The sequence below is a fragment of the Numenius arquata genome, chromosome 9 (assembly GCF_964106895.1).
Source record: "Numenius arquata chromosome 9, bNumArq3.hap1.1, whole genome shotgun sequence".
NCBI lineage: Eukaryota > Metazoa > Chordata > Aves > Charadriiformes > Scolopacidae > Numenius > Numenius arquata.
This window is the reverse complement of record NC_133584.1, coordinates 41540800-42074099: the sequence shown is the minus strand read 5'-3', so window position 1 is coordinate 42074099 and position 533300 is coordinate 41540800. Positions and strand designations below refer to the sequence as shown.

The 533300-nt window shown below is 37.8% G+C and overlaps 2 protein-coding genes and 1 pseudogene across 2 annotated transcripts; 1 reads left to right on the top strand and 2 right to left on the bottom strand.

The window, feature by feature from the left end:
* Positions 1-114882: 114882 nt before the first annotated feature.
* On the bottom strand, positions 114883-160914 carry TPO (thyroid peroxidase). The gene is given in 15 exon segments (XM_074153634.1): positions 114883-114938; positions 115341-115472; positions 118720-118890; positions 119407-119615; positions 124561-124798; positions 126323-126493; positions 127004-127262; positions 134643-135158; positions 141577-141783; positions 144441-144570; positions 149910-150042; positions 152443-152612; positions 158189-158270; positions 160589-160639; positions 160821-160914. Coding segments are annotated over 15 exon segments (2619 nt in total).
* Positions 119868-119975, top strand: LOC141468944 (U2 spliceosomal RNA; annotated as a pseudogene).
* A 30554-nt stretch (positions 160915-191468) lies between the features above and the next one.
* On the bottom strand, positions 191469-453584 carry SNTG2 (syntrophin gamma 2). Its single transcript, XM_074153336.1, has 17 exons — positions 453513-453584; positions 343894-344031; positions 324337-324393; positions 324183-324240; positions 313424-313467; positions 313266-313307; positions 292898-292985; positions 285670-285761; positions 270826-270953; positions 256378-256507; positions 246593-246631; positions 233505-233621; positions 222968-223039; positions 218116-218325; positions 203810-203902; positions 200077-200187; positions 191469-191600 (listed from the first exon to the last, which is right to left on the bottom strand). The coding sequence occupies exons 1-17, from the start codon at positions 453582-453584 to the stop codon at positions 191469-191471; spliced, it is 1623 nt and encodes a 540-aa protein (XP_074009437.1).
* Positions 453585-533300: the final 79716 nt, after the last annotated feature.

The window sequence follows — 533300 nt, the reverse complement described above, 5'->3', positions numbered from 1 at the left end:
AACCTTTTCTTGCATGATTTCTTCACTTCCTCATGTTTTCAAATAGATCCAGTCATGACTTTTCTTTCAATGCACTTGATTCTACATTCATTCTTTATTCACATCATTTCACAAATGGATATCCATGTTCATGCAGTCTCAGCTCAAAATGACTCTTTTGTGCAAAAGATCTTATTTACCTCATCTTGTTTCTCCATCACAGGATATGAATTACTGCTGAACACATGATGAGTTACTGTCATCCTTTGGTGAGGTGTTAGGCACTGGGTATAGGGTACTGGGCCAGTTCCTTTGTTAGATCCAGCTGAGATTCATCTGTTTTTTCACGACTTCATACAGTAAAGCATTTTGTGATACAATATCATTGCAATTAATGTAATTCTTAAGTTGCCTTACAGTGAAATGGGGAAGTTAAAGATGGACTCTAAGACGCAGAGTTAAGAATCGTTTTCAGGTTGCAGTTGACTGTGCTTCAGTATAATTTGACTTTGAGTATTGCCTAAGGCAAGTCTAGAAAAGCAGAACTGCAATAGGTTCATTTATGTATTTTTCCAGCAGGCTGCTGAAATATTCTGTTGCTTTTGCAAAATGTTGTTGAGTAGTATTCAATCACTATCCTATAAAAATTTTAGGGCAATCAGATTGTTTTCTTCTCCAAATTCAGATAAAATTAGTTTGACAAAGTACTGGCATACATTTTTCTAGTAACTTAAATGGCTAATGCATGTTTCTTTTAACAGACATAGTCAGTTCCTAAATTCCTAGGACTAATCTAATAATACTCAAATATTTACATTTCAACAACTTTTTTTTTTCTTTTTTTTTTTCTTTTTTTTTTTTTCACCATGAGACTAAAACAGGCAGAGACTTGAAGAGAAGGTTTTGTTTCAGTAAATAACATTGCCTTAATCCAAACAAGACAACAGCCAGGGTTCAACACGGTTAATTGCCAAGAAGTTTGCTGACAGTTATAAAAACAACAAACCACAAAGTTTAGACATTTAGAATAAAACTCTTGGGCTGATACTGATATATTTAGAGAAAGATTCAGTTATATTTGAAGTAAACCAAGTAAATTGATTTTATTCTGTTTGGTTGATTACAGCTAAGAAACATTTGGCTGCAGTATAATGAAAGTTGTCTTTATAGGGAATGACCTCCCATATTCAGTAACTTTATTTTGTAAAATAATATTTTGCTGCCATGGTGTATGTCATTATATGATCTAAATTATTTTTCCTTGTGTTTTCTTGTTAATCCCTTACTAGTTTTATGCTTTTTTCATATAGTATTTACCAAATCAGTGATCTTTGCAGTGAGATTTTTAGACTTGTTGCAACTGTTCCATGGCTTTAGTTTGGAAACTAGAATAATGTATCAAAAGTTGGTATATTTGACTAATTTTCTCAAAACTTCTGCCTTATTATATTGTTAAAATAGATTAAATGTTTTGCATATATGGGATAAACCAATTATAAAATTTCCAGTAGAAAGCTAGCTTGTTTGCTGTCCTCTCATGGTCTCTCTCATCTACACTGTGTGGTTCAGTACAAGAAAAAATAAGATCTGGTGTGGGACAAAAAGCTTGTTCGGTAGAATATGTCAACAATAAATACCAATATGAGTATATGCACATACCTTGTTTGTGCTGAAAGTTTGTCAGACTCTCAATGGAAGGAAACAACATTATCCTTATGAAAACTAATGGGAAACAATACATTATTCAACACATAATAAATTACTAATACTGTCCTAACCAGCTTTGCGTTATGATGTACCTAATCAGGGGATTGTATCAAGGCATGAAAAGGCAGCATTGTCTGTTAATACCGTATTTTAAAGCAGACATCCTAGCAATATCAGACTTCTTTTGCAATTATCCTGGCTGTTTAGTTCCATGCAATAGTTCCTTTTCTTTCCTTTTTTCACATTTAGCCTGCTGTGACATGGCAAGGAAACCTCTGCACCTCCGACATAGTTTTTCTTTTGTTTTTTTCGCGACATCTTTGCTGTCCGCCGGCAGTGTTATGAATGGTCCTTTCACTGAGCTTTAGCATTCCAGCCTGGTAACAGACGGAGCAGAGTACAGATCAGATATGTGTAAATTACAAGAAGATCTGGCTGGCTGTGTTTAGCTGAAAAGCTATGAATTGAATATCTGTGCTTAGATTCAGAAATGGAACAGAACAGCAATTCCTGTGATAAAGGAGTAAACCTAATTGTTGCATTCAGTAAAGATGTTTGTGAGTATTTGATGCCTCCCGCAGTGATACGACTACATTCCCACAAGTCACATGCTTTAGAAATGTTGCTGTCTTGCCAAAATAAATCCCATTACCTACTTATATCTTTATGAGATGTTGTCTGTTGTTAACCTGGCTCACAGCCATTCTAAGGATCAGCGCAGTAAAGTGCTTCATGTGTCTTTTCATAGAGATTAGCATGACAAAAGCACCCAGAGGGGAAAAAACTAATCAGGAATTGTCCTGAGAAAGGAAAAGAAAGTATTACTTTGTTTTGGTGGGGAGAAAAAAAAGAGAAAGATTTCACCAAGTACTCTGAATTTTTTCAGGCAGAATGCAGCAGTTGGTCAGGAATATAGGAACTGATGAAGTATATCAGAGCAACACATGTACTAGACTGCAGTAGAGAGTCCCCAGGCACTGGGAATCAATTTCACCATTTATTGGACCAGCTACTAGAGCAGTAGTAAGGTAGGCTTTTAGGCCCCTACCTCCACTCTGAGGCACAATGAAAATCACCTTTTCTTTTTTTCTCCTCCATGCTTTCATAGCCAAGGGACTTAAATATGAACTCAAAGAGTACAAAAGTCGTCAGCCTGACCCCTCAGAGGGGCAGGTCCTAGCTGGTGAATGAGGACTTACTTAGAAGCCTGAATGGGATGCTTCTGAGGAGGGTTCCGAGTCAGCCAGTTAGAAATGTTAGCCAAGGGGGCATACTGGGGTTCCTCTCCTTTTCCCGCGCTTAGGTGCCAGGTTTGTTACTGTCTGTTACAAATTTCCACAATACAGGTTTTACAGTTCGAAGGAACATTGTGAGAAGATCCTCCTTCTGGGTTAGAGTTATTTTGCAATCTATGCTTTATTTAAAACCTCAAATGCTGTCACAAAAAAGGAAGACTTTTTTAAAATTAAAATTTGTAGAAAGGGCTTTCCTGAATTCAGTGCAGCAGACTGGAGACATTGTAGGAGTAGAATAAATGTTTTCTTTCAGCTGAGCTGGCTTGGCATGGTTGCACATAGCCTTACTTGTTGCCAGACTATTCTCTTATACTGAGAGTGTTTAAAGATTGCTATAGGATTATCTGGATTTTCTTTTATATCAACAACCAATTCATGCAATAACACACAATAGCTGCCTTGAGGTGAGGTCAGAAAATGACAGCTAGTTTTTGGTGCAGGCAAATATTAATGTGGATTTTAAAGCCTTCGTCTTAACGTTCTTTCTTGTTTTCTGGGGCGGAATGCCATTGTTACCCCACAACTCACCTCAAAAGCAGCTAATATTTTCTGTTTGAACTGCAAATGAATTCAGATAACATACTTTTTTTTTTATGATCCTTACTTTTTTTTAAGATCAAGGATTTTGCATGTTTGGAATGCTAGAAAGGGGCATAGCTCATACCTATTGCTTTAGATTAGTAGACTTTCAGTGCCTGGAGAAGTCACTGCAGTCTTGCCTCACAGCTGCACAGCATGTTAAACTCAATTCATCCAGTGTTTCTTACATTAAGACAGTGCCTTGTGTTTGAATAGTGCCTTAAAAAGACATGCAGACTTGACGCAAATTTTTAAATTGTTACTTCTGCATCACCATAATGTAAATTGTAATAGTGGGTTACTCTTGCAAACCATTTCAGCCTACAAGACCCTTAGTGTCACTTTTATTTACAAAATAGATCATGCTTCTTATTTCTTTTTTAAAAAACTACAAGGTTTTATGGGTGCACATTCACAGTTTGAAATTACTCTTATTCACTAAATCACACCAAGTATTCATATTCAGCCGGATCCTAAAGCTGCATTTATCTAATTTATAGCCCCCAATTTTGTAAGTAGGAGTCACATTCTTTATTCCCCCATGCATGATTTTGCATTTCACTGTGTTGCACTGATCAGATGAACTCAGTTTAGAAAGCAATCCAGATTTATCTGTAATTATTTTAATTTTCATTAGAGAAAATAATTTACTTAAGGTTTCAAATTATTTAATCTGGTATAGATGTTCTGATGCAGCTACAGGTGAATCCCTCTCTTACATTCCTTGTAGCAAGAATCAGCCAAGTATGACTGATCACACTGGAGAGAGCAAGAAATAAAGGAAAGATAAAGGAAGGCTGAGCTCTTACTTCATTTCTGTGGTGAGAAGTTGTTCGCAAAAGGAAAAACCTGGTGGCAGTCACTGTTGTTTTTTCCCCATCTGCTCCTGTTTGCTTCACTCTTGATACACTATTCAAAAGTATGACAGCTTTGAGAGAGAGACTTTGATAGGAAAGTCAGGATTTACACTGTAGTAACATACTTTGTAGGTTGTGTGTTCCTAGTGATAATATTGTCTCTCCTTTCCCTTTCAGGCCACAAGCTTGTCTGTATTGCAGCCTGTAGTTCTGTCTTTAATTCAAATAAAATTAAAACAAGAGTAGCCCACACTTATGAAAGAGCAGAAAAATATGGTTGGGGAAAATGTTTATATTAGAAGTTTAAAGAGTTTGGGCTACATTAGGCTTTAGCTGTGGTCAGGAATTTTGCATATTTTAGTGTTGGATTTGCACCGCTGGAAAAAAAAATGCCTTGTTGGCCTACTGAGCAGCCATGGTTTGCAGATGTGAGAACTTCCCAGTGCCAGTGAACTCCACCACAGCTTTGGAAAATTATTCAGACCCAGATGAAGACCTGAGTTTGTTCAAGCCTCAGTGTCTCTGTTGAGACTAATACTGCAAGTAAGTACCGGTCTTGGTGAGTTTGGTGATAATTACTTGTTTGCAAGGGGGTAGAAGGGAGTGTCTCTCTGTTCTGTGCAGAATTACTGATAATGGTTTTGCTTCTCCATTAGAAACATTGCAAACCCTCTTACCTGTCTTCTAGAAGCATTCAGATTAGCAGTAGTATATCATTATGACCACCTTAAAAGCTGTAATATTTATTATTTGGAATAGTATTTATATTCAGAAAAGTTGCTTGCATGCTTTATTAATTACTACTTAAAATGGTAAAAACAAAAGCGATATTTTAGAGTAGAAGAACAACATGCAAATACTACAACAATCAGACATTTATTTTGTAAACCAATGAGTGGTTGACTGCTTATTACTGGAAGACAAACCAGAGTGTTCATTCCAGTTTTTACAGAAAATGGTATATTTTCACAGATTCTTGCAAAGCAAACAAGATAGTAGTACTAAGACTGGTCTGAAGAAAGCTGACAGCAATGACTGTGCCAGCTCATTTCAGCTGTTTTAAAATCATGGTTTTTAATTTTCCCATGGGATTTTGGAGAATTTAAGCACTTAGGATTTAAGATTTTAGTAAGGTATGGTCTTTCAAAAGTGCTGTAGAAACTGCTTCCCTAAACAGACTGTAATTTTTCTATTTTGCCTTCCTATCTTCATCCAACCAGGTGGGGTTTTTTTTATTGTGAAATCCCATAAAAATCTGTTAACAGAAGACAAAAGACAGGGCTGGAATCTTGTCTCCGCTAAGCCAATGTGGTAGTGTCGTTGTCACAGCACGGTCGGTCCCAGCAAGGACCCTCGTTGAGCCAGGATTTCACCCCAAATAATCTAACAATATTCCTGTAGTTCTGGATTTCGTGTGTTAAGAGGGAGAAGGAATTTGGTGTCTAAGACCCAAGATCAGGAGATCAGTTGCAATAATGTCAGTATACTACAGGTCAGCACTGAACAATATCTTTTTATTAGGAAGAAATCCTGTCCTCTCTAACATCCCAGACCTTTGTCCTGACTCTTGCTTGTTTACACACGTGCCCAGTACAACAGAACTGAATAAACAGAAAAGTTACAGTTGCAGTTCCTGAAAACAGAAGTATCCCGAGGAACATTTATAACCAATTTATTTACAAATCTTTCCTAATTAGATTGCTAGGCATAATATGTGACTACTTTTTAAGGGCAGGATTTCACTACAGGAATTCCTTTTGCGGGACACCGTCAGGTTTGTCATTTTATAATAAAAGCCGAAAGAATATTTTTTATTTTTTTTCTAGATTGTTTTTATTACACAAGGTCTACCCCTGTGAGTGTCTAGCTACAAATGAAATTGAAATCCGTGTATAAACTAACTTATGTGGTTTTGGCCAGATTTCAGGAAATCATTCACTCTTTAGAGAATATCCATAACTCTCCCAGCAGATATAGCGAATTCTCCTAGGCAGCTTGCCAGACTGTCAGGATGATGGCTGCTATCTCAGATCTAACTTAGCACATTTTGGTCTTCAGTGAAGATTCCCAAAGCTTGTTACATCAGCCTTGGCACAGCACACCAAGGAAGCATGCACGGGATCATGACTTACATGAATACATTTCTCTCTCAGGCCCTGAATAAAATCTCTGGCAATCAGGCAGAAACCCCATACTTCCCTTTTGTCTTGTAAACTTGAGAGCCAATTAGTTAAAATATCTCTATGGAATACATGAATTTCCAGCTGTAGGCGGGAAGGAAGCTTCCACTGAATATGGTATTCCTTTATTGTGCGTTTTTTCTTTTAATTATGAAATATTTTATATTACTATGAATTAAAGTCTTTTGTGACTGCAGTGGTTACATGTACTTGCTTCTACAATGCATATTATATTTCTTATGCCTATCTAGTGACATCAGTAGCCCGCATGCCTCCCTCCTACATGACACTGGTGACCCGGCACCTAAAAAAAGGATCCAAAATCCCATCCAAAATATTCTGTAAAAGGGGTTGGATCTAAGAGAAAAATGTTTATGGTACCACAGGAACTGATTTCATAAGGGAGTTTAAAAGAGATTTTGCCAAACAACCACCATGAAGTGACCAAATAAGACAACAATTCACAGTTATTTTGAAGGAAATATTTGGAAAAATGGAAGGAAGGGTTTGTTTGAGGTGGTTTAAATAGAATGCAGTTTTGGAGGAGAAAAAGGGTTACTGAGCATCTCTATTTGGTTCCTCAAAGTGTGGAATAAGCCTTGAAGTAAACTGAAGAGGTTGATCTGTTCAGTTCATGGTAAAATTTCCACAAAATCTAAGTGTAGAGTTCACAATAAATAAATAAATGAATGAATGAATAACTAAGTAAATTGCTTAGTTGCAAGAATCGCAGCATATCTAAACACATCATACCCACTTTTCTTTTTTTTGAATGCTGTTTTATTCATCGGTATCTAGAAAGTTCCATTCTTTGTGAAAAGAATACCATGGTGTAAGAACTATCTACAGTATTTGAAATAGGGCTTCTCTGGGTCATAAGTTGCTATTACTGTGTTACTAAATTGTATACTGCTTTGTTAATGATATTAACATGACAGAATTATTCTAATTAGGAGTCTTTTTCCCAGTGTCTGTTATTAACAGGTATTTTTTACATATAAATCCATATTTTAGTCACTTTTCTGTAACTGGCTTTTCTATTCATCCAATTCTGTTTCCCTGACCTGAAGGCAACACAGCCCTGTGTACTGAGAAGCAGAAATGTGCTGTTTGGGAGTACTCTACAGTCTGTATACAATATCCTGTATTTTATGTGTTTTATATAAATGATGTCAGAGGTAGAATTAATTGTCCAAACTAGAATAAGGAAGAGAGAAAATGTTTTTCAACTCTTCCTGTCAAGCTGTGAGTTAGCCCAAGGAGTTAAGGAATTTAGAGGAGGAGGTATCCCTGTTAAACATATCAAAATGGGTTGTGTTTTGAATGTGTCATTTAAAAGGGTTTGGCTGCAACATGTTTGCAGAGATTGTTCATCTGAAGTGCTCTAAAGAAGCCATCTGGACTGCTGCATAGTTAGAAAAGACGCTTGGCTAACGGAGCTGCTGGCCCTCCTGTCCCCAGAGTAGCTGGTTTCTACATTGGTACTATTTGTCATCTTGATCCTAAAAAAAATATTCCGGACCAAGTCAGAAAGGGGGAAAAACATCTCTTAAGCATTGTCTGGCTAAATCTTGAAGAGTTAATTGAAGGCAGGATGATCCTGAAGATAAGAAACAGGATGGTTTTATTGGATTAGCTTTTTGGCGTGCTTGGGCAATTCATTTAATCTCTCAGTGTTTAAGTCTCCCATCTGTAAGAAAGACATAATAATGAAGACCTCTGTAAAGTTTTATAAAATCTTATGATGCTCACCAGTGGTCTTTTGTGTCTAAGAGAAAGCTTATTGTTATTCCGTCTTCTGTGTTATTTCCCTTTCCTGTTTGTTTTTCATTTCTACTGTCTTTGCCATTATTTCTAATAGGAATGTCGTTGACCAAATGAAGACAAATCTACCACTTACACCAGCTACGTGAACTTTTAATGAGAAGGGGAAGCTGTGTCTTAGATTATCATAAAAGTTTTCCAGGTCTGAGAGTGGCTGATAATGCCATTGTGATGCCTGTCACTTCCCACCAGCTGCTCTGCAGGGGAGATTAAGGGTTAGAAGTGGCATTCCCTGTCCTTTCTTTCTTCCTTTCATGTACATGGAATTAGGCATGTGAAGAATTAGTAACAGCAAGACCATATTTACGCATATCTAATTCCTGTCAGATAGCCTATACCATTAAAAATAGGTCTTGAATCATTTGAACCTCAGACTACCCATCCAAAATTAAATTGAAGAAAAAATGTCAGTTTGAAAATCATCATAGAACATCCCAGAATTCAGTGAACCCCAGTGAATTTAAAATCATTGTCAGACAAGACATACACAAGCATGTTGGCCACTTAGCATCAGTTAAACTTTCTGAGATGCTGAATGAGTCTTCAAGTCCATCTTTCATCAGAATTTCAGACAACCTCTAGGCCTGAATTTATCTGGAAAATGTTGAATTCACAGCCTGTTGTCATCCTTTCCTTTCTTCAGTTTTCCCAAACAGACATGAGATCAGATGAGACATGCCTCCACTTTCAGCACACTAGAGCTTCCACAGCCGTGCAACGTCCAATCGTCCTCAGCAGAGAGTCTCTTTCTTCCAAGTTCTACATCACAGGCATCTTGATAAAGTTGCAGAGATGCCCCATTTCGTAAATTCTCCTGATGAAGAGTAGGATCCTGAGGCAGGCTAGTTAATTCATTCTGCTGATGAATTCAAATTCTCCTGACTGAAGATACCTATGTCTTTGTAGGCTTGAATTACATTTTCATTCCCTTCTCCCAAAAGGGATTAACGGTTTTAATTCCATTTAAGGGGTTTAATTAGTGATTTCCCTATAAAAAGTTGAGCAGAGGTAAAATTAAGCAGGGCATTTCCTAGATATGCTCTTACTCGCTGTCAGTCTTCAAATTCCTTATCTCTTTTTCCTGGGTGTTTTTACTGTAATATTCATATGATAATCACCAGTGATCTTGTTACACTGTGGCAAATTTTCTGAACAACCATTAACTGCTTGATGCTGTAACAGCAAAAGTAAATTTATATTAATATATATATCCCTAGTAGGAAGAACAACCTTCTGGTCATCTGGATGCTTTTATAGAAAATACTGTGTACAATAGTAGGCACAATTCTGTCTCTGGAAATGGTCTGAAGATGGCTGCTTTGTGAGAAATATCACTAAAATTATGGTCAGAGAAACATGTGAGATAAAACCCTCTTGGTGTGAAAGGTGAAATACCACATAGGTTTTCCTTTATTTACGATTCTGGAAGTTCACAGTTTGCTTTTTCAACATTTCCGTAAAATACCAGTTTTCTATTTTTCAGGGAAGTGTGTAGGGTCCACAAGAAGAAGTTGCTTTAGTGCTGGGTAAGACTAATTCTGTGAGAAGGACAACTATTCATGATTAATAACTCTTGTGTCTGTGTGTTTACAATTTATTTTTAAAATTCTCAGCATAGATGTTTTATTACAGTTCAGTAAAAACATTAATATTTTTACTGTGATATAAAAGATAGCAACATCAAAATCTCACAATGACATCACTTTGGGCATCTCAGGAATTTGTTGTTAGATAGGGATTAAGCACTGCCCTCTTGTTCTTTTAAAATTTGGCTTCAAATTTGGATTTTGATTACAAAGAGTATGTTTCTAGGAGCCTCACTCTAGAACAGAAGCTTCATTCTATTAACACCACCGATTATCTTTGTCAGGCTCTGCTCAGAGGCCAAGAAAGATGAATCTACAGTTGCAGGAGACCAGGTTAAGGTGGAGGGTTTTGTGGTGGTGGTTTTTTTTTTTTTTCCTGCTTAGGTGAAATTTGTGTTACACACATCACTAGTACTATACAAGAGTCTAGGAGTGATGTTCCTCAGTGGACATTTTATGTTTAAGTACCCTATGGTAGAATAAGCATGCTGTTATTATAACAGAATGCATGAGGTACAAGCAGTCTAACTTTTTAATATTTTTGAAAATTCCTTGAATTGTCACTGTGCTGGTCTCCTTTTCTGATGGGGAAACACATCGCATGACTGAGTTTCCACAGTTCCCATTTCCATGTTACAGAACAGCATTTTATAAGACAGCCCCAAATGGAAACCAGCATTAGTGTCCTAATTTGCATTAGCTGTGTGGTAGTGCCCAATGGCCTTCCCAATGTGCAGCACTGGAATTCTTTTTACAATACTGCTGTTGTTTTGCAACAGGACCCACAGGTATTTTTCTGCCAAGCTGGTTTCCAGCTGGGTAGCCCCCAGCATGTAGTGGTGCCTGGGTTTGTTTCTCCCCAGGAGCAGGACTTTGCACATCTCCTTGTTGAACTTAATGAGGTTCCAGTCGGCCCATTTTGCCAACCTGTCAGGGTCCCTCTGGATGTAGCAGCATGACCTTCTGGTGTATCAGCCACTCCTCCCATTTTTGTGTCATCTGCAGACTTGCTGAGGGTACACTCTGCCTTATCATCCAGATCATTAATGACGTTAAACATGATCTATCTATGGTCCATCTATGTTCATTTATGCTCAGAGTTATTGGTCACAGAGTACTGTGACTTTTTGGCCTGTGGGTAAATAAGAAGTCCAAATTGCAAGTGTTAGGAATCTACAGAAGTCAGGACACCAGCTGGATAATCATTTGAAAATATTCTAAAGTAACTGTCTTAGAAGGGAAGAACTTCCTTAAATAAATATTTTTCTCTAAGGTACTCAGGTCCTGCAAATAGTCTGAAATCTAAGCATGGGATATTAAGCTTAATATAATGCATAATGAGAGTTAAGAAACTGAAAATGGGGTGGATGAAAAAGAATATGCTAAACAGTGGGCAACCTACACTAACCCAAAGCGACACCCTGAGAATAAGGTTGAGTATTAAGGATCACCCCTGTCTGGATTTATATTCCATTGGCCATTGAGTCCAAAGCCATCATTCCTTGTTTGGAGGAGCAGCATTGAGCATACACTTTAGCCATCCTTTTAAAACAATCACTTCCATGAATTCACATTTTCCTTCATATATAACTGGGAAAAGGCATGCTACTGCTAATTTTCAGCTACTTGCTAACACTTAATTTAAAACTCTACTGAGACTTTATGTTTTTTGGTGCTTTTACAGTAATTTGATGACTTGTAAAGTGGCAGAGGAGTACTTGAGAGGCTGAGAACTAGGTGTTGTCTACCATTAAATATTCATGGAATGAACACAGAGAAAATTCACAGCAAAGACCTATAGTGACTTGAGAATAACTTTATCCCAAGGCCAGGCTACTCTAAATGCAAGAGCAGCTGATCGTAAGCCAGGGCAGTGATGCTGACATGCAGCTTACTCCAAGGGATCAGGGTGATGAAGCTCTGAATGACAGTAAATAAAACAATGCCAGGCTCCATACCTGCAGACTTGAGTGTTAAAAGAACCTGCACACTTTCATTTCATTTCATTTCATTTCATTTCATTTCATTTCATTTCATTTCATTTCATTCCAACTATCACTTTCCTAAAACTTAGCACAGTCAGGCCAATCAGTTTTAAAGGGTGACAATTTTTAGGCATTTAAAAACCAATGGACTAGATGATACTTGGGTTAAATGGCAAGTACGTGACCCAACAATCCCCATGTGGATCTAGCCCTGCTGTCACTTCTCTGATGCACCCTTCAGCTTGCCTTTGCTACTGCTCTGCCACCTTGGTTGCTTGTTCTTTTTTCCCTCCTTGCAACCTTAACTCCTTATCTTAATCCTTCTACTCCCATTATCTTTTTATTCAAGTCTGCTCATCTCACTCCCGCTTTGGCTCCAAGTTGGGCCTAGTTGGAAGAATCAAGCATGTCAACAAGCCCCAGCAGAGCAATTTTGAGACTAACATAAACAGACATTTCCTGTAAACCTGATACCTGGATTATTTCCATGTAACAAGGATGGCAAATGGCTCACTAAATAAAAGACTTCATAAATACATTATCATTTCAATGAAATGTTTCATATTTTTTTTTAAAAAGGCAGTAAGAAGTGAAATTTAGTGCAATTCTTTGCTGAACCTCACAGCCAGACCTACTTCTATGTCCATATAAGATGCTGGAAAACAAACTGGGACATGATATCATCACCAGATGTTCGATATATAACTTGATGTATTTCTTGTGGTTAGTGGGCTGAAGAGCTGATCAAACCATTATCTCCCTTTGTGTAAGAGCAGAGATACATCTGTTAGAAATTGCACCAGGACCTTTGGGATTTCCAAATGCAGCAATGCAGTTTTGCAGATGTAGCTAATTATACTTTGCTAGATAATAAAGATTTAGATTTTTGGGGTTGTGGGGAGAGGAATGCATTCCGTATTTTATTTTCTTATTATAACTAAATGTCTTCATATTCTAGCTCACTTTGCAGAGAACAGACTTGAAAATGAAACATTGTACTCAGTTTATTTTTTTTAAGAAGTGCCAACTACTCTCACATTGATCCCTTTACACAGCACTTGCCATGGAAATGTCAGGATATTTCAAAGATGAGATGAGCTGACTGTGGTAAGGAGTTTGGCTTATGCAGTGGCCAGCACACAAGAGCAATGCTAGAATTGTGTTAGTGATGCATAAAAATTGGTTACAAAATCATATTTTAATCAATACCATTCAATTTCTAAAATGCAGAGAAAGAAGGAAGCTTCATCTAAACTTGATATTCTCTTGATGATAGATGCATATTATTTTATTTGAAATTTCATAGTTCCAAATAAATGCAAAAAATAATTTCACGGGAGGATACAGGGCTAAAAACTAGTTATTTGGAAATCCCAGTGTGTATGTCTTGGAGCTTAACTGTAGCATGTACAGGAGAGGTAGTTTCAGGGTTGTAAAGCCTGCAAACAAAGCTGGTCAGAGAGTTGTCTCTTTTAGAGCATTATCTACTCAAACATAGCATTTTTAGGCCAGCAGCTCAGGATGTTTGGTGAGGCAACTGTTTTTCACATTTGCTGCTGAAATGTGTATATCTTGGACAAAATCTCTTGTCTCTGACAAGTGTTTTTTGCTGTATATGCTATATTCCCCCTATTCCCAGTAGTAGTTAAGAAACACCTTACCTCATCTACCTAACAGCGGCAACGTTTGAGGTCAATTTGTGAAATTAATTCAGACAATACCTTGTATATTTTAGTGTGGGAAAGCTCTAGTTAGCCTGTGAGGACATTTTAAAAGACTTTTTAAAAGTAATCTTTCTTCTAGACCACCTGAGAAATCCTAAAATCAGCTAGACAAAAATATTTGTGTTCAATTTTTGTCAACAAAAGAGAAGGGAAAGATCAGTCATTTGCTCAAACAGCTCTTCTCACCTAATTGCTAATCTGATGTTCTGGGGATATAATGCAGTAACTTGGTTACTTGCTTGTCAATGCAAAAGGCGAAGGGTAAGTCAGGTAAGTCAGCCAGCAGGCTCATCTCTTCCAGTTCCCAATTCCATAGATTGGGATAGTTTGCCTGGATGACAAAGACATTATGGCTGTGCACGTCCAGCCTCAGTCCTCCAGGGTAGTGTCCATGGTAGGCTTTGTGGCTGAAAGTTCTTTTTTTTAACCACGATCATGAAGATTTACTCCATGGCAGAGGAATAAGAGCAATCTGAGACAAAGAAATGAAGCAGATATTTAATAGGTGCTATAGAAGGGAAAACCTGAATTTCAATTCAAACCTTTAAAGGCTTGAACTAAATTTGCAGGTTCTGTAGATTGGCCTGTAACAACGCATGGCCTCTGCATATGGGAAGATTCATTATACATAGTCATTAAAAAATGACAACTACGTAAGAGAAACTCCATCCTGAGCCAAATTTGGCATTTCATGTTAAGGAGGCTGACTCTCTGAGGCCATGCGACTATTTGTGAGCAGAACAGCAAATCAAGCTTTGTGAGTCCTCTCCAGCTTAGCAGGATCTCCTCAGGTGCTCCTGGTCCCTGTTAGAGGCTCTGCTCCAAATTGAAAGTCACCATTGGTAGATGAAGTCCACTCAGTATGCTCATAGGCTCAGGGCTGGGAGGGGGAGGGAGTCAGGCTTCTTTTTTCAGCCTAAAGATAAAGTCAGATGCCTGTCTTTGAAAAGAGGGAATGGGGTTTGCAAACTATTTTGCCACATTTAGTTGTATTGAGGGGAAGCAAAGAAAAACTTCAGCAAATGATATGGCTGGTGATGTTTGTGTATGGGAAGTAGCTTGCCTGTTAATTTCAAGGACATTTGCAACAAGCTGAACATCCCTTTGTCTGGGTTAAAACCCATTCTCTGCGTTGCCATTTGAACTTGGCCACTTTTTTTTTTTTGTGGAGATCTTTTGCTCTCAACCTCAAGTGTATACTTCAAGTGGGTCTTTTCCCCAGCAAAAGAATTTAAGAACTTAAAACAACCTCCTGAATTTCCTCAAGCTCCTGCTAAAGCTATCTAGTTTACACTGAATTGCACACAGGTTTGAGGTTCAGGACAAGTCTTCAAGTTTGCAGGACAGGTCTGAAAAATACATTCCCAAATCCATAATGTCCCCCCAAAACAGGACACTAGGCAAGCTACTGTGTGTCAAATTTAAGCCTAACAAGTCTCCTGAAATTTTTATTTCCATGAAAAAAAGCAGCAATTATATGTTTAGCCGTTTGTTTTGCAGTTGAAAAAAAAATCAGAAATATTTTCTCTCTTATTAACCAGACCAGTTTGTGGACACCAGGGAGTCCTTATAAACCAGCTTTTCTCAATATTTTACTTTCTTCCAGGTGGCTGAGAAAAATAATGCATCTGTTCCAAATCTCAGCAGACCCACACATTACAGACGTCACCGGAGCCCTAAAACAAACATGTTGTGTAAAGCTGGAAATGTTTCAAGAGTTCCCACAATTATGAATTCATCTGATATTCACTTGAGAAACATAACAGCTTGGAACAAATTATCTTTTCTAAACTAGCTAGCTGTAGCTAGATTTTCCTCTGTGTATATGTGTGTGCAAAGGGGTAAGAAGGCAGCAGGGTAGACAGATGGGTTGAACAATATCCTGTGCTGAGCCAAAAAGGGACAGAGGAGGTTCCTGGAAGACCAAGATCTGTGATTGGGAATGAGGTAATAAGTTACCAGTCCCAGGTTTTACTCTTCTCTGGTGGTTTGAGCTGTAGTATACATTGATTTAAATTGCCAGTGAAAGATACATGAGGAGAGAGCAAATTCTCAATAACTCAAAGCAGATCCCTTCTGCCAGAATTAACTCCCTTGCTTACTTTATTGAAGCTATTTATACATTATTTCATCAGGAAAATACCCCTTGTGACACGCTTCACATTTTCAAGGAGGTCCTGGGAAATCGTTATGACCTCACGGTGGATATTTTAGCTTGTTTCTACCTGGGACATAGCCAAAATCGTTCATGTTTTCTGTGACACGGTATTTTATAAAAGGGTTTTTTTAAAGAATTTTCAACAGCATTTATCCCCATTTAAACAACAAAAAGTTCCCCTTAAGGGAGCCAGGCTGTTTTATTATCGTAACCTCATTTTGGCATGCTACTTTTTCTTATTTGTTCATCTTTATAGACTGTAATGTTTAAGCATTTTTGTCTCTTCAGAAGTGTCTATACTTTTAATTACCTTCTTATGGTTTTGAGCCATTATACAGTATCAGGTCAAATAATTGTGTTATATTAACTTAGTATTTAAAAATTTCACCTGTTGTCAAAGATCCAGAACAACACCATTGCTTATCAGTATAATTAAAAAGACTGTTTTTAAGTAATCTAAATAATACTTTTCTGAACATGACAAAATGATCTGTAAGGGGTAGAACCCGAGGGAAACGACAAGATGCATAAGAAAACAGGGAAAAGAAAGAGAGAGAAACAGAGGTTTTACTCTATAATAAGGTTTAAGTTGTTGATACAGCCAAGGCATTTTTATGACTTCTTTTTAAGGTGACTGTCTAAATTATTTTAAGTCCCATAGCTTGAACTAATGCCAGTCTGTCTCTAGACTGTTTCTTGTTTTTAACTTATGCCTGTTTCCAATTTCTGTTTTATTGTAACCTCTTTTCAGTCTTTCTGTATTTTTTTGCCCTTATTTATATTCTTCACTAGTTCCCCTCCTATTTTTGGCCAGGAAGTGTGTGGCAGGGGAGAGCAATGATCTTCAATCTGCCTTTGGGACAACTTCCTTAAGGCTGTCCCTGAGCACATGCAGGAGTGAAAAACAGCCCTTCACTTGGATACGTGAATTGGGTACCCAGCCCAGGATGTTATCAATATTTGCATTCCTCACATCAATTAACAGTGAGCTCTCATAATCCAGAGACCTTGGTTTTTTCTCTTCTTCTGTCATGCTCTCCCAACAGTTTGCTGGAAGTGATAAAGTCCAGTGTAACTGGAGAAAGAGCACGACTTTGTGAGCCCATCATTTTTTTATTAATTAATTATGTATTCATGTGATTACAGTGACACTATTCATTCCCCTGTGACCTTGCAGACCTAGGGACTTTCACTGATTTTAAAAGGTACATTGACAGACCTCATGCTATTTGGGACGCCCTGGAGTATCCTACTAAGAGTAGCGAGAGATGAGTTTTGATAATAGGGAAAGGAGATAAAAGGGTGACAAGAGTGCATATGCCCTTGCTCTGAAGCTTTGCCATAACTGGATCTTCTATCCATCTTCTTCCTGCTGATGCTAACAACATGACTTTTCTGAGACTCGCGTTCTCCAATGAGAGAGAAGGGGTGTTGGCAAGTAAATAAATGCAACAAAATTAGACATGGGGAATTTAGGTTCTCTGTGTCAAGATAAGAGTGACAATAACAAAAACGACTAAAAATTTCTGCCTCATGAGAAATAAGAGGTGAAAAATATAATGTCTACATTTGAAAAGAAAATTGGTACATACTGTTAATATTCCCTAGAAGCAGAGTTCTTTACTTGTCCTGGATATGTCTTCTTTTTCACCTGAAAATTTTATCTGAATGGAATTTGAGATCACAGGGATCTGTGAGGATGATTTGTCTTACGTTAGCCACTAACTATAACTGCTACAGTGGAGGCTAATAGTGCATTATGTAAATTGGGACTACTGTATTAACTGTCTTGTGCATATTGTGGGAGGTGGGTGTTGGTCTCTTTTCCCAAGTAACAAGCAACAGAATGAGAGGAAATGACCTCAAGTTGTGCCAGGGGAGGTTTAGATTGGATATTAGGAAAAACTTCTTCACCAAAAGGGTTGTCAAGTGTTGGAACAGGCTGCCCAGGTGTAGCGGTTAAATTACTGGTTTATATCAATAAATATTTCACTGCTTCTCTCTTAGGAGTTAAATTAATCATTCTGTCCGTGACACCAGGGAAGTGGTTGAGTCGCCATCCCTGGAGGTATTTAAAAGACACGTAGATGTGGCACTTAGGGACATGTTTATTGCTGGACTTGGCAGTTCTAGGTTTATGGTTGGACTCAGTGATCTTAAAGGTCTTTTACAACCTAAATGAATCTATGATTCCATGATTCCATGTGGTTTACTGATTGCTCGTGTTTTGGATGGACCAGACCTATTGCAAATGTACACTTCTGCTCTCAGGTGTCAATCTGTTCATGACGTATGCAGTGGGCTCCATGTGTCCTGGATCTGTGTCCAGCTGATTCCATTTGTGTTGTGAAGCACATTGCTGCCTAGAAGATATCAGTCAAAAACTGCCTAGACAACAGTTTAACTTACCTAGGGCAAGAGGAGGGGAATTTGCAACCCTTCTGGTCTCAGAAGGTTTGGTAGTTCAGTTACATCTGTTGATGTAATCATCTGAAATTCTGGAAGTGGTATACAGGAAGGAAGAATACATTTTATCTATTTAACAAACTGAATGTGTTGGATCTTTTCTTCCTCCTTTTCAAGTTATGGGAGAGACATATTTCAAGGGGCAATGGCTGCTGAGAATGATGAGGTGAGGAATTTCTAAATTTGTATTTAAAGCAAGTGTTTCCTAGATCAGAGGCGTAATGTGAAGGGTCCCTGTCAGTGGCAGTCATTGCTCTGGTGAGCTGCAGAAGACAACTCTTTGACCCTTAGAGTGAAATGCAAGAAAATTATTTTAAACAATTATGTATTTGGTAAAAAAGACTGTTTTGCTAGTTTCAGCATTATGGGATGCTCAATTAGTTATTTAGACAACGATTAAAATCAGGTGTAATATTTATCTGGCTATGAACTGTTCATCATTACAGTTATTAATATTTTGTTGTATGCTAGCGACGTTTTTATGTTTTGGAGTATAGACAAATGCTGTTAGAAACTGAATTTAACATACATGGTTTAAAATGTTTGGTAAAGATATGATGTTCAAATGTAAAATCATGTTATGAACTTCAATTACTATGCCAGGTGTTCATCTTCCCCAGCTAGTTCCTCCAATTCTCTGCTGAAAATTCATGCTCCAGATCCTCTTCCTTTCCCCTGTGTTCCTCGGGAACATTTCCTTCCTGCTCTCTGAGATTTCTACAGCAGAAAGAACATGATTCCCTGTCTTCAGTTTACCAAGTTGATCTTTTATACATTCAATTATAAGCAGTTCATATTTTTCAGTAGTGAAAATTCATGTAAAATATTGCTGTGACAAGAAATTCAGCTTAGTGAGCTCTGACAGGAATGCTGCAGATATGTTATGCTGATGGCAATAGGTATTTCTGCCCTGGAGTAAGGAAATCCCACTCATGCCTGGCTTGGATGCACCTCTGAAGATGATAGATGTTGGGCACTGAGCAAAATGATGAGATGGTCATGGGAGAAAGTGAGAATTTAGGAAATGATGGAACAGCAGCAGAGCCACCTACAGCACTTAGGGAGTATTTGGAGAACGACTGCTATGTGGTAATTTTATTGTGATCATTGTATTACTTAGAGCCGTGGGACTTTGTTCAGGGGATATACAATTAGGAACCCTGAAAGAGGAGAGATTAGTCTGTGGAAGCCCTGGCAGTAGCAGGGAAATATTAATTACAGGCTGAAAATTACCTCTGTACCTCAACCCGCATCATAAAACCACAGAGCCTTGGGCCAGCTCTTTATTTTTCATCCCCTTTGTGACACTTGGATCTCTGTTTGCATACTTAAAGTTATAATCACAGTGTACGTTATTGCTAGGACGCTGCAGAGATCATGTCTTTTCCTTGCTGTAGTCAGGAAGGGTCTGTTTTTCTCATAGCATTTTTTTCCGCTTGTCCTCAGAACAACTTATTGCTCCAGTTGTTACCATAGGGACTACAAAGACATTCAGCATACTCTTCCACAGTGTTTTTGCAGGCTGCTCTATGAGCCTGCACAATTCCAGTAGCGTGACACCATGTTATCTTTATTTATTTAAGTTTTTATCTCCTTTCTTAAGGAAAAGTGCATTCTGAATTCTAGACAAGTTCACAAGAAGCAACAAGCAGGACTGGCCATCTCATTAGCTCATTTTTTCCCCATTTCTTCATTCTCTCTTTTTAAAGAAACTTAAGGAAAAAAAAAAAGAAAAAAACCAAGTCACTTCAACCGCTTTAAAAATCTCTGGATCCAAAAGCAGAGATTTCCCTTAAGCTAACAGAATGATAATTACTTTTGTTTCGCCCTCTTAGACCTACAAGACATACAGATGTAATCAAGATTAGAAAAGTTAACACAAAGACCATTTCATCTGTGTTCTGGGAGTAATAGAACAAGAATCCTTCCTTGTTATTAAATCATTAGATCAAAGCTGCGTTATGCGGGCATGTTGTATTTATGTTCTAAACTTGGATTTCACTCAGCAAATGGCTTTAGGCCCAAGCTTTGGTGATTAAATTAGGTACTTAAAGTCTGATTAAGCACTTCAATGAAAAAAAATTAAAAAATACTTGACCCATGGTTCACGTTTATTTCTGCTCTGTTTTACTGCAAAAAAATTAGTTTTTTCAAAAGTACCCTGGTGGAATATAATCCTGTTTATTTTTCAGTGCACCTAATCATTTATGTGTCAAGTGATTTTGGATGTTTCAGTGCTAGGGCAAAGATGCAAGGCTCTTTAAACTGTCCTCTGCTTGGCCTACAAAATTTCAAGGATCTAAAATCACTCAGCAGTTCAGAGACTCTTACCCTATCTTTAAAGCAGTGCCCTCTGTAAGTCGAAGCTTGTCATAAAGTTTTTCTGTGGCTCAACCAGTAAAACCTCTATGCCTAGTACTGGGAAAATTTCTTAAATGTTTTCCTTGCATTTGCTAGGCTTTGCTAGTGTAATAGATGGTATTCTTATCCTTTTGGAAATAAAGGGAAATTGAAAAAGCTCCAGAAATGTTCTACTCCAAACTTTCCCCTTTCTCTGAAGTTCACCTTCTTACGTGAACAACTGTATGCCTCAAACTAGACAGTCTCTGAAGCTGACCTTCCCTGGATGTTCTTTGTAAAGCTGACCTTGTTTTCTTCTGCTGTGAAGGCACATAAGTGCTGTTTGTCAGATGGTCAGGTCAAGAGAGAAGAAATAAGGCTTTATTTCTGGGCATGGGCCAGGACACTACAGTAGACCCAGCAGAAATCTCAAATTTACAAAGAAATTCCCCTAAGAAAGAAACAACTTAGATATCCTTACAAAAGATGTGGCTGTCTACAGTGCACTGAATGTCCAGCTTTCCCCATGCTGTCTCTAGGCCAATGAATTTTACCTCTGTGCCTCAGAGCTATGCCATACCCAAGCTACCACAGCCTTTCCTGCTTCCCTTCTCCATTTGGGTCTCACAGCTTATTTTGCCCCTGGATTGGAATATGCAGCATATGTTTGTGTGGAAAAGTTCACATCTTCAGTATTTGCTGGACACTCAGCAGGACCCAAGTTGTGTGCTTAATCTGATAAGCTCTCACATCCCTGACTCTGTGAGCTGTTCGCACTATGAGGTTACGTGAGAATTCATGCATACTTGGATGCGATGGGCTTCTAAAAATATCGCACTCCAATGTACATGCACACTGACAGCAGAAATGCCAGACATTCCTCACTGCTCAAGGCTTTTCAATTGAATGTGTGTGTGTATGAAAAAGAAACCAGTTCAAGGAATGAAACCAACTCCCCGTAAGGCAGTACTCTAAGAATTCTTTAGCAGAGTTTTTTTGCTAATTGTTCATAGATTCTCTATTTCAAATAATCGGCAGCTGTACCCCAAAGGACCGCAGATCTTCTCCTGCCCTTGGCTATTCAGTCAACTTGACTAACTGTGAAAAAAATCAAAGAGTGACTGAGGGAGGGCTGCAGTCAAAGGAAATTTGCTATTGAAACAGAAGTGAATCTGCTTCCCTGCCAGACTTTCCATGGACAAAAGGGTATTTGTTTTCCCTTTGGTACCCATGGTGGCATGGCTTTCATTAGAAAGTTAGCAGGCCAGGGTTACAGCTGTACAGAATTGCCAGCCAGCTTTTGCAGCCAAATGCTCTAAAGCAATCCATGAGAGCACAGCTGTCTCATAGTGCAATGAGGTGAGGAACATACGATGAATAGCTAAGTTTGTGTCTGTGGGTGAAGTGGGGAAGGAGAAGAGATCACCGAGGCTATTGCAGAATGCAAGTAATACAAATTATTCTGAGAATTTGTTGTCAGTTAAATGAGCTATGCATCTGATAGTGCCTGAAAGAACAGATGGATTTGAAACTAGGATGTCACATCCAATGCATCTTATATGTGGCCAAGAAGGGCAGGGAAACGTTTGAATTCCCAGCTTTAACATCATTCCTATGCTTATGGTTTCCAGTAAGATCCCAAAGCTTGAAGAGCCTGTTTCCCATATAAGATGCAGCCAGATTCTCAATAACCAACAATTCTCAGGAGATTTAATGAGATTTCTGCCAAAACCACATAACTTTTAGAAAAGATGTTGGCACGGTTGGTTCTCCCACCAATCCAATCTGTAAGCTTCTGGTAAGCTTAAACCTTCAAGCTTAAGCCAAGATGAAAAATCTTTCCCTCAGCCCATATTTACTTGCAAATGTATCTGACAGTTTGCTGTTGGTAGAATTGTCTATATTTGAATTCAATAGTAGTGAACCAATCATTGCATGTATTGAATTGTGTCTGTCATCTTTAGGACTTACAAGTGCTATGTGGAGTCAACTATTTTAAAATACAGTTATCCTTAAAATCAAATAGCTGTGTGTTAAATCAAGAGTATGTTATTTTTTGTTCCTTTGAAACTTTCCAGGGCCCTGAGAGCCCCAATAGACCTTACTGGCCCTATCCAGCCTCCACTTAGCCTCTCCCCTTCCCTGCCTGTCGGCCCAGCTCAGCCTAGGGCATTCTGTCCCTGTCCAAAATACATTGCTACTGTGTCTGTTTGCAGCCATTTCCTCAGTCCCATCTCCTTTTGCTACTGAGGGGATCCTCGGCATTGACTGTGGACCTGGATCTGGGGCTGTTGATGGACAGCCCACAGATCTGCCCACTGTGCTCAGCCCCTCTGGGACAGTGCACTTCTGCTGAGGGCACGGCTTGTGCTGGATCACCTTTGCCTCCTGTGCCTGTAGGCAGCAGCTGGCCCTTGCTGGTCACTGACATCAAGTTTTGATCAATGGATTTATTTTTTCTTTTTATCTTTTTAAATAGAAGTACATTTTGTGTACAGCTCTGCATCACTGTTTAAACCTCAGCTGGTAGTGACAGTCTGATTCCGCCTTTAAAGAAACAGGGAGATGGTCAAGCTTCTTCATGAAATGATTTGTGTAGCTTGCCCCTGTTTCTGACTCAGGCAGGTCGTAATGTAGTGTAAACCCTTTGTACAAATGCAAGCTGATACCTAGTATAGAGGAAAAAAGGTTACAAGATTGGACAGTCCCCAGTATTTGGCAGTAGCTCCATGTTTTCCAGAGAGCCTTCTCCTGCCAAAAGCCTAGCTCATGAGGGTGAGCTAAGCAATAGTGATGGACAGAATGGCTGCACAGACCCTACTCCTGATGCACGCACATGGGAGAAATAAATCATAGTGGCCAAAAGTCTTTAGTAGGGATCAGCACCACAAATGGCCTTGTGTCTTCCTCTCCTCTTCGTTCTCTTCATTACTCTTAAAGGCAGAAAAGATTAAGTCATGCCAAGTTTTCTCCCCTCAGGCATATCTGGATTACCCAATCTTAATTCCTTCAACCTTTATTTATGGGCCATGTTTTTAAGACCTTCAGTCATTCTTGTTGCTTGTCTGGACTGCCCCACATTCTTCTTGATCTGCACTGCCCAAAAATGGACACAGTGCTCTCCCTGAGGTCATACTACTGACAAGTAGAATAAAAGAGTTACTTCACGTGTTTTGCAGACAAAACTATTGTTTATCTATCCCAGTATGGTATGTTCTGTTTTTTTTTTTGTAGCAGCCTAACATTGAATCATTTTCAACTTGTGACTCACTGCAGCTCAGAGACCCTTTCCTGTAGCACCAGAGATTATAATAATTCATCCTGTCATACAGCTGATTGCAGAACTTGACATTCATTCTTGCTGAATTGTATTGTATTCTTCCCCAGACAATTTCTCTAAAATTGCTCAGTGGTTCTGCTGTAAAGCTATTTTTAGAACCACTGTTGTTAGTGGAAGGTGGCTAAAGCCGCTGTCACTGGTGCCTCATTACCACAGGTAATGTTCGCTGTGCCACTTCTGTCACTCTGCATTAGGGTAGCCCAGATACTGATGGCACCAAAGACACTGTAGATATCTACAGGCATTGTAAGTGCTTAAACTTCTACTGCAGGCAACTTCTACTGCAGGCAACTTCTACTGCAGGCAATGAAAATATGGTTCCTTGTGATTTCTGAGTATTTGAGGCTTATTTACTTAAGCAGCCCTGAGTTCCATCGAGATGCCCTAGGCTGACCCAAACGTCCACAGCAGAATGAGAGAGCGTACAGGAATTCTGGGATGTCTGTGCCCTACTGGATGGCAGCAAGGTGTCAAACAGGAGATGCTAGGACCTTTCGAATGGCACTGGGCCCCTCTGATAAACTGAACCAACCCCTATGTATTTAATAGAAGGGGAGCTGAAGTGCTCTCCAGGCTCCATTGATGGCACGTTATAACTCCATACACTGTAGTTGAACTTAACCTGCCATACTGATAGATACTTATGTGTTCTAATTGCAAATTTAAAACCTTAATATATCCTAGCAGGAGGAGGAACTCCATTGCTGAGAGGGAAATGCTCGTTTTTATCTTCATGTAAGCGCGATGTAAAGGATTTTCTCACAATTCCTCCCTTCTCTGAAAAGACAAAATGGGATGCTGAGATTACAACGGAAAAGGTAAGGATTTCACCAAAATGTTAGGACATGGGGTTTTAGGTGATGAATTTTCTTCTTGTTATGGAGAAAAGTTAAAACCTATAATGAATGGTAAGTTGAATTTCCTTGTGAGCAGCATCTAAAGGTGCAAGATGATTGCACGCATTTAGTGAGAGATACACAATCTCAGCTTTTCTCAGTTGAGTTACTTGCCAACATCTAAATAATGACTAGGAATTTTCCTTCATATGCAATGAAGGAATAATTTAAAATTAATGAGGTCTTCACTTGGCAGACAACTTCAGGAATTACCAGTGTTCCCTAACATCAAACATTTTAACAAATTCTGAACTGAATTTGTTAAAAAAAAAGCATGAAAAATATGTTGAAGGAGTGTAATAAATTCTGAAGTGTATTTCTTGAACTCTTTCAACATCTCTTTCATGCTTTTCTTTTCCAGAGAAATGTTTTATGGTATGCAAAGGGAGCAAAAAAAAAAAAAAAAAAAAAAAGTATTTCAACATATGGGAGTAGGACTGTTTTTCTCTTAGATTTTAGTCCTCGGGGTTATTTTTCATTCTAAATGAGAAAAACGTTTGTAATCCATTTCTAGATCATTAATATCTTTAAAAAAATCTTATAGTATTTCAGTTTCAGGGATGATGGCTCTGAGCTCCATACTTTTCTGGGTATTGCTTTCAGAATGTCTCTTTTGTGTAATTATTTGCTCACCCAGTTCTTCAGAGTCATTATCGAAATATCTTAATCTTAATCGTTAACTTCAGAAAGTCCCCAAAATAGACAGCAGTATCTAGGTGTCTGGCATGTGCAAAGCTCATATAAAGAGATTAACATTCATCTTAGCTGATCACTCTCTATTTTCTTTTATATCACTCTATCCAAAAGTAAATTAATTTCACCTGCCCTCAAATCTTTTTGTGACACTCCTTAAAACTGGAGGAAAAATCATTTTTCCAGGACAAAGCATGGAGTTCATAGAAACAAGGTTTTGTTCCAGGTAAGTAAGAATTCATCTTCCATAAGAAATGCACCAGACTATCTGAAGGAAGTGTTGTAGCTGGCCATGCCTGGTCTGAGGATAGAACCTGTCTCACAAAGAGGAAGCAATGGGTGACAGTGGTCAGAGACTGCCTTCTGTGGGGAAAGGCAGCATGTAGCTGCTGACCAGACCTGCTGTCTTGGGAGTTTCACTGCTTCCCAGGGGCCTGGATCCAGAATGTTGCAGAAAAATTGCTGAGGGTCACCTGCCACTAAAATGATTGCTCTTTGCTACAGTGGATGCTGTTCCATATGATTTTAACAAGACCTTAATGCAATCTTGTATATCATTCCTATAAATTTGTTGTTATACAGACTGAATGGACGGACCTCTTTGGTCTCAAAGGACAGTGGTTTACAATGTAACTTGTGGCTAATTACAAATTGTGTTCCTGAGGGCTGATGCTGGCATCAGTGTTGTTTACTGTCTTCACCAACAGCCTTGGCAATAGGACAAATTTATAAAATTGAGGCAAGCAGTCAATATGTGATATATTGGCACTGCCATCAACAGTGACCTTGACAAACTGGAGCACTGGGACAGTAAGTACATCATGAAGTTCAGTAAAGACAAATGCAAAGTCCCACTCCTGGGACAGAACAGCCCCAAGCAATGGTATAGAGTGGGGAGTGACCAGCAAGAGAGCAGCTCTGCTAGAAAGGACTTGCGCATCCTGAGGGATAGCAAGTTATAGAAGTTGTCTGTGCATGCTGGCAATGCAGGGCCACCACAGGTTGGGCTGCATTAGTCAGAGCATAGTCAGCAGGTCAAATGAAGTGAATATGCCCCTCTACCTTACATTCATTAAAATTATATGTGAAGTACTGGGTCCAGTGTGGGACCTTTCATTGCAAAAGAAATATTGACAAATTGGACCAAGTCCAGCAGACATCCACTAAGACAGATGGTAGTCTGGTGCATTAAGTATAAGAAGAATCTAAGAAGAAAGATGGGCTTATTCTTCTCAGTGAAGAGAAGGAAAAGGGGAGATATCCGATTGTTATCTTCAGCCACCTAAGGAGGTGAAGACAGGTTTAAAATCTTCTTAGATACAGTCAGTGAAAGGGAAATTTCAGCTGGATATGAGTATACAATTTTCATCATGGCAGTAGTTAAGCACTGGAGGAAGTTTCCCAGAAAGACTGTGGGATCTTCATCCTTGAGACAGTCAAAGCTCAACTTGGCAAGGCCCTGAGCAACCTGACCTGGCTTGGTAGCTGGTCCTGGTTTGACAAGGGTTTGGACTAGACAGCCTCCAGAGACACCAACCAACCAAAATTATTTCTTTCTAAACAACATGCAAACCAAAGCAATGCTATATTTTAATTTCTCTGATACTGCTTTCACATCACTTCTAATTAGGGGATGGAGGGACAGAAGAAAAAGCAGAAGGGTAGGAAGTACCAGTTACTGAAGATATTTGCTTTTTTTACTTGAGAAAAAACCTAAAAGACCATGGCAACAACTGACATTTACTTAATTCAAACACTCTTAATCAAAATTAGTAGCTTTTTTTTTTTTTTTTCAAGTCTCTTTATCAAGTTTATGGTGTATTTATTTCTTATATGACTCTTCATTACTGTCAACCATGACTTGAGAAACTTGACAGATGGAGCAAGAACAGCAGTTCACTGGCCGAACTAGGAACAGAACAAAATGCATTCCTCCCAGTACAGTGTTCAAAGCTTTGGACAATTTTGTCTGTTTCCTGTTGGGAGAGCTCTTTTTTTAACTGCTGTCAGTTTCAATGGATATCCCAAACTAAGTGAACGTTGTGCATATTCACACTTGGACAAAACATGGTCAGCTTGCTGGGTCATGTTAGAAAGCACTTCACTGGCAAGCATCTCTGCTGATGTAACTTCTAACTTATTTGTCTTAAATGACATTCGTGTCATCTGAGTCGCCATATTCCAGTGAATTTCTGAACAAAGAAAAAGGAAGGCATACATAGAGTCTGTTTTTTCTCCCAAGATCCCCAGCATAAAATAGAAATGTGAAGAAATAGTCATAGGAAATGGCTCTTCTGTTCCAGCTGCTCTATTATGACAACTTGAGCCCTTGAACGTTCTGTCTCCTGTTGAGCTACTCCTTTTCCTGTCTTGTTTCTTTGGCCTGACAGCTAATTTGCTGGCTCCCTATTCACTTTTGCCTTCCTTCAGACTTTTTTCACAGCCTGTTTTGTAGCTTTGCTGTCCTTTCTGCTCTCATTTTTGGATCATGGTGGTGTGGATACTTCTGACAGGTCATTGTAATTAATCATGTGCATGCGTCCAATCTGCTTTGCTGTAAGACCTCTCTGAGGAAAACATACTGTGGGATTCCATTTTTCCTGGAAATTTTTACTGTTTGAGCTTCAGTGGATTCTCAGTAAGTTTTGACAGGACTGGATATCTTACTATTTGACTCTGCTTTTTCATTTGGCTGTCAAACAGAGAACCCCAAAGGTCAACCACTGTTGCTTGACTTGCGAAACGTGCAGGACTTATCTGGATTTATTTTTTTCTCCTGTTGGCTGAATAGATTTCTTATAATTGGCTTTCTGACGTGGATATATATACCAACTTGTTTCCCACCTTTTTTCATATCCATTCATTTATACGAACGTACATGATGAAAGCTCATAATAAACAATGGGTATGAAACAGGCAAAATCATTATGTTAAAACTGAATAATTGTGGGAAATGTTTGCAAAGAATGATAATAATGGTGAAAGCAACAAAACATGTTAATTATTGTCAGACAACTATGTGTGTGTTTCAGTCCAGCAGTGGCTGGAAACAGATGTTTCATCTTGGTGCAACTGGCTGCTGTGGCAGATACTACCCTATGGGGAAGTTCCTTCTCTCTCAGCAGCTGGAAGCTGGTTCATACCTTAAAACCTGACGACTTATATATCAAAGAAAAAAATCTCTGAACCTTTTCTATCCTCTGGATAATTTTCCTATTCATACAAAGGTCCAATACTTTTTGAAAAACAGCTAAGCTATTTGGCTTCAGTAATGCAATGTCTGAATATTGTCAAAATGTCAAAATATTGTCACAGCCCATAAAACATATGGGGATATCTCATGACACAGAGTAAATTCAAGTTTCAAAATTCATGCACTGGAAACAAAATAAAATGCAGTGTTTAGGGCAAATTCTGCTAAAGTTGTGAGCTGGAATGAAAGGAAGATCTGGATTTCTCTGTCTAACACACAGTAAGTGAACAACATCGGAGCAAATGGGGTGACTCAGAGTTGTTAAACAGAAGTATTAACATCAGTTCCCAAAGGAAATAGCTTGTTTTTAATCTGCATATCCAACTCCCACTTATAGCAATAACAGCTGCAAATTAAGATCCAGGATAATAGAAAGTTGTAGGTGTGCTGACTGCTTCTTGGGAAATTGTGAAATATATGCATTGTGGATAATGTAAATTTTCTTCATTCTGACAATATTGGTCATATAACCATAGAACCAGTAAAGGAGCATAGGATCCACTAATGAAACATAGCAGAAATGTATGCATTTGTGGAGGAAAACAGAGAGGAAAAACAGCTGGTAAAATACAGTACTTTGCTGACGATCGTTTCAGATATGGAACTGTGATAATTTTGGATGAGATCCATTTCACCTAAAACATCTATAACAATAAATAACCATTGCTATAATAATTTCAGTTTGCAGTTTGGATGAAGCCACCCTGCTTTGGAGGGGTAAAAGCATTTATTATTAATGACATGGACTGTTTCATGCCAGGTTGCCTCAGTGCCAACGGCAGCTCCTGAACATTATTAACTTAGCATAGATCAAGTCCTAAGGTCCCTCTTCCTTCCCAAATTAGAATTTAAATTCCTAAAACTCATCTAGGTTTCAGACAGGAATCTTATCAATCTTAACTTCAAGATGTCCTAAAATTCTGTGCATCAATATTAATTAGACTCATCCTAACTTAGCTTGGAAGTTCCCATGGCACTTTTTAGGCATTTCACATTCATCTGCAAAGGGGCTATCATGCAGGGAGATGTGCTTTTGTCCATGTTTCAATAGACATCCATAGCACTTATTTCTTGTAAGATACCCAGGTGGTTAAAGCACTAATTCAGAAAGTAGGAGGTACAGGTTTCAATGCAAAGATATTGAACTCCCCTCACTAGATGGTTACTTAATTCATAAGGAAAATATTATTCACTTCAACTCAAAGCCATTGTGCAGTTCAGTCTACAAGCAGCTTCGTGTGAAAAGAGAGTAGGAAAGAGGTGCCTAAATGTTGTCGAGTGGCTAGTTCTGCACAGTTTAGGTTTTCAGATCTTGTTTCTTGGAAGGTGCATATGTTTTATTTTAGACTATTAAGAAAGCAAATAAGACTTTCCTTCAAGCAGGCAGCAGATGTCTGTCTCTGCTTTGTCTCACCCAATTACTTGAGCAGCAGCATTGGAAAATGGTGCCTTCTTGATTACTCTCCCAAGTATCTGGCTTACTTCAGTGCTCAGTACTTTGCCCTCAAGAGAGCATGGAAAGCAAGGAGCTTCCACCCAGCTACTCCATGTTTGTGTGCCTAAAGATTTCTCCTTTGAACAAAATTGAGCCAAGAACTCGAATGTCTTCTTTCTTATGTGAGTTCTCTAACCGTTAATCTGTTAGGCCAAAGGAAAATATGTCCACTGAATATGATTACCTAGCCTTATAAAGAAAAAGCCAAGGATAGGGTGCATCCTTGCTCTGTGTACTTTTAAAGGCGGATGTAGACTTCCAAATTACCCAAAACCCACCAAAGAGGAAGGTGGGCTTGGCATATGCCATTGGAGCTGCAGATGGTGCTTCTGCTGGGCAGAAAGGCTCTCCCTCTTCTGATTTATGGCGGTGTCTCCATCCATTAGGTGGGATACTTAGGCACTGATTTTAGACAGGCAGACTTCATGTTCACTAATTATACTTTAGATGTTATTCAGGTAGTCTGCTTCATGAATTCATGAAATGCTAATTTCATACCTATACTACTGTCATTAGATGGGAACCATCAGCAGGAAAAGGCAACAGCTCCCTGCCTAGACCATTCTAAGCATGAAAGACAAAATAGAAAAGTACAGGTTTGAAGGATTTTCCATACTGCCCTTTAGAAAGTTACCAGATTTCTTTTGCAGTGCTGGCAACTAACAAAGCCAGGGAAAAAAAAAACCAAAAAGACGACAGATTAAAATGACTGCAAAACATTCAAGGCCCACTCTAAACTAAACTTAGATTTTACAAAGGAAAGGGCAACACTATGGCTAATAAAACGGTCTAAAGGAAACTTATATTATCAAGATCCCAATGTGAAAAGAGGGCAGAAAACTGGGTCTTATAGTACAAGGATAATTGAACCCAAAGCACAGCTTGAGAATCGTCAAATAAAGTAACCTTGCTCTGGGAACAGTTAAAACTCATGGCCAAAAAGATGAGAGGACATTGGCTCAGGACCTGACACACTAATCCTGAATCCGTATTTACTTGATCTGACACAAAAGTCTACATATTTATTAGGAAACTATGTGCCTGGGACTATCCTCTGGGACTGAGGCCAAGTGGTATGGAAGTGAATTCGTTACTGTCTTAGTCACCAAAGCAGGGTAAGCAGGGTGGACATCCCTCGAGTTAAGTCCCTGGCCTGCACTAGCACTCAGGCCGTGCCTGAAAATTGTTTGATAGAACAATTTTTGGCCCAGGAAAAACAGTGCCAGAGAATATTCTAAGAACTTAACATCTTCAAGTTCCAGTGCTCAGGAATGTTCCCTGGCACTGCTTGATTTGTTAAGACAGAAGTAGCCAAAAGCTTTTTGCTTTAGACACTTAGAATGACACCTGAGTCACAACTAGCAAAGGATAAGCCCTGCAGAAAATTAAAGTATTCATAGGAGAAAAATAACACAAAAGGAATGGAGAGGTATACGAGTGGAAGCTCAGCCGTGTTCCCATTAAGTCAACTCTCTGTTGACTTCACGGCAGTTGTATTGCACTGATAATTTTTCATTTGGTTTTTCAATTTTATTTTTCCTACTTCATTCATCATAGAATCATAGAATAGTTTAGGTTGGAAGGGATCTTGTAAAAAGTCCATCTTCAGCTTTTTTGTAGGTCCCCTTCAAACACCAGAAGGCTGCTATAAGGTGTCCCCGGAGCCTTCTCTTTTCCAGACCCCAACTCTCTCAGCCTGTTGTCATAGGAGAGGTGCTCTAGGCCTTATGAGTGCTGCTGTTAAGTGCTATTGACATGAAAATATTCACATCTATTCTTTTTTCTCTGTTTTGTCATCTATATTCTAAAAGATGCGTGAAAACAGAGATGAAGGGAGCTGTCACCCATAAGGGATGGCTGACAACACAGACATGAGTCTGAATGAAACCTCATGCACAATTTGATATTCACTTTTTTTTGGCAACCTGTTGAAATAAGTAATAGGAAGATTAGTGTGAACACATGCACTGTCCATTGCCACAGTTATTACTGAAGTTCAGATAACATGGATGATCTCTAATCTAGGGTAGCAATCACAGGCTATATGAAATTTGAAACTTCCTAGGGAAGAAAGTAAAGCCTCATCTGGTGAATTTTTCTGCTAAATGAGGGTAAGTAGAAGAACTTTTCTGAAAATTCCATCATTAAGCTGGAAGAGAATAGGAGAATAGGAAACTGCCTCAGTCCTTGGGTTGTGTAGAAAAAATCACTGGGTTCTATTGTTTCTTTTAGCTCTGTGGAACAGTCCTCAAGACTTTGTCCATTTTAATTGCATTCTTATTTTGATTAAAAATGGTACTGCCCACAGTTTTGGTTACATTTTTTATTCTTTTCCTGGAGGACCAGCAGGATTTCTGCTTTTACAGTGTAAATATCAGATTCTGCCCTATAAATCCTGTCATGCTGAAAGAATGCAAAAATCACAGGTGTTTCTGACTGATTCTAGTTAACAGTAAGAAAATATCATAAACAATCCAACTTGAAAGTGCTCCATATACAAGAACAGGAGTGGTGTTGGCCAGAAAACACTTCTAAAGGAATTTTATTTAGATATTTAGAAAAATCAGAACAATCACCCAAAAGAAACTATAAACTAATTGTGAGCTATATTCACAGCCAGAACAGGAGAAATAAAGCTAATAGAGTCATTCTTTTAATATATAAAATTGGCTGTGCTCTGGAAAGTCTCAGACGGAGATCTGTTAATTCTCTCCATAATGACTGCTGAATTGCTAGCTCCTATTCACATATTAATTCTTTGCAAATGTTTTTTAGTGTAAAGGGTCAAGATTTTCAGCCTTGAAAAAAGCTCAGGCTTCAAAGCACAGTTGGCCTTTCCTTCTCACATACCCCAATGATTTGGGTTTGGGTTTTCTGGTTTTTTTTTTTTTGTTGTTGTTGTTGTTTTGTCTTTTTTTTTTTAAACTAAATAACGGGAAATACCTTTCTCATGGATTCATTGCTCCTTACAAATATCTGACAGTTAACCTGGGCAGTCATTTTATTGCAGGAGGATGCAAGAAAAATTTGTGAAAATTCTGGGACTCTGCTCATCTGGCAGCTAAAGGATTCCAGCAAAGCCTTGCTTGGCCTCAGGCTGAGAGTATGGAAGTTTTAATTGTCCATGTGAACACCCTAAACCAAAGAGGAGCCTGAATATTCAGGGGCATTTGCCAGTATATCTGCCTGAGAGAATATATATGAGAGTTTAGCTGTTCTTGTGAATGTTTCACACTATTTTAGTTGTCAAAAATGTATTATACTCATTTGTATTCATTAAATAATTACACTGTATGGTTATCAACATAATTCAGGAAACCTTCCCCATTCATTATTCTTCCCAAAATTCTAAGTCATGTAATATAATAGTATAGACTTCCTGTTGATTCCTGATATAATTTCTAATGATTAGCAACAAATTTACAAACTGATGCACACTGATGGTACTGGGATTGTTTCCATTGTCCACAATAGGCTGATTCCCAAGAAATCTCTTTGGAAATTTTTAAAAACATACAAACTTATCTCAAAACTGGGAAATTATGATGTGTCACAATAAGCTTTTTAATAACATAAAGAGGCAACAGTCAGTTGTCACTCAGTAATAATTCCACAGAAGTCAGTGGATGATGACTTTTAAAGTTTTTTTTCAATAGGATATTTAATGTCCTAACTTTTTTTTTTTTTTTTTTTTTTCTCTCCCATTTTGTAAGGCACTTGTTTTTTCCATTCTTTGCTCAGGAGCTCTATACAGACAAACTTACTATGGTGCTATCATAGTGCTGTCCAGCTGTCAATGCCCTTAGATCCAAAAACATTTGTGGCCTAGAAAAAGTGCCTCCAGAAGTCATTCTATCTCAAGTCAAGAAGAGCTCTCTGCACCTTGCATAGTTAAAATGCTATTCCATGAAGAACAGCAGCTGTGTGCATAGTAGGACATAAGTAAGAATATATACTTGGAGAATCATCAGGTAAAGCTCTATAATTCTGTCTACTGTGAACCTTAGCATAGCCCCCACTGGGCACCAGATGGTTTTGCTTGTGCAAACAGCTGCATTTGGGAATGTCCCACTTGTGCGTGAAAAGATGGCTTTCCCATCTCCATGATGCATCTGATCCAGTGAGAGGAAAAGAAACTGAAAATTCCAGCTCTGTGTTCTTGGACACGAGAACTATAGAATCAAAGAACATTGCAAAACTGTTCTTATATCAATATTTGCAGTGAGGTAAAGTTTGAGTCAGCTGGAGATCTGGACCATATACTTTAAATACTGTATTTCTGATACTTTTTGTGACTTTGGGCTTTAAAACACATTCTCTATATATAGGTCTAGCAGAGCATGACATTTAGGACAGCTGAAGGATAAGGGGCTACATTAATTGTAAGAATTACTTCCCATGGCAGACTTCTAATCTTGGCAGAGAATCACAGGTTTGGTTTAGGAGTAAAGCAGAAATAAAGCTGATGGTGGGCCAATACTAACTGGCCAATTTTGACTTCTATTCCTCAGGATTTTTGCATAGTTGCATTTCTGTTACATTAGCTATAAGGCAACATGTGAACACAGTAAATAGTTAACTAGGAAAAAAGACCCTGTCATCTGTGAAAAGAGTTGGTTCAATTTTTTTTTTTCCCATGTATCAAAGAAATGGCATTTAAGAACAGTTGTCCCATAAAAACAGCGAGGACAATCTGTATGAAAATCATTTATGGAGGTATTGTTGAATTAAAGTCCAATTAAAAATTGATGAAACTGAACAACTAGCAGCAGAGATTTGCTGATAATGTAACAGCTTAAAGAACTGTGGAACAAAGATATCTGCATACTTCCAGATTCTTGACCATCTATCTTTCTTCTGACTTGTTTGGTTTCTTGTTTGAAACTTTTAGTTGAATCGCTGCAACTGGGATTTTAAAATTAGTGCATTCTAGAGCCTGAGAGGCTGTGGTATTATTTACATTAGCAAAATTACACTAGTGTTATTTACAATAACAGACATTCCTGCTTAAATGGGAAGGTCGTGAGTATCTTAGAGATATCAGAAGAGTAACTCTGTGTGAAACAAGCACTTCCTATGGATTTATCCAATATGTTTATGATGAATATAAAGCTAATATATTTTGGGATCAGCTTTAGATATGTTAAATTCACATCAGAAATAATCTCACTGAAATCATACTTAGATGCAATCAGTAGCAATCACCTGAATTGACTGTACTGTTAGCCTGAAAGTTCTTTTCTTTTTATGTCTAATTGTTAAAATAGAGTTTGCACCTAATGAAAAGGGTTTGCATTTCTGATGGTCTACAGAGTAAAAATTTTGTGCACATTTTTTGGCAAGAAGTCTCTTTTCTTTTTTTTTTTCTTTTTAATAAATGATTGCCATGGATAATACCTTTCAAATTTGTTCTAAATATTTGCTGTGCCAGAATGGCTTGACTCCAAAAGTTTTGCAAGTAGATGTTTTTGAGTGTTTCCAGAATTAATTCTGAAGACTTCTGTTAGTAATATAGATTCAATACAGAGAAAGTCATCAAAAGTTTTAGCACATCGCCTCCTGTATGCCTTACTTTATTGCTTACTGTATTGCTAGATCTTCAGTCAGCATAAATCAGTCTAGTACAACCGTGAAGATTTTTTCCAGCTCTGATCTAGTGTCTAGCAATCCTTGGCGTGTTCACTGAAACAACAGATAACTTTGCCAAGCTGGACCAACTACTTTTATTTGAATGCTTCTGCTTTGATATAAGAAATGTGGGCCTATAACATTGATCCAAAATCTATTGTTTGGTGCCCCTGGTAAAGAATCTTCCCTACCATTAAATTAATTTCATTGTCCCCTTCTCTTACACTTATACTGGTTTTTTTTCATGCAATTTATACAACTCAGAATAGCAATCTCTGTCAGTGTTTGTTCTGGATCTTGACCCAGCTTCTGTAGAAGTCACTGGCTGCTGAGACAGAAGATAAGTCATCGAAAGTAAAAAAAACATGGAGTACTAGTTCTTCACAGGGACATGCAGAAGATGATCACACAGCAACAGTAGTCATTATGTAGAAGAGATTTTTTTCTGGGTATGATGCAGTCAGGATGTTTATCAGAGCTTTTGTCATGTTACGTTCTGGAGTTAGCCTGCTTTTCTGTTGCAGAAGTCCTTTTATTAGTTGGTTTCTTGCCAGGTAGGATTTTTATTTCCATACCACCTTGCAAATTTCCCTGGAAATGTTTGTTACTCAAAACTGTGCCTGAATATTTATCTGTTTTTCCAGTACAAGTTAAAAAAATGTTTGTATTTACTAACATGTTAAAAACCCAACTGACAGAAAAAAAGCAGAAAACAGTAAGGAATTTGGGTCTGATCTTTCAAAGATAAAAGTTTTTTCCCACCAGCTTTGATGGTGTTCCTCAGGAGAATTAAGTATGCTTAATTAAGTATATTTCAGCATTGGCCTCCTCAGTTGAAATACAGTTTGGGTCTTGATAGAGGGAATTTTTAGGTAAGGCCCAGAATTTAGATCTCAGAAGCTGGGTGCCACAAAACTCATGTGTCTTAAAGTGTAAAACTAATCTGCCATTATCAGAAGAGCTTGCTTGTTGGATAGAGACTTGGTCAAGAAATGAAGGGAATTCCCAGAAGAGTGACCCAAACACCTTTTTAAAGGCTGAAGACTGGGAGAAGGAAAGTTTAAGGGGAAAAGAAGGGATGTTTCCGCACTTGTTATTTAAGTAGATGTACTGAGTTCTTTATTCACCTTTTCCAACCTCTGTTCTCTGATCTCATATTTGTGTTTCTTCACCTACTGCATCTTTTATTTCTTCTCTGAGACTGCTGTGGACAGCATCACAATTCTTGACGGTGTACTGGCACAGGATAATATTTGTATTATTGGTGTTGCTAAAGGATTTGGAAAGTTTTGTCCTATAATACCAGTACTGGGTACTCAATCCTCCAGACAGTGTAAACTGGAGGTCAGCCCCACCAGCATAAAGACTTAGCACTTAATGCATCCTAACTAGTGAGTGGGTGTTGGCTGCCTTTGCTAGGCACAGCTGGAAGTTGTGTCATATAAGATGCTATACTTTTATTCTAGGGTACACAAGGCATTAAAATATGACTAAGACACTATGAAACAGAAAGATACCAGACTTCCGATGTTAAGAATACACACAAGATGGTAGTTTTGCATGTTTATTATCCTAACTGGCAACATTTGGATTTATTTTTTCTCTTTCTTATTTGTGCGAGTTCTTCAGCTTTGTGGAATGTGTATTTGTTCTTCACATATTCTTACAGCCATGCATTTCTAGTCAGTGGTAGGACCTCACAGGTTTGTCACATAATGATTATTCCCTTTTCTTTGTGGATAGATGCTTGTTTTGAGAATAGAATTTTGCCACCTTCTCTAGGAAGTTTTTTCTTTTCTTCTTTTGCTCTGGGTATCACATAAAGATAGTTTTTGCATTCTGTGATGTGGAACTACTCCATATTAGAGAGCTCTTCTCTAAAAAATGTTTTTTCCTCATTCTCTTGCAACCTTTCTCTCAGTAAGAGATGTGCCTCCATTTACTTCAATAGATTCAGCTGGCTAAGAGATGGTGTTATAAGATTTTTCTTGAAACTATATCTAGTCTTTCCACAATCAGTCAGAAACCAGTACCAGATATATTACAATTTCTCATTTGGACTTTGCTATTTTAGGATTACACAGTTCTTTAAGATTTATTATGCTCTTGTTTCAGCTTAATCTCAGCAGTTATTAATTTTTTTCAATTTAGCTCCCTTTTGCTTGTGCCCTCCATAAAGACACATGTATTTACAGACATGAACATATGTACAAATCCCTGTTTCTTTAGCATAGCCCATCGTACTAAATGCGGAATTTTGCTATCTCCTTTTTTCTCCAAGGAGGATAAATTTTTATTAATTCGTAGAATTTGGAGCAGAAAAGAGCTTGGTAGACAATGCCTATGGGAAGTGAGTGTGAACTGATTTGGAAGAATGAGGTTAGGGTGATTTTGTAGCAGTTCTTTACCACTCACTGCTCAACGGCATAACATGCATCTTCTCTAATTCCATCTGTAAATGAACTGACTCTTAATTTAAGATTTTTGATTGTCATATTAACATTTCTTCCTGTGGTGGGAAATACTGTGATGTTTTCATTAATAGATAAGAATGCAATTATTTAGTCCTGCTTTTTGCTGTTCTCATTTGCACATTTATCCTTACAGTAATTTTGTCTGAGTCAAAACTGTTTCAGCTTTTTAAAAATTTATCCTGGGAAGATGATATAACATAGCATCCTGTAGGAAAAGTTGGTATCTGTCTGAAACATAAAGGATTTACTTATGATAACTTTGCAATCATTCTGGACCATAAGATTAAAAAGGTGACCAATGCATTATTTCTATTAGGAGTAACGCAAGCAAAATGGGATGTGAAGCTATTTAGGTGGATTTTTTTCTGAAACCAGTAGTTCTCATGAACGTGGGAGACATTCTGTGGCTTGATTCACATATATTTTGTCAGAAACAGTCTCATGGTTTGAGGGATAATCTCATTTCACACAGTGCAGGAGGGGAGGGCAATTTTTAAGTGCAGTCAGTAAAATGACATTAACTACAGTGAATATGCATATGCAAACAAACACAAAGTCCTGTGTGAACTGATCCTCAGCTTCCTGTGGGAATGACATCTTCAATGGATTATATTTGAGCCCACTGAGAATCAGTTGGGATGACAGCTGAGCTGGAAGCTATGCAAGAATACTGGCCGTCGTCTGGTTTCGTATATGTTAGTCATACCTATACTTAGCCTGCTGTCTGGGGTAGAGGCAGTAAAATTGGTATGAAGGATGGCTGTAAAAGGAGCCTGATGTGTGATTCTTCCAGGCAGTTGTAACTATTATCAAGATGCTTCCTGAAATCTGTTTTCTATTTATGACCTGTTTTATGGCTCAAGGACTTTTTATCCAGTTGTTAGTACTGGTTATTTTCCTACCTTATGCTTGGTGCATTTCTTAATAGCAAGGTAACTTCTTAGGAAGTAAAAACTCTTGAAGTGTGGGAATTATATGAGCGGAGTGGAATTACCGAGTTATGCATATGGGCAATGTAATATGAAGCCCAGAAAAGAGATCTGTTACTAACTTGCTGGCCTTTCTATCTGTGAATATATATTTAGAATCACATTACCTTGTTTTGTTAGAAATGGCTTTATATGTAGGGGTAGTATGTGAACAGATTAAAATACTCATGCCCTTTGACCGAAAGCATGAGGGTGATGTGTAAATATGATTACTTTGGTTCCTTCAAAACTCCTGCCACTAAATAGTGCTATTAGGATAATTTAGAAATTATTTATTGATGTGAAAATTATAGCCATGATATAACTTACTTACATTTCAAGAACTAAGAAAAAGTTTCAAGTAGGAATAAGAAGGCTTTTGAATACATTGTTAAGGTCCCCCTGAGTCTTCTCTTCTCTGGGCTGAACAGTCCCAGATCCCTCAGCCTTTCTTCATATGTCAGATGCTTATCATCTTCATGGCCCTTTGCTGGATTCACTCCAGTATGTCCATGTCTTTCTTGTCCTGAGGGGCTCAGAGCTGTACCCAGAACTCCAGACGGCTCTCATTAGTGCTTCCTCATCCTGCTGTCAGTGCTCTGTCTAATGTAGCCCAGGAGGCTGTTGGCCTTTGCTGTGATGGCCCTTTGCCACCTCGTGGTCAACTTCATATCACCAGGACCCCCAGGACCTTCTCTGTTTTCCAGCTGGTTGCCCCCACCTTGTGTTGTTCCAGCCATAGAGCACATGAAGCAGTTTTGTGTCCCTCAAAAGAGGTAGTTTCACACAGAGCTCAAGGCATAATGGGTTTTCAACTTTTTCAGCCAAGCTGGGTGTATAAAACTGACTGTTGTAAATATCCTTCCCTTCAGCCCGTGGAATATTTTTAACTATCTTGTCATACCCTTATAAAACGAGCAAGAAGATATGAGTAGCAGCCTCTGCCTGAATAGTTAGAAATTAATCTGGAAAGGAATCTAAAGAGCAGAAACATGATAGAAGTGCTAAAGTGGAGGGGCTTTATAGGCCCTCTAATGTGCATCCTCTCTTCCTTACTTTCACCGAAATTACATTGTTTTGGAATTACTATTGTTGCTTTTAACTTGCTAAAGGGGTATTTAATGTGTAATTAAAAATATATAACTTAATAAATGCTTGTTTTCAAAATTAATTCCTAGGAATTAACTTCTTTTCACTTAATTCGAGCTGAGTCTTAATGGTAGGACAAACCTTTGCAGACTAAAGGTATCGTCTATCCTTGTTTGAATGTGGATATTCTCTTTCCAGACTGCTAGTCTGCCAATGCTAAACAACTCCTTCAGTCCTGATCTAGAAGGAGTATTTTCCTTGTCTTTGCGCAACTGCCACAGTATCCTATTTCACATTAACTGAAGTAATTCCAGGGTTTCTCTGCAATCCTAAGGTTGTTTGACCTTGGCATATAATTTGTAGATGTAGTGAAGTCTCCTGCCTCTATAAGGAATCATTGGAAGTCACTGTTAATGGATAGCTTGCTAATTGGGAAATGATTTCATATAATTCAATCTCAAATGAAGTTCATTAGAGTGGACTGAACAGTATGAATGCTAACAGCTGTCAATTGTAAAAAAATAATTTATACTAAGATCTCCAGGATGTAAAAGAAAACTGAGTAGCTTGGCAGTATAAAATGTTGTGTGTGAGGCAGGAGGATTTCCTGCTAACATTATTTTTGGCTTTTTATGCTTTGTACGTTGAATCAGTGGCACTTCATTCAATGTGTATTTTCCTTGAATAACCTGAGAAAGTGAGGGCCAAATGGAAAACTTTTTAAAGGTCTTGTTGACTTAGTTTAGGAATAAGTTCTGTGATATACTTCATATGCTACTCAAAATCAAGTTGTTTGTCATAATTTAGCAATATTTTACAATGTGCTTTTCATTCAATACCCTTCTCATCTTCACTGAGCCTGCAAGTTATATACAGTACATATTCAGTACGCAAACTCTGTACATATTATATAATCTCAAGGTACCCCAAATGTTACAAAAAATAATATCTAAGGCCTTCCATTCGTTATATACATTGCTATTGGTCTTTTTTTAATGCCTGAAGAGATGAGACAAGACCTGTGCCTACCTTTAAAATATAAAAAATATCAAACCTCTGCTGTAAACGGAGCTCTGCTCAATGCAGCAACATAATCTGTCTTTAGCAGGAACAATAACTTGGATTAGACTCAAGAGCAGCCCCTTTTCTTACCGTGAAAGGAAGAAGCTTTGAGATGAGCAGCACTGTAAAACTTCTGTGTGACACATTTGAAAAAAAATGACCAAGGACGCTATGTAAACAGTGTGTCAGTGCTCTGCAGAGGAAGGAGCTCTCTGCTCCCATCTTTTGGTGATCAGCAGGAAATCTGCTGATTTTATTTACACAGTATGTTTGTCCAGGGCTGCGTCTGAACAGAGGCTCCAGGTCTCCTGGGTGGGTAGATCACGCACATGAAGCGAACCATGAGCTCTTCTGTTCACTGGTAGATGAAGACCTGGATGGTGCCTCCAAAATCTTTGCAGTGTGTAGTTTTGAAAGTCACTGGTAAGTGGCACTGCAAGAATATGAAGGGAAATAGGGGTTCCTTTTTAAGTTACAGATCCTTCTCAAGGGAAAGAAATGCTACAGCCTCCACTGTAGAAACGTGGCTGAGTTAACATAGGTGGCCTTTTGCCAGGATACCCTGCAGGGCTGCATGATCCCAGTGGTTACCAGCTCCCATGGGAATCACAGTATAGGAACGACAGGTACTCCCTTAGACACTGACAATTGACCAACCTGGTCTGTGCACTTGGAGATGAAGTTTTGTCCTGACATCAAAATGTTAGCAAAGCTTGCCAGGTGAAGAAAAGTGAAATAATGTAACAAAGTGGCACTTACCTCTTGGGTTATCTTAGCAAACAGAGAATTAATTTGAAAAATTATTAAAATCCCGAAGTATATCATGCTTGCGTTTTCTCAAGTAGTTACTGGATATGCTTCTCTCAGTAAGGTGTTCCTTGATTTGCGTGCATATTCACTGTTTGTGAGAGAGGGAAAACTGTCTATTAAGGGTGCCTTGGGAAAGTAGATAATGGCTTTCAGTGCAGGCTGGAGATAATGATGGCTGTCCATTTTAGGGAGACTGCACATTAGAGTCCAGACCTTGCTGTCAATGATCTCTGGCAGGAAGGTCACACTTACATTCTGTAAGTGAATGAAAGTGCTTTCAGATCTCAGCTAGTTTCTGGTTTAGTAGAAGAAAAAGCAACGTATGGCAGCCTGAGAATACCATGTATGACAGACACCTATGTGATACACGAAATGACTCTTCAAGTCGGCTCAAGACTTGAAGATGTTACAGATGTAGTTTCTCTGCTAGCTTCCTACCTTACCTCCCAAATGCTACACAACAGCTTCCCCATGAAAGCAATCACTATCTGTGCAAGGACAGAGGGCTGTGGAGTAGGGGGTGTTGATCCTCCACAGCTTTTGCTGAGTTCTTGTCACCTTGCCTGCCCATTGGCACAGAAGGAATGGAGAGAAACAAAAATCCAGTTCAGCTTTGTCTGGGTTCCGCATTTCTTTATGGATTATAGACTATTCTAAAAACCTGGCAACCTTAAACTCTTTTTGCAGTCAACTGAACAATGAGATTTTAGGGGATTCATGAACATTTTCTCTGCAAGATACCATAAATTCTGAATATACTTCAAGGAATGAGCTGAAATTTTCTCATATTTGTTCTCACTTAAATAACGTATTTGAAATTATTGAAGATGTCTATTGTTTTCTTATACTCTCTTTGAATGTGAAACAGCTACAGTGGTTCTGGACTACTTACCAGTCCCTTCACCCAAATAAGGCAGAAACTGGTAGGTAGGGTCATAAATAGAAAATGGAAACTTATATCAGAAGAATTCTCGCAACATATAAAGTAATAGTTAATAGTATTGCCACATTTTTAAAGTTTATCTCATCTTCTTCACAGCAGGCGAGCCAGGTTATTTGGGCCAGATCTGGTATACATGAAGTGCATTAGTTTTGTTTACATTACATGTGTGCAGGTTATGGTTCATTATTTATTAGAAACGCTATAGCTATAGGCCTAAATGTTGAGTGCCATACATCTAAGTGTATTCCAAACACTAATCCTTTCTGTTTCTCAGACATTATTTAGGTCATTGTTCACTCAAAATGGAAAGGAAATTTCTTACAAATGCTCCAGGGTACCTTAGATACAATGTTAATTTTTGGGTTAAAATTGTTGTCATTTACTTTGCTCTTTCCTGCAACACCCACCAATGTAATATCTCAGTAGTATATCTGGAGGAAAATTGTCCCAAATCAGTAAACACTATTTTCTACTCGATGTCTCATCCTCAGCCACTGCACAACTGGAAAAAAAAAATTTGTATGCAGATGCTTTGGTCTTCAGACAAGGAACTGGACAAAATATTTCTCCAAAGTTTAGCAAATTGGCATGTGTGAATAAATAATCCTCATTCTATTTTTTCTCTCAGTGCATCATTCCCAAACTCCATGTCACTCTCTCAAATTCCGTCTTGCTGTCCCTGGATATAACATTACTGCTACCTGAAGTAAAGAAACAAAACAAGCTCTAACCCCAATGGACTACAGTGAAACTAAGGCAAGGGAAAGCAGTATCAGGCCCAGAATATTTAAAGTGCAGCTGTGACGGAAATGAGGACGAAAAGAGAAATGTGGGAGGATGAGTAACAAAAACAGAGAAGTATATGGAAACTCCTGAATCTTCTCAGGGGCATTCTCCACCCTAAAACACAGAGTGTTGGCTAATTTTTTAGATGTCCAACATAACTATAGAAAATTCTTTTTCTGTCTCTCCCATTTTACCCAGTATGGATTTCACCTACGTGCCACTGACCTCTTTGCAAGAATCTCAGCGCATCTTTTGAACACGTAAATGTATATATCTGCAATTTATGGTAAAACACCTTTAACCCATAGCTAGGATGCCTGGCAGGAGATTTGATTCTTCTAGTTAGTTAAGCCTGGGGCAAACTGCTGTATTTTCCTGGGCTAAAATTTCTTTCAGGAAAAGAGACTTTGAAATTGGCCTAACCTTCTGAGCTCTCAAGCAGGGAACTTGCTGCTGTTTTGTTCTCACAGGATGTTTCTCAGCAAGCAAGTGTATTTATAGTAAACATGGGAGGACACAAAATTAGATTTAATTTGCCTTGTTGATAAGTGGGACAAAATATACAAGCATTAAAATGAATGTCTTCAAAAGCTGTCCAACTGTAATGTTTCATTTTTTAAAGCAGATAGCTTCCACTTTCTGCAAAGAAGACTCTTTAAATTTTTCAAGTCAAGTCCCAAATACTAAGGGAAAAAAAAAAAAGATAATCAGTATTTAGATCTGCAATATGTGTGCAAGAATTTAAAAGGAGCTGGCTATAGCATCCAACAAAGTCAGAAACAAAACTCCTCAATTTTATTCTTATTCAACTTGCTTACATATTTGTAGTCACATCTCAAAGGAATTTTAATGGAAATTCTGGTTTAAAACATGTCGTGATTCGTAAATAAAAAAAGACAGTGTAAGTGAAATAAACAAACCCAGAAGTTTCCCTGGACACCAATCAGTTTTGTAAAGAAATGAATTTCAGTTTATATTTAGTCACAAAACTCTTTTTCACAGGCTAGCAGCCTGAAAGCAAGTGTAGGCTGTGGGTCGAGAAACTTTGTTTGGACAATATTGTGTCCAGATGTGCTTTCTGCAATTAAATGGAGTCCAGAAACTTAGATTTTGAATTATGAACCCATTTCAGATTAGATATAAAGGCTCAAGGCCTTGTGCCTGAACCTCAGTTCCTCAGGAGGCATGATGCTAAATGAAGATTTACTGAAGGCTGATATTCGTGCCTCAAACTTTCCCAGTGCTGCTATGGGAAATAAAGTGTAGAAGTACCATGTGGACATGAATGAGCAGCACAGGGAGAGTAGCACAGTAAAGAAACATTAACAGGAGTGTTTCTGGGTAGGAACCAAAGTCCTGCCTGCGAGGATGAGGGCAAAGAGAAGAGCCTGCAGCAGCATGCAGTAGATACCAAAATGGTGCAGTGGGACTCTGGAACCTGCATAGGAGGTGGCCATAGTCACATACCACCGGTAAGGCCTTCTTTTCTGTCTTGGCTTAACTGTGCATGAAACCTCACAGTCCGCTGGTAATGCACAACTACACAGATAATTTTGTAAATGGATGTGAACTGTGTTTGAAGAGACAGCAATTAGCACAGCCAGTTCTTACATTTTCCCCTTAGCTATTTGAAAGTAAACACTCATGAACCTCTCCTCCTTCACCCCATCAAACAGGAATTAAAAAATAAAATACGTTTATGTTTATAAAAGTAAACATAGTGCTTAGACTTTCAAAATGACAAAATGAGGATGGCAGGCAGCAATGTATTCTCCAGGGAGACTCAACACCAGTAAATGTTATATTATGATTTTTCATTGAAAATTCTATTCCTTTTAAAGAAACGGTTGGCTTAGTTACTTGTGCTGGCTTTCCTTTAAGATCCCTGGTTGAAGTCAGGAGATCCTTAGAAAAGTTGCAATAATCCTTGCATGAGTATAGTGATAATGTAGGCAAAGGGAAGCTTTCAATTATTTATCAAATACAGGAACTAATAGCTGCTCTCCCACTTTGTCTTCTTACACTGCTGCTAGAGAAACAGGGATAACTAATTACCCTGCATGGAAGTTACTGCATTGCAGTCCTTTAGGCCCCTGAAATCCTTGAGCTCTGAATTACTGGAAGGTGCTCCTGTACTGACAATCATCAGCTTCTGTGTCTTAGCATGACTTGAGTTTTTCAGCACAAAAAATCACTGAGAAATGTGGAATAACTTAACTGGTGAATTTATTACCTGGTGAATGGTGCATTTCTCTTGCACTGTGTATTTTTAAATCTGGCTGGTTATAACAGATGTAGCATCTTTGCAAAATCTGGCACTGACATAGCCTTTATTAAGGTAAGTATGTAAAGGATGTATCTGAATTTGCTCAGACATTGTATCTTGCTTTGTGACAGAAATCTGTGATTTAGACTGTGATTGTGCCAGCACAGGAATACGTCATGCTTTAATCAATTTGAATGTTTAATTTCAGTTCATGTAATGTGATATACATGGAAAATATGAAGTACTCTTGATATTGTTACATATAAGTGCTATTTTGGAAAGCTGCCATACCTAAAAAGAATTCATACGCAGGAAAAAAAAAAAAAGAAGGTTCAAAATTTCAGTTATAACAGAAAGAAAGGTCCACAAAGAGAAGGTCTGGCACTGGGTGCAGTTACATGATGAAATAGTGTAGATTCCCTTACGCTGGATGCTAGTTCATCAGTGCTCAGAAAACCCCCTGGAAAGTTTTGCCTTTCTTAATAGGATTGACTCTAAGGAACAGAATAATAACTAGCAGTTAGCAAACTAGACATTGCTAGGACACTACTGAGACACTTCTTGGGCCAGTTTCTTGTGGAAACAGGGTTCATTCCTCGGAGCAGTGCATACACACTGCTGCCTATGGCGAGAAGAGGAACTTTATAAACTTCTCTGAGGAAATATTCTTGAGCAGAGTTCTTATGAGAAATACACTGATACATTTCCCTGGACAATGCAAAGTGTCAGAAAGAGATGAAGAAGTCCAGCATATCTGGAAAAGGAAGGGAAAGAATATAATCAGAACATCATATCTTTGATAGCATGAATAAGAAAATTGAAGAAAGCTGGCTTTTAAGGAAAAAAAAAAAAAAAAAAGAGGATGAATGAAAAAGAATTGTGACTTTCCTACACATTTCACATCTTTATTGTTCCTGATTGGAAATAAACGTTGCAATTTCACTACTGAGCATTTCTGGTATATATACTAACTACTGTTGAAAAAGAAATGCTGATTTTTTTTATTTAACACAAATTCTCTATATATCCGATTTGAAAAATCAATGTGACAGAGAAAGAAATCTAAAAAGAACTACCCTGTAAGATAGATACATCTGTCCCAGACAAGTAACCACAGGAAAATTTAAGTCCCTAAAGAGTATCTGAGCAAAAAAAGGGACACAAATTGCATTATGTTTTGCGAGGCGGAGCTTTGCACCTGTCGCTGCAGAGCACTCACTGCCAACAATCAAGAGGCAGAAAGGAGAGAATATTCTACTTTGCTATAGTAACAGAGAGGATGATGGATGTGGGACAGAGCAGTGTGGCAAAAGCACCAGGATGTTATTTGTGTTTGTGTTATTAGAGTGTCAGCCAGAGGTCCAACATGTAACCTAGTCTGTAATTTACATAGTTTGTAGCTACTCCCTCTTTCATCGCTCCTCTTCCTTCCTGTCGCCCATCAAAGATACTCCACCTTTTTGTATATTTCCTGGGAGTCTGCCAACTTTCTAAAAAGCTATGCTATGGTCTGAACTTAAGCACTAAAATCACTGCAAAACCAAATGGCAGGTGATAGACACTTCAGATTCTCAAAGAATAGCCAGGACCTGCTGGGATTCCTTCTACTTCACTTTAGACATCTATAATGTGAGCAACTGTTCTCAGACTGGTCAGGCTTATTTCATCCCCATCAATGAAGAAAAATTTTACAGTTTAATAGGATTAACCTTCTGAATTTCTATGCTGAGGTGAATCCTGTCCTTGACTTATTCTCTTCATTGCCTGCAGAAGGAACCAAGGGTGATGAATTTGGATGTAAACTTATACCTTGCAGATATCTGAAGTTAAATGAAATCACTCTTACTGAGGTTGCCCTTTGTGAGCAGACAACTATTACAAGTTTTGTGCCTTTTTTTTTTTTTGCAGTGTCCCAGTTAAGGGTTAAGCAGTTAAGAGGTGTTTAAAAATGTCTTCTTCAAAATACTTCCCATAGTAGCAAACAAAGAAAGAGGATGTGTGAAAGCAGCCATAGGACCTGCAGTGAGTGCCAACCCTTCCTTTCCCATGAATGGTTAGTTAAGTCAGCACAACATTTCTTAAAACTAACAAGAACCTTATGAATATCCCTACAAATAACACAAGCTCTCTTCTTAGCAGGAATGACATTGTTAATTGAGTGCAGATGGTTTAGGTTGCTGGTCAGTTAACTAATCAGATAAGTAAGAGTGACCTGATGCAAAGAAAATTACAACATCAGAATACATTGTTCTTATGTAAATTAAAGTAATTGACTGTAATTCACTCTGCTAGGTATGTGTGTTTAGTCACAACTGGGTAAAGGATATAGTCATTCAACCATTAGACTCAGGTACTATTTCTAACTGTTGTTTGTCTGGAAATGCTAGACCTGGAAAACACTCACAGTTTGTTCTGCAGAAGTTTCTTTCTTTCACTGTGTGCAATGTCATCTGCAGGCTACTTTATCTACCATTTATATAACTCCGTGGGTTGGATTCACTGGCCATAATGAGGATGTCTACAAGGTACATGTTCATACTAGTCATTGAGGTGCCTTTCATCCTTGAGTGTAATTCATCTCATCCTGGAATAGATATCCATAATAAGTCAGGAATGTGCCCTTATATGCTTCTTTCTCTCCATTGACAATCTCTTCAGTTCTGAGGGAGACACTGGGGGGGTATCTGTCTATGTTTAAAGACTGATGATGTGAACATGTTGTTTTAACACATTTCCTATCTTTCCTGACCAGAATCAAGAAGAATGTCTGTCCAAAGCTCCTGTATGTGCCCAGTAGAAAGTTCTAGAGGCTTGTTGTACCATGAAAGTTTTTAACTTCCCATTTTTTTTGCCTCAGCTTTCACTGGCAACCTCTCTCCCTACATCTCTCCAGTGGATGGACTGCAAGGCAGGGACTGGGAGAGAAAAGTCCCCCCCACTGTAGGAGGCGATCAGGTTTGTGACCACCTGAGGAACCTGGGCATACAGAATTCTATGGGACCTGACAAGATGCATCCCAGAGTCCTGAGGGAATTGGCTAACATAGTTGCCAAGCTGCTTTCCATGATATTTGAGAAGTCATGGCAGTCAGGTGAAGTTCCGGGTGACTGGAAAAAGGGGAACATTGCACCCATTTTTAAAAAGGGTAGAAAGGAGGACCCTGGGAATAGCCAACCTGTCAGCCTCATCTCAGTGCCTGGGACAGATCCTCCTAGAAGCTATGCTAAGGCACATGGAGGACAGGGAGGTGATTTGAGACAGTCATCATGGCTTCACCAAGGGCAAGTCCTTCCTGACCAACCTAGTGGCCTTTTATGATGGAGTGACTCCATCAGTGGACAAGGGAAGAGCTATGGATGTAAGCTATCTGGAATTCTGTAAGGTCTTTGACATGGTCCCCCACAACAACCTTCTCTCTAAATTGGTGAGATATGGATTTGATGGGTGGACTGTTCTGTGGATGAGGAATTGGTTGGGTGGTCGCGTCCAGAGGGTATTGGTCAATGGCTCAATGTCCAGATGGAGATCGGTGACAAGTGGTGTCCCTCAGGGGTCCGTATTGGGACCAGTACTGCTCAATATCTTCATCAATGACATAGACAGTGGGATCAAGTACACCTTCAGCAAGTTTGCAGACAACACCGAACTCAGTGGTGCAGCTGACATGCCTGAGGGAAGGGATGCCATCCAGAGGGACCTGGACAGGCTTGAGAAGTGGGCCTGTATGAACCTCATTAGGGTCCTGCGCTTGGGTTGGGGCAATTCCTGGTATCAATACAGGCTGGGAGATGAAGGGATTGAGAGCAACCCTGCAGAGAAGGACTTGTGGGTACTGGTGGATGAAAAGCTGGACATGAGCTGACAATGCGCTTTTGCAGCCCAGAAAGTCAACTGTACCCTGGGCTGCATGAAAAGAAGCATAGCCAGCAGGTCAAGGGAGCTTATTCTGCCCCTGTACTCTGCTCTAGTGAGACCCAGCTGAAGTACTGTGTCAGCCCTGGAGCCCCTAACATAAGAAGGACATGAGCCTGTTGGAGTGGGTCTACCGGAGGGCCCCAAGAACGACCAGAGGGCTGAAGCACCTCTCCTGTGAGGACAGACTGAGATTGGGGTTGTTCAGCTTGGAGAAGAGAAGGCTCTGGGGAGACCTTATTGTGACCTTTCAGTACTTAAAGGGGGCCTACAGGAAAGATGGAGACGAACTTTTTAGCAAGACGTGATATGATAGGACAAGGGGTAATGGATTTAAACTTAAAGAGGGTAGATTTAGACTAGATAGAAAGAAGAATTTTTTTTACAATGAACATGGTGAAACACTACAACAGGTTGCCCGGAGAGGTGGTAGGTGCCCCATTCCGGGAAACATTCACTGTCAGATTGGATGGGGCTCTGAGCAACCTGATCTAGTTGAAGATGTCCCTGTTCATTGCAGGGGAGGTTGGACTAGACGACGTTTCAATGTCCTTTCAAACCCAAACTATTCTATGATTCTATGATTTCTACTATTACTATATGATAGAACTTTGGTGGTTGCCAAAAATACCTCAACTGCTTTAAAATATCCTCTTCTGTAGTAAGGGACAGCATATTCTAAAAAGATTACTTGTCAGGAATGACTGACATAAGGTAAAAAAACCCCAACAATTTAATAGAAAAATGAGTATTAGACGCTGCCTAATAACCTGAATACATGGGTTGTTACTTATTTTCCAACTTCATAGACAGCAACATTTCCATGTCTTCCTAGTACATGAATGGTATGTTCCAAGATTTTTATCTAATTTTTATCTTGAAGGCAGTTGAAATTGCTTCTCCAGATGTTATTAAATAACCAAAGCATGCTGTAGTCAAGCAGCCTAATTCTCTGGAAAGGAAAATAATTTCCTGTACCTTATTTACATATCTCTAATTTCTTATAAATCTTGCAGAAGAGACTTATGACAATGGTAGTTGACGCTGTTTTTCCACTTAACAACAAATAGTTCAAATTCTCTCCTGGTATTAACCCCATTCACTCCCATCAACTAGTCTCCAGGGAATCCTAAAAGAACAAATTTGAGTACAAGTGAGTTTGTCACTTTGTAGTATTAGGATTTAGCTATCCCACAGGAAGAGTATAAGAAGCTGGGTAGAAAATTGACATAACCCATGCTTCTGTGAGCCTGAGAGCACAGGGAGAAATAAATGCATCTCTTCTAAGAGAACTAGTTGTGTGTTTGCTCTCTTAAATGCTAGCAGGATGCACATGCCTTTAATTGGATAATATAACCCTTGCACATTCCACATTACCATGTTAAGGGCAGCTTCCATTATATATTCTGAAGCTGTAACTTGTGACAATAAAAAGCAATTTAACTCTTGAAACTAGTGGTCTTAACACATTTGCAGACTTAGAGACTTACAAATCATGTAGCTCAAAATTAAATTCAGTTTCAAAGAGCTAAAATTTAAAAAAAAGGTACTTGGTTTCTCTAGTCCTCCTCCACCCTATGTACAGCTTTTGTCTCCATCACGTAACAATACAAAGCTAAGAAGAATGTAAACCAGACCATAAAATAAAAGCACATGTGAATCACTATCTAGCTGACATAGCAGCTTAGCCTGAAACCTATCATTTATAGCTGGACACTAACAGGAAAAATGTAGTTTAGAGCACAGTAGGGGCAGTGCCATTAAGAAAATTTTTATGCCTTATAGCTGTGAATGTACACCTCCAGATTAAAGATTTCTTTCACTGTTCTGTGTGTGAACATGTAATCTCAAATCTTGACCTCTATAATAAAAGAGAAGAAAGGAGAGGAAAACAAAGAAAAAAAGAAATCCTGCAAAAAATCCTTCTTTATTTCTCAGGGGGACACAGGGCAGTTTCTGTAGCCTAGCACTGACTGGAGTATGAAATGTGAGAAGTTCCTATCCTCTTTTTCCCTGTGCATCATTAAAGGCCGAATCTAGTTAGCCTGTTCTCAAAATTTGTTCCCTTGAGCCCCTCACAAGTTAGTTCTGTGATATCGAATTTCAAGAATTTCCCATTTGTTCAAATGAGGCCTCATTAATGCTAGATGAAGCCCTGCAATAACTTCATAACTCAGTAGACATGCACTGGGACTTACTTTACCCTGTTTTGTTGCTGCAAAATAACATGCAGATGGTTTATTATGCACAATCACTCCCAGTTCACTTCCCTGACCTATGTCCTGTGACATTAACATTAGACATTATAAACCTCAAGTGCATTAACATTTGAGAGTTTTCATCTTAGGAGTCATATAGTCTCAGTGAAAGACATTAATTAAAACCAGTTCACACTCACAATGAGTAAACTTTCTCAGTAATGTTCCTTAAAGGTCAGGGAGATGATAAAGGAAAAATTCTGCAGTAATAATAAATAATAATTTATAACATTTGGAATGCACTTTTATTCTCAGTATTCCAAAGTGCATTAAAAGCATGGTGACTAAAAGTGATTTTACTTGGTGTGGCTTGTTGCAGAAAAACATAAATATCACTGAAAATTAATTTTTAATAATTTGCCAGTCTATGCAGTGTACCATCATTTTAACTAATATTTTAAAAGTTTCCACTAAAATATTATTATGACTGGTTCTGCTAAACATGACAAAAAAGCCCAGATACCAAGTCAGGCCTAAGTTAATATGACACTAGTCAAAATGGGGACTCAGAAACATTGTGAAAACAGTAATTTTTTGACATAGGCATGGTGCAAGTTATTATGAAGCCTTTTTCTTTTCTTTTTTTTCTTTTTCTTTTTCTTTTTCTTTTTCTTTTTCTTTTTCTTTTTCTTTTTCTTTTTCTTTTTCTTTTTCTTTTTCTTTTTCTTTTTCTTTTTCTTTTTCTTTTTCTTTTTCTTTTTCTTTTTCTCTTTTCTTTTTCTTTTTCTCTTTTCTTTTTCTTTTTCTCTTTTCTTTTTCTTTTTCTTTTTCTTTCTTTTTCTTTTTCTTTTTCTTTTTCTTTTTCTTTTTCTTTTTCTTTTTCTTTTTCTTTTTCTTTTTCTTTTTCTTTTTCTTTTTCTTTTTTTCTTCATTTTCTTACTAGTGTTTCCAGGATTCTGTCACTGGAAATGTTCTGGTTTGCCCTGAAGAATAAATGAATCTTCTCATTCACCTCTTAACCTTGACAGCTAATAAGCAGGGTTTCTCAATGAAAAGCTACCTTACACAGTTTGCCGTGTTCTTATGAGGAGACTGGATCTTCATAAAGACAATCTTCCACAAGACACAGAGCATACACTTTTCATTCCTCTGCAAAAGCCAGTAGCATAAACGCCACACCAATGAGAGCAACAACCTTTGACAAATAACATCCAGCATCACGGTAGGCAAGCAGTCAGATAGTGTGAAACCAGCTAAGAACCAAAGTCTACACAGACTTCAGGTCTACCCAAAAAAGCAATTACCCTGGGAATCCATTTCTTGCTGAACAGATCCACTCTTTAGTCCTACCCCACAACTGGAAAATTGCCATTGACTCCAGCAGACTTTGAAAAGAGTGTAATTCATATTTAAGCCTATATGCTTATGCAAGTGACAACATTGAATTCTTGGTGTATGTTGTTCCTTTTAGCGCTGCAGAGCCAACAAAGGGGTCTGTGAGAGGGAGTTAGATACGAGGCAGGCTTGTGCTTCATCAGCAGATCTGTCTTCATTCTGATTGCACTTTCCTTATGGCTGCTGGTGATTATGAGCCAGGAAAAAATGACAGCTGTTGTTCCAAAAAGCCCTTTTAAAACAGGGTAAATCCAATCCTGTATCACTAGCAAGTCAATTAACGTGAAATGATCTGATGCTGATTTTGAAGTCTTACTTTTTAGTAGCTATCAAATATAAAGTTCAAGAATAAGGATCTACCTTATAGGCATCCCATTTACATCCTCTGCTTCAGGAGCAGAAAGAAAAGACTCCAGATGTCCTTATACTTGTTTTAATTTTTTCATTTTTAGAAACGTTGATAAGGATGCAGAATACTCCCTGACTGAGAGCACGGAAATCAATGGTTTGTTTTTGATATACACAATCTCTATTCGCAAAAGAGACCCCACATCTGCAAACTTCTTTTTTCATCATTTGACTCCACATGAAATTATTTATATTAAATATAATATATTGTTATCCAATATAAAATTAGATTTTAGAGACATAGAAATGGCAGAAAGAGATATGCTTGAGCAGAAAAGCAGGACTGCCTTGAGAGACAACAACAAAGAAGTTATGGAAGCAAAGGCTATTGCAATGCTGCCACTTACTGCCTGAACAGGAAAGAGTTGCTGTGAGCAATTATCATGCACTTTCTGCTTTCCAGTGCGTGATAATTGCTCAGAGCAGAAGCATCAAATTGCATTATAGCTGGGAGATCTGTAATGTCAGGAAAACAGTATTTTTTTGTCTCTCATACCTATTGAGAGCCTAAGGTCTTCAGAGGAAGGATTAACTATTGCTGTGAGGTTTTACATAACACGACTGAGACTTCTGAATACCATCCTAATCCTAATATTCTAATCCTAATAATAAAGTAGTTAAAGACTATGAAAAAGCAGACAGTCACAATCACAGAGTTACCCTTGGCTACACAGCCTTAAGTCATTTATGGTAATTGGTGTTTTAGTAATGGAAGTAGAACTAGACAGTGAAAAAGAGCAGTTGTTTGTAGAGGAGCTAAATGATACTTCTGAGGGAGGGTGACATGTCCTGTAGAATGACAGTGAGTTTCAAATGTCAGGGTTTGCTGCTTCTTTAAGGTTTTGAGGTAATCATAGAGCTGTTCTGCAAATAAAATGATGACAACTTGGAATAACTGCAGAACATAAAATATTTATACCTATGTCTGCCTGTGCTCTGCAGACTCCTGGTTTTGTTTGCCCTTTCTGATGTGAAAATTCATTGTTGAAAATGAGATTTGAACAGCTGGTAATGTTTGGAAATTTCCATTTTACAGATCAGAAACTGAAAAATAAGGAGATCAAGTCTTAAATCGACAAAGCACCCATCTTTCATTGGAATTGATTTAACCAATTTCAGTGTGTAAGTACTTTTGAAAATATGTAATGTAAAGACAGCTGACCAAATCTCAAGGGAACTGTATTACAGAGAATGATCTGAACATTAGCTTATGGAGTTCAAGGCTGTCATCAAAATTGCCTGATGGATGAATGAAGAATATTTTTTTAGATGTTGATAGTGACTTTGTGTTACCTGTGAATTGAATTCACATATTTATTCTTGAACGTGGCCCATTAAGTTCTAATATTTAGGGGCTTTTTAAACAATTTTGTTTAATTAAATAAGCGCATCTATCACATAAACTACAAAGACCAGATTTTATTAACAGTTAAAGACTTAAAGAAGTAGATTGACCTAATGATGTAATAGACCTTAGGGTCTATGTTGCCATCAGCATGCATGTGGAAGCTTAATTGGCACTTATGGTAGCTGTACAGGCACAGAAAAGCAGGAAAAAAACCTTTCATTTTAATTGCATCAGTAACAAAATCTTTAAAGCTCTTTCACAATGAGTATTTTAGTATCAGAAAAGACTTCTCATACAAGCAAGCTGTTAAATAGGCTAAAATAACCATACATATCTGACTTCTGGAAGATATATGAAAAATCTACATTTGTACTTAATTTATTCTGGAGCTAAAGACCTAATGCATGTGTTTTCAGTTGCCATTTATTTTATGGCTACTTCTTTCTATTTATTGCTTTCAAATCGTAATCAGGTGAGGAACAACTTGTCTGACAGTGGTTTCCTGCATTACGTATTTAGTGTAAGCAATGTATTTTTTCTGAACATGTGGGTTTAATGATGTTTTTGAAAGATTTCTCCAGTTTCCCTCTAGCTTCTCCATGCGGTGGCTACAAAGAAATAGGGAGAAGTGAGAAAATAAGAAAGATGGAGCACCTTCAGACAGTTCTGCTTGATACCTGTTACAACTTGTCTCACTTGCCGCTCAGACTTTTCTTGTTTTGACTGGACCCAGTCACTGGGTCTCATGGCCTTTTAAGCTCCATTAGTCTCTGGATGATGACTGATTGCTATTCTGAGCTTCAGGAATGCCCAACTATTAATCCCACGTCTGACAGCCTTTGCAGTAGTGGGACTCCCACAGTCAGTGTGACAACCTTCCCAGGCCTCTGACACGTCACTTGGGCATGTCCCCAGTCAGGTATGACGTGGGTCTGGAGCTTGGGTATCTAATTGCCCTCTGAGGACTGAATGGCATGGCATTTGCTGTGTTTTGAGAGAAAACAATGATCCAGTCATCTGGACTCAAAATGCATGACTTCAGCACAAGAAGTAACTAGAAGCTGTGGCTATGTCTATGTTAGCAATGTGACATATTACGTGACATATTAGGAACAGCTTTGGAGGGAGGGAACTAGTGCTAGGCTCTTAGTGTCCACACTTCACATATTTTGGGCAGATTTTAGACTACCCCCCAGCTGGTCCCATATGCTGAATGTCTCCTAGTGATTGGAGCACACTTTCTTGTTTGGTTTTGTTCAAATCCAGTCTAGTTTGGGTGGTCTAAGACCAAATCATGATAAATGGGGATAACTTAGGAGATCTTTTTCAAAAACACGGTTCTGATTTGAAGTGAAATGCTAATGTGATTCTTGTCTATAATCCTTACCTGTGAATCTGATGTGCATCAAGGAGCTTAAATGTAATTCCAAGACAGGCTTCATGTAATGGCCTTTCTGAAAAACCACTCCCATGATATCTTGCCTTGGTAGCCCAGGTCTAGTGACATCTGATGATGATTTCATGTGTAGGTGTTCCACTCTCCCTGTATTCATGGCATAAGGATGGGAGTAACTGAGCCTGCACTGTGAACTCAATGCTTCCAACCAGCATCAAAACTTCAGGTGTTGCAGCCCTGGGCAGCACAGCATATAAGCCCTTTCTTGACTCACAAACAAAACCCACAATTTAAACAAACAAGTTTCTGTCTAAGCAGGCTGCCGATAGCTTTGAATCAGAAAATCACTTGAGATCCTACATTTGCAATGTTCTTCAGTTAGCATGTTTTTAGCATCTTCTCCAGTATTTCTTTGGTGTTCTTTTACTAAGTTCACTCATTCTTAGTGTCTGATATTCACACCGAGATATCAACTCATACAAGCCCAGAAGTGAAATAATTAACTGCACTTCAGACTGTGCCACTGAGTATTGTTAATGAGGCCATTTTCCTCAGACTGCTCATTTTACTGTATCTCCTGGAGTCGAAACCAACAAAAGTCTTGTTTGAAAGGTGTAGTGGTTTAACCCCAGTAGGCAGCTCAGCCCCACACAGCCCCTTGTTCACTCCCTGCCAGCAGGGTGGGAGAAAGAATCAGAAGGGTAAAAGTGAAAAAACTCATGAGTTGAGATAAGGACAGTTTAATAGGTAAAGCAAAAACTGTGCATAAGGAAAGCAAAATAAGGAATTCATTCAGTACTACCCATCACAGGCAGGTGTTCAGCCTTCTCCAGGAAAGCAGGGCTCCATCATGTGTAATCGTTACTTGTGAAAACAAATGACATAACACTGAACATCCCCTCCCTTCCCCCCTCTTCTCACCCAGCTTTTATTGCTGACTACGATGTCACATTGTATGGAATATCCCTTGGAGTTGGGGTGAGCTGTCCTGGCTGTGTCCCCTCCCAGCTTCTTGTGAACACCCAGCCTACTTGCTGGTGGGGCAGTGTGAGGAGTAGAAAAGGTCTTGGCACTATGGAAACACTGCTCAGCAATGGCTAAAACATCCCTCAACACTGTTTTCGGTACAAATGCAAAACATAGCACTATACAAGTTACTAGGAAGAAAATTAACTCTATCGCAGCCAAAACCAGTACAAAAAGTTTTCATGCATTTTTTTTTTCCCTATTTTTAACATTGCCCAAACCCTTCTTTCATGTGTGTTTTCAGACTATAAATTCATGTTGCTTCTACACATGTAATTGAAGCCTCCAGAATGACTATTTGAATATAAGCTGAATATATTTAACTGCACCCCAGGAAGAATGCATTTTGAAATCTCGGAAAGCTGTATTGAAATTCTTCTTGTTTAGCTATTACACAAGTCTGACATGGCAGCAAAGCCCCAGAGCCTGCTCTGCCAACAGCCTAATTCCTTTTACTTCAAAGCTCCACCTTCCATGTGGAGTTTGAGCTTTGTTTTTTGGCAACTGTACCTCATGCTCCCAGTCTCACACCCCACTGGCAGTGTGCTGGCTGCCAGAGTCAGCAGAAGGAGGGAACAGCACCAGAAGCTCTCCTAGGGCGAGGATGGTGAGATGAAGGGCAGTGAAGTTTTAGTTAATGCACTGACAATACCTGGCTTCTCAAGTTCTTATCCATTCTTATATAAAATCTTCTATCTTCCTTTTTCCACTTGACTTCTTCCAGTAACCTCATTACCCTCACTCTTTTCCTTAACTCTCCACATCTGGTCAGCCACCACTCTTGTTATTGCTTTTAACGGCTTTAAGTGACAGATTAGTGACTCCCTATATATTGTTTTCTCTGGCTAGAGTGAAAAAATAGGCAATTGTTTCCTGACTGGTGAAAAATGTCATATGGACAGCTATGTTTTATGAACAACAAGAGAAGGCATGGTGGAGGCCATGAGCAATAGGAAGAAATTGCTGTGGTTTGGATTAAGGTATTACCCCAAAGGCAGAGATATACTGAGCCATGAGCAGTAGCCTGGATTGTGATTGCCTCCTGTGGCTTATACTTTGCAATTTGGTGTCCTCCCAGAAAAAGAGCACACCTACGGAAAAAGATGAAGGGCTGAGACTTTAGGGTGAAAGAGTATGTGTGTATAAATATATATTTAAAAATGTAAAGAGATTTTTTGCAGAGGCAACTAAGGTGAGGGAATGGATGAAGATGGTTAGGTACAAACCTCACTCATTAGATTCATTAGAAGTGAACTTTGAAGTTTTGGAGGAAGTGGGTTCTATAGTTTTGAAGTATGAAGGAAACTATTTCTAAAACATATGTGTCTCTGTGGGCAATATTCAATTGCATTTGTGCATAGGAGTCCAATTACACATATCATGCAGGTATCATGGAAGACGATATATGATGAAGAGAATGGGGTAAGTGGATAGAGAACTACATGCTGAAACATATGGAAAATGTCACTAAGAAAATGCATAATGCTTTTCTGTGGCTCTTTTGTAGGGAAAATGTCATATGAGCTCCAGAGTACAACTACAGGGGGTATATTATAGACCTGAGTTTGCACTGAAATCTCAGCCTGTTTTGAAGATCATCTGGTTTCCAACTACAGACACCACATTGCATTAGTATGGTTCTTCATTTTTGTTCCATTGAAAACAGCAAAGAACCATCTCTCAGACTTCATGCAAGTAGGGAGGAAAAATACAGTTTAGAAATTATCAGCAGTTCTAATAGGAAATGCACTATGGATTAACTGAAGATTTTTCAGAAGATACTGATATCATTAGGATGAACTACAGGTAGCATCTTCTCTTTCTAATAAAATAGTAAATGAATTTCTTGAAATAAAAATATTGCAATACATTTACCGAAGTACAACCAAAAAGACTAAACGTGTAAAATACTTAGTGCTAATAGAAATGGCACAGTAAATCTCAATGAGCACCTGAATTGAGTGAAACTTTATGGCCTATTCTGAAGGAAATTGAAAACAGTATAACTAGGGACACCACAAGATTCAGAGTTTGAGTGCTGGATCTCATACTGTTTTAAAAATTCAGCGACTAAAGAAAATTCCCGTTCTTGCAAGACATCAATCACAGAAATTGAAATTCTGTGTCTCCTGAACTCTGGACATGTTAAGATACTTTTTAAAACAAGTTTTTAGTCTCTCTGTTCAGTATTTAAAAAAAAAAAAAAATTAGTGGAAAGGAAACTGATTCATGTTTATGTCTGCTAAAACTTTTTCTTATATTTTATTACAAGAGTTATTTTTAATTTTTGACTGAAACAGGAAATAAATATTCTTAAAGGCAAGTGAAAGATAATCAAGGAAAATTTCACTCCTTTCAGGTACATGCTGTGGCATACTTCTGATACATTTTCTCTTTTTTCACATTATTTGCAATCATGTAACTTTACGTGATCAGTAGTTACATTTGTACAATGAATAGTTGTACTTAATAACCAAAATAGTACTTGGGATTGATGTTTGTGATTTGGATTAGATAGACTAGGAGATTGCATATAGTAAAAAGTTGGTAAAAATTAAAAGGGTAACTTGAAAACACAATCAGCATTTTTTATGAGTTGTTTTTATGTCAGTTGATAAGTTTTATACTGCAGATTAACTTTTTAATAAGTTATGCTCTTTAGAGATGGTAATTACAATTTTTTCCTACTTGTCTAGGTTTGACAAGCTTCAAAATACCCACTTATCATACAACAAAGCTCCTGCTCTGCATTAACAGCATGGGAAATGTGTTTATAGGCACTTTGTCAGACCCTGTAGTTAGAAGAGTCAGCAAAACCCACTCATTCATGTTTCTCATGAGCCTTTCCCCTCTCTTTCCCCCTCCTCTCCAACTGTCTCAAACAAAAAGCTGGCTCTTTGTTTGCAGTGTACTGTGAACTGTTTCATTGCTGGTGATTAAAAACAAAGCAAGTCAAACCTTTGTGGGAATTTATAGAGTGGCAATAAATCCAGTACATGCCATCCACATGCTTTTCAAACCTCTTCGCATAACCTCTGGTTTTTGTTCTGGCATAAAGAGCATGGACTCTGATAAATGCAACTACTTAAAAGAAGGAAAATCCCTATGTCGTTTACTGTGGCCCCCTTCCTCCCTCCCCGCACCCCCCGGATGCTAACTTTATAACAGAAGATTAGGGTGTGGGAGGGTAGCTCACCAAAGCAACTTAAACTCTATAAAAGCTGGAGACTATAGATGTCACAAAGCTATCTTTGCTATTATCAGACATAACAATAAGCTAAGGAAAGGTCTGACTGAAAGGAACCAAGGCAGAGTGTAGTTACACGGAATGGTAGAGAAGAATTAGGAATTTAATCCATTACAAATACAGAGCCGTAGTACTTAGACTCTTCTACCATTGAAGCAAAACAGAATTGCATGAGGTCTACATCACTGCAACTGACAGCAATGTTTTGCCCAAAGTCTGACTTAATCAGAGCAGAGGGCAAAGGAACGAAGTTTGTAGTCAGTGTTGTGCTAGTGAATATCTGGGAAAAAATGTAAAACTTCATTCATGCTTCAGGACCCTCCTTTGGCATTGTAGAGAGAACTAAAATTGACTCTGTCTCACCAGTTGAGGGCTTTCCCATTTAAAGAGAGTTATAACATGCACATTTGGAAGACGACTTGGACTTGGCAGGGAGGAGAGGGAGGAAGTGGGGCCCATCTATGCTATGTTCTCGCAGCCATCAGCCGTCACCTCCTAAGGGACTTCCTGCTGCCCTACACAGGCCAGGCCGAGGGGACTGAGGGATCACCAGTGCTACAGGCTTGGGGAAAAGTGGCTGGAAAGCCGCCCAGTGGAAAAGGACCTGCGGGTGTTGGTCGACAGCTGGCTGAATATGAGCCAGCAGTGTGCCCAAGTGGCCAAGAAGGCCAACAGCATCCTGGCCTGTATCAAAATTGGTGTGCCTAGCAGGACTAGGGAAGTGATCATCCCCCTGTGCTCAGCACTAGTGAGGCCACACCTTGAACACTGTGCTCAGTTTTGGGCCCCTCTCTACAAGAGAGACGCTGAGGTGCTGGAGTAAGTCCAGAGAAGCGCAACGAAGCTGGTGAAGGGTCTAGAGAACAATGAGGAGCGGCTGAGGGAGCTGGGGTTGTTTAGCCTGGAGAAAAGGAGGCTGAGGGGTGACCTTATCACTCTCTACAACTACCTGAAAGGAGATTGTAGAGAGGTGGAGGTTGGTCTCTTCTCCCATGCAACAGGTGATAGAACAAGAGGAAATGCCCTCAAGTTGTGCCAGGTGAGGTTTAGATTGGATATTAGGAACAATTTCTTAACTGAAAGGGTTATCAAATAATGGAACAGGCTGCCCAGGAAAGCAGTGGAATTGTCATTCCTCGTGGTATTTAAAAGATGGGTAGAAATGGAGCTTAACTATATGGTTTAGTGATGGTTTTTTTGTTATGTTGATGGTTGGACTTGATGATCTGAAAGGTCCCTTCCAATCAAGACAATTCTATGATTCTAGGATCATATATGCTCTGGAGACTAAAAAAAGGAAAAGGAAACTCTGGCTTACTAGTTGTTGATTATGTATAGCACTTGGTAAAGCATTTAGTAAGCTATCTTCTGAGTATTTATCATATGTATTGTACGCACAATTCTCTGCTCCAATCATCAACCCTTCCAATTTGAAAATTTTGATAGAAGGCTCAAGTACTGATGCTGAACACTTTCCATCAGAGAACATAGCTAAAGTGAGAAGGCAAGCAGCAAATAGCCTTTGTTTCATTCCTCCAGACCAGGCACCAGGGAATGAGAAATATGAACTTTTTGCCCTTGCTGATAGGTTTGATTGCCCAGCACAGCAAAGGGACTTGGTGACAGCCCGTAGGATAGAACTGCATTTTTTCAGGAATCGTCCTTTTCCTTCCTCCCTGTCTCATTCATTGTGTGTCTTCTCTGTTCTGAAAGACCTTAGGCAGAAGTCTTACTGATAACAAACCTATGAAAATTTCTTCATGAATTTTTTTTAAGTCTTGCAGTGGTTTTCGTTTGGGTTTTTTTGGTGGAGAGTTTTTTTGGGGTTTTTTTTTCATACTTCAGAATAAAGGATAAAAGGGAAAAATTTAAAATCTTTCCAAACAGCCCTTCTGGCCTGTTCACATTCATTCATCTATTCTACAATGTGGCTTTCACTCTGTTCTCATTTCCTTTTCAAGCCTCACTTGAACTCAGTGATTAATTGATAGCAGTAATAAGTTGCTATCATCTCCGCAATAGCCATGAGAGGGAATTGAGACTGCTTGCCAATAGGCTTCAGCAGTGCTATTTTGGAATGGGTGAAGTAAGGTGCCAGAATGCTAATACTGAACAGCACAGATAGCCGATGGGCAGAACTGTTCCAATACATGTTATTTGTGATCATTCCGGCATAAAATTAACTCTGGCTTTCACAGTTACGTCCTGCCACTGGAAATGTTGATGCTCAGAAATGAGGATCTGTGTTTCAGTTTTAAGTGAGACTACACTTTACTGGATACCGACATGTCAGGCTGCCTCTTTTCCCCAGGGAAAGCCTTTTTGCTGATGTCCCCACCACCATGCTCTTGTCAAGCCTCTCCACTCTCACAGGTCCTCGGTTAGGTGTTCCCCTCATACATCCTGTTTCTAGACTTTGGCTCAGTCAATCCATGTTTTTCTCTCCGAGCCTTTTATCCAATCAAATTTCTTCCCACTCTCCAGCTCTCAGCTCCAGTCTCCCCAGCCCCAGTGTCTGCTGCTGACTCTCACCACACTCTCCTGGCCCGGTCAACCGTCCCTGACTATTTGTCCTAAAAGAGGTCTTCAATCTTCTACCACACTGCCTCACTCAGTTTCCTTTCCAGACACAACTGCCTTGCAAATATCTCTTCATGCTTCCTTTTGGTTTTTCCCATCCTGTTCTTCCCCTCAGCCTTTTCCAAAGACTTTATGCTTTCTGATCTGCCTCTTCTCCCTTCCTTTGAAACCAGCTCAGATGACCTCTAACTTTCCCATATGCTTTTTCAACCCCCCCGTCTTGTTTCTCCAGCACCAGCTTCTCCTCCTACCTCATTTCCTCTACTTGGCTCCTCATCTTTAGCCCCTACAACACTGCTCCAGGAACTAGAGTCACCCATGACTAAGCCCCGTTTCTGCAGCTCACGCAAAGTACTGTTTAGAAAACTTCCTTGTGTGCATTCCTGTTTTTGTTGCCAGCGAGAGCAGTGTCTGGAAGCCGCAGCTGGAGTAGAAACAGAGGGGTGGTGCTGGGGAGCTTAGGAGATTTGGACTGGCTTCAAACTTCCTTCAATGAAGCATAGGGAGGCAATTAATGGGGAAGCTTGGCACAGTGCCCACCGCAGAGTCTGCCTGTGCTATACAGCTGGCCTTACTCATTTGAACATTTTCTTTGGTTCAATTCACCACATGGCTTTCCTTCACTAGGATTAGCTCTTCAGTTGTTGTAAACTTATGCAGCATTATTGAAAGTAATGTGGAGATGCTGGTTTACAGCAAATAACGATACAGTCCCTTTTTTGGGAGCTTTGAATGGAACTAAAAATTGAAACAGAATTTCACTTGGTGTCATGTCAAAACCCCAAGATAGACATAATTTCAGCATAAAAACTCAAAGTGGTTTGAGTGAATATGAAAAAGCTCATGAAGTTTAGGGAATCTTTCAATGGGCTTGATTTCAGCTCTGTACATGCAATTATCTCATGTGGTTCCCAGTGTCAGGTTTTACTGCAACAATTTTGCATTAATTTAATTAATCTCCAGCTGGAAGAAAAGGCATAAAAACGTGCACAGGTTATTCAGACTTAAGTACTTGTTCAAGCTTATTTCAATCTCATTTACATTTTTAGCAAACAATCTGAAATTCTCAGTTTCATAGACTTCCTAGGCATTAAAAGATACATCTCCAATGGGAAGTTAGGTTAGAGCCAAAAGAGGATTTAGGGATCTAGAAGTTAGGCAGTGTAGCAACTATATTTTAAGCACTTTTCCCTGGAATGCAATCCAGAATCAAGAGTTACAGTCCTCAGGGCATGGGAAGGGTTGCATAATTCAAAATGGTAGTCCCAAACCCCTGTGCACTGAGAAGAGAAGGCTAGCCAACAGAAATTGCCAAAGATGGATTATAGTAGAAATTTTTCTGCTCCCTTGAGTTTAAGCACAGAGTCAAGAATCCAGGCAGGCATATTGACTAATTAAAATATGATTTAGAGTTACCTTAATTATCTAAGAATAATTAAGACCTCTTTCTAGGTCATGTTATGAACTGAATTCCCATGATGCTCAGGCACTTATGTCAAAACTTGTAGCTGGTTCTGTGCAACCTCCAGGCATTAGTATGTTTAGGAATTAGTGCCAGACCTCAGTGATTACATGTTCTGTGCCTATGCTTGACTGGCAACAAAAGTATAATGCTTTTAAAAGAAAATTATGGAAATGGATTGTATATGTAGAGTAAAATGCCCATCATTTGTATAACTATCTTGTTCATGAAAACACCTGGGGAAGGGGGTCACTTAGGGTCACTTAGGTTTATTTACGGCCTCCTGGCTAAAGGAGCAATATAAGCCTCAATTTCTTTCCTTGTCAGAGAACAGCTCAGATGTGAGATAGATTGAAGTGGGATGGGAAGTATTGCCATTGTTTCAGTCAAGGTTTGCCGGATGAAGGAAACAATGCAAGAAGTAGCCAGATCAGGGTAGCTTGGCTTGGTAGCTTAGTCATTAGAAATCCTAGTGGAAGGGGAAGAGTCCTGAGCTCCTGCAGGTGAACTACAGCCTCAATACTCCATACATTGCATGTATGGAATAAAAGATAGGTAATACCAAGTAGTTCTTGGTGTGCAACTCAACACTACTTATGGCCAAAAAGTGTCAAAGAAAATCCTCAGGCAGCTAACAGAAACCCTGGAGCTGAGATGTGCATGTGGTCATCATCTTAATGTGAAAGTGCACTTAGCATGAGTACATGGCAGGCAACATGAGTAACTTTCTTTCACATATTATAAAAAAAAGAAATCATGAGATTCACAGATTCAGAGGCCAAAGTAAGCAGTACAGCCCAGCAACCTATGATCTTCTCAACAGAGAAACAAAGGCCATAAAAAAGCTGGTTTAACTATCATTTGAACAAATTACTTTCCCCTTTTGCGTCCGCCCCCGTAAATATGATCACACGTGGATTGTAGTAGAATGGAGCGATGTTCAATAATTTATCATTACTTCAATTTCTTCTTTTTTCAGTAGGACATTTCTTGTTCCTGCACTAAAGCATTTTTTCCTCCCAATTTCCAAAATAAAATCTTTTAACCATATCGTTTATTCAGAAAATGAAAGAAAAAAAAATCTTCAGAGAAAATGCTTTAAAAAGTAATTATATAGTGATTGCAAAGAGCTTCAGAAGAACATACTACGAGCACGTTAATTATTTTCTCATCTAACCTCTCCTTAATGTTACTCAAGGGAAAAGGTAAGACAAATTGGTTGCTAAGGATTTAAATATAAAGCATCCTATTTGCAAAGAATGTATCCATTTACCCCTTCTTAGATTAAGGCAGAATCTTCAGTTTTGATGGGAGTCTCCTCTTAGCTGCCTGCAGTCAAATTGTTGCTGCATTTTTTGTTGTTTTCTACATTTGTAAGCTGTTACCTGAAGCAATGCTATTCAGAGCAGGTGATTCCTCACGCTAGATAATTTTATTCTAGAAATGACTGATATGAACAATCCATTTCATAGCTTGGAGTAAAAATACTTCTTCTGAGTTTAGTTTAAATGTATTTCTCTTACACGATTGCAGACACATCAGTAATGTTTCCAGACCACCAAGCTTCCTGAAGAAAGCATTCAGTGCCAAAGTCTGCTTCCATTTACGTGAATGTTAAATTCTGCTATTAGATGTGCTGGTGGCCAAAGAACCAGGTTGTAAAACAGTAATTAAGAACATCATTTCCCCAGTGTGAATTATGTGTGTGTTTTTGAAGGCAGATCTTGGCTGTTTTACCATTGGCTTTCAAAAGTTTGTTTCCCATGAAGCTGTACTCATTTACTGTGTAGTAGGACTGGTTTGGTCTATGTTGAAGATTGTGAAAGGAATTTTACTATACATAGTCTGATACTGTTCATTCCCATATTTTCACTGAAGTGAAAATCTTAAAATCTGATATATACTTTCACTTTAGATATTGCTCTAATTAAAGGAGAAATGCTATGCCTCAGAACTACCAAATATTTCAATGAATTTTTAGCAGGTTCAAAGTTCTTATATAGTGAGCAAAAGAGGAGTGATCTAATGCTGTCAATCTTTGCATCTATAAACCACCTTTCCCTCAGTAACTATTTGCTCATGTTACTAACAGTACTTTGAGTGCTGGTACAGCCTCCCCAGGGATGTGGTAGAGTCCCCATCACTGGAGGTTTTCAAGAGGCAGTCAGACAGGGTGCTAACTAATCTCTTCTAGGCTCTCTTTCCCACAAAACGTTGGACCAAATGATCTTTCAAGGTTCCTTCCAACCTGGGCTGTTCTATGATCCTATGAGATCCGTGTCTTCAGACACCACTTCTAATGTGTTGTACTCCATAACACCAGCATATTGATCCTACATATAAAAAGCCAATTGCAACATTGTTAGATAAGCACTGAGCAACTACAGTCCAAGATGACCCTTCACATCTCAAGTGCAAAGGTGTTTCCAATTACTGTTTCAGCTCAATGCAGATAGTTTTGGGGGGATAAGGAATGCTAGCCATGCTGTGACGCTCACAGTCATTCAGTTCTCTCTCTTTCCAAAATAAATTTAAGGTGGGACAGACTTACTCTCTTAATGACCACAGTGATATCTGGAATTATGACCACATTGATATATGGACTTCTCTGTTCCATTTCTCGGTGTGGCAGGGAGGAGCAGTTTGAGCTTGCTGGCTTCTGTCGTTGCACTTCAAGAGTACTACAAGAGTTGGTGTTTCTTCAGTAAGGGCATGTAGCTAGGAGATGCCACTCTGTAACTTTGTTAATTTATCCAAGTATTTAGCAATTCTGAATCTTTAGTGAAGAACATAGGTTTTTAATCAATTACATGAAATAAAGAGATTTGGCCTTCCACAGACCGTTTTAACCAACCCTCTCTGCCCCACATCTAGGCACACTGGTCACGAGCTCCCCAAAGACCTGATGTGAACCGCTGAGTACACGCAGAAACATGTTAGTCCTTTATCTAACTGAAAAGATCCTACACCTCTAACCACAGAGAGAAGCTGATTCCTCTGCATCTCAGTTACTTGGTTCATAAGATAAAATTACTGCCTAGAAAATTCTAGGTAAAGATAGCTACAAAAAGACATTTTAATCCCCGAAGCTGAAGAGGGTGGTGTCATTTAACCTTCTAACTAGATAAACATGAGTTTAAATTATATTGCTCATTGCATGAAATGGCATGACATTTTCTTCCTGTTGGAAATATAACTGCTTTAGTTTGTTCTGAAGCAAAAATATTGTATGACATAGTAATATCACCACCTTGTGGGGAAGAAGTGCATCCCAGCATGTACAAGCATTGCCATGTCTGTGAATATTCCTGGAGCACCTATGTACTCAACAGGGAGAGCGAAAACCAATACATAGTTAATGTTGCTGAAATTAGAAACAAAACAATTATTCTAACAGAAGGTAATTTGTATTAAAAATAACAAGGTATTGCAATAAACAATGCTGTTACAAATAAAATGATTTGTGCTTAACACATCAACTCTGTCAACTTCCCACAACTTGTGCAACTAGTGATGAACATTATGATTTGAGCTCTTGATTTATAAGGATATTTAAATTTTATAAATGTTTAATGTGTTTATAAGTGTTTTCAATAATAATGTATGTACATGTCTAAAAATAATGGATAAATGTATTTAAGCACCACTTTGTACTGTGTTTCCAGCAATTCTGCTCTCTCCAACTCTTATTTTCATAGAAAACACTGAAGTTAGGCTCATCTGAGAAGCTGGACATCTGGCAGAGGTATAAATATACCCAGCCTGTGCTCAACCAACTGACGAACAAGACCATCCTTTCTCGTCCTTAAGCCCCCACTTTTTCTGTTTTCTATATAACTTCCCAACTCTATCAAACATAAGGCAGGTTTTCTACAGACAACGATTTCATTCACTACAGGCCTAACAGTCTGTCCTGTGCACTGAATGACGTCGCATCCTGTGGAAAAAAATAGTATATGCTTATGTTATTAAAGGCTGTAGTATAAAAATGATACTTAAGATTTAGCACGAGAATTGGAAACTTAATTCTAGAACTTCCTAATACTTTTGGACAATTTTCAATGATAGTAGCAGCCAATACAAAGGTTTTCCTGTTTACTTCCACAGATACTATTTTACAGAGAAAGGTGAAAAAGTAGTCTCTCACCTGTTACTATAACACCACTGAAATACTGTAGGTCTTAGAAAAGTAAAAGGAAATTTTCTTTATTAGAAAGTATGAAACACCTTCTAAAATATATACCAGTGAAGAGATTTTGTACTGTTGAACAAGGAAATTCTGTTTTACTACTATAAATGTTTCAGTTTTTTGTTTTCTTTTTTTTCACCTGTCCTGGTATACATGCAGCAAAAAAGGAGCCCATGCATAGCAGAATACTGTCAGGAGGAAATACATTCAAAGCATACTGTAGCAGAACTACATTTGAGCTTTTAAATAAGACATTGTGGTTTTAATTTTACATAGGTGAAATAAAATCTTTTTTTTTGTCCTGCACTGGAACAAAACATTGCAGAAGTCCTACACTCAAAGATAAGGAAAAGCTGCCGTTTATACTGCCTACTTGAGACATTTAACTCAGAAGCTTCAGTGCTTTAAAAAGCAGACTTCAGGCTTTCATAAAGTGATTCAGGCAACCCAGCCACAGGTCTCCAGACTGTGATTTTAGAGAGTCTTGGTTAGGAACCCACCTCTCTATTACTTTCAAAGTCCCCTAGGGATGACCGATTTAGTGACCAACTTAGGGTTCATAACAGGCACTTCTGACAGCTTAATATCTGGACAAAGGTTACTCTTGGGAGTAGGCACTTACTACAGAAGTAGATACGAGCAGGAGGGCTTATTTCACACAGTAGTAGAGCAGTTGCCAAGAAATCGGGAAAAGGCTCTGGATTTGCACTAGCTTGAGGATGTTTGCACTTCAATTTCTACTACTTTATAGCCAAAAAGCTGGCAGAAAAGTCAGGGACAATCATCTTTTGAGCTTTCTCTGTTGAACTTGGACCTTTTACAGCACAAACTGTAAACATAGCAAGAAAATAAGACAGCAGACAGCAAAGCAACCACAGATGGTACCTTGTGAGAAAGCAGAATGGTGCACCACTTTTGCAGAACAGACTGACAGGTAGGACACTCCCTTTGGAAAGGTGACTGGAGGTCCTCAAGTAGGGTGTTTATTGTTCAGATCATTTCTGGGTTTTATTTTAGCCTCAAAATGAATACAATGAAGAATGCATATTTGATCTGGGGAGAGCATGCACAAGCCTCTCCGTACTCAACAAACTAAACGTTGAGATCACTAGGTGACAGTGTAACACTTCATATTTGATCTCAGTCTACTTTCATGGCTTTGATATTCATGGCTTCCTAACAATTTTCAACAAACAGAACTGAAGATGTACTTATTCTATCAACCACTGTCTAAGGTATTCACAAAGGAAATGGAGAACATAAATTTGAATGTCCATAGAGGAGAGAGGCACAGCCTGTACTAGTTAGCATGGACACTGGAGCCTGATGAGCTCTATACTTAATTTTTTTTCTATGTATGCCTATGGCCCAGGCTGTCTTGGACTTTTCCAAAAAATTCTGGGTTCAAATTGGCTGTTTTCCCTAATCAGCTGATGTATCCCCCATTACACCCTTTGGTGCCCACATTCTCCATCAATTGTTACATCCAAATTTCAGCAACTGGTTCTCAAGTGTGGGGTATCAGGCTGCACCCTGTATGAAAAAAGTGGGCCTTCTATATGGAGTCAATATTTTGTTATTAGTCTACAGTCAGCAATATTTTTATTAGGCCAGTTACACCGATATTAACATTTACATTCAGGCTATCAAATTATTATAGCTCTTTCCCAATAGTGATGCAGTTAGCACAGATATACACACATTTTCTAGTATCTCACCCTTTCCTGTGTTAAGATTACCTTTCTATATTTCTCAGAGTCCTAAAATCAATGGCACCCACCTGTTTTGGTGTTTAAGAGAATTTAAGAGAACGTATTTCTCCAGACTCTGCCAATTTAGTTTACTACTTTAGATGCAATGTTTCTCATGGGCACTTTAATTGCCACATTAGACTGCAGACTTGCTCGCAGTGATCAGGCATTTGTACTTAGGAGGGCACTAAGTACATGAAAGGTGGAAATGTTGAATCGCAGAATTATTCAAGTTGGAAGAGATTACCAAAGGCCATATAATCCAACCTCCTTCTCCAAGCAGCATTGTTTTCCAAGTTAGTTCTGGTTACTCATGTCCAGTCAATTACTGAAAATCTCCAGTGATGGAGATACCACAAGCCTTCTGGCAACCTGTGCTTAACCACTTTCATGGGAAGTGTCTATATGTAAATAAAAACTTGAGGTTTCCTTTGCTGCAACTTAGAACTGTTGCTTCTTGACCCTTTGTTGAACACCTCTGAGAAGAGTTTGACTCTGTCTTGCCTATAACCTTATATTAGGCAGCAGTCAGATATCCCTTTATCTCTCTCCCCTTCTGGGAAGTCTTTGAAAACAAATTTTGTTAAGGTATCTCATTTCAGGAATATAAAAATTAAGTACCTACTTTCAAATCCCATTTCAAACTTTTGATTACCACTTGCAAACAATTAATTAACTCTCTTAAAAGATCTAAACAGATGAAGTCATTGATTGCAGCTGGGGAATAATAAAAAAAGCCATACCCAAACATCCAAAAATCCAACAAGCCTAAGTGCTTGAAAACTGGATGTGTGAATGGACTACACCAAGCTTCTTGTAAGGGTGTTAGCCTGCAGACTGGTCCTGCTGCAGAGGAAGATGACCACCCGCCAGGTTAAACAGTAACCAGGCATTTGTCTGGGAACTATTCAATCATAGAAAGGGTCAGCTTGAGAAGAAGTGTAAAAGATTCCTTGAATCTTTTTTACTCGGGACATGGAGATATAAGAAAAGCACATGAAGCAAAGCCTGGTGTGGTGCTGCCAGGAGCTGTCCTGCAGTGTTGCAGTCTTCCTGTGGGCCACCACAAGCCACCTGTGCTTAGCCCAGGGAGGGGGACACACGCATGGGGACCCATGTCTCAGTGTGTCTATGGGACCCTGGGGGAAATTTTGCGCCAGCCCCCACCCCCAGAAGGCTGTGGGGAGCTGCAGGGGCACACACAGAACTGGAGCACCCACTTCCAGTCATCTGCAGTTCCTCTAAACCACATTCCTCCAAATTCCACCTTCCTCTTTACATTGCCTCTTAATGAAATTAGGCAGTAGAAAAATATTCATAAAAACAGTTGACATATCTTGACACAACCTCCAATTCCTATATTTTCTATCTATATTTATGTAGTTCTCATGAAAATGTCAATGCATGATCCTTCAGAAAGGATTAAAGGATTGTAACTTAATTAATACCACTCAACATTTTTGTATAGCTATTAGAATATCCCAGCCAAACCAAATTTTCATTGTATGATTACAGGTTTGATTTATGAAGGTTTGATAGAATGTGTTTAGACTACTAGAAGTCTGTTGACGTAGCATTGCACAGAATTTGGATAAGTTTAACACTACAATTTCAAGTCTACACTAAAACACTTATCTCATAGATCCTTAAAAGATAAGTATTAATGTTTAATCATTGTCCAGTAGGTACACTTCAAGTGTGGTTCCTCAAGAATATGACACTGACATGTTTTTGTGAAAATTCAGATTAACGAGAGAAAATATTATGGTAGAAATACTGTGATATATCTTTAAATATACCAAAGTAATACTTTATAATAAAGATGAGTTATTATGGCTTGGATGACAGTTATTAATCATAACTGTCTGGAAAGACAATGATGATTTAGTTTTTGTTCAATTCAATACAATTCAATTATACGGGTACATATAGCTATACCTGACACTGCTGAAAGGGCATACTTTAACTTTGTCGTGGACTGATCTGACTAACAGCTTGTGCCACCATCTGGCTATCACCCACCTCCCTGCTGAGTAACAGAGATTGGGGGAAGCATTGTAGTAGACTTTGAAGTCATTGTGGAAGCAGAGGACACAAGGTAGGACTGCTGTGTTGGAGCTGCGTTGTTGTCTAGAGCCAAACACTGAGCCAGCTGGGCCGAGTGCCATCTTACCCCAGCATGGGCTGTGACGGCTCACTGGCATGGTGATCCCACGTATGTGTTTGTGTCTGGGCAAAGCTTTGTCTGACACAGCTCTTCCCTTGCTTGGACCACTTAATAAATTGAGATTAACCTGGTGTTAGCCTCGTGCTGTCTGGTGTTCCCTCCTCCTCCAGGTGAGAAAGCCCTGGTTTTGGCACAAAAAGTCATTTGCAGGGAAATTGCATCAGATCATACAGTAACAGCAGTAACATCACAGTGTTCATCAGCTGTGGGCACAAAACACTTCACACCCCTCCAAGTTCCTTCTTCCCCATGGTGTGAAACCCAAAGCACTGGTCACGGGATGGAGCAGTGGTAACCGGCAGGTCACATAGCACAGTGGGGGCAGGTCACAGGCTCCTAACACAGCTAAGCCTGTTGTGTGTCATCAAGGAACAGCAGAAGCCCATGGCACCACCCTGAAAATGAGGTACTACACCCCTTGCTTCAGGGCAATGTAAGGTTGGAGGCATCTGCACAAGCCATATTTGAGTATAATATTTGAAGCAATCCTTGAATAACTGAGCTACTGCCACCATGTTGCTGTGATTTTCAGTCATTCTCTGGCCTGTGCTAGTGAAAGTGTAATGCCATCAGTCAACCCTGGTTCCCTGGTTCATCACAACATTCAGTAAAATTTAGAAGCCCGCCCTTCACTTGTTTTTCTACCTTGGCAAGTATGTATCCCAAGTGGTAGGACAACCAAAGCTGGACTCTGCAGAGCGTGTCAGTGTTCTTTCCATGGTGCTCACAGACCCCTTCCATTTCCCCTGCCTCAGTCGCTTATCAGAAGTAGTCCTGCTTATTTTTCTTTGAAACCTCTTCTCTCCACCATATCAACCTGTTTGTTTTGCCAATAGTGGAGAAGCCACTGATGAAAAAGAAAACTTTAGGTCATATGCACAGAGAATTAACACGATCACATAAATATCTGAGAGAAAACAATCAGACTATGGATGAAATAAGAAGCAATGCATTTAGTCATCACCAATTTCAAGTTCCCACAACTGGTTATTTAGCATCTGAAATAAGACTGCTGAAAAGCAGGAAAAGAGTGTTTTGCATTTTTTTGGTGTCTAAGTGCAAGTCTATGACTATAACTTAAACAATTCCTTTGTGCAACCCCTGAACATACGTGCATACACTTAGCCCCCTGCCCCAACCCCAAAACTTACTTGGTTAGAGAAGTGTGAATCCTTTTCTTGGAAGGATATCTTCACATATTTTTTTTTTTTTGCATCTTAGTCAGTAAAATGAACTTTCCGTGATAAAAATAATCATTCATCTTTGAACTAAAGTATGAATCCATTAGGATAAAAAAAATAAGGCAAAAGAGAATCAGATTGGATGTTGCTAGGGTTTGTTACCCCACATCATCTTGTTTTGAGATCACCAAGGCCATGGACATCATTCAGAAATGCTCAGCAATGTCTGTTTGTTTTCCATGTTAACAATTTTGGTTTAAATCTTAGAAAATTTTATTTTTGTGTATGTCTTAATCTTTTGACATTTCCAAAGGTCTGTGAAATCATGAACTGGTTATCTGAAACTGTCATGCTGGTCTAATCTATGATATGGTTGCTAGTGAACACATTCTACTGGGAAAGGCTGGGAGGGGGTGATGAAATCAATAACTCCCTCAACTAAATACAGTACTTCACAACTGTGAGAAGTATTATGAACGATGCTATAACAGATAAGGGGGAATAATATTGTAACAGCAAAATCTGTGTGTGGATTCTGTGCATTTACTAAACCAAAATAAGAATACAGCTTTGCCAAGCATTGGGAGGTTGTGTTCAAAGTCTGGAAACAATTGCCTTCTGGAATTTCAAGAACATGTTAAAGGGCTGCTCATATTTGTGGCTGGTAATGTTTAGTCATTACAATAATGAATAGTGATGAAAAGGAGTTGTGAGCACTTGCATGATATGGGAAATTCAATTTTTTTTGCTGCATCTTACAAGTCATGATTCAAAACCCGCAACATGCACAAACTCCAGCTCATCACTCCTTAAAAGGAACTGGGTTGATTTTCTAGTACGAGTAGGTAGTATGTATGTGTAGTATGAGGACCACAAGCCTTATAGAGCCAGTACAAAAACTGGCATGCAGGTAGATTTCCACTGGCATGAAAGCATCTGGGGCAGGGCTAGGATGCAGAGGGTGTTGAGAGAGATCCTATGTCTATGACTTTCAGTAACCAGTTTCCTCTGAGCTCCACATTCAATAAGAGCCACAAATCTCATGCCTCTCTGGAAGTATTATGAGCCCACACTTCTTACAGATGGTGAAGCAGAAAGAAAGGTCTATTACAGTTAAACTCTGTATGATGATTTTTTCATTAAAAATTATGATATTATTTTAAAGGTAAAAAACCAATATGGAATCTGTTCCTAATGAAGAAAAGGATTCTATTCTAAAATACAGCATTTCAGGAGGGTCTTGAGGAGAAGTAATTCAACAGAAGTTTTCAAGATACTGTTGTTTCAAAAAAAGCTGATGTGATCCTGGGTTAAAAATTTAATAGGAGAACAGTGAGTAGCAGAAGTGATTTTACTTTCTGTCTACACTCAGCACATCCAGTAATTAAAAAAACATTGAAAAAGTTGGAGAGTTACAAAAAGAGTCACAAAAATCAGTTGAGGACTAAAGAAAATACTTTATGAGTGTTAAAGCCTTCAGTTATTTAATTTAAAAAAAAAAAAAGTCTAAACCATGAATTTTTTACAGAACCTTTATATCCCCACGAGGCAAAAACACATAGCAGAGAAAGGCAACAAGAAGTAGCAAGTGAAACCTGAAGCCAGAGAATTTGGGTTCAAAACAAGACACAGTATCATTAACAGCTGGAGCCAACTACCCACGAAGTGATGGATACGTCCTCTCCCACTGTCTCCAAATCATGACTAATTCCCAGCCAGGGAGACACAATCATGTTACAAATGAGGTATTAAATGGAATTAAAGCTAAGGTGACATCGCACCCCTATTTAGAGACAGGGGAAGAACCAGAGGCACCATATGTAACAATATGGCAGCAATCCTAGAGCGTAGAAATAGAAAGGGCAGTATCATCCCCATATAAAGACAGACAAGTGGCTTAACCTAGTCATGTATAGGGTCGTCACTGTTTTCTTATTTGATATTCAGCTATGAAAAGAGCAGAAAACCTTGCTCAAACTTTGCTTAGGCATAAATTACAGGATTTATCATAAATCATAAGATCTACTGCAAGGTAACTGTACAAAAATGGTTTGTCAGACATGGGAAGTCAGACCGGACAGTCTAAAGCTTTTTAATTGTCTCAAACCTTATGTTTTTAAGTGAATAAGATGTGTATAATACAAAAGGCCACCATTTCTTTAGATCTGGAAGAGATATAAAAATGAAATAACACTCTAGGGAAGACTTTATCATTGAGAAAAGTATTGAAACTGACTCGGCACTTGTTAAAAAACAGAAAAAGTGAAATAAATGCCATATCCAGTCACTTTAAATTATAAATTTTAGACAATTTGGGATATTTTAGCTGTCTCTGTTGCCCTGCCCAGTTTACAGGAAGCGTTACCTGGCTTCTCAATTCATGAACCCTCGAGCTTTCTGCTAAGGTTATTGCGAAAAAGTAGTAAAGTGTGGAGCAGCTGCTTTATCGTTTCAGATGTGTGTTACATTACACATACCTTCAGGAATTATTCCACTTATGAATCTGCATTAGGCCACCGGTACAGCTCTTACTCTTCTTGTTAGCTCTGCCAATACTTTTCTGACACTCAGGAGGTAAAGTTATTAACTGTGAAGTCTGCTTGCAAGGAATCATTATTCCAATTTACAACAGAGTCTTTCCATACATAGAGCTCCTCTCTTAAATAAAACAAGATTGTGATTCTAATTCCACCTGTTTCTTACATTAAACTCCTGTGCTGTAACAGGAGAAAGCATAAGGTGAATCACCTAAGACTATGCTAAATTGTCAGAAGAAAAATAATTTGCTGGAACTGTTCAGAAGAATTTGGTGCAGGTGTTTTACTGTGGGACACTAGGGAGAAGTTTATAAACTCCTACCCTGGGACTTCCCATACTTCCTATCCCTCCTTGTCCTACACTTTTTTTCACCTGCAACATTTTTTTTCTTTGCAGTGTAGAATTAAAGGGCTAATAATGCTACAGAAAAAACCCCAAGGACTTTATCTCATGCACTCCAGTGTCTGGTCCAATTTGTGAAAGTGCTAGCTTTTCTAACAGATAGTAAGCAATAAAGAATTGCAGGTTTAGAATAAATTTCTTTTGGGCGCCCAATATAATTTTAAAGTTTGGAACATTTGGGAGGCAAAGGTAGATTCACTGGATCCCACATTGCAAACTGGTGTAAGTCAGTAACAGATTACTGTGTCCAGTTTTGGGCCCCTCACTACAGGAAAGACATTAAGGTGCTGGAGCGGGTCCAGAGAAGAGCAATGAAGCTGGTGAGGGGTCTAGAGAAAAAGTCCTATGAGGAGTATCTGACGGAATTGGTGCTGTTTAGCCTGGAGAAAAGGAGGCTGAGGGGAGACCTCATCACTCTCTACAACTCCCTGAAAAGAGGGTGTAGTGAAGCGGAAGTCAGTCTCTTCTCCCAAGTAATGGGTGATAGGACAAGAGGAAATGGCCTCAAGCTGCATCAGGGGAGGTTCAGACTGGCTATTAGGAAAAAATTTTACACTGAAAGGGTTACCAAGCATTGGGACAGGCTGCCCAGGGGAGTGGTGGAATCCCCATCCCTGGAGGTATTTAAAAGACAGGTAGTCGTAGTGCTTAGTGATATGGTTTAGTGATGGTTTTTGTCAGTGTTAGGTTGATGGTCGGACTTGATGACCTGAAAGGTCCCTTCCAACCTAGACAATTCCATGATTCTATGAAAATTCCAACATTTAGGGAAATTTAGGTAAGATTTATAGCAAAAGAAAAATAAAGGAAAATATTATAAACAAAGGGGAAAACGTCCTGTTAAACTACAGACACTTCCAGCAGAGTTTACACGTTTAGCACAAATTCTAAATTTAAATGTGTACAATGAGATATACAGTGATGTTGTATAATTACAAGGAACTGAGGGGTGGGGGGATAACTATGGTCAACCAGACTGAAAGATATTTTGTATGATAGTGCCCTCTAGAGATAAGGTTTTTCCAGAAACTTGGTGGTATGGAAGAAAAACATTATTTTTTCTGTTCTCCTCAGAACAATGAACAAGGAAAAGCACCCAGGGATTGTGCTCATATGAAGCCAATCAGTTGCTTGAATGAGAACTTGGGAGCGAACTAGCATCTATGTGGATGACCAGTGGGCCAGGATCCAGGCACAGTGGGGCAGCTAATTTGTCTGGCATCAAATATCTCTCTGTTGTGACAACTGGAAGAAAGGGAGAGACCTGGGCTTGAAACATAACATGTGACATAACTCAGGATCTAAGTTGCAGATCTCTGTTTTATTTGTAACATCTGATATAATCTAAATGCTTCCTACATTTTATATAATCCGAAAGAGTTGCCACAGACTACAGTATTATAAAATTGAAAAGTACAAAATTTAGCCTATAAAATATAAACAAGTGAAGCAAACTTAGAGCAAGAACAGACAAGAAAGCAAAGGTTATCATCCATTAACCAGAAATCTGTATTGCTAATTGGGAATAACATAACAAATCCACAGACGCGTGTAAATTCAAGCCTACTGTGAGATTTAACATTTGATAAAATACAAAGTTTACCACAAGGTAATTCAGTCCTTACTGTAGATGGCGCTGTAGCATAAAATATACATTGTACCCTGACTGCTGGTCTAAAACTGTCTTGCTATGACAAGTTACTCTGTGCACAGAATTAATCCACAAACGTTTGTGAGGGCTCATGTAAATAAGTTGCAATTTATGTGTGGTTTATATCCGAGCATAGGATTTTTAAAAAAAAGTTAATGAAAAATATGTTGAATTCTTTTTTGTAATACTAATAAGTTGGTGTATTGTAGCATATGCCAGGCTATAGGGAGGTTTAGAAAGGTCTCTGGAATATATTTGCTGAGAAGGATAAATGTCTCTCTCTCTTTTTTTTAATTTGGTTGCTCTGCATGCGACACAGCAAGGTGAGAAGATTCCAGTCTCGTATTTTTTTTCTGAGAGAAAATCCCAGATATTTCTGGCAGATTTTGTTTTATACTGACTTCTTCCTTCATTGGGAATCAATGGGAATTAATTTTCTCTATGCAGGGCAGATACAGAGCAGAGGTAAAAATCAAGTTCAATGCAATTCTTATTCCAGAGAAGTCTCAAAGGACATCCAGTTATGATGCCCTGCTTCAAGCTGAAAGATAAATGGTGTTTGCAGAGGAGAGACGAGTGTCTCGCCAAGATAGCTGCATGCCGCAAGCTAGAGCCGACCTGAGGGACGGGAGGGACCCCAGGAGAACGGTGGGTGTGGGGGAGGACAGAGTGCTGTCCTGTCCCTGCCCATTCCCCTGCGGCACCAGCCCCTTCATCTCACAGGCACTTGGGGAGTTCATGTTTTCAGTGCATATTGTCTGTGCTACTTGTTTGGTAGTTAAAACACTTTGCTTGTTTCTTTTCAGCTGGCAAACACTGAAGCTTATGCACTGTAGGAAAAAAACCCCAACCTCTACCTTCCTCCTCCTCTCCTTTGTCTGAGTAGTGGCTCAAATGGCTGGGTAAGCATCATCCTGGAAAGCTGTTTGTTAGCTGGCTGCTGCTCCCAATCCTGATGGCAGCAGAAGCCGCCTATTTATCTGTAAAACATGAGAGAGGCTCCCTGCACCACTAGTAACAGCCGTTTGAATGACTCCCACAGGTGGCCTGGGCCCCGAGCCCTTTCATGAAGCCCAACACTAGTTCTCCAGCTGCCACAAGGTCACCCAGTCTCCTTATGGAAGCTGCTTTCCCTCAGCAGCAAGCTCCAACAGTACCCAGAGGTGATGCATCACCTTGCACAAACACAGAATGAGCAGAGTGAGATTTCTGTGCCAATCTACTGCTTAGCATTTCTGCTGAGAGTTCTAAGCAAGCCCCACATTTCTGCCTTGTACATAAATGTTTATCACATGAACATGAAAAACTACTTTTCTTGAAAATCAGTGGAGCTGTGTCAATGTAGACCACTGTAGGATCAAGGCCACCAAACACAATAATTGTATGGTAAAGGCAGCAATGATAATTAACCAAATAAATAAATTAATTTGCCTTGGCAAAAGCAGGTGGTATTGCTCAATGCTGCAGAAATGAAATCAAAGTAACTGAACATGGAATAGCCAAAGAATGCTCTTTGGATTTTTATTCCAGATTTTATTCAGCATCAGAACGTACTGATATAAGTAGATGACAATGTGAGTTTTCTGCGAGTTTTGTGTGCTCCTTTGATGCAAAATATAATGTGCTAACTTCATTGGAATACTAGAACTGAGAAAAATTCAGAAAGTTCTGCTCTCATCCAGATTCATAGATTCATAGATTGGTCCAGGCCGGAAGGGACCTCCAAAGGTCATCTAGTCCAACCCCCCGCAGTCAGCAGGGACACCCCCAACTAGACCAGGTTGCCCAGGGTCTCGTCAAGCTTCACCTTGAATATCTCAAGGGAAGGGGCCTCAACCACCTCCCTGGGCAACCTGTTCCAGTGTTCCACCACCCTCATGGTAAAGAATTTTTTCCTAATATCCAATCTACATCTCCCCTTCTCCAACTTAAAACCATTGCCCCTCGTCCTGTCACTGCAGACCTTTGTAAACAGACCCTCCCCAGCCTTCCTGTAGGCCCCCCTCAGGTATTGGAAGGCCGCTATGAGGTCTCCCCGGAGCCTTCTTTTCTCCAAGCTAAACAACCCTCAGTCTGTCCTCGGTCCACCTCGGTCTGCTGGCTGTGTCTCCTTCTTAGAGGGGCACTCCACTGATCCCCCAACATGTTTTGTGCCAAATACACTTCTGTCCCCTATTGTCTCAGGGGATCTCGGTCCCTCTCTGCAAGACCATGCCTTTGTTACAGTATTTACAGCATCTCCCACTTCAAGTGAGATGGCAGGCTGAAGGCTCTCCTTAGGCTTATTTCTGCTGGACTTGTGTTTAACCCCTTCCCCCTTCGAGCCTAGTTTAAAGCCCTTTCAACAAGCCCTGCCAACTCACATGCCAGTATCTTTTTCCCCCTCTGAGACAGATGTATTCCATCCGTTGCTAGGAGACCTGGTGCCGTATAAAGTTCCCCAAGATTAAAAAACCCAAAATTTTGTTGGTGGCACCAGTTTCTGAGCCACTTGTTAATCATGCATATTTTTTTATTCCTCTCGGTATTCCTACCTGCGACTAAGGGTACTGACGAGAAAATTATCTGTGCCCCTGATCCCTCAACCAGTTTCCCCAGTGTCTTAAAGTCCTTTTTGATTGTTTTTGAATTTCCAGTGTTGACTTCATCGCTACCCACCTGAATAACTACTAACGGATAGTAGTCAGAGGGCTGTACCAGACTTGGCAGCCTTCTGGTAACGTCTCTGACCTGGGCCCCAGGGAGGCAGCAGACTTCCCTGTGGGAAGGATCCGGCCGACATATGGGACCCTCTGTTCCCTTCAGAAGGGAGTCACCAATAACAATAACCTTCCTCTTTTTTTGTAGTGTAGAGGTTCTGATGCGAGGGGGAGACTGATTTGCTTTAGGTGACTCCCCAGATGGTGCTTCTTCTACCTTCTCATTTGCCTCACCCTCAACCTCCAGTGCCCCATACTTGTTGTGCAGGGGTAAATGGAGAGAAGAGGGGGGCTGTGAGGGTTTTCCCTTGCCTCTTCTAACAGGCACTTGTATCCATTCCTCCTTCTTCCTTGGGTCACCTCCCTCTGCTACAGGGATCTGCAGTGCCTGATACCACACATCTAGTTCTTGTTCGCATTCCCTTATGGATCTTAGTCTATTGACTTCTTCCCTTAGTTCAGCCACCATGTTAAGCAGATTGCTGATCTGCTCACACCTAACACAGGTGGTGTCTCTGCCACCCTCTGTTGCAAGGTTCCAGCACTCACTGCAGCCAGTTGCCTGGGTGCCTGCATGTTTGTGTGGGGCCTCAGTTTGGGTACCCACAGTTTTTTTAATAGCCTTTGGCCGAGTTCCAACCGTGATTCAAAAAATCTCTTCTGCCAAGTGACTACTTTTTTTTTTTTTCTGTGTGTCGCGCGCCGCCTGCCAGACCGGTGCTGCTGCCGCCGCCTCGCCGACCGACCGCGTGTCTGCTCTGACCGCGCAAGATATAAGTGCCTGAATCCAGACATCCTTTCCCTGTGTCACTGTGTAAAAAAAATAGCTTTTCTTTCTTACAAGCTAACTGGTATTATAGCAGTGAAGGAAGCTTCAGCCTCCTGTTCCACACTGAAGCTTTGGGTGGCCTGCTGTCAAATGGAGCCTGCAGCTCCACTATCCGGACCTGTGTTTGGCAGGTGTCTGCCTGATGAAAGATCAGCGCTTAAAAAGGTCTCTGCAGAGTGCATGGGGCAAGGAGCTCACTAGTCTGGCCAGCAAGAAGTGCACAGAGGGCACGTCTTCAACTGCATCACAAAACCCATTCTGACTTTTCATTTCATGCTAAGTTTCAAATGCAAATTATCTCAAAAAAGTGTATATGAAAAAAGTGTAGCAAGATTCCTGAAGTTATCAAGCCAAGAACTTCTTGAAGTAATTTGCTTGTACACTCTTCACCTTTTACTGATCCTATTGTTTTTAGAAAGGAAGCCCACTCTTACTTACCTTCTTCTCCTTCTCCTCAGGCTTCTAAATTAAAAAAAAAGCTTTTGCTGCACTGTAGTGCTTATAGTGCAATATCGGCTAATCATTTTGTTGGAAGCAGCAGCTATTTCTTGGGCCTCCTAGACTAGCCTGCAGCTCATTTTACAAGCTTTTCCACATTATTGTATACTCTAGTCCGTCCCTTCTAGCCATGGAGGCATCAGTAGTCTTGATGTGCAGCACAAACTGTTTCTTAAGCCAAGGAAGTGGTGTGCCAAAAGGGGAGATGAGGAAAGAGGTGCAGAGAAAACACTGATTGCCTAAACAGCTTTGCATTAGAATGAATACTATGGTAAAATAGCATTTGAGTAATTTATCATCAGTTTGTTATTGTCCAGGTATTTTTCCCTATTTTTTTCTATGAATTGTCAGTGACAGTTTTAAAATTATTTGGTCAGGGAAAAATCCTGCCCTTAATCTTCTGGGTGATGCTGGAAGAAGAAGAACAGGGGCAGTTGTAGGAGAATATGTGTGTCTCTGACCCATTTTGCCTTCATGGACACAGGGAATGAGAAGCAAAGCCTAGCCGTACTTCTGTTCACTGCTTTGAGAAAGATCCTCATGCATATGCCTCCTCTGACTCTAGTCTTTCATGAATGGAGAGAAGAGGTTAAAAGCAGTGGTACGATGGCCTAAAACCAGATGGTCTAAGCAGGAGTTTGGTAGTGTGACTGATGAGCAGTGAGATTACTGTCAAGATCAGTCCCACGGCCCAGCACCGCAGGTCCACAAAAGATGCAGGATTGATCCTGGAAGAGACTGGACTAGTGAGCTGTTTTCAGCCTGTGAGCACTTACACTGAAGAGGGCAGGATTCAGTCTTGTCTTTGGTGCCTGAACAGACAGTTGTCCCTGAAGCACCCTGCTAGGGGTACAGGTGAGCTGGGTGCCGAGAAGAGGGACAAATTCTGGAGGCATCTGCCAGGCACTTTTATCAAGCCCCTAATTTAAAAGCTGAGGGGTTGTGGGAGAATGGCTAGCTGAGAAGGGTCACGTAGACATGATCCAGCTGGCCGAGCAAAAGCTTGAGAAACATCGGATTCAGCCCCCGTAACTACTGGGCTGGTAAAGACACCTTGTCCTTGACTATAATTGTTGTAAGATAACAGAGAGGTTGCAGCTGCTCAGGCATGGGAAAAGAGGATGAAAGTAACTGTAAAGAAGGAACCAAGGGTGGAGTTGATCTTTCTAAGAACTAACCAATCATGAGCTTAACTTTTGTAATATGTATGAGCTAATTATGTTAGAACATAAAAGGGCACTGTGTGAATCAATAAACGAAGCTTGCTGATCACTCATATTGAGTGGCCCTGTCTTCCCTCCGTCGCGACAAATGGCGCCCGAACAGGGACCCTACAGAGGGCTGAACCTGCGAGCCACGGTCAACGGAGTCTCAGTGCTGGTCCTGTAAGCAGCGCAGGAGGCGAAAGGGATTAAAGGAAAAGGTCCCCGCGCCCGAGAGCGAAAGGGATTAAAGGAAAAGGTCCCCGCGCCCTGGAGCACCTATAGAGAGTGTCCTGCCGGCTACGCGCCGCCGAAGTCTGGAAGGCTGCAACAGCGCGCTGACAAAGGTATGAATAGACAAGCGGCGTATGATTTGCTCAAATGCTTTTTAGAAAAGCGGAGCGTTCAAGGTATAGATTGTAAAAGGGAGTTGCCTGGGTTATCAGCGTATGGAGTAGCGAGAGGTTGCTTTGATAATCCAGATACGGTTTTTGAACACGAGGAATGGCGTAAATATGAGGATAAATTGTTTGACGAAGTTATATGCGATAATAAATCAGCCAAAAAGTTGATAAAGCCGTGGCGGGCAGTCGCTAACGCCCCGTTGCAACACCGAGCTAAAAAAAAAAAAAAAAAAAAAAAAAAGAAAAAAGCAAAAGCCGTTCACTCAAAAAAAAAAAAAAAAAAAAGAGTCCCTTCATATATGGGTATTAAGCAGGGAAGGGAGGAACCATTTGGCCTATTTATAGATCGAGTAGCAGACGCCATACAGGCGGCCGGGGTGCCCGATTATCTCAGAGGCATTATACTAAAGCAGTGTGCTATACAAAATAGTAATCCGGCCACACGCAACATCTTGGCTACATTGCCAGGGACATGGACTATCGAGGAAGGACTAGAAAGGATGGCTCAGGTACCGGTAGGGCCACAGGCAATGTTAGTTGAGGCAGTAAAGGAACTAGGGAATAGTTTAAAGGAACACGCGCAGGCTACGCAGAGTCAAGTTCTTGCAGCCCTTGCTCCTTTGCAAGCCTCCGTTCATCGATTAAATGCTACTGGATCACCTCGCCCACGATGCTACCGTTGCGGCGCTGCTGGACACATCAGACGGAACTGCGACGCCGGCTCAGTATGGTGCAGAAACTGCCGGTCGGACAACCACAATGAGACTGCATGTCACGCTACCAAACCGGGAAACGGACGATTCAGCGGGAAGAGCCGCCCCGCGCCGACACAAAAAGCGGCTGCATATCCGGCAGCACTCAATCCCTTCAGCTCAGACCAGCCACAAGCGGAAGCCTCGGCTTGGACCTGGCAACAGCAGTAGATTGTACCCTGTTGGACTCAAAGCCTGTCAGCATTGCTACCGGCACACAGGGACCAATCTGTATCAATGGACAAGCTGTTGGAGCACTACTTATAGGCCGTTCATCAGCCACCATGCTGGGACTTAATGTGTTGGTGGGACTGATTGATAAAGATTACCACGGTGAGATCCAGATCATGGCCCACACGTTATTTCCACCGCTCTTCATCGCTAAAGGCACCAAGGTGGCGCAATTAATTCCCCTACCACATCTTGCGGGAGCCCTTCCACCACTGCAAGAGCAGCCACGAGGGCAAGGAGCCTTTGGATCTACAGGACAAATGGCCTTACTAACTGTCGGCTTGCGCCAAAGGCCACAACGCCCGGTTGCTGTGCAATACGCCAACCTAACTATATCACTTGTTGCTCTTCTAGACACTGGCGCTGACATTTCCATAATCAGCACGCATAAGTGGCCGGCTCAATGGCCGACCTATGCGAGCAATGCCACGGTTGCAGGAGTAGGAGGATTGACCCTTGCTTGCAAATCACCCCTTTTACGATGGACCATAGGGGACAAGGTACCATCTGGGTTCCCAGCCGTTGGGTAAGGCCTGCCATCGACCACCCTGAAGTCGCCGCTGAAGGTGACCCGACTAATCACCATAAACCAACGGACTGAGACTGCTGCGCCTGAGTGTGAACCACGAGGTCGCAAAGACAGAAATTAATTGTACAGTCTGTGGGGTCTGTAACCCCTGGGTATTATGTGCATGCTATTTGCTTAGAAGTTGAAACAGAGAAAATGGTTAATTTAGGTATAGAAAGCTTTATAGTAGTTGCCTTAGTTGTAAGCATAAGAGCCATCCCATATAGCGAGATGTTTGACCCACGAGAAAATGTGTGGATAACTTTAGCTCAGTCACTCAACACAACCAGCTTTTGTGCAAGCCTAGCAACACCCCGCTCCCCATTTACTACGTGCCTTATAGGGGTGCTCTTGGAGACTGGTTGGGTCTGTCCGGATGGCTGAGAAACCTTTTACAGACAAGATTGCTAGTCTTAATCATTGTACTAATAGCATTGCTTTGTGTGAGTTGTGTGTTGTCTTGTATGAAAACCCTTGTGTTACAGATGTTTAACCAAGCCTATGTCATTCAAAATAAAAACGGGGGAATTGTGGGAGAATGGCTAGCTGAGAAGGGTCACGTAGACATGATCCAGCTGGCCGAGCAAAAGCTTGAGAAACATCGGATTCAGCCCCCGTAACTACTGGGCTGGTAAAGACACCTTGTCCTTGACTATAATTGTTGTAAGATAACAGAGAGGTTGCAGCTGCTCAGGCATGGGAAAAGAGGATGAAAGTAACTGTAAAGAAGGAACCAAGGGTGGAGTTGATCTTTCTAAGAACTAACCAATCATGAGCTTAACTTTTGTAATATGTATGAGCTAATTATGTTAGAACATAAAAGGGCACTGTGTGAATCAATAAACGAAGCTTGCTGATCACTCATATTGAGTGGCCCTGTCTTCCCTCCGTCGCGACAAGGGGTCAGCTGTGTTTGCTGCCCTCAGATTTTGTTTTCTGAGCCTAGCTGCTGTCTCGCCCACACCCCTCCTTCCCTGCAGTGCTTTACAGGATGGAGCTGAACAGCTAATGTAAAATATGCCACTTCCAGTAAGGCACTGGAATAGCAGTGGGCTGCATCATCAGAAAGTTCATTAAGATGCAAACCTGGTAGCAGAAATTGTCAGTTCTGATATCTCCTTGAAGTTATTTGACAAAACCATTTATCATTGATGAAGTGCTTCTGTGAATTAAAAAAATGTCATGGTAAACATGAGCTAGTCATAAGCTATTTCTAAGAAATAATTGATTTGTCTTTTCTGAATTTACAATCAGATTTCTGTTAATTGTCTTAGATCTATGTACAATGACTAGCACATGTCAAGAATAATAACATATTAAAAAAAACCAAACCAACAAAAAAGCATTCCTTGGAGTGATCACTGAAAAAGAAAGAAAACTCCCATGAGTTTCAAAGGAAGTTCTTTTTGCCAGTTGTGTCACTGATGTGGTACTGTTATTTTACCAGGGAATATATCTGCTTTAGAATCATAGAATTATTTAGGTTGGAAAAAACCTTTAAGATCATCAAGTCTAACCGTTAACCTAGCACTGCCAAGTCCACCACTAAACCATGTGCCTAAACACCACATCTGTACCTCTTTTAAATACCTCCAGGAAGGTGACTCAACCACTTCCCTGGACAGCCTGTTCTAGTGCTTGATAACTCTTTCAGTGAAGAAATTGTTCCTGATATCCAATCTAAACCTCCCCTGGTACAACTTGAGGCTGTTTCCTCTTGTCCCATTGCTTGTTACTTGGGAGAAGAGACTGATCCCCACCTCTCTACAACCTCGTTTCAGGCAGTTGTAGACAGTGATAAGGTCTCCCCTCAGCCTCCTTTTCTCCAGGCTGAACAACCCCACTTTCTTCAGACACTTCTCATAAGATTTGTTCTCTAGACCCCCCACCAGCTTCTTTGCCCTCCTCTGGACATACTCCAGCACCTCAGCGTCTCTCTTGTAGAGAGGGGCCCAAAACAGAACACAGTATTCAAGGTGGGGCCTCACCAGAGCTGAGCACAAGGGGATGATCATATCCCTAGTTCTACTCACCACACTGTTCCTGAGACAGGACAGGATGTTATAGGCCTTCCTGGCCACTTGGGCACACTGCTGGCTCAAACTCAGCTGTCTGTCAACCAACACTCCCAGGTCCTTTTCTGATGGGCAGCTCTCCAGCCACTCTTCCCAAGCCTGTAGCATTGCATGGGGTTGTTGTGACCCTAGTGGAGGACCTGGAACTTGGCCTTGTTGACCCTCATACCATTGGCCTCAGCCCATCAATCCAGCCTGTCCAAATCCCTCTGTAGAGCCTTCCTACCCTCAAGCAGATCAACACTCACCCTACTTGGTGTCATCTGCTTTAGCTTTACTTTAAATTTTTTCCCTAACACATATTTAAAATAGCTTGAGGATTTCAATACCTTTCTGAAGGTTCTATATGTTAATATATGTTAATATGTTAAATATATGTTAATATGTTAAACTGGTTCAATTATATATGGTTTATCTCAATGACAAAATTTAAATAAGGAAACAGCCCAAGATATCGGTAGGAGCTTAGATGATAGTTTTGAACACTGAGTTTTCGGTTCTTGATGTTTTTAAAATCCCATTGAGTAGATGTCTCTATTATTAAGTTGCAAATGCTCATACACACCTGCACCATTGTTTAAATTTCTTACTCCCCTCCCCCCTTCTACTCAGCTATTCCTCTTCTAAATGATACTGTCTTTTAAAAATGAATTTGAGTTCCACACATAACCTTGAATAAATGGATGTCCCTGGAGTATTCTGTCTTCTGAACTATGGGCCAGATCCTCAGCTAAGGTAGGTCAACCTAGCTGAGCTGTCCTCAGTGCCAAAATACTGCATTTGGGTTCTGACCTTTTAATGGCCACCTATTTAATGCAACCAATAAATCAAGTATAATGTAATTTCCAGCACACCAAATATAGTCCTGAGAAATGCAACTATGTCATTTCTCCCATATGTTCAGATAAAGTCATAATGTTTTAATTTGTATGCTTTCCTACAACTGCTGGAAAAAGCAAAGAATAACTTCTACTACAGAGGACACTTGAATACAAATTAGTGTCATTACCATAAAAGAACTATGTAATATTTTTAGCAGATCATTAATCAAGGCAAAAATTAATAGCACAGATAAAGGCTAGTTAATTCAAATAGTTCCTACCTCTGATGAGATACCTTATCTACTTCATAGTATAACATGGATCTTTTCTCTATATTTTTAGCCATAACAGAAGTATGAGTGTATTAATTAAACTGGATGATATGCAGTTAGCCTAAATATATCTGTCCAAAATAGCGCTACATTAGAATTTTGATGTAAAAGTTAAATTCTGTTGAATTTTCCCAATTTGAATTTCCATTCATTAATTTCACTGTTATTTATATCTTATTGTGGGGTTTTTCTTCTTAACATGTATTTATATGATGTGTATTTTTATCTGAGTTATATTTAAAGCAATAGTACTTGGTTTAATAGGGCTCCTAGGTTCATAATTTATAATACAAAACACAATACAAGCTTTTCTGAAAGTGTAACTAATGAGGATGGATACATGCAAAATTCAACACTAAATATGAAAATCCCATCTTCTCAAGGACGAAGATTCACCAACTCATAAATCATCCTTATTTTTAATGGATTAGAAGGAGTAGGTACAAATCCTCAACAATTATTTCTGCGATTTTGAAGAGCTGAGAAAGCCTGAATGAATCAGCCAGAACTGCAGAGGTTTTCAAATTAAGTGCAAATACAGAGTGTTCAGAAGCTTATATACTTAGAATAAAAATTATCTGAAGCAATTCATATTTATGTCCCCTATTTCGCTAACACAATTTAAAGTTTAATTTTTAAAACATTTTTTTTTCTACAGACAGAGTTCACATTTTCACTTTTTCACCAAACCACACCATTACGCTCCCTGGATGCCAAAGTCCTTAAAGAGCCATACTGGAACAATTTTCTTTCAAATACATGTTTACAGTTTATATAAAACACCACATATCTAAGCTGTGATCCTAAAAGTTATTTGGGAAAATACTAAATACTCTAACTCAAATTTACGCTATAGATTCCTATGACTTGACAAGGGTCTGAGATGATGCACTTTCTAAAGCACTTTACATCCTTGGACTTAGTGACCTGTATACCGGGTGGCTCAGTTTTGGTGAATATTTACTTTATATACAAGAGAAAAGGGAAAAACAAGCAAGTTTTCCTCACTTTGTATTTTCAAAGATTGAAATTGAGAGAAACAACAATAGGAAAATGTTGTGATATTTCATGCTTTTCCACTTAGACAAATACATCTAAATGATAAAAAAGGAGGAATGCAAAATATTACAGGTACCAAACTCCTAGTCACCCTACAATGACTGGTGTACCTATAGTAATATCAGCAGAGGTAAATCTGAGAGAGATTTAAACTATTTCTGTCTTTAGGATGTTTCTGCTCCCATAAACTCTACAGATAAGCAGTGTAATATAGGCTTTGATTCAGACACCTTAAAGGTTGTTCTAATGTCAAGTGAAGCCAATTATGAAGTAGGTGTCTAAGATATAGTATGTAAGACCTGAGACTTTTTCCCCCTCCTTCATTCATTTAGAGTGATGTAGTGAAATTTCAGCTGTAATGGGAAAGGTTTGAAGAAGGAAAATGTCTGCGCTGGCTTAAGGAGCTTTGCCTCAGCTCCATTTGACAGATGCAGTCATATTTTCGGGCAGAGCTCAGCAACAGAGCATCTCGATTGCATGCTGAAAGACTTCCCCCTAACAGCCTGTTCAGTTAGAGTGGCTCCCATGACATGCAATGCCATCCATAGTACATTCACTTAGTTTTTAAATGTAACAGAACTTGCAATAACATTTGCATTGATTTGCATTTCAATGCTGACATGAAAAATACTGCAACTAGGCACAAAAGAACAGATATATTTGGCCATTTACCATTTTATGACTAAGAAGCCCCACCTAGGGACTGCAGTGATTGACAGTTTCTGGTGGTTACTTAAAGAGATTAAAGTGCTACTGTTTGGACCAATTTATGGCCTTCTGCAGGCAATCAAAACTCCCATGAAATTATTAGGATGAGTGAGGAGGCTTTGTTTACTCATATTTACCTCAAAACCTACAACTCCCAGTTGTGTCTTTGTACTTGCCACAAACCATTCTCAGCCAGAGGAGCACTGCTCTTTGCTCGTCAGACGCTCTCTGACAGATGCATCAAACATCGATTCCCATGTCTGCAACTCAAGCCCTAAAACACGTATCACTGTCTAGACTGGGAGACTATTGGCTGGGTGAGAAACTGGCTGAGTTATTCAGTCCATATAGTAGTTGCCAGTGTTATGTGCTCTACCTGAACGCCTGAAGCAGGCGAAGCACCTCAGGATGCTATCCTGGGACCTGCTCTGTATAATATCTTTATTAGTGAACACGAGGAGGATGCAAAATAAACCCTCATGAAGTTTGTGGGCAGTGAGCTGAGCCTGAGCCAGCAGTGAGCCCTGGGCCAGTGATGGCCAACAGCATCCTGGGCTGTGCTAATAGGGAAGGGATTGTTCTCCTTTACTTGGGGAACCTGACAGCAACCTTGCAACACCTGCATGGAAGTTACTGAGAAGCTGGACCCAGGCTCTCTACCAAGGTGCGTGGTGGGAGGGGAAGAAAGTCAGCATGAAAAAACGGAATAGGTTGTCCAAAGTGATTTCATAATTCCTGTCCTTGAAGGTTTTACAGACCTGCCCAGGCAAAGCCCTCAGAAACCTGGTCTGAACTTGGTGTGGACCCTGTTTTGAGTAGGAGGTTGCTGCAGAAGCATTGTGAGTTCCCTTCCAGCTTGAATGATTATATGACTCTGTGATGCTACAGAACTGGATAAATTATTACAGTGGTAGGTAGGTTTCATTTTGAAGATTAAGCAGAAATGTTCTATAGATTAATATGCCTTCCTCAAGTTATTTCCAACAATGCTAACAATTTTTCTTGCATGAATTACTGTTCTTCGTTTCCCACTTGATGTACCTTTCATTTAGGGTCAGACTCTGCTTCTGCTTTTTATTCCAGTATTGCTACAACTTGTGATAATATAAATCTCTATTATAACATCCTCCCTCCCCTCGGTCTCTCCCAGGTACTCCTCCCTTCTTCTCCTCTTTCTTTTTTATCTTCAGCATTTTCAACTGCTGTGACATGATCAAGCTCATTCATAAAAACATCTGGCCTCTAAATCACTGTCTGTCGCTCATTGTTCAGTGCAGTCTTTATGTGGCATGTATTAGAAATCGCTGGGGGTAGTTGAAAGGCTCCTCATTCTTTCTATTTTTTAATGTGTCCCTAAAGCTTTCACAGTTCCTTACAGACCCTTTCACAACAGCACTTCTAACTATCAGCTTTGCTTCTGTCTTAAGTACCTGTATGTTAAGCTTCTTGAGCTCAGTATGTCTCCTTTGACGAAGCAACAGTTGTCTCTGTGCCATGCTAAATAGAACAGTATAAAATGATGGTGGTGATTACTTTTCCTGACTACTGTTCATTAAGCAGATATAATCATTTACGTAAATATTTAAAAATATCTTCCACACAGCCACCCCAGGATGTTGTCCAAATCAATGGCAATTGCACATAATAAAGTATTAATAAGGCAATCATATGAAGAGGTTTCTTATACATATTACAAAACTTCACACTGATACTGAAGATTTACTACCCAATGAAAACAACTCACATAACTGAGACAAGCAGTTGAAGTACTTGTAGGAACTGCTTCCTGGAAATGTTGATAGAGCTGGCTGATTAAAGACGCATCGTCCCTAGAGCCCCTCTTTATTCTTGCTCCCCAATACCGTTCCCTGCAACTATGCAGAACAACCGTCGCTGTAAAAGCTCTGCAGCAAACAGCAAGCACATCTACACAGCTTAACAGAGCACAGTACGGAGATTCCCAAGCTATTAAATTGGGAATTCACACAGCATAGAGAGGATCAATACAGACAAATTATTACGGAGCTCCTTACACACCAATTAGTCTGCCAGGAGTCACAAACTAATGATTTCTCACTTGAGCTGACTTCAGAAAGTTTGGTTTCCAATACTGGGCCGTACTTCAATCTTCTCTGGCTATAAACCAGGCCAGCCTAAATCTGTGTCCCCCTGCTGATTAAATGTGTGCAAAGAGGGCCAGGGATGGTTTATGACAGAAACCTGTTTTACGTGTTCCATGGCAATCTAGACTTAATTTCTGCCGAGGAAATGTTTTGTAGATATCAATGATAAACTATGTTGGATTAATAAACAAGTATTAGAAACACCTTTACACAACCAATGTAAGATCCTCTGTTTGCAGCGCCCATGTGATGCAGCCAACTGAAAATTCTGTTAACACTTAAAATGTATTTTAGAAAACTATAATGTATTAATTATGAAAAGTATTAGTAGAATCAACAGGCCAGCCTGTCTTACTTATTTATGAAGACATCTCAGTCTCACCGAGACCAAGAGCAGAATTTCCTGTGACTGCAAAGGTTTTTAAACATTAAATTTACACCTTTACTTTTCAATTTAACAGGGAACTATGTACTGCAATGTTGACATTGTCAAAGTTAGAGAGGCTGGTAAGGAGGTAGGGACAGAAGGTAGCTGCGAACTTGAGATGGATTTCAGCATCAGCAATGTATGATGCCCTGATTCATATACAAATGGGGGAGGAAGGGAAGGCAGAGCTCACACAGGAAATAGAAAAATTAAGTGGAACCAACTCAGTGCAGGACAGGACTGCAATGTAAAACATGCTCTGACTCTTCTCCTTGTTTCAGTCTTTATGAAAACTTCATAGTTCTGGATAGAGTCTAACCCTTGAAAGATAATGTCCTGCTTCCAGGGCTTTTCTTTTGTGAATTTTATATCCTCCCATCCCAAAGTTCTGCAGCATGAAGGCAAAAGCAGACCGGGTGAGAATAAGAAAAAGGAATGTTTGCTACATTAAAAAACTTAATTAAGACTGCGAATTCAAATAGGGATGCCAGTTTGAAGACTGTCTGTGACACTTTGGTCTCTTGTGTTTATGCTTCACTTCCTTAGCTATATGCTTGTATATTATCTTCTTTTCCACAGGAACCAGCACAGCTCATTTGTGAACAGCATAGTTATGCTCTTCAAAATTTTCTTGTCTTGTTCAGTATGTGGGCCCATACCATACTTACTGCACACCATTTCAATTCAGCTCTCAATCAGAACAATTCATTTCTTTGTGGACTTCATGCTAAGATGTGCATCTTAAGAATCAGGTTTGGAGCAATCTGTCTCACACTGGGTGTTGGAAATGGTGCTCAGACCTCCAGAATGTTAACTGATATGGGTCAAAAAACACATACGTGATTGTGAGAGAAGGATCAACCCCAAGCCTGGGCCTTATTTGCTAATATAGACATAGCCTGTATAGAAAGCTAAAATGGCTCTTTATCCTGACCGGTCTTGTCCACAGCAGTCCCGGAGATGCAACTGCTTGATAGGTTTCTACAGGTTTGAGATGGTACTTGTTCTGTTGCAGAAAATACCACCTGAATTTTTAGCTTACCAGGTCTCTTTTGTGACTGGCTTGTGTGTTGGGCAAAAGTTAACAATCTGGCTCAATTTAGGCTTTTTTTTTTTTAAAAAAAATCCTCTTAAAATATGCATCTGGCTATCATTTTCATATCTATGCTCTAAAATATGGATAGTTTCAAAAAAAATGTTGCCAGCATTTCTTAATTTACTTGGGAAAAGGAATAAATTTTCCCTTTTGAAAAAGACAACTCTTTTAGGTGAAAAATTTGAAACAAAAAGTTCAGATCCAAGACAAAGCCTACTGTGGCAATGCTTAGTTCATAATGGAAAAATAATTGGGAAGCATGAACCATGTTAAAATGGGGAAATCAAAGTAATGGGTGGTGGCACCAGACCTACTTGGAATTTAAACTAGGTAGCTCCATAATCATGTTAATATAGGACCGTAGAATCATAGATAAGTTAGTTGGAAGAGAGGTCTGGTGGTGGAAGAGAGGTCTGGGCAAGCTTTCTGTTCACAGCAAAACTTTTGCTGACAGAAGAATAGGTCTGCCAGGGCTTGCTTAGATGAGTCTTGAGGACCTCCAAGGATGGAGATACATGACTTCTCTGGGTTATCTGTTCAAATGGTGAACTCTTCCCCTAGGAAAGAGGAGTTTCCCTAAATCCAATAAAACCTTCCAAGCAGCAGCTCATTGTCTGGCAACAGAGTTTGGCTCTTTTGTCTTTATAACTGCCGTTCAAAGAGCTGTGGCTTTGTTAGCAGATCAACTCTTTACCATGTCTTGGTCAAACTAAACAAGTTCAGTTCTCCCAGCCTCTCTGTGTAGGTCAAGGGGCCTCGTCCTCTTGGGAGACTTTGGATGGTTCTTCTCTGGTTTCTCTACACCCCTCTTGATGTCGCATCCCAAATCAAGCCACAGTACTCCAGGTGCAGGTTCACCAGTACCAAGAAAAGAGGGACGGTAGCTCTTTTCAGTTTTATCTGATGTAACCCACTATGTGGCTTGCAATAATTGTGGCGAGGGTGCAGTGTTTGTTCATCTCTCACTATGCACCCACCGTAGTACCCACATAGGGGGTTATTGCACCCTTGGGCATAGGATTTCACACTCCTTGTCAAATTTCAGGATTTTTCTGCTGATTTAATCCTCAAATTTATAAAGGTCCTTCTGGAGTAAGCTCTGCCTTTTCTTGTGTCATCCCTAATTTGACATCATCTGCACATTTGCTGAAGGTGTACTTTCTGTTATCCATGTTGCTGATAATGAACAATGTCAGCCCTGGTATGGACTCTTGCCTTTTTGGAGTAATGTGAAGTAGCTATCGCTTTGTTAGTCTTGTAGCAAACTCACCAAACATGAAGAAGCTTAAGGTTATATCTCTAACATACCATGCAGTTTTTGGCACGAAAAAAACCCAAAGCTGTTTCCTATGTGATATATCCAGGAGTGCTAGCTACTGCCTCTACGTTGTGCTGTACAGAAATACCAACTCATTTGGAGTTAAACTGAATATTTCTTTGCGGTTCTGCATTTAAACTGTAGACTCTATAGAACATGTAATTGATTCTTCCTACTGCTAGAGACAAGAGTTCAAGACCAATTGAGTTTTCTTCTTTTTTTCTTTTAATATTATAGCAAGAGCGTAATATTTTCTCTCCCTGTGGTGTAGGTGAATTTGTGACTTCAAAGTGATAAATGGAGCTCATTAGAAGTTCCCCGTTATCTTATAATGCCTTACAGTAAATCTGCATTGTACCACAGGACATTGCTGTTCTGCCTTCCAATGCAGAAACAGGGCATTGTTCAACCATCCCTTTGAAAACACAGTGTGAATTTGAAGACAGAAAGCAAGGAAAAACTCTGAAGGCACAGTTGGAAAAATCTCAGTGCTACTACTTTAAACAGATTTTTGATATCCATTGGTTGTGATAACAACTCAATAGTTTGTCAGTGTTTGTCACTAAATCCTTGCTGAATCTAGGTTTAGGTAACATTACAGGCGTTTCTTTTTCCTGCTTCATGCATGCTTTGTGCATGCTTTTTAACCATTCATAAGCCTTAGGAAAAGTAGTTTTTCATTCTCACTTTTGGTTTTTTTTTTCCTAATTCCTGCATTCAGAAGAGAAAGCTATAGATTTTTATATATGTATTTACAGATTTGTTGACTGCCTTCTACAGATATGAAATGCAAAAATATTTTAAATACCTTTTCTTTCTTATGTCCTCTTTCAATTGAGAAATTAATGTGAAAAAAATACATATTCTATTGGTGCCTGAAAATCCAAAAACTATCTCAGAAAGGAGAAGTAGCATAAGAAGACACAGTTTTATTAGAAGGCAGTAGGACCCTGTTTAAAATTAGCTCACCCAACAGCAATAAAAATGAGCTTTCTTTTCTGAAAATGCACTCAAATTTATCATAAATATAAAAAAGAATTCATAGGCATTTTTATAGGTAGCTGTGCACTTGGGAAAGCTAAAAAGTCACCTTCAAACCTGCATAAAAACATAGCTGGCATCAAGACACAGTGTGTTAACTATGACTCATGTGCCGAGATCATTGTGGATATAAATATCAGCAAAAATGACAATCTGAAATATTGCTATACACTGGTGTAAATGCAATTGTCTTGTTTTAATCTACATTTCTTAGCGTATGCATCTATCTTGTTTGTATGTTCTTAATTTGTTTTTTGTACAAAGACTGCCAAAACCAAGAATCTCTAAAGATTCTGAACGGCTAGCATGCAAAAATGGTAATTTGGATGAACAGAGAGTAGGGAAGCTATATTTCAAGCGGACGTGCTAGTGGCTGAGAATAAAGCATTTATGTGATTAAAATGCAAATAAATGAAATTGAGAGAGTACGTCAGTTTGTGGGTTTTTTCCTGGTTTGGGGATTTTTTTTATTTTCTTTTTACTGAAGATTACTCCAGAGCTAGATAAAAAATAAAGCTGTTTATCTTTGTTTACATTAAGATTACATTAAAGACATTAAGAGGACATCTTGGACTTTCCAGTGTAAATATTATACTGCTCTTTAATTACTTCAAAACACTGGAAAAACACATAGATTAAAATGTAACATACTTTGAATGATGATATTAATGATGAACAGGATACTAAAAGTCAAAACAGTTTAAAGTAAGATAATATTAACTATGGAAGCTCTTTGTTAAAAGAAGTTTGAAAGTGGATACTGAATGCTCTCAAAATAACAAATTTTTTGTTCCGAATGTTTCCATTGTCTTTCAAGATGTTCTAAGACTTTTATGAGCTGAGCAAATTATGATGGTACTAAAGACAAGGAAAAAGATAAATAAATTTTGCATTTAAAGCTTTGCCTGAATTCCATACACATGTAGAAAATGTTCTGCTGATTTGGATCCCAAGTATCTAATTTTAGAGAGCTGAGGCTGATGAATGGGTGCACCAACAAAATTGTTTTATGACTCACAGCTCAGAAAAGGATTTTCATACTACAGCCTCATCAGACAATGGTGATGCTCTGCTGAGAGCCTACAGTTTGCAGGTGTCCAGCCTGCCTTCCCCCAGCAGTGGGGGGATGTCTGTCACCCCAGACACTTGGGCAGGGTCTCCCAGGGCACTGGGGGAGGATTTTCGCCTTCACGATCTCACAGTCTTGCTCTCAGGCTGTTCTCGTGACCTTACCCTGGCAGAGCCTGTAATGTGGCAGTGGTGGGTTCTCAAAGGAAGCATGTCAAGCAGGAGAAATACTCCATCTCTGCCCCTTTTCCCCTTGTTTTGGGTTTTGGGAGATGTTAGAGATCCAATAACACACTCTCACTGAGTGTAGCTGTCAGTGAGGCTCCAGCACCAGCCCCGGCCAGCACTTGCCAGTCAAAGATAAGATCATTGTAAGCAGGAACCACCTACAGGAGTCTGAGCAGCTCCTGATGAATCCTGTGTCCTTTGTGCAGGAGAGAGTTGTGGGGTAGCCCTGCTGAACTTGAGGGGAGCCGTGGGGTGGTTGATTACCTGGGGACACCCATCACTTCTCCTCCTGCTGGCCACTGAGGAGAGCTTCCCCTTTCACTTTCTCTCTGTCTCCTTTTGATTTTATTTCTTCCCAAAGTAACTTTCACTGTTAGTGTTGATATACACCATGAACTATGAGCTTCGCTTGTAAATTTTTGTGCACCTGTCTCAGCATCCACTGTGCAACAGTGGCTCTTTCTGCAACTTGCTGATATATTCCTGCACCCACCTGTCTTTCCTTGCCTTGAGTTTTAAAAAAATCATTTTCTGCGTCCCAAAGTCCATGTTCTTTAATTTATGCAGAGTACAGTTGCCATCTGCCCTTTCATAAATGTGCTAAAACCCACGATGTCATCACCAACATCCTATTTAATACAGTTTCACTATCTCCCTGCTTATTTTGAAATTCAACTCAGAGAGCAGTCCACAAGCAGAGTTGTACCGCGGCCAGCATGTGGTTCAGCTGACGTCCCTAGTCTCCAAGGCTTATCTGTAATCTTCCTTTCTGTGGTACCTCATGTGGAAGGAAAGAAGAAATCACTTGATGTCAAGTTCCTGGGCAAGGGTAAATTTTGTTTTTAGGCATGGGCCAGGTTGTCTCTGACACAGTTTCAAGTATTTTACATATTTTAAGAGGTATATTAAAACCAGAAAACAATAATTTGCCCAAAACTACAGAACAAAATTTTAGTAAAACATGCAAGAAGACCCAGTGTGTCTGCAGGGCTTTATATAATCACTTCCAAATTTTATACTGCATCCATTTTCTACACCCTTACCCTGGGTTTGGAAACTGGATCATTCTATGTATATATACACCAGTCTGTAAAACTACCCATACTTTGGTTAAAATGTTGCTGGAGGCCCACTAAAAATCTTCCCCATATGGAAAACTTGGATCAGGAGAAGGATTTCAGTTCAAAAATATTTTCTGACTTTTTGGTTTTAGGGAACACTGCACCTTACTGGCTGGATCAGAGCATTTTTTTGCAGCTTCCATTTTCTGGATAGATTAACTCCATCTTTTAATATGTTCAACTGACCTGATCTGATAACTAAATAAGCCCTCTTTAACAGCAAGGAAACATGCTGAACCTCTCAGGCAGCCAATAAGGTAAGCAATTCAGCATGAATCAAAACACATCTTCTGGGCCATATAACTAACTTTAAAGTAAAACTTAAAGAAATCATTGGTCAAAATTTTGAAGAAAATAGATATGTTATTTAGATCAGCTTTCAAACACTAAAAGAAAAGGAAAAATTACACAGAGTAACTAGAATATTTCTGTGTCAAAACCCCAAAATGTAAATACATGCTGAATGCCTATGACATCTAGTAGTATGCTTGATCACTGCCTAGAGTCACTGAATCACTGCCTAGAGATCCAGCTTCTGCCCTCAGCACCCTATAGCAACCACTGAAGTTTCATATTTCTCAACTATGGATTACAACCCACAGGTGGATAATAAAAGACAACCCAGAAGGGTTATCCCCAGTTACCCAACAATTGTCAGTGTAACATCTTTGGGACAGCCATAAACTTCCAAGGTTGCAAGGTCAAAGGGAACAGTTAAAATGGTAGTTAAACAACATGTCTTTTTAATTTAATTTTCAGTAAATTTGAAGGTGCTATGAAATGCCTAATTTGAGATAAAATGTTACCAGCTAGAAAGGACTCTCAATCTGAGCCTTTTTTAAAAAACAGAATTTTGTAGAAAACTGGATGTAAATAAATAAATAAATATATATATATATACACAGACATGCATGGACACCTACACCAAGTCTCTATAAAGTTTTATCTGGCTGAAATCTACTGTAACTCAGTCACAGAAAATACAATAGAAATTGTATTGGAAGCTTCAGACTCTACAAGGCAATTTATAGGCTTAATTTGCCTTAATTTTATACATATTTATTTATTTATTATTATGTTTTTTCTAAGCCAGAAAGTTGAATGCGCACAAAGCGTTCTCTGCACTTCGGTGAAACTTCTGAGACCTCAATGTCAGTGCTCCTGGATGTCTGTACAGTTCAACTTTCAGCCTTAGCACTTTAAAACCACTTCTGATTATTTTTTATCAGTTAAGTAGGGCAGAGGACATGCTTTTAAAATGCTCTTCTTCAAGTTGTAATCCTGAGAATTTTTCTGGGTTTTATCTCCCTCCAGCTAATTGACAATTATTTTGCCAAAGAGCACATGCAAACACACACACGTGCACAGACAAGGACACACAGACCAGCTTTAACACTTTGCAGTCATTCTTTTCAAAGTAATTTACCGTAAAACAAACAAACAAACATAGAACTTACTCCTGACTGTTTACTTTCCTTATTACTGACATTTGAGTAGTTCAGACAAGGTCCTTAAATCAAAGTGTCTCCTTCTCAATAGCTATTTGGGGAAAAAAAAGGAAAAAAAAAAGAAAAACAAGAAAAAAGGAGAGTTTAAATCCCATTCATGTGTCTGTACCTGCACCAGCAGAGTAATTATTAAATATAAAAAAGATGGTGGCAGAGGTATTTATCTCCACACAGTGTGAATTTAGGGCAGGGATTTAATACAATATTATTAGGGAATGCTGACAGGGAATTGTTAATTCATCATCTGTATAATTCTCCTGCAGCAGGCTGGCTATTAAGCACGCTGTTCATAGAAGTGGGTCAAACATGCAAATTAGCTCAGTACAGGTGTTATATTGTTCAACTCACCTGATGGAGATATACTCTGTACTCCATGCAGGGCCATCTAATCCTATGAAGAGTCCACTTCTCATCACCACTTTTTTTTTTTTTTTTTTTTTTTCTGAAAGGGAGGATAATGCAACAAAGCCCTATCAGGCATAGCATACTTATGGGAAAATGATAAAAAGATACTTTAAAAATAGGTGCCACATAAGCAATTGATTTCATATATTACTCAGAACAGAATTAAAATCACATACACGATCAAGGCCAACTTACAGAGCTAACTCAGCTTCACTGGATATCAGTGCACCATGGCACAACTGTAACTGCATCAAGCCTGGTCTCCTGATTAGTGCAACCTCCTGGAACATGCTGGATGTAGCTCTGAGTCCCTTTAATGACAACCTGTAAGCTATTATGGGTTAAGGGTCTATTTGCAAAGGAAAGGCAGGTCCCAGCCATCTGTTCAAGAAAACTCACGTCAGGGACAGAATTGACAGAATCTAGGTTTTGGATCTTGGGTGTAAAAATGCATTTGCCTTCATCCAGGAACTGAGGTTTCAGGGTTGCCTAGACATGCTTCATGCTCGGTATTTCCAAACTGTCTAATTTTAGACAGTTCTCTCTGTGTGTGTTTGTTTGGTGAGGGGAGCTGAATGTCATTCTGATGCAACTCATTCACTGTAGAGGAAGCCTGGCTGCTTGTTTGTTGCATTTGATCTAGCCCTTGGGCTCCTATGTACTTTTATAAACATTGTCTGAAGAAAATAAAGCAAGTGTTTCTGTAAAAATGATCAATAGCAAGTATAGGCCCACTGTGGGAATAAGCACTGGAAATCCCAAAAGGTTGCACAAATTTCTGTTTGTATGAAAGCCAAATTAAGAGATCAAACTTTATTCAATAAATGACTTGCCCATGAATGGCTTAGAGCTTTGCAAGAAATCCATTTTAAAACAAGGATTTTTTGCTCTTTTGGGCAGTACTTGAAGGAATGCTGCAGGCAGCATATATTCGGGAGAACGAGGGCAGAGAGGTGAAACAAAGACACTTGATTCAGGAGAGGAAAGGTAAATCCAGGTTGTAGCTAGCATTAACTCACTGTTCCAGTACTCTTCCTATTGTGCTTTATTAATATTACTAAAGTTTTAGGTATCATTTAAAAAACTGGAGCTGCTACAGAGACCAGAAATCTGTTTAAAATATTTATGTCTAATTTGTTTTGTTCTTTTCCTCATGGATATCAGAATAGCATCCTCATGAATATTAAGTGATTTTGCAAATAAGAATTGGGATGTGCCAAAAATGTAAGAATACAGTTCAGTCAGTGATGGATATGAGGAATAAAGAGTAGATCTGATATTGCTGGAGGCAAGAAAGCAGTTTGAGTGTTGAAAGCAGGGAAACAGAGCCAGATTTCCACATGTTCGACAGTACTATGTTCATAGGTGAATTGGATAGCATTGAAGGATTATATTTCATGTATTTGATAACCTTTCTGCTTTCTCAACACAAATTCTTATTAACAATGTAAGTATGTCTCAGTAACACTTTTCAAAGTATTAAGCCCATTGCTGTTCCTCAGTATCCAGTTTACTGAAAATCTGATTCCTCCCTGCTGTTAAAACTGAAGAAGTTGTATTTTTTTCCTTTTCTAAAAACAAAAAAACCCTCTCATTCGTAGCCTTTCTAGAGAAGAAAGACTGCAGTAATTATAAACACAGTGATGTAAAAGAGTCTTACTGCTAGTTCATACTGGGCTATCAGTCTCCAGAGCCTGCAGGAGAAGCAATACTTTGCAAACATACAATTAATCATTATTCATTTCGTTAAATAAATTTCAGTCTTGCCTATCAGGTTTTTGTAGTGACAGGGTAACTAAATAACAAATTCTTTTAAACAAAAATTTCTACCTATTTAAAATGCATCAGAAATTAACTTCAGTTGCAAACAGTTTTCACAGGAGGTGTCTCAGCTGTTAAATGTCATACAGGCTTTATTTTAACAGGGAGAAACCTCAGGTTGAAAAGATAAAGAAGATTCCATAAAGTAACCACAAAACTCACATTTGTTCCAAAAAAATAAAATATTAATAGGGCTCAAGCATTTTCATGCATTGTGAAACTTCTTTTGCTTGGGATCTGCTTTTAAGCTGGGGCTGCCCTGTTTGTCCCCCTCCTAAGGTCTGCTGCAGATGCTGTGCAGCAATGTCCATGACAGACCACGTCCTCTGTAAATGTGGACCATGAACTCCACCTGCAGGCCCATTTCCCAGCCCAGCCCTGTCCCATCCCCAGCCGCCAGGGAGATGTTCCATGCATGGGGTTGTGGTTGTCCCAATGCTCCCTGACTGTCCTGCTCCTGGCTGGGGTGGTGGGAGATGCCCTGGCCGCCAGGCCTTGCCCTGCCACGATGGGGAGCCTCCACCACCCTCTGCAACCAACCTCAAGGAGCCTCCAGACCCCACCATGCCTTGGCATGATTCATTAAGCTCAATATGGATATCTGTGTTTTGTATGTCTACACTTGTAATGTTGTGAGTTTAAGGAGTATTAACTTCATCCTCATGTAGACAGATAAGTAAGTCAGAAGAAGTGTGTCAGAAAAGCTGTAGCTCAAAAGAGCCCGATTTCCCCAGAACCCCATAAAGGGAGCCTAACTTCAGCTACAGGCAGAAGTCTAAACTCAAGTGGTGTAAGTCTGATTTTCCCCATTTATCTGGTATGTGGAATAGCAACATGGGGTAAAGTATATCATAGCTTGCAAGATTATGTTGCCAGAATGCAACACCTGTGAATTAAGCAAACCGACAGATCAGATTCATAGAAAGAGAACTGTCTAACGTAAATCATTGAAATCTCAAAGGTTACATACATACATATATATATATTTGGAGATTTTGGTTCCATTATTGTAATACAAATTTGGAAGAAGAGTAGATGTTACACTATTTGTGAAAAACATCACAGCATCCTTTATAAGCACGAGTGATGAAAACCTCAACTTCATGTGTCATCATTTTTCTCATTTATCTTAAGCCAAATTAGTTATTATTTTGGTTTTATGCACTGTGCCTTCAACTGAAACAAATCAACATAAAGAGAATTGACACCAGAGTTTGCAACAATCCAAGATCAAGTATAAAAATACACAAGACCACTCTGTATAATATGCTCCCTTTAATACTCCCACAGTCCTTACCACAATTAAACAGACAGGTTCTTTTGTTTTAAAATTGTAATACATACCACTTAAACGCCAGATATCACCAGCTCAGAAAGAGGTCAAACAGAACAGCACTGCTTTACACGGCAACAGCCCAAAGGCAGAATTTCTGTCCCATGGAAGAAAATGGCAGAATTTCATAGTGTGAGGACTTGTTCTCGTGCCATAAGAAATATTTATTTGAATAATATGTCAGCAGGATATAATGGGAAAATTCATTCAGAAACAGTCAAAAACAGGTCAGAGCTGATTATGAATAGCATCATTCTAAAATATAACAATTATTTAAATTCCTCCTGGTAAAATCTTATGTAACTCTCATTGTCACTTTGTCATATTTTTTATATTTTAGTTGAAGATTTACATCTGAATTTATAGGATAGAAATAAGCATCAGTAATTATTCGGAGATATAGTCAGCAGGCTCTTTGTAGTCAGCAGCAGCTTCCCTATCTCACCACCAACTCTGCCTCCAAAGCTTGCAAATTTTAGGGGTGGTCAACAGTCTACTCATTTGGTATTCAGGGACCATTTGTGGCAGATCAGAATCCCTGATGTAAGTTTCTATATGGCAGAGTTAAAAACCTAAGGATATCGCTAAAGTTGTTCTAGCTGGAAAATTACCTAAAGCAGCTGAGAGCTTTGTCTTTTTCCTAAAATTAATATTGGAAAGCAGAAAAATCCTGCAAATTTGTTCACAGAATGGAAAACGGTAAAAGAAAAAAAAATTACAAATGCTGATATTTTGCTTTTGTCAAACAAGTTAGTGTTCTTTAAATACTTTCTATCTGACATCTTGGTTACTTGCCATCTTAGTGAAAAATGTCAGAATTTCCCTGAAGGACTGTGGAAGACATAAACTTTGAACCGTAACTCTAAATTTCTCCATTCACACAAAGAATTATGGGATTTTAAGGACACAAATGGATCAGTACCTTTGATTTATAGCTCACCTAGTGGGGCACTAACCTCAGCCTGTACTAGTTTACCTCTATTGTTATGTAGCTGCACAGAGAGTGGTAGTGTCCATTATTCTCTATTTCAGGAACTCAAAAGGAAAAGGAAATAGGAGACTCTCATAACGCATTCTGTTCTTCCTCAAAGCAGGACATACTGTTTGTGTTCTTCAAAAGATAATGTTCATCCTTTCCCTTGTGGCCAAATCTTATTCAACGATCAAAGCAGCAAAGGTATAATTAATTACGGGTAATACAGTTACCCCAAGAAACCATGAGTGGAAATACAGGATAAATACTCTGCAGTTTTATGATAAAAAGGCAGAGAAAGAGAATGCAGGCCATGTATATTATAAGAAAGCAGGTGCACGGAACACCCAAAAGGAGAATGGGAAGAGCATGATAGTCCTGAGGGAGCACTGGCTGCCTACCCCTTTCCAAGCACCGCACAGGCAGCTTCACAATGTTACTCTGCAGAGACACGGTGTCTGAAATCATAGCTCATGCTCTGCACCATGTAATAGATAGAGTGCAAATGTCACGCTGGGGAAATGGTCAGCACACACACACCTTCGGCTTTTACTGGCCTTTCAGCACGAGTTCAGTCCTGTGGTTTGGATTTTTTTCCCTTGAAGTGCTCTCCTCTGAGTTAACCCTGGGTTAACAAGGTCTGCTTGGAGGTTGTCTATGCTGTATACAGAGACTTGGGATTCATGTTTACATAGGCTCCAGCACCTGGGCTGACAGGTATTCCAAAAGCCCATCACGACAAATCTATTCTGCTGTGTCAAGTGCCAGAGTATCTCTTGCCTTTGTCACTCTACCGTGATGTCTTTCTGATGCAAACAGAAGTACGATCAAGTACAAACTGGTACATGGTGATAAAGCAACAAAGCTTTCCTGGAGGGTGGAATTTGTGCCCCTGCAGTAGTGGGTATGCAATGCATCTTCAGGTGCCATCTGTATCCTAGCAAAATTGGTTTGCTGTCTTGGGAGTGGGAAGGTATCCGTCAGCTCAGCAGATGCGTGTGCTCCCAGTGCCACGTAGCACCATGTAAAATAAAGGTGACCTTCCAACCTGGAAAGTCTGATTGTCAGCTCATCTTGAATTTCAGTATTCAAAGGATGTAATCATGTGACTGACAGACTTCTGAAGAGAGGTACACCAAGTTCATTTGCAGCTTGTGGGCCAGGATGGGAAGAATAATAGTGAGAATGCTAATTTCTCATTAGCTTTTGCCCAAAAGCCCTATGAAAGATTTAAAAAATTGATGATACTGGCAACTTAGCTTTGTCATTATCAATGCTCTTAACTTACTATAAATGTACAAAACTTCGTATGTGTGCTAAAATGTCAAAAGCAATTGCCATTAATACTCATAGAAATCATAATAAAGTTTCAATGTTTTTCATTGAAACAATCTAATAGAAGGGGATATGGCAGGAAAGAATATAATAGCTGCTAAACATTGTAAAAAACATCTCCTATTCTGCTTTAATTTAAGCATTTCATTTTGCTTTTACACATCAGTCATCAGTGAAATAAAATTGTGGTTTGAGTTCAGCACACAGTTAATTTGAAGAGCTGTAATCTTTTGCTTCAATCTACTCTCTTTACCATCCCCTGAATACAGCTCAGTATTTATTTTAGTTTTTCAGTTAAATATTTACAAGGACATGAATCCATCCACCGGAAAATAAAAAATTCATAATGTCAAAAGAGTGGGTTTTTTTAATACTTGAACAGCACAGAATCTAGAGCTCCTGTAGAAAAATTTTCTCAAATAAAGTCAGCATTTTTCTTATAGTTTTGACAAGTGTCAAAAGTCATGGTTATTGTCACCTCAAACCAGCTGGTTTTCTCACCCCTGCAGGGTGCAGTGCTGAGAGTACTGAGTGACTTTGCAGACTAAGGCACCTGCTGTGATGAGTCACTACTTACAGCGTTCTGGATTTTGCAGCACAGCAAAGTTTGTCCAATATTATAACTCCAGCAAAGTTTAAAGAAGTACCATTTTCACGATTTATGTTCCTTTGACATAACACTAAAAGCATGCAAAAAAGGTAAGAACATTTATCCAAAGGTTACAATCTGTCACTGTCATAAAATTCAGAAGAAAAATTAAAGCCAATTAAAATCAGGAGATCGATGACAATGTTTTGACTTGAATGACTGTTAGGAATCCTGAGACTAAATTCTTTTGTGCTGGAATAAAATGCACTGCAAAAAATAGGTCTTTCTAATAATATTGAAAGAGAACTACATACTGAAAAAAGGAATTCAGGTAGGCTAAGCTGTATACTCAGTTGAACTGTATTAAATACTAACATTTTCACCAAAATTAAATTCTGGCATACTTTTATTTTCCCTAGCTATGGAGATTGGCTTTGAAAATCAGAGCTCACTGTTTCCAAGTTCCCACTGGGAAAATGCACAATCAATAACTATATTGCCTATACAATAATTTAAAATTTGAAAATAAAGCTGTACAGTGTTTCCTTAGAAAGATGAAAGAGCCCGAGTAATACAGAAGTAGATCAAAATTGTTTCACTATTATTTTGTAAATTTTCCCATTGTATTTGTCATATCTACATCTTTTATGTTCTGTCTAAACTCAAAGGTCTCTAAAGAATCAACCGAATGAGGATCTGGTGGCGATCCTGCTCTAATTGGACAGTACCCAGTGCAAATCAGGATTAGATGCAGAAATCACCTCCTCTGAATGAATTATATTTGTATAACAATTGAGATAACAGGTTCTGCCTTGGACTCACAGTTACCCAGGTAGATGAACAAGAAAAAAATCAGAGCCCAAATAGACACTGATGCTCAGTAGCGCCCTCAGATTGGGCTAGCGACAAAATTTGCTGCCTCTCTAGATTACTTTTTGGCAAGAGCAGCTATTGGGCTTGCATACTTGGTGTCAGAGAGCATTCTTGCTGAGGGAACATGAGGTGTGTCCAAATCTCTGCTGCCTTTTTCCATTTCATCTATGTTTGTGGTAACATCAAACGAGGAAGGAAAAGAGACATTCCAGCTTCAAGGCAAAGCTTGCAGCAAGGTGGTTAAAGTTTATAGGAAGCCTGAACTCAACTTTGCATGGATTACGTAGAAATAAAAGCACACATTCCCAGTAGCAGGCTTTGGGAGAATAACTTCAGGTGGGTTCCACTGCAGCCGTAGCCTGTCAGCTTAGGAGAAACCTTCCACTGTGTCTGGTGCACCTGGGAAAACAAAAATCATGATGGAGCCTGGACTACTGCTGTGGCAAGGAAGGGAGAGAGGCATCCCAAACACTTGATTCCTTATTCAGTTTTTATTCAGTGCAGAATGCAAGCTTCTTATGGTTTCAGGACTTCATTCTTTACACTGAGGCTATATAGCCATGAAATGCAGTTTTAAAGCTGTTTGGCAGTTGAGTTACTTATATACTACTTTTCTAAGATAGATAAATAGAGTGAAAGAAATGAAAGGTGAGAACATGCACACTGACATACTGCCACTTTTGTTGACAATTTTATGAGATTTCAAATAGAAAAGGTAAATAAACATCAGTTGATTGAAGCTATTTGTGAGCATTTTTTTCCAAAACAGAGCATTTGCAACATATATTCACAAGAAACCATAAAGTCCATACCCAGAACTATAGACTACAGGGTCTCACCATCACTCTATTTTTTCTAAGCAAATGAATCAAAATGCCTCATTTTCATTTAGATTTATGCAGAAAATATTTTATGTGAATCAACATCGTTATTTCTTGGCAGCTAGATCTTATTTCAACAGTAGAAATTTTCAGTTCATTTGGTCTTTCAGAGATCTATTATTACTATTAGAGTATTGCAGATAAACCTGAAATATCACTTCTGGCTCTGCATCTTCTTTGGGTTTAACAGTTAGTTGGTCTTTGGAATTAGCAGTTAAGGGAGTTGTCCCCTGATCAAGCCAATGGGAGCTAAATTGTTTGGTTGGTTTGTTTGTTTGTTTTCATATATACCATACAAACTGGTTAAACTGGCAATGGAAAAGATTTATGGTTAGTTCTCAAGTTGCAGTATTAAAAAAACATCAATAATCTGATGAGAAAAATAGATACAGTATAATCTCAAAGCAAGAAGTTGTCACGAGGCACAAGAAGAAAGCTACTGAAGTAACAACAGTAAATGCAGTATCACCAGTTGACCAATTATTAGCAACAATTAAATTAAACTGGTAGGAGGAAAACCAAGTTTTTCCAGAGCAAGGTTTCCAGAATACTGAGACTAAAATAGAGAATTTACAAGTGAAATAAGTTCACTTCCTAGTGAGTTGTACTTCATACCCTTAAAAAGCAAGAGAGGGACTGAATACATATGAATATTTATGTTGAAACAAGCAGGTAAGTGTTAGTTAGCACTGTGGGAAACAGTGAGGTAAAATGAATTAGTTTCTTCCCAGTTTGAAATTACATTTGCTGCAGTATGCAGTGTTGGAGGTAATATTAACCTGCTCACCAAGACTATAGAAATGAAGATGAAACTTCTTCATGCTTACTTATACTGATCTTTAATTTTAAACATATTCACTTGTTAATGTTAATTCATTTGAACTACATTGTGACACCTTTAATGACAGAATTAAATATTCCATTTACCAGATAAGAGCACAATATTGTTTTATTATTGTATTATTTTTGCCCACAACATGGACAGGAGGAAGACTGAGGGCACTCACACAATGGGCTCTTATCTCTTTAATGCATAATGTACTCTATTGTAGTGGAATTCAAAGGTCCCATTAAAGTTTCAGAAATTTAACACATTGAATAGATTTTTCATGGAATTGTCACATAATTTAAAAAGTAAAGTCCAAACTGTATTAGTCATTGAATTAGACAGAAGTTTCCCATGAGCACTTCAGATAATCCTCATCCATCAATCATGTAAGCACAAGTTATTTGGCTCGTTGAAAGTATTTCTAATACGTATTTTTTAAGATTTTAATGTATTTTATATTTGTTGATTTTTTTTTTTACAAATTGTGGGCAAGTACATCTAGATTCCTTTTTAATTTGCAATCGCATCAAAGAAAATAGGATTTATAAAAGCAAGCTTATTTCCATTGTCCTTAGGGTAGGAACATGTAATTATTTAATCACATGACATACTTCAACCTAAAAAGTTTCTGCCCATTGGCTAAGCCATCATAAATGATTAGTTTTAGCCTATTTCATCTGGGAAGCAAAACATACACTTTTTAAATATCTTCACTGTGACTCAACATGACAATCTTTTTCTCCTGGTTATAGTATGCACAGATGGAAAATTGGAAACATTCTTTTTTTTTTTTTTTTTAATTTCTAACATTTATACAAACCATGGACCAAAGTGGTAAGGGCTGAGCAACTTTGATCTGAGGCAGCTAAATGAATTCACTTCCTGAATAAAGTTACCCTATACAAGTTTCCATCTCAGTCAAAAACATTATCCAGCCTTAGAAAAGAAAGCCTTGAGCCTACTGATGAATTCCATCAATAAAAGCAGGATTGAAGGTTATATAGATTTGCTGTATTGAGAAGTTAGCATTACTAGAGCTCTTCAAAATTTTAAGAGCACTTTAGTTTTGAAGATTGAAGTGCTCATAATAATATGAAGTACTCTCATAATTTCAAATCACTCTGTAGTGCAGATCCCCAAATTCGTATTACTGCTAAATTTCAGCTGCTCATTTATTATAATCAACGTGTTGGTTTAGAAAGTGTTGCACTGCCTTTTTTACCAAGGCTCAAAACTTTATTCTAAATATAGTGAAATTATCTGTGCCTTATGAATGATGTCCTTAAAAATGCAAAAACAACAGACCAACACCAAGCCACCCAATGACCTTGACAAAAACTTACTGTATCAGCTGAAGAAAAAACACAGAAAAGTTGAGTTATATAAATTTGTTATACATTCTTTTAATATGGAAATTAAGCAAAGTAGAACACAGTTGACTGTAGGTAACATTCTCCTTTCACTTAACACAAATATTCTTGGAAGCAATCTACTGTGAAGTAGCTAACTACTTACGTTAAGATGAGAGAGACAGACTCTCTTCTCAGTAGTGCCCACTGACAGGAGAAGAGGCAATGGGCACAAACAAAAAAAACATGAAACACAAAAAATACTTTTTTACTCTGAAGGTGGAGCATTGGAACAATTTTGCAGGAGAGGCTGTGGATTCTCCATTCCTGGAGATACTTAAAACTGGACTGAATATGGTCCTGGGCAACCTGCTGTAGCTGATCCTGCTTAAACAGGGGAGTTTGACTAGTTGATCTAAAAAGGTCCCTTCCATCATCTGGAGTGCTGTGTCCAGTTCTGGGCTTCTCAGTGCAAGAGAGACATGGACATACTGGAGAGAATCCAGTGAAGGGCCACAAAGATTATAAGAGTCTAGAGCATCTCTCCTGTGCTCTAGGAGCCAGGAGAGATGCTCTAGACAGAGCCAGGCACTTTTCAGTGGTGTCCAGTGACAGGACAGGAGACAACGGGCACAAACTGAAACACAGGAGGTGTCATCTGAAAATCAGGAAGCACTTTGTTACTGGGAGGATAACTCAGTACTGGTACGGTTTGCCCAGAGAGGTTGTGGAGTCTCCAACCTTGGAGATATTCAAAAGCCATCTGGACATGCTCCTGGGCAACTGGCTTCAGGTAGCCCTGCTTGAACAGAGGGATTGGGCAAGATGACCTCCAGAGGCCCTTTAAAACCTCAACCATTCTCTGATTCCATTTGTAAGTACCACGTCCCGCAGAGCACCTTTCTCTGTTATCTTTTTGATCATTTGTGTCTGGAAGCTATCAATGCTCTCCAGAAACGTCCTAGACTGCTTGTGCCCTGCTGTTTAGTCTTTGCAGGTTAAAGCGTGGTTGAAGTTCCCCATGAACTGTTCACAGGGCCTGTGAACTTGAGACTTCTTCCAGTTGTTTGAAGCCTCACCTACTTCTTCTTCCTGATTAGGGAGTCCATAGCACATACACACTACAACAGCAACCATATTGCTTTGCCCACTAATCTTGACCTGTAAATTCTCCACTGACTCCTGACGCGTCCCAAGGCAGAGCCCCATGAGTTCCTGCTGCTCTCTCACAAGAACTGCAACATGCCCCCCTCGTCACTTTCCCAGTATGTCCTTCCTAAAGAGCCTGTATCCATCCATCCTGGCATTCCAGCTGTGTGAGGTATCCCACCAAGTTTCTGTGATCCCAGTGAGGTCATAGCCTTGTAACTGCACACAAACTTCTCATTCCTCCTGCTTGTTCCCCAGGAACGCATATCTGGGCTAGAGTTCACATAACGGTAATACTGAAACTCAGTTTGTTTTAGAAGGTTTCATCTTCAAACATTGCACCTTGCCCATGATCCTTAGCTTAGAGGCTCCCAGTGGACTAATACTGAGGCAAAGAATAGCTGCAATTACACCTTTGAATCTAAGAGGGATGTTGTGTTTTAAAAGTTTGTCAGTATTAATTATAAGTAATATGTAATGGCTGACACTCTGCAGTGACTTAAAAAGTTGTTGACTGATTAAGGCCACAATTTCAAATTGAGCAATCAGTTTAAAATGCAGTTATGGCAGAGCATTAAACAAGTCTCCTTATTTCTGTAAGAGAATGCAAGGGAGACCCAGGTAATCGCTTGCCAAATTTTGCCAGTCATTTGTCAATGGACGTCTTCTTCTATAGCTTTAAGCTGTTAGAGGAAGCAATGTGTGTCACATAGCAGAAACTGTTATGTTATGTCTGACTCCAGAGATCCAACAAACCAAACCTTAGCATAACACACAAGGATGGGCCCATGGAGATGACAAACTCCTCTAGCCACTGAGGTCTAAGGGAAGGTGCTAAATTTCTATGCAAGACATTCAGCAGTAGCCTGGGTGGCTGTACCTGCACCCATTTTCTTGAGTTGTCAGAAAATCAATGAAGCTCTGAAAAGCACATTTGACTTGGTCTGGGGTAACGATCACTTGGCACAGTAGCACTGACTGTAAGCACTTCCTGTTTCCTCCCTTGAAATATAAAATTCATCTTATTTTTGGAGCTGCCTTACATTCATGTAATGTGTCCTCATATAATCTGTCTTTGTTGCCCTCAACACCAGCAAAGTATTCTTTTGTAAACTAATATGAAGGCAGTTTTTTGTCCCCGGATTTAGAGCGGGAAATAAATGTGACCGTGGTTGAATGGGTAAAGGAATAAACTGTAAATAAAGATAAAAACCACCTACAAATAAGGGTGGGGTTTTTTCTATTTTTCTAATATTTTCCAATGTGAAACTCTGAATGACTAGCACCATTCCTTTTTAGTTTTATCCCAGAAAGAGTTGACCCTGAGGATTTGCATTTGCATTTGCTACAGCAAGAGAGAGGTAGGTCCTTCTGGCAACGTTCACTGAGAAGGTACTTTCTGCTGGTGTGCCTGCGCAGAGGGATGTCAAGTGCTGCTGTGCTAGTGTAGTCTCCCACTGTCCTTCACTCCTGGGCCTTTGGTGATCTCACATGGTGCCCCTTAAGGTTTCATTTGAGGGATGAGGTCTCACTTGAGGAATATGCTCATGTGGTCCTGAACCACAGCTAGAAAACCACATGTTCATCGTATCATTGAAGACATCTCTTTGTTTGCAAGAAGGTAATTTTTTTTACTGGGGAATTATCATCCTGTGTTTTCTTTGTGCAATTAATAATAAGGGACAATGCAATCCCAGGTGTCACAAACAAGGTATTTGCTGAAACAGGAAATAAGAAATATGCTATCTACTTATGATTGCATGGCCTACAGCACTCAACATGCAAGTTTTGAGCACTCTAAACTTTCTGTGCTTCCCTTGGACACTTGTAAAGTAGATATCCATTCACTTGAGTTTGGATTGCAGGTTTTCATGGAGCTTTTGATGGATCTAGGCACTCTTTCCCCAGAACAGGGATTGCTCAGTGTCAGTGGGCAGCTACACTCATACTCCACACCTAAACCATAAGAACCAGTACAGCTTCCACACATGCAGTAAAGCTGAAAAACAAGAAAACGCATAATTTATGATAGACTTAAAAGGATTAACAGTTTTGGAACGTAATAGGTGGAACTTATTTAAGATTCAGATGCTGAATTTAGATACTAACTAGAGAAACTGAGACAGATGTGATCCCCACCCTTCATATGCACTGTCAGGAAATACTTAGCCATTTATGTATGGTGGGAATGGAAAATGAAAATCTTACTTGTGTGTCTGTATTATTTATCCAAAACCTTCATTTACTTTACAGAATCTGACTGTATCATTATGCCCATGACCGTGTAGAGGTTTTTTACGTGTGTTAACAGCTCTTCAACAAATCTCAATTTTACGATTTTTACAGCATTGTAAAACAGAACAGAGAAATTTTTAATGGACAGTAGATTCACAAGCATTACCAATGCATGTTCTTCCATCTTCTGCCAGCTTGTAAGGTTCAGTACAAAGACATTTGTAGCTGCCTTTAGTGTTAATGCATTTAGCAGAAGGAGAGCATGGTGGATTAATTTCATTTTCACATTCATTGATGTCTGCAAAATGAATACACACTGATCAATAATCATTGGGAAGGATTAATACCTTCTCATACACACTTTCTGCAAGTATTCATAAATGAAAAGTATTGTACACTTTCAATGACACATAGATACTGCCAAAGATCCTCATTATTACTGTTTAAAGCACAAAGCTGGGAGTTTTTTGTTTTGATTTTTGTTTTTGTTTGGTTGGTTTTAAGCTGGAAATGATGAATAAAGAAAACATTTTGGTAATCTACCAAAAGCAACAAATGGCAATTGGTTAAATTTTCAAAAATGCAGGCTGTAAACTTGAGAGCTCTTCTTACATGTATTTGTGTTCTAAAACCTTGTGTACCTCTATAAACTTTTTTATACTGTGCTCTATAGAGGTAGTGAAAATAATAACACTGGCACAGTTCTATACACTTCTAGGCATGATTTTGAAGAGTCCAGGATTCTGGTTAGCTTTGGATACAAAATTTATAACGGTAATCTGTGATATCACTGCCAAGATGGTTGTTTCTATATGCTATATTAATTCTGGGAAATGACAACATCCTGACAAAATGATGGCCAGATGAACAATTATCTATTGGAAAATGTACATAAACATATTGTTCCTGAGTCCAATCAAGACCTTTCACTTTCTGATTAGGTGATGAAATGGGAGTCGGTGTGGTGTGCAGGAAAGAAAGTACTCAATGAGGGAAAGAATGGAGTCTTTTCCATATTCATGCATCTTTCCTCTTTCTGTGTAATATTTACTTGCAGGACTTGATTCAGTTGCCTAAAGATAGGCGTCCAGCACTGGTTTAGACAGTTTTTAGACAGTTAACACTATACATTAGTCCTGTATAGTGTTTGCCACCCACTATGGGTCAATATCTCTGACCCATGGTCCTGAGAAGCATGTGAGCCTATATGTGTGCAACTAGCTGAGCCTCCGGTTTCTTCTATTTTTGGTTATATTCCTTTCCTTCCCTATCACAATTCTTGATCTGCTACTTCAGTCTAGGTAGCTCTTTTTGATCAGTATTAGAAACTGGCCATGTAGAAAGGACTTAGCTTAACATTGTCAGTCAGATAACTTAGGGAATTCTCTAATTGGAAATAGGACCTTAAATTTTAATACAAAGCAGTAGCTGTGTCCAAAGCTAGCCATCAACTGAGACAGTCAAAAGACTAACCATGCAAAGAATAATCTTAAACTTCAGAACCCTTAAGAAACACTAACTCTCATAACACCTCTCTGTAGCAGAGAAATAATCTGTTGTTCAAGATGAAGATTCCTGAATAAGTATTACTCCCCTCAAGACTACATTTTGGGCTAACTCCCACTGGCTTCGTCATCGTCTGGGAAGGAAAACACGCACAGGCTTTGCCTACACTGTAATTCAAATGTGCTATTTCAGTTTTTGTAGATCTGTAGTCATGCTATCCGTGAACTAGCTAACTCTTTCTTCTATCACTAAATAGTGCATGTCAGATCTTAACAGCCTATCCTACTACTAGAAGAGAACAATACTTTATTAAAGCAAAGTAAACAGAGTTATCTATCAAGAGTAAGATAACACTTAATATATAGGAAGGTAGCCTAGTCTAGCACTAAATGACTTCCTGAATCAATAGAAATGATTTCTGTCAAAGCCAAAGTTAGTAAGCAGGAATTATCAGCTCTCAGATTCCTATGCTTTTGACAGCAGGCCATTCTGTCTCTTCCAGAGCAGCATATAATTTTGAAACCATCTGCAGAAATGCTAAGCTCTATCCTCCTCATTATATTGCTTGACTTATTCCTAATTTGCTGAACATTTAAAAGAATGAAAACACATTGCACAGACATGCGTGGAACAAAGCACTTTCTACTGTAAAACTCAAGCAGCATCTGCATAAGTGGGTTTTGATGGTTTTCTTTTAATAAAGGCATTGCTTATTTAATATATGCAGCAGCTTGTTTTCCTATAGCAGATATACAATCTTTTGTTTACATTACTGAACATATTAAAAGAAACTAGGACAAGGAATGATTCATTCATATAACTTACTTATTCAGTTTGCTGCCAGAACATTAATCTATTGAAAAGATTTTATTATAATTCATTTAACAGTTTTATTTCTTTATATGGTATTTATGTGGGTGGAATTCAAGTGGATAAATAGGATTTGAATAAAGGAAAGAGCTGCAAATTTCATTTGACTTTTTCCATACCAGGTATACAATTAGAATGAATAGCTTTCTATTCTGCTGTCACAGAAATACTGATAAGCAGACTTTATTGCGGATCAGCTGCAGCACTTGCATTCAAATTAATTTACCACCATCCATAATATATTCCTAAATACTGCCCTTTCAGGTTTGATTTTCTCTCATGTTCTTATAAAGCTGAGCAGTTTGAGTGTATATATATATACACATATATATGAAAAATGTATATACATGCACCATCATAAACATACATATTTGAAATATTAAGAGAGAGAATTCATCCTTTATAGCTGCAAAGAGTGAAGGTCTTGTAATGAAATATTTGCCACATTCTCTTTCTTCCTATCCTATTCTATTCAACAGTAAAAATAAGGCAAAAAGAAGAGAGAAGATAAAAGAATAATTAAAGTAACATAAAAATATTCCCCTGAAAATGTGTGTGAAATGTCAAAAGACAGTATCTTTTTACTGATTTTTCACCTGCTCTACTTTTGTACCTGAAGAAGTAATTCACTTCTGGCAAATCTTTTCACATCTATTTGGGGGAAGGAGATTGGAACTGAAGTGATAATTAATTTTCTTAATTTCACTTACTTCACAGTATTTTCTTCTTTACTACTTTTGATTAACTTATTAGGATGATACATGAACTACTGGTGCTGAGCTCATTTTGTTTCTAGAGCATCCATTGAAACAATTCTAGGACAGTGACAACTGTCTGTCTTGCTGTTATGTTGGATGTAGGAGGAAGCAATGTATAATTCTGATTTTCTTTTTTTTTTTTTTTCTACTGGTAGTTAATTGACTCATTTTTGCTTAATTAGCTAATTTTTAGTGACATTTTCCTATCATCAACCTGATTGCTGAATCAGGATGGGTAGAGATTGAGAGAGGAATTCTGGAGCAAGGAGAGTTTCACATTATTATGTTATTGTACCTACAAACCCAGAAGGTTGACTACAAGAGAGCATAGGAGGGAGTTAACTTCTGATGAGGTGTGCTGGACTTTAGCCTTTACAAAATTCAGAAACAACAACAACAAAAAATAGATACCTATACAAATGGGAGCCTCAAAATTCCATCCTTTGCTTGTACAGGTTAATTGTTCCTCTCCTTGTAATTTAAATCCATATTCACATGAATAAGTCACTGTAGATTTTTCAAATTCTGAACAGTATACGAAATCACCATTTTCCACACTCTTTGGTGTTCCACATATTTCCTCTACAAATAAAAAGACTCTATTACAAGCTCTTAAAAAACTACCACTGTACCCTCGAAAATGGACATTATTCTCCATTAGAGCTATAAAGTAACTTCAGTGAAATTATTCACAACTTTTAAGGTGATCAAGAATTTAATTGTTCATTTATGGACAAGCATTCATATGGAATACCTCAGGTTTGATTTATAATCCTTGTAAAATTAGCATTATCTTCTAACAGTATGTTCTTCAGAGTTCATAGTTAATATGTTCTATGTCTAAGAACTTCTGCCCCAATTGCCGTAATGTCTGGATATATCACAAGCCATTGATGTTGTCAGAGTGAAGTTGGCAAACACTATCTTTTTTACAGAGGAAGTTGAGAAAGAAGGGACCTAGATCCGATTTCTAAGTGGCAGAAATAGTAAAGATCTGCATCAGACCAGTAACTTAATACCTGCCACAATCAAGGTCAGTGCTCTTACTGCTGATTACTCTCCCCTCTGATCATAAAAGATTGGTAATTATGAGATTACCTTCCTGGTAGAATTCTTGCCACGCTTCTAAATTAATCCCAGGTATATTGTCACAATGCTTAAAATCCTGTGGAAACTTTGCAAGTTGAAAGGCATCTGCTGGCACTTCAGAAATCCCTGTATTGTCACAAATCACGCGGGACAATGAGTGTTTTTTGAGTTCATGCTTTTGAGCTTCTGTGAAAACATTATCGTTTTCCCACCAAAATCTGGAAAAATTGACAGAAACATTTTGAAAAGGTCACATTCAAAGAGCTGATTATTCTTATTTTCACAACACCCTATGTAAAAGACAAAAAATATGAATAAAAGCAAAATGTAGGTGCATACAACAATAATAAAAGTAAACACCACGATCTGAAGACTTACATACCCAGCTTGAAAGTCAAGAAAAGACTAGTGTGAGTTTGATGTACCGGTCAACTCAGATGATGTGTTAAAGTCAGCTGGTTAAAACTATTATCGCTTCTCGGCCTTTTGGCTAAGATCAAGTGTAGTATCTGTTCTTATCAGTTTAATATCTGAAATTTTCCTGAAAGGAGGCTGTAGAGAGGCGGGGGTCAGTCTCTTCTCCCAGGTTACAGATGATAGGACAAGGGGTAATGGCCTCAAGTTACGCCAGGGGAAGTTCAGGTTAGATATTAGGAAATATTTCTTTACTGAAAGGGTTATCAGGCATTGGAATGGGCTGCCCAGGGAGGTGGTTGAGGCACCACCCCTGGAGGTATTCAAGAGAGGAGTTGACATGGTGCTCGGGGATATGGATTAGTGTTGGGTGGTGTGGTGGTGTGTGTGTGTGGTTTTTTTTGTTTGTTTGTTTGGTTTTTTTTTTTGTTTTTTTTGTTTTTTTTTCATTGGTTGGACTAGATGATCTTAAAGGGTCCCTTCCAACCTAGGTGATTCTGTGATTCTGTGATTCTGTGATTATTCACGTTTGCAGAATTGCATTTCATTGGTGATACAGGGCCACAAGACAAGTTACAATCCTGAGAAAAAAAAATTTGGAACTAATTTGTTTGAACTGTATGCTTAATATTATGCACACCAGCATTCACTGTGCACTCATAAATTGTTTTAAGCATAAATTACAGGAAGATTATAGGAGTAGCCATAATAGATTTTCCTAAGCCATAGCTTTTGAATTCTGCTTGCCATTACTGAATGGTTGCTATGAAAACAAGGTATTGCTGAATGCTTCTCTGTTTAGTATGGAGTTTTTGATTTGGTAAGAAAGCTTTAGATATGCAGATTAATTATAGCAGAGAATTGCAAGACAGGAAGCGTGCTTTTTGATCATACAAAAAGGTAAGCTAAGAGGACTGGCTGGAACAGAGAGGAGCTGCTTTTTCCATTTTGTTGGATCAGGAGTTTGGTGGCAGAACAGAAGAAGCAGTTGATGCTACAAAGGTGTATCTATTTAAATGATATATATTATATATAATATATATGTCTGCATACACACATACATATGTGTTTAAAGACAAAAAGAAAGGGAAAGAAAACACTGGGGGGGGAGGGGGAAGAAAATATAAACATTTTGTATATAAAGACATGTCATGAATGGCAAAAAAAATATTTCTGGAGAGCTTGATAACATTAGTACATTAAACAGTGCTAAGCACTGCTAAACTGCTAAAATAGTTCCCTGTGGTACCCTGCAGATGGTTCCCTGTGGAGTAGAGGGGCAGAACCATCTGCCTTGACCTGCTGGCCATGCTTCTTTTGATGCAGCCCAGGATATGGTTGGCCTTCTGGACTGTGAGTGCACATTGCCGGCTCATGTTGAGCTTCCTATCAACCAACACACCCAACTCTTTCTCCTCAGGGCTGCTTTCAATCTATTCTCCACCCAGCCTGTCCAGGTCCCTCTGGATGGCATCCCTTCCCTCCAGTGTGTTGATCACACCACACAGCTTGGTGTCATCAGCAAGCTTGCTGAAGTTGCACTCAGTGTGGCCAACAAAGATGTTAAACAGTGCTGCTCTCAATATTGACCCCTGAGGAGCACCACTTGTGACTGGTCACCTCTTGGACATCGAGTTGTTGACCACAACTCTTTGAGTGACCATCCAGCCAATTCTTTATCCACTGAGTGGTCCATCCATCAAATCCATGCCTCTCTAATCTAGAGACGGGGATGTTGTGCAGGACAGTGTCCAATACTTTGCACAAGTCCAGGTAGATGACATCAGTTGCTCTTCCCTTATCCACCAATGCTGTAAACTTGTCACATAAGGCCACCAAATTTGTCAGGCACAATTAGCCTTTAGTGAAGCCATGTTGGCTGTCACCGAACACCCCCTTATTTTCCATATGCCTTAGCAGAGTTTCCAGGAGGCTGGGCACAGAGGTGAAACTGACTGGCCTCTAGTTCCCCAGGTCTTCCTTTTTTCCCTTTTTAAAAAAGGGAAACTTCACCAGACTGACATGACTTCTCAAATATGATGGATAGTGGCTTAGCAACTTAATCCGCCAGTTCCCTCAGCACCGACAGATGCAACTCACCAGGTGCCATGGATTTGTGCACCTTCAGGTTCCTCAGATGGTCTCGAACATGATCTTCTCCTACAGCTGGCAGTTATTCGTTCTCCCATTCCCTGCCTCTGCCTTCTGTGACTTGGCCGGTGTGGTTAGAGCACTTGCCAATGAAGAGTAAGGCAAAAAAGCCATTGAGTACCTCTGCCTTCTCCATATCCTGGGTAATCAGGTCTCCCATTTCCTTCCAGAGAGGGCCCACATTTTCCCTCAGGCTTTTCACCTCAGGCTTCAGGGGAAGTCTCTTCGTCTTGCTGGTCCTTGCCATTCTTCCATGTTACTGGCCCCCCTCCCTTCTCTGTGTGCTGGTTGGGGGAATTTTTGGTTGTTGGGCCGTGGGATGTGGGTCCACTGCAGACTGCGCTTGGAACCAGCTAACTCCTTCTTGGCCTCCTTGATGCTACACAGCCTCCTCACCACCTTCTGCTGCTCAGCCACCTGCTGCAGGAGGTCCTCCACCCAGGCACACCTTCTGCAGGCAGATCTGCATCTCTCCCAGCCCCAGGAGAAAGGTCCAGGCATCTCCTGCAGTCTGAGGTCTGCACTGCAGCCTCTTCCTTCAGCAGCTCCATCTGGGTGGGGACATCAGCCACCATTGGGGTTGATGGTCCAGACCCCCCAGCCGGAGCTGCAGCCTTTGCTCTCAGACAAGTGCTCACCATTCTGCCTTGTGTCTCTCTGCTGCCCCAGCGTTTCCCTACTTCAGGAAACCCTTCTGTGCACCAAGATCTGTGGCTCTGCTCTGGGTCGGGCCAGCTCCAGAGCAGCTCCTCTTGGCAACTGACAGTTTCTGTTACCCCACATTTAAATCTCAATAACCTGCATTTAAATCTTAAATCAAATCCTGAGATCACAGAAAGATTCAGAGAAGGAAGAGATGGAAAAAGAAAGTCGAGGCTGGTGGAACAGAAACAATTTGTTCCAGGTGATTTGGCTGAGGCTAAGACAGTGCCTGAGTTTAGTACATTGGAAAAAGAAATCCGTTCGTGTTTTGTCAGATTACTGACAAAAAATTTTAAGGCTATCAGGATGGAGATCAATCAGTGAAAAAATTCCACTTAGACCTGATTTCTAAACTTAAACGAATATGTTAGAGGAGATGTTTTGAAATCCGTGCTTCCTGACATGTCAATTAGGGTATCTAGTAAGCAAGTAGTCTTACTAGTGCAGATATAGATAATACCCAGTACTCTATCTGACAAGGCACTGCAATGAATGTTAGAATTTTCCATTCTTCTTCTTACTGTTGACAACTATAACATGTTTTTTCGTACTTCTAACTTCTCGTAGGTAGTTCCTTATCATAATATTAATGACAATACCATTTCATGTTTAAGTTAGCTGACACAAACTTTATGGCTGAAACTTGGGGAATTACTTTATTGTTAGAACTGTCTTTTTCTCAATTTAAAGTTAATGTTAAATTATGCTTAAGTTTAATTAATGCTAGTAGTATCATAAGACACTGAATAATAAGAAGTATCGTACGGCACTGAATCATGAACACAACGCTGGAAGGGCCTCCATAGATTATCCTTCCCCAGATAGGGTCAAGTATGTCTCTACGATTCAGAAAACTTTCAACCACATTTTTAACACAGTTGAGTGGAATGTTTGTTGTCTATACAGTTTGTGCTAATAAGATACCTTTATGATTAACATCGTTTTTTCCTGTGAGCTAATTAATTAACATTTTTTAAAGTTCAGATTTAAATTCTGCCTCAGATGCTTATTTACGTAATGGTTTCTTTCCACAACAGTGACTTATGAGAGAAGCTTAAAGGTGAGCATAAGGACCAGATGTAGTTAAAACACCACTGCTAGCATGGTGTGAGCAGTTTAAAATTAGTCTTCTCATGAGATTCAAAATTACTGCCACAAGTACATTTCAGAAATGAAAAAAAGGGTTGGTTTCATAATTGCTTCAGGAGTAGAAGCAAGATATAAACTGCATCTTGCACCCTTTTGTGACCTAAAGCTGCATTTTGTTCTGCCTTCCTGGCGTGGAGGATTGAACTGGCACAAGATCCTGGTGGTTGTTGTGCAGGGCTGGGTGAAGGGACATACTATGCTGTGTCCCATGAGGCAATTCTGGGAGCACCCTGCAGCCCCAGTTCACATAAGACTAGGTACACGGAATCCTGAATTACAGTTCTCTGCCTATCCCTTCTGACTTTGCTGTGGTAGCCATGGAAAATGTTGAGGTTCTTGCAGTTAAGGACCCTAAGCCCGGTGCAGCCCTCAGGGACTGGATAGATAAAGCCCGCACAGTACTACATCCATCCACACAGTAGTTAGCTGTCCCTGGCACAATTAACTGCTGGTGGCACCTTGCATTTCCATCAGGAGTGCAAAGTTGGGCATCTCAATACCACAGAAACAAATCTCCATGTCCTCTGGAATTGAAATTATATATAGGTCAAAGAAGAATAAGCAAAAGCTCACCCAACAAAACTGAAAGAGCAAAGTTAAAAAAGTGGAAGTGGCAAGGAATAATTTGTTTAAAGTCTGTTTAAGTATTATGTTGTCTTATGTTCTGGGAAGTATTCTCACATATCTGTAAAATCTCCATTGAGTCTGCATATTACACAAATGATGCAACAGCATGAATAAACTCACCGATCACCATCCCTTAGTGCTTTCATTTGCTTTCCAATTATACACGCAAACAGGGGACCAGTTCTAGCACCTGGAAGAAAGTCTTCTACCAGGCCACCAAGCCAAGCATCAATATTGCTTGGATTATGGTACAATTCCATGATTTTTTCAGTGACATTGTGATTGGCTATTACTGTATTCAGGTCAGTTTGAGTTTCCAGTTTTGGTAAGCCACAGAATTCTCGCCAGTCGTTATAACCTGTAAATATTATGTTAAAAGGAAGTTTAGACTTGACTGTAAAGCATGATATATGAAATTAATAAATGTATAAGCACTGGATTCTGATAACCTTAATCATAGTCATAGACAGTTATGTCTAAAAATGGGTCCGTTATTATTGGTTAAATTGATCGGTGAAACGATGGCAGGATCTGAAATTACAGAATATGCAATTGCTACATCATTTTCATGAAGGAAAACAAAGTTTTAAAACAGTTCTCCCATATTTAAGCACTGAAAACATGATAATAGTTATTGGGAGCATGAACTGTATCTTGAGGTTTCCAGACTCGGAATGCAGGAGTTAGGTAAAGAGTGGGCGAGAAGTAACCTGAATGAAGTTAGTAACTAAAGCATTATACTAAGGACAGTGGCCTAGTGCACATGTCCAACTCTCAGGAAAATATATTTCTTTTACATCATTGGAATCATTCCCTCCCCCGCCCTCCATCTCCCCAAAAAACTTTAATTTGTGGTCTGGGAGATCAAAACTCCATCTCTGCCCTCTTGTAGCTGAGAGCTTTACATTCCAGGCTGAAGTCAGACTTCATTTCTACTGTTCTGGGTCAATGACTCGTGTATTCCTAGCAGCTGAGTTGCACAGGAGAGATGGAGAGGGTTGTCACCCAGAGATGTAATGCCCTTTGACAGTCCTTCCTCCATGGGTGGGACATGCGACTCTGCATAGAAGGGCAGCCAGATTTATTCATTATTCATGCAGAAAAGCAATCTGATCAGGCAGGGACACAGTTTTAGAAATGAAAGAGGCCCTTTATAGCACACTAAGGGTTGCTGCATCTGCTCTCAGAAGTTGTGGCATGCTTGTAAGAGGTTTTTGCACAGGACTGGGAACCTACTGTATAATTTAACAGCTGATGCAATCAAATTGAACTAAGCTCCAGCAGTCTTCCTCTAAGATGGTACATCCACGGCCCGATGGGATAGTGCTCCTTGATTGTTAGTTCAATCTTACTCTGGGCTGACTGGAGTAAGAAATGAAATCTAGTGCAAAGACCAGGCACAAACATGTAAAATTTCTCAAAATGAGGTGGACACCTAGATAAGCCATCTACACCACTCCTGGAGACATCTCAATACCGACTACGGTTGGTAGAGCCAATGAGGTTGTGTCTAAATCGACCTGTCCCACAGGCTGGGGGCAGCCTGCTGATGGCAAGTAGTGGCTGCAGGCAGAAACCCCACTCCTCTGGAGCTGGTTCCAGCAAGAACAAGCCTCAGGTACCTACATCAAGCACACCCAGATCCACTCACTGGTACTGTCCTTCCAGATTACAGATTTAACAGGTTATTTTAATTTCAAATGCTGGGGAATATTTTGTTTCCATCAAAGTTAAAAATATTAGTTGCTTACATTTTGAAAGAGACTTAAGTCACTTTTCTGATCACTAAAGCTATTATTTAAAAACTTATGATTACACCCCAAATATAAGCAGTTATAATTCAGTTACCAGTTGGAAGAAAATTCAAGAAAAGTCAATAGACCTGGGAGTCCGTGATCACGGCCACGCTGTAAGTTTAATGATGCTAAATCAAGTGAACCATTATTGGACAACACAAACAGTTTTTCTGTTAATTCCTCATTCAGTAGTTGATCTTGCACCTGCAGTTTTGCTGAATGTGCCAGAAGACCCCTTAGTAAAGGATCCAAGCCTCCTTTAAACACAAAAATAATAAAACATTACAGTGTATATACAAACCATTATAGCTTTCTTAACAAATGTGAATGCATGAATGTTTCTATGTTTTTTAAACACTGGCCACAGGCTTTTACATTCAAACATATGCAAAAATGTGCTGCAGGTCAAAATAGAAGTAAAGTACTATGAAAAGGCTCCATCTGCTTCTTCAGGTGTAAGCAAATTTATAACCTGACAACATATTCCTCCACACAAAAAAAAAAAAAAAAAAAAAAAAAAAGAAGAAGAAATATCTTTTTCAATCTACCAGACTGATTTAATCTGGAGAATAACTTTTGTCTGAATCAGTGAACTATTTAACTCAGAATAATTGTTCTAGTTCATGTCAATGCTCTGGAACCCATTTAACAACTTAAATCAATGATGCAATTAAATAAATGTTCCTATTCCTAATTCAAGATAAGTAACTTTGAAAAAGTTACAATATTCTGGAATAAAAACCCAAGCAGTTTAAATAAAACCATACCTTCTTTAATGAGCCTCCAGGGACTAAAGAATACTTCATGCAAATGAAGATCTGGGAGTTCTGGGTCATCTAAATACTGTGCATTCAATCGCCTTACTATTGGTTGGATTGTTGCATGACCAAAACGAAAAGCAGCTGTTGAAAATATGTTAGAAACCGTAGGATTCAATGTGGGATCATAACCCGTATAAAGGCCAATATACAGATTAAAAGCATCTGGACCAATGATTTTGGGAATGTAATCTCTTAAAGTAATAATCTGAAAGAAAAAAAAAAAAAGAAACATCATTCAGTGTTTTTATAGACGAATAGTAATGATTCCCACAAGCTAAATGCCTTTTTCTTCACTCATCTATCCCCAAGCATTTGGCACAGCTAAGAGAAGTATTAGCTCGTAAACAATATCGTTCTTATTTTTGCAGTAAGGAGACAAATGACTGGAGAGAATGACTGGCACGGTCAGTGCAGTACAACAGCCAGGTCCCTGTTAGCTCCTACCACAGGTGCTAGACCAAAATCTTCTGAGTAGAGACTATCACTGTTGCTCACTCCCAATCCGTGGGGGTAATCCAGCTCACAGGAGGTGTGCCAAGGTTTAAAGCCCTGACTGTGATAGTGTAAATCACATAGTGTACAATGCCCTTGAAAATGGCAATGAAAGCATGAATTACTATAAAACCTTTCATAATGGTTGTTGATATGAACAGATTCTATTTTCAGCCATATATTTGTGACACAAATCCTCTTTACTGAATATTTGAAATGACCAGGCTTTAAAATATTGGTGCCCAGAATCCCATGGTAGACATTTTATGCTAAACTCAAGCCAATTTATAGACTCCTAAAAAACACACTTCAAAAATGAAAATGCTGATAAACACCTTCTGACAAATGCTTTCATAATGTAATATTATTACAGTCACATGAAAAAAGCATGAGTAGTCATGACTAAAAAAAAGGAGAAAAGTATCTAATTTACCAAATAACAATGAAAGTGCATTATAGGTTAAAGATTATGCTGAACTCAATAAAGCATAATAGGATGAATATGAAGCATAATGAACTCAATAAAACATCTTATAGATTCAATACACCGTGCAATAAAATATACAGACAAACGTACTTTGAGCTTGATATAGTGCATATTGAAAAGCTAGCTGGCATAAAATGACCTCATGGAAAACTTGTATCTTTATTTTAGGCATGGCACAGAGACAAACAAACCCCTCCAGAATTCATTCACTTTTTTCAGAGGGTGAAAGTAGCAACCCTTTAAGTTTTCAGGTTAGGTCATGTAGTGAACAAAATATTTGAAAGACAATAGGTTAGGATTCCTTTTATAGCTCCTTTGATAAAATATACGAAGAAAATAAAATAATTGCTATAAATTAATATTGACATTGTCATTTGAGAAGTTAACCTTTTGCTACATTCATAAAGGTTTTTCAAGCCAACAGTTCTTTCTAATTTTAGATTTAGAATTAGGTTTTACAAGCAAAGACTTTAAATAGGTCTAGGTTAGCCATGGACACAAACATCCTGATGTGACTGTCGTTTTTGGGCTAATTGTAAATGAAATCCCAAGCTAAGATGCTCACAAAGGCTAGATTCCCTGAGGGAAAGGGCAGTTCAAATTTCTCATTTGCTCCAGAGGTAAGAACTTCATTTCTTGTTTCCTTGGTGGGGGAAAAGGGATTGCTGTTTCAAGACATGAAAATCAAAAGGCAAAGGTAAAAAGTGGTCTTATGCCTGCCTTGAGCTATAATAGGCATGTGTTTGATGGAAACTTCCAATGGCTAAATAAGGCCCCATCAAATGGAGGTGATTTTTAGACAATACAGACTAAGAAGCTGTTACTAATACAGCAGAAGATGATACTGCCAGAAAGAAACTGGAGTCTGACAGAGAAGCGTATCTAAAGTATGTAGCATCCAGTCTTTGTGTAGTCTCTGAACATACCTCACCTGAGTTTGTCTGCGTGAAGTCAAGGAGAAGCTTGCTACAAGTTCTCATAACCGACACATACATAAAATGTAAAGGTGTAAACAGCTGACAAACATCAAAATTATTTTTGTTAAAATTCTTTTGCATGCACTCCCTGCTCTGAGAATGATTTGAAAGATTTATTTCCTTTCATATTTGACATAAATAAGCATAATACTTCCTTTCTCTACAGTGTTCCTTCAACAACTGTGGAAACAAAGGAATATTCTTGTCTAAAAATACATCAGTAAAATCAGAGCCATAAAGGCACTATACAGTAAAGAATCTGCAAACAAGTACAATGAACTGCTCTAACTTTTATCACTTACTTTGAGTCTATTTAGGAATAATAAGTTAACTTTCAGGTGTTTGCAGCAGCAAAAGGGATTTATGTGGATATAATGAGTCTGAACCTGTGAGGCACTAGGTGGTCTCCTTGTGACATTTCTGAGATTACTGGTAATTTACGCTATTTTTAAGAGACATTCAGCACCTCATAGCATCAACTCCAAGCTCCATAGAGTCTCACGAAGAAATTAATTTTAATCAATAATGTCAATATTTCCTCTGTCTTGAGACAGTCATTGTTTCAATGGTATAATTCAGTGTAAAATGATGACAAATTGGCACTGTCTTTTAATCAGAAGCCTTACGTTCAATATTTAAATTACTTTAGTAGTCTGACCAGATACTGACAGTACTGACAGTAGTATATGACCAGATACTGACAGAGGGATTAAGAGTATTTAAATGTGTCATATCAGGAAAATAAACTTCTGATTTCCTAGCAATTCAAGCAAATGTTTTCAGTCAGAAACAGAATCTGAGTGATTCTGTCAAGACTGTCAGAAGAGGCTTTGTACACATTTTATATCATATCATGAATCACATGTACACCGTTTATGGAAAAGTAACTGAATACAGACCTGCAAACTTAGTAACACTCCAAGTTAGTATGAAAGGCAGCATCCCTCTCCTTCAGAAGGCAGAATTACAACAGGGGTTCTCCAGTTTCCTTATGAACACAGTAATCCTTATGATTAATCCTTATGAAGATTAATATCATATAATATATATCTCCATATATAAAAAATATATATTATATGCATATCCTTATGAGCATCCTGGCTGGGTTTGCCTCCAGGTTGGGCCACCTCCAGCAGAAGTCAGCCATACATTAGATATTTGGAAATAGGTTACATAATTTCAGATTATTTTTGAGAATTTTTTGTTCATGTTAAAAGTTATTTCAAATTAGGTGCAAAAGATGCAGAAATTCCTATTACTTCTCATAAGATTCAGCAGACTTTCCTTGCCAAAACCCCTCCAGCATTTTCCAAAGTAGGTGTGAATGAGGCATAATGGATGGGAAAGGAAAATAAAAAAAAAGGCTGGAAGAATAAGTAAGGCCAAAAGTGCAACTTGCCTTTGCCACTGGCCAGAGATAACCACAAAGGAATAGCATCTCACTGAGATAGTGAAGAGCCAATTAAACGAAGCTCCTGCACTTGGGAAAGATTGCAGAAATAATACAGAACAATGATGTTTAATTCATTAAAGTGCTAAGCACAGTTGGATTGAAGTTCTCATTGCAGATATTAAAGGATTTATAGATGATGTTGAAGTCCTAAACATTTCTGTAAAGGGTATAATAGTTCAATTTTTAATAAATAATGAACACATTATTATAGTTGCTTTAATAGTCTGAACTATACTCTTTATAAACATGAGTTATGACAGTATGCAACATATAGTATTTTATAATATCTATTGTTTACCTATTTTTCATCTATAATTTCATAGAGTTTAAGCTGTGAGAGGAGTTATCTAATCATCTAATTTCACAAACAATTTTTATCCAGGTTAGCCATGTATAATATTGTAGTTAAGTTCAAGTATGTCAGCCTCAGAAGACACCCACTTTCAACTCATGCCTTGGATTGTGGCAGAGAAGTCGGGATGCAAGATGTCCAGAGAACACAAGCAGATGTAGAAGGAAGTGGAAAAAATGCCTACATACACACTGAAAACTAACAGTTGTGGTCAACTACAATTGGGATCAACTGGCAGTAGCACCATTAATTCAGAGATCGTTTTCTGGTACTGTAATAAATCAAAGGGAAATTGATTCAGATCGATCTGCAAAACTCCTGCTTTACTGTGACTAGTGCCACATCACCCGGCACATCAGGGGAAACAGTCTCTGGGAGGAACAGCACATGTGCATGCAGTTGCATCCTGCAAACCGCATATGTATGAAATAGCAATGTTAAGACTGTAGTAGTTGCATAATTGAGCATTTTTTCCTGTTTTCTCTACACTTTTTGTTTAAAGAAAAACAAATGTAAACTATTTTCTTACAAATAGCTTCAAAAAGAGGAATCCTAATTCTCCTTATTCTGTTTTCTCAGGTAAAAACAGGAATAAGTGGAACAAGCAGATAGTTTCATTTCATTTCAGTTAGTAAGTGACAATGAAAAAAATGTCTTTTTGCATAAAACATTAGGTAGATGAGGGGATGTATTTTTGCCACTGTATACTGCAGTGTTAATATTTTGGAGTTAAGCATGTGTCATTCCTCTAAAATACAAGTGGAAAGTTAACCACTGTTGTGCCTTATATCAACTACTACCTATCAGTGAAACATGACTACAATGCAACCAAAAAAATCTGTTTTGTCCAGGATATCAACAGGCAACTGTTATGTCTGGTAACTTTGTCGAGTTTCTATTGTTAAACACTTGTCACTAGAAACATTTATGCTGCCAAAAAAGCATCCAGGATGAAAAGTATGGTCTAGAGATATATTTTTTTCATTCTCCTTATTCTAGAAAGAAGGGAAGGCTTTTTGTTCAATTCTCTTAATTACACACCTACAGGCAAAAATTACACATGAAAGTATTCATTCCAAAAAGAGAGAATTTTAGAAATGTATAGCAACTGAAACTAAACTTTAGAGTGGAAGTCTCAAGGTAACTTTAACTGGAGCTGTCATTAGTGTGCTGGTTAGCATACCACATTAATAGAGATACTCCAATTATCTCTCTTGAATGAATGTCTCTGAACCAGCTAGATATAACTCAAACACATTTCTAATGAGCCATAGGCAAATATCATTATTCTGTGATACTGGTAGAGATAATGAGTAGCCCAGATTCATGCAGTGTATTGCCTTGCACGACGTATTTTCTTTCAGGCTATAAAGTTGCTGGACGTAAATCAGAAGTGTATGAATGCATAGAGGCCTACTTTGGGATTTGCACTTTTCTTCTAACAAGTATTAACAACCATTCTGACTTGTCAGTGCCATTATTTTAATGCAAACAGCACACTTAACAGCAGAGGAGCTGACATGGTTAATGTATCCTAGATATAGATATATATATATATATCTGTACATAAAAACCAAATTTTTCAAATGGACTGGCTAAATACAATTAAATAAAATATGTTAATTTTCTGAAGTTATCTGGCTTTAAATGCAAATAACAACAGGTATATAAAAGCCAAATTTTTCAAACAGACTGGCTAAATTCAGTTAAATAAAGTATGTTACTTTTCTGAAGTTATCTGGCTTTAAATGCAAAAACCACAGGTCATTTCTTAAAGGAAACATTCTGCACATTCTGCTAACTAAAAATCGTGGCAGAAGAAAGGAAATTTTTTTTATTAGAATAGTGAAATCTTCCTCCTTCCTTACCCAATTCATCTTAAAAAAGTCTCTTTTTGGTACTAAAAAAACTGTTTATAAGAATCAGAAAATGTATGAAAGTACCCCTAGCCTTCAGGCTACTGCTAATCCAGTATTATAGATTAAAACAGACAGGCTGAAACACTATGTCTTAGGTTGTCTGATTAAAGGTGAATCTCTACAAACGGAATGGCCCCGGTGAGGCTTAAGGAGCAACTTCAGGCAGAGTAACCTGAGCAACTAAACCATTGAAAATGGACTTGCAGGATCGTCTGTTCCCCCAGACAAGGTGTGAAACCCACCAAGATGAGCCAATGAAAGAAACTGTCCCTGGATACCATGCGAGCTACAGGGGTGGTTGCCTGCAGGGGTTGGAGTCATTGTGGGGTGCAGGGAGGAGAGGACTTTGGGGAATTCTGTAAGAACTTGGTTTGTGATGTTTTGAGGGGATTGTGGGAATGCGAAACGCTATGGGGTACTCAGGGAAGGACTAAAGGTCCCATAAAGGGCAAAGGGAGAGGTAAAGATGGACTGAAAAAAGCAAGGGGAAATAGAAGGAAAAGGGGGTAAAAAGGGCTGTCCAAGTGTGAAGAGTTACCAGATCAGTGTGCCCGTCTGACTGAGCCCCATGCTTGACCTCTGCAGTTTAAGCTATACTCTTCTGAAAGCCGATTTCTCGCTACCCACTTTGTGGCTGTACTCTCTACTCTGAGCTCTCTACTCGTAAGTTTCCAGACAGACCAGAGATGATGAGCAGCATAAGAAACTTGAGGATGTGCAAAGAGGGTGAGCGGGACACTGAGCCTCAGGGGCTTGTGGGTCCAGGCATCATGAGCTGGACCAGCTCTGGGGCCAGCCACTGTGCAGGCTGTCCAGAAAAGCCCCGCGCTCCCCTTCACTAATGGGCTTCAATCTGGAGCAGCTGCAGAGAACAGGGTTCAGGCCATCTGTGTGAGCACCAGCAAAGGTCCTGCTTTTGGTGTGTGCTGGTTGGTGTGTCCTGCTGTGTGTGTGTGTACCCTCACACATGCCTACTGGGCATAAGTACTTGGCCTTGTACTGGCTGAACCCGAGGACAGGGAGCCACAACGTCCTCCCATCTATAAGGCTGGCACTGCAGGAATCCATCTGGATGCTGATGCCATCCAGATTTGAATGCCTCTAACACTATGAGCAAGCAGATTAGATTTTGTGCAAGGGAAATCCTGTTTTCATTTTGTTTCATTTATGATAGGGTTACGTGAAGGTCTGCAGGACCAGAATCTTTCCACATGGAAAACCAGAAGTGTGAGGAAAAAAAAAGAAGTTAAAGCCTGTGTAGCTACTTCAGGGGCTAGGGCAGGGGGGAGAAAAAGGTAAAATACTGAGTAGAAATAGATTTTCCTATTCTCAGATATAACGTTCTTAGGGACTCTTCTCTTTTGTGTTTTCCCATGTTTATTTCTCCTGCTATCTCCTATCAAGAGCAGCCTTTGAAGTTTATGCAATAATGCATCATTGAAAACTTCACAGGCATTTTTACACAGAGAAGTTATTAATTTATCTAATTCCTATGAGAAAGTAAGCATTTTCAACACTGTGTAAATACAGAGCTATTACTTTTTAATTGTTTCTTTTACCAAAAAAAATTAAATATATATATATAAAGAAATGCATCTGAAAAGGCCTCTTCAATAGACAAAAGAGACACCAGAGAAGCCTGCAGAAAGAGGAAGCAGAGTAGAAACTGCCATGAAAATCAGAGCACTGAGGGGTCTGGACAAACTAAGGAGAAGGAAATTGCATTCAGGAAAGCGGAAAACAGAACAAACTTTGAACATACCAAATTTGAAACTCAGAAATAGGTGGCAAAGAAAAGGTAAGATCATCTCCAAATCCACTCACAGAAACATATTTGAAATTTTGTGATCAGTTCTATTCTAAGATATTCACTGCAATGTGTAGATAAGCGAATAAGCAGCAAACCTGATGCAGAGCACCAACAATTTTTCGTGCTTCTTGGTAGACTGTCTCAGCGGTCCAGTGGCCATTGATGTTTTTGAGGGCTCTGGCCAGGCGGTTGTGCTCCCTCAGCCAGAGTGTGTGCATAGCTGCCAGAGATGTGACCTCGCTGGATCGGCTGTCCCCAGCCATAAAGCATTCGATCCTCTCACCTTCACTCGCGTTTGAGTCCTGTGCACAAGGTGATGGGATCCGGTCTGTAAAAGGCAGGTATTCCCGATGGTTATCATAATACTTAACGTTTACTCTAAGAAGGCCTTCTTTGCTTGTTAAATTCCTCAGTTTGTTTTCAACGGCAGGGGTACTGCCATAGACAGTAGAAGCATCAAGGAAAGAAGTTAAGCCATTGATCTGTTGCCTTGGATTTAGCGCTGATAGATTTCCAAAGAGAATACTATGATCTCCAGTGCCACACGCAGGAGATGAGCGGTAGAAGGGCAGGCAATCCGTCCCTGAAGTTAATGTGTCATTGATGGTCACCTGCATAAAAAAAGGCCATGTATTTTCTAAGCTGAAGGTAACAACTGTGGATGTTGAATTAAAGCTTGTGTAAATTTTTCCAACTTCTGTCTCAGTTTTCAGATCAGACCTCATCAACTGGAGTGACATATTCTAAACCTGGAGAGATTTTTTTTCCCTTTAGATTTAAGGAAAAAGATGATTTAACTCTTTTTAAGCAAAGACACAAATAAACCCCAAAATCTTTACTCTGTCACAGTAGCAAGCTACTGATGTAACCCCTTTTGCATAGACCTACACCTAAATTAGCCTGGCTTCACAATCAAAATTAATCATGAAATGTATCACAGTGAAGACGTGAACATCTGGTCAAATTATTGTTCTACTGAAAACCAAGTGAAACAGCAGGTTTACATGCATACATAAAAACGTAATGAAGAGTTTCAATGTCTGCAGCAGCATGCTGTAAAAGCTTTGTTTCCATATCTAAATTTAATCCAGTTTCCTAACTAACAAAGGCATATGTAATTATTCACTCTGCTTTCTGCCAGTCCCCCACAATCCTTCCCCCACATTATTTCACAGCGATAGCTGTCTTAGAAGAATTAAATTCTGACTGTCTTCACATAAAGCAAAGGCTGAACATAGCCTTTGACAAATGAAAGGCTTCCCAGTCCTTTATTGGTTTGACCCACACACAGCCGAGAGACCGAGATCAAATGGTGACCCAGTGTTTGTGTGGAGAGTCAGCGTTCATATAGTCTGAACCATCCTCTCACACAGTCTACTACTCCAAATATAGGTAAAGGGCATGGAGGAAACATGTGGGAATTATCAAATTGGATCTTGGGCTATAGGTAAGGGTCTTAGGGGAAAATAGAGCCCAAACCAGACAGCTAGAATTTTTGCCACAGGAGAGCACTGATAATGGTATGTGAATAACTTAACAGATGTGGGGAGGGCAGCAGAGATCTTGGAGGGGGATAGAAAGGAAGATGGAGAAAGGTTTTACTCACATTGTAGGATATTGAAAAGTAAAGCTCAGAACATCAATTCTGTTTCAAAGAATAGAGTTCATCACTAAAATAAAACTGCCAGGTTTCAAAATAACGAAAATCTATCTTTTCTGTGTAATGCACATTTGGCTTTATGAACTATGTTGTTCTGAAAAGCACATTATTTCCAAATTCTAACAGTACTGCATTGTGCACCAACAAGTAGCCATAGCAGCATATCAGTTTCAAGAATTTAAAAAAGATTAACCTCAAATAAAATGTTATAAAAATCATGGAGTCTGAGTTTCAGGGAATTTAATGCTGGGGTTTTCTTATCAATTCATCAATATGAAATAGGAACAGATAACACTTACTAAAGCTGATGAAATATCCCAGAAAAAAATAATCTTTGAACATTTGACTAAGAGAAAGTGAATGTTTTGTACAGACACCTGAGCTAACCCTTTATATTTGTATTCTATATTGTTGCTTTTCATTTTTGAAAACTCTTGGGCAGAAGATAGTGAATACTGTAGGTGTTATATAAAATGTTGTAATTTCTTCTTCATACTTCTAATAATGCACAGACCAGTGTGTGAAGATAAATTAGTCATTAAATTTGGGTTAAAAGTAACAAGGCAACTTTGGAAAGGAATTCAAGAGCTTAATATCATAACATCATTACCTCATTTATTATATCAAGTAAAATTTTCTTACTACTGATAACTCATGGCAGAAGGAGTTGATACCAGTAAAACATTTTACTTAAGAAAAGGTTTCATTCGGTTTTCAAGTTTTGCTTGGTAAAGAAATTCTACCAATATTTCTTTACTAGTTAGGCTTTAGCAAATCAAAGCAGGTTATTTTTGAAGAAAGTATACAATTTCTTTTTGTTTCTTTCACTGATTACTGAAATCAGTAATTTCTCTGCCTTGGGTTTTCTATTTAGTATTTGTCTCCATTATTAAGTCTCTTCTATTAGCATGGTTTCTTTTTCCCTTCAGCTGATAATGTAAGCAAGAAGCTCACCTCATACTACAAATACCTGAACTTGGCAGCCACAGCATTGTATGTGTTTGAGTTCTTCCTGCTTCTAGTTATCAGGAAAGCCTGGAAGAATTCAGGTATCACTGGGAAAAAAAAGTATGATCTGCCTTTAAGTTGTTAAACAGCGAGGCTCACAACAAAGCATATCAACGGTGAATGAAGTTCATACTGAATAATCTTTAGTTAACTGCCTCTGCAATTTCAGTTCAAACCATTCTGTGCCCCAGTGGAGAAAAACAGCAGTAACGAACATTAAGGGGCTGGCAGAACTGCATAATGCAGTCCTTTCTCTTTTCATGGGCTAAGTAGCGTGCAGCCAGCAGCTGAATGTGCAAATGAGAGGTTCCTTATGTTATTATCCAAATGACATAAAAAATAATCCAAGAGGGAAAAACAAGACCCTTTTCTGCTGAAATGGGTACAGAATCACATTTTGCTCCAAAACCAATGAAGAATATCCATATCATTTTTTAATCTGCCTTGCATAATTCTAGAAGAAAAAACCTCACGACAAATCCCTCTCTGGCCACGATAGTTTTCCTTAGTATAGCTGTACATGATTTAAACTGTTATTGTATATGCACGGTCAGACCTGTTTATGGTGAAATTCTTTTATATGTAGGAAAATGAAAGGGACCAATTGTTTCAGTGTATTACAATGTCTAAAGCGTTATTTCAGTTAAAGAAAAGTCTTTCTTATTGTGATTTTTTTTCTGTGGGAAATGACCTTGTAAAAGGATATTTGCTGTAGATTTAAAAGAAAACCTAGCTTACAGTCTATGAAAGTTTCCCGATAAGGAAAACATGAATGTTTATTGTGGACGTGAAACTTGGAGAAGAGCCAATGACCCCATCTGACAGTAGCTGCTACCTCTGAAACACAGAAGAAAAGGGTAGGGGCTCACTTTGCTGGTTGTTGAGCACACATCGACTGATCCATTTGTAGCTGAGGCAGTAACCTGTCATGTTGTGTGTCACATTTTGCAAAGCGCCTCACATTTCCGTGACTCTGTTTCTTTTCCACCTTTTTGTATTGGAACTACCTGTCTGCAAGCTTTTCAGGATTATATCTTACTATGTGTATGTGCCATGTCTAACTTATTGTCAGCAATGTAATTAATACTGAATAAAGTCAGTAGCTCTCCTATGAAAGTCTTTCTAATGTCTCATTATGTCTCAGCCCTAACCTGAAATAATCATTTGAGGAATGACAGGTTATCTCCACATCCCTGTTCCATTTGTCAGGCTACTGTAAAAGAAGCATAAACTAAAGCTACTGATTTTTTCTTCCCCCCTCCCCTCCCGTTTTTTCCTCCCACACTGTGGGATTCTAAAAAGATAAAGAAAAAGGATGTTCAGGCTCTACCAGAAGCTACAGGCTCAATGTGAGAATCACTGGCTGAAATTCTATAGCCTTTATTATGAAAATGTCCAAAATAGAAAATCATAATGGCTCCTGCTAACCTATGAATCATTTACCTATGCTTGTTATTAATATTAATGCACTACCGCAGCTTTCAATCCTTCATTGAGTTGCACTGACTCAGAAAATTTCCCAGGCAGCTGCCCTAAGCTGCACAGTCAGGAGCTCCCTTTCCCTGGTGAAACCCCCAGGGAGGGCGTGTAGCTGTAAGCACGGTTGTCCTTTTCCATGGGTAGATTGTCCCTTGGGTGCCGATGTTCTAGGAACATAGCAAGAGTGCAAACTGCTGCTTCTATGTTTACATTGTTGGATAATATGCTATTAATTTCACTGTCTTTGGAAACCAGCCACAGTTTCTTCATATACAAAATGAACATATAGAACTTAACTGTGGCTGCTTTCCAAGTATTTAATAGGTGGAGATTAGCTTTACTTAAGATTTCAGGAAGAAAATAATTTCTAGGGGAAAATAGCATTTTAATTCACTGTTCAAAAAATAATTCCTCTGGTCACACTAATAACTAGAAAATTCTTCCCTTCCCTCCCCCCTCCCCCCCCTTTCTTTTTTAATACAGTATCTATTTGCCTTTGACAAAAACAGTCACAAAATACTAGACATATGATAAAAACAAAAGAACAGCCATCTTTGTATCTATTCCTCTTTAAGCTGTGTACAACAGAACAATAAAAAAATTCACGGGATTGTGATCATATAATGAATCTACAAGTTTGGTAACATATCTAATAAGTTTCAGGGTTATGTCTGAATTTCTTTATCTGTTCCCCTCTGTGGCCATTCTGAGTGTCAGACACCAACTCCTAAAGGTAGCCATGGGTATGCCTTGACACAGTTCCCCTGCCAGGCTATACTGCTGAGCAGGAGCAGCTCCTAGGCTACACTCAGTGCTAGATTTAGCACCTGTACATGTAACTTGGCTTGAAGCGCATCCTTGAAACATGCTCTGTGATGAGTCTCTTCACAGTTTCAAGACAGAAATCCAAAATATGACCCTTGTTTAGAGCACAGAAAGATGCACTTGTAGGTCTATGCCATGGTAATCTGTGCAGCAGCTTCTTTCTCTCTGCACCATAATGCCACTGCCACATGAATAATGTCACCCTTGAAGTCCTTTTTAGACCTTCCCTTAAATTGCCTCCTTTCTAAGCAGATGGGATTCCTAGGCTTCAACTACTCAGGGTTCATTGATTAGACTTCTGTGGTCTCTGTGATCCACATTTGATTCGTTATGGGCAACAGTATGAGTCTGTTCTCAATTTTAAAATCTATTTAGTAATAAAAAAAACGGGTGTTTTGCACTTAAGGAACAATATTAATTGCACTGTTTCAAAGAATATGTCATAAACACAAAACATAAGCTTTTGAAGACTTTTGCAGTTTTCTATCTACAGCAAACTGACTTAAAAAATGGGAATCAATACACAGTCACATTGTGTCATATGGTGGAGACAGACTCCACCTCCTTCATCACACCATGTGAATCATTGCTGGTCTGGGACTGGACTCCTGTCCTAGCCTCTCCTGATAAGACTTTGGGAATGAGAACATTTCTAAAGCCATTACTTAACAGCATAAATAGTAAATAATTTCTTGCCCCAGATGGAAATTCGAGAGAAAACTAGAAATTTTTGTCAGAACTATGGAAGAATCGCTGTAATTAGGGCTGTTGTGGCTAAACCAGGTTAGTCAGACACTCAAACATGTGATACTTCAAATGTGTCCCGAGAGTGTGATTCTTTCAGAAGTCTGTGCTCTTTCTGAATGCTCTCAAGCTACGCTTCAAAACTTTTGAAAGTCCGTATCTCTGGGTGAGAGAGAATAAGTTTACCAGCCTGTGGTAAAATTGCATGCAGTCATTAATTTCACTTAGCCTTCCTTGTGTTTTAGATTCTCTCACCAAATGGAAGATGAGCCCTCTTTCAACACGAGACCTGATATGGTTCCCATTACAGTTAGCAAAATATTTTCCTTCATGTTTAATGGAAGTGGAATGAGGTGCTTAAGGCAAAAGGAAACTGTGGCATAGTTGTCAATTATGGTTTGTTGAGGGGAAGATAGTTTTCTATTCTGATGGAACTTATTCCCTACATTTGCTTCAGTGCATAGAGAAGCTGGTCAGTAGTCAAGTTCCAATCTTAAGGAAAGTGATTTAGGTTGCTCTGGGCAGAGTTGGAGGCATCAATCCAGGCACTGTAACGAGCACGAGGCTCTCGCAGTACAAGGAGAAGGACAGGCTGAGCTTTGAGAAACAAAAAAAGTGGTTTGACTTTGCTATGTAATTTTTTGAGTGAAAGAATGTCTATACTTTTAAATTAATCGGGCAAGAATACTGGATCCTATATTTGTACCAATTTATGTTTCTTCTAACCCTCTAACAAGCTTTGAATTCATGTTTTCCATCTACTCAAAGCAAAGAGGTGATGTATGTAAGTTTCAGCAACTCCCTAAAGATATTTTATACATACATTGAAAAGATAGGTCTCTTCAAAAGTTTGCATTAGCTGCTGGAAATATCTTTGCTTTCACTGAGTAAAGTTAAGATCCTTTCACTTTATCTGGCTGGCAATTTAAAAACAGAATTATTTATGACTATGTCCCTATTTTCCCCAATAGAACTCAAAACCTTGAAGCATGAGAACAATAACATTGGGGAGGGGGAGGAAGGGGAGGGACTGGTAAGGTTTCTCTGCAACATAAACCTGAGAGACAGGCATTTTTGATATTTGTACTAAGTACCTTAGCTATAGTTTGTTATCTCTACAAAACAATTTAAATATCCACCAATTTCATTTAATACTTGCATTGGGTTTCAATTTTTCTATCACTGCTCTAATGTTTCTGGATGATCTATCAATTTGCTTTATGATCAATGTATGTGTATCACTAATGTCTTTTACTTTACTCATCTATTTAGAGCCTAGAATTTCCCTTGAAGAAATTAATTCAGAATCTTACCTTTATTGGAAAACATGGATTTTGTTTTTCACATGTTGTCTGGCACTCCATTCCAGTTAGGAAGGCGGTTCTGCTTGTGCTCTGGGGGGTGAATGCAATGTCATGGTCTATGTACTGTCCCCACACCATAATAATATCAGAATACAGATTGTCTTCAGTAACAGCCTCATTAGATGCATGAATAATTTTTCTTGTCACTTCACGAACCTGGGAAGAGAACTAATTTACTTTGAGTGCCAAGTAGTATTTACTTCTCATAAAATGATAAAACACTGAAAAGCAGGGGAACAGCGATAAAAGCTAACTTTTTTTCCTTAGAATACTTTATGTTGTAGAGTACTTTTAATGGTTTCCTTAAAAACAAACACAAAACCACAACAAGAAAAAGCCCAGCCTCTGACAGACTCTTATTTGTGTTCAGGAGCTGAGATACTGCGTACACACAAGCAGACTCAAAGATGTTTCAGCCAAATTTTCCTATATATTTGCCAAATGAGCAGTGTATCTTTGATCTGTTCCTTTCCAGAGAATTTTGAAAACCACACATTTCTTTTAGACTGTCTAAAAATTTTCTATTTATTCTGTTTTCTGCTCCTGTAACAAATGGATTCTGTTTTCTGGGCAACCTCAAATCACTGTGGATACTCTGGGCTGCTGCGTACATAAACGGAGCAGCTTATGCAGCCCAGGAGACAAGCTAGGTTGCAAATACATAGTAGCTGAAAGCTCTGCTTCATTTTCACAGGCAGGAAGAAGCCAAAACACATTTCAGAGGCACTTCTGTGAAAGCCGCATAGAGATACTGATGCTCTGAGGGGGAACACATGGAGACATCTATGCTACATGTCCAGCCTAAACTAACAACCAAGCAAAAGCATCAGAGAAAAATCAGCAGTCAGTTTGTGATGATTAGGGTATCATTATTCTTCACAGATTCCTCCCTCATGCTGCAAAATATTCCCTCGCATACAGCAGCTGCCTTAGAAGTCAAGCAATTGAAAGGGCAGCACATAAAATAGTCACAGAGTCTGTAATAAATATAAGGGCTATATAATGAATGTATAAGGCAGGTGCAGTTAAATAGAATTGGTAAGGACAAGAGGCAACACGGGACTTGTTAGGAACATCAGGCTTTATACTGAAATAGTCAAGAGCAGAGATACACATCAGTCATCAGGAATACAAGGCCTTATATCAGTATTTTAATAGCTTCAGTGGCCACAAAGCACAAACTTTTTTCCTTGCAGTTAGTAAGATTTTCTTATCACTGTTAACTTGCACAACTACGCTGTGTTCTAGTATAGTAATCCTCACACTTATCCCTCCTGTTCACATTATCTGCATGTTGCTTTTAAAGGATATAATTGGATACCTAAAAGTACAAAAAGGACTGAATTATGTAAATGAGGAAAAACATCTATAGCACTAGTTTTATCCTATCTTTCTTCAAAATAAAGCAGAGAACCTTGCTGATGGTCAGATATGATCAGATTTGGTGCAGTCATGTAGTTTTGTTTTAGTTCTTTTTACTTTACAAGCATGTACCCTAATGAATTTAGAAAAAGGCAGTTTGTACCATCTACTGGAAATTTACCTGTGTAAATGTCAGGTTTTCATCTTTAAGCGCTAAATTGTGCAGCTTAGAGACAATGTTATTTAATTAATAACATGATTTGCAGGTGACATTAACACTTAATTCTCTTGCTCATCCTTATTAAACATACAGTTGTTAAAATAACAAGACTTTGAGTACATTAAAAGTCAGGTTTCAAAGCAATGATGACAAACCAGAAATAGTAAATCCAGCCCAAATCATTGCACGCTGCACTGGGGAATTTTTCACCCAGTCCTCTATGCCAATATTTTTTGTTCAAACTCTCCTCTAGAGCAGCTGTGCTATTTTTTAAGTATATGAGCTGCTAAAATCAATACATATTGCAATGCCTTCTTAGCTTGGTCTATCTAAAAAAGAAGTTATGATTTCACAGTAATACTTGTTCAGTTAAGGTATGCTAACCTAGGTATACATGTGTACCACACATACACATGGTAGCACCTCCATATGCTTTATGTTTCTTTAGTTAACACCCAACCCTGTTTTCCCCCTCCTGCTTCACTGAATCAAGGCACCATTATTTAAACAAAGAATCATAAAATCACTGTAAAGTCTAGGCTGGAAGGCAACTCTGGAGAGTTGCACTCATGGTGCAACTTTCTACTAAGAGCAGGGATTAGGTTATTCAGAGTCCCATCAAGCCAGATCTTGGTTATTTCTGATGAGAGATAATCCAGCAGCTTTCTAGGCAGCCTATTCTGACATTTAACTGTTCTCTGTGTGGTTTTTTTCTTGTATCAAGGCAAAATTTCCCCTGAAGCATTGTGACCACTGCCTCTTGCTGTGTCAGTGTGCACCCTTGTGAAGACCTCCCTCTTCTCCCTAACAGCCTCTTCAGCGTGGGAGGGCTGTGATTAGGTCCACCCGGGACCACCTTTTCTCTAGGCTGAGCAATCATCATCCTGGTTCTGCTGGCTGTTCTGCGCCTGGTGCAAGCCAAGCCAGGCACACGGCTGGCTGAAGCCCTGCCTGCTCTCCACCATGGTCCTTTTTGGTAGAGCTGCCCACCGGCCCTGGGCACTCAGTGCCCCCCTGCTCTGCTCCTTGGGTTCACCTCAGCCCAGGTGCAGGGGACCTCTCACTATCTGGCTGACTGAACTTATACTTTAGCAAAGCTAGTAGCCCTTTAACTGAGCTCAACACCTTCTTTTGCTGTTTGATTTGCTGATGCAAATGTAGATCTGTGGTGGCAGGTACAGTTATAGCCCAGTGTAAGTGTTTCAAGTGATCTTGTGGTGTGCTTTCTAACCAAGGGTAGCTGGACTCCATTGTATCGGACACTGGGATCCCATCCTCGAGGTTGGCTTAGTCCGTCTTCATACGCTGGTGGAAGCCACCTAGCCAAGGCAGTGTTGGATGCTCCCCATCTAGGATGATCCCTGGGAAAAGAAAAAAATAAAATCCAAAAACCAACAACAGCAGCAAAACAAAAGAAGCCCCCCCCCCCCGCTTCTGTATAATTCTGAATATAAAAAAATCATCAGCCACGAATCAAATAATCTTTGTAATAAGATGCCCATGTAACCATCTCTGAAAAGGCATCAAATACTTGTTTTCATGTACACTGGTGTCAGTCTGACTCAAAAGGAAAGATTAAATAACTAATGAAATATTACTATTTGACTTATGTTTATAATGTAAGTTTGACTTCTTTGAAATATATACCTCAACGGTGATTTCCTTATAATGTCCTCATTCCCCATAAAGTCAGATATATTTTTAAGTGCCTTTGCCAGCATTTTTGAAAAGATTTATTTAGAGCAATAGCTAGGAAAGCAAGATTTAGGAAATTATAAAGTAACCCTAGAATAAAGAAGAAGAAAGCTTAAAAGAAAAATGAATGCTAGTTATATAGAAGTAATCATTTAGCAAGATCCAAGGAGAAAAGACTGAGGAAAGGGGAATGATGGCTGAAGTTGCTGAGCTCCCTCTGGTTGCATCTATACTAATTAGTTGGGTAGAGCTTTGGGAGGGCCTACACACAAGCCCAAAGACTGGTATGCATTTAACTGTGTTCTTAAGTTGCTAACTCTAACTGCCATGTGGTTTTGGCTCAAGCCAGCTGGCATTTCTCTGAATGACACTTGGCTGGGCACACGGTAGGATTAGCGCACACCAATTAGTCATCCTGCAGCCCGCCTGTTTGGAAGAGGGAAAGGGAGTAAAAATCATAAAAGTCTAAGAATAAAAAGATGGCAAGTCAGGTCACACTTGATTTGAGAGCCAGGAAATGATTCCGGTGATTTTTTTTATTAGTATAGTCAGTGAGTCCTGGGCTTGACCCGATTGATTTTCCTCCTATTGTGAACATTTCTAATGCATTTTTCCTAACAGAATATTTTAGGGGGTTTTTTGTTCGCTTGTTTGGATTTTTTACATGGCCTGTTCAATATATTTCTTAATTGCCAAATACATAGAAATTAAAAAGAAGAAATGAAATTTTTGCAAGGTACCCAGTAGACCAAAATTGTAAAGTAAGCCACAAGGAACTAGAAATATTCCCAGACAGTTAGTAGAACTACATGGTGTTAAAACATACATTTATATGTCTAGTGGGACACTAAAGAGGGAACAATTATTTTATTAATACTTCATTGATCTGCGGCACACTGAAGTGGCTCAATTTGCCAAGCTATATGGTACAGTAATGCACTTAATTATCCACAATAATTCACACTTGAAGGTTGAAGTATGCTTTAATAAAGCATTCAAATTAGTTACAGTTGATTTGCCTTTATTGAAATTGCATAAAATACTGCACATAGTGTAGTGCTATTTCACTCAATTAAAAATAATGAAATGTTAATTCAACTGCTTAACCAGTGATTTTTCTCCTGATTGCTTTTATATTTTAGCAGATCACTGGAATGCTACTTTAGTAAAACCCTTCTCATATGCCTTTTTATTATTACATTAAACATGTTAATGTCTTGGAATCTTGCTTGAGTTAAAAAGGTTTTTATTCAGGGCAGCTGAAATAATGAGATTTTAGTACCATATAGCTTTATAGAGTAGTCAAACTTGATTACTACACATTCTGTTTATGGGAAGTGGGACTTTTCATTCACTTGTGAAATACTGGAATTGCACGATTTGGATTTTGTTTTGGCTCCCTTAGAAGAAACCTGGAGTTTTAAGATGCAGTTTGCTATCCAGATTTATGTCATTTGGATGTTTTTTTAATGCCCTGCCTAGTTTCAGGTAGAGCGAGCTATGTGAATGAATGCCATACAGCAATTTAATAATTGGATTTTGTTAGGGTTTACATCGCTCTGAACTACTAAACTGAACACTTAGCTTGTATTGAAGTGAAGCAGCTATCTTAAAGGAAACATCTCTAGTCAATGCTTTCAGTCAGGATTGCTCATTCTTTCCAGTAGGTAAGCCGTATTCATATCCCTCACTGACAGTATTAGAGCTTCAGACTAAGCTATTCAGACTATTGAGAGCAACCCTGTTGAGAAGGACTTGGGGGTTACCGATGGATGAAAAGCTGGACATGAGCTGGCAATGTGTGCTTGCAGCCCAGAAAGCCAACCTTATCCTGGCCTGCATCAAGTGTGGCCTGCAGGTCGAGGGAGGTGATTCTGCCCCTCTACTCCTCGCTGGTGAGATCCCACCCAGGGCACCGCATCCACCTCTGGAGCCCTCAGCCCAGGAAAGACATGGACCTGTTGGAGTGGGTTCAGAGGAGGGCCACAAAGATGATCAGAGGGATGGAGAACCTCTCCTATGAGGACAGGCTGAGAGAGTTGGGGTTGTTCAGCCTGGAGAAGAGAAGGCTCTGGGGAGACCAGGGAATACTTAAAGGGGGCCTACAGGAAAGATGGGGACAAACTTTTTAGCAAGGTCTGATACCGTTGGACAAGAGGTAATGGGTTTAAACTAAAAGATGGTAGATTTAGACTAGATAGAAGGAAGACATTTTTTACAACGAGGGTGATGAAACACTGGAAGAAGTTGCCCAGAGAGGTGGGAGATGTGCCGTCCCTGGCGGTCAGGTTGGATGGGGCTCTGAGGAAACTGATCTAGTTGAAGATGTCCCTGCTCATTGCAGGGGAGTTGGACTAGATGACCTTTAAATGTCCTTTCCAACCCAACACATTCTATGATTCTATGATCCTAAGCATCAGCTCCTTACCAGATGAAATAGTTAATGACACAGCAATGAAAAAGAAATGCTGCAGATAAAATTCCTCCTAGCTGTCCAAATATTAGGCATAAAAATATAATCTGGTTATCTAAGCCTTGCCCATTAAGCCAGAGAAACCGACAACTCCTGAGTGCCATCATGTCATTCCTATTAGGAACAGCCAAAGCTTCAACCTTGCAGTAGACATATAACTACCTCAGAAAGATAATATTAGGTGAGGTTAACTGCACTGTGAGATTCCATTCCTTTAGTACCTATAATTCCTTCACCTATGAATCCATATCACTGCACTAAACACTAAAAACTGAACAGATCAATGCTAGTCAGTTGGGATAAAAAATGGGGGAAAAAAAGCTATTTGGACATGCCTTGTCTCCCTTATTCTTCGTTAAAAAATAATGTTGTAAATTTATTTTGCTTACTGTCCACAGACATTTTTGCTTACCGTCAGGTAGAAAGAAAAGTAAAAGCTCTTGATATCTGTTACTAGGAAATGTGGTTAATGATATTGCTGGGAATGTCTGATGTCATGTTGATATTCTCCATATAAGGCCATGTTTATGTTATTCTGTTACACGTGTGTTCAGGGAAGTTCACACTAAACCAAAGTCAGTGCTGTGGACTTTTTAATCTACCTGGTTTGTCCCATATATGTGAACTGATTAAGTAAAACATCTGTAAAGAAATTCCATGCTCACTTTTTAATAGATTTAAATAGATTTTTCTTATAGGTAAACAAAGAATTTGACTATGAATTTTGTTTTTAAATTTCATCTATTAAATGCAGAAATGCAGCATTTACTGACCTACAGCACAGCTGCACATTCCTACAGAGTGACTAAAACTACAAATACAATGTAAGTCCCGATATGTTTTCTGCCTGAAAGTGGCAGCTGTAAAGCAAGAAAAAGTACAGACTGGTACATCATTTCATGTTTAAAGTCTTTGAAGCTGGCTTACATTGTAGAATACGTTGTTCACATTATTGTATAATGGGCTTTTTAAGCTGATGCATTTCAGTAAAGCTTGAGGTATTTCAAGAGGCTCACAAAGTTTTAGACTAAGTTAAGATCTGACTCACTGGTTTCAAAGTCTTTGGTTTTGGTTTTTTTGCTGCCTTGCACCTTTTACATATGTTTAGATCAAGGAGTCTAAAATATCACCAAGTCTGAGTGATGGGTTTAAAAATTGATTTGATGCAAGCATAAAACTATACGAAGTCCAACACAGTGACTAAAGATTAACCAGACTCAATGGATCACATTTACCCCACCCACCTTTAGAAATCAGACTGAAATGCCTAAACACATCCTAGTATTACCAGAGTCACTGAAGAGAAAAAGATGTTTTACCTTATCTACAGCAGAATATATTTCTCTCCATCTCTCGAGAGAAAGACTACAGCAGCCATGCCTGCAAATTAAGAGCATCAACCATGTGCCTATGTTCAGCTGCATGAATCTTGGCCAACGTGTTCAAGCCCTGATGGAGTTGTCAGTGCAAATGTTATACTAGCTGTTAGTTCAGATTCCAAGCAACTCTGCAAGTGCCTGGGGGAAATTATGGATATCTACATAGTTAGATTTATAACTTTGATGCATATAAGGTTGTGTCCTTTCAACTAAGAGTCTATCAGGCAGATTCCTTGCAAATGACTTGTGATGTAGAAAAACGGATTCATCTCATAAAATCAGACTGATTGAGTAGTAAAACTGCAGAATTTTACTGCTGTTCATTCACCACATTGCAGAGTGTCTTAACCTGTGCCACGCCAATGGCCTTCCATTTACAGTGCTGTAGCCCTTCACTTGTAACACTACAGTCTGCCTTGCAGTTTGTGACCTTAATGTCTATGTATCTTAAGGTTGCTGAGTACCAATACCATTTATCATTATGCTCAAAAGGGCTCTAATTCACAGTTTTGCATCCTCATGGCATTGGAGGATTCTGAAAATGCAGTTACTTCTGTTATGTTGGGTTTTTCAGGAAATGATCACCACATTTTAGGGAAGAAGTAGATAACAGCAGTTGTTCAGATAGCAAATAAGCATATATTTATATAAATAGATATATAAAAATAAATATATCACCCAGAATTTTTAGATGCATGGTTGCCAAATATTAAGGTTGTGGAAAAATACAAAAATGAGAACTGACTTGATTTTTTTTATTGCCAGTCATGAAGTAATTTTATTTTCCTGTTCAATATAATTTTGTCACATGCAATCAAAAATGAATGCTGGATTAGAATCAGTCTGTTTGATTTCTATAGAAAAAGACAAATACTGAAACAGTCCTCCCTAAATTTAAAGTTCCTAACATAAAATTAGAAGCCTTCACAGGCAGAGCCTGCCCACAAAAATTAGTGTACCAAAGTTTGGATGAAGAGGTCCTTCCCTTGGGAGCTTTCAGAGATCCCTCATTTAGAGACACGTTGATACCAAGTTATCTGATTGAGGTCTCACACAGACCCACTCATTTTTCTAGGAAAAAGTAAACATAACTCTTTGAGTTTAAAGAATAAGAAAGAAGAATTTTTCAGGGCACAATTCTTATCATACATACCTGTTATTGCAGGCACCAGTAATGAGCCGATATTTATTAGCTAAGCAATTGCTTGGACATTTTGGTGGCAACATATAAGGCAGGCATCCAGAAACGTTAGCAATCATAGTGAGCAGATCAGCTGGTAAAAGATCTGAAAGGAAGAATCCAAACAAGCAATTTGCTCTATTGCTCTACAGGAGAAAAGGCATTATTGTCAGCTACAGTACAGCATCCCCTCTCCTCTTCTTAGGAAAGAGCACCGGGTAAGAAGTGCTGCAGGAGGTAGTCTCAGGGACTTAGAGGAGATAGAGGGTGAAAGGGAGCAGGTTTTATTATCTCATGCGTACAGAATGAGAAGGAAGTATTCCAGCCATAGTTGAGAACGGAAGTTGAACTCCTCCTTTTTCTCTTTCTTTAATCTGCTCTCTGCTTCCTTCTTTCCCCACATTGTAGTCACACTGCTTGTCTGGTCCCTGTGCTTACAACAAAGGTGTAAAAAATGCCATTCAAGAACAGAAGGATATATCAAGGAGGAAAAATGTGGGACTGGAAAGATGCAGAAATGTAAAGACACTACAGCTGACTATATAATTAAGTGTGGAGTGGAAGAGGCTCAGAATTATTAGCTGGAATTTGGAAGCTGGGGAAAATTAGGGAGCTGTATACCAGTAGACAGCATGTTATTAATATCTTTATAATATGATCCCAGATGCCTCTTCCAGTCAGGATTCTGCTGACGAGGGACAAAGTAACACTGTTCCGTCAGCTCCAGAGAGCTCCTCCTCTCACCCATGCATGTATGTTAAATCATGTATGGCAGGTTGGAGGTAGGGTGCACATGAAAGAGGAGCAACATCCTTACTGAACTCAGAGATCTCTTGCCATTCAAATAGACTGTAATGATCACATGCTGAAAGAAAATGGTAGAGGCAGCACCTAATTCTTGCCCCTCTTGCCCCTGTCTCTCTACTGGCTATTTCAGGTCACCCAGTCAGTCCCACCACCTATCCCTTCTGCCCCTCCAACCCTGAACTAAGCTGCTTTAGTCCATTAATCAAGCCAAAAAAGTAAGCGAGAAAAACAAACAAAAAAAGATACAAGAGCCAAATCAGCTCAAGAAATGTTCCGCTGAGCAGCTAGAAACTGTGCAAGGGAAGGGTGAGAACAGAGGGAGAATGGGCTGTTAGACTGGCTACGTAACCTTGCCATTATGTACTAGCTACTCATGCCACATTTGTGGATACAGCTCTATTTCCACGTTAGTTCAGGTTCAAAGTTATGCTCAGAGCCCAGTTCCCCAGTCATCTGTGTTACCTAGGTATTGATTCATGTGTTTTCTTTAAAGCCAATTTGGTTGTTCTTTACTTCATGTAAAACTACTCTTTATCAAGACATATAGACTGTACAGCGTCTACTCATCTTCCATTAAAGTTGTTTCAGTTTTGAAAGTTAACATGAGTTTTGCGCACTTGTTCTATGATTTAGAAGTTTGATTTTTTAAAAAAAATAATTTCATTTATTTTGAAACTGCACCAGCAGAAAAAATAGTTGTATCTCTGAGCGTGAGTGTCTGTGTATATATAAATGTATGCACACACACACATATAGATACATTTTTAGTTCTACAAATGTCCCGTTAGTTTAGCAAGCTAAATGTTTCCTCAAGGGGAAAAAAAAAAAAGATAACTGTAGACCTTTATGTTTGTCTACAGCACTTTAATGATTCCATATCTTGAAAAACATTGTCATGTTATAATACTAAGACAGAGAATACAACTTGCAATTCTCCAGTTCATGCTGTTCTAATTAAATTGAGGGGGAAAAAAGTTAATGCTTCTGAATTTTTGAGTCTTCCAGACACCAGTTATGTTGAAATTCATCCTGAATTAACAGCAACAAGAATTTTACTTTACTTAGACAATTATACATTATTGAACTTTCCGGACTATCCCCCTTTCTTTCAACATCTAACATAAAAACCAGCTAAAACAGAAATAAAGTGGAAATAAATGTGTAACAGCAATGCATTATAAAATTAGTCTTGGTAATAAGAAAGTATTTTCTTAAAAGAGGGATATTAGTAAGGCCATGAATGTCCAAAGGAAGAATATTTCAAAATGCCAGTACCGCTGAGTGATAGAAATTGTATTATTTTGTCTGTAGACTCTAGGCCCCAGAAGCACTAAACCCAAAGTACTGGGGAAGACAGGTATTTCTCTCTAAAGAAGCAGCTTGCAACTCCACGGATGTGCAAGCTGATTTATAGGCAATACAAATATACAGATACGAGTTCACAGGATGCCAATAGCAAAGTGCTGCTCTCCTCAACTACAGGAACACAGCCCACACTCCTGCAAAGAAAAGTGTAAAACAGTGACTATGTGAGATGCTTTTAAGAACAAAAGAGAGGGCATCCTGGCCCCAGGGTGCAGACAAGATAAGTACTCCTGACAAAGGTAAAATAAAAGTGAAGTTAACCCGACTTTAATCTAAAAGACAACGTTTAAGAAATCAACAGGGGGTTTTGCCAACGTCAATATACTATATTTACCAGTTGGATGCAGTGAACGTTTATGCTTCTGGCAAACTTTTTGGTTCAGCACTTGAATTGACATTTCCATTCGTTCAGCTGCTTGGGAAATATCTTGACTCTCTTGTTCAGGAAATTTCGAGAAAGCCAGCAGCAAGGTAGGAGTTGCTACTCCCCTTCCTTGGATATTTCTATAATTGAGATAAAATACAGAAGTGGTTTGGTTTTTTTTTTAACGTATAACCTTTTTGAACTTATTCATAGCTGTATTTGTCTATGCTGGATGTGTTCCGAGTTTGAGGTATATTTTGATTGAAGGGTATACTTGGAAATCAGAGAGGGAGACTGATTTTTTACCTTGTTCTACCAGGAAAATTCTGGAAAGAAAGGGAAAGTGCCATTCCACAGGACACACACAACAGGGTTAAGCTTGTGAGAAGCCTTCAGGGTGACAGAAACTGTTGTGATGGGCAGGGTCTGCAGGACAAAGTGGCTGGGAAGTCTTTGTGCAGGATAGTCACAATATAGGACTCCCGCTATAGAGATATCTAAGTGAGTAGGCTTTGTCTTTATGTAACATTTCATATCAAAGATCATCTCTATCATTGCAGGTGGATTCACGAATGCCTTAGAACCTAGGAGTAAAGCAACTGGCCCACAGCCATCTAGATGCCATCTGCAGTTGATGATAGAGACATGTCTCCTCTCAAAGACTGTCCAAGCACTTGCCTTGAACTGACAGTTGTACATGGAATTTCAGCAATTAGTTTAGTAGGACTTCATTAGACAGTTATAGGGCAATGTAAGTTAGTTTACAGCCTGGCCTTACCTCTAACTTTAAGGAGCTCAGGTTTGATGGGATAACTTCTGTAACCTAAAGTTAAACACTTAAACATAAGAAAGATCCTTTGTACTGTGAGGGTAGTCAGACAATGCAACAGGCTGCCCAGAAAGGTTGTGGAGTCTCCGTCTTTGGAGATATTCAAAGCCCAAATGGGCAGTGCGCTGAGCAACCTGCACTAGCTGAGTGCTCTGAGCGCGGCACTGGCTTAGATGGTCTCCAGTTCTCTCTCAACTGTTCTGTGATTCATCACGAGATTTATTTTTTACTCAGCATGGGCCATCTTACCACTGTCCTTTTATTGGCAGAGAAGCCTTGAGAAAAGTGCATCAGGAAGAACTTCCTTTCTAGTTGGAAGTCTCAAGTCCTAAACTAACTCCTACAGCTTAGAAAAAAACAATCTATGCAATTTTCAGATGTGGTCATAGGTTGCAGACATCCCCGAGGGCTTCTCTGCAGCACAGACTTAATTGGACATGTAATTTTCATGAAAACATTCTGCTGTCATATTCACTTAGTTTTTTTTTAAAGCATGAGACAAGTTTAAAATGGAAATGGCACTTTTGATTTCAGCAATGCAAACAGTTACATTTCGGTTTGCAAAATTGGAAACATGCTTATATAAAAAGAATTAAGTAAGAAAATACAACTCCAATGGTTTTTCTATATGCTAAATTTGTTCCTAAATGATCCAAAGGAGCCTGAGTCTGCTCATTTATTCTTTATACAGAAACTATTCCTTTCCTTTCAAGAGCAGAGCTTGAGAACTCTTGCAAGTATGAAAAAGAGCTATCGTGCTCCTCAGCACTATGTTTTTAAAGTTTTCCATAGACAGGAATTTGTCTGAGAATCTGGAGAATTAAAAGTCCTGAACTGTGTCCCAGTTAAAAAGAAAAGAACGGTCATATAACTAAATGCCAAGTACTTAGGTTTAATATTTAATATCCACGTGAGGATAATATCAGTCATGCATCATTTAAAAAAATATTATATGAACAGAGAAACATGTTTTTACAAATGAGTTAAATAACAACATCTGTACAAATCAGCTAGGAGCTAAGAATCAAAAGTGTCAGCCCACCCCCCCAAAAAAAACCTAACTAAAAAATCACCACCCTTAATGGTGAGGTATGTTCCGTTTTGAGACATTTTATATTCTATCTTTTGTCTAATCTTACAGATATTGTAAGATTACAAGAGCAGTTTCTAGTTTGTCACATTTCTTGTGTGTCATGTCATGTCCCACTCTGTCCCGTTCCACACACCCTCCCCACAGCCCTTACTCAACATACGCATGCTAGTCCCTTCTAGTTCCTACCCAGACTTCTGAAGCAGAGCTCTTGATTCTGGAAGATGCTGTTTTTTCTCACTGCTAAGTTACAAACTACCTTGATATTATGTAACTCTGAAATAGCCCCATAAAGCTAGTGGAATGACCTGTGACAGTATCATTGTTAGGAAGATGCAATCAGATATAAAGTGTCTTCATACCTGTTTAATAATATAAGTCCTAGTGCAGACCATGGTGTTTGGACAGAAGGTTCTTCATGCTTGCCAGACTCTCAGTTATTGAATCTAGTTACAAATCATAATTACCCGCCCCCCCCCCCCCCCCCAAAAAAAAACCCCAAGAACAAAAAAAAAACACAACAGAAAACCCCCAAAACACAATTAAAATAAATTCTGCAGAGTAGGAGCCAGACTTCCAGCCTCACATATTTTGAGTCTCTGAGATTTCTTTCTGCCTTAAAATATATATTTTTAGAATACCTTGTTTAGAAATTTCTAACCAGAATTAATGCCCTCAATATTTGTCACCATTCAGGAGGTCTCTCAAAACAGTGACATGGTGATAAAGTTATAAAATGATAAAGAATATAATTTCTTCTTTCCTGTAATGGGTACATAGTCTGCTTTAAGACTAGAGCAGCACTGACTAACTGATCATCCTCAGTGCATTTCTGCGGCTATAACTTCTTCTATGGAACACTGAATACTATTTTCCACTTCCTTATGCATACAGATGATTCCATAGATGGTACCTTCTGTAGATGGGCCTTTTGAGTTGGCATAGATAGGAGTCCATAGAATAATCTTAAATTGGCAGGTTTACAATTCAGATTCTTTAAAGACATGAAATGAATTAGTTCGAATGTAGTATAAACTAAATAAAGTAATTTTACCAGAATGAAGATGATGAGAAATATCTTTAATCTGCTGTTAAGGCTTGAATTTTTTTTAGGGTTGTCATCTATATTTCTTAATCTGTTAAGAACACTGTGCCTTCTGCTAAAATATGTTATAATACACTAAGTAATTTCAATAATTTCTTTCTTTAATTAGGCTGAGAAAACCTCTTGTGTTTATATTAGAATTGTACTTACCTTCAATCCATTAGAGTAAGTCCAAATAGGAGTCTAAAAATATGTCTTATCTAAAAGTCACTCAAAATATCTAGCACAAGGGAGGAAGCCCCACGTGACATACCACCATAATTCACATCTGTCTTATGCATAACTCATTCAGCAGTCCTTTTAAGTTAGTGTCCAAGTTCTAACAGGAGAAATATATGATCAGCAGCTGTGTGCAACATGGGCCTAAGAGACTTTGCTTGCCTGGTCTGGAGTTCTCTTTAGTTTCTTCTACAACTTAAAATCCTGAAAAAAACAGAGACTTGGCAGAATATAAAAAGAAATGTACAGTAAGAATCAGAAGTCCTCCCAGCAGCGCTGAGACTCACTGGTTAAAACTAGTACAAGTTTCATAATTTGTACTGCTTGTTATTATAAAGAGATTTATTGGAAGTAGAGCTCCGTCTTGCAAGCCAACGATCACTTTCAAAATGTATGCTATGATGCACCTCGTAGTAAATTAGCAACATACTTGAATGTACCACTGGGTGTCATAACCTCACAGGTGACAGGGCTCTGAGAGCCCTAGCCAAACTGCCTAGATTCCCATTGGCATTGCCGCAGTAATACAAACAGTACATTTTAATGATGATGCCGTTGTGTTCCATCTATGCTATGTCAATACTATTATGAACATTTATATTTTAATGACAAGCATGAACACCTACTCTTAAGACTAACAAACCCATAAGCTAATTGGAATAACAGGCAAGTGCAAGCAAACAGTCATGAAAAGCACTTGGCAAGGGGAGACAATCACAAACAGCACAGCAAACTATGAGGACCACACTGGGACCCATGTGACCTTAAAACCTGGGAAGTAATTTCAAAGAAGTAGCATTTTCCTAGAAAATCCTTACAGGTTTTAATAACTAGAATAATAAAACAATTTCATACAATATGTTTAGTGCATTGCTGGTTAATTGACCCAGCAGTGAAAACACAAACACCAACTCAAGATTTTAAGTGATGATATTAAACAGCTGAGGTGAAGAAATGTCATTGTCCATTTTAATCACAATTCAAGGCCAAACTGAGGTCTCAGGAGAAATGCAGTTACTTTGACTCAACTTGCAGTTCCTAGATAATGAGTCCAGCAAACATCAGGTTGGACTATTTAAATAGAACAACTAAGAGTTTTGCCATTAACCTGAAAAAGGAGCTGCCTTTTCATCTCAGAACTGGCTTTGCAGTCTCAAAGACAGCACTGAGCTCGTACTATTGGACTGTAGTTTCCTGCAATTACTTGTAAGCCAAAGTAAAATAAGTTTTCACAGTATGGTGACCTCCATAACTTCCAGAAGCTCAAATATGTAGTCACATGAATTCCTTTCTTGTTTTTAGCCTTTGTGCTGACCAAAGCTTTAATTCAAGTATACAGAAGAATTCTGAAAGTATATAAGAATTCTGAAAGTTACAAAGGAAAGAAGCCTTAGAAGCTTTAAACTGACATGAAAATGCAGAACTATTTATTTAAGGTTTCAAACACATTCACTCCTCAATATAATGATCAGATTAGACAATAATTCAGTTCTCTGTACTTTGCAAATGGCCAAGGACTAATGTCTATGAGGCAGGTGTAGAGTGCATTTGCAAGCCTATATTAAAACAGAAAGAAATCTCTTAATGATATTTATAATTCACACTGGCCTACTTAATTGGGCCACAATGAATTGAATTATATAAAAGCACACAATAGAAATATAATTTTCACTTCTGGTAATGATAATTTGTAAATTGAAAGACCAAGTATTTTATACCAGTTAATATAAAAGCAAGTGACAGCCTTATGAGACTCAGACTCCTAATGCAGGTGTCAGGCACTTGTGGCTCTGAGTCCCCAAAATAGTAAAGCATGTGCCTTGGTGGTGATACTAATGCACGTCTTTCGATGCTCTGCTGAAAGCCCTTGGGTGCTTGGGTGCTACACAGAAAATGGTTGAATTTTTTTGACTCATGGCTAGTAATCCTGAGTCACTTTCATCATTCCTAGAAAGGGATCACTCTCATAGCATAACTCAAGCACAAAGGAGCTTTCCACAAAGTTGTTCACGACCCACGGTTCAAGATAAATGTTTTATCTCCTTTCCCTTATCCTTTTCATTACTTCTGCTTTACATGGAAGGGGAAATGTGAAACTTACTTCAACAGTCCCTTTTAAGGCAACAAGGTTTTAACATAGGAATTGTTCCCATCTCACTTTGAACTGGAAAAAACCGTAATTATAGTTCAAAAATATGTAACGCCCATAAAATTACAATTTTTGAGAAACATGTTAATGGAATGTGGTGTGTTACTTAGATCAGAAAAACATCCCTACATATTTTCATAGTTCTTATTTTTCTCACATTTTAAGAGAGCAACTCATGCAGTGATATTGCACAAGGTTATCTTGATTCAGATGATCATGAAGATAATTTATCATTATATGTTTTCTCAAAGAAACTAGTTGATCTCAAAGTTCTTTCTCAGCTTTTGCTGAATAGATCCTTCACTATTTTTTTTTTTTTTTTACCTTTTCAGTGTATAATGTGCAGCATAATCCACCAGATTAGAGCCCTTCCGGATAGCCTCAGTAATGCAGTTATCTTCAGTTTCTTCTCAACAGGGCAAAAATAAAAAGAAAGAAAGATGAATATGCTATTCAGTAACATACTTATTCAAATATTTACATTTACAAAACATACAGGTTTGTAATATTAAGCTATATGTAATTGTTCCTCATTAAAAGGATGTCCATATTTTAATCTTCCTGAAACTAATATGGCTTCTGGCCTTTCTGAAAGATAAGGTTAGGGTAGTAAATCAATTCTTCCCTAAGTTATAAAGCTTGAAGAGTTAGACTTTCCTTGTGTTTCTTCCAGTTTAAATCCAGCTGTGCACATTACGTAGTACCAGACATAACAGGTCCATCTGAAATGTGTTGTTTTCTGTGAATGTGATTATGCTCCTTAGGCTTCATATGTATTTTGCATTAAATGGTCCTTGGATTGATAAAGAAATTAGAGCCTCGCTCACAGGCAGTATGAGCTGGCCTGAGACACATGAAGAATTAAGTCTGTATTCAGGCATATTTAACAAATTTTAAGACCTTCTGGGATATGATCAATGCAAGAAACCACTATTATCATCTCTACACCTATGTTTGATGGAAAGACATGTGTGAACCTGATAATGCTTCAGCTCTGCTATTTTTCATAGTGCTATCATGGAGCATAGATTATTCCTCTTTTGTTTAGATCTAGCTTTATATTAAATGAATCAGTTATATTTAAAATCCAGTGGTTTAATTCCCATCTATATTTTGTGAGATCACCCATTTTTTTTTTAGAAAATGAATGATGAATAATAATATTTTGCAAACAATCATTTATGTAAAATTGCTCATCATTTATGTACACTGTAATTTTAGGTGACATATTTTAACTGTAGTCCTTGTTGTGCTGTTGCTGTGACCTATTTTTGAGTAGGGTGCTCAGATAAAGTGAAGATAATGTGTGATGAAGAGTAATCTTTCCTAGGCAAAATTCTTCTTCACCCAACTAAAGATCTTCTCAGGCTTTAAATAGAGCAGTAGTTATTTCTCTTTTTCACCTATATATGATAAAATATCTAGTGATTCATTTAATGTTATCATTCAGATTTCTGTTTCATCTGAAAATGGTTTTGATTCTATTTTATTTAACATTTAAAGATCTATATAGGCCATACAATAGCTAATTCTATTAGAATTTAATATTGCATGATTTTTAATTACTTTTAGGGAGTCTACCTCTGAGAAATATATTATGCTCAAAGTATTGCTCATCATGTGGTATTGATTCAGACTCTGATCTAGAAGAGAAGATACCCCTAATATACCTGAATTCCATTCTCACTCTTCCTTTTCTACTGAGAAGTATGTAGTGTTTTAAAAAATGTGGTTCTTGCAGTAGTAAACATTATTTTGCATTGTTCCCATCAGACCAAAGGACACTTACTATAAAAAAAAAAAAAAATCATATACAGTCTATCTATTCCATTTATTTATGGTCCATGTAGAATTCATTTTGCATTAATTGACATACAATATAACCTCATTTTAGACCATGTTTTTCCAAGCAATTAATATGGAAGCTCCAAGTAGAGGATCCACTATAGAAAATAAAACTGATCCCCTTTTTCCCAGTGATGGTCCAAAAAAAGATTTCCCATCTGAAGTAGTGGCTTAGGGGTTGGTTCAGGTTTTCTCTTTACTTTGCTTCATATATAATTTTATTTTATTTCTGATTTTACACTAACTTCAAGTGAAAACTTTCCTAAGGACTTTCCCTTCTGAATCAAATCTACAGCTACATAATTAAGAGAATGCAAAGATTGAAATCCTATTTCTTCATCATCTCTGCTCTACTTCAATGTAAAATCACTCTCTGCAGAAGTCTCTTAAAATTCAATCTATTATCTGCTCTATACCTAGTCTATTAGATCTAACTGATTCAGATTGAACAGATGCAAATCTGTCTAACATGCTCTAGGCAGTCCTGCTTCAGCAGGGGAGTTCGACTAGATGATCTCTATGGTCCCTTCCAAATCTAAAAATTCAGTGAAATTCAGTGAAATAAAATAGCTCTGAATTTTAAAATGGCAAGATTATACTGTTTGAATATAGACACTACTGCAATCTGAGGGGCTCTAAAATCTCCCTGGTATCCACAGGGTGCCAGCAGAGAATGGACCCACAGGAGAAGACGTGCGCCCTTGTGGGCCAGCAACAGGGTGCCAGGTGGGACATCCCATGACAACTGACTCTAGGCCAGGATGACTAAACATCGTGATTGGCAGTCTGGGAAAGAGATCTAGCAATTGTGCCTGAAAACATGTCATCTGATATATGAATGTCACTAAGACAGTAAAATCACTCCTAGTCAAAGAATACATAATTGAGAAACATTACACGTACAAAGTTTTCCTTTGTGAATTTATGAAGCTGCATTTTAAAAGAAAACACCCATGGAATAATTCTCGCAGAAGTCAGATAGTGTATTTTGCACATAAAAAGAGATTAAGCTAAACTGCTGTTGCTAAACTGTCTGCAGTGCCAGTATATTTTCAGCTTAACAGTAATCATCGACAAAAGAAAACAACTTGTATTTTTTTCTGCCACTTACCAAAGAGGATATCTTTGCCCATCTGAAGGAAAGAAAAGAAAACAGCTGTAAAAGCTATAGCTGCTGAAATTCCCAAAATGATGAACACTTTCATCTAAAAGAAAGAAGAGATAATTGTTGACAAAATATATACCTTCATCTTCTAATTATAAGCCACACTATAAATAATTTCCCACATATGGTAAATTTTACTTTTAAACTAGATTTGTAGACACATGTAGACTATGTTTTTGAAGTTCAAAATACTAATTTTTAGAAATAACTGTAATTCACTTTCTTTTTTTCCTTCCTTCCTTATTACTTTTTTCCATTTTGAGACATCACTTTATTTTATAAAATATGTTCTGACAATATTAGCAACACTTAGTCTACATATTCAAAATTCAGCAATATGTTACCATTTGTTTTGAAACTTCTCTGTGCACTAACATTAGTCATTGCACGTAAGATAACGAGACTGGCCAAACTAATAATCATCGATCAGACCCCTCTGTACTTCTGTCCACATATAACTGTGCTATGAAAGCAGAGCAATGAATATGCTCACATGGCAAATGGGAGCTCCATTTGCCATCTCAGTGCACTGGTTTTCTGGTAGTTATTACCACAGTATAAATATATAAAATATCCAAGAGGTAACATTTTTCACATGCGCTATGTTGACTGGAGATTGAAAGATTTAAAAAATGTTTTTAGTTCTATATTCCATCAACATAAGAAAATGAATAACTAATAAATCAACTCTAAAAATTCAGGGAAGCAATATTGCCCACAGAAATGCAGTGTGAAAACACCCCTTCTTTTTTAAATTTCATGAGTTAATATGATGAATTTCTTCTGGAAAATGGCAAGTAAAAGTTTTATAGTCTGACCTTTTGTCTGTTGAGGAGATTATCTTCCACAGTTCTGTACTTTATCGATGGCAGTAACTGTTCTGAAATCTGAAAGTGAAGTGCTTTCCGGGGCCCAGCTTACGCTATCAGCTTTACGCGTTGGTACTCACTCAAGCTTTAAAAGTGCAGATGATTTCCAAATCTTTTTAGCCACACTATGCTCGCACAAAGCAGAAACTGACGTTAATGCTTGATTTGTTTATTTTTGTCCTGCTAGAAACCAAGAGCTACCTGTGTAGTCAGTTCTGATATCCGAGTTGTTTTCATGGAAATGTGAAGGACAAATGTTCAGACTAAAAAAAATAATATTGCCATGCTATGCAGTAACGTGAATTCAGGGTACACTTTTCATTAGTTCTCTTTGTGAATGTATTTGACAAAGAAGGCAACTTTGTGTCCTATTTTATGTATTCTAGCATTGATGTTTAACCTAAATGACCTCCTTAAACTCAGATGATAACCCCCAAATTGTCCACCAGCTCCCTTGCAGCATTTTTTAGTTTGCTTGTTTTCTCTTGGATAATTTATTTCACACTTCTGAGCCTAACCTTTTTTAATTTAGTTACGCTTTTTCAACTCCACTTCTTCTTCTAAAGTCAGTATTTTGACCTAAAGAATCTAACTGGCTGGTTTTTTCCATTTCCTCTTTAGGCAGAAAGATCAAAATCAGAGCTGGAATCAGGATTGAGGATTCCTTCATTTAATCTTTGGTAGTCACAACAGGGAGATTGCAAAGATCGGTATTTTGATCTCTGCCATGGGTGATAAGTAAAATAGGGGTTGGGTAGGAGGGAGCATCCTGGAGCTGGTGGCTGTATTATATAGTGATGAAAAAAAACCTATGAGCATCTGAACTGACTGGAGGAAAAATCAAGATTGTTGTTATACCAAAGTTCAGTTCCAGAATATCATCCATACCCTGTCCCCTACAAAGGTGAGCAGACATTGGTGATGAGTAAGCAGAGAGTAAAGGCAAAAAGACCTCTACTGGAAAAGTGGGTTTATGCTCCTTGGCTGGGGGCTTTAAGATTGCAGACAAGAAGTCAAACTTGCAAAACCTCTTTAAGCCCATTCCAAATTGCAAATATTTTAAGATTGTTTCCTTATGTAAGAAAACATAAAGAAGACTGACTTCTTCCATGGCACAGCAAAGCATTGAGAAAAGCAGATTCATTCCAAACACCTAATTGAATAAGGAGCTTTCACCTATATCCTTTCATATACTTTTCAAATATCACAGGTTTCATTTCTGAGAGTTGAGAGGCTTTCTTAAAGTGAAAAACAGGTCTGATTTTCTTTGCAATTTCACAGTCAAAAATCAAAGCTTCCCCATTAGTTCAAAAAAGAGCTTACCTACATCAAGGTTTGTTTTAATGAGGATCTCAGCCCTTGCTCATTGGTTGCAGCTTAAGTATTTGTCAACAGTGGAATTTAAACGGTTACCTGCAGCAAATTAACTTGTGATGAAAAATTTGAATGGCAGCATCTATTTTGTGTTTTCCTGAGTTTAATTTAAGACTATAAATGTTTAACTCCCCACTGAGCCTCAAACACAGTTTTAGTTAGAAGGTGTGGGAAATCTAAATTACACCGGACTGATACAGACATGCACCATTGTATTCCTTCTTACTGGAGCTCATTCAGAATCCTGTTACTGAAATCTGCTGAAAGAGAAGTAAGAGGGCAGAGTTTAGTGGCTTGAGAACAACCTTAATTTTTTGAATCCGGGATTCATATATTGCCTACATGCTGGTGTAGATAATTTGGATTAATATCTTGCTGAAGGTATCCCCTTTGTTCTGGATCTTCTGTTAGCTGCCTGTCTTCAGCTATTCTTTCTGCAGAAAGGTCTGTCAGACCTTTCTGCCCAGCAGTGAAACTGCACGGATCAATGACTGTCTAAACATGGAGTACAAGAGAAGTATAAAACAGTCCTCATGCTAAACACCACTCTTAAGAAAAGCAGCAGTGAACTTTAAAAGTTAACCATATCAATAGTAAGTTTTAAATTGACTCATCTAATTTTTTATATTCCCAAGATTTGAGTCTGCACATGAAGAACAGTACTGTACCTGTGTTCTTAAAAGTTAAAGACCTATAAAGTAAATCTTTGAGCTTTTGATAAAAAGATAAATTACGTTCAATGAAATAGCCCAAAGCAATAGAATTTCGGACTATTCACACATATGAATTTCTGCAGACCTACTATGGTATTCAGAAAAATTAGCCTGTACTTAAAATGTTATGCAATTGCAACTGATGTTTGGTACAGGGAACAGACACATTTCTATAACCTCAGAGCAACTCTTTGCACTGTAAGAGCCTGAGTCCTACCAGGGTCTCTGAGGCATCATCAGTTCTTACAAGCATTGGATTAGAATGAGAGACCTCGAAGATAAATCTGTGCAGCTGCAGGAGCTATTTTTGATAGCAGATTACATGTTTTGTAATATTTAGTGGCAATCCTGGGCTCTAGCATGGCGTGAAGGACACTGCTAATATGGAAGTTTAATCTGTAATAGAAAAATTAGTCTCTGATCTCTTCTGGCTATTAAAATTCTAAGAGCACTCTTTTGCAAAAAGAGAGGCAAAAAGTACATATAGCTGTACAATACTCCAACAGAAGCAATTTCGCTGAAGTTTCAGCTTAACATCATACAAACAGCAGCAGTTAGTCTCATTCTAGTTAGTTCAGCAAAATGTCACCAAGTCAAAAAATGCAAGAAAAGGTGAAAGAAAAGTCTTTTACAAGGAGAGATCAGTTTAGCTGGGTTTCATCGATACCATGACTTGTAGTCACTTTAAGCACTTATGTTTTTTCTAGAATTAATTCCATTTTATTAGAAACACTTTTTGCTATTATTCTCTTTAGTTAGAGAAGACCTTGCAGAGGTCTCTGAAGCCAGAAATGGGATGAAGAGGGTGAACAGGTAATGATCGTTCACTGTCTATTCCAGTACAGAACTAAGAGTCAAGTAGGTGGCAGGTTGAAAACAAACAAAAGAAAACAATTATTTAGACAACACATAGTTAGACTGTGGACAAGCTTGTGTCAAGAAGCTGTGATAAAATAAGTTTATATGAGTTCATAGAAGTATTTTCACAATTTTGTGTAATAAAAATATATCAAGGCCTACGAGAGTTAAGATTTGCATCAGGAAGTCCCTCAAGCACAAATAAGCTACGGCTGGAATTTTTATTTTTCTTCTTTTACAGGTTTCTCTCAGCAGCAACTGTTGCTTTTTGTCAAATGCAAAATACAAAGCTAAGTGGCTCTTAGGACTGATTTCTATGGTTTAGGTTGAGACTTGAAGCTCAGCTTAACTGGTATATGTAGCTGTCTTAAATTAAAGGACAAATAATTAATGAAAAAATATATGTACATATAGTGGACAAATAGTTCTATAGTAACTAAATAGTTCAGATATTATTTCCATCTTTTTAAAAGATGGTGAATAATAGACCGGGGGAGGAGGTGTGTTATTTAATAGTCCTCAGGCTGTGTGACTAAATTGTTGTTACATGACTGACAAATAGCTAAAAAGATCAGGAAATAAACTGAAGTAGGCCACTAAGTAACTAAATGGCTGTCTGTAGTAACTAGCAGCATCCAGATTAGCAGTAAGTACTATAAGCAAGGAAGGAAGAGAAGAGATTTGGATCTTTACTCCTGCAATAAGTAGGCTCAAAGGGGGAAGAAGCAGCTTGCTAATCTGGAAGAGTTTGGTGGTCTGTGCCTGAACTACCTATTCATCCATCTGGATGACTAGGTGACTGGTTTTCCAAATGTCATGTTTGTTCTTTAAAATAATGTCTCCGCCTTTGTAGATTTGTTTTCCCAGGCTGGTGGAATGTATCTTATACTCTTATCTTTCCTTAGGCTAATGGTTTGCTTTGAGTAAGATCAACAGGATTTGGCCATTACATACTAATTTTAATGTATGATGCTGAAATTACGTTCTCAGATAAATTATTTTTCTCAGAAATAGTCGGAATATAACATGTAAACAACTGGAATTACTGAAATTCAATGAACATTAACTGAATAAATCTATAGACCATGACATTGTCTTGTTAAAATGTTGATTTCAACCCAAACCGACATTATATCTCATGCAAGCAAACAATATTTAAAAATCAAGTTACAGGAAATTTTCCTAAGATTTTTTTTAAAATGTGCTGTGGTTTACTATACTTTGTAATAAATTCAGAACAAGACTCTGTAAAGGTAAATTTAGCTGCAGAGGAGAGTCCACTCAATTTCTTGTGTCTGACTTCCTGCCAACCCTGTATATCACTGTTTGAAAACTCTGCCTTAACTAAAGAGCAAAATATGATTTATTTGGAAGAATGTGGAATAGATGAACAATTTTTAAGGTCTATAGAGGGTCTGAAATTCAGTGGCTTGAAGCACAAACACTTTTCTTTTTAAAATGAGACAGAAAATAAATCTTTCATCTTGATGAAGCACTCATTCCAGACCAAACTCAATATCTCTCAGACAGATCATATTAATGGCAAGCCTAATGGTGAGATTTCTGCCTTCTTACAATGCATGGCCTTCTTGCAGAGACCACGGTGGTATCATATAACGAAATTTATGTCTTGGATTTAAGGATGGTAGGTAGATACATCATATGTCATATAGCCATAAAGCTGATCAAATACTAACAAGATAACAAGCATGATCTTTTGTAACTTAGCAGAAAACAGGAATTGATTTAGGAAAATAAAAACAATGACCATGTAATACAATTGTGACAGACAAATTTTAGTATTCTGCCTGCTGTGAATGAGACCTTCAGCATGGTTAGTGACAAATCCACAAGAAGATTTAAGATTCCAGAAGAAAGATTGGGAGGTGACAGTACTGAGACTGATTCATTGCCATAGACTAAAGTGTCCACAGATGGCAGATGTTCCTGTCCTCCTTTTATAACGCTCTGCAATGAGCGAAATATTCTGTGAATATATCCATGGTGGGAACTGTGGTGGGAACCATGACACATGGATCTCTCACATCAGAAGCTCCCTGGTAACAGTGGGAACTGGACCACTGTCTTTTACCTCCTACCTCCCAATACCAAGTTACTGTGAAAATCAAAGCAGTGGCAACATGTTTTCATTTTGTACTCATCATTTGAAAGAAAGAAAAGAGGTAGCATAGCCAAAGTACTCAAAAAAAAAAGGACATGGACACCTATAAAAGAAGACGAGCAGAAAATCATAACTGGAGAGAAGCCTCTATCTTGTAGTGAGCAGTGCAAATGCTATACCACTTTTTATGCTACTTGTGTGTTCTCAGTTATTCTTACTGGCTGGGTTAGGTGTTTCAGTATGACAGCATTGGCACATCCCATTCTGAAGAGCCTTATCCTCTCTCCACACCATCCAAAGGGTTTTTCTAGGCTAGATACCCGTCCCAAAATTAGATGTTCCAGACTGTGATACGGAAGCGCCTCTGTGGGCACAAATGTTCCAATAACTTGGAGTAGCAGTGCTTGAATTCCTCCTCACGTTTAAATGTTTTCTGCTGGTCTGCTTTCGTGAATTGCCTAGTAGGTTTCATTTTCCCAAGTGTGGCACTGACCTCCCAAATTTATTATTTCATTTTCAATTAATTTTTTGATTAATTCAATGATAAAGGCAATGGTAGATATTAACATAGTAAGAAATCGTTTCAGATATGGAATTGTCAAACAGTTTGGAGAAAGAGGAAAGGGAAGCAGACAGTGAAAAATTAGACTTCTATTCAGTAAATCAAGTAATAAAAGAATCTCTCAAGATGGCCACCAGCTCATTAGATGGATTGTTCACTAGACACATCCTACATTATAAACACATTTTGTTAATTGAAAAACACATTTTAAATCTAATGAGATACTCTTGAACTGTTTTCATCTAAGTTCATATTCACTCAAGCAAATGAGTCTGCTTCTGAATTAATCTCCAAATTTCCATTAGTCTGTCACAAATCAGGAGAGTAAATGATCTGAAGAAGTTAAATGAAACATTCTTCATGAGCGCTGATATTAAGAGGTCACACAGCACTACTCTCTGGGACATTTAGTGTTCAAGTGAGCCTTATGACTGAGTAATAAAAACATCTTGGCTATTTGACGTCATGTCAAGATTCCACAAATCTTGAGCTGTTATTTTTAATGCCCTGCTGAGTTTGAGGCATTCTGCTGCTAGATGAAGTATGTTTTAGAAAACAGACTGAACAAACAAGACATATTACAGCTTTCTTAATTTCATGTTGAAACATCCAGATGAAATAGGCACATGATAATTATCTAGCATTAAATAGTAACTAATAACAAGAACGAAACCCGTCATATTTAAATGAATATTAATGAGAATCAACACTTTTTAAACAATTAAGCAAAGGTCACCAAATAGCTAAAGGGACAGGGAAGAGTATGTAAGTGAGTGTGTCTGTATTTGTATGTACATGTGTGTATATATATATATATGAAATTACATAGAACTCATTTTTCACTGAAATCTTCAAATCTGAATTGAGGCAAAAATAATAATAATAATAGATACTGTGGTAGACTGAAAAATCCAAAAAAATTACTTTAATGTAACCAAATATAAGGTGATGTCTTTGGAAATAAATTGTGCAGATGATATACACATGATAAGAGAATTGTGAGAAGCTGAAAAAGCTGAAAAAAATGGTGACTAAGCAGAAAAAAAAAAAAAAGATATAAAGGAATCATCACTGATTCTCAACAGACCTTTCAGATTAATGCTCTGGCAAGAGAAAATAATGTGCACCCCTGAGATGTAAAAGGAGAATGAAAAAAAAAATTTATCTGGTGTCAATATATTGAATTGATAGCACTACTACAAGTTCATCATGCCCACTTCTGAGGTCTGGAGACCATGAGTAAGCTTTAACAATGTGAGGCTTAAGGCAGTGGAGGTGCTTGGTTTGGTAAGAAAATACTGAAGAGTGACATCTGATGCGGTTGAGCATTTGCACTTGGGAAAGAACCAAACTACAGGGAGCAAGCTTTCAATTCTGCAGAAAACGGTATGAGAAGATACAATACCTGTGAGCTGTAATGGAGTTAAATAACCTTGACCATGAAATAAAACATAAATTGCAAGTAGCAAAAAAAACAATAAAAATTGAAAGAGGTTACATGGGTGTGCAGTGAGGAAGAAAGAGAAGAAGGAAAACTTTCTGCACAGGGCCCTGGCTGCCTGGGCATGCCTTAGTTCAGGGCTCTCGCATACAATTTCCTTGGGCACCAGTGACCCCTACTGTAGCACCAGCTCTGTGTGAGAAGGAGAATAAATCCAAGAACTGACAGAAAGAACACCAAATTTGTGCCTCCCCCCATCTTCTCACCACTTCTCCCACAGGCTGGTAGCTAACACCTACCTGCTGCCCTTCCCGTCCTCCCCAGCCCATGTTCCTACCCAGCTTCCCAGCCCTGCTCTGCTGTGGACAGCAAGGAGCCCCGGCTGGGCAGCCCCCCATCAATGACCACCCGGCTGGCTGATTTTTTAACCACCAGCTCAGTGTAGGGTATATAGCGGTACCTAGGCAGTTAATTATGGGCAGTCTGGGATGAGGTCTTGCCTGGCAGATCAGCTGGTATCTGCTCATGTGTGCATTGCTGTAAACCACCCGGACATTTTCACATGTTGCTATGAATACCAACTAGAAAATATCTAAATCTAATTTTCCTAACAATGTATCCCTTACCTCTTTAGTTATGCAGTTGATCCCTGATGCACAAGGTAGCCCTTTCTTAGCTGACAGAAAACCAAATCTGTGCACTAGTCAGATCAATAGTATTTGACAGCAGAATTCTTTGCCTTCTGAGACGACCACAGTTCCTATCAGAAGTGATGAAATTTGTGATAATGAGAAATAAACACTTGGGAGAAATGTCCTTCAGTGGGAAGCAACTTTTGCAGATGTTTTTTGGTAGCATACTGGCAACATGTGCTCCTGAAAAGAGCTCTAACCTTATGGTTTCAATACACTGCTGAATGCACTAAAAATGTTACCGTAATATAAGCGCTGTAAGTTCATACCATGTTCTGTACTGTGTAATTTTGCATCATTTTGATACCCAGCTCTTCTTTCTAGTTTTCAGTAATGTCATCAAGGATGAAAGAGCTTCTCATCCAAAAGACACACATAGAAGTGCCTTTCATTGGTACATAAAACCAATGGCATGTGGTGGAGCTTGTAGACGAACACTGGATTCTCTGGAATGGAGAGCTGCTGCTGTACAGTAAATTAAATGCACTGGAGACATTATAGCTTTCATCTGTTGGAAATCTCATATTCAAATCAAGGCAGGTGTAGCTAAACTGCCTGTAACAAACAGTGCCTGGCTTGTGCTAATTCCTCAGACATGCCTAAGGAGGGTGTTCAGCAGACCATTGGCTGGACTGGGGCAAAATCACATCAGAGACAATTTTCACAATTTTACCTTAGGGATAATCATAATTCAGATCCCTGAACATTTCCTGATATAGTTCAATTTATTAGTATCAAAGTAATGAAAGGGTCTTCACTAGAGAAACCACTGGGGGAAAAAAAGGGTGCGCTCTAATCAATTCTTCAGGGTGATTGAATGCCGTCAAGATGGCATATAAAAGTATCTCAGACTTCACTGTGTGATGGAATAGACTCAATAACATGCCCAGGCTCTGCTGACGGCCACTCTGTAGGACAAAATGAACTTCCCAGAGCTCTAACAGGAGGACACGATTAATCAATTTGGTGTGGGTATTCATCCATAAATAAGGGCACACTATACAAAAGGACCAGTAGAAGCTTTGGGAAGTGACAAATATAATATAATATCTTTGAAGGACCATCAATAAGAAATCAGTCCTCTACCTCCAGAAATTGTTAAGCCCAGTCTGAAGTTGTATGTATAACATACAGATGTGTTTATAATCTTCATATATCATTTAAAACCAAATAATATTATAACACCAGGTAGCTTTTTTTAATATACAAGAATCTAGGAACGATGTCCATGTTCTTTCCTTTCTGAGGCACAGAGAAGTGTAGATCCTCAACTTTTTTTCAGTTGCTGCCTAACTGCGATAGGACCTAAGCGCTTTAATTTGTATTATTAAAAACTCAGCACATTTGTGTGCCTGTGCAACAGCATAACTATCCAGCAGTGTAACACAGGGCACAAACAGCCTGGGGTCTGGGGGAGGCAATGCTCATTCTCGCAGGTTGTTTCTTCTCAAGTCTCTCTGTAAGAAACGAACACAGTGGACTACTGTCCCCTGCGGTCAACACTTTAGGCACAAGGGAGAGCTATTGACACACAGGGAAAAGCAGTGGAGAAAGAAACGAGGAAGATGCTGGTCAGTGCAGATCTTGTATTTCTTAGAGCTTTGGCCACCAGAGGAGTATGCTCAGACTGCTCTGAATTATCTGCCACTTCTTGAGATCTCATCTGAGACAAAGAGAAACAGCTTCATTTGCCAAGGCAGTGAATATATCTGCCTTATCAAAAAGGTGACTTTTACACAAGGTTTCACAAAAGATGTTTAATACTCTGCTGCCACATCAACATTAGCTTAATACAAGCAAAGTCCTTGCAGCATAGGAAGCACATTTTGGATATTGTGATGTACTTTCACTGTCAGAGAGAGAGATTAGCACAGGCTGGGAAAGGCAGATGCAAGCAGGTTAGAAGGAGGTAGAAGGTGGCAGAAAGAGCAGATGCATCTTTTGAAGTAGGAACATGCAAGAAGTGGCAACAGGAATGGGCAGAAAAAGGCATAACTTTCCTGGAATTCTGCCTGTGCCTGATGCAGTAATTATATGGCAGGACGAAGCTGCCAGCAGCAATGTTTGTTTTCTGTGCAACAGCCAGGCTGTGGTATACATAATTAGCAAGCAGATGGCTACAGTCCCACAGGAACCATAGTTTGTGACGACTTTTGCACTCCACTGCTTGTGCCATAACATTCTTTTTAAAATAGTGCATGTGCCAGGCCTGGGTAATGGTTTAACAGATGCTTCATCTTGGTTTCAGGACAGCAGATGCAGGAAAGTTTCTCTGAGAGCCAGGAAGGAGGCATTCATGAAGCCATGGATGTTCCAGTAACTAAAATTTCATACAGGTGTACATATGCTCCTTTAGCCCTGAGAATGCCAGGGACGTATAGATTCAATCTGGGAGTTCAAGGAGGAAGAAAGTGCAGAAGACAGTGGGCTCATGTCTTCCCTAAGACCCCGGTATATTATGGCTCATCTTTTACAGTGAACTGACAGGTTTGTGCAATTTTTGGACAGAATAATTTGGATCTATTTGGATCTGAGATCTGGAGGCCAGATGCTGGTTTAGAAGATGCTGAAAGGTTGAACAGGCATGGGCACAATGTGCCTTACTTATATGGGCTCTCTTACAGAAACGTGAAGGCTTCTGTGTTAAAAGTATTATTAGTAACATCCTGTGTCTCATAGTATTTTTTTTTCATATTTCAGAGTATCTTGTATTGATGAACTACAATAGCTATCGAGAATAAAAAGCTTGCTCAGAGAATGAAATAGGTAAGATTAAACTGGCAAAGGACAGTTAGTCAAGAGGCTTTTGGTATGCTTAGATACAATACTTGTGTAAAAATAAAGTTTTGGCCTCTCACTTAGATCTGTTTCATATGTCAGTGTTAACCTGACCTGTGTGTAAGCTATTACATTCAGGCAGCTCAGCTGCCTCTGCACCCTTTGCAGACTGCTCTGACTCTGTTTTGCCTCTGTTTCTGATCAAACCTTCAGTTACTTTCTCTTCTTTTCAGTTGTATTTTACCTTGAGCTCATTTATCACCTGAAGTTTCACTTTTTCTCCATGTTCTCCACATTTTCTAAGATCTGAAGTATAACTGTCTCACCCTTTCCTTAAAGGGAGTACACCTAATCCCTAAAGTGAGTTGGATACAGTTTTCGTATCTGAAAACAGACAAGATTTAAATATTCTAGGCAAGAAATTCAAACACAAGGTTCCTTCCTTCCTTTCTTCCTTCCTTGATCTTTTTCTAGCAATTTTCAGTAATTTTATGGTTGTAACAAACTCTATCAACTCATGCACATCACCAGGAAATGTCTTACCTTACAGCTCCCCTTTGACCCAACTATTTTCAATGTTTTTTTCCACCCTGCTTCCTGCCCCCCCACCCCAGTGCACACCTCAATATGCTCAATGTTAACACCTAGAAGGGAAGACCACTCTGATTCTCAGTCAAAGATACAGGCATTTGCCACTTTTCCAGGCCAGGACACCCTCCCTCTGTCCCCTCCCTCACTTACTCTCATCGTCTTTATGCAGGTCCCTGTTGCTTCTCCCGCATTTCTATTTCCAGTTTTCCAATCCTCTCCCATGCTTCCACCCTCCATTTGCTCCTCCTTTCTCCAGCCCTCTGTCTCTATATTTTTCTTCATAGTCTTTGTTCCTTACCCTAATTCTTCTGTCCTGGGTCTCTATTAATTGCCACTTAGCCACTCTGATTTCCATCATAATTTTGTATGTAACAGGGAGGGTCTTGCATGCTTTAAAAACCATGAACAAGTAATAGTTCATGCTAGTTAGACAAATATACTTTAAGTAAAATACTTTGATTTTTGCAGTGCTCCCTACCAACCTGTCAGACTGGTGTAGGTCTGCAGAAAGGATCTGGGGCTGCTGCTGGGTTGGGAAATACCCACTCTGAGAGCACAAGAAAAGACTCTTCTTCAAATCTGAGCTTGTTGCAGTTTGTTAGGTAAGAAAGGGTGGGCTCTTGCACTGGCTGCCTCTGTGCTGGGTAGGCAATAAGTATTTCATGCAATGGGAGTTTCACAGATGGCATAGACAGTGAAAAAGTAATCATATGCTCTTCTTCCTCTACTTTTGACACCATCAAGTAAAATTCCCCCTTCAGATGCCCAAAAGCTGTGCCTGAATCATTAAATAGGGCCGCATATGAACAACAAAGTCCAGCTCTCAGAAGAAAGAAAAGGAAGACAGCTTCTTCTCCTTGAGTACTTAAAAATTAACCTACCCACTTCTCTGCCAGGTGCAACACTACCAGTCCTGAGTTCGTGGGCTGCAGAGAAGACTGACTATGACCTGGTTTAATAAAAGTGAACTGTGAAGAACAGCTCCCTTTTTTTTTTGAAAAAAGGAAAGACGTTTACAACTAACAACAACCAACAGTAAAAATCATAAGAACAAATGAAATGTTATTACTTTAAAATTAGACACTGTTTAAACATTTTTTTCTGCAGTTGAAAAAACCCTATTTTTTCCCAATCAACAGGAATTTTCTTCCCTTTTGAGCTACATAGTGCAGAAAATAATTCAGCTCTGTCATTCCAAGCATGAAGTAGAACAAACCATCTGAAATAGTTAATATAATTTAGTGCAAAGCAATTACATCTATTGCCATGAGAAGCACAATTTACTACCACAGGGAAGTGAAAAAGTCCAATATGTCACAGTAAAATGCAATTTAAGCTGCACATAAATGAGACCTTCTTCACATCTCTGCATTTTTCTCTTTGGAAAGGGGACCACAGCTCAGGATTACACCTCCCCAGATGATTGCCCTGCCTGCCGGGTTACCAAAGCTTGCACCTTGCTGTGCTTACTCTCCATCCTCAGCAAATCTGCCTCCTCCCCTCAATAGTAGCACAACCTCAGCAGGAGGCCAAACAGTGCTCCCATTCACAGCAGCCTCTTGAGATGCACCCAAGGGCTCCGGCACACACCGAGGCAAAGAGGAATAGCTACTTAAAAAGTGTGCGACCCCCTTGGCTATCTGCCCTGCCCCTCCTGTCCTTCCTGCACTGCTGCTGCTCAGGGGCTGGCATGCTAACCTAGCCCCCTCCAGGGGCTGCTGGAGCTAAAATGCCCCACTGTGACCTGCGATGCAGACACATTACCCTCTGCTTCTTCTCAGGGTGTAGCCCTGAGCAGAGAAGGGGGACAGGCAGGGAACTATACCATCTAAAAACCTAGTTAGCCTAGGAACTTGCTTGTTAAAGAACATTCCCCTCTCTGGGTCCAGTGCTATAATCAATAGGCAGTTAAGTAACGGGGTCACTCTGCCTCTCCCCACCTGGAAACACATATTTAATAGAAATGGCAGCTGCCATGTACCTTTGTGAAGAGACTGGTTTGACTCCTCTCTAAAAATGTACTGTATCATCAAGCCTTTCCCTGGACCAAGCAGCCTTCCTCCTGATTGATTGACCTCTGCCTACATGGGGAACACATCAATACATGGAAATTTGGGGTATTAAGGACATTTAAAGGACATTGCCTTCAGATCTGGTGACAGACAGAAGACTTTTTCTGTGGTTGCTTTTTCAGTTTCTACTTTCAGTTCAGTTTCCTAAGTCTCACTTTGGATACACTTCTGTGATACTGGCATACCTCTTGATTCAAAGACTAAGTGATGGGGTGACTGAAATGTGTTAAATGCTAACACGTTGTCTTTGATTACACTGTATTGGTATTACCTACGAAAGAAAGACATTTCAGCTCCATTACTAGCACATACTGTTTTTCTTTTAGGTTTAAATTCAGGATTTATTTCCCATTCAGAATATATTCTCCTCTGCTTGAAATACTGTTACTTCCTTAAGGAAGAATTTCTTTCTACAATTAACAGTCCCTACAGATGGATGATTCCACTATTAAAAACATGAGTATCACCTATTTGGTGGTAAATGTGTTTTCTTCTTAGAGGCTAGATAAACTAGAAGACTTTTAAAAAAAAATAAATTTTACAACTTTTCAGAAGTCCCTTTTTCCAAACATCTGGCCAGTAGAGTTGACAGTGATCCTAACGCATCATGTTTTTTCTGTTAGCAAAGCAAGGAACAAGTATACAAGAAATCTGAAATTACAAATCTGAATTATGCCCAGCATTGAAGGCTGTGGACATTTTGCTGTTTAGCACCTTTCAGTTCAGGATTTCAGCACTGATCTCTCACTGAAACCAATGTATATCATGGGCATTATGTTTCCCAGTAAGTCTCAACTGGCTGCATTTAAACTATGGGAAGTGCGAGTGTTCTAATTCCTTATTCCAGATCACAGACACAGGCCAGACCCTGACTCTGTCTTGTCCTGCCTAAGACTGAAAGCACTTGTTATGTATCCCTCTCTCCATACTTTGATTTCCACGGTGAAAACTGGTCTTCATGGCTGCAGGAAGCTGCTGTGGCCAGGTCCCCTCGCTGGTTGACCATGAGAAGGACTGCGGGCTGCATCATGGATCACACCTAGGCTTTGTCATAGGAACTAGATCAAGCCAACGAGGATTTATTAAATGAAAGGTGAAATGTGACTAGGTCCTTTACTGATCCAATTACAAAGTTTTCATTACAAAAAATAAGAAACCCACCAAATCACTGATGATAAAATATAAACCTCAAATAGCTGCTAACAAATTCCTTATATTTATTTCATAAATGAGAAAAAAACACCGATGAGCAATAAATTATTTATTCAAAAACATCTATACAAAATAACACTTTTGGAGATAAACACTTCTACATTTTTAAAGTGCATCTCTTCATTGCTACAATATTTGATTTACTAATTTACACTGTACATTCTTAATTTATAAAAAAAATAATTGGTGAATATTTTTCCAGTTTGATGTTAAGAACAGTGACAGGGAGCACATATTCCATTATAGAAATCACTTCTGAAGTGTTTACATCTACAAACTATTCATATCCAGATGTAAAGACAACACTGTGACAATAGCAAGAGTATCACTAGAAAGTTGAATTACAGTATACTGTACGATAATAGGTTCTCTTGTTATAAAAGGTTATTTAAAAGTGCAAAATATATACACTCCGCCTTTATATTACTTCCTAGTTCAGTCTTTACTACTTATTAAATCCCTTTCTGACTTCCTGAACTGAACAGATAAAATTACAGTAATTTTACACTATGTAAATCTACAATCATGCACATGTTGCAAGGCTGCATTTTCAATAAAAAGAAAAAAGGCAAAGCTACACACATAAAAACCGCATTTCAGATGCCTTTTTTTTAATTTGCCAACTGAAATACATAAAACATATAACAAAATATATAATGAATACCATCTAGATGTGAAACGTTATGAATATGAAAAAATATTGTTACTTTTTCTTTGTTTGTTAATTATGGGATTACCTGTAAATAGTTCCCTATACTAGAATGATCACATTTAGGGAATCATTTTGTTGCACAATATTTTGGCCCTCAATGCAATCTTCCACTAAAACGGAAAGAAACCTGCAATACACAAAAACTCAGAGAAAATCAACAAACATTTAATTGCCATGTGGCCAAGATGAACAACATTCAAACAGTCTCTATGTGTCTATACAATTTTTATATCTATTTAGGTTTGGCTCTAACCAGCAGTTACGAACTGCTGAACTATGCATTTTTAGGAGAGAGCTAGTGGCCTGTCAGGAAACATTCAATAAGGTATAGTTATTGGCTGCAATAGAGTATACTAATTCAAATGTTTTTCTTCTTAAAAAAGAACTTCTGAATTTATGTTGTGTAAAGCCTTAAGACTGAAAATCTTGTGCTAATTACCTGGTGTAGCTCACTGATTTTTTCCCCCCCCCGTGCCAGAGACTTCAGTATACTTGATCCTTCTAAATTTATGTCAATTACTGAAGAAAAGATTATCTTTCTCTTTCAACAAAGATAGATTTACAGAGTGGGAAAAAGAACAAATGGCAATTAGAGGGGAAAACATGAATGTTGATATCCCCACTGATGATTTAATCCTAGAAGCTCTGAGTTCTTAGGGAATTCCACCGACACCCACTGACTTTCAAAGGCATGTCTGGAAGTGATTTAAAACACTTCCTATAAAGTGTCCACTGGATATTCACATATCTTTTTCTTCTTTGGGTGAGGAAAAAAAAAAAGCCATTAAAAAGAATATCTGAAACACACACTTTTTCCAATGAACAAGAGTATGCAGCAATCAGCCTTATGCTGTATTGTGGGTTGCTGATCAGAATGCGAACCAACTCTAGACATCACTGTTGGTGACACTCATACACAGGAGAACAGCACTAATTTTATTAAAACCCTCCACACTTCACGTCCACAATGTATTTCTGCAAGTTTTCACCAAGTGGCAATTGCCTTCTACTTTACAAACAAGATGATATAATAGAGGGGAGGAGAAGAAATGACTTCATCTTTCAAATTGATCAATTTTGGATGGCAATTCCCACAGCTGTAGTGTGTGGCTCTGTTGTTAATGGTGTTTGCCACCCACAGTGGACAAGTTTACTCTAGTATTTAAGATAGCAATTCCTGGAAATATTGATATAAAAGTACATATGGGAATGCTATTAATACAAATTTCAAGGAAACACAACAACTACTTTCTCAAATACACAAAAGTCAAATACACAGTTAGCTTTCCTTTGTTTTTACTTACCACTTTCAGAAAGAATAATGTCTTGCCTCCATTTTTTTACAGCTAAGTGAAACCTGAGCACATTCAGAGAACTTTGAATCCCCTTAATTTGAAATCATAAGTGATTTACGGAATGTTATCTTTACCAACCTAAGCCATTAGTCATTTATCTGTTGAAACAAGACTAGTATTGGACTAATGTACTATGAAAGATGCCAAAATGCTTGAATTAAAATTAAAACCTCCAATCTTATTGCATAACATTTCATTAATTTTCTTGGATTTTCCAGTGAATATGAAGTGAAATACATATTTGAGCATCTAACATCACAAATTGTTATTCCTGTTTTTTAATGGCTTATAAAACAAATACAATTACTTAATGTAATTGAATAAAGATTATGCAATAAGCATAAATAATTAATAATTTATGTACATCAGATGGTATCACGTCAAAGTAAAATTTTCAAATAACTGACATTTTGTATGCAAATACAGTGAGCTATCGGAAAGCTCAAAAAGGGGCTAAACTCCTGTCTCTGTCTGTGAGACATTTAAGTACGCCAAAATATGGGCTGGAAATAAGAAATTTTGAATAAACTGTTTAACAGAACAGAATGTTTAGTTTCCAGGGGGCATGAACAGAGGCACTAGAACAGATATAAATAAATCCCAGCAACCCAAGGATGATGATATAGGTGAATAAATACAGTTAATAGCAGAAATATGACTAGTGAACAGGCAACTGCTGCAGGATGAGTGAACACAAGGAATGAGATGAGAAAACTTTCAGTAACCGACGGTAAACCGACCTTTTGCAGAATGGTATTTCATCCTCTGAAAGAATGTTAATGTCCCCCAAAAGGGATGGATGACATTATAATCTGGGGAGCAGGGTAGTGAGATATCAATTCACATGCTTCAAGAAGAAATACAGAAAGTACTTGTATTTGCAAAATCACTCAATGAACAATGAACAATGAACAATGGAACCAAAAAAAAAACCACAAACCAACAAAACCAAAACAAACAAGATTTCACTTTCTCTGAAAGGACCAACGTTACTTAATAATTGAGCAGTGTTTCTCCTCATGCTATATAAGGAATTGTTGTGTAATTCTCTTTTTGTGCTCTTCACATGTTTGTAATTGTGAATGCTGCCTATTCTAGTCTGCATAACAGCTTCTCAGGACACACTCACCATATTGGCTGCATGCTGTTCCAGTGGAGATCACTAGTTTGCATTTTTTTTCTGTTCACATCCCATCTTTTTCATTTGAGAGGGGGCTTTTACAGTTTAAATATAATTTTCTTTCCCACTATTGAATTCATATTAAAATTACTTCCAAGTATCAGTGGTCTAATTGTTCATGGAATAGAGTATGCATTCGTGCTCTTTATTACAAGTACTGCACACAGCTATGGCATAAAGAAAAGTGATTCAACAAAAATAGGTTATTCTCTATATAAGAGAAGGCTAGAGCTACTTATATATACTTTTGCAAAGCTTTGTGGTCTACAGGCAAGAGGCTTGTGAATGCAGTTACATCTCATTTACAACATGGTATTACTTAAGTTTTTTCTTTCTGACTGTAATCTCATGTTGTATTGTAAATATTGTTTTCTTACCAAAAAAATTAAGTGCGTAAATATTAAATGTCTGAAACTAAATGGCAAGCCATTCCACATGAAGCACACTTGTCTTTCATTATGAACTTCAAATTAACCCACTTTTGCCTGTACACAGTGAACAACACACAACTGCATAAATTTTAGGCAGTGAATTAACCCAAGTTATTTCACCCTGGAAGTCTTCTGTGTTAGACACCATTTTCAAAGAGGAGAAAACAGTGGTGGGTGTTTTGATCATCATGGTGATAAACAAGCTGAGGAAGCACTGCTGAAATCGTGGAATAACACAGAACCCAGATGATTAGGGAATACAAAGAAAAAGAGGAGAATCAGACACCTCTCATTTTCAGTACTTCCTAACAGAGAATTAGTTTCTGTCCTGATCTGCAGTACAGAAATTTTTAACAAGATGAGAGTATTTCTCCATGCCTGGCTGGTCAGCCTGAAAGCTCTGCTATGAATAAAATGGAAGAACCTGGAAACATCTTTATAATCTATGGCCTGTGCTCTGAAATGAAGCATGGTAGCAGGAAAACTGACAGGCTGAGAATTCCCCAAGTACTGGATCCCAGAGTCTCAAGTCACCGCTGCTTGGGTTTAGGCAGATCGGTTGCTGGATGGGAGGAATCGCCAGATGCACAACAGTTGTGCTGGGATAAATGGAGATCTACTTTGCTAATTCATCCCAGTAAGCACACTTTCAAATTTGGCTTATAATTCATGTTAGGGTATCAGAAAAAGTTTTGTTTGTAGAGGCAAATCAGTTCAACCAGGAAAAAAAGCCAACAACAGAAGTATAGACAACCAAAAAAAGTACAAGAAAAAAAAATCAAATTAATATATGCTTCTTTATCAAGATTCATCCTCCTTTTCCTTCTAACAGTTGAGAATCGTACCTTTGTTTCAGAGATTGACATACAATTCCTGGTCTCCCTCCCCTTCTCATCTTGCACTGCCTCTCCAGCAATACTGTAATATGTTACTGACTAATTCAAAGTCTTACTGAATACCTTCAGGATTTAGATGCTATAGAAAAATATACTGGAGAGAGGGCCCCTCCTACAGAAGGTCTGAGCTTTACTTTAACGCTGCTTCTATTGTCAATAATATTTCCGCCCCTTGGAAATCTTGTTTGTGCTAAACAAAGCCACTGAATTAGCCATTGTGCCTTTTCCACTTTAAATGATCTGTTGATCAAATAATTTTCTCTCAAGCTCAGCCTTCCACTACTTACATTTGTGCAGGGACAATTTAATTTGCCCTTTGAAGCTACTACAGTGACGTCAAGTTTCCTGTTCCTCACCGAATTTCACCAGAATGGTATTTACTGAAGTGAATCACTTAATGAGAGAACAAGGGACCCAGCAGTCTGCTGAACACTGCTGGGTGGTGAAATGACTCTGTGTGTGTAGAAGACCGGGGCTGAGGCCATGCTTGCTTGCTACCACCTTGCTTATGTAAACTGCTCGTAATCCCCTTCAACTAATGGACCTTGGGGGGTGTAGAAAAGATTTAAGAACAGCTCTTAAAAACAGCTCTTGAGTATATTTGCCCCATTTTGTTTCATTTTTAATTCAAGGAAGGAAAGCATTTTTCTTCTGGGTCTAAACATAAAACCGTTCCTCACTCTCCAACAAAAATCTGAGAAAAAATGCATATAAGAAATGGTGAATTTTTGCTTTCTGACTCAGCATAGAGAACGTGCAGGATGTAGGGCCTTCAGTAGTAAGAGTGGTGATGGCTTTGGATAAGGCCACAAAGGAGTTAGGCATGCATTTAAAGAGAGAAGCCTTAAGCAATGACACAACTGAAAGGGTAGATGCTCTGAATGACCTCTCACATTTGAAAATGCTAGTCTTACAATTTAAAGTGTGACTTTCCTACTCTGCATAAGTATGTTGCCATGAGTACAAAATAAATGGTTTAGTTTGATATGATTAGAAATTGTTAGAATTTAAAAAATTAAAGATAGCTTTTAACAGACTTTTCATGTGTATCGTGTGCTTATTTTCTTCTTCTCCTACTCATAATGTAACTACTTTTGCTTGCTCTTATCACACTAAGAATATTTTGCAGAAAGTTTTCTATATTCTTAATTTTGTTTCAAAGCCAGCTCTGAAGCACACTCCTAGTGGGGCTAATCAATTTGACCTGAAAAGTCAAAGGATAGATTCACAGTTAAACAACCATAGGTAGCCAAGCTATTACAGCTTAATGACTTCCACTCATCAGCTGAGGCACAGCAATCATCTGTAGGCATACTCCCATCCCTTTGCAGATATTAAGTGAAACATGCTCAGTAAACAACTGCGAAGGTCTAGGAATTCAAAGGGAGTGTCTGTCAGTTGCATATTTAGCAATTTTAATTATTAGGTCCATTTGGAGGAATCTAAGTATTCACTTACATGTAATACTAGAACAGCCAGATCTTTTTCCCACTGCAAAATCTGTTCATAGCAAGGGGGGAACTGGTCATGGATCTCTGTCTCCCAGGCTGCCTCTGAATGAACCCCTAAGGACCTTTAACAGCCTGGAGTCTTCTCTTTGATGTTGTCACTAGCGACAGTTCACAGAGGAACTACAATTTTATCCATACCTTACCCTGGTTCCTACCTATGTATCCTTTTTGTGGGTGTTTTAGATACATCATTTTCTTGTTCTTAGTTGGCTGGAGGTTGTTGTCTCTTGGGAAATCCTACAGGCAGTCCACAAACAGACTGCAAATAGCACACAGTGAGTGGCCTTGGCTTATACTGCCAGGTGCTGGAGTTGAGCTTTTAGAAATCTTGTATGTGGTGCTTTAAAATGATGGGGACAAGAGGTCTGTCCACACAGAGCTGAATTAGTCTGGGAAACTACTTCCTAAGTATTTGATACTGGTCCCTGGCTTTTCTAGGTTATGCAAATCTTAGCCAGACAAAAATGGTAGTTTTTACGTCCATATGGTTTGGATAACATCTTAACATAACAAAACCATCTGTCTGATACTGAGATATCCTCTCTTCCTTATGCTATAAAATGTTCCTAGTTTTTGCAATATTTAATGAAACGCCCATCAATTTTATTTGGAATTCAAACAAATTAAAGTATGTCTGCATATAGTTCTGGCGATTTCCAGACTCTGTGGTGTCAAAGAATAGCGAACATTAACCTGCTATTTGTAAATACTTGAGGGGCTTTTTTGTACAATTCGAACTCCTAATATTTTATTTTGGAGGGGACATTTTCATACCACAGAGACATATTTTATCCAATTTATATTCTAGAAAATGTTGGGTGTGCTTTGAATGTCAAAATAAAAAAAAAAAAAAAGAATGTGGGAAAAAGAAGAGTAGGATGGAGTACACCACTAAAAATTCCAAATCTTAACTTTCTTCTCACTTTTCTTTTTTTTGGTCAAAAGAAAAGAAAAAAAAAGAAAAAGAAGAGACACAAAAATAACATCAATGAAGCAAATTGTTGGAGAACAACTACAGAGATTTGTTTTAGGCAGCTGAATTTTTTCAGACCAAGAGATGAGAATGTAACTATAAAAGAACAAAGGTTGATTGATTGATTTTTTTAAAAGAATGATGACAAATGAACACAACACGTAATCTTTCAGAAAAATGACCTTGAAAAAATGTGAAGTGGCATGATAAATCAAAGGGTAATGTATATCACAGATAAAGATGCACCAACAAAACTGATTAGCAAGCATTAGGCAAAAATGGGACTCTCTGTTAGACACAGTTTAACATACATGCACTTTCAGCCAAAATACTTTTGCAAGCACTGCTGGAAAAGTTGTGCAGCTGTGGATGGCAGAGAAAATACTGTGCTTATTAAAAAGAATATTGAAAACGCCTATACCTTGCCTACTTGCCTGTATTGGTAGGAAACACAGTATCAGTCATGTCAAACAGGGAGAACATTTTGTATGAAGGCAAGAGAGCCAAGCAAATCTGAGTGCAAAGACCCACTTGATGGTTCACAAAGCTATTTAAATACAGAAAGCAAAAAAAACCCAGAAAACCTACACGCTTTTTAGCTAAAAAAAGAAAAAAAGCAGGCCATATAAATGGATTTACTACTGATGAAAAGGCATCTAAAGTTGAGGGAGGTACACTAATTAGCACGGGAAAAGACGTACTGTACTGCTGTGCTTACTAGAATATACCAGACAAGAATGAAATATTTTCCAAGAGGAAATCAGTAAAAGATCTTAGTGATTAAAACAGAGAAACTTTGTTTACATCTTTTTCATATGAGCATTCAAAAACTATGGGGTTTGGGGTAATTTCCTTATTGCAATTGTAGATCTTTCTCCACAGGTATAAAACCAGTGTGTGAATAACTTATTAAGAGATTAAAAGGAAATGAAAAAAAAAATATTGAGGGATAAGAAATGGTTAATGTGGCAATAAAACGCATTAGAAGTACTTGGTTTTATAGAATTAGGATGACAAAGATTGCAATGAAACAAAAAGAAAAACATTTAAGAGTATTTTGAGATCATAGTAAACTTCTAAAAAATTAAAGTGCAAAACAAAGCAACCAGCAAATAAACTCAGGGAGTTTAGTAGCAGGACTAGGAAGTAGTTAACGGTATGTAAGTTAAAATGACCATGACCTCAGAATTTGGCGCTGTCGTACCAGCATTCTCACCTACCGTATGGAGTGAGTTAATTGAAACTCCTCAGCGCCTCGATCTAAAGGAAGGTGAAGGGCAAATTAAATACAAGCTTGGCTATGAATATAATTCCTTTTCCTTTCATCCTGCTATGAATATCTCTGTGATGGCGAGAAATCTGCAATAATGCTAAAAATGCTGATAAAAACAGCATTGACTGCCACAAAAAACTGAAGCCCAGAAATGTCTTTGACATTCAACCTTGCAGCTGTTTTGATGGCACTAAGTTTCCTACATTTCCCTGACTGCATACATTTCCCCATTTAAGTTCTATTAAAGCACTCGTACGTCTTGAACACCAAGATGCAATACGTACTAGTAAGTGCTGGGGCTCTTGTGGAAGCCACTGTGCTTTTAGAGGAGGCAGATAGGGAAAACTCCTACCTTTACTCCGAAAATTCTTGATAGTAATGAGTATAGCCAGAGTACAAGACAAATGCAAATCATAGCACTTCTCCAAGTCTTCTTGTGAAACATTTAAGGAACAGGGGTTTTGTCCAGTTTTATCCAACAATAAAATAATCTGACTAAACACATTGGTTCAGTAAAGGATTTCTACTTTAAAACACAGGAAAATTTTTATCCATAAAACCAATTAAATATTCATATTAACTCAGCTGGGGAATATTTGTCCAGCTTTTGTGCAAAAAGAAAACAGTAAGCTGATTATGTACTCTACTTATGGATGTTACAGGGTATACTAAAGGGCAGTAATTTAGCTCAGTTCTGAAAGTTAATTGAACAAAGTGCCTAAAGACACAGGAGAATTTCTTGAATATTTTTTTTATGAGTAGCTTGATGTTCCAAGAGTCAGTTTATTCCCTCAGACATAGAACCATCTAAAAATTAATACAATTCTACTGCCTCATTTTAGAAATATGTTCTACTAAACACTAGGTAGTAACTGCTAACTGGAAAAATAGGATAAGAATTTTTCTTCCCCCCCTTCCCCCCTCTGCCTGTTTAAGGAGATGACAAACTTCTGATTTACGCTTCATTTACTTCAGGATTATTTTATTCTCATAATACTCCAACATTGCACATGATTGCTACTTTTTATTGTATTAGTATATAAATGTGACACTAATGCTATCTATAGGAAACCAAGCTGTCAAAAAACCTATGCTATAGCATAGGAAAATCTAGGCTAGTTAATGGAGAAAGATGACTGCCTTTTCAATCCACTGGTTTTAGGCATCTATTGCAGGAGGGAGTAAAGCACTCCCTGGAACAGCAGTTTCTTAACACCAATTACAGAGTTGAGACCAGCTGACTGACAGACTGTACACCTAATTAATTCATTAATAAGCATTGAGTACAATGTTTCCATCATATCTGAGGATTCAGAGACATGTGAAAACCTGGCAGTTACCTAGCCTAGAAATATAACAGAAATAATGTTCCAAGGATAATTTGTAACCAAGAAAGAAAAATAAAGTTCTTCTTACATTTAACTTCTCCCTGCTTGGTTGTCTGGCAATCCTGCAGATCTGTGCAGCTGAGACCCTTCTGCCACTCACAGCTCCTGATGCAGTGTAGACTTGCACAATAGAACATGCTTTTGCACTGAAAAAAAGAGCCTGGAAAACATCTAGACTAGAGGTCTGAATAACTGCAACTCTTACAGGGCACCATAGCAGCTTTTCCAAATAAAAGATTACAGCTTTTAGTTCAAATAGTTTAAGTTTGATTCCTTACTGAAAAGTCAGCAGGTTTTTTTTTCTGTAGAAATGAATCCTTTTACTGACAATGTAGGCAGCTGTGCACCAAGGGAATATTAGAAAAGAGTTTTTCTTCCCCTGTGGATTATTTAAAATTGTGTATCTGTCATTTTTCAGGTTAAGTCTCATTTAAGTCACTGGGACTTACAACAGCAGTGGATTTTGGCTCAAGTCCCTGGAATTTGATAACTTCAAATTTAATGAAAAGATTTTACTTGTAGAGTTTTTCTGGTTGAACCAGATTAAAATACATCTTCAATTTCATCTTGCATGCTACACAAATCCCTTTTGTACTTTCTAATAAATTTACTACAATGTCTTTTACTTCACATGAGATAATTGCTTCTCTACATGCTTCAACACAAAAGTACCTAAATGTTTTTGAATCATAGGATAAGAAACAAAATACATCATTACATGATATATTTTACATTTCCTTTGAAATATTTCCCTATTCAGCAGCCATAACTCAATGAATAGCAATTTAAAGTAAGACAACTACACTGAAAGAAGAATTTCTCTATGCAAATCCAAGAGTGATAGGTACTTCTAGCTTGCATGCCTAAGTAAAGGAGGCTTTTCAGATTGCACAGTCTGCCCGTCTGCCCATCCATCCCCTGCTTCCACTTTTATTACACTTTGGTCCATTTCCCGTGCATTGGAAATAAGGAGAGAAATCACCACTGATTTCTCTTTGCCTCTCATGAGGGCATGGAGGAAAGGGTCTCCTTTCTAATATTCACCCTCTCTGGCCTTGGAAAATTATTGGAGGACACGGGCAAATGATATCAAACCAAAAAATCAACCACAGCAGTCAACAAAAGCCAGAAAAATTGCGTTGCCATTACACATGCCCCACTTTGAACACTGTGATAGAGGAGACATTCAGGTGTGTGGGGAGGTGCTATATAATACTGACAGAATCTTAGTAGAAACATTTATGGAAATCTACTTAAAAAGAAATTCGGTCATTTTAAAATACTGCTTATGCCACTACAAAGATTAGACTACACATTAAAGGTTTTGTGGAAAAGGCATGCCTAGTGTGATGTTACTTAAGAATTAATGTAGTTCAGATAGAAGACAGGATTTTAGATTTATGGTTGCAAAGTTTGTCAGAGCTTATCCCCCTCCCTACCTCCCCCCCCAAAAAAAATCTTGTTTAAGCTTCAGGCCTACTGGCTCAAGGGTAGAAATCACTTTGAAATACTTTTTCTAAGATCCTAATGCGAAAAGAATTAAGTCAGATTTCTAGAACTTGAGCTCTGGATCAGTTCAGCCTCAATATTATTAATTCTATGCTTTATGATTACCAGCAAAAATAAAATTAAATAATGTAGGTCAGATACAGTGGCTGAGGCCCTGCCCCACTGAAGACAGAAAGACTCTGGCAACACCTACATTTATAACTAAAATTGTCAGGGCCTGTTTTCTGTTCCTGAGGCCATCAGGCAGGGTCTGCCCACATCCCCTCTATTAAATGCTCTTGTGTTTTAAACAGGGTAGCACAACTAAGCCACTCACTGGGAACAGACCTGAGCTGACTCTAGCTTGACTGTGCACGGGATTTTTTTTTGGTATATATTAGTCACTGCAGAGCAAAAAATACCAGAAATTATTTTAACATATCAACAGTATGATTCAAGTCCAGTGCCTAAGTCCAGGCCATACCACTCCTTAATTTATGTCACTGATCAGCCTTGCTCCGATTTAAATCAACAGTAGTACCCATTTACTCAAAATCATGTTTGTAAATGGCATTAGTTTTAGCCTTTTAGCCAAGTTTTGAGTTTAAATTAAATACATAAAGATCAACTGGACATACAGAAATTATCCTGTTTTTACTCTGATTCTAGTCATAAGTGGCTATCTTGTACCTATTTTGTGATGGTGCACAATTTTCTAATTCTTACGTTTTTATGCTTCTTTCCCCAGCCTGCTGTTTATGGCTCTGCTGTAGCAAATGCCTCTCTCCCCCTACCCCTTGTTCAATTCCAGTCCCACTTTGTCTCCCTAGAAAAAACAAAGGAAAACTATACAGAAATGAATAACGAGGTAGTAAGACTAAAGCTTAATACATCACAAGAACATAACAAAGCATATTAAAATTCATTTTCTGTTCCTGGTAACAATTAAATATTTGACATTCCCGCTGCCCAGTCACTATAAAACAACAGTCATCTGCCTCCGTGTGCCGTTCCTGAGGGGCGACTGTGGAAGATACCTACCCACCAGCAGATCTGTTTACTGTTTGTGAGTCCTACTATATGAGGTCTTTAGTGTGCTGAAAAGTGGCGCAAATACCCAAGAACTTCGATGGGGAAAAATATATGCATGGTCTATGACACACACTCTGAAGGCAGTGATAAAATAATAGCTTTACTGAGAATAAAAAAATATAACAAATGAACATAAGCAGCCAAACAAATTGGAAGCACTACATTGTCACATATGAGGTATATGTTACCCTATTTAAGAGAATTACAAGGAAATGTAAGGTGCTATGAAAGTCCTATACAACCTATGTAACAGCTGAGTAACTAGCAGTCTGCTAGCTTTTCCCAGGTTCTGGCAACTTCCTCACAAGATTGGCCTTTAGTCCCTGACTTGAGATTGATTGAGATTTAGCCCCTGCCTGTGGCAGAATGTGAAAGGAAGGGAAAAAGCAAGTGAGATAACAAGGATCTGCAGACCCCTCATTAAAAAAAATGTTTGGAGAATTATTTCTAAATTGCAACCCTAAAATCCAGAGTGTGAATTTATAAGAATTTTTTCCCTAAGATTCCTTGGAGTGATTTGGACCTATCGGAAGAAAACTACTGTCTTGCAAAATTGGTAAAGAACATAGCTCACCAAAAGACTAAAAGAATTTAGAATTACCATGAAACAAATAACAACATTTCTTCAAATCAGTAGAAGCAACTTCATACAAAAAATCAGAAGGTGACTAAAGAAAATATGCAATATCCAGCTGTTCTTGCAAGAAAAAAAAAGATGCTCATTTTGATTTGCAGAACTTTTTGGTAAAAATGAAAGATTATTTAATGAACTAAGGTTAATTTCTTTTAAATTTTTATTTACAGTATTTGGGGAGATACACTGTGTTTTTAATCACATGATATTTAAAACATTATCTCTAGAGGCCTGAATGTAGTATCAGTTCAATACTAGCTGGCACAGTTTTCTACTGTTCCATGTTAGTGTTGAACTTCGCCTATGAGAAGATAGCAGAAAAACATAATTGAAGGAATTCCATCATTCTTTATCCTACAGACACTCTGTCATTTATAATTGTTCATGCTAACAACTGAGAATTGATTGTAAGAATGCTATTCCAATTTTAATGCTATAATTTGTGAATATTAAAATCTCAGTAAATACAAAGAGCTGAAAATGGAAAGCTGAAAATTAAATGAAACGTTTTGAATAAAAGCATGTTTGAGAAGGACAATTTTTTGATTGTTTTTTGGCAAAAATGTAATATAAAATTGAGATGACATTTTTTAAAAAATACCATAATGGCTGTTAATATTTATTTACAATTAATAAAAATATTTCTCACCTTTGCTAAATATTGTTTTAACAAGAGTTAGCACTCCTACTATGCCTCCTTGCAAACAACATTAGAACCGTAAACAACACTGGAATTGCAGAGTCCCTACTGTTCAAATTAATTTCTCTATGGATAACACTATAGCAACAGGTAATCCTTAAGGTAGCATCAAATCACCTACTTCAGGCACTTTATTTGTGCCCAAGCTTTAGATGGACAGATAAACTTCCATTTAACGTAAGTGCCTGAGGCCCCATTGCAGTCTGCCAAGACAGCCAACTACCTTAAGACCTGAGAGGGGGAACTTCTGGACTAAATTTAAGCACTGAAGTTATGTAAAAATACTCCTCACCTGAGAGCTTTTAAAGGCACCTACCTCTTTTCCTTAAGATACAGTAACTTTAGACTTTTACTTTAGCAGGGCACTCCTAGACTCCTAAAATTTAGCGAGGACTTTGATGAATGCATTCCGTATCCATTGCATCTATTTAGGATATTCTTCTTGCTTGATTTTTGATTGTTTCATTTTCTAAAAAAAAAATAAAAATTGCCTGATGCTGCCTCAGAACTGCACTTGAGAACAACCGAGACTTCTGTCACAGAAACCTGCGACATTTGGTATTACTTACAGGGAACATGAGCTAAGATTAAAATGTCTTCCTTTTATATAATTTTTCAATAGCAGAAAGTATTATCTGTGCATATAAGATGATTTCAGAAGGAAGGTTAGGAATACGTCAACAGTAGAACCTTATTATTTCCTTAGCAAAGACAAAACTCAGTTCGCTTGTGTATAAGTCAGGGTTAGAGCCGTAGGAAAAAAAAGGTAGATGGCCCAGAAAATTTTTTGTTTTGTTAAGTTCACCTCATACTGGGAGCATCCTCCTCCAAACAGAACAATTATTAAAGAAGCCTTTTTTTTTCAACCATACAGAGCATCACATCAAAGGACAGTGTCAAGGCAATCTATGAATGAATAAATGAATGATTCATGGAAGCTTTATTAATAGATAAGAAAACCCTATGGCAAGTTTTCTAAAACTGAGTGCCTATAGTTAGGCTTCTCAGCAGAGTCTAAAGCTCTTCAGTTGATCTACCACAGTATTTAAATACATACTTAACATTGCCTTGTGCAGACACTGGGTCTACTTAATATGCTTAGAGTCAAGTGTGTACTTAAGTCTTTTCCTCGATCTGAAATATAGTAATTAGTGTTTTGCCAGAGCTAAACTCTCAGGCCTCAAAAGAACTGGACCGTGGAACTATAATTTTTCAAACATATAGAAGCAAGATAAAAGTTCAATTCCTATGGCAGTTGTCTTCAATAATTAGTTCTTTTCTGCAGTGAAGACTGTAGAAATTTTCTGTGTGCCCAGCACTTTTCAAAACAGACTTAGAGGCCAAATTTTGGACACACACTTTTCAAATGCTTCTGCCTAATAAGAGGGAGTATGTATGACCATGAGAGCAGAAATGAAAATGACACCACAAATATTATTGAACGAACATTCACTTAGAATTTTAGATTAACGCTGGAGATGACAAACTGATTCAGTTTGACTTAATATTTGTTAACTCATAGATTCAAAATGTTTAAGATTGTGAAAACTTTTAACATTACAGATAACACAACTATAGACTTCTTATAAAATCACAAAGTTGCAATATTGTGCATGAAATAACTACTTTCTTTAAGAAAATAATTTATTTTCCATAGTCACAACATATAATCTGATATCAGTTACTGTACATATATTTTCTTGCAATACTCTGACTATCTATGAATACTGGATCCACAGATGCCACTTTTGCTGCTATAAAGGAGTGAATACAGTGTAAAACTGCCGTCAGATCCTGAAATTCAAGTTCCTGAAAGAGGAAGTAAGAGAAAAAAAAAAAGAAGAGAAAATGTGAATTCATATTCAGGTTTATAAACTTTTTATATCAATACAGAACAGACTAGTCAGCAAAAAACAATGGACTTTAAATCAAAATTTGAATCTTTATGGGGAACTGTAAAGTCAAAAGTGTTAAGAGTAAAACATGTATATATCTGTACCTTTTTCACTGGCAGTGCCGCATGTCAATTTAGCTTTCACGCTGTGCTACCTTATTGTTTACATTTTACTCAGCTTGGACAATGAAAGTGTTCAAATTGCAAGAACATTCAAATATTGCAATGTACTTTAAAGTATTTGATGAGTTAAGGATATTTGGGGATGATGTGGTGTCAAGTCACAGCCAGGGAGGGTGAGGAGGACACATACTTTAGCAGCCTCTGAATGGGAGTCAGATAAACAAGATGGGAGGCCAGAGGCCAGGTGGAAGCTAAGGTAAAGTCACACCACAGCTTGCATATAGAAATATGGCTGGGTATGAAATTCACATGCCCTAATTCACAAAGAAAGGCACGAGTTACTCCTAACCAGTTCTCAGATTCCCTTGACTTTTTATAACATATTTCATCTTTTGTGCACAAGTTAAATTTCTTCTTCCCAATCTCCCCAGACAGAAATGGAGTGATATTCTGATACAATGACAACAAAAATAATAAAAGAAATGTGTTCAATTTACATGATACTACTATTTGTAAAGTCTGCAGATGGTAAATATACTGTGGGGACACTTGGGACAGTTTTTCTTTTGGGGAGAAGACATTTCTTTTCAACAGTGTGTTGGCTCCATAGTAGTTTATTGAGGCACGCTCTGTACACTTGCCTTTAAACAAAAAGCAAAGTACCGGACTTCCGCTTTTCCTGTCACAGTATTTTATGGTATCTTCTCAAGAAAATTGCCAGAAACAGAATATTTGGAATTCAAGGTTACTGTTCTGAAAAAGCTCAACATCACACCATTTTGCCATGTATTTACTACGCAGGAGTGCTTCTACTACTAATGAATGTCTTAAATTGTTTGCTAGTATTTGTGGGGCATGATTTTGTGACCCTTTATTGGACACAACTGGTAAATTTTTGGTAGTGGGGGGAGCTGCAGGGCAGTATCTGTGAGGAGAGGCCGGGGCTGCCCCGTGCCAGATGCGGCCGGTTCCAGCCAGCTCCAACTGACCCCTCCGCAGGGCCCAGCCATGGGGCACCTCGGGGAAGACACATTTAAGAAAGGGCAGTAAATTTGCCAAAAAGGCACCAAGGCTAGTGCTGTAGGAGGTGCCCCGTGGCAGAGCAGGTAACACCCCCGAAAGGACCGCAAAGGATGCAGAAGCCATGCTGGAGCAGAGGAAACGAGTAAGAAGCAAAGGAAAAGAGAAACAGGGAGCTGCAGAAAGAAACTGTTACACTCTGACAATATTTGAGGGCTCTACTTCATGATGATGAGATTCTACTGATTTTTTAAAAAAATTGTGCACGGTTTCTTTACAACCTCAGGCACACATAGTTTACTGTCTCAGGGATTTTATTTCCCACTAAGCAAATTTATTATTCCCAGAAAAATGTAATTTTCTGTTACAGACTACTCCTTCCAGCATAAGATGACAATAAGCACTATTACTGGACAATAAGAATAATAGAATGATACTCAACAAGCTCCCAGGATATGCTCTTCCCGTGGTGTAATGGCCTTACAAATGCCTTTAGCCTCTATGGAACATCTGCAAAAATTGCAGGGAAAGACCTTCTTAGACACGATAGCCTTGGAACAGAGAGAGTTGTGGCAGCAAGCTGTTTTCCTTAGAGTGCTTGCTCAGCGCACACAGAAGCCTAAGAGAACAAAGCTTTCAGCCCCTATGTCCTGCAAAGAATATGCAAGCAGAGATTTTTAGATGCGTATAATTGTCTTGGGTGGGTCATCAGACAAACAAATTTTAAATCCTTCCAGAACCTGGAAACACAAGAATTCCTCAATTAAACAGCTTTGAGAATGTGTTAACATAAATGAAATGACTCTCCCCTTCCTTCAAAAATTCTTCTCTGCAATGACTGACTGGTTTTCCTGCAACTTTCCAAGAAAAAATATCTGAATTCAGAAACAATGCTTAGCCATTTTTGATGCCAACAGTTGAAGCAATAAGCGATTTAAAACAATTATAATTCAATATCTAATACAAATTACAAACTGATACTTTCAAGATTATAAAAGAATAGCCAACACAAACAACTCCTAATTACAAAAATAAGGCCATAAATGAATATAACTGATAAGCAGAATGTGTTATTTATTATCATTCATTCATACCTAGTTAAATAAGGAGAAAATAAGGTAACATTGAGAAAAGAGGCAAAACTCTCTTAAACTTACGGGTTTGCATACTTTCTAGTCAACAAATTGAGAAATAATTATCCTAAAAGAAAAAAAATCTCTTAAGAACTTGTATCAGACTAAGCACTTAGGTAACTTAATAACTGGCATTTGGCTGCTGAAGGCATTTGGAGGCATTTGGGCCTCATACACAAAATTAGGTCTTCTTGTGAAAGGAAAATGAAGCTTGTTGGTTGAAATAATTTCAGGAATTTAAGTCCGTATTATCTTTATTCTGATTTTTTTCAGGCATAAATGCCTTGCTTTTTTTATTTGATTGACAGTTATGGAGCAAGTATGGGAATAAGTACTTGAAAACAGATGAATTTGAAAGTATATGTCTACTGTAAATATTAATATAAAATTAATATAAACACTTTCTGAAAAAAATAGTGTCATTATTTAACTCTCATTGACTAATTTTTATAAAACTAAAATTAAGTACACACTCATGACTGTTAATGAAATACAACTCAATATGAAATAATACAGGCCTCATTATATCATTTCTCAGCTCCAGTAAAAGAGGTTTACATCTCTTGATTTACCATCTTTAAAAACGATAAATTCTAAAATATAAAACCACTCAGATTAATCTTAGATTTACTCCAAAATCAACTGAAATCATCCAACAATTTCACCTCAGGTTCTGACATTCAGCACACTGACCGAATGCAGACGAACTGAGAGAAGAGAGTCCTTTCCAAAGCTTTCCATTTCTCTACTCTGGCTTTGTGCACTTCTAATCTATACACGTTTATCAAGATAAGTAATCAGAGGTAACCTAGCACCTTCTTGTTGCATAGTCAGAGGATACGGACACAATATGTCTTTTAACAAGAGACTATCATCTTGAATATGGTTTTAAGGGTGGAAATTTGGCCCCTTCAGGTTTAGAATGTAATGTGAATTTTTCCTAGAAAATAACACTAATAACATTTGTTTCAAAAAAATGCATTGCTCTAATAATTTATTTTTTAAAAAGTAACTTTTCTGTCCATACCCAGCCAAGCAGATGACTGACTGATCATTTTATTTGCTCTATATCATCTAACACCACCCTTATGCTTGCTTGCCTTATCTGTGATTGCCACTTTTTTCTTTAACTAAGATTATCAGTTTATTTTTGGTGTATTTAGAAGAATCTGTGCCATGTCTGATATTTCAATAACCAAAGCTATTTCAGTTTACTATATGTATCTTAGTAAGTGGATTAAGTACAACATTAGAAGGAAGACACCACAAGAACATAAAAGATTGGATTAAAGCAGTGAGAAACCGCAAAACTGCCTGCTGGTACTGAGAATATAAAAAATATGGATCCTGCACTGACCTCAATCACTGTATGTGCACAGCCAAGTAAGAAAAATGTATGTTCTTGTTTCGTTCACCCATCCATGAGAGTTGGATTTATTTCATATCACAAAGAGCTTGACAAGCCTGTTGCATTACCACACACACATTTAATTTTATTGATTACTTCCGAGAGCTGTTGAATGACTATTTGAACAAGACATGAGCCTGTATCACATAAAAGGCAAATAATGGAGATGCTGACAGACAATGCTATTGTGCCTTGTGCACTTCACGATTACTTTAAGGACACTGGTAAGCCACTGCTTATTAGTTGTTGACAAGAGCACAACTATTACCACTATATTCTTCAGCATATTATTTCAATCAGATTGAAATGATAAGCATATCTTTATGTAAGAAAAGAACAGATAAAGATATCTAGGTTTTAGCTCCATTCCACATAGAAGTCAAAATGGGAAAGGAAATTCTAAGTTCAGTTCTATATCTCAGCAAGTATACCAGGGCTTGGTTGCCATATCATGGTTGAGAAGAACAAATGTATTAGTATTGTACAGCTTGTTAAGACTGTTATAAACGCACAATGATAAATTACTGGCTATGGTATGAAAGCTTCTTCAGCTATAAACTTTTATTTGGCCTCCTCTTTATGACCGTCATTTGGAGAAAGAGCAAAAGGATGAGCTAAAACGCTGTTCTTACCCTGCAAGCATAAGAACCAGACCTATGATGCCAACATTCAGTGCCAAATGAATTGCAACTCTATCTATCAATTGTACTTTTTTAACAGTGTTCTACAGGGATCTGGAAGAGTCAGATGGCTTTTTGCTTTCAGCTTGAGTGATTCCAAATGCCACTGTCTACTGCTAAATATGAAACGCTTTTAAATGTTGCATTGGCAGATGCAAACTTTGCTAATGCACAAGAAACTAATCTGAAAAGTTGTTCTGGAGATGCTTGTCTAAGAGCAGCCAAGTAAATTTACCCATTTCAGCAAATATTAAAATAAGTTTCCAACAGCAATCACGCAGTCCAATGCTGTCACACAGGCATAATCTTAACTCTTATCTACCATCATCTTGCAAATGTTTTCCAAGCTCTCAAGACATTCAGCAGTAAACTGCTAGGCTTCAGCAACAAAAGACCCATGTTAATAAAAATACAGAAGGGCTTGAGTACTAGGTTATGGTGTATTGATGCTAGAGATTAATGTTGTTGTAAAGAGAGAGCTTTGCTTGCACTCTCCTTAATTTGCCATATGTCTCAACAGAACAATGGAATAAACATCCTCTCAGATGAATACAGTAAATCTAAAGGAAGACATACAGTTGCTGACCTGTCCTTGATCACTCTCCTGAAATTCTCATGTTTTAAAGAGAATAGGCTTTACTGCAAAACTGCTGCAGAGTCTAATTGCAAAATCAGATCACATTGTATCACTGTACCACTCCGATATTACAGAAGACTTGAGGCTTGAAGTCAGTGAAGAAAGCAAACTGAATGCACTCAGATAAATATGCTGGGCTCTTAAGGCATATGTGTAACAGGCAAGAAGTGTATGTGACTATCAACACTTAGCTGAAGCTTCAATATGGCTCACAATAGTCTAGTGACACTATGATTTCTTTTCTTTCTTTTTTTCAATTAAATATTTGAGACCAAGTTATTAAAGGAGGAAATATGGTGAAGAAAGATAAATAAACTTTCTTTCCTCTCCTGGGGTGAATGAATTGTTAAATATAATTCCATCTTTTCTTTTCCACAGAATATAAAAGAAACAAAATAATAAGATGAGAAGAAAAGAGAAATGCTCAATTAAAATATGCTTGGAAATAAAAGTCTTGTCTTCGAGTTACAGTTTATCTTATAGTTACAGTTTAGGTAAGTAAAATAAAGCATCAATGCAATCTTGGAAGTATTAATCTTGATTTTTATTTTGTTAAAAGCAAGTATCTTTTTGCATATGAACTTCTTGTGTGTAAGAGGCCCCTGTGTAGACAACATGCTCCATCTGACTGAAGAGTACACAAGTTTAAAAGCCCCCCACCAAAGGGACATGAAAAGGCATCTCCAGCTCAAAGAATTCCAAACTGCTGATCCAAGGAAGAGTTGACCACAGCCCATATAAACTCCACATTAATGCCACAATCCAGGAATACTTCACAGTCAACCACTCTCCTCTCTCTTTCAGACTAGTTGCAGAGCTACTCCTTCATACAGATCAATTTGCATGCTGCGATTGACCATGTTGTAATTCCTCTTGTCTAAAAAAGTAAGTCTGATTTCCTACAGAAATGAAGTGGTGAAATCACATATTTGTGCGTGTGTGTAATTTCTGCCTTATTTGTTGAAAGGTGGACACCTCAAAGGAGCTGAATTTCTAGAAGCGTGGCACAAGTTGTTGGCAGGGACTGGGAGGTCCTGCTACCACCTTGCAGAGAAGCGAAGGCAGGGAGAGCACCGTCCTTTCCTGCCTGGACCAGCAGCTGGGGCAGAGGTCCCTTGGCCACCCATTATACCTGGGTTATCCAACCAGGTAATACACATATACGTACAAACCAGCTGCAACAATTTTTTCCCCATTGTCAGGCTGGATCAAAATATGCTGGGATTTGGCAGTAATATGAATGCATTGCAATGACTTTTTGGGGGGTTTCAAGGAGTCAAAGTGGAGTTATTACTGGAAGTAGTAAAGGCAGGGTAAGTTCAGGGAATCACTGAACTGGGAAACTACGAAGAGAAGCTTTAGGGAATATGAAAGTTCTGAAGGAGAAATAACTGACAGGAATCTAAGCATTATTAGCTCCTTAGCACCAAAAAAGGTTTTAAAATGGAAAAATTCTAGGTTCTTCACCTGCAACTGAAGTGCTCAGAAGCACTTGGCTTACAATTTATAGGAGAAAAAAATATAATCTCTAGCTAGTAACCAAGATGCAAAACTAGAATTCCCAAATGTGATTTTTTTGCCCAAGAATTTATAAGCATATAAAATTAGAGATAATCTGGAAAATTCTTTTGCGACCTTAACTGTACTGTTTACTGCCAAGTGAACATAAGTCATCTGTATCAAGCTTTATTTCACATGTAGTGGCTCATTTACTCAGGAAAAATGAAACTTCTATTATTTGATGACATTTTCTGTTTCTCATTATTGGCTGCATTTCACCGTAAAGCACCATCTGGCTTAATGGAATCTCTTTCAGTACAATAAGCTGAGGCAGAACCTGTGCTACACTACAGGTATTTGTGTTGGTTATTTCCCAACTAGTCTGTAACTCTGAACTCTAAGAAATAATACCATTCAGGTAGCGGGCATATAGCTGAATATATACACCACTTATCTGAAGTGGAGAGGCTGCACAGCTGTATCCCAGTCCCATTTGATGTGAAATCCTAGTGGGTCCACTGCACTGTGCAGAGGCAGTGGTAAAAGGTACAGTCACCGAAATCCTGATAAAACCTCAGCTACTTAGTATCAGCCTTCCCTCTGGCCTTTAACGAGCCTTTCCTGGGCTCTTCTAACAGTTACAACACGTATGTAAATTTAGGTACATCCATACTTATAATTCTGCATGGACCGATCACATATCATCTTCTATCTGGTAATTGCAAGGTACCTCATAAATATTGACAAAAACTTTGCCAATTACAAGGTGTTTTCAATAGAGCTATGCAAACGAATAATTTTTAATGTTTTAACAGATCAGTCTCCTGGACACAACTTACTACAAAATTATCATTAGGACTCACTTTTATCATTATTTTACAGATAATAAAATTTTCATTAAAATGCTAAAATTTATGTTTTTTTATCTAAAGAGTAAATACAGGTAAAACCAATTAAAAACAATTGATGTGAGCACAAGAATGAAAAAAAAAAAAAATTTAAGAAATGAGATGGTTTACCACAACAGAAATAGGAATGATCCAGTATTGAAGCCATGGAATTCCATTGCAAGCAATGGAATCGGGGCCCTTGGCCAATCACACACATGTATTATCTAATAATTTAATACACAGATTCAGAGATTCAGATTATGTTTTTTACACCAGTACAATCCTCCTGTCTGACCTGGAACAAGTTATGTGAGCTCTCTGCAACAGATGATCATGTATAAAATGATGATAGTTGTCTTTTTCTGACTCCAAGGAGTACTGTGAGAAATTAAGTGGAAATGATTTGCTACTATAGTCACGTTATTATAGTACTGTAACTTTTGTAACAGATATTATAATATCTTTTACGGTAGAGCCAATAGAAAACTCAGGTTAAGTTTACTGATTAAATAGTGACTAATTTACTAATATAGATGTACAAAGACAGACATATTGCATTTGTTGTAACTACGACGAACAAGGAAGCTTAGAGACTTTCTTCTTACAACTTTTTTTAAACATTAGAAGGGTAGGTAATATATAACCCTTGTGTATGATCACTATAGAAAAGTATCCCTCTATAGGTGACTTTAACCTATAGAACCCCATGTAAGAGTATTTGAAAATTTTCATAAATCTTCAGTTATTTTCTTTTTTGTTTTCATTGGCTTTTGTCCACCAAATCACAGTTGAATCTCACTCTTACCTTCCTCTTTGTCATATCACACCAAAGTTCTCCTCATTCTTTTTAAAAGTGCACGACTGAAAAATTATTTATTATAGGAAAAAAATGTCATGTGGAGTTCACTACATGCATGTGCAGAAGTAAATGGAATTTTTGATGCCTTGATAGTAATTCCATTTAATTTTTTACTAAACTGAGAAAGAGGATGTTGCTTACCTTTGTCTCAATTTGTTTGGTGTCTAGATTCTGAAAAAGCAGCTTTACTCTTGTTTTGCCATCGTCTGAAGAGCCTTTGAGCTGAGAAAACTTAAACCTCCACAGCACGTTCTGAAGAGAAAGAAATTTGATTAAGGACTCTGTTACACACTCTTACCTAGAACTATAGATTGATGATCAATGTATACATATCAAGATAAAGCATTAGGGCAGTAAACATAGCACATAACAGGCTGGTTGCAAATAAAATTAACAGCTCTGTATCAAAGCAAAAGATACGGCATTAATATTCACTGATTAAACAATTATTTAGAAATTGTCTGAAATGTAAATGTTTCAGTTGCCTACATAATATCAAAATCCACGGCAAAATCTTGATTCTGGAAAGATCCATGAGGAAGTTTGTATCAGCTTCACTATGAACACTATTCCACACTGATCTTTCATATTTCAGCTGGCTCATCTGTATGATGTAGCTAATAATGTCCTACAGAGACATCACAAAGCTGAATTTTACTAATGCGTGTAACATGGTTTGAAATCCTCAGATAAAAAAACTACAGAAATGCAAAAATGTTATTATTGAATGTAGTCTCACAAACCACAAAGAAAAATGCTCTTCGTTACACAGTAGTTTGTAAAATATATAAGAATTCTAGGCTTCTTGGTCTCCTACAGATTTATGCATGGCATCTTACTACTGTTAGCAAATCCTAGGATGGGCAGGTATGTTTTAATAGTTATGGATATACTTTTTAAAAACAAATATTGGGAGATTATATTTGAAACCAATGTAATTGTCCATATTTATTTGAAGGATTTCTATTGATCACCTGAAAACGTACAATTTTAAAAAAACCACAGGGTAACAACTTGCATCCAGACTTCCTACTGATATTTCCTTAATGCCTATAATCTTAACAAAAATTCTATGCACATGTTGAAATGTGATTCAGTCCCTGGACACCGCTGGGGAAACACAATTTAAATACTTTGAAGGCTACTTCATAAGCACACAAAGAAAAAAGTTTGCTATATTCCATTTTCCAGTATACCTCATTGCAAAATATTTTCTTCCGTGTAGACCAGTGGTCTTCAGAACCCTACTCATAGTTTGAAAGGGAATGTCCTATAAATAAAAGTAATATTTGCAGAAGGCATAAAAAGCCTGATTCCATCTCCTAGTTCCCTGCAGACATAAATGTCATTGACTTAGACAAATATAACAGATGAAGAAAAACCCAACTATGCTACAACATCGTGATGGTGCTTAAACTTTACATTCATGAACAGATTTTTAACTGGTTCCAGAGGGCCTAATTAGACCATCTGAAAAGTATTCAAAGCTTAAATGAGTTTGGACCTAATAGGTTAGGATGAATGTTCGCTATATAATACAACTGTCAGGGTGGACATAACACAAAACTTTACGAACAATTTAGCAATAATTGGCATTGCTGGAGTCATCATCTCAACAGCTGAGACTAGTGGAAAAGAAAATAAGTGGATGGCTCTGGAAGGTGGCATAAAACGCACACTTTGGGATCCCTTCATCTTCGATGAGCAGCTGGAGACACAGGAGAGGGAAGATGACCCAACCAAGCCAAGTAGTAAAAAGAAATCTCTACAACCATACATAAAGCAGCAGCAGGCCACAAGAGTATATCTTTGATGGGCCCAAAATGGTAAAAGCTGAACGAGTTAAGCCCATGATGACCATGGAACAGAAGATGTATGAAGTGAAGTAATTCTTTCAAATAAGTTTAAGAACCCCCCAAAACTGTTCTAGAGAACTTTCTAAAAGACACTTAAACTCCTAAGCAAAAGTTATTGCCCTTCTTACTTTGTCATTTGTAGTAAGATGGCCCTTTGAATATTATTTTACAGACTTTAATATAGAACATTTTTTAATGAGTATATGAGCTGGTTGCCCAAAATTTGAGATCTAGATTTAAGTTTGTAGGGCAGATGGGCGACTGGCCTTCATTTTAATAAGCCTGTATGAACACCTGCTGTGGTGTAAGACCATTCTTTGCATCAATAGGTGACTTTAACTTGAAATTCATTATCTCCAAGAAAAAATAAGTTTTTCAGCAAAATTACTGTGTCCCTAATGAACTGTTTATTGCTTGACCACTTCAACAATCTATTCAGTGTTGGTAGCAAATATACTGAAAAATCCCTGACTGTTGGGCAAGACAGTTGACTCCAGCTGACAATTATGGGAAGTAAGATGAACTGCGGAAGGCACCTGTTACTGCCTTACTCAGGCTTGCGGATGCAGAGGACATTGACATCTCTCACACGAATGAACAATAAATGTCATGAGCTCTCCAAAATTCTTACAATTTAACAACAGAATCAATCTGATGTTATTCTGTATTTCTCCTTAGGTAAGCGAGAAAGGTTGATCTAAATCCTCCTCCTCCTCAATATCGAAGGTAGGTACCGTGGCTCAAAGTCCTTTCTATAGGGTAATAATGAATGCAGTAGGAACAGAGTTTTAATTATGGCTCATTTTCTGGTCTTGTAAAAAGCAGTATCAATAGAGAAGCTTATAACTTTAAAGGTGGGAGTACACTCAATCGATCTTCACATTTAAAAGAAACATTTTACATAGCCTAAACTAATGAGATTACTTTCTATAGTTAATTTGTAGCTACACACAAAACACATACAATTGTGCAAAAAGCACAATTTCAGAATACAGTATCACCGGAGGCAAAGTTATGCGAACGTATTTTCTGAACTTTTATGCCACCTCATAGAATAGCACACTTAATGCAATTAGCCTAAATTTTCAAATAACGATGATCTTGGTCATTGCATCTCTGCAGAAAGATTTGTGCATGTTCGCCCAAAACCCTCAAAATACCAATACACAAAAACTAGATCCCGAGTCAGTATTTCAAAATGCAGTGCATTCCCTCTTAACTCAGAATGACTGACTGAAGTTCTTTGACATATATTAAAATAATCCTTTCAGTTCAGAGTTGAAGACTGTATTTCAGAAGACAGCTCTATTAAGGAAGAAATATTTTTGTATGTATGTTTACTTCTACTGGCAAACAAATGTATAAATCCATTTAGAATAATTTAAAGTATCACTTTAAATTATATATAAAATGGTAGAATTATAAGGAGAGCTTGGAAGTTGGCATGTATCATAAACCATTCCCTGTAGGCACTTTATATATAGCCACTCTGTTTTGCAAGATAAGTGAATTTAATCTTATAGATTATGACTTTGAAATGCATTTCCCCTTGTTCTGTTTATTTTAGACATGGTCTAAATTTCTTATGATGGAAGAATAATTAATCCTATTTTATATCCATAGCTTCAAAACAAATAGAATCAGGTGACACAATTTTTTTCATGACTGATGATCTTTTAAAAATCTTGACGTTTCTTCATTACTAAGAAACCGAGTTCACTGCTAAATATAACCTTCCTTTGCTTTTATTACTTGAAAAGGAAATTACTTTTTTATATCTTTCTCCAAAATTTATCTTTACATGCTAAGGCACGAGTATAATTGTCCCTTTCTAGTCCCAAACTGACTACATTTCAGTAGTGCTGTATAAATAAAAAGTACAGTACGTTTGAGGAAGAAATAATCCACATCAACATAAAAAATTACCTTTACTGATCAACATAAAAAAATACGGTTAATGATATCATCAATAATAGTAAAACAAAACAGAGTTATGTTTTCTTTTCTTTTTCTCTTACCTTTGTTTTACTGTCAAAACAGGTAAATCCCAGAGCAAAGTCAACTGTGAAACACAGGGTATCCCCTTGCCAACTGCACATATATGTTTTAGACTGGAATAAAAAAAGTTTGATTTTTCAGAGAACAATCATTATTGTCATTTATCATATAAAAATAATATGCATTTTTCTGTGTGGCAAGACATTCAGCTGGCAACACTGGTACTGCTTTACATTATTACCTTTTAAAATTGTCAAAAAATTCCAAATGCAGGTCAGTATCAGATCTGTCAGCCAGACATTAACTGGAGGTCCTCTATATTTTGAGTCACTCTTCCAGAAAATAAAGACCATATTCTTGGAAACCATCCCTTACAAAATGCAACACGGAACAAAGCAAGCCAAATTTCAAAGCTTTTGGAAAACTTCTTAGACCTTACCTATTAATGACTTTTGACTTCATTTCCAGCAAATGTGCTGGTAACAGTGCGTAAATGTTTAGTGATTGCAATCCAATTATAAAAAAGTTATCTGTCTACTTGACCTCTCTGTCTGATTTAAGCTTGGTAGACAGACTTTTTTATTTGGCAACATTTTTTCATTTGTAAACTTGGATGACATGCCAGTGCAGTGCAATGTTAGTTAATGTAATGAAATGAGAAGAACTAATAACTATCACTTACTAGTTAGCACTGATACTTGCTAGACAGTGCTACATATACATCAATTCTTTGATCACCTTTCAGGTTAGAAAAAAAATATTCTGTTTTATTACCAAAATGTAGAAGTTCTGTTCAAACTTCTGAATAAGCTTTTCAGTAAAAAGTCAGTTATTATTCTTCTTTACGTGTGTTTTTAAGGCTAGCTAACTTGGGTATATGATGGATGCTGAAGGCACATGAAAAAGCTTCTGCTGATGATTTAATATGAAACAGACTGATGACAATCACCACTCACAGTTAATGGCAAAAGGCCATTGCCTTCAGTATGAGTAGAGAGCAGACCCTGTCTCCAGCCTTTCCTCAACTCACCTTCACAGCCATTTAGAAAATGATACCCTCGTGCTTTATGAAATCTTTGATTATTTTTTTTCTGCCAAGGAAGCATTACTTTGCTCTCATTGATATTTCATAAACTGCAGCGTTGCCTCATGCTTAGACGTTTGTTTACATGAATTTTTTCTGTATCTGGATAGTTTCTTTAAATTCCCAAAAATTGTTTTAACACAAGAATGGCCTAGAGGAGATTGAAAGCATTAATAAACTTGCTTAAGTTGAAAACTGTCCTTTTAATTGTTTTTTAAAGATTTTTAGTATACTATAAAAGCTCTGTATTTAGTAATTATAAAGGTCTCCTCATTCCACTATTAACAAAAATATTTAGTTATACTAAAATAAGCATTTCTGAGTTACAGATATGGCATTTTATAAAGGGTTTTGAAAGGGTTGGGAATTAATTTATTAGTACAGATTAGTATTAGAATCAGCTCAACAATGACAGAGATGTATATTATTTCTGAATAAATTATTTTGCTCATTGGTTTTCAAATATCATATTATTTGGCATTTAAAATTATTTCAGTGATTGATATTCAATTAGAAGGACATTTAAATATCCCTACATTTTATTCAGTAATTATAAGGTGGCATTAAGCACCAGTCATAACTTATTCTCCATTATTTTCCAATTAAAAAGGTTACACTAGCTGAGCTCTGACTCAGCAAAGCAATTTTTAAGACATATTAAATTAGATTCCCCCAATGGGTAAGCATCTAATTACTCAGCCACAAATGGCAAATACTAAAATGAACTTTTCATAAATAATTAGCCTGGAGTACCTTACAAATATTCAGTATTTGCAAATATCTGAACTGATTTGGAAATTATTTGCAGACAAATACCAGAGACAAACAGAATATGCTGCATTTTCACTGTGAAAACCCTTACAAATAGATATATAAAGTTTATACTTAAAAAACACTAACGGCTTTTTCTTTACAACAGAATTGGTTTAGGTTTCGCTATATAAATTTAAAAGCCTGCCTATGGCATTTGCTTAATGACTTTGAACAAGTTCTCAGACAGCTCTGTGATAAGGACCCCCATCTCCACTCTAACACTAGTACAGAACACTGTCCCTTTTTGTTCTTGCCTTTGGAATAAGCATTCCGTACCCTCAATAGGTTAAAAAATCTTCCTTACTGATTGGAAATGAGATTTTTCTGGGCTTAGGTCTACTACTAGCTTATCACAAAACTCTTGAGGATTGTAATTAGAGGTAGATGAGAATCTACAAGGTTATCAACCTTAAGATATGTATTAAAATATTTTCCCATCATATGGCTATACCCTAATAGCCACATGAATTTATATAGCTCATATACCTATGAAAATTCAAATTGGTAGCAAATGTGGTATAATGACCCTCTTTGGTTTGCACTGCTCCAGACAAGATGTAAAAGTTTTTCCAGTTCTAACCTTGGTGATTCTGAACATTATGGGGACGTAGACTGGAAGTTTAAGCCTGAGGAGTCAAAGTATAAAGACTTTAGCTGTTAAAAGGAAGGCCTCATACCTGAACTGCAATCACTTTGAAAATTGTAGTATACATCCTAGATCAATTATGTAATGTTTTCCAAGTAATGGTGGAATGATCTGTACAATAATTATTTGTAATAAAAGACAATTACAAAACTGTTATCTATGTAATTGTTCAGGTATCAGTATCTCAATGCATATGCCTTTAACTCATGAAAAGATCATTAAATTGAATATAAGTAAAAAGGGTCTAGAGCAGAAGTCTCATGAGAAGCGGCTGAGGGAGCTGGGGTTGTTCAGCCTGGAGAAAAGGAGGCTGAGGGGAGACCTTATCACTCTCTACAACTACCTGAAAGGAGGTTGTAGAGAGGTGGAAGTCAGTCTCTTCTCCCAAGGACAAGAGGAAATGGTCTCAAGTTGTGCCAGGGGAGGTTAGATTAGATATTACTAAAAATTTCTTCACTGAAGGAGTTGTCAAGCATTGGAACAGGCTGCCCAGGGAAGTGGTTGAGGCACCATCCCTGGAGGTATTTAAAAGATGGGTAGACATAGTGCTTAGGCACATGGTTTAGTGGTTGGCAGTGCTAGGTTAACAGTTGGACTCAATGATCTTAAAGGTCTTTTCCAACCTAAATGATTATATGATTCCGAGTTGAAAATATGATTGCCCAAATAGGGGAAGAACAGTGTTTCTGACTCATTCATAAAAGGAATCTCTTAGACCTCCTGTTCTTATCACAAGCATGGCACTGATCTGTCTTTGACACTGGTATGTGTCCTCCCAGATCTTGAAAGGGTTTAATAGTTACAATAACTACACATATAGACTCACTGTCTTTCCCATAGACATAGAGATTTCCCAGAAATAATTCCTTTGATCTGTCCTCCTCGTTTAGCAGGAGCTCCTGCTCTCCTGATGGCAGGTTCCATTGGAGCTATTCTGTATGATCAATGGGTGTTCTAGCTACTTCTTTGGGCAGACTTGTGGTGGCCAGCATGACACTATCATGCTAGCACTACACTGTAAATGTAGGCGGTATCACACAATATTAATATCATTATGCACTAATTAGCACTATTTCACATACTGGCAATAGCAGTCTTGAGCAGTCCCGAGCACACATACTCTCTGCCTATCGCGTCCGTGCCTCCCCACTGGGTCCTCTTCACCAGAGTATCTCACGTGAGAGTGAGCAAGCCTCTCTGCTCCAAAAGCAGAAGGGGAAGGTTAAAAGCAGGCCACAGCTTTTCCTTCTTGCTAATGAAATTTGAGCCTCTCCTCAGCAAATTGCTGATACAAAGCTGAAAGCTGTGCACGAACTGCAGGGATTGAGGCTCCTGGAGGGGAGTAAGAAGGCTGGGTAGGGCTAAATGATGGGAAAAGAGCGCCTGCATCTAGGAGCAGGAGATGTCAGTGAGAGTGTGTAAGTACCCTTTTACTGCACGTTTCAGACTGAAATTAGGTCCCTACATTTACCCTAGGGCAAGATTTCAGCCCTCTTACAAGGTCACATCAGCTGGTCAGTACTTTGTCTTTCAGTCCCATCTACAAAACTCTTGATACTTCCATCTCGGCATGATCCTAAAGTTAACTAATACTACGAGGCTTGGTGAACTTGGTACTTATTTTTTTCTTGTTGCAGTCCACATCAGTTAGTATCTTCCATGACTAAACACACATCTTGGAATCCGCAAAAGGTAATTAGTATTGAAGGCTTGGGTCAATTACCTCTTAGTGGAAAAAACAGAAAGGTTTCTTTCATGTTTATCTTCCATCAGTTTTTACAAGAGGGAGAGGACAAGGGACAGCTTGCTTCAATACCCTAAAACAAAGACCGATACAGGATTCTGTCTAACAATGAGAAGAGACTTTACAAATATGCTCAATGATAGGCCAATTAATTTCAAAACCAGCTTTTATGATCATTAGTTACGATGATTCCCTGAGAAGGAGGGAATGTGTTTGTGAACAGATCTCCTAATCTAACAAGAAGGGCTTTAAACTTTGTTCATGGGTGTTAGGTACCAAAGTCAAGAGCTGAGTAAATACTAAAACTGGAGAATGAATACATGGGAAAGACTACAGGAGGGACTTTCTTATTTTCACTCTGAGAGGAGGGCATAAACATACCTCGAATATCTGTACAATGAAAGACAAAGCCTGGGCAACAAAGAGAGGGGGACCATTTCGTGTGTAGTCACTGGCCTATGACATGGTTGGAAGCACAAAGACTTGGTGGGTAATAGGCTCCATCGCAGCACAGACACAAGCTGCTTAGGAAATAGCTGCAAGGAAGAAAAAGATGACTTCTACTCTTGAGTTGCCTTCTATGTCTAGGAGTCCTTGGCCACACAGAGCCATATGAATCCAGAAGGAAGGGAGCACACCCACCAGATTAGAGGACTTCTGATTCTGGCACAGACTTGTGGGTCCCCCAGGTAGGCTGAAGCCGTAAGGAAGTTTGGCTGCTTCAGGGACAGTGCAGTCTAAATGCTTCTCAATAAATCTCGACATGCAATAGATTTTTGTGGTTACTGGACTATGAGCTTATTGAAATGCTTTATCTGGGAGGTTAAATTTGCTGAAATTCTGTCATAGCTGTCCAATGCCGTACCTATGGATTTTTTCCAAGACATACAAACTTTTAATGTTACTCTGATGTGGGATTGTCTATGAAATAGGAGTTCCATTTGTTTATGTTCTTCAGTAAAATTTTTTAAAATCACAATTACTAATAATGCTTGCAGTTGAGATGTTACATTCTGAGATCAACAATTCACAGTAAAAAAATACCATTTTATATATATAAATTTTATATATATATAATTGGGGTGGTCAGTTACCAACTTTTCAATCAGTATTCCTTTTCCTAAGATTTACTTTATTTCTTTAGCAAATAAAGTTTCCAAGGAACAAATGAGATTCAGTGATGCTGCTCGTGTAAGGGAACAGAGAAAGATGACAATGTATATTCCTTTTAATGGAGTTTACCTTTATAACTCTAGTGCTGTTGTTCCCAATGCATCATAAAGCTTACAGTTTCAAAAATTCAGCCGATGCCTGGCTACGTTGCGCTTAATTATTGTCTTACCTGAAGAAAACCCGCACTTTTCCTTTAACCACAGCATTTATATGCAATATATTCATTCATTCTGGACTCAGCTATGTTCTGTTGAGCAGAAATTCTAGTATTTTTGATTAGCCAAAATACAGAAATAAATACCGGTCTTCTATTCTAAATGAATACAAATTTGGCACATACATGATTTTGCTTGTTCATTTTCCAAAAAGCAGTTGGAAAGTAGACAATACCATTACACTTTACTGCTTTAACTACACATTTTCCCTGCTCCTGTCAGCTACTTTATAGATGTATACATACATTTACTCTAAGATGGGCTGTAAAGTTTTATTACATGTAAGTGGGAACACAGACACTATTTCTCACAATACTTATGCTATAGAATTCAACACATACTTTCTAAAAAAAACAGCAGTTAAAATACAGCGAGGGTAAGGGAAAAAAAAATATACCAACAACAGACAGTTTGGAACACAGCTTTTTATGCAGTTGCTTTTTACAAGCTGTTATACATACTGGAGTGACAGAAGTAAGGTTTCTTAATGCATCCAATGTAGTTACCAAAACATAGAGTTTGGTAAAAGCCTTAATATGGGACCAGCTAGGTCAAAAATAAGCTTTTTTGAAAAGTCCACTTTTAGCATAAAAAAACTCCAAGTAAGATGTGGAGATAATGATAAGAGCAACCACAGTTGTTATGGTTGTACTGAGAAATATATCTCAGCCCACATACAGACAGTGTACTAGGAGGCATACAAAATTAAACCCTTTAATTATGAAGACAGAATCTTCTTCAACAGTCTTTTTGCACAGAATTATTTGCACTAAATTGAAGTGCTTTTTAAACTCTTTGAAATTCCAAAATAGTTGAATTAAAAATGCACATATTTTGGCCTTCCCATATTCTAAAATTCTGATTGTTATTTTAGGATAAAATATTTTATATTGTATATCACTATTTTTAAAAAAAACCAAAACTTTCAGAAGATATTTATAAAGTACACTGAAAACATTCTCAATCTGAATCACCATCACATATGAGAAAATGAAATGACAATGAAATCTGACATTCATCAAAAGCACGAGTTTTCAGAAATTTCATCCAGAAATTTCCAAAGCTTAGATGTATTCCTCTTCCAGAAAACTGTGAAAAAGGATCAGTGAAATAATTTCTGTGAGAGTGAATGAGTAAATACCATCTCCATTTAAAAAATGTGGCAGATCCACTCATTTGGCCATACCTTTAAGGAATTCATCATATCACAATTAAAATGTTAAAGAACTGTGATAATTATGGATAGATACAACTAAAACTACCTTATTGAAACAAAACAGATCTGACTAAAAATCTTCTACGTTCCTTCAAGGTCTGCAGTTGCTGCAATCGAAGGAATTGCATCTAGTGCCCTAAAATTACTCTTTTTTACCTACTTTTCCGGGTATTGGTATAAAAAAGTACATTCTTTTGTAACAGATGGTGCTGTAACCTGGTGATTTCAAGAAGACGTCATTTTTTTTAAACACATCTGTGGTTCAGCTTATATGCATGCAAGAGACACATCGGCACTAAAAGTAAGATTTTTCAAAGGACTGAAATAATGGCTCATTATACTTTCACCAAACTTCAAAGAAAGCTTCTATTGATTTCAGTAGAAGTGGTGCTAGCTCAGTGCTTAGTGCTTTAGAAAATAACACCTATGCTTAATACGTTCATGTTTCTAATGCTGGGTTTGCTCGAAACTTTTGCCTTTCAGTCATCTATTACAACCTGAGCCACACTGGTAAGTAAAATTCCTGTCACACAACAGCTCTTCTAGCTGAAATGAGTATCTATCTAATCTATTTGTAATTTGTAATGCTTGTGACACTATAGCAGCTAACTGCAAAAATGGCTTTCTTAGTAGAGCTCTCATTGGACAGGCTGCCTTTTCAGAAAACTTCAGCATAACTGCGATTAAGCATTAAACCACTATCACAGAAAGACTAGGGCTAGACGCGCATGCAGCCTGAAGCAAATGTTCCTCTGCGGGGAATTGTGTTCCTATGGGAAGACTAATAGGTCAACTAATTTCTCCTAAACCGCTGTAGGTTCAGCTATCGCTTGGCAAGACGAGCTGATAACGCAGTTACGGATGCCTACTCACGGCCATAGCATTCTCTCTGTAATATGAACCTATGGCTAATGTAAACCTGTGTCCCGGTTTGAAGTAAAACCGAACCAATTTTCTGTTCTGTAACTTTACATCCTAGCTAGGCCTCCTCTAACTCTCTGAAATTAACGGCATATTGTGGAGAAAACTGCTCGTTCTCAGAATGATAAGCCCAATGTTTGTGCTCCAGGCCAAGGAACGATATGCAGGGAGGCCCTTGCTTATACTTATTGCCATAACAACCAAGGTCGGCCAATTTCGTTATTTGCCCCCTTAGAGGGTCGGAAACGGAAAAAACGTAGAGGGGTCACATCGGTGGGGAGGAGTGGACAGGACAGGTGACCCAAACCTGACCAACTGGGGTATTCCATCCCATCTGCCCCATGCTCAGTATAAAAGCTGAGGGATCAAAGGGTCAGCCCCCTTCCTGCGATGGTTGACGTCCAGAGAGGACTCTGTCTGTTCATCTGCCTTTGATCCCGATCCGCGTGTTCCTGACTCCAGAGCTGGAATCCAGTTCCCATTCGTCACTGAGTCCAGTCTGGGACTTCCCCAGTGCCTGCCAGTGATGTGACTGTCATCCTGGGAGCTTGATCTGGTTTTGTATATATTGTATCTATTTCATTATTTTCTTCTTTATTTTTACTTTAATATTAATTCTTCATTAAAGTAGTTTAGTTCATTCTAAACTTCTGAATCTCCTTTATCTCTTTCTCCTCCTCTCTCCTCTTTTAGGGGGGGGGGAAGGGGGAGGAAGGGCCATCTGTCAGTCCGGTTTTGGTAAACTCGGCCGAAACCACGACAACCTGAGAGAAGAAAGAAGACTTGCTACCTCCTCTGCTGAACTGGCAGACTATGGCTTAAACTGGTAGGAAAAGGCAGTGAGAGAAATGGAGGTAGGAGAACAAAATCAAAGCCAGCAGCTTAGCAGTGGTCACTCTCTAGCAGTGAAATTTCGCAGTGCACTTTTTAGCCTTGGTTTAAGCCAGGAACAGACTGTGCTTCCTCATCTCTGTGCCTGAGCAACAGCTTCGTGGTTTTGTAGCAACTCATTTTTCCATAAAGAAAAGCAAGATATAACAGTGACTTAAATGTTTAACAGTTTCCTACCTGTAGATTGTTCCAAGTATATTTTCACATCCCTGAGGCAGATTGACAATAGCAATCCCAGCAATTAGGCTGGAATCACTCATCTTGGTGGAACTGGTTTACTTCAGCAAAGGTGCTGACTTGTTTTTGATACAGTTTGTTATTATATAATACAGGTTTTTTCTTTTCTGGTGATCTATAAATTCTGGAATTTTGCAGTTGAAAAAGGATTTTAAAGAGAAATATCAAGAAGAGACATGCCTGGCTACAAAATTCAGTTCTGGATCAATGATAGAATCATAGAATCGTCTAGATTGGAAGGGACGTTTAAGATCATCTAGTCCAACCAACAATGCTTAGACTCGGATTTTGTTCTTCTGCCTGATTCTTGTAAAGGAATCACAGGCAGAGAATAATAAAGAACACCAAATTTTGAAAACATAGAAGAAAACATCAAAATTCAAAGGTAATATCATTCCACAAATTAGAAATTCTATGAGAGTAACTTCTTGACAGCTTTTATAGTTTCATCATTCAAATCTATGAGATCCTCTGAAAAATAGTAAAACTAGACTCACACCACATAGTTGCTATATAAATCTTTGGATTTATAAATAAATATAAATATATTAAGAGATATACATGTAAGCCTTTGGATTTACCCTTCAATATGAATAATTTATAGTTTTAAGAATATAGTACTATTTTTAGAAATATTGGTGTAGCTTCATGAAAATCAACATTTTATATGAATTGTGTTTAAAATTCAGAACACAAACAAGATTTTGTTCAATAGCCTTGTAAATTGGTACGTTTTCTTGCTTTTAAAAAAATTATATAGGGTGCGTTGCTTGATTCTCACCTTGTATCTGAATTGTATTATTAATAATTTTTACAAATGTATTTACAATTAATCCATATAGCTTGCAGCATCTTTCTTCGTGTTGGAGAATGGTGGGGTTTTGGAATCAGTGTGAAAATGAATTAGAATCTAATAGTATTTCTAAGGATGGCCAGTTAAATTGGAACTGTAATAAGCTTTCTGTACATAATGAAAACAATCTAAAACTTAATTGTGTAATTAAACTGAGTGCTCCTGGTAACAAACCGATAAGTATCTTTAATGACCCTATAAATCTAACCTAATCTAACTGACATTTAATATTTCACCTGAATTTAAGGAGGAAATTCACTTTGCTGTTTTGTTTCTTTCAGAAATTAGTTCTGAAATCAACCCATGGTGGCATTTCCATTCTTAAAGGGATCTCTCTATATAATTCTGTTTCATATATGCTTTGTCATCATCACAGAATATAAAATTAAGATAGCATTGCCAAGTGTATTTAACATTTTTGCATTTTAAATATATTATTTGGAACTCTCAAGGATTACACTATGATCAACCAATCCTGTTTTACTCATCCACGCAGTTTAACATGAAGAATTAATAGATTCATAAGTTAGGAATGACAATTACTTCTTATTCAGACTACCTAATTTCTGCTAGATTTTATTTATTTAGGTGGAATTCTTTTGTATACTCTCAGAGGGTGATTTAGACTACCATTTCTCAAGCCTAGAAACAATGAGTGTTTGTTTTGACCAGAGAGTTACTGAGACACCCAAAGTCTTCTGAGCATCTCAGAAATCAGGTAGTTGGAAGAGTTAGGTTAGCTGTGATAGAAAGATGAGTCGAAAGATATCTCACCTCTGCCCAAAACAGTCTCTAAGATATATTCTATACATCTAACTTGAATTGTAATAGGATCAATTCAAAATGCCACTGGAGAATGACTAGCAAATACCTTTTGTGTGATGTTCCAGAAAGAAGGAACTAAATTTCTTTTTGGTTGCCTGAATCCAAACATCACAAACCCATTTCTTCAGTTTTCTCTAAATCCAAAATCTTCAATTGGACTTGTACATTTCACGCTAAAAAGTAGTTTCAGATGGGCTAATTTCACACTTCCATGTAGCTTGGCCACCATACAGTGGATATGTAAGAAATACACATCACTGACCAGCACGTCACTGTTCACATTCTCAGTGGCTTGTTGAGCACTCAACTTTAAGCATATATAAAGGAATGTTGCTAAAATATGCATTGATGTTCAGTGGCAAAAAATTATTTAGAAGCCATTTAAACTTTTATGTAAAGGAATTTCTACAGCTGGCACCCAATTTTGAAATCCCAAGGACTTTATTGTTATGTCCAGTGGACTGAGAATAAAAGCCCAAATACATAAATTAATTTTGGTTCTTTCTGCAGCTGCTCAAAATATAGGAGCTATCTGTCCATTTAATTTGGTGAAAATATAGGTTTTCAAAATGTCAGTACAGTTTTGCACACTTCTTTCTTTTTGGTTTCTCATCGTTACAAGTGATTTTAGACTTCATATAAGCAAGTAGGTGATTTGAAATATAAGTGTTACGTTTCACATTATAAACCAATTATAATTTATGACAGGTTAGGAAGTAGTACATATGCATACAGCAACAAAGAGCAAGCAGTGGTAGGAATGAGGAGATTGCATAGATCTGTGCTGCAAAGGAGCAATGAGAGGAAAGCATTGCATGAGTAAGTTTTATAAAGAAAACTTTAAAACCATAAATCTTTAATAGAAAAACAAGAGATGAAAACAAAAACCTGTCAACAGTGTGGTTTCTGAAAGGATTTGTACAATAAACAATGTATGTTTCATGGAAAGGAACTTCATCTTTCTCAGATGAGAATATTATGAATGGGTTAGAAATTAATTAAAACTGATGAACTGGTAAAATCTATGACAAGATACTACAAGGAAATTAAAAAAAGATGAATAGAAGAGAGGGTATCAAAAAGTAACCAGGACTAGACACTTAATCAGAGATAGTCCATCAAGCAAAAAGGGAAAAAGACACAAAGCTGAGGAAAGGACATTGTGTAAATCACTTCTTCAAAGTAACTACGTGATTGTTTTGCTTTGTGATGTTTTAATTATCAACAAAGTGGTTGTAGACTCCTCAGGCATTTCATATAGATCATTCCAAAGAACATACACTGTATGGAGGGAAATACTAAAGTCTGCAACAGGAAGATGGTGAACTAAGGATACTGTAAGATATGTTAATCTTATGTCTGTTATCTTTCATAAGTGTGGGACACTGCTTATGCTCACAGATGAAAACAGAGATCGGCTGGACCAAATAATATTGAAAAGGAATTAATTGTTGCTTACAAAACAGAAAATGGTTTGATTAATTGCATTTGTTATAACTATTGTTTCTTTTTTAAGGAATTTTAATCATGGTGTTTTAGCAGCACAATATTTGTGAAAGAAAATTGAAATGGGAATCCTTTAGAAACAAAGCTCCAGGTTTGCATGTACAATTGTTCCCAATAATTACATTTGCATTTATTCAGGAAGAGACATAATCAGCCAGCAATTCTGAGCCACAATGAACCAGTCTGGCTTACATGTTCAGCATCAAGAATCTCACTATAGAGAATGGTTTGTTGTTAACTCTTAGCAAAGCAAGTAAATGTTAAAAATGCATACAAAAAGATAAAAAGTCCTCAGAAGCAGATACATGTTAACTGTTACATAAAGAAGGAAAACATGGAATAACTTCCTCATACATTTATATTCATTATAAACTGGTTTGAGATTTCCAATAATGTTCATATGACATGGATATAAGTGAAATATTGTTACTTTTGTGAAAAAAAGAAAAAAAAAAAGTTTTGTTATTTTAATGTATATTCCTCACAGGAGGAATTTGTATAGTTCCAGGAACATGAATTTTACTGCTGACATTTCTCTTAGCACAATACATTTGTATCCCTGCCCTCAACAACTATATATTATATATTTACTTCCAGGGTTTATTTGTCTGTCAAGATCAGTCATTTTGTTACAGAACAAAATGGAAAGTTTACTAGCAGTACTTACCTTTAAGCCCAGAAAATTTATTTAACAATAAATACTTCAGAAATCAAATCAGCTACAGAACCAGCTAATCTCCACCCTTGTTATACTTAATTTAAACTATATATTACCTGCTTTCTATGTGGATAATAAATAGGATCATTGAATGGTTGGTCAAACAGTTGTATCATAATTTCTTGGAGAGTTTATGTAAGAAAATACTTTATGCATAATCAGTATGAATTATTAATCCCTTCCTAATACCTGGCAATTTTTCAGGAAGAATCAATTTTTTTTTTGAAGAACTGCTTTCCTTCTCAGAAGTGCAGGAGCAACAGCATCACCATTACAAAATCTTTTTTGTTACCTCATCAGCATGAAGAGACAATTGGAAGAGTTCTAAGCAAGCACCTGCAAACCGCATTAGAATCCCAGAGATTTGGAAATTTAGAAGAGCTGATTCAACACCTGTGCTAGGATTCCTGCTCCTTGCAAGCTACGCTAATGCAATGCTGTGATCCAGTGCTCTCGCTATTATAAACATCATTAGGATATCCCTGCAAACCTGAACATACCAGATAAAGCTTGCATTTGTGCTAAACTGTGTAAATATGTTTTTAATTAGAGAAGGCCTATACTTTTAATCCATACATTCCCATACCACTGGTCCAGTTCACTTAGGAGCGTGGATCTAGATATTAAGCAAATAACTTAGTTATATAACAGTATAGAGGTGCTTTAAGTTGCAACTTAAATCAAAATCTATTTATTTCCTCTGGCTTCATACCACAAAATATCTCCTTTAGAAGAAAGCACCTGCTTTAGGGTAAGCACTATCATTCTTTGGACTCCACTCACTGATTCTAACAGGAACTTAGTCACCACAATGCTAACAGACATCCACTTTTAGACAACGGCACCAGGAATCTTGATCTTAAATTTAAAACCACCTAACGGGAAGTGCACTCTCTGATATGAGAAAATAATTGACTTGAGAGAATTGTACTAGCCAGTAGAAAGTGATAATCTGCTGTTTAATTTTGAGATTTTAAAACTATCAAAAACTCCCCTCTCAGTTTTATGATGAGCATTCAAACTCTGCTAATGTTACCAAGGTCAATCCCAATTTACAATTAACAATGTAAGAGCAAACTATTTCTTCTTTGAAAACAGAAACATTATGTAAACCATAACAAATTTACCTTATGTGAGTGGAAAATAAACTTTCCGGAAGAAAATGTTCAAGGTGGGCTAAAGAATCTCCACAGAAACTGTTTTCCAGTGGTAAATGTATTAATTTCCAATTTGTTATAATTAATCTCAACTTCCCAATTTTCAAACCATCATAACACACTCACAGACTGTTATTACAAAGACACTGACACAGAAATATTGATGTGATGATGAAGCTTTCAGAAGCTTTTGGTGTATTAAAGCGTACTCAGATCCTTAGACATTGAGCACACCAGTCTGATGCAATTATTAAACATACAAATTATCTAAAAATTTGTTATTTTATTGATGAAATGGATCCAGGATTTAAATTATTAATTACTTACCCCTGTTCTTTGAACTTCCAAGAAAATCGCTCTTTGAAATGATTTCTCCCACACTGCCAACTCGCTGCCCAGCTCTACATTGAAATAATGACTCTTGCCATGTCCAACCATAACACTGAAACAATACGGCCGCTGGTCTTCAAGATCGAAGTCCTGATGAATACCTAAATACAAGTTTGCTTGTAGCCAGCAATCATCAGCAAGCCAGAGCTGAAAGACATGTTTCAGTATGTGACTCTTCATCTAGCAAAACCAAACAGTTAAAGCAATATTGTCTTCTGTAAGTGAGGGGCACTTGGATACGTTATGACATTATGTTAATAATTACCTTGAAAAAATGTTCTGAGAATTAAGTAACAATTTTAAGGACAACTTCTCTCTTTGCTTCTTATTCACGTTACCCTGTATCATGTAATCTGAGCTACTTCTGCAGTTCCAAAATACCGTCAAAAGTACCTAAGCGATACATACATAATTTAAAAGGAGTTTGTAGCAATGTATTGTTTACAGTGAAAGTGAAGGAAATCCCTGAATTGTTTGAATACAATTCAAGAGCTGTGTACCAGCTTTACAGGAGAACACAACTACTCTGTTCTAATTGGGTTCCAGTATACTAAACACCAAGGAATACACTAATTTATCAAGCACCCAAGGAGTAATTCTGGAAATGACGTGAGCTTTCAAATGTTCCCTAATAGTTGCCAATGGTGCCCTGCAACTACAAGGGGAGTGAAGTGAGATCAAGATGGAGATGAGAAACTTCACATTAGTCTTTCATAGTAAAAAATATCCCTGTAACAGAATGTTTTGAAAATGAAAAAAAATTCTTCCAAGAAACTTCCCTAATCTTTCAAGACTTCATTGATTAGCATAAATATACAGAAAAAGAAAACTAAATAAAAAGCTACTACTTATACATCTGAGTACTTTTAATGACTAAATTTCCACATTATGCATTTTTTAAAATTTCTGTTTATCAGATAGGGTCCTTTCCTATCGCCATTTCTCCATGATAGCATGGGGCAGAAAAGATTGAAAGAACAAAAAAAGTAGTTTGCAAAGAGAATGTTATTTTTTATTTTCTAAAGTCACCTGCAAATAGAATATTCTTTCTTTAGCACTCCACATTATGTTTAGGAAACTTGACTCTAGTCAAGCAGATCTGAGGTAAAAGCAGTCATATTTGACTGGATTTAGGTGGCTTTGAGAAGATCAGAATGCAGCTTTGCAGTGGTACCCAAGTCCTAGAATCTTGTAGTCAGGATAAGCCTTATAAACATTTAGAATTTATTTTTCCAGGACCTCTAATAGTCCACCATAGCCTATTGAGGCTATAGCGTAAACTCCATGCACATGAAAACAAACAAAGAAACAACTGAAATCTGAGCATCCAAATGTAATGTAAAATATTTTGATACACGTAAAATAGATGCTTAAATATTCAGGGTCTCGTGTCCCTCCTGTTCCAGATGTACACACAACTGCCCTTGCAGAACAGCAGTGAAGATCCACTCTTTAGTAATGAAAAGCAGAGGAAACAAATGTTCTGCTAGCACACTCTCCTCTGTTTATTGCTCTCCTATTCACAAACAAGATCAAAATACTCAGATGGGAACTGAAAATTTTGCTTGTGCTGGTGAATAACCAAATAACACAAAGCTAGCAAATCTAACCTTATGCAATTTACTCAAGTCTAGTCTGTTAAGCTACGGATGTTTTGTGGGGCACCTCAGCAGCAGCACATAATGCCACCAGGGTACGTAGCACTTTGTTGTCAAAAATGGCCCTGCAGCTACCCAAGGAGAGAACAGTCTTGAGGAAGTTCAAAGTTACTTTATGACACTACTTTGGACTGGTGAAAAGAAAGCTGAACAAAATACCTGCCTATCATCTGGTGCTCAGCAACTACGGAGTGACAGGCATTACATCTACATCTGCTTCAAGACTAAATGCTGCTCAACCTGGCTCATAGACTACTATATTAATAATTTTTTCTCTTCATGGGAAAATGTGATGTGTAAAAATACCAGGCAGCAAAAGAAAATAAAACGTTTTTAAGACAGATGGCTTTTAAAAATACATCTAGTATTCTTGCCCTTGAAAAATACAAGTTTTCAGTAACTGTTCCAGTAAATATAGACTATGAGGCAAGGTACAGACAAAACACGAGATAAAAGAGATCACATTTTCAATCATCTGGTTGTTACCACTAAATGTCCATGAATATGCAAATTCATTATATATATATGAATTTTAATTCACAGATTTGCATATGCATAATTGTGTATGCAAGTGTGTATTTATATGTACGTATACACACACACAAATTTAAAATATAGCAAAAATTTTTTTGTTTCTATACTGGATTCTTATTCTTCATGTTTAACTCTTGTGTCGTAACAAACATAGATGAGAAGCTTACAATTAGGTGAGTAACAAACACACCTCGCTTTAAAATCCATCTTTCAAGAGAAGACAGAATAGCACTCTGCACCACAGCTTTGCGTTAATTCTAGCTAGTTAGAATCCTTAAGAACACCATCCTCAAATGGCAGTTTTTACAAGATAAACTCCATCTTTCAGTCTTCAATGTAGAAACCTTAATCTCTTAAGATTTTTTTCCTATCTTTTTAGATTTGCTCAGTTTGCCTCATTGTCATTTATACCAAAGAATCAACAGAAAAGAGGTTAAAGTGCTGAATTTGAGCTTTTTCACTTTAGCTAATATATTCATGAAGACTGGCAATTAAGCATTCCTTTATTAAAATGTCAAGAACATTAAAGAGTTGAATCCTGGGTTTCCCACTTCTTTTTTCTTAATGAAAAAGTATCAAAGAATTGCTTTAAGGGTAGATTATCCTCGAAGTTACCGGAATATTCAAGGAAGGACCAAGTTTCAAATCAGTAGTAACATTTAAAGGAGAAAAAAAGCAAAGGCAAAACCCAGACCAAGCAAAATCTTTTCAAAAGGCATAGTAAGTATGTATTTCATTGGTGCCTGACTTATTTATCAGGAAAAAGTGTATTTTACAAAAGATGAAGGAGATCTAATAAATAATCTGGGAGAGAACCGCTGCTCTTTGTTGCTGTCACAATGATGGGCAGGACCTGAAATTGCCCACATGTACCCAGCTGGAGACATGGTCACCTTAAAATAACGCTATGCCTACAAGAATATGGCTGTGCTCCTGCATCCTGCACTCTGGAGCTGAGCTTAAGTCCCAAACTCCAGGATTGCAATTTTCCTGGCATGGCACTAGCCAAGACCCTTCCTTCTCCCCACTTTTGCCAGAGAAGGGAATGTTCCTCCCCTGCGACAGCCGGCTTACAACAGAAAAAAAAAAACGCAGTTATGGGCTGCAAAATTGGCAGTTGACATCAGCAGAAGCTCTTTTATCAGCCAGTTAATGGGACTGAGACCTCTGTACAGTGCAGATGTCGGTTCATATTTGAGAGATATATTTTCTAGATTTCTACCAAATTCCCGCGTCCCTTGCTCTATTGGTTGTAACTTCATCATGTTTTCAATTTATTTATTTATTTATTTTAAATCACAGTCAACAAAACTTGTGTAGGAAACATGCTGATGTTGTTGAAAGTCAGCTTGCGACAAGTAGTTTGAGCAGTCACGACATGGAAACTCCCTGCTACCCCATTCTTTGAATAAATTGCTCGTTTAGTGCTACAGAGAACTCCCCTCTATGCTGAAGAGGGCAATAAAGGAGAATGGAGTGTTGTCAGGTCTATGATTTTTTTTTCTTTTTTTTTTTTTTTTCGCCCCCACTTTTCTCTGTGTAAATTGTCCTGAATAACTGTGTTGCATCACAAAAAAAAAATAAATATCCCAAAACCAAACCCAAAATCTTTAGCAGTTCTTCTTTGGTGCAATGTTAAATCAGGATCTGTACAGGTAACAGAGCAACAACCTTCCTTCTCTATAACATTAGCATATGGTCAAAGGAGGAACAGCAGAGAGAAGGACAGCAGCTGGTGAGAACTAAAGCTGATTTGTAAGTTTTTCAGTGAAAGAACATTTTATCTGAAAAGACTGATCTTTTTGTTCTGCCTTTTTTTAAAATTTATTTTGGTTTTTTTTCCTGATAATATGTTTGTTTTCACTATTGAGCAAGTAGGCTCTCATCTAGCCTTACCTCACCTGCAAAGCAGTTTTTGATTAGCTGGTAAAGAACTAAATTAATCTGACTCAACTAATTAAAAAAATATCTTCTATAAGTCAATTATTTAAACAGACCGCTAAGGTTTTGCGCCAAATCCTTGCTTGGGACAAGCTAAACAGAAAACATGACACTTTCTCTAGGTGGTGGAAAAAAATGAAGTATTCTATGGTACACAAATGCACCATGTTCCCTTTTGTAAGGTAAAACCTACTATCATATTTGCAAATTACACGTGAACAAAAAAGGATATAATTCAATTCTTCTAATTCCTGAAATTAAATAAGTATCCTTACTTTTACAGGAATTACAGCAAAAGCATTCTTCATCCTATTCACTTAAAAATCCAAACCTCTAAGAAAAACGTAATATCCAGCTTCATTATGATTTGCTGTGTGTCTCACCTCTACTTCATACAACCAGCTCTAATATTGAACATTTTCTTCAATATGGAAGCATATTTTAGTAACTTGTTCACTTGGAGCTTAATCCATTTTCCATATTCTATTATACTTGCATAGCTAATGCATTAGCTATTATAAACATGATTTTTTAACAACAGATGAACTATTCGAATGTTAACTTCTCCTAGTTAAGATTAACTCGAGCTTATCATTAACAGGAAATGGCAAGCTTTCTTTACTAAATAATATCATTGTAATCATTAGGAAACCTACCTTGTGAATTTTAAATAGAACCTCACAGAGGTTATAGATTTTTTCAGCTCGTACCCAGTCTAGTGTGCTTACCTATAATATCAAAAGAAAATATTAACACCACATTCTTTATTCTAAAATCATGTACAGATGAAAAAAATTTAAAAAATGTCACCCATCATTATTCTACTGGAATATGGGCACGTTACTATATTTAACATCCAGCATTTAGAAAAAACTGTCAAATAGCATTCGATTTTTACCGAAACAGCATCTCCAGGCATCTTACTACAATTAAAATGTATTAAATAATTTCACTGATTTTTTTTTTCCCCCATTATTACTACAGTATGATGGAAACCTCTTTGTAATCTCTGTGATGAATTACGGAAGCATATTTATTTTCCAATATGCTAACACAGAGAACCCAGAGTCTCAAACCCAGAGTCATTCAGCTTCATGTCTCAATTTTAAAATTTTTCTACAATCAACAGACCAAGATGTGTTCCTAAATTCAGGTTTGAGTTTACATACACTAGGGTATCAATATCTTGATACTAAAACCTGGAAAGGATCATGTGACTGCAGTATTTGAAATTAAGAAGAATGTGCTTAATAATGAATATAAAGGCATATTTTTTGTTTTCTTTTGAATTTGTTACTTAATCCTGTTGACATGACAGACTGTTAAAATACAACAGTTAGAATGATATCCAAAGTTTTTCCCTAAATTCTAGTTCATGATATAATGTGATAATCTCTTTTCTTTTAACAGTACTTAGCCTATGTAGTTCAAGAAAAAAAAAAAAAAGAGAACCTATAGGAAAAGGAAAAATAGGAAAAATACAAGGGGAATACACATTATTTTGCTTAAATATTTTGGAGCAAAATCCTAGCTCTTGGTGAATGCATAGGAATGACTGCATGGATAGATGAAGAATTTGACTAAATTGTAAATCTGAGGCTTTTAGCACACGTAAATAAGTATTCCGGTAACTCTAATAGCAAGTTGGATACTTTAAAATACTAGGGCAGAGGCAGCTTTGTCCTGTTCCCACTCCCCTTCTGAAAAGAAAGCAAGCAAAAAAATGAAATTAAATAATTTAGGTAAAGCAAGATTTTCTGTAAAATATCTGGCTTCTGTGGATGAAACAACTAAGAAAAGACTATGAAATTCAATACTAGATTCTTTTTCACTGTATTCACAATAGCATAGTACACCTATAATAATCAATCTTGTTCCTGATGTTTTGCATGAAGGTCAACATGATTTTTTTAAAATTTATTTTTAAATTGAATTTCCAAGTCTTCATAAATTCTAAACCCATAAGTAAAATGATAATAAAATGGTGAAAAACCACTACAACACTCAGGAGCAGACTGATGTGACTTCTACTGATTATTAAGTGGTATTTCAGAGTGCTGTTGGAGGAGTAGCATGAACTTGGTGTTATTTTCTTTCTAATCTTATATGCTCTTATGTCCACTCCAGTAGAAACTAATAAGCATTATTATTGAGTAGACCTCACAGCTATGTGTTTCATAGTAGTGTTTCAGAATTTACCTGAATTTTTTCTTAATGTGGAAAGCATCTCACTTGAATTTAGACATTAGAAGTACCTAATCTTAACAACCTAATCTAATTCTTAATAATTTAGTCTTAATTTCAACGTATTGGGAAAGAAGAAAAAAATAAATAAAGGCAGTGCTTTCTCCAAGTTTCTTTAACTTCAAATTAGATTTTTAACTTCAAGATGACTAAATTTAGATAAGATGTATCACCTATCGCAAATGGGACTGAACACCTCTAGAAGAGAAAGTTCTGTCACCACATCTTTTCAGGATCTAAAGTGATTCATGTTCTGGAGTCCTCCATTTGACAAGTTTTATATATTTTAACAATCAAATAACAAACACCACTTGAATACAATGCATGCAGTAGAAAATGTAAAAGCATGTTACATACTTTCTGGTTTATTATGAGCAACTTCTCATAGTAAATTAAAGCTCAAAACATTACATATAGTTAACTTTAAAAGTAATTGGTACTACTTTAAGGGAACATTGTCAAATTTTAATCTAATGTTAGCTGTTTTAGGGAATTAAAGCAATTTTAGATACTATACTTGTCCTCCCATTACTTAATAAAATGTAGCAACTTTTAGTCACGCATTTATACTTTTTAGATTTCTATTACTCTTTTCCTTCTAGTAAGGTCCATTCAATGTTTTATTTGAGTTTTGCTTTGCTACAAATAAGCAATAACACAAGTTTGGAAACAACTGAAAACTCAGGAAATATAAAGCTGATTCATAAAGCAGTATTATACATTTAAACATGCTCATATAGAGCAGGTACTGCAGGTCTTTGCTTAATCTTATTTACAGGAAAATATTTTTTTCTTTTGATGGCTATTTTGATAATAAAATAATTAAATAATACAGGTTTTGAACCATTACTGTGGATCCTCAAAAGGGATCTTCATGCTTCTTGCACAATAAGATTTATAGCCTAGAATGGTGGCTAGTTCATTATTTGGTCTTGGATTTCTCGGAGGGAAAGACTCTTTTCAATCTCAGTTGAAAGCAGGAGAATCCTTCATTCCTATTAGTGGCTAGACAAGATATAAAAGCATAAGCACCAACTTAATCTGCTGTTTATGAAACTGAATTTATTAACACAGGCTATAACCTAAAAGCTGTTGAGACATGACTGAACTTTCATTTGATGATATAATTTGTTTTGATTCCTGAAGATTAATTTAAACTGCTGGGGTTCCTTGCTGCTACTAATGATGCTACTATAGACAATGGTGACACTGCTGTGCAATTAAATTCAATACTTCAGCCTTCTCTCCATTATCCTGTGCATCTCTTTCATCCTTTGGCTCTCTGTAACCTCTTAGGATTTTTTCAGCAGAGACAGCTAGTGATTATGATAACTGTCAGCACCTATATAAGCCAAGATTTTCTTTTACTGTGTATGTCAGAGAAAGGTTACCACAAAGCCAAGAGTGAAACAGTCTGAACACCATAGTGTGCAAGGTCAGCAGAACACCAATGACAACACAGAATCTTCACAGTTGGAAGGGACCTTTGAGATCAAGTCCAACCATACACAAAAAAAAACACCAAACAACCAAAACCAAAACCAACAAACAAACAAACAAACAAAAAAACCCACACACCAACACAAGACCAAACACAAAACGAAACACCCAACCCAACAATCTTGGGCACTAGAGCATGCCCTGAAGTGCCATGTCTACACGTTTCTTAAATACCTCCAGGGATGGTAACTCCACCACCTCCCTGGGCAGGCTGTTCCAGTGCCTGACCACTCTCTCAGTAGAGTAATTCTTCCTAATATCTCATCTAAACCTCCCCTGCTGCAATTTCAGACCATTTCCTCTGGTCCTGTCATTATTCCCTTGGGAGAAGAGGCCAACCCCCGCCTCTCTACAGTTTCCTTTCAGGTAGTTGTAGAGGGCAATGAGGTCTCCCCTCAGCCTCCTCTTCTCCAAACTAAACATGCCCAGTTCCCTCAGCCTCTCCTCGTATGACTTGTTCTCTAGACCCATCACCAGCTTGGTGGCTCTCCCCTGGACATGCTCCAGCAGCTCAATGTCTTTCCTGTAGTGAGGGGCCCAGAACTGAACACAGTACTCAAGGTGAGGCCTTGAGTGTTGAGAGACATGTTGAGAGGGATTTTAAGGAGGGGAAACAAACATACTACAAAGGGTTACTAGTATCCAAAGAGACAGCTGACATGATTCATAGTTTTCTCAAAACTACCATAGTATGTTTAAGTTTAAAATGTTATAGACCGCATTGCTTTAAAAAAAAAAATCACAAATGATCATATACTTCTAGTCAAGAGAGAAGCTGGAAAGAATCAGAAAAGTTCACAAAAAGTGCAATATCCTTCATTTGCTTTAAAGAATGTTTCTATTTATGGCAGGTTTATCCATCATCACACGTTTAATAACTGGGTAATGATAGGTAACTAAGACATATGAGATACTGAAATATATTCCTTAGGCAATAAAAAAGTTTTTCTCATTGTTCCTCCTTGGAATTGCTCCTGTAGGTATTCTATAGATAGCAATTTGTTCAGATTATTTTAGCATGACGAGATAATTATTTTTTAGTGAAGCATTTGACAAAATGTTTCAAAAAAGGTATATTCAGAATGGGTCACTTAAGGAGACTTACTTTCATTCACATGAATTCAGTTCTGACAAAGTGTTAAAAATAGTGTCAAAATACATGAAAGTACCAATTAGCATTCACTGACTTTCCACTTTAATTCTTGTTTCTCTAATATATGAATTTATGACCAACAGTAGCTGAACGTTATTATTACTAGAAGACCAACTCCTTAGCTAATTCAATGCATTACGTGATGTATCGAATACTTGGGTTTGTAGATATTTGGCTATATCAATCCTTTCAGAAAGACTGTAAAATAACACATTTATAAACTCACCGATAACATTGAGTGGATCACAGAGATAATGAAAAGGAACAAAGACAGAAAAATAGGATAGGAAACTGAAGTTACAATTTAAAGTCCATAATGAGAGACTGTAAGAAGTATGTAGAGTTACAAAAGTGCTAAGTGTTGCCAAAGTACTTTTTCTTCAAGGGTCAGTTTCTCTTAAGTTTCTCATGTTTTAAAAACAGGCATTACAGTTGATTTCTGAAAATAAATAAGCTAGTAAAATCTGGTATTACTTAGCTAGACCAAGCGATCTCAGCATCAGTTCAGGCTCATATTCCAAATATATTTAGCTTTAGATGTGTGTTAATAATTGATTTTTCTTTAAAAAGTTATGATTTAAAATAGAGACAAAACAATTAAATTAAATTCATTTTGACGTATACATGTTGTAAACAACAAACTGAAAAAGTTATGCCCTAGAAGAGAATTCTGCAATTATAAAACAAGCATAAAATACTTCCGTGACTATTCAGAGATCAGCACTAAAGGATTGACTAGACATGAGAAATAAATATAGGGTGCATGTAAGAAATGTAAAGAAAAAACATGCAAAACTGTCCTGGTTTGAGGTAAAATGGAACCAATTTTCTGTTCAGTAATTTTACTTTTCAGTTAAGCCTCTTCTAACTAACTGAATTCTCTGGAATTAATGGCACATTTTTCAGAGTGTCAGCTCCTATCAGAGATAAGGCCTGATGTTTATAATTAATACAAGGAATGATATGCAGAGTGGCTCTTGCTTATACTTATTGCTATAGCAATCAAGGTCAGCTAACTTTGTTATGTGCTCTGTTGAAAAGCTAGAAGAGGAAGAGCATAGAGGGGTAGCACCTGCAGGGAGGAGCGGACAGGGCAGGTGACCCAAAACCGACCAACAGGGTATTCCATCCCGTCTGCATCATGCTCAGTATAAAAGCTGAGGGATCAAAGGGTCAGCTCTCTCTTTCTTTAATGGCCAGTGTCTGAGGACTCTGTTCATCTGCTTTTGATCCTGATCTGTGCGTTCCTGAATCCAATTCAATACAGTTTTGTATATGTTGCATATACTTCATTATTTTTATATTCTTAAAATTTATTTTATTATTAATATATATTATATAATTAATATTTTATTTATTATTTCATTAAAGTTGTTTACTTTCTTATCAATTGATAAGTCTCTCTCTCATCCTTCTCTCCCTGAAGGAAGAGGTTGGTGAGAGCATCCGTCATTTGTTTTAGTGGCCAGCCCAGCCCAAACCGAAACAGATTTACTTGCGCCCTATGTGGGGCAGGACTGGGGCTTGACCAGGGCTATGACAGATTGCCTGAATAGTTCAAATTCCAGTTTGCTCAGTTGAAAGAGTACCACATTTTTTCTATGAGAGTCTTAAGGGGCTGGAAATCAAAACAGACAGCTCACGTCATGTTTCTCTTGAGCAAAATGTTATATCATGCCTTTACAGGGCTTTGTTTAAAGTTAATTGATGCAATACTGCTTAATCTGCTCAAGGTATTGTATAATTTATTTGGTCTTTGTATTTTTATGTGGTGGTTTAAACATGCTATTCTGCTGTGGGTTTTGATGCAGATCTATACTACGATAAACTGGATAATAACTTTACCTGCATACCTCGCGTATCCCTAAAGTCAAAGGGAACATTACATACTCTTTGACTTTCTGTGAACACTGAATCTGATTCTAGAAATCTCCAGTACCCCTCAAAATATTAAAAAAAATTTGAATACGTTTAAAGAGTAAAACTTAAGGAAAAAAAAATCAAAGTGGTTGTAATATTACTGGAATACAGAGAATGCTGCATTATCTGACAATTAAGCAGAAGAATCCAACCTACCTAGAAGTATTAAAAAGCTCTAGGCAAAAGATAAAATACTTTTAGGTCAAGAGTCATTCATTTCACTGGTCTCTTCAATCTTTGGAAAAATTGAGCCAAGTATAATTTTAAAAAATTATTAAAAGATATTAAAAAAGAAAAAAAAAATCAAGAAATGTTCTTTAGATGAACTATGATATAGCAGTTTAAGAAGCCTAAAGATTTCTAAACCAACTCTAACTCAATGGTACAAAACATAGTCAGGTCCTAGCAAATATATGAACAAAATAAATAAAGATTTGTGTGTAAAGTTAGGAAGCTCATCAAAAGCATTTGTAGCCAAGTCTATGCCCTCCAACTTACTGCCACCTCTTTCCTTATGTTACACTGACATTAGGTATAATGTAAATTACCAATACAAGTATTTAGAACTTAGCAGTATTCTGTAACATTCGAAGCACTTGCTCATGTGCTAATTACATTATGCAAGCTTTTCTTCTTAGTTCCACCTTTGAAAAACCCTACAATTTCTGTTACTTTCATATTATTCTTGTATTTATTCCTTTTCTTAAAATAATAAAGAGGACATGCAGTGATTGCCTAGCTGCCTTCATGTAAAGCACTTCAGTGCTATTTATTTAATCATGTTGAAAAACATAGTTTTGTAATTAAGGGTAATGCAGCAACTCCAAAGACATGGCTACTTGAAGACGTGAATCTAAAAACCATATCAAACTATGAGGAAGACATAAAAAATCAAACAGTACAATCCTCCCATACCTATAGCCCATATTCCATAAAAAGAAAACATTTAATTTTTCTGGAAATTTTCAATGACATAAAAAATAGTTTAGTTTTGAGTGACAATTTTGAATAGTCTCCCCAGTTTCTTGTATGATATGAATTCAGAACCTTTTCAAGATCTGAAAATTGACAGAAATGTATTAGATGCTTTTAGAATGTAATGAAATACTGCTTGTATACTAACATTGACACAAGACACTATTTGTTCCATGTTTTTTTCACATATGCAGTTTTCAGAAATGTGTCACAATTCTATCAATCTGTAAATGAAATCTGCAAATTTCTTAAATACAGTCAGATAAGCCACATCAGGGATGCTGAAAGACCATTCTCTGGTAATCACACTGCTCTTGATATTTACTTCTATGGTGAAGCTTCTACATTTTTGGAAACACCATCTGAGATATTGTTGAAATGGAGTATAAATAGAACATTACTTACCATAGGAATTCCTTTCATATTATAATATCCACATTTTTTCCACAATTTTCTTTATTTTTGCCCATGGGTAACTATGTTTTCCATTCTTATGAAACTTAGCAGCTGTATTTACATTCATATAATCTTTTACACACAATGAAATAGAAAAAGAACAGCAATTGTACCAGATCCTTTTACAAGCAGTTGTAAAGCTATGGGTAAGGTCGTTACAACTAAATATAACTGTATGACTTATAGGTCATCTACTCTGTGCATTGGTACATTGATACACTCCATTGTTTCAGTATGCAAATAGCAATAACATCATAGAATCATCTCTGAAATAAAACATATTAAACACCTTCTAAAGATCAAGCAAGTTAAAACAGCTGCATTTTTGTGAAAGAACCATCAATTTTTAATGCCTCACTTAACATAGGCAAAAGAAGTCAGCAGGAGTAATGGTACGAGTAGTACCATTAAATATGTCTAAAAACAGTGACACAGCTCTATGCACGGCTTTGTGTGGGGACCAGTGTTTTCAGCTACAGACCTGGGACATGTGGCACAGAACCAGTGTCAGGGCACAGCACACCACAGGACTGGTGGCTCCTTGGGTGCCATGGGAGCTCCCCTGGGGTCTGGCAGGCAGGGTCCTTGCCTGCCGGGGCCCGTCCCATCACCCTGTAGTGGGTTGACCCCGTCCAACAGCTAAGCGTCCACACAGCTGCTCACTAACTCCCTGTATCCCCACAGTGGGATGGGGGAAGAGAACAGGAAGAGCAAAACCAAGAAAACTTGTGGGTCAAGATAAAGACAGTTTAATAAGTGATGGAAACAGGAAAAAACAAAGTGATGTAAAAGTGATTGCCCACCTCAAGCAGACTGATGCCCAGCCAGTCTCTAAGCAATGGCTGCTTTTGAAGACCAAATTCCTGCTTTTTATTGCTGAGCATGATGTTTTATTGGTAGGTAATATCCCTTTTGGCCTATTTGGGTCAGCTGTCCTGACTGTGCCCCCTCCCAGCTTCTTGCCCACCCTCAGCCTACTTGCTGAGCGAGCGGTCTGAGAAACAAAGACGGGCTGTGCAAGCAGTGCTCAGCATCAGTCAAAACACTGGTGTGTTAGCACTGTTTCAGTCACAAATGAGGAACCCACTGCCATATGGGTTGCTGTAAAGAAAGTTACCTGCATCCTAGCCAGGCACAGTACATGCCCCAGCCAGGAGCAGGGCAGCCATGACTGAGCAGGACAGGGCTGTGGGGAGCTGGACACCAGTCCTGCAGCATTGCTGGGGCAGGGGCTGACACCCATAGGGTGCTGCAATGGAGTCCTGGGTTGTTGGAAGGGTGGGGGGAGCTCCAGGGAAAGGGGTCAGGGACAGTCAGGGCTGAGGTGCCCTCGGGATGCTGATAATCAGCTTCCAAGTGTGGCTTTAGATCCAGGTTTGAATTCTCCGGGTGGGTGGTTGCTGGAAACTGACGAATTCCTGTTTTATTTTTTTTTCCCCTGATAGAAAGCATCTGTGGAATGATTAAATAGCAAGGAAAGTGGTCAAGAGGTTTTATGATTTCTAGGCTCTGTCACACTTACTGGTGTACCTGAGTACCGGGATGATATAACATATTGACCAAAGGGGTCCCCTTTGCTCATTTTTTTTGAAAAGGCAGTGTTTCTACAAAAAAAATGTGCAGAAACACAATAGCGCGTAGTAGATACTGACAAGTAACACGGTATGAATACCACCAAATATTTATCCTCACTTGTCTGTTCTTAGAGTGCTGAACATGATAAATGAAGTAGTTTATCCCCAATTAGTATCATGTAGATGGATAGTTTTAATTATATCAAAAAAGTTCCTTCAAAAACAGGTCTGAAAACAATAATTAAAATTTATAAAGGAAAAGCATTCATGTGGTGTGTTATTTATTTGTTTAATATTTTTGTATTGTTTTTGCATTTTAATTGGATTGCAGTAATTGAATCAAATTTTAGTTCCTTAACTTACAGCCAAATAACTTTTTAGAGGGGGAAAATCCCCTCAACTTTTCCCAGATGTGTTGTCTCATTTTAGAAAGAATATTATTGGCCATATAAGAATATCTGAAGTTATTAGGAATCATTGGATTTAGAATTTCAGTCTAGAGAAAGAGAAAATGTTACTGATTGCTTCTCACTGCTGTTCATAAACAAGGTTTGAAGAGTATGTACTTCCCAAAGGTACAGCAGATGGTACACATGCAAAGGGTCAGATTTTCTTTGGATCAGCTGAAGAAATTGAGAGACTGACCACTTTCTGAGCTAAACCATAAGGAAGCTTTGAACAAACTGAAATTGCATCCTAACTCCGCATTTAATTCTTTTTGATTTGTTTAAAGGAAAGGCTTTCTGGAGAAAAAGAAAGAAAGGATAAAACAATACCACATGGTATGGGTCACTTTTTAAGAGTTTAGAATTCTACAGCTCACTTCTGTTTCATTCTTTTAAATTTACTTTTATTAGGGTTTTTTTAGAGATGTATTAGACAAGTCATCTGTTGTAGATCCGAATTCTCATTACTAGCTACAAAAATTACCGAAGCAAGATGATGTCATTTGTTCAAACTGTACTCTTAACACTGGATTCTCTGTAACAGTTCAATCCCTTGCCTATGTGAAAAATCTACAAGTATTACTAATAGTATGCACCAGCTCATTACATCTATGAAATACTTTAGAATAAATAAGGTAAGAAATATTGGGCCTAACCAACCAGAGAAAAATCTGAATTTGACAACTTTAAGAAGTAAAACACTCCCTGTTAGGAATTCTTTGAACTATCCAGGTACAGTAAGATTTTCAGAGGACCTTGAAAGAGGTTAAATATCTACAGCTTATTGAAATTCAGTGGCATCTGTAGCTTTAACTTCTTTTGAAATCTCAGGTGACAACTTCACTTGGTAAGGAAAAACAAACCCAGACATAACAAACAGGTTTCCATTTAAAATGCAACTGTTAAAAAAATATTATTTTTTTACCGGTGGAGTGCTGAAAATGTAGAAGGATGAACCCTTCAGTGCCAGAAACTTGAATTTGTAGAGCTGAGATGCATCAGTTCCTTCAAGTCTCTCATTTACCCATCCCATATGTATGACCTGTAGAAGAAAATAATTGAAAATTAAAGTTTATATATAAGATTTATAAGATATATCTGAATAGGTCCTCTTTCTATGAGGGAGAGTGGTCATATTAGAACAGGATGCATCATCTGCTTCTTCCCACCGCTCCCATACTCTTGAAGTGCATGGTATCATGCCAGTGTGTCAGAAGTCCTTGAAGAAATTAAATTTACAGTACAGGTGGCCTGAATCTTGTCTGAAATAACCACCATTTTAAAAGCCACCTATACATGTCTCAGCAGACTGACACTTTAGCCAACAGAAAACCTAGATGTACTGAAATAGTTCAGCCAGCAATTTACAAAAAACATGATCCTACATTTTCTATAGCACAGTCAAAACTTGGATGTACTAACATTTCTGTTACTTGTACCTCAACAGAAATATACCTGAACAAATCACTAGATTTATCTGAAATCAAAGAGCTTTCTGTATGGTCATGTTTGCCACCGTTAACAAAGTGGCTTTGTGACACTGATGGTCTTTCAGAGTTTATATGCTTTTTTATACACACTTCATGTCATGATGATTTATGTTCTCATAGAATTAGATGTCAAATTCAGTTGTTACACAATTTTGCTCTAACAGTATTACAATACATGTCTTTATGTCTCAGATAAATTAATTTTAAGAAAAAAATAGAAATAAGTAGTAAAACTGCATGCTTCCATTTTGAGGTAAATGCAAATTTATAAAGGAATAATCCCATAGTGTGGTAGTGGAATATCATGAACATAGTTATCCACCAAAAATAAACAAAATGTTTTAGGTTTCATTTTACATACATTGAGAGGAACATACTGCCCTTGCAACAGGTACTCAAATTTAGAGTCATCCACCAATCTGAATATACAGCTACTGCTGACAAGCTTGTTCACTTTCAATTAAGGAAAATACTGAGTTACACAGGGACAGAAATGTCATAACACTTGTGAATATACTGAGCCCACAGAGCTTTGCTGGAAGTCAGTGGAAACAGCCTGAAGAAGGCAATCATTAAATCGCATGAAAACTTCAGCATTTGTTCTATAGACAGAATTAGGAAAAACGTGATGATCTCAGGAACACTTTTCTATTGAAAGCCCAGCACGTGTACCTGTAATTCTCACAGAGCACAAAGGTGGAAAGAATGGACAGGTAGTTGCTAATAATATAGATACATGCTCATACTCTTACGTCATGAAAATCTCACACATTGTTTTCTAATTTTGTTATTTAATGTATCAGTGACGTCTCTTACCAATCAATTTATTCAGAAATTAATAATAAATCAATATGTTGAGCCAGACAATCCTTCTGTATACTCTTTTATCAAGCTCCAGCATTAACATTTTAAGGAGATCTAAGAAACAGCACAATAAATACAGTAGCACCTCCAGTTCTCAATTTGCTATTCTCTAAATTTAATAACTCTCCCCAAAACATTGTTTCTACAGTAATCAGCAAAGGTTTAGAAACAGGATGTTCAGAAACTTCATTATTTTAACAAAATATACTATAGTTATGTTGGTAATCTACTACAAACTATACTATATATTGAGTTTATCAGCGTGGAAATATAATATTAAGTAATACAGACAAAAAGAATAATGTCCAAATCACAGGGCACAAACAATACAATATTCTCCTTTACATTCATAAAGTCATGTTTGCTGACTTGCAAATGGACACCATTTATTAACCTGTAACAGTATTAAAATCTTTACTAAAAAGTAGTTTACTGATTAAACTGATAAATTGATAAGCAAAGGATATGGCTCTCTATTATGTTCTTCCTTCATTATCATTATAATCAAATTTATTCTTACATCAGCACCCACCAAATAATTTCGGAATTATCCACAATGTCAAATAGCAAAACTAAGTCCTCCAATCTTGATGTCACGGATAAACTTGCCTGCATTGGTGACCAACAGGTTCAGTATTGCATCCCCTCTGGTGGCGCTATTACCTGGCTTAAGAAGTTATTCTTGATGCATTCCAGGAGTTTCCTGGATTGCCTATAGCTCACTGTGCTACTTTTCCAGCAGATGTTGGGGTGGTTGAAGTCCCCCAGCAGGACGGGAGCCTGTGAGCATGATGCCTCCTGTAGCTGGAGTAAGAAGGCTTCATTAATAGGATCCCTTTGATCGGGCAGCCTGTAGTAGACACCAACCACAATGTCCCCTTTGTTGCCTCAGTCTCTTATTCTTACCCATAGGCTTTCAACCTACTCGTGGCTATTCTTCAGACAGCTCTTCACACTCTATCCATGTCTTGACGTACAGGGCAACACCTCCACCCTTTCTTCCTTGCCTGTCCTTCTGAATAGACTGTAGCCATTGATAGCCGCACTCCAGTCATGGGATTCGTCACACCAAGTCTCAGTAATGGCAACTAGGCTGTAGCTTTCTAGCAGCATGGTAGCTTTCAACTCCTCCTGTTTGTTGCCCATGCTGCGTGCATTGGTGTAGAGGTACTTCAGCTGGGCTGTCAGCCATGTCATCTTCTTAGAGGAACATCCCTTAATTACTTTGAGGTACGTCACTGGTGTTTCCCTCATCTGCTATTACCTCAGGAGCACCCAGTTCATCTCTGTAAGACTTCAAGTGGGCTGCAGTGTAGCCAGAACGTCTCAGAGCAACAGACTGCAGGTCCTTGCTAACAGCCTGTCTCTCTAACCTTGGTGTGACATCCCACAATTTGGCATGGGCAAGCCTGATATTATCGCCCTCTCCCTTCAAGCCTAGTTTAAAGCTCTGTCCATGAGGCCCACTAGTGTGTGAGCAAAGATCCTCTTTTCCCCTTTGAGAAAGATGAACTCCATCTGACACCAGCAAGCCTGGTGCTGTGTAGGCCATCCCACTATAAAAAACCCCAAAACTGTGTTAGTGACACCAGCCATGGAGCCATATATTAATAGACTTGGCCCATCCGTTTCTTCCAGTGTCATTGCCAGCAACTGGAAGGAGAGAGGAAAAAATAACCTGTGCTCCAAATTTCCTTACCAACTGTCCCAAAGCTCTGAAGTTTCTTTTGATTGCCCTTGGAGTACATGTTGCTGCTTCATTACCACTCACATGGAAGAGCAGTAACGGGTAATAGTCCAAGGGCTGTACCAGGCTAGGAAGTCTCCTAGTGGTGTCCTTAACCCGGATCCCAGGGAGGCAGCAGACTTTCCTAAGAGGAGGGTCTCTCCGGCATATTGGACCATCTGTTCCACTCAGAAGGGAGTAGCATACAACTATAAACCATCTTTATTCCTTGTGGAGGTGGCTGTGATACGGGGGGTAGGCCTTTATGAGCTTGGCAACACCTCTGGTGAAGATGGATTGTCATCTGCGTTATCCGCATCCATTGACTGGTTTTCCACATCCAAGAGCCTCACACCTGTTGCACAGAGGCACCTGGGAAGGCAGGGTGGGTAAGGAGGAGTTTCGTCTGCTGCTCCAAGAATGGACTTGCCTCAATTCACTTCTCTCCTTTAAGCTACTGCCTTTGAATAAATAAGCAACTTTCTTTGAATAAAATTCTAAACTTAGAAAACGGGCACTGAACTTCTCTCACTGAAGCAAAATGAGGTATTTTTTTTCAATGAAAATGTGCTTTATGTCAAAGTTTTGCATCTGTGAAATGGCAAACATTTCCTTTACTTATTTTGTGGAATTCATGTGAAGGCCCTATCACTGTTGTATTCTCAACTATGGCTGCAAGATGCGATAGGAACTTCAAATGTTATAGTCTCAATTTAATGTAGTACTTAATCTCTTGGATAATACTCTTCAGTATGTACTTAGCTACAAACAGAAGACTGCATTTTCTAATTAGCTGTAGACATTTCTTGGGCATGTGTTCTAAGTGTTTTACTGAAACAGAACTGTATTATTACTATTTTTATTGCAGTCACACTATACTGTGACCAGTCTACCTGTGGTAGATCAGAATCAAGAGATTTGAAATATACCCTTCTCCACATGAGAAACAGATTTTTACAATTATTAACAGCTATAAACTCAATGTTAAGCTGTTCTGTATGCTGTAATATATTTCAAGCTCAGAGAAAAAAAATGATACAAAACCACATTCACTGGACTAGATTTTTGGGGGAATGGTCTTTCTACTCACTGAATTATTACAACATTGTAATATCACTCTTGATCTATATGGATTGTGATAAGGTCACCTATTCATTCCACTTCATCAAAGTCTACACAAAACCAAATAGCAATATTTCAGCTATATTTTGAATACATTGCACTGACTATTAATGTGCTTGATTTAAATGACTAACAAAACCTCCAATTCCAGGAAAAAAAGAACTTCAATCAGAAAACTGCCAAATAATAGATCATCAAGACAAAGTCTTAGAACGATTAAAAAATATAAAATGACCCCTTTTGTTTCTAAATTTGACTATAATTCCCGAAAGATATCAGAAACTCATCAAAAGTTTTTCAATTTTCATTTTCTTTAAAACCATTACTTCTCTTTGCATTGTCAACATAATTTGTGGGATAAGGAAACAATTATATATCTCACATTAGAAATAAGAAAAAATGGTCTGCTGATTTTTTTATCTTACAAAAGAAAATAAAAACTTATCTGGAAAAGCTAGCTGCTATATAATAGTTCAATGCCATTTAAAAAACCTCAGAAAGTAAAAAGCCTTCCAAAAGTTTTTTAAATCCCAAGATTTTGGTCTGTATATTAGCACAATGAAATACCTAACTATTAAAGATGCTAGGAAACAAAATTCTTGAACTTTCTAAAAGGCACCTATAAAATGAATGCCTACATGAACTTTTTCCATTTTTTTCTAATGAAGATGTGAAAAAATTCAGTAAGCAGCACATTTGTAGAACAATTTAAAATTTGGAGAAGAGTATCTCAACAGAATACTGACTGAAGTCTCAGTACATACATACATTTAGGAAGAGAAATACAGTACAGCTGAAAGACACACAAGCTTTTTTGTTTGTTCATTTGTTTTAGAATTTTTGTATATTTAGGAAAAAAGGAAGCGTTGAGTTTATTTAAATATGGATTGCTCCACCAAATGTGAAAGACTGACTGAGATAATTTCACAGGGAAGAAGCAATAGTAAGGCTAGGTAGCTGAAGAAGGATTTCTATTGGAAGATAAGTGGTGAGCTCAGTGGGTTTAGAGCTGCATTACTGTCATTTGCATGGGTTGGGGATAACAGGATGGCAAGCTGAAAAGTAAGTACTAATAAATATTAAAGAGAAAGAGGAAAAGACAAAGCAAAATACATTTAGGAAGAGAAAGAAACCAATTTAGTAAGACCAAAAAACCAGGAGAAAATGTGAAATTAAAATGGTAAGAACAAAAGGAAGGACACTATACAAGTATATAAAGAAGGAAAGTTGAATGAAAAAATATTTGTGAGGAAAAATGTAAAGAGAAAGAGGATTCCAAATGTATACTTGCCTATAAAGACACATAGTCCTTTAAAAAGTAAAGAAGGAAAATCGCAGAATTTCCTTTATCAGAATCTATGTTTGATTAACTTATGCATGTATTGAAAAAATAATAAAATTATGCATATGTTTATAAAGACATTAAAAAATCCAATACATATTTAAACTTTGTTTCCACACATTTTTTACATTGACTGGTGAATTTAATGGTCATTTACACCACAGAAATGGAGAAAGAATAATTATTCAGTTCAACAAAAGTCAGTTGTGGAACAAAAGTAACCAAGTGTTGATATTCAATAAGAAGCTGTTTGTCGTTCATAAGTGGACTACTGAGATTTTAACTGGGTCTCAGTATAGGGGTGGAAATAACTCTTCTGTTATTTGGATTGAAACCTGCCATTTGAAATTTTAAGGAGCGCTCATAATGTATTACACTACAAACTGTCCCATTCTCAGCATTTCTTTCACCACTTTATTCCCATATTGCATAATCAATTTGAGACTGCTATCTGAAACTGCATGGAAAACTAGCCATGCATCATCGATGTATTATTAAGTTTCCAACACGTTCTAATACACTTTCCAAAAGTTCCTGTAGGAACAAAGTGAGCAATGGCACTCATTATGAGGAGATAAAACAAGTCACTAACAATATGTAATCCAATCACAGCAGATAAATTAAAGTTCTTATTTGCACTTATTCTTTTCCTACAACAATAAAGCATATGGATGCAGCAATGACTGGAAACTTAATGTGTTATATTTAATAACACAATCAGTATATTCTGAATATAGTACTTTTAGTTAAATAGTTATGAAAAGTAAATGACGCAAAACACTCCAGGGGGAAATGAAGAAAGAAAATCAAGTAGATCTCTGATGGATGAACTGTCAGAACAGATGGGTACACTTACGTAATTAAAGCTGGATAAGAATCTACAACAGACACAAGCCTGGCCTGCAAGTTAAGAACCAGTGTCGTTCTTAATGATGAAGCACAATGGAACAATAAATTAAGAAAGCAAAGAGAAGTACATCTTAAAGTAGCTTAAGTAATTTTTTTTTGTCTTTTCCAAAGCAAGTGCAAGACTGCATGTTTTGAAAAGTACAAATATTGGGGAAATAAGCATAGTCCTTTCACATATGTAATGACTAACTAAAAGAAAAAGAAATTAAAAAAAAATTTGGAATGCTGAAGTTTCGATGCATTCCATGAATGTTTTCCTTTGTACATGAAATGCATTCAGTTGCGTCCAAATGGCTACTGTTCAAAACGTGTTTTAGAGACGAAACTACAGAGGAATGTAGAAATGATGACACTCAAGTGTTTTAAGGGCTTCAGCTCAAGAATGAAATTTTTAAATTCAAGCCAGGCACCGTTCAAATGCCACAAATAATATGTCTGTACTAACCCAAAGGGTTAGTTAGCACTAACTATGAAGACAGGTATGTATCTGAATTCATGGAGAAATGAGAAAATGAAAAAAAAAAAAAAGAGAAAGCGATCTTACAACAGTATGTGCAAGGTTTCTTTTACTCTGCAGGATGAAGCCAAGTGAACATGTTCGTGGCATATCTGGGACAGCAGTTCTGCTATGAGGAACAATGGAAAAAGCCTCCATACTTGAAAATTTCCTTATTTAGAATTAGGATCATACAATTGCCAAAAACAGAGTAGAGAAGAGGCTTCTGAGAAATTTAGTACATTGCCTCTCCAAAATGCAGTACCCATGATAGTTATTTTGTTTCTAAACATCCTTCTTTAATGTCCTAACAATCTTCAGTAATGGAGACTTCATAATTTCTCTCAAGAATCCATTCTAGCATTTTATTATCTTCACTAGTGATGAGGAAGTCTATTCCTCATGTCAAACATGAATTGGTCTTGCTGTAACCACAATTTAAGACTGTATTTTTGCCCTGTCCATTAAAGACTCAAATTATTTTGGCCATAGGTTGGAAAAGTAAAAAGAAAAGCTTATTCAGTTCACACATGGAGCAAAAATCCATGAACAAGAACATGTAGGTTGTGTGGCACCATTCCTTGTTTCTTTTCACGTCATTCTTTGAGCACAAAGTTATCACTCCTGAATATTTCTTTCATACCTCCCTCTCTTTCTTTCAACCTGTCCACAGAGGCCATGGAAAACGTCTGGTCAATATCTTTTTGGAAACATAGTGCACAAAATCAGACGCCATATTCCTGCCAAGGCCTTACAGCAAAAGGAACACTTAGCATGTCTTGCAGTAACTCACTTAGGTACAGCCCATAATGCTTGACTCTTTCTCAAAAGCCACAGAGGACACATGGTTGTTATGGCATGAAGGTAAATGTCCAGCCCTGGCATGATGTTAAAGTGCCAAAGTAACAATGTGAGAAACTGCTGGACATTGCATACAATGCAAAGGGAGAAGCTGGTTGGCCAACTCAAGCCTGCAGTTATACTAATAAAACAGTAAGGGGATAAACTAGCAGGTGAAATACATGAAAAGGAAGTGAAGAATGGGTGAAGAATGTCAGAAGATAATGAAAAGGGGGTGCTGACTTACAGACAGTGGTGGTGATATCACAGATTAAGGCTGAAATAACCAAATAAGCATGTAAAAATCAGAAAAATTAAGGGCCAATGGAGAAGGGGTAAAATGTGGGTGGATTCCCTATTTGGGAGGGGCAAAAATGGGGGAAAAAAGGAACATAAGGTGAAGCATAGAAATGGGGATTTTGGGGGTCTCTTGATCAGTCCTGTTCCTGATTACCACAGGCTGATGTAATAATAAACTATAATAATAAATCATAACAATGAACCTGTTGTTTTTCTTATTATCTCTGACTGGCTTCTGCAGACAGGGGCATCTGGGATGACCTCCCCGAGAGCTTGCAAAGCAATGGACGATGGAACAAACCTCCCTAAAAGAATTTACATCCCTAGACACTTTTGAAGTATTTCACAGTAACAACTTCTCCAGTTGTTTCCCATCTATACTTGATTATTCTTGCCTGTGTTGTACCCTAATTGGCTTCCATACTGTTTTTCAGACTTGTTCTTCAGTATGTCAAGATCATTCTTATTTTTTTTATTATCATCTTATACACTGTATTTTAAAGCTTCATGTCTGCAAAACTAGTAGGCTTACTTTTGCTAACGCATCATAAAGGAAGTATTCAAAGGAATTGGATTCAGGACAGACCTTTTCAGGACTTCTAGTCAATATGTCAGTTTTGAAAGTGAACTGTTTATACCTATTACTGGATTATTCAAAAAAGTCTGTAAAACCAAATCCGTATAATACTTGTCTAAAATATTGTAATGTCAAGAAATGTCATAAACCTTACTGGAATCAAGATACGTTGTAGCAACTGCCTGTCACCCATCCACAAGACGTGTTACACTATCACAGGAGGAAATTAGACTGGTTGTCACTATTTATTCTTGAAAAATCCTTCAGGGCAGGCATTCATTTGTTATCTTGCAGCTGCATACAAATATTTTGTTTATTTAAAATTTCTTTCTGCAGATTGAAGTTAAATTGACTAGTCTCTAATACTCCAACTTCTCTTTCTTTTTCCATTAACAGCCATGATGTTTGCCCTGTCCTAATCTTTTGATGTGTCACCTGCCAGACACAAATTGCCTGAAATATCTTGATAATATCTCTGAGATTACTTTGACCAGTTTTTCCAAATATCACCATGCATTAAAGGCATACATACCACCAAAACTTCCCTTTGTATTGTAATCTGAAATTGTATTGTTTTTTGATAGTATTATTTGCAACAATCATCTTTTGCAGCTGACCATTTTGGTGAAGGCTGACTTCTGATATGCTGAGTAGATGATAAAAATTTTCCTTTGCCTTCTTGCTATTAATGCACCTAGAGGGTAATTTTATGTTACCCATCTATCCCTTGGTGGTTGCACCTTAATCTGTGTCCTGGCTTCTTGGTACTATCACATGGTATGCTTTTACAATCATTGTCTCCAGATTTCATTTTCTGTATGATTTCCTTTGGAGGTCAATGAAGAGGTCATTGCAAAAATCAAAACAAAGAAGGGAAGAGACATCGTAGAGTGTAGTGAAAATCCACTTTACAGCATCACAAGAAAAAATACAAATAGTCAATTAATATCTGATCAATATTTTCCTCTTTCTACTGAGAAGAAATTGTATTGTTTTAGTGGAGGACAGGAAATGATCATATTAGTCTTAAAACCATAAAAAAAAACCACCCAGCAAACAAAATCAAAAACCTTGCAAGTAGTTTTTTTGTACAGAGAGAGAATTGCCTAATTTACTGTTTCATAAAAAATATAGAGCAATCCAGCAGTGTCTGTTTTCTTGAAAACAGAGTCCCAAATCTAACTGCCTACTGATAACACAGAATCAAGTGCTTTCAAGTCCCTACAGCACTGCAATAAATTATACCAAGCAGAGTCAAAAGTCACACTATCTGGAGAATGGTGGCTGTAAACATCCTCCACGCTCAATGAAATAATGTACAACCTGGCCAATATTCTGTAAAAGCATCCAGTGCGGAGATGCTGTGTGCTTTGTCATCTACACAGGTTATATATACATTTAGAGCCAGAGCTTCAGCAGTGGTACTTATGTAATACCTTTCAAATTCATGTAATCCCTGCTTATTTGTTAAATTCTTGTACGCCTTGACATGGACTAACTAGCATGGCATGCCCTGGGATAACTAGAACTCTCCAAACAATTCCCAAGGACAGTCTGGGATTTAAGAATTGGTGGGAATAATTTCCAACACGCAGTTTAAATGCAACACCCTGCTTTGGTGGGAGAAGATAATTTAAAAGTGTGGAATTAGACCATGCCAGTTAGCTTCATGACCTAGTACTGTTTATTTTAACAGTGCAAACATAATAATAATAATTACAACTACTACTACCTTTCCTACTACCTCTTTCTAACTTTGGATCATAGATGCAGGGCAAAGTCCAAACTCTTTGTTTGACGCCTTCTTTTGGCAAAGAGACCCATAAATACAGCTGGTGTAGACCTGGGAACCAATATCTTAGTCCTTTCACTTTCCAATTTTCTTGGGGATTCATCATGTTCTGGAGAGTCAGTTTCCAGTAAAAACAGTCTTTCATATTTCCCCTGACAAGGAAGAAAGCCAGTAGCAAAGTAATTTTTTACGTTCTTGACCCTGAACCCCAGTTTGTTAATGATCTATGAAAAACAGAATATGAATGAAACCTATCCTGATCCAACCTTGTCCCTTTTATGAAAGATTAAGTTGAACTCTAAAGGTAATGAAGAAAACTTACCGCAGGCAACACAATAATGAAACTCTAAGGACCTGTTTAATTCTTCAGGAATGTCCACACTCAAATGCAAAGATAAATTTGCAGCTATCACCAATTTTACTTCAAGTGACCTTCAATCTCTTAAGCTTATCCTTTCTATAAATTTTAAATAGATTGCACTAAGAAGTGCTATTCAGGTTTGTACAAACATTATGTAACTGACGTTAACAGGCTCCATTAATCTAGGGCAGATCAAGTCCTCTTCCGCTTTCAGTTATCATTGCCAAGTTTTATTTTATTCCTTTGTGAGATATATATATATGTATGAGAGATTCACAATTTGTTTGCATTTAAAGCAAATTTTCTCAGGACAAGTCTGATTTTTTAACATTTGCTCCTTTAGTATTTTTATGTTGCCTAGTTTTATTTACTTATCTGCACAAATTCATTGTAAACTTTATTTTTTCTCACTTTTTGACAGAGAACAATCCAATGTTTGTTGCTGTCAGTCCCATCTTAAATTCTAAAATCCTGAAATTAAGGTTCAAATTGTATCTTCCCTTCTTTTCATATTTGGAATGAAAGAAGTGGGATAGATTTGTACTGTACTTTAGGCACCTGCTTTAGCTGATAAGCTAAGAGGCTACTCTTCTTAGGACCTCAGTATAGTCAAGACAGAAAAAGATGTTCCTGTAAAGGATGATCTAAAGTATGAATATCAAGTTCCACATTTGAACAACTCTCTGAAACAGAATAATTTTCTGCACTGATTATCTAGATAGTTTATGGAGACTGATTATTTAGGAAATAAAATTAGGTATTTAGTGATAGGTTGTATGACTGTCCCCAATATTTTTAAAAATTGAGGAAGAATATGTCTTCCTTTTTTCAACTAAACCCATTATGTGTGCACGAACTGATATGAATAAACTTTGAATAGTTACTAAAGGAGTTGTAGTAGAGAGTTCATCCAACAAAAGATATCAAAATTCAATACCTTTTCTTATGGCATTCATAATCACCTGTTTTTCATATCAGTTTAATTAATAATGAAAAGCCATGGCAGAGAGAGTAAATAAATGCTCTCTTCTTACACAGAAAAGGTATTTATTTAGGGTTTGGCGGTAACCTGATTATCTACTATACATAGAATTAAAGTCTGTAGTGGTTTTTGAGGTTGGTTTTTTTTTTTTTCCCCCCAAAGTGCTGACCCAAATATAAGAAAACAGTTTCCTGTGTAAGAAAATGTCAATGGTTAAATATTTTTAATAACTTCTAGAAAAGTCTATAAATGTCCAAGCAGATTTTACAAATAAGATGATGAAATGGTGACATATGAAAGAATATACAAGTTGTCAAACTAATAAATATTTATTTGATCCTCAGATAAAGAATTTTTAACTCAGTCTTTGAATTCTGTAATAAAATTCCATAATAAATTTCTGCAGTAAAACAGTATAAAAGACATCTTGCCTAATTTTCACTTTTGTAATCTACAAGCACATCATTTTTTGGAAACATCAGGGACCGGGCTCATTGCTCCTGAGTTCAATGCCACATTGATGCAATGAAAGCACACGTATGTGAAAGTAATTTGTTTTGCAATACAAGCTTCAAAGTACCTCCCAGAATTACAGAATTAGCCTGGAAGATGCTACTATTGTATTTTACAAAGCAAACGAAAAAACTCTTTGCAATACTACAAGAAGTAAGAATACTTTCCAATGCAGTAAATTCTTCTGGGTCTTCAGGACATTTGGCTAGTTGGAGCAGAAGAAATATATCATCAGGCTCCTGAGCTCCAAAAGTCCCAAACAGTCATAGCAAACATAGTCTGCACAGCATGAGAAATGGAAAACAGTTTGGATTTGTAATACACTCCTTGGCTATCTGTGCACCATATGTGATGTAAATAATTTGTTAATTATTGTGATTTTAATTTGTCAGACTCACTATTGCAATATTGCATGCAAATATACACTGTGCTTTCCAAGACCTGGGTGTGAGTCCCATTGTCTCCCTCTCATTTATTTCATGGCTCCATCAAATCCACTTTTTAGGTCTACAGTGGAGGATTCTACTTGTTACTGTGGATTAGTAAGAATCTGCTGTATTAAGTAGGTAATTTCATAATTTGAAAATTGGTTTTAGAATTTTAAAACTGACTAAATGTATGTATGTAAGCTTTACAAATTTTGCAACTTAATGCAATGACAAGAATGTAAAAAACTGGATAATATAATGGAAGTCTTACCTGGTCTGAGGGAGAAGAGCATTTATTTGCCATTTTCATCTATGAAAGAAAGACAGAATACACAGAGTTATGAATAGGCTGAAGAGTTTCTGTGATACAATTAGCATTGACTTATTTATTGAATACTGTATTTATTCTTCCAAATTATAAGAAATTTAATAATTCAGTACATAAATAATAGGTTTTTACTATTACACTAAATTTACAAAACCAAGGACTCAAATGACAGAAAGCCTTTTGTCAGTTTTCATTAAATCCTTAATAAAGATTTGCATTTATGAATTTAACTTTGCCACCTTGAGTGGAAATATTATACTGTACTGTAAACACTTCACTTAGGTCTCAGTTAAGCAATTGCTTAGGCAGATCTATAAATGAGGCATGAGATTAAGTACTTGTGAAATGAAGGCCATAGAGTGTAAGATACATTTAAAGATGAAGAAAATGTTGTTTAGCCTTTGTTTTAGTTTAGTCTTCAAGATAAAGTCACATATCTTTCTTTTTCCTCTCTGTTCAGATAATGAAAAGTTTTGTTGATTTTGGCTTTTCTTTGGTAGTAATATTTTGCATAGATGAGTGGCAGACAAACCCTGACAGATATTCCCTTCTCTACAGTGAAACAACTATTTAAAGTGCAGTATTAGTAACTGTAATAACGACACAGAATCTAGACAGAAAAAGATTAAATGACTGGAAAGACAGACTGCCATGTTATATGCGAAGATATACGCTCCAAACAGTTGATGAGTACTTCCAAAGGATCTTGTCGTCAAAAAGCCTGGTTTATAGCAAATGGAAAGCTTGTGATAGGAGACCAATAGCTATGGCTATGCACAGGAAAACCTACAATTGCCATAGGAAAAGAGCAGAAGAAATCCAGGGCTATCACTTGTATCCTGGCAATACTAGATTTGTAAGATCAAATCTGTGGATAATCTTTGGAAGCAAAGCATGTCTGCAGCCACGTAGCTCAGTAAATATGATGATGCCATTGCCTGTTGTGGTGGGTTGACTCTGGCCAGCAGCTGAGCACCTATAGAGTTGCTCGCTCCCTTCTCCCTCCCAGCAGGAAGGCTGAGAGAATAGGAAGAGCAAAAACAAAAGAACTCATGGGTCAAGATAATGACTAAGTGAAGGAAACAGGAAAAAATCAAGTAATATATAGGGAATCACTCTCTGCCTCCCACAAGCAGACTGATGCCCAACCAGTCTCCAAGCATCAGCCACCTTGGAAGATGAACTTCCACCTTCTTCGTCTGCTATTTCACTTCTATTGCCGAGCACATTACCACAGAACCATAGAATCTTAGAATGTGCTTGGGATTGCCCCGACCCATGGGCAAGACCCTGCACTTGGCCCTGTTGAACTTCATGATATTCACACGGGCCCACCTCTTAAGCCTGTCAAAGTCCCTCTGGATGGCATCCCTAAGGTCAGTTGCCCTAGCTGTGTCCCTGCTCAATTCCTTGTCTATCCCTCACCGGGGGGAAAAGCATCAGAGTGAGAAAAAAGCCTTGGTGCTGTGCAAGCATTGCTCAGTATCAGCCAAAGCACTGGTGTGATATTAACACCGTTTTAGCCACAAATACAAAACACCATATGGCTGCTACGAAGAAAGTTACCTTCCTCCCAGCCAGACCCAGTACACCTCTAAGAGGCCAACAGGCTTTGAGTTATATTAATGACACAGGCCTCAGGATGTGTCAGGGTTTATCTGGACTTGTCCAGGACTGTCTAGAGCTGTGTTACAGGTTGTCTAGCCATAACATAAACATCTAACGACCATGACAATATTGTTGACCTGGTTTCAGCAAAGTATAGCTGTGGGATGTAGTGATACATACATATATAAAAGCTACAGGTGTGTATATATAAAGTATATAAAGTGCACACACACACTTGTAGCTAATAGATGGCAATAAGAAGTCATTATGCTGCATAGAGTGAATTATCTATGACCGTAAACAAAATGACTCTAGGACAAAATGCGCTGTGGAGGAGTACAGGATGACAGCAGGAGCCTTGACTGTACAGACAGAGGGTGACACCAAGGCTCAGGGCTGTAGGAACTCACCAGTCAATCCTAACCCAGCATGGGCCATCAGGCTCCTTCCACCCCGTATGCTCACTTTTGTAGCCCATTTGAACTGAATTGTGTGGTCAAACGGTGCAGGTGTGCCGGTGGGTCAGACAGCTGGGGGTGACTGAGGCTCTGGGGATGAGGTGGCCAGACCTGTGGGAGGCTACTGCACCTGCCAGGCCTCGCACCACCTTGGGTAGAGCGCCAGGAGAGCTTGCCAGCCCCTTTGAGGGGCACCGCCACGTCATCCCAGAGGAGGAACAGGGACAACCATGATAGAGGCAGGTCACATCTTGCTGGCACTGGCACCTGCACCATAGCACAGATGAGGACGGACCTGACACGCAGCTGCCACGCAGAGCGGGGGAGCCCCCAGCAAGGTTCCCTGCAGCTCTCGCACACAGTTCTGCCTACAGCAGCCTGACCGCACCATGCCAGAGGCGGCCCGGAGCACTTTGCGAGGGGCAAGAGGTGGCCAGGCTTCTTGGTGCTCCCAAGGCCCCAACAATAACCAGTGGGAACTCAAGAACCCCACTCTGTAACCTGGATAAACAAATTAGTGACATGCCCAGTGTTGCAGAGGGAACAAACCTCACCAGTCTGATTCAGTAACAGGCTCAATCCTGAGCAGTTGTGCAGGACATAAAAAAATACGCATCTGGAATACTTTAACATCAGTAGGAACACCATCACACCCTGCTCCAACCTTTCTCCAGTGCTTCAGAGACAAATACATACACAAAGTAACTACACAGAAGCCATGTTACACACAGAAAATATTATTTCCTTGCAGGTGGCCAAAGACATGCTGAATAATAGGATCACTATAGCATAAAACAGTGCAAACAAACAGGACTACCAGGCATCCTGTCTCCTTCCACCCTCCATTTTGGTTCAGTCAAACTACTTCAGCTCCCTATATGATAGGAAGAAATTTTATTATCCTACTTTTTATTTCATTGTGTTCAGATGTGCCTGGAAAAACGTGTGTGAGACTGGCCATGCAGTTTTTCTGCAGAATGAGAGTAGAGTACTGTGAAGAGCATCCTCGTAACCAGTCCAGCCTCCCACTGGCAAGGGCAATAGGGAAGAAAGCTTTGGGATCCACAACTATTCACTGTACAGCCTTAGCTCATTCCCTATTCAAAGCAGAGACGGCTGCAGCCCTGACATAACTGTGGGGAGAGGCAAGATCTCCTTCTGCATCACATCACGTCCCTATGTCGCGGGGCTGAGGAGAGAGAAGTATGCACTCTCCACTCCACCTGGCACCACGTGTTCTCTACATGCCTCCACAGCTGGTGCAGAGAGACAGGAATACAAATCGGATACGCTACACTTTGCTGGCAGCACACGAGCTTTCAGCACTGCAGGACAGCAATGGGAGTTGGAGAGAGCAGGGGAACTAAAACTAAAAACCTGGATCTGCGAAGACTGCAAGCAACTTGCAAAAGGAACTATTAAGCAATTGTAATTCCTGTACTCTGTTCTAAATGAATACATACAGGGCAGGAACAGAATGGGGATGAAATGATTCAGAACCATATATCTCACTATAAATACCTCCCAGGCTGGGATTTATCTCACTTAACTTTGGTAAGCCAAAAAAAGGAAAAAGTTATACATTTAATATAGCTATATTCTCTTTCCAGACAGCAGAGAAAGAGAATGATCTCGACAGGCACCTATTTTTTTTCCTGGCTATAAGAGGATCCTATGTGACTGCTTGTTGCTTGGCTAAATGCAGGTGGTGCGATTCCTACCCTTACTGACTTCCCGTTACAACCTACATGGTTTGAACTGTGGTACTTTCAAATGGAAATTTTTGAGTTTACAAACAAAAAAAAGCAGCAGCAAAGAAATATTACCATGTGTCTTCACCCTGGGGATAGAATTGTTTGTATAATCATTGAGGCGGTCAAATTTGTACACTGCTTCCTACTCACAAGGATTTTGTTTCCATCTATACATACCCCACCTTCTGCTGTGTAAAGAAAGGAAGACCTCCTCAGTCCTCATTTTTTATATGCATGTTCAAAGCTCATCTTTTATAAGTCTCTCCCCATTCAAACAGAAATTTCACTCCACTGCGATACAGAGTATCGCTTAAATATACATGTACATAAAGGCGTAAAACAGAATCACAGAATCTTAGTGGTTGGAAGGGACCTTTGAGATCATCGAGTCCAACCACATTAAAAAAAAAAACAAAACCACACAAACAAACAAAAAAACACAACACACAAAACCAACCAAACAACAACCCCCCCTCCCCCCAAAAAAAAAAAAAAAAAAAAAAGCACCCACCAACTAAACCCCACACCCACAACCTCACACACAACACCCCACCACAAACCAACAATCCCAGGCACTAGAGCATGCCCTGAAGAGCCACGTCTACACGTTTCTTAAATACCTCCAGGGATGGTGACTCCACCACCTCCCTGGGCAGGCTGTTCCAGTGCTTGACCACTCTTTCAGTAAAGTAATTCTTCCTAATATCTAATCTAAACCTCCCTTGCCGCAGCTTCATACCATTTCCTCTGGTCCTGTCGTTATTCCCTTGGGAGAAGAGGCCAACCCCCGCCTCTCTACAGTTTCCTTTCAGGTAGTTGTAGAGGGCAATGAGGTCTCCCCTCAGCCTCCTCTTCTCCAAACTAAACATGCCCAGTTCCCTCAGCCTCTCCTCATAGGACTTGTTCTCCAGACCCCTCACCAGCTTGGTGGCTCTCCTCTGGACACGCTCCAGCACTTCAATGTCTTTCCTGTAGTGAGGGGCCCAAAACTGAACACAGTACTCGAGGTGAGGCCTCACCAGTGCCGAGTACAGAGGCACGATGACTTCCCTGCTCCTGCTGGCCACGCTATTCCTGATACAAGCCAGGATGCCGTTGGCCTTCTTGGCTGCCTGGGCACACTGCTGGCTCATGTTAAGCCGGCTGTCCACTAACACTCCCAGGTCCTTTTCTGCCGGGCAGCTTTCCAGCCACTCTTCCCCAAGCCTGTAGCATTGCTTGGGGTTGTTGTGGCTGAAATGCAAAACCCGGCACTTGGCCTTATTAAACCTCATCCCATTGGCCTTGGCCCATTGGTCCAATCTGTCCAGGTCCCTCTGTAGAGCCTGCCGACCCTCAAGCAGATCAACACTCCCACCTAGCTTGGTGTCATCCGCAAACTTACTGAGGGTGCACTCAATCCCCTTATCTAGATCATCAATGAAGATATTGAACAAGACTGGCCCCAAAACTGAGCCCTGAGGGACACCACTGATGACCGGCCGCCAACCAGATTTTGCTCCATTAATCACAACTCGCTGGGCACGGCCATCCAGCCAGTTTTTTATCCAGCGGAGGGTACACTTGTCTATGCCATGATTCTCCAGTTTCTCCAGGAGAATGCCGTGAGGGACGGTGTCGAAGGCCTTACCAAAGTCCAGGTAGACAACATCCACAGCCTCCCCCTCATCGAGAAAGCGGGTCACATGGTCATAGAAAGAGATCAAGTTGGTCAGGCAGGACCTCCCTCTCATAAACCCATGCTGGCTGGCCCTGATCCCTTGGCTGCCCTGCACGTGCCTTGAGAGCTCACTCAGGATGATCCTCTCCATGATCTTTTACACATATGACATATGCAATTAAAAAAGCTGTCAAAGGCATAAATACCATCCAGATTAATAACCCTGTTTTGAGGCCAAATTTTAAGTTTCTACCACCCTCCAATGAAGCTGCTGGAATGACTTATAAAAATCATAAATAATGCTTAAAGTGGAACAACTGCACCTTAACTCATTCTCTTACCTGCCTTACTCATTTATTTGCAAATATTTTTTTTTAAATAACACCATTAGAATATTGGGGGGGAGGGACAGGGGGAGAGAATTAAAACCTTGAGAAAGTTACAAATATAAGAAACAAGTCTCTATAATGTGAATAAACTGGCAGCATTACCTTTAGGTGCTTCTACTGATCATGACTACATTAATGTTCAGTGTTATGTTTCAAATAAAATAAGTAAAATTCATGAGAAAAGCTGCACATGTTTAATAGCTGGCTATCTGAATGGTGGAAAACAGAGAGAGAAATATAAATTATTCCAAAGAACTCTCTCCTAAAAACCATCTCCAGCACAGCATTGCCACTTCAGCCTACAAAGAACCCTCTAGCCGAACAGACTAAGAACAGGAGCAGTGAGAAGCACACACAGATCAAGTTGTTTCCTGTGCTTCTTGTTTCATCATGGCAGCTTCACTGCCAGTTTCTGTTCCCTCTCTCCCCTCAGTTTCTTCAACTGTACCTCCTTCTGTGAGAAAAGAGGTGTATGAAGAAATAAATGTGAGATGCTATTTTCTTCTGTGAAAGGTAAATGTGAAGAGTTTAGAGAACATTGATAAGATTGGGGATTGAATTAAAAAAGAAGATGATAGGGAAGGATTTTTTCTACCAGGTGCTGGTAGGAAAGTATGTGAAAAACAAGAATATAAACAAAGTGATAAATAATTTGGGGTAAGGGTTCTTAGAAAAAAAAAAGTAATCCATACCGCTTGTAAAGCTGACAGTTACTAGATTTTCTGAGCTAAGCATACAAGGCATATATCTGTAAGGAGGACTGAAAAGATACCCTTACATCTTTCTCCATGTTGCAGTATTCCCTGCGCTCCTCTGTCTTATAAGAACTAACTCTCTCCAGGCTCGTACCAGAATCATTATTTCTCATCTACCAAGTAACACTTCCTAGATGTGCTAACATCCAGGGGCAGCATCCTTATGCAGTGACGACTTCTCACATCTTCACTATTGAAAGACGACGACGCCTTTACACTTGATCCCCAGAGAGCTTGCCTTTGCATAGAAGTTAGATGTTTCAGTACTTCAAAAAAAAGTAGTCTGACATTAGCAGAAGTGTCACATTGTGGCAGAGCTATTTTTGTACTGCCTACATTAGGATTGTCTTCTGGCATCAGCAGGAGATCTGACAGAGTTGTCAATTGCTGAACGAGACTGTATTAGGTTAAGATAGCAAAATGAAGTATATTAGGGTAAAACAATACATGAAAGATTGTTTTCTTACAGTGCACACTATCTTTATCAGGAACTCTAAGAACCACAATTCTAAAAGACGTTATTCAATATCTTATATAAACGTGCATGACAAAGGATGTATACAAGAGTAGCATGAATAGAAGCAGATGAAATAATGACTAAGGTGCAGGAAGAGTTGCTAAAGTCAAGAAACAAGTATCAGCACAAAAAAAAAATTAAAAATGTGTAGAAGTAAAAAGTGAATAATAGAAACTATCACTTAAATACTTAGTAATGGGTCGGGTAAGAATGCTGACATTCTTTATGCCAACAGTATCAGCAGAGAGGTCCATTTTGAGCATGCATCTAGCAATTAATTTATGTACAGAGATGATAGTGTAGGACAGAATAGAAAATGAATAGTTTAAATATTTGCAGAAGCAATTGAACTTAAGAGTCAGCAAGGACTCAAGACATTAACCCGTAAGTAGATAAGGGAGTATCTGAAATAATCTCTGAACCAGTAGTGATTATCTTCAGGTACTCCTGGAGAATGAGGAAGACACTTTACACAAGTGGAGAAGCACAAAACAGGGAAAAGCTCTGAGGAATTACAGATCCATTCCCTAACGTCAATCTCAGAAGTATGATAAGAAAATAATCATTTTGTGAGATGATAGTATTAAGGTAATAAAAAGCATTCAAAACGGATTTTCAAGAAGCCTAATCCAAAGGCCTTGCCCTAAGCACTGTGGATGTCAAACAATCTGTGTCCTCTGGCTGCCCAGAGGCAGGGAATGCTCTCCAGCCTTCTTTTGCTGTACGCTTTAGTTTCAGTCCGGCCTCGCGGTCCTGGTCTTAAAAAATGGTTTGCAATAAAAGGGATTCTCAATATTACATATCCTGTTCTGATGATCAGTAATTAAAATAATCCTCTGGCCAGACCTTTCCAGGTGTGTACCACAGACTGCACATAAAGCCTCTCATGTGACCTGTAGAGAGTTTATACTCTTTCTCATCAAGAACGCGAAAAACGTGAATTTACCATGGCTGCTGTTTCTCAGACCCTTCCCCAGAACAGCCACTTATATGCACACCAGGGACTACTTTGTTTACAGAATTCATTATTGTGACAGATAAGGGAGAAGACCAATACAAGTACTCAGTATATAATAAAATATTGCTGGAGACAGGTCACAACACAGTGAAGATACAATGTCAGGACACACGCTACTGCACACAGTGCATTTGAAAAAACATACTAGAACCCTACAACTAATAAAACCTACTTGCATTTTTAGCCACTTTTTATTATCTTATTTACCTACAGCCTTGGAATAGCTTTTATTTAGTGGATTTCTTTAGAAGGCAAAACAATTGGGCTTAGTAACTATGAAGTGGAACTGCTCTAAGAATATTACCATATGCTTCTTTTTGCTATTCACACAGAAGGAACTCTGAAATTTCATGAAAAATTTACATTGCTTTCTTAGAATTATCAAATAGTAACACCCTAAAACATGACGTAAATCACTAAATAGAGAACAGAGAATACTTATAAAGAATGCATCATAAGCAAAAATGTTCAATTTTGTCAGAGACTTTGCTTAAGCAATTGAATATTTTAAAAGAATTAACGTAATAAATGAACTATTGTGATCAAATGGGATTCCAAGTAACTTTTGAAGACCAGAAAATAAATTCAATTTATATTCTGTTTTGACCAAAGATTTATGTTGAAATCCAATAAAAATTCACAATATACAATATAATCAGATGAACTAAGCAACAATTAACCTAGAGTACAAAGTATAAATTAAAGCCATGCTACGAAATCATAATTTATGAAAGAAGTTACAGTCTGAACACATCTAAAAAAAAAAACCATTAAAAACCTGCACAGGCAACTCTTCTAGGGCCAGCTGTGCGCTTATATTTTCATTATCGATTTCTACCATTTCAAAGACTCAAATATATTTTCAATATTGTACATTATTGAGTTCCCTATTTAACTTTATGATCCATTCCAGAATCTTCAATAGATTTCAGTTGTTCTTTCTTGGAATAATAATGTGCTGTCCAAATAATAATTTTCTGTGTCTCCAGTATTTAATACTTTTGATTGCAATAGCAAATGGTACTTATGAATTTACAGGAATAACTTAAAACAGCATAAGCACCTTTTTACTTCTAGGAAGAAAGATGGAATAATATGACCTTAAATAAATCAACTCCTAGACAAGTTAGAGAGGTAAAAATACTGTTTCCCAATAAGCCTCTATAAGTCACACTTCACTAGCTGCAGAATTTTCACGTCTACTTCAAAATCAACAAATAGTAATTTCAAGCACATTTTAATTATAAAAAAATCAAAATGAAATATTTAGCACATCTAAAGCTCTGTGAAACGACCAGAGAGGATAAATATTTTGCCTTAAGAAGTCTTTAAAATAATAAATGCCTTCTGATTTTCTACTACGTTCTGTTCTATAGTAACACTCCGAGTCTTGAAAACTTCTTTTGATTGATCAGACAACCTCTTCCTGCTCTTTTCCTTTCTCCTTTTCCTCCCCACACACATGCCTTTTATATATTGTATCTTAAATGTGAATTATTTTCTACCCTTGGAAAATTAGAAATAATTTTACAATAGCATAGACAAGAAAATATGCAGAAAGTAACATACATTTTGAAGTGTCAAATCACTGATGTTAGTTGATATTGCTCTCAGCCAGTCAGCACTCTCCTGGGCTGTATAAAACTGAAGTATCCCAGTACTAACTCCATCGAGTGCCAGCACTTCAAATGCATTAGATCTGCAGTAAGAAGAAATATATCCGTAAAGGAAGACACGTCAATTTTCTGAAACTGCCCAATATTTCTCAGCGTTCAAGTGATTTTTATACCTTTTGACAAGTTTTGAGTCTTAACTTTACAAATCAAAACAAAGGCAACAAAAAGAAGGATAATAATGGGCAGTACCAGGAGCAACACATACAATAAGTACTTTCTCTGTACCAGGACATATATGTGCTGATCATGTACTTCCCTTGAGTATACGTACTATGTTCACAATTACTGAATTTAAGGTAGCATATTCAGGAAGTATGCTCTATACTTTTTGAAAAAACTTTTTTTTTTTTTATTTAAACCAAAATGACTATTTTCTTTATTGCATTTTGGTTTCATTTACTACAAATGTATTAAGTTGCAAAGAACTGCCTCCCCTAGTTTAAATTTCTTGGATTCCAGTAGTTTTCTACATAACATTCTAAGCAATATTTCCTTTAAGCTCTTTTATGACATAGGAATTTGAAAAATGTACTTAGCAGGTTCTTTAAATAAATTTTGAATGTAGGGCCCTTTCTCAAAACAGAATTAAGACATGCTAATGTGCAATTGCATTTTAGTTATTTTTTTAGGCATCTTTTACCTGTTTATAGCAAATTTATTTTGCAAATGCCAATTGCTTTCCTTACTATCTGCAGTAAGTTAGGCACTGTTTATGAACATCTGAAATTCCCTCCTTTAGATACTGGTGGGATATGCTTTTTTAACTATGAGATTTTTCAATAGGAACAACAAAAGTTCATTAAGTAGTGGTATAAAAGTACACTGGTCTAAATTTGAAACGTGACATAGAATAGTTTCAGCAACTAAACTTCAGAAAGTTACATAGACTAATTAGGTGCATAAGTGTAATGAGAAATAGATTTTAGTCATATATTACTGTGAAAAACAAATATAATCATCTGCATAACTGTGCATATGTTGGTTTTGTATTTAATTTGGAGAATATCACTGCTACCTTCTACATTTACAAATTAGACATTTATACTTGTATGCTCTATTGCTTTCTTTTTGGTTCTAACCTAGAAGGAAGCAAACTACTGAATCAAGGATAATGCTTTATGAAGTTGCTGGGTTTTCCAAGGATTCTTTGATCTCATCTGAAGTCTTCTACTGCTTAATTTATGATATATGTCAACATGAGCATTCAAAATGACACACAGAGGTTAACTGGCAGTTACTCATTCATGACTTACTGAAAAAGTTATTAACCTAACATTTGTCATTTGTAGGGAGTCCGATGGTGAACATCAATACTGAACTCTATATACTTGCTAAACAAGGTCGTATAAAATACACATCACACACAATATTAACAACACAGAGTATCCTAGTAGATATATATACATTAACTGATATACTTTACTGTTAAAAGAGTCATAAATCATTATACTTGCTGTTAGCAAAAATTACATTCTTGGTCTGAACATTTAAATATATGTTGGCTGATTCTCTTGTTTTCCTGTCATGATTGAATTAATCGTGGTATCTACAAAAAAATTAATCATGGTAACTAAAAAAAACTGATGGCAACAGCACAATTCTGTGTCACTTTCATTTCTGTGAATGTTTCACCTCTTCAGAAAGAAAGAAAAGGCCAAAACAAATCCCTTTATTATCTTCAAGTAAACTGAGTGAAATAATCACCTCTCAAACATGCTGCTCCTTTTACCTAAGGCTCTGACAAAGATCCCAACAGTGCTGTAATGGAATTACTGAATGACTTATGGTATGATCTCTTCAACATCCCACCGAGACAAGGAAGATCTGTCATCCCTTGTGCATCGATACACAGTGGAGCATGGAAACAGACTTAATTCAGTGTTATGAAGAGAAGCCATTCACAATGCCTTAGATATCAAATCCAAATATCAAAGCTAAGATGCTAGAATCCTTAGACAGACAGATAGGACAATCCAGATCATTTAACAGAGCCAAGAAACAGTATATGCTCTCCACTGAGTCCACAACATGCCTAGATACCAACTCACCTTCAGTGGATACATAAAGGCATGCAATGTGAATGCCTTATCCAAACGGCAGACTTACACAAGTGGCTGGTGAAAGACCATAGAAAGGAACTCCTAAGCTAACAAATAACACAAGCAGCACAGGCAATCAAGATTAAAAAATAACAAGCTTAAGTATAAAAATTAACCAATCCTTTATAATTCCAAATGTGGTGCTGGCAATAATGCAGAATACACTAAAACTCCTGTTGTCCTTTACCTTATTAAAATATGGTGATCAGTTATAAAAGACAGACAACAAGATTCAAGCCAATGCATCCAGAAATCTGAACACTTCTCCACCAGGATATTTGCACAGAATCGGATAGGTTGTGAGGAATCCTGCAAGTCCTCTAGTACAGCCTCCTCACTAACTGCTTTAAAATACAAATCTATTTTCCACAGGAAGACCAAAACTGGACACACTATCTTAGATGTAGGTATTTCAGATGTGGCTTCAGGAATGCGAAGTAGAGGAGAATAATCACTTTCCTTAACCTGCTGACTACGTTATTACTAATGCAGCCCTACATGTGGTTACCCTTCATCACTCAAGGAGCGTACAGCTGACTCATGCTCAATGTGGTGTCTGCTGGGAACGCCAAGCCCTTTCCTGCAGAATGACACCATAAGATCCTTCTCCAGGAGCTCTGTCTCATTCAAGGCTTCTGATGTGTGGGAGGTGGTCAGACAGTTCAGTGAATTAAATGAAATAGGAAAGGAAAGAGGCAGGGATTTTCAAACTCTACAGATGCCAGCCAGCCACAAAGTCTGTGTTAGTAATACAGCGATTTTCCTCTCAACCTTACTCATCTTTACTATGATTATTCCTTGCCTTCAGTTACAGTAGTTTTCCTCTACAAATCCCATAATATATTGTTACACGTATCACGCTGTGGTCTGAGAAACATTGTGTATATGAGGCTACAAGTAAAAACAAATATTGAAACTAAAAATAAAAGCTTAAAATGAATGCTAAGGCATTTTTGTTTTAAGTGAAACGATCAATGCAAGCACCAAGACAGCACTGGAATTCAGAAGAAAATAAACTCTAGAGGCTTAAATAGCACGCCCTTCTCCATTCCCTGAAAACACAAAAAAGAAAAAAAAGCGGCACAACTAAGTACCTATTCCTGTTAGCTGACAAGGATGAGCTTTCCATTTAATACCATTTAAATAGTAAGTTTGAGAGGTCTCAAGATGCTATGAAGTCATTCCATCACCACAAAATAAGATGACGTCTTGGTTTTTTTCTTTTTTTCTCTGAGGCTGCAAGCCCATTTTAAAATGCAGTTAGAGAAAATGATCATCTCTTCTACCCCTGCTGTTACTGTAGTGACTATTCCAACTAGAACCAGAAATGATTGTTTGGTTTTTTAAATTCTAGACATTTGTGCAAAATCACTCATTTCTTATTTTCAGACTTGACTCCCAATCTGTAACTTTGTTTCCTGCAAGCAAACTAACAGATAGGCATTGATAGACTTAAGTTCTCTTCCCGACATTGACACTTTTTAACAATTAATATTAATTAATATCAATAAAGCATAAAATGGCCACTGGAAGTTTTGCCATACAGAGCAGTTAGCTCCCAGAGAGGTGTTAAATCCAAAGATTCTTCCAAGAGAAAATGTATTTTCAGTGTCAGCTGAAATGGGAAAAGCTGAATTTTGACTTTATTGGAGGCTAAGAATTTGAGCAAAAGATATTTTGTGATTTTCAGTATCTGTAGCATGTGAAACCATCTTCCCGATAGACTTATCTCGATGTTTTATTGTATTTCCTTAATAAAAATCTAGGTGCTTGTGAGACAGCAGCTTTTTTATCTGAAGTTTACTACCATGCTGATACAGACAGATTTGATCAGCTTTGCATCTTCCCATGTCCTATGTCAGTCTTCCTTCCTGCTTAAATGATTTTTTGATGTCTGACTTCAGTTTTTATTGCTTTTCTTACAGTATTCTGCAGTAGCTTGTTTATATCATTATATGGCTCTCTTGCTAGAATTTCTGTTTAGCCTGAAGTTTTGTGGGCTATAGGTGGACCTGAATGGAAATCCCCCCAAAAGAATTATCTGAATTACTTAATCTTTTGGAAATTCTGTGTTTAAAAATAATGAAGTTTTGTACTGTAAACAAAATATAGCCTCATACATTACAAAAATGTTCAAACTTGCTTATATAATGGGACTATTAACAGAAACCATGCAGCTAAAAAATATCAAAGTATTAAACAAAGTTGGACTGAATTTCCTGTTTGGTTTTTTTTGTCAACATTTTGCTTTCAGTATTGTAAATTTGTTTAAACTTGGAGTACCAAAGTAAAATAACTGAAGGAACACAGAAACATTATTTTTCTACAGATATTTTCTTAACTGATGTGGTAGTAGAAGCAGCTCCCAGCTATGTTCCATTAGATTTGAAATAACTTATGCAGAAGAAAAGGGTAGTGGGGGAGGGGACAGTTTTAGCACTAACGAGAACTCTTATCCTGTTCCCCATAAAGTCACACAAATAGGTAATGCTGGTATTCTTGAGGAGAAAGAACAAGGGTAATATCACCAGCTGAAATAGAAAAGAGAGTAGGATGCAGGTGTGAGGCATTTGGCTTTGCTGCAGACAGAAAAATCTGAGGGATTACAGTCGCAGCATGCTTTATCTGTATGGAAGAAAGATGTGGAGGAGTCTAGCTGGAAAACAGGAGCAGCCTGAGTGACTGAAAGCTATATGCAGAATCAGTGGGCTACTGTCCTCTCTTGAGTGCAGAATGTGTAGTAGGACTGGTCACTATTGTGGGCTGGAGAATGGAATGTATGTAAACTTATTAATGTGTGCTTTATAATTCCAGCACAATTATCAGTTGGTTGTAATTTGGGTGAGATGCATTTTACCCCATTCAAGCTTATAAAGTTCTGTTGCCTAAATACATGGGTGACAGGCAACAGACACAAGCTGGAACATGGCAAATTTCAATTCAACATCAGATTCTTGTTTTGTTTTCCCCACAAACATGATCCAATACTGGCACAGGTTGCCCAGGGAATTTGTGGAATCTCCATCCTGGGAAGTGTTCAGGAATTGACAAGAGATGGCCCTGAGCAATATGATCTCATTAGAGATGCTCTGAGCAGGGAGCTGGACTAGGTGAATTCCAGGATCCCTTCCAGACTGTATTATTCGATATTTCTATATTCATGCTAAACTCAGGGACTATTCTGTTCCATCACAAGCAAGTGCACAAGATAGGTGAGCTGGATCATTCTCTGGAGATACTTAGCTCTCTTCATTGACTCCAAGGTGAGTCCAGGGATTCAGCAAATTCGTAGGTGAAGGACCATTAGGTATCTACAGTAAGGTGAGGTGAGGTGGTCTCATCCATTCAACTCCAATCCCACAAAGATTTTAAGCATGTGAACAGTCCCATAGAATTTAGGTGGAATATCATTGTGCCTTAAGTTAGTGACATGCACATGTCTTTTTAGATTCATAGAATCATGGAATGGTCTAGGTTGGAAGAGACCTTGAAAAACATCAAGTCCAACCGTTAACCTATCACTGCCAAGTTACCACTAAACCATGTCCCTCAGCACTACGACAGAGTACATTCCGAGCATGTCACATGCTAATTCTACTGTGGAAGTACAAGAAAATACTAGTAAATATAAATTAGCAAATCAAACAGGATTGGTTTCATCATCTTACTGAATGGACTGGCAAAATAATTATCAAAGTCAAAAACTCTTCGGTTGTATTTTTAAGAAGTTTTAATGCAAGTATTTACAACTTATTTTAATCAGTAGGATGATAAAGATGTGTGTTGATTTCTAATTGCTCCTTAAGCACAATGGAAGTGTGCGGGAGAGGTTAAAATTTTAAATAAAAAAATAACACAGCTGTATTTCACAGTTTCCCTTACAGGAAGACCATATTTATCTTAACTATGTCTTCAGAGCTCATTTGACATGTTAATGGCTTCGATCTCCAATATAATACACAGGTGTCTCTAGGACTTTTTGGACACACGTAAGATGGCTAACAAAATCTGTATTGGGATAACAATTATTAGATTGCCTGCCACTGTAATGGCAGTTCAGGTTCAGGCTCTGCAAGTTTTTTGACAAAAGGAGAGTCTGTGTCTTATGACAACAAATCTCTGTCATTACTACAACGATCATCAGGGTCATTACATTTAAATTATATGCATAAGATTACTTCTTCAAGATCTTCAGTTCTCCACATGATTTAAATATCCAGTTCATACTGTATATGAAATTCAAACATGCTTGTTAGGGAAAAATAAATGTCCAAGTACTTACACTTAGGAATGTAGTGGATTTCTTTAAAATCTAAATACCTTCTGCATTCAGAGGGAAAAGCAATATAGCTTGATCATACAATTATTGGTAACACAACGCAAAACAGCTTTTTTCCCATAACACTCCCTTGAAAATATATATTTCTTGAACAAATAGATATTTTGTAAAATAACAGTGATAACTAAGTAATGACCATCACAGACTTCAACATATTCAGATCACTCCAGAACACGTTTTTTTCTTATTTTGGTATCAAAGCAGGTCAGCTGCAGAAACTCAAGGCCATTTATCCTGAGGCATTTATTGAAGACATCCGGGGGTAAAGTCTTGCTGAGCTAATCCTGGTGGATTAGAATTTAGTATGTTGTCAGCAAGCAGAGGAAAAAACAAAATAAGTCTCACCTTCTCCAGAAACAAACGAGCAAAAAGTAATAATTCTTTGAACTCAGTGGTAATATTAATATGAACAATTCCCTGAGAGTAATAACATGTTTATCTTTTTTGGGGGGGACAGGATTTATTTTGCCTTTTCTTCTGCTTGCTGGCAATATGCCATGGTGTGATTCACCATTCTGTCTTCTAAGGGATGCTATTTACTAAAACAAACAAGAGTGAAGAGGTGTCACACCAATTTTCCAGAGCAACACATCACCTTTGGGGGAAAGCTGAAATGGTTCCTGAGTACACGCATCCTGAAAAGAACAGAAGTGCTTCATTTTTGCCTGCGGACTTAGTTGCAACATAGATTTTACAACTATAAACTAAATCTTGTGAAGCTGAAGATTCAAAAAAATAAACCATCTCGCTCTCCTTATGTTGGCCTCACGCCACTGAACAGAATTAAAGGGATGTATTTAAGCATGTGAGTATATTGCCCTAGAGCACAAAGAAATTTCTTTATTTTTCAGGTCCCTGATTTTTGATACACTTTTAGACTGCAAGTTTATTGCATCCAAAAGTATATCTAATTTCTGGCCAAAACATTTTACGTCACTTCTCACATGAGGAACAGGTGCTAAAGCAGTCCCAGTCTCTAATAATCAATATTCAGTGCTGATCTTTTATTATAACTGTGTGGCATAGCTCCCGCCTAGCTTGTGCTTCCTGGCTATACCTTGATTTTCTCTGATTTAGCACCTTATTCTAGCCGAGGGTAAGTCAGACTCTCCTTGCGGACAGATCTGCAAAATGCCTGGTTGCTTCTTGGGTATCTTTCTGTTTATATTCTGCAGCCTGCTTTTGCCTGATCCCTTGATACTGATTTCCAGAATGTCTTGCTGCTTGAGCAGAATTGTGACAAATGTACTGGAAGCATTTATTTTAATGATGCTTTTAAAGAAAAACACACAGCGCAGTCTTCAGGTAGTCCTTCAAAAAATGTACATAACAATTTAAAAAAAATAACAATCCACTGACTTCATGGCTTATTCTTTTCACATATCACCTGAATAATGTAGTAAAAACACAATAAATTGTCCTGTGCATCATATTCCTAAAGACATAATAAAGTGATTTCTGAAGTGCTCCGAAGATCAACAAATTCAGAACAAAGATTACAGAAAGAACTCCCATACAGGCAGATGCCAAGCTAGTTTTAATACTTTGTAACTATAGTCCAAAAATCAATAGGCATGGTGGAAATCATTAAACATTGCCCACAGTGAAATATATCAATTTTATTACAAGGCTATCAGGTCTAAAAGCCATTGAAAATGAATGTCCCTTTCCAACTCTATGCAGAATGGAAAAGTTGAAACTCCTTAAGTGCCAAAGGAAACCCTAGTTGCCAAATTCTAAAATACTACAGCTAAAAATAGAAACAGCAAGTGATACAACAGTATCCTTTGAGAAAAGAGAAAATTTCCAACAGAAAATTTTATGGTTTAATTTGAATAACCAGAATTGTACACAGATCCTAGATGGGGCCTTAGCAGTGTTTTTATAATGGTTTTAGTGCCTCTTACTTCTGGGAAGTATTTCTTGTGCTACACACAAAAATATCTATTTCTCCTTTGTAAGTCTGCAGGACAGCGGTGTTTCAGAGCTATTCTCTGGGTAACTGCCTAACTCCTGTAACCAGTCTTTGCCTTCCTCTGCTGCCATCTACCAAAAGGCTTCACTAGGCTCCTGAGAAAAATTTTTTCACATGGAGTTTTTCTGTTGTAGTAACAATCCTAAATGTCATTCCCCTGCACTTTGTACTACTGTGTTGCATCCCATTTCCAATAGTTCCATCATTCCATAACATATTGTGCTCCTGATGATGCTGATTCTGTGTCACCAATGATTTTAATGTGTACTGTTTTCTGCATTTTCAAGTTGTCCTTAAGGCACCCTATTAATAATATCCTTCCAAACCTATACTTTCTTTTTCGTCTTATCTTTTATCAGATGTTAAATCCTCTGCCACTGTCTCCCAGCCTATGGCTCCATATGTTTCATTGTGATATCTTTCAGGTACATACTTCTTCTTACCCTCATGTTCAACACAATCATTACTGAAAACTGTGAGCAAATTCTCATTCAGTTTTTTTTGTAACTCGGAGAGATTGTGTTTAACTCCTATATCTTTCTCAACATGTTTTATTCCATTTCTTACTTTCCAATTTATTTATCTAATTAAAGGCATATGGTTAACTCACTGAAATGTTAGAATGGAAAATAGAATCCTTCAGAAAGATTCAGTTAAGAAACAAGTGAGCCAATTAAAAAAACAACAGAACAAAAAACTCCATTAAAAAAAAATAACACCATACTCTGTAGTAATTGCAATGGCCAGGATAGCAAGAAATAGAAAATAACACCTAAATCTAATTAAGTTGTTTTCTAATTGGGATCATAGGTACATGGGCTCATAGCTACTGAATTACTTCCAGTCCACTCATTTCTTCAATTTAATTTCCATCTTCCAAATAAGCAATTCTTTTTTTCAGTCTCTAAACTCATGATGTTCAAGAGGTTACAGCTATTGTACGTATGCTTAAAGCTCCAGTCAATACAGCAAATAAAAATAACTATACTGTACTTTGAGCATCTACTGTAAGGACTGAAAATACTTATTTACACTTTTTTCCAAATGAGCATTTAGAGATTGCATAGGAAAAATGAAAGATTATAAATGAATGAACTACTTTCTCCATCTTCTATTAAACTATCTTAGAAATAAACCCACCACAAACTATGCCATGAACTACAAATTCCTTTGCGTGAGACTTAACTGATCTCGTTATTTCTCTGTTAAACTTACATCACATTTAGTGACCTACTCTATCCTCAACAGTCAAAAAATGTTTCCATTACCAGCTAGCAATTAAGAGTATTCACAGGAACAGAGTTCTCACAGTATATGTTACATTAGTTCTAACAGAATAAAGTGACATTGATGGATGGTGAAACATGTAGAATGACAGTAGTGGTGCTATATTATAAAGGCAAGTGAATAAAAAAGTTATTGAATTAATAACTAATCAAGAATACTAATCGGCATGCTGCATAGAAATACTCAGACTCCAATCATATCAACAATATGAAATACATGAATTAAAGGTGATTTCAGTAGTTAATACAATGTTTCTCTTCCATTTTCATACCTTCTGAAAATATAGCCGGAAAGATTCTGCACTGAGAAGAAGAACATCTAGTCTAGTACATTCTTTTATCTTTCCTTTAAAATATTCTGGGGGATTTTTTTGCTTTTTTTTTTTTTTTTTGTGATATGGACAAACGCACTTCACAGTCCCACTCTACAGTATTTTCATTCATTCTTCTTCATGTATAAGGAAGGAAAAAAAATATATCCCATTGTCTCTTGTTTCTGTTAATATCTATAGTGCTGACAAAATCTAAAATATATGGAAAATATACTGTGTCATTAAGTCACTAGTCCTAAGATTTCCGGGGGAAAAAAAAGAAAAGTCAAGTGACGAAAAGTCAAAGGTAACTCCTTTCTCTTATAAAGGAAAAAGAATAACAATCAAACAGATATAGGTGCTCCTGACCATCTCATGACACAAGAGCTAAAACTATGCCCTTTTTGCCAAAGTTACTGGAATACTCAAATGCAGTACTGAGAAATTTAAACTGCATAATTTAACCACAAAGTAATACAGGCTAATCTGGCTAGATTAGACTAGTTTTGATCTAAACCACATTAAACGTATACTACAGTCAAACAGACAACTGTAGCTATATAACATGTTTCTAACTGAAAAATGGCAAAAATATTGCTGACATGTCATACATTGTCATACTCTATATTTTTTAAAGTAAAGGCAACAAAAAGATCTCCTTCAGCAATATATCAGACTCTGATCAACCTTACAACAGACTATCTTTTTGTTTTCTGTTGTTCCTAAGGTTACCTCAAAGTCAGGGCTTATTTACACCACCAGAAAAGGAATGTTGAAAATATGAAACAATAGTGAATACAATGGAGAAGAAAAGTGAATGAGGTCTGAGGGGCCATCCAGACTGGCCGACAGCAGCTTACCACGTCAGAACAGCATGAGTTGCTGAACTTCCAGGCACTATACATACAATATACAATCCTATATGTTAAAACAATCAGTCTGTGATTGATTTTAGTAACAAAAATATGTTAAGTCTGCTGTAGCCAAACGCAAGAATTTCATAGGTGAAAAAGCTGGTTTTCTGTTGGGGAAAAGGAGGATTGAAGAAAGCAGAGTGTACATTACCTGTGAGTCGATAGACGGCAAAATAATCATACAGACTTCAATATCCTTTCCCAAGCCATAACATTTTGCATAGTCACAAGGGAATGTCAAAAGCCAAGGAGATGTAGACAATTTTGGTGGAAAGAACGATACAGACTTCTGAACTTAATTCAGGTAGGAAGCAGGGGAAAAGGCCTTTCATACAGTCCATCTAGCTGAAGAGAAGGCACACAGCTATGTACGTGAAACTATAGAAGATAGTTCCAATACTTAACAACACAGACTTAAAAAGTAACCTGGCTGTTCTGGTGCCAGTGCACCTTCTGAAGACCAACTGAGATAACAGAGAGGATAATATATTACAAAGAACTGTGACAAAACAAAGTTATGACAAAGAACATGAAGGAGACAAAAAGTTACAAGGATGACATACAGACTCACAGACTCATTTAATACTGAAAAAGCAGGCATGCTGTCTACCAACATACGCAGATAGACTCCAAGTAAATATTCAGAGAACAGCAAAACTAGCAAATTAGTCATCAGGATCCACGATACATTCAGGGGAATTGTCGTGGACTCATTCAAATGACTTTAGATTGATGGCTGAAATTGGAAAGGGAGTCGAGATGTGTAGATATGGCTGAAAGGAGGATTGTTATCTAGACTGATGTCACCACTTATACTTGTAATTGCCTGTAGGTTTTATTTCATGCATTTGATTTTAGAGAGCAATTACTGAAAAAAAATGTTGGAATTTACATTTATAAGAACATGGGGAAATGTAAAAGAAAGGATACAAGCAGGACACCAGCAAGAATACGTACATATATTTCAGAGGAGGAGGGAATAGAAGAAGAGCAATCTGGTATCCCCCAGTCAAAAATAAACACCTTTAGGAAGAACACGGGAAACACCTCATCCACAGTTAATCTCAAGGTAGTATTCCTTCAATGCTCATACAGATATTCTTGTTGGTTTACCAAAACAAACAAGGAGCATTCAGTAGAACTAAAGTATCAGGGGATGGTGGCAGGCTTTATGAAAGATTTTATCTTCCTTTTGAGAGTTTATAAAAAAAAGGAAAAAAATCACCAGTAATAAAGGAGTGCTGTGTATACTAAATATATATGGGAGAGAGATGTTTCACAAGACAATATGTCTTTCCAAGACTGAAAGCACTAAGCTTCTTAATCCTTACAAGAAAAATATATCTGCAATGTGTTGATCCGGCAGCTAAGCATCCACACTGCCACTCACCCCCCACCCCTCTCCAGCAGGACAGCAAGGAGAATAAGAAGGGTCAGAAAACTTCTGGGTTGAAATAAACACAGTTTGATAAGCAAAGGGAACAGGAAATAAAAACAACAACCCAATCCACAACAAAACAAGTGATGCAAAGGCAACCTCATCATTTCCCACAAGCATAATGATGCCCAGCCAGTCTCCAGGCAACAGCTAGCTCCCCCTTACCCCCTCTCCTCAGTTTTTATTGCTGAACATGTTACATGGCATGGACTATCCCTTTGGTCAATTCGGGTCAACTGCCCAGGTTGCATCCCCTCTCAGCTTCTTGATGTTGTGAAAGCACTGCTCAGCAATAACGAAAACACTGGTGTGTTATTAACATTGTTTTACTCATAAACCAAAACACAGCACCATATGGGCTGCTATGAAGAAAATTAACTCCATGTCAGCCAGACCCAGTACAATATCAGAAGATGTTTTATTCCAGAGAATTCTCAAAATGCAAGTGCTACTGCTTTGGGAATCTCTTGGGATCGCTCCATCTAATGCACAGCATGCACAGAATGAGAGTGAGACTGCTTCAGACTATCAGGATGATAACTGAACTCAGAGGTTTAAACGTTCCTTCTTCCACTTATCGTTTGAATTTAAGAACATTGATTAGTTGATGATGAGTTGGTCTAAATGTGAACATACCGATTTGTTCACTTAATTCACAGGAGAGCTTCTAAGTCTTAAACGGTTGGAGGCCTGTGACAGATTGGGAAGGGTCAGACAACGTGAACTGGTCAGCTGAAGTAGGAAGGAAGAAAGTGGTGGAGGAAGTGATGAGAGACTAAATAAAAAGGAAGTAAGAGTTCAGACAAAGACTGTGGAAGAACCTAAAACTTTCTCAGACAAATTATTATTATTCACCTGTGATGCTTTAATACCAAGTCTGGGAGAAGAATCGCCAACTGATTTAGGAGGCTAACTGCTCTAAATTAAAAGCAGCATAACTGTCCTACTAGAAAAATAATGTTTTTCAGGTGATTTTCAGGAAACAGGTAACAAATCTGGCATAGATAAGTAAGGTATACCCATGAATTTCTGGTACCTCCTGGTAGCAGGTGAACTGCATAGTTGATGCTTCAACAGATATTCTAATTACCTTATTAACAAGAATAGAACAGAATACAACAGAATAGAATATTTTCAGTTGGAAGTAAATAAATATAGGGCAACCCATAAAGAAAATGAAAAATAACAACAGTGAATGAACTGTTCTCATACATAAGGAGAACTGTGAACTACTTGGCCACAACTACTGGTAGAATTGAGGCAGTCCTACCACATGTAGCGGTGTGCAGAAAAAAGCTGATGCATGCTGTGATGTGTTAAACCTTTCTCAAGCACATTATTTATTGAAGCTTTATTAAACTTCCCTTTTGCTTTCATCTGTCCTGAAGTCCAGGACAAGAACCTCTGACATCCTATTCAATAGTCACTTTATGAACCATTACTTAGGTGTCTGAGATGCAAAACAATTCTACAATCAAAAATACAGTATTTTGTACCATGTACTTTGCGAAAATCTTTTGTTAATATGAGTTTCTATATGAAAATGATATGCAGCATAGTCATGATGATTGTACACTGTGTTATAATTTATAAAGAAAAAGGAGCATTAATTGATAATATTAGAATTTGGAAATATGGAAGTATTCTATTAGAGATATAGAATGGAATGCAGTACCATAAAAATTAATTCAAGTAATGCCAAGCTTAACCTCTGTACTAGCTGCTGATGCTAACTGAATTCCCAAGATAAAACAGATTATAGAAACATATTTGTAGGAACCGTATTTGTTGTCTGTTTTTACTTTATCTTTGGAAATCACTATGCACGCCACTGATCTCAAGACAAGATGGACTGCATAGTTTTTAATAGGAAGAGACTTTCATATCTCCACTCATAGAATTCTTATATAGCCAAGACTCTACAGCAAAATATTACGTACAGCTAGTTAACCCAGGGCTTCCCCTTTTAGATTACAAACCTTAATTTATCTGTTCCAGCTTTATACCTTGAGATTCGAGCCATTGACAGAGGAACTGATAAGGTGTCTAGCCAGCGCTTCTCATATTTTGGTTCATTAGCTATGGGTGAAGAAGGTGATGATGGAGCCTGTACAGAATAAATGAGAATCAGTAAGTGCAGTTTATCAGACAATATAGTGAAAAAACATGAATATGCATCTCTGGCTCTACTTGTCTCAGAAGTGAATAATCATAGCAATAAAACTATTCAAGAAACCCAGGATTTAGTAGAGAAATAAAAAGAAGCATTCATGTAAAAAGGAACGCTAGCTATCTTGCTATTATGCTTGTGACTTAATTTCAGTATTGCCTTAAAGATATTTATATTTTTGTTTACATTTATATCTGACAATAAAAAGGAAATAGTTTTTAGTCATAAATGTCCTGAATTTTCTCTAAATGCAACATAAATTACATTTTTGGTTTAAATTGATTTGGTCTGTACTCTTCTACATGTCTCGAACAATCATCAGAGAAAATGACACAAATAATATCTAATGTAAAGACTCCATTACAGAATACTAGTTTCTTATTTGTGCATTGCGGCTTTTATCCATAATGTTATTTAATAGCAGATTTAAAATTCTGATTTCTGTGTTATCATGATCCATATACAGGCTGATGAATTTTGAAATTTTATCTTTGAAGTTTTCCTTCAGGTGCTTCTACTGGAAATGCAAGATTGTTGACATTATCTAAGCAGTAAGGGATGTCCAGATCTCAGAATACTGAAAATATAAAATTTTACAATCTACTCGTTTCATGTAACTACAGCATACAACAGAAAATAACATTAAATCAAAGGTGCGCAAATGGAATTTTATCTAGGGGAATTAGGCTGGATATACAGCTTTCGATAAAGGGGTCAACTCAAACCTAACCTAGAGCTTATATACACACTGTTCAGCCTGCTCATATATGTAGCATCTTATGTATCACAAGTAAATATTGCATGAAGGCACCAAGAATGAAACAAGCTAAATAGAAAACATTCATGAAATTTTAAAAGTTGCCACTGAACCACTAGCACTGTAACATTCAGGAAAGTGCAGAAATATATACATCTTAGCTGATACACACTTACAGATTATGCAGTTTTTTCCTAGTGAAATAATATCCAGAGGTTTACATCATTGTATCAATGACTGAAAGTACAGAACTATACCTAATTTTCAAAGAAGACGGTAATGAGCTTTGTTTGCAAATGATTTCAAAATAGTGTTTACAGGCAAAAATCAATTTAATTAGAAATATATTAGAAAACGCTGGAAACCACTGCTTAGTGTACCAATTCAGATTTATGACCATGATTATGAGCTAAAAAAAATGCTTATTAAATAAACAATAGAACAATCTAGGAGTTTCTCATAGAATGCATAAAAACGATAAAATGAAAAGTTTTTATTGGTACTTGTATCTCCACGCTACCGTGACAGCTGAGCGTTTCACACTTTTGTAAAGATAGCACTACTGCTTACAGTGAGGCAGCTGAGAAGGATTCAGAGGCATAGATATTTAGGTCAAAGTTAGGCTTTTCTTCTGTCTCTGAACAAAAATTATTTTTCTCAGGTTGTACAGAGAACTTTCCAGTAGAGAAGGGATTTGAAAGCTGGTTCTTTTTACATGAGCTGTGAATACACACTGAGTATACTTACAAAAGCAAATAAACCACAGAATGACCCAACGTTATGCCCAGGTGTTCAAAAACCATAAAATTTACTCAAAATAAAAAGCACTCTGGGAATTGCTCTTTTTCTTTTTCTTGCTTATAAGGATTTAGGGTTAATATTCCCCCCACCCCTTAAGCTCTTTCTTACACTCAACAAGGGCTGCTCTTTCTATTTACTTCTTTAAATGAATCGAAATAGTAAGTTTCACATTCTAACAGGACAACTGAGAGTTAGTGACTGAGGGACACTTTTCTAGTAAATGAAAAAATTGTAATGAAATTGCCAGACTTGGTAACACTAAAGAATCTTTTAGACTGCAATCTCCTTGGGGAAAGGAATTTAAAGTATTTGCAATCCCTAGAACAATCCAGCTTTCATTTGATTGAGATCTCCTGGTGTTGTTGCAGTATGTATATTTCATACTCAAGTCTACAGACTAACTCTATTTCATAGAATTATCCCCCAAAGTCTAAGGTGTCTCCAAAACCTAGTATAAATTTAATAATTACATCATGAAGAATCCGATGCATATTTTAGAATCCTGTACAAATTAAAATAATTGACAGAACCCCATGCAAACTGCAGTAGAAAATGATCAACATAATCTAGCGTGCCTGTCTGGAAACTGAAACGTCTAAGAATAAAGAACAAGGTAGCTTATTACAGTCAAACATAAATGCTTGAATATGATCACTGAATTTAAATCCAAGAATCAGAAAATAAAGGAACATAACAATTCCTGAAGCACCTTTGCCTATTGTTTCCATCTCTCAACCCTGAAGATACAGAAAACATTTAGAGAATTTAAACATAAACACCTGTATTTTTCTTGTGAACTATACTTTTTTTAGTAGTCTGTTGCATAAGAATATTCAGTAATGTTCTACACAATTTGACAGCATTTGTCAGCAAAAAAAAAAAAATCATGAGTGGGTCAGTCTTGCAATTTAATGTTTCCATTTGGCCCCTTACACTTCAATCAAATGCTGTAGTAGGATACCAGGATAAAGAAAAAACCATCTCAAGTAAAGATCAGAATTTTAGAAAATCTACATCACAGCTATTGATTAGATTCATGATTTGAAGGAGAAAAAATAGGCAAAACCACTTGGTCAAAATCTATTAACCTCAAAGTTATGCTAGTACATTATAGAAATATTCCCGCCAAAACGCTAAGCTGTTACAAAGGATGTAAACTCTTGAAGAAAACGTGGCTTCTCCAGACATTTTTAAAGCTGTGATATTTGAAAAACACACTAGAAAGAGTAATTCTCCCCCCAGTTCTGGACTACTTACACCTGCAGAAACCCTACTGCATGATCTGAACATTAACGACCAAGAACAGGGAAAGGGTACGAAGGGGTCAAACCGGTCCAAGTTTCAAATGTCTGTTTCTTACTAAGCCATATTATACAAACCAGTTTAAGGCAGAGCAGAAAGTTGGACTGACCTCTCTTTATCTTCTTAAGGACAAAAGAGGGCATAAGACCATTGCACAGAAACAAAATACTATCATAGGACCAGCAGTTCATTTTGTTCAGTTTGCCCTATAATCTATTAACATTTCGATCTGAGACAGATCCTTTGATGCATTCCCTAAACACATGGACAAAAATAACAAACTGAGGAAGAAGCAAGTCAATACAATTTTTGCAAGCAGAGGTCACGCCTCACAAATCTTTAGAGTTGACCAAAACTGTTAATTAATATGAGAGAACCAATTGCTAAGGCGTACTTGGGTTTCCAAAAACCTTTTGTCCCTCACAAAAGGTTCTTAACACAAATAATTAGCTAAAATATAGCAAGTAAAACACAGCAGTTAAGAAGCAGTTTTGCCTGTGGAGGGGCACTATCAGTGGACTCCCAGAGTTACATATGCCATTCATCATATTAATTTATGATCTGGAAAAGATGGTGAACTGACCAAGTTTACTACGCACAGGTAACAAAGAATGGTAAAAAGAAAACCAAACTTCAAACAGCTGCAGAAGCAGCTCATGATACTGACTGAGAGACAAAAGGACTGCTAAAAATACAGTAGATAAATGTATAGTAATGCACAGGAGGAAAGATAATATTAACTTTCCCCATATTGTAATGAGATATGAACAGGCAATTAACACTCAAAAATAAGACCTTGCTGTTGTGGGAAAAGCAGATGTTGAAAGGTGTGGAATGGTTTCCATGCAAATAATTAAGTAAACCAAAAATTCATTAGACTGGAAAAGAAGCAGCTGTGGGAACTGTATGATAAAGGTATGTAGAAGCATAAACAACAGAGAAAGGGATTAGGAAACAGTGGTTTACTTGCCCTTTTCATATAAGAAGCAAGGGTATCAATTAGACGTAAAATACAGTACGATAAAACCGAAGAAGAATTGTATGTATATATAACAAACTGTGCCACAGGAAGCCCCTATGTCAGAAATTATTGGAGGTGCAGGAAATATACACTATAAATAATTCTCTATATTTCCTCTGTTCTTGTATTCTCTTGAGGGCATCTGCTGGGGATGAGCTATTTGGCTAGATGGTCTGACCCAGTGTACTGAGATGGCTGACCTTCAAGCCTTCTGTCTACTTAACAGCTGCTGCTGCTCATGTTGAAAACTCTCCACACTGTTCCTCCAAAGCATATAAAAATCTGGCTGTTTAGAGATCATCTCTGCAATCACTGCTTTTATCCTCTGGTTCATTTCATACCTTTGGCTTTCTGCTGAGACCGCCAACAATGCTGTCAATTAATGCCAATTTGTTTGTAACACCTGTCCATTAGGAAATGGACTGAACACAAAAATCTCATTTTTGACAGAACACTGAACAAGAATCAGGTTGTAATGACACATAATCACTACCCATCTGGGACAGCCGTGTACTGTTGACCTGGAGGAGGGTCTGATTCTGTATCCCATTAGCAATCATTGACCTATGAAGGACAATGTAGGCAAGTGCTTTGTTGCTTTTTTAAACAACTATATAACAACTCATTATGGGGCAACTAAGAAGTCTTCTGTCCAGAAAATCCTCCACTAAGTGAGAGACCTAATCAAACATGTCTCTATAATTGTTTCCACTAAGAACATAGGAAGGAAGGCAAAAGATCAGAGCTGGCTGAGACTGTCAATTTTTAATGACAATTGGTACAGTTTATTCTTATGAGACTAAACTAATTACCATCAATTATTTCTTTCCTTGAAAGAAGTTACCTTTTTTTTTTTTGCTATCACAATGCCTTGCTGTTGACACCAGCACTGAGGACAGGAGAACTTCTGAGAGAATATCTGCACTTTCGACTGCAAATGTAACCAGTGCAAATGGTTTCAGAAAAGACTTATTTGTGTTCTATAAGAGTTTTATTTTCTATCAAAGCTCCTTAATTTTTGCAGTTACTTGCTAAATTGCATGTCTGAGGGTTTCAAAAGACTGGCAAGATACACACTTGTAAACCTAAGTTTCAGTGAATTTATTTCGATTTATATGAATTAATAAATTTAATTAATTGCTATTTTGGTGAAGATTGAAAGGTAAAACAATCTAGAAGGAACAAAAGGTTAGCAAATGGGACCCCATCCACAATAAGGGCTAGAAGGAGGATCTGGGGAACTACAGGCCTGACAGCCTGACCTCAGTGCTGGGGAAGGTTATGGGGCAGATCATCTTGAGTGCCATCACATGGCATGTATGATACTAAATCCATTTAACTCCTGAATGGAGTTAAATCCAGTTGGCAGCCAATCAGAGTTGGTGTCCCCCAGGGCTCAGTACTGGGGTCAGTTCTGTTTAATATCTTTATCAATGATGTTGACGAGGGAATTGAGTGTACCATCAGTAAGTTTGTAGATGACACCAAGTAGGGTGGGCACCAAGTAGGGTGGGAGTGTTGATCTGCTTGAGGGTAGGAAGGCTCTACAGAGGGATCTGGACAGGCTGAATTGATGGGCCAAGGTCAATGGTATGAGGGTCAACAAGGCCAAGTTCCAGGTCCTCCACTTGGGTCACAACAACCCCATGCAATGCTACAGGCTTGGGGAAGAGTGGCTGGAGAGCTTCCTGACAGAAAAGGACCTCGGGGTGTTGGCTGACAACCAGCTGAATATGAGCCAGCAGTGTGCCCAGGTGGCCAAGAAGGCCTGTAACATCCTGGCCTGTCTCAGGAACAGTGTGGTGAGCAGGACTAGGGAAGTGATTGTTCTTCTCTGCTTGACACTAGTGAGGCTGCACCTTGAGTACTGCATCCAGTTTTGGGCCCCTCACTACAAGAAAGACATTGGGGTGCTGGAGCGTGTCCAGAGAAGAGCAACAAAGCCAGCGGGGGGTCTGGAAAACAAGTCTTATGAGGGGTGGCTGAGGGTGCTGAGGTTGTTTAGTTTGGAGAAAAGAAGGCTGAGGGGAGGCCTTTTTGCTCGTTACACCTAGCTGAAAGGAGGTTGTAGAGAAGTGGAGGTTGGTCTCTTCTCCCAAGTAACAGACAATAAGACAAGAGGAAATGTCCTCAAGTTGCGCCAGGAAAGGTTTAGATTGGGTATTAGGAAAAATTTCTTCACTGAAAGGGTTGTCAAGCACTGGAACAGGCTGCCCAGGGAAGTGGTTGAGTCACTGGAGGTATTTAAAAGACATGTAGATCTGGTGCTTAGAGCCATGTTTAGTGGTGGAGTTGGTAGTGTTAGGTTAACAGTTACTCAATGATCTTAAGGGTGTTCTCCAACCTAAATGATTCCATGATTTTACAATTCTATGAAATAAGAATCAAAGTGTATCATTAAAGTCTTGAGCCTGTTCCGTAAACTGGTACTTCTACCAAGCACACGTATATCTAAGAAGCATGACTAATTCTAGATTACTGTCTTTATTGATACTGGTTCAAAAAGAGATTTTTGTTACTCTTACTTTGGTGAGCATTGCTGAGAATTTCTGAGAATACAAAATATTTCTCTGTACAATAAGTATATGAAAATGTTAGCAACATTTGATATTTATATATTGAAATATTTTCCTAGTAAAAGCAACTCTGAGGTTGAAATAATAGAATCATAGAATTATATAATATCTCAAGCTGGAAGGGATCCATAAGGATCATCGAATCTAACTCCGTGCTCCTCATAGGATTACCTAAAATGAAATCATATGACTACAGGTATCATCCAGATGGTCCTTGAACTCTGAAATCCTACAAAATGGCTTGGCATAGCTTCATTTCCTTAAGCTATAACTGAAAACATTGGCCAATAAGTTTTAATGAAATTTGGTAAAACCTTTTAGATTAGTAAATACTAACTTTCTTGCATCTTTTGGTGCAAACTGGAGTGCATCTTGTCAAAACTCTATTACAAGAAATACTACAGCATATCAAAAGAAAGCCCTTAATATAACACGCTTTTCAAAGTAGGCAGATTTGTCTTACAGTTATTCTGGAGGAAGAGAATGAGAGTTATATAATTTCTTGAAACAGCACCAGGAACCATTCAACCTACAGTGAATTGGATGAGCTCTCTTTATAGCTTTCAGTCAGGTCTGACTGAAATACATCTATATATTGTATATACACATATTTATAGGTAAGATAGATAGATATAGGTAAGATTAGTTTTCAATGGACCAATGAACTGATCTGACCAATATATGGTTGAGCATTTGCTCATACATATGCCAGGGCCAGAGAGGAGACAGAGGCTGTAGACTGGTTGGAGAAGACAACAAGGCTGCTCCATCTAGCAGTAAAAGAGTGTTACATTACCTTACTTTAATCGCTGAACAAGATAATTAACAACTGTTCAGTGGAGACATAAGTGAAACTTGTGATGCCCAGCTGAAGGAACACTTTATTGAGATATCTACTGTAAATAGGAGTCAATTAGAGAGTTTGACTTGTTTCAGAATTCAGAGGGATTTAATGACGATATCAAAATACCTGTGCATTCCTTTGATGCAGCATCAATTCAGCAGAGGGTCTGTGTTTATTTATTTTTAATGGAATTCTTACATGCAGGTGCACAATGATGTGACAGCTTTAAGAAGACAGTAATTATCTGGTAAAGTATGCATCAGCAAATCATTTAATAGATAAGGTTTCTATACAGGAAACAAGCTCTTCCAGACGAAGTAACAATTTGGACAAGTAATTTGATGTCCTTTAAAATTCAGTGAAAGCAGCAACTTTTAATTATACAGCTCTATTCTACATTATTTTAATTGATAGACGTTGTTTAATTAAATGGGAGGACGGTGAAACAGCATGTGAAACACGGATACTCTCCCTCCCTTTCTATCACTGAAAAGAAACACTGTTCTAATTCTAACTCTGCATCGCATGTGTGCTTTTGAAATTTAATGACTGCTCTTGAAGACATTTAATGCTCTTTAATTAACGGATGATTTTGCAGACACTGAGCACCTATGCGTGGTGTTTACATGGAGAGTCTGTATAGCAGTACATGTTAGGGACTTACACTGCCCTATTCACTGTAGTAGCCACGCATTTAAATCAATGTGATTACTGTTCTACCAGTGAGGAACAAATGACAAACCTTTACATTATATAAGTTTCTCTAGAAGTGATTTACAATGGAAATATTAATGAATATTTCATTAGAGCTGTGATGCTAGGTGTTATTACATTATTACTTTTTTAATAAACCAATAAGGTACAAGCCTGACTAAGATATTTTTGAGAATACATACGGACTATTTGACAGAATCTTGCACCTTTTTCTTTAATTTGTTTCCCTTGGGCTAGTATGTAATTGGTTCTGGAGTAACCTCAACAACCTTGCCTGGAACACCTTTCCAGATATATTCCTCCTTTGGGGGGTAGGGGCCAGGGGCCAGAGTAGTCTATTTTAAATCTCAGCACAAAAGCAGGAAGTAATTATGACTCTTCTGAAACAATAACAGCAGTCAGAAATCAAAACCCAACATTAAAAGTATATAAGGAAAAGAACAGAACAAAATATAATGTTGAGATTATTATGGTGTTACTCTATAAATGCAAGTGTACCCAAACTTCGTCTGTTACAGACAGCTGTTGGCAGCCTTTCATATCCCCAAATGGGGCATGTTGTCCTTGCTTAGAAAAATTAGCTCAAGGTTACCAAAATTCTTTGGACTCCACACAGTCTGCACATCCCCCAGGATAAAGCTGAGGCTTAACTCTTGCTTGTATCACTAACTAGGAGCTCAGCAAGTGTCAACTTTTTGCAGGAACTTGTGGAATGACACTGGATGCAACTTTGTGGGAGACTTGTTGCCTCAACCTTACTATCATTTTTCACTGTAATCCATTTATAGCATGTACCTGAAGTGCTGGAGTTCATCTATGCTAACCTCAAATCTAAAAACAGGTCATCACTCTATTCCTCTCTTATTTCCACGCTGATTGTTACCAGGGGCTAGTATTCAGAACAGTAATCAAACACTAACTTGGGGCAACAGTTGATGGATCTTTCTAGTTAAAAAAGAAAACCAACCAAAAAAACCGAAAACTTGCTTTCACGTCTTGTAACACTTCAGCTTCCTCATTTAGCCTTAAATTTCATGAATGCTACCACATGTATTTCCCTCTAACCAAGGAATTCTGATATTCCCTGCTAATACACATGAAAGATGGCTGCTCTTTGTGTTCACCATGTTGGCAACAGGTGAGAAATGGTCATAATTTCATTCAGTCATACAACAGAATTTCAAATTTTGAACTTCTCTTCTGTCTAGCCCTGACATGAAGTGGTCCATTTTCCACCTTGTAATCATTGGCAGGAGAACAGATAATAAGAGTAAAAAGAGAGATGATTTTGTCCAAGAATCACATATAAATTTAATTCCTCCACAGCTCTCATTCTGCACTCCTGAACATCACAGGCCAAACAGAAGAGCATCATTCATTAATAAATAACAGCACTCCCCAAAACTCCTTTCTCTATCTTTGCAAATGAAAGGTACTCAATGCACTCGGTGCCACCTACAGAGCAATACAACTCTCCCTAAAGCAGATGCCTGGTGACTAGTCAGATGAATTGCTCCCTATGATCCATCAAGTAATCACAAGTGTAATTAAAAAAAAAAGTAAGGAAATGCATAAGGATACAGAAAATGACCCAATTTCTATCAGAAATTACAAAAAGATTAATAAATTGGGCTTTATATCCTAAGCCATTTTCTTTTTGCTGCTGCAAACTAAAATGAACAAATTCGTAAGAACTATAAGCAGCAATGCATTCACATGAAAGGGCTGTGTATGGGAAAAATATGTATAATTAAAAAATGAAACCAGACACCTAAGAAATACAAGTTACTGTTTTCTACTTGGCATATTAGTTCTAGTGTGATCCTGCTGCACTTTTTTTCTGAAAGACAAATAAAAAAGCCAGATTCTTTTATCTGACCCTTCTTGGTCTTTGATTTCTTTTCCAGAGGCAATAGGCTTGGATTTAGGCCAGCCCCAGTTTAAAAAACTGAAGCTGCTTTCTTTGCCAGTGTGTGAATATCAGATTAGTTTTCAGTGATTTAAATGAGCACTTTTTAAACTAGTATTAGATGTCATAAAGCAGCAAATATAGCTCAGTGCTCATTTATTTAGCAGCTAGTAAGACTTTCTTTGTATTTTCCTTTCACCAGCTTTTATTAATGCTCTAAGTTAAAAAAAGAATAAAAATCCTAAAACCATATCTGACTTAAAATTTACTGGGAAATTAAACAAGTATTTAATTGCTGTGCAGAAGAAATGAGCAACCTGATCAATCAGATGTTAAATACTAGAAGAAATAAGTCTGCTGAGAGGATTAACAGTGACAGTGGGGATCAACCCAGCTGAATGACAAGACTTTTAAAGATACCGTTTATTCAGTTCATTAATGTCATAGTGAAAGTCCCAATCAACTCTCATCACAATTAGAAAAACATAGCACTTTTGAACAGCTAAATCTAAATTAAACAATTTCAATACTCAATATCAAAACCTTTCCCTTAACAATTCTATACTACTGGAGTAGGAAGGCGTTATTTAATAGGCTTTTTCCAGCTGCTACTGCTATGATTTCTGAGAGGTGTAATCAGAAACAGAAAACTCAGATTATTTTCCCCTGTAGGTGGAAAGGAGACAGTCACTTCTCATTTTATTAATTGAGAAAAAGGAGCACACTGATTTGCAGTGTGTTTATCTTGTTTCATAAAGGTCCTAAGTGCAGCAGCAGTTGAAAATATTTAAATGCAGTTAGCTGTGTTCATCTATTTTAATTTTCTCTTCAACAAATAAACGGAAGACATGGTGATGATTACTTTCATGAGAGTAACCAGCGCTGTACCTCTAGGCAAGCTATTTTTTTTATTTATTACATTAATTACATTTTATGCACGTACCTTACCAAATGATTCACTGTGAATTGGAAGTCAATTTAAAGTTACATTGCTTTCATATTCAGTGAGAAAATCGTGGATTTTCAGATCAAGAGTTGGCAGAGTCTATTAGCATCACATGCTAAACTGTTCTAATAGAAAAGGCATTGACCTGAAATCCTGGAACTTTTCTTCTTTGAAGTGAGCTACAGGATGACAAAAATGAAGAATAAAATAAAACTTAAGAATGATCAATAGTGTGTTTATATTGACTTGGAAGACATAACAGGAACATATGAAAAATGAAACTATTGAAGTTTTCAGATGTAGGGCATCAATTCAATCTCAATTCAATGGTCTGGTCACACACTCCACTAAAGTATCCATCAGAATAGCTTTTACTCTCAGCAAGAGGGTGCTCACCCTCTTTTCATGGATCCTCTTCCCTTTTTGCCTTTAAATGTTTGGGATTGAACCATATCATTCTCTCACTCTGGATCCAGGACTACCATGGACATTAAAGATTTAGCATTCTACTGATCCCACCAGGAGTTAAGCAACTGTATAGTTTCTTCTTAAAACTGTATTTGATGATGAAGCAGGCAATGTCTTTTTTTAAAGCAAAACTTTCAAACTTCACAGATGAAACAAAGCAACGAAGGAAAAAATATTTTAAAGCAATTTAGAAAATTTTAAGTTTCATTTTTAGTTTCATTTAATCAACTAAACAAAACTTACACTATCAAAATTAAATTAGAGTTCTTAAATAACATGAACACACAGAAAATCATGATTTACTCTAGTCTCACTTCACTTATTAGAATTTTTAGACACTTCAGGCAAGCTGGATTTTCAAACAAATGAAAACCTATTAAATTCTCCCTTTGGAAAGTAAATATCATATTATTCAATGGTGTCTTAAACAGGAATTTGTTTTATTTCCCATCATTTTTTTTCACTCCCAATTTCTCCAGACAGCTGGCCTGGACATTTGGATATCTGGAAGATGTCAACAGAATTTTCTTCATTGTTTTCTAGTTAGAATCTTTCAGGTAAACAACCTGCAATCACTAGCCTAGAGACTACCTCCTCTGAATGCTTTATGTTCCCCTCTGAAACTTCACATTGTGTTTAATAAGATAACTTATAAGATACAGATGAATGTATCTGCCACTACTGATCTCTATAGTATTTGTCACAGTGCCAAAGCACAAAATAATTAGGCGTGGTGAAGAGAGCACTTCAGCTCATTTCTCTGTGTTCCAGAGAACCGTTGAAGTGCTATACTGCAAACTGCTCTGATGTTATAGGGAGAATGTATATATAAATCCTGAAGACGATATCACATCACATAAAACAGATGCTTCACAGCAGAGGTGACAAAGATATATCTAACAGGGGCAAGCTAGCATGAGAACTGAAAATGGTATAATCGTATCAGGCAGAAGCAGCCTGATGTTAACATGGCTAAACTACTGTCTATATGATGCAAGCTAGTATCACCACAACACATTCTATTGTATCATGTGAATTTTACAGCCTGAACACAGCATTAGTTCAAGTGTCTCTGTATTACTGTTTTTCAGAACAGACATGCTGAATGACAGTTTCATAAAACTGGCAAAACAGTCATTCTTTACCTTGTCACTCCCGTCCTTTCCTTTACATTGCACGCTTTTTGGAGCAGAATTTCCACTCATAAATATATGTGCATTGTCTAATATGGCATGGATCTCACTGCAGTTAGGAAAGTACATACAACCGCAACACAAACTTACAAGATGCAATATTCAAAGTGAGTCAGATCTCCACTACCAAGGTGACATTAAAAAGGGATTTAAATATCCTTAGCCTTAATGGGCAACATCATTATAGCAAATGTCAGTCCTGCTCTCCCTTAACTGTAAAAATGAAAACATCTAATTGAAAAAAGTAGAAGCACTCACTAGCTCGTAGTCAAAATACATTTATAACCACTTTTGAAGATCTGATCACAGTTTAGTTACACTCACAGCTTAGTTTGATAAAAGTTTGATGCCACACCTCCAGTGGACCATCTCAAAAGCCAGTCATTCCTGCTCAGAATACTCAGAACCTTGCTTTTGCATTTCACAAGAATCTGACAATTTTTCATTTTGTTTCCTATGAAAAGAGATCATGACTTTTTACTAGGCTTGATATAATGTAGATTGTTTTGCTTTATTTCACTTCTAGGTCATAGTGTCTGATGCATACATAGCTCCTCATGACTTAATGTCAAGTTTCATAAAAATTAAGTTCTGTATAAAAACAAGCTAGTACCTTAGCATTCCCCATTTCTTACCTTCTATTTTTCCACTTATATTTCAAGCTTATGCAGTCTTTTGCGTGCTACCTTGGAAACTAACTAAATTACTCTGTTGCAAGTCTACAAAACTCCAGTCACTTATTTATGTTTTTATAATGCGTAGAATTCTAAGTGTGCAATTCCCACAGTACAGTCAGAACGATTATTGAAAGTTATTATGGCTCACTCATTCTAGCACTTAATAGGCATTAATTTACTAAAACATGCTAATGCAATCACAGGCAATCATCTGACCGTAGCCCTCTTCTTATACTGTGAGCTCTTTGCAGAAAGGGCTTTGATTGTCTGCAGAGCACCTGGTAAACAGGCACTGCAGAATGCTGGACCCTGAGGACAGACTCGAGTTCTTTAGTAAGACAACAATAGCAGCTAATTAAAGGTAGTAATTATCTGGATAATTAAAACCAAATAAACATGAAACCTTCTGTATCTATGCTCAGTTTGGGCCTCAAGCACTAGGCAAAGACATCAGTGCAGAAAAGGATATTTCTATTTATTTATTTATTTATCATATCTATATAATATATTTATATATTTATCAGATGAAAACAAGCCTTAAGGCTTATTTTAGAGAGACAGTGCTCAAAAAAGTGCAAAGCTTGGGAGAAGTACAGTAAGCAGCAGACACATCACTGGCTGAGTAGGAAAGAAAAGGAAAAGCAGAGAGAGGAGCAGCTCTCACTCCATTCACTGGGCACTCCTGAGAAATTTAATATCTAGCTGAAAGACTACAGCTGCAAGTTGTTAGGAGCTAAACAAGTTTTGAGCGTGAAGGTCCATGTCCTAGTCCACCTAGTATTTACATCTTCAATCCTCATTTCTAAAAGAGCAACATTGTCCGCTACTAAGACATCCTACCTTCTTTGGCAACTAGTATTTTTCCTGAAGAAATTAATTTTTTTTTTCCACAATGCTGCAATTAATTCGAACATAGATATTCACCACAGAAAAAAGAACTGAATATCCTCTGGATTGAAGAAACAGACCGTTTTTTCCCCCTAAATCTGTGTTCCCATTTTATTTCTTTTTCTCCATTTCCTTCCTATCGCAAAAGTTTGCTCCAATAATTCAACTTTACCGTATGCTCCGAATTCCACATATATTTCAGCATCTCTAGCTAGACTAAATTCAATAGTACAATACTAAAATTCAACAAAGTATGACAAAAATTCACATGAATTCATGCCTCAACAATGATTAAATCGTGCTGTGCTCACTCCTACAAGCTTCTCAGTTGCTCTCAGAGTAAGAACCCAGCAGCCAGGGCCCCATGTTGGCTACTTTGTAAGTACAGAATTTTACAGTGTATGCACTTAAAAATCAACCAATCAAACAAGCAAGCAAGCAAACAAAAACCCAACGAAATTAGGGTAGTCTTACAGTCTTACACTAGCATTTTGAAGCTCAGAATGGGAAGAGACCTTACGTAGCTTACACTATGTTTTTATTATTCATTTACTTACAGTGTTGGTTGAGTTTCCATTTAAATGTAAGCCACTGTCAAAGAGAGGGGATGAAGCTCCACTGCTGTGATCACTGGATGGTCCAGGGGAACCTGAAAATCAGACCACGAAAAATAATTGCTTATGTTAAAAATATAGGTATGTATCAGGTAATATCTATTCCAGCTGTAAAACACAGGAAGAATTTTTAATATAAATCACCAAACCAGGCCAGAAGTAGTACTTGTATTTTAGAATGACAGCTAATAAAATGTGTCTGACCATACGCTTTACTTTTATGTCTGGAAAGAAAAAAAAGTATCTAGATGCCACTTTATAGAGGCTGTGCTCATGGGAATTATTTGTATGCTTAACTGTTTGCAAGTTTAAGCCTTTTCTCACCAAGATATTCAAAACCAAGGAAGATATTAAGTTGCACAAATCCCATTAATTTAACGAATAAATTTCCTATCAAGTGTTGAAAGTCTCACTTTAGAGTATAACCATGGATTGTATTTATAAACAAAGCTAATAAGAAATTCTGAGGCAAGTACTAACTGTACACATACATACACTTTATTAATGGATATATCTTTTTCTCAAAATGCCAATTACTTTCAAGAATGATGCACATTCTCAAACTGAGAAAATAAAAACAGTCATCTTGAAATCTTGATACTCTGTTAGTATGTTAAAGTTACACAGTTAAATTCTTCAAGATTACTCTTCCTTTAGCTGTTATGCATCATGATCCAACTTTAGTAGTTAAAGTGACTTCAGAAAAGCTTAATACTTTTATAACACACAATAATGGAAACAACAGAAAGTCACATCATTGTGTAATTTTTGCTTAAATGTAAAATGTTAACATACAGCACCAATAATATACAATTACTCTCAGACAGCACTTGGTCTTATCAATAAAGCACATAAAATCGATTTCACAGCGTTATATTCATAATTACTGAAAACTCATTTTTCCATCTGAAGAAGTCACCTGAAATTGCCCGTAAATCATTTCACATTAATAGGTCTGTCAAGTCTAACATCACAAAAGTCAAAAAGTCATTCTTAGTCATACATTTTTGGATGTATCTATTCCACATATCTGAAAGATTTAGCAAAATGGAATTTAATTCAACAAAAGCTCATTTTCTCCATAAGAAATCTCTGTCAGTTCAGTGCTAAGGTCTCAGAATTATACACTGAATTCTGAAGTTTCATCACGTTTTCATTTTAAGTCCTTTCTGTACAGCGTTAGATGGTGTCAGCAGAAGGAACCATCATGCTTTGCTTTGTATGGTTCTAACCCAAGTGCCAAATTTGTTATCCAGCTACAACACTTTGTAGCTACTATATGTACACAGTAGACTACAGAAATCTATGTTCATACTCATAGATGACCACAGTGACTTGTTGGAACAGAAGATAACTTCTAATTTTTAAAAATAAAAATAATGAAAAAGTTGACATTAAATTCTCCACTGAAGAGTCTGCCTGTTGGGGATTCCCACTGTCTCTGGGAGTAGACAACTATGACAGGTCCATGAGTCAATCAGATTCTTAAAGTGGAATTATCCTACCTCTTCAGCAATTTAAGCATATCAAAATACATGAACTCAGGTATTTTCAAGTCTCTAAATCCAGGTTTTACCATAATACAAAATACTACCTTAGAGTATTTTTTTTTTGAAGTAGAGAAAACTGACATCCATTGTATGGGAAAGCTAAGAACAAAAAGCTAAGGAACAAATTTCCCTCCTCCCCCAGTGTCCCTGCAGACTTGCTTTTCAGTTCAGCAGCTTCCTTTGGTTTTCCGAGTCAAACAAACTTCACAGCTTCTCTCAGGCTATGCTACCTCTACCACTTGATTGCAAGCAAGATCATAGGTCGTTTAGTCCACTCCCTGCCTATTCTGCCTCACTCACTCATGGACTACTCCTTCATGATATCAGCATTTTAGAAGCTGCCTCTGTATATGCTCAACTGCATGGAAGGTGCAGTTCTCTCATCTCTCTAAGGAGCTCTGTTTGCCTCCCCACACGGCAGCCCTAGAGCAATCAGGTAGTCCTTCCTCCCTTTTCTTAGAACAAAACATGGTACGTAGACATACATGATATACATGATACAAAATACACTAGCACAAAGTAAATCTTGTACTATCTGCTACCGTAGCCCTTGCCCATGTAGATGAGACTCTAAATCATTCGTTACGTACCAGTCCAAACTCAGGAACATTAGTTCAAGAAAGACTACCAAAACAAAGCGTTTATGTAAAATAAAACATCTGCTACAGGTAACTCCCCCCTCCATGACTACAATACATCATCCTGACGGGTACCAATGCCAGAAAAAAGGTATTTGATATGTTGTGAGATTTCTATCAATCATTATTGCCTATAGTTCTCCTCTTATCTCACCCAAATCATAGTTAGACAGCCAGCCTATGAGAAATGCAAACCTACACTATGACAGGCATCATCTGTTGAATTTGCTTATTCTCAACTGTGGCATTATTGTTCTTTTGAGAAGACTGGGTCAGCAAGGATCACGTGGGCAAGGAGATCTTTGCCTGAGCAATAGCTGAGTATGGTCAAACAAAAAAACCACCTTACCCTGTAAGGTGAGAAGGGGTCAGAGAGAGAGAGATATAGCAAGGATATAGGAGTCTGCAGTTCACAAAAGAGACTGAGACGTGCCTGGGAGTAGCAGGAAAAAGGCAGGCAGAACTCCAAGGTGAGGGAAAGAAACTTTGTAAGGATCACGGGAGATTTTGCAGAGCTAACAGCAACTCAGGAAATCACCAAGCTAGCCGACACTAAACCTAAAGCCAGAACTCATTTGCAGTGGTACAGGTAGAAGTTGTTTATAAATCCTTCTATATTCTTTTTGACAGAATCACTTGAGAATTTTCAATTTAAAAAGTTAGGTATTCTACTACCCATTTTAATAAACCCTAGATTTTATTTTCAACTTTAAAAGCCTTAAGCTTCCTCAACCTAGAAAGGTCTCTATTAAAGTTCTGGTCAACTCAGAGTCCCATCAACAGATGGTTGTTTATTTCAGTCAGTAAATTACACTAAATCTCTAAATTACAAACTCCCAAAACGCAAGACAGCAGATCAATGTACAGTGAATAGTCCGCAAGACTTTATCCTTTACAAAAATTTGTCTTGTGATCAACATCACTGAATGATAATGGAGACCTCTTGTGCATAAAATCTCATTTATCTAACTTGCTAATTATGTCATAGAAAAAAAGCCCATTCCAGAACAACCACAAAATTAAAATAGAACAAAACACTCTTGGTAATTTCTGATTACACTGAAAGCTTTTCAACTTCAGAATATTCTGATAATTTGGTATAACCATCAAAAAGAAAAATTCTGAAGAAAGCCTGTTTTACCATAAAATCTCCTGAAGAGTCTTCCCAGCAGCAGTGAATCTCATCTGAAAGGGTGCTACAAGCCCTGCTCAACTCTGGAATGGGTAACGGACTTAGCTCCAGAAAATCCTTAGTGACAACACCCAAGAGCTGATGTCATAATTATTCTGTAACAGGATAACAGATAACCCTCATAACCACTAATATCTTCCTGATCCAGCCCCAAAACCAAAAATTGCTTCTTTTGGTTTTCAGAAGCACAAATCTACTCTCTCTCTAGTTGACAGTGACCTTAGAGCAAATTACAGGCCATGGGATGAAGAATCATCCTAGCCATGGAGCCAGAAAAGCCAATGAAGCAGACAGTAATGACCCTACACGCCCATGCTAACTTCTGATCCAGGAGTAATAGTTTTTCAAGAAACAAGTATTTGCCCTATGAAAAATCAGGCCAAGCATTCTGCAATATTTTATAAAACTGCTGATCAAATTCCTGTGGCAGAGAATATTTCCTGGCATATATTATGGACAGTCTCATAATAGTCTAGTAAGGGCCAAGAGTCCCCGTGAAAGAGACAATGATCAATACTGGCATACCACCCTGGGTTAGGGCCTCCTCCAAACCGAGAAATAAGCAGTCCTTGTCTCATCCTTAAGTGCCAGTTAATCAGTATCCATGTCTAAACCCATGCCAAATCCTGTATTTGTTGCTCACAATCCATGAAGGGGTGAAGCCAGCAGAAGAATGTAGTGAGAACTGTAGGAAGACATTTCCCTGCTGTGACATCTTGTGCTTTTGCTAGCCACAGCATAAGACAGCGTAGGGAAGGAAGAGGTATGAGAAAGAAGGAGGGTAGGCAGATGCTACTTCTCATGATGTAGTTATAAGAAATATTAATAATACTATTTAACAGGAAGAGACAGTATGGTTGCATTTGAAGTGAACGCTCCACAGTACTAAAACTGCCAGCCCAGAAGCTGGTCTGACTGAATGCTTGATGGTAGGGGACCATGTGCCTGAGTCTTCTGAGATGCTAGGAAAGGCCAAGATGCTTCAGATTTACGCATGTATGCACTTAAATTTTGTCCTGCATTATGAGTTGGGAAGTATTTTATCGCATAGTAGAATTGCTACTTAGCTTGTTATATGTGTCACTGATGCTTCATGACTGGAATTCCCTGCTGTTCTCCTTAACTTCAGCGTACAGCCCTAAACAAGATCTATTTTTCATAATTTTCTACACCTTATTTGCTTATTTCCTCACCAAAAGAATGAGTATTATGTCAAGTCACTTACCAAAGATCATCTCACTCGCTGAGCTTGGTTTCAGCCTGTATTGGATGGCTGAACAGAACATCCTGGAGAGGAGCAAGTGAGCTCTGTGCTGAGGTCCAGGTTCAGTTCAAAAGATGGGTCATTTCCTAAGTTCCTCAGCTGTCTGATCATACTTAGCAACTCCTTTTGTTGAACACGTAGTACAGGACTGAGGGTGTGGGATCATGCATGGGACTGGGCAGGGTAGTGTAATGCTTGCCAAACATTTTCTCATGCTCTGCTTAAAGGAGGCAGCTCTAATAAGCTACCCAGTTTGTATCCAAGATGCCTCTTTCATTTAAGAAGAATTGCCTCTCTGCTGTGCTTGTTGATAGTCTGTGATAGCTTGTCTAAAATGGCACAGTCTTCCCTATTCCAAACAGGTTTTCCTTGAACAACAGTAATCAGGGGCAGACTCCAAACAGCACTAGCTGGCCCCAGGCCATGAAACAGGCCCTTTGAAAGAGAATGAAGGTTTTTGTAAGGTGAAAGTTTCTGGTTCAAGTGTTCAAGGAGGCTATTTACCTACAGAAGTTTTGCATGCACCTCTGGTCACACAGAGATAGAAGATGATCTTGGTCTCCCTGATAATCATTGCTTTCTCTTTCCAAAAATAGCACTTTATGGAGGTAAGGCCATGATCTCAGCAACCCAGACAGAAATGGCTGCTGTGCCTTATGGTGAGAGAGGCAATGCAGGAGTCAGCCAAGTTCCTCTTTCTCCTATGATGTACCAAGGGGGCACCAATATCCCTGGACCTGCATGAACTCCTTGTGAAGGTGGCAGCTGTCTCACACAGAGTGTGTACTGGATGTAAGTGGCAAGGTTTTGGGGGATGGGGTGGCTCCAGGAGTGGGAGATGGTCAGAGGTTGCCCTGGGCCAGATGCAGCTGGTTCCAGCCGACTCCAATGGACCTACTGCAGGGCACAGCTGAGCGCAGCAGCCAAGCCAGTAGTGCCTCTGAGAAACTATTTAAGAAAGGGCAAAATCCTGAACATCAGAGAGAGGAGTGGGGAAAAAAGTGTGAGAAAAATAACCATATGAACCTCAAGGTCAGTGAAGAAGAAGAGGTAGGAGGTGCTTCAGGCCTTGGAGTAGAGATTCCTCTGCAGCCCTTGGAGAGACCATGGTGAAGCAGGTATTTCCCTTCAGCCCATGGAGAACCACGTTGGAGCAGATACCCACATTGCAGCCCATGGGGGAGCCCATGATGGAGCAGGTGGATATGCCCTGAAGGAAGCTGCAGCCTGTGGGGGACACATGCCGGAGCAGATTTTTCCTGCAGGACTTCAGCCCATGGAGAAAACTCATACTAGAGCAGTTTGTAAAGGACCACAGCCAGTGGGAAGGACCCAAGGTTAACTGACCACAAGTGATAAGAGCCCAAGTGCGTATGTAATGTCAAACAAGATAAGACAACATTGCATGTGGGACTGTCATAACCACAAATTAACATGGTCAACAACACAGAAACTACCGGTAAGACCATGCTAGCTCACTAAAATCATGTCTCAGCTTGGACACAGTTATTCAAGGCATTATAGATATTAATCTCTAGTTGTCTGAGTACCTACGATAGAAAAGTAGGAAGACAAAACCTGAAGTTTCATAACAAGGAACACTGACCAGACAAAGACCTACAAATGTAAACATAGGATTTCTTTGAATTTAGATTCCATTTTCAAATGGAGACGACACACAGTAAGAATTGAAATGGTTTTAGCATGAAATGTACAGTTTAGCTTAGTAGAGGCCCTTCAAGTTTGCTATTAATAGGTGTAAGAATCTGGATGAAGTGACAAGAGTTAGACCTATGAGACCTATGATTCTGTTGAAATCAAGAAAAAAACAAGTAAATAGTTGAACACAATTTACATAATCCCCCAAACAAGACACACTGTAAATCCGTTTTGCTTAATTTGGAAAAAGAATCATATGTAAGATAAACTGGTGCAAAATGATCTGGTCTGATTAAATTAGCTGATATATGATGTACACTTTTCTACTTGCAACACTGATTTTAAGTGAGTATCTTGAATATTTATATTTGCTATCCAGAAGAACCAAAAATTTCCCTCATCTGCACTGTTCATAAACAATTTACTATTCTTAAGCTATTCAGTTGTCACATTGTAATTCTGCTCTCTGACAAAAATGATCAAAATATCAAAGTAATGTATGAAATATGCACAATTAATGTTATCCATTTGTTCAGTAAGTGTCCTGAAAATACCTTTTTTCAGCGTGCTTGTCTGATCCAAATGTTTGTAAACACTATTTTATGGTATTCAGGCAAAACTTCTGTAGAAAAATGATTGTACTGCATTTTAATGAGGTTTTCACTTTTATTTTGAATTACCTATACAGAAGAAGTCATGCTGTTTGCATTAGATTCTTATACATTAAGCAATAAAGTACACACACAATTTTCTATTTCTTCCTGTAAAAAGCTCAAGGATTGAATTCCTATTTCTGTCACTGTCATCTTATTATGAGAATACTGCAAAGAGGAAAACAAATTACTCCTATCCGTTAATTTCCTCTTACCTAATGGGAGCTTTAAAAATGATGGAGCTTCCCTGAGGTACTGAACAGTGATGGTAACTTCATCGCCAGCATTTCGCAGTAGGTGTACCTGTCAGTGTGACAAATAACAGCTACTTTAAACCAAAGAACCACCAGTCATGGAAAGAACATTACTTACAATGAAATCAACATCTCTGTTGATCTATAATAAACTCAGGATGAACACTTCTGACTGGGAATGAAGAACATCTTGAGGGTCAAGCCACACGTACGAAGGATAAGAGTAGGCAAGACCAGTGGAACAACCTGGATAAATAATTTGGTGGGCAACTTGAAGCTGAACAGAAAGTTTTACAAACAAATTGATTTTATAAAACCGGCACAGGGTAGTAGGGAAATACGTGTTTATGTAGATATAATACATTAATTGTGTGTGCATACACATAAACAGACACATATATATTAATACAGCATACATATCTTAAGTAATCTTAAGATCTTAACTACTTGGTTTGATTCAGTTAGGTGATGCATTAAGTACGTTTCTCTCTTTCAAATACCGACTTGATTTTTGTGACTGTCTTCATCATCTGCAAGTATTTGCTAACCGGAAGGGAACACATCTACACACATATGTGTATAGACACATATATTAAAATACTAGAATTCAATTAAAGGCATAGCACCCTACTGCTTAAGGAGCTTTTAAGGGGGAATGAGAAAACAACTGGGTGAGGGTCTGGCTGCTGAGCATGGCTGACCCACCACCACAGGGTCCAGACAGTTTTTAAAAAACAAAACAAAACAATCCCCCCCCCCCCCCCCAAAAAAAAAAAAAAAAAAAGTTAAAGGAAGAAGTGCAGCAATGCTATCCACGTAGTCTCGGTTCAGTGAATCCAGTCTGGGTGCAACAACGCCAAAAAGGTGATAAGGTAGCAAGGGAAATGGACACTCAATGTACTCCCAAAAAAATAAATGTCAGAAAGTCAGTGTCAGGGTAGTAGGAAGTCAGAGTTGGCAAGAAATAGAAAATCCTGTCACTGAATGCTGCTGTATCTTTTGATACCGTTTTACCTGTCATTGTGTGGTAGATATATTAGTAAAGATTACTTTAGCATCTTTAGCATGATGTTGTGTACCAACATCAGTATTTTGTAAAATCCAATAGATAATTTCAAAACCAACAAATTTATAATATAGTCACAATACTGCACTGAAATATGTAATGAGAAGAAACATAAACCAAGTAAAATTAGTACTCAGCACTCATTTTCTTATTCACAATTGGCTTTTTAGAAAAGCCACAAATGCAAACTCTTCAACTTTGGTATATCAAGGAAGAATTTTAACTTCCTAACAGATACAAACATTTTGAAGAAAACTTTCAAATGCAGGATAAGAACTGTGTTTCCTCTTCATTAAGCAAAGAATGTTTTCACACAAATATTTACATCTGTCAAGAGATGAGAGGAGACGGCGTGACAGACATACTGCCTCACATACTTTTGGAAGATCTTAATCAAATATTATGAAGATAAATTGAATCAGGAAACTGTATGGAACAAAACAAAACAGTAGATTAGAAACTGCTGCAGAACATGCAAGTTGATTTTCATTTCAAGTTATATTTTGAAAAGGAAAGTATTCTAATATTAATGTTTTGGTTTAAAATTATGAAGCAGTAATACCTTAAAAGATACTCATACTGTATCATACTCTTGTCAAGCTACTTTTATTCTTAGGTAGCATCTGAAGAGGTGGTTGTATTGAACCACACACGTACTAAGAGAAAAAAAATAATCAATTTCAGTGCTCACAAGAAGGTATTAACAGTATGGAAGATCACTAAATAATGCACTGCTCTGTGGCGCTGAAGCTTTTGCACAAGTCCAGTAAGACCAAAAAGACAAATCCATTTGCTTTGGAGCAACAGCCACTGTTGCCTGTTGCACTGTTGCCTTACTTCAGTAGTAACAGAAAAGGAGAATTGTAAAACTGTTAGTTGTGGGGTTTTCAAAAATAGTTGATTAAATACATTTACTGCAGCTAACTGTGTATATGTATGCACTTAATTGTGTGTTCATATGTTTAAAGGAGAAAAAGGCATCAGAAGAAACGCTTGCTTTTCATGCTTGCTCTAATTTGTGAATTTTGCTTCTAAGTGCACCCATCAAGCCACAGTTTATTATGCTTGTATTTTTCGCATGCATTTCTCAAGAGTAGAACAGAAAGAACGTTAAAAATATAAATAGGAGCGTCTAGATCTCACTTAGCTAACTACAGTCCAGAGTCCGCAGAGAAAAATATGACTCATTTCAGGAAAGCCAAACGACCTCTGTTGCCTCATTTTTACTGTCAACACCCATTTTAAGGAAATCATTTATACCTAACTCAGGCAGGCAAGTCAATGGCAGAATTCACAGCTGATGAGGATTCTTTTTAAATTCTGGTGCCTTGTGTTTACTGTGGCTTGCTCTAACCCTTCAAACATACCTGATCGTTAATATTCATACCGCTCAGAGATTTAGACAAGGTTGTGGCTGTTTGAATCAGGTTCTGTCTTACTATAGATCAGAACTTTAACAGCAATTAAAAATGAAAAGAAGCATGTCTGATGAATGAATTCACCCATACAGCCCTTTAGCTAAGATCTATTCCAAGAACAGAAGTCACATCATTTAACTTTGGCCATTTAAAAGATTCAACTCTAAAGTAGTTAGTATTTTTTCTAGAAATCAGTAAAGATCTTAGGATAAAAAGGAATCATCACCCGCAGGTGTCTATCTCTAAATAAGGAGAATCTGGATAAAAACCTTACATTTTAAATATCTGAAATTAGACGAGATGAATCCTATCTCACATCCACAGATGAACATTTAAGATTGAGCACCTAATTTGGACTGAAGCAAAAAGTCTGTAGTAAAGGGAAGTAAATCTCTTGATGAATATCTGATCTTGAAGTACAAGCTTTTCACAAATAAACACTTGAAATTCACACAAAGTGCAAGTCTTGGGCTTGACAAGTACCAAGGTGGAAGATTATGTACAAGCCTGTAATGTAGCAGGCAAACAACCAAGAAGTTGTAGTAAAACCTATGAAGAGAATTAGAATCATTGAATCATAGAATTGTTTTGGTTGGAAAAGATCGTAATGAGTAATAGTAAAAAACCCAATGAAATCTAGAGAAGTTTTAAAAAATACTTAAACCCTCAGAATAAAAAAAGCAACAACAGTAATGAATACTTAAAATGCCTCCTAGACTAAAGCATGTTTGGAAGTTTTTTTGGAAATGGCAGTTTCAGCTCAACCCCATATGAGTAGAACTGAAAAATCTGGTATCGTGCTTTCATGTCTGTGAGTAGGCAAGGAAGATGCATAAAAACAGAGACCTCACAGTACCAGTAGTCTTTAAAGTGACAGCAGAAGCAAAGTGGTTTTACACTACAGTTTATAAAATTAAAATTGGGATTGCAAACAGTATTGGAAAAGCATGAAGCAGAATTAAGTTAGTTCAAGAACTAATGATTTCTTGACACTTGTCTCTTTTCCACTGGTCAATTACGAAGTGGTTTCCAATAAATACTTCTAATTCTTATCTCCCTTAGCTTTGCAGTATTCTATGAACAATACTCTCTTCCTTAATACTTAATTGGCTACTCTGAAACAAGCATTTGTTTCTGAAAAATTCATAGCAATATTCAAAAATGACAGTTAATTTATTAATTCTGCTGTGACTTCAACTCTCTTCCAGTCTTTCCTTTTTCATTTAGGTATCTTATCCTATAATTAGAACCAAAATTATTTTTACAGAAATCTATCATAGATATCCTGCATAATTGTATCCCATGACTCAAGTAACTTTTCCTTATACTTCTCTACTTTACCAGTACTGTTCTTTGATAATTGTGTATGTGCCTGAAGAGATTTGTAGCTTTCATAGTCATTGAGCAAATCACATAATGAGTTATACAACTTGGTATAATATTGCTAATGAGTCAACCCACTTCTTTTTTGAAAATCTGTCCATGCCATCCATACATGTTAGTATGATCCTGTTGCTTTGTTTCCTCAGACTGGGATGAATAATTAGCTTAAACGATCAGCTTCCTGTATAGCTACCGGAAGATAATCCACACGTGTATATATTTAAATAAGAGTATATGTTTAAAAGAAGAATATATTTCTATTTCACTCTGGCCTCTTCCTATTATAATATGAAAGATTCAGGGCATTAGTTTTGTGACGGATCCATACTGTAATGTCTGGTAATCTGTCTCTCTAAGTGGATCGACCCCTCTCATTCTTTTCTGCAAACTGAGCCTTACAGTATTTTAAGTAACAATAGTAAGAAAAGCTATAAACTAGGTAATTACTACCATGACTGATTTATTAGTGGTCTCTTACATCTGTTGTTTATTCTGCAATTTTTATCTGATCATTAGATGAATGCTTATATTATTATATTTTTGAGAAATTTTATTTTACAAATATATAATATAGTCTCTATTTTAATGAACTAAAATTTAAAAAGATGAGACAAAGCATGGGAGAAAAGTGGTGAAGTAAAAAAACGTTTTTATGAAGTAGTTTCTGTCCAGAATGTTGTCATTGCTACAACACAGCAACAATAATGACACAGTACTGCAGTGGTACTGATACCACCCATAGATAAAAGTATTCTACTCTCATCCCTCTGCTGAAATGTAAAGCCTTCAAGCAACAACAAAAAAAAAAAATACAGAGTTGACCAGGATCAGGCATACATGGACACTTCAAAGTTTTCTAGTTATCCAGAAAAATACAGAGAATAATGTTGAATTTACCAAGGATGCTATTAATGATCACTTTCAAAGTGAAATGAATTACACTCAGAGCGCAGACACAATGAAGTTAACTACAAGGGTACGACTATAAAGAGAAAGATGGCCTTATTGGGCGCGGTTTTTCAACATGCTGATAAATACATAAGATCTATACCTCAATGAATGAGATTTCATAAAATCATAGAATGATTTAGGTTGGAAGGAACCTCAAAGATCATCGAGTGCCAACCTCCCTGCCATGGGCAGGGACACCTCCCACTAGACCAGGATGATCAAAGCCCTATCCAGCCTGGCCTAGAACACCTCCAGGGATGGGTTCTCCACAAATTCTCTGGGCAACCTCTTCCAGTGTCTCACCACCCACACAGTAAAGAATTTCTCCTTCATATGTAATCTAAATCTCCCCTCATTCAGCTTGAAGCCATTACCTCTCATCCTATCGCTACACTCCCTGATAAAGAGTCCCTCCCCATCTCTCCTGTAGGCCCTCTTCAGGTACTGGAAGGCCGCTATAAGGTGTCCCCTGAGCCTTCTCTTCTCCAGGCTGAACAACCTCAACTCTCATAGGAGAGGTGCTCTAGCCCTCTGATCATCTTTGTGGCCCTCCTCTGGACTCGATCCAACAGGTCCATGTCCTTCTTACATTGGGGGCCCTGGGGCTGGACAGAATGGAAGGGCAGAATCACCTCCCTCGACCTGCTGACCAAGCTTCTTTTGACGCAGCCCAGGATACAGTTGGCTTTCTGGGCTGTGATCGCACATTGCTGGCTCATGTTGAGAGCTTCTGTCAACCAACACCCTCAAGTCCTTCTCCTCCGGGCTGCTCTCCAGCTATTCTCTGTCCAGCCTGTGCTGTATTTGTGCTTGGGATTACTGTGACCCAGGTGCAGGACCTTGCACTTGGCCTTGTTGAACTTCATTAGGTTTTGCATGGACCCACCTCTCAAACATGTCAAGGTCCCTCTGGATGGCATCTCTCCCCTCCAGCATGTCAACTGCACCATACAGCTTGGTGTCTAGTGCAGCATGAGCTCTGCAGCCAAATCACTGTGCTGCTCCACTCATTGATATAATCTAGGAGCTTTCTCATGACAATCTTGTGCTTCAGCACAAACTGGGGTTCACAGCAAACTTTCACCACAGCTCATAATGCACAACTCCCTCTATGGCTATAGGTATATAAAAAGCTACCAAGTATAATACAACTGCACTATACACTAGGAGAAGCCATAAAGTTTTTTGTTTGTTAAAGAATCACACATAAATTCAAGGGTAGAAAAGGTATTAGCTAGCAACAAAACACAGAGAAAAGTAAAGCAGAAGAGGGACTGGTGCTTTTCCCATTTCTCCTTATGCTTGATTTTTGATTTTTTTTTTTTTTTCTCCTACTATATTCACATGGATTTGCTACTATTCACATGTTGCAAATCAGTCCCTTTGGCTGGATGAATATCTGAAGAGTCCCAATCATGGTGGATATGTAACAGCAATTGGTATGTACATCCCAGTCGGGACATTGAAACCGTAGTGAATCTGCATCTTCCAATCCAAAAATAAAACATACTATTCTCTGAGAAACTAAGTCCTATTTATTATCACTTTAAAAATGTCCCCTCCACATCACCTACCTATCAAGAAAATGCAGCTTATAGAAATTTTCACAGATTTAAATTAAACCGCAATTTCCCTTTGTTCAGTCAATTAGCACTTTTCTCTTATTTCTGCCTACAAATACAGTAAAAGATGTTTTTAACCACAAAGCTTCATAATTAATTCAGACAAAAACCACTGCTCCTGTATGATATAATTACCAGGAATTATAGACAAAAAAGGAAACTATTTAAAGGGTTTTTTTCATTATTTTGTACATTATTCTTTCTACTTAATTACACACTAGTTTGTGTTTCACTTCAAAACAATGCTTACACAAATATCGGGGATATGAAAGATGCTGATACACATTGTGCATTGGAAAATACATTCTGGGCCAAATCAGCTGTTCCCTGAAGCAACGGAAGTTCAAATAAATTTGCTTAAGGCTATTACCTGAAGCATGAAAATCCATCCCTGAGAAAGTAACTTTGCCATACTTCAAAAAATTCCAAGAACATCAGAGCATTAAAAGGACTCCTCTATAGAAATTCCCGTCAGTCTCAACTGTTATCAATGTGATATAATTGAAAAGAGTTCAAAGCCACAGAAGTCAAAATTTTAGAATGAGCACCGTGTTTTATTGCTCATCTACTCTTACACATTACTTGTAAAAAGATTATTCAACACTAAACATTTCCTGTACCGGGGCGGGGGGGGGGAAATCATTCTAATTGATGAAGGGAACATCGTGACAATCACATCGACATGTTACACTCTTCTGAAGAATTAACTTCTCTTCCCCCAGAGTACTGATTTCAGCTAGAGCCATGTTTCTTTAAATACAGGGCTATACCTTTTTATATTAGACGTTTTGCCATCTAATACCACATTAGGCAAAAACAACTACAAAAAGCCTTTTGAATTTCTGATCCAATTCCCCAATAGTTTTGATGCAATGTGCTAGCTTATGTGGCATCTGAAATATACGAATACACTCCTGCTCTGTGAGTAAATGTTTTGCCTGGTATCTACAATAGGGAACAGGAGCAGGCACCATTATCCAGCCTCAGTTCAGTGGCTAAACAAACCTGCCGGAAATACTAGTGACAGCTATAAGACCCCTGCACTTGTTTAGATCACAGTCCCATTAAGTCAATGACCTTTTGAAAAGAAACAATACTTACGTACAGTTCATACAGTGAACTCAAAGGAGTTTGTTAATATGCCTTATGATCAGAAATACAACAATTTTATTAATGGGTTAATTTTATGTGGTTGTAAGTCCTCTAAATAACTTACATTTTCCTTTCCATTTAAGGAAATTTACAAAGTGCAAAATAACCGAAGTCTAATCTTTTACAAAGACGTGTTTAATTAATCTATTCAACATCACAAGGGTGTACACTAACTCTTCATTAGCTTGCAGCTTGGTTCTCTTAATAACACTGAGCTAGAGTACATCGCACTCCTAGCTCCTTATACCCTGATGGTCACCCAATATAAGGTAGTGAATCCATCAAAAGCACAAAACGCTGTTTAGGTAGACAGAGGAAGGCGGGGGAGGGAGAAACGAGAAAGAAGATATGGCTTCAGAGAAGCCAGCTCAATCAGAGTGAAAATCCAGCAGAGTGAGCAAAAATAAAGACATGGCTTAGTTTGTGCACTGGATGTAAGGATCAAAGGAAGCAAGAGCAGATAGGTCTTCCTAGCGTTTGTCAGGGGTAACAAGGGACATCGTCCAGCAATGTTGCTGAATCTATTAAGTCCTGTTTTAAAACCTGGTAACTTCTTTTCCTACCAGCCCTTTCAAGGACACTTTAGACTTACCCATGGATAGTTTATATCCTTTTGTTCTTATTCCAACATTCTCCTTTAGCTTAAATATTTGGTCTCCCTCCATGGTGCTCAATTTTATATAGGTAGGAGGAGGAGATGGAAGTAGGAACCCCCTTATTTATGAATAAAGACGCTAGTATAGTTTGTTATAAATCCTTTTTATGTCTTTCAACATTTATAAATAAAATAAACATAAATTAAAAGGGTTAAAATGACACAGATTTTAATTTTTTAATTTTATTTTTTAAAAGTTTTAAAAATCTTACCTCCTTTTACCCTTAGGAAATACTGCTTAAAATTGTAGCTGTCCAGCTGCACTCTCTATGTGCTTTATTCTAAGAAGTGCTATAGTCTGTGTCCATAGCTTAACAAAGACTTTAGTTCTTCCTATAGCTCCTTTGTGCCAGGTAGTTGAATTGTTCCATCAGTTTTAATTATAGTAATTCTGCTTTTGTACTTGAAGATTATGCACACCGCAAATGCTCATAATGCCAGAGTACCTGCTGCTTCTCTAACCCAGGGAATTAAGTGACTGTGAAATAGATGGAGGGTGAAATTGTAGTACTGAAATCTGAACTACTTAATTGTGGCTGCTTTCTTAACATGTTTAGAGCTTGAAAGACAGTGGGTTTCCACAAGTACCTCACAGAAATTATGTAATATTTTTAAGTATACATTTAACACAGGTACCATAATGTATTACTCTATTTTTTAAAAATCTTTCTCTGAAATTTTGCTATCCTTTACAAAGCACTGTAAAGGTGCAAAAGGGTGAAAATTTAAATGATAAAAATGTGTTTTAAAGCATGTGAGTTTTATCATTTGCATGTAAAAGACACCGGAGACCAAAAGTATACTATAACTTGCTACTTAATGAGGAATGCTGCCAGATGCATTCAGTGATGAAATCATCACATTTCTTAGAGCATCTGCCAAACAGTGAGGTTGAATTGTACATCCCACAAAATTTTAAAGTTGTACTATAATTTGCTGATCTTATGTAGCTTTATTTTTATGGGATGCAAAATACTCATGGCAAATTAGCACCTGGAGAAATGAAACTAAACTCAGATCTTTCTCATCTAAGCTAGGTGAATTATTTGTCTCACTGTCATGGTAACAGGGCTGCTATTCTACTATGACCAAATAGCTCAGAAAAATTGTATAGGGTAGAATATGAAAGAATATGAAAACTATTAACAGCAGAACTTGCCTCTGCACTCTGATGTCAAAAATTAGCATTATTGCTATTAATGTTTATTTTTTGTCTCCTGTTACTGTCCAGCTACATAGCAGCAGCTAATTTTCCAAAATACATGGTAGGTTTTAACAGATGAAAGCGACTACATTAAACGCAGTAATAAATGCCCCCTAATAAAAGGGTTCATTCACATCTTTCTGTTCGTGCTTCGGTTCTTTGAAGCGTGCAGATGTTCTGTAGCTATCTGCTCACCGTAACAGGTATTTGCTGTCCGATAACAGATGACAAGCGTTCTTTTGGGACTGACTGAGGCAATGACAAAGGAACTCTTTGAGAACTACCAAGATTAAGTTAAGAAAGCAAAATCTTCACCAGCACATCTAAGCCAGTCAAGACAGGACTCCGTTATTCCATGCCCCAAACTGCCCATTTAAATAAATAATGGTAACAGCAACATATTGGGAAGACAATACGCCTAATCCCAAACTAAATAAATCATACTTCATACACAGAAACTGGTCATAGAAAAGTCGACAGGTAAAACCTTCTACATTTTTTTTCCAATATCAATGCAGGTCAGTGTTGGAAATCAGCTAGAGTAAGAAAAGTAAAATATGCCCAAGGTTTTGTCTGTGTTCTTTTCAATTACTTTTTTATTGTATCTTTATTGAGGAAACAACTGTGAAACTACCCAAGAAGAAAATTCAGAAAATGCTCAAACTATCTTCAAAAGATCAAAAGCATTTCGCATTAAAATATTTTGAAAAAAATAAAGGGAGAATCAGTGGGTCCATCCCATAAGGATGGATGCCCCTAAGCAATTTCAAAGTATAGCCCTGCCAAGTTGTTCTAGAGAAATCTCCATTTTCCCCTTCCTCTCTCTTCAGCTCTCATGAACAGAGAGGATCTGGAGAAGGGAAGTGGTAATATCAAGGTTGTGAAAGTATGTACCTTGATTTTATTTCTTCTCAAGTTTTGATTAATCAAGCTCTCTAAAAACATATGCATGAGAAGGAAAGCCACTTTAACTCTAGGTTAGTCAATTGCATATTTCAAGGTTTTACTTTTTTAAAATTTTTTATTTAATAGTCACATGAGTGAAATCAGGGAAAGCACCAGCAAAAGCCTGTTCAAAAAGTCACTGGAACAGATTTTCTGTGCTTTCCTACTGCTCTTCCTTTTCTTTCCTCTCTGACATTTTCCTGAGACTTGTTTGTCATCTCTCTGTAAGCACAATGTCTGCTTTGTTTGATTATTCTATGTCATATTTTTTTAGGTTTCCCATGACAAAACATACACACACACAAAAATGCACATACACTTCTCTATGTGTTCAATATAATTTTTACAGAGATTGATTTCTTATTTCCACTCTACTGCACCTGCATTATTTGAACACACGGCAATTCCCGGAAACAGAGTGTGATGTTGAGGTGATTTAAGAAACAACTGCTGAGTTTCTGTGCAATACCACATACTTTTTTTAACTTGCATTCACACCGTAAGATGTAATTCCAGCTCAACTTTGCAGTAATGTATATAGACAATTTCAGGAAGTGTGTACAATTTTATCGTGGGTTGGGGTTTTTTGTTTTGGTTTTTTTTTGGTGGTTTTTTTTTTGTTTTGTTTTTTTTTTTTTGTAACTGTTCATCTTTAAAATGCTCTTCAGTAGCAGGCACCTATTCTTCCAGTTTGGCTAAAAAAAAAATAAATCATGGAAGGAACAGATTGCTTTTGTTAGAGTGTGCAAGTGAGGGAGCAAGGGATAGGGAATACAGAAGCACAACTTCACTTACATGAAAACCATTTATAACATCTCTTTTAAATTCTCAACACAAATAATTTACTAAAATGAAGAAATCTAAAAGTAAATTTTGGAAAGTACCAAGAAAATAGGAGAGCCATGCAGCTGACGAAAAAAAAATAATCAGTTACATGGCATTCAAAGGAATGAGATAATCTACACATGATATGAGAAAATCTCAGTTACTGGTTCTTCTGGATCTGGTAGAATTACCATTCCAATATTAGAGGAATATTTTTCTATGTGACGTAACTACAAAACTGCGGTACAAAAGACTATTAAAGTGAACCATGCAGAGTATTGCTAAAGTACTGAGAATCTACATCTTGGCAGCATTAAGATAGGTCTCCATGAAATGAATCATACACAGCCTTTTTATGTAGAAAAATGTTAGTCTTTTCCTTCATTTAACCACCAAAACTCTTGTTTCATAATAGTCAGGTTTCAATTATAACTGTTCTTTTTGACTTCGTAACATTTTCTCTGTTGAGTGAAAGAGCATGTTCAAACTGAGAAGCTTCCTGCAGGAAAAACTGTAAAAGTTCAAGGAATAATCTGAAGTTAAGCATCAATCTTGGATCAGAAATATGTGTATGTCTGTAAGGGTATCCATACATTTTAATGTAGCAACTACCTGGGCAATCTAGCAAATGAACAAGCATTTCTCTTGAACTTGTGTGCTGATTATTTCTGGCAGGAATCCTAAGGTATTAAACTCTCTATAGATATTGATATTAAATGAAAACTTTATTTTTACCTTCTCGAAATGTCAAAAGGTTGTTGCCTCAAGTATAACTGAATTACATATTCAAATATTAACATGTAGTTAAGCCTACAGAACATAACACTGCAGTTTTCTCATTGTAAATATATACCTTGTTTAAAGATAGAAGTACATTAATGATTTTAATAACACTATAAATCAATAAAATCTATTCACTAATATGACTATATTACTACACAATAAAATTAGCAAATCACAAGAATGTAATTTTGTTACTTCACAAGCATCCATCAATTTGATAAGTTATTTCATAATTTCTTTTATTAATTTTATTAATTCATCACTATAATTCTATGCTTTTTAATTATCTTATAAAATTTTATACGAGATATTTGTTGAGCAGGTAAGCATTACATACCTTTTAATTATGTATCTTCCAATTTTTTTTTTATATTCAGCCTTTTTCTTTCTGATATTATATGGATAAAATTCATAATCTATGTTCCACCACTTCTAAATGAATTCCAGAGAACCATTCAGTGAACTTTGATTCTAAAATAGCTAACACAGAATGGATGATGGAATAGGGGATGAATGCAAATAAAATTTCACTGTTTTCAAAGATAAGCAATTTTCAGATTTATTCCTTGTATCTCAATGAATCAGCCTATTGAAGCACAAGTTTACCACTCCCAGCCAGACATGTCAATAACACATTAGATAGTATTACAATAAACATCTGAAGTTATATAAGATCTGGCAAAACCACTTGATAACTACTGGTTAAAAGCAGTTCAAATTCTGAAAATCTAAACCAATCCCCATTGAATGGATTCTCTGTTTTAATGGATATTGCTTATTTAGTGACTCACTTCTGTGAGACTACACCTAAGCAAACAGTAAGGTTTCTAAGTACTTTCCTGGGTCAGTGAAGAAAATTCCAGCAAGATTAAAATTTGTGTGAAATACTAGAAGTGTGTGAAACACACTAATTTACTATAAAAATATATGAATAGGATATAGTAAGAAAAAATATCATGTAGCATCTAGTTCTTAATTTTATATACTTAGCACCTCTTTTCTGCCTTTTCTAGCTAACCATTGTTATCTTGAAATGTGACTCATTTCATCCAAACTTACATTGGAACCAATCCTAGAATAATGAAACAGCCCAGATTGGGAAGGACCTGAAAAGATCATCTGGCCCAACCTTTCGTGGGACTCTGTCCATTCCAATCTTGAAAAGCTCCAGTGACAAAAAACCATCACGTCATCTATGTTTTGCTTACGGTGGATACAAATAGGTGCTTTTTGAGCATTTCATCATAAGGCAGTGCTCACCTTGAGGACTCACTAAAATCTTTCCGAATCTTACTTCCTTCTCCCAATAAGTACAGAGAGAAAAGCACACAGCCTGTGCCACAAAACACCAGACAGGAAAGCATTCACTGGAGTAGCCTTTAGCAGGAATTTCTGTGGGTTTCCCTCAGATGCTGTTGCAGAGAACACTGTGGACAAGAGCTGTTCACAAAAGGTGGTACGTAGAAGAAAGATGATCTGGACAACCTATGTGCCCTGCCATCTGTATAGGAGATCACTTTCTACTGTATTGCCACCAAATCACTCAGTCCTACTATCAGTCTTCACAGCTCGCCCTTATCCTTCACCTGCTCAGGTGAAGATGATCAGAGGCCTGGAGCACCTCTCCCATGAAGACAGGCTGAGAGAGTTGGGGTTGTTAAGCCTGGAGAAAAGAAGGCTCAGAGGAAACCCTACAGCAGCCTTCCAGGGGGCCTATGGGAGAGATGGGGAGGCACTCTTTACCAGGGAGTATAGCAATAGGACAAGGGGGTAACGGTTTTAAACTGCAAAAGGGGAAATCTAGATGAGATATTAGGAAGACATTCTTTACTGTGAGAGTGGTGAGACACTGGAAGAGGTTGCCCAGAGAAGTTGTGGATGCCCCATCCCTGGAAGTGTTCAAGGCCAGGCTGGATGGGGCTTTGAGCAACCTGCTCTAGTGGAGGTGTCCCTGCCCATGGCAGGGGGGTTGGAACTTGATGATCTTTAAGGTCCCTTCCAACCCATACTATTCTATGATCCTCACCAACTTGAAAAATTTTGTTGAATCAGCAAACTGTCACCTTGTGTTCCATTTCCTTTCACAGGTTATTGTGAATATATTGAAAACTGAAGCCCCATCCAAGTGGATACCAAATGCTATCCCTTCATAGTGAATTTCAAGCAAATTACTCTTCCCCTCTGCTTCCCCCTCTTTCTTCCCTCAGCGGAACTGACTGTTCACTGTTCCTTTTGTGTTGTCCAGGCTGATAACCTGATTCACCACCAGGAAAACAAAATTAATTTTCCACTCAGATGAGCAATACAGAAACTATATTAATCTCCAAATTAACATTTTCTGTAGTCACAGTCTCTCCACACCAACACTATTTCTAAAAATAAACTTATTTTTCAAGGAAAGTAAATTATTTGCAATTTTTCACAGTTTATTGTATTACATACTCTAAAAGCAGGATTTTCCTTAGTCCTGATTTCAAGTTATTTATGTTTCTATCCATACCCTTAAGCCAGAACTAAGGTGTAATAGTAGCAGCTTGAAGAACTGTAGAGAAAACCAAATTCTAGTAATCACAGAAAAACAGGAAAGCCAGTTTGTTGTGAAATTGTTGCTAATTGACCAGCTAGTTGCTTGGAATTATTATTAGAGAAGAAATTATCTTTTAACCTTGCTGGAAGTTCAAAGGTCAAGAAACAAAACTCTGTATTTGGGACAAACCAGTTATCTACATAAGCATCTCCAGAGCACCAGTTGTGAAGACAGCAGGTAGCAGACAGAACAACTTGGTCTTCTTTCCTACAATTCCCAGATCTTGTAGCTTTCTCTCCCATGTATTTAGCCCGGTGGGTCTTAAGTCTTTAACACCTGTCAGCCAAACTGACAAACAATTACGTATAATCTTCCAGATACAGGTTATCCGAGTTTGTGCCTATTCAGTGCACCTTCTCACATGGTGTAAGGCTGAACCAGCAGATATTCTAAAATGGTAGAAATTAAGAACAAAAGGGGAAAATTCTAAACACTAAAGAATCCAAACATGCCATTGTAAAAGAAAATAAAATAAAAAATCCAAAGCAAATTCTTGAAAACATTTGTTAGAGCTACAATTAAAAATAAATAAATAAATATCAAAACACCAAAAGACAAAAAACCAGGAAAAAAAACAAAACCCCAACACCAAAAAACCCAAGAAGCATGTACTTGCTTCTGCCCCTTAATGGCTTATCACTATGGCTGGCACTAATGAAGTAATTCAGTATCTCTATCATTGCTACCAGCATCCCTTTTAGTAGTCTGTGGTGGGTTTACCCCAGCCAGCAGCTAAGCCCCCCCACAGCTGCCCACTCAGTCCCCCCACCAGCAGGACAGGGGAGAGAATAGGAAGAACAAAAGCCACGAAACCCTGCAGATAATGACAGTTTAATAAGTGAAGAAAAAATAAAGATAAAAACAAAACAAGTGATGCAAAGGCAATCACTCACCACCTCCTACAAGTAGACTGATGCCCAGACAGTCTCTAAGCAATGCATAAAGGGCTGCTTTCCTCAGAAAACCCTCTCCACAATTTTTACTGCTCAGCATGGTTTATATGGCATAGAAAATCCCTTTGGTCAATTCAGATCAGCTGTCCTGGCTGTGTCCCCTTCCAATTTCTTGCCCCCTCCCAGCCTACTCGTTGAGAAGGGGAAGAGCCGGACAAAGAGAGAGCCCTGATGGTGTGCAAGCAGGACTCAGCAATCACAAAAACACTGGCATGTTATTAACATTGTTTTAGTTACAAACTGAAACACAGCACCACACTGGCTGCTACGAAGAAAATTAACTCCATCCCAGCCAGAGCCAGCAGTACCTAGGTCCCTTGGATCACACAGCACAATCTGAAATCTTGACTTAGGTATTTACAAAAGAGGTCTTCACCACTTCTTTTGCAAGCAGCAGAATTGTGTTCAAACTGTATTGGAGGGTGGTGTTTCAGAATTCCCATCTTGAGGTAGGTGTACAAGATCATGGTGCCAGATGAAAAAATAAGGCAAGACAAAAGAATTAGTCAATGTCCTTTGACAGGCCCCCACTGATTAAGGACTTTGTATGACGTTAACAATGTTAAGTGTAAAACGTGTGTGAATTGAGCCTAGCCAAGCCTCATTGCTGAGAGTCTTTTGAACAGAATTGCTGGAGTGCCTCTCACCTCACCTGACTGACACACTTAGAAAATAGCACACTCTTTACAGAGAAAGAAGATGCAGGTATGATTTCCTAAAAGTTAGATGAGTCTTCCATCCTTAACTTCCCGCTTTCTGAACAAGTACCCTTAATCATTAAGCTACTATATTAATAGCTTAATACATTGTAACAGTAACCTTCTCCAGTGATGCTTTTATGTGTTGCAACCTTCTGCATTGTATGTAAAACTCAAAGCTGATGGTTTATATGGTGTCTGAACCCTAAATGGAAGTTAGGGACGGGGCTTCCTATTTTGCATACCTTAAAAACCTTGCACATGAAAGAAGACCATTTTTTCATGCAAACATTACTGCAGTTTTGGATCTGTGCCATACCAAAAGTTTAAACACAACCACTTCCATCAAACAAAACCACACAGGGACCCATGGACCCTCAAGAATGTAAGCCGAAGGCTTCCTTTTGTAAAAGATTAAATGGATTGCTCAGACTTATTTCTAAATTCAATATAAATTTCACTTCAGATGTTTATGTGCCATGTTTGTGTGCAAGTGCATACACTCTGGGCCTCTGTAATCCAACAAAATGAGATAAGAAATACTAACTTTCTGACAGGTAGCAGACAAGCGCATCATCATTGACATGTTCTATCTACAAATAGCAACTAATAACAAACAACTGATCCCTACAAGCTGAAAGCTTAGGAGACATTAAATGGACCTTTCCTTTTGAAGCATTTCTTTTCATTTCTAAAACCACCAAAGTCAAATTAGATTTTTATTTTGGATGAGAAGTCTCAACCATTATTTCATAAAAATGCATTAACATAATTTTGATAAGAAATAAAACATCTTCCATTCTCTTGGGAACTTTGGCAGTAGCTTACCTCATCTCAAATCTCTCAGAATCAGACCCTTCCCCTACCAGCTGACATGTTTATCTAACCCCACTCTGATTATGATAGCAGGTTGTGGTAGTAGAAAAGTCTCTTTGCAGATCTGTCCCCTTGGCCCATTGAGATCTGTCTTCCTCCTGGAGCTTCCAGAAGCCATATGGCCTACAGTTGTGCCAGGAAATTTTGTTTAATGATTTTGTTGACTTCCCACGTACAGGGCAAAGAGCGTGTCATTCTGTGTCATTCCTCACCACTGCAGCTTAGCTGTGCTACATCAACAGTTCTGGAGTGCTTCTTGGTACTGAAAAAACAGACCTTACAGGATGTAAATTACTGTTTTGTGGACAATAACTTTCAGGAAGTTTAGAGTTTTGTATGTGTAATAACAATACAAGCAGCAGGAGGACAGCTCACCAATACACAACAGACCTGGCTGTGCTTTACTGAGATTGTCTGTAACTACTCTAGAGATTCAGTCTGATGGTATAAATAAACACCAAGAAAGGGACCGCAAGATCATGCAGGTGTGCTTTATCTTGACCTAGAGAGATCACCTCCAAGTAATAAAAGCAAGTTTAGTTCCTTTGCCCATGTAATTTCTGCCTTGCTGATAAGACTGTCAAAGCCCATGTCATTTATGGTTGCTACAGATGCTATTCTGAGATACAGTTGTCAGTGAATTGACTGATAGCTGCCAATAAACAGGCAACAGGGGTAACAATTTTTACCTAAACTGCCTTGCACTGCAGACTGGAAAAGCACTGTACATGGAGTGAACGTGAACTGGCTTTATCTGCATACAGTCAATCTGATGAAATAAACCAGTTAAAAACTAGCCACTATTCAATAAATTATTTTGTTTCAGGTTAGACCAAACATTGTGGTAAACTGTATTTCAAAACCACGTGAAATTAGCTGGAAGAATAAAGAGAAAAAAACCCCAAAGATATTACAGACTGCTGCTTTTCTTTAAGTCAGTGAAAATGGCAAGCGCCCGCTACATTTTCAAATATAATCCAATAAAGCTAAGTAAGAACCCTTAGAAAAGCCTGGAAGCTGCTAAAGCTTAGCCGATCCATTGCCTCTTCAGCATTCATCACTGCAGAAGAGGTCGTGGCCTGTGAAGGCTACATGGTATAGAATTGTTGGAAGTGATGTATGGGAGAAGGATGAGGCCGAGGTATCCTGGTGGTTCAGGACAGAACAGAGAGTAGGCAGCACAGGGAACAGATGCTATAAAACATGTTATTGCTAGGAGCCATTTGGATACACCTGCTGAAAGCTGGTGATTTTTTCCAGTGGCTTCCAAGATTGACAGGTTCCCACTCATCTCATATCCTCTGTGCTTTTCAATGCATTAGTCTGAGTGTTGCTGTGGAAGTAATTCCCCAGCTGGGGTAGAGTATGAAGTGGAAGGGAAAGTGCAAGAAATGCTGCCAGAACATTGGTCTAAGAGATTAATCTCAGGCCCGCTACAGAACATGTGATAGTAAAAATATTCTGGAAATTAAGCCAGGAACTTCTGGCTTAACTCTTGTCTAAACTCTGATAGGTAATATAGAGTAACTACTGATACTTGCTTTTTCATTTGAGGTTCAGCTGCAAGCATCTAAGCACTGAAAGTGCTATAGAAGTAGCATTCTTTAGAAGAAGAAAGTTCCCTATTCTATATTTTCCCAAAAGTAGTCCTTGCCATCTTAATTCTATAAAGCAATGTAAAAACATTTCAATAATTTTCCTTTTAAGCAAATAAAAATCTCAATGGAAGACCTTGGTCCATTTTCTTGAACATTACCATGAAAATAAATACACCAGCAAGAGTCAGCATACCATTCTAGAACAATAATTCCATTCTTCAATTCCAAGATTCCCCTAAAATGAACATCACCAGATTCAAAAGCTATACAGAAACTGCAACTGCATTCCACAGTGCCGTACAATCCTGGGTGAGGTGCCTTTTCGGTGTCACAGCAATCCACACACACTGGTTTTCCCATGAAAACCAAGATACAGAGATGTGTGCCTTAATCTCCTCCCAGCCTGAAGTTGAGATCTTTCTATGTTTTCTGTATTCTTCTCTTTCTTGTATGTGGGTATGGTCTTATTAGGTACAAGATTTCTTTATTATGGTTATTTATTATCTATAGTCCTATAAGCTCTGGGAGTACCAGCTAAGAATTAGGACGTGTCCAAAATCTGCACCAGGCTTGAAGACAGCAAGCATATCTTAGACCTCTAGATGTCATCAAAAAGAGCCAATGTTTAAGCACATTTCTTGCTTCCTAATCATAGAATGGTTAGAGTTGGAAGGGACCTTAAAGATCATCAAGTTCCAACCCCCCTGCCATGGCCAGGGACACCTCCACTAGAGCAGGTTGCTCAAAGCCCCAGTAAAGAAACTTCCACAATATCTGATAAATAGCATCTTAAAATGACTCACAGAGTAAGATGAAATTTAAAAACATGTAACACCACTGCTTTCTCCATTCCTCCCATTCTTGTCCCAGCATTTAGAAACAGTTTAACATTGCATGCTATTTTTATTATTATCTATACTTCCATAACACTTGAGAATTCTCAATATGAAACAGCAGCACTGTATTCAATTCATTTATAACCCCTGAAAGACTAATTGTGATCAGCCAAAAGACATTTTGGTACCTACAGTAGCATCATGAAAATGGTAATGTATATTTTTCATACCTTCAACATTCATTCTTAAATTGTAAAGGGCTTTTAATTTTTTGTTTACATTCTATTGAATTTTGAACAGCAAGCAGCCCAGTGTACAGTTTGCAGGGAAAAAACCAAACACACAGATGTGCTCATTGATAAAACTGATACAGTTCCTATTCTGGTAAGAGCAGTTGCACTCTGCTGAACAGAACAGAGGTAACCTACCAGGATTTCACATTTTTGCCTTATTTTGTGCTTTGAAATACTTATTTTAGCTAAGGGATGTAAAAACCACAATAAAAAATGAGAGTGAAATGACACTTTGGAATAATACGTTTGTGCCACAAATGCATATATCTTACTTTGAGGAAGAGTGACAGTAAGAATGCAGAAACGATAACAAATGCTAACAGCCAAAATTAAGCTTTTAGTAATCACATATATAACAAACCTGACTATAGTACTCTGTCTTTATAGTAAAACAGAGTAAACTCATGGGGCAAAGCTAGAGACAAAACAGTATGGACACAGGATATTCCATACATTATCCGAAAATCAAAGTGGAATGACTTACCACTTCTTCATGGGTAGCACTTTCTACATTTATTCCATTAACCTAAAAACAGATACGATAGAGAGAAAATGGTTTACAATGTGTAAGTTAGTTAATGAAATAAACATAAAGGTAAGTACGAAACAAATGTCTGTGGAAAAAAAAGAATGTTTACTGACCTGTATTATTGCATCTCCTATAAATAACATTCCTGTTTGGTCAGCTGTGGGATTACAGAAGGAGTACATTTTAATTGAAAGTAGTACTGAAAAATACTGCTATATTCTCCTTCAGCAATTCATTTAGCATGCTGTTTGTAACTTTCATTTTGGTTGTGAAAATACCAATGGCATAGCAATCAGTATTCATCCTATAAAGATAATAGACTCTTAGCAATTTTAAACAAATTAAGAGAGTTACTTCCAATGCACAAAGAACTTATTTAATGTGGAATACAAATGTCATTTCTCACTAATGAAGGATTTCATTAAATTATGTGGAAATTGTGATTCACACTTTTCATTATTCTTCCACAAAAAGGAAACAGGAATTTCTGGAACTACTTAGCAATTCCTTTCCCCCTGAACAAATTTACAGGGACCGCTATAATTAAAGAGGTTGTGCCTAGAATTTAATGCAACGCTTTAACATGGAGTTTGAGTTAGCTTTGTTCCCGAGAATAACAAAATACATTATTCCAGTCTGTAATTTGCATGTTTCCTGCCTTACAGCGTTAATAGGAATAATGTAATGAAACTGCAAACAATTCTGCACAGATATAAGCAATGACATTTTTGAAGTGTATTCTCTAACTTTTACATTTTTTACTTTTTTTTTTTTTAGTGGAATTTGAGGATGTTTATCCCTTAGAATTTATTACTTAATTGAAAGTAAGGCTCTGATCCTGCTAAGACTGATATGATTAAATAAGGCATATTAGTCTTATATACGACATTATATGGTCACAGCTTGAGGCTTTGAAGAATGCAATAAATGTTAACATAGATATTATTTTAAGAGATGGATAAAGAGGTAAAAAGGAAAGAAAAAAACTGCACAGAGTATTCTCATAATTTCTGCAATAGAGCTCTTGCCACTATAAATGTACTTTTGGTACAAATAGTGCTTTTTTTATATTAAATTTACCTTTATAAAAGATTTTTAATAACTCTTTGGCAGATAAAAGATAGCAGTTCATTAGTCATACTTTTATCAGTACTTAGGGAAAGATTTCACTATTTATTTTAAATACCATGCTACAAGTTGTATTCTTATTCTGCTTTGTATTTAAAAATATAGACACAATTTGCCATAGCTCCCAGAGAAGAGAGATATCTATGCCTAGAAGTGCAACTGAATTAAAGCAGTTCAAAAACATCATGAAGCAAAGCCAAGTAGCCTACACTGGATACATACATCGCCAGATGTGCTGGACGTTAGCTTGGGCACCTCGACACTAACTTTTACTCAAGATGTTAGTAATACATATAGCAACAAAGAAAAACATGTGAACCATTTTTAATTCAATGCTTATGTAAGGGGCATTGGGCTGCTTTAAGAAAGTGAGAGCATACTGCAATTGGAGACAAAAGGAAAAGGGTGTGTTTGAAATTCCAGTTGCGGGAAAGTATGGAAGGATAAAGTCAAAGGGAGCATGCCCTGTCCACCACGTGTGACTGACTCAGAACTGAGTGGACAAATTTGTCTGTATTAGCAAGTCATGAGGCAGAATGGAGATAGATCAGATTTCATTTGTTTGTTTAAATAAAAAAACACTTTCCAAATGTATATTTTTGACATGAGATTTCCTTAGTTTTCTTTCTCTTTATATATGTCCAGTTTGCCTTGTAAAGAAAAGCCATAAGTCACTCACGTATACCCAAATATGAAGGATGTGTAAAAAGGACTAGCATACACTGTGATTAAATAGAATTTAGACCTGCTTTAGGAAACAAGAGGAGAAAAATTCAGATGGTCTGAGTTTCCTGCACAAGTCCAGGTATTTGCATGTCGCGACGCAAGATCCTTAGGCCAAACCAAATGACAACATGATTCTTGAAGGTGTTTCCAAACAAGTAACATTACAGCATGAACACAGCAAAGAAAACCTAGACACAGCAGGTTAGTTCTTTAATTTAGGAGAGTCCTAGTGTAGCTCAGATTACCCAGTAGATGTTTCAGCAGAGAGCGCCCACAATAATGGTTCCCACGATGAATTCTTACTGGAGAAAAATACTTCCAGTTTTACATGCACTTAGCAAATTAGTTCGTCATGATTTGATTTTGCCTTTATAGAAAAATATTAATTCTCAACATAAGGAAAAAAATTCGACCATTAATAGTGTAAGTACTTTAAAATTTTGCCTATTTAAGAAAAGTCATGATAACTAAGATGTGTCTATAAGAAAAGCAAGGCAGGTATGTTTTTTTAAAATGTATCTTCAGAAAATTGGAAAGTGCTACATTACTACCATCATTTAGTACTTGGAATACTTGCTTAAACACAGCTATTAAGTCCCTTGAGTTTGAAAATAAAACTAAAAATACTTATGCACCTTACGTGGACAGAATTAAGAAATAAGGAGCAATAATTAAGAAGCAAAAAAAATAGTTCTAACTATGAATAAGTTATATTTAGTTTTTTTTAAAAAAAGTTCTACTAGCCAAGCATAGCTAACACTCCATTTAAGAGTTGGTGAAAAGCTTTTTAAAATTGCAAAAATGTGGTATTTCTAGGAATACAGTCACTAGTGTTAGAAGCTCCAGGTACTCTATGTGTATAATGAATCTAAACTTGATAATATTTTCAGAATTATTACAGTATTTTTCAGCTAAAAATAGTTGTGCATATTTTAAAATTAATCAATTAATCACTAGGAGAATAAATTGACAAAGGAATGTAGTACAATGTAAAGGAAGATGAATCTGATCACATAATTGCAATATTCTAAGGCATAAGGTTAGCTCTAATAGACATTGGATTAATGTCACATTTAAAAGGCTGAGCTGAATAACATAATATGAAGTTAGACAAGTTATGAATATGTAACATTACATAAGGAAATAAATTATAATCTGGCATCTTCAATGTTATCTTCCAGAATATGTAAATAAACTTCCATTAAGTTCTATTATAGTATGCCAAAAAGTTTTAAATGCTGTAGAGGTGATAACTAGAAAACAAACTTGAAGACTAAGGGGGAATGCCAAAAGTAGAAGAAATGCATACTTTAAATGAGTTAGAAGAAAAGACATATTTCCTGAAATAGCCTTAAAAGTCTTTATTTCAGAAACCGGTATGGGAAAGATAAGAACAGCGAAAAGACCAAAAATAGAACTTTCCTGAAATTGCTAAAGGATGCCATTAAATTTCTCATATTATTCCATGTGACATTATCTCCAAGCAGAAGGGTCATTACATTTGCTCTTTCCATCAGATATTCTGTATGATTCTTTACTGCTTCAGCACCAAAACCATCCATCCTCAGAGGGACTTCAGGCAGTTCTCTCCTGAACACTTTACCTGAATTAAAACAAATTATCTAGTTCTCTAATTTCTCTGCACAGAATAATTATCATTAACCTTTTTCTTCAACCTGGACTGTAGTGGTAACAAATTCAAATAGTAATTTTAAGTGCTATTTCATTAGATTTCTGCAGTTCATACGGGAACTACATTGTCAGTCAGAGGTAGGTAAATGGAAGAAAAGAAACTGCACATGTGGCATCCTAAGGCCACAGTTTATTCACTCAACTGCTACCTGGAACAGGTGGAAAATGAAACATTGTAATGTACTTTTCATACCTTTCTCTAGAGTACAAGAATGATAACTGTAATATTATAGGTCCACTGAAATGACAATGTTTTTCAGATTTTGTATCTACCTTTTTGCTTCATAAACTGCAAAATACACCTTCCAAAGAGAATATTCATCATAAACCCCTACAGAACTGAAATACGGTTTCCAGAAACATTTTATATTTTAACATAGCTGTTAAGCAAAACTAATTATCTTTTATTGAAAGTTGATCTTGCATCTTCACATGCAAGAAGAATTTGATCATTAACACGCTCTTTGAATGCAATTGCTTTATCCACTTAACAGAAAAGCATTATTCAGTATCAGGAACCTAATGCACATATTTTTAGACACACACACAATGCACGTATTTTTAGACACACACACACAGATATATATGCATACATATATAAAGGCTCACTTTGGCAAAGTACATAAGCAACTGCCTAGATCTAGAGCTGGAAAGCTAATTCACTGTTTCTTTTTTTTTTTTTTTTTTTAGCCAAACCATAAGAATGAAAAAAAATTTCAAATTGACGTAAAATGGGAATGCTTTGGTTTTCTCTGTAAAAATGAATTCTGGATTCATCAAGCCCTTAAATCCTATTAAAAAAAATAACACAGATTCCACAACAAAACAAAATTCCTAAGTGAAAGTTACCCGTATTTCATCCCAAATATTCTTCTGTACAAGAATAACCTATGAATAATTTTAATGCATAAAAATATGCATTTCATTGTAACAATGAAAACATTACCATCTTAAAAACATTTACTAGATCTGATTTTAAATACATGCCTGTTCAGTTAAACATTTAAAAATTAACTCTTTGTATCCTTCTACCCAAAGAACTCTTTCATTTTAGGTCAATATTTGAAGTTCCTTGCTTCAGGTTTACTCCTCAAAACAAATCCCAGTAGTAGAAATTGTTCTAGAACCTCAACTCAAGAATTCATCTACCTATATGCTCCTCACTAAATATACAGTGACTGCTACTTGTATGACCGGACCTTAAGTATCTTAACTATTACATTGAATAAAAATACTTTCCTGAATAAGGGATCGAAGTACCTTCCTTCTACTTGTTGACCGATCTTTAACAGCTTGTTAAGATGTCCCTTCTGTTAAGAGGTACTGCCTTTTGCAGCCCGCCTAGTCTTGAGAAGGTAACAATAAAAAGAGAAATCTAAAATGCTAAGAATGCCCTTCTATGCCTTCTGAAAATAAATTTAGAGCTGGAGGCAGAGATCAAAGAGAGAGAACAGTGAGTAAGCAAGGGGGGGGGGGCGAGCAAAACTGCCACCTTGGACTTCCAAAGGGCAGACTTTGGCCTCTTCAGGAGCATGGTTGAAAGTGTCCCTTGGGAGACAGTCCTGAAGGGCAAAGGTGCCCAGGAAGGCTGGTCGCACTTCAAGGAGGCACTCTTAAAAGCCCAGGAAAGAGCCATACCCAAATCCCAAAAAACAAGCAGGAAGGGAAGAAGACCAGCCTGGCTAAATAGAGAGCTTTGGCTGGAGCTCAGGAACAAAAAGAAGGTTTATGATCTTTGGAAAAGGGGCCTGGCAAGCAAGGAGAAATACCAGGAAGCAGTGAAGATATGCAGGGGGAAAATTAGAAGGGCCAAGGCTCAAGCTGAGCTCATCTTGGCCACTACAGTTAAGAATAACAAAAAGAGGTTTTTTTGGGTATATAAACAGTAAAAGGAAGATTAGGGATAATGTGGGCCCACTGATGAATGAGATGGGCACCCTAGTGGTGGAAGACATGGAGAAAGCAGAGTTGCTGAATGCCTTCTTTTCTTCAGTCTTCACTGCTAAAGCTGCCCCTCATGAATCTCTGGCCTTGGAGGCAAGGGGGAGGGTATGGAGAGAGGAAGTTTTTCCTCCAGTAGAGGAGGACCAGGTTCGGGACCACTTGGCCAAACTGGACATTCATAAGTCCATGGGCCCTGATGGGATGCACCCACGAGTGCTGAGAGAGCTGGCAGATGTTATTGCTGGGCCACTCTCTATCATCTTTGAAAGGTCATGGAGAACAGGAGAGGTGCCAGAAGACTGGAGGAAGGCCAACATCACTCCAGTCTTCAAAAAGGGCAAGAAGGAGGACCCTGGAAACTACAGACCAGTTAGTCTCACCTCCATCCCTGGGAAGGTAATGGGGAGACTCATTCTAGATGTCATCTCCAAACAAGTTGAAGAGCGGGGGGTTACTGGAAGTAGGCAACATGGGTTTACCAAGGGTAAATCATGTTTGACCAATCTGATAGCTTTCTACGATGCTATAACTGGTTGGTTGGATGAGGGGAGGGCAGCAGATGTCATCTACCTTGACTTCAGCAAGGCTTTTGACACAGTCTCCCATAACATCCTCATTGGGAAACTAAGGAAGTGTGGGCTGGATGAGGGGACAGTGAGGTGGATTGAGAACTGGCTGTGTGACAGGACCCAAAGGGTAATGATTAATGGAGCAGGTTCAAGCTGGAGGCCTGTAACCAGTGGTGTCCCCCAGGGGTCAATACTTGGTCCAGTCCTGTTCAACATATTCATCAGCAACCTGGACGAGGGGACCGAGTGTATCCTCAGCAAGTTTGCTGATGATACCAAACTGGGAGGGGTGGCTGACACCCCGGAGGGCCGTGCTGCCATCCAGCGAGACCTGGACAGGCTGGAGAGCTGGGCAAGGAAGAACCTCATGAGGTTCAACAGGGAAAAGTGTAGAGTCCTGCACCTGGGGAAGAAGAATGTTAGGCACCAATACAGGTTAGGTGTGGACCTGCTGGAGTCAAGTTCTGAAGAGAAAGATCTGGGGGTCCTGGTAGACAGCAAAATGGCAATGAGCAAACAGTGTGCTCTTGTGGCCAGGAAGGCCAATGGAATCCTGGGCTGCATAGGGAAGAGCATGGCTAGTAGGTTAAGGGAAGTCATTCTCCCCCTCTACTCTGCACTGGTGAGGCCACGACTGGAATACTGCATCCAGTTCTGGGCTCCCCAATTCAAGAGGGATAGGGAACTACTGGAAAGAGTCCAGCGAAGGGCAACAAGGACGATTCAAGGATTGGAGCATCTCCCTTATGAAGAAAGGCTGAGAGAGCTGGGACTCTTTAGCCTGGAGAAGAGAAGGCTGAGGGGAGACCTTATCAATGCTTCTAAGTATCTGAAGGGTGGGTTGAAGGAGGAGGGAGCCAGACTCTTTTCAGTGGTTGCCAGTGAGAGGACCAGGGGCAACGGGCACAAGTTGGAACACAGGAGGTTCCACTCAAATATGAGAAAAAACTTCTTCACAGTGAGGGTGACAGAGCACTGGAACAGGCTGCCCAGGGAGGTTGTGGAGTCCCCTTCTTTGGAGATTTTCAAGACCCGCCTGGATGCAGTCCTGAGTAACATGCTCTGACATGCTCTGGGCAATCCTGCTTCAGCAGGGGAGTTGGACTAGATGATCTTTATGGTCCCTTCCAACTCTAAAAGCATCTACTCTGAATTTCACTGAGTTATCTTCAGACAGCATTAGATTTCCATAAAGTAAAAAACACCAGCAAACACAATTAAAAATTAGTGATAGAAAATACGAATAATCCTAAAAAAACATGAAGAAATTTGAAAGTTATCTTAGGAAAACACTGTACAAATATTAAATACCACCCATGTTCAAATCTCTTATGTTCAAATGAGGCCTTTCTTATGTTAAAGGATGGCCTTGTGTTCAGTCTTCACCTTCATTAGCATAAGACACAATGCAAATTTTTTGATCCATTCTGACTTCCTTATAAATGCAAATACCTCCACTTGGGCTTAGCTCATCCTTAATCTTGACCTTGTTGGCTCACTGCAATGAACCTCCCAGGCTAATGAAGCCAAGGTGAGTACAGCTGTAGGGATGAAGAGCATCAGCTACAAATATAACCAAGCTGTGCAGCTTGACTGTAATCTCACATCACGCCCACCAACTTGTTCCGACTAGGCTCGGTTACCCTACTTGTACTACCCTTGTGGATGACAGGAGGCGACACAGGAAAAAATACCTATGGGGGAAGTATCACATATGCTTCCATACTAAACCATCTTTGCTTGACATATAAGTGTAAGTGAAACTGTTAAAAGCCCTCAAACTGACACCATGTCCTCCAAACAGATGGTCCTGGATGCAGGCAGCCAGGATGTGATATTTGGACACAATCTGTGTTTGCAGAGCACACGGTTTTAAGCCAAGAATGCCTCAGTGGCTGAATGTTCTTGAGTTTGTTCCAATCCTGCCAGGGTATATAGTATCCCCAGACAGAAATGGGCTAAACACATAAAATAGAAGATTTTTCAATGCAGCAGAATGTAAGTTATAAGCCACCTTTTATCACAGAAGGTGGGAAAATGCTTTCAAATTAAGGTTTTAGCCAATTTTGGCTCTCAAGAGAGAACCTTTTTAAAACTGGCAAAATGCAAACTCACCCTATTCCATCAGGTTTTATTTAATTCTATTTAACTATTTTCACCACACCTCAGTGAGCTGAACCCACTGTTCTGTTTCATCGCTGCTGCTTGTCTGACTCCACATGTTATACGAGAGATGTGCAGAGCTCACAGCAGTAGCCAGATTATTACAGCAGGTCTCACAAAAATGGGAAGTTGTATCAAGGTGACAAAATGCGATTGCTAACTTGATAATTTTGCAACAAAAAATAGAAATTTGATTGCTTGATCTTTATACAACTAAAATTTCCAATACTATATGCAGTAAATCACTTGTATGTCTGATGAAGTTAGATTTTAAAGTCCATTTGTTTTTACAGTCTCCAGTCTTTAGATTCCGTAAGCTCTTAAAGACTCTTTAGTAATTGAAAATGGGAATAACAGATAAGAGAGAGAAAGATGGTGAATGTTTTTCCAGATATCCTTTCACAGATAAATATATATGTATTTAAGTATGTATATGTGTGCATTCATATATAATACATAGGGAGAAAGAATGCACATATTTTTAGAACACTTGTTATTTTCCCTTAAATAATATTACCAGATTGTTTCTTCGAACATTAAAGCACTAGAATCTCAAAACAGAAATCTTCCCTCAAGGTAATGTGTGAGTTAAATTTGGACATATTCTCTTCATTACTATTAATTACCAATTAAATATGATATTATCAAAGTAATGCTGTGAATAGCCTTTGCTGTTACCTTTTTTCCTATACTGAATAACAGCAATGCTTTGAGATTTTTGAGATCATATACAAAGAAACAGTTTTGCAGCATAAGAAGGTTCTGGACTTCAAAAATTTTTCTCAAAATCTTTTGATGCTTTTTAGAAATATTAATTTTTCCAGAAGAAACAAACAAGCAAAAAACTCAACGCTGTTTTCTGTTGCACACGCATCCAACAATCAGAATGGGAGTGCAGGAAATAATGTGCCACAAAAGCATTTATATCACATACCTCTGATCTTTAGCATCTGCAGCACTAAATGAATCACAGAACCATTCAGGCTGGAAGGGACCTCAGGAGTTCTCCTGACCCAGCCCCAACACACGCTACAAGCAGGGCTGAGATTCTCTTCTTCATGCCAGTGGCTCAACTGGTACCATACGGACTACTTTCTTCATGCCTTGTCAGGTGTGTCAGTGTCTTCATGCCATTCCCTGATTCCACCAGGAATGTTGCATATGGGCTTACTGTGATACAGCATTGCCTCTGGTTATAACCACTACTCACTTTGGAGCTTCCTTAGACAAAAGGTTACAAGACCTTAAAACAAGTATCTTCTGAGGAGAGATTTTCAAATTTGAGGTAAACAGCTGACCCCATAAAATTGTTGCACTTGTTACTCTACAAATAAATAAAGTTCATGAAAAATTACATACGATATACAAAACTCTGCGCAGAAGTATTTTATATACAAACTCACTACTAACCTTGATTGAAAGTACAACATCATAAGAGGGCAGGAGATAGCTTTCCTTGTTGGTGATTAATTTCCTGAATTGCTTTCCTTAGACCTGAAAGCTCTTATTAATTTTATTATTTTATTTATTGGTTACCAAGTTTGGGTACTACATTTCAAGCAAAATAAGGACACCCCCTGAAGAAAATGCAGAGGAGAAAAACAAGCACAGTCTGTCACTTAGTAAAGCATGAGGTTGAACATGGTGCCAAGCAAATGTACTTAAAGGCTGATGAGTTCAAAGGTTCATGTCAGTGGTCCTGAGTCCTTTAAGGAGTGGGACATGCACTGAGGGTCACAGTGCAGCGCTCTGCCTTTTCTTGCAGGAAAGGTTACATGAAATGGGCAGATTTATTCTAGAGAAGAGAGGACACACATAGAAGCTTATCATAAAACACGACAAATCTTCAAATAGGTAAAAGAATGCCTCAGCAAAGAAAAGAACAAACTACTCCTTATTTCCTTTTCCACCAGAGAAAAAAATACGACTTAGTTTTTGATCAACTAAGACCCTTATTTCACATTGCAAGGCACTGCCCACTGACGTGCAGCGGTTCTACTTTTCCTTACTGAAGGGCTCCTTTGTTTTCCAGAGCAGCTCTCCAACTTGCCAAGATCAGTACAAGGTCTGACACGACCCCTTGAAGGTTCCTTTTGATAGATAAATGCCAATGTGATACTTAACTGGAATAGACTACACTGATTTAGATCTTGTGTTATCACCACCATAATAAACATTACAAATCACTCTCTGCTTGCAACTAGGCACAGTTAGTCATACCATAGAGCAGTGAATTACTGTGTGGGGAGCAAAATATGTCTGGTTTTTATTTTTTTATCCTCTGGGTTATTAAAGTTAAGTATATCAATAGATTTCCTATGTCATTGTTTTGTTTTGACAAGTAACTTTAAATACTTTGTTTACAACACAACTGTCTTACTGCAGTAAAAAATATGTTTTCTGAAACTATTACTTACCAGTAAAATTTCAAGTACGGGTCCTAAAGACTTTAAAAGATTAGGGATTTTTAAATTCAACACAAAGGCACATGGACCATTTGGACATTTATACAAAGGCTTAAAGATAGCATGAGGCTCAAAGAATAAGTCGTACGTATGTTTTAATTCTCAGTTTAAAGAGCATTCAATTTTTCAAAAAAATCCATATATACTACAGAGCTACATAAGTAAATAACATAAATATAAGTTACCTGCTTGGTCTTTAAATATTTTTGATATGACGACAGGCACTTTGTGCTCAGCACCACCCTGTAAAAGATGCATATTAACCATGAGGTCTCAATTAAGACTGAACTGAACTAATCATACTGAAAATTAAAAGAAGAAACAAGAAGTTATCCATACCTTTATGCTTAACCCCAAGCCACCAACTGGTTGTCTACGAAGTGTAACAGTTCTGTGCTTTAAAAAATTGGAGAAAAAATAAATTTAGGTGAAAACACAATCTCTGAATAAGCATAAAAGATGTTTCTCATCTGTTTTTTACTTTTAAAAAAATTAATTCTCAAAGGTAGCCTAGAATCTGGGTGATCAAGCTCAGTTCTGAAGTATCATTCAACACTGATTTATTGGCACTTATTTAATTCCATACCACAGGAAAGCAGAACTTGTGCATGCAGACTTTTAAGTATGCTTTTCTATCGCTGAAGTGCTTATACTTCCTAAAGGGAAATTTTTACATGCCTTTGTTTTGACACGAGAAAACTATACGAAGAGCTTTGAAATATGCATTTTTCATGGCTATCATGTATGCATGATATTTTTTCTCATTTTTCAATCACAAATACCAATGTTTTCTAATCCATATCTTCAGATCTATACCAATTTTTTGCAGCATATGCCAAAAGACTTTTAGTAATAGTTGTCTTCAAATGGTTATTTTCTTACATTTCATGTTTAAGTGCATAAAGAAGGTAAGCATTTATCAATATTTTTCTACAGCAACCTATCACACATTTACAGTATGCTGAATTTGATATTTCATTAATATGTAACTCTTGGTGTCTGACAACATAATAATAGCACTTCATCTATTGACAATAATTACAGAGTTGAGGGGAACTTTTTTGCTATATGTCTAAGAGTACTGCACAGAATGCCATCTTTACAGTAATTATTGAACATATAAGAAAAAATATTTTTTCTTTTTCTGTACGTGATAAATTATATATGAGATTACTGCTATATGTATACTTCCCGATTGAGTACTTTGATTTCACTAATTCAGATAAATGTAAATTCTTATTTCAGTAGTCAAGCCCAAAATCTTAAATTATCCAGTTATTTTTAGCTTTTTTTCACCTTAACAGTCACCTTAGTAGACATATGTTCATGTTGACTTAGAGGAAAGGGGAACACAAGATATCATACATTTCAGTCTTATTTTAGGAGGATAAAACTAATCCATATGGTAAAAAAAAATTAAGAATACATTTATCAAAATTTCTCTCTTCTATTCCCGTGAACATTATACTACACCAGTCTGTGCTAAAAATGGAAAACTATAATATTACGACACATGCTACCTGATTTATATCAAAAGGTTTACATGATTCAATTTCAGATTATATAATTCAACTTTGAGATCTGTGCTAATTCCAATTGTTTCATAGGTTTTCTTCATTTTGAACTGCATCGAAACTTTTGATCACAATTATCATAAGCACTGACAAAGTTAAGATCCAATCTGAATTAGAATACGTCTCTACCTGTGACTATTCAGTGACTCATTCCCAAGAGTAATTTTCTATGACACATATCCTGTTTGCTTATTTAAATTCATGTTTCTATCCACTTATGCTTATAGCTCGTAAACAAATTACCCCAATATGTCCCATCACATAGGGATGATGGCACAAATATTTTGACAGTTTAGATTGCTTTAGCATTATCAGACAACAAATACAAAACCACTACATGGATAGCTTTAGCAATTTTATAAAAGACAAGCAAGGTATTATTTACTGGCATCTTATACATTCAACTAAAGTGTATTTTTATATGGTTGATAGATACATTTCAAAGGATAATACTAATGATACAATTGCGTTTGTAGCACTATGAAGTAATCTATTTACATAACATATTGTAATAACCATGATACTTACATTTTCATAGAACATAGCATTGCTTATTACAGAGCTTCAAATATTCCTATTAAGACACACATTAGGTATTGAACATGTACCTAAACATTTCCTATATAATAGCTTTTTTAATAAGGGCTACATTTAAAAAATGCAAAAACTTCCTTTTTTAAAAGATGTTAAAATTGCAAAGTGAAATGCCAAAAGCTGAGCACGATCAAGTGTCATAATCAAAATCATTTCAATCCTATGATCATACATAATTTGCTATGACTAGCAGCCATACAAGACCAAACATGACATTTAATTTTCTACAGATCGATTTTTGTTATTGATTTTGAATTTAAAAAAACTGAACAGTGTACAATTCCAGAAGATTAAAAGAAAGTTAATAGTGGATCAATATTGAAAACATATAAAGAAAGACACGGATGTTCATCCTATTACAATGCTTTAAGGTCAGATGATCATAAATCTGGTAATGAACCATCCATTCTATTATGGAATAACAGTAAAACCAGTTCATAAGGATTTAAAGAGGAGTAATTTTAAAGGGAAAAAGTATTATGGAAAATACCTTTTCAAATTACATGAATACTGCCATGAAATTTCCAATCTTGATGACAGGGTACCAGTGTTGTAGTAACACTTATAAGGCAGTGATCTGGCACACCCACAAAACTTGATTAAAAACATAAAACTATTCAAAATAATATGGTGTATTTCAAGCACATGTAAATTGGCTAGCTAAAAATCTAATTGACATAAAGTTACTATTTACTGGATAGGCTTCTTGTGGGATAGTGACAGTACCTGGATTATTTAAAAAAAAAAATAATCAGTGATCTAAAAAAAAAAAAATCTAAATTAATTGCAATAATGTTTGTAAGGCGCAACACTTGTGATAAGGTAATGATGAACAGCATAGAGCACTTCAAGGTCAAAGGTAATTGCAGGTCACCCTTGTAATAAGGAAAACAGCTCAAACAAATAGAGAAAAGCACTCTATCTGGCAAAAGGTGGTCTTGCAAAAATACTAAACATATGAGTCATGCTGAGTATGAGAAAAAGCTATGTTCCTGCACAAAGCCACAGCCAAAACCAGTAGTGTAATACTCCATCATCAGGAGACTATTAAGAAGGAGTAGAGAGACTATAAATTCTCTATCTGGCAATGGTCCACACACTTTAAATAATACAGCTAGTTCTGATATGCTCATTTTGAAAATGATGCAAATAGATTGGAAAGGTAGCAGGCAAGAGCCACAGGAATGCAAAACAGCTTGAGAGATTTGTGCAGTATTGAGACGCCAGGAGTTAAATGTACTTAGGTTTTTTTAAGCACTTTTCAGGGATGATCAAGCACAGCTTTAAAGCATCTTCCCTGGCAGAGGACGAGCAAATCTTACAGACAGATACAGTGAACATTTCAAAGAGTTGAAGCAGAAAACAGACACATTCAGACTATAGACACAAAACAAGATTTTAAACTTTTGCAGTACGACATGCAATAACTGGACTTTTTAAACATACGTACATTGAAATTAACCTGAGATTTTCATAAAGTGATCTATAGGGAACAGAAAACTACAATAATAATAATGATAATGATGGTAAAGCAAGGAAGCAAAGGCAATGACACAAGCAGATGTCTAGCTGTCCAGAGAACGTGTTAGTTGAGAAAAGCTCAAGATAAGCTGCAAATCTCTTGGACATAGAAATCACCTTCAAAGGACTGTCCTTCCATCTTTTCTCATAGAAGAAATGAAGGCAGAATTCATGGAAGATGAGAGTCATCCAGTTTACTGTGTTAATATCAGAGTTCTGAGTACCTTCCCCAGAGGAAGAGGGGATATATATCCAGCTCATTGAGAAGACTTTCAGGGACATCGTACAGGCAGAATCCACAAGTCTGGCAGGATGCAACAGGTTGGTGATGTGGGAAGTAGTTCTCGTAATGGACAACGTCAATTTGCTTTCTTGATGTATGAATACCTTTCTTAAAGCAGAGATCCCAGACATTGTAATGGTGGTAGATGACGATCAAGCAAGTAAACAGATACATTTACGACTCCAGGGAGAATACTCCAAAATGTCTGACCAAACAAGCGCAAGCTGGCACCTCCCACAGGAATCCTTCTTAGCCCAAGAAGCACAAAGCAGATTTGGTCTGCGTTTGTATCAAAAATGTATGAAAACACACAAAATAAGTTCTATGTATGAAAATTAGCCAGGAGGAAAGGAAGCTAGAGACCTAGAATTCTAGAGTAATGTTCTCCAAAAATCTTTCAGTAGTTCCTGTAGAGCTGAAGAGACAGGCAAGGCTTTAATGCCTGCCTAAAAAGATGGCTCAAGGAAGATGGATTCAGGTTCATCAGAAACTGGGGACATTTTTGAAACAAAGGGAGCCTTTACAGGAGGCACAGACTTCATCTGAACTGTAAAGGAACCAAAGCTGCTCGTTAAAATTCAGTAAGGCCACAATTAAAGTTTTAAATTGTGGTGTTGGAGAAGTTGACAGGTACAGAAGACAGTATAATTATGGATGATGCTTCTATTATGGATAGAAACAGAGATATTCTGTATCCTGAAGTGAAGGACAGATTAGAGAAGGAATAAGACAAACAGGAAGTGTAAAACAGAATGCCAGGAACAAAACCAAAATTGCACTTAATCTGAACTAAATTTTAGAGAGGTAGAAAAACACTCTAATATTGGGGTGCAAAGTATATAAGAAAAGAAAAAAAGAGTATAGAGAAGCAGCAGAGTAAATGCCTTGTGCCACAGAGAACTTAAGAGTCAAATAAAATCAGTAAGGCAACTACCTCAAGTAAAACAAGACATACCAGGCTAAATATAAGCAAGAGTCTTTGCTAGTGACTAGTCAACTAGGATGATAACAATGGCTGAGATATGTAAAGAGGCAAAAGGAATGAGAGATGTAACAGTGGTAAGTGACTTCACTTAACCTCCGGTAGACTGGGCAAATACACATAAGGATATAATGCAGTCAATAAAAAGTTGGTCTCTATCAGTCAATGCTTCACGGAGCTCACAAGATTACACTCAGTACTTGCCCTTTTCTTGAGGACAGGATGCAGGACCTAGTTAATTTTTTTACAGCTGAAAAGCTACTCTCTAATAGCAACTGCTGTGTACTTTACATTCAACATTTATGCCACTGTGATCCCAGGAAGGGAACATGGCAAAAGTGAGGAAGCTTGTTGAAAGAAAAATAAAGGGGACAGCTAAGAAAATTAAAACTTTATAGGCAGTGTGAAGAGTACTTAAGGGTACAACACTGGGAACACAGAGCCAATAAATGCTACTTATTAGGAGGGGTTAATTAAGAGAAATAAGAAAACTGCATGGCTAAAAAGGAGGTTAAGAGAGGTTATTACATGTGAAGAGTGAGGGACATCACATTCATATGAAGATAAGAAAAAGGAACGTAAACAAATAAAACTGAAAAACAAAATTAGGAAGCAGCAGAAAAGAGAGTTCCAAAAACTGCCAAAAAGAATAAAAATTAATAATAAATCTGGAAATCTATCAGGAGCACGAAGTCTGCCAGAAAACCCACAGGGTCGATTTATGATCAAGATATAAAAGGCATAGCTTGAGTAAATAAGGCTACTGAAGGGAAGATAAATTAACACTTTTCATTAGTGCAAAAGAAATTAGAGACGTTCTTTCAACATTCTTTGTAGCACAAAGGACATAGGGATCTGTCTGAATTTGAAATTACTTTAGAAGCAAATTGACTAAATCACAGTAGCAAATCACCAGGGTCAGACAGCATTCACCTTAGTCTTAAAAGAATCCATGGATGAAACAAAGCAGGAGCACTGGAGTGATACTTCTCAATAAAGCCTTGGTAAATGAAGACTACCAACATTGAAAATAAAATTCCATTTTTTTTTTTAATGCAAGGTTCCAGTTAAAGCTTAGGAAACTTAAGACCTGCACTAAATAAATTAGAACTATAGGGGAAAAAATAAAGTCTGCAGATAGCAAGAGAAACTACAGCAAAGAACAAAATCGGCAGACACTTTGATGGACTTGGTCTATCTTGGAAGAAACAGTGTATTTTTTCAAAGGCATCTTAGGAAAACACAGGAACCATGAGGGAAAAGCCTTGCACAGATATATTGCTAATTAAAATTAGTTAGAAACTAGATAGAAAACAAGGGGGTGGATTAATTGCGTAACTCTCTCAATGGAGGAAAGGTCACTAGTGAAGTTCCACTGTTGCCTACATTGCAACCTGCATTATTCAAAATATTCAAAAAGAATTAAAAATAAAAAAAGGAATGAGCAATGAGATTATCTTTGCTGCTTACTGAGACAGGAAGCATAAGTGAACTGAAAATATTTGCAGAAGATCTTACAAAAATATTAACTGGGCAACAAAATAGCAGACAAAACACAATAGCAGATTAAAGCTAGTGAGAGATTATTTTTCCTCACGTACATTATTTATATAAGAAATTAGGGTTGATTCTAAATCAGTAATTTCTATTAAGGAGTAAGACCTTGGGATTAAAGTAGATGGTTCCATGACATCATCAGTGCAGTGTTGAGTAGTGGTCAAAAACAGAAATCAAATTTTTGGAAGTCTTAGCAAAAAACAGAGGATAATTAAAGAACATTCATTACACCACTGTAGAAATCCAACATTCACCCCACCTTGAAAACTGTACACTGTTTTGGTCCCTTCATACCTGAAACTGCTAGAAAAGGTCCAGGAAAGGACAACGAGGATGATGGAAGCACAAAACCACTCCTGTACAAGAATAACAGAATAGGCTATAACTCTTCATTCAGGAAAAGAGACATAGGGGGTATCAGGAGGCACTTACAGTACAGTAAGTTGCGCAGAGGACAGAGAACAGGAATCAGTTTTTATAGCCTTTTCCAGTACAAAAACTAGCATGCATGAGATGATAATATTAGGAATTAGGATAAGAAGAAACAAAAAGAGGTGATTCTTTGTGCAATGTATAGTAGATTCTAGAGTCTGGTGAGAAAAAAAACTTCTGGATGTTGAAAGTCTGCATGTGTTCGAGGGGGTACTGGACAACTGTAGCAAAAACAAATCTGTTAAGAGCTAATGCAAAACTGCATTTTGCTCAGGAAGGGACTGAATAACTTGGGGCATGGAAAGCGTTAAGAGAAGCATCACGTATTCTTGCCCTACTTGGCTTTTCTAAGGAAACGCTAACGACTGCTGTTGGAAAAAGGGCAGTGGGCTCAGTAGATTTTTGGTCTTACGCAGTTCTGAACTTTTTATGCAATAACAAAATTTCATGACTACAAAATTTGGACAGAAACCCACACTAGCTCTGCAAGCAACTATGAAAGAAATTTCTACTCCAAAACTTCTTGCCAAGACCGAATTGCAATATTTGTGGAACAACCCCCTCTCTTTTTGTGACATTAATGATAATGTCATGCACATATACAGCTGAAAACCCAGTGTTTACGTCTCAGTCAAACACACAACTTATTTCACATTTTACTTGCCTGCAGGCTAGATATAATTTTTCTTTTCAGACTAGCTCATTTATGGTTTGAAGCTAAAGTGAGGCAGACATCTGTATCAGTCTTTAAAAAAAGCTCAAACCAAAAAAACACAGAGCTACAGTTGACTGTATGATGGCTGTGTAATTTTTTTTCATTATAAGCAAGGAAAACTCTTCAGAAAGTGTTACTAATTATCAATCTGAGCAGGAAAGCTGAAATTAACACTTTTTTGGTGGTTTAACTAGTATTTTGTTTTCCTAATGATATTCTTTAGTAGTATCTACAGTTTATTAAAACACTTCCTTCTGAAGGCTTCCAACATACTTGATGTGTGTACTATAATGAGCACTCATTCATAGATTGGTCCAGGCCGGAAGGGACCTCCAAAGGTCATCTAGTCCAACCCCTCGCAGTCAGCAGGGACACCCCCAACTAGACCAGGTTGCCCAGGGTCTCGTCAAGCTTCACCTTGAATATCTCAAGGGAAGGGGCCTCAACCACCTCCCTGGGCAACCTGTTCCAGTGTTCCACCACCCTCATGGTAAAGAATTCTTTCCTAATATCCAATCTACATCTCCCCTTCTCCAACTTAAAACCATTGCCCCTCGTCCTGTCACTGCAGGCCTTTGTAAACAGACCCTCCCCAGCCTTCCTGTAGGCCCCCCTCAGGTACTGGAAGGCCGCTATGAGGTCTCCCCGGAGCCTTCTTTTCTCCAAGCTAAACAACCCCAGCTCCCTCAGTCTGTCCTCATAGGAGAGGTGCTCCAGCCCCCTGATCATTTTGGTGGCCCTCCTCTGGACCCGCTCCATCAGGTCCATGTCCTTTCTATATTGAGGGCTCCAGACCTGCACACAGTACTCCAGGTGAGGTCTCACCAGAGCAAAGTGGCAGAATCACCTCTCTGGATCTGCTGGCAACACTTCTTTTGATGCAGCCCAGGATGTGATTGGCCTTCTGGGCTGCGAGAGCACATTGCCTGCTCATGTCCAGCTTCTCGCCCATCAGCACCCCCAAGTCCCTTTCCTCAGGGCTGCTTTCTAATACCTCATCCCCCAGTCTGTATTTATACTGAGGATTGTTTCTTCCCGGGTGCAGAATCCTGCACTTGCTTTTGTTGAACCTCATGAGGTTCATCTGGGCCCACCTCTCCAGCCTGTCCAGGTCGTGCTACACACAGGTCGTGCTACAGCACATTCCAGTTGTGCTACAAAGCAGAAGTAATCCTGTACCCCACCATAGCACACCACATAGTAGGCCTGGGTTTTTTTGTGGGTTTTTTTGTGTTTCTAGGAGGTTAGAGGAAGAGTAAGTGCTCTGCCTTAAACTTCAGGACACATTTGGATAGTCACAATGTAATTACTAAAACTGTAATTGGCCAGGATACCAACATGAAAAATTTATTTCTAGGACCTTTTACTGTTGCAAGTTGTTAAGGATTTTACTATCTGTTCCTCAAAGTGATACTGGCTCTGTAATACCTACTGCTATGTTTAAGAATTAGGGTAACAATTTGGCCACGACATTGTCCAGCACCTAAGTCCTGAGAAACAAATGCACTGACCAGTGTCAAATGTACCAGCAATGGAAAGAGACGGTAGATTTATCCGCTAAGTGTTTGACAGGCAGTTTGATCTGCTTGTACGTCAAGCAGTTCTTTAAGTGAGTAGGCTGGCTGTGAACTTAGTCTACGGTGGAAGAATATGTGCTTCGGAAATTTATTTTCTCTTTGAACAACAAATTGTAAACCTGAGAAGGCCACTAAAAATATTCACTTTTGTAATGCTTTAAGTATTAAAGGAAATTCATATTGCCTAATTACACGTCTAAGTAAAACTTTTGTCTTGTTCTGATGCATGAAAACACTGGAGCATATAGGTGTTGACTGAACAAGCTTGCATACGTTCAAAGACAACTAAACTGCATTTAAGAAAGCAGCATACTCTTTGTGAAAGACTAAGGTTTACAGTCACTGAGCCGTTAGCTATGTATAAACTCAAAAGGAATTTTTAGGGATGAAATTTGCAGAGCCACAACAGTGGAAGGACAGAATTTAAATTTTGGGTTAGAAGCAATATTTAGGTGTGATCGATCTGTCTTCTTCTTAGTCACCGTCACCATCATGGAATAACATTTATTCTGCAGGAGGGCCAGGGCACGACCAGTGGGTTTGTATCTCATCAAAACATATAGCTCAGAGACAGGGGCTTTATTTCAAAACAATATAATGTTCTGTCAACTGGGGCAAACAACTGCACTCCAGAACAAGCTGCTGAAGATGTGAATACACAGATAAGATTTTGCCCCAACTTAAGATGCTGATAGCCATAGTCCACAGATGAAAGCAGTTCAAGTAATATATTCTTAAGTTCAGCCTGTACCATTTGCTTACATGCTAGATCCCAAAGGTGTTAGAAGCCCAGGGAAAGCCAATTCCGGAAGAGCTCTGGACTGAAACAGCACACATAACTATACAGATGGGGGAAGGAGGGACTTAAAAATTCTCAGTCATCAATACTGAAATAAAGACCAGTGAGGTAGAAACTCCAAGAATGATGCCAAGCAAGAATGTATTGAAAAATAGAGACGATATAAATTTTAAATCGTGTAAGATACAGACACCATACAAAAGAACACCACACCAACAACTGTACAGAGAAGAGATTACTTGCTAACAGGAGGTGTAATGCTGCTTATAGCAGCTACAAAGAATGACACAGCTGAAAAAAGATCCTATAGTTTTAATAGTGTCAAAATGAAGGACCTTTCAAATGTAATTTGGAGAACTGGATGGTGAAATACCTGTCTTTTAGGTATGAGATAGCTCTTGACGTACAAAACTTTCTAAATTATTTTAAAACACAGTGACTCAACAGAAAATTTTATCTTTGGAAATTGGTACTGTTCATATGAAGTGACATGACTGGAGCTTAATGGGCAACATGAGATGGCAGTTACCATCCTCATCTACAGTACTATTTTTTAGTGAGATTTTACATCCACCTGTCAATGCCTACCCATTATGTCATTATTACCAGGTTGTTAACACCTAGGACTAGCCCTTGTGGTAAAGGATCTTTCAGTAGGAAAAATATCTATCTTAATGAACCATGTACTAAAGGGATTTCAGAAGGAAATTCTGCTTGAAGTAATCCACACCCATTGATATAAATGGATATATATGGAAAAAGATCCTATATGTATCATATTTCCCTTTTCTGTGCCAGTCTGCATGAAAATATTAATGAATACATGTATTATTTCCAAACATCAAACTGAAGCACATGGTAGAAAATGCTGGAACACCTGAAAAAGCCCACGTTCTTCAGATTTTATTGAAACTGTTCCAAGAAACAAGTCCATTCCCAATGGCTAGAACAGGTTGGAAGGCAGAGATTGCCCACACTTTTTTATTTTTAAATAAATTTTTATTTTAAAATTTTATTTTTATTTATTTTTTATTTTTATTTATTTTTATTTTTATTCTTTTTCCTTCTACTTATCAGTAAGACCACTGTGCTGACTCTAACAGTGTCCTCCTGGGCTGTCCCATCATCCTGCCACGGGGCAGGGATGTCATGTGGCAAACCTTTGTGCTGGCTTCTCTGCTTGCTAGGGACGCAGATGCCGAGTGACCTGGCAACATTAAATATAGCCATGACCAAATATGCCTTGGTACCTGAGCCCATCTAATCCCCATGCTCAAACCACAACTGACTATTACCTTAACAGATAACACACTACTCCTTAAGCAATGTAAGTGGCTAAACAGGAAAATAGGAAAATGTGAACAAAGAAATCATTCATTGCTGTATTGTTCAGAGTACTTTTTTTTTTTTTAAATAAATAAACTTTGTTCCCGCTACTACAGTTTCATTTGTCATTTATGGAAAGAGTAGTCTCAAAAGGCCTCCTTTCTTGTAGAAAGTAAGATGTTAAATTTACTACAGGCACTACATGACAGGTTGACAATAGAAAATAAAAGCCAGTCTTAGGCAATAATGGCAATAATGGCAATAACAGCAGAACTCGCCACCCAGCCCCTTGGGAAGCATGCAGGGGAAGGGAAGAAGCAAAACAAGAAAGTGCAACATGAAAAGTTAAAAGAGAAGCCTGCAACCTGTCCTACATGAATGCAAGGGAAGAAACAGTCTGATACCAGAAGGAGTAAGAAGATAGTTACTTAACATACCAGCCATATCTTATCTTCCTTTTCTTCAGCAACTCTTGAAGCTACCGCAAGAAAGTTATAAGATAAAAAAAGATTGAAGAAACAGATTCTGTAAGAATGTGAGACCAAGTAAAACATACCATAATATGCAGACATCCTGCTGGCTGTTACATATCCAAAACCAACAAAAACAGATGTGGTGAACAAGGATATGTGAAATCCTTCAGGAAGTTCTCTCCTCAAGATGGGGAGTTCCCACGATGAAGTTTTTCTCAGCTCACACCTCCACCTCTCCAGCTGTAGAGCTTCCTCATCAAATTGTTCTACATGTATTTAACGTTCTGCCATGTACACAGATTTCCACTTCTGCTTACACTACTCTCACTTCTCACCGACCAGCAGCAAACTCACCTACCCAGTGGCTGCAGTCCACCTACTGGATGAGTGTCTTTGTAGAAATGTGGATTTTAAACTATGGTAGGGGATGCTCTTGCCAAACTTATTTCCAGATGGAATCCAAAAGAAACACCAGACTGAGGAAAGATAGTGTGCACAGCACTCTAATGAGAGATGGTGCTGAGTTATTAATCACCGAGTCTAACAATATAGGCATCTACATGATAAGGCTAGAACCACATAGCCTTACATTGATACAAAGATACCATATGACATCATACAGGACATCAGATGAGCTGCAGTGCCATCATCTAGGACGGGACACAGAGATTCCTTCTTCCAGTACATGGCAGTCCAGGGGCAAAGAATACTTAACTACAAGCCAGAAAGCAATGAGTTTTGACCACTTCCTCACTACTGTTATACTACTCATGTATGTCCCACAGCCTTTATTAAAAATTGAGTACACACAAGTCTTAAGAAATGAGTGGAGCATGAGGAAAATGTAAATGTCACACAGCCACTTCGGTCAAACTGAATGCGCCACGTTTGTGCATTAACAAGTCATTAAGACTGCCTCTCTGGAACTATAACCACCAGCATCTCATAATTAACCAGGGAGACAATCAAAGAATGCACTGAAAAATAATGTAACAGCTTTTTCATAAAACTATATTGGGGACGGGGTGTCAATCAAAGAACTTTATTACAAGTAGGACTTGCTATATTGTTGGTTATAACTTGTCTTGTTTTCAGGAAAAGCTTTTTGTTCAAAAGGTGCCAGTGTAAACTTTAGTCCCAAAAGTCTGTGTAATTTTTAATAGACTGTTTTATATTCTTAGAAATAGCTGCATTAGTTAAAAAGACAGTGTAACTTAGAAAGTGTAGCAAATTATGGAGATAATGGAAATATAAGTCAAGAAACCTCAAGAGAGAGAGGGAAAGACAGGAATTACTCCTTCACGGCATCAGGTGATGCCTCATTCTCCACTTCCATGAAAAGGAGACAACTGTAATAAGGAATGAGTGGACAGAAAACAAAAGAATATTTTGAATGGGAAAGAGTTTTGAAACTTAACTTCTTGCATTGCACAGGTTCTCACCTCTTCCCAAAAGCCAAGAAGAATGCAGCTATAAAAACTAACTGAGGCATGCCAGTCACAGTCAAGTTTTGTATAAAGACAAAGCAGATCTTTTCACATACTAGCAAAAATCTGCAACAGCTGCAGAGAATCCTTACTAAATACGGAATTATACATATTTTTATCAGTTTATCTTATTAATAATTATTTCTATTACTGTAGATTAAAGGGGGGGTTGGTTTTGGATTTTTTTGGGGGGGAGGAGGAGGTGGCGGGACTGGGTTTTTTGATTGTGGGTTGGTTTGGTTTTCTTTTTAGAATAAAATTAAGTCACTCAATTTATTTTCAAAACCTGCTTAACTAAAGCAGTATTATACCAAAAACAGAACAAAATTGTTCTCACAGATGCACAAAAAATAAGAAGGATGAGAGGCAACAGTCACAACTTGAAGCAAAGGAAATTCCAATCGAGCATAACAACAGGAAATAATCTCAGGGTGATAGAGATTAAGCATTAGAAGAGGGTGCCAAGAGAGCTGGCAGCATCTCCATCCTTGGAGATATTCTAAACATGAATTGACAAAGCCCTCAGCAACTTGTCCAAACTTGGGAGCTATTCAGACTTTAAGCAGTGGGTTGAATTAGACGGCCTCATGAGGTACCTTTCAATCTAAATTCTTACATGATCTATTCCAGTAAAGATGACGGTGACAAACCCAAGGTATTTTATTTTCTAGGGTGCAATAATCATATTAAATGTGTCTGAGTGAAACATATTCAGTCTCAGTATGACTTCACAAGAATCCTCAGGAACCCCTCCACTGAGTTCTAAGATGCTTAATTTGGGACAGGAGCTTTCTTTGGCAAATGATATGAGAGGACCCAGGACTTAGACTGTTCTCAAACTGACAATACGGATTAAGTCTATGCAGATCATCTATAAATATGGATTTCCAGAGTTACTAAAAACATAAGTAGCACCCAGCGTCAAGATATGATTGTACTTCTTTCTTTTCCCATTAAAAATAAGCAGAACACTTTCAATTAAAAAGGCATCCTATAACAATCAATTATAGCTAAATCCTGCCAGAACACAGCTGTTCTTTGAGTAATTTCATTTGTATTCACTTTGCACAATATTTCGCATGTTGGCTGATGTGAAGACAAAGATGAACAGTAGAGGTTGCATCTATCAATATTCCACATACTGTAACCAGAAAGGCTTGTGCTTCCATCGTAGTCAGACATTTTGCCCTTAACTGCTTAAGATTTTAAACTATTACTCAAGCTCTCACAATATATCCAGTTGCAATTTACCAGTTCTGACAGTCTGTCATGGCTCCAGATGGAATAGATTAATTGAAATTTCAATAAAGGACATGTATATTTGTACATATGCCTGGTTTACCAATGTTGTGTTGCCTTTCTTCTATCTTCTTTGTATGAACGCTTATCCTCAGCTGGACTCTTTCCACATTTCAGGGAGAGATTATTTTTCAATGATATCCATAGAGTCCTCTCAATTCTTTTGTTCTGTTACATTTATTAGCCTTCTTACTTGAGCTACTTACTCTTTATCTTTTATATTAAGGTTTTTTCTGTTATGCTGATGAATACTCATTTATTATTTATTTTGTGATACAGACTTCTAACTGTTCTCAAAGTGACAGCAACACAAGCTTATGATCTTTTATAATAAAGATCCTAAGGAATTACTTGATAGCTATCTTCTAAATATCTAGGTCAGCTTTCTAGAGCATGGAAAACAAATAACAAATGGTTAAATAATATATTTTCTCCATACAAATGATCTCAGTTTCAAGAGGAAGAGTCTTTCTTAATCACCTAACTTGATGTTTCCAAAAAGACAAAATATTATCAGGTTTTAAAAATAATTTTGGACTAAATTACCACACCAGCGATGGTAGAACAGACACCAGGCAAACAGTAATATTAGTAGTTACCTAGACAGTGATTTCCTTGGGTTAAAAAAAAAAAAAAAAAAAAAAAACCAACACAAACTTTAATGCAGATCCATTCCCTAAAGGTTTGCTAAAACATCATTCTTCTTTGTCCTTATTAGCATCTGAGTTATAAAGAAAAAGTCATAGCAGTCTCATCAGGGATTTAAACAGTATTTTCAGATACTGTTTCTATTTTTTGAATCAACAAAACAACTAATCTTGCTATTTTTCTTCCCTATTCGCCTACCTTGCTTCACTCTTATAAAATCCAACTAAGACACGTATTGTGAAGCTGGACAATTGGGTACCCAAGATGCAGAAGGCTTTGTTATTCTAATTCTATTAGATTCACATAAACCTCTGAGGAGTCCTCTTCCAATCAAGATGTCAACATTAGAACCTGTTTGCTTGACTACTGACCAGGTCAGAGACAATTCAGCTCTGTGAGAAGGACTGATTTTGATAAAAAGCCAGATGCATTTCTTTTCTTTTTCTTACTTTGCAAGTGGAATTAGCAGGGGGAAAAAAGATAGAGAAATATAATACAAAGAAAAAAACTGATTATGAAAAGAGGAGAGGCATAAAACTGTGGGCTGACAACAGAAGGATAATAGCAATATACATGGAAAAAAACAAGGAATATTAAGGCTGAGGCATTGTATGTAAAAAATTAATTTTAGCATGTGGAATGACAAAAAGTTAAAGCAAAATCATACCTTAATGAAGCATAAAGTTTAAAAATGAATGCCTCCCTATTTCTCTTTGACTGAAAATAGATCTCTTCCTGTCTAGATCTCTGTCATACAATTAATTCCTTTCTGTGAGTATTGTTAAACTGTACATCTGGGGGGAAAAAAAAAAAAGATATCTTCTGTTCAAAGTACTTAGAAGGTAGTGAAAAAATGTCTTTTTTTTCATGACACCATTTCTGTCAATACCTTTGTTCTTGGCTTCTATGAGTGTACACTGATTCTGATGCTCCCATATATTCTCCTTTTTCCTATGAATCTAAACACCCCAAACATAATACTAAGTCATGAAGACTTGCTTAGAACGCTTGGATTTGCCAAGTCTGAAGTTCTGAAAGACATCTTGGTGGAAAGATCGCACATTTAATCACATAAATACAAAACATATAAATATTACATATAATTATATAAAAATTATTTTTATAAATGCAATAGTATATAATAAAACACTGGAAAATACTATTTCCCACAATGGTTCCACGTCCAAAAGGATTTTTACAAATATGTAAAAGCCATCATAGTCTACTATGAAAAATTTGAATGCTAAGGAAAAGAAACAGTTGCCTTTATATTATTTCTTTTACACACATCTTGAATGTCACAAACCATGCTCTTCTCTCTCATTACTCTACACCCAAGCCCAAGATAGCAAGAACTAGTGAAATGGGCTGAGAACTGCTGTTAAGTTACAGAAAGCCAGCTCTACAATTTCTCATCAAAGGTGAAGCTTCCTCAGTGCTTAAAAGTAGCACTTAAATGAATCGCAGACAGCAAAATGTGAAACAAGAATAGATCTAGATGATGGTGGTTAAAGGTATTTTATAGCGAGAGCCTTTTATCCTTGGGAATAATCTCTATTGCTGAAAGTTCAGCTCACACCAGCAGCACTAGTGATCACTGATGTCCTTGCCAGTCCTCCCTATAGCACTCAGAGCCAGACGGGACTAGCAGAGCTAATTACACACGGCTGCAAATCCTGTCCTCAGCGCTCCTCAGGATCAAGGAAGGGGAGGCCAGATGAAAATGCATCCTACAAATGCTGTCCCACAGAACTGGCTGGAGAACAAAGTATTACCACAGGTAGACACAGAACTTTTTTTTTTTTTCAGTATTTTTCCATTCACATATCCTACCTAAGAAGAAAAGTTACTCTAAAAACAAAGGGTTTTTTTTCCCTCTCCTACATGTTTGAGGTAACTACAGAAAAAAGGCAAATGAGGTATTTCTATTTTTGTTGCAAAGGAACAAGTCTGATAAATGGCCATGTGTAAAATACAGATTAACTATGAATACCTGGGAAAGAAAGTATAGAAGGAAGGAGAATAAATCAGTAAGACAATGTGATTGTTTATGACTGCTATAGAATTGACTTTCAGGTTACAACTTTCTATTAGTATTTTGAATCATACAGCACAGGGATGAAAATTATTTCCCTGAATCACTTGAAAAGTAAAGCATTTATCTCTTTGGAATTCATCTTGTGTAGCTGTAAATGTAGAACTTCAGAATTACCAAAACCAGTCCTAGAGAACTACCAGCTATTTCAGCCTGATTTCTAATTCTGTTTTTGAGCTCCTATACACTAGCAATTTATATAATGTAAAAAAATACAGTGTTCATCTTCATGTTACACTCAATTGGCCTTTATATCAAATGATAGTGTTCCAAAAGTTTCTATTTGGTTCAAAATATAATATAGAAAAAACAAGCATTGCTGTATTTTCACCACAGCTTAGTCCATTTTTCTCATTAGAGTTTGACAACAGAAGGCCACAAGGACTGAAGATAACACTTTCAGAAAGGGACATCCTGGGGAGATCTTGCAAGGGACGTGGAAAAACAACAGATCAGAGCCTTAAAATGTAGCTTTCAGAGCCTTCAGCACGAAAACTTAAGGAAAATCCTGGAAAACGTTGTTAATGTTATCTCCTTAAAGGTCAGCTTGGCAGGACTGCCCATGCTGTCTATCAACAGAGTAAGGAGGGAAAAAATCTCTTCTGAATGTATTTTTACAGTTAGAGGCACACAGTACTTTGCAACTCAAACCTAAAGTAAGAACTGAATTATATTTGAAATTCTCTCACTGTCACACATTGACAGTACTTTTATATCCTGGAAAAACTGTCTCCGTTCTAACGTAGTCCCAGGAGTCACCCAAGTGACTCCTCTTTCACCCTCAAAGTAAAGAAGTTTTTCCTTGTCTTGAGATGGAATTTTCTGTGTTCTAGTTTATGCCCATTGCCCCTTGTCCTGTCACTGAGCATCACTAAAAAGAGTCCGGCCCCATCCTCTTGGCACCCACTCTTTAGATACTTATAAGTACTGATGAGATCCCCTCTCAGTCTTCTTGTCTCCAGGCTAAACGGACCCAACTTTCTCAGTCTTAATATCTGCAGTTAAAACCTGCAGCTTTTCACGTTTCTCAGTGAAGTAGGAAGTATATGCAAGCTGATGATTTTTGTCCGAGGATTATATTTATTTCAGCAAATGACCCAGAATGGGCCATGCCTTTCACTTCACCGAGTGGCCTCCCGCTAATTGCCAACTGATGCAACGTTTTTGAACATACAAGCAAGTCATGTTGCACTGAGTTCCACAGACAAGTTTTGAAACCAGTACATAATGTTCCTAACTCCTAAAAGCTATTTCAAATTATTTTTTGTGTGATATTGAACAATCTATGTAAATATTTTCTATGGCAGAAGTGAAATGTGTTTTTGTGTTATATAGGCAGGCTCTCTCTCTGGCACACGCTCATATAGGTATATTTAGATCACATATCAGGAAGAAATTCTTTCCTGTGAGGGTGGTGAGGCACTGGAACAGGTTGCCCAGGGAAGTTATGGATGCCCCATCCCTGGAAGTGTTCAAGGCCAGGCTGGATGGGGCTTTGAGCAACCTGCTCTAGTGGGAGGTGTCCCTGCCCATGGCAGGGGGGGTGGAACTTGATGATGTTTAAGGTCCCTTCCATCTCTAACCATCTTATGGTTCTATGTATATACAGATACTCACTACATAGTCTTTGGCTCCTAGTTCTCAGCAGAGTATTACAAACTCACTTGATGTCCCCTAGTGCCAAATTTTATGTTTACAAGAGATGTGCAATACAGCAAGCAGACAGAAAGGCTCCCCCTTGGCTCTCTCTGAGGAGGCTGCCATGAATTGTTCGGTCTAGCAAATACCAGCACAGTTCATGAAATTTATTTTACTCAGCAAAACTTGGGATACCTACACTTATTTTTAAGAGGAACACTGTTTATATAAGAAAATTAAATACACCATTTGGGGATGTCCATAACCTAGATATCACTGCTATACTGATTATACAAAATGCCACCTGTTTTTCTAGTGACATTACTAAACAGCAATACAGAAGATTCCTCTATAGTTTAGGGCATCACGTTTTGAAAAGCAGCATAACTGAATTTTGGATAACAAAAGCATCACATACGTGCTGGCATTGATTAAGCTCCATCTGTGCCTGAAGAGAATTAAAGTGAAATAAGTGTCTGTCAAGTGTTCTCTCAGCCAGCTCTATGTCCTTGAACAGACATCCTGTCAATACTTGATATACAAATGAAGAAAACTCTGGTGCATTAGTTTCCTCTTAAAATGCTTTCAATGGGAAGTATTTTTTTTTCCCTTCATTTAATGGCCTAACAATGGTGGGAGAATGCTGTATTCTCAGTATTTATATATATTTTCTCTCCTGTTAAGGTTATATATGTCAGAATAAAGGACCTATAGGACAGGCCAAACAAAAAGTTTTTATATACAAGAATGTAAATATGCACAAAACCCCCAACAACTGATAATTACATGTATTTCTATTACCCAATAAAATCTCTTGCACTCCAATACCATAAACTGATCTCTGTAGAAGACATTAAAGTGCACAGTCGAAAGCACAGAGATATAGAAGCACTTACATTTGCACTGTGATCACTTCCACTAACACAGACGACATCTTGTTTTTGAATTGTTAATACCTCTTTTGTAAGCTTCAGTCGGATGTCATAAGCATTTTCGGATACTTCATCATACAACAATGCAATACTAGTTTTAGTCTGTGAAAGCAAGGCACAGAAACAAAATTTAAGAATATGAACATTTCATAACAATAAATAACAACTCCATCCCATTCAATATGTAAAATGCATATAAATGAGCATAGTGGATAACTGATCCGCTTTTCAGGCTTCAAATTGATTAAAAAGCCTCTTTTGTATGTAAAACATGGGCTAAATGGTCTCTGAAGTAGACGTTAATATGTAAAAAAAAATAATATATATATAAAGAAACCAAACTATTGTACTGTTGCAGAAAGGAGTGTTGCCATTGAATGATGTCCCATTTATTTTTAATTGCTCAACTTATTATGAAACTGCACTAGAAGCAGATAGGTACATATAAATGTATGTGAACACGTTTTCTAGTTTCAGCATGAAGTGGAGAAATGCAATATCGCTCCTGACTGTCAGAAAAACACCTGTGCCCGTTGTAAACGTTGCCTTTAAGATAGAAAATTGTATCATGGTAGAAAACTACGTTTTCCCATTGTAAAACAAATAAACACAGGTGTTAGTTTCTATTTGTTGATTTCTGAAATTACATCATCACTGGACTAATAACTAGTAAACTCCATTGGATAGTCAAGTATTTTGGTATAAACAATGTTTTCTCCATGGGCAGTAGAAAAGAAATTCCACTTTTATTTTTGGTTTGTTTACCTATGCACAAATTTCCCACTAATATTCAAATATTTCCTTAAACAAAAACTGTGGAATTAGGACTGCTTATAGGTATTGGTTAAAATAAGCAGACTAATGCAATTTCAGTGCCTTACAGTCATTGCGCAAAAGAGAAAGCAAAGCACCTGTTCTGAAACTGATAATCATATTTAAAAGTAACATTTGTTTATTAATTTATAATGTATATAAACATATCATCACAACACTGCATTTTCCTTTATGCAAGTGAAGAATAATCAGGCATAACTTAAGGCTTAGGTGCAGTGTTTGTTTTTAAAAGACCATTTAAAGTCTAGTTGTTCATCTATGTTTTGTTAAATAGTACACGGTATAAAGAACAGGTAATGGAATTAAAGAAGAAACACACTGTGTGCACCGAACGAATGCTCAAGGGATTTTAAAATAAAATCAAACACGAAACATTATCTTCATAATTATATTTTCATTTCGATAAAATTAGGGAGAAAGGTCTGTGGTGATTCTCAGTAAAACTTTTTGGTCTTTAAAGGCAGTTATCAAGTTTAAGGCACTTAAATCTAAAGGTAGTGTAGTTCTAAGCAGCAACTGAGTGTCAAAGCCTCCCTTACAGTAGAAATGGAAAATGCAGCCTAGAGAGCAATTCAATTTAGCCTTAAGTATAGAGACAGAAGTTGTCATCAGCTGAATTGCTCATGAGGTTCTGCTGTCCCTGGCGCCAAAGCAGTTGTCCCCATGTAGGCCACTGCTGACACTTAAGACGCTTTGGGGTATCTAAGACCTCCACACATGTAAGGCTGACACAGACTTTTTTAGGACATCCAGTTCTTTCTCCAGCTGGAGGCGACACCAGATTTCCATGATTATAATGGGATGCAGACACTGGCCATGCCAGCAGACATTGGCATGTAGGTATCTTCAGCTTGACATGGATCTCACCAAAGATTTACAGTGTAGAAATCCACACCTAGGACAGCTGTTTAGATTCTGTCAGGCCAGTAATGAACAACAGACACCTCTGAAGCACAATTTACTTGATGTCTTCTAGACACCCATCTAGAAGGGAACAAATTGTATCATAGCTCTCTACTTTGACTTAATAAATATAAGTAACAACTCAGGCACACACACCTAATTCCAGGCAGATAAATCTTGTCCTTAGTGTTTTCTGGGAATGTCTAAAGGAAACAAAGCTCAGTAGGGGCCTTAATCAGATTTTCTCACTTGTTTGGAAACCAACATTTCTTCATTTTCCCAAGGTTTTGAAATTTTTTAAATTTCTGGCATGTGTAGATGTTTTATCAGTACAGTTTTGTGAATGACAATGTATGAAAACCATGCCAACACCATCTGCTTAAAAGCCATGCTGCATAACAGCAAGTATTTTCAAAGAGTAGAGCTGCCTTGAAAAACCACCATCCCCCCATTTTGCACAACCTCCGAACAGCAGCATCGCTATCCCACCTGCGCTGGCAACCGCTGTCACTTTTGGTGATGTACCAGACTATGCTTGACAGAAACATCAACTGAACAGAGCTCTAGAGAGCATTTTATACAGCCTAAAACCCAGAACATTTCTCTGGCTGGTAATCGTTACATACGTTTAGGAATAACACAATGAAAAAACCCTGAACTTCCATTTGTAACAGACGATCAAGTAACGAATGAAATATGTAGAGTGACCGATTAAATAGCATAGCATTTTCCATCACACTGCTTAAACTGAAAGTCTCACTGAAGCTCATCTATTCCTATTAAAAACCAATACCTACCTCACACTCTATCTAACTCCTGATGTGATCCAAGATGACATGCAGCAATACCTTATTTGCTTTCAGAATCAGTAAGATTAATCTAGATTTCTCTCAGCCTTTCAAGTTGGATTTTTTTAGACTCCTATAAATGATTTTGAATCAGAGCTCAGCACATTCTCTTGTTCTCTCTTTGTGTCAAAGAGATGGCATACATAACTCTAGCAGACAAATCCCACTCCAGACAAAGTGCTTCTTCAAACAAAGATCTTTTATTGGGAACTTAGATGTATATCCAGCATGTTAACTATACTATGTTCATCTTGATTTCTCATTTAAGAACTGTCTATACATTAACCATTCTAATAACTGGTATCAGAAAGCAAGGACTGAAAAGTAGAAATAACTTCTCAAAATGATGTAGTAATGATAGAGATCACATACCAAATACACATGTATCTTGTAATTAAAAAAAAAAAAAAAAAGGGGAAGCGCACAGACAGTTGCATCTCAACAGGATTTAAGTGCTTACAATGAGAGGTAGGGGAATATAAATTTAAATTCACTTGGGCAGATGAGGAAATCAAATCTTGATTTTCACATCTCTGACATTTTTCCAAACACTGGCCTCAGGAAGAGGGGCAAATGGTGTGTGCATGTGCACGTCCACATATGTGGCAGGACGAGAAGAAAAAGGGATCAGATCACAGTAGCTGTGACTTTTAAGAAAGCTTAGTCACTGCTCTGTTTTTGAAAGGAAAAAAAAACAACAAACCACTGAAACCTACTTTCCCAAACAAGCTCAAAAACTGTCAATACCACACAGAAGAAAACATCACTCTCTAGAGGGAGCTACAATTGCAGATGAATCCTTTTATCAGTTTTAATGTTGACAATTTAAGGCAGGTCCCTAGCCAGTGTACTTGCTTTAAAGCGCTCCCTGTTCAGCATAACGTTTTGAGACCCTACTCAAAATACCATAACTCTTTCAATACACTGTATCTGCAGCCCAAAGCTCACAGCTGCAAATTCTGTTTCTCTAAGCCAAACTTCGGTCTTACTGACGTAAAATACTTGTCTTCACTGCTGTAAGTTTTATTTTGAAAAAGCTTGCAAAAAAAAAAAAAAGGTAGAGCTTAAAAGCGGTGTTGAGGTGTACTAGGTTTTCTATAGAAGCTATTTATGTCCATTTGTTTCTTAAATGCAGTAGAGCAGTATTTGTCAGGCTTTTCATGCTAGTAACTGTTTAAAGACAAGCAGAAAATGTTCAAGACTCTTACTTAGATGATTAGAAAATTCAGATGAGATTCATATTAAATTCATACAAGATATTCGTAAGCATTCAGAGCAGATGTCAGAGTACATCCACTGCAGTGCTACTACTTTGACTTGAACTGTGATGCTCTCGATAACTCCAGACCTCTCTCGTTTCCTCTGCCTAGGAGTATTTTAGCAATTGTGATCACAACTGTTGCCACCTAAATGGAGTATTAGTGTCTTAAGACACTTATGAAAATACATTTGGAGCTTCGCCTACTTTATCTAAAAAATCCTCTGCATTGAGTTACACTGGTCTTCCAGCAGAAATAACCATTTGCTGGTCTTCATCCTTAACATATATATCCATAGCTTCAATGGCATGGCAGTTCAATTTTTAAATGCTAAAATGCATTTATAAATGACCTTTCTTCATTTGTAAATAAAATTCTTTAAGCACTATATTTGAACTTCTTTTCCAACTGAAATTCCACATTATATTTCCAGAGAAATATTTTATCAGCACTATTCACACCGCAGAGGTCTAGTGATAAAATTCTCTAATCAGATTTCAGTTTTTTTTCATGAAAACAACTCTATTGAAATTCTGTATCCGTGGTATAGTAATGGTTGGAACACTTGGCTGAAGACACATGAGAATTGGATTCACTGATTTTTATCCTACATCACTTCAGATTAGGCAGAAAGAGAACTTCAGGACGTCCTGCATAGTCAGTGCTCCGACCAGTAAGTTAAAGCAGGCTCAAATTTACTCACTCTTTCTCACAACTGGTTTGATGTATTTTCTACACCAAGACAAAGGCGTTTTCTCAGAGGACAGAATTCAAATTAAAAATAGCCTTGACTAACATAAAAAAAAAAAAAAGATTTTTAAAATGGGATGAATTGTAAAGGGAAAAAAAAAGTAAGGTGCTACAATAGGAAGAACAGTCACTTGTATGGAAGAAGAAAAGCTTTTCTTCACCATTTCTAAAGGAAAGAAAACAGGTAGGTAGCAGTGAGACTGAAAACAAAACATTGGCATCAATATCTTCTTGTTGCGATGAAGGCAAGCAGATATTTCGACTGCTCTCCTCCAGACTCTTTCCTACTGATTTGCTTTTTCTCGCTCTCACAAGACAATGCCCAAAAGTAAATGCGGTTCTTCAGCTGGGTAGTACAGAAGTTTCCTTAAACACTGATGAATGTGAGGGAGGAATAATTTCATGTCCATGAAGTAACAATCCATCACCAGTGTTGCATTTAATACATCCCAGTATATTGTTTCCTTTTATACAGTATTATGTCAGTATTGATTCATGACTACACTACATAGAAGAGGTAATAAACTGAAAAGGGTCACATGAAATACAAAAAAAAAAAAAAATCATCAGAAATCTGGAAAATGGGACCGATAAGTAATTCAGCATAAATTCAGGTCGTTTAAAGACACAAGACAAGAGGACATAATGACAGTTTTAAGTACTTCAAAATCTATTGCAAAGACAAATGGAACAATCAGATCAGAAAATAATTCCAAAATCTCCTCCTTTTAACATATTCCAGCTATAAGGAAACTTAAGTCCTTGAACAGATTGCTGGGACAGATTGTGGACATCCATCGCTAAGGGATTCTGAGAGAAAACTAAACAAACATCTGTCCAAATGGTACAGGCACTAATCCTCTCATAGGGCAAAATCCCAGACAAAACCATTGCTTTCATATCTATTTGTCTCTGATGCTAATACTCAGAATTACATGACTTCTTGCGTATGACTCAATCTCTGCATCCAGGAGAAAGCACGACTGTCTGTAGAAGGACACCTGCACCAAACAACTTGCAACTGCCAAACTTCAAGACCTGAAGAAGTTTACCATTTAGGGACCTTAACAATGAATGAGTGACATTTACAATCAAATTTGTTAATAATCATAATTTTTATAGCACTTAATCTGAAGGAGGACTGTGCCCTAAGAAGAACTATACCTTTGTCTTGCATGACCAGAAGGTAAACCCAGGCTTAAGGCACCTTGAGCAAGAACATAAACCACCACCCTCAGCCTAAGCATCCAAGCAGTTGTCCACCCACCAAGCTAGACTGAGGCAATAGCAACAGTGTAACAAATAACAGGTACATTTATTTCCTTGTCTCAAAATAATAACAACACTGATAATAATGTTAATTAAAAATTTACATTTTTTTGTTTGCTTTGACAGATGAATGCAGAACAAACTAAATCTAATCTAACTAAAAAAAGATTAGGAAAAAAAAAAATCATTATCACCGCTGGTAGTCACTACATTTACTACAGGTAAGTGTTAGAAGATGCTATAGAAGTTATTTGGATCAGACACCTTTCTGCTCTCTAAAGTACTACTGCCCACCATCACCGGTATCATGACCATCGGTTTCCACGTAGGGAAGGATGTGGCAATGTACTACATCCATTAGACCCAGCAGTCCTGCTTACCCCATCTCAGAGCCAAAGGGCCAGGACTATGATGGACACACCTCCAGCCATGGCAAGGGCCACAACCCCCACTTCACGCCCTCCACACGCATGCAGACACGTAGCCCACCACCAGCTGCCTCTGCCTCACTTCCCAACAAGGAGAACCACCGCAGCGGGGACTCCAACACCAACATCTCGCTTCACTGCTGCAGCTGATGAAACTTGTGGCTGCCCCAGCAGTCCAGCCCTTCAGCTTTCATCTGTGTTTGAAGGGCAATATTTTAAAGTAGTTTGAAGGGAAATATTTCAAATTAAAGCAAAAACCAAGTTAAGTCTGAATTTCATTCCAGTTGGAAAGCAACTGCCAATGTTAATTTTTAACAGTAGATTATTTTCAATATTGCAAAATCACCAAAAAAACCCCCTTTAATCTAGAACAATATACAGCTAGACTTAATAGCTGCCTAACTTTTAAGATGTACTTGGAACATACACATCTTCTTTCAGCTCCTGTTTAAAACAAGTGAACACTGAAGCCAGACTCAAAGAATTAAGCAAAAAAAACCCAGCTGCTTTGTAACCTCAATGAGTAAACATCTAGTAAAATCACTTATCCTTATCTTACTATTTTTAAATTGTCTTGAGCATTTAAAGATTGACATTACATTGTGCATTGTTATTAGAGCTGTAACCCCATTCTTAGTCTCCACAATCAGTGTTCTTAATTAGTCAGGCAGATCATGAACTTCTGATAACCCATTTTGAAGAGGTGACTTCCATTCACAACGAAGCCCGTGGAATACGTGTGATGGACATCAGTGATTCCAGGACAAGTCAATTAAGACTAAAGATACTGAATTATAAAATATTTTAAGTATTTAGTGAAATACATGGTAAGACTCAGCATCAGAAATAAAGATGGTCAAGAACAGATATTTAAAACATTTGACTGCGTTTTTCACAAAAGCACAGATTATATCTGGAATATGCACCTTGGAAATTACTGTTTTCCTAAAAATTGTTCTTACTTTTTATATGTCTGCATTTATTAGCGACAATATTATGGATTAACATTTCACTACATACATTTGTAAAAGCTATATTAGCATCACAAGCTTTTAGAAGATTTTAACTGCAGTGTGACAATATCACTTTCTAGCAATTCAGAACAGAGTTTTTCCTAAATATTTAAGTGGCATATAGCAATCTACAGGAAAGAATATTAACTCAAGGTTAACGGAAGTTTGAAAAGATGCTCTCAAAATGCAAAATTTAAAAATCTATTTTGTTGCTTACGTCACAGCCTGTCCACCAAAAGCTCTTTTAAAATAGCCTTAGGGGCAGATCACTGGATTTTCTGTTAACGACATTAGCCTTGCAAGAAAAGCGATTAACAGCTGGCTCTCAATCTGTGTGATCTTAATCATTAGAAAGTAAGCAGTAATGTCTTGTTTAATTACTGCAAGCACAGTGTGTCATGAGCTAATTAGATATGATTGATTATTGTCATCCTCATGCACCTCTCAAAACATCAGACACAAATATTTGAATCCTGTAATGCACGTTTGGAAAAATGAACTTTCAGAATGTCACACTGAATAAAAATTGCCTGCTTAAAAATTCTACTCAATGCTAAATAATAGTGCCATTTAGTTGAATATGTTATAACACAGACTCTATCCCAGGAAACAGCCATGGCACAAACTACTACAAAAATTGCCTAGTTTTATTTTGATTTAGATAATATCTTTAAGCAAATTGCTTGCTTATTACTACACCTCATTTTTCAGGCAACCGGACAGTAGCACAGAATTAAATAGCCTAATATAAAGGTGCTCCTAGGCTTACAGCAGGTTCATACCAGTTAAACAAGAAAGCATAAATTTCACACTTCAGACTAAACCACTTAGCAATAGACAAAAAAGACCACAGGAACATTCTCTTTGTAGATGACTTAAGAAACAGCTAAGATTCTCAAAAGATTAGTGTGCTCATTTCTATTACTGGTACCATGCAGCTTACCCTGGTAGAACTTCAGCTGATTAATAAGCGTTCCTGTTGATATATCAAAAGGTAAATGAACAACTAGGAGTGTAATTAAGTGACCCACCCATTTTCTTAATCTAGAATAGCTAATTATGGTTAATATAAAGGCATCATGGTTTCTTGTAACAGAATAGCAGGTTTTGATTCATCCCACTCTTGCTATCCTTCTCCTTTACGCTGATAGAGCTCCACCACATTCATTCTTTTCCAAGCTGTTGCATAAAACTGGGGTTTTTTCTATTTTATTAAACCGTGTTGTTCTGCCAAAACCAACTAAGCAAAGCCATATCTAACTGTTTAATTACTAAGGTGTGTGTCAGTATTTATAGCTTCTTTCTAAATTTAAAGTAGCAAAATTAAATCCTATGGTTTCATCACCCTAATGCGAATTCTGCAATGGCAAGGAAATCCGTATCAATATTATAGTAAGTAGTTTCTAGTGCTAGTGGACATAGCAAGATTTAGGCAAAGATCAATCACAGTCATACAACAGGATTTAAAATAGAGTTCCTAAGCATTAAACTAAATCTAGGGAAAAACAAATAAAATACAAAAATAACCCCCACAACTTTTACTTACATCTGCAGTTATTGTTTTTACAGGCCAGTTGCTCAGACAGACTCAGAGGTTGGAAGTGAAAATTCTTTTAGCCATGCATTTGGCTGCTAGCTTGGAAAGAAATGACAGTCCCATTTCATGCTTTATCCAAAGACTTAATGGCATGTTTAAGTTTGATCTCTGTTAAACCATCTTCTAGTCTTGGCTGCAATTCTCAAAGGTAATTGTGATAATCAGTAACTTTCTAATACTTTCTGTATTTAATGGACAGAACACTCCCGAAGCACACCAAACTGGCTAAAACGCTAGGTATGGAGGATAACTTATCAACAAGAAAACAACCATTTAATCACTGAAATTAATAAAGAGAAATGAAATTTAGAGGCATTATAGAGGAGAAAAGCATAAGTTACATAACAAGATGAAAAACAAAACTGATCAAATGTATAAGCCTCTACAAAAAGTAGTGGAATTGGCAGAGAATGGTCAAGTAAGACAGGAGCCAGGCAGGATGATGTTAAGTTTCTAAGAAGTTAGACTTCAGATGGCAATCTTATATTCAAAAGCAAAATCAGAGCAGCCGCTAGACAGTCATTCCTAGAAGGTGGAGAAGAGTCTCATTTATAAACTGATTGCATGTCATGCCACCAAAAAAGATGAAACAGTCTGTTTACAACTAGATTTCAAAAACAAGATATCCTGTAACAAGAATACATTCCCGACAAACACCTACATTTACATTCTGTTCCTAAGGGAGGTTAAGAATAACATCAATAGAAAAAAAAACCAAAAGGCATACGTACATATGGATTTTGTATATAGTCAATTAGTATATACTAAACTTAACGGACTTTTTAAAATGGATATACAAGATTTCAACCAATTAGTTTCTGAGCTTGCTGGGACTTCTCCACAGTACTTCCTGAATTTATTAAATAATCATATCGGTTAGTGGTAAGCACACAGAGATGGCCTAGTCTCAGCTGAATCTTCTGCAACACAAAAGCCTTTAAATAAGCAACTATTACATTAAACCACTGTTAAATGTAAGTCACTTCCATAGTCTTTTAGAATCAAGTCTGAACTAAAAAGTATTATTGACAATCCATTATAAATAAATAGATAGATGTTTACAAAATACAGAAGCTGAAAAAATATCTGCAAATATCAGAGATGAAAAATAAAAATCAACTCCCAACTAGGAAAAGAAAAGTACTAAGACTTACTAGTGAGGACAAAAACTAAAAAATAAAGAAATAACCTGATTCAAGATCTTTAACAGCTATCCTTCAGAAACTGGAAGCTTATTAAGAAAACATCAGAAAAGAAACTACAAATCTCAGAAGAACTGAAGGTTTTCTGGAACACCCAGTCATTGACAAAAAATTGCAGGAAAAGTAAGTATTGAAAGTTAAGTGATTTCTCTGAATTAGACTTCTTCAAACAAAGATTACTTAAGATGAAGAATATGTTTTCTAAACCACTGTTCAAAAGCAATAAAAACATGTAATCAGAGGTGGCAAGTGGAGATATATGTTCATCACTGATTTTAAAAATAATAAATGGTATGGGATGAATAAATGTTTGTCCAGAACTCAAAGAAACTCCTATTTTTAAAGCATACACTGTCTAGTCTCATTAGCATCAAGACAAACAAGAAGATTAGTGCTAAAAAAAAGTATTCTGGAACTGGTGTTGTCTGATTTTGGCAGTTGCACATAAGTCATATATATACATTATATAAATTTCTTATCTTGTACAACCTGATTGACAACCAGCGCAGGCAACTGACTGCGATGCACAGGCATTGCAGCCATTTAGCTTATGCCTTTGGAGGTACATTTACACATCTGGACATACATACCAAAGCACAAAAATAAAACTGGCAGGAACAATCAAACAATAAACAAGTAATGCTGAGTACAAAAGCATCTGAAGGAAAGGTGCTTGACAAAAAAGTTGAACCTTTCAAGGGTTTTGACAAAAAAAAAAAAAAAAAGCTATGCTTTGGAGCGATAAAGTTGCAGCAGAATTTGCTTTTTAATCATAACCGTCCCTCCAGTGTCATCTGCCCCTGGCTACCGTTAGCCACAGGGCACTGAACTGGCACAATATTGGGCTGACACCAGACGGAAAACTCTCACTCCCACAAGATGGGGGTGAAGATGATCTATATCATCTACCCCAGGCCGATACCAAGGTTGCTGAATTAGCTCTGATGGGACTCGCAGGTCAGTGAGGCACAGAAAAGGACTGGGCAGTCACTCTGCTGGGCCTGCAAGCAAAGTAACATGAAGAAAGCAGACAACAGAGGGACAGGGATATCAGCTTTACTAAGCACATGTTGTAAAAGCAGCAAGTTAGGAAAAGAGAGCTCCTATGAAATTAGAAGCCAGTGCTTAAGGGCGAGGAGCACCGGCCAAGTCAGGCAGCCAAGCAGCACCAGAATTTTTAACTCAAGGATTTTAGGAAATCTGAAGTTAACCTTGCTGTCAGAGAAAAGACACAGTATGAGGGACGGGGGGCAAACTCATACTACTGAGAAACAGCAGGGAGAAAAGGAAGGGACTGAGGGGATTTATTTTAAGTTCAAATGGAACTTAAAACTCCATGTATGGAAGTGTATGGAAACAAAGAACTAAAGCAGAGACAAAAACAAGACAAGAAACTACAGTTAGATGGAGAGAAGGGAAATATTTTAACTGTTCCTTTCCAGACAACATCAGCATCATCATGAAGTCATACCGGTACTGCAGCAGAACTACTGCCAGATTAACCTAATGACATTTCACAGCGGAAACGCCAAAGGAGATAATGTCCTTGTGTGCACAAGTATTTTGGTGAAGGGACAGCATGAACACAAAATCCTGTCGTGTATTTGAAGCACGTTTATGAAAGACCCATGTTGAAAAAAGTACACGATCTTAAACACTATCAACAGTTTCACAGTTTTATGCAAGTATGCATCCTTTGTGAAGGAAAGAAGGAGAGCAGAGGAATGGATGTGGAAAGTCGGGGAGTGGTCCTGGGCATAACGCAGCACTGCTGCAGAAGAGGAAGAGAAGGCTTAATATAAGAACAGAAAAACAGGAAAAGAAATTAAGAGTAGTAACAAGGGAAAAAATAGTAACGAAAGAAAAGGAATACTGAAGAAAAAATGGTAAGAAGGCAATTTTTAAAAATCACTTTTAAAGAGAAAGAGTAGCTGCCCATGGACAAACGCATCTATCTTTTGCAGTAATGATCACCACAGGTTCTAGTCCATAAAAGAATTTGACATATTAACTTTGCTCTGAAAATGGAAACAGAATTTACAAAAACTGTACTTATCAAAAGCACTATCCAAAACAATTGAAAGCACAGGTAAACAACAAGCCCATGAAACACAGCTGGTGGTAAACAGGATCCTGCCTGAGGTTTACCACTGCTGCTCCTACTGCCAGAAGATCCACTGGGATGACCATTAATGTAAACTGTGCCATCACTTTCTACTACTTCCTTCTCAACATATGCCAGCACGCAGGAGGATTAGCCACCATAGGGATCACTGTTACAGCTGATCGTCGATTATTTAACCCTATTCACCCCTGCCCAACCATACTATTTACATGTGTGATTTATATCCCATTTACATACTTTCTATTACCCCTATTCTGCACAGCAGACAAACAAGGTACTTTTCTATATGCCTGTTAAGAGGTGAAACAGTGAGAATATTACTGTTACGGCCTTTCTGTAAACATCTATTTCCATTTTGACTTACTGGTTTTGGACCTAACCATTCCTACAACTGAAAACTTACTGTGTTTTTTTTTTTTTTCAATGCCTTTGCACATAAGGCATTGCACGGAAGGATTCTGGTTTGCATATAAGGATTTTTTGATTAGAAGGGGCAGTACAGGGCACCTCCCCTGTTCCTGCTTAGATTTTCTTCATTTCATAAATGTCAAAGGCTTACTTTAGCCTTTGTTACCCTCTGATTTTTGCGCTAAAGGGATACACATTTTCTGCATTCAGATTATTCACACTGATGTTAATGGGCCATTAAAAATCCTGGGAGTAATCTTAAATAATCTCTCTCCTTTCCTTGTACCTGAAACTAAGCTATTGTTTAACTCTTATAAAAGAGAAACAGCATTCTAACACAAAAGCTCCAAAATATCCTAGGGATTTACTTTTACTCCAACAAAGTTGAAGTCAATTGAAAATTCTCAGTCAAGTCAGGCTTTCATCGTAAAAATGTACGCATTACGGTTTAAGTTTTGTCACAAATGTTGACAGCTTTTCAAGTTGTAACATTCATAGCATAATTATTACCATAACTGTAAAAAAAAAAAATCATGCAGAAGGACATCTTTCAGAATTCTGCAGCTTTTTAGATGAAATCCATCTGAACCACTTTGTCAACTGATATCAAGACCACAAACTATGCTGGTTTTCATACCTTATTACCAATTCCTTCAAGTTCCTGAAGAAGTAAAAAGTACATTATCTAATTATAAACATATGCAACTTCGTAATCTAGAAATGAAAATTACGTTAAAAAAAATTTAAGTTGTATCATTTTAAATTTGACTATTTTCAGGACAATCTCTGAATACCAATGGCCTAATTAAATTCTAAATACTTCAGGTTACAACAATAAAAATATTTGCTAAAAAACAATGAAGAAACAATCACACAGAAAAGTATCTTTAGTAATTGTGTAAAAAAAAAACGGTGAAAACAGAACATAAAAATGAAAACTATACCAAACAGTCAAACAGTTAAGGAAACGTTTAAAAAGCTGAGATATAGGCTATATTTCTATAGAGATGTTCCAAGCAAAGTTATGAAAGAGAAACAAAAAAATAAAAACCAACAGCAATGAACGTGTTGATATGAGTAGTCCTACTGTTTCAGTAAAAGAGTATCACATTTCCAATAGATGCATATGCATATACACATACACATGTGTATCTATATTTTTTTTTTCCACAAAACTATACACATATATGGGATATACATCAGATAAAGCAGCTAAGCTGTATAAGGTCTTGTTAGGTGTCATGGTTTGGGCCAGACTGGCCACTGAAACAAACTACAGATGCTCTCTCCAAGGAGAGGAGGAAGAGAGAGAAAGAGACTTAGGAGTTTAAGCAAAAAACTAAACTACTTTAATGAAAATATTAATAAAATAATAAAAAAATAAAATAATGACATATATACAAAACTAGTATCAAGCTCCCAGGATGACGATCACGTCATTGGCAGGCACTGGGGAAAGTCCTAGACTGGACTCAGCAACAGATGGGAACTGGATTCAGGAATGCACAGATTGGGATCAAAGGCAGACAAACAGACAGAGTCCTCCTTGGATGCTGGCCAAGAAAGAGACCTGATCCTTTGATCCCTCAGCTTTTATACTGATCATGATGCAGGTGGGATGGAATACCCAGTTGGTCAGTTTTGGGTCACCTGTCCTGTCCGCTTCTCCCTGCAGCTGTGACCCCTCTGCACTCTTCTGCTTCCAACCCTCCCAATGGGGCAAATCACAGATTTAACTGACCTCGGTTATTATAGCAATAAGTATAAGCAAAAGCCTTTCTGCATAACATTCCTCAGCATAAATTATACATAATCAGGTCGTCTTACTCTGGGAATGGAGTATACTCTTAAGAATATGCCATTAATTTCTGAGAGTTCAGTTAGTTAGAAGAGGCTTAGCTAAAAGGTAAAATTACTGAACATAAAACCGGTTCTGTTTTACCTCAAACCAGGACCCTAAGATAGTGAAAAAAAGATTAGCTCTTACAAGATGCTGAGTTGCACAGACCAGTTTACCCTGTTGAAAATGTTGTCCACTGACAGCACCGTACTGCTATGACTAGATTAGGTCAGTCACTTCAGCTCTTCGTGCAGAGACCTTTGTCTAACTTCATATGAGGACAGGAATTCTTAGGTTTGATATCAGTCCTGCAGAATTTTGTAGATTTTTTTTTTTTAAGCGTTATGTTTCAATTTCCATATTCTTACATGACAGCAATGCATACATTAAAGAATTTTTTTAATTATTTTGAAAATACTAAAAACTATTCAAAATATGGTATCACTGTAATATTTTATATTATTTCTAAAAGCCACTTATAAATTCATAAATTGCCTGCCAGTCTGTAAGTGAAACTATAACATGAAGGAAAATCTACCTACTGTAAATTTGCGCAGAATTCTTGCTTTCTTCCAAGGATCATAAAATTGACTCCCATCACACAGAAGATAACGAATATGATTGATAAATGGCCCTTTCTGAAATGGCTCGATCTATACTCCTATGAGCATAAACCAACCGGCAAAATAGGAGCCTGAATGGTCTTTTTTACACTAAGTAATAATTAGGACTCTCAGGTAAAATGAAGGATACAGCAGCTGAGAATAGGATATTACTCAATTAAGAGTAGATTGGACCCAACACCCAAATCCTGGAAGATTCTGGTAGAGCCTTAGTTTGGGCTAAGCAGCCTAATTCTTACTGACCATTCCCCTACTTCATTGCCAGGAAGAGAATACTCTAGACAACACACAGATTTTTCCATATAAAATATACAATTAAGTAAGTTAATAAAAGAGTACTTTTGGGAGTCAGGTAATAGAAACCTGTTCAAGTTAACTTAGGGTAAAATTCTGAAATAAACCTGCAAAGAACATGAAGGAACCTCAGACTGACTAGCTGCTCTGACATGCTAGCAAAAACTGGTAAGTCCATTCTGTTTTTCAACCAGGTGTCTCTATATAATGAGCACAGAACATATGGAAACTAGCCCTGTGGAGTAAGGGTATTCTCTGCCCCATTCAAAGTCAGGTTTTGGGAACTCTGGCTTGAGGGAAAACTTAGAACAGCTTATTTACTGTTACACAGCAGCTTAAAAGAGATGACAGATAAAGTTGCAGGTTTCCAGGTTTAAAGAGGCACCAAAATGGCACTAAAAGTGTCAGTGGCATCTACTTGAACTATTTGCCCATCTGACAGACATGTATTTACATTTCTTTTTAAAAAGGGCTTTCAGCATAAATGAGTACTTGATTAAGGTAGGAACTGTGACAAGAGAAATTATTAAAAAGAACCAGGAACATTTTCCTAAGTATATATCTTATAAAATGCAGTTCTTAGTTAAGTAAGACTATTGAACTGCGGTTACAAAATTAATTTTTCAGTTTCCATTATATATGTTCAACATCTTAGGACTGGAACAGTAAACGGTTTGTGAACAGCTTCAGTGCCTTTTTCCCTCTAAAGCAGCACGTAAAAAAAAAAATCTTTTAATGTTATGAAGGTGGAAAAGGGATTACTAATCACCCTGCTAAGTGAATTTACTGATTGTACATTGTATACCACAACTGGAATCTTGTGGCACCAAAGGTCCCTGTTCTGTCTGTACAGAAGCTATGTACATTGGGCTATGTACTTAACATAGCCCAAATTCATCACATCAAATTCTAGGTACTTTGCTGAAATCCCTAAGAACAGAATGTATTATACTAACCTCCCTGAGATTTCAGTGAACAAAGATAGTTATCTCCAAAGGAATCAGAGATTAATCATCCTCTAAAGCTGGCTCTCATTCAGGTAGACAGATCACAAACCAATAACCCAACTGAGAAAAGCTGTAATAGAAATTTTGGGTAAGTTCTTCCCAAACAGTAAAGAGTTGAACTTCAGGGAAGTTCTTTATTTAAATGAGCTCATTCAAAAATAAAACTTCAGAAACCATCATTCAAAAATATACAATTGTGAGACAAAAAAGTTGGCAGTATGATCTGATGATAGGCAAAGGCCAGTCTCATTACCAAGCAAGAGGTTTGGGTTGGAAGGCACCTTACAGATCATACTGTTCCAATGTCGCTGCCGTTGGCAGGGACACCTTCCACTAGACCAAGCTGCTCAAAGCCCCATCCAACCTGGCTGTGAACACTTCCAGGGATGGGGCATCCACAACTTCTCCAGGCAACCTGTTCCAGTGTCTCACCACCCTTACAGTAGAATCATAGAATAACAGAATTGTCTAGGTTGGAAAGGACCTTTCAGATCGAGTTCAATCACCAACCTAACACTGACAAAAAACATCACTAAACCATGTCACTAAGCACTACATCTACCCATCTTTTAAATACCTCCAGGGTAAGAATTTCTTCCTAATGTCTAATCTAAATCTACTCTGTTTCCATTTAAAACCATTACCCCTCATCCCACCACTACACTCCCTGATAAAGAGTCCCTCCCCATCTTTCCTGTAGGCCCCCTTTAGGTACTACAAGGCTGCTATAAGGTGTCCCCAAAGCCTTGTCCAGGCTGAAAGAACTCCAGCTCTCTCACTCTGTCCTTATAGCATAGGTGCTTCAGCCCTCTGATCATCTTTGTGACCCTCCTGGAACCGCTCCAACAGGTCTATGTCCTTCTTATGTTGGGGGCTCCAGAGCTGGACACAGAACTCCAGGTGGGGTCTCATGAGAGCAGAGTAGAGGGGCAGAATCACCTCACTTGACCTGCTGGCCACACTTCAAAAAAAAGTGTTCTGTGTTTTACACAGTACAAAAAGGCACAAACAAAAAGAAAAGAAAAGGGAAGAAGAAAACAATGGCATCTCACAGCCTATTCATAAATCACAGACCTCCTTAGCTCAACCACTTTGTGTCCTCTTCACATAGCATCCATTTAACTTGGGTTTGTCAAGAGCTGAACATTCGTAATTGTCAAGATCAGGTAAAGAGGACAACAAATGGTTTTAACTTTTTTTCAGAAACGCCTAAGTCACGCTTACTGCATAGGGGAATCTTCCCAGGGTAGAAGATGCGCTGTGAACCCTGTTGTAACTCCAGTTACACCAATACAACTATCATAGTTCTAGCAGCAGTGCATTTTCTCCAAGCATATGTATTCAGTGATAACCCTCTCATTCAGAAAAATATCCTTGAAAAAACTTTAGCTAGAGGCAGTGAAATGCAAATGAAACCTGAAGACTCAGTACTGTCCCAGTTGTGACACCCATGCCATCACCAGCATCATAAACATATAGTCCTAACACATACAAAAATCCAATTTTTAAAACTATGAGAATTAGTAAGTAGACCATAAATCTTCAGTAAGTTACATACACATAGAAATAGCCACTGGCTATTGTAAATGTAGCTTACATTTTTAGCTGGGAAGGCTTACTACACTTAAATTGCAGGTGTCCATAGAGTTACTTAAAAAAATAGCTATGAATTATAACATTGTATAATTCTGATACTAAATTTTCTTATACAACTTCCCAACTTAATACTATCTAAAGATGTAAAAGTGATGGAGTCAGATGCTATAATCTGTCTTAAATAAAAATGAGCATTCCCCAAAAGATCAATTGTCTGTTAAATAAAATTTTCTTCAGTTTATAGTTATAAAAGCAGCAAGTTTCCACCTTGACAATCTCTAGTAATATATTCTCTCCTGCTTTTCCTAACATCTTCCTACCAAAACCTTTCTCTCATTTAGAAGAAGGTGTCTGCATAGTTACCTACACCTGCTCCAATATAAGTTGCCTCTGTTTTGTTTAGCTTTGTTTTTTTTAAATTATCACAAAATGTCACTGTCCTTATTGCATAGGGTGGGCTTCCATTTTTGGCAGACTTCTTTCCACCGTCTGTAAAAGCAAACTTGTTTAAGAAAGGATACAGTTATTTGCCTTTCATCATGCCAATATTTCTGACTCAGTCCTCTTCATGTTAAATTAGAAATAATTCGTATTTCAGAAGAACTAAAAGTGTATGCTTTTTTAACCAGGACATGATTTTTCGGGAATTGTGTCTTGTTTACACCTGAAAAGCCTCCCAAATTAATACCAAATTATTATGTAGGAGAAATAAAAGTATGAGCATTCCTCTAAATATTTAAATTTGTCATGCATGAATTCAGAAATTAGTCTTCCTATTATAATTCGTGTTATTCATATAATTGGTACTGAATTCCAAAACAGGAGTGCCAAATTATAACATAAGCAGACATATTCCTAAATATTTTTTTTCCTCCACTGTAATGCTGAGCTGCTGGCATAATTCTCTGCAGTACTCATACTGCCTCAAGATGGGTATTTTCTTAAAGGTTTTGTTTGTTTCTTCCAGGGAAAGCAGTATCTTTTTGTGTGCTTGTTTGATATCTTTCTATAGCCTTGTTTTCATACATCTTGAGATAGGAAGTAGTTAGGCAAGAAAAAAAAAGACAACAACAAAAAGACAGAGAAAAAGAGAGCATCATTCCTATTGAAACAAGAACACAGCCTACAACCAGGAGAGACTCCTTTCTTCACAGACAAGGAACTGGAAGAATTTTTGATTCCTCTTGGAACATCCTGATGACACAGCAATGGGGTCTCCTCTCTTAAGAAAGAATAACAGTCCTTAAGTTGGCAAATCCACCCTTGAAACACAGCCACAGGGAAGCACAGATCCTATCTACTTGGAATCAGCAAGTTGAAGCTGATTCTTTTAAATCTGTTTTGTGAGCGGAAAAAATAAGATCTCAATAAGCAACATATATATAGACATAAATTGTGTTCTTCTAGACTACCTGATTTTGAATGTGAATTTCATTAGTGCCAAAGCCCTTCTTACATCTGAGACTGGAAAGAATACAGGTTTAGAATATTGAAAAATGTTCTCTTCTCTGCAGCCTGTTCTCAGATATTAAAAAGGTCGTGAAATAGCAGCAGTAGGATTTGGCCCTTTGTGTGAGTTTCACATTTTCTGTTCTAGCCTAACACTGCTTTCCGGAGAAAGACATGAAGAACAGCACTTGATGAAACAGGTAGATAGGTTGCTTAGCTTAATGACTTCTCAGATGCATTATTATGCATGACACCTCACTCCTACCTGGTAGGATGGCCAAAAGCAACTGAGAAACATGCAATACTAGCATCTGCAAGCACACAGTCAAAATTCATGAAAATTAATTTAATGGCTCTCTGCTGCTTTCACTGACCACCCAGTCCATTTTTTTTTCTGTCCGGATCCACTTTACTAGTTAAATTGCAGTAGTGTCTATGGTAGAAACCCACAGGGTTCCCCACTAGGGAACTGACTATGAATATTATTCTATAAGAACTACCTCTTGTTTGTATAATAAATTCATTATTCAATATTAAATCTTTAACCTATAAGAAATGTATCATTATACATAGTGAACATTTTTCCTCATTTGCTATAGCTGAAAGTCTCTATACACAGCAAAAAATTTCAGCAAGCCTATTTTTTCTAAAATGCTCCCAGTCACCAACAGACAATTTACATATTTAAAATTATTCTAAAAATTAATTAGCAAGAAATGATATTATTACTAAAAGGCATTACACACTACTCTGTTCTTAAAACATCAGTATCCTATGTCGAAATTCAGTGGGATGGCCAGATTATTTACTGGGAAAAAAAAAAGAAACCAGTTGTGAGTCATTCTTGTACACAATAGAAATGGGACATCAGTTTATTTAATTTCTTTTCTCAATGTTCCAATATCGCAATACTAAAAGAAAAAGAATCATCATCATCTTGTAAACATTATTAAAACTGCCCTACATCAGTGACTGCTGCCCATCTAAGTGCCTCCATGCCTTCAGAATGACCTACTATTGATAGCATGGATTTCATGAGGCATATAACAGCGGTTAAAGGACCAGGGGAGATTACTTAAGATGCTATAACTTCTATATGAAACAACGAATAGATAACATAGATAGAAACGTAGAAAATGCAATTAAGAGTAGTTCTAACGTTTCAGTATACCTTTCATCTTGGTTTCCACTTTGAACGATGTGCAGAGAATTTGAATTACACTGCAACATGCAATTTCCACATTTAGCCCCACTCTCTGCCAACACCTCCAGAAATACTTTTAAGACTGCACTGAGGCAACCAACAAGTCAGCTAGTAGCCCCAAGCTAAAAATTTAATTGTTCACACACTGCAACTTTTTCTGGCAGAACAGGGAAGACAGGATAGACTTTGCACATAAATTCAGACACTGAAATGTATGGTTTTAGAATGCGGAGAAGAAAGCCACCTCAGATCACCTACATGCTCCATACTCAGCCCCTATGTACCCACTTCCATGCAGCGTAAAGCACGTCAGTGTAATTGATACCCCGGTACCAGCGCTCCATTCCTGTGACAAAACTTGTCTCTGTCAGGTACTGAACCAAAACTCAGATTTGGTGTGCAAAAACAATATGAAGACACAGCATACACGCTGCCTGGATATCTGACTTTCGCACAGCAATCTCATGAATTTATTTCAGTAGTTTAATTATAGCAGTAGCTTACTGGGGTGAGTCAGACTGGAGGTCAGACTGAGTATGTGTTGACAGATGTATTTTAAATCATACTAAGGTATTAATTTAAAAACAAAGTGAGCATTATAAGTTTTATATAACACTAACCTTAGTAAGGTCAGGTTTTGCAGTCAAGCAGAAAACTTTCCATACTTAAAAGTAGGCAAATTTGTCAAATCACAGTAGTTAATTCAGTTTTTATGTGGACGTATAATGGCTAAAATGCAGAGCTGTCACTGCCCTAAAACCCACAACAAATCAAGTGTAATTGCATTGAATGGGAAAATAACGCATTAAGTATGCTCAACTTTTGCATTGAAAAATTAAGCCAAACAGGTGACTTGTCAGTGACTCAAAACCTGAAGACAACTCAGCAAATCACTTCAGTACATACTCAGGATTTAACAAGAGTATTGATTAAGTCCAGTCCTACTACTGGAATCAACAGGTTACTGCAGCCACCTGTGGCTAGCTGGGGGTGCCACATGGGGGGGGATCCACACCTTGGTGCCACTGTGGGACCTCCAGAGGACTTCTGTACTGGGACAAGCGCCAGCACACTGTGGGGAGCTGCAGAAGACGTGCAGAGCTGGAGCACCCGCACTTCACGCCAGAGATTTAAATATGTGGCGTGTAAATAAGGGCTAAGAAATTCATGGGTCTTTTAACATTTTGGTAAGTGCCCACTATTGTGGTTTATCTGTTGTATTGCTTATACTGATCCTGAGATCAGTTAATTATGTATCATTAATAAACAAACTATTTCATTCTTGGTTTGATTTAAACAATGCAAATAAGAGTTTTTTTCCTGAGACACCTCCCTGAGCTCAATCTCTGCCAGCTTCTTGTCCTTATACTCAGACATACTGATCCCAAAAGGATAAGGACAGCCAAAAAGGAGTAAATCTTGTTGTTTTTCTCAAATGCTCGGGAAAAAACTAGGCTTATGAAAGAACAAGCTTTATACTAGAGAACATACCCTCTAAAAATACATAAGCAAGTTAATTAGAGTAACCTTCAAGGCATTTAGAGCTCGTGTTCTGTAACTTTTCATTTCACTTGATGGATTGTTCATAAAGCTGAAGTCTAACAGAGAGAAAAATGGCTGAATCAGAGAGGAAAAAGATGCTGGAAGATGCACTAATGGCAATATGTGAATAGATGGTAGATCATCACCCTAATGAGGGCAGAGACAAAAGGTCAGGAGTCCAAGAGTGAAAAAAGACCAACATAAGGAAGAAAGTAAAATTAAAGGCTATCTTGTCCAACTAGCTAATGAATATATATACATATACAAATCTATCAAATCAGGGAAAAAACTAGAAATTAGCGAAGTCAGACTATATGAATTACAAAAATCTAATAAAACCATAATTAAGACGGGCTTTTAAAACTTCAACAGTATCCATCAGACAGCACTATAGCAAAACTCATGACACTTCATGCCACTGATATGAATTATTAACAAAGCATGGAATAGCAGGAAAATTCCAAATGACTAAAAAAAGTACAGTGTCACCCTTACACAAGCAACTGGGATACCCCAGATAACTACAATCTGATTAGCAGAATATTATATCCAAGTAAAATAATCATCATAATCTAATATTAACACATTGGAAAACAAAAAATGTCAGTCAGCAAAGTTAAAAGGAAAACAGACTTCTCAGAAAAAACTTCCATTCTTAAGAGAAATTCACAGGTTAGTTTGATAAAGGTAAATACATAATGGGATCTACTTACAATATATATGGTGGCACGCTTAAAACTCTGTAGTGCACTGGTGATACAAGTTATTCCCTGAGCAGAAAAGCTGATGTTACTTGGTTTTAGACAGATTTTTATCCAATATACTCATAAGCAGCCCTTCTTTTCATGTTCCAACTTTACACTGCTCTCCCTTTCCACTATTTCCCCATTCTCCTTGGGTCAACTCCTTTGGGCTGGGCAAGTGGCTGGACGTGAGTATATGCACCAGGGTGTCCACGAGCATAAGTGCCACCCAGCCAGACCATCAAGCATAAGACTGATGTAAAGGCACTTTATGTAAATGCCCTAGCAAAGGCATTAGTTGAGCTTCCTTTAACAAGTTAAATTTTTGACATACTCTGCATTTGTTTGAAAGTAACTATTAAACAGTCATGGAGGGAAAACAAAGGAAAGGCAGGAGGTGGACTAAAGGACAATTAGATCAATGGACTGAAAATTGGCAAATTCACATATACCTTATATTTATGTTAAAAATAAAAGCTACCACAATAGCTTGGAAGAAACAAACCATAACTCATTAAATGATTAATAAATAAAAAAACTTCATTGGGGAATTATAATTGAACAGTGTGATTTTTAGTAAGTTTTGATGATATATAAAGTTATATATCGAAGAACATATTGGACAATCAAGAAGGAACTTTAGAAAGACACAAGCTATAATGGCTAAACAGCTCAACATTACCATCCAATGCAATACACTTAAAAGAAATCTTCGATATAATAAGCGACTCTGATAACTACAGGTATCTCTGCATAGCACACAGAAAGCCCGAAACACTTGATTAATTTATGGTGTTACGTGTTAAAAAAATTAAAAACTAGAAAAAACAGGAAAAAGCCATAAAAATTACATTCCTTCAAGAACTCAAAGATGAGAAAAACATAAAACACTCCTGGTGTTTAATCTTAATCTGTTAATCAAAAAAAGTTTAGAGATCTTGACTGTTTTCCATAAGTATCTTTAAACGTGAGAGGAATAGCAAGACCAATGGCTGGCATTTAAGAGTATGTTACACAACGTTTAACAGTAACATAACTGAGATGTGCAGACAGATTTTTCTCCCGGGGTTGTCTTACACTGAACCACAAAACAAGTACCAAGTTTAATGCAGAGGTAAGCGGTTAAAGTTAAAGGCTATGAGATCAGAATTAGTGACTGATCACATTATTTACACCTAAATGCTACAAAATCTACACCTTCCAGTAATTCCAAAACTAATTAATGTCTCTTGTGTTTATTTTACTAGTAATTTTAATCCAGAAAAACTACTGAAAAAAATAAATCACTATGCAATATTTCATACTTAACTCTTCCCTTGTAATTCTTATCATTTATACTCAAGAGAAGAGCAAGGAAGATATTTAAGTAAGTTTCAATATAAAAATTCAATTTAGAATTGCACTTATGATAAAGAGAGGACTGTTATTTCTATATTTAACACCACAGCCAAGTAAACTTGACTCATTCTTTTTAATACCATAATCTATACTGCACTATCTTTAACACACCAACAAAGTTGTGATACAGACAGATACGATGATACAGTGGTTATAAAGATTCTTTATGGGAGTATATGAACTACACACCACTATAATGTACTGTTGTCCAGATTTACAGGGCTCCCTGTAAGCAGAATTTAATACAAACTATTTCGCTTTAACACCACAATGTTTTTCTAATAACATCCTTAAGTCACTACAATGACTTTTTTTTAAGCCATACTCTCTCAAGTGTAACTCATTCTTTCAACTTTATTTCCTACATATAAAGCATCTTGCTGATTGCTTGATGGAGCTATCACATCAGCAACGTTGGCATGTTCCAGGGCTCTCAAACCTCACCCTGGCTACAAGACATAGACAAAATAAACATTCCTGGGCTGCCTTCATATGTCTTAAATACATACTCCAATGCCATTCAAGACTCAATAATCAGTAACCACTAAAGATTTCAATTCAATAAACTCAAGAGATGGTACTTCAGAAAACTAATCAGACATATTTCCACTGTTTCTTTGACTTTATATATAAATGCACTCTCAAAATTCTTGGAAGATTAGAATTTCAGCAATTCAAAGTCCCAATAAGCAACACTCCTGTCAAGAGGCTGAGGTAAGTAGCAAGGGCTTAACTTCCAAAACGGATGTCCCTTATTTTCTCAGTATTTACGTGAAAATTCTGTGGGTCCTTTCCTCACTCCTGATGCTCACATGAAAAATGTCAAACGTCCAATTGCATAGGCAGATATTTTCCAGAACCTGCTACATTTTTTTCCAGTTTGCATCTTCTACTTTGTGACGCTCTGCAAATTTTTCTCTTCATCTAGCTATCCAAAACTGAATCAAAAGATGAAAGATGCAGTTAAAAAAAGACTTCTCAAAGAAACACTACAAAAACTTCACAAATCTGTGGAAGAATGATGACGAAGGTGATTTCAGATGGATGCAAAAAAAATAGTAATTTATACAGAGATTACTGTGCAGCTGAAAGCACCAGCCACAAACAGGTGGAATAAACACCAGCAGAAGTATATTAAAAAATGAAACTTGATTACAATTGATAATAAACCTATGCATGCTTATACTACATCAGAGGAGATTTTTGCAATCTTGTATACAAGATTAAAAAAATTAGGAAAGACTGAGTTTTATACAAAACTCTCAACTGTTGCATGAACCTTCTGCTTAATAGAGCATTACATTAGTCACATTAAAAAGCAACCTAAGCAAAAAAAAAAAAAAAACAACCCCAACAAAATTGCATGCTGTGAAATTACTTTGTTCTACTTCTAGCTGTTTGAAATTATAAAGTACTTGATGGACTGGTCACACCACCAAAATGTGTATTTGGACAAGTTCCCTAACCTTAATTAATCCACCAGCCAAAGTCTTCCTTTTTGGAAAACAAAATGCAGGTTTTTTTGTTATTATTTTGTTACCTCAAATCATCTCTTTCCAAAATAAACTAGTCAGAGGAAAGACTAGGAGACATAAGTCGTCCCTTAATTGTCCCATAGCACTTATTTGCTAGCACTATTTAAACTGTACAGCGTTACCTTTAATTAAGGACTAATTCGATTTGATTTCATGAGCACAGTTCTGTCTATACACATTGCTGACAAAGGAGGATCATTATTTCCCCTCTTTGGAGTCCAATTTGGTTTTACTTCAAAAGGTTTGTTAGCTCATCCATTGGGCATACACTGCGGTGACTGCAGACACTGGCTCTGAATTTTCACAAAAACCTTCTGACTTTAATTGGACTAGAAACTGAAAACAGATATTCTCATGTACTGTAGGCATGTCATATTTAATAAGCACAGGGAAAATAAATTACTTCTTTTAAGATCTAAACATTACTGAACATTTAATAGCTGAAACCACCTGAAGCGAGCTGGTACAGCAGCAGCCTCCTTTAGGAAAATTATCCTCTCCTCCTGTAGCAAAGGTAGTGGAATTGTTTGTTTTGGGTTCTTTTTTTTAATGAAGACTTTATGTCAGCATTTTCTTAGATGACTGCAAAGATGCAATGAAACAATCTGGGGAAGCCATACAAACATTAGATGAAAAGAATGCCAGAGTTTAAAAAAACAACCACTCCCCCACACATTCCACAAATAAAAAAACTGATTTATAAAACAGATTGCCAATATTTTGGGAATACTTCAATATGAAGTGATTTACCATTTCTATATTTTACATTTTCTGAATTTCTTAGAGAAAAAAAATTTGTAATGAATTTTGCTATTCCTTATTTTTTAATCTTCATCTTGTCCTTTCTATAAAAAACAGAAAATAAGTTGATGTTTAAAATAAAAAAAGTCCATTCAATTTTATTTATTCCTATCTAACTCAGAAATAAAGATTAAATTTTGTTGGCAAATTTTCAAACTGAGTACATCTCCAGTTTAGAGAATATTTCCCACCAGCAGACGTCAATTTTAACAAAAGTCAAACTTTGACAAGGTTGACAAGTGTCATTTTCAGTAACAGGTATTTTGAATATATATTACTTGGACAAGGTGTTGAAAATATAAGCTGCATTTTTAGAAAATAAATCTGAAATAAAGACGAATTCCATCTTTATTTAAATTTTAAGTGATAGTTAAAGGGCAGTACTGCAGCCAAAATACATATTCAGGGGGTGAAGAAAAGTAGTAACTGAATGGAACAGACATGTACTTCCTAGAACACCAGCCTATTCATTATTATTTGCAAGACAGATGGGAAACAAAATATGGCTAAGCCGTACTATTTAACCTTGCCGAGATCTCTTAGAAAATTTATTAGTTTCCTATAAATACAAATAAACTTTTGCTGAAGCTCTTCCCTTAGGAAGAACAAAAATGAAGAACGCTGCTCTGTCAAAGATTCTAAGTGTTATTATAATTTATATACATGTATTTTTACAAAGTAGGAAAAACAGCTGGAAAAATATGCTTCATGAAGATTATGTTTTTACAGCACTGTCAAAATATGCCAAAAGTTGCTCAAAAATCATAGAATCATAGAATGGTTAGAGTTGGAAGGGACCTTAAAGATCATCGAGTTCCAGCCCCCCTGCCATGGGCAGGGACACCTCCACTAGAGCAGGTTGCTCAAAGCCCCATCCAGCCTGGCCTTAAATCAAATGGAATAGCCGGTCGTGCGCATTTCATAGAGGTTACCTTCATCCTGAAAGATACATTGTAGTGAATATGGACTAAGGAACCCTGGAATTGAGCAGGACAGTGAAATGCTAAAAAAAAAAAAAAAAAAAAAAAAAAAGTTAGGCACTTGGATGGATTGTGTCCTCTGCCTCTGTTAACAGGGCAGACAAAATACGTCAAAGTGGAAGGATGGCTAATGCTACTCTTTGCCATTATTTCAATTACACAACCGGTATTATCCCATGACTGTAGGAAAAAAAGAAAACTCCTTTAACTAGTTATTTTCTACTCTGTATATAAAACACTGACATTCACCACTCGAGATCTCCAGGATATCTCCATGCAACAGTCCATACCTGCGGCCAAACCCAACAATTTGCTGTGAAAGAACAAAAGTCAAGGAATGAGTCCCTTTCTTATTCCTCAAGTTCCCTGAAAACCCTTGTGCAATCCTCACTTATCTGCAGTACTCAGATAAGTTCTCATTTGTCTGTGCTTCAATTGGCTGGTGACTGCTACTCCAGCCACTAGTCTTAAAAAACAAGGCTTTTCCCCGCAGGCTCAGAGATCCTCTAATTGGAGGAGGAGCAAAGGCAGGTAAAGCCAAGGCAATACATCACCATTCCCTTTACAGCTTTTAAAGTCTGCATGAGAATAGAAGGCACAGCAACCAGGGTTTATCTGCAGATCTTCCCAGATCACATCCATTAGCTTCACGGGGCTTTGACCTCTGAAAAGTGTTAGTGAAAAAGTCTTTTTCACTGACGAACATTATAGTCAAGCCTAATCTGAAATCCATCACTGGTTAGGAAAAAAAAAAAAAAAAAGAGCTAAGTGCTTCGGACTTCTCTTTTTACAGAGAAAATCCTTTGTCTTTTTACATCCACCTGGTATTTTTATTCAAGTCATATTTGCTGGGTCAGCCAAATAGGGTATGATAAATACATTCAGAAGAGACAGATCAAATAAATCTAGCTATTACCAAAAGAAACAGTAAGTGGTTTGTTGCATTGGAGGCGTTTAGTCTGGAAGAATTTGCATTACAGCTTACTTCAATTTTTTTTTTCCAAGAGGTTGTTTGCCATACTTATAATGAACCATTAGCAAAAGGGAGATAGTAATCCAGTGTGCATTGAGGCAGATTTCCATTCTGCTTTACCTCTACATGCACAAACAAAAAAAAACTAATAATGTGACACAATACCACAGTATGAAAACAATTAGACATTAATAATAACATGGTCAAGAAAGAACTCTTGCTATATAATGCAGTGGAATATAATTGGATTGTATATTTCTGTCACTTGATCAATTTGTAGAAGATCACACTGAATCAAAAAGTCATCCACGAAATATAGTGAAGACATTAGAGCAGGAAAAAAAGTAAACCAATACTTCATTGACACTGTAGCAGCACTATAATCATCAGCACACTTCGCTTCATTAATCTTCCTCCTTTCAAAATGAAACACTTGGATTCCCCTGTTTCATACCCATGCATGGTGGCAGTTCCATAAAGCCCTTGTGCCTGGCTGCCTGTATTTGCACAACCATTTGAGCCTTGTTTAAAAGCTATATTAACATTTATAACTTAGTAGCATTTTTATTGAATAACTATCAGCTAGTTGTCACATAGTTTGGGCACATGACATTGTCATCTCCTCCTTCTGCGCTGTCTTTTCATAATGTAAGCCCCCAGTTTGTGGGGGGAGGAACAAAGGAACCTCCTACCCATTAAGATTTTTCATGGATCAACATTAATTATTTGTATAATCCCACTTTCAGTTGAAAACATTTTAAAGGGCAATATGCTTTCATGATCCCCCATCTGACCAGATCAAAGTTGGGAAACTACTGCTGCAAACACTATGGTCAGAACTTCCCCTCCAGCACTGCTCTGTGGTGGGATGCTGCTCTCCACGAGGGACTGCTGCAGTGCCACAACACCCGGCTTCACAGCCCTTCCCAAACAGCCCTCCACTATGCCACCAGAGAAAACATGCTCCCCTAAAACACGACAAGGGGCATCTGATAAAACTGCACTACCAGGACAGCACAAATAGATGGTATTATCTACTTGATTGTTTTAAAAATACTTAGAATCACAGAATTGTCTAGGTTGGAAGGGGCCTTTCAGATATCAAGTCCAACCGTCAACCCAAGACTGACAAAAAACATCACTAAACCCATCTACATCTACCCATCTTTTAAATACCTCCAGGAATAAAAATTCCACCACTTCCCTGGGCAGCCTGTTCCAATGCTTGATAACCCTTTCAGTGTAAAATTCTTTCCTAATATCCAATCTAAACCTCTGTGACGAAACGGGAAAAAGGACTTCACTGAGAGGTTCAAATTAGCAATTTATTTGGACTTCACTCACAGGTCCAATACGTCACTATTGCGAGTTCTATGTGTACAGTGGCGATTACACTATTGCAATTTAAAAGCAGTTCGCGGAATACACTACTGCAACCTACAAGCGATGCCAAAAAGTAACAACACAAACCACAAGCGCGCTAGATATTAATACCTTAAAAGAGTACACAAATCATGATCTTAATAGCATGCCATATACCATACGTATGTTTCTTTATCACTTACCTTTTCTCTCAGGTAAGGTCGCTCAATCCCTGGGAAGTTACCCTGTACAGTGTCCTGGACAAGGGCGGGGGACAAATCTCCTACAGGCCAGCTGTATCGTTGGAAGATTACCCCCCGTTTTTCTCCTCAAACCTTGCGGTTTATATTTCCTGATTCTGTGGGGGTGCAGGATTATGCCTGAGTGGATTACGCTATCTGGGATGTTTACCTCTGGTGGTGCGATGGCCAAGTCTCTGTTGCCAATTTTGTGATGTCTAGCACTCAAAGTCATGGGACTAGTGGTGGGATGGGACTCAGGGCATTTTATTTGTTAAGGGAGTTAAGGCTCTATTCGGTTTCGGTTCTTATTGTGATGCAATCTTGAGACAACCCCGGGCTGAGCCGTTTTTGCAGCTCCCCCCAAGTTATCTCTGCATAGACAAGGCAAGGCGGAGATGAAGCTGAGTTGGATGACAACCCCCTGCATCTCACCTATTGTGCTCTGAAACCGGTTTGGCTGGGTGCTCCCATACAACCTCCGCTGGCGCAACTTGAGGCCATTTCCTCTCGTCCCATTGCCTGTTCCTTGGGAGAAGAGACCAACCCCCACCTTCCAGAATGAAAAGGAATTCTGTTGTCACACAAGTAGAAATATGGAAAACCTTGCCTATATTACTCTAATACACCGGTCTTCTATCAGTACCTCCATTACTAAATTAAAAAAGATTCAAATAATAAGAAAAAGTATTTTCATAGAAGATATTTTGTTAGCAATATAAAAAAGGAATTATACTAAAAACTTAGGTATAAACTAAAAGGAGAATAGCATACTTCTCTGAAGTGTATTACATCTGCCCAAATCACTCTTCTATTAAATACCACAGAAAGGATCTAAAAGACCATATTATGTGATGTAGGCCTATAATGAAAGAAAGCCACCTCCAATCTGCAATACGGAGCTATGTGCTGTATCACAATACAATAGAAAGACTGAAACTAGATACCAGAAGACTCTTTATAAAATGATTTATTTTTAACTAACTGTTGATACTAATATTTTCTATGGTCCAACATGGGGGTTTTTTTTAAGTGTAATTAATGTTGCATTCTTCTAATTAAAATGAGAAACACTAATTATATAAGACTGTATGATAAACTGTATTTCCCAAGTGTTTTAGCATCTAAGGTTAAAAACCTAGCACCAGCATTAATAATACATACAGAGTAATACAATGCTGCACATACAGAAAAATACAGCATAGTGTGATCACTGTCGGCCCTGCCAAAAAGCAAGATCTGTGTGTATGTGTGTGTTTTACAGTAATGACTGAAAAAAGTTCAAGATTTTACTGTGCTGCAGTTCACACAAACAGATACATAAGCATTTCTGTTCAGGAAAACGTACTACTGCAACATTGTTAAAGTTGGAAGAAAGAAAACTAACAAGCAATAACTAATTAATATGTTGCTAATTTTCTGCCCACAAGCTTCAAGAATATCTCCTAAATTATACTACCCCTCCCAAACGCATCACCATTTTCATTACTGGAATGAGGACATGGAGAGTCTTTAATTTATTCATCCATATTACCAAATCAAAACCTAATGAATCGGAAAGCATTATTTAAATATACTGCAGTCCTACCAAAACAACAGTAGGGTGAAAAGAGCCACAGAGAACCCAGGACACAACAGACAAAGTTCAGCCACAGTCTTTAATCTTGTTACTCAGGAGCAAAGGATTAAACATTACAACTCATCATGAATTCTCACTCTGCTACGACCACATCAGGCATCGCCTTCAACTCTACTACTTTTTATTTCAACAGAGAGAAAAAAAAAAAATTACTTGAGGAGTTGTCCCCTCCCCGTCACAACCGAAGAGCTGCTATTCCCAGCTTGTGCAATCATGAGAAAGTCTAGATAGGAGTCTACAATTTAATGGCTCCTCCACCACAGTTTGCTCTCTGTGGTATACTATTATCCTCAAGTAAACAGAGATACATTATGAAAGAGATAAGCCAACATACATTCATCACAGTGCAGAATGATGATAGGCAGAGTTACAGTTGAAAAAAATCATCCATTTTAGATTCACATACTGTTTGCACCTTCAAGATTAAAAAAAAAAGTATATTCAAAGTTAAACAGCTGATTGTATAATAACTGTTAATACTCCAGTAGGAAATAATACTAAAACCAGGATTTCTGAGTTTACTGTTACGTAGCAGAAACAACCAATGATGCTAGTCTCAAATATTATTTGAGTCTTTTATCATTCCAGCGGTAACTACTCTTTACAAAAATAGTGATGGTGTAATAGGCACTACTTTAAAATAATTTATGAACAAAACAGCTATTTGTTCACATCTGACATCTCCACAAACCATAATTAACAGATCTATTTTTGACATAGGTGTGAGCACAGGTGTATGTACCCTGTGAAGCCCCTCGCCCACTACACATGTTCATGCAGCCTCTAAAAGCCTACATAACCCAGACAGAAATGCATTATTCAGCATTTGCTGGATTTGCGAGCAAGTTACCTAATTTAGACCTAATAATGGGAGGCTCTATCACCCTAATTAGCATCAGTGAGAAGCAGCAGCTATGTGATTGACAGAAGAGAATGAGAGCAGCCCAACAGATGGGAAATCACCATGTTTCAAGGTCAAGTTGAACAGCTCAAGTTCAGATGGAAGCATCTCCTACATATGCTGATGTTGTAAAGAGGTTCTTCACCACTAATTTATATACAGCAAATGTAACCGTAAAGCTTTAAGAATTACTCTTGGTTGCACAATACAGTATAAAACATGCAGACGTTCTTCTGAATAAGCACAATTTCTACTCTCTCTCTGTTGATATGCAAATGGATAAGAAATAGCTTTGATCTTATTTCTGGTAACTGATTATTGCAGTCTCATAAAGAAAAAGGCCATAATACAAACATGAAGTTTCACTTCAAAGAACAATCTTAAAGCGCCTTGCGTTTCACTAGTCAACCAACATGCCTTCACAGCCCTTGAAGGAAACAAAGTGCAGAAGTTTTCTTGAGTGTACACTGAGGATTAGGGATCTGGTATGTGGCAAGTAGTTTAGCTGTTTACATTTATAGAAATAGTAGACTTTAACATCTATCTTTCGCTTTTGCTCTGAAATAGTAGTACCACTGTTGTCAATGGCAGTATTCTCACAGTCACGATCTCGTTTTTAGTACTTTTTCTGCTAGTTAAGATTTCGTCATCAGGATAGGTGGTACTCTTTGGTTTTAGGTTTTATTTGCTCTAAACAGATGAGTTTGTTTTGCTGCTAATCTTTTAAAAAAAGACCTAATAAATACCCATTAAGTGTTCCCCTCCCCAATCAGGCTCTGATTTTAAGTTGCAAACTCATAAGACATAGGAATCAAAATTAAAGGTATTGCAACAGTAAATATGTAAAGGCTTGTAAAGTTCCTCGCAATATTCAAAATTTATAAAATTGTATTTAAAAATGTTGGTTATAGACTGAACCGTCCAACAGAATATGTTCTGGCATTTCTGAATGAACCAGCAAGTACTCAAAATTTTACAATTTATTTATTTACATATACACAAAAATATGCATGCATATTTCCCCAACAGAGTATCCTTCCTGAAGAAGTCAAAGTGAATTAATGAAAAACTTAAGACCAGAATGTGATCTTTCTACATGCTTATGCTCAGCAGACCGCTTTTGCTTTTGAGATTCAGAACATGTATAACCCAAAGATACAGCAAAGTTAAGTATACCTCCCCCTAGAGTTTTTGTTTAAGAGAGCTAAATCTTCCTGAAGTCATAAACAGGTGCTACACCAAAAGCATCAAATCAAGAAAGCACTGGTTCTTTGTGAGGTCTGTTTTCCTCCCCAGTTGCCCTGATTCAAGGTGATGTGGTTCTGTTTGGTTCTCATTTTATGCTTTCATTTGCTGGTTCTGTCTAACAGGGACAAAGCAAGCTTGATGAGCTGCTAGGGGTGAACTGCAGCCATACCCCTTCTGGGGCTCCTCTTGGTTCCCTTGTCTTGCATTCCCAGCTTCCGTTATTTCTATTACTTCTCAGTTTCATGCTCCTATATCACAGAATTCCTTTTTTCTGAGTTACATTGGTCAGATTCTCTAACTATTTTGCATCAACCTATCATTTTTCCTATCTTTTGCCTTGCTGTTTCTTGTTTGCTGTCCCCCTGCTCCCACCCCCACTTCTGTTGTTTCACAGAGTGTACTTTCCACTGAAAGTATTAGCCAGTAGCTTTATCTGAGAACCGCAATCAGTAAAATCCTGACTTTTCATATTTGATAGAAAACAAGTAACAGAATTGGTGGGGAGGACTTTTTGAAGGAATTTTAAGCGAATTCTAGTAGAAGATCCTATCTGAAAAATAAGCTTGCTAGTCCATGTCACAACACCCCCCCACCCCCACCCCCTTCCCATTTAAGTGTGACTTAATTTGTGGTGCACTATTAATTTCTACACCATCGATTTAACAAAAGGAAACTATTGTGGTGCCAGTATTCCCCGATATCCATATTCTAGCACACCTACAATTACGTTCATGATCATGCATGAGGAAGAGTTTGCCAAATAAATTAGTTTCTCTCCAGTTGTCTTCACCAAAGGGGGGAAAAAAATCTTTGGTAGGTCTAGGGGGAAATTAAGTAAAATTCAAGGGAGAAACACTGGAGTAGTGATATAGACGACTGCTTAAAGGGATTGTATTAAGTCATCTATATCTGGAGTGCTCCCGGAACCACGGCTCATGACAGGCTGCACTTGTACATAGTGTAGCTGCTAGACAGCTTCTACATAACTGTTTTTTCCAATTGTGTCACTTTTCTACCCTCTTCTTCTGACAACAGGAGAAAGTCAACCATAAAACAAACAGAAATTATGAACTGAAGGTATGGGACCACTTACCTAAAGTGAAACCATTACAACAATAATTAAGCAAACAAGAATTAAAAAGCAGAACTTACTATACAGAAAATAGCCCTGTTTTGAACAGTGGTCTGTTCAAATAAAGAGGCTTCTGCTATTTTAGCAAATTATTTGCTATGCAACTGCCTCTATCAAGAAACTTAAGTCGTATTTCAGTCAACATTAATTTTTCTGCATCAAAAGAATGAGGTTCAGATCCCTCTTCCTTTTCTGGGGAGTTAAACTTGGTGAAACTAGTAAGATTGAGGTAGTAACTAGATAGCAAAGCACATAATGAATTTATTTCTATAATTATGGGAACTGCAAAATTTTCACAAAATGTTTATCTGTAGGCTTCGCAAAGTGTATGAAATACAAAGGATTATATTTCTATACTCTGATGATCTTACCGGTGTATAAGAAGAGACTGGAAAGAAGTAATTAACTAGGACATATGATTTGGAAAGTTGTTTTGGTTTTTTTTTTTAATGTAGAGGCGTATGCTGGATGTCCCAAAGTACTCACTAGATTTTATTATTTCCTGGTGAAAATGTAACTCTTAATATATACAGCTAGTACTTTCTGCAAAATTGTGCCATTTACTAAAAAAAGCCTGTCAAATTTTCCATTTAGAACAGAAAGAAGAGCTGTTTTGACAGTTTTATGCTGTCATGTCTAACTTACATGGCAGATAGTGGCACTATGGAGTAATTCAAGTTGTGTTCTCAAGACCTGCAAGGAGTTTAGCAGGTTTTTTGTCATTGTTTTTAAGTAAAGAACATTGTTTTTTCTCAAATACTTTTGGTAACTTTTTTATATTTTAAAATACCATTTCACAAAAAGACAGTCTCTTCCTTTGTGGAAATCGACTTTTTACTTAATTGCTCTGGGGGGGTGGGAAATCAGCTGGTACATGAATTCAGCAAAGACCACTGCAATGGTTGGGGTGGGTCCTGTGGGGAGAAGGCTAAGGTAGCTGGGCTTGTGCAGCCTGGAGCAGAGATGGCATCAATGAGACCTAACAGCTGCCCGCCAGTGCCCATGGGGACATTAGTCAGCAAACCGAGCCAGGCTCTTCAGTGGTACACAGCAGAAGGACAAGAAGAAAAAGGTATAAATCAGAATAGGACAGGACGCAAAGCAACACTTTTCCCCTGAGAACAGTCCAGCAGTGGAGCAGGCGGCCCACAGATTTTGTGGGGTCTCCACGATTAGAGGTGTTTAAGAACTGACTTAATACAAACCTTAGAAATCTGGCTGGATCTCAGAGCTGACCCTGTTTCAAGCAGGAGGTTGGACTAGACCCTTTCCTGAGATCCCTTCAACTTTGATTACCCTATCAACCTACAAAAATTGAGAAAGCACTCTTCTAGATGCTTCTGTGAAAATATGCTAAAAGAAACAATCAAAACCAGCAGAAACCTTTTTAATATTCAAGTGACCTGCAAAGTTTGTTGAGTATTTTATGATATTCTGGTAACTAAGAATTATTTTATCTGCACATCCTGAAGTTAACCTACTACTAGTTTGGAATCTTTGGCATATAGCATTTTGGTGTTTTTCTCAGAAAATAAATTAGTCAAGCATAACCTCACTGCACTGAGCTCTTCACAATGTGGCAGACAACCAGTGGCATCCTTAGATTTAATTTTTCTCTGCAGCTTTTCTGCAACTGAGCACTGAAGATGAGAGCAACTGCCCAGTTAACAGCAACTGCCCAGTTAACTACAATCTGACACCAAGCAGCATAACAGCACTGGTACTTCACGGTAGCCCTGTGATGGTGGGAGAAGATGAGCATGCAGAAACCACTACAAAAGCAAAGCACTGCTTCATCGTCCCCTGCCATGTTATGTGCTGGCAACCCTTCAGATCATTGTAAGCATCACCTGTAAGCCCAGTCCACCCCCCTTCATTGCAATCATTTCTGAAGAGTGAAGTTCAAAGCATGTTTCTCATTTTCTTCTTTAACTCAAGTCTCAACAGCCTCACTGGATCTGTAGCAGGTGATGAAAATACACAGCTGCTCAACAAATGAAGCTGCTAAGAACTGTTTGCCTTCAGAGAAGCACAGTTAAAGTTACTAGAGCAAAAGGTGGCTGAAGCTAGTTTTCAGAGCCTTAAAAAAAATCCTGAATCAGTACCTACTCCCTTGCAATCAGTTCCACCTTTTTGAAAGAAGTTTGCCACTAAGTTCTAGCATATTACCTCCCATAATTCCTGCAGGAAGCAAGCACAAACCACTATTCACCAGCAAGTAGGTATCTGTGATTCATTCCTTTGTTGAAACTCAGACTATGCCCATTCACCACAGGGTGTGCTCATTTTAATACTGATATGAACAGCTCACCCCAGCTACAACAGCTGCTTCTACTGTCTGAAGAGGCCCTCTGAAGAGCTATTTTTTATCCAATCCCAGCAGCTGGTGCACAGAGAACTACTACCTGCTGCCTCAGACCTTTTGCCGAACAAAAAAGCAACATGAAACTTAGTCACCTCATGAGATGGCTGCTCTTTACCTTAATAACTGTAGGAGCTCATCTTGTACCTATTCTGTTTTGAATTAGTCTTTCCAGAACACATGATTAAAACAGCACAGTATATGATTTATGCAAATATCCTGCAATGGTTAATATAAACTATTTCTCCACTTCTGCACTTGCAATGTCTGAGTTTCAAGCTTATAGCAATGCATATAGAGATTTTTTCCCCCCTTAAAATTCATTAATGACCTTGCACTTTTTTAGCATTAAATTTCACCCTATTTTATTTTGTGACTCTTAGTCATCAAGATTTTCCCAGATACAGATTTAATACCATCTAACTTTGAATCATCAGTAACTCCGTTGATTTCACTGGCAGATTCCATCATTTTCCTTCTGAGGTCATTAATGAAAACAAATTTTAAGATAAATACTTTTCCCTAGCAGAGTACTTAATCTTTCAGCCCACTGGTGTCTTCTGCACAGCTAGCGTCTTAGCATTTTTACAATTTTTCTGAGTTACAAATTCAATTACAAACTTTTCCACCCTGATTTTTCCATCTGGGATATTATCAAAAACACTTTTGTAGAGCCAACACTCAAGTTCCATTACTCAACCCAAATAAGTGCTTTGACAGAAAACAGGTTAACCGACATAACACCAACGTCTTATAGTAGACCTCAAAAAAATAAATCTACTTCTTTGGCAAGGCACCTGGCACTACATTAGACAGTATCAAATCCAATTAAAAAATAATTTTATATTTTAGGAACACCTCTGAACTAGTTTTTCCTGGGTAGATCACAAAAAATTTCCCAACAATTTGAAGCTGTTTTCCTCTTGTTAACCATCACAGCTTCAGGATCTTGACCACACAATTTACACAGCCAAAGAAACAGAAGCCAAAGAAATCTGGAGTCCATTGACTCAGAATCCATTCTCAGGGGAAAATGTTAACAGCTGTGACTTTTATATTCCAGTTGAACAGTATTGCATGTGTTGAGCCTTTTCTATCTTAAAAAAAATAAAAAATGGTTTGGTTTGGGGTTTTTTTTGTTCAGGTGTCTTCATCATTCAACTACATCAGCCAATTCCCTCAGGACTCTGGGATGCATCTCATCAGGTCCCATAGACTTCTATGGGTTCAGGTTCCTTAGGTGGTCATGAACCTGATCATCTCTTACAGTGGGAGGGACATTGCTTGCCCAGTCTCTGCCTGGTGGTCCATCCACTTGAGGGGTGTGGGGGAAGAGGTTGCCAGTGAAGACTGAAAAGAATTTCAAATGATTGGCCCAATATAAAATACCTCTTCCTTAATATAATTAGCAAAACACATTTTTTGTTTCCCCTTGTGGCAACACTCTGCTCAGTCCCCTTTCTGTATCACCAATGCTAAAGCTTTTATTGTCCTCTTTGGTCCTAGAACAAACCTAGAGAGAACAAGGCTTGCCAACCGGGCTTAAGCAAGGCCAGAAGTATTCCCCATCAGTTATTTCTCCACTGTATTTTCAGGCCCCTTGGTGTTTCCTGGATTGCAGCAGCCATATGCAATCCTGTTCATAGCTGCTTATTTCAAACACACCAACTCCAGCAGTCTCCTTTAAGTCCTCACACAGAAAAAGAGAGACAAACACGAAGCATCTGACAGTCAAAAAAGAAAGTATACTGCTTTTTTCTTCATGAACTCTTACAGATGCAAAACAAAGCCATTACACACTAATTAACTTCCTCTGAATAACACGGACCATGCTATTTAATTCCAAAATACATTCAGGTGCATGTAGTTCAGTTTCAAAAAGCAGCCTTTTATAAAAATCACCAGCTTCTCTGAACAATTTTTGAAGCATTGTGGTGGGTTGACCCTGTCTGGACACCAGGTGCCCACCAAAGCTGCTCTATCACTCCCCTCCTCAGCTGGACAGGGGAGAGAAAATATAACAAAAGGCTCATGGGTCAAGATAAGGACAGGGAGAGATCACTCACCTATTACCTTTATGGGCAAATAGACTTAACTTGGGGAAAATAGTTTAATTAACAATCCCATCCAAGTAGGATAATGAGAAGATGGGGAATGGGAGTTGTGGTCAGTTCATCACATGTCATCTCTGCTGCTCATTCCTCCTCAAGGGGAGGATTCCTCCCACTCTTCCCCCGCTCCAGCGTGGGGTCCCTCACATGGGAGACAGTCTTCCATGAACTTCAACTTCCCACAGGCTGCAGTTTTTCGTGAACTGCTCCAGTGTGGGTCCCTTCAATGAGGTGCAGTCTTCAGGCGTGGGTCCCTCACTGGACCACAAGTCCTGCCAGGAAACCTGCTCCAGTATGGGCTCCTCTCTCCATGGGTTAACTATGTTAAATCTCTATCCTCATTCACATCCCTTCGGAAAGAAGATTAGGCCCTGCACAAAACAGAGTAAGTTGAAATATTACGCCTACAGAGTACGTTGTCACCCACATTTAACTGAACCTCATTAGTTTTTTAATTAATTACTTCTTAATACACACCCTTCAAACAGTCTAATCAAGTAATTTGTTGCTTTTTATTGTTAAGACAGATGAAGGCGGTTAATATTCTGCATTAATATTTGTAATTCTTGTGAGGCCTGACCTCTGATTTCATGCTACTGAGAGTAGCCAGTGAAAAATACAGATCAATTCAAGATGCAGCTGAGGGCACTACAAACGTAGTATACTTCAGAAGCCGGGCTCCATTTGGTGTCTGTTTATGAAGTTTGCCTCTAAAGCAGACAGTATAATAGGAACCATGGCAACTGCTCAACTACGGCAAAAGAGGCAAGAGCATGAACTATAAATATTCAGATTCCATGCAGCTTATAATTTTACTTTTAAATACGAGAAGAATGAAGCACTATTTAACTTCATACAATGTATGTTTTCCTGTAATTTCCACTAATGCTAGAGCCTCAAAGTTTTCAAATCCTTCTGAGGCAGACACAAGAGCCAAAGTGCCAATGAACTTATGAAAGCCTTAACCATGAGACAAACATTTTTTAAAAAATTAGGTTCTTATCCCATGAACACCACACATGGCACAGTTTAGGACACCGCAATCAATAATTGGCTAAGAAACCAGAGTTTCTCCCCACCAGCAGACGGCAGCAGTTCAGCACAAAGATGCTCTTCTCTGCCCTAGTCACTTGCTGTAGAAGCTAAAATCTTCCTTTGAATTTGAACAACTGTATTTACCTGGTCTTTTCCAGTTTCTCAATGTTTTAGAAATAAAGAACTGAAAATTAGTATTTTGACTGCACTATTTAGAAATTGCATCTCAAACCATCCGACTGTGCCTCTACAACAGCTTAAATGTATCTAGAGCAAGACATATCATTACTTTCCCACTTCCACTTACATATTTTGCCTCCCTCATCACACTAACGCTACTGTTTTGGCATCAGACTGATGAAAGAACACTTGTATGTTTTTCTACGATTAATCTTCAGTTAGATGAATGCCCTGGACTGGGTCACCAAGAAGTTGTAGAACTTGACTGCAATAGTGATCTCTGAAAATAGAGACGAGCTTCATTGAATATGATATTCTCAGAATCTAGACTAAAATTATCAAATTGTGATTTTGTCTTTTAAACAACTTCAATTGCTTTGAGAAATAAGAATTAAGGAAGAATTACTTCAGTTTATGCAGGTAAGAAAAGCATCCCATATATTAATATCTCCAGCTGCTAATACAACCGATATGAAACGAAACTCATTTTACTCTGCAGGATGAGATGGCAGATCAGCTGGTTTTTTGGTTTGTGGGTTCTCTTTGGTGGTTTTTTGTGGTTTGTTTGTTTTTTTGTTTTGTTTTGTTTTTTTTTTTTTCAGATGGCAACTCATCTTCCAAACTATACAGGATTACTAGTTTAGCTCTAGAAAATGAACATTTAGATGCCTGAATTAGGATTACAAGAAAATTTATTCAGAGCAAAATAAGGCACTATTTTTCCCTGTTTAATCCCACACAATTTTCCCAAAGGACACGGAATATAAAACAGGTACCTCTATTTCGCACTTGGTGTGAAGGATCTTCAATTCAAGAGGTAGCATCATGTTAAAATGTAACAGTAAGAAACTTCTGAAAACAGTGAGAACTACTTTTAATGGATTTTTTTTTTCTTGTGTTGTTAGTAATTGGCTACTTAAAGGAATTCTATCATGAAACATTTCTTCTTTTAAGACTTTAAAATACTTTTTGGCTTTGTTTAAAGGGAGTACCAGCCAAAATGTAACAATGATCTTTCCCCGTTTTTAAAATCAAAATACTCAGTGTCAGTAACATTTCTGATTTTTATTGTTTTTCTCCAAGTTGTGTTGTCTAAGTAAATAAATTGATACAATTGCACAGAAGAGTTTTGAGACTCATGGAAATAATTCTCAAACATGATGAAGGATTGCAAGGAATTCTCATTATTACTGTCAGACAGGCACCAGTTCTTCACTAGATATACACTTTCAGCAAGAATAGCTTACTATAAATATTTAAAAGTACAGTCTGTTCTAAGAAGCCTTCCTTTTAAGTATATGTACACAGAGATTCTAATAGAAAAAAGAAACACTAGAGTATACAATGGTTTAATATCTAACTCCTGGCCAGTAACTGGGCATATGCATTAGTGTTTTATACAAACACCTGTGAGGTAACTCAGTAAAAACCCTGTCACATTGCATACTTCTGAATATGCAAGGTTTTTTTTTTAAATAGGAGAGTAAATTTTACATTCCCAAATTCAGTACAGAATTAGTCCTACACTCTTAAAATATCATATGCAGTTAGATCTGTACACAAATACGCACTGAAAGATAATCCATCACTTAATTCTTCACCCAAGAAGGCTCAGGTACTTCAACACTCAAATTCTGCTCAATACTTCAGTTCAATTATATACCAATAAAATTGAAACAGATAACCACAATCAACTTACCTCTTCAATCTGCTTATGACCTTTACTTTGATTTACAATACATTTAATACAAAATATCCTGAGCCATGTTGTTTAAGTACTATTTCTTATTTTTCCCGTAACATTCCTACTCCATCTTACAGATTTCCTTATGTGAAGTAGCAAACTCTGCTTTCACTCACTTTATTGTAATAGTTACTATAACTACAGCATAATATAATATCATTATTATAATTATTATAATTATTTATAATATAAATATTATAATTATAAATATATTATAATTATTTTATAATTATAATATATTTAATAATGATTATTATAATAATATATTATTATAATATATATTATAATATAATAATATATAATTATATTATATAATGTAATACAATATATAATATAATTATATAATTATAATTAATATATAATTATAATATCATTATTATTTATAATTACTATATAATATATAAATATTACTATAAATAATATATAATTCTTATATTATAATATAATATCATTATAAGGATATCCACCTGCTGTATCTTGACCACTAACAATACCTATTATACATCAGCCATATTATGCTCCTAGAAAAGTGTCACATAGTAAATCAATACATGATACACTTCTGAATTACTCGCCTATAGTACAGGAACTGGCAGTTCCGCAGAGTATCGGGTATCTTCTACTTTAACTTCTGTTAAAGGAAGGTAGTATGTCACGTTAAGGTCTCATTACCCACGCTTCTGAATCAACATAAATGACTATTCTATTGCTTCAGAAGTAATAAAAGAAATGGCCTTTATTACAAGAACATCATCATAATTGATGAAGCACTTAATCTTTTAGACCTAGTGTTCCCTCTAATTACACTCAAGACAATTAGGATTTTTCTACAAGCACAAAGGGTTATTTTTCTGCTCATTTGCCAAGATGGCCAGACAGCAGCCAGCCCTGGTTGAGAAGGGCATTTGGCTGCTTTAGTAAAATGCTGTACTCAAGACCTTTCAGCAGTCTGGGAACTGTTCTCTGCTAACAAAACAATACTGCTTGCACAATGAAGCTGGACTCTCTCTTGCTGGCAGACCACAGATAATAGTAACTCAAAGACATACCCATTTGCTAAATATAACTTCATAAAATCTTTGGCCTGCGTTTACTGAATAAGTGGTATGTAAATCTTGATTTTAACTTGTATCACCTTTCAATTTTATTTATCTGTTTTTCCTAACAGTGCACTCTAATGGAGCTCAATATGCAAACTCCCTCCTGGCTCCATTTTTGATAAGTGTTCTGAACAAGGAAGAAGAATCAGATATTGAACAGACAGTAAACAAATCTCACAGCTTAGTTCAATACTGTAACCTGCTGAAGTAGCTAAAGAAGTAATTCGAAAAGGCCTTAAGCAAAGAAATTTCTTTTTTCAATACTTTCACACTACCTGTTCATCTTCAAGATAGACAAAGCCAGTAAGATCAAGGTGTAAAAAACATACTTCAGAAGCAAATCTGCCTCCTTTTATTCTAATGTTTCTTTCCTTGTAATCATGTAGGTAAAAGCTTGTTTCCTATTGAATTTATTCAATTCTCTGCCTACATGTGCTTCACCTTCCTGTTACACACTCCAATGAGACCCTGAGCCTTAAGGAAGATGAACTGGGCAGTGGACGGAACAGTCAGGCATGGACAAGGTTTCTGTTTCTACACAGCATAACAGAATGTTGCTTCTTGAGTCTTTATGCATCCCTTTAATTTACTAAAGGCATAATTTTGGAGAAATACTTTTCTCCAGAGCAGTATAAGGCTTTTTTTTCCCCTAGTAACTTTAACAGGGCAGTCTGGGGGTATGGGGGTGGGAAACAGACAACTGCATTCAGATCATTTGTATCCGTATTTCTATGCACATCAATCTATACATATATTTACACACACATGCATACGTGTGTACATATATATAGCAGTGTTAAGAAGCAGAGGGCTGAGGTTCTTCTAGTTATATTTGCTCAGTCAGTATAGCGTAATGTAAACTAAGTACGACATCAAAAAAAATTTGAAAAGAATATCCAACGGTGTTTACCACCTATATTCCACCTACACTTTCCCACGGACAGATAACTGATAATTAACAGCTTTTTTGACATTCAAACTTGAATTATGGCATGTTTCAGTTATAAAAAAATAATTACAAGCTACATAAATTATATTACCCACAAGTAATATTTTATACTTTGCTTTGCTTGTACAGACAAAGCTTAATTGTTACAGGTAATCATGCATGTTTATTTTCTTCATAAAGATTTGGAGAGACTACCAGGTATGTAAAAAGCCTGTATTACCTTTAATAGGAAAGGTAATGGACAAGAATGACATCTTACTCTGACCTCACCGATCACGCAAGAAGACTTACCCAATCAGTACAATTTACAAAAGCAATAATTAAAGGACAGGTTAAACACAAAACAGGATAAAACACATTATTATTATAACAAAAACTACCTTTGACAACTTGATTTGATATCTACCCTGTCATTCCAGATGAGAAGTATTTGATAGATCTAACCTGCTACGTGAAAATAGGAAGCAGGAGACAGAAAGAAAATAATGATACAGTGCACTAAAGGGAAAAGGTATGAAATAGAGGGAGGGTACTTGGAGAACTTCCCAAAGGGTACTTTTCTGTCCAAATGTACGTAATACTGCATTTGTAATTTATTATAAGGATCTGTTAAAAGAAAATTGATAATGGCCCAAGATTTGGAAATGCTGTCAGTACAAGGCTTAAAATATGAAGAGCAAGGACTATACTCCCTTAAGGAAATAGTTAAGATTTGGTATTATGGTTACAGCTATGAATGTCAAGACTAGAAACATTAAGATCTCCATGGCTGGAAAAGAAGTAATGCTGCTCAGAGTTGCTCTGAACCACTGTAGCACAACCACAGCAAACAAATGTCACAAGGAGGTTTTCACTGGAGCACAACAAAAATTCAAAATCGAAATATTGTGCTTCATTCTAGTCACTTTTGTCATGGAGTACTGAATTTAAGTATTACAAGGAAGTAATTTGTTTTGCATAGCAAGAAGAGGGAGTAGGAAAAGAATAGGACTGCTGTCAAACATGCCTCAGGTTGAGGGAACACGCAGGAGGTAAGAGCCAGTCAAGCTGAAGGCAATTTTTTCATCAGAACAAGTAATACAAAGAAGCAAAATTAAGTAGCCAACCCTATTTCTAAACAAACCTATCAAAACTGTCTGACACAAATAGCAGCAATAGAAGAGGACCCAACGACTAGGAAGTTTCCTTCTTGTTTGATGCTCCTACGTGTTCAAACACAAACTGTGATTGTCAACTTCCTTGCAGTGTTCATAAGCCCTGGCAGGGAACTGGTCTGCCTCTCGTACACAGAAATATCACAGCAGTTCCACTAGCTCCCTGGGACCTGGGAAGAGCACTGTGCGGGACCGAGGGATTTGTTAAAGCTTTTATTCTAACAAAACTTGTTTTTAGAGTTCTTCAGTTTCACCAGTATTTTCCTCACATGAGCAACAAGAACTGATTTCAAATTAGCAAAAATATATAATTCCTACTTCCACTGTCTTCTCCAACCTAAATACAATCACAATGTAAACATTTTTAAGAACTTATTATTTAACTAGAAGAAGCAACATCTGTTAATAGCCAGAAGTTTCTTTTTTTAACACAACAAATTTGATAGCAAAACTTTAATAAACTAGTATATATTGACATCAAATAGATATAACAGTGAACAACACTGAATCACCAATTTTTAAAAAGAACAAATCATTATGTTAGAGACAAAATAAAACAAACTCCAAGATTCACTCCTGGATTCTTCAAGCATTCAAACATTTGAGTTCAGTTAACAAAATATCACCAGCTTGATTTGAGTATTGCTTCAATTCTCTACTTTCCATATATTATAATACTTTAAAACATTTTGATTTTATACTACTATCAATGCTTCTTATGCAAATATACTCACAAAGGCAAGGTATTTCATCTCCACACTCAATCTAAGCACAAACTTACAGTAAAGTCCAAGAAATGAAACAAAAAACCCACCTGACCTCAAGAAAACTAGACTGTTTTATCTTCAGAAGCTAAGAGGGCTTTTTGTGCAAGGCAACATCACTGGAGTTTCAAATTTGATTTTTTCCTTATATTAAAAAACCCTACTTCAAAATATTAAAAGTACATGGCCATACCATTAAAGTAAATTTGGAAAGATGAAATTAGGATTTCCTACTAGTATCCAGAAAGAATAAAGTTCATTGTTCTACAAAAAATAGTTTAACATTTCTCTTTTGCTTGGAGACACTGAATTGATATATAAAAAAACCCCAAAAAGTAAAGTTTTTTTTTAAAAAAATTATTTTATTCTTGCTGTGATTTCCACATTGGAAACTACAGGACCGCATGCCTGAAGCCATTTTAGAATGCTAAGACAGAACTTAAGAGAAAACAATAAAGTAGCTGCTGTACAAACTATGATTTAAAGGATCAACAAGCATTTTTCAGAACTACTAAACTTGAAAGGACAGCAGGCATTTCTTTCTCCAATAAAATCTTTACTTCTGCTCTTTTTTGGAGAAAAAGTAGTATTTTATTTGTGCGAGTTATTGCCAATCAGAACAGTGCATTAAAGTGACATTAAAGTGAACACCCCTTAGGAAATTTTCAATGTTATTTTTGAAAATGAAAGCTTAACAGACAAGAAAATAAAATAGAAATGGACTACAGGCTAAATGTACTATGAAAGACCCAGACATTTTTAACTGTATCAAACCATGTACTGCCATTTTTAATTTAAGACAGAAGAAAATCAGCACTAACCGCCTCTCACAGGGTGAAGAAAGAGTCCACTACCACTGAAGTTCTCCCAGAGTCTCTGTTCTTTGTACTTCAGCAGCGTTTCTTAAATCTTGACAAGCATCTGGAGAACTGTGGGAGTTAGTATCAAGTGGCTCACAGGCAGCAATTTTTGCCCACTTTTCCAAGCCGCATCATGCTGACATACCTCAGACACAGGGTAGCACAAGTTGAAAGGATGCGGAAAACAGCCAAGAAAGCAGTCACGACAACAAGGTGCTGCAGGATGGGATCAGGAGAGGGTGTTGGGCTTGTTAAGGAAAAAGAAAAACTAGACAGAGCTTAAAGTGTGGTTATCTAGGTAGACACCTAATGCTTAACGCCACCGAATCACAACAATCACAGTAGAGTTAAGGTTGGAAGGGGCCTCTGAAGACTGCCTAGTTCAGCCTACTGACCGTAGGATGAACTAGAGCAGGCTGAACAGTACCATGTCCAGGAAGGATGGAGGCTCCACAACCTCTCTGTATGATCGTTCTCCAGTTCAACTTGTTTCCACTCATCACAACTCTGAGCCCAGCAGTTCATCCAGTTTTCATTCCCACTCACTGTCCACTTATCTAATCTGTATACATCAGTTTGGGTATGACAATGTGATGGGAGACAGCGTATAAAAAGCCTTCCTAAAGCCAAGATAAACACCACCCACTCCTCTGATCCACTGAGACAGTCATGGCTATGAGGTTGGTAAGGCCAGATCAACCCAAGGACAAACCCTTCATAAATGAATGCTGAGTACTCCCAATCACCTTCCTGTCCATCATACGTTTGGTAATGGCTCCAGGATTTTTCATTCCACCACCTTCCCAGGAAAAGATGTGAACTTGTTTTGTAGTTCCCTAGATTCACGTGCTTGCCCTTCCTGCAGATAGGGGGCACATTTGCTTTCTTCTAGTTCACAAGAACCTCCCCTACCAGCACTGACCTTTCAAAGAAAAAGAGTAGCTCCATAATGACACTAGCCAGCTCCCTCACGGGAACTAAGTACATCCCATCAGGTCCATATGTATGTTCAGTTTATTTAAATTTCCCCCTAACCTGATCCTCCTCAGCCAAGGGAAAGTTATCCTTGCTGCAGACTTTCCCTCTTGTCCCAGGGACCTGGGATTCCCAAAGGCCAGTCTTACCAGGGAAGACCAATGTGAAGATAGCATTGAGCACCTCAGCCTTCGCAATGTCCTGCATCACCAGGTTCCTCACCCCATTCAGTAGTGAGCCTGCATTCTCCCTACCCTCCTTTTTGCTGGTGATGAAGAAATTTTTTATGATGAGGGTGGCGAAACACTGGCACAGGTTGCCCAGAGAGGTGGTAGATGCCCCATGACTGGAATCTTTCAAGGTCAGGTTGGATGGGGCTCTGTGCAACCTCATCTAGTTGAAGATGTCCCCGCTCATTGCAGGGCAGTTTGAGTAGATGACCTTTAAAGGTCCTTTCCAACCCAAACTGTTCTATGATTCTGTGTAGCTGTAGAAGTCCTTCCTGTTGCAAGTCCTTCACAACCCTTGTTGGACTCAACTCCAACTGAGCTTTGGCTTTCCTAAGCCTTTTCCTAAGCCTTTTCCCTACATATTCAGTGTTTCTATACTCCTCTCAGGTCATCTGTCCCTACTCCCGCCTTTTGTACACTTCCTTTTTTGTTTGAGTTTAGTGGGAAGCTCCTCTGCCTCCTGCCATATTTGGTCTGTCCTGACAAACAGAAAATCAAGCATTCTTGAGCTTGGAGAAGGTGATCCCTGATAAGCATCCAGTTCTCCTGGACCTCTCATCTCTCCCATAGGATGAATCATGGGATTCATGAATCATGATCCATGATCTCTGACCTCAGCAACAGGTCCCTGAACAGGCCAAAGGATCTAGTTTTCAGGAAAGCAGACCAGATCCTTCTTCATTACTTTTTCATCATAAACCCAGATCCTTCTTTTTTACCTTACCATTTCTCACCTTTATTTCACCATCTGTCATTCTACTCAAGATAAGAGGTGGTTTGAAAAAATACACGATTGCTTTGCCAGCTCTTCTCAAGCAGCATGAGGAAAAGTCTAAAAGTCTTCCTGCATTCCCAGCAGGGGACAATTAACTTTATTCTCTCACCCTTACCAGCCACCAATCTTTACTAACACAGTAATAATTTTACCCTTTTTCAGATCTCTTCCAGATTTCAGACTAGACACTGATTTCCAGAACAGATAAAACAGGTATTTTATATAATATAACAGATATTTAAAAAATAAATTCAGATTATTCTTTCAACAAGATAAAAGATGGGAGTAAATTTCTAAGTACTTTGGTAAGACTGGTAATCAGCACAGGTACTTAACAGACTCAGTACATGAAAAGGATAAAATTTTCCTCCTCTGCTCAGACATAAGTAGATATATTTGTACGCATGCATGCATTTATATATACATGCACATATTTTATATATTCACAGTGCCTTTGTTTATGACATATGAATATGCATAATCAAATGACAGGGATGCTGGCAGAGAGATGTGTAAATTAAATAGCTGATCCACTATATAGAAGGAAATAGTATGCAGAGATATAAATACACTGAAATTGCTATGCTTCCATTGGCAACTGCTGTCTACTGAGCCTACATCACTTCTTTCTACAAGCCAAAAAGTCTCAGCTGTTTAAGCTAATAAACCTAGATGCAAACAACCATTAAAAGTTTCCCTTGCTAGGATATTTTGGCCAGAAAAGGGGAAATACCCCAAAATTCAAGTTGTGGCTTCATATAAACACAGCTTAATTTCTTGTATTAAAAACCCTAGAAAGACCAAAACACCCAAAGAATAAAAGAAAATAAAACATAAGGAATCTAAGTAAAGTACAATATATAATAGGTTGCAATTGTAATAGAAAAAAGAAATCTTTTGCCTGGCAATTTCAAAAAACAATTAGGTAAATTTAATTAATACAATTATTTAGACAACCCATATGCTTTCTTGTATTGTTTGTATTGATCTCCTTCTTGAATATAACAGTTTTCTAAGAAAAGTGTTTTCAACTATACTTCACTCCAAAATAATTTAACTAAACTTTGCACATATACTAAACTTTACACTGTGAAAACAGTCTCCATACAGAAACAGTACTTCTAAATACCAAATTTTAGACCATCCTTCGGCCCCTGTTTGCTGGGCGTCTATACCATAAGGTATACAAAAAACTACACCAGTCTTATTCTGGAATATCTCTTCAACTTACGATAAAAATCAGTGCATCCATACCATAAGTCCTATGTGTAGTTCCAATCTCTGTACCTCAGGGAATAAACGGCAGAGTTAAGAGTGTAGAGCCAAGGCTGGGGAGCAGCTGCCCTTCAAAGAAACTAAGGAATTTAGAACTCTCAAAAAGTGAAAGCAGGGGAAGAATATGAGCAAGTTTTATAAAATCATGAAAGCAGGGGGTGAGGTGAACACAAAAATGCTTTTCACCAAGCCCTGTGCAATACCAGAACTCAGCATCAAATAGATCAGTTTTAAAACAAATAAAAATACCTAATTTAGACAGCAGATAGTGGATTTGGGGAATCTGTCATTATAAGGGTTCTCCAGGCAGACAGCATTATCAAGTTGAAAACGGAAATTAGGTATGTCAAAGGAAAACAGCTTCCAAATTCACAATATGGAACAGCAGCTTGTATTGCCACTGCCGGAAACAAACTGGTGGGCTAAGCCAGACTGCTGCTCTGATACCAGTAAGAAGCTTCTTTTGTTTCTATTCTTAACTTCCATTTTTATCTCACATTTGAAGCTTACCTATAGGTACTGGAAATCTACAGCACACAAAAATCAGTTTTCCATACTTGACTTCTGGCCACCTTTGTAGGGAGACTGCTACAAAGGCCCTACAGCAGTCAATTTATGACAATATTTAAGAAGTCAGCAGCACTATATGAAGGACTTCATCCTACTACGCAGCCCAAAATAAAGAGACCAGCAGCTTATCTGCATCAATCTTGCCTGAGCCTAAAAACACCATCACGATACTGTAGACAAGCTCTTTGTGACTTCCAGACAAATTATTTTCTAACCTGCATTTTGATGCAACTAACTGTTTGTCAGTGTTATTACACCAACTTATAGGAATCCTCCTCATTCCCCTCCAAACAATTTTCATAGGGGTCATTCAACCAATGGTGTGGCGACTCCGTGCACCAGAGGCTGAAGTCTGGAACTGTAGCTTGTATACGCATTATTATCTGCCTTTTAGGTTGCCTCACACAGAAATCTATGTATCAAACCTTGATCCGCAATCTGTTCTCCAGGCTGTCTTGTCAGATTACTTTTTAGTCTCAGGAAAGTGTTCCCTCTCGGGTTTTATCTTAGGGGAATTATTGCAATAGAAGATAGGAAGAGTCTGATTCTTGTCCAAATCTCTGCAAACATGAAGGTTTGAGAAAGCTCATGTAGTCACTACATTCTTAATTCCTTCAAAAATCTAAGCTTATGACATCCAAAAGCCTCTTGACAATGGGAAATAGGAAAAAGTGCCATTTTTTGTTGCCAGTTGAACAGAATTAAATGTTGATGGGATCAGCACAACACAGACAAATTTAAGAAGTATTTGGAAGTGATAAAAATGTTTTCCTGTGCTCCAAAGTATTCAGTATGGAAAATGGCCCCATTAAAAACATTTGGCTTCATATTGATTATTATTCTGGAAAAGCCAAGTACAACTCTGTAAGAGCTGCCTAAATTAAAAAGCAATCCAAAGACTCCTTTGGGAAAAAAAAAACCAACACCACAACAAAATAACAAAACAAGCAAACAAAAAACTAACCAATAATGCAAGAGAAAAAAAATATTCAAAACTGCACTCAGCAGTGAAGAATATAATTTTTCAAGCTATCATTAGTATTATTTGGTATAAAATCTGTGAGGTATACAGTTTTCCACAGCAGTCCCTTTGTGAAAGAAAGTTAAAGACAGTTTATGGTAATGTATTATTGTTTTAGTACTGCTGTGTGACATACCCAATAAATAAGAATTCACTACCTTTCAATGGTCCATCCCTTCTTCAAAATTCATTTTTACGATTTCAGTTTGTGCTTAGGGGATACAGTGTAATGCCAAACTATTTTTCAGCTACAGGTAATACGATTACTTAGATTCTTGTTCCTATTTGTAGTCCATTTCACAAAGTCTCCACAGTAACTCCAAGTTGTGGCAATTAAGTCATTACAAAGATTATTTCATAGAATGGTTTGAGTAGGAAGGGACCTTAAAGATCATAGAGTGAAAACCTCTCTGCCATGGGCAGGGACACCTCCCACTAGACCAGGCTGCTCAAAGCCCCATCCAGCCTGGCCTTGAACACTTCTATCTCCCCTCTAAATCTTCCCTCTTTCAATTTAAAACCATTAGCGCTCGTCCTATCACTACATTCCTGTAGGCCCCCTTCAGGTACTGGAAGGCTATTATAAGGTCTCCCTGGAGCTTTCCCTTTTCCAGGCTGAACAACCCCAACTCTCTCAGCCTGTCCTCATAGGAGAGGTGCTCCAGCCCTCTGATCATTTTCTCCTTTGTCTCAGAAATTCAGATTTCTGAGAACGTTCAGAGCACAGATTACTTTCCTCCTCAGCAAATATTCTAGTCCTGGAGGATACTGTTCATATCACCACTTGTTCCATTGAAGCAATAAAGATGTTGAACAGTCATTTTATTCTCCCCGAAGTTTGCACTGACAAGTTGCATACTATGTGTCCCACATATTATGTGTATTATCCTCTTAAAAGAATATTTATGCTATCATTAACTCAGAATAACATACCAAATCCATTATTCTTTTCTGATTACTGTAAAGCACACTACGTGCAACATGTATAATAAATGTAGCAATAAAATACTTATGGTACAATGAGTTCTCCTCTCACACTAGTATTCAATCTGTATTACCAAGAAGTGATAATCGTATTCCCACACTGAGCTAACAGCTATCATAAAGGCTAGTAGGAATGAAACAGAGATTGAATCTAAAGATGAAGCAAAAAAAGGCAAGCAGAAAACTGACTGTCAAGCCCCACCCACACAGTTATTAATCACAGAATTGTTTGGGTTGGAAGGGACCTTATAGATCTTCTAGTTCCAGCCCCCCTGCCATGGGCAGGGACACCTCCCACTAGAGCAGGTTGCTCAAAGCCCCATCCAGCCTGGCCTTGAACACTTCCAGAGATGGGGCATCCACAACAGAAGATGCTGGCAAATTAAGACCACTCTGGCCAGTCCTGCCAGTCATCTGGAAATACATAAGTCCATAGCTATATATAAATATATACCTATAATTCAATGAATTTAGTGAAAGCAATTATACTTCACAATATTGTTCAATTGTTTATCAAAACATTTTCTAGTACTCCAGCATTTTTAGAAAATCAGACTATGACTATATCCAAACTGAAATCTGGTTTTGACCATATAATAGTGCACAAAGTCAACACTACTTTTCAGTCAGTTACTATATGGCAGAAAACACATGATGCAAATTTAAAAATGATCACTCATGCAGATATTATTTAAAGGTAACTATACATAACTGCTGCACAATTATTTGTGATTCTCTAGTATGTTGGACTTTATGAGGACTTGGCCCAAAACATACCTTTAAAAAGCTGAAACATTTTCCCATCAAATTTCTTTCATTATAAATGCCTTCTGATTTGCTAAGAATATTTTGTTTCTCAGTCCTTGATAGAGGTGCCTAAAGGAATCCAGGGGAAAAAAAGGGGAGACTAGAAGCAATATCATAAGAACTTTCTTAATAAGTCTTGACATAAACTTTAGCTAATACATAGATAACAGTTAAAGTTTATGAATACTTACTGAAATTATGATTATACCATTCATAAATATTTTTAATGTTACCACACAATGCAAAAAAGGTATAGTAGCAAAAACACTTGGAAAAAACACAATACTGTTGTTCCCTATAGAAATGTAAGATGGTGAAAAAGTAACGAATACTTTTATAGATCTAATAATTTTAAAAGCACTCTTTTTAAACATATACAGTGGGACACTGTTAGGTAAACAGGACTTCAAGATATAATTAAAACTTTTTTGGTGGCAAAGTCAATGTAAGAATTCATCCCAATCCCCTGATTTGCAACTTCTTCAGTTACTTCAACACAATTCTACATGGGGCCAGGCTGAAAAATCAAGATTCATTAAAAGAACTGGTCAGCAAGAACTCAATTTCACCTTATTGCCAAAGAAAACAGAACGAGAAACTACACTCTCGGGCTCAGATTTGCCTTAATTTTTATGTCTGGGCACATACCTACACAGTCCTGCTGAAGTTAAGTCAAGACTGAGCTGCTGCCTTGGAATTTTTCTCAAGTATCTCATTTCACAGCCACCTTTCCTACTCTCCTCTTTACCCACAGAGAAAGCAATTAACTACAACCAACCTGAACAGAGGAAAACTTAGATCATGAAGTGCTGCAGATGAGAAAATAGAATCCCTTTTTCCTTTGGTCTGCAATTCCACATTCCATTTAAGTTTAATATAATCATATGCTTTACTATGTTTTCTATCTTGGACACCTTTTTTTTTTTAATTCCTAAAACCATTTTTATTTTATTCCAAAGAGTTCATTCCCTCTGTGATCAGTAACTGAACATTGGTGAACTTTTTATAGCTCTGGCATCTGTGTATCAACCTCTGTGCTCGCAATTTAATTCTCTTGCTGTCATTCCATGCCTCTGCTCCTCTATGGTACACCTTTCTCCTGTGACACAGTTCATCCTACGCCGAGTAGCAACTTATTCTTACCACGTTGCTAGTCACAGAAGTGTATGAAATTATGGGAAAAAAAAATGGCTTTTCACTAAACAATACCACAAAACTAAACCCAAAACAAATAAGGAAACAATTTCCTCATCATTATACAATTGCAGTTGAACAAGCTGTAACAGAGCCCCAGGCAAGCCTAAGAGAAGTTCAGACATAGTATGCCTGACAAGCCTGGTCAGGAAGCCAAGTGAGGTAAGACAAGCCTGTAGCCTGTCACGGACAGTGAAAATATTTCTGGTGATACAGGCATGAGTTTGCTCCCCAAATAGCATTCCTGGTTTGGAACCAGCAGCTGTGGGACTGTGGAAGGCAGTGAAAACACAGACAGTAACACCATAAATTTTTGCCAGCCCTGCTTGGACAAAATCAATCCCATCGACTATTAACAATGAAGTACAGTTTTATGTCCCATAGGTGTACTTAACTGGATGTATACCAGTCCCTAGCCACTGGGTGCATGTACACTTTTTCAGCCTGTTGAACTTAAATGTTCTAAGCTAGACAGCTATTCTTCCTGCAACACAAACCCCAGAGCATTCCCAGTAACTACTTCCAACTTCAATCTCCAGTAGAAGCCAGAACAAGAAGTTACAAATCAGGTTCACTTTTGGGTTTTAATGCTTAAAACAGAAATAATTCTACAATCAAGGGTCCCTTCCTGTGCCTTCTGTACCACCCTGTCTTCTGGATTGATTCACCTTTTAGCCAGGTATCTATTTAACTGTGAGCAAACTAGCCACATCGCATGTGATAAAACATTTCTTGCCAAATAGACAGAACAACACATTTCCTTACTAACCACACTAATTCATTCACTATTCCTATTGGAAAGTGCTGACAACAGAAAAGCCTTCTGGAAAAAGGAAATCAGTTATGGGAGATGAACATCTCTATTATTTCTTCAAAAGACAGTAACGTAAACGAGATGGAAGAATAATCTTTTTTGCCTTCAACCACTTATGTGGGAAAACTTATTAAAATCTGTATTTTGCAGCCAACGGCATCCAAGGAAAACAGCAAATTTCAGGTGAAGATAGACACCTACATATTAATCTAAATCCAGAAGTACCCAGAACTTAAATTCCCCAACACGATCTCTGCAGAATACCAATAACATTTGCTGTATGGACTTTGGCCTTTTTTTTTTTAATCATTCAATTACAGAAGCAAGGTACTTTTTTAAAAAAATGAGCACTCATTTGAACAAGAAACAAGGGATTCATCAGAAAGCTAGTTCTACAAATAGCAAATCTGCCAAAATCTTATTAATTCACTCATATGTTGGTCTGCAAGGAATGCAAAATCATCTGTTTCAAAGAGATTATTGTTCTGAATTACTTAAATATCTATCCACACTATTTTTGAAGCAGTTATGTTTTGTCTTCAAAGAACAGCAAAGAAACAAAAATATATAGTTCCATATAACTAATTTTTTTAAACTATTTAAAAGAGCTAGATAATATACCTGTGAAACTAAAAATATGCAGGTTTATAAACTTACAGTTTAAGCAATCAATTACTAGGTCATTAATCACACGCATGAGCAGCTGCTAAATGGATCATATTCCCACATGAAAATAGTGTTCAAGAAAAGCCTTTTTAGAGGCTGCTCTTAATACGGCAGGTTTTCATGAGGAGAATAACATTTAAGTAATTTAATTTTATCTGTTAGAACCATGCAACTTGCCAAGGATTAAGTTCTTTCCTTCAGCATAAAATGAAATGTATTTTACTGAATGCCTGAAGCCTTTCTATATTTATCTGTTATTCAGAGGAGTTTCTGTTTAGTAGTCAGTAGTATGTAGTGTCGCGTATGTGAGACAAAAGTGGGCTCTAAGAAGGTGCACAGACTATTAATTTGGTTGAGAAAAGGCAGAATGTCTGAAAAGTTAGGTACCTTTGAGAAAAATGTTTTCAGTATTAGAAGTCAGTTCCTCCAGATGATCAAATGACTTCATAACCTTCTCCTCTAGCACGGCAGATACCCTTCCTGCTCTCAGTTCCCACACCCAACCTTACAATAATTGCCAATAAAAAAGGCACATTAGGAAATGTTGAACTTGCTCAACTTTGTGTGTTACTCCACACAAAATGGTCATACACACTGGACAGTTGAGTTGATTAGACACCGAGTAAATTACTAGAATAATTTTCTCCAGCCACAGAGGCTGCCTCTCCATTGGTGAGCGAGCTCTACACTCTGGAGAAGCTTTTGCTGATTTCTGCTGTCTTGCAAAGTCTCTCCTGAGATTCTTTGCAAAGATGCAGCTCCTCACTGCTGCTAGAAGTAAGGTTGTACCTAACAAACTGTAAAGCCTTCAGGCAGTCTTTTCCACTGGAGTCACTGGTAGCTTGTATAAAGTAAACAGGAGTAAATAAAGAAATAAATAAAAAAAAAAAAGATGTTTCAGATAAACAGACTTAACATTAAAAAATATAACTATAAACTTTGTAGAAAAGCTTACTGAAGAGCATTAAAATTGCAGTTTAACTAGCAGTTGCACCTAGAGCAGAGCTATAAAACGAAAGAATCGGTACGTGTGTCGTTATACTGACACAGACTTCAGGATCTTTGTCACCAAGTCAGGTAGAATTAATTACTGTAATATAATTAACAGTCTATAATGATCATTTCTGCTGAATGATCATTTCTGCTGAAAACACTTTTTAGTTAAAGATAAAAATTCCAAATCTAAGCTGACTGTATGCAATTCAAATTAATATGGGATCAACTACATAGCATGTACAAACAAGCATTGGAAAAGAATTTTTCTTAAGTTTTACTTGGCAGTGGTTCTCTTTTCATGAAAAAGTTATTTACATAGCAAAGAATAGTTTGTAGCTAAGACTAGAAACACCAGACGAAACTGGAAACTGTAGAGCACAGGCTCCGATACTTCCTATCCTAGGACAATTTGCCACTCCTAGTGGGACGAGATCCTAGAGCCATCTCTTCTACAGTAAGAAACTTTCTGAAGGAGTCGGGAATAAAGGTTAAGTGGCAATTACTTATATTTGTTTTCATCTTCTGTATCCCCATCAGTCAATTCCCCTACACAAAACTAGCATGGATTTATTAAATTAGTATTCTGTCCTGTCCTTCTTGCTGACCAAAAGTTTTTAACTTATAGACACAGAACTGAAATTCACACAGTGTATTTTTACTGACTTCAGCGGAAGGCAGAAATATGAAGGTTTGGGTCACTAACATCACAAAATGTGATCTCTCTGAGAAAAAGCAGAAAGACATGAAAATACTTTATGAGAAAACACAAATTGGATAAATCTTCAAACACATTATTCATTTGAACTCACTGCCTGGATCTTGTTGCCAATCAGAACAATATTCATGTGATAAATGAGATTTCAGAGCATCATAAGAGATGCTTGCATACAGTTTACATCTGAAACACTAAATTGTATAGGCAAAATAATTGCCATAGAGGAGCTGTGCTACCCTTCCCCATAAGAAGAACTGTTTCAAGGTTTTGTTTTGCATTTTCCAGAGTACTACAAAGTTTGAGATAAAACCTAGACAGATCAACAACATCAATTACTGCATTAATCATGGTAATTAACTATTACAGTTATTCAGTCAAAACCCCTCTTACTAAATATCACTTTTCCTTAAGATTGCAAAAATGCATAACCAGCATGTTCTGGGTACTTGAATTTAGTTTTTTTTAGATTCTTAGGTGCATTCAGCCATCTATGGAATTCAGAATATGAGAGCTGTTTATATTGAGGGAAAGATATGAGATCCCAGTACTACTATTTCCTAAATAGCATAATTTTCTTGTGATTTCTACTACACTGTATGCTTTGTGAAAACAAAGAATTAACTGAGGTCTGAGAAGACATTACTGCTCCTCCAGAAAAACGAGGTAACCCCAGGACCAAGGCATTCTGGCATGAATGCAGATCCCACTGTGAGCACCAGGAAAGCGCCTCTCAAGAGTCAAACCAAGACAGAAGGGGCAGACATTTTTTCCCCTGCTGCTGCGCTATGGGATGCCACAGTGAATATTAAGACTGGAGTATAATAAAACATGCAAGTATTTTCTGTTTGAACCCAATAATACTCGACCAGTTAACGTAATCCTCCAAACTTTTTTGACAAACTATCCCAGAGAGAAAGGCTGGTGTCAAGTAGCCAGCAGCACTCTCAGGGTAGGCTACAACTTTTTCAGAATTGTTTTCTTCTGAAAAAAAAAAAAACCACACCATCACACATCAGCATTTCAATAACCAGAAATCTAAGAAGCCAGTTTAAATTGAGAGTTTTAATATGATCAGAAACACATCACTCTTGTCTATCAACAAAAATCTGCTTAGCACAGAAATATGCCTTTTACAGTCTGCAAATATTTTCAATAAACAATATGACTAAAGATCAATTCAGAACCTACTGGGAAAATAAATATTATTTTAACAGTGTAATCAAATTCTTCTGTTGAATCCAACAGTTGTCAGAAGCCAATAATGTGAATTTGTATTGCTCTCATGTACCCTCTCATATCATAGCTCTTCTGTTCAGGAACACAAACAATGTAACAATGGGAAAATTCTATTTCTATTATACTACTAAGATTTGTTATACTCATTGAGGGTATCATACAAACTATAAAACAGGTTAAATAGAAATACTACAGTCCTGACATCTCCCTAAGCATGAAGAGTAAAAGCTGTCAGGAATCTCCCTACTATTCCCATAGCAAGCTAACAGACACAATGGAATAAAACCCAAATGAATTAGATGGAGCCAGGATTACCCTCTGTCACTAAGGCCAAGTGGCAGGGAACAGCTCAGGTCCAGCCTGCCAGTCTCATTTACTCCCCCCAGAAGAGGAGGAAAGCATACCTATTGCAACTGCAAACTGCCCCCATCCCAGTGAACTCCTCCACCACACACAGGATGACAGATGGAGAAAGCTGCATGCCCATGCCAAAACCAAGCCCAAGATCCCTCCAGCCACCCAAGAGAGAAGAGGGCTGACCCACCAGAAGCATCCCCCGGGCCACCGCATCTTCCTACGGCAGATGTCATCAATGGACCAGAGAGGTAGCACATTGGCAGAAGCAGCATGGCATTCAAGCACTTTGGCTGGTAGCTGTAACAATTTCCATTATTTTTTACATTTTTCCTTTACCACAGGAATAGCTTGCTTTTTATTTGTCAATCCATATATCTTTTCTGCCATATCATGTAACCCACATGTAGCTCCTGAGAAAGGGAATCTTAAAAATAAGGCTAGTTTAGTTTTGAATGTGTCCCAATGAAGTGAATTATACCTTGATCTTACTACCATAATAAGATACAAAATGGTGAGGTTTTTTTCCCCTTTCCCTCTGCAGAAATTCTTCATAAATTAAAATTTACGGAAAAAACCTTTCAACTCAAAATGATTAGAAACTTGAATGTTTAGCCTTTACCCAGCATAAAATTATCTGCTTTCCCCCCTTTTGTTCTACTTTAAAAAAACCTTTCAAAACTGTAATATTAATAACTAAAGATTTTTTAATTTCATTTACAGCTTTTCCCCATTGTAAAGGTACATCAAATCTCAAACTATAAGAGGTTAGGAGAATTTAAATATTTTTTTACATGTACCAAGTAAGTCTTCCTAAGTGATTTCAACATTTACACTTAATCTGTAAGGCAAGTTCATTAACCTTCAAACCATTAAAACTGAAGATAATAGTAGAAGAATAAAGACAAATTCAAATGCATATGTGTAAGTTCTGCCTCAAGTTCATCAAGTGCATTCACAAAAATGTAGCAGTATGTAGTAAGAAGAGGGACACAAAGATGTCAATAATCATGTATTCTGATATGAAACCAGATGATACAGAAAGTATCAACTGAAGATCTATAAATGCCTCCTATTATGATGATATAGGATGATTATTAGGATGACAGGACCAGAGGAAATGGTCTGAAGTTGCAGCAGGGGAGGTTTAGATTAGGTATTAGGAAGAATTACTCTACTGAGAGAGTGGTCAGGCACTGGAACAGCCTGCCCAGGGAGGTGGTGGAGTTACCATCCCTGGAGGTATTTAAGAAATGGGTAGACATGGCACTTCAGGGCATGCTCTAATGCCCGAGACTGTTGGTTTGCATCTGTTTGTGGGTGCTTGTTTTATTTTTGTTTTGGTGGGGTTTTTTTGTGGTTTTTTTTGGTGTTGGTTGGACTCGATCTCAAAGGTCTTTTCCAACCAAGAATATTCTGTGTCTGTGATTCTGTGATTTAAGTCAATTTTTTGTAACCATACACACACACACACACTTACAAGTCTCCAAACTGAAAATAAAGAGGTTAACATTTCCAAAAGATCTAGATAAAGATTCAAAGCTTCAGAATTTTTATTATGAACAAACTTTCAGATCATTCTGGATCTATTACCTTTTGGGTGGAAATTGTTCAATGTTTTAATCTGTCTAGAGGAAAGCTGTTTAGAAAACATGCAAGGTGTTAGAAGAACTTTACCTCTATTTCCAAGCTACTTCAAATTTTTTCTTACTTTCATAAGCAAATTTGAGTACTGAAACATTTGAGATAAACACCGAAGTAGGATCTTTCAAAAAAACTTCCAGGTCTCTTTAGAAATGGTTTTCTAAAACAGATCTTAAAATATCTGATTTAGCAGACACATGTTTCAAAAGTATGTTTGAGGCAAGAGAAGATTTTATGAAGACATTTAGATATGCTGACCTCACTTTGGAATGAGTTCAGTGGTTGCCTCAGGTTCCTCACACTTAAGACACAAATTAGATGATGCCAAAGTATCAGCATATGCTAGGCAAGACATCTGACAGCATCAGGAATTAAATAAGATGTATTTTTATATTAATAAAAATCTGCCATCCATGTCTGAGCATCACCAATACTGCAGAACCACAAGGAAATCAGACAAACCTTCATTAGAAGGAAGCAGCGTTTAACTCACTTTAAAGAATACAATCCTTTTCTGAGAAACTGACTCAGCTTTAGGGCAATGAAGCTGGTGAAGGGCCTGGAAAACAAATCATACGAAGAGCGGTTGAAGGAGCTGGGACTATTTAGTATAGAATCATAGAATCATAGAATGGCTAGAGTTGGAAAGGACCTTAAAGATCATCTAGTTCCAACCCCCCTGCCATGGGCAGGGACACCTCTCACTAGAGCAGGTTGCTCAAAGCCCCATCCAGCCTGGCCTTGAACACTTCCAGGGATGGGGCATCCACAACTTGCCTGGGCAACCTGTTCCAGTGCCTCACCACCCTCACTGTAAAGAATTTCTTCCTTATATCTAATCTAAATCTCCCCTCTTCCAATTTAAAACCATTGCCCCTTGTCCTGTCACCACTCTTCCTGACAAAGAGTCCCTCTTCAGCTCTTCTGTAGGCTCCCTTCAGGTATTGATAGGCTGTTATAAGGTCTCCCCGGAGCCTTCTCTTCTCCAGGCTGAACAACCCCAGCTCTCTCAGTCTGTCTTCATAGGAGAGGTGCTCCATCCCTCTGATCATCCTCGTGGCCCTCCGCTGGACCCGTTCCAACAGGTCCATGTCCTTTCTGTGTTGAGGACTCCAAAGCTGGACACAGTACTCCAGGAGGGGTCTCACGAGCGCAGAGTAGAGGGGCAGAATCACCTCGCGAGACCTGCTGGCCACACTTCTCCTGATGCAGCCCAGGACACGGTTGGCTCTCTGGGCTGCCAGTGCACACTGCCTGCTCATGTTGAGCTTCTCATCCATAAGCACTCCCAAGTCCTTCTCCTCGGGGCTGCTCTCCAGCCATTCTCCACCCAACTTGTATTTGTGCCTGGGGTTGCCACGTCCCAGGTGCAGGACCCTGCACTTGGCTTGGTTGAACTTCATGCAATTTGCATGAGCCCACCTCTCCAGCCTGTCTAGGTCCCTCTGGATGGCATCCCTTCCCTCCAGCGTGTCAACTGCGCCACCGAGCTTGGCGTCATCAGCAAACTTGCTGAGGGTGTACTCTATCCCACTGTCCATGTCACCGACAAAGATGTTAAATAGTACTGGTCCCAGTACCGACCCCTGCGGAACACCACTCGTTACTGGCTGCCACCTGGACATTGAGCCATTGATTGTAACCCTTTGGATGCGGCCATCCAGCCAGTTCCTTATCCACCGAGTGGTCCATCCATCGAATCCATGAGTTTCCAATTTTGAGACCAGGATGTCGTGCGGGACAGTGTCAAATGCTTTGCATAAGTCCAGGTAAATGACGTCAGTCGCTCTGCCCTTGTCTACCAAGTCTGTGGCAGTATTGTAAAAGGCCACCAAATTTGTCAGGCACGATTTGCCCTTGGTGAAGCCATGTTGGCTGTTTCCAATCACTTCTTTATTCTCCATGTGCCTTAGCAAGGATTTCAGGAGGATCTGCTCCATGATCTTGCCAGGCACAGAGGTGAGACTGACCGGCCTGTAGCTTCCCGGGTCTTCTTTGTTTCCTTTTTTGAATATTGGAGTTATGTTCCCTTTTTTCCAGTCAGTGGGAACTTCACCAGACTGCCACGATTTCTCAAATATGATGGAGAGGGGCTTAGCAACTTCGTCCGCCAGTTCTCTCAGGACCCGTGGATGGATTTCATCAGGTCCCATGGACTTATGTACCTTCAGGTTCTTTAAGAGGTCTCGAACCTCGTCTTCTTGTACTGTGGGTGGTTCTTCATTCCCAGAGCCCCTGTTCTTGCCCTCCGTGACTTGGGCAGTGTGGTTAGGGCCCTTGCCAGTGAAGACTGAGGCAAAGAAGTCATTCAGTAGCTCAGCCTTATCCATATCCTGGGTGACCAGGTCTCCCGTTTCCTTCCGGAGGGGACCCACAGCTTCCCTCGTCTTATTTTTATCCCTGATATATCTATAGAAGTTCTTCTTGTTATTTTTCACATCCCTGGCTAGATTTAGTTCTGCCTGGGCTTTCGCTTGCCTGATCAGGTTTCTGGTGACTCGGACAGCTTCTCTGTATTCTTCCCAGTCTACCTTTCCCTGCTTCCACCCTCTATAGGCCTCCTTTTTGGTCCTGAGTTTGTCCAGCAGTTCCTTGTTCATCCACGCCGGCCTACTGGCTATTTTGCCCGATTTCTTCTTTTTTGGGATTTCTTCTTTTTTAGTATGAGGAAGAGGAGGCTGAGGGGAGACCTCATCACTCTCTACAACTACTTGAAAGGACACTGTAGGGAGGTTGGTGCTGGTCTCTTCTCACAGGTAATTAATGACAGAACAAGAGGGAATGGCTTCAAGCTCCAACAGGGTAGGTTTAGACTGAACATTAGGAAAGAATTTTTCACAGAAAGAGTGGTCAGGCATTGGAATAGGCTGCCCAGGGAGGTGGTTGAGTCACCATCCCTGGATGTGTTTAAGAGACATTTAGATGTGGTGTTGGGGGATATGGTGTAGGGGAGAACTTTGTAGTGTAGGGTAGATGGTTGGACTCGATCCCAAGGGTCTCTTCCAACCTGGACAATTCTATGATTCTATGAAAAAGGTGTCATTCGACTGAAGAAGTCAGGTTTCATTTGAGATACTTCACTGCCTATTTTTGGTAATTTTAAGTAACACAAAAACCTACCTCAGAAAATTTAGATGTCCATACAAAATTTTTTCATCTCCAAAAATAACTGAAAACAATGCTAATCCACTATGTGTCTGTCTCATACCAAGTCAGATCCTCACACTATCTACGTGAGCATCCTTACTCTCAAAGTTAACCAAACATTTCAGAGGAAGATGCAAGAAAATTTAAGATGACATAATCCATTGCCTACTGAAAATGCAGAGGAGATCACTGGATAGAGCTTCATCACCTTCAGAAGAATGCATTGTTAACTAAGCCTATGTATTTCCATTATCTTTTAGAACATAAGGCCCAAAGTGATCTGTTCAGGGGCAACAATTAGAAGAACTAGCTGTGCAGAAGAATTACAAGCAATCTTTTTAACTGAAAATAAGTGAAATTTGCCAAGTAGATCCTGAGTCCCAAGCTTGTAGTAAGAAATAGTCTTTTGCACTAGTAACAGAAAATTTATGTGTAACTCCTCTTGCAGTATGCAAGAAATCATAATATTTTTTAGAAATTCTCTTTGCTGAAGTTGAAGTGCAACTCAACGAGTTTAGGACTACTTACTCCCATATACTGAAACCTGTTAGATCATGTTCATTACTTCAGATACTTCTGATAAAAGAGCACTGAGTCTTTTTTAATCCATTCTTTGAAAGGAACAAGTATGGCTTGGCATTACTTTCATCCATGTTCCTCAATCTATTGACTGTAAGATCTCAAAGGCCAAGTGAAGCCCTAGGGTGCTGCCTTCACATTTTTACTCAAGAAACACCCAACAGAAAAACATTCAGCAACTAATTTCTACAGAGATCTGGTTTCCCACACCTCACATTTTGTATGTTTTGATATGCTCATCTAAGAGATATTACAGGTTAAAAGAATCACACACTAAAATTGAACTGCATGACAATGTCACAGAAGATCCTGAAATGATGCATTACAGAGCACCTACCACAGGCTCTTCAGTCCCATTAAATGACCTCTGTGCTTCTAGTGCTTGTAAGTAGTCTCTGTATCTAAACACAAAGTGGTGAAGGGGAAAAAAAAGGGACTGAAACTACTTTGCACTTTTCAGGTTGTATGAGCCATAGACAGACAAAACAGTACACTTCTACATATTCTTCCTTCCCTTCAAGAAAAAGTGCATACAGAAACACACATTTTTTCAAGAGGCATGAAAAATGTCAGAACGGAAAAGGCTACAATAATACCACTACCTTAATGAAGAGTAAACCAAAACATACTTGGAAAAATGAATTCCAATTAGTTTAAAAATACTGTGTGTGGAGCACAGAACATTAATAGCCTGCAATAACATCTTCCATAATTTTTCATTTTAATTGGAGCAGAACTTAGTTTCCAACAGGATTCAAAAGCTCTGGGACTTTGAACTTTTTCCCAAAACCCAGTTGTTGCTGTCATGTAATGAAAGGAATTTGCTATACATCTTTCACTAGTTGCCACTGCACTAACTAGTTATTAAGAAACACATAAATACATGAAGTGAAGGAAAGATTCTTCTCTCATATAAGGTGCACTTTCTCTTTGATGTCAAAACAATTTCTGGCAGGACATCTACCTGCGAATTGCATTTGTGCTACCAAAATGAGAGATTTCACAATATGCATCAGACATTTAACAAATGAAATAACTCTTTGTTAAAAATAGTATTATTTTTACCAGTGTCTGGTACAATGGATTAAATAAATTTAAAAAAACTAAAATGAATGAAATCAATACATAATCAACCAATAAATACAACCTATCTCTACAGACACACACAATTTATGATTAGATCTAAATATGCCACGCAGACCCTTTAAGGTTTTTTTCCTCTTTATTGACTTTTAGTAAGCCTTAGCTCTAACAGCTTCTTTTATAGCTCTGTTCATAACTTCTCTGCAAAAACCATGTTCCAGTTGGGCATGCACAGGCCTTCGCTGCAGTGACCATGGTATGGTAGAATTAATGATCTTGAAAGGAGAGAAAAAAGCAAAAAACAGGGTGCTAATACTGTTCTATATGCCTGTTGAGGGAAGACTTTGGCCTGTTGATGGATCAGCTTGGAAGAATCCCATGGGATACAGTCCTAGTAGAAGTCCAGAACAGCTGATTGATTTTCAAGGATTACCTCCTCCAAGCTCAAGAATGGTCAATCCTGACAAGCAAGTAGTCAAACAAAGGTGGCAAGACGCCTGCATGGGTGATCAAGGTGTCCCTGACTGGACTGAGACAGGAAAAGAAAGCATCCAGCAGATGGAAGCAGGGACAGATGATCTAGGAGGAATAGAGAGACACTGTCCAAGTGTGCAGAGACAGGGTTAGGAGAGCCAAAGCTGAATCTAGCAAGGGGTGTGAAGAGCAACATGAAGGGCTTTCACAGGACATCTGACATTAAGAGATGCTGAGAGAACTGGGACTGTCCTGCCCAGAAAGAAAAGGCTCAGAGGAACCTTATCAACATATATAAATACTGATGGGGGCAGGAAGAAAGATGGACAAAAACATATCCAGAACAGACAAGAGGCATCAAGCACAAGATAAAATACTGAAATACTAGCAGCAAAAGGAAGATTAGGCAAGAACACTGATTAGATAAGTGGACACATATGGACTGAAAAGCCACTGAATTCAAAGGGTGGTGATAAGCAGCATGATGTCCAGCTGGAGGCCTGTCACTAGTGAAATACCCAGGAGGTAGATATTGGGACCAGTGCTGTTAAACATTGTAATTTATGAACTGGCACCTGGATAGAGCACACCTTCAGCAAGTTTGCAGACTACATAAAACAAGCAGGAAGGGTGATACACAAGATGTTTGTGAGCCATTCAGATGAACTTTGAGAAGCTGGAGAAATAGGTCAATGGGAATTTCATGAAGTCCAAAGGAAAGTGCAAAGTCCTGCACTTGGGAAGGAATAACCCCATGTACCGATGCAGGTTGGGGCAATTGGTGCTAGAAAGCAATTTTGCAGAAAAAGATCTGAGGATTCTGGTGGACACCATGTTGAGGATGACCAAGGGACCATGAGCCAGCAATTTACAGCAGCCTGGGTTGCATGAAGAAAGATTGTCCCCAGAAGCTCAAGGGAAGTGCTGCTTTTCCTCTCACCTCTCCTGGTGAGACATCTGGAGTACTGGCTTTAGTGTGGTGCCTTCCATAGAAGTATAACATGGACATACTGGAGCAAGCGCAGCGAGCTACATGAGGAGACACAGTCCAGCCCAGAGAAGAGAAGGCACCAGGCAGATCTCAACGTATATAAATACCTGAAGGAGACATTGAGGAAGACTGACCCAGACAGATTCCAAACAGACAAGAGTCAACGAGCACAAACTAAGATACAGAAAACCGCATTTAAACATCAAAGAACTTATTTTATTGACAGGGTGGCTGAACACTGGAACAGATTGCCCCAGCAGGTTGTGGAGCCTCCACACCAGGAGATACTCAAAACTCAACCAGACACAACCCTGAACACCCTGCTGTTCTGATTCTGTACAAAACAGTATCTGATCCTGTTTTGAGCAGAGGGGTTCAACTAGATGATCTTCTGAGGCTCCTTCCAATCTGAATAGTTCTGTGATCCTTCTCATTATGTAGGTGTTTATTCTGTCTGTTCCACTTAGTTATGTCTAAGGTAGAAGCAGTAGTTTCTTTGGATCTGGAAGCATGGTTTTTACTATATTACCTACAGTATTTTGAGGTGGAACACATACTCCCTATATTTGCTATGAATATTTAATTCATCTTCTATATAAATTATTAATTAAAAATATTTTGCTGGGACTTTCAATCTAAGCCTTTCTGAAAAAAATCATGATGCCACAAATGAACTCTACAGTTACCGCTTTTGAAATTCTCTGTTATATTGACCTTAAAAGATGTTGGAGTGTTGTATCTGCAGGGAGAGTTTGTTCTTTTGCATATAACCATTTTTAAATGCAAATCTGCTGGAAACAATAAGGACACAAATCTATAAACCAGTGAAGTGGCTAAATGTCTAGCTTATAAATTTCTTATCAGGCATCATAACTCTATTTATCTCCTTGTTGTTTATAGCTATCAGCTCTTTCTTATGTTGAACAGTATTTACCTTGTATGCTATTACAGATCCATAATTTGACTTGCAAAGAACAAGCCCACAGCAAAGCCCTCCCCAAACAATTCTTACAGATTTGGTTGGAGTTCAAGAAAATATATGTTCTTAACATGCAATCTACTAACAGCAAATATGTTTAAAGAGACAAAAGAAAATCAGTATGTTAGAGAGGGCCTGTCATTTTAATGGACAAGGCTTTAGTATGAAACAACGATGACAGGCTGAAACAACCCAAGTCAGACACATGCTAAAAAGTCGTGACAAATTCTAAGAAAAATCTGTTACTTTTCCCAAAGCATCCATTCTAACAAGTGAATCAGGGCCAGGACATGGACAGAAATCACCCATACTAAATGTCAGCTTACTCCTTGGTACACTTTGGCCTACATTAGCTAGCATTCCCCCAGCAAATGCCCCAGCACAGGTCAGGAGACAGAACTGATGAAAGACTCTGGCTAATGGGCAGTACACTTCGGGCAGAAAACAGACCAGTTGCTTGTAAGTGAGGTGTCACTTGCCCTTGGATAGCATCCTTACAAAATTCACTCTCCATCCCTTCCTCTCTGGTTTTGTGGTCAGTAAATAGTCTCACTTGCACCTCATAACCCTAGAAGGCTCAGTCATGCAGTTGCATCAGCCCCAACCATGACACAGGAAATAACAGATGTACTATTATTCATTTCTGATAGAAAATGTAACTTAAAAGTGGCACAAAGTATTTAATAAATTGCAGAGTTATTTACCGTTTTCCCCACACGCTTATGAAGTAACTGCTATTTCAAAAAAGAAAAGAAATCACAAAACCAACTATGAAATACTAGGAACACTGCCCTTCTATGAGGCAGTAATGGAAGTAAACTGGAATTACATTCTCTAGTACCATGTGTAGCTCAATAAATATTTATATCTTAGCAAACATTATGCTCTTTATTTATAAGACACCTTGTTAGACAACAATCATATCAGAGAATATAAAATCTCACTGAAACATATTAAGACAGTATATCAGGCTTAAACCTTATAAAAATGAACATAATGCTTTTACCAAACAATTTTAAAGTATCAGCATGAACAATTTACCCTGAAGAGACATAGCAGGACTCAAAGCTAAAAAAACAAACAAAACACACACAGAATGCTATTCAAAACAGAATCCACTTGCATTTTTAATGGCTCCCAAAGTTTTCTTCAAAAGCCCAGCCCTTATTAATTAATATATGCCAAATGTTCCAAAGTCACTATGGATCTGGACTGCTAAACTTCTTACACACTCAATTAGCAAATGCCTTCCTCAAAACTGCAACTAAGAATCAGGCTAGAAGAATGCATTGGCATATGTTGACTTCATTTGCAATTAACGTTTTATTGAGGACAACTTCAACCTCTATTTTCCTTCTCATTTTAAGAGCTGTTTGTAAGCAAGGATTACTTTTTAATTCTTAAAGAACGCGAGATGGGCATATTTTGACAAGAAAGGCATTCAGCTTGCCAAATTTCTGTGCAAAACTTTATCTGCAGTGTCCCTTTACTAATTGAGACTTGGATTCTGTCATCATTTAGTCTCACTCTGTAGATGTTTTCAGGCAGTCCTTACAAAATATTTATTAACATCTCTTAATTAAGTCCATGCATTTCTTGTAGAGTTGTTTAGTTCAAAGGAATTAGGAATTCGACTCCTGTACCCTGAACAACACAAAATACATTACAATTTCACCCATCAGTTTTAGACTTCCAAAACGGTCCCTTCAAATTATAAAAAAAAAAAAATATTACAGTGAAATTTGCAATCTGAATCAAAATATAGAATTCTTTCTTGTCTACATGCTATCTGAGCAAGACAAACAACATATGGCACAGGCATTATGTTTTCAAGATTAAAGAAAATTAATGAAACGGATGATGACTGCCAAAAAACAATGACTATAATGAAGCACCCACTAAAAAAAATATGCAAACTTTTTAATTTACTGTAACGCCACTCCTAATTATCACTGCATGCTTGTTTATGTATATTACAGACACCTGGAAAGAGTTGCCATTCTAACATATCATTCTCCCATCACTGTTATACCACCTAACTATAGCCTGTTATCCAATTCTATAGGACTCCTTCCTTTCCTATTATCATCTGCTATATCTTCCTTAATTTTCAACTCTGTTGAAGAGAATGGCACTTTGAAGACCTCTCTAACATTTCAAATGTTCACTATAAATCCAGAAGATAGAAAAGCCTTATATTGCTGCAGGGATTATGAAACCCAGAAATCTGTTATTTTTGTTACTAGTACCAGCTTCAGAAAATAATTTGCAAGAACATTCATAAGGGCTTCTCAGAATATCCTACAAATACCTTTAGTTTATGTGATCTTAAAGAAAAGAGTGTTACCCAAAGAAGTAATTAGCCAAGAAACAAGCTACACTCAGTGTAGTTTTATTGTGAGTGGCTGACTAAAGTACAAGAGAAATACGTAGACCTCAAGCAAAAACACCCCCTCAGGCACACTTATACCTGTCCTGGGTGGCTGGCCGGTCGGGCCGGGCCAAAGGACCTAGAGAACCATTCGGCAAAGTCAGAGCTGATCACCTTGGAGCAATGCCATCCTTTCCAGGCTCTCCTCCTAGTCTGTTCTGGTCCCAGTGCCATCATTCATCCTTACTTTGCTGCACTACCAGCAGCTGCTACATCTCTTCATAGGAAGGCCTGAGCCCCCAGCCTGCAAGAAAACCAGATCTACCACCTACAGCTGAAAAGCTTAGCCCTTCCCTATTCAGATCTTATATATTTATCTTGCCTAACCCTTTTCCTCCATTATCTGGAATGAGCAACAGCTGACGTTAAAACAGGAGCCATCCTGTCAGCAGTCCTGTTTTTTCATGGAGATACCGTCAGAGGACAGCTGGGCAGGATTATGGCATTAGAGAGATGCTTGAGCACTTCTACCCCTGTCCTGGGAGGAAGCAAGAGTTTTTAACCAGCACACCCCCAGGACTCTACAGAGAAATTTAGTGTGCCAAAAAGGCTGGTGTTTGGCTTCCCAGCTTGCTGACTGCTGCGCACCACTGCCCAGTGTACATGTTCTGCCTGTTCATCAAATAGGAGCTTGCTTGCTCCATTTCCAGAGCAAAGCACTTTGTGAGGTGAAGAAGAGTACAGTCAGCTCTCATTCGAAGCAGGAGTGACATTGCAGAAGTCTGTGGTCTGTATATTCCTTATCTACTCTGTTGGCTGCTGCCCTGAGTATGGCTGCAGTCCAAAAACTATGTCTAGACTCATGAATTAAATATGCCAAGACTGTTCTCTGGCCTGGAGTCCTGCTGACACAGCCTGTGTCCTTACTATTAAGCTCTCGCTCTCTGTCCCAATCACAGGGACCCCAAACTCCTCCAGCTCTTCCTAACCTGTGACTCTGCCTGAGGAGGGTTTGGGGCAGCACTAGTTGGTTTGGGTCAAACACTGCTGGGCTTTGTGCTGACAACATCCCAGTGTGGACTATCAAGGTGCAATGTCTGGGAATAGTTATAGCAAGATGTTGTACCTTTGTACCCAAGCAAGGAGAAAGGCATGTATGATTTGGCAAAATATCAAAATAGTGCCTCTGCATACACCATTAGACTGAACAAAGCAAAAGCCTAAATGGACCTTACTTGAAAGTGTTGCTAACTTACAGTTTTAACCTTGACTGTCATTCTGTTTAGTGCTTTTGTTATGGCACCTTTATTACTGAGTCAGTCTTAAAAATAAAAGTAAATACATAAAAAAGGCAGCACTTTTCAAGGCCATATATAAGGCTCGAAACACACAGGGCTTTGGAAATAAGGATACTCCACATCCAGCTATGGTGACATCACCAGCTGAACCCACTGCACTGAGAAGTCCTAAGCTGTAGAAGGACAAAAGAAGACCCTCACTGAGTGAGACCCATCAAGCAGCCTTCAGTCTCCTGCATCTAGAAAACATCCAGATGACAAAATGCTGGGGTTTTCTGGGACAGCCCAGAAAAGAAAACTTTTGTCTTTCCTTTAAAAAGTCACAGGGTCTGTACTAACCTGATGGTACTGAGTCTCCACACTTCTAAGGGTTGGAATTTGTCTTGGCCTGAGCTTATTTGAGGTCGCTTTAGCTGTGCTTACTGTCATCTAGCATTCAGGTGGTTATTGCCCCACCTGTCCAGGTTAACTTGGAATCACCAGTACAGCCAGGGTGGACATAATTTCATGTTACATCCACACAGCTGAGTCTCATAGCAGCAACCGACCTCATATATTCTGGTAATGTAAACGTTGTTTGTGTTTTGTGCAGAACAGTAATTAGTTTCAGAATTGGAAAATTTTAATTTGGAAATATAGTACCTACATAAAAACAGAGTTGTTGAATTAAACAGTCAGAGGTAGGCCAGGTAGGCTTTGCAACGTGTTAGAATTTTTTCTCGACAGCAATAAATACCAGATCTCAAAGGCACATATGAAAAAAATGTTTTTGGCAAACAGGCAATAGAAATCAAAGTTCAAAACAGAAAAGTTAAACCATGATGTAATAAGAAATCTTGTCTTTAATAATGATAATTAACAAACTTGCAAATAAAAATCTAACATATCTTAAATCTGATTTTAAATATACTTCTTAATTTCTTATATTCTTAATTAATTTCAGACAAAATTATTTTAAAACAGATGAAATACCATCTGCATCTCCTTTCCTAAAATGTTACATCATGAAGTAAATCAAGTTTTTAGAAGACAACAGCAAGAAGTAATGATGTTACAAAACAGTTAAATTCTTCCTGGGACATTATTTTTTTCCTGAAACTATGTGATTTTGTTTCTAAGCAAAACTGGGGAACAATTCCAAAACACCTTAAAGAATAAATTATTCATATTTTTTCTAGAAATAATAAAGAAGTTGTAGTCATTATTGCAGAGTATTTTTTTAAAGACCAAAATCATAGTGACTAGTCATTTTAAAAAAACAAAACACTAGTAGAAAAGAAAATACACACCTAATGACAGTCTTATATGCTGACACATTCTACAGACTAAAACATATCATGAAAGCAACTTTGGCCATACCTTCATCAACACCCAAGCAGACAAGCACTCTTTATCCCTTTTAAAACCATCAGTATATCATACCAATGTGTGAACTCAACACCTGACACAGACAAGGTATTTGGACATCCACATGAAAACAATAAAACAGCTCACAGTTTTTTTGGGATGTAAGGAGCAGAAGGCAAGTTAAATAGTTCAATAAATCTCTTGGGGTTTTTTTACATTTTGTTTTTCTTATTTTGTTTTCAGTTTTGAAATCAACTCAGAAAACACGTTGTATTTGATCCTGCTATATATAAAAAAAAAATTCACCGAGCTGCAGTGACACCAAAGCCCACTTACAGCTCTGCAGGATACGGTATCAACTCCAAACTTGTTGGTACACAAACTCCGCTGAATATCTTCATAAAGATCAAGAAACAGTTAAAACTCTACATGCCAGTCAAGTAGGATTTGTTTGATTTTTAACGACTGCTCTGTTGGAATATACCCCAGGGAATCAATTTAATTTCATAATTATGGAGAGTAACATAAGTTTTTTAACTGAGAAAAGATTTCCAAAATACACATTTTAAGCATCCAAGGGCTGATTTTGAATGTAGGGCCCTTAAAAACAGGTATTTGGTATTCTAGCAAAAAAAAGGTGCCTTGGAACAAGCACAAGTCAATGCTTAGGCGCTCAGTGGAATAGGAGAGAGGTACTTGAGCTAGGTTGGCTCTGAAAAGCAGCATAATATTAGTGCCTCCAAAATGTCTGAAGTACTATATTCCTCAATAAGGATAATTGGTTGAAGGACACTAATGCATCTGTATTGCCTTGGGGGCTAAAATACCTGATTCAGCTGGACCAGGTACCTCTTCAGCAAATTGCCTTCCTTTCCATCAAAAATTCTTCAGAAGTGGAGTCCAGACCAGCTTTGCTGAGCTACCCCAAAATGATGGAAAATGTTGGTGTTTTAACATTTACAAATAAATGTGAAAGACTATTCTACCCCTAAAGCCTGAGCATTTTCAACCTTCATAATTCCTTTACCTACCTTCAATTATGCTGAGTCTTTTGATCCTGAAAGAAAACAGAAGAAAGCCTTCAGTCTGCAAAATATCGAACATAAAGTTCTGAATTGGTGGAAGTAAGAATCTTAACCTTATACACACGGATCTGCAAGATACACTCACACAGACTAAGAATTATTTAGATAAAACAATTTTTCTCTTGAAAGCAACCATCACACAAATGGTACACATTTTTCTACTTAACAGGTGATAGCTCTGTCTCCCCCCAGTCACTTCTCTTATCTACTTTTCCCTATCATTTTTCTTTTTCTCTACCACGCTCATCTTCATCTTTTTATCAGACATCCAGACGAAAATTCAAATAACCACTTTCCTCAAAACCAGTGATAACGATCTTGTCCACTGAATTACTGACTTTTAGCTTACTGACAGGATTTTCTCTGTCCCTCTTCTGCTTGTAGAGTGAGGTTTTATAATCAACTTTGCAGTGTATTTTAAATCATTTCTTCAAACCAACCAATTCAAACTAGCAAAAAATCGTTTCACTTACTACAGTCAGCTCAGATCAGGTGTACCCAAATATAGTCCAGCTACTTTATTAGGACTAATCTATTCTAGAGCATTCCAGATAGAAAGAAACATGTCCTGAAGTCACTAATTTCATTATTGTACCTACTCCCAACCATGTCATACAAAACCATGCACATTTTGTACTTGTTTAGAACTGCCATACTGAACAAGGACTTCATCCAGTCATTATGAAATGATACACCTGTTCACAGTGGAGTCATCCTCTTCATTTCCCATTTTATATATGACACAGCTTGTTTTTGAGAATTCTGGGAATCAGTATTCACCATTTTATTGATTTTGTGTGGTATATAATTTGATACTTTCACATATTTAAGTTTCCATTTAGAATTTTTTTTAAAATGCTTATTATTCTTCTTGTATATGTTCTTCAACATCCTTTATCTATATAAATAATGGATCCTTCATATATATATAAACAATGCCCTTTATATATATATATATATCAGTAATGCAAGAGAATAACAATTCTTTTTTCATAACATCCTGCTTATTCTATCTACACATTTATATCTCTACTATTACTCTCTGTACAATATCTCTCTCTTACTTGCCACGGCTTCCTTTCAGGTACTACAATACAGTGCTAAACATACCTCATTAAGTATTCCCAGCCTTACTTTGCAGCAAAGAATAGCTGAAGGAATAGCACACTGCTGTGTCTCATTCAGTTTATTATACTTGGAATCCTGGACTATTAATAGATTAATTTTGCTCTTCTCTCTGCAGGTTTGGCTGTTTTCAGAAGAGAAGTGCAAATGAAAACAAAATTTATATATGAAATAAGACATTTTTCATTAAGATTGCTTGAAAAGACTGGACACAGAATAAGAGTCCTGAGCTTAGACATACAACGATATTTTTACCTGGGGTAAAAGTGGTAGAAGAAAATACCAAACAGATTTTCTTACTGAGGACATATTTTACACATAAAACTAAAAACTATGTCAACTAAAACCACTGTAATTACTTTGGGCAATATCATTCAACAACTGACACAAAAGAAATCTAAATTTCAATCCTATTCTTTCAAAGTCATGCTGAAATTACATTTTAAACACAGACAGAAGATCCTCAGGGATTCAGACTGAAACCCCTAGAACAGATCAAGAATGTATTTTCCTTGTGGTCATGTTCGGTGCCACTTTGAGGCTGCTCTCACAGCTACTTCAATGCTTCATACATTCACAACTCTCCCACGTGATGCTGCAAGTTAAAAGGCAACATAACAGGTTTGCCCACCTCCACTGCAACCCTCTTAACACAAAGGTTTTCCCATGCTGAAAGGAAAAAAAAAAAAAAGTGGTTTTCTTATTCTGGTTTTCAAAAAAACCCCTGTATACCTGAAACTCTGAACATATCCAGGATACCTGTATGAGCAAAGTTCGCTGAATTTCACCCTAACCTATATTTCAACCTCCTGTCTGTTCAGGCAGCAGGCTTACAAGTACATAACAGGTATTATCTTTCTTATACCACTTGCCTTTGTGATTAGCTGCTCTTTAAAAATAATAGAGCTTTGAAAACTGGTATTTTTGGAAGGTTCCTTACAGTGTAAAAGGTGTGAAATAAAATACAAAGAACCACCATCCTGCCAAAAACTTTTCATTATCCTTCCTCTTGCAGAGAAGGGTAAGATTTTATAAGAGGCCCCAGGGATATGAACAATATTTGACAACATACAAAAATAGCATGCAAGTTGCTGCCTTTTCCTTTTCTATCTGAACCACAATAATTATGTAGTACAATTATTGCAGCCCTCTTTCTTTTTGAGGTTCTTGGCACCCAAATTCCTTTCCCCAAGCATGTTAGAAATACTGTCTAAAGGTTCTTGTTTTCCTTTCATTCTGACTTCCAAATAACATTAAAGCTTTCCAAACTCCCTTTTCACTGGAGAAGCATAAACATTTTGTCCTTATTCTTTAAAGTCCTAAATTTTTTTCCTCCCCAAACTTAGCCGCTCAGACTTCTGTGCAGCCTGCCTCTCTGATCTGCTCTGCCAGAGCACTAGCAACAAGACACTGTTTGCCTTCAACAGCACAAACCTGTCTCCATACATTTTCCTCTTCAATTCACAATGTACAATAATGTCTTTCTGAGTAAAGCTGCTCTCCTCTGTTGATGACCAAGAACATTTGACTAGTTTCACATTACTGAAATCACTTTGTGGACATGAAATCAAGCAGGAGACCCTGAGCTTATCTAACACACTGCCATCCCCGTAAGGATTTAAAAGGACCACACATGGAAGAGAAACCATCATTCTGCTTAGGGGAAAAAGAAAAAAAAAAAGCATGCAGCAGTGTGACAAACCACACCTTAGCCCTCTACTTAAACTAAACTGAATAAAGTAAGGAAGGAAAAGGCTTACTCTGCATCAGGTAGGTAGCAAATACAGTCATAAATTGGTCTGGGACTACTTTTGGTCATACTGAGAAGTACTATTAAGAGGTTTACTGTAAGGGTGGCCAAGCACTGGAAGAGGTTAACCTCTGCTGTGGAGTGTCCAGCCTTGCAGATATTCAAGACCCAACAGGACATGGCCCTGAGCAACTGTGGGTTCAGTTAAAGTTCACTCACACAGCTAAGATTTACATGCATCTGGAGCAACAGTGTGTGCCAGTAGCCACCTTGAGAGCAGGGGAGGATGAGAAACATTAATTACACATCCTGAAGCTCATCCTGACAAAAACAGAGCACAGTCTGGGAACCGAAACTTGTCCTGGTAGCAGAGTACCTGCTATTGTGATAAGCTCAGTAGAAGGTAGAAAATATTTTTGTAAGTCCATGATTGGGCATTACGAGGGGAGTGGGTTTGTGTCTTAGTGTATATAAGTTTCTCTGTGTAGCAAGAAAGGAGGTCGGATTTGGATTCACTTACTGCATGACCTACAAGTCCGTGATTTCTTCATACGCCACAAGCAACCACCTCCAGCTGAGTATGCCCTGAACAAGGGGCTGGGCTAGAGGATCTCCAGAAGCGCCTTCCCACCCCAGCGGTTCTGTGACTCTAGGACTGACACAACCTCAACCGCAAGCGTGCCTGAAAGACCTCACTGGGATGTCTCCCCATTGGCTCCAATGGGCTTGAGGTCAATGTCTACGATGAGCTCCTGAGACCCCTCTTTATACTTTCTACAACACTTCTAATTCCTTAGACTTTACACCATCCTTTTCTCCTTTGTCTTCTTAAAAGGTTTCTTTTACAGCTCACTAAGATTAAAAAATAACTAATTCCTTGATTGTATTACCAGCAATTTTCCTTTCCATACTAGACTGTAAATTCTAATCTGCAAATATATCATTTAATAGTGAAGATCAGATGTTTATGTGTTTTGCATATAAATAAACTATATGTAAAAAATTTAAAAGGTAACAAGACAAAATTTAAACAAAAAGTGCTAAACAAGCAACATGAAGAAGATGTATAACTCAAGTAATACAAGCAAATAAATTGCTAGGAATAAGCACTCATTATGTATCAGGAAGCAAAAAAACTTTTAATTAGACGTCACTCTAATTCAAACAAGTGTGGAGTTTCCAGAAATCTTGCCTACTTTCATTTTTAGAGCATTTATTTGTGTAATGCACATACATTTCAGTAAGTCATAGTTTAAATTTCCCAACGTAACCTACAATAGCTGCAGATTGAAAAATCTCTGAAAAAATGTAGAATAATACTTAGTTTTACTTATCTAAGATTATATTTTGCAGTAGCATATAGGTGATGATCCATCTTACAAAATGTTGAAAAGTCAGTAACAGAAGACCTAAAAGCAGAACACTGTTGTAAAATCTTTTCTTAGAAAGAATGTTGGTGTTGAAAGAATGAAGATGTTGAATTTTGTGTCTGAATTATAGAGTGGGCACGTGACAAGTGCAAATTAGCAAGTTTCTGCCACATGCATTTTCATTATTGAACAAACTAAACAGAGACCACATGCTCTTTCCCCACCATTGAAAAGAGTCTGTTTTCCTGGTTGCATTTTATTACTTGCTGAATTTTAGACAAGCTAAACTGGCATTGTAAAAAGTAAAACTATAAATAAAATTTGAGCACATCAGTTGCTCAATTGAATATTGAGCGTACTACTTCAGTATAATCTAGAAATAAATCCCAACAATTATATTTAGAGAATTTGATAAAGTCACAAGGGTCTTTACATGTAACATGTACTGATATATTAATGGTTTTATAGAGGCCCTCGGGAGCTTTTCACAGCAGTATACATTAATGAATTCTTCCCGGCATTTGATACACAAAAAAGGTTTAATGCTCCAGTGGATCTGATGCACACTAAGGGTAGCCAAGTTTCCTATCTGAAACCTAGCCATCTAGCCAGATGGCCAACGTTCCTTCCTTTTCACCAAGTCAGAAATCATTTTGAGAACACCTGTACATACCTACGCTTTCTGAAAATCTAAATTCAATGGTTACTGGAGTCAACAGGAAGATTTATATTGATGTTACGCTGGCTTTGGATCAAATCTGCAATGTCAAGTTTGTTAAGCATCAGCAGTTTTAGATATCTAATCCTAATGTTAAACATAATGATTTGTGAAAATTAGAACATTTGGTGTTTCATCTTGTTTTTTCCATTGTAGCTCATGATGTAGTAAGAGAACCACTGGTCATTAGGACACAGGCAAAATAATAAGCTTATACCACAAGTGAAAAAAAAAAAAAAAAAAAAAAAAAGAAAATGCTAACTTTGGTAGAAATGTAAAATGTTAAGATTTAATCTAAATCTAAAAAAGGCAGAGCAGAATATGTACCAATGCTATGTTTTCATGGACCTAAAATTAATTTAAAGGGAGCATTTTCAATTAATCTTAAAACAGATTGAATAATAAAATATTCATCCCACATTCATCGGGCAGAAGCATTTTGCATGTTTCATTTTTTTAAAGTACAGCTCAACATATCCAAACTGCCATTCTGAAATCAAATTCAGTGGTGTTTGTGAACACTTTAGCAAAAATTGTTTTTCTCATAAAACTGTAGTTTTAAAAATGAAAGTATTTACATTGCAGAATGTTGCTGAACATGCTTTCTCTTTATTCAATAAAAATAAAAGTTTAATAGAAACTACCTAAATAAAAATAAATTCTCCTCCTTAGACACCATTTAACATAAGTGCTTTTGGAGTTGTCCAAGCTGAAAGAAAACAAACCCAAAAACCTGCCTCATGAAAAAAGATACTTCTGAAATTTCTTTTCATTAGAGACATGGAGTTGTCAAATTTATACATCAGTCACACAGAATAGAACAAACAAAAATCCCTCTACACCTTCTCTTCTAGCTCAAAGTTTAATATTTTCATGAAGTTTCATGTGACTTAACACAGGAGCTACCTTGAATAATTTTAATTCACCATTAAAGAAAGAAAAATTGACAACAGCCCTCCCTAAACTGACAAAGGCTTTCCTTTCCAGGAAGATAAAGGAACAAAACTGACAAAAAGTGACAGAACACAGTTGTTTGTCATGTCATTCTAACAGAGCCGGACTGAAAAAAAAAACCAACAACAGATTTTTTTTTTTTTTTCTTTGAGAATAAGCTTAGTTTTTAAAAACTTGTGAAAAACTTCAAAACCTACTTGCTGGCATGAACTAAAGTAGGTTTAGAAACAGAAAACTTGTGAAAGAAATATAAAAGCACTGGTTTCTACACCAAAAATATGATGAGAAGTTATTTGTGACATTCAGAATAGGTTGTAAGGCAGTATTTTGGTGTGCATAAATTGAGGAAATTCTCTGGCAAACGGCCAACAGCTGAAATAAAATACATGACTTGATAATAGCTTTTTGACTTGTGCTGAACACCTCCGTTTGCAAACTTGGAAGACCACAAATCCAACCCTTACCGTCATGAGAAAGTGGGAGATCTGCATTTATTTTGCAGGATCATCCCCACTGGTGTGCTAACAGGGATGAACAGAACTTATCATTAGGAGGAAAAATTCTAAACACAGTGAAACAAAGATCTCTGACAGGTAACAACTCACAGATGTATCAGCTTCTCTTTGTAACATGTTAACTCTGTATATTTTTTTTTTTCTTTTTAGCTCTTGAGCAGCCATCCAGGACCTACGTCAGCAAGAAGCTTGAGGATGTTTTCATACACTCTGCCTTTCTTCCATCTCTGTAAGAACTGTGTTGATGGAAGACTAGGAGAGCAGTGAATTAGGCTATGCGTCTTTCTAACAGCCTATTATTACCCAATTATCCCAAAATATTTCTTCATGTAAAATATTAATAACATGAATATATGTTTTCTTCTATAAAATGTGCATTTTCCTATTTTATCACTATTAAACAATACAAAAATGCTGTTTATTGCAAGCATTTGGAGTATAAATCATAAGCCTTTGAGATGCATATTAACTAAACAAGTTTCACTACGACTTTATTGCTCTGTTCTCCCAAAAAGTATTGTGATGTTCTCTTCCAAAAACTAATTTAAATGTAGAAGACTCTTTATAGCATTCTTCACTACAGAGATTTTGATATTTGTTTCTAAATGAAACAGAATGCCTTTTTATTAAAATGAAACAGAATATTTTCATAACTAATTTACTTTTAGTCATAATATGGTCTTAAAGGATTGACGAAAGTATTGTACTTAATCATTGCACATTAGTCTTTCATTGGATTAGCAAGAAAAGCCTGAGTGACAGCCACAATAATATAGCATTACATAAATTGAAAATTCATATTTTCCTCTTCTTGGAAAAGTAAGACTGACCCATCAAAAATTAATCTAAATCTTTCTATTTTAAGCTGATTAAGACTCGTACCTGGAACACCCAGTTATTTTTCTGTCTATGCAACATCAGAAGGACAGTTCACTAATCAAAAAAATTTCTGATTAAAAAGAAAAAAGAGATAGAAAAGAATTATCTTCAATAAGAAAGATATTGTTCCTCCTGAATATGTGAAGAAAGTACAAACGCATTACACCTCAGCAATCCCTCATGTAAGCTACTTTCTAAACACCGTTCACCCAACATCTGATTGTTTTACAGTCTGGAAAGCGTTACCCACAGTAGGCTTGTGAGGCAGAGCTGGCTGTGTAGATACCCAGACAAGGAGGGAAAGGATGGGCACGACTGCGGGCTACCGAGCAGTTAGGTGTGGACTTCCCCCGCCATGCCTACCACAAGCAAGCTCCGAGCGCAAGATGGTACAGATGTAGTTAACCTCACAGCCACTCCCAAATTTCAAATTAACTTGTGGTTTCAGCGCAAGCACTAACACAGCTCTATGTTAAAATTTACCTTTGTTAAGAAAAAAACCTGTGCTGAATACAGCAGTAAACTCACAGTTCTCTGAAGCACCCAGGCTATACCTTCACCAAGGAGACACCACTTTCACTTCCCCGTAAGTGGAAAGACTCATGAACCTTGCACAACTATTAGCAAATTTGATTTTTAGAGCTCTTTTGCATGATTTTCAGACACCTAAGATTGGTAAGCAGCAGATTGATGTAACTGTTTCAGTGTGAGAAACTGGATGTGCATTATCCCAACTAATTTGACAGAAATTATATGCAAGGAATACTGGAATTTTCAACAGTTCGTAAGACACTGACTTGCATGTTTTCATTCTCCTTTTCCAAAAATCAGTTCACTCAATTCCACTTAAATCAAGATTGCACAGATTGTGCATAAAGTTTTCCCACTGCTCATCTCTTTTAGTTAGATATTTATGGCTACTGTATCTCATTCACATGTTCTGATAAGACATACAAAATCCTTGAGAGGAGGGCACCAATGGTTAACCATACAAATCTTTTTTTGATGTCTGTAATGGCAGCTAAAAATTTATTCCCCACATTAATCTTGATCACAAGTTCCAGAGGGCTATAAATCCAATTTTACAAGTAGAGATTTCTTAAGTAAAAGATACAATGTTTAATGTTTATTCTGTCTTTAATTTTCTTGGAAAAAAAAAAACACTTTTGAAGTCTTTCATGTTAGTATCACTGTAGAGAGGCTAATCCTAAAAGTTGCTAACAGTGCATATGAATGTAACTGCATATCTCAGCGCACACCTACTACCCAGTGCTTCACTGAAAGATGCAAGAAAAACACAAAACCAAAATGCATCATTTTATAAGCCTCTCCCATTACATAAAGTGCACATGTTCCTGGCAGTGAGTCAGAAAAAAGCCAATGTTGTCCGGCCTGGCCATCACCCTGGGCTTCTTGTGCAGCTGCTCGCTCTCGCTGCCTCCGCCGTACACAGGCTGAAGCCCAGCAAGCCCCGTGCTCTGCTGCACCAGCTCATGCCATCAAGAAAACCATAACTAAGTGGTACTGCCTGAAACATGCTGCACACACGTCGGTGGCAGGCTACTTCATGACACACAAGTTGCAGTAAACAAAACAGTTCCTGGCATCCACCCCACACATTTCTGAATTTGGGTCATTTCAGAGCCTCACAGTATCACAAAAGTTATGTTTTTCATAGCGTTAATCTGTCACTATACCCATATTCACGGTGTTTTCTTAAAGTAATGTGAATTGATGTGAATTAACAGCTACTTCAGGGTTTCAGACAGATAAAGACTTTTCTGGAGATGTCTACATCTTATGTCCCTATTGCTTCTTACTGCCTATATGTAACAAGAAGACCAGGAGAACACAGGCTGTTCGTGTGGCCGTGAACAGGACCTCCAACGGTGGCAATGAACCTCTGTATCTCACAGAAGCATCCTCAGACACCTAATGCAACGACAGTCCATGGGACATTTCTTCAACAACAGGTGAAAAATCTGCAGCCGTTCATGGTCACGGTGAGAGGTAACAGTGAAGACAGTCCTGCTGGCGCATGGAGTCCTGCAAGGATACGAGGAAATAGCTGGCCAGGGGAATTTTCAATAAGCACTGTTATCAGGGGAATATTTGACAGTGAAAGAGAAGTAGCTCGCTTCCCATCACCTTAAATCAGATAAAATTTTGTTGAAATTAGGATTACATGACCAAGACAGAAGGGAATAAAGTGTCATAATTGTGTCCCAAGACATTTAAATAGAAAGTACGTGTAGGGCTTATATAAGTGTTACTCTGACAGATGTTAACATTTTCATAAAAGTGATTCTCTTTTCTTTGTCTTAATCCCCCTCAAGAGTACAGTTCCCAAATGACCATGTGAGTATCAACCCATCCCTATTGCATGACATGAAAAATGAAGTTAATCTATGGATATACATTTACTCAATTTAATCATGTCAAACTCAGCTATGTGTTATGAAATGAAAATGGCTCCCGGGAAACACAGCTTAAAAAAATGCCCTGCTTCTTTCAGATAGCCTACAGCATATGCAATTACCCAGCAACTCACTAGGGATAGAAGACAAACAGAAAAAGGTTAAATCTTGCTTCAGTTGCCCAACTGCATTCCAAAGAAATTATTTTTACTTACCAACCTTTACTTTGTCTCTTTCAGTAGTTGTTAACATTGTTAGCAAAACTCACAACTATTCTGCAAATAAGCACAAAACATAAGCACCGCAACCATCCCTTAAGATACTTCTAATTTTGTAAGTTATGTTGTTAACATATGTTAAGGAATCTCACTCCAAAGACACTGAGTCAGCTTTAATTGTTTATGTGAGGGTTTAGTAACACACTTTGAAGCTAGACAGCAACTCTTTGATCTTTAAAAGCTTAAATGAGAGCCTCAAGAGCATATCCTCAAACCTGCAGTTAATCTGAATTAAGACTCAAAATGAGGGACTGATTCACATTTCAAATTAATCACATTTTAAGATGACACTGGCTAACTGATTAGTCCCCAAAATATGTCATTCTTAAGGAGAACTATATCCTAAGAAACATTATCCTGTAAATTTTTTTGTAACATTCTGATATAAAGACCTCATTCTGTAACACACTCAAAAGGAAGCAATTTCAATTCTTCCTGGAGTCAATAGACACTATAAAGTATTCAACTATTCACACGATAGAAGAACTTAACAACTTCAGCTTTGCTCTTAGAACACAGCCAAAAGAATGCAGTATTTCAAAGTTGTATCAGTGCATTTCTCATCAATGCAGAAAATTCCTCTATAACTGAAAAGTAAAATATAAGACTAAGTGATTTTTTTTTCTTTACATAATGGTAGTTTGATTTGCTCTACATTCTTTCCAAAAGGAAAAAGGTTCCTTCACTTCTTTCCTCTTCTACTTCCATAATTATGTCCCAGGACCACCCCCAGCACACGCATACACACACACTCCTTTTTTAAATTATTAAACCAGCCACATGTCAGTTTGAAAAAAGATGAAAAGGACACTGTGCGATGATTCCTGATATTTCAGTAACATCACATAATACTCTTGCTTCAAAAGGAAAACACACTTAAAACAGATGTGCTAGTCTATTTAAACATGTGCTTGGTAAACTCAAAGAAAGCACACATGGATACCTGGATTTGCAATGAGACTGTGGTTAAATCTGCAAATAACCTTAATACAAGAAAGGTGAACCTAACAGTGTCCTGCCATGACTCAACTCTTGAATCTTTGGGACCCCACAATTTCTAATCCGTTCAAGAAGGAGACAAGTAAGTTAGACTTTGCCAGGCAGCTGCAAATTGAGCATGGAATATGGCAAAAAGCACCAGGAGAGACACTGAGGAACAAGATCTGTTCAACAGGATGTGTGGATACACAGACACACGCACACACTGAGATGAAACTGCAGAGCTGCTGGCCCTCTCCCAGAGCCAGAAACTCCAGAAAAGTCTCTCTCAATTAAACGAGGAGACCACGTCTACTGCCTTATACTGAACAACAGGAGAAAGACAAAAGCATTCATCTGATGTGAATCTTAATACAGATAGTAGGATCCTACGATGCAATAAAAAAGTAAATAGTTTGGAAGAAAGGAGGGTAGGGGTCTCTACAAACACCCAGCTCGGAATGCTTTCTCGCTCTTTCATCGCCTTCACTGGAGGAGTATCACAGGACTTCTCTCAGGTGCATTTAATATACCTGCACCTACTTAACTGTATTCCTTGCTGTATATCTTTTTTACACGCAACATGTGGGACAGTAATCCCAAAATCCTCAACTTAGTGTCATCACAGAGCCACCAGCTGACACTTACTTGTGCTACAGATGCCTTACATGCTCAGCACTGGCTGTAGTCTTCGGCTTTTAATCACACCAGGGTAGCAGAGCCATGCTAATAGAAAGTGTAGCCTTCAAAAACAAGATCTAATCCCTTTATTTGTCATTTACTGCAAAATTCCTGAGAAGTAGCTTCAAGTTTTCCTCTATGATAGCTAGTTTCCTACATTCTCCTCTTTATTTTAATATTACAGCTTTATGAGCCTGACAAGAAGAAGACAGAAAAATTCTTCATATTCAACCAAGTATCATTGACCACAGGAGGTTATGAAAAACACTTGCATGCTCAGCATAAAATAAAGTCGTATTATCAATTACAGGAAACATTATACGTAATTGCACATAACTGATTTCAAAATATTAATTAACTTTAAAATGAGGACTGTATAGCTCCTCCACAAGGAATAAAATAACTAATTATTTTATTATCCAGTGAGACTTTTTTGGGACGTCTACATTGCTAGCTGACAGTCAGGCACTGCAGTCCCATGGAATAGTTGTGGCCTCAGATTCAAGATTTCCGCACTACATGTGTTACGATGTTAAGGGACATCTGCCAATCAAGTGCAAATGGGGATGCCCCACAAAACAGGCTTAAAAAAGATGGAAGGACATTGAGCTGCTGGAACGTGTCCAGGGGAGAGCCACCAAGCTGGTGAGGGGTCTGGAGAACAAGTCCTATGAGGAGAGGCTGAGGGAACTGGGCATGTTTAGTTTGGAGCAGAGGAGGCTGAGGGGAGACCTTGTTGCCCTCTACAACTACCTGAAAGGAGGTTGTAGAGAGGTGGGTGTTGGCCTCTTCTCCAAAGTGAATAATGACAGGACCAGAGGAAATGGTCTGAAGTTGCAGCAGGGGAGGTTTAGATTAGATATTAGGAAGAATTACTTTACTAAGAGAGTGATCAGGCACTGCAACAGCCTGCCCAGGGAGGTGGTGGAGTGGCCATCTCTGGAGGTACTTAAGAAACGTGTAGACATGGCACTTCAGGGCACCCTCTAGTGCCCAAGACTGTTGGTTGCATCTGTTTGTGGGTGGGTGTGGTGTGGGGTTGTGGGTGTTTGTTTTGGTTTGGTTTTGGTGGGTTTTTTGGGGGTTTTGTTTGTTTGTTTGTGGTTTTTTTTTTTGTTGGTTGGACTCGATGATCTCAAAGGTCCCATCCAACCAAGAAAATTCTGTGCCTCTGTGATTCTGTGAACATTGTCACTGACATTACAATCATAGAGTGTGTTGGGTTGGAAGGGACTTTTAAAGGTCATCTAGTCCAAGCCCTCTGCAGTAAGCAGAGACATCTTTAACTAGATCACAATGCTCAGAGCCTCCTGATAAGGAGTCCCTCCCCATCTCTCCCTTTAGGTACTGGAAGGCTGCTGTAAGGTCTGCCCAGAGCCTTCTCTTCTCCAGGCTTAACAACCCCAACTCTTTCAGCTTGTCTTCACAGGAGAGGTGCTCCAGCCCTCTGATCATCCTCGTGGCCCTTAATTATTAGGTTTCAGAATGAATTTCCTGCTAAAAATTTTAAGATTACACATTATAGCACTGTCCTCAGTTGTGATGCTAACTTTAGGCTCCCATGAAAATTAAACACTGCTCTATATTTGCCCTGACCTTTCTCATTCACATTTTCCATCTCCCAACCTATTTCATTATGAACTTGCAAATTTTCAGTTCAAAGTGTTATTGCCTACTGAAACAACTTGAAATAATCCAAACAGATATGTGTATTATTTGCAAATTTCATTGAATACCAATTCCCATTATTTAAATGAGAAAAAACCAAAACATACAGTTTGCTTTTTCCTGGGTTTTGGTCAAGCTTCCTCCAGAATACAGGAGATTTGCAGTCAGAAATATCGCTTTTCTATGGAAACACAGAAATGAAATATTCCTCATCTGACTCCATATCTCCAACTACTGTTTTCCTTTTATCAGATCCTCTACTGGACAGCGCAGGCACATTAGAAAGAAAATTCTCATGGTAGAGTTGACAACTATTTTATAATGTGCCATTACAGATTTGAAAGAAAATCAGAATCAATTAATTTCATTTGTTCTTAATGACAGAAAAATAGGCAACACTTCAAGCTGCAGTAGGGTACATTAGCATCCCTACCAGAGGAAAAAATTACAGTCACCAGATCATTAAACAAACTGCCAAGTGAAGTTACAGACTCATTATCACTTGAAACATGACACCTATCAGAGGAGCCAGAAATAATAAATCTGTCTTGCCAAAATGGTAATGGGTTGTCCATAAATTCCCGAAGAAACACATTCCAAAATTGAAAAGGTTTGATTAGATTACAAAAATTACTTGTTATTACAATCTGCATTACTTTGTTTAGTTGCTAATAATGAACATGGAAGTGCTACAGCAAACAGCCTCCTGAAAGATTACTCGACTGGCAGTGTATTTAATAAAGCTTTTCGTTATAAACCTTCACTTCTTTTCATACTGTTTTGAAATTCGTAACTTCAGAGAATGTAATGCAATTTGGGGCAGAAAATAATGTCCCTTCAGTTGTATTTTTTGCATACATTTTCTATAAATGTAAACAACATCAATACTATTTGCTTGCCATTCATCCTGCTCTATACCTTATCTGAGGAAACCCACCAGCTGGTACTAAATGCAGCCTCGGGCAACCACTGAAGCAGTGGCAAGTGGCCAGCTGCCACAGCCAGCTCCTGCACGGCAGGCACTCGGTGTCGGGGAGCAGCAAAAGGAAGGGATGCTCCAGACGGGGAGGCGAGCCGGCAGCAAGGGTGGTCCTGGCAACAAACCACTAAGCATCAGGCAAAGGTGCAAGCCACAGCCAAGCCAGGAAATCCAAACAACAAGCCAGGAGGAAAGCTGGAGCCAGCGGTGCCAATGTGTCTCAGATGGGGAGAGAGAGTGCCAGGCTGGGGTCTAGTGGGGCTCCTGGGCCTTGGGCAGGGACACTGTGGCCCAGTGGTACCCTGAGGGTTCAGATGCTTGACTCTCACCATTGCTTCTGGTTTTGAAGGCGCAAGAGCTTTGTGAAATGCTATACTGTAACTTCGATTTTACATTCTGTTCTTTCTTTCTCTCACCCTGAAAGTAAGTTCTATTTATAATGGCCTGCTAATTTTGAAAATTAAACGATTTCAGTACAAGTAGGCTAACCTCTGTCAGCATGGCACAGCCATTATGGCTCAGAGCCGGGTCGTGCTTAAAACGAGCATCTTCACAGACTTCTGCCATGCTGGGAGGAGGTTTCCTGAACACTTTAGTGATTTAAGTGAATGACACAGAAGTCTAGAAGAAAAAAAGTTAGAACTGTGAGAATATTAAGTTTAGTGGCATGCACGTGTTAATTTAGAGGGAAATAAATTAGCAAGGGCAGTACTTGTCACTTACTATGGCAGTGACAAGCACCACACTGCCTACTTCACAAGCACTGCCTTTGAGCACATTTCCATGGTTTAGGAGAGGGAATATGAGGCCTGGTGCTTAACCCTAATACTAATCAATTTTATTACAGAGATCTCAGGCTGCACATTAAATGTCTTTCACAAACAAAACATGAAAATACGTGCATCAAAGCTTCAACACAAGTCCTCTCCCAAACAGAGAAGCGATTGGCAGGTTGGCAAAGAATCAATCTTGGTCCAGCAGATCACCTGCTTCAGTTTCAAGGACAGCCCAGAATAATATTTTGAAGAGACCATGAAAAGGAAATATGTCCAGAAAAATTAAAAGATAAAATCTTTTGCACAGAAAACTGCTAGCTGTAAAATAACAACCAAAGTTACAAGGACTGACAATTTAGCATGGTTCTTTTTTCTTTTTAGATATTAAAGTTAATTAAAATTGGTGAAGTCATGAAGTCATTTGTGACCTATCCTAAATGTAATATAATCTCGTCTGAAAAGCATGAAATTACTCTGCCTATATCTATTACTTCAATTCTTGATAACTATTATAGTCATTCAATAATCCAATTACTACAAATTACATTGCGAAAGTAGGTCCATGCAATAGCCAAATCAGAAAAGATTTGTGACATTGTCTGCACAACATTAATGGACCAAAAGAAACTTAATAGGTAAAACAAACTGGAAAAAAACCAAAACTTGCTTTGACCTCCCACAATATGTGTATCTAAAAATGTTTGACTTGCTGCAGAACAGGACACTCTATGAACATATATAGAGTTACCATTTTTAAATGCAAGAGTCAAAATGTGTATTGACTCTAGAATGTAATGCTAAAATCAGTAGTTTCATTGTTTTGGGAGTTAATGTAGTTTGGAAGGTGCTAAGTTAGACATCGGTAAAGGAGCACTCCTGGACACTGGCCAAACAAACTTCCCAGAATGCAGCAATATCGTATTCATTCGTGTAAAGCTCCATTTTTTAGTGCCCAACACAGAAGGACTTATACTCAAGAGTATGGAGCCATTGAGAGTCAAGCTTTGCATGCTAATGCCCAGCAAGGAAAAGGTTCCCAGAGGAAGGGATAGTTAACAAAGACAAACACTAGTGGTCACCGACTACCTCCACTGGTTCAAAACGTGCTTTCAGTTTAGAGCTTTTGAACATTAATAAATATTTATCGTATGTTTATAAACACAAGGAATAGTTTATTTTGGCTAGAGTCTAGCCCAAATGAATGGATAAAAAATCTGGCATTTCAGTGTAAGATCAGCGTTCAAAGCCAAAACCACAAGTTACGGGAGAAAATAGGATATAGCCTTAGCAGTGCAAAGCACAGAGCTTTTGACTGAAAGAGTGGATGAAGGAGGGAGAGTAAATCAATAATTCTTTTATCTTCCAAACCCGTTCAATCAAATTTAAAAATGCAAATTATATTAAAAAACCTGAAAGCTAGCTATCTAACCTGCTAACTTGGAGTATGAGCCCACCTCATCAACAGCGAGTTTAGTAAATCAGTAGCTGTTGTTCAAAGTTAGAGAAATACCAGGTAGTAAGAAACATTTGAATATATCCCCAGTTTTACACTTCATGTTATGAGGTTGCAATGTTCAAATTATCAGGTCACCATGCTTGATGTAAACCTACTGTCATTGCCATCCTCAGTCAGTTGGGATCCATGATCTGATGGCTCACATCTACCATTAGAACATCTAAAGCCCACTGTTCCCACAGCACTATCTTTCTTTCTGGTATAGAAAAAGACACTAAAATGGTCCTAGAAAAGATAAGATCATCCACAGTTTCCTTCTGGGCTAGGATCTACAGAAGAGAAGCACTTTGCAGAACATTTAAAACAGTCCTGTGGAATAGGAAGACTGACTGACATATGTTTTGTTTATGGATTAATGGAATATAATGATCACACAAATAACTTTTCTAATGAGTTTTGTAAAATCCATATCCAATGAAAGAAAAACTCCAAATGTGCTAGGCATTAATTATCATCATTTGCAACAATAAAATATGGATTTCTTTTCCTTTTTGAAATTATGAGCAATTTCAGGCAAAAATCTGAATTGCACAATATTTTTTGAAAAAGCAACTTTTCAGAATTCTTTGGGTGTTGTTTACTTCTGTGCTCTGGACTAAATAGCATAGAAAATAAACCGTTCACATACATCTCTTTAAGGTATTTACATTCAGCCTTAATACGCACCATGAATTAAATCTACGCTTCATGGAATATGAAAGCATGTTCTCTGAAATTCTTCATAAATGCAGACCACAATCTGGTGCTGTAAATCTCCAGAACTACTGAGGGGTAAGACAGGCAAGAAACAAAATATGCATATGCACACTCATGCAGTAGGGAAAATAATGCTCAGGCCTAAGTCTGACAGCTTAGTTACAAAAATTCATACAGATTTATATATTGTGCACCTTCATTGAAGTTAACATGTCCCACAGAAATTGCACTTATGTTAATGAGATCCAGTGGATCTAAAGTTACTGCCACAAAAGTGTAACAATCCGTGTGGAGTGATCAATGGATGGATCACTCCAATGGATGGAACAATTAAGAATGAAAATGAGAAAAGAAATAATTAAGCCTTAGTTGTTAATGTAAACTGTGAGATAATTGCAGATGTTATTTACTCAGATTTCCACACAGCATTTCATGCTTAGTGTTTTACTGCTTGAGGTAAATAAAATACTTCAGTTATATCTACAAAATCAAGACAACCACAGCTGCAGAAGAAAAAAATAAAGTTTTGCTGAAAATGATCGATATGTCTCACTTCTTGTTCTTTTCTGCTATTTACCCTCTGCATTTTGCTCAATCCACTTCCTTCTTTTTACATCTCTGCACGTTTTAGTTAGTTTTCCATCTTTTTAAATGCATATAGTTTTTCTCCATGGTGACAAACCAGGTTTGTTGTTTTTCTATCCTGCTTTGAAAAAAAAAAAAAAAAAAAGTGGAGTTTCCAAGATCTGTTCAGCTGGTTCATGATTTCAGTACTTCTAATGAAAATCCTGAATAGCACAACACATTTATATCACCTTCTCAGCTACTATTATAAAGATCTGATGTTAAGTAATTAAAAAATGTAACAACAGAGCTGGGTTTGAATTTGAAATGCAGTTCTGTCTGTTCCCAATAATACATCTTCAACAATTTTTGTCTAATTTAAATTGCTAATATGAGAATAAAATTTCAACCCTGAATGCTGGCATTTTCAAGGTTTTAATAAACAAACTGCTGCAGAAGAACATCATACATTCCACATTACACAAAAAAGAAATTACAAGTCTAACATTGCTTTCAGAAGTCTCCTAAAAATACTTTCTCCATCCCATTGATATATATCCATAAAACAAAATCTTTATATTGAGAATAAATTATTCCTAGTTGTTGTTTAATAACAACAGTGTCCATCTGATGTGGTATTTCTGGACTAATGGCCATCTTAGTGTTTGGCTTTCCCAGGTTTTAACTGGGGATTAATCTTCTTCGGTCCTAATTCATTTCCAGCGTCTTTGAAGGAGCAAGAGCCAAGTCCACCAACCATGTCCCTAATCTCTATATCTGCATGTATTTTAAATACCTCTAGGGATGGTGACTCAACCACTTCTCTGGGCAGCCTGTTCCAATGCTTGATAACCTTTTCAGTGAAGAAATTTGTCCTAATATGCATCCTAAACCTCCCCTGAAGCAACTTGAGGCCTATTCCTCTTGTCCCAAACTACCTCAGTTTTGTGTCCACTTCCACCTGCCCCATTCACCAACAGTCCCATATTTCTCTTGTTCAGCCTTTTATTACTAATATAGTGATAGAAACTCTTCTGGTTGCTCTCCATGTTCTTTGCAAGTCTTAAATCCAGGTGACCTTTGGCTCTCCTGATACTGTTCCCACACAACCATGCAATGTTTCTAAATTCCTCCTTCGTAGTCCATCTTTGCTGCATTTTTGCACTGAAGCTTAGTCATGAGTTCCCTGTTTAACAAAGCTCTTATCCTGCCAAGTCTACATGACATCCAGAGTATTATGATGGACATTGTTGCTCATGGAGGAGGTATCTATTCTGTCACTCTACTCTGGCTGGAGAGATGGTTGAACCTAATCAGCTACAGATGTCACCATTACAAAAGTAATCACATGAAGCAAAGTAAGTCACAGTAAGACAATATAATTCTCTTTGCTTATTAGTATGAAGATACACTACGATCTTACGTTTAGATCCAAAAGTTTTCTTGACCAAGAAGATAAATGTCATGGCCAAATCTTTATTTAATATACTCTAAAAAATGTCTGTAATTTGAGGCTTCCTTTATTCTTTATTCTCCTTCATAAAATAACTCTAATAGTCAAAAACTCTGGAGAAGGAGAGAGAAAGTGAAGAATATTTCATAATGCTCAAAATTGTACTCTTCTACAGATTTTCTCCTTTAGAGGAGAAGACAGTGAGTGGTAAAACAGACAATTCAACTTCGGAAAGGTGGCCTTCATCTACTTGCGTTTCTTCATTTTCTTCTTTTTAGAAATAATTATTAGAATTACAACTGGAATTGATTAAAAACACCTTCACCATGAAACTGCATAAGAACAGACTGCTCATATGACTTTGTGAATCTCCAAATACGGATTTGATGGAATCTCCAAACTTGAACCTTGGATCTCACATACTACCTAGCTATTTCAGATATCCTACTTGTAAGAGGCAAGCTCTCCCAGCTCCAACTGAAACTTAGCTCCAGCCTAACAAAGCAGAAAAGCATAAAATCTACACACATACATACATGTGGGTGTAAGCAGCATGCTTTATGGCATACCATTCCTGAAAGGTTTCTGATTCCTGAATCACAAATTCCCAGGTTTACTTTGCTGCAAGTTAAGCACAATAGTTCTCCCACGTAATTACTGAAATAAACTGAACAGCAATTAATAATCCTTTTTCTCTCATATACACCAAGTAAATCAGTGGTGGTAGATTTGTGGACTTGGTTGGTGTGTATAACTCTGAATACTCTTTATAGAACATGCTATACAGAAATCACACAAGCAGCTCCAACTCAAACATTTAAACTGGTTATCACTGCTAGAACAAGAATTAATGTTTAAATAAGTAGTTAAACTTAGTCATGATCAATTCAGTTGTGAACCTGTTAATAATACCCAGAATTATCCACAGAATAGCATTCACTTTGTAATCATATAAAGGGATTCTGCTATCAAAAAGGCTGTAAATCCTTTGTCGGATGCTAAAAACTGACAACTTAAGAGCCAAGCACACAAAACCATTTTAATAGAAAGAAACAGCTATAAAAACATCACAACCATTTGTTTTCATAAAAGAAATTGGAGGATTAGGGAAAATCGCAAGCCGAACATAAGTCAATCATCTATTTCATGCTCCAGGATCTGTAATTATGAGTACTTCATGAGATACATCTAGAGTAATCCTGCTCGATCCAGCATATTGACCAGGCCACAGTTGGAGTCCCACAAACAATTTTTACATAAATAATTTTTATGGACTAACTGAAAAAAGTCAATAGCAAAGAAAATGCATGATATAAAGAGTCAGGAGATTGATGCTGCTTATACTACAGACAATATATTGACAGTCTTCAGATACACAGAAAGCTGATGCAAAGACCAGCTGAAGTAACTGCAGACTTCAATGGCAGAAAAAAAGAAAAAAACAAAAAAAAGAGTAGCCCAATGTCCAGGTGCCAGGGAGCAGTGGGCTGCTCCACCGAGGAAGGCAGGTAGAGAGCTCAGGGTGGTCATGAAGAGGGCAGTGGAAGTGTCCTTACCCACCAGGAGTGCAGTCCCACAGTAAGCGAGCAAGAAAAGTAGAGCAAAATGCCAGCCAAAGTACAGTATCAAACCTCACAAAATAGCGAGGAATGTTTATAAATCAACACAGGCAATGCATGAAGAAGAGACTTGTATATTCTCCTTAAACTTGATCAAACCAGAAAAGTTCTTTCTTTTGCCATTTGCTTGATCCATAATGAGAAAACTTTGTGTCAGATCTCACTTTTCCTCACTACCACTATAATCAAATTGTTGGCAGACTAACAGTCAAGATACTAGCAAGACCTGCCAACTTGCAACAGGAACTGAGAATAACTGGGAATTAGGTCATTAGAGCACTGAGAACTGCACTCATATTTATACATTGCTTTTTGTAGGCAGAAAAAGCCCTACATTGCTGCTCGGTTCTTCTTGTTCAGGGGGCTTTAAACCAGAATTAAAGTGCCGGAAATTCTCTTCTAAAAAGATTTTTTTAACTGTAATCTCCTCCCCAATCTTAGTTTATTTCCTAACTTCTTTTGATGAATTAATAGAAAGAATCATCTTATGAGGAGCGTCTGAGAGAGCTGGGGTTGTTCAGCCTGGAGAAAAGGAGGCTGAGGGGAGACCTTATTGCTCTCTACAGCTACCTGAAAAGGAGGTTGTAGCGGGGTGAGAGTCGGTGTCCTCTCCCAAGTAACAGGCAGTAGGACAAGAGGAAACAGCCTCAGGGGAGGTTTAGATTGGATATTAGGAACAATTTCTTCACCAAAATGGTTCTAAAGCACTGGAACAGGCTGCCCAGGGAAGTGGTTGAGTTGCCATCCCTGTGGGTATTTAAAAGACGTGTAGATGGGTGCTGAGGGACATGGTTTAGTGGTAACTTGGCAGTGCTGGGTTAATGGTTGGACGTGATGATCTTAAAGGTCTCTTCCAACCTGGGCAATTGTATGATTCTTTCAGCCTGATCTACAGTGCTACAAACCCACATTACAACAGAGCCTAAAAGTGGGAGTTTAGCAGGGGAAGGCAAGGAAGAGACAGGTACTGTCCTCATTTGCACACTACTGGAGAGAGAGGAGGAGAGGGAGAGAGAGCACAGATAATAAGAAGCCTGCATCTTTTAACCCCATTTGGAATACAAAAACATAGAACCAAATGTATTGAGCTTATATCCAGACTGGCAAGTAATGCACTACAAGAGAAGCAGATCTGCAGAGCAAAACTGCTTTTGTCAAGGATGTAACACTCTTACCGTGGTCATTTTGGGGAGGTTTTATTTTGGGCTTGCTATAGCATGGTCCCATGGACTGAACACTCATTAGTGGCTGCAATTAAATGGGTATGTCTACGAAAGACCTTTCAGTTTTGTTCTATCTGAAAGACATTCAGCTTGGATGCTTCTTTATCAGCATTTCAGTTCACACTATAAGTAGATTTTTGAAGCAAATCTCCATCAGCCTTTCCTCTTCTCATGGTATGGCCTGCGTTGCAGCGTGGTCTCCGAGCACAAAGCTGGAGGTGCACTCCAGGAGCAAACCTAGAGAGCCCAACCACTAACACCCGTTCAGTCCACAGGATCAGGCTAGAGCTAATCTGAAAGAAAACCCCAGAGATTCATACAGCGTGAATGTTCAGTCCCTCTATCTTACTCCACAAATCTACTCATATTCAGATGCACTACTCACCGACACAGCATATACCTTTGGTGCACTCCAAACCACTTTACAACATACAACAATAAATACAGATGATAATGAGATTCACCTGAAAACCATATCCCTAATCCAAAGTAAAATATTAATGCACGTGTTGTCCTAGGATGAAATAAAAGACTCTTTGGAATGGAATATTTTCAATCACCATTTATTGCTCTGTTCTGCAAGTCACAGAGTATGTAAATATTTGTTTGTTTAAAAAAAAAAACAAGTCTTTTACTCAGCTCACTGGAGGTAAATTCCACTGAATAGAAGGGTCAGCAAATCTCAAACACCTCTTAGCATATCAGGTTAGTATCAGTGACAAATGGGACAGCTACATAGAAGAGGACAAGTCTAAGTGGTAGGATCTATACTAGCAAATAAAGCAGCTGAGGGCCTGGAGGTCAGCTGGCACTACTCGTATCAGTGAATCTAAGCGCTTTTGCCCTCCCTGAAGACATGAACCACTATCGTGCCGCCCACAGGAGGAGTCCCAAGTCACAGTCTGGATATTGTCTGGAAGACTGCTAATTAGCGTAGGATAAAATTATGCTAAGGAAAACACTAACAGTTTAACAGTATGACCAAATGTATTTTAGCGCTTGGAGCTATGCCAAGGCCTTCTCAGTGTAGTCGATAGCCAGTGACTCCCACCTACTGAAGGCAAAGGATACCAAAACCTGTCTTCAGAAGGCTATGATCTGAATGGAGTATTATTCTGCTTCTACAGCAGTTACTTGACCTCATCCAATGAAATTCCCAGACCTCAAGGTATGGCTGTACCTTTAAAACCTATGTTAATCTGTACCTATGTGGAGAGACTGGAAGACTATTAAGTCTTGAAAAAACTAACTCAAGTTGTTATGTTCCAGTTAACTGAAACAGTCATAAAAACTATCCGAAGAGCTCATTAGTGAAAGCACCTTAATTTCACATAAGAACATGAAATTAGTTCCACAAGATATTTCATCTGTAAATATCAAGCAAGCTGATGAGAGACTATTTAGATTGCAATTTACAATTAGTGTATCTTGATTTTTATTCTGTGCAATGTCAAGATGACAATTTCCCATTATATTTAAGAAAGAAAATACTTTTTAATATTTCTTGCAGCGTATATATAGAGAACATAGACTACTTCTTGGATTGTTCTTTTAAGTCACATCCAATTAAATATAAGAGAATTAGCTCTCAGTGAGAAGCCCTCCTAATGAAACACCAAAACCACAAATAAAAGCAGAGATTATAGTCAGACAAGTCAGTTAGAATCATAGAATAGTTTGGGTTAGAAGAGATCTTTAAAGGTCATCTAGTCCAACCCCCAGCAGTAAGCAGGTACATGTTAACCTGTATGAGATTGCTCAGAGCCTTGTCCAACCTGATCTTGAACGTTTCCAGGGATGAGGCATCTAACACTTCTCCAGGCAACCTGTTCCAGTGTTTCACCACCCTCATTGTATATTTTTTTCCCTTATATCTTGTCTAAATCTACCCTCTTTTAGTTTAAAACCATCACCCCTTGTCCTATCACAACAGGCCCTGCTAAAAAGTCTGTCCCTATTTTTCTTATAAGCCCCCTTTAAGTACTGAAACACCCCAATAAGATCTCCCTGGAGTCTTCTCCAGGCTGAGCAACCCCAAGTCTCTCAGCCTGTCCTCGTAAGAGAGGTGCTCCAGCCCTCTGATCATCTTTGTGGCCCTCCTCTGGACCCGCTCCAACAGGTCCATGTCCTTCCTGTGCTGAGGACTCCAGAGCTGGACACAGGACTCCAAGTGGTATCTCACCAGAGCAGAGTAGAGGGGCAGAATCACCTCCCTCGACCTGCTGGCCACGCTTCTTTTGATGCAGCCCAGAATGCGGTTGGCCTTCTGGGTTGTGAGCACACATTGTTGGTTCATGTCCAGCTTTTTGTTCTCCAATACCCCCAAGCCCTTCTCAACAGAACTACTCTCTATCCTTTCACCTCTCAGCCTGTATTGATACCAGGGGTTGCCCTGACCCAGGTGCAGCACCCTGCGCTTGGCCTTGTTGAACCTCATGAGGTCAACACAGGCCCACTTCTCAAGCCTGTCAAGGTCCCTCTGGATGGCAGTTACAGAGAAACACTATTCTTAGTCCTAAAGAAAGTTCCCTCATCTTTCATTTTGGAGACTATTTTGACTACTTAATTTAAATGGAAAAGATCCCTTCTCCCTAGGACAAGAGTTTTTCAATTTATATTGATAATACTCTCTTGGCTGGCCTCTGTTTGCCAGTTTCACAGAAATACTTGAAAATTAATGATGCTCTACAAAACAATCTACTTTTTACCACGTACAAATTCCATCCAAAAGGAATATATAGAACTGCATCATGTTCATCTCACACCTCAGTGCCATAAACCACGGCAATAGACTGGTGGGGTTATTTTAGTTTTATTTATCTTAATTCTGCTAGACACGCTGGGCTAAGTCATAACTTCTGTAAGGCAGCATAGTCTGGAGCTAATTTTCAAAATATAAGAATATTTTTATAGTTCTCCCAGAGCAGACAGCCCTAACACTAATTGCTTAAAAAAATATATATGAAGTACTCTTCACACTTTTTTTGAAGCACTTGGCAATGAATCACATATTGGACTAATAGAAGAGCAATTTTATAAATTTTAAAAGATGAAGTCTTCATTTTATGCTATAAATTGATGAAGCAAGATGTTTTTGTGGAACAGAATTAGACTGATCCTGGTCAGATTAAAATGACACTAGAATTATGAGAACTACAGAGTAAACTCAAGCAGGTTTACTACATTTAATTATATTTAGCTAGGGAAACTACAGCCAGTAGACATTAAGTTAACCTTACAGATTTTTATGAAAGTCTGTCAAACCGTTGAAAGCTGAAAAGAAGAAACAGAAATAGCAGAGACTGAAGTATGGACTTTCCCTACTACACACAAGTATAAGTCACCCAGAAAAAAAAACCCAGTGCTCCCTGAGGTCTAGGTAACATGTCTGCCTACTTGCTCCTTTCACATCCATTCCCTTTAATAACTAGTCTATAATGTTTCTGTTATTAAAAATTTCTCCTCTCTTCATCTTTGTTTACTTCTTGTAAACTAGAGTAATAAACTGTGAAATGGAGCACCTACAAAAAGTACACCTACATATTCAGCTAATGAGAAAGCCTGAAAACCTTCTTCTTTTTTTTTTTTAAAGGGGTAAAGCAAGGATTATAAAGAAGCAGCAGAAAAAGTGAGGTACAGAAGTAGAGGGGTACATAAGCACAACAGCACATAAGCACAATTAGTCACACAAAACACTAAAAAATGAAGAGGTGACAAAAAAAAAAAATCGAGTCAGATTATTATTTGTGGTTGGTTTGGGTTTTTTCCTGACTTGGAGTCACTAAAAGATTAGCTATTCTTTCCTCTTTCCTGACACGTGAAAGAAATATTCTTGATGGTTCCAACTGCTACAGGATTGCCCTTGGTAAGAATTACAAACCTTATTTCTGTTTTCTTGCTCTAAAGGTTTGATTACAGGTAGTAAAAGTCAGCAGAAGGAAGCATACTTCCATGCTACAATTTATATTGTCTGACTGTCATAAAAACCAGAAAGCTCTTTGGGGTTGTGTGTGTAAATCAGATCTAAACAATTTCAGTTCATTCATTCTCACCGGTAGGTTGTTGTGGTAGCAATATGAAAGTTCAGACTTGCTTCCTGGACATCCTACCTTTAGGACTACCCACATATTCCTAAACTAGATATGCTTAAAGCAGACTACTTTCTCTTGGGCAATCAGTATGTTTTCTGAAAGGATTGCTTTTGAAAGTCCTTTGAAATCAACGCATCCTGCTACATCTCCTGCCTTGACTGCTTAAACTGAGCAGTGATGGCCATGCTTTTATTGATGTCCCATTTAACAAAGTAAAAAATCAACACCTGTTAAACTTATGGAAGAATAATTTCAATGAAGAAGTTAATTTTTGTAAATGGAAAGTACACTGGATAGATTTAAGCCTCATCTTCTGAAATTTTGTAAGGAAAAAGGCTAATACATATCAAATTTCACTTGTTTGGGAACCAAGATGTGTAACTATAAACAGTGAATAAATTGGCCCATATCAAATTTCTGCCAACCGTCCCTTGGAGGAGACGCTATGTGGCAAATCAGTAATTCAAACTTAAACTGGAATCAGTTAGTCATTTTGGCTATAGTAGACTTCAGTAATTTTCTGATGTAAAATGTGTGTGAAGTTTGTCTGAAGTATACCACGGAAATTGGAGGTTTGTGTGGAGTTAGATACAGTGGGTTGCGGTGTATCTAGTACCTACGGGTTATCTGAAGACAGGTCTTCATTTTGAAGGTTTTCATCTGTTTGATAACCTTGGAGGACATATAATTTTTATAGAGAGTAAGAATAAAAATTTCTTGCCTTATGAATTGTAAATGGAACTAACCATAACGCATTCTGTGACTGTCAGTTAGAAGAAGTATCATATAACTAGTCCATGTATAATAACTTTCTTGTCAAAAAATAGTGTCTTTTTTTCCCCTCTATTTTTCACATAACACAAGTACAGATACATACAGGTACGTACACTTGTTTCAGTAGAATCAAAGATTCCTTTAATGATCACAAAATCCTGAATAACGGACTTGGAGATTTTAGTACAGTACAGTTACTCTTCAAAGCACACTAAAAAGTCTAATCCTTTTATGTAATGTCATTTTTCTCTTATTATTTAAAAAGACTATTCTGTTTAGCACACCCAGCATATGCACCATATGACGCACCAGATGCCTAAGTAATTAATTCATCTTTTAAATGGAAAGTACAATAAATAGTTGCATAAAACAGTGTGTTGATGCAACTGATAACTACACTGACAATTCAAACCTAGAAAAGGAAAAGATTTTATAAAAAGCAATAGCTACATCACAAAACAAGACTGTCAGACTGAACTGGCAACATATGCTTACTTATGCTTCAACTGTATTCTAAAAATAAGCACACAGCACAGATTACTGTATACCCTTCTATTGCTATTGCGTCGGGCATTCTGCAGGGTGGCAGAAGACCATCTAAATGTTACATTTATAAAAAAGCTGTGTAAGACAGCAGGATATGTTGAAAAAAAAATAGAGGAAAAGACACGTCATATAAAATTGGATTACAATGCCTGCTCAAAGAGAGTAAAATATTTTATTAGTACAGAAGAAACTTGCATTTATTAACACAACACCAATGAGTAATTCCTTAGGCCTTTCTAAAAACATGACTTAATACTTTTAGATGGGAGTTGAATGGAAAGATATGTGCCTACGAATTTCCTTGCAGTATCTAAGTCTTAGCTGCAGCCAGTGAAACAAATGAAAAATCTGTCTCTTTGCCTGTTGATTGAACAGGCTTTGCTGGAGAGGAAGATGGCAACACATGCATATGAGCGTGTGACAAACCGTTTTTGAATATGTGTGTGTCCTCATGATATCCAATATGAGATCAATTCTTCTGACATTTTCCTCCAATAAACTTAATAGTTTTACATACAGGACAACTCAGAGGAAAAAGACAGCTTCTATAGAGGAAACAAAATAAATATGCATTATTATCTCCCATATTATTTAGCACTGTTTTGAATGTGTATGCTCATTCTTCTGTATTTTTCATGTTACCTACTAGCTATAATGTAAGCTGTATAACATATCCATATTCTTGGTCATGTTAAATAGACTATTACTTATCTACACATGCAGCAGAAGCAAGTGTGCCTGTGCTTGTAAGTTAAATGCATGAGCACTCTCCAAAGAAGGCCACATCCATTATTGGATGGGACAGAATAGTGCATAATTTACGCATGCAGAAAAAAAAAAAAATAAAGAAAAAAATCTAATTGAGATACGGAATAAAACTTTAAAACTGAAAAACATTCTCCATCTAGTCTTTGGGGAAGTTTCATTACATATTTAAGAAATGTGAAGTACTGAAAGACAATGTACTCAATCCAAATTAAAAAAAAAAAAACCAATCAAACAAAAAGCCCCGGATGTCAGTACTGCCTTAGACTAAGCAAGTGCTATGAGATGAGACTCGGCACTCAGACTCTGGGAAGTGCGTCTATAGTGTGGATGATAACCACCTATGAAAAAACCTACTCCGGATGCAGTTTGCACAGCAGATCGCATTACACAGAACTTGCCCGTTCAGGGGAAAGATTTCCCCTCAGATTTTATTCATCCGGTGACTTAGAAGTCACACATAAACTGTGCAAAGGCAAAAATCCCAAAACAAGCATAAACAGTCCTGCAAGTTCAGCACGGTGGAGAGAAGCATTTTAAGGCTAATGGTTTTACGATACCATACAGTGTGAGCACGCACTATGCCTCTTCAAATACAGTACAAAACAACTGAGGTTATGCATCGATTTCCTTGCCCAGAACTTCTCTAAATACTACAAATGCATTTCATCCCTACTACAATCTGAACTTCACAAGGAGATGATAAATGAGATATTATTGATTAGATTTTGCTAAAGGGTTCCAGCTTTTCAAGGTTATATCCTTTAGAGAGTTTGTAAATCTCATTACAGAAATCTGCCTGCTGATATACATAAATAAAGAGTGGCAGAAGGGTTCTAGCACGACAGCTCATACTGGAATCACACTGTTTTTCAGACAGAAATTACAGACAAGCAGGTACAAAGGAGTTCAAAACGGGAGAATCAGTCTGCTTTTTAAAACAACAACAACAACAAAAACAGACCCAAAAAAATGTAGATCATATCCGTATTAAATGAGTGTTGCTGACAAAGGGTATTTGGAGTGAAGCAAAATCTTGGACCTCCATTGGCTTTAACTGTCAGCTTCATCAGTAATATGAAGGATGAGCAAATCCACTAAATTGTTCCAAGTACTTTACTTTAACACGCAGTTTTTGTAGCAAATGAATCTTAACTTCAGATGAAAGTCAGCATCAGCCTTTCCCTGCTTTTGGTGGGGAAAAAAAAAAAAAAAAGGCATGCAAAACATGCACGCAAAAAAGCAAGTACAATCATCTGCTAAATTGCCCTTGAGTTATGCATTCATTCTTAACTAATGGAGGAAAAGAGGCACTTTTACTAGCCATCTGCTTTTTAAAAACTTTCAGCGCTTAGAATTTCTCTCTGAGACATCATGGGGGGGGGAGGGAAGAGTAATACTTAAAAGACCAGGGATCCTTCGATGCACAACAAAATGGTCAGGAGGCCGAAGCACTTTCCCTGTGAGGAGAGGTTGAGTAAGCTGGGCTTGCTTGAACCTAAAAACCTGGGTTTTGGGGGGGAACTAACAGCAGTGCCCCGCTTCACCATGAAAACAACCCAGCAGGGAGTAGGTTGCCTAGAGAGGTTGTGCAGTCTCCATCCTTGGAGGCTTTAAGGATGCGATGGGAAAAGCTCTGAGCAGCTCAGTCTGAATTCAACACGGTCACTGCTGTCAGGAGAAGGTTAGACTCGTGGACCTCCCAAGGTCCCTTTCAGCCTGAACGAGTCTGATTTGTGTTTGCTGTTTCTATTATCATGATGCCACTGACAAGCAATATTAAGTGTCAGTGTTGTAGGAACACGGTCATGCCCTGTTCCTTCTGCTGAGCTCTACTACTATTTCTATTCTCGGCAGTCTCTGCACTCCCAAGTGAAAGTGATTCTATTTATATTCATCTCATGGAATGTTTAAAACATCAGAAAAAATTTGCTTACAATACAAAACACAGATCTGAGGTGTAAAAAGAATACTAACGCTGTTCTTTTTCTGAGATCAGACACTGTTTTTCAGAGCAGTAGGTGGGCACAAGTCTTATTTCCATTAAGATATTTAAGCTTATGGCTTTAACATGTTTTTATCAGTTTAATAACTGTTTTTATGGAGATATGTACATGTAGAAGCAGGATTCAGATTTGATTTGTGATGGCAGGGAAGCCAAGGGAAGAAATGCATAACACTCACGTACTCTGGTATTTAGGAAGTACTTGGTGAATTTCTTTAGCAGGATCTCAAAACTATTAATTTCACAGATTTTTAGGGGAAAAAACATTTTCCCAAATTAGTGGGAAGTCAATAAAACTTGCACTGGAAAGTAATTATTAGGCTTCATACAACACAATACGTGATAACCCCTCCCAGTCATGAAGCTCCACCATCTTTTTTCTTGTGTTTTCCATCCCCAAATCAGGGAACAAATTCTGTTCACTTCTCAACAAAAGTTTCTGAAATCAGATTTTGCCCAGCAAGGAGTTTTAATAGAAAATGAGTGTGCAGGAGAAAAAGCTTCAGTTAATAAGTATATCCTATTGATTTGCATTGTCGCATAGACAGATCTTGGAAATAATCTTGAAATCCATGCCATCTTAGTGCTGATAGAACTTTCAATAAGAAACATAGGAAAGTTGAAGCTTCTTACGGTCACATACAGTGTGGCAGAATGCAGTCTAACCCTAACAAAATACTGGCGTGGAATGTTAATGGTGGTCATCTATTTTAGGAAAATGGCAAGATTAAATGGAAGATAGACAGGGAAAAGGCGAGACACCGATGTTTGTGGTAACATGACACCTAGTGTTCACTTTCAGGAAGCTTCTGTATTGGGGGGTGCCAAATTTTGAAAAAAAACTTCAATGCCCTGGGACTTGCTTTCCAAAAAAAAAAAAAAAAAAGGAAATATTTATATTAGCATCTCTATCAAAGTATCTAAATTACACAGACATAGTGAAAAAAAAGAGGAGGAAAGGAACAGAAAATCAGCATGCGCTGCATTTCCTTCTCTTATTGAGTACACAATTTGGGTACTCAAATTGTCTTAGAAAAGACCGCTATACAAAAAAAAAAAAGTTCCGCATCATCTTTCTCCTTAGGGTTTCTGCTGAATAAAAAAAGTCAACTGATAAATTCCATATGCAGCCACAAAAAAAAAAGCTATTAGAAAATTACGTATGACATGCACAACAGAAGTTTAAGAGAATAGTCCCTATTCTAAAAAACCCCAACCACCTAGTGACAAGGTTTATTTATACCTAACAATGAGCTATACACTTTTATTTCTTCATTTAAAATCCTGGCATATCAGCAGTACGAGTGACTGTAAGGCTATCATTCCCTTTCACGCGTCTAGCAACACAATGAAAACCACAGTATCTCATGCACACTAGATCAATGAGACCATAAAATCCACATAAAATCATGGCACAGGCACTCTGACATAGTGAATAACAATTCCTAAGGGCTTTGACCTCTTGGATATTTCTGAGGGGCAAAGAGGGGAAGAATTATATGAGAAATCAAAACAAAAAGTTCACTACAGATCGAGGAAGAATAAGCTACTTTCTGAGATCAGCTCAACAAGAACACGTGTCTTATCCCAAATGAAACAAGTATCAGAAATTACACTAAGAAGAAAGTGGCAACACGTTAGAGACACAGTTTTATAGAAACTTCAGTTCTATAGAATAGAACATGAACAACTGTACTTCAAGAAGTTTACAGACACATTGCAAGAAACATTCTTAAAAGAGCTTGTTAGTGTTAAAATACAAGCACACAAAAGACATTAGGATTGTATTTCAAATCTAGCGTGCTGTCTTTAATTTAAAAGTATGCTGAATTACTTTCCAAGGAGTAGGAGTTAATTTTCATCCTTCTGAAGGGGAAAAAAAAAATAATACATGTACCTTTAAGTATTAAGACTGCCTACTACCACAATCCCAAACAATGAATTGGACTCAACATGCAATATTTAGTAGCTAAATGGTAACTAGTGTTATTATATCTTATTTCCGAGAAAAATGTGCATAGACACAGTCAATACACCAATATTAAAATATAATTTTTCTTTAGCAAGGTAAACAGACCTAGATTCCAATACTGTTAAATAACTCAAGAAGATGCAAGACAAGCACTTATCACACTGTTAATTATAAAAGAAGTCCTTATTTTTTGAGATGTTTTGAGCATAATTCTCTGCAGTGGTTGAGTATGTGGCATCTCTGGGGACCCAGGCAGTTATGAACTCACCTAAACAAATATCTGCCATAAGATGTCCCTGTTGAACTCAAAGTCTATACAGCTATTTTTTTTCTTTTTTTTTTTTTTTTTAAAGACTACATATACATGCATTCTTTCAATCATAAAACTCTACTTAAAATACTCTGGAAAGTGAGGCTATGTTGTTATACATTTATTGGAAACAGACAGCTTGCCAAAGCTTTACATTCATGGCACTGTTTCCCATTCAGGGTCCAGGTAAACGGGATAGCCACAAGCCTTTAGTTCCTACCACTCTTGTCTAAAAGGTCAGTTCACCATTCATTCAGCGTCAAGTTCTGCCCCAGGCAGAAGTCCCGTGAGTATCAGCAGAAACAGCATGTCCTATTGGCCTTAAACATATACATTTAACACAGCTACAAGAACACCAGTCATAAATTTCACCTAATGATAGTGATTATCCCTCACCTTTAATGCTGAAATATTCTGAACTGCCATACAACCTACTCAGCTGTTAACATTTTAGGTAATTGCTGCACAGATTATTTTTGCAGTTCAGGAACAGGTCTTAAAAATTAAGAGCTGTGGAACAGCTTTAAAACACAGAGGATTCTAAAGTAGGTTTAATTCGATTACCTCCTTTTGAATTACAGAAGTTCTAAAAGACCTGAAGGTGAAATCTTGGCGTCTCTTCACAGTCGAAAGAGGGATGGAAATACACAGCGCGAAAGCCGCCTGGGACAAGACAACAGTTTGCTTCCACAGATTTCTGTGCAGTTGTCGTACATGCTTATGATTTCAGGCAGCCCCTACCCTTTGCTCCCACACTTGCATCTTCTAAATATTTACTCTCAGTCTTACAAACACAGAGGCTCAACGCGGTTATGAATTCACCGTGAGGGGGAACACATCTTTAAGCCATACTTCCATGCAGCTGAAAGGAGGCGCCTCCTAAACAACACTCCGGATAAAACAAGAGGAAGATAACACCGTTTTCCTTAAAAAATTGCAAGGTTGTGGTCACGGAAACAGCTTGAAGGACAGGGCAAAAAAATTAAAGGGCTGTTTATTTTAGCACCAGTAAACTATTTTACAATAAACGCAAAGACTTAACTTTTTAGCCGGTGACTGAAAAACACTGTGACGGCACTTCAACAAAATAACTTCACTCCCCAAGAAGAGCGGCACATCAAACCACAGAGTCTGTAAGGATTTTAGAAGGTACACAGGGCATACCTACTATATTTTAAACAGATCAGGGACAGCTGAGAACCGCCGTCAGAGGGCATCATTCATAAATGATCTTCCAAATACGCTGCCATGAAGTAGCAAGTTATTTTCCAACTCCCTCACCGGCTTCTCTTAAAAAGTGCGTGAGGCGCTAAATACGTGGAAGCAGCTAATTTATTTTGATTGATTGATTTATTTATTTATTTTTGCCGGCAACAGGCTCGCAGCTGGGTGACAAACCCAGCGACCCCACGGGAAACTCGACTCCTCAGCGGCCCCAACCTGTCACGGCGGGTTGAAAATCGCGACAGCAGCAGCAGCGACAACCCCCCAACAGGGCGGGGGGAGGACGGGGCACGACACAAATCCCACCCGACCGCGCTCGGACCACCGCTGCCCGCCCGCTTCCTCACACACCCCCGGCCGGTGTCGGGCTGAGGCGGCGGGGGCGAAGCGTCCTGAGGGAGCCGGGATGAGGGGGGGGCGAAGCGTCCTGAGGGAGCCGGGATGAGCCCGGGCAGCTGCCGCCTCGTCCCTCCGGCAGCCCCGCGGCGTCGTGAGGGGCTGGCAGGCCGGGCCGCCGTGGCGGGCTGAGGAGGGGGGAGCGGCGGGACGACCGTCCCGCCGCTCCCCCCTCCTCAGCCCGCCACGGCGGCCCGGCCTGCGCCGCTCCGCTCCCCTCACGCAGGCGCCTCCCTCCCGCCCTCCGGGCAGCGCCGCCGGCGGGACCCACCCCGCCCCGCCGCTGGAGTGGGCACCGGGACGATCTGAGGGGGAAAAGCGGCTACTTGCCCAGGTAGGGACGAGGAGGCTGCCGGGTCGTTCGAGCGGTGCTGGAGGAGGCTGTTTCCCCGCCACGCTCATCTCCTCCCATGCAGCTGGCGTTTTAAGTCCTCTCAGACGGGCGGCTCGGCGGGACGCGGCGCCTCAAGGCACCCCGGCTCCCAAAACGCCCGCCCTTCACCGGCAGCGCCGGCGTCCCGGCTCCGCGGGGCAAGGCTGGCACCGCACCGCACCGCGCTCTGCCCCGCGGCCCGGGCGGGGCGGGGGGTGGGACGTGGAGGGAGCCAGGAGGGGAGAGGAAGGCGGGGGAGCCGCGCTGGCTATTTAACTTCGCTCTTCTCCGGGGGGAAGGCGCCGCCGCTCTCGTTCCCCTCCCCTCTGCGGCCGCATCCCGGCAGCCGGGCTCGGGGGTGCTGCTAGGAGGGCGGCCGCGCTCCTCCCCGGTGCGGCTCGGCACAGCGGAGCTCCCCTTGGCAAGGGCGGGTTTGGGCTCCGGCTTCCCGCAGCCTTCCTCCGAGGAAAGCTGTCGGGCGGGGGAAGTTCTGCCAGGGCACGGTGGGCGATGTGGGAGGCTGTTTGGGGGGTGAGAGTCCTGCCTCCACCCCCCCGCCCCCGCCATGCCTGCCGGCCCTACCGGGCAATTGCGCCTGGCGTCGGGGCGACAGACCACAGCCACATCCCTCGCTCGTTGGTCTCTGAATCAAAACCAAGGGCGGTTTGACATCCCTCCAGTGCTCTTGGAACCCTTGACGTTAGGTAACACAGGGCAATTCCCCTGAACGTTGCCGTCAGATCTTGCTCTTTGGTTGATCTGTGGTCTCCATCCAAGGTCCTAACCGTGGCCCATGGCCTGGCCCATCAGTTTTGGGGGAACTTCTTGTAGATCTGTGTTGCCAACGCTGAGGCTGATCCTAAGGAGAAGAGGTGCAACCTTGTCCTTGACAGACTATTCTATTAGTAGACACGTTTTTCTTCTCTGAGGAGAGGGAAAACTCTTAACTTTTCCCATCAGTGTATTTAAGATCAGTGTTTCACGCACGTGCCTTTCTGTTTTCTTATCTAAATGTAATTTGAAAAGACACCTCTATTCCCTTTTGAAGCCTCTGCCTTGTCATGCAAGGATGAGAAGCTATCACACACAAATATAAAACAAGAAAAAGGGTGAGTGGAGCTGGCCAGACTTTTTCTAAAGTTAAAGGTTTTCTCTACCTAAAAGTACTATTATTTTTTTTTTAAAAGCTTTTGTAAAAGCATCACAAGAGGTAAGCAGGAAAGAAATGTGCATCATCTACTTGGAGGTAACTCCATACCAAACACTGCATGCCACTGCTGTATTTCACCCTGGTATGCACTCCTCTCTCCCTGGGTCTCCCTGTCCAAAAATACTTGACTTTTCCATAAAACCCCATCTTACCACAAGCAAATACTGCTTGCCATCTCTGCCTATTGATTTATCTCTACAGCTACCTGAAAGGAGGTTGTAGAGAGTTGGGGGTTGGTCTTTTCTCCCATGTAACAAGCAATAGGACAAGAGGAAATGGCCTCAAGTTGCAGCAGGGAAGATTAGATATTTACATTGGATATTAGGAAAAATTTCTACACCAAAAGGGTTATCAAGCATTGGAACAGGCTGTGCAGGGAAGTGGTCGAATTGTCATCCCTGGAGGTATTTAAAAGACGGGTAGATGTGGTGCTGAGGGACATGGTTTAGTGGTGGTTTTGGCAGTGTTAGGTTGATGGCTGGACCTGAAAGTGACCTGAAAGGTCCCTTCCAACCTAGACGATTCTATGATCTTCACACATAACAGAGCCCTGCAGAAGATAAGGAGAGGTGGGCAAGGGGGCAGTTTGCGGAGTTTTGCGGTTTCAGTTGTGGTCAGGGCCCCCCATCTGTGCCAAAGTTGTTTTCTTGGCATGCCCGAGGCTTGGAGTTTGCCATGCAGCAAGGAGTCGGCACCATTCTCTTAAATAAGTGGACCTTGCGCTCAAGCCAGTCTGCCCCAATCCATCCTGTGCTTAAAAAAAGCCATTTATCTCCATCCATGCCTGTAGAAAAGTGTGTGACAACACGCTGGCAGTGTGAAATGTTAGAGGAGATGAGTCTGGGCTAACTAACATGACTGTATAAACTTCTGTGCATGCAGAGTATACTGGCACTGTGGGAGGCCTGAGTCTTTCTATTTAAGGTTAAAGACAATCAGGGAAAGCAAAGCCACAAAGATGAGCTGCAACCTGTTTGGAGATGGATTGCCCCAGGCTCCAAGGGCTAGGAGTTGCCAGAAACCAGCAAATGCCAGCAACTGTCCTGACAGATATTTGTTAGTATGGGTAGTAGTTTTGCTGTGGTTACAAACTTGTTACCACATCCACCTTTATTTCTCATGGTTCTTCTTCATGCTTTCCTTTCATAAATATGGTGCATAAGTGGAGATTAAAAAGTGGAAATACAAGTTAGTGGAAATGCAAAATAAATAGCATAGCAGTATGATAATATACAGGGAATATGTATGGGAAATGACTTAACAGACATAAGTAGAAGAGAAAGCCCTTAATTTTCAGAATGTTTGTATTTATCTACAAGCTGTACTTTTTAAACTCAAAAATCTTTGTCATTTGGGTATAGTAAGCCTTGCATACAATATAGAACTTCCTGAGAAGCTTATCTTAACATTGGCAAGTACATAAATGATTTCTGGAGTTCACTGAAAACTGGGTAATATCAGACAGCTAAGGAACTATTAATGCTTGGTTCTTTTTGGTTTTAATGAGTACACTTCACAAAATTATATTCTGCTATAGTACTGCTGTACTGAAAGTAAGTGGGTACATATGATTAATTCATTATTTTGTACATAATTTGAGCTAAGCCAATTTGTGATAGTCTCATCTAATATTTCTTTATTTCAAGGGACAATCAGGTTTAACAGCTTAAGAAACCTACGAGCTTTTTGATGCCTTGTTCAGTTTACTAGTGAAAACCTTATATGCATTTTTCCCTTTCTTCTGTTCGTAATTTTTCAGTTTCATTGCATCCCCAATCCTGCAAAAGGTTTTGCTTTTGCCATTCCTGAAATATTGTTATATGGAAACTAGCTGTCAAGTAGCTGTTTTAGTGATGACAGTTTATATTTTTCTGGGTTACATTAAATACTATAATTTGGATTAAGGCAATTATTTGAAAATTTCTAGCCCTTGAGATTTCATAAAAATCTACAAAATATAAAGAAAATAATCATACAAAGAGACAGTAAGTCAAGAGAATGCTGAACGTTTTCAATAATATACTGTGATTTTAAGTCAAACTCATGATTTTGGGGTGTTATGTTAGATAATGCCCAAGAAGTTTCATTAACATCTGGCTCATCTGACAATAGGAAAATTGCAAATTGTGCGAAAGACTTGAATAAAACAGCATTCATGAAAACAGGTGTGAACTGCTGAATTTGGAAGGTATTGGATTACAGACCTGTTTGTGTTTCCTTCTGCTTTCATACATATGTTTGCATCCATACATACAAACACACACGCAGAGATGACGCTTGGGTTAGAGAGTGGAAACAGAAGACTATTACCACTAAACAAATAAATAATTTATTTTACTAAGCCAAATAGATGTCAAGGTTAAAGGCTTTGTAAAGAGAAGTGGATGGAAGAGTATAATTAGATTTTCCAGGAAATGTAAGTATGTCTTATGCAGACATTACAAACATTTCCCTGTTTATACAAAAACATTCACACAGCTTTTGAAGTCAAGGTGTTGTCTTGATATAAACTCCAGAATTTGCAGATGTTCCAGTTTTAGTTTTTATACGTTAATATTTGCTGTATTCATCAGGAAAAAAGCCCTTTTGTAAAACTTAATTGCTTTGTGAACTTCATTATATTTAAATTTTAGTACCAAAATTAATGCTCTTTCATTTAATTTTGTGTCGTGGGAAGAGATCAAAGCTATGGGGAAGTAGAGCATACTTTTCTAAGGAATACAAGTTAGAAGTTTCCGACTTGGAAATCACATGTAAGGCAACGTAAAAATGCCACATGTCCCAAGGAGACTGCTGACCGTCTTGATGAGGGTGCTGCCATTTAGCCATCCCCAATTTCGGAGAAGGGGTGAGGAAGACACAAGTACACTGACAATCAGCATTAGACCCCTATGTCAGTCTGCTTTCTACTTGCCCCTTTTAGTGTGTATTAAGCTCATGAATAACATCTTGACAGCCCATAGGAGGACAGCAGTGTGCCAGAAGCTGCTTAAAATATACAATGATAAATCACAAAAATTTCACAGGTGTGTTATTTTTCTTCAAAAGACAAACACTTCCTTGCTCTCACGAATCTATAATGTGCATCAAATACCCTGTAACTCGCTGTCCCAGAAATTTCCTCAGTTCATTGCGTAGGGTGAGAAACTGTAACTGTACATACGACAGTAGCAAAATGGAAAGAGGCAGTAAAATTATCCATAGCATCAAATGAAAGCAAGAGGCTGCTGTACTTCAACAAACAAAAGCTTTCCCTGAGAAACTGTTCACTGAGAAAGGGCAATGGAAATCAGCATCTCATGCCTTCATGGCAGAAGGGTTGAGCAGTGGGTGGGGGAGACAGTAAGGAAGTTTGCCGAACCATCACTCCCTGCTCCTGACCCCTTTTTTGGGTGCAGGTACACCTTACCGGGGCACCCTGCTGCCAGAGTCAAGGATGGACTGGGGCGAACTGGTACGATTTTGGCTGTCACTATCGGAGGAATGAATATTGACTGCATCAATCAGGAGATCAGCATCCCAGGCGATTCAAGAGAGCAATTTGTCGTTGTTTCCCTGAGCAGGTTATTATGAAAGATGATCAAAAATGGGTATCTGAACAACTGGACATCTGAAAGATGTTTAAAGAGATATATTGGGCTGATCAGTATGTATTCTTACTTCACAATCAGAAAATTTTGATTACACCGAAAACATCAATGCAGACTTCCAGCACTCATCCCCAGCCGAGGAAAAGGAGCAAGTGGCAAGTGGCTGAACGGCACTGTGGAACCAAGCAGGATTTAGTACTGTTTCTTGAAGCTGCTGTTAAAATACTTGTTCTTTAACACTTTTTTTTTTTTGAAACTTGCCTCTCCTTGAAATCTGCCTTGTATTACCAAACGGAGGAGCTGATGTTCTGCAAACTGTAGTATTTTGTGTGTGCTGGTTCTTTACAGACAGCAGCGTGCCAAGACATTCTGTGGAAGCTATGCCAATATGCAAGAGGGAAAACAGTATTTTGTGGCCAAAGAAAGCACAAACAAGTGCTCAACTTGTGAGAGGGGAAGAGCTGCGTTCTGGAAACCTACTGCCGCTACTCAGTTTTAGCCAACAATTGCTTGTCACCGAAATAATTGCCAGTTCTGAGTACAGGCACTAGGATATAGAAATCCCTCCTTCTTGGGAAGTGCACGCGTCACTGTGATAGCGTGTCATGCTCCTTTCAGCTTTCCCTTCCGCTCTGGTTTCTGCTTATCACATTTGGTAGCCAATGTATAAGCCTAATTGCGAGCTATTTGTCACATCACATAGTTTGTTTGCTTAGATTCATTATTTATGTTTCAACAGTATTTGACCAAAATCTATCTGAACATATGAATGTATGCAAGTAGCCAAGATTCATTTAATTAAGAAAGAAAATGTGTTTCACAACAAAAGCAAACTTGTTTGTCAGCACTGGTAAGTTATAATCAATGAATAGAGGCAATGTTATGTGGTTTGGGTCACCAATAAATAAATCAGACAGAAACTTATGAGTACATAATTCGTGGTCTACTTCTGCCAAAAAGTCCATAGCCTTGTGTGCTGAATAATTTCAGTACTGATAGACATGACTTTTATGGATTTGTTGATTCATTTGTGGATAATTCATGAGCAAAATTACGTGTGCAATACATTTATTGAATTGTTCAAGTAGCTGCATTACTACAGTATACTGTACTGTACTATACTGTACTATTCTATACTATACATTTTTTAATCAATTCTCAGTTCATTTTCAAAAGGAAGTGGCTCCAGCTTCATTTGAGACAGATGTGCTTTGTTAAAAAAAAAAGTAGAAGTGAACAATTAGAAGAAAGTAAGAATGTTACTGCTGGTTTTATTGCCCGAAAAATGCTAGGAGAGTCTGTATTTAATAGTCCCCATGCAAAATAGAATAGGAAATAAAAGAAAATGTTCATTACAGCGATAATATCCATTTTCTGCTCATCTTTCTACAACAGTGCAAAAATTTGTTGGGTGCTCTGGCACCGCAAAATATTCATTTTTTTTTAAAATCCAATTTTTCTCTAGCTTTTAAGCTTTAAGGTTTACAGTCATACTTGTATTCTAAGATATAGGAAAAAACGTGCTAAATATTCATATCAAATGACTTTTCCAAAGACATTTAGCTACCTTTACCAAGCTATTTTTAATTTTATTTTATTTCTGCATTATTCAGCCCTACTCATAGAACGGACAAATAAAGTGTTGATCAAGCTTATTTCCTGTCATTACAGAGGAATTAAATGTGAACATGAAGTGAAACTAAACAAAAGCAACCAGTATTTTTTATAAACCCTTGTGCTGAGAGCAGCTGACCACAAGCTTTCTAATAAACTTAACGACTAACTTCAGGACTTTTCAGCAATTGTCTTGGGCGGTTGAGGGTTTGTAACAGCAAAATGGTGGAGGAGTTAGGAGGCTGTTGCCCAGCGTGGTTTTGCTGTAGCTTAATTGCAATTGTATGGTCTAAGTAATAGTAAGTGGCCGTTGGGTAACTAACCTGAGGGGAATAAGAAGAGGCAGGGCGGTCAAACAGACCTGTATGAAAATAACCCTAAGCAGATCCAAGAGCAGAGAGAAAAGCAAGAACGGAACCTTCCCAGCAGAGAGCTTGTGTCACTGGTGACTCAGTGCAAATCTTTCCTCTTCTCAGGTGAGGCTGGCAGTGTCAATTTTAGGATCCTGAAGGTCATGGGAAGGGTAAGCGTAACACTAGGAGATAGGGTTAGATTGCAGAAAGTGAGCATGTAACTGAAAGAGTAAAATGAATGGGGATTAGCAATAATTGGATAATTTGGAATACATGTGTTAGTATTATTGTAACTGGATTAATATATGTCTTTGTTGTATTAGGCTGCCAAGACACTAATTAGACTGCTAATAAATTCATGGCTCTGCATATGACGAGTGTTCTGTTAAGCCAAATAAATTGCTTGTGGTTTAATGCAATGAAGTGGTAGAGTATGAAGGCAAAGTAGGCAAACATTTAAGGACTTGCTGAAAAATTGAGAAGGAGAGAGAGCAGAGAGAGAGCTGTGGGAATTCTGTTCCATTGATGATGAGGAGTAATCAGAATGGTGAATCCCCTTTTAAATGCCCTTGGCCAAGGAGCAGAGTCTTCTGCTTCTTCCCTAGAGGAGAAGGAGTTCTGAATTTATAGAGGAGCCAACAAAGCTCAAAGAGATAAGTGATGAAACCCTGTAGCTCTGTAGAGAGGAGAAAATGCACAAAGAGGGAATAAAGTTCAAGGGGGTAACCACACTTTGCACCATACAGAAGAGGAAATAAAACCCTGATGGATCAGCGTTTCTGAAGAAGCTTCTAGGAGATTCACGCTGTCTCATACACACACTTACCAGGCACAGATGACCCTCTTCAGTCTTGATCTGGGGAGGTGAGGGGAGAGGCGTTCTGGAGAACAGGTTTTTTCTCTGAAGTAAGGTGATGGCGAGAAACTTGGGCACCACTTGAAGGCACTAAAATGTCTTTTACTAATAGTAATTGAGGGTGCATGTGTGGAGCTACCGAAATAAATCTGCACACAAGCAAGATGGCATCTGGTTTAGTTGCATTAAGAACACTGTATGGCACAGTATGGCCCAAATGATCTTAGTACCCCAGTTATTCAACCAAAACTATATTAGGTAGAAGTAACTTTGATAGTGTATCGGGGAAGAAAGAGCCCTCTCAAATTCAGAGTATTTTATATGAGATGATGTTCTCAGGCTTTTACCACTTCAAGTGCGAGACCTTTATCAAATATGCTGCAACTACAGATATCCTGTATGAAGAATGTAAAACTGTATGGGTTTTCTAGATCCCTGGTGGGATTTAAATAGTAGAGGCAGGGCTTCGATGCAATTGTGAGTGCATATCACTGCAGAAGTTCTGAATTTATTCAGTATAAAGAACCGTGTCTATAATCCCGTTACTTTTTTTCTCCCACCTTCCTGTGATATCCTTTACGAAATTGGCGTATTCAATAACAGATTTGTTCCATTCAGTTCCTTCAGATTTTCTTAGCAATTTTGTTTTAATGTAGTGAAAGACAATACATAAAACTAGCCACTGATTCAATTGCTACTCTTTCTGTCAGAGGTGAGCTGTTTACTCTGAATTCTTATTAACACTTCAGCTTCAGTGAGACAAAGATCCAGCTGTAAAAATGCTTTTTGTAAAAAAAATGTGTAAAAATGCTGTTACTTTGTGTAAAAATGCTGTTACTATTCTGATTGAGTCAGTGGCCTCTTCTCCATATGCTCAGATGTAGCTTTTATTAAGCAAGAGACATTTAGTTAAAATAACCTGCATATAATTATTATCTGATGTTTTATATATACTTTAATTGATCACTCATGACCTTGAATTCTTCCTATTCTTCTTGTACTCATCGTCTACTTTTTGTGGCCTCTTACCAACTATTAGCCTCCTTCTACTTTGATACCAATTGGAATTTATGGTTTTAGGTGGGTCTGAAATTCAATCCAATTCAATATATATGGATAGGCCATACACTGTAAAGAGGAAATCAGAGAGCTGAAGGAATTCTCCATTCACCTAGGATATATTACAAAAGCCATTGTTAATGTTTTATGCAAGAGGATCATTTGGGAAAAAGGCAATTAATATAAATAAGGTACTTTTTGACTAAGAATTTATCTACTGAAGAATGAAAGGGGATTGTATAGATTGCTGTTGGTATAGTAAGCAGAAAAAATACTGCTGCAAAAATGTTGACAGCACTTTTTTGTTTGTTTGTTTACTTGCTTCTAGCATTCTTCATTCTATTTAATTTTGTTTCTTCTCCTTTGAAAGCAAACTATTCTATTTTAGGTTCTATAAATTAAGAAACTGCTTTAGTCTTCTGTTGCGATATTTAAAAATGAATGCAGTGGTATGTTTACCTGCATTATCATTATGATGGAAATAGAAAGGAAAGCTTTTTTCAAAAGCTCAGATGTGGTTTTGGCCTGTTAATTATGCCCAGAGAAAAACAGCATCCAGAAAGAGGAATCTGAATTAAAAATAAAGTATTATAATACTATTTTTAAGGAACTGTAGAACTCTGGAAACAATCTGGGTTACTAAATAGTTCAAGAAGATCTACCCAGAGACTCCAACCATGTGTAGTTTGGACATTTTCAAAGTGCCAAAAAAAGTGAATTTCAGTTCTATGCTCCTACAAAGAAGAACAAGAAAAGAGGATCCAATTCAGGTAGCAATACAAAGTAATAAAAGAGTAATAAAATCTGATTTGAAACTGAATTTTTTTTTGTCTGTCATCTTTAAAACTTCGGTATGTGTTATTTGTCACTCATAGACAGCAGTCAGTTACAGCAGAATTCCCCTATGGAAAAAAAGAAAACTCAATGCATGGTAAAGAAAAAAACTCCCACAGCTTCTTTTTTTTTTTTTTTAAAGATACATGCAGTCACAACAAAATTTCTGGTTTAATCTATGATGACATATTTAAATGTGATTCTAAAATTCTGAGGGAGGGTCGAGGTAGTAACATTGCAATGCAAGGAGAGCAAAAGAAGAATAATGAAGAAATCTTCTCACTTAGAAAAGTGTCATTGACTTCTTAAGTGTCGGTGGGCAAACAACTTATTATCTCTATTTCCCTATTTTCCCGCTGTACAATTAGGCTTATTTTTTATTAGGGGAGTGTTACCAGGATAAATAAACTAGGAATTTTGAGGAATAAAACTAACTCCAGGACATAGTTAATGGAATTAGGTCAAGACACTTATTCCATTAACTAGTACAGAAATTAATCTGCTCTGAGGCAGTGCCTGTGATTTTACATTTGTGGGAGAATAGCAAAAAAAATCAATAATAGATTATGTAAAGAGAAAAGACATTAGCTTAGGCTGTTTAAATTTAAGAGTAACATAATAATGTTAAATAGGATGAATTACTGGGTAAAGTCATATGATTCATTCAAGAGTGAAGGAGCAATCTATTTTTTTGGGGTGTGTATCCTATATATGTACCTAATCCGAGAAGGAAAGTTTTGCAAGGTGAGAAAACCTTGTTAGTTTTAGTAGCGGTGATACATGAGTCCATAGTTCTACAATGAGAGCAATTTGGCAATAGCACTTAATTAAGAAACTTCCACATCCATGCTATGTGTGCTACCCCTTGGCTTCTGCCAAAGCAATTTTGTTTGTATTGCTGTAGACCACATCCCTGAAGAAATCAGTGTTAAAAATTGCCTAGGAAAGGGGAATGAGCTGCAAGGGGAGCGGATAGAACAGAGAATCTCCAAAGCCAGTATTGCTAGTAAATCCCTCATAAATTGAAAATTGAGACAAATTATTTATGTACCAGGAAATGGAAGATTTGAAATGCTGTAAGTAAAAACCAAACAGCCAAGCCAAAATATCCCCTAATATTCCATCACTCCTTGAACTTACTAGCTATGACTACACAAGCAGTAATGTAATTAGTGTGGTCCAAAAATATGGTGCAGAAACAGACAGCAGGTGTGAGGACCTCATGCCTACACGATACGTGTTTCAAGGAGAGTAAGTTTTGTCTGGTCTCCTGAGCTGAACACTCCAATGGTTGGAGAGCACCTTTCGATTTATTTCCAGCCAATACATCCTCATCCAGCACAAAGGAATTCCAGCTGCTCCAGCCAATAAGTTGGCTTCATCAGGGGCCCAACCTAAACGCCTCTCTGCAAACACACATAGCGTGGGGAATAAACAAGAGGGGTTAGAGACACGCACACACCTGCTGGGCTATGATCTTATTGGCATCGCAGAGACATGGTGGGATGGCTCCTATGACTGGAGTGTTGGAATGTAAGGGCACAGGCTCTTCAGGGAGGACAGGCAGGGGAGATGAGGAGGGGGCGTCGCCCTCAATGTCAAGGACCAGCTGGAGTGCATGGAGCTCTGCCTGCGGATGGATGAGGAGCCGATTGAGAGCTTATGGGTCAGGATTAAAGGGAGGGCAGGGACAGGTGACATTACAGTGGGGGTCTGCTACAGGCCACCTGACCAGGAAGGCTGAGTGGATGAAGCCCTCTATAGACAGTCCAGAAAGCCAATCGCATCCTGGGGTGCATCAAAAGCGTGGCCAGCAGGTCCAGAGAGGGGATTCTACCCCTCTGCTCTGGTGAGACCCCACCTGGAGTACTGCGTCCAGCATTGGACTTGTTGAGGAGGGCCACAAAGATGATCAGAGGGCTGGAGCCCCTCTCCTGTGAAGACAGGCTGAGAGAGTTGGGCTTGTTCAGCCTGGAGAAGGTTCTGGGGAGACCTTATAGCAGACTTCCAGTACCTAAAGGAGGCCTACAGGAGAGATGGGGAGGGACTCTTTATGAGGGAGTGTAGCGATAGGACGAGGGTTAACAGTTTTAATTTGAAAGAAGGTAGATTTAGATTAGATATTAGGAAGAAATTCTTTACTGTGAGGGTGATGAGACACTGTAACAGGTTGCCCAGAGAAGCCATGGATGCCCCATCCCTGGAAATTTTCAAGGCCAGATTGGATGGGGCTTTGAGCAACCTAGTCCGGTGGAGGGTGTCCCTGTCCATGGCAGGGGGGTTGGAACTCAATCTTCAAGGTCCCTTCCAACTCTAGGCATTCTATGATTGTATGATTCTGTGATCCTGGATGAATACCCAAAAGCAATTTAAGCACTCTGAGGTAGCTCCACAATTCTGGTACGTCAGAAGATTCATTTCAGAAGATTCAAAAGTTAATCCAAACTAGAACTCATCTGTAGATATACCTTTTTTCTTCCAACTCTCTTCTGAGAAAGCATCAAAAGATCTTGCAATTTGCTTAGGGCTTTCCTCTTAGGTAGGAAGGAGGATCCACAAGAACAACTCAGCGTGGTGAACAGCACACCAGTGAGAACTAACAGTTCATGCTTAATATCATCTCAGTGTGAAAACCTTTAATAAATATAAAATACATGACTAAACCTCTAAGCTTGTCTGAAACTGAATGATGACCTGAAAGCCAGATTGTGCTCTCCTCTTGAATTGGAAGAGAATTCCAGAGCAGAGGAGGCTGCCTTCTGTCCTCTCACCATTATGGTGTTTGACCACAGGCCACCTCCAGTTTTGCAGTGTTTCATAGGAAGAATCAGATGGACTGATTCTGTTACTTAAGGATTATAAATATTAGGCAATTTATTGAAAATGCTGGAGGCCAAGTCAATGTTTTGGGCTATGACTTGAATAATAGAAGATATTGAGCAACCTTGCTACTCTGTTCTATATTATCTGCAACCTGTGTTTTGTTATATACAAGTTTAAAACTACGATACCATACTGAGTAAAACAGTTATCGTCACTTTGAAGAAATAATAAGTCACCTCCTAAAGAACTATGTCAGTAAAACTACTTCTCCATACATCTGTGCAGTAGCTATAGGCTACTGATTAGGCAACATATGTGTACAGGTTAATTTAACAGAAATTTACATGAACCATACATTTATTTGTAGTGAGTCAATCATCTGCACTTTTAAGAATCTGTTCGTGCAATGCAGTGTCATCAACACTTTTCCTGTCACTGGGATTTTCCCAATTTATTTGTGTAACTGCCAACATCAAAGATTACTCCTGAAATAAAAGATCATCCCATTTCATAGCAGAAAGAATTAAAACATCAAAGTTTGCCAGTGGTTCAGTAAATTTGTATGTTAATTTTTAGTGCCTGACAGAAATGCCTCACTAGGTCAGAATTTTGAAGCTTTTCCAGAAAGGAACAGTTTGCCTTACAGAAATACAGAATAATTAGTGCTTTCATAATTAATCTATTAGGTAAATATTTTACCCAAAAGAGTTGATGCCAACCTATGCCAAGTGATTTGATATGCTCAAAAAGCATTTGTTTAGTTTTAAACTAAGGAAAACTATGAAATACTGAGTACATCTTTGATCTCAAAAGTGCATTTTTATAGCATAAAAGAGGCCTCAGTGTATCCTTAAAGAAAGTTCAAGATGCAACATCAAGACAGTCTTCTTATAGAAAGGTCAGATGCTTTTGTTAAAAAAACAAAACCAAAAACAACAAACCCCACTTTTCCTTTAATGTAAAGACATCTAGCATAGTCAAGCATATTTCTCCGTTGTGTCACAGAATGAGAGCTCAACCCTTGTTCCAACACATATAGTATGGTAGCCTGATTCATGAGGTTTTGCCCAGCTTGTATTTCAGGGTCATTTAAATTCAAGAGCTTAAAAGCAAATGACAAATAAAACTACTAAGTTTTGCTTCTCTAACCCACTTCTTTGTATTTGAAGCTGTTCTCATTTGTCAAAGGATCCAACTTTTGCCTCACTGAGATCACTAAGAAGTAAAAAGTAAAATCCGAAGCCAATGATGAGCTTCTGCTCTCTTTACTTTAAAAAGTTTAGGGGAATCTGATATTTGCCTTCGATATCAGAAACCAATAATATTAGACCATTGTACTAAAATTCGTCAAGCTAGTCCACTATGATCAGGTTTTGAAATGGGCCAAATTTTCACAAGTAGTCTCTAATTTGAAAGCCCAGTGTATTGGGTTTGCATGGTCATCTTTTGGTAGCGGGGGGGCTACAGAGGTGGCTTCTGTGACAAGCTGATAGAAGCTTTCCCCGTGTCTAACAGAGCCAATGCCAGGCTACTCCAAGATGGACCTGCTGCTGGCCAAGGCTGAGCCCATCAGTAACGGTGGTAGCACCTCTGTGACAATGTATTTAAGAAGGGGAAAAAACCTCCTGCGCAACAGCAGCCAGAGAGAGGAGTGAGAGTATGTGAGAGAAACAACTCTGCAGACACCAAGGGCAGTAAAGAAGGAGGGGGAGGAGGTGCTCCAGGTGCTGGAGCAGAGATTCCCCTGCAGCCCGTGGTGAAGATCATAGTGAGGCAGGCTGTCCCACTGAAGCCCATGGAGGTCTATGGTGGAGCAGATATCTACTTGGAGCCCATGGAGGACTCCATGCTGGAGCAGGTGGATGTCCAAAGGAGCCTGTCACCCTGTGGAAAGCCTGTGCTGGAGTATGCTCCTGGCAGGAGATGTGGACCCGTGGAGAGAGGAGCACATGCTGGAGCAGGTTTTCTGGCAAGACTTGTGACCATGGGGAGGATGCACATGTGAGCAGTCTGTTTCTGAAGGACTGCACCCTGTGGAAAGGACTCACACTGGAGCAGTTCATGAAGAACTGCAGCCTGTGGGAGGGACCCACATTGGAGAAGTTCATGGAAAACTGTTTCCCATGGGAGGGACCCCACACTGGAGCAGGGGAAGAGTGCAAGGAATCCTCCCCTTGAGGAGGAAGGAGTGGCAGAGACAATGTATGATGAACTGATCACAGCCCCCATTCCCTGTCCCCCTGCACCGCTCGGGGGGAGGAGGTAGAGAAAATCAGGTGTGAAGTTGAGCCCAGGAAGAAGGGAGGGGTGGGGGGAACGTGTCTTTTTAAGATTTGGGTTTATTTTCTCATTATCCTACTCTGATTTGATTGGTGATAAATTAAATCCAGTTTTCCCCAAGTTGAGTCTGTTTTGCCCGTGATGGTAATTTCTGAGTGATCTCTCCCTGTCCTTGTCTTGACCCATGATATGATTTCATTATATTTTCTCTCCCCTGCCCAGCTGAGGAGGAGAGTGATAAAGCAGCTTTGGTGGGCACCTGGGCCAGCCAGGGTCAACACACCACACCCAGTCTTGTGTGTACCACTGACAGTATCTCTGTTTGAATCTGCAAATTGTGTTTTGAATTGTAAGGTGTTGTATCTAATTTCTGCTATTGCTATTTAGAGTAAGTGCTAATGTTGGTCATAAAAAACCTTCCAGGAGCTGTGTTTGGAATCCCAGTGTAGGTGTAATGTTATAGGTAACGCATTCTGCATGAATATTAAAATATCTTATGATTTCTCTACTATTTATCTTGAAATTGACCTCTCATGTTAAAAAAAGTATGAAAAGACTGCTCTTCCTTCAAAATTCCAGTGTTATTTCTAAAAGATTCTTTTAGAATCTTTGTTCATTTGCTCTGTGTTCATTTGCTGACATTATCACAGTTCAGTGGGACTTGCAATTTAGATTTAAAATGTAACAACCAGACGTCGTTATTCCATTTTCCACATTCTGCCTCAGCTGAAATAGTGTATTAATTTGAATAAACTGAAAATAATGTGTCTTACAGAAGTTTACAAATAGGCCACTAAATTATGTAGGATTAAAACAATCTGGATACTGTAAAAAACCCCACGATGATTTGTTATCGTATTAGGCAGCATAGCTGAATAATCACTCAAAACAAGGTTGCTTTTGTAATTTAGGCAGGTGTTTTGTGTGGAGACACTAACCCGTCCAGCTCCCATTGCCTGGCCAGGGGAGTCGACAAAGAGAATTGCAGCCCCTCCAAGGACTTTCTCCTCTCCATCCTTGGGGAATGCATGGCACTTTGACATATGCAGGTAGAATGATAACTGTAATTTTAGCTATGAATACAACTGAGAAGAGAAGGTATGTGCAATCTCTGAGCCTTGCAATCTTTCACTGTGGCAGAATACCTTTTAAAAAACACTGTCATTTTTGTAGGGGAAAAAGGAACTGGAAAACACCAGGGTTTTGGGTTGTGGTTTTTTTTCCTTTTAACATGGGATGTTTTCTCTGCTTCTGCTACTGCTGATAATACTTCATCTTTTTGGCAGCATAATAGCATTTTACTCAGTGTTATTACAAGCAGAGATGCTTAACGATGAACATAGGATCAGTCGGTGACAAGAATTTTAGGCCTCTATATCTGCAGACTTACAGTCATCTTAAATCTATCTCATTTTGTGGATTTAGAATTAGTTAAATCTTGTAAAAGCAGTCACCCAACTAATAACCATCTCTGTTTTTCTCTGCTTTCAACCCGCTCTCCAGTGTAGCAAAAATATATTTTTGTGTGTGTGAGAAGATTTACTGGGAGTTTACTTTTCCCCTTTGGTACACAGAGGCTCAAGTAAACAGCATCTGTAATATCTGACCTTCTGTGCACAGATTCCCCAGTGTGCCCTGAGTAAACCGAAAAATCTAACCCCTTTGTATTTAGATCCCTCAAGGTGTAGGGATATGCTGTAAGTCAATCAAGATCAAAATATTTAAATAAATTCTGATGGTTTGAAAATTAAATAAAGAAGTAAGATCCATGGGTTTTCTTACACTTTCACAATTCATAATGTGTTTCAGAAAGGTCTGCTGAAAATGGATTTTTTATTGCAGAAAGCAGTAACTGCAATAGAGTCTCAAAGCCCATATTTCACTTGCCCATTACTTCCTAAAATTCAAACTTTGAGGAACTGTTTCCTAGCCCTAACCTCTTCCCACAGGCTCGTTCTTTCTCTTCAAACGTAAATTAACCAATTTTTAGAACACTGTGAAAAAGGAAGAGTGAAATAGGTTTCTCTCACGCTAAAAAGCAAAGCAAAACCAACAAACAAACAAACATACACAGTTGCAATTTTTTTTGAACAGAAGCACTTCACTGCTGCTAGTATCAAGTGCTAACTTGGCATGGAAAGACCTCTTGCTGTGGAAAAGTGCCTCTGCATGTTTCTAGTAAACATTTGCTTTGAGTTGACCAAGTTGTGAGAGTTCACAAATCACATGCTGGGTATGTACAATGCGTTTACTTTGTACATTTTTGCTAAGTTTGTAATATATGAAGGTTATCTCCTATGCTGCATAATGAAATGTATTCTGCAGGTGCACAGATCTGAGGAAAAGCTTCAGCAGGAGTCCTGCTGTTGGTACCATTTGTTAAAGAAAATCCATCGACTGCAGTGCAGACTGTGAGGTCTGGCAGCAACTGAGTCAAAAGATCCCTTTTTTCCCTAGGAAGCCTCAAAACCCTCAGAGCTATCGTTCTGCTCTCTTCCCTTCTTGTGTAACTTGGGAGTCCCATGGATGAGAACTGTTCTTGTGGCCATTTGCTCAGTGGAAATAGTTTCTCTGTTTATGGCTTGGGGGTGACAGCCCCTGCCTCCCAATTTGACAGCTGTCTGCAAGGATGCCCGCACAAGGCAAGGTTGGGCACCTTTTTCATATAAATTGGGTGAATCCAGGTATTCTTCCTCTGTTACATTAAGAAATTAACCTGAAGTGACTGCCCTAAGCACAGGCTTCCTACAGAACTGCATGTATGGTGTGCTACCAAGTGTGATCCTGAGACAATATTCAAAATTGTAGCAAGATTTGATACAAAGGCAGGGGCAGAAAATAATGTAGACACCACAGTAGTAATGAGAGTTTTTAATTAATAAGCGTTTCCTCTCAATAGTTTTATTTGGCAAGACTTATGTTTCATACATTTTCATTCTTTGGCGTACCTGGACTGGAATTAATTTTTCATGTGCAGCTGGTGTTGTAAGACATTTGAAATATTTCAGCAAAAGCACACAAAAATTTCAAGTAGCTGTTTGAATGTGTGACTTGTTCAAACTGCTTTAGACATACTCTTATTACTCTTCCAAGCTCAGGAAGTGTTTAATGAATGAGGTCTGGAATGAATGAGAACACATGTGAATATATGAAGTGTATTAGAAAAGTAGAAGATCTTAAACAGGGGAGCCATTGACCACTTCTGTGCTGAATACTCAGTGAAAATTTTTGTATGTCAGTTTTGAATAATGTGCTGATATTTACTAAATTATACAATGATATTTCATCATTCTAATTATGAAAGTTCCATTAGGGGCAATTCTTACAGTAAGAAAATGAATACCTTTGTCATTAAAAGAGCAGGGGGAGTTAAATTTTATCTTTTGTATTCAGAGTTAAAAAAATATATTCAGCTCTAAGCACAGAGATTTTCCACAACGTAACTTCAACCAATCTGGATATTGAGATTTTTTTTTTTTTTTTAATTATTTGTATTATGTAGTGTATAAAAGTTCCTGATCGTATACATAAAAGTGTTTTAATACACACCATATGGGAAAATGCTGCCCTTGAAACTTAAAGAAACGGCAGACAGACTTGGGAGGAAAAGTCTTGGCAGACAGAACTTTCAATAAGCTCTTAATTGACTTAGGATAAGAAGTCCATTAATAGTGAAAGGCTTATGCATTTTTGGAAATTACACACGTGGCAATTTCCCTAAGGTTAAACAGAGGGATAAAAAAAGTTGTGAAGTGTACTGAAGCCTTGTAACGGACATTAAGATGATAATTTTGATGGAAAAATATTCATGTAGTTCACATGTTATCAGAAAAATCACTGTCAAAAAACCAGCTGTCCTTAATGCATTATAGGCACAAGATCAGCTAAAGTTAAAGGGGTGCTATCCTTATATAATTTTTTCTTGTCCACGTGACCCATAAAGTCACAAAAATCTTGTGCAGAAGCTACTACAAGACTATTCCCAGATAATCCTTCAACATAAACTCAGCTGGGTTTATGGCAGATTTGTACACCTGGAATGGGAATCGAAAAAGAAAGCAGTCTTTATATTCCTGACCTGTAGCAAAGAAAGTGACTGCCCGCCAGTTAGTAACATGCTTCGGGCTCTTTGCAGTTCTTTTTTCCTGCTGGAGAACAAACTGACAATCCAAGGGGTTTGCATTTTCTTAGTAATGCTCCTTCTATCTCAACACGCATAACATATGCCTTTATAAGAATCAGTTATCGAACTGAAGTGATTGCAAGCAGTAACCTTTTCAGGCATCTGTGCTGATATACTGAAGGCTGGAACTCAGAAGAAACTGTCTACAAAATTAGCTGTAACACATTTAAGGCAAAAGTGAAACTCCTAATCTTGGAGGCGTCAGCTCCTCCCTATGTAAAATACATCAGAAAGCCAACGAAATAATTTCTTAACGGATTAAATAGTGTCAGTAACTTGTAAAACTCTAAAGCCTACTGTAACAGAATAGATAAGGAGAATATTATGATCTGAAACTAATATAAAATTTTATTTAAGGAAGTGATTTAAATGCAGTATCAGTTTTAAAAAGATAACATGATCAAATACTTCAATGTTTCATGTAAGGAAACATTTTCATGTAGAGATAATAATCATAAGTAGAGGAAATAGAGAAGGAGAAACACTAAGTAAATCACTAAAACAACCTAAACAGAGTAATCATAAAGCACTGTCAACGTGAATTCATTTTAACCTCAGTGTCTCAGCAATGAGATGCCTTTACTCATACTGGGATAGGTACCATGAAAGAGATTATTGGTGTTTGTCACACTGGCTCACACTCGGAGCTAGGGAGACTGTAGTCACGTTCAAGATACTGCAAGGTTTAAGTTAAGGGAAAAAAAATGAGGAAAGTGAGCTTAACACTGTGAAAAACCTACATTTTTTAGTTTTATAACGGTGATGCAGCAAGAGGAAGCCTGAAATCCCCAGAGAATATGCCAGGAAGAGGGAAATAGAATGAATTAGGAAAGAAAGATGAGATGTAGTTACTGCAGCTCTGTGATCAGACTGTATTTGTAATCCCATGTGAGTGAACCGGCTGGTAGGTGACCTTTGGGGAAAACAGGTAATGCAAGACAAGAGCCAGCAGACTGAGAAGTGTAAACACTTTAAGAATATTGAGATTGCAAGTTAATTCTTTTGCTGATATTTTGGACACTATTAGGAAATGACAAATATTTTTGAGGTAATCTATTTAAATATTTGGAACTCAAGAACTCTTAAATGCAATGAAAAAATGCACCCATCAGAGAATACATTAATATTTTTTATCTGTTTATTTTTAAATGTGACTGCTTTTTATGACTATTCTTAGGACTACAACAGACCCGTCATTCATTGAATTTAGTTACTTTCTGCCATAGTTGATATAGTAAATAAAATCACATAGGAAGTTTTATTTTTAAAAAACAACCAATAAGTCTGAACACAATAGCAAGCTTGATAGGCTTGAAAGAAATACAGAAGCACTGTCTTCCAGTTCCTTTCAAAATGTTTAGCTGTTCTCTACTGTCTCTGTCCTCCAGCTTGCTCTAATCTCTTACCGGTCCTTATAATGGAGAAAAAATTGTCACAAAGTTAGTTTTAAGTATCAGATTAGAAACACAGAGTAGTAAAATACAAGTGCTATTTCGTTCAAATGTGTATTATTACACCTAAAAGAGAAAAAAGCAGTGTGAAGGTTTAAAGTCCATGATATACAGGTTGTCAAGCTATGCAATTTCATGGCACCTTTTAATGTTATGTTCCACTGGAACTACTAAGAGATGCAAATTTCAACATCAGTGTAAAAAGTTTGAAGGTTCAAAGCATATTCAGTATTCAAAGGTAAGTATAACTCACTGTGAATGTTTCACCTGATATTTTTGATGATGCTCATGGTTGTATGGTATCTCTAATTAGCCAGAAGGATTTTAAAATCCAGGGTTGAAGTCATATGCTTTTAAATATAAGTGAAAAGTTATTCTCTGAATTGACTCATTCGCAGAGGATTATATACAGCTAAGCAGTTTGAGGTGCTCAAGATTTCTAATTTTATAGCATTAACTGTTTCACAATAGGACTTGCCTTTAATAAAACTTCCTTTGTTCTTTATCAGTGTGCAGGGGAATATCAAATCTTCTCAGATATGTAACTCCCTAAGAAGTAATTTTTGGATGTAATGCTTATATGTGTGATATACACACATCTCTACGGTAGAGAAAGTAACCTCACTGAAAAGAGCTTTACGTATTATTTTGACGTCACTGTGGCAAGGTTTCATCCTGCGTCAACCATCTAAAAGCTTGGTGTCTAGTCCAGGCCTATCTAAGCTTTCTTGACAGTGAAAGGAAAAAAATACACAGGTATGCTTCAAAGACACGAAACTCATTAGATGTTTATATGTTTGTCTGCTGTTCGCGGGGACTCTGGGTGGCTGCTTTGAGATAGCTAAAGGTAGGTCGGACTGACCATTGTAATCTCCCTTCTCTGATGGTGGATTGAGTCAGGAGAAAACACAGATCACAACCAGAATCTTTTAGAACCCCTTTTAGTCATTAAGCTGCTATTAATCCTGGGCTGCGTCAAGAGAAGTGTGGCCAGCGGGTCACGGGAGGTGATTCTACCCCCCTACTCTGTGCTCGTGAGACCCCACGTGGAGTACTGTGTCCAGCTCTGGAGCCCTCAACACAGGAAGGACATGGACCTGTTGGAACGGGTCCAGCAGAGGGCCACGAAGATGATCAGAGGGATGGAGCACCTCCCCTATGAAGACAGGCTGAGAGAGCTGGAGTTGTTCAGCCTGGAGAAGAGAAGGCTCTGGGGAGACCTCATAGCAGCCTTCCAATATCTGAAAGGAGCCTACAGGAGAGCCAGAGAGGGACTCTGTCAGGAGATGTAGTGACAGGGCAAGGGGTAATGGTTTTAAATTGGAAGAGGGGAGATTTAGATTAGATATTAGGAGGAAATTCTTTGCTGTGAGGGTGGTGAAGCACTGGAACAGGTTGCCCAGGGAAGCTGTGGATGCCCCATCCCTGAAAGTTTTCAAGGCCAGGCTGCACGGGGCTTTGAGCAACCTGCTCTAGTGGAGGTGTCCCTGCCCATGGCAGGGGGGTTGGAACACGATGATCTTTCAGGTCCCTTCCAACTCTAACCATTCTATGATTCTATGATTCTATGATAATAAACCCCAGCTGCTCTTAGTCGGATGCGCTGCTGCGCTCGGGCACCTCACCGGCACCCGTGCAGGGCTGCGGCAGGGAGGACAGCCCCAGCTGCTTGCTCAGACACACGGAGTTCAGTTATTCTGTAGCAGATAGCAGAAAGCAGCCTTAGTGATGCAAAATCACCTCTCAATCAAAAAGATACCCCTCATGAAAGAAAGATAGAAGCCTATACTTTTCTATTCATATATGCAGCGTATACGTGTACTACCGCCTATTTATTATCAAGACAAATGCCTGATCACAGCTAGATGTATGACAGTATCTTTCACAGTCAATATTATATAAATAGCATGCAAGATTAATGATCCAGCAACCATAGTCTGTATCAGCTGGCCCAAACTCACTTTTCCTCTGAAATCTATGTAGCAGTTACAATGTTTTACATTAAGAGTCCTGTGGAAGGAATGCAGGGTCCTGAGCACCATGGGGTCCCTATGGGTCTGCTTCCCACTTGCTAATATGGACGCAATCATTACGCTGTGCTTAAAACCATTCTTTGTTGCAAAATATTTACATTCTTAACAATCTAATTGTGATTTATTTCCTGTCATTATCAAAGTTGGAATCCGTGTCTAGTAGATATCAACATTACACAGTGGCCTGCTTGTTCAACAGCTGCTTTTTGAGGTTCCTAAAACAAACTAATGAGAGATAATGGGAATAATAATCCAGAAGCAGAGTGTAATTATTTCTTCCCCATAAATAAACCTGTGCAAACTTGCAGTGTAGATCTGACATTTCTTGAATGCATTTTCACAGTTTAAGATTTTGGTATTTCTTTGTCATGGGCTTTAGTATGATCTCACTAACTTATTTGCTATGGGATTGTCTTCCCTCTTTCTGTTTTTAGGCTTTAAATTTCTTTCATTTAATTAACTTTCATTTAGTTTGTTCTTTTAAACCGCATTTTTGTTTTCTCTATGTATGTCTCTTGTTTCTGTGTTGAGCTCTTGTGATGCCTGAGTTAGAACACATTTGACTAATGTCATACAGCCTACCTAAGCTGCTACTTAGTGATTCATCTGGACCTTTGCAGTTGATGCAAAGGCAGAAAGAAATTAATTTCTAAAGGGGAGTTCATCTCTTCTTAAAACGGCATTTAGAAGGAGTCAAATTATACTTTTACAATTAGCTATTTCTCTGACACTGACTGACTGAGAAACTTGGGGGACCATCTCAGAGGTCTAGCGAGTACACGCCTACAATTAGATGAGATATCCAACCCTGAAACTTTCCCAAACAAATTCTGTGAAGAAGTGCAGATGCTGATGCGTCTAAAATCATTCCTGGTGATCAGAACTTCCCTTGATTGCAGCTGCTGCCATCTTCACGCAGCCTGCTGGTGTTCTGGGCGGTGCTGCTTCCTCTCGCCAGAAAACTTAACGCTTCTCTTCTTTGTATGCTGTTCCAGTCTGAACATTTTAGCAATCTTCCTTACAGCAGTTCTATTTAAAGGCAGGACGCTGAAACGGTGTTTTATTCCCCATCTACTCTGTTAATTGTCTCTTGCTGAAAAGGCTAAACTGTTAGTGTTTTGTGCGCTTACTGGAGTAAATGGCTGTGTGGGAGCCTGATTTTCTCTGCTGCAGCGTACTCCTCCTTTTTGCCTTGCCAGAGCATGCAATTTTTTGCTGAGTGAGTGGCTCTGACTTTTAATTCACTATGGTAGAGTGAACTTACATCTACCTCTTCTAATGTCACTCTCTCAGTCTCAGGCTACCAAGGCCCATTAATATCCGATTCCAAGCAGGGCCTAAAGATTCATCAAAACTAGATGTTTAACGCAAGGACACAAGAATCTGTTTTAAATATTTCAAATTCTTCTTACCTTTTCCTGGTTTATGAAAAGAAAGTCAGATCTTTCGAAAGCTTTATTCTTGTTAGGAATGCAGTGATCTGCAAACTTCTGTGGCACAGTCTGGTAACTTGTCCTTCCTGACTTAATTGAAGGTAGTTAAATGTCTTAGAACCAGCAATTTATTTTACAAAAAAATATTTACTCAATTGCTTTTTGTGACTCCTCTCACCTTCATAAAAAGATCAGTGGGGTTTTTTTTCAGGTCTTTATTTCACCTGCATTCCCAGTACTGTGTTTGAATTTTAAACTGCTTCCACATTGCAATTTTTTTTTTTCTTCTGTGCCAACATTTCAAGATGCTTTCTTATGTTTCTGCCCTTTCCACTTCTGCTCTAACCTCACAGTTAGGGAGTTTCTTTGAGGTGTTTATGAATGAAAAAGGACTGTAATGTATAGTTAAGCTACCAACATGGTTAGAAAGCTCCTGAAATGGAGAGATAAGATCGGTGGACCATGTCCTTGCATATCACATCTTGTGTAAACCAGAAAACTAATTTTAAGAAGCCATTCGAACACTTTGGCTATGTATTGCCTCCTCAGGCCCCTGAAGCTGCTGAAGCTTACTTTTCAAAAATCCATTATCCTTATTTTCTATGCACTATTAAACAAAAATACCAATTGTTATATATCTATGCATTATGAATACTTGAGGGATTATTTCTTCAGCACAATAAAATGAAAATACTTTAATTTGGGAATATACAGTAGCTCTATGCTTTAAGCAGCTCCAAAAATATTAAGCCATTTTATTTTACTCCAGAGGGGCAATGTTCTGAGCTCACTAATGGTCTTATATCCCTTTACCAGAAAATTAAAGTTGTAAGTATTGGTAAGCCTATTGCTGTTTTTGTTATTGCTTTATGTTTGTATTGGAAATAATTAATTGGCTAAAGTACAATTAAAATCTTATCTTTAAGAATCTAAGCATGATATGTGGGATATGTACTTTCAATGCTATAAAATAAACTCCCTCAGAATTACTGTGCTTTACTTTGTTTTACTTTAGAGTTGTGTTCCTCTGATTTCTAATCCACATATATAGATTTTTAAATAAATCAGGAGAATGCTTGCAAGCCATATTTCAAGTTTTCTTACATTTAATTATTGGCTGTGTGTATTACAATCCCTATAAGAGTAAAAAATCACTGTAGTTCAGATGACGTCTGAAATCTGCTATACTTCTGACAACACTCTTTATACTCCCTCCGGCTATATCTATACTATCAAATTAAAAGTACCAAGTACCATTCTCTGGCACTGAGGCTCTTAGTAAGCAATGATTTAAAGTTTAGTCTCCAAATTAGGAGGGGAGGGTGGGGGAAGCACACTTATTTCAAATAGTCATTAATTCTTTGTGGGACCTGTTACCTGACCTGGACCAACAATGTGCCAAAGTCTGGTGGTTGGTTGTCTACTGACTCTATACAGAGATCTAGTGACCTGGAATATTTTCTGATGCTGGTATAGATGTGAATCCCAAATCAGGAATTCATTCTGCTGTCAATATGTTGTATGCTTTCCTGGCTTTGAGAAAGTATTCACATCAGTCTCTTTGATTCTGTTTAACCTCCTGCTTAGGAGGACTGCCACATGGCTGTGCAACGTAAATATTTTGTTGTGGCTGAATCTGGCATTTTCAGACATTTTACATGACTTTCCAGAACTCCTCTGATTCTTGCTAGGAGGCCATTTTGACAGCTACAAGCTTTCTGAAGAAGCTATAGATGGCAGGATAGCATCTGCTTTAGAAATCTCTGCTATATACAACAGTTATACATACTGGTTTATCAGGCAACAGTGTGAGCTCAGATGTTTCAACACCTCATATATTCACATGCTAAGGATTAAGTCAGAAGCAGGCTCCAAAAATAGGGATTTAAATTGAAAGAGTGAAATAATTCTAATCACAATGGGGCAAATATCACTCAAACCGTGGCTCCAGCAGTTTTTTCGCTAGTGAGGATTCCCACTGGGCAGTGCAAACCACTTCTGGCAGTGTGTATGCCTTGTCCTGGTACATCATGGTGCTGGGCTCAGTGCTAACACGAGCCATCTGTGCTTAGCAAGGGGGGGAAAACAAAGGACAGTAAGATTTTATTGAGGGTTAGGAAGTTCTCTTGTGGATGGGCCCCACTGCTGTCCAGATAAGAACTACCCCTGTGTTTGAGTGAATTTCTTAGAAACAGTCATGGAAGTTCCAGTGAAATACAACATTTTCTAGTGACATAAACAGCTAAGTTCTACTTACAAAACAAAATAAATGGTGGTCTTAGACTACCTTTTTTATTCCTGCAGTCACCTCACTAATATTAGTGACAATAAGTTCTGGAAGTAGAGGAAAGTACTGTGGAAAACCTGTGGGAATTGTTTACATAACTTACATTACAACTTATTTTACCACTTCAAGCACACTGTCATTGGATATGTCTGCCTAGCAGCTGAGGTCAGTCTACTTCCTAAAATACTACTGCTCTACCTGCGGCATAAAAATATTAGTATTTTTAGATTCATCCATTGCAACTAATGTTAAGTAGCAGTTTCTCCTGGAAGACCAGCTGTAGAATAAGCATCTAGTATGAAACTACCCTAACTTAAAGAAGCCCTAGAGGAATGATTCTGAACACACTCTTTGAGGCCTGCATCTCTCTAACATGTATGAGTCCTGTGACAGGCTAAAAGCTCTGCTTTGGTAACGTCAGTCCACTCCTTTAAACACCAAATTTGAAATAAATGTATATATACATAAATTTCAAGTATATTTTATATATATACTTGAAATATATGTATTTCATATTAAGTGGATATATTTAATATATTCCAAATGTATATACATAAACATATGTATATATTTCAGTTTCTATATTTCTCAGAGAAGTAGAAACGTATTTATTCAGCTTCTTGTCTAATATGTGTGTATTTCTTAAGCAGACCCAACAGCTGGTCTCTCAAGAAGAGAAACACTGTGATTAATGCTATTTATAGAGAAATATTAAACAGCTACTCCTTACAGTTAAAGCCCTTGGCTTATTTTTGCAAGCATGTCTGTTTTCTGTAATGGGATTTTCTTTAAAAGAGCAATGTGAAAGCAGCAAATTTTCAAACTATAGAGCTCACAGCTGAACACTTAAACCTGAAGCAGCAACTCAGAAATATGGGTGTAAGGAGATTCCTACCTACTCCTAGTTCTCTAAAAATAAAGCACTCAAGAAATATCTGTGAACACTTTTTTTTTTAAGCAGCAGAAATACAAGAAAGCAACAAATATGTAGAAAGAAAAGGAAAACTTCTCAGCAGAAGTTGAAAAGAATGCTTTATTCCTGATATTTGTAATCTTTTTATCTCCAAGTCTGAGATCTGATGTCTTCTCCTCCTGTTGTTCCATGCACTACTTCCTCACTTCTCCCACACTAGTCCATGCACTTTGCTCCTTCCTTTCCTTGCCTGCAGACCACCGTCGTTGCCATCCCACTCTCTGTATAGATTACGCTTCTGCTCACATCACTGTTGTATGTCAAGCCGTCACATTAAGTTCAGATTGGTAGCATGACTTTTGTACGAAATGGTTTTATGGTTTAGCTATATTTTTCATGGGAAGTTTTATTTTATTTTTCTAAATTGTTGCAGTATAATAAGCCAAATACAACAATTAAAGAAGATGAAATGAAATTTTAGATCACATTGTAACTCATGTTCCTGAAAACCAAGTTTGACAGCTGGTTTTAATTACCATTTTAAAAGCCAGTTTGATTTTATTCTATTTGATCGTAGTATAATCCATAAATGTATCCTACACATGCCAATATTCCTTACTTTTGATGACAGTTTTTAGAGATAAATAAATAACTTCCTATCTTATTACTTATGGAGTCCTCTTTTTCATCATTGCAAGAAACATGGGCAAAATGACTGCAGCGCTTCAGTTAAAGCAGAGATTAATCAGCTGTGTTACTGTTTCATGACGGAGTAAGATTGAGCAAAGCTGAAGTCTAAGTGAAAAAACCATGAACAACAAATCAGGTTGCATAACAACCTTGTATTTAGCAAAGCAGTCACCTCAGTTTCTTCTTAGAACATGTTCCAAAAAACTCTGGGTTTGTGTAGGACAAGGAGCTAGCAATTTGGATGTAGGGAGCACAGGTTAGAAAGCACTACAGCCTTCACCCACTCCATTTGGTCCCAGAAGCACAATAAGGACTGAAGACAGTCAGGGACAACTTTTCCTTTTTCACATAATTAATTCAGTGGCAGAATGAACTGCAAAGAATTACTTACCTGACTTTTTTCCAAGATCACAGCAGCTTTCATCAGTTCTGGCTTTTCACAAGCTTGCTGATTCACAGGCTGGCCTGCTAAACTATGCCAAAATAGTTTTTATTTTTTTCTGAAAGAAATAATTCCCAAATATGTCAGTGGCTGCAATAATAGTTAAATATACTTGCATGCTCAGGCATTAATTATTTTGCAAAATATATCTGAACTTGGACCCATTTAGCTTCAGACTTGAAGAAGGATATGGGTCTTAAGCCTTATTTTTTCCAACCGTATCAGTTGATCTAATAATGACATTTCTCCTCTGTGGTGGACTGTGAACTGTGACCACAATAGTTATCCAACAACTAATTTAACTAATTCAACTAATTCAAAATTGTTTAAAATGCAGGAATTTAAATAAAAAAATTGCAAAATATATTTTCCTTTTTTTTTTTTTTTTTTGCAAAACATTTTCTTTTTTTTCCATCCCCTCGTATTAAGAATCTCAGAGGTTTGGTATGGAGACAGTTAAATCTCTGAAAACATAGATTAACAGTGGAAAAAATAATCAAAGTTACATTGTATCTACAGCGACAATTGCTTTAATATAAGCATCTATGGCACCCTATCACATTGGTGCCATTTTTCCAGTCAACGCTCAGTATAATAATATTTTTGTCTAGTTTATATGCATTTTAGTAAATTTATTTTGATCTTGATGTGTCTTCATGAGTACTGCAATGAGAACATGATGGAAGGTTGCTAAGGCCCAGTAATAGCAGAGGAACCAAAAGGTCTGGGGGAATTAGATCTTGACTTTGTCTCCTCCTTTCAGCTTCCTTGAGGTGCTCAGTGAAACCCCTGCCATGACCTACTCAGCCACTATTGGGATGGCAGCAGTAAAGCCATGCTAGAAAAAGCTGGCAGGGGAGAGATCTTCAAACACTCACTTCTGAAACAGCTGCCTACATCAGAGCCTATTCACACCAAGGGAATGAGCTTTTCCTCTAACGGCCTCAGATGCCAACTTTTTATAATTTTATAATTTTGTCTGAAAACTGATTATTTCATTAGGCAGTGCTGGACTTGAAGGAGGAGATCCAGGGAACAAAGGTGGTTTTAACAACGCTAAGCTGGAGGGCAAAGGAATTTGTCTGGGCAAGAGCGGCTGCAGGTTATAAAAGTATCCAGCACCCTTTTCCTCCCAAATCTTTACTTCAGGGGTCACTAGAAAGGAACGAGAAGCCTCAGCAATGTGTATGAGCTCTGACTGTGCTGTCTGGAGTCCCACAGGCAGGGCTGTACTTCAGCTGGTCTGAGCAGGTGGGTGGGATGGAAGCTGTGCCTCTGCTTTCTTCTCCAATGAGCAGAGAGCAGCCGAGAAGTGAGAGGACATGTAAGTGCCAGCTGAGCCTCAGTGTAGATTTACCACAAATCAATTTATTAGCTGGGATTCATGTACTTGAATCATTTGTATAACGACAGCACTGCAGCCACTCAGAGGATGCTAAAAACCGTATGGATTAACCAGTCATTCTAAGAAAAATTCTTTTGCTCTGAGATATAGGTAAGTAAGTTCTTCCTCACATAGAGCCAGATGCACCCAGGCTAAAAGAAGATAATTTTCTACTGTTGGTTTTGGTGTGGTTTTTTTTTTGTGACTCCGCTTACTTGGAACCATGGAAATTATCTAAAACACCATTCTGTAATGATTCACATATCTGGGAAGCTCTTATTCAGACCAGCAGAAGATGATGAAGAGTCAAATAAAATAAGCAAAAACATAGTATAGCTGAGGAAAATTGGCTATTAAAGGTTATGTATTTCACATTGAAGTACAACACCTTTGGAAGAGGATTTTTCTCAGAATATTTTCTTGTCTTTTATGCATCTAGTGCCTTCTGACCATGTTTGTGTACCTATGCAAAAATATATGTTGATGTCAAGAACGTGGAAAACTAGCTGAGCATTTATTCAAAAGTAGAGCTGTCTGCAAGAAAAAATGGAAGAATTTTCTACCAAACCCAATAATCTTAGTAAGACTGTTGGCTGTCTTTCAATCTTATCTATCTTGGTTTCAATATAAGAGTAAAATAAGTTACATTTATAAAGTATAACTTCTCATAAATTTCTAGAACTATCATGGTTTAGGGAGGAAAAAAAGTTAGAAATGACATCCCTGAAGGATGGAAATCTGTGAGCCAAATCTGCCCGGGAGCACATTGAAAATAAGACTAATTTGTTCTTCTTTCTTTTTCCCCATATGTTCAGATTTAAAAAAAATAGAATTGAACATCTCTGAGTCTTAGATGAGAATAAACATATAGCTGAAAGTTAGGGTACTCCTGTATTGATCTCAGTGGTGTGCTAACTCTGAAAACAAATGGCAGCAGATTCGCTGCCAGTATTGTTTATGAATGTAGTTTGATTTAATAAAAACTGCGTAATTACTAAATGTTGAGAATCATTTAAAAGCATATTTCAAGTTGATGAAATGGAACCTACAAATCTGTTTTAAATGACTGTCATTTAATATTGAATTCTTTTGTCTTAAGCTGGATAGGATTGCATTTTCTATTTCATTTGGGTAGAATAGTTTCAGAATATTTGAAATTTCTTAGGTCATCATAGCTGGAACTGGTAGTGGTTGTGAACAGTCTAAGCAAAGAAGAAATGGCTAGAAATGTGTCACTGAGCAGCTGCTATAGATAACTGTGGAAAGCAAGGGCAGAGGACATTAAAAGGACTGCCACAGCCTCATCTCCTGAAAGAGCAAGCTTTATACAACCATGGTGCACGTATATAAGTGTTTCTCTAAATTTCATCTTCAATTTTTTAATATGCCACTCAATTGCAATTAAAAATTAAAAAATGAACAGATTTGTCATGGAATAGAGAAAAGAAACCATATTACTGCTGTAACTGAAGGGCAGTTAGACATCTATGATCTGATGCGTTATAATGCTACAACCTTGGAAAATATTTTTCCCAAGTTTGAAGTTAACCAGTAGGCACAACTCTAAAGGAAATCAAACATTGCTGGTTGCAGTGTTTACAGAACTATGTGTTTCTGTTTTAAGAAAAATGGGGGTAAAATAATTGCTTTTGTTGAATCCTGGGGCTGCAAATTTAAAGTATGGATCTGTGGCACTGAAGTACAATCTCTATGGTTCAGGCTTTCCCTAGCTGCATTCTCCAGCTATATTCTCTAGCTACAGCCTTTGAACTGTACATGTAGATCAAATGTCCATGCAGAATAACGCAATATCCTACCTCAGATACTAGGCAGCAGCGGATATTTTGGGAAAGAGTATAAGAACTACGTGGAATCAGGAGCTCAATAAACCTTCTTGTCTTTGAACAAGTTGTGCTTTAGTGACTTCATAATCCAGAGGTTTCCCTGGACCATCAGACTTCAGACACATGACCAAGTCCCATCTTCTGTGAACATCGCACCTCTTTTAAATGCATATATACTTTTGGGTGATATCCTGTGGCAATGAGTTCTGCAATTTAATCATGCACTATTTGAAGAAAAAGACCAAACGAACAAGTGAACACTATGTCAGTTGCAGGTTGAAGTTCATATAGCTAAGGATGTTGCAAGGAAGGTGTCATCCAAGAGTTGCAGTAGGAGAACTGAGAAATGTGGGTCAAAGGAAATGCTGATGGGCCACCTGCCCCAGAACAGAAGCAAAGGCAGAGGAACTGGAGTTTCTGCTTGAAAAATGTATACTTTCCAGGCCCATTCAGCTGGACATAGGTGAGCTGCCACTGAGTGCTTACATCTTCATATAATCATTTGACTAAGAGTAAGTCGGAATCCAGATGTCATTAGTGGCCAATGCCAAAAATAGCACTTCTACTTTCTCAGATTTTGCCCCATGCTACAGAAGACAAACTTTCTACTTGACATTACCTTTGCTCAGCAACAGAAATAGTTAATAGTTAATTCTTAGTAGTTATCATTTTTTAAACTGTTCCATTTTATCTGATAGATGTTATCCAGTTTGATTTCAAATAAATATTATTGCCCACATAATTCGTGTGAATTCATAACATTTGCACAGTTATTTCAGTCAATGTAATTGGGCAAGGTAATATTATCACTATTGAGGCATCAGTTATTTTGCATTCAGCCCAAAGTGGTACTATGTCCCAGAGGAGATCTTCCTGTGCTTATCAGCTGTGCCAGTGTTTATGATTCTGGTGCACATCAAAAATACATAACAAATCATACAAAAAGCAGCACTAATTAATTAATTTTAAAAGAAGAAAATCTAAATATTTGCAATACTGAATAGATCTCCACAAGAACCTTGAACAACGCTTCAGTGACTTTAATTTGCATAGCAGTAGGCAGTACAACCTCCCCTGTTAACTAAAATTTTATTCACCATGAAACTTTCATTCTTGTACATACTAAAAATATGTGTATGAATTAAGTTACTGATGATTTGTTGATAAGCTCATATTAGCTACTGATGATAATTGCAACAGAGTAAAAGAATGAACATGAATTGTATTACAGGAAGAGGGAATACAAAATCTGGCTACTATCCCTTTTCATGCAGCCAAATTAAATTTCTGGACAGTTCAATTAGAACTTGCTTAGGCATGGCATTAAATCCTCTGCGTTCTGCAACATGCTGCCAAAATGAGTGACATCTCCAGATCGTTAGATTTCATTTAAAATAGAATTTCAGGAGTGTAAAATCTGTGCTACCATCTATACAAATACCATTATTCATTATAGAGTAACACGGTATTTATAATGAGGTCTTTAGGATATGTTAATTGAAATTATACAAATAACCTCTACTGTACTTTTAAAACCACTGACAGCTTTACCACAGTAAAAGCGCCAGGTGAGGCCTTTACAAAGCTGTAATGTGTTTTAAAACAAGACATAACATTCACGTGTTTTCCAGAATAGTCATTTAAATTAAAATTGAATTGTCAGATTGTGAAACTTTTAGGAAAGCTGACTAAATCACAGGCCAAATTATTCATGGCAAAGGGAAAGGACAGATTGTCAGGTAGAGCACATTAGTCATGACCTTGCTCTGTTGAGCTTTGGTTATTTCCAAAGCTGGAGATCCCACAAGACTTCTGGGCAGTCTTTGACAGCACTTAACCATTTTGTGAAGAGAAAAAGTCTGGTTAAAATTTCCCTTATTCCATTGCCCCCTGTCACATTACTACAAACTTCCAAGGAATACCTACCTCTTTGCTCTCTATCTTTCCATTAGATAGATGAATACCACAGTAAGATACTACAGATTGCATAGATATTTATTTATTATTGTATCGCATTGGTACTTATTTATTGTTGTATTGCATTAACTGCAACTTCCCTAGGTTTAAATTTATAAAGTAGCTGCTTGTCCTTTGTCAGAATACATGTGTCTCAGCCCCAGATACCATGGAATTTGCCGTTCGCCCTGCCGATAAATGATGAAGGCAAAATAATCTTTCAAATTCCTTCTCAACAACCAAGGATTCTGGGGTAGGGACCCCAGAACAGTACTTTTTCCCTTTGCTGCACTTGCATCCAACAAGACAAAAGGTAAAATTTAGGCTGCTCTGGAAGGCTACCTCTAGAAAAAATGAGACTGGAGGGCAAGGGAGAAATGTGGGAGACCTAGGAACCACTTAAAAAATGAAAAAAAAAAGCAGTGTCATCTCATCAAACATAGCTATTAGTCAGTCAGCTGTAGCCAGAAATTTCTACTATTGATACCCCTTAGGTAGAATGTTCTAATAATGCTTTTTGAAGACATTTATAGCTAAGGATTTTGTTTAGATATGATAACCTTCTATATAAAATACTATTACTCAGTAGTGATAGCATACTAGTAATAATTCTGTTAGCAAAACATTCTCCTATCTGAAAAAAGCATACTTATAGTGTGATAAAACAAACATTAATTTTAAGATAAGTTTTATATATCCATGGACTAAAAGGAATTCTTATTAAAAATAAGAAACCAAACAAACATAAATATACAAAAATATATACACACATTGTAGTATGAAAGTAATATATTTGAGACTGTGTTAGAGGCACTAGGCATCCAGGCAGAGTGTTCCATAATAAGTGTTCCTGTCCTTTTTCACATATAGTCAGGAGTGAGTTTGCACACAAGATATCCCTTCCACAGAAGAGAAGTCGGTACAGCTTTGCAGCCTGCGCATCTCTGTCAACTGGAGCCTGTTGCAGTTCAATGATTTAGCAGGTATAGATGTAGCCCAGGGAATCAAGGCTGTCAGGGTGTCTAACTGAAATAACTCACATATAATGTCCACCAAAGATGGACAAAAATCTCAACCCCACAGTGCACTAAAAAAATAAAAAATGCTATTAAATTTCCATTACCGCCATCTTACTGGTAGCAGGTATACTTCAGATAGATGCATGATTCATGAAAATGAGTAATTAATTATAAAGGACCGTCTCAAAATGCACTTAGCAGATGTCATCACAATTATTTAAGTGCCACTTCGAAGTGAGTAACATCAGCAGTCTAATTATTCCATGGAAAAAAACTTTCTATGTTAATCTAAGAAGTACCTTGTATTGAACTTTGTGGAGCCTGACTGCTGGGTCGCAAGTATATTCTTCCATTAACCTTTAGACATATCCTTGCGTAATGCTCCCAGATGCTACACATAACACTAAGAAACCTGCATCTTGGAAATGTTTCCTAGGAGCAGAGAGAAGGTGGAAAGTTACTCAAAATTCGCTCATTCTGAGAGAATTTGAAAATATTTGGTACATCAATGTAGTACTTGTGCTGCCTAAATACAAGGAACTTAATGAAACAAACAAATTATGCCTACTAATTTTAGTGCCTGTGTGCTCTGCACTGGTTAGACAGCATGTCACTGTTCTGCACCAGGGCTGGGGCAAGAAGAGAGAGAGATGGTGCAGGGTTACTGCTGGATCTCAGTAAGAAAGGCCTGATGACAAATGGCTTAATAAGATAACTGCTTTATTGAGACAGAATAATAAGAAGAATAGAGACAGCAAATAAATCTTACACCCCTTCAGATGTTGGGCACCCTACTTTCATACAGCATCAGATGGACCACGGATGGATTTTCCCACAGCACGCTGCAGATCCTGTTCACAGAGGGAGGTTTCTCCTTTTTGGTCATTTGACCTATCATATAATTTTCTTAGAATAAAACAACTCCATTTGTAAAAGATGTTCGCATGAGAAATTCTTGCTGCACTTTTAGATAAAGGCAAGACTACAGAGGTGGCATAGCTGCTGGTATCAAGTGGGAGCTGCCCACAGCCTTCTCTATTTTAAGGCAATGGCTGAGCTTATCCCACAGCCAAGGGATCTGGGCAGCACAACACAACCTGACGGCACAGCACAGACCTACTCACATGGACTGCTACGTGGATCACTAAATCAACCATATACAATGGTCTTCTGGTCAGGATCACTACAGTCACCTAAATGGACTTTTATTTTGTGCTATAACACCAGAGGACAATGCTGTGATGGCATTGACAATGATATAACGTTGATTATGCCCTGCTTAATCACCAAAAGATCAATTAAGGACTGTTTGGATTGTGGAGCAGTGTTTTTTTCTCCCTGTGTATGGCAAGATTGTCTTGTGCTATAGAAGTGTACACATGGAATTGAGCCTTTTTGTTAGGGCTGTACACTTTGTTGTATAGATGACCCTAATTTTTGGAGAGAGAGGGCTGTATCATATAACTACTAAATAAGATCCAGAATATTTCAGTGTATTGAATATTCCTGTAAACTCCAAGTCTATTAATGACTTCCCAACAAATGTTGAGACAATGCACCTTATTGAATATTTTACTGCTAACATTGTGTGGAAAACAGATGATTGAAACAGGCATAGATAGTAAAATTTGATTGAATTTTTAGGGTTGAGGAAGCCACAGCTCATTTCACACTTTGTACCTTAATATAATCTCAAAACTGTTTGGAAAGTTTTGATTTAGTTTCTTTCAAATGTTTTTCTGCAACGTGTTATTTTTTGTCAATACTGTACATCATCAGGTTGTCCAGATAAAAAGTAAATATCCCTTTGTAGTTACAGCTAACAGTATTCTAGTGTTGCTCCCAAGTTTGGGTCCATTTAGATGGATCTGCTTTTTGATTAATGACTTTATAGATTCAACAGTTTTGCTGTGAAGTCAGTCTTTGTTAGTACATCTAGATCTCCAGAGAGATTATTTGGTTCAGTGATCATAGTTCTTGATATTCAGCATTTTCTGGTTTTGAATTTTCAAATTCTAAGCTGCCAGTCTCACAGGGGTGTGAAGTATTTTATCATCTTCACATTGAGTGCAAAAATAGCAATACAGGTATATGATGCATTTTTGAAAGACATTCAGAGAACTGTTTGAGAACTGCTTAAGAAGTGAATTATAGACTGTGATGTCACAATCCTTTAAAGGTAAATGAGGAGCTGGTCTCACGATCAGAACTAGCTACAAACCAGAAACCACAGAATTGCATTTGCTTAGCCCTATGATTAATAATAAGCTTCTACTGTCAAGATCACACAATGACCATGAATGGACCCTGCCCCCTTTTTTTTTGATTGCAACACTTGATGCATTTGTACAAGTTCCACCTAGAGAGCATTTTGTCAAGACAAAGGTCTTTTCAAAGCATTTGCTTTCCCTCTGTTTAATGCTTACTGTTTTGAAGCTAAAGGACCAAATCCAGAACTCCAGTGTAATGGCAGATCTTCTATGCTGGCTTATGAGAGTGTCTACTAGTACCTTCACAGCTTTGTTCTTATTTACACTATCTCTTCTTCAAAACTGTCGAAAGCCCTGTGTTATTGCAAATTGCCTCCAAATCCACCAGTTATGTAAAGAATGCAACTAACATATGTAAAAACAAAACTAGTACTATAGTGTCTAGTTTCCATGTTGGTGTCAATCTTGGAATGTCATGTAGAAAGGGAAAATATTCCGTTTGAGCTTGATACACCTGTGTCTACATGTATATGGCAACAGGTACACTGGGTGCTTGACTCACCTTCTACTGCCACTTGAGGTGACCTGGAGTTTTCTGCTGGTGTGCAGCTCTTCTGAGAGCTCACAGCTAGGCTCACATCTCCCCTAGTCCCTGTTGCCATGCTATTAGCCAGATGTAGATGACTCAGATATTCTAGTGTTATATCAAATGGCATTTGACGCTTCTGTCTGCACACCTAAATCTATCCCTGCACCTAAGAACCAAGAACCTATTTGAGTGTGTAGAGTTCTAGTCAATACAGTCAATGCAGCCTTGAGAGTAATTCAATTTACTGTCTAAAGAAGACACTTTTTGATTGGTCAGATTATTTGCAGTGTAGACTCATTGCTCTGTACTGGCTTAACTCAGATGCTTAAACATGGAAGTTCAATTCTGTTTAATGTTGAAAGTTAAATTTTCATGCATGTAAAAGAAATTCTACTGAAATCTTTAGGTCAAAAATACAGCTTATACAGTGCATTCATGAAGAAAATTTTATGCAGAAATATTGAACAATTGAAGCGCACTGATTATGAGACAACTAAAGATACCTGCTGATGAGATATTGATTCTTAGTACATCCAAAGATCCTGCAATGTGTGGACGACATTCAGAGAACTGTTTCTGACCACAGATTGCTTAAGAAGAAAATTGTAGGGTATGATGATATTGTTTTGATAGTAGATGTGCACTAGTTTTGTCTATAGTCAAAGCCAGGACCCAATTCTGAACTGCCAAGAGTAACATGTCAGTGTGTTAGTAATGAATCCTAAAATAGCCTGTTTCTCAGGGTGGATTAGTTATGCTTAGCCACTGACAAGCAGCTTCTCCTTTTGAGCTGAATCTTCATTTCAAAGCATGGCAGCTTCCTTGCCTTGGAAGGCAATTTTAGTAACATAGCAGTCATATTCCTGTAGCTCATAATTCTTACCAAAGTATTATGAATGTCTATATCATCTAACAGTCCACTATGTTTGTGAGGTAAGCTATTCGATGACTCTTGAGCAAGGAGGGATGTATGATTAGAATGGCCTAATCAAACATCAATTCTGTCATCAGCAAGTCATGTCTTAAAGGAAAATTAGGCGCGACAAAAGGGAACCCAAAAAGTACAAGGACAGGATGATAGTGATGTCCATGAAAGTACAAGTATGGGATAACACCAGAGGCCCCAATGTATAAGTGCAGCTTGCAACTGGTCAATTACTGATCTCTTAAAAAAACCTGAAACCAAACCTTTGAGGGCTGGATAGGACCAATTTTAGGGTATTACTTGAACATGTATAGAATTGTGTAGTAACCAATTGCTGACCATGACTGGCAGCATGGATAGAGCCATCTTTAGATTGACAATAAGCAAATCCACTAATTTTGCAAGTGCCTTAGTTCAGATCAGGATATGCAAAAGTGATCACTCTCATATTCAGAGTTGCTATATGAGTAAGTATTGCTATTATCATTAATGAGAAATGTATATTCTATTTGTTCTCTTTGCCTTAGCCTTCAGTTGCTTTTGTTTGACCTGACACCCTGTCCTGGAGGCATGGTTGTAATTTTGATGTGATGTTCTGCAGATATACCCTTATATTTGGCAGTATGGGTGAGGTTAACAAACTATCAAGAGACAGTATTATGCTGAAAGTCGAAGAATAAAACCACATTACAGATGAAGGAGAACATTTTCTTTTCTGTTCTAATAGGAGAATCATATGTGGCCATTATGAAAATAACTTGTAAATATTCACCTCATTTCATGGAAGTATAAGTTTATTTTTTTAATAGTGGACATCGGCTTGCTAAAAAGTGAGAAAACAAGAAGAAAGCGAGATTTGGCATGAGAAATTCTGCTTAGCTGTGCCACAAAAGCTATTAATGAAAATGATTTAGTGCTGCTTCTGAGTGAGGAAAAGTCTCTAATCTGATTATAAACCCTATACTAGAAGACTTAGCCTGGAGGCTGAATATGGCAAGAGCACTATATGCTAAATTTCTTTTTATTCAGTCAATTTATAAGATTAGTCCATGTCACAGATTAGTTCACATGATGTTACAGCTGTTTCTGACTTTCTTTAAAGTAATTCCTTCCTTTCTCTTTAGCATTTGTTTATTCAGAAATTATAACGTATAATTTTTAACTGCTGGGGGTTGCGGTCAGTTCATCACACGTCTCTGCCACTCCTTCCTCCTCAAGGGGAGGATTCCTGGCACTCTTCCCCTGCTCCAGTGTGGGGTCCCTCCCATGGGAGACAGTCCTCCATGATTTCTCCAGTGTGAGTCCTTCCCACACACTGCAGTTCTTCACAAACTGCTCCAGTGTGGGTCCCTTCCACAGGGTGCAGTCCTTCAGGAACAGATTGCTCCTGTGTGTGTCCTCCCCGTGGTCACAGATCCTGCCAGCAAACCTGCTCCAGCATGGGCTCCTCTCCATGAGTCCACAGGAGCCAGCTCCAGTGCAGGATTCCTGCAGGGTGACAGCCTCCTTCGGGCATCCACCTGCTCTGGCGTGGGGTCCTCTACAGCCTGGCTCCAGGTAGATAGCTGCTCCACTGTGGACCTCCGTGGGCTGCAGGGGGACAACCCGCCTCACCATGGTCTTTCCCATGTCTGAAGTACGTCCTCCCCCTCCTTCTTCACTGACCTTGGTTTCTACATCCTTGTTTCTCTCACTCCTCTCTCCTGGTTGCTGTCATGCAGTTCTTTTTTCCCCCTTCTTAAATATGTTACCAAGGAGGTGCTACCACCATCGCTGATGGGTTCAGCCTCAGCCAGCAGCACATCCATCTTGGAGCTGGCTGGCATTGGCTCTATTGGACATGGGAGAAGCTTCTAGTACCTTGTCACAGAAGCCACCCCTGTGGGCCCTCCAGTACCAAAACCTTGCCACGCAAACCCAGTACACTGAAATATATTACAACAGCTTTAAATTTGTTTTAAAAGTAAGGTTCTGTTTTACAGTCTGGGAAAACAAAACAAAACAAAACAAAACAAAACAGATATCTGGCTAATTCCTGGTGTCCTGGGTCCTGGTGGACAGTAAACTGAACATGAGCCAACAGTGTGCCCTTGCCGCAAAGAAGGCTAAAAGTATTCTGGGCTGTGTTAGGCAAAGTAATGCCAGCAGGTCAAGAGGGTGATCCTTTCCCTTTATTCAACGCTGGTGAGGGCCCACCTGGAGTACTGTGTCCAGTTATGGGTTCCCCACTACAAGAGAGACATGGACATACTGGAGAGAGTCCAGTGAAGGGCCATGAAGATGATGAAGGAATTGAAGCATCTCTGCTATGAGGAAAGACTGAGAAAGTTGGGACTGTTCAGATTAGAGAAGAGAAGGCTTGGGGGGAACTCATCAATGTCTATAAATAACTGAAGGGATGGAGCCAGGCTCTTTTCAGTGGTTCCCAGTGACAGGCCAAAGGCAATTGGCACAAACTGAAACACAGGAGGTGTCATCTGAACATCAGGAAACACTTTGTTACTGTGAGGAGACCAAACACTGGCCTAGGTTGCCCAGAGAGGCTGTGGAGTCTCTGTACTTATAGGTATTCAAAAGCCTTTGGGATGTAGTCCTGGCTGTAGGTGGCCCTGCTCGAGCAGGAGGGTTAGACAAGATGACCTCCAGTCATCCCTTCAAACCTCAACCATTCTGTGATTCTGTGATTTTGTGTTTCTAAGAGTTGTGTTTTCACACTGAGACAAATTCCCTTGATTAATAAATTCAAATAGTGTTTTTTTTAAGATCCTTCTTGATCCTATGCTAATTGCACAAAAAAGTTGCAATATCATTAATCACAGAAATATATTTTCTATCTAAAATGTGGAAGAGATGATAAACCTCACATGTCAAGTGACATGGGCTTTCCATTGATGACAGCAACCTTAATTCCAGACTGAAGACTAATGTCTTTTTGAATTATCCATTTATCATTTGTTTTAATTGGCCCAGTAGAGAATCTGTATGACTGAAGTATGCTTAAGCATATTACATCAGGAATCTTCTCTCACTTGCAAACTTAGTGACAAAGCCAGAGGCGATTGCTCCTCTTTTGAAGGTGCAAACCACCTGCAAAGGTCAGTGCTTCCCACTGTACTAACTCAAAGAAGTGGTTTTCTGTATTTTCTTTTTTCAGCTGTAGCTCTTTAAGGGAAGTTAGTGCAGCACTGCACTAGAATACACCCTTGGTATAGCAGGGCCTTGGTTCTGATAAGAATTACACAGTACTACCACAATATGAATAATAATAACAAGCAGTGAAGCCTTATCACATATTCTTTAAACAACACCAAAATATGGAAAACAGTTTCTGGATACCAGCTATTGGTATCCAGGTATTGACTATTATTGCCATAAATTGCCCAAAGAAGTAACACTTTGTGAAATGCTCAAATTTTGCAAGTATTCTATAGCTGCTGGAATAAACCCGTCAGGTGCATCATTTTCTGTAGCAATTCAAGTAAAAAACTAAGGAAAATATTTCAGTAATATCCTGAAGGAAAAAATGAGCCAACTTCATGTGTATGTCAAGAAAAGATTATCTGTAAAAGCATAGCAGTTGCAAACTCTAATCCTATCACAAAAATTCACACAGCAATGTACAAAGTTTGTACCTTCACTGTGAAAATTTTCTCAAAGGAAAAAAGTCCTCCCTCAAAATGTACTTCCTAAAAAGTAAAGGAAAGTAGAGTGACATTGTTGAAATTTCCATGCTTTTTTGAAATGCAACACTATTTCTAGAAGAATTTTGCAAATAAAGACATAAATTCATGCTGGGATTTGTATGGGTCCCCAATTTCAGACATGAAATTAGTCTCAGTCAGTCATTATGTCTGTGTGTATACAGGAAGTTAGTAAATATGTTTAAGTGTTTTGCTGAATTGGGGTCACATAACAGCAAACCAAAAGCCAAAGCTTTGGCAGATCTTAAATAGGAACTCTTTAAGAACTGATATTGCTGCTGCAGCTGACAGAGACAACTTGGAAATTGAAAAATCATTAATGAAAGCTTAACACTTTTTTAAATAAAATTGAACAAAATCCCTAAGGCAGATAACTGTGAAAACTTTCATGAAACAAGGAGAGTTGAAGACATGATTCTGTTTCATCACTAAGGACAGCAGTAAAACTGTAAGCCTTATGCTGGTATGGCATAGCATAATATATTAAAAAGAATTCTAATGTCTTTTTCTCTTTCATCTTTTTTTCATGTTTTCAAAGATAAGCACTGTATGAGATTAATATTAGAATGACAGGGACACTGAATTGGAATTCATCAGGGGTTTGAAATACCACGTTTCAGGATTTACTGAAGGGATGGGGAAAATAAAACAGGAAATGACATATTCAGTGCAGTAGAGTGGTGAGCTGCTGATATATTGCCGTTCAGGTTGAAATAATAGGCAAACCTAATAGAAGTTAATAGTAGAAAAAAGGCCCCCTATAGGACCTATTTATTTATTTATTTATTTATTTTATTAGTAATTCTTTATCTCCTAGATATCTTTATACTCCTAGAAAAATTAGAACAACGGTATAATTCTAAGTGATGGAAGAAAGCCTTTCAAAGAAATCAGAAATTTAGATTGTCTTTAAATAGGCAAGTTTGGCTTTTTCCATAGGTCCAGTAGTTTGGTTTTGTAGTTTTCACAGGAAGAGGCTATTTTAGAAACAGGCATAGAAATAAACGAAAAAAAAAAAAACAAGAACAGCGGAGGAAAAATGAATGGTGGGGGCAGATAGAGGAACATATACCTTACCATATGCAACAGCTCTTGAAACTGGCTGTGTGGGAGGCATAAGGATGAAGTAATCTCAGCCATGCTCTGCTGTGTATAGATAGTTGGTTTTCATTCTAATGCCCATCAGAAAACAACCAGAAACTCTGAAGGTAACTCAGCTTAGAGGCACCTCACCTCCTGATCATCATCATCAATAATTTATGGCATTCTGTCTGCCCTTACTGCTGATTTACACTGTCTATACTATAGATGTGTGAAAATATGCTCACATATATTAAAGAACTTTGTTACTGGGGTTCTTTAAGAACAATATTTTGTAACCAGAGCTTTGTAGGCTCTTAGATAGGAGATGGGAGTAGATGGGAGTAGGCAAAAAGGAAAATGAAATATGAAATGAAAATAACTAATAAAAGCTGAAGATATATATATATTTCACTAATATATTCTGAATGCATATATACATATATGTGCATATATATACTTGCATAAGTTTTGATAGCATTTGAACAGACAAGTGTAATACCAAGGGGAACACACTTCACTGAATTACCATATGCTACAGTTCTTCCAGTGTCATTAGCACTGCTGGATAAGTTATTCTCTGGAAACGAATTCTTGGCTGAACTTAAGTCTTCTTTTTTGTCCCTGTTTATAAAGATTATGCAAAACGACTGTCTCTTTCTGGCTGATGTATTAATTATTCACACAAATAAAATGAATGATTTCTCAAAATTTTTCCAGCTATGTATTCTTTGCAAACTATTTACATTGACTACTCAGTGAGTGTGTTATGTCTCATAAATCAAATTACATTTTTATTTTCTATAATTGGATGACTGAAACTTTTAAAAATTAGAGAGTAATAAATGACAAGGAGTGAAGGAAAATAAAAAACACAACTAGAGCAAATTTTTGATGCACCCTTGTTTATGTTTAATTTTGTAATGCTTTAAGGATTTATGAATATTTTCATGAATAAATAATTAGTCATAAGTAACAAGTAATATGACCTAGCATTAACAGTAGAATGTTTCTTCAGGGTAATATTAGTGAATTAGTTCTTTCTGCATTTGACCAATCCAATCTACACACAGAGAATGGAGCGTAAATATCCCAAACCCTTAGGCAAAAGCTATTAAAATTGTTGTGACTGTGGCATCTGATGAAAGTTTAGCATAATAGAAAAGACTACTTTTTGTATTGCAGATATTTCTACTGTAATTTTTAACTTTTCAAAACTTCACATTCAAAGTTTATAGCACAAAAAGTCTTTAACTAGTACACCTGACCATTCTAAAATCCCCATTAAAAAGTTGACACAGAGGTAGCTTTGGCATGTTTGCTCTTTGTTATAATATAGGGCTTTTTTTGGTTTGTTTTTTTCCTTTTGAATGTGAATTGCTGGACTGCCTAGGATGATACCTCACAGCTATTTTTGAATTGCTGGATCAAAAAATAGCACTGCTTCCAAAGATGGAATAAAAGATGGAATAAAAGTAACAAAGAAGGAAAAGTGTACATTTGTACAATGCAGTTCAAAGATTGAGTTTTCCATGGACCAATCCCTCACAACTTCAGAGATCGCTTCTCTTTCCATTCAGCTGTAGTCCCTGGCACAGGTGGAGAGGTCATCCAGTCCTGGGAGGCTCATGAGCTTCTGAGGACAGAGCTCTCTTTGTGGACAGGTATCGATGCCCACTGATCCAGCAGATAACAATCACTTAAATTTTAACATGTCCTATAATAAAAACAACTTTTATTTCTTTTACGTATTTTCGCTGTCACAGCAATCCAGCTGTGTTTCCTTCAGAAGGGATATAAGAAGAGAAATGCAATTAGATATGTTACTTTGTTTAAATAGTTGGGAAGCAGTTAAATACTGAGATGATGACAGCTATATGAATGCTTACACAGATAAATAGGTGATACTTTAATGCGCATGATAAAGAACAGATTTTTTTCATTTATAGGTGTTTTTTATTTTTTTTTTCTCCTTTAACAATAACACTACCACATTCATTTCTGAGAGTTATAGATTGAAAAGGTGGTCTTCAAATCTGGAATCCAGGTTAGCAGAGCTTTTTGACCTCAGAGTAAAATATTGATGTAAGTTTTTCAAACTACAAGCTGTCTGCAAAGTAGACATAAAAATGATCAGAAAAAATACTAAAAGAAGAATCAGGAACACAAAAATACACTAATCATTGAATTGCAAAGTGCTTTTCAGCTAATAGTAAATTGTTCTTCAAATGTACTTACAGGAGACTGAAGATAAAAAAGAAAATTGCTCCACTGAAATTATAGCTGAAAAGGGATAGAAAGGATAAAAGAACAGCAGATTTGCTGAACTGGTGCTTTACTTATGTCTTTTCAGAGGAAAATGAGGATGGAGCACAAACAAAGACAGGAATCATATTTCTTGATATAACCAAGAACAGAGGTATTAGATACAGTGTGGATAATAATAGAAATAGTGTCAGATATAAGATAGATGACTTTGCAATTGGTAGTTTATTGGTTTTCTTTTTATATACGCATTATATTTGTACATATAATTTGTCTTTTACTTGTCACTGTCCTTGAAAGCCTTCAGTAATTTAAATTTGATGAATATTTACACCTGAAAGAACAGTTAAATTAAAAATGTTATGAGAAAAACTACAATTATATACATAAGAGATCCTAATGAAATTTTGCAAAAATAAGAATAGTATTAGCAAAATTCCAGAAAGTTGTTATTTGATAAAGCTCACAAATTTTATTAGCCAGGATCAGAATAAAAATGCATATGCATACAGTTTGGTGTAATGCAGTGTAATCCTGGATCCTTTGAAGGAACAATTTGTGGAATTTGTACTGCATCTCATTTTATGTGCAATGCTACTCTTAGCTTATTCTTCAGACAGATAGTAAAAATGTGGTTTTACTAAAAACTTATGTAATAACATGTAAAATTCAACAGGCAATAATATCTTCCTACTAATCAGATAAATTAGGAAAACAGATATTAGCCCTCTTAAAAGGAGTACATAAGTTCAGAAACAGAAAATAATCACTGTTTAATTCTTTAAATACCTTTTTTTATTGTCCTTTCTGAGTTTTTTTTTTATTTCTTCTCTGCCAAAATGAAACATGAAAAATGTACTCTTGGTTAGGGAATAGTGTTCTAAAATTCAATCTAGTCTTGCTGAAGAAAAATTACTACAAGTGCACAAGCAAAAGATGGTTTCAACTCCCTCATTGTCAGAGAAAAGTTTAGAAAAATGCAATTTATTTAGACCCAAACCAGAGCAACTTGCACAGTATAATCAGACATATATATACTTATATTATGCTTACAGATAAGACAGCCTTTGATTTGTCTATGCTGTAGAATGACACCACTGATATAATAGTATAGAACATGTTACATAACATAATAAGAAATGTCAAATAGATACAGATAGGTTGAAAAAATAGGTTGCCTGAATTTTACATCTCAGGTATTTTTTTAATATGTATCTGATCCTGTAAGGTTCTTAAATGTGTCTTTAGTCATGTCAACCATATGTCCAAGTGCTTTGCTAAAACAGATTTAAGATACTTTTTTCTATCATTAGTGCACCTGTTATAGCAACTTCTGTATTAAAGTCAGCCTTAAAGCTTTTATTTTGCTTTTTCTGAACAGCTCTCACTCATAAAATGTGAAAAGTTATTGGAATCCCATAACAAGTATTAACATTGCTACAAAACTTTTCTATAAAAAGAAATAAACCCCCTCCTATATACAGTTTCAGAGACACGGTTATTTCCAAAGTACTGTGTCATCACCTACATTCACATGGCAGGACAAAATCTGACACAATGCATATCTTTATGTAGGGCTGCTTTAACATCCTGAAGAATTTAACTAGACTTTTGATTTTGTAATACAAATTCAGAGTTGCAGTAAAGAAAAGAACTTACTTTGTCTGGAAGGTGCATGAGGGTCTCTGCAAACCATATGATTCTGAATCTTGAAACCAGCAAGATTCTGAAAATCTGTGCCTGGATAATAAAAAGGACTTGAAAAGAGCATGCTACACTCCAGGTCTTCTAGTAGATTCTGGTGTAGGTTCATGATATTGATCATATGAAAACTGGATACCCTCTGTAGATTATTTAATTTAGAGGACTCTTTGGCTCTATAAACAGTATTGGTAGTGAAAGTTCAGAACCATCAGAAGACACTGTTATATAAAAAGGGCAATGCTAAGTCATTCAGGAGTCCATCTATACAAACTTTCACAATGGCCAGTTGCAAATATTTAAGGAGGTGTATAAAATCATATAGCAACATTTTCCCACATGCTGTGTTTTGCTGTTAGTTACTTTTCTTCATAGTAGTCTGTATGGGGTTATGTTTTGGATTTGTGACCAAATAGTGTTGATAACACAGGGATGTTTCAGCTATTGCTGAGCAGTGCTCAACAGGGTGCCAAGGCCTTTTCTGTTTCTCACACCACCCCACCACCAGGCTGAGGGTGCACGAGAAGTTAGGAGGGAACACAGCTGGGACAGCTGACCCCAACTGACCAAAGAGATACTCCACAGCATATGATGTTGTGCTCAGCAATAAAAGCTGGGGGAAGAAGGTGGAAGGGAGGACGTTCGGAGTGATGGCATTTGTCTTCCTAAGTCACCATTAACATGATGGAGCCCTGCTGTCCTGGGGATGGCTGAACACCTGCCTGTGATGGGAAGCAGTGAATGAATGTCTTTGGTTCTGTGCACAGCTTTTGCTCTATCTATTAAACTGTCTTTATCTCAACCTATGAGTTTTCTCACCTTTACCTTTCCAAAAAAGAGTAAAAGTAAGAAGGGGGAAGTGAGCGAGTAGTTGTGTGGGGCTGAGCTGCCTATGGGGTTAACCCACAACATCTCAGAATATTTTTATAACATCCATTGATATGGTGCTCAGGGATTCCTAAAACAGGCATGCCAAACTCTCTAGTTTTTTTTTTTTTTTTTATTCCACCAGTTTTTCCAACAATATATTAGATATTTCAGGGCTAAATTTTGTAGATATCGATGCCTGGTTAAAACCTGTATCTGGTCCCTGTAATGCCTTCACTGGCATTGAGTAGTTGTTGGTTTGCTTTTTAGTTTGTAGGCTCTTGGAAATCAAAATATACCAAGAGTAAACTATTGGCACCTTAGAGACTCTAGCTATATTAAATATAGAAAATTAATCTTTCACCTGCAAAAAACAGGACAAATTGATTTCTATGGAGCACAATCTCAAAGGTTACTCTTAAAAAAAAAAGACATTAGAATAGTTCAGGATAGTTTATGTCTTGATGATTTTGGCTTCAAGATACAGAATCATTAGATCTCAGCTGTAAAGTCAAATTTTACAAGGAGGAGGGGGGAAAATAGTTTCAGGAGCCTATATATCAAACCATCTCCACAGTAGATTAGTTTGTGAGGGAGATGTCTGGATTTCCCCTCTGCTGCTTGATTTTGTGGCATCACCTACTGTTGAACTATGCCTTTCACAGATTCACAGAATGATTGAGGTTGCAAGGGGCCTCTTGAGGTCTAATCCACCTACCGCAATCAAGCAGGATCAGATAGAAGAGGTTGCACAGCACCATGTACAGTCGAGTTCTGAGTATCTCCAAGGTTGGAGACTCGACAACCTGTTTCAGTGTTTGACCACCCTCAGAATCTTCAGATGGAATTTCATGTGCTTTTATTTGTGCTTGTTGTCTCAATGCCTTTTGTTTCAGTGGGCACTACAAAGGCTGTGTCTTCTTTATTCCCTCCTGCCATGTATTTCCCTCTGGCCTTCCAGCTGAAAAATCCTGGCTCGCTCAGCCTCTCCTTACATTAAAGGTGCTCCAGCCCCTTCATCACCTTTCTGGCCCTTTTCTGAAATTGTTCCAGTAAGGCCATATCTTTCTTGCACTGGGGAGCTTGGAACTGGAGGCAGCACTCCACACGCAACCACACGGGTGCTGAGTAGAGGGTGCGTTGCTGGCTTATGGACACCAGTCCTGTTTTCCCTATATGCATATTTATTTCCCCACATAAACTTTCCCTGGGAAGCTGCCAGGGAGAATGTAAGGCTCTCATTAATCAGTATAGCATTAAAAATACAGGTATGACCATGCCACAGGTCCCCGTAGCTGGTGGCTCTACCTTTGAGATGTTCTTTCAGAAGAGTGCAAATTATATTCCTCCCTATATGCCATCCAACTGCACCATCCTCCTGCCCTTTCTGCAAATCTCTTCTGATTGTGTTGTGCTATTTTTGGTCCTTGATGTTCAACTAGTGCAAGTAAACATGGCGTCAATGGTAGGATTTGATTTTATAATATACTGGGAAATTCTATCTTATTGGGATAGAAATGTTGATAAGGAGGAAGGTCCTATGCTGTTTTTTGCCTTGTAAAAATGCAGTTAGAAACACAGGTACCTGAGGCATGGTGAGTCAAATTATGTTAAGCTTCTGTGAATAAACAGAAAAAACTGTTGTCGCTACATGAATGTGGTTCTGTTCCAAATAGTTTTTACACTAGTAAATCAGAGTAACTTCATGGAGTCATTCCAGCTGTATCTGTGGCTGAGGTCAGATGAAAGGCCTGAAGTTATCTTACAGTTGCGTATCACAGAGACCAACTGTGTTGCTGAAGAGTAGCTGAGACAAATGTTATAGAATTTTACGAGAAAGAGTAATTTGTTTCGTGTTCAAAGACTTTATGAAAATCTAATATACAATGAAATATGAATAGTTATGCCGGCTTCAAAGAGAAAAAAGGCAGAAAAACTTTGAATAACGATGGAGGCTTTGAAAAGCAGGTATCATGAGCACTTCAAATTCTGGATAGTTGTCCAGCTTATGTATCTGTTGCTGAACAGATAGTAAAATAATTTTCCATGACTTCTCATTTAATCTTTGCAGAAGAGTCATAATAAACTACAAATAATCATGTTTTGTTTGGTTTTCTTGAGAACTTAGACTTATGGTATTGCAAATATGAATCAAAAGGTTTAAACTCTGAAAAACTGAAAACTTTCGGTAAATATTGTTTTTCCAAATTACTGCTTCACTGAGAAAGAGATTCTCAGTTAATGAAACATGAATATCCTACTCTTTTATTCAAGGCAGTTTTAGTGCAAAGGAGGAAGGTATCTTTAAGAGAAAGGATCCAACTTTGTTATAAATTAAGCTCTGGATTTAGGTGCAGAGTTATGGAGTTCTAGTGGCTCTTCTCTTGATTTACCGTGCCGCTTTGAGAAAACAACTAATTTATTCATTTTCCATTCTGCTGCCAGCTTTCAGTGGAGTTAGATTTAAGTGGGATAGTGAGGATTTTCACACCACTTTTCCCACAAATCCACTAATTCCTTCTACGGTGCTTCAGTGTTCAGTGTCCAGTATTTATTTCATATGCTCTCTAACTCATAAAGCTTGTGCATCAGCTGTGAGGAGGCAGGGAAACCCTGCATCACTATGTAGAGTTGAGGAAGGTGTGTTTGTCTCTTCAGAACTTGTCTATTAATGGCCAACATTTGTGTGATTCTACATCACGGCAGGCCTCTGTCCTAGAATGAAATTTCTGGAAAGAGGAAAATTTTTAATCCTTTACAGATACTGGGTTACATCTAACCTGTATAAATTTTAATGATGGAGCCAACTGCATGAATCTAATTTGATCAGGTTTTTTGCGTGTGTGAGATTTTAAGACAAAATGGTAATCTTACCATCTGGAGCCTGCATTCGTGGAGATACTCCAACTCAAATGAACAAGACCTTGAGCAACTTGTTCTAGCTGACCCTGCTTTGAGCAGGGAATTAGACTAGATGGGAGGTCCCTTCCAATCTCAATTATTCTGCGATACCATGTAAAATATGTAAGTCTATGCAAGCAGACCTGCCTCCATTTGATGTATGTTATAGATGTATGGTGAAACCCACATTCTGAGCATTATATTGCATCACTACTGGAAAAAGATATTGTTTATAGAAAATAATACAACAAGAAACATTTTACTGATGAGATTAACAGTAACCAGTTTCAAACACTGCAAGACAAGCCTTTAGTCCATGCTTCTCTGTACCCAATAACTCTAAGGAGGTAGAACTTCCTTTGACTCTTCTCCCTTCTGGGAACTTTATTGTACACAAATATATTCCAAGTACACTTTCTCCTTTTCATTTTTCTTGATCATTTTTCCCAACTGGTTAGAAAGTAAAGAAAAGAAGACATTTCTTTTGCTGTTTGGAGAAAACCTCCCCCTTTTGAGTGCCTTTAGACCTTTGAGCTACTTTTAACCTATATCAGGTCTATTTACTGAAATATTTTGGAATCAGGGGTGAGTCAAAGGATTAATCTTTAAATCTCTGATGGAATACCTAAATGTGAAGATTCCAGCATGGTCTAATGGTGCTCAGAAGATCTTTTACCTCCTTTTTACCATAAGTTATGATAGAAGATCGTGCTAGGGTCAACTCCAGGAAAAGTTCCATGGTAACAATGACATCGAGAAGGATAGTTTTCTTCTCATCTTCAGAGGTATTCTCTGAAACCTTGGAGAAATGAGAGGTACCAAAACAGACTTATCTGATATGAGTTTCAGAAATGAAGGTCAAGAAACTTGGAATACCTCTGTCTTACCCACTCTGCCACTCTGCAGCATATATAAAAATCGTTCTATTGTTAGGAAAACTGATCAATCTGGGAAGTGACTTCTGCGTGTGACAACTGCATGGAACAGTCTCAAGAGGAAAACTAAGTAATAGTTCCATAAAGTAATGTATATTAATCTGTCACTTAGAAGGAAAAATAGAGACCTGTTAGCAAAAATAGTTGTACGTATTCTTTTGAGTTACTAACTCAGACGACTCCAAATAATAAAGTCTATGTAAAATTTTCATCTACTCATGAAATAAGTGATATTTTAGTAGCTTCATGAAATGCATAATTTCAAAGTTTGACTGAAACATGTACACAACAACCGACAGACACCTCGTATGGAACTAACTTTTACTGCTCCAGACTTTGCAAATAGTTTTGAAAAACTTTGCAGATGTTTTTCTCCAATCAGAACACTTTATCAAGAGTGGAAATTTGGAAAATTACATTGAAATTAATTCTCTAGAATTTAATCTCAAACCTCTTCCTGAAATTTTGAAGAGAAACATTCCATATAAATAAGTAGTCTAGGTAGTTTTGAAAAGGTATTAAGTGTGCTATCTACCTTTTGCCATTGGAAATTATTTTTAATTTTAAATATTAAAATTTCTTGTTAATGATATTTTCTAGTAATATGGCTGTAATCTCACAACTGATACATTGCAGGATGATTTTTTTTGTTGTTATTATCTTTAAAATCAGAAGTCAAACAAGCCTAATATCTACAACGTAAAAAAAAAGATTATTCATATTTATGAGCTTTTTAAGTGATTCAGATTCTATGAATGATTTCAGGACACATTGAATGCATTAAAATATTTTAATTCTGAACTTCATTGCCAAAAGTGGTACTAATTTCATTTGATATAAGAGATGAACTATCCTTGCATAATAATACACTAAAATAACTTTGATGACATACTTTTTCATACATGACATACTATATAAACTGGAATATATTTTTGTCTAAAATGATGAAACAAATTTATTTATTTTATATCAGGCCTTGATTTAATTGCTAATAGTCTTTTATTTTTATAATAGTGTTTATTCTGTGTGAGCAAAGTCTAAGAAGGTTCAGTTCCATTTCTATTTTTTCAAGGAAAAATAAACTTGAAGAAGAAAGAGGAATGACAAAGCATGTTTAAAGCAAAACTAATGCTCCATCTCCAGAAGCTCTGTCTTTCTTTAATAAGCAAATGTTATGGTATATCTGCAGAGAATAAATCACACAGCTGCTCAGTTCTGGACAGTAATTTTTCCTGACAGTACAACATTAATACTTTCAGAGAAAGATAGGAAGACTTTTATTTTTAACTTTCAAAAACAAATAGTGTGTTACACTCAAAAATATATTCTCATCATGCAGAAACAGACAAATGCTATGTTTCTAGTTCAGTTGAAAGAATTTGGTACTATTTTTGTAACAAATAGACAATGCCTCTTAATACACAGTCTAACTTGCTCATCGTGGACAGTGATAGTGCAAATGTGAGGAAAATGGATAAAAATGTATAAATCGTCTCTATTCAGTGAGAAATTAATATTCATCATATGAATTTTAAGAATGCCCAGTGTCCGCTTTCATTTCAAATCCAGTAGTATTTTATCTTTAATGGGATAATGAAGGTAAAAGGTAATGAAGAAGTCAATGCAGGAAGATATCTCTGTGCACTTATTATGATGGTGTGCATGATGTTTCTTTTCACCACTTTTTTAAAGAAAAAAGAATCAGCTGCTATTGAAAAAGGAAATGCAGACATCAAAATTAAATTCATTGTTACTGTGAGAATTAAGAAGGATATTTTTTTTCTGGAGATAGGATTTAAAACTCTATAATTACCAAATCTCAGCTGTTATTTTAATTGGATTTTGGGCTATGTTGAAAAATAAATTCTTTCTTCAATTTCAATACTGCTAATGAGCAGAAATTTTCAAAGTCTCACCCTGCACAGACAACTGAAGACAAACTAAGTAGTTATAACATCTTTCTCATCACTTCCATGGTGATTGCAATTACTGCCTCCAGCGAATATGAGACTAAATGGGGATGTTCTACCAGATATATTGTGTGAAATTTCAACATCTGAAATACCTGCTCTATGTGAGGGGTAGAGATTTGGTGCCTGTGAAGGTAATCCCACCTCTGTTCCTTTTTCTGATCCACAAATACCTCTTTGCCCTCAGGTACTTGCTTTCCAAGGTCTCAGATCTCTCCTGCAGCCAAACGTTGCTGAGAAGGGTGCTCTTATGTTCAACTACCTTCAATAGTGAGTGAGATTAGGAACCAAATGAAAAATAGGGGAAAAAATAAAATTAAACAAAAATGGAAAAGGAAATGGAGAATATAGACAACAAGGACTACAGGGACATATGTCTGCCGACACTTCCTGAGTGGCATTTTCCATGTGTTTGTCTTGGGCAAACTGATTAAAGAACAAGTAAGTGTTTCTCTGGGAAACTCTTATCTATTTTACTGCAGTTCACTTCTGGTTATGTTGTAGTTACAAAGGCAAAGTTTCTGTCAAAGGTACATTGGAAAAAAGTGTGGAACCACTGAACATTATCTATAGATGTCCGGTCTAAAGCATGAGGAGTTAGAAGTTCACCCCTTTAAAGAAACAATACCTACCTTCTATGGTTTGCTCAGAGTCATTGTATGAAGTCGTGGAACAAAATATTTCTGCAAAATATCACTAATAATGCCTATATCCTCAACTAAACAGTAAATATGTATTCATAAAAATACAGATTCAACTCGTAATACATAATTCAAAATATATAATCAATTCATCAAAAAGGACTGCCCAGAAAAGCTTGCAGTCAAAGTGTAAGACCAAAGATGACTATGGATACAATGGACAGATACTACACAAGATAAAAAAGTCTACAATGTTTTCCCACACTTGGCACTTTCTGCCTTTGTCAAACAGAGATGCTAAAAAATTTGAAATATTCCTTTCCAAAAAAGCTTGTTGGAAAGACTATTAATATCTTAATAGCTTTTAATGTAATATGGTGCAATAAACACTGTCATATACAGGCATTCCACTGCTACAGCCAGAGCAGGTTGCACAATTAAAATTATACTACTCATTCTTTAGTATTTCTGGCACCTTAGTTACCAATTCAGCTAATGCCATGCAACAGGTGAGCTTGTGAACATGTGAATTTGGTGACAAAAAGAAAGCAAATGTAAGTGTAAGATACTTAAATTCAGCATGTCATTTAATGTTTTTGTGTGGTTCAAATATCTGTAGAATCTAAGTAGAATTAAGGATCAGGTTAGACAGAAATGACATCCTTGATACATGAGCCTTTCTTGCTGTACAATATTAAATGTTTCATATCTCAATAGAATTATGTCTACCTGAGAAGGGAAAACCTTCTCTACATCATATAAGCATGCTGTACAGAAAACATAAGGAGCAGAAAGGAAGAACAGTTGATTGATGAAAAGAAGTATCAGCTGGGATAGGCAGTATATACAACCACTTATAGTGCTTTAAGACTACTATACATTGACTTACATTGCTCCTGTTTGCAGAGGTGCTATGTGAGATCTTACTATCCTCAGGAAAGCGAAGAAAATGTGACAGGTGTCATAAGCAAGAAAATATTTCCTTGCTTTTGTTAACAAAGAAATCTGGGGGTTAGAAATGTAAGCTGCTTTGCTGGAAACCACGAAAGCAGGTGGATCAAGACATTGTCAAAGTTAGTAGCCTGTGGCTGCTATTCATGTTACTCTTTTGGGACGCTAAGGGCAAATTTACCATGATCTTTACAGAGATTCAGTCCTACTGAAGCATAAATATGTTATAAACATGTACACCTCACATGGCAAATCCAATTTAGTCTGGATTCCTATGTGGTATAGCAGTCCACAGATGAACATTCCAGAAGCAGAGTAGACTTGGCCACCAGTGAATGCAGGCTACCATGCCATTCCATTGGAAAGGGATAGCTGAGAGATACTAATAGATTATCAGTTGGACATGAAATCCTTGTGTGATACCAAAGTGCACAGCAGCCTTGGCTAACTAAACAGGAGAGCACCAGGAAGAAAAAAGTAATGTTGACTTTTTCAGTTACTGTTTTTTCATCCAGTTCTGAAGGCAAAAGTTGGAGAGATTTTGGAAAAATTAGAATGAGTTTAAAACAGGTAGAAGAAGGAATATGGAAAAAAAGTTGGGGAGAGGAAGGAGACAGTGATGAGGTACCCAGTTCAAAATCTAATATGTGGCTTTTTTATGGACAAAATATTTCCATACAAAAAGGCCCTCTGGATAATAGATCATCAGGTCAATAAATAGAATAGTCAGGGATTAAAATGTTTGGGCAGGAATCTAAAAATGGATGTTAGAGGAATAAGACAGGAATAGGGCAGAGAAACTGGCAAGGTTCTCCCTAAGCAATTTCCCCTATTGCCTCTGCAATAGTCTCTGCAATAGTCTCAATAGGGGACTATTGAGCTAGAAGGACAGCTGTTGTAAGGCGATATGACGTTTCTTGTGTTTACGTGTTCTTTAATCTAGAAAAAGGCCTTCCACAAAGGATCAGAGTAGAATGATAAGACAAGGCAGTACTAAAAAAAAATAAAACATGGTTTTTAGTATTGATGACAATAAATACATCTTGACCTATGTGGTAGATCACACAGAGATTAATTTTATATCAATTACAAGTCATTAATGTACCTTAGAAACTGTAACCCAGCAATTAGGTTGCAATGGTCTGAAAAAAAAAGATATTCTTTAAGATAACTATGAAAAAAGTTCATGTGCATTCTTTTAGGCTGTGGTAAACGAAAGGAAGTTGATCTTTTCTATTTCTGCTTTGCTGTGTTAATAAGTAGAACTATAGTAATTTTTTTCTGTGATTAGACGTGGGCAACTTTGATGTAGCCCATAAGGAACTGATATTAGTTTGGATAGGATAACAGAGCATGCTTGCATTGGAAAAAAAAAAAAGTGCTTTCTCCTACTTTGTTTAATCCTTAGTATTGAGGAAAGAAACCTCTGGGTTTTTTTAAAAACAAAGCACTTTGTCTTTAAAGCTATTTTCATTCAGCTCTATAATGGTCTTTGTCTTCATGTCATGTATCCTTACCAATGAGATGTCCTCAGTGATAGATGTTCTAGCTGTTAAGTGTTGCAGTAAATCTGGGAAAGCACTGCTTTGTTTTGTGTTCTGCTATGACAGTACATTTCAACTTTGTAATGGGTTTTCATAAAATTGTGGGTTTAGTTCATATCTACCAATTACATCATTGAGCTAAATCACACAAGTCTCTGACAAACATGGATTGTCCCCTTGTCTGACTCTGGGAGTTTTCACAACTAATGCCATGAGCAGTTATGTAGAGCAGTTATCTTCAATTAGTTAAAGCCAAAGGGAAATAAAGTTCACTGTGAAGGAACTTCAGAGATCTACAGCTGTAGAAGTGAGATCCATTAATCTACACAATGTCTAAATACAATGCAAGCCAGGATTATAAAAGTTAATCTTGTTGACATAAATCTTTAATATTTGGAGCAGACTGCCAGAATGCCTTTGCCATTTGATTAGTGTTTGTTATAAGTAAAGAGAATTTGTTATGTGGAGTACATAAACTGGGCAATAATGTCAAGGAGCAATGCCTTACAGGTTGAATGAATTACTGAGCTATTGAATATAAAGTCTATTAAGACGCAAATGAGTTTGTAGCATTCTGCTAAGGTCAATGAAAAGAGTCAATATATATAGAAACAAGCTAATTAGTGGAACTGATGAAGGTGTCAATGAAATCAGTGGATATGTAATATATTATGGGTACAAAGCACTATTGTATAATGGTGTCTTGTATTATTTTAAGAGGGCTCACTCTATATGGCCCATATTACAGCATATCAACATTATTAACAGATTGACAGAAATAAATTCATCGAAGAATGTGTTTTGTAGTGACAAGTAATGTCAGTCCTAACTATACAAATTGATACACATGTAACATGGACAAAACATAGCAATATACCACTGTGACCTACTTGCAGTGATATTTTTAAAAACCTGAAATTGTACATGCACAGACAGCCACAACCTTCACCTTCACATCTGGAGTGCAGTGTCTGGTTCTAGGCTCTACAGTACAAGAAACATATGAACTTAATGAAGTGTGTCCAGCATAGAGCCACAAAGATGATGAAGGGACTGGAGCATCTGTTGTGTGAAGAGAGGCTGAGAGAGCTGGGACTTGCTCATCCTGGAGAAGAGTCAGGGGAATTTCATCAATTTGTGCAAGTACCTGATGGGAGGGAATGAAGAAGAAGAAACCAGACCCTTCTCAGTGGTGCCTGCTGGCAGGACAAGAGGCAATGGGTGCAAATGAAATGACATGAAATTCCATCTGAAGACAAGAAAACTTGTTTTGTTTTGTGAGGAGGTCAAACACTGGCACAGGCTGCACAGAGAGGTATTCAAAACCTGACTAGATGTGGTCAAATGGTGACCATTTGATTCAGACTAGTTTTTTTATTTAAACTAGATGAGTTCCCATTCCCACTTGGAAAGAATGCTTATTTGAATGACAATTACAGTTTTAAAGATCAGGAATTCATAAAGTTTTGAATGTGTGTTGAACTATTTTCTTATAGCCTCTTTTCTTACTTGATATTATGAATGACCAACAGACATTAAATTGGATCAATATTTAAAGTTTTAATAATTTTAATCAAATATTGTATCTTAGAATTCTTTTATGCTTTTTACTATTCAGTGTCTCCTGTTATTTCTTTTGTAATTCAGTGTGACAAAATAATTTTTTTAAAGTATAATTAAGCTTTTCCACAGTAAACATTTCAGTTAATTGATGAAGAGCTGATCTGCATACACTCCTCAACATGACCGAAAATCAAAAGCTGACATGGCCCCACGGCTTGTTCACTTTATATCTGCCTTTCTGAAGGAGTGAGCATTATCAATTATATATTGAGTGAATGTAGGCTGTGGCTGCCCAGCATCACAAATAATCAATCTCAGTGTTATCAACCTCAGTATTACAGCATACTGTTTTCTATATCATAAAACAAGGGCCATAAAACTAATTATATGGACCAGTGGATCTTTGACTATATTTTGTTTCTTTGAAAACAAAAAAAAAACCTTTACTTTTTCTCCATTGTACCACAAGCTATATTTGTTTTTAAGCCACTGTTAAAGACACTCTATTTGTAATGTAGACTGAAACAAAATCAGTTTTGAGCTACCTTATCTTGTTCTAGTTTTATCTTGTTTGCAACTTGCTATGCTGTGCAATGGGGCAGGGCCATTGCTCTGCACATGCAGGAGCATGTTGTGTCCCCAAGGGACAGAAGGTAGCAGTGGGACAGCAGAAGGCATCTCACACAAACAATGGCCATTCTCTCCTCTTGAAATCCCATAAGGAGCTTTGGGCTGCAGTGATCAGCAGTCTAGTAGAGAATTAGAAAATTATTCTTGCAGCAGAATTGTCCTGAGCAAAGCTGACTGGAAAACTTCCAGGAAAATATAAGTTTTGTCCTAGAAATGTCAGATGTCTCTGAGCCTGTGGAGTCTGACACGCTTCCGCTGAGAGGCAGATGGGCTGCTGACAGAATTGCCCTGACTCCCTGGCTGAACGCATGAAGGCACCCCAAAACCACCTTGGCCCTGCAGTGGAAACTGTGCATCTGGTGATGGTACATCAGGATTTATGGCTCCAGGATAGGTTTGCCAGTGTGACTGCAAAACTGGGGGCTCAGACAGTACAGCTGTGCCCCAGCTCCCAATCTGCCTGCTGTGATGCCAGGGCTCCAGAGAGGCATCAGCTGGGTTGGACCAGGTGCTGAACCTACAGCATAGACACTAGCTGTGCTGTATTTGTAAATATCATGAGCCCAGACTAGTAAATAAAATAGCTCTTGTATTATTCCCTGGCCATGTGGGCTTATACAATATATCTAAAAGCTTTTTTCCCCCAAAGCAGTACAGACTCATCATGGACAACAGCTTACCATAGCTTGAATCCCTGCCCTGGCCCTGTGCAGATTACTAACAGGGACGGAGCTACTGAGAAGCCCAGGCAAACCCCTGCTCACAGAGTTTCCTGCTGTGGCATGAGCCGTGGAGCCGGGGCTTTCTACGAAGGGAGCTCAGGGCCCGTGGCTCTGCAGATGAGAGGGTATTCTGGAGCCATAGCACCCGGGTAGAAACAACGCAAAGGACATTCCTAGCAGATTGCTAATAGTCTTTTAGGTCATAGCAGAAGGATAAGGCTTTTAGCAGACGGTTACTACTTATAAAAACTGACTGAGAAACTTACCACATTTTACGTAGTAACTTCATGGAAATCTCTTCAGATGCATCTGTAACTTGAATTGTCTCCAGGAAGAGTTAGAAAATTCATAAAAATATTGCATAAAATGTGTCTATGTGTGTATTAGATGAATATAGAATAAGAAAAATACTCATTTATTGGTGAAATCCCACACTAGAAAGTGCATTTACACCTTTTTTGCGTAACAATCATTGTGGTCCTTCAAAGGATAACCTCACCCTAAGAATTGTTGTGTTGTCTTAAACACATCTGTACATCCTAAGTTAAGCAAAGGGTTTTCAAATGCTTTTCAGTTTTAAGCATGGTGTTAAAAGGTTACAGGAATGCACTGTTTTTTAAGAATCCTTGCATTTTCTTTTGAATGATTATTAAATGCCCTTACAAATTGAAGCTGCTACATTTCAAGCAATTCTGTTTAAAGCAGCTGTGATTATCGATCTTATTTTCAACAGTAGTAGAATTAATTGAGAATAAATACACCTAAACTTGTATTTTTTCATGAATAAATAAGGAATCAGACCTGCTTTTTATGAATATGTTCATGTTGAATATGTATTTACTGGAAAAAAGCACAGACTAGATAACTAGGAGTTTCTCTAATTTTCTTTTGATCATTTACTGTTTAATCTTAGTAATATCTCAAACAATATGCACAGGATATATTCTGCTTCTAAGTAAAAAAATATGTGTTTTGTTAAGAGGAGATAGAAAAATGAAAAAGCTATGTGGTAAATCAGTGATGAATGGCTTCCTTTGAACTAAGAGAAGACTAATCTGTTAAAAATGCATTAATTGATTACTAGGGTTGTACCAGTATTTTGGTCACCTGGTTATATACTATTTTGGAAATAAATGAGCTTGTTTATTCATAAACATTCGTAGATGATTGCTAATATTTTATGACCAGTTTGGAAATTATGTCTGGCTGGATTATTTCTTGATCTTTGAAAAATTTCTGAACCTTGTCTGAAAGTGAACAAAAACCTCCAGGCAACAACATGCAACAATCATTTATGAGACATTCATACTTATTTTACTTTCATGAATGTATATGATAGAGACACACACAAGTCTGTCAAATGTTGTTAATCCTTTATAGGATATCCATAATTGCTAAAATAGGAGGATAATGCAAAGTTAAAACTGACATGAGCTGAGCCACAAACCTAAGAAGTAGCAAAAGGAGGATTTAAAAGTTCTGTATGAATATTTTAAAATAACACAACTTGCTCAGTTGGTCAGTAAATGTATTTTTTTACTTCCTAAGACCATCAGTATTCATTTTTCATTAATCTTCAGTCAACACTCTGGGTTATGGAGGATAAAGAATCTGAAACTCAAAAGCATTTTAGGACAAATAACTGTCATCGACATGACACTGTAGGAATGCATTGTGTGATTTTCATAACAGAATAACAGAATAGCCATTTATAGAGCAGAAATGTTCACGTGACTGAATGCATATTACATATGACTAGTAGCAAATGACCAAAGGCCCCAAGCCACCTCTGAAAAATATTCATCTAAACTTTCTAGTGAACACCCATGAATAATGGATACAATCAAAGACAATCAAGCCTGGTTTAAGTGATTTGCATATGATTTCCTAACCAAAGGAAAGAAGGTAAGTTGATAACAAATAGAGCAATCACCTCTGAACAACTCAACCAGTCAAGATGTTATCCCTTCTCTCAGAAAGTAGAGACAGAAAACTGCCAAGCTTGTTTCCTAGTCTCTTGGATGTCTTGATTGCTTTTTTTTCAAGAATCCCCTGTCTGCTTAAGCAGAGTGAGATTCTTTGAGGGAATGAACTCAGTCCACTGGGTAGAGAAAATGGTAAAAATGCGAGTTTACAGTTCATTCCTTGAAGTTCAGACATTTTATTTCTGTTACAGCTCTTCTTGAATAGCTTGACTGCAATTCTGGCACATGGAGCTTCTCTCATGATGGTCCTAGTTAAATATTTGGCTGCCTGCCCCATAGGTTTAAATACTTTGTATTTTAGACTCTTCCTATGTTCTCACTATTTATAATCATAGTTTATCATGTAAACCTGGCTTTGATTTCATTATAAACAGGACAAAATCTGAAAGTATTCTCCATTTGCACATCTTCCAAATTTCTGTGTAATTTGCGTGGGAAATATGGAAATCTAAATGTAAATAAATTATCTGGCAATTTTATCTATTGTATTCTTCTGAAATTAGTGAATTTTGAAATTTAGAATTCTCAAATTCAGATGGTAAAGCTTTCAGGAAATTTCTTCTTTTCTAGAAGACCAGGTGTCTTATTTCATTGTTTATATTCGGTAATAACAGATAGCCTACATCTTATTACTAAGTGCTTTTTTTTGGTGTGGTTTTTTTTTTTTTTTGGCTGAAGTGGCTACATCCCTAAACATGTGTGGAAAAACTGCCAACTCTAGATATAAAGACGTAAACAAGTGATTACATATGGTACTGTTAGAGAACACAAGGACAATATAATAGTATTGTAAATTGGTGGATTGATTCTGTATTTTTTTTAAGATACAGATGCTTAGGTAAGTATAAACAACAAGAACAACTCTAGGTCAATCATGTATTATTCACTATTCATGCTAGTGAAAGCAAGAGAGTGCATTCACCAGCTTTGTTATTACACTTTTCTGGAAAACTGAAATTTTTTCTTATGAACGAGTCACCACTGAAAAAGAAACTGATGTCTATCAGTATAACCAAAAGTGAAATGTAGGCATCATTATATATTTATGATCCCTTCACAAAAGTCACACCTACAAATTGGTAGTTTTTGAAGATGAGGAAGATAAGCTATTTAGATTTACTCAGATCTATTATTGCACAGACTTGGATAGAGATACTTGAGTGATAGAAACTGCTGAGATTTACTGAACTGTAGACTTTTTTGAAGTTAATGAATATGAAAAAAGTCATACTGAAATGATATGTTTTACCAGTAAATTGACTGTAACTGAACTGCTCACGCTAATTATTCTGCCCCTTTTACTCCGAAGTACTACTCATGATTCAAATATTTTTAAAATATTGAAATATATGCTATTCACAAGATAGCATGGAGGAATTTGCATGCTTGCTTGGCAAAGAAATAAAATTATAAACTGTTAACTTGCCTAACAAACTATTTAGTGTGCATAAACAGCATAATATCCCTCACCCTTGCTTCCTGACTCAGTCTTGCATCTTCAGAGACTTAACAAATGGCTACTGGTATTGCAAAGGAGGATCTTGGCTGTGTAACTCATTTTCAGTGATACTGAGTTGTTTAATATATTCTATAGGAATGAGTCCATAGGTTTTCACTAAAGGGAAGCATAAATGCTGTGTTAGGATTTTAAAGATTAACTCTTCCAGCTTTGAGATGATAAAGTGTTGACAACACTGTATTCAGGTAATAATATCACACCACCAGATATATATATTAACTTCAAATTATTTGAAAAAGTGTATGCAACTTCCATGTGAAAAGCTGAGTGCGTTCAATTTGAAGGTGGTATGGAGCTCATTAGAGAATTCAGCTTGGGATAGTAGAGGAAGTAGAGACATATTATTCAGAACAGGTAAATATGATCTTTTTTACATTCTGGTCCTACAGATGTAAATCATTATTATAATGTGTGATTCTGAACGCTCTGTGGATATGTTTGCTAATTCTTCAGACATAATTTATACAGTCTCCTTCTGCTTTGTACTTTTCTCCTCGTAAGACACACTTCTTTCTCAAAATGCAATATGTAGCAATTTATACTCTGATGCCAAAGACAATTCACTGCTATAGCAGCATATACCTTTCACTATCAGTTGAATGTGCAGAATCCTCTTTATATAATTTAATGAGCCCCTCTGCCTCTGGGTCCCATGGAGTTTTCCTCAGCGAGTTGCTGATTAAAGCTATTCTGGTTGAATGAGAAAAAAACAAGTAATTATAATAATGTAATAATTTTGGCTTTTAGGTTTTACAGAAACTGTTTGGAATACTTTCCTGGTTGTTAATGATCCTTAATAGAACAGAAGGAATTCTCAAGACTGAATAGAAGCTGCAAAAGAGTCTCTGAGGTGTATGATGTGTCATTTGGTTCACACCCGGCAGATTAAGCCAGAATAAATCTAAAAAAGGAGGATGCTGAGGGGCTTTGATTGTGTTGCTGAGCTATTCCCTGTATAACATGTGTTGTGCTGCTAATTTGCTGACTTGGAAACACCGGCAAAGAATTATATTGGGAGTTTTAAATTTTAAGCATTACAATATTAAAGCAATGGCATGCTGAGACACAGAACTTAAAAAAAAATAATAGAAAATCTCCATCTAAATTGCAGCTTTAATGCACTCTAAGGACTAATACCCACAATCACTCCAAAGGCCAGCTGTCTGATTAAAATTGCTGGTCCAAACCTTGGTAAATAGCTGAAATTGCTTTATATTAAAATAATAAAATAATTAAAATAATTTCAGCAAATTCAGACACTTCTGAAAATTATGACCTCTAAACCTTTGTAGGTCATAATCCACCACTGAATATAGACCCAGATTCTCAGTGTGTATCTCTCTTGTTAGGTACCTAGATGCTTAGATGTCATTCATATTATAACCTCTATGAAGTGGTTTCTTTTTAAACACCTAGGCACCTAACTTCCCTGGGCCATTGCTTTTCATTGTCCAGTCCCAAAAGCACACAAACATTTTGTGGGGCACCAAAAAAACCTTCTTGGAGATCTAGCCTTCAGATCATGAGGAAACACCCTCAAAATAGGTGTTTCTACTCTATCTGGAAGAGCCTGTAGGCAAGCTTACCACACACAAAAATGTGCATTTGATAAAGGGATCTTTCATGTAATGTTGGAGAAGCTGAGGATAAAATCTTTGTTATATAAACCTGAATTAGGGCTCCCATATTCTGAAAAACTAGTCTCGTGGCCCAGTGCATCTTAATCAATACTTTCCTTTCAGCCACTCCCCAAACAAACCAGCAATTACAGATTTATTGAACAAAAGAGAGAGCCCAAGACTCTTGGTACCTGTTCCAGTGTTTGACCATGCTCAGAGTAAAAAAATATTTTCTTGTGTTCCCATTGAACAACATATGTTTTCACAAATGTGTTTTCATTTGTGCCCATTACTTCATGTCCTGCCAGTGGCCACCACTGAGAAGAGTCTGGTTTCCTCTTCTTCATTCCCTCCCATCAGGTACTTGCACATATTGATAAGGTCACCCTGACCCTTCTTGTCGTGAAGCTGAACAGTCCCAGCTCTCTCAGCTTTTTCTCATGAGTCATTCTCCAGTCCCTTCATCAGGTTTGTGGCCTTGTGCTGAACTCGCTCTAGTAAGTTCATATACTTCTTGTGCTGGGGACACAGCACTCCAGCTACAACTTCACCAGTGGAATCACCTCCCTTGACCTGCTGGCAACACTCTGTCTAATGCAGCCCAGAAGGCTGTTGGTCTTGTTTGCCACAAGGGTGCATTACTGCCTTATGACCAGTTGTACACCAGGATCTCAAGGACTTCTGCAGAGGTGCTTTCCAAATGGTGAACCCCAAGTGTGTATCGGTGCATAGGCTTATTCCTCCCCTGGTGCAGGACTTTTAATTTGCCCTTGTTGAACTTCATGAGATTCTTCTCTTAACAGTTCTCCAGCTTGTCCAGGTCCCTTTGAAAGGCAGTGCAACCATCTGGTGCTCTTCCTAGTTTTGTATCACCTGCAACTTGCTGAGAGTGTATTCTGTCCTGTAGCGCAGATCATTAATGAAGATATTAAACAGTACCGGATCCAGTTTCAACCCCTTGGGTACACCACTAGTGACTTGCCTCCAACTGTACTTTGTACCACTGATCATAACCCCCTGGACCTGTTTTTTCAGGCAGTTTTCAATCCACCTCACTGTACACTTATGTAATCCATACTTTCTCAGGTTGTCTATGATGATTTTTAAAGGACAGAGTGCCAAATGACTGGAGGCAGCATCAAAAGCTTTACCAAACTCAAGGTGAACAACATGCACTGCTCTCCACTCGTTCGTCAATCTATTCACTTCATCATAGAAGGCTATCAGATTGGTCAAGCGTGATTTCCCCTTCATAAATCCAGGCTTTTGCCATGCTCAACAAAGCAATGTCTTAAGATTTATGAGGATTTTAAAAGTATATCTTTTCACAAGGAAAATACTTAAGTATCTCTGATACTAAGTGCTTGCAATGGTTTCCATCAGCGATGAAATGGAGAGTACAGAGCTCTACATAACATCTCTTCTTGTCCCTTGTCAGAGGCAGGATCCTGCATCACATGAACATTTAGTCTGGCCTTTCTTGTGTTCTTATAAATTTTAAGGGTCACCGAACGCTTTCCTTATAGTATTCAGTCACACTTATTTACACAGTCCAAGTTTGTTTAGTTAGAAATTAAGAGGAATGCTTTCATACTATGAACAAAAGTTAAGACATTTCACTGAGCCTGAATCAGTGCATCTTGTTCTTGGACAAAGTACTTTTTCTCACCAATCAACCATTCAAAATTTCCTAATAATGCATTAAAATATATGTAAGGCTGAAAACCGGCTTTATTTTCAGGTAGGCGGCTAGTAACAGCTGATATCCTTAGCCGGAGTAATCAAGGTTTATAATGGAAATATTAATGAGCCCTGAACCATAGCAGAGCAAATTGAAGAGTCAGCTATTATAGAATTTAAAGTTAAAATACCTACCTGAGTAAGCTTTATGTTTGCTGAATACTTTCTCTGATAAGAGCCTTAAGTCATAAACACTTGCAGAGGAAAGGATTTTGAAAACATTTGCTGTATCCAAAAAGTTTTTTTAAAAAAGTTTATTTTGTGTGGGATTGTTCTGAAGTTATATGAACTTTAGAGGGCATTGCAAATCTGGATTGAAGGCTAGAGATTAAAAACTTAAATTAAGTTATATCTAGAGTAGCCCTTTGTCTTACAATACTGATCTGGCCATGAAGATGTGAATCCTGTCAGTTTAAAATCTTAGAAGGAAGACATAGCTTGGAAAATCTAGGCAATGCAAAACCTGTCACTGGGAATCTGTGTAGCTTCCCATAGGAAGGAAGAGATAAAAAAAATACTAGATTTTCATAATGCTGTTTAACCATTAAATCATCTGAAAGAACAATGTACTCACATGGCTCTCCTTCCTGCTCAGACTCTTCCCATGGATATTTGGAGTCTCTGCAGGATCAGAAAATGTGGCTGAAAGCAATTATTTATATCAATTCTCCACTTCTGTGTCATTCAGATAATAATGGTATTATAAATCAAAAGGAGGAGGAAAAGGAGGGACACAGGAAGAAGTTGTCCTGGTTTGAGGTAAAACAGAACTGATTTTCTGTTCAGCAATTTTACTTTTCAGCTAAGCCTCTTCTAACTAACTGAACCCTCTGAAATTAACAGCATATTTTTCAGACAGTGTTGGTTTCTGAAGTGGTAAGACCTGATGTTTATAATATATGCCAAGGAATGGTATGTACAGATGCTCTTGCTTATACTTATTCCCATAACAACCAAGGCCAGCTCACTTTGTTGTGTGCCCCATTAGAGGGTCGGAAGCAGAAGAGCATAGAGGGGTCACCCCTGTGGAGAGGAGCGGACAGGACAGGTGACCCAAAACTGACCAACAGGGTATTCCATCCCATCTGCATCATGCTCATTATAAAGAGATCAAAGGGTCAGCTCTCTTTCTTCAATGACCAGTGTCCGAGGACAGACCCTCTCTGTTCGTCTGCCTTTGATCCCAATCTGTACATTCCTGAATCCAGATCCAGAATCCAGCTCCCGTCTGTTGCTGAGTCCAGTGTGGGACTTTCCCAGTGCCTGCCGGTGACATGATTGTCATCCTGGGAGCTTGATATAGTTTTGTATATATTGTATATATTTAACTATTTTTCTTTTAAAGGAGTTTAGCTTCTTTTTAAACTCATAAGTCTCTTTTTTCTTTCATCCTTCTCTCCCTGAAGGGAGATACTCTCCCTTCTCTGAAGGGGAGAGAAGTACAGGAGAGCATCTGCCGTTTGTTTTAGTGGCCAGCCCAGCTCAAACCATGACAAGTGTGAAGCATTTTACACAACTATGCAATTTATTTCTGAAATAATACAAATTGTAACATAAAATATCAAAAGAAATATTCATTCTTAAAAAATGCTGGTTAACTTTACTTATAATATCTAGAAGTCTGAGGTATGGAAAGAAAATTAATAGGAGTTACTCAATTCTGCCTCATAAAATAAAATTACTTGTATGAAGTACTAGAAGTGAACAGTTTAAAACACTAATAGTTTGATACGACCTTTGATCTTTTCAATAAAAATCACTCTTCTTTCAAAGCCTGCTATTCGGTATGGTTATATATGGTATTTTAAAAATAACAAGTCTATTTTTTTTTCCCCCTCTAATATTAAAAGAAACAAAAAGCTTTTTTATTAAAATCCAGAACTGTTTCCCACACTAAGAATATTTCCATGTTAGCTAAGTGTTTCTGCATCTTCTAACCGGAGTTAGTGAAAGCACCTGTCAGGTTAGCATGAGTAAAACAGCAGACTACAAGCACTTTTCCTGTTTTCCTATGCAGTCAATAAAAAATCGACAAATAGCGTGTGTACAAGTAAGCAAGCCTGGAAAAGTGTTATTTCAGTAATTCTCTTCTGATGCAGCAAATAAACTTGAATAGTGAGGCATACCATTGAGGGGAGCCAAGCTATATAAACTCTTCTGGGTGATGCATTGGTGGTGGTAGGTAGGTGCTGGGAGGTGAGGAGGAGATGGCAGGAGCTGGGGATGGATGGAGCAAGAAGGAACAGTGCAGGAGGTCTACAGGGTGATGGTTCTGTAAAATACAGTAGGAAAAAAAGGTTTCTATTGAAATGGAACAAGAATACAAGAAATGTCTCTCTGCCACTAGCCCGCTACCTGGCCTCATGAGTCTCTGGAGGCTCATCTTCCCTGTCTAGCTTACCTCCAGGATAGATTCTATAGATTTCCTAAGGCAGATTCTGTTGTTTGTTTTGTGCTCTGAGCACAATATTTCCCTGATCACAGAAGCGATTTTGATTTTACCCTGTTTTTCAGTGGTTTAGGGCAAATGACCTGGTTTACCTATGGTCTCTGTACCATCTATGCAAAATAATAGAAATATTTTCTTACTCTTCAGGTAATAGAAGGGTAGAGTAATGAAATAATCCAACACAATGAGATAATACCTCTGTGTACATAAAGATGTAGATACAAAAGAAGACTTCTTTTCAGTGAATACCAACATGCCTCTACACTAGACTAGTGACAATTTAAGTTAATCTGGCCTTTTTTAGGGTATTTTGTAATGTCTTCTTTCAGATTTTAACTAAAATAAATAGGTTTCAGATCAAATTTAGAATGTAGAAGAACAGTGAACTTTGGAAAACATGGTGTTCCCATTTGTCAGATGTAGTGGCACTGTATCTTGATAGGTTTTTCATCGTGGTACAGTGCAGAGCTGTATGATGAAGAAAAAAGAGGACCATATGAGAAACATTCATTTTAGGAGACATATGCTTACCTGCTCTCGTCATTTAAAATAAAAATATTTTAAAGCAATAGCACATGCTTGCACATTGGTCAGTGAATAATAATGCTTCATATCTCTCAATAAAAGGCCTCAAAGGCTTTGAACTTCATGACAGATCCGAAGACGGTATTTTGATATTCTTTTTGCTGATAGATAAATGGATCTCAGGGGCATCAATTTTCAGGTCTCAGTAGAGAAATGCCACAACATTTGCTTACTTACATTTCTCCTTAAAGGGAAATAAGTAGGAGGAGAATTCTGATATTTTAGCATTCTCCTGCTTTGTTCATATGCTATTCCCAGTCTAACAGATCGCTCACACCTAATTTTTGAAAAAAATACATATATTTAGAGTTTGAAATTTTAAAAACAGCATGTTCAAATTAGGAACCTTGAAAAGTTTCACTGAAACTTGATTCAGAAATAATTTTCATTATAACCTTTTTGGAAAAAATATGTAATGCCTTCAAAAAAAACTAAAAGTCATTAGAAATCTAACAAAATATATATGCGTACATGCTATGAATAAAATTATTCTAAAACTATTATGAAAAAGTTTGTCTTCCTCTTTTTTTTGAAAAAAAGAGAAATCTTTCTCAAAATCATCCAGAGGAAAGGAAGAAGAGAAAAAATGTTTTGCAATCAATAGAAACTATAACATGAAAGCAAAGTACATAGTGAATAATCTATTAAACTACCAAGAAAAGCTGTAGTCTCCCAAAGCAGATATTAATCTCTGGAAAATAATGTAGAGATTCCCTCAGAATTTCACAGAAGGGCTGCATATTTTGTTCTTTTTACCTTCCTTTGAACTATACAGAATATAGCAATTCCTTTACAGATATGGGTGCCTGCCGTCCATCCCGTGGCTGGCCCTGCTATGAGATATCTAGATATTTATAAGGGAGGTGAAACTGCATCTGCTTTTTGAAATGGAGTAATTGTATTTACAGTGCTCTGTTTTCTCACAGAACCAAAGCATATAGCTTAGCATCCTTAAATGTAAAAAAAAAAATAATATGATAAAATCATTACACTGTGGATTTTAAGCATAACAAATATGTCAGAATCCACACAGGATGCACACAGTTTCAGTTCTGGATAGCTATTTATATAATCCTTTCCCAGCTCATTTTTTCTATATATTTCTTCACTTAATACTTTTGTAACAGGCCTCTTATTTTTCTTTCCAAATTAAATAGTATTTTTTTGATATTTTTCAGTATTGCCCCTCTCTCTGGCTCTTGCCATAGCAAATAATTTGTCTCTTACCATTACCAGTTAAGAATCACTAAGCAGAAAGAGGAGTTATTAACAATCATCTTGGACCCACAAGCCCTGCTGTAAATACACACAGAAAATGCTCTTTGTGGAGAAAGCAACAAATAGAAGTTTTCACGTCACTGCTGCAATTGCCTTTCTCCAAGGGGAAAGATACAGTGTCCACGCCTCATTGAACATGGATTCAATGTATTTCTATTACAAGGAACAAGAACTTCATTATTCCTACTGCTATAAATTGATGAGACAAAAAACCTGAGTTTTTGAAATGATGCTTTCTAAAATGTACCCTTAGGTCATTACGAAATAAGAGTCTCTGTCACTATTTCTGCCAATCAGTGTCAGCAGATTGTTAAATATAATTGCCTTGTTATTTTTTGTGTTGACATTTATTATTTCCCACCTGATAAAACAGGCTCTTTTCCTCTAGAGATTGATGGTCCTCCTGGAGTTTACATCAATATAATGTTAAGGCAAATGATAAATGTTTCTGTTTTTCTTTATAAGAAATGTGCTATATTTTTGATAGCATAATTAGATGATTCCCTTGAATAAATTCCTTCACACAAGAACTTTGAAACTCTGTATATATGAGATATTTTTCCCTTGAAAACTACATCAAGTTAGCATTTCAGTTTCTCTTAACAGAACACCATTTTTTCTTACTGTCCTATGATGGGTCTAATTTTACAATAGAGTTGTTCAAAGCTGCCTGTATAACCCTCAATGAAAGTCATTGATACGACACATCTTTTTAACAAGACACTATCTAAAAGTGTAATGAATACTTTGCCTGCTACAGCCTCATTTCCTGAACTCTGAACTGGTAAATCTCATGCACCAAAAGATGTAGGTAAAAAAAGACATTCACACTTTCATAATTTTTTTCAATTCAACTCTCTATATTAATGGACCAACATGTATTGATCTATTTATAATGGAAATATTTCATGCCCAGAAAAAGGTCCTTAAAAATTATTTCACACATATAAGGCAGTATGGAAGAGGAACCGTTCTGGGATTTAGGTTGCTGGTCCAGTGCCTACTTGCTATGTGGCTTTGTACAAGCTCCTTATCTCTCTGACCCTCGGCTTCTCCGTGTTGTTCCGGACAAGGGCTGCTTCTTGCTCTGTGTATGTGAATTGAATGCCCAATACAATGGAGCATTGAGGTCCTTTTGCATATCACCTACACTACTGTAATGCAATATTTAATTATAATTAGGCAGGTGGTAGCAGTCTGAGATATTTTTACAGCTCTCCCCTTGTAGGAAATGTCTTGGTAATAAACAAAATATTTTTGTTGAAAGTAAATGATAACTTACCATGACAGGGGTATTTTTTGGAGAGCCTTTAAAGTTTAAAAGTCATTAATACTGACTCCAGTGAAAACCATTTTTTAGTACATTAGACTTACATATGGTTGTTGAGATTTTAATATATAATTCACTTTCAATGGCTTTTATTTAACCTCTGTTAAAGACCTAAAGAAAAGAAAGTTTCAGCCATTTTTCTGGAGCCATATAGATAACAATTCACTTTTCTTAAATTGCGTTTTTCATCTGATCTCTGTTTTCAGGGCGCTGATAAATAAATATTGTTCATGTTGCAATTTCTTCATGCATGATAGTGATAATGAAACAAAACTTCTTTTGTCTGGATTTGGGGAATACAACCGTTTCATTCTGCCCAACAAGTTTAAGAAACTCCAACTTTGTGACAAAAGGCTGATAGTACATAAGCTAGAGATCATTTTCCCACATCAGAAAACAAGACCAGTGTTTACACATCAGCTGTCTGTTCCAAGTGATTCAGGAATGGACACCCATCCTGGTTTTTGTCATTTCGGGGATAGATACCTGCGGTGTTTGAATGTCATTTCAATAATCACAAACATTTTCACCAGTAGCTGCCCAACCAAAATTTGACAGATAGCTACTCCTGTTCAGAACTGTCTAGCAATCTCCAGCAAACCAGTGATAAACCCTTTCCTGATGTACGAGGCTTGAACTGACTGTGGAAGGACGTTCAGCACCACGCAGAAGTGATGAAACTGGTGAAGGGAGATAAGCAGGGGTAATCAGTGACAAGTGAGGACACCAGGTATCCAGGAGCAGAAGCAACTCCGGGAGAGAGGGATGCTAGTGGGAGGAGTGAAGAGGCAGGGTTTTGGGGCTTTTAGAGGAAAGCAAGGTAGATACTTGAGAGTGACGTGCCTGTGGTACTCTCCCCAGCCTACCCACAGCATGGGGCCACTCTGTTGTCACGCACAGATCTGGTCTCAAGTCCACGCAACAGAAAGCTCGTGCTAGGTGTCTGGGCCAAATTTGTATTCTGTCAGTTATCACAGCTCAACTGATGTCAGTGGAACGATGCCAGTTTGTGTAACCTGTGCCCTTGCTTTCTTTTGAACGTGTCGTGTTCTGAAAGTCTTCCTCCTGAACAGTGCCGAGTGTGTTTTGTCCCACAGATGCCATTAGTGGTCAAATGCTTAGAGGATCCAGCCCTTAAATCTGCTCCATGTTACCCTTCACCTCTGTCATCTCATACATGGGCAGTCCAAGGATCAGGAGCAAGATGGGTACACTGGATAAGCACAGTATTTAATACTCTTCTTTTACATTAGCTCTTGTAGAATTTTCCTCTTACCATCTCCAAAAAATGAAAATGAAAACATTTTTGGGAGCTTTTAAACATTCATTCTTACAGCAATTCTAGTCAGAAAATATTGAACTTTTGCACTGTGTTGAATTCCATTTAAAACTTGTCAAGAATTTTTTGATTAGCCACTTTCTGTGATAAAAAGCCAGGCTGACAAAATGAAAACTTTTTTTCCAAATGTGACAGGTCCACCAGCAATCAAGTAAGGAAAGATTTCTCAGGTTCAGCATAGATTTTTCTGGTTCAAGTGGCAAAGGGTAGCACTGTGGTAATTACCAGCTTAATAATTAGCTCCCTATCCAGCAAATGACAGAGGCATGTTCAAGATGCAAACAGGATCAAGTCAATAACATTTAAGCAGCATATTATTTATACAAGAAGCGCTTGCTCTCTCTCATTTTGGAGATGTTCTACTGTATAAACAGAAGAGTTAGATATTCAGTAGCTCACAGAAGCTCACTCTGACTCTGATAAAAGTGATGGTATCTAAGACTACATCCCTGCCTCCTTTTAATTTTTAATGGAAAACAGAGAAACTGCATTGTGAGAGATTGACGCTGATATCAGCCGGTACCTGATGATAAGTGCATCCCATCATGCTGCTAGAGAGTGGCAGAGAGAGGATTTGATCCGGGGTCTCCCATATCCCAGAGGAATAACAAAAGCACCACTACCATGAGGTGGATTGTTTCAACAATCTTTGGGATGGGAAAACTGCCCAGATCCATGGGATATTATGCATTACAAGGCCCATAAAAGTGTATTTCAATATACCTGCTAACACTTGAAAGGCAGCCCAAGCCTTACTGGACTGATTTATTTGCCATAACAAAAGATATGGTGTAGGTAAACTTAATTTCTGATATTGAATGAAAATAGAAACATGGGCACAGCAAGAAATTAAACTCCCAGCTCCCTCAGAGTGAAAGATTGTTTGCAGCAGCCATTTATAAGTTGTTTATAAGCCTTAAAATGTTTACTATTTCACATTTTGTGTTGACAAGCTAGTCTGTCAGACATGATCAGTGAGGTGACAAAAACTAATCTTCTTTTCTTCCATTGGATACCCTCCCTCAAGCCAGAGAAGCTGAGAGAAGAGTTTTCTAATGAGAATTGGGTAGCATTTTCCTTGACAGTTATTTTACTCTTCCTTTCCACGAAGCCACTTATGATCCCTCCGCCCCCCGATATTCCTTTTTTATTCGTATTTTAACAACTGAGTTCTTTGAACTGAGTCAATTAGCATACAAAGGATAACTTTTTCATTCAAGGGAATTTTTAGAATTAGTGATGCTGTGCCCTCTGGAAACAAGCCTGCTTTTACAGCTTCTTTGCCTCCGAGCTCCAGCAGAGTGCACGTAGCTTTGCTGACGCTTCTATATCAAGGTGAGCTGTTTGTTCTGCACCTTCTTGGACAGATGTGATAGCTTGGGTTCAAGGGATATTTCTTTTGTCCTATTAATTTTAGTGAGGACTTCATTAAAAAAGAGATCTAATGCCTTCTTTAGGGTCACTTACTGTTTTATTGTATGGCATGTGATTTTCTACTGCCATCTGAAACAACAGGCAACAGGGAAACCAGAAGTAAATAATGCTCACCCACTTTTTAGCTCTTTTCCCTAGTTATTCCGGTTCCTGCTTCATCCTGTTATAATTTGAAAGTTAGGGAAGCCTTTTTAGGTCAAATATTGGAATGAAGAAAATTGTTAAAAACATTTAGTCACTTTTAAAATGTATTATTATTAATTCAGGAGATCCTAAATAGTTTGCAATGTAACAAAAAAAAGTTGGTTTGATTTTCTGGGGGTTTTTTTGGTTATGTTTTTTTTCTTTTTTTAAATAAAAAAGCTTGTGCTTCTGTATTTCTATCCATGATATATCACTTAGCCTGCAAGTACTGATAAAACTGGGATTTAAGGCAGCCACTGATAAATTTTATATAGATGATAGTATGAATTCCTGGAATCATAAAAAGGTGTGAGGGAGAATTGGAAAAAATATCCTCAATGTATGAATTTCTTATTAAAACATCATTTGTGGTCTTTGTAAAAGTCTCAAAGTAAGCCAGAAACTATGATTTTGGAAAGGGGTACACACAGAGATCAAATCTTAGGCTCATTAAAGTTGAAAGGAAAGTAGTACAAGGGTACACCTTGAGAAGCTCACAGGAAGCATAGAAGTTCTACTTGCTAAACCAGCAGTTTTTAACACATCAGCAAAGAATAAAGAATGAGGATGTTAATAATGCTCTGTTTTACTGAAGCTGTATTAATACATAACAAAGGGACCAGGACTACTTGCTGTCTTGGAGACAGCAAGAATTATTCCTTGGAGAAAGTAAGGAGAAGGTGCAAGATGAGGAAAAGCTTCCTAAACTTTACCTGGCCTAGAATCAATGAGGATAAGTGCTATGGGATCAGCATGCTATTAAACAGACAGCATTCATGTTAGTTTAAGTTTGGGGGAACCTGGAACAGCTAGAGAGAAATCCAAGGGCTAAGGGTAGTTAAAAACTCACATTTCTTGGTTTATTTTTCCTTTTTCTAATTTTCCAAATTTTATGATCTTGTAAAATATTCAGAAAATACATCAAAATATATTTTCATTTTAACTAGCTTTTAAAATGAATCTGAAAAATCTGGGGTTCTCTTTCATGTGAAGAAAGCAAGTCTACATAAAGTGAATGGTGAAGACAAACACTTTTTAAGGTTTCAAGTGAAAATTTAGAGCATCTCTGTGGGCTGGTTGTACAACTCTCCATGTGAATGAAATGGACCCTCAGAGAATGCACTAGGGAATATTAAAAATTCTTTAGTTGTTTAGTTGTTTAGTCATTTCAATATCTAAAATTACAGCATAATTGTCTTCTGTATTTTTAAGTGTGGAATTTAAGATTTAATTATATTCAAATTCATATTTCATTGTAACAAAATGATGTTGCGTGTTATGTGGAAGAGGAATCTATTCAGATTTAATAAGTCCCCCCAAACCAGAACTTGATTAAACCAGATAATTAACATGAAAGCTGTAAATAGAAAATAACACTTAAAAATTAAAATAACAATGTACAAAAATGTATGCAGCAAGAAATAAGTTTCTAATTTGTGTATAAATTGGGCTTACTCTAATGAATTCCATAGTCAAAGTCATACGGCCTGTTATTAAATTCTTATTCTTTCCCTCAAAATCTTTTATATATACTGTTAGAATGAACAATACTGGCATGATCTTAAATTCAAAATTCTTATATTGACTTTGTGTTTATCCATCTCCCTTGATTAGTTGTCCAAGGTGTACCTCAGTTAATAAGTGTTAGGCCACTAGAATGTGGTCTTTCTTCCCATTACTGAAATTCAGCCTGAGCGTTGAGTATTTCATGCCTTGCCTACTCAATCTCTTGACTCCTCCAAACTGTTCTTCCATAAATCTTCCAAAATGTTCCTTCAAAGATTACCATAGGTTCTCACGTTTTGGTTAATTATGCTGTCTTTAAATCATTTAGCAATTTTCCCTACTGTCTTAATCTCAGGTTCCTTCTTCCTACTGTATATTGTTACTGATACTAGTAGTAGTAGTGATAGTAGTAGTAGTCCACCTATAATTCTTTGCTAAGTAGATGGGCTATTTTGAATAAAAGCTATTTATGGAACATTGCATGAGGCAGTTTTACAAAATGTTCATCTGTATCTTATCTATAGCAATAGCTCCCTTGAAATGTCATGTATATTATCTATGTACATTTTCTTTCACTCTTATCTGTAAAACTCATTTAAGAAACATATATGTGATCTTTAAAATAAAATACTGGAACAGTCACATCTTCTCTGAAATATCAGTTCCTTTAAGAGATTTTTGTTAGGTAACCTAGTCTGGAAGATTTTACTTCTCATACTGTAGAATTATTCCACTTTTTCTTCAAACACTGAAGAGAGACTATTTTTCTGATATATCATGGAGCTTTTTATCATGTTTTATGGAATTAGTAAAACCGGGTCAATGGGCTGTATTGAGTTTATATTTATCACATCTGTTGCAAATCTAGATTCATTACAGTCAGTGAAGGTGCTATGAAAAAAGCTTGTTCTAATTGCCTGTTATGATAACAGGCACCTGATAAGCTCTACAAAAAACCCATATAAATTCAGTATACTGTTTCTATTTTTCTGATAAATCTAGCATCATTTTTGATGGCCATGATTTAAGTGAGGAGCTCAAATTGGTATTTACTTTTCTCTCATCACGTTAGGCTACTCTATGACATGATTAATATGCTTCTCTTGCAGTGGAGAATGAAGATGACTTTTCTTTAAACTAGACATGTGATTGCACTATAAATGGCTCTTAGGAACATCAGACACTTCAGTTTCCATAATAAATGTTTTCAACATTATCTCTTTAAAACACGTGGAAGAAGAAGAGTCTTTGTGGTAGTTGCAACACTGAAAATCGCAATTCTGTAAAACTTGTCACATTCTTTTTGTTTCCCAAACTGTTTTCAAAGAACTGTATATAATTTTCCAATTCGGCTAAAGATGAAAAGTTTGAAAAAGAATTGAAAAATTCAGCTAAAACTGAAAATTTCTAAATAAAGGAACCTGCTGATAAGGGATTCGTTAATGTACAGCTCATATGTTAATCTCCTGTCTCGTATTAAGAGTCCATGGAAATTATCAATTGTGTGGATAACAATTTCTGTGTAACCTGAAGGCCTTTGCAAGATCTGGCCTAGAAAATAAACTAGCTCTGGCTTTTAAGGGTATTCTTCAGATGATATTGTTGCAAAGGTATAAGACTATATATTTACATACTGAGCAAGGGCCCTCAGCCTGTAACTCTGAGACGTGCTGGCTACACTGCAGCCCACTTGAACTCTTACAGAGATGAGTCAGGGGCTCCTGAGGTAATAGAAGCCAAGAGGGATACACCAGTGACATATCGCAAAGGAATTAAGAGGTGTTCCTCTGACAAGGTGGCACGGCTGACAGCCCAGCTGAAGTATCTCTACACCAATACAAGCAGCATGGGCAACAAACATCAGGAACTGGAAGCCACTGTGCTGCTAGAAAGATACGACCTGGTTGCTATTACTGAAACTTGGTAGGACAAACCCCATGACTGGAGTGAAGCTATCGATGGCTACAGGCTACTCAGAACGGACAGGCGAGGGGAACAGAAAAGAAAAGGAATGAAAATTAAATAGCTGGGAGAGGTAAAGAGTTTGACAGTAGGAAAAGTGGTCACTAAATAACCCAAGCTAAAAGCCCAAACATAAATTGTCACAGTGTCATATTGTGCTCAGGGGCAGGAGTTTGCAAAATATGATGATATGTGTAATCATGACTGTAAAAGAGCATAGATATGATTATGGCTATTTTGTGGAAATGGTTTGGAACTTCCTTGTCATATGAAATTAATGGAGAGAGAAAGGAAGACCCCAAACTTATAGAAGACAGAAATACAGAAAGTGCTCTGAAGATCACTTAATAGATTTTTCTGTAAAGGTATGAGGGAAGGGAAAGCATCTCCCACTCTTTTTAAAGGAAAATATTTTACTTCTGAGAAGTAGGTAGAGTACATGAAATATAGTAATTCTTGCCTTGGCCACACCAGCATAAAAACGCTCAGTCTAAGTTAAGTTATACTGTGGCTTTCTTTTTGCTACCTACAGGATACATTCTAACAACTATACACTCGCTCTATTTGATCCTATTGTGGCTTAGAGTAAAACTAATGTGATTTTTTTAAAAGTATTTTTACCTATATAAGTACAAACACTTCTATGGTTCTGTAGCAAAATCCAGACTCAGAAAGATAGGAGTGGTAGCCCATATTTCCTCTATCTTGAGAGTTCATTCACAGCATTGGGTTTTATCTTCTTGTTCATAAAGCAAGCAGTTCTTTTATTAAAAATAAATAAAATAATTTTTTCTGAACTTGTTAATGAACACAAATGTAAACATTGCCAAAATGTGGGTTTTTTTGTTAACAGTATACTGGGCCTCCAGGCAAATAGTGACAAATTGCCAGAATAAAACAAAGTAAGAAATGACATAATTAATGTTCACACAGCTAAGTGAAAACACGAGTTCCTTTTTTGTGTGAAATATGAAATCATCAAACAGAATCGTTTAAAACTATGCTAAAATCTTTTGTCATGAAACTAATGCAATCATTAGCAATGATTTCCAGACACCTCGTTTTTCTGAGGTTTTGGTTTTTTTTTTTTCTTTTTTAACCCCAGAAGAATGGCTCTCCTAAAGTACTTTCCTCATTCTGAGCACAGGAGACAGAACTGACTGCAAAAGAAACAGTTATTTGGGCAATGACTCCACAAGATGTGAATGATAAAACACTATCACCGGTGGTTGGGGGTGTGGTTTTGTTTTATTTTTGCTGTTGTTTTGTTTGGGTTTTTTTCTGAAATTGAACCGGGGAGCTTACCAGAACAATAATTTTTTAATTATTCCCCTCTCTTTATTTTTTAACTTTAATTTAACTCTTCT

Bases quoted from the DNA above. Each gene is read 5' to 3' on its own strand.
- SNTG2 (XM_074153336.1), bottom strand. From the start codon at position 453,584: ATGAGCGTGGCGGGGAAACAGCCTCCTCCAGCACCGCTCGAACGACCC. The intron at 313,308-313,423 runs GTCAGTAAACAT...ATCTGTTTTTAG, and splicing joins TAGGAGATGCAATAATACAG to GTTAATGGAATAAATGTAGA. The intron at 285,762-292,897 runs GTAAGAGGAAAT...TCTGATTTTCAG, and splicing joins ATTTTTAAAGCTCCCATTAG to GTTCCCCTGGACCATCCAGT.